This window comes from Pinus tabuliformis, chromosome 9 (assembly GCF_031772625.1).
Source record: "Pinus tabuliformis cultivar Carrire ecotype Pingquan chromosome 9, CPIR1, whole genome shotgun sequence".
NCBI lineage: Eukaryota > Viridiplantae > Streptophyta > Pinopsida > Pinales > Pinaceae > Pinus > Pinus tabuliformis.
Genome location: NC_142307.1, coordinates 1,330,289,651 through 1,330,785,037, shown reverse-complemented (window position 1 = coordinate 1,330,785,037; position 495,387 = coordinate 1,330,289,651). Strand labels below are relative to the sequence as shown.

The 495,387-nt window shown below is 39.0% G+C and overlaps 1 protein-coding gene across 1 annotated transcript; it reads right to left on the bottom strand.

Annotated features, from left to right (window-relative positions):
- Positions 1–26,213: 26,213 nt before the first annotated feature.
- On the bottom strand, positions 26,214–328,339 carry LOC149153428 (protein RAE1-like). The gene is made up of 11 exons (XM_089440171.1): positions 327,682–328,339; positions 326,134–326,220; positions 325,928–325,996; positions 325,554–325,747; positions 282,137–282,278; positions 195,339–195,419; positions 146,772–146,900; positions 89,344–89,421; positions 58,358–58,429; positions 27,567–27,647; positions 26,214–26,318 (listed from the first exon to the last, which is right to left on the bottom strand). The coding sequence occupies exons 1-11, from the start codon at positions 327,745–327,747 to the stop codon at positions 26,229–26,231; spliced, it is 1,089 nt and encodes a 362-aa protein (XP_089296297.1). The 5' UTR covers positions 327,748–328,339; the 3' UTR covers positions 26,214–26,228.
- Between the last annotated feature and the right edge of the window lie 167,048 nt (positions 328,340–495,387).

The following is a 495,387-nucleotide window of genomic DNA, read 5'->3' as shown; positions in this document are numbered from 1 at the left end:
AACTCTTCTTCCATCTTGACCTTCTTCAATATATAGCATACAAACTGAGATCATTTCTTGTCATCGCAATGAATTGTCATGGCACTGTCTCCATACATACGAACTTCAGAGATACATCTACCTTGTCTCTTATTCTGTGGAGAGATATGAACTTCATCTTTTCTTGTGATCACCCTTGAAACATATGCTTGTCGCCTTCATTATCCGAGTTCATTTCAATACTGTTGATCTGAACTTTTGTTTAGCCCATCCGAGAACTTCAGAGAGATATGTCCTTGTTGTCCCTAGACAGATCCTCACTTTCCCTTAGATGTCTCTTCAAACTCTGTTCGAACTTTAGACTTGTTGTCATTGTGATCCAAGCCTTAGAGGGATTAGAATTCCCTTCAACACTTTGTCATCCCAGATCTGTCTTCTCATACGTTACTGCCCATTCAAAATCCAGAGAGACATCTGATCTGTCTTCTCTGTGGAGATCCGAACTGTCTTTCCACTGAAAATCTCAGAGGTATATCGAACATCTGAACTGGAGATCTGAATCTTCTCTCTGTTTTACCCATCCGAAAACTACAAAGATGACCAAAATTCTTACTGTGGAATAGGCTGAGATGGGTATATATAGTGGTTTGTTCGTATATATAAGCCGACATGAGTTTTTGAACCCGTGTGTCTCCATAATATGAGCCGACATGAGTTTTTGGACTGATGTGTCTTAATAATATGAGACGACATGAGTTCCTTCATTCATCTTGAAGCTGACATAGGAAGAGGACTGTGTGCTTGTCGTTGGAGGGCTAGTTTACTAGATTACACTTGACATGACATTGACTCTTTGCCAAATCCTAAGGCTTTCAATGGGAGCCATCTAAAATAAATAAAATCTCTTGCTCATGAAGCCCATGAAGCAAGCTTTACAAAAATAATTTTATTCTCTTCATTTCATCATTTACAAAGATCATAATTACATGTCATTATGAAGACCGAACCTACTTACATTTTACAACACTTCCTCTTAACTAGGGAGGTATTCATAATGGTACTTGGTCATTCTCAATTTAAAGAATTTATGATAAGAAGATTTAGATTGTTAACCCATTTGTTTAACATCATATCAACCAACATTGTCACATAGTAAGGCCTTGACTAACAACTCTATCCACATGATCAAAGCACAATGCTGGCGAGACCAATGATTCATGACACCATAATCATTGTCTCTCAAGGTACACAGTCCACCCGGGTGTTCTCAAAGTATGACCTTCTTTGGATTATTCTTATATTGGGTAGCTAGACCTCAAAGAATATCAGTTCCACTACGACTACTCTTATCTTGGATGCCCTATCTCATCCTCAAAGAGCATCGGATGCCAGATGATTAGCCAATGCTCCATTCTGTCTTCCCAGGTGAAGACCAGAATGATGTGTCTATCTCTCCCTCTCAATTAGGGAGGGCATATCAATTCCAATAATGGAATGTACTAATTCCTACAGAAGGAATGTACCTAAGCTCCCTCTTGGCTTAGGAATTTCCAAGTTTCTTCCAAGTAAAAAATTTATTTTTCAGGCTCCCTCTTAATTAGAGACCTACAACAGCTCCTCAACTAGCTGCTTGAAGAGCTCCTTCCTTCGATGTCATGAATTTCTTTATCAAGGAGTCTTCATCTTTTGTGGCTTCTTCATAAGACACAAACCATCCATCACTTTCATCCATGGGTCAATTATGTCATTATTCTTTTCATCAGAAAGCGGTCCATTAATCTTCATCTGGTCTTGCTTCATGTCATGTTGCCTTTTTCATGCCATATTTTCCGGAAGGATCTTAAATCCTTCTATATGGCCCTCTTGGAAGTCATCCACAGTTCTTCCCTTTGGCAGTCCTGCATAAGCCCATCCAGATATTTGTTCAAAAACAAGAATGAACACTTAATCAGAATTACCTTTGTGATGGTCTTTCATCATGACATCTTCCAGTTTGCATCAGCATCCTGCATACATGTTGACATATCTCCCAAAGATATCCACTGTCAAGGGTCTCCATCCTTTCCAGACTTCCATCGGAGTCTTCATATATTTCCAGGAGATTTCCTAGTCAAATCTTCTTGGTCTTCCAGATGTTGATTGCCTTTACCATGGTTGCAAATCTCACGATTTCTTCCTTCCTTTCTTCAAACATTTCATTCCCAAGAGCTTCCATTCAGAGTTCCTCAATTGTAGTCAACCACCTCATACCTCATATGAGGATATATATGTTGATTTCATCTAGTGTGATCTATGCCTTCATGCATCCTTTCAGAGGAGGAGATCCTTTTCCTTTGATCATGCTTCTCAAGATAGAAGTAGTGATCCATGTAACCTACAACCATATGACATGACATTATAGTATTGAATACAAGCATACATACCTCATTTATCTTTAGGTCATCTAGGCTTCTTTCAGCAGCTTCCTAGATTGAAAAGATCTTCAACCCCTTGATCTACTTCATCTCTTATATCATTGCACCATCATCCCATGAATTCCACAAGTTGGAGTTCATGATGAAACACTTGCTTCCACTCTAGATCGGTGAATCCTCCAATGAGGATTCCATCAGACAATCTTGAGGATCTCACATATCCTTATTCAGCAGATGTTTCCCTTTTGACTGATATACGATGAGACTTGTCCTAGATGACTTCTTCCTTTGATCTTTCAATGAGGTCACCAAGAGCTATATAGTTGACTATCAAACATCCTTCATGTTTCCTATGGTGATGTCACAAGCTCTTACTTCTAATGCTTTTCCTCTCTTTTGGACTTCCTCCTTCCATTTCTTCGGTGAAATGGACTTCTTCTCTATCTTTCTTGTTATTGTCCTTCTTGAGTTTAGGACAATCTTTCCTGTAATGCTCATAGCATTGAATCTTAGCTATGTTCTTCTTTCCTTTCGACAAAATGTTTGAATCCATTCATTTGATCTTTCAACAATTTTGCCCTCAACCTGTCATCTCCTATCTTGCATAGAAACCACAAGTTTTTGAATGGGATAGCCTTCTTATCCTCATAGACATTGTTACCTTGTTCATCAGTTAGTGCATTTAGAACAATGAGGATTATCTCTCCTAGATCTTGCAATTGAGATCTTATGAAGATAACCCTTTATCCTTTGATACCTTCAATTTGTGTAGATCAGATCTAAGTGATGTGACCTTCTTTATCGCATCTTCAGAGAATAACTCTACCAACCTATCATATATCTCTTTGATGTCTCCAATACTGCTATATAGGGATGAGGGATCTTTGACTGATTACATAAGAATCCCTTGAGCCCTTTGATCCCTTTCCATGTATTCAGAGGAGACCTTTCCATTGATATGTTCAATGAATTCACTTTCTTCGAGAACTATGTCTATCCTCCTTTTCCATGCAAGGAATTTCCATGACCCAACCAACTTATAGATCTCCTTGCAAACACGAAGTCATTTTACCAAATTGATTAAAGAATGAAAGATACTTACTTGACAAGTGAAGATGAAATCTTCAACTTGATCACTTTGATGATGGTTGAAGAAGATGTATTAGTGCTCCTTTTGGATGATCTTCTTCCAAATGAAAAACCCTTCTTTAGTGAGAGGAGATTGCTCCTTTTATGATGACAATGCCTTTAGATCTAGCTCTCTTTGTTGATGGTGATAGATGAGGATGTTTTGCTGCTTCCTCAGATGATCTTCTACAAGGATAAGGAGGGGATCCTTGCTGCAATGATAGGGAGCTTGCCTTATAGCTTTGAAGATGATGATAATGCCTTCTCGCCTTCAAGATACTTCGACTTCTCTTGTAGTGTAGATCAGAAATGCTTCTAGGATTTTGACTCTCTCCAAGATGATGTGATCTTCAACTTTAAAGTACTTTGAGCTACCTTGCTTTGTAGATAACTTGATGAGGGTCTTTGTGGTCTTTTGATGATGACTATAGGATCCAAAACTTTTGTTGTTGTAGATTGCTTCTTTGATCTAGGGTTTGATTCTTCAATGTAGATCTTGATCTTTTGCTTTGATAACCTTCGACTTGCTTTGATGCCTTTCTTGAAACTCGATCCTTGAATGTCTCTTGATTGCCTGCCCTTTTTCTTGACTGTGACACCTTAACTCTGAAACCATGTTGAGCAATCTAGGGCATTCGAATTAGGTGATTTCTCTTCTATTAGTGGATGCTTGTGAATGTTTTTTACTACTTTAGATTAGGATCTTCTTCTTATTATGTTGTTAGTATTCTTCTTCATCAAACAGTAACCAATGCATGAATATAAATAGACAAGAGACACAACATGTAGGCTATCAGCTAGGCAAAAACCTCTCAGTTTTTGATAGGACAACTCGCACAAATTCTTCTTATAGAGATTCCAATTGATGAATACCAAGACCATGACCCTTAACCTATTAGCCACTCCAAGACCAAGACACAAGCTCTCAAGACAGTCAGCCTTCTTCTCAACTCTTCTTCCATCTCGACCTTCTTCGATACATAGCATACAAACTGAGATCATCTCTTGTCATAGCAACGAACTGTCATGTCACTGTCTCCATACATACGAACTTCTTAGATACATCTACCTTGTCTCTTGTTCTGTGGAGAGATCTGAACTTCATCTTTTACTGTGATCACCCTTGAAACATATCCTTGCTGCCTTCATCATCTGAGTTCATTTCAGTATCCGAACTTTCGTTTAGCCCATCTGAGAAATTTAGAGAGATATGTCCTTGCTGTCCCTAGACAAATCCTCGCTTTCCCTTAGATGTCTCTTCAAACTTTGTCTGAACTTTAGACTTGCTGTCACTGTGATCTGAGACTTAGAGAGATCCAAATTGCCTTCAAAACTTTGTCATCCCAGATCTGTCTTCTCATACGTTACTGCCCATCCGAAATCCAGAGAGACATCTGAACTGTCTTCTCTGTGGAGATCCGAACTGCCTTTCCACCGAAAATCTCAGAGGTATATCGAACTTCTGAACTGGAGATCTGAACCTTCTCTCTGTTTTACCCATCCGAAAACTACAAAGAGAGATGACCAAAATTCATACTGTGGGATAGGCTGAGATGGGTATATATAGTGGTCTGTCTGTATATATAAACCGACATGAGTTTTTGAACTGATGTGTCTTCGTAATATGAACCAACATGAGTTCCTTCATTCATTTTGAGGCCGACATAGGAAGAGGACTGTGTGCTTGTCGTTGGAGGGCTATTTTACTAGATTACACTTGATATGACATTAACTCTTTGCCAAATCCTAAGGCTCTCAATGGGAGCCCTCTAAATTAAATAAAATCTCTTGCTCATGAAACCCATGAACAAAGCTTTACAGTTTGTTGGAGATCCTAAGACGAGCAAAAGAGAACGCAAGTAGCCTGACAGATATTAAGCATTGGTAGCTCAAGTTGCAGAACCTTGCAGCTTTCAAGAGCAACACAACATCAAGTGGGTAGAGCCATGGTATAAGGATACAACTTTATCATGACAAATAATGTTTGGGAGGTGGTGTCGAGGCCTAATGACAGGTCAGTTGTATGTTCTCAATGGATCTACAAGATCAAGTATGCTACAGATGGCAGTGTGGAGAAGTAGAAGGCTAGGTTTGTGGCAAAGGGATATGCACAACAAGAAGGGATAGATTATGAGGAGACCTTTGCTCCAGTTGCCAGATAGACCTCTATTCGGTTAGTTATATCCCTAGCAGCTCATATGGAATGGCAGATTCACGAAATGGACAACAAGACAACATTCTTGAACAAGGTGATAGAGGAAGAGGTGTACATTAAACAACCATAGGGCTTCGAGACTCATGAGAGGCGCACTCATGTGTGCAGATTGAAGAAAGCTTTATACGAGCTCAAGCAACCTCCCAAGGCATGGTATGGTCGGATCGACAGCGACTTGCAGCAGATGGGATTCATCAAGAGTGACACAGATCCCAACCTTTACTATTTGATGGTAAAGGGTGAACCATTCATTCTATTATTGTATGTGGATGATCTCTTCTTGACAAGAGGAACCTCGCAGCAAAATTTGATATGAAGGATTTGGGGTTGATGCACTATTTCCTAGGATTGGAAGTGTGGCAGAAGGATGGGGAGATCTTCCTTGGGCAAGATAGATACGCTACAGACATTCTGAAGAGATTCAGAATCCAGGATTGTAGACCCATGACTACACCCATGATCACTAACTGGAAAAAGATAGATGCATCAAATGACAAGGATGTCGACCCACCTTGTATAGACAACTTATCGATTCTCTCATGTATCTGGTCAACAGTAGGCCAGATATTTGCTTTGCATCCAATACACTTAGTCAGTTTATGGTAGAACTGAAGAGGGTACATTGCACAACAACGAGGCAAATTTTGAGGTATGTGCATCGCACAATCGAGTATGGGTTGAGATATACCCAAGGGGATGATGTCATACTATTGGATTCACAGATGTAGATTGGGCAAGGAGTTCAGTGGATAGGAAAAGTACCTTGGGTATTGCTTCAAAGTTGGATCAGGGATGCTTTCTTAGTGTAGCACGAAGCAGAAGTTGGTAGCACTGAGCTCTGCAAAAGCATAGTATATGGCAGCAAGCACAACTACGTGCAGAGCTATATGGCTTCAATAGCTACTAGTCAGTGTGTTTAAGCAGAGGATGGGGGCAACCAGTGTCTACTCTGACAATCAAAGTTGCATTAAGCTCTCTAAGAATCCAGTGTTTCATGACAGATCATCATCAAAGCTTGTGTACAGTGTGGAGCGCTCCAACTACAATATGTTCCCATAGAAGAGCGAGTTGCAGGTATACTCACAACAGCTCTAGGGAGAGCTAAGTTTGTCTATTTCAGAGAACAGATGGGTATGTTGGAGAACCCGTTTTAGTAGCGGGGACAGATTATTTTGGATGCTTCTCAGTTGCAGTAACTGCAGTTGCAACAGCGATAGATGAGAGGGAGTTGCAGTGCAAATGCAGTGTTGGCAACACTATAATAGAGTTAGCAGCAGCACGAATGCAACATCAAAGTTGCGCAGTAGTTGGTGGGCAATATAGCTAGACATCAGCAACGTGACAGAGGATGATATAGAAAGAGAGTATTGTGACAGGGTGTGCAGTACTAGAACTCAGTCCTTGCTAAGAGGGAGTGTTAGTTTTTGTAGCATCAAATGTGTTCTAGTCACAAAATTTGGTGGAGAGGTTAGAATACACGAGATCTCCAAACCCAGAATTCGTTTCTGGAAATTCCACCTAAAGATGACTTAACTAGATTAACCTATTTTTTAATGTTTCTTAAGTCTTATCTTAGGAAAACTGGTTAATTAATCATAATTAATTAGATCAACGTGAGAATAGTCTCGAATCTCACACGAATCGACTTCAAGATGATCCTAATCCTTGATTAAGTTTTAATCTTGGTCATTGGTGCTCCAACAGTGGATTATAAGAAGAAGTCGATCGACACTTGGAGAATACACCAATGTAGATACTCAGTTGCCCAGGCGGTTCGATTTTCTCCGGAGCAACTCAATAGAGAAGATAGATCCAAAGGGTGAGTAGTAGGTGGCAGAGGAGGTCAACAACATTTCCGGAGGACGTATTCCAGTTCCGGGAGAGGTAGTGAGAGGGAGTGCTAAATTCTCAAAGGTTCTACGCAAGCACTGCGCAGAGGTTGAAATAGAAGGGTCTGCGTGTGGCTGGGGACGCAGTTTCAGGTACATAAATTAGCTATGCGGTGAGGGAAAATTCTCAAAATAATTTTGCCAGTATTTTTCTCAGAGCATATAAATTATTGTACTCATATTGTTGCTGAAGAATAATAATACAACCCTCAACTGCTGCACTGATTTTCCCAATTTGGGTTTTTCTGAGGACAATTGTCCAAAAACAATTGTGTTAATTTTTTTGTGTGTGCTAGAATTTCTCCATTTCCAAGATGTATGATGCCATTATTGGATTGTACACTATCAACAAACATCAATCAATCAATCAATTTAAGGGGTCAACTCACAATATCAAGATCACAAAGAATGATACCGTGGCATCATACTTTGTTAGGATTTCTCAAATAAGAGATCAACTCAAAGCCATTAGTGAAGAAGTATCTGACAATCAATTGGTAGCTATGGCTTTGGGTGGTTTGCCTAGATCATGGGATCCTTTTGCATCAATCATCTATGGAAAAGAAAATGCACCTTCATTTCATAAGCTTTGGGCTCTCTACACACAAGAAGAATCAAGACTTCTTTCCAGAGGCTAGATTGAAGATCGAAGTGAAGAAGCTTTTGCAACTCATTCTAAGAGTAATAGAAGAAGACCTAATTTTGGAAGATTTCAAAGAAGTTCTGGTAGAAGACCCAATTCAAGACCCACTCCAAAATCTACTCCAAGAAAGGAACTTGCTCCACAAAGATGCCCTCCTCCTCCCTCTCAAGATAGAAGAAATAGAAAAGATATGAAAAATATTCAATGTTATCGTTGAAAAGCATATGGTCACTATCAAAGTGACTGTCCTCAAAGGAATCAAAGAGATGACTATGAAAGGAACGGAGATCGAAAGAGGAAAGGGAAGCATAGTGCTTCTGCTGCTAACCTTGATGAATCCTCTCATAAGAGGAGACTTAGAAAGAATGATTTTGATGATGAATACTCATTTTATTCTGCTTTTATAGGTTCCATTGTAGGTCATGATGAAATATGGTTGGTGGACAATGGTGCCTCTACACACATGACTAGGAGTCATGAACATCTCTCATATTTGGTCGAAAAGAAGATTGCTCGAAGGGTTGAAGAAGAACTTGTTGTCTATTCCATCTGTTGAAGACAAAGGATATAGAATTGATTTTGTTGGCGGACAAGTTCTTATATGGAAGAAGGATGCCTACTTTGAATCTACTAAGGACATTGGTGTGCGAATTGGGGGTCTATATCATATCCTTGGACATTCAATTCAAGTCTTGCTACACAACACCACTGGTCTTTGTCAACTATGGCAACGATGGTACACTCATGTTCATTATAAAGCATTGTCTAGATTGAAAGATTTTGTTAAAGGTGTACTTGAAATTAAGGTTGAGCATGATGGAGTTTGCAAGGGATGAGCTCTTAGGAAAAATGTTAAAGGATGATGTACTAGCAGCAATAATAGATCCAAAGGCATCTTGGATCTCGTGCACTTTGATGTTTGTGGGCCTAGGTCAAACAAGACCTTGGGTGGCAATTTGTATTATATCTCTTTTATTGATGATTACTCTCGTAAGACATGGATGTATCTCCTGAAATCCAAGGATGAAGTATTTGAGAAGTTTCGTGAATACAAGGCACAAGTTGAAAATGCTACATTAAGAAGGATCAAGACTTTAAAGTCTCACAATGGTGGAGAATAAGTATCTAAGAAATTGATTGCTTTCTATAGGGATGCTGGAATTAAGAGGGAACTGATAGTTCCCTACAATCCTCAACAAAATGGAATTGTCGAAAGAAAGAACAAGACTTGTATGGAAGCAACCAAAACCATGCTTCATGAACAAAAGTTGCCTATGTTTCTTTGGGGAGAAGTTGCAAGAATAGTTGTTTATGTTCAAAATAGATGCCCACATCAAATCTTGGACTAGAAAACTCTCGAAGAAGTCGTCACAGGCGAGATACCAAATGTTGAGCATTTAAGAATCTTTGGTTGTCCTCTCTATGTTCATGTGTCCAAGGAGAAAAGGATGGAGTTGGAACCTTTCGGGAAGAAAGGAACTTTTGTTGGCTACAGTGAAAACTGAAAGGCCTTTAGGGTCTATGTTCCAAGACAACGTTTTATTGAAATATGCAAGGATGTTATATTTGATGAGGATGCAGCTTTCTAGAATTCCAAAGGTTCACACTTGGACTTTGATGATGAGATGTAGATGGCTCCAAAGAATGTGGAATCAAAGTCTAAAGAACATGAACCAATGAATCAAGATCCTCATGAAGAATTTCATGATCATGAACTTGTTGAATCTCCAAGAGCCACTATACCTTAGACTAGAAAGAGACCTGCCTAGCTTGAAAGAACATTAAAGGAAGTCGAAGGACATGTGCACTTTGTGGGACCTTCAAGGAAAGCAAGAAGTCGAAGAAGTATTCTGGGTATGCAACAATGATGTGTAGGATCATTGAGTCTGATGCCTCCACATATGAGGAAGCAGCTAAGCATAAAGTTTGGAAAGATGCTATGATCGAAGAATACCAATCTATAATGAAGAATGGTGTTTGGAAAATCGTGCCAAGACCTGAAGGGAAGACCATTGTGTCTTCAAAATGGATCAAAAAAACCAAGCATACAGCTGATGGAAGTGTTAAAATGTACAAGGAAAGATTTGTGGCCCGAGGATTCTCCCAAAAAGAGGGAGAATATTATGAAGACATGTTTTCTTCCGTTGTCAGGGATGGTTCTATTAAATTTGTTATTGCTCTTGCTTCTATTGCAGGTTGGAAATTACATCAAATGGATGTCAAGACTGCTTTTCTGAATGGATTGATTGAAGAGGAAGTCTATATTGTGAAACCTCAAGGTTTTTAGGTATGATAGAGAAACACATGTCTGCAAATTGAAGAAAGTCTTGTATGGGCTGAAGCAGGCTCCCCATGCATGTTTCCCCTGTATTGATTGCTATTTGTTAAGTCTTGGTTTCACAAAGAGCAATGTTGATCTGAATTTGTACTTCAAAGTTGTTGAAGGTGAGCCCTTGATGTTGTTGTTGTATGTAGATGATTTGTTTCTCATAGGCATTGAAGTTTTGATTGTCTAGTGTAAGAGGGAGCTAGCTTCTAAATTCGAGATGAAGGATCTTGGTCTCATGCATTATTATTTTGGATTCGAAATTTGGCAAAAGCCTGATGGAATCTTTGTTGGCCAAGGCAAGTACACTATTCAGATCCTTCAGAGATTTGGTGTGATGGACTACATGTCCATGGACACTCCTATGTTGAGGAATTTGAAGAAGATCTGGGGTTGTGATTCTAATTTGATTAATCCTTCTATATATTGCAAATTGATTAGCTCATTGAACTATCTTGTGAACATTAAACCTAATATTTGTTATGATATGAATACATTGAGCCAATTTTTTATTGAGCCTAGACATGTGCATTGGGTTGTAGTGAAACATATACTGAGATATTTGTGTGGCACCATTGAATATGGTCTGAGATATGCTTCCAATGGAGAATGGCAACTGCATGGATTAAGTGATGCAGATTGGGCTAGAAGCTCTAATGATAGAAAGAGCACCTCTAGATTCTGTTTTAGCCTATGCTCCACTATGATTTCATGGTCTAGTAGAAAGCAAACTTCTGTTGCATTGAGTACGACTAAAGCTGAGTATATAGCTGTATGTTCAGCCTATTGTGAAGTTGTGCAGCTTCGAAAGTTGTTTGTTGGATTGTTTGATCAAGTGTTGGAATCGACCATTATATACTATGATAATCAAAGTTGTGTGAAGCTTTCTGAGAACCCAGTGTTCCATGACATGTCGAAGCACATTGAGATCAAGTATCATTATATCGAGAATATTGTTCAAAGGGGAGCTGTGAGGCTGGAGTATGTCCCTACTAATGAGCAAGTTGTTGATGTGTTGACAAAACCATTGTCCTAGATGAAGTTTGCTTATTTCAAAGAACAACTTGGAGTTGTTGAGAACCCCCTCCGAGAGAGAGAGAGAGCATTGATTCACAACATCATATGATTGACAATCTTTCTTAGGCTACGTCTAAGAGACCTATGGATTCGTTGGGAAGATTGTCACTCCCTTGGTCATTTGACCCGGAGACCAATGAGTCTAGTCAAGAAGCTTGGTTATGAGGCATGGAATGATCCCCGTAAGTCATGATGACTGGGAGACCAGTTTGGTCAGGAACACTGATTTTGTGATCTCTCCCTTAGGCAGTTGCCTAGAGACCAATGGATTGGTCAAGGAGATTGATCTCGAGTTCTCTCCCTTAGGTCGTGAAGCAAGAGACTATATAGTGGGGATTGAGATAGGGATTCCTCCCTTAGGTCGTGGACCGTAGGACTATATAGTTAGGGATTCATCCCTTAGGTCGTGGATCAAGAAACCTTGTTTGTGGTCGGGGAGATGTACCCTGTGCATATAATTGGTTTGACCGCATTGATTGATCCCACTAGTCAATAGGGCATTGACCTGGATGCCATAGGGTTGTGGCTTTGGGATGTGTTGGATGTTATGTATCTTTCCTTATGATGAGACTGATGATCTCTCCCTTAGGTTGTGGTTGAGAGACCTATGGATTGGTCGGGGAGATTGATCTTGATAGAGAGAGAGACTTGTACTTGTGATCTCTCCCTTAGGCTGTGGTCGAGAGACCTATGGATTGGTTAGGGAGATTGATCTTGAGAGAGAATGAAAAGTACCTCCCTAGCTAAGAGGGAGTGTTGAAAATTTGATAACTATGGCCAGTATTTTAATTGGCAAATTACTGGAGAAAAAAAAAATGAAGTTTGACCAAGTTGGCCCCACATGTGGAAAAGCGACCTCCTAAACCACATATAAATAAGAGATTGTTGGAGCTCATTTTCGCATCATGATCACACATCATTCGATCTAAAAGTTGCAAAGATACATGCACATGTGCAAAGAAGTTAAAGGAGTCCTTTTCTGTCTGCATTGACAGACTTCTTTTCCTTTGTTTGAGCAACATTGATTTGGGAAGAATTGCTTCTGTTTGACCGAAGTTTTCACTGTCTTTGGAGGACGAAAATTGCAAAGATACTGTAGGAATTTACAAGGTAAGTTCCTCAGATAGAACACCAAATGACACCGCTCACAAATAGATCACAGATCAATACACCAGTATTCTTGACATGGTTAAAGCCCTCAAAGAGGGAAATAGTCCATGACCTAAGCCAATGCAACCACTTCAGGCAATTTATTAATGTAAAAGAAAGAAAATTTACATAAGCTCCTCTCATGAACGGTCATCTTACAAATAACCCTCCATGCTCTTTAAATAGAGATCATGGACCAACTAGGGGTTAAGCCATGGATCAAGGGTCGGTAATACCGAGAAGAGAATGAATCGTCGGATCACTTCATGTCTAGAACATATCGCGACCGTCGGATTGTAAGTTACAAAAGTACACAGTAAAGAAACACACTTTACCTAACTCTACACTAGACCAAGTTATACTTAACTATTTCCTATGTGTCGCAATATCCTAACATTCCCCCTTAAGAACAACCTGGGATAGGATTGAAGGATGTACAAATATGACACAATAGGAGAAAGAAGGAGGCATTAGAGCCTATCCCCCCTTAGTGACAACTTCCTGAACTCCAACCATAAATCGAAGTTTAGTAAACTTTGCCTCTATGAGAGCCTTTGTAAAGATGTTTGCAACATGATCATCGGTTGAACAATATTAAACTTCAAGAACATGGTCATGAATGAGCTTTCTGATGAAGTGCATGTGTAGTTCAATGTGTTTGTTGCGCTGATGTTGGATTAAATCTTTGCATAGTTGAATGGCACTTTGATTATCACACCAAAGTGTAGTCGGATGATGCTGTTGAATGCCAAACTCTGACAGGATCTGACAAAGCCACAGGGCTTTTTGACTAGCTTCTACGGTGCCACGATACTCTGCTTTTGCTGAAGAAAGTGAAATGGCACTTTGTTTCTTGTAAGCCCATGTAATAGGTTGAGAACCAAGAGTGAATACATAACCCGCAGTAGACTTCCGATCATCAGGGTCACCAGCGCAATCGAAATTAGTGAAACCAACCAATAGAGGAGATGCTTTTGCACTGTAATGAATCCCAAACTGAACTGTACCTCGAACATAAAAAAGTATTCTTTTAGCTGCTTTCCAATGACTTTCATATGGGTTTTTCATAAACCAAGCAATAAGGCCAACAACAAAGGAAAGGTCAGGATGGGTATGGGTCAGATACAAAAGTTTTCCTACAAGTTGATGGTATAAGGTAGCATCAACTTCAGGGGAAGTACAAGTGACTGAAAGTTTGGCTCCAGACTAAAAGGGAGAAGGGGTTGTCATACAGTCTTCCATGTTAAAGTGGCATAGAAGATCACATGCATACTTGGACTGGGAAAGGAAAATACTTTCCTTGGATTGCAAGACTTGAAGACCAAGAAAATAATGCAAGTGTCCTACGTCTATCATTTCAAATTGCTTTTTAAGGTTGGACTTCACATGCTTTATAAGGTTGGGATCACTACCAGTAAGGATAAGATCATCAACATAAAGAACAAGAATGATAAGAGACTTACCCACTTTCTTGGTGTAGACAGTATTGTTAGAATGACACCTAGAAAAACTAATATCTAAAAGAAAGCTATCCATTTTGGCATACCAAGCCCGAGGAGCTTGCTTGAGACCATAAAAGGATTTTGTTAGGGTCCCACCCTAACCCTCTTATTTATGTAGTAGGATCGAGTCATAGTTATAGTTAAGTAAAGAGTCAATAAAGCCCATATTAATAATTGTAAGTGGTTAACCCGCATTTAATGACAGGACCACAGTTAGTTGCAAATGGGCCATGGTATTAGATAGATGGTATTAATAAGAACCATGGTATTGCTCCATGGTATTGCATGTATGAGTCATATATAAAGGATAGATCGTGTCTTATTTTGTAATCGAGCTCTGCTCTATTGGAGGTTGCCCCCTCAAAGAGGCAAGTGAACATTACTTTCTGAATAATAAAATACCTGCTATTATTTCTCACTGTTCTATGTTCTGGGTATATTTCTGCGCATATTTGGTATTCTTGTATCATCTTGCAAGTTAAGAGCATAACAAGTGGTATCAAAGCGCTTTCCAGGGCTGGTGGGATCTCCATTTTTTAGCAAATTTTGTTTTGGCTAGAGACGTGTTCAGGCGTCTTTAAACCACGGGATCTGTTGTTGAGCACATAAACCTGCGGATTTGGGGAAGCATGCACGCAAGAAATACAAGAGGTGGTCACACTTGTTCGACTCCCTAGTAACCCCTGTGGGTACCCCTTCGAGTAGTAGCACATTAGACAGAACCGCGCATGGACTGTCTTCCAAGTACCCTCTAGTATATCAGAAGCCCCCTAGCTCCCTTCAAACCTCGCCATAAATAAAACGTCGGTCGTCTTGCTGCTACAGTACATTGAGAACAGCGCTCGAAGAGATTACTCGCCCGTACGATAGGGTAGTCGAGTTGTACGGCTAAGCGTACGGTTGATCCTCCTTGGTTAGTGCCTTGACAAATTGGGCCAAGTACTACTATCAGACCCTTATGTATATTGTGATCTGTAGCACCTTACACTCCTCGAGACCATAGTTCCCTTTTCTATCTCTGGATCACGCATAATCTCTGCCAGATCAGATCTCGCAAGTGGGGTTTGCAGCAGCAGCAGAAATCAGTCTCGCAGCTCAGATTTAACAAAACAGCCATTCATATCTATTAGATCCATTCAATCCGCAGCAGCAATCTGTTCCACCACTTAGATCTATCCGATCAGCCATTCAGATCTCTCAGATCCACCAGAGCCACCATCCAAATCTGAGTAGTTGTATGGGTTCCTATACTGGGGTGTGATTTTCGCAAGACTTTTGGCAGCATTGACATTTTGGGGATTCGGCTACTGCAGTATTCCTAAGCAAGGAGTAAAACTCCGTTAGAATCAGGACGACGAGCTAAGCAAGGTGGTACCATTCAATTGTTAGTGCCAAAAAAATTCGGGCAGTCCCAAATTTCTAGTACATCGAATCGGTGCATGGTAGAAACTAGAGCTCAAGCTATGGCCAATGAGAAGATCGACAAACTTGAACAATCCTTGAAAGACCTCAAAGATTAGTTGATGACAATAACTAATGCACTCTCTAAGGGCAAGGCGGAAGCCCACGAGGAGGCGTATATTGGCAATGAACACAGTGAGGGTGAGTCTAGCCACTCTCTTCACCTCTGGGGCACCCACCAACAATCTCGTCTGCGACCACCCAAGCTGGATATGCATAAATTTGATGGTTCTCACCCAGCAGCATGGGTAGCACAAATGGAATAGTATTTCAATCTGAATTACATCTTAGATAATGAGACTCAGCTTATGGTGGGGAGCATGTACTTGAACAATGAAAGATGGCAATGGTGGCAATGGCATCAACGTTGCAATGGAAGGCCCTTGACTTGGGACACCTTCAAAAAAGCTCTTATAGAGCGCTTTGACCATGACTCTGCTTTTTTGGGTCGTCTCATTAAGCTCCGACAGACTGGCACAGTGGATGAATATATTACAGCCTTTGAAGCCTTAGCTTTCCGCACTATGGGTCTCCAAGATGCGTTCTACACGGAATGTTTTATCAGTGGTCTTAAAGAGGCCATACAAGCTCACGTCTGACTGCACCACCCTCCCACATGGTCGGAGACTTGCAAGGTAGCTCGTAAAGTTGAACGTGCATTAGTGGCCCAGTCCAATTCCCAAATTTCACCGCCAAGGGTCGCCCCCCACAAGCTCACAGCACTACTCAAACACTTAAGGTTCAAAAGGTGTCACCTACAGAAATGGCAGAAAGAAGAAAGCAGGGATTATGTTACTACTATGATGAAAAATACTCCCCAGGTCATAAATGCAAGGAGCCCAAATTCTTTCAAATTGATGCTACTGATTACAACTCATCGGAGGAAGCCCCACCACTTGAGGAACCTGAGGAGGACGAAGAAGACAACCAGAAGGGCAATGTCCCTGATGAACCAGTTATTTCGCTACATGCTTTGGCAGGGATTTCTTCACCTCAAACTCTCAAAATCAGAGGTTTTATTAAGCACCGCCCAGTAGTAGTCTTGATTGATAGTGGAAGTACACATAATTTTATCCATCAAAGAGTCGCAGAAGCAGTGCATTGTTTTGTGCAAGCAGTTTCTAACTTCCAAGTCCAAATCGCGGATGGGGGAACAATGAAATGTGAAGGTCGCTGTGAAAATGTCAAACTTCAAATGGGGGATTATCAATTGAAGACCCACATGTTTGCCATACACATGGGAGGATGCGACATTGTCCTCGGTGCTAAATGGCTTCGCACACTTGGGCCAATCACAATGGATTTCCAGGAGTTATATATGAGCTTTAAGCAGAACAACTCCACACATACCCTCCGTGGACTCAAGGTGGGAGCTCCCTCTATCATCAGCTTACATAGGATGGAAAAATTGTTAAAAAAGGGCCATCATGGAGTTATAGCTCAATTTAATGCCATCCAGGCTGTCGAACCCAATTCTCTTCTAATTCATCCTGAGCTGCAACAGATTTAAAATAACCATCTGCCAGTCTTTGACAAGCCTCATGAGCTTCCACCCTCGAGAGGGGAACATGATCATAGCATCACTTTGGTCCCAAGGGCACAACCACCAAATGTGTGCCCATATAGATATCCGTTCGCCCAAAAGAATGAAATAGAAAAAATAATCAAGGAATATTGTATGAACAGGCATATGGCTTGTGGAGTGTTCTCCTTCCTTAAGGAGTGAATGTATGGTGTTGCCCTACCTTAAAGGTTAATCAATAAAGTGAATCATTTCTATCTATTTTGATCTTGTTATTCTTGGGTTTATTTATATTATCATATATTTGTAGCAGATGCATTATCTCGCCAATTTGAGGAGGAAAATACCCTGCTCGCAATTTCCCTTCCCATTCCAGAATGGATTGAAGAGGCTCGCAGGGAATGGTTTTCACATCCCTAGCTCTCCCAACTCATTACTCAATTGCAGGCGGATCCAAATTCCACCAAGGGCTACTCGTGGCAGGATGAGATTCTTCGCTACAAGGACAGAGTCGTAATATCACCAACATCCACCCTCAAACGCCGCATTTTGGCGGAGTTGCACTCATCCCCCACTGCAGGACATTCAAGCTTTCAAAAGACGTATGCTCACACTAGAAGATCATTTTTTTGGACAGGCATGAAAAAGGACATTCTTACTTTTGTAGGGGAATGCGATGTCTATCAACGCCACAAAGGGGAGACAGTCAAAGCACCAGGCACACTACAATCATTGCCCATCCCGGCATCAATATGGACGGAGGTTTCTATAGATTTCATTATAGGTCTTCCAAAGTCAGGAAACAAGTCAGTGATCATGGTGGTTGTGGACCAACTTTCTAAGTATGCTCATTTTTGCGCCCTACCCCACCCTTTTACACCGACTTTGGTCGCTCAATCTTTCATGGATCAGATCTTCAAATTGCATGGCATGCCCACTTCTATTGTGTCTGATTGTGACCCAATCTTCACCAGTAATTTTTGGCAGGAACTCTTCAGGCTACAAGGTACCCAACTAAAACTCAGTACTTCCTATCATCCACAAACGGATGGTCAAACTGAAGCAGTCAACAAATGTCTGGAAACCTATCTTAGGTGTTTCACTTCAGAAAAGAAACATCTTTGGGTACAGTGGTTGCCTCTAGCTGAATGGTGGTATAACACCAACTATCATGGCACCACCAAAGTGACTCAATATGAAGCAGTTTATGGTCAACTCCCTCCTTCACCTACTTCTTATATCAAGGGGTGCTCAAAGGTACAGGCAATGGATCAACTCCTACAGAACTGCACAACCATGCTCGCCCATCTTAGAGAGAATCTTCATCAAGCTCAAAACCGCATGAAGCAACAGGTAGATCAGCATCGCTCAGAACGCCAATTTCAAGAAGGGGATCAGGTATTTTTGAGACTGCAACCATATAAGCAAACATCACTCAAAGACAAGGGTTGTCAGAAACTATCTCCAAAATTCTACAGACCGTATCGAGTACTTCAGAGCATTGGAGAAGTGGCCTACAAGCTAGCTTTGCCACCCACTGCAAAAGTCGATCCAGTTTTCCATGTCTCATGCCTCAAGAAAGTGATTGGGAACAATTGCAGAATTCAAACCAGTCTACCTGAATTGGATGAAGAAGGGTCAATCTGGCTCCAACTTGAACAGGTCCTCAACACACGAGAACGGCACCTGCGTGGCCGCATAATCAAGGAAGTCCTCGTCAAGTGGAAAGACACCTCTCCGGAAGATGCAACCTGGGAACCAGCCACTATTCTTCAGCAGTTTCAGCAGCTTCAGCCTTGAGGACAAGGCTATTCTTAAGGGGAAGGGCATGTTAGGGTCCCACCCTAACTCCCTTATTTATGTAGTAGGATCGAGTCATAGTTATAGTTAAGTAAAGAGTCAATAAAGCCCATATTAATAATTGTAAGTGGTTAACCCGCATTTAATGACGGGACCACAGTTAGTTGCAAATGGGCCATGGTATTAGATAGATGGTATTAATAAGAACCATGGTATTGCTCCATGGTATTGCATGTATGAGTCATATATAAAGGATAGAGACTCCCTGCGAGGAGCATCGTGTCTTATTTTGTAATCGAGCTCTGCTCTATTGGAGGTTGCCCCCTCGAAGAGGCAAGTGAATATTACTTTCTGAATAATAAAATACCTGTTGTTATTTCTCACTGTTCTATGTTTTGGGTATATTTCTACGCATATTTGGTATTCTTGTATTGTCTTGCAGGTTAAGAGCATAACAGATTTCTTAAGCCGACATACAAGGCTAGAGTTTGTTTGTATAAAGCCGGGAGGTTGTTCCATATAGATTTCTTCATGCAATTCCCCATGCAAGAAGGAAAATTTAACATCCATCTGATGGACTTCTCATTTGAAAAAGGCAGCAAGGGAAAGAACAAGGCGGATAGAGTTCATTTTGGCAACAAGAGAGAAGGTTTCAGTATAGTCAATGCCTTCAACTTGTGAAAAACCCTTAGCAACAAGACGAGCTTTATGTTTATCAACTTTTCCATCTGGTCCAAACTTGGTTTTGTAAACCCATTTGCATCTAACAAGTTTTCATCCCTTTGGAAGAGGAACAAGATCCCATGTATCATTTGCCAATAATGAACGATATTCTTCATTCATAGTTGCGTCCCAATCTGGATGGCTTGAAGCTTCTGCAAAGGTGTCAGGATCATAATTCGCTGAAGCTTGAGCCAGTAAAGAAGAGGCTCTATCGAACTGAGAATATGTACGTTGTTGATCTATAGGATCACCTACAAGAGAACCTGTTGCATCCCGAGTAGCATAGACCCATTTTGGAAGCCGAGGAGCTGAAGGAGGATTGTCATCCTCGTTGTCATCATCTGAAGAAGAAATATTTTCAAAAGTAGAAGGGATAGAGAGAAGTGGTGCATCAACTGAACTAGGCTCGTAGGCCGATATATTTTCAAAAACTTTACATTTATTCTAATGATAACATTTTTGGACTTAGTTGGAAGAAGTCTATATCCTTTGACATCTTCAGAATATCCAACAAAAATACATTTTTCACTCTTAGGTTCTAAGGCTTTATGTTTCTCATCAGGAATATGAGCCCATGCTTCACTTCCAAAAACACAAAAGTGACTTACATCTGGTTTAATTGAGCTCCATGCTTCTTCTGGAGTGATATTCTTTAGAACCTTAGTAGGAGTGTGAATTACTATGTAATTTGCACAGTTAATTGCTTCTGCCGAAAAATTAAGACTAAGTCCTTTAGATTGAAACATACAATTAACTATTTCCTTTAAGGTGTGATTCTTCATTTCAGCTACACCATTTTGTTGGGGAGTATATGGAACAGTATGTTGCATTTGAATTCCATGCTCAGTGAAAAAGTTGATGAATTTGTTGTTAGCATATTCTCTGCCATTATCAGATCTTAGTTTAAGAATTTGATGTCCAAATTGTTTCTCAACAAAGGCCTTAAAGGCCAAGAACATGTTAAATACTTCACTCTTGAGTTTTAATAAGTATACCCAAGTGCGTCTGGAGAAATCATCAATGAAAGTTAAGAAATACTTGTAGACAGAGAATGAAACAACTAGAAGTGGGCCACATAAATCACTATGCACAAGCTGTAAAGGGGCTAAGGCGTGCCAAGAGGCACGTTTTTCAAAACTATCCCAATGATGTTTTCCGAGTACACATCCGAAACAAACACCATCTCTGCAAGATACCATAGGAAGACCTGTCACCATATTTTCTTTACATAGATTTTGAAGGGAACGATAGTTTAAGGGACCAAATCGCTCATGCCAAAGTTTGCTCATTTCATTATTATGAGCAACAAATAACAAGAGAAGAGTTGATGACCCAAAGTTGTTAAACTTATACAACCTTGTAGAATCATCAACAATTCCAGTAGCTAAAATCTATCTAGGATCTCTTAGGTCCTTAATTACAATATCATGAGGTAAAAATTCAACGGTTTTACCTTCACCTGAATGAGTTATCTGATATATAGATAGAAGGTTGCAGGATAAGGTTGGAAGACATAATACATTATTAAATTGACCATTGTCTAGATGAATAGTTCCAGTCCCTACAACACTAAGAGATCTATCATCACCAACATATATATTTTTGGTGTTACAATCATTTAAAGAAGAAAAAATGGCTTTGTTTTGGCCATGTGATAAGAAGCTCTAGAATCAATGAGCCACTCATGAGAATGAGAAGAAGAAGAAGGTACATTTAGTGCATAACTAGATCGAGATGCTTGACAACCACATGCAGAAAGTGTTATTCCTAAAGATGAAGTTGAAGTTGAAGAGTGCTCCAAATGGATGTTATGCTTCTTCATTGTTGCTTCCAAGGCTTCCATCTTCTTAAAGCATTTGGATTCTAAGTGGCCATTTCGATTACAAAATTTGCAATGTCTATCAGTCTTCTTCCCTTTGTTTTTATTTGCCTTATCATTTTGTTGAATTGATTTTTCATTTTATTGAGACTGAAAGTGCTTAGTACCCTTTGTTTGGTTAAGAACCATTCTTTTTATGATACTACTTCTTAGGATTCTTTAAATTTGGTTATTGTTGGGCTGCTATGGCTTTCTTAGAAGAGTTTCCAGTATTAAGAAGACCAAGATGTAAGAGTTTTTCTTATTCTCTTATTAAAGAATCACAAAAGACATCAAAAGAGGGGGACTTGTAGGCTTGTCCTTGAGAAATAAAGGCTTCTCTAATAGAATGGAAGGTGGAAACAAACACAGAGTAGGCTGGTCTTAACTTAGTAACTAAGTCACATTGCAAGATGACACGAGACATGGAGGACACGTAAATACAAGTATTCGACACGAGACACAGGGACCCCTGAAATAGGACACGAGGGACACATTTGATATATATATATATATATATATATATATATAATACTAAAATAAATTTCCTGATCCATATTAAGTTACTGAAATATAGTATTAGTTTATTAATTTACTACATCAATGATTTTCATTGCTCATAGTTCAATATTCATTCTTGAATCTTCATGTTATTAACTTATTAAACAAATTGAGAACCAAATCAAGAATCTCAGCAGGGGCATTCTGCATATTTCACATGAGACATCAAACGCTGATATTTCCTTCTCGACAGTGCTAGCTCTCTTGTTGACTAGTATATGAATCTGACTTGCTCAAGCTGCACATCCTAGAAAATGTGGGAAATTGCAAGACAAACTCAATTAGTTAGAGCTCTATATATTTAAGTCAACTCTTTGCAGCCATTGAAATTTGCAATTAAAACAATGCAATGGCTATATATGCATGCTTTCTTCATTGGTCAAACTTGGAGATATGAGGGAGCCGAAAGATGTTTTGAAGAGTGGGAATTCGATGGCCTAAGTTATGATATTAGAGTGCCCAATGTAATAATTGATGCCTTTATCACAAAAGGAGTGATTGAAAAGGCAAGCCGTAGAGTCTTTTTTTGAACATGTTTTAGAAAAAAGAGGAAAACTAAATTTCAAAACATTAGAAATGTTTGTGGATGGATATTTAGAGAACAAGCAAATGAATTGAGCTATAGAGACCATGAAGAAAGCTATTTCAAAAGTTAAAAATCGTGAATGGCAGTCGACACCTGAATATCACTTGAATACATTGATACAAATTATATAGATATGGGCATATGGAATACAAGAAAATGCTGACTTAGCCCCCACACGCTCCAAAACAAGAAATTTAAGCTCCAAACCACGAGCTCCAAACGATGAACACTATTCTCCAGGACCCAGGTCGATGTGAAGTTGATAGTTGGGAATTGCTGAAGGAACTTCCAACACAACACAACAATGACTCCAGCGAGCAAACAATGACCAAGTTTCAACATGGCAACGACTCCAGTGAGCTTTGACAGCGAAAAATGACCGAAAAAACCAAAAAAATGAACCATGTGAGAGTTTTATGAGTGACTTTTCGTGGGACATGTGTCCTAAGAGGAAAAAGCATTTGGCCACATCAAAAACGTGTGTCGAGATTGGAGGACACGATAAAAACCTTTTTGGATATGTTTTAGGTCGTATTTCGTGTCCGACACGTTAAATACGGGAAACGTGACCCTGAGGGACGTGTCCTGTGACTTAGCTTAGTAAGAATGGAATAGATAAGGCTACCATCTTCTTTCTTAACCTTAGCACCTTCCAAGAGAAGTCAAGGGTCTTGAACTTGGACAAAAAATCTTCTATGGAAGAAAACTTATTGGGGTCCAATGTAAGCAACTCATTTTCAAGTTGATGGGCTCTAATTTCATTTTTAATTCCAAAAGCTTATTGTGTTGTTTCATTGCTTCATCAAGGGTATCATGTTCTGCGATATGGAATCTAAGGTCTAGAGAAATAGACAACACTATCAACCCACATGCTTGATCTTGCTTATTTTCCCATTTGACTGCCTTATCTTCATCTTTAGGTTTAGATTTTTGGCCTAAGGCTATTCTATAAAGACCTTTACTACTAAGTAAATCCTCCATGTAGGACACCCATTGGAAGTAGTTGGTGCTATCAAGAATAACTTGGCATGGACTTTCCATTTAATAGAAACTAAAGCTGTTGATGTTGAAACTAAATGTTCAAATGGAAAGATCTCGAAAAATTAGGCCGATTCAAAAAACAGCTCTGAAAATGGCTTCCAGATGAAGAAGTTATGGATTTTCGAAGAAAAAAGTTGTTGAAGATGCCAACGAAGTACGTGAATGTGCGCAATTGAATGATAATGTTATATTTTAAAAAAAATCCCCCCTCTTTTCAAACTTAATCGAATTAGCTCACCTTTAAAAAGAAATTGTGTGATAAACTCTTATAAATAAGAGAAATTCACTTTTACAATGGTACTTTATGAGCTACCCACTAAATTGTAACTTAAATAAAAGATAAAGAGACTTTAGAATTATAAGTGACTCACTTTTTATAATGGGTGAGAACACTTTTATATAAAGTAACTTTAAAACATAAGTTACAAGTGCTTTTTGAAAAAGTAACTCAACAAAAAGAAAGACTTGAACCCAAGACCTCTATTCTCATAAAGTAACTTTGGACCACTAAAGCTTTTAAGTAAGAGGAAGGTTTTTTTTCCATTGAAGCTTTGGAGTGCGTGCTTACTTGAGAAAGCCCTTTTTGATTACCAAACAAAAAATCACACAACCCAAAACGAACATGCAAAAAAAACCAAACTTTACGACTTGAAGTTAGATTTCGTCAGAAACTAAATATTTTCCTCAATGTTTCTAATTTTCCGAGATCACACTAAGGTGCAGCAGAAAAGAGCATACGCATGAGAAAAATCATTCCTTTTTGTTTCTGATTTACCCAAATCGCACAGAGTCGCGGGGCAAAGAGCATACGCAAAAATGAAACATATAGATCTAGTAATAAAAAACAGAGAGATAAATAAACCGAAATAAACAGAGAGATAAATAACTAAAACTACAAATAAAGATTGTATACCTCCAGATCTTAAAAATGACGTAATTAAGACTACCAGAAACCTTTTCTTATGAAATGAAAGGGGTTCCTCACTAGAACAAATGCTCCTAACACAATAGAGCAATTCTCTCGGCCCGAAAGCGGTTAGAAACAGTAGATCTAGGACACGACAGTCGGATGCAGTTGTACTGGCTTCGGATTTGGATCACCAACGGATGCGGCCCTCAAATAGCTCTGATACCATGTAAGAATTTACAGGGTAAGTTCCTCAGATAGAACATCAAAGGACACCGCTCACAAACAGATCACAGATCAATACACCAGTATTCTTGGCGTGGTTAAAACCCTCAAAGAGAGAAACAGTCCACGGCCTGAGCCAACACGGCCACTTCAGGGAATTTATTAATGTAAAAAAAAAAAAAAAAAAAAAAAAACAAAAATTACATAAGCTTCTCTTATGAATGGTCATCTTACAAATGACCCTCCATGCTCTTTAAATAGAGGTCATGGACCAATCGGGTGTTAAGCCATGGATCAAGTGTCGGTAATACCGAGGAGAGAATGAATTGTCGAATCACTTCATGTCTAGAACATATTGTGACCGTCAGATTGTAAGTTACAAAAGTACATAGCAAAGAAACACACTTTACCTAACTCTACACTAGACCAAGTTATACTTAACTATTTCTTATGTGTTGAAATATCCTAACAGATACGTTGACATTGTTTGACTGAAGTCTCACCACTTTTCTGGTTTGTCGACTTGGTTTGACCACAGGTTTGACAAAGGCTTTAACCGAGCATTTCAGAGGACTGTTTAACTGAGGCTTTGAGACCAAATTTTGGCCTCCTGTTTTGAGCTACCTTAGGCTGAAATTAGGCCTCTCTGTTGCACATTAGACTTTGACCAGCATTGACTTTCTTCTCTCTCCTTTGAGTAGTGTTTACTTGGAAATATTAAGGTCAGATTTGGAATCTTGTTGGAATATTCTGATGTATTATTGATGAATTGAATTCTCTCTCATAAGGAAAGATTGGTTGGGTTTTCCCCTTGTCGGTTTTGCCCTAGCTGCTAGCCTCATTTCTGGTGTCTTCTTGTCTCTTGTTTTACTGATCATTGTGATCTCTATTGCTCGATTGATGAAACTGAATGGTTGAAGTTTTTCATGTATCAGTGCTTAATGATTGGAATGCTATAAGAAGATTGATCATATCATTGGAAGTAGTTATCAATTTTGAAAAACTATACTAGTCTTGATTGCACAAAAAAATCAACAGTTTTCTAGGCCATCTTACCGCAAAAGAAATCTTTGCTTAGGGCTAATCTAAAGCAGATCTTAAAGTAACTCTTAAACAGATCTTGATGTTGTCTTCGTAGCAGACCTGAATATCAGTCCTGTAGAAGGTTGAAGCAGAGGTTGGTGCATATCTTGATATTTGTAGAAGTCTTATAATAGAAGTCTTAGAGCAGTCCCCTGAAGAAGTCAAATAATGTCTTCCACATGCTAAGACACCAAGCAATTGTAGAAGACATCAACAAAAGAAGCTTTTGCTGAACAGAGTGGCCAAAGGTCAGAATCAGATGTGGGTCTGAAAACCATGGCCAAAGGCCTAGACTAAAACTTGGCTCTCATACCAATGAAATGAACAAACTTCATTTACTGAGGAATATCCAACACAAGGAAAAATAATTATATTCATATATTACAGATACATATAAAATGAATAAGATGGATAACGCTTTATACAATGCATTGTGATGGTGTACTTATATGCATCGATTAGTCACGATGATTGATGGGTCACTTTCCTTTCATAGGTAAAATCTTTTAGCTAGGAAGTGTCACGGTTTTAAACAAGTATTTTTGTAGTTATTATCATTATTTGATGTTAATCTACATCTTTATGTTCATTACAGTGCTCTTGATCCTCTTCTTTTCCTTTATACATCTTGACTACTATATCCTTAGTTTGTGCACTATTTTGAAACGTACTCAATCTAGCAGAAAAGTAACTATCAAGTATACTCTCAATAATTCCAGAATTTACCATATCTCCACCATGCATTCATAGTTCATTGTAACATATTTTCTGACCTTATCATGTTCTTTGAGTAGTTTGACAGTTGACTTGTGAAAAGCGAACATACTTCACATAAACACTAATCCCCAATAGCTCATATTGAAGATTGTTTCTTCAAGTCCATTTTCAAACTCATCCAAAAGTCCTAATCAAGAATCTTCGCAGAAAAATATTCTATTTTCAAATTCAAATGATAAATTCTCCTCAAGAATTTTCTATTTTCAAATTCAAATGGTCCACTTCAACAGCTTAACTTACAATTTCTTAATATTCCACATGTCAAGTGGGGTAATTTATGCTTTTTTCTTCAAACTCCTAAACTTTTCAAAAATATATTTCGAGTCATCCCTAAACTCGTAGCCCTGAAACTCAAAAATTGCTATCTATAGCCTACAAAATGTTGGACTAAGAAAAATAATAGGACTTGAATTTTCATTATTTAGTATTGCTGAAAACCTAAATAGCACATGCATTTGAAGCCAACAAGTGTTTAAATACTCTATGTATGCATCTACAAATGAAGTTGCATCGTTGAAATGCTTTAGAACTGTAAAGAAATATTTATGAAGTCTAAAGGAAATTGCGTCATTAAAAAATACATGAAATGATTTTCAAGCCAAGAAATATTTCACTATAATTATATCTATCTAATAAGTTCCTCTACAGTGAGATGAGATGCATTGACATCATAAATAGATCATAACTTCCATGCACAGACCTGTGGAACATGGAGAAGAATATAGTGTTTAGCAGTGGCTGGATTATGATTCTCTGCACCCTTACTCCAGTCATAGCTTACCTGCAAATTTATAAATCAGTAACTCACAACATAATTTGTCAATTAAAAACTTTTTGTGCAAACTCAAAAAATGGCAAAAAAAATTAGACACAGAAATACAAGAATCCATCTCTAACCGAACAAGCTTTCAAGCCAAATGAATATATATTCCTGAGAAATATTTTCCAAAAATTGTGCCTAGAAAAGTGTCCATAACAACTGTGTTTGCAATCAAACTAAATCTTGACTAGCAAAAATAATCGATTAAACAGGATTTTATCATTTCACCAATCATTGTGTATTACTACTAAGGTTGATCATTGACAGAGCTAAGCGTCCTGACATAAACAATAAAAGATTGCATCCGATAAACAATATTCGACTATGAAAGAAACAATAAATGAAATAAGCCAAGATAAGATGGCACTATACATATTACACAGCAGGAATAACATTTCATTCCAAAATTCCCCAGATCAAGTGCTAGCCAGCAATGATGGCATTCATTGACATGACCCACACTCACCTCTGTATAGTGCAATTACCAGAGGCCTTTACAAGGACACATGTCTCCTCCTCCAGGTCATCATAACCATAACATTTCACAACATTTCTCATGAGTAGAAGACACAAGAGTCAAAGGTGCATCATGGTATCAAAAAAATTAAAAATAGAGATTATGACAAACATCAGGCAAATAGGAGGCCAACTGCAGATATATGCATATTTCCCCACTTGGATATGGTCAACAACTTTCAGCCACACACATTTGGCACTACACTCTTCTGAGTTCTCACTGGTTTGGTGCCTCTAATGTTGGCTATTATTTTGTTTTCGTAGTGTCTCCGCCATGGAAGATTGCACCCAATTTTTTTATTTAGGAAAGACTAGACATGCTAGGATATTTAGACACTTAGGACTTAGTGAAGATCAACTTGGTCTAATGTATTTTTAGATAAAAGTGTGTTTCTTTAGTATGTGTTGCCACAAAATCTAGCAGGCCTTGGAGGGGCACCCTACAAGCCTAACACCAGATCAAGTGACAACAATGAGGTAGTGGCTCACTGTCACCACAGCCAAAACCCCCTGCTCTTTACGGATATTCACCGATGGGAGGAGTCCCGGTATGTGACAAGTTCATCTAATGGATATTTTAAGGTTAGGGTACAATGTAACTCAACAAGGCCTTCTACAAGAAACGCACAATTTAGGCTCAAGGCTTCAGTAGGAGGCAATTCGCTTTCTTGATAAAGGCCTATGAGATAAAGCACAAGACCTAGGGCTTGATTGGTAAGTTGAGTGTTGGGATGGCCGAAGGTCAAGGCAAAGAGAAATGGTCTCAAACAATGAATATCAGATAGATCAAGGTTCATGAAACCCTCAAACAAGCCCCTAAGTTGAAGCGAGACTAGACTAGGGTTTTACCTTAGAGAAAACAACTAGGGCAAAGAAATTTATAGACAAGAATGAAATGGATGCCCACCAAAGGAAGATATTTTGTGGCAAATACCCTCCTCTTTACGCTTATGCTTTCCAATCCCACAAATGTACCTTACCTAGGGATTCACACCAAGCCCTAGGTAGAAAGCTTGGTTAGAAAGGGGCCAAATTTAGAAAAGAAGAATTTATGGATAAAAATAAGATTGATCACTAACAAAGGAGGCTAGTGCCTAGACCCTTGGGAGAATGGAGTCTATGATTTGATTGAATGACCAAAATGTTGCTAAGGAGGCCGAATTCTTGATGCCCTAGCACCAAAAACCCTAACAATTACCTAGGCAATGGATCAAGGAGATTTGTGGGAGAGCTAGTTAAAGTTCACCACTAGGAAATACATTCACATGTTATTCATGAGTAATGCATGCAATAGTGACATCTCAATAGCATTTAACAAATTTACAACAACTTAGAGAACAATAGAAAACCCTAGATTCAACATATTTCGTACATTAGACATAAAGAAAATAAATATTCAACGATAAGTTCACTTACAAGATAACATGCAAAGATTCCATCCATTGATCCAAGACAATAGCTCCAAAGACAAACAATTTGCTCCAAATGTCAAAATGCATTCATAGAAACCAATTACTCCAGAAGGCAAGATTGAATTCCTCATAAAGGCCAAAATTCCAAGTGTTTCATGATGATGAGATACAAATGAAGGCCTCCTCTATTTATATGAGGAGGCTGAATTCTAATTTAGCCTATTAGCCCCTCAAATCTATAAAATAATGGGCAAGTAATACTCTCAGTCACAAGCTGATCTAGTAGCTAATGAAATAAACTAACACTTTCCCACACGTGTGAGTCGTAGGAGTAATAAATGATGACATCATGCATGCATAGGCCCTTCTAGGGCTTACGTTGAGGGCTAGAGGTGCCATGAAATGTGTAGAAGCCCTCTAAAATCATCCTATAGGGGTTGGCCCCTAGATCTCTGACAATCTCCCTCTGTGAACCCCATTTTTGTTCTACAACACAAAAGTGGTCTCGTGTGTCCCCAAGTGGTAAAAATACCAACCTTTCCTCCAACATTGACAGCTCTCAAGGTGGTCGTAGCCCTCCCATGTCTCAAAGTATGAGACTATCCTCCTCTGAGCACAGGTTCATATGCCAACCCTCATGAAGGGCTAAGCCATTAGGGGGCATGCCTAGTCCAGGTGCATCATCCCATAAAAGTAATCAATGTAGGGAAAAGTGTTGAACTGTTGTGGGTGTTGGAGGTGCCCATGGCTATGTGTAATGCTCTACTATTGCTTAGAGTCCCATGGGTCTCAATGCCTCACCTGTGGGTGTCAATATGCTCCTCTGAAGGACTTGATCACCAATTAAGATGCCTAAACCATGATGAGACCATTGCCAATTACACACAATATCCATTGCAAGCATCTACATCATCAAGTACATTTAATCATATTTTGCATCTAAATGAACCAAGCTTGCAAGTAATGGCCAATTTGACACTTCAAACAAGGGTTCCCTTCCAAAATTAGAGCTTTGAACTTGTTAGTGTTACCTTCCTAGGTAGGAGTGGCTAATATCCCACCCTATTGCCCACCCTATTTGATGATGATGATGCACTTGGACCACATTGCCCAGCCAACCACACACTTGGAACGCACACTTCGTAGTTGGTCTAGGGCCTAGATGGGTCTTGTCTCATCTAGGGAGACAAGCGAGGGCTTGCATCATTGTTCGGGCCCTTATAGATGGAGCACAAGATTGCTTGATTCAACTAGAGACCCATGAGGCCATTCTTTGTGTCTCCACAACCACCTGGGAGCAGCACAGGTTATTGGAGGATGAATTGCCTTTACATATACGAGTCTAGCTGGCCAAATGGATGCCTCTTTGACTGGGGCAAACTTGACTAGGAGGAGCGCTGACTTGGCTTGTTTGGACTCTGGAGCGAAAAATTCAAATTTTCTCTTTTAAAACTGACATGAAGAACATGTCATATCTTTTCTTTTTTGAAAAGGTCATGAAGAACGTGCCTTATATTTATTATTACATATGCATCAAGGGCTAAAACTATTAATTATTAAGACAGGTCATAGCTACAAAATTCAACATTTTATTCGTAGGAATTCCATTTGATAAATTGAAACGACAAAATATAGTATTAATTGCTTGTTTTACCCCTAAAAATGTGGTTGACATCTAGATATTTATTGTCGTTACATGCAATTTCAAGCATTAAAAAATTATGTTGACCTATGCCTTGCTTACCTTTTTTATAGTCTTGACTCTTTATCCCCTTTGTTGATTTTATCATTAAGAGGTTATTTCTCTGTTGTTATATGCAATTGCATATTGTAAATCTACATACCATAAAACCCAAGTTTATAATAGCCTTCTTCTAGTTTATTGAGGTTGGTGGAAAGTGTACTTGAACATTTGTAACTCTTATATTAGCCTCTAAGGCTTTGCCGATACCTTCTCCCATAACCACTAGACTCCAATCACCCTTGAGCCCTACTTTATTAGAGACTTTTATAGGTGATTTATCTGCAAGATCCTTAAACAGGCACTTGGCTTGGAACCCTAGTCATCTAACCTCTAAGTCTTGCCAGGGAAGCTTCCCTTCTGGGGATAACAACCAACCCCATAATAGCAAGAGAGAGGCCATTGAGGTGACAATGGTGCCTAATCTCTTTGTTGCCATAACACCTAGGTTGCTTAGTGAGGCCTTGCACTAGGCCTACTAGTTTTTGTACTAACAATCCTCAAACCATGCAAACAATCATACAAAATCCTCTTTCTTTGTACTTGCACATTTTCCATACCATAGAAAACAGAGCAAAGCAACCTAACATTCTACATGGGTTTTCTCCCATGAGTGTTTACCAAGGAAAATTTTGTGTCTATTGTGGATAGTATTGTGGATGGTGTGTGTACCTATTTCTACCATATGTTTCTCACACCTAAACTAATTTATTCATTTAAACATAAAAATAGAAAATAAATAATCTGACATCTGGAGGGAAATAACATTCATAGTTAGAATTTCAGTGGTTTATCTAATCTGTTATGACAAACTATTCCAATGGAATATCCAAGGCAACTTATAAATCGACAAGTGTCCATTTCGTTAGATACATGAATATGGGGTTACTCCATCATGACAACATGTGTTAATTTTCCATAGTGTTCTATGTTGTTAGAATCACTTTAAAACAATTTCGTCAATTCCAATCAACTCGACGCAGTAAAGCAATTATAGATAGAACAATAAACAATAAATGCACACTAGAAGATAGCCAAGTACAATGAGACAAATATTTGGTCAAAGACCAAGGAAAAACCCCACAAGGAGGAAGACCCTTTAATAAATTCTTCTTCTTCCATTAATCAATCAATGTTTAGCATGACATACATAGTCCAAATAGTACATCAGACAATCAGTCAAGGTCAAAGCTTTGACTTGCAAAATCAACCAATCAAATATAAGTCAACAGTGAGAGATAAATTCAAATCTGATCAAAGGTACCAGTCTACAAATTTCTGCCCTATGAAAGCACAGTCAACAACAGTGAACGGTCATACCTAACCAGTCAATGTCATCGGTACGCTCAGAAAGTTCGGTCAAAACAAGAATGAACTCGACATCCTGTGTTCAATCAAGCCTAGTCAAAGCAATAGCAAAATCTCGGTCAAAGGAGAGAGAAAATCTCAGGTCGGACTTGCGGTCAACCTCAGTCAACCTGCCCAAAAAATCTCAGTGATAACCTCTGTCAATGCAGCCTCCCAAAACATAAATAAATTTTCCCAATCCAAGTCAAACGAGCCCAAGTCAAACAGAGTCAACATGTTAATTTGGTAGCTCAGGGACAAATTCCCTCCACTGGGAAGCCTTCATCATCTAGAGAAGCCCCTCCTAGCCCTTGGAAGAATTTAATTTGGTCAAGGAAAAATATTATTTTTAAGGTGAATCCCACGAGTGCACAAAAAGTATAAGTCATCCTGGGCAAGCTAATTTCACCCCCCAAGACACATATAAATAGACCTAATGTCACATCAATGTCCAACATCATCACATCGTTCATATCTTCTCTTCTATGGTTCGTATAGCTCTGGAATTATAGGTATAAGGCCACATGTGTGAAGGAGATAGAGGGAGGATTTGTTGACCAGCGTTGACATTTGTTTCAAACTGTTTGACTTCGATTCATTTTGGACATTTTGACTTGTGTTGGCCAAATTTCATATCTGTTTGGAAGGCCGAATTGACTGAAGGGTTGACCGAACTTTTCCAAGTTACTTTGATCAAGGTTGACCGAAATTGCATGGCAAGGGGTTTTGTAGGTCAAAGTTTGACTTTGACCATATTTGGAGGCACTATTTTGGGACTATTTTGATTGAACTTTCACCAGCATTCAAAGCCCAATCCTTTGATTGTTCACTGAGTTGATTTGGAGGAGTTTTGACCATTGACTATAGACTTGCTAGCGCTGCTACAATTGTTGTTGACTTTGACCATAATTGCAAACTTTGACTTTGGATCAGATTTGACTTTTGGGCTCATCTCTCGTTGGATATTGGTTAGTTGAATTGGATAGTCAAATTTGTTGACCTTTGACTCATTATTCATGAATTGGAATATTGTATCTCTGCACCGAACATTTGATGACAATCTAATAGAAGAAGAATTTTGAAAGGGTTTTCCCCCTTGTGGGGCTTCAGAAGAGCAACTCGATTTAGCTGGAGGAAAATTCGTTTTCAATTCCAGAGGCCACACAGAGGGTCTAGAGTGTCGAAGAAGTGATTTCCTTAATAGAGACAGGAAGAATGACTTCATCAGAGGCAGTTGCAGGCCAGACAGCATAGGGCTAGCATAAGCATTGTGTAGAGGCCAGCGTGAGGGTTCCGAGAGGACGAGTTTCTGAAGGAAAGTTGTGTCGGGGTTGCTTGTGGAAGAAGGGTAATTCCCTTAGATAATTTTGCCCAGATTTTCTTGTTTGCATTGCCAGTTGGGCATCCATAGATTGTACTCAAAATTCACTGTTGCATAATAATAAAACCCTCAGCTGCTACACTGGTTTTCCCAAGTTGGGGTTTTTTCCAAGGGTCAATTGTCCAAAAATGACAGTGTCATTTTATGGTGTGTGTGCTAGAATTTTCTCAGTTTCCAACGTCATTATTTTTCGGAGTTTTATTTGTGAAGGTTGCAATGTGATTAATTTGATATTTGTCGTAGCAAATAAATTGTTAAATTAATTAACAATTAGAAAAATTATTTCCAGTTGCTGCAATAGGATTTCAGCAGTGAGTTGAAATTTTCACAATCTCTCTTGTTCTTGGTTGTCTTCTATTGTGCATTGGATTTATTGTTCTATCTACAATTGTTTATTGTTACTAGAAGATTGAATTTATACCTAATAGATTAATTGTTGATTGAAGAAGAATTGAAATAAATGATTGTGCTAAGCATAGAACAGTGGAAAATTAACATGGTATCATAGTTGAGGTGAAGACAAGCCCAAAGAGACAAAAGACAAAAGCAATCATTGAAGGAATCTAATTGGAAAAAGCTACTTGGTCAAGAAGTCTACCTCATACTTCCAGGATGTAGAGAAGTTCAATGGCTCACCTAATTTTGTTGCTTGGAAGATCAGGTTAGAAGTAACCTTGGATGAACATGATGTCTTCGAATATGTAAAAGGAAAGGTATCTGAGCCTTCAAAAAATGCTCCTATTGTTGTCAAGGGAAGGTATAAGAAAGGTGAGATCAAAGCCAAGAAAATAACTATTGATTTTTTGAGAGATCATTTGCCCAAAACAAAAAGTCAACTCGGCCAAAACAGAAATCCTTCACCTCATTCACATGTGCGAAGTCAACATGCAATTTCAAAGATGTATGAACCACTTTTGATGTAATGTGTGATGTGATGCGATGGTCTCCAAGTAAGGTCAATGATGCTCTATTTATACGAGTGTCAAGAGGACCAATTACTCAAGGTGGGGCTTGTAATCGCTCAAACTAGAAGGGGTCCTAAAAGGGGATCCTTGGAGGGCTACTACCAGATTAAGGGCAACAATGGAGCAATATTCCACTGTCACCTTGACTAAGGCTCCCTACTCTTTACGAACGTTCACCGATGGGAGGAGATCTATTATAATAACAATCACAAAATTGAATGGATCAATGGTAGGATAAGAGGTGATCCTAAAAGCCTATTCACAAGAGAGGCACAGATACATCTATCAAAAACTGAAAGAAACAAGCACATAAGTGACACCGTTGTTTTTGGACTAAAGTCCCCGAAAAAACCCAATGCGGGAAAACCGGTGCAACTATTCAGAGGGTTTTATTATTATTTAGTTTCAGAATACAACCTGGGTACCAGAAATGCCTCACCCAACAGAGAATGCCCTCGACAGTAGTACCTCTTAGTCAGAGACAGATATTCCAGCAAATTCACCAGATGAACGATCCCATAGTAACAATACAACATCTATTTCTCTGCATCACCATATCTAGCTCTCCAGCTCCAATCTGTCCGACGAAAATCTCCCAGCGTTGCCTCTAAGGCTTGCGTCAGCCTCTCGGGGTTGTGCGTCAGCCCATGGAGCCTCTACATCTCACACGCTGGCCCTCACTGGCTCTGCACAACTCCTGGCTGCCTTTGTGTGGACTCTAGCTGGCTCTACGTCAACCTCTCCTGGCTTCTGCATTGATCCTCCCGATACTAATTATGCCTCTCTGTTATGTATTCACTGCCCCTTAACTGCAACTCAGATCACTTCACTCAATTTCCTCAGCAAACCCTGCCCCAGAAAATCGAGTTCTTGATCTCTCTTGGTGTGTTCTCCAACTGACCCTCAAGCCTGCTCTTATACCTTTCTCGTTGATCCATCAACGACCGATATTAAATCTCTAATCAACGGCTAAGATTAGATTTGGCTTGATCCATGACTTTTGAACCATTCTAACTCAGTTTTATATTAATTCACGTTAATATTTTATTTTTTCCTAAGTTCAATCTTAGGAACTCCATTAAAAATATTAATTATTTTATTATCTCCCAAACTGGTTAGATTCTGCCCAAACCATTTCTGGGTCTTAGAGATCCCATGTGCTATAGCCTCTCCACCAATTTTCGTGGCTAGAGCACATCCGATGCTACCCCAAATCAAGTGTGCTTGACTTAATCAGGGAGGAGAAGGGGATCAAGGAAGGAATTTTCAATGAAAAGTAATGCAATGATACCAATGAGGTTACTAGCCAAGGGAAACCTAAGGCAAGGAATGGTCTTCGAGCTAGGGCTTGCAATATCTTGAGATCCCACCGTCGGATTTGCTTGAAATTTGGAGGGCCTCTAGAGCAAATTTCAGCGCAATTGTGGACCAAAAATCGAAGTATTTGAATGGCTAGATTGTGAGATAAGTGATGCCCTAGGCGACCTAATGGGCTAGGCCTAGAAAAGAAGAGGTGGGAGAGAGAAAATTAGGTTTAAGTTGATCACCTTATGGTGGACCAGTGCCTAATCCTTTGGGGATATTCGGAGTTGAGTAATTATGACCATGGACATTGAATTTTCTATGTCAAAGAGGCCTCAAAGACAACTTCACATCATTGTTTTAAGAAACGGTCGTTACGAAACCGAAACGGCCTGGTTGATTCGAGTCAATAGCCAAATATATGACCCGGCCCTTGAAACGGTTCAGTTGGCCGAGTCACCCATGACTCGGCCAACTCGGCCGTTTCCGTTATGACTCGGCCGAGTCACAAACAAACGGCCCAGGCACACGTAAACAGCGTTTTATTATTTTTTTAATGGATTTTTTTGGTGTTTTTTGATTGGTTTGGATGTCAAGTAGTTATATGAATTTGCTAAATGATTTTTGGGGTCCATTTCCCCCCCCCCCCAAAACCCTATTTAACACACCCAAGTGCTCTCATTCACTCACAACAATCTTATACATTTGAGTGAGAGTCTTCTTTGAGAGTTAGTGAGTAGTTCTTGAGCTCGTTTTGGAGCAGCAGTGAGGAGTCTTGGAGGAGCATTGTAGCTGGAGTGAGGAGCTTCTTGAGCAGCCATTTGGAGCAGCATTGAGGAGCTGATTCTTGGAGCAAGCTTGAGGAGGCAGTTTGTGCCTGGAAGTATTTTTTTTCACCTCTATAAATCTGTTTTTGCTTAGTAAATTTTAGGTGCATATCTAGAAATCTTAGAGAGTGTTTTTTGTCAAATAAATGAACATTGAATCAAGGTTTTTTTTTTTTCATTTTCAGATTGTTTGCTTTCATTTCCTAGTCAAAAAATGGCACCTAGAGCAAGAGATCCTGCTTGGGCATATGTTGAAATGGTTGATAGTCAAATGCAATGCAAATTTTGCCATAGGAAAATTAAGGAAGGTCCTGGGGGCATTAATAGGCTAAAACAACACTTGGCAGGGATTAGAGGCCAAATTACCCCATGTACCTCACCAGAAATTGGGGAGATTAGGAAGAATTTGTTGGCCAGCTTTGAGAAATTTAAAGAAGGTAAGGCTAGGCAAAGAGACATACAGGCTGAAATTGGGAGGAAGAGGGTGATACAAAAAATGATGGCTGCCAACCCCCATTATGATTTTGAGGGTTCTTCCTCTATCCCTCAAACTGATACATCCAACCCTTTCTGATATGTTCCTCCCTCTTTTGGTTCTGTTCAAGATAAGGGAAAGGGTAGAATGAAAAAGGGTGATGTGACTATCAAAAGTTATTTCACTCCCTCCTCTCCATCAGATGCACATGGTCCTGAAGTTAGTAAAACTCAAATGCAGCCCACTTTAGATGACCAATGGAAGAAAGAATTGAGGGAGACTGCTTGTGAGTACATAGCTAGATGGTGGTATGATGCTGATATCCCCTTTAATGCTGCTCGTTCACCATATTATGAGCCTATGTTTGATGCCATACATGCTGCTGGAAAAGGCTTCAAAGGCCCTACTATGCATGAGCTAAGGGGGTTTCGATTGCAGAAAGAAATTCAATCCATTAATGAGTATTTGCAAGAGTTCAGGGACTCATGGGCAAGAACAGGGTGTACCATCATGTCAGATGGATGGATTGATCAAAGAAACCGTACCATCATAAACTTTCTTGTCTTCTGCCCACAGGGAACCATGTTTTTAAAATCAGTTGATGCATCTGATAAGGTAAAAGATGGCCACTTGTTGTTTCAGCTATTGGATCAGGTTGTTGAGGAGGTGGGGGTGGCTAATGTTGTTCAAATCATCACAGGTAATGCCTCTAACTATGTTCTTGCTGGTAAACTGTTAGAGGAAAAACACAAGACCATCTTTTGGACCCCATGCGCTGCACATTGCATAGACCTCATGCTTGAGGATATTGGAAAATTAGATTGGGTCAAAAACACTATAGATCATGCCAAAAGCATAACAAAATTTATCTACAATCATACATTGGTTTTGAGCCTCATGAGGAAACACACTGGGGGCAAGGATATTATTAGGCCTGCCATCACTAGATTTGCTACACATTTTTTGACATTGCAATCTATGCTTTCCCAACATAGAAACTTGCAAAAGATGTTTTCCAGTGATGAATGGAATCAAAGCAATTGGTCTAACAAACCAGAAGGCAAAGAATTGAAAAGGAAAGTTCATGAAGAAACTTTTTGGAGAAAGGCAGCAGAGATTGTGAAGCTTGCTGAGCCACTAGTTAAGGTGTTGCGGTTGGTGGATGGGGAAAGGTTGGCTATGGGCTTCATTTATGAGGCTATGGATCAAGCAAAGGAGCAAATAAAGACGGTATAAAAGGATAGAGTGGCAAAGTATGGGCCCATTTGGGGAATCATTGATGAAAGATGGAACAATCAACTCCATCGCGCTATACATGCAGCTGGGTATTTTTTGAACCCACTGTATCATTATAAAGCTAAGGAGTCAGGAGCTTTGAGGGGGGAGGTCAGAGATGGACTGATTGGTTGCATTGATCGCATGATCCGATTGGAGTCTGATCAGTTGGAGATACACCGACAGGCCAATATCTTTAGCAATGCAGCAGGTACCTTTGGGAAGAACCTAGCAAAGATTGCAAGAGAAGCAGATGAGCCAGGTAAACAAAAATTTCAATTTTCAAATTCTTAATAGTTTTACTTTTTTTTTTAAAGTTTGTTAAATCGTTTATAATTTGAAAGTTAGATATAATTTGTAATTTTGTTGAGCTAACTCATTACACTCCTATGTTTTTTGCAGCACAATGGTGGGAGGCCTTTGGTGGCCATTGTCCTGAATTGCAAAGGTTTGCAATTCGTATTTTGAGTCAAACTTGCAGTGCATCTGGGTGTGAGCGCAATTGGTCTGTCTTTGAGAGGATTCACACAAAGAAGAGAAACCATTTGGATCAAAAACGGTTAAATGATCTAGTTTATGTCCAATACAACCTTCGGCTCAGACGAAACCATTTGCTAAACAAAAGACCTGATTCAAATCCCATTGTGTTGGAAGACATTGATCCAACATCAGATTGGGTAGTGGAGAGTCGTCCAGCAGAGTTTGATCCTAATGAGGATGTTGATGTAGATTTAGATATGGAGACATCAGTTGAACTTGAACATGTTGTTCAACTTCAGCGTGTTCAGTTGAATGCAGATCCCAATCCACCAGCCTCAGTCTCACAGCTAGCAAGGACTCCAGTTGTAGGTGCTTCCTCTGCTCAACCACGACAGAAGCGCAGCCGCATATCTACTCTATCTCAGCTTGCATCTGCTGCAGTTGCACAGCCTGCTAGTGGTACCACTTCTACAGTTGCAGTTGGAGATGATGATGAGGAGGAGGAGCCATGGGGCCCCCTGTCTGACTCTGATGATGATGATCCAGAGATTGATCGACATGATCTTGGCTCCTCTGACAGTAGCTACTAGCCAGTAGTACTATAGTACTAGCACTGGAGTCTGGTCACCGTCACAGTTTACTTTTGTTGTAGAGGCCATTTCTAGCCTCCTTGGTTATGTGTTTTTTGTTTTGAGTCTTTGATCATGTATGACAGTTGACTATGTATTGCCATTGGGTACCATTTTGATATAATGGATTGGTTCATGAGCCTACTTTGATCATATGTTGTCTTCCATCTATATTATAATGTTGTGTGTTTGGAAACATGAATGAAAATCTTTAAAATTATGTTTAAAATATTTAAAATTATGTTTTTTTATAAAAAAAAATAAATATTTAATGTACTTTTTACAACGACCGAGTCATTGAAATCCAGCCGGCCGAGTCATTACCGTTTCGGAGTCGATCCTCGGCTGAGTCGGAGTCGGAGTCAGAGTCGATCCTCGGCTGAGTCAGAGTCGGAGTCGGAGTTTTAAAACTATGCTTCACATAGCATTAGGGCAGCGACAAAAGCAACTTTAAGAACTTTATACTTCGTTTTTCAAATTTGATGGCTTATCAAGATGAATTCAATGAAGAAGCATCTCTAGGAACATTGATTCAAAATACATGGTCCATACATGAAGCATCACTATCTAGAAACTGAATTGTCACAATTGTGCATAAATGGATGCAATAAATTAGCCCTAGTATAGTGAAATCCCAGCAAGAATGTATGTGACAAGAATAGAAAGGAAAATAGCATTAAATTGTACCTACATGTATTAAGAGTATATTCAACCATCAAGAATTTTCCAATAATGAAGCTCCAAGACAACAAAAAATAATCCAAACATCAAAATTCATTCCATGTGTGAAAATTTGGATGCCTAAATTTCTAATGCAATAACTGATTAAGTTTCTTCTATTTGTTAATTACTGGACAAAGTTATTTACTGTTTCCTACAGTAAACACCGAAACTAATACATTGCAACCTTCACCATTTAAAATAAAATGCGGAAACAAAGAAAGGTGTAGCAGCTGAGGGTTTTATTATTATGCAGTAGAAATTTCTGAATACAATCTCTGGATGCCCTATTGGCTATCCAATACAAAGAATATCACTGACAGACTAGCCCATGGCGGCCACTGAATGACTAGCCCCTGGCTGCCTCTGCATTGTCTCTACATAATCACTGCGTCAGCCCAGTGTCACACTTTCTGGGGTTTATGTCACTCCTCCCAACTAATCGACTTGCCTCTGAGATTCTGACTTCTGCGCTCCTGGTCTCACACCCCGACTTCCAGCTACAGAAATTGATCCTCCAACAAATTTCGGATCTCCTCAATGATCTTCGTCAGCCTACGCTGCCTCTGCGTGACCCTGCGTCAGCCTCTTCTGGCTTTGCGCTAGCTCTCTCGAATCTCTCTCTGCCTCCTCTGTTCAGTATTCCCGGATCAAGAGAAATCTCCAACCGGAACTATCCTTGCCCCTCACTGCAAAAGCTCACTTTGAATTTATCATCGGCAACTACTATGCTTCATAAATTCCATCTTTTGAACTCTACTTTATGTGCTCTCTAAGTGCCCCTCAAGCCTCTTCTTATATCATTCTTTTGGACAACAAATCGCCCAGATTAAATTCTAATCAATGGCTTAGATCATTTTGGCTTGATCCTCGTCTTCTTCTAGAAGTTTCACCCACATTTAGATTAATACCCTTTAATTATTTTAATTTCCTACGTTTAGCCTTAGGGTCCCTTAAAAATAATTAATTATTTTAATAAAACTGCCTTCGGGTGGAATTTCCCAAAACGATTTATGGGTATTGGAGAATGCATGTGTCTAAGCCTCCCTCCAAATTTTGAGACTTAGAGTACATCCGATGCTACCAGAAATCAACACTCCCTCTTAGCGAGGAATGTGCTCTAGCAATGCACCCTGCTGAAGCATCAATCTGTTTTGTAACATCTCCTTCTGCGCTGCTATTGTATGACATCCTACCACCAACTACTACGCAAATGTTGCATATGTACTTCTGCTACCCTACCACTGTCAACACTGCATCCGTACTGCGACTCCCTCTCAATTCTACATCTGTGCTGCCACTGGCACTGCCACTGCCAATACTGCATCTGCACTGCAATCTTCTCCAACTGTTGCTACTACTGCATCTTCAACGGAAAAGTATCCCAAATTACTGAACAAGTGTTCAACATGATGCATCTCGTTGTTGGAGTTATGACTGTTGCTAGTCTCTACGCTGACCCTCTGAAGCCTCTGCGCTGCTGCTGACTCTACTCCGTGCCAACTGAACTGTTGTCAACTCTAGCTTTGCACTGCTCAGTCTCTGGAGCTCCTAGCCACTGTAATTGTCACTCCGGCACTCCTCTACACCAACTGACACTGGTCCATCCTACTACTTCTGATCTGGGCTCCTGTAGCAAGGACTTGATCTGAGAGGTGGACTCCTCAAGGATACTGCCCATATGTAGTCCTTTTGAACTACAGTTCTAGATCTCCCCACCTCCCTCCTGGATATGCCTGGGCTGTCATGGCGAAATCCTCCTCCTCGATCTTCGCGGCTGCAACCTTCGGATCATGCTTCTCATCTTTGCGCTTCTTCCTGAGAGGACATTGTGTTGCGTAGTGACCAAATTCAACACACTTGAAGCATTTGATCTTTGAAACATCTTTATTCTTCCTCAGTTGCTCTTGCTGCCCCTTGGATGCGAGGGTTGCATTCTCTTCCTCCTCATTGGGCTTCAACCCACTACTACTGATTCTGTCAAGTTTACACTTAACCAAGTCTCTCCTCAACTCCTCTTTCTTAAGAGCTGCCCACATTCCATCCCAGTCTGGCAAAGTTTCCTGCCCAGGATGCTCTAGACAAAAGCTTGCCACTCCTCAGAAACTGAATTCAGGGTCAGTTTTACTATCTCGGAACCTTGAGGTGTTGACCCCATAACTGCCAGCTCCTCTCGGGTCTCCTAAAGCTTAGTAAGGAACAAATCAATGTGTTCCCCCTTCTGCATCCGAGTAGATCTCATCTTCTGCTCCAAGTACATCTTCCACTGCTCGAAAGATCCCTGCTATAGCGTTGACAAAGCATCCCACATCTCCTTGGCAGTGTCTCTGCCAGCGATGTGACATACTATATGATCCCTCACTTCGTCGAGGATCATTCTCTTGGTCTTTTCCATTTCTCCCTTGTACTTATTGAGTGGATCTAGATCTGTGGACTCAGCTACCACGTTGTCGACATAGATCTTGAGAAAATGCTCATCCAGAAGGCACGACATCCTTGCCTTCCCAATCACATAGTTGAATGCACCATCCAACTTGTACTGATCTCTCAATCCACTAGCTGCCATCTTTGCCAAACGAAAGTGTCGAATGACCTCCTCTTTCTTGTTGCTACTCAACAAATGATAATTCAAATTCCCTGGCTAGGAACTCTCTAAGGAATAAATTCCCTCAAGTGTCTCTCTTCTTCCTTCTGACCTCATTCTGCCCAGCAACTGATGCACGAGCATTCAAACTTAGCCAGCAATGTGATTGTATGTTTACATGTTGTGGCTAACAAGAGATGAATTTCATTGACCTGAGTGGTCAAAATCAATTCTTAGTAGAGAGGATTCGATCTCTCGAATTTATCTTTGCTTTAATTATTGTAATAATTAGATCACTTTATTATTTTAGACTAAGAGATAAGTTGTTAGCTAAGTCACCTGACATGAGGATTCGGGACACGTAGGATTCGAGATTCGTGGTGTCAGATTCGGACACGCTGACCCCCCGGAACAGGACACGTTAGGACACGTTATATATTATTTTATTAAAAAAAAAAAATATATATATATATATATATATATATATATATATATATATATATTTAAAAAATATACATATATATTAAAAATTAGATATTATCATATTTCTTACACAAATTTTAATTAATGATACAAATTTATTGATTTCAAACATAGATCTTCATCTATAGCTATTAGCATGCATAGTACATACAAAATTCAAATAAATGTCAGTGGTACTGGTCACATAAATGATAAATCTATTAAAAATTTAAATCATGATTCATAATTCATAACTAAAAGACAACTTACAACTACAAGATAGTAAGATAAACACATTGACAACTGTAGTTTTCTCATTAAGTCATCAAATCAAAATGTGTTACATAGGTAGTGTTGGTGCAATGCCAATGGCAAATAGAAATAGAAAATATAAAACAACTACAGGTATACAAGCCTCAAGGCATCAATCAGCATCAGAATCAGCATCATTGTCCCCATCATCATGGTCCCCACTGCTCTCCTCTGCATCCTCCTACTCCCCTGTATCCATAGTCGCCTCTGCATCTGCTGGTATGGAGGTTGACCCCTCTAAGTCATCAAATCTAACAGCTCTAGCACTGGATCATTGAGATCCATGTTGGCCAATGCCAACTCAACAGTGGTGTCTAGACCCATATCATCAGGAACAGTGTTACTTGGGAGCGGGAGCGAAAACGGGGAGCAGGAGCGAAAACGGGAGCAGGAGCAACATATCCAGAAGCTCTTGGTTTGGTGCTCTTGATTAAATACGAGTTCCATACCCTAATACATGACAAAATTCAATGGAAACATTGCAATCCCCCAATCCTAAAATCCTGAAAAACTGATAAGTCTGCTGGATTTTGAATGAAATCTAAAATTCTACTTTCTCCATATGAAATCCAAGGAGGCCGGAACCACTCTCAAACATCCTGAGTCATTTCATGGTAATGTTAAAAATTTAAGTAAAAGGATGAAAATGAAGATTAAGGAGAATTTCACTTTTACTTTAAGAATTTAACATTACCATGAATAGCATATCAATACTAGGGCCTAGACTTGATCATGAAGCTGCTAAAATGCTCTACTCCTTGCTCCAACAGCACAAATCACTTGCCAACAACACAAATCACTTGCCAAATGACAATTTTAATGAGCAAACACGCCCTTTTCATTCCCGCGCTGAGCTTAGCGAGTCCTGCAAACCGGACACGTGTCCTAAAATCGCGACACGCTTTTGAAAATCGCGACACGCCCTCGGACACGATGTGTCCGAAACGGACACGACGTGTCCTGTGATTTGGACACGAATCCGGACCGAATCGTGTCGGATTTGCCGGATTCGGGATTCGCAGGGGGTTTAGGACGAATCCGGTGACTTAGGTTGTTAGTATAGGTGTGTCTCAGAGCTTGGAAATAGGGATTTAATTGTTACTCTGATAAAAATAAGGATCGAGTTGTCAATACAGTTAGGATAGGATTAGATTCATAAAAGGAAAACAAATGTAATGACAGAGAGATTAGATGATCGAGAATAGAGTGAGTAAGCGAGAGTTTGAGTGAGAGATAGGGTTTGAGATTGAAATAGAGGTCAGACAAACTGTTGTAATCGAGTCGAGAGGGCCAAGACTCTATAATTTACATTTTTTTGAATAATTGATTGAAGTGTGGTGTGGACGCACTGTTCTGGTGCAGAAATTCATTTGTAGTTGTGTATCAGCGTGTTCTAGACCCTAATCGGGTATTTTACTCTATTTAAACACTTTATTTATAAATCACAGTCAATTAGTATTAAGAGTTAATATTGAGCTTAAGCGCTAAATCTTTCCTTAAGCGTCTTTATTAAGATTGTGAATTAAGCACGTGGTAGTATTTGATATTGGGAAGTGGTATCTCGCGTGCCCTAAAGGTGGTAAGCGGTATTCCTAAAGTTCACGCGATTACCCTAAGTGGGTGACACGTAGCACAAGAAAACTACTTTTCTCGCGCGCTCTCTACCTGATATCGGTCGTGCAAGAATCTACGCGAGATTGTGCGTCAGCCGTTCGATTGGATGGGTCACATCGATGGTGGAGATCGTCTGAGTTAGTTGGTGAGCAGACGACGCGATATCCATTGGATTTGGAGAAGTGAGATCAACGACGCGGATTGAAGCACTTGATAAAAGGAGAAGTCAACGAGGGACCGACAAGGACTGGTCAGATAAGCGGGACCCTCAGGGGAAAAATCCTCATACAGAATCTGTTTGTGCGCAGCTAATTGGTTACAAAGTTAACCCGTAGTCTAATTCCAGACTACCACCCCATTTGCGTCAACCTCCTACGTCATTTTGGTATTGAAGCATAGAGATTAAGTTTTGCTACAGTAAACATGCCACCAAGGAGAGAAGGAGGCATAGGTCGAGGGAGACCTGTAGCGAATGCAGTTCTACTGGATGAGATCTAGAATCTGTGTACAAGGATGGAGACAATGGAGACTGCTCAGAGGAGAGCACCTGATGAAGGAACTGCCAATGCTGCAGAAGAATCTTCTAAGGAAGAAGAGGAGGATGAAAGTGAAGCTGCCAAAGTTATCAAGATATTGGCTGAAGCAAGTGGAAGACCAAAGGTGGAAATGCTTTTGCATGACGGGAATCTCAATGTAGAAGAGTTGATGGATTGGATCAGTTCATTAGACAAGTATTTTGACTATGAGGAGGAGGTTGATGACAAAAAGAAGGTGAAATTTGCAGTCACCAGATTGAAGGGTCATGCAGCTATCTGGTGGGATGAATTACAAACATCCAGAGCAAGAAAAGGGAAGTCCAAGATCAAACAATGGGATAAAATGGTAAGTAGATTGAAAGCCAAATTTATGCCAAAATATTATCAGTTAAATCTTTTCAGACAGTTACAAAATTTGAGGCAAAAAGAAATGACCGTCAAAGAATATATATAAGAGTTTTATAAGCTGAATGTTAGAGCAAGATATGCAGAGGATGACATAGAGAAGGTAGGCAGATATATCAATGGGTTGAGGTATGACATACAGGATGAAATTAGCTTGCTGAATCTGAAGACAATTGAAGATGCCTATCAAGCAACTTTGAAGGCAGAAGAGAAGATGTTGAGGAAGCAAAATCAGTGGAATAGAGGAAAAGGTTTAGCAAGAGATAGAGGAACTACCAGATCAAGATTTCAACACTATCAGAGTGAAGCAAGAATTTCTAGTAGACCACCACAGAGAGGAGACTTTAGTAGAGGAAGATTTGCACCAAGAGGAAGAGGCCGAGGAAGAGAAATTTGGTGTTACACGTGTGGAGAATGGGGACCATGGATCATGGGACTGTCCTCATAATAAAGTAACAAATCAGAGGAACGTGAATGTGGTTGAGGCAAGGGAAGAGAAACCTCAAATTGCAAACAAGGAAGAATCACCTGAAGTAGTAGAATCCTTGTTGTTGGAAAGGGTATTGCTTAAGGCAGAGAAAGAGACAAGAGAACCAGCTCAGAGAAAGAGTTTATTCAGAACTACATGCAAGTCCAAAGGAAAATGTTGTAAAGTGATAATTGACAGTGGAAGCACTAATAACCTTGTTTCTACAGAAATGGTGGACAAGTTAGGACTAATGAAAACAGTACACCCTACTCCTTACAAAGTGTCATGGCTGCAAAAAGGACATTAGCTTATTGAGACATAACAATGCAAGGTAGAGATACAGATTGGTACTTATAAGGATCATGGGACTGTCCTCATAATAAAGTAACAAATCAGAGGAACGTGAATGTGGTTGAGGCAAGGGAAGAGAAACCTCAAATTGCAAACAAGGAAGAATCACCTGAAGTAGTAGAATCCTTGTTGTTGGAAAGGGTATTGCTTAAGGCAGAGAAAGAGACAAGAGAACCAGCTTATTGAGACATAACAATGCATGGTAGAGATACAAATTGGTACTTATAAGGATATGATACTGTGTGATGTAATGCCAATGGATGTATGCCATGTGTTGCTAGGAAGACCTTGGCAGTTTGATCGAAAAGCTATTCATGATGGGGGAAGAAATACTTACACTTTGGAGAAGGACGGAAATAAACACACACCACTGCCATTGAAGGATGAAGCAGGCAAAGAAGCGCTTGGAAACAGAGTTATGCTGATGAGTGGGAAAGAATTGCTCCAAGAAGTCAAGAAGGATGAACAGATGCATTTTGCGGTCATAAGGAGATCTAAGGTAATTTTAACTTCCACAAACTTAGATGATTTATCTGAAAAAATCAAAACTCTGTTGAATTCTTTTGTTGATATTATTGTGGATGAGTTGCCAAATGCATTACCACCAATCAGGAGTATTAGTCATCATATTGATCTGATACCTGGAGCAAGTTTGCAAAACAAAGCAGCATACAGATTAACTCCTCAAGAGAATGCAGAAGTTGGAAGACAAATGCAAGAACTGATGGATAAGGGATTAATCAGAGAGAGTCTTAGTCCATGTGCTGTACCAACAGTACTTAGTCCAAAAAAAGGTGGTGAATGGCATATGTGTACAGATTCCAGGGCCATAAACAAGATTACTATCAGGTATAGATTTCCTTTACCATGCATGGATTATTTGATGGATTGTTTAAGTGGGTCAAAATATTTCTAAAATAGATTTGAAGAGTGGATATCATCAAATAAGGATTAGAAAGGGAGATGAATGCAAGGCTGCATTTAAAACAAATAGTGGGTTGTATGAATGGTTAGAAATGCCTTTTGGACTCACTAATGCACCTAGCACATTCATGAGATTAATGAATGAAGTCATGAAGGAATATGCAGGCAAGTTTGTCATTGTTTATCTTGATGATATTCTAGTTTTTAGTAGAAGCAAAGAAGAACACTTGGAGCATCTTAAGTTGGTTTTAAGAACTCTGCAGAAAGAGAAACTGCTGATAAATCTGAAGAAATGTAGTTTCATGAAAGAAGAATTAACCTATTTGTGATTTATAGTTTCTAAAAAAGGTTTGAAAATGGAGCCAGAGAAAGTCCAAGCAATTTGGAACTAGCCTACTCCAAGAAACATATTTGAGGTAAGAAGCTTTCATGGTCTTGCAAGTTTTTATAGAAAATTTATCAGAAGTTTTAGTCAAATTTGTGCGCCAATTATTGAAAAAATCAAAGAGACTAATCAGCTATTCAAGTGGACAGAAGCAGCAGACCGAAATTTTAAGTTACTGTAGAAAAAAATTACAGAGAAACCAGTTTTAGCTTTACCTGATTTGGGAAAGTTTTCCAAGTTAAAACTGATGCTAGTGGAGTTGCAATTGGAGCAGTTTTGAGTCAAGAACATAGACCAATAGCCTACTTTAGTGAGAAACTAAATGAAGCTAAGAAGAAGTATTCTTCTTATGATAAAGCATTTTATGCTATTGTGCAAGCTTTAAAAAAATGGAGACATTATTTGCTACCAAAGGAGTTTGTATTATATTCTAACAATCATGCACCATAGTTCATAAACAACCAGCCAAAATTGAATCAGAAACATGCTAAGCAGGTAGAGTTTTTGCAGAGTTTTAATTTTGTGATAAAACACACAAGCGGTAAGTTGAACAAAGTTGTTAATGCTTTGAGTAGGGTAAATTTCATTGTACAAGAATTAAGAGTTTTTTTTTCAGAACGAAAAAGCTTGATCGTTTTATATAAGATATATAAAGAGGCAGATTAGTACATTTGCTTGTAATTCTGAATATGACCCATATAGGTCTGGATCATTTGACGAGCTAAAAAGCATGGAGCATAATCCAAAAAAAGGCAAGACATTTGCCCGGACAAACGACAGATCATAGACTGTCAACCAGCTTCAAGATTACATTGTTCATAGAAGAGACATAGGAGAGGCAGATGCGGAGCAAGGAAAACAATACATAGAGAATTCACATGATGCATCATCGTTTAAACAAAAATCGGAGGGAATGAAAAGCAGAAGACAAATAAAACCGGTGCATACCTGAGGGACTGCTTTACTAAGAATTAAGAGTTGGTGTTGTAGGATTTGAAGAAATGGTTGATATGTATAAAGATGATGCAGAATTCAAAGATATTTATGCAGTTGTACAAAATCCAATAGTTCATAATAGAAGTCAGTGGTTAGATTATCTTATCCAAGGAGGTTTACTGTTTAAAGGTAACAAATTGTGCATTCCCAAATGTTCTATGAGGGAAAACATAATCAAGGAGAAACACAGTGGAGGATTATCTGGTCACTTTGGACAAGACAAAACCTTTGCTCAGGTAAATGCTTTTTACTATTGGCCAAAGATGCAAACTGATGTTAAGAAATTTGTTGAGAAGTGTAGGATCTGTCAGCATGCTAAAGGGAGAAGCCAAAATATAGGATTGTACCAACCATTGCCAATACCAAACCGACCATGGGATGCAATTAGTATGGACTTTGTTTTGGGGTTACCTAGAACTCAAAGAGGGAATGATTCCATTTATGTTGTGGTAGATAGATTTTCCAAAATGGCACATTTCATTGCATGTAAAAAGACTAGTGATGCAACACATATTGCTAATCTGTTTTTTTCAGAGGTTGTAAGGTTAGATGGATTGCTTGTAAGTATTGTGTCTGATAGGGATACAAAGCTTGTTGGGCATTTTTGGAGAACTTTTTTGAAGAAACTAGGTGCCAACCTTAGTTTCAGTTCAGCAAATCACCCTCAAACAGATGGACAAACCGAAGTGGTAAACAGAAGCTTGGGGAACATATTGAGAAGTTTAGTGTATCAAAATCCTAAGGAGTGGCATTTAGCACTTGCTCAAGCTGAGTTTGCTTATAATGACACTCCAAAACGAAGTACTGGGATGAGTCCATTTCAGATTGTTTTTGGAATGAATCCAAAAGGTGTGTATGAGCTCAGAAATTTGGGTAAATAGGAGACAAGAAGTGCAAAAGTTGAAGAGTTTGCAGAGCAGATGCAGAGATTACAGGAAGATGTCAAAGGCAAATTGTAGGAAAAGCAATGGCAAATACAAACAGAGAGCTGATATGAAGAGGAGAGAAAAAGAATTCCAAGTGGGAGATCTAGTGATGGTATACTTGAGAAAAGAAAGATTTCCTGTTGGGACTTACAATAAACTAAAGATGAAAAAGATAGGGCCATGCAGAATTGTGAGGAAGTTTTCAACTAATGCTTATGAAATTGAATTGCCAGAAGGGATTGGAATATCACCTATCTTCAATGTTGCAGATTTGTATCCATACAAAGAGACAGAGACAGAGCTACAGAAGGAACCTACAAAAGATGAAGTTCAAACTTTAAACTGGGAAGAACAAATGCCAAAGACAGTCAAGAAAGAGGTGGAAGTTGTTTTGGAGAAAAGAGTATCCAAAGGAACCATAGGACAGTATTATTTTCAGTATCTAGTCAAATGGAAGGGACAGCCAGTGGAGGATGCTAGTTGGATAACAACAATAGAATTACAGAAGTATGGAGCAAATCCTAGAAGTTTGATGAAAAATTCTTTTCTTCCTCCAGATTCTGATGCAGGAGCATTCGTACTTAGCTAGCAATGTGATTGTATGTTCACATGTTATGGCTAACAAGAGATGAATTTCATTGCCCTGAGTGGTCAAAATCAATTCTTAGTAGAGAGGATTGGATCTCTCGAATTTATCTTTGCTTTAATTATTGTAATAATTAGATCACTGTATTATTTTAGACTAAGAGATAAGTTGTTAGTATAGGTGTGTCTCAGAGCTTGGAAATAGGGATTTAATTGTTAGACTGATAAAAATAGGGATCGAGTTGTCAATGCAATTAGGATAGGATTTGATTCATAAAAGGAAAAATAATGTAATGACAGAGAGATTAGATGATCGAGAATAGAGTGAGTAAGCGAGAGTTTGAGTGAGAGATAGGGCTTGAGATTGAAACAAAGGTCAGACAAACTATTGTAATCGAGCCGAGAGGAACAAGACTTTGTAATTTCCATTTTGTTGAATAATTAAATGAAGTGTGGTGTGGATGCATTTTTCTAGTGCAAAAATTCATTTGTAGTTGTGTATCAGCATTCTGGACCCTAATCGGGTATTTTACTCTGTTTAAACACTTTATTTATAAATCACAATCAATTAGTATTAAGAGTTAATATTGAGCTTAAGTCCTAAATCTTTCCTTAAGCGTCTTTATTAAGATTGCGAATTAAGCACGTGGTAGTATTCGATAGTGGGAAGTGGTACCTCGTGCGCCCTAAAGGTGGGAAGCGGTATTCCTAAAGTTCACGCGATTACCCTAAGTGGGTGACACGTAGCACAAGAAAATTACTTTTCTCGTGCGCTATCGACCTGATATCGATCGTGTAAGAATCTGTGCGAGATTGTGCGACAATCATTCAATTGGACAAGTCACATCGACGATGGAGATCGTCTAGGTTAGTTGGTGAGCGGACGACGCGATATCCGTTGGATCTATAGAAGTGAGATCAACAGCGCGGTTTGAAGCGCTTGATAAAAGGAGAAGTCAACGAGGGACCGACAGTGATTGGTCAGATAAGCGGGACCCTCACGGGGAAAATCCACATATAGAATTTGTTTGTGCACAGCTGATTGGTTACAAAGTTGACTTGTAGTCTAATTCCAGACAACCACCCCAATTGCGTCAACCTCCTGCATCAGTAGTTGTCTGCAGAAAACCGTGTCAGACCAGGAACCCCTCTTCGTTGAAGCTACTAAAACATTGCTCTCTCTGTCGTTGACAGATTTCAATCTGGAAATCCTACCTCTGTCGACTCACTCAGAGAGAGATTTACCACGAAAATCTAGCCCTCCTGGCCTGAACTGCGCAATCCCTCTAGGGATTCGATTTGCTGCCTACACAGCACTTCGACCCTCCTCTTCAGTGCTGGGTTCTTCTGGCACTGTTCTCTTGTTGCACCTGCACCTCTAATACAATGTGAAAATATGGATGCCCAAATTTCTACTGCAGCGACTGATTACGTTTCTTCTATTTGTTAATCATTGAACAAAGTTATTTATTGCTTCTTGTAGTAAACACCGAAACTAATACACTGCAGCCTTCACCATTTAAAATAAAATGCGAAAACAAGAAACTGAACAAGAAACAAATACACAACACATCTACACAGTTATTTTTGGACAAATGTCCCCGGAGGAACCCAGTGTGGGAAAACTAGTGCAGTGGCTGAGGGTTTTATTATTATGCAGTAGTAATTTCTAAATACGATCTCTAGATGCCCTGTTGGTTATCCAGTACGGAGAATATCACTGACAGAGAGATAAGTGAGATTACCTCACACTATCACTGGAAATCATGGTTGATCCAGCCACTGAATGACTAGCCCATGGTTGCCTCTACGTTGTCTCTGTGCAGTCACTACATCAGCCCAGAGTCACACTATCTGGGGTTTTTGTCACTCCTCTGTACTAATCGATTTGCCTCTGAGATTCTGACTTCTGCTCTCCTGGTCTCACATCCCGTCTTCCAGCTACAGAAATCAATCCTCCAACAAATTTCAGATCTCCTCAAGGTTCTACGTCAGCCTACACTGCCTCTGTGTGGCCCTGGGTCAGCCTCTTCTGGCTCAGCATTGCCTCTCCGAGATCTCTCTCTGCCTCCTCAATTGAGTATTCTCATATCAAGAGAAATCTCCAACCAAAACTATCCCTACCCCTCACTACAAAAGCTCACTTTGAATTTCTCACCAGCAACTGCTCTGCTTCATAAATTCGATCTTCTGAACTCTACTTTATGTGTTCTCCAAGTGCCCCTCAAGCCTCTTCTTATAACTTTCTGTTGGACAACCAACGGCCCAGATTAACTTCTAATCAATGGTTTATATCATTTTGGCTTGATCCTCGTCTTCTTCTAGAAGTTTCACCCATAGTTAGATTAATATCCTTTAATTATTTTAATTTCCTAAGTTTAGACTAAGGGTCACATTAAAAATAATTAATTATTGTAATAAAACTGCCTTCGAGTGGAATTTCCTAAAACAATTTCTGGGTATTGGAGAATGCATGTGTCTAAGCCTCATTGCAAATTTTGAGACTTAGGGCACATCCGATGCTACCAGAAATCAACACCATGCTCCAAAATTCATCCTCCGAGAAGGATCGCGAAATTCTCAAGAGAGATACAAGTCCAATCAAGGTCATGATGCTAAAATGAATCCTCATCACTTCTATTTATACACCTCTAATTAATTCGATTTAGCTAATTAGGCCTACATTAGACCCTAAAATAAAATAATGTGCAAAATAACTAACTTTTGGTGACAAGCCCACCAAACTAGCTCACAAACAAAAGAATAAGCCTCTTAAGAGGTCGAATGATCAATAATAAATGTCATTGGGTCTTCTAAGAAGCCTGACGAAGTCCATAAGTGCCATAATGATGAATAGAACTCCCAAAAGTAGTGGACAAGGGGTTGGCACCTTTTTCTCCAAATAATAAACCTGTGGTTCCCCCAATGGGTGTGGGGGCACACAAGTAACCTCATGGGTCTCCAAGTAGGTCGAAGATGCATGTAGACCATCTATGATGGCTTAGATGATGGTGTAAGTGATGCCACATCAACATCCAAGTGTTGGAACATCCGCGAAGTGCATGGTACAACTGTGGGGTTGGTTGGGCATGGTGAACCAGGTGCATCTTCCTCATCCAATTGGTGAATCTCAAGCAATCTCTCAACATCTATGGGGATCCATGGAGTGCAACCGACTTTTGCGGAGGCCCATGGCTCTCTACACACACCCTACATTTGTCAATGTAGCCTTCTGGAGGGTTAGGACCCTGTATAGGGATACCAAAACCAAAATGGAGAGCATCTGCAATCCTGTATAAGATCTAATCCATCCCCTAGCCTTCCAGCACTACAACTCATTTAAAGTAATCGAGTTAAAGTGCTTACAAACCATGGACAACAAGTGGATGCTTCATAATGGCATGCCCTTCCATAGTGGGCTTTGCAATGTGCTAATGTCTACAAGCTCCAGAGGGGGTTAACCAAGTGCCCTATTAGATGGTTTCTACCTTTAGGGGGGATAGTATGTCCATGGTACATCCTTCAAATGGTGGCGGCATGTGATAAAGAGATGAATGGAATAGGGAATCAAAGGGGCAATCCTGGGCCACATGTCGAGGTACAAGGGTAGCTAGAAAAAAGGAAGCCCACACTTGGGTATATAATGTATAGGAGGGAGCAATTGTGGTGCATGAGGTGCCTCGACCTTGATTTTTCCAACCTTCCTTTTATACCTATTTCCTTTTATGATTTTTCTTTGATTAACTGCTCAGGGCTCAAGGGATAAGAGCATGATGTGAAAAAGGTATAGCGGTGGATACCTCGTTAAAAGTAGCGCTTTCATTGCCCACCAGAGGTTGGGACAATCATGGGTTCTTGAATGATAAAGGAGGCTCATCTAGGGCCTATGGAACCACAGTAATGGCCATGGGTATGGGGTAGAGCTTTTGCATTGGCTTTTTCCCACATGCTAAATATTTTTGTCCCAGCCATCTTTTGCATCTTATGGTACATTTTTTTGTTGAGTGTGGCCAATTATGCTTTTGCTTTTTCTTTTCAACTGCATCAACCTTTGGGGCATCGTTCCAAGTTCGACCCAAGGTGTGGGCAAGGGGAAGGGGAGGCTAACCCTATGTGGACCTAGTGGAGAAATGTGGACCTAGGTGGGAAAGATGACGGATGGGGTTATAATAAAAGGAAGAGGAGTGATATATGTGGATGGGGACGCGAGACCACGCAACCAAAATCGGGGTTTCCCATGTAGTACTACCCTAAAACCCAATGGTTAGTAAAGGAGATCCAACAGGACTAAGATCCAAGGGTAGCATCCAAAAGAGGTCTACGGGACAGAAGCACAGACCTAGCCCACTCTTTCCACTGAACCCCCCCATTAATCCGTGCCCAAAAGTGTCCATGATAAGCAAACTACAATTATCAATTACCAAATGACAAGGCATGCCTTTAGGTTCGGGAGGCCCACCTTCAAACATACGATCATGACAGATGGGTGAGGGACCACATGGTTGGCTTAGGTGGCGGAGAAATGGTACAATGAGCTAGTTGGTGGCTGCAAAGGGTTGTTGGCTACTAGCTGAGGACCATCTTGGAGAAAGTTTTCTCCTAAGGATATCACCCAGAAAATGGTGGGTAACAAGGTTGACTTGTCATCGTCACTGGGTCGACTTGTCAAACTCAAAGAATCAATTTTCCTTTGACCATTTTGAAAATTCCTTTGAAGAAGAGAGGTTCCTCCATGGGGTTACTGGGTTTCTTCTTGGGGAAATTCATCCTATAGCTGCCAATTTTCAGCATGTGCTAAGCCATCAAGAAGAAGGGGAGACCTCCGTTCAAAACTCCTCAATATATATGCAAAGTGCTAGATCCAAGGAACAATAATTCAAACAAGAATTCATCATCACCCACATGCCAGAACACCTAAAATCTCAGCCAACTCATTGAGAGGGGGGGTGACCTCATCAAGGATGTAACAAGAATCTAAATTGCCTTCACATTGAAGGCAAGAAGGGGGTTGTGGGGGAATCCATATAGGACCATGATCCTCCTCACAAGTAATCCATGTGTACCAAAACAACATCCATAAATGCTAGGGAGTGTTACCCCTCTTTCAACAGGGGTACTCTAGAACATTTTGGGCACGCCATATAAGGCCAAAGGATGTGCCTTACAGCCTTGTAAATCCATGGGGGTGTGTGTTGTTTGTGAAAGTGACTCTTAGATCCCCATTGTTGTGGGTAACCATGGCTATTCTTGGTATTGCTTGTCTCATGATATTCCTCTATGGCATTGTTGACTTCCCCTAATAGGTGGTAACTCCATGCCTTGATGGATATTCTTATATCCTAGGATGGTGTGTAGATATCATGGAATAGGCATTGCTAGGAATCATGGTTTAAGGAAGCACTTGCATCAATAAAGCCTTGTAAGGGTGATCATCATATGCATTTTCCCCTAATATTACCCTTCTAATCTCAGTGCACCCCCTACACTACATGTGCCATGTGCCTTATGTATTTTGCACTCCCCTTTCGCCTTGGATTTGCATCCTAATTCTCTTATAGTTCCCAGTGCATTTGTGTATCATGAGGCATCATGCTACAGGTTTGGAAGCAAGGAAGGTGTGAATTTGATTCTCTATGCCTTGAGGAACTACTTGTCTTTCAAAGCAGTCAAAACGCCTTGTTAATATAAGCACTTGTCTAATTATTCTTTGGTTGAGTTGTTGTCTGTAGGGATACTACCCGTGATATTTAGTGGTAGTTGGCCTAAAGCAAGAAGAATATGCTGAGTTGACATTGGGCGTACTTCTAATAGTGCTTATTGTGTTAGTCTTGGTCAAACCGAATAACGGTTCACTAACCACGTTAACATCCTTTTATCAAACCATTAAAAGCAATAAACCATATCACAAAAAGCTAGGGGGTTATATACCAAGAGCTCTATGCCATGATGATGCAGACCAAATGGAGATTCCAATACAACGTCCACTTTTCCCAAAAGTGTTAGGGAAATGCATCATCTCATATACATTCATATCCCATCAATTTCTAGCATAAATGGAGGCTAGAACATCACATGACCAAGTGTTATGTGATCTCTCGATGATAATCATGTAACGAAGCAAACACCTCCAAGACATTGACGACTATATCAACTCGTCAACTATCATTGAAGGCATCGAAATAATCTAATTAACCCACAACCCATAGGCCATCCAAAGCTCCATAGATCTGTGAACTGCCTGTCATAAAAATCACAAGCATGGTGAAAAAATTTCATTCCTATAGGTCTCATGAAAAATTATGGAGAACAAGCTCTTCATTGATTTTATAATGATAGAATGCCTCAAAAACTACATCCCAATTAACTAAATCATGATATCTGGGCAAATAGTTAAATTGTAAAATTTCATGAATGTCTAGGCATATAGTTAAATTGAAAAATCTCAGAAAATATCCAGAATGGCATGATAGAAAATCTATGAACATTAAGAAATGCCAAAATTTTCATCTTTTTGCATAATGAAAACCAGTTATTCCCATTTGCACCCTACTAGAACACTCTTCTCTCTCTCAAACTTGAAATTAGCTGAATGACACCAGGATTGGCCCTTACATGTGTCTTTTTTCCACTTTAAAGTAGTTCTAGAAAAAAATAAAATGTGAGATATAAGAAAAAGGTAGAAGCCTTTTGGAAATATCATATTCTTTTCAAAACTACCAATAAAATGTAATTTTTAACAGAAAATTATTCTCAGAGGAATAACTCAAAAAAGTCTAAAACTACCAATTTATCTGCAATCTTTTCCTACAATGCAAAATAAGCATCAATGCCAGTTTTTATTAAAATCAAACAAGCAGCAACTTACGGTAGTGTTACTACTCATATCCAAGGAGGCAAACTGATATTGTTTATTTGGAAGAAAAAAACGTAAAAAACGAAATGATCTACCTTAAAAAGAATTGGCATTCTCACTATTTGTATCTAATATTTTGATTAACCTATTATCTCCTAATCTCACAGGATAAACCATGTATAGCAGTTCATACACATACCGCATAAGCATATAGAGAACCATCACTATTAAATGTGCTGCAAGGAATAGGTTGATTAGACCTTGCCATTGCCTGCAAAACACAATGGATCTTGATTAGACATGGAAAAATCACTTCAATCATCAACATTACAACTAAGCACATCAAAACAATCAATTTTTCTGAAATTTTTGAATAACAGTTACACAACCTTAATACTACACAATGTCATAAATCTGAAGGAGAGTCGGCTTATAATTTCTCAAGATGCAACACACTTCAAATCCAAATTATTTATTTATGGCATCATAATCTCAGAATTCGAATGCAATACCAGTGCATATATCAAAGACTTCTCACAAATCTCCCCACATCACGTGAAAGGGAGGCAATGTAGGGGTGGGCATTCCACCTGTTCCCAGTTGTCATCTGGCATTATAGCAGCATAATGTATGTGCATGAGAAGAAGGGGAGGAGGATAAGGAGGGTTACCTCAACCTGCTCCCTCATCCTTCAAATGAATTTGCATTTACATCTCTACCAGTAAACATCATGGCATTGTTTTGGAAATGAGGGCCTACCAATTTACCAAAGCAGAATTGGAGGGCAGGAAGCAGCAATACTTTATCATCAGAGGTTCCCACTTGACATCAAAGCAGAGGTTGAGAGAATTGAGCAGAGGGTCAGACAGAAGCAAGACAACAAGCCTTCTGAGGAAATCGACACTGAACTCATGAAGTAGATTCCACTTGTGGGCTTCTCCAGAAGCCAGGATACAAAGAATTCTACGCAGGTTAATGTTAATTGGCAAACCAAAACCATTCTTGTTCAGGTTATTAAAGAAATGGAATTTCCGCATAAATCCATTCTTGACCAATTGAATTTCTGGGTCAAAAATATGAAGCAAGAGTAAAAGTTCTGTGGGACATGGAGGCAGTGGGACATGGGCAGGAGCAAAAATTCAAAGAACAGATCCTGGTCTCAGAGACCTGTGTTGATACCAACCCAACATTCATCTATATGCATTTAGTGTCTGATTCAGATGACTAGGTCCTCTGTCCTCTTTTTTAATTTTTCTCTCATGATAATCAATAAATGTATATATTCTGTTAGGTTAAGTAGCAGAAGTATACCACATGTTAAATTCTGCTTAAACTCTGTTAACAATCTAGGTAACTCGCTCAACTCAGTTTCTCCATCGTGTTATATTTATAAACAGGTTAAAGGCTCAGAACAGCATAGGTTAGCTCTGAACATCACCACTATTTCTGTTCAGTTCAAGAGCATCACTGGTAACTTTTTTTACCCAATCTAGACCTAGTTTCCCTTGTAACAGGCTATAGCAGGGTATCATTTACTGTACAATATTAATAGAATAGTCCCTTAGCTTAATAAAAATAAAAATAAAATTGATTTCTTATAAAGCAAGGGATTTATGCCTATTCATTGAAGCAAAAAAAAAAATGTTCATAAAAAGTAGTTGTAATATATCTATTTTTGCTATCACTTTCCTGCCTATATATATAGATAGATATAGATGGCCCTCATTGTACAATCAATATCAATTCATTCATACTATCCTTGATAAATATTTTTATATTCCAATTTTTCAAGATTATTTAAGCATGAACCAGGTTTGGCCATTACATTTGGTATTAGAGCCAGTCCGATCTGGCCTTTGGCCATCAACCCTTCATCCAAATTTTGTGGTTGTTGCAACTTGACTTAAGGCGCTTTAGCCCCACAAATATTTTTTCGGAGTTTTTCCAATTTCGACGTAAATTAATCTGCTGTAAATTTAAAACCAAAGAGAGAGAGAGAGAGAGAGAGAGAATTAAACAAATTTGACAAAAATAGGACTTTAATTCAAAAAAAAAACTTAAAAAACAAAGAAGTTATTAAAAAATTAATTTAAAAAAGTCAAAATTGGTATACAATGGTACACAGTAACCAGTCATCAAGCTCAGTGACAGTAGCCACACCATATGCTGTCACCCCGCTGCCAATGCAACCACTTACACAGCTGCCACAACTGTCGTCACTGCCGAATTGTCGCATGCCTTGCCACGTCCACCCATCATACAACTGATGTATCGACCATGCTGACCCTGCTGCCTACACCTACCTACAAGTTAGTGAGAAAAGCCTTCAACCCCACAAGGTGTGGTTGGTGGCAGGGAACTAAGAGAAGGGGTTGTCACATTGTTCCCGACTCTCTCCGTTTAAGCTATCTCCTAGGTTAACTAAGGGGGGTGGTCCCTAATGAAAAGTTAAGTTAAAAGTGATATGAGGTTCTAGGAGGAAAGTTAATTTGGATTACTTGTCAAAAATAACTTGTTTCCAAGAATTGAGCAAACATATAAATGCACAAATTTCAATGATATATTCAAAGTATAGACTAGTGCCTTCAAGTAAATAACAATAGCTTGCTCAAAAAATGAAATCAAGATACAATAATAGGCAATTCAAATGTTAGACCAGAATAAACATATGAACACCAATTGCAACTCTAAAGGAAATAATACTTTGGAAGAGAATGCCTCAGATGACAAGATACATCAATTAGTCATGAGCATAATGATCATCAAAGTAGCAAATAGATGAAGTAACTTGAAATAGTGTTGCACCAATGAGAATATTCCAAGTACAAGAAAAGCCAATAGTTGCAAAAAATAAAGGAATTCACAATACTAGCATAGTAAAATAAATGCTTCTTGAAATAAAAATGATATTTGCAGATAAGACTCAAATAAACCAAGAGTACATCTACATCACAACTTAACTTTACTTGCATGGGATAGTAAAATTAAATATGCTTTGTGGGTTGATAGGATTACAAAGAAGAGTTCTACTGGGAAGAGGCCCTTTGATTTAGTTTATGGCTTGGATGTTACCCTTCCTGTGCATTTGAGGCTACCATCTTACAAATTGCTACAAAGTTTTACATCTAATAAAGTTGTTGTGCAATGTAGGATTGACCAAATTGTAGAATTGGATGAAACCAGAAGAAGAGCCTTTCAGCATTGTTTTAAAAATCAAATTTAAGGTAAAAAGAAATTTTGACAAATCATCTAGGAATAGAATGTTTTCTTACAATGATATGGTTTTGCTATGGGAGCTTGGGATTTTTCCCATGGCATCCTTTCTTCCCATTTAGAGGGAGGATCATTGCTTGTGGGTGGACTAATCTCTTAGTTTAGTTACTCCAATTTTCTTTGTTAATCTCATTGCGAAGCTCATTCGTGCATGATTAGTTTCTTAACATAACACTCACATCCATTCTCATTTTAGCATACATTTGGGATTGGTTTATGTTTGCCATTTCCATTTATTGAATACTTGTATTGGCAATCTACTACAAGACATGCAATTTTTCTTTTGATGCAAGCAAATATTTTATATTTACTGGGCAAGCTTAAACTAGTTTAATTTACCGATCTACTTTGGTTTCACAAGTCCCTTGAGTACATTGCTTTATCATTGTCAGTTTATATTATGTGGTATTATCATTATTGTTGGGTCTTTCTTGTGTCACTCCATTGAAGCAATCTGGCATTGATTTCATTTACTTGCAAAGCAACATATTTGGAACTTGTGTTATTACGTTGAGCTAATTGTTTCACTTGCCCTTTCCATTGAAAGATATTGGTATTATCTTTACTTTCTTAGAAGCAATAGCACTCACTCATGCATTTCATCTAGGCATTTTAGTATAAGAAGCCTTCCAAGCCAGGCCCCAAGCCTCGCTAAAATTAACCTCCAAGCATAAGCTTGGTTGATAAAAAGTATAGGGAAAAAGACTTTCTTGGAAAGTTCTTCCATCTGGTACGAAGCAGTGTTTTTAAAACCGGCCTAACTAACCAGTCACTGGTCTAACCGGCCGGTCAGCAAGGCCACCGGTTGGAACCGGCTGAAAAACCTGGTCAGGAAGGAAATGTGGCAAAGTTTTGGCCCTAACCGGTCCTAATCGGTCGGTTTAGGACGGAACCAGCCAGTTTGTAGTCAAACTGGTCGGTTACCTACCATGCCAGCGTCCACCATTTGTATTGCTGGTTTGTTTGTGGGGATCCTATCTCTAACATGATTGGAAACTTGGAAATGAATTATATGAGGATGACCAACATTCTCTCTCATCACTTGAACCATATATGCATGAGATTTCAGATCCAAGGAGGAAAAGTGTGACGAAGGCCTTATTGTAGCACCCCATGTTTCTATTAAATATTATGCATGTCATCATGTCTCAAATGAAGCACATTGTGATGATGAGATACACTTGCATGAAGACAAGGGTTTGGTAAGTCATATTCGCTTCCAAGTTTCTGAATTTAGTAATGATTCTTATGATGATTTGGAGAGGGTATATTTTGTAGAGGAACCCTCAAGATGAAAACCTTTTAGGTGTTATCGTTCCCTCATGTAATGAAGAGCATGACGGCCAAGAAGATGAGGATTTTGACACTTTTTTATTGTAAGGCATAGATGGTGTTTGTATTACTAGTTTGTTTGTAAAGATCCTATCTCTGACATGGATATTGAGAGTTTAATACAGAAATGTCTAATTGGCATACTCAATTACTCCAATTCCAATTTCCGTCAAAGACCATCTCATGAAGCATAGAGAAAGCATTGTAGGGTCTATCTCTGATGATCTCAGAGAGCCAAACATGATGGAGGCAGGTGAACCATTTTTCATTATTAATGAACAACCATATATTTTCATCGTGGTGATTCAGTGCAAGATAAAGGGTTTTTTTATGGCAATAAAATTGCAAACCAACAAATTGTTTATTTGAGTCATTGCTTATGTATTTAACTATTTTGTCGATGATATGTATTGCACTCAGTGCCAATTTGATATATTCACCTTTACATGGTATATAAATGAGCAAACTTTGCATATTGTCTCTATTGGCTTGGAATCATGGTTTTAAATCTTAAAAATAGTTTTGTTTCATTAAAAATTAATTATTTAATGTATTTTTCTAAAACCGGTTCCTTTAGACCTAACCAGTCCCGGTTTGATTGGTTCCGGTCGGTAAACCGGCTCATTAGGTGGACCGGTCCAGTCACCGATTCCGGTTTTAAAAACATTGGTATGAAGTAAGGTAAAATCCTGTGACCCTGCAGTTATGAAGGTGGCTTGTCCCCTTCTAGAAACGAAGGCACATGCTGGCTCATAAGACTCAGGGGACGGGTATCGTTAATGACACATCCGTGCCCTCGCCTCCTCTTTCTTACAGTCACCCCAATTTGTACCCTTTGGTAAGAGCTCAAGAGGAGGACTTTTCATTTAGATTAAACATTTTAGATTAAAAATAACCAAGACCAATTGCATTCAAATCTAGTATAGGTGCATCTCATGCTAATACATCTTATGATTTCACTTGCAATTGTCCATTTTACTTGTCATTATTGAATATTTTATGTTGGCAAGCATTGTTTCATTTTCCTTTTGCAAGTAGAACACTAACTGATTTTCCTTTTGCAAGTAGAACACTAACTGATTTTCCTTTTGCAAGATATCTCTATATGCTTTGATCAAGGCATTGATTATATTTTAAAAGAATTTTATATCTTATATCGATTATTGTGCTAACATCTTTGTCTCCATTTCAGGATTGCTTTGCTTTCATTTTTTGAAGCATTCTATTTTATTTTGAGGAAATATACCTTTCATTCCTGTTGAGAAATTTATCTCAAAGCACTGGTTTTATGGTTTTACTATGTTAATGATTTTATTGCTCATATCATATTTTGTTCATAATTCTTAAAAGTAATCCACTCTCACTTTAACATCTCTCCTAGAACCTCACATTTCTTTTATGTGCCAGGGATGAGGAAGAACCTCATATCCGTCTTAGCTTTGGAGGACAGAGGATATGAGGTACTGTTCAGGGGAGGACAGGTGTTGATGTATCCCAAGGGCACTCCAGCTGATTTAGCTAGAGTGATAGGTGTACGCCATGCAAAGGTGTACAAGTTTGCATTCCAGCCCCTTTTGGCATTGAGCAGTAGTACCGACAGCAGAGCTAGCAGTTCTGAGCTGTGTGAGATTTGGCACCGCAGGATGGGACATATGTATCATGGAGCCTTGAGGACATTGCGGGAGATCACTGCAGGTGTGCCAGATTTCAGTACTGATCACTTTGATACTTGCAGAGGTTGTGCGATGGGCAAGTTTGCCAAATCCCTTTTTCCCAGCAGTGACAGCAGAGCGACTGGGATACTTGATTTGATTCATTCTGATGTGAGCGGTCGAATGTCTCATGTTTCCTTGAGTGGATATGAGTACTATGTTTTATTCATTGATGATCACTCCAGGAGGACCTGGATTTATTTCTTGAAGACCAAGAGTGAGGTCTTCAAGCGGTTTCAGGAGTTCAGAGCTTTTGTGGAGACACAGACAGGTCGAAAGATCAAGTCCCTAAGGTCGGACAATGGAGGAGAGTACACCCTTGGAGAGTTTGTTGATTATTGTGCGGAGGCAGGCATTAGGAGGGAGTTCATTGTTCCTTACAACCCCCAGCAGAACGGGGTTGCAGAGAGGAAGAACAGATCCATCATAGGGGCTGCCAAAGCCATGTTACATGATCAGGGGTTGCCATTGTTCTTGTGGGCAGAGACCTGCAACACAGTTGTTTACTTGCAGAACAGGAGTCCGCATCGTGCCTTGGGGCACATGACTCCGGAGGAGACTTTCTCTGGGAAGAAGCCTGATATTGGTCATCTTCATATCTTTGGATGCATTACATACTCCTATATACCCAAGGAGAAGAGGACCAAACTAGAGCCCACCACAGAGAAGGGTATCCTTGTGGGCTACAGTGAGACCTCAAAGGCCTTTCGGATTTACATTCCTGCACAAAGGAGAGTTGTTGTCAGACGGGATGTGAAGTTCGAGGAGGACAGGGCCTTTAGGAGGTCACAGGAGTTAGAGTATCTAGATCAGCCAGACCCTCAGCAGCAGTTGAGTCAGTCGCAGGGATCCAGTGGGTAGGGATCAAGAGGATCCGTAGGTACATCTATGAGGATGTCAGGTCCGTCAATGAGCAGTGGCTCGCTGAGCCAGAGGAGTGGTGCTCCGGGCAGCATGCAGAGCAATTCACTAGGGAGTCCACTGATGGATAGTTCACACGGTACCTCAGCTTCTACAGGTTCAGGTGCAGGCAGGAGGATAGTAGACAGACAGTCAGGAGTTCAGGCTACTGATGGTGATGAGGACGAGGAGTTTCATTCTCCTATGGGAGAAGCATGCTCAGGGAAGAGAAAGCCCAAGTGGCTTCAAGACACCTTGAGAGATGCCACATCTGTTGCTGAGCCGAAGAGGCCGGTCAGAGAGAGTAGACCACCTGAGAGGTTTTGTAGCTATATGGCAATGGTTACCAGCATCCTTGACTCTGAGCCTTCTAACTATGAGGAGGCAGCTAGCCAGCAGGTCTGGAGAGAGGCCATGCAGGAGGAGTATTCTTCTAACATGAAGAATGATGTTTGGGAGGTGGTGTCGAGGCCTGAGGGCAAATCCGTGGTTACTTCCAGATGGCTTTACAAGGTAAAGCATGCTGCAAATGGTAGCATTGAGAAATTCAAAGCGAGGTTTGTGGCTAGAGGGTTCTCCCAGGTAGAGGGAGTTGATTATGAGGAGACCTTCGCTCCAGTGGCTCGATATACTTCGATCCGCTCCATTATATCGATAGCAGCAAAGATGGGTTGGAAGATCCACCAGATGGATGTGAAGACCGCATTTCTCAATGGCTTCATACAGGAGGAGGTGTACATTGAGCAGCCACAGGGCTTTGAGGTGCATGGGAAGGAGTCCCATGTGTGCAGACTGAAGAAGGCCCTTTATGGCCTGAAGCAAGCTCCCAGAGCTTGGTACTCCAAGATAGATACATACTTGCAGGGGATGGGTTTCACAAAGAGTGAGGTTGATTCGAACCTTTACTTTATTGTGATAGGTGAGGAGCCTCTCATTCTGGTGTTGTATGTGGATGACTTGGTCATTACAGGTGCAGAGAGACTCATAGAGCACTGAAAGAGAGATCTTGCGATGGAGTTTGAGATGAAGGACATCGGCTTGATGCATTACTTTTTGGGTTTGGAGGTGTGGAAGGAGGAGGGGCATTTCTTCCTGGGGCAGGGGAAGTATATTGTGGACATCCTTAGTAGATTCCACATGGAGGATTGTAGACCCATGTCGACACAGATGATCACCAACTGGAAGAAGCTTCATGCTTCGGATTCCGAGTTGGTGGATCCCACATTGTACAGCCGCCGATTGGTTCCTTGATGTATTTGGTCAACACTAGACCAGATATTTGTTTTGCAGTCAACACGATGAGTCAGTTTATGTGTGAGCCTAGGAAGGTTCACTGGGTGGCTGCAAAACACATTTTGCGGTACTTGCAGGGGACAGTGGATTATGGTCTGGACTACAGGCAGGGAGATGGAGTGAGAGTGGCAGGATACACTGATTCTGATTGGGCAAGTTGTGCTTCTGATAGGAAGAGCACTTCAGGGTGTTGTTTTGGGTTGGGTTCAGCAATAGTGTCATGGTTCAGCCAGAAGCAGCAGCCAGTAGCACTGAGTTCAGCGGAAGCAGAGTACATGGCAGCCAGTCTAGCTAGTTGTGAGGCTATCTGGCTTCGCAAGATGTTGTTTGGCTTATTTGGTCAGCCGTTGAGACCTTCAATGATTTACTGTGATAATCAGAGTTGCATTAAACTCACGGAGAATCCAGTATTTCATGACAGGTCAAAGCATATCGAGATCAGATATCATTTCATCAGAGACTATGTTCAGAAGGGAGTTGTGAAGCTTGAGTATATTTCCACTGATGAGCAGGTTGCAGATATTCTTACCAAAGCCTTACCACAGGGCAAGCATGTCTACTTCAGAGACAAGATGGGTGTGGTGAGGAACACCTTCCTCGGTAAAAGGGAGTGTTGAATTTTGGTACCGGAGGACAGGTGGTTCCCTTAGGCTTTGATCTTTGGCCTAGGGAAAAGTGTCCAAAAGAATTTAATTTTTCTCGTAAAGTAACTTTATAATTTTTATAAAGTTAAATCTAATTTAAAAGTGACTTTAAGTGATAAAGTTACTAAGTCTAATTTTAAAGTGACTTTTATAAAGTCAATGAAAAATTAGAAAGGAAAACCGACTTTGAAAATAAATGACTAAGTGGGTCTTTATTAATGTGGGGTGAATTAAAAAATAGAAAGTGAGATTTAAATGAGCATTTAATCTCAGCCATTGATCTAAATCTATTTCAGCCATTGGATTTAGGGATCACCCAAAAGTCACTTAGGGTTGGGTTAAGAGAGGAAAAGGAGAAAAAGATCATTCATTCTTTCATGAACAGATTGGGAGAAGGAGAGCAAGAGAGCAAGGGAGATTTCTGGACAGGAAGGAGAAGGAGGCAGCAGCTTGGCACACATTCCAAGGCAGCACTTCAGCAAATCCGTACAGCTTAAAGAGCAAGCAGTAAAAGGCAGATTTTTGTGAGCAAACAGGGAAAAACTGATTTTCAGGCACGAATTTCGAGGAGGTGATTTTCTGCACGGAAACCGAGGTCTGTCCGTACAGTCTGTACGGCCGTCCGTACAGTCCGTACGATTCGTACGTCCGTACAGTCCGTACATCCGTACGGTCCGTACAGCATTTTCCAGATTGTCTGTTAGGCTGAAAACAGATAAGTTTTGCTTGCTGGAAATTTCTGTTTTGCTGAAATTTATTTGCTGAAAATTTTCTCACTGTAAAAGGCATTTTCCAGAAATAAAGAAGAGCTCTCAAACTGGTTTTCCCCAAGAGTTGTAGGGGGTTTTTCCAGGGTCAAGTTGACCAAAAATCTCAGTGTTTAAATGTGTTTTAATGGCTGTTTATTACTGCTGATTTTTATTTCTGCAATTTCCAGCATTCTGTAAAATTTCCAGAATTTGTGTTTTCAGCAATATTTATTTCTTCAGCTTGTTAAATGTATGGTTATGCGAAAGGGCATTTAACTACATGGGAGAAATAAGGTGAAACTGAAAACCGGGGTGGGAAAACAGAAATTTCTACATATAAAGACTTAAGAGTCAAAACTAATCCTCATCAAAAATAGAAGCAGAAGCATGCCCAACAGTGGATGGTGGCGCTGAAGAAGATGATTGGCCAATTCCACTTCTAGGCTTCTGGTCCTCAATATTCATGGTAGAAAGAGAGAGCTCCAAACCAGGACTATCTAGATCCACATCCCATTCTTTAGAAGGACCACTGCTATATTTTGGACCCCTACCAAATGCAAGGTGAAGGTTAGAGTGCACACAAACAAGATCCTTTGCCTTCTGTGATCCCAACCTGTTATGCTTCACAGAATGAATAAAACCATATGTGCTCCAATTCCTTTCTGCTAATGAAGAGCTTGCCACTTGTGAAAGAACACGAATGGCAAGGTTTTGCAAATGTACACCATTTGCTCCATGACAAATCCACCACCTAACTGGATTCATGGTGCTTCTCTCCTCCAAAGCTGATATATCTAAATAATCATCTAATCCTGCAACAAATCTGACAAATTCTTCCTTCACCTCCCTGTGTAGATGAGCTGGAAACATTCTCATAAGGGCTTCTTTCGCCCCATTAGCCACCTCTATCTTTATGGGGTGCCTTCCTCTTCCCATTTCTTTGAGCAATAAGCTCCTCATTATAAAATTTGGGGTTCAAGGCATGTGCCAAAGTGTGCAATGGAGTGTTGAAATTGTTCTACCTATCAACAATGATTTTTTTGACTAAATCAACAAAATGGTCATCAACAAATCAAAGTTGTGTAGACTCTTGTGAAATGATTTCCATAGTTTTCTCAACCATGGTATCCATGCCATCATATACCTCTCCTAAGAAAGGTTGGTCAGTGACAACATTCTGCAGAAGCTCAAATACTAGGGTTGTGAACTTTAGCAAAAAATCTATCTTGCTCCACCACTCCTCATCAAGGCACAATCTACGCATCATATATCCCCGCTCTAAATGTGCTTGTCTCCACTCAGCCCAGAGTTGATTCACCACCATAGAAACTAATAGTTGCTTAACCTCAACAAGGCAGCGCAACATTAGGAAGTTTGAGGCATATCTTGTCTCAACAACATTTAACAACTCCAATTTGGAGTACTCTCGAAATATTGCTCAAGATTGGTGGTGGTTGGTGACGAATTTAACAATCTCTCTTGCTTCCCTTGTGATTTCCTTTATCCATGGAACTTTATTGTCGATCTCCTCTAAGATCAAATTCAAATTATGGACAATGCAAAGTGTCCAAAAGATGTGGTCATACCTCCCCTCAATTAAACCTGCAACTTTGCAAACCGGTGCATTATCCATGATAACAACTTCTAAGTCAACTAAATATTGTCATTTTATGCTTTAGTCATCTAACAATGTGTTTACAGTTTCCAAGGAGAGCATCAAGTCCTATGAAAAATTGATCTCTCAATCAAAAACGTTAAAGGTATGTAAACTCGAGGTACGAATATTTATAAGATTTTATTATATCTAATCTTAGATGGTCCATGTAATTCTAGTATAGGTAAAAGAACATGCAAGAACCTTAATCGTTATCTTCTAGGATTTATAAAGAAATCTAGATGTCAAACAAAATAGAATAACTTAATTCCATCCTCCATTTAAAATCTTGATTAAGAAATTAAAATCATGTTCTCGATATCACACGTTTTGCTTGGAAGTATTTATTTCAGGTATAAAAGATTATTACTTAAAGAGAACACTTCAAGAAATTCTTACAAGCTTGTCAAGAAATATCTCCAGGTATGTTATACACCTTGTAAAATTATCTCAATATAAAAAGTACGTTCATCTTATTTTGAAATTTGTATTACTAACATCTTTTTGTCTAGCTTCCTTGAATCTTAAAGATTCTTGATTGGGCGATTCATCATTTAAGAAATCTACCCTCCCTACATCCTTGATTGTTCTTATAGAACCCTAGACAGGTTCTCTAGAAAACCCTAACCTAAAGGTATGTTGAAAATGAATGAAACACTAATCTACTTAGGCTTATTGATGGAGTCTAAAGAAATTGCTATTATGTTTGACATATTGATGATGTCATGTTTGGGGTTTTGGTATGATCATGAAAACCCTAACTTGTTGGGGTTGAAATGGTGTTGTCTGAAATCCCGAACCTTTGAAGTTCTGGTAAAGTAGGGTTTGCTATGTTATGAACTGAAACCATATTCTTAGGGTTTGGTTGGGTCTATAAGAAAACCCTTGTTATGTCTTTAAAGTCCTAGGAATGAAACCCTAGGTATGTGTTCATTTAGTTGAAACCCTAGTTTGGTCTAAGTCAGTATATGTCTAACATGTTAGTATTCCCTGACATATGTTATGCTTATGATTGATAATGAATTCCTAGATATATGTGTTGACCTAGTTATTAATGGTCAACGTCCTAGGGTTTGATAACAAGCCCTAGTCAAAGTTTGAAGTTCTAGGATGATGTTGTTTGGGAAATCCAGGGTTTTGCAGCTAAACCCTAGAAGTAGTTAAATTCTCTAGTATGTATAACAATCTAGAATATATGAATCTATACAGTAATTGTTGAGAATTTGTAAGTAAGAAATTTAGGTTTTACATCAAACCTTAGTAGAAGCTAGTCATGTTAATAAGTTGTGAATGATTATTGGAGTTCATGTATAAAAATCTAGGGTTTGTATAAAATCCTAGTAGGTAGTCTAACATATGAATTCTGAAAGTTGTTAGTTGCATTGATCTGAATTAATTCTAGGGTTTTCTATATGAAAGAACTTGTCATTGAAAGAATACTGAAGATTATTGAAACCCTAGACATAATGAGTTCGATATCTTAATGAGCTATGAATGTGATTTAGGGTTTGTAACAAATCCTGGGCAAGAAGTTGAAGTATTGAAGTATAGTCTCTTGTTGATTATGTTTGTAAAATCTAATGCTTCCATTATTATAAGATTTTGATATGGCTAACTTCAAGCTTCTATAATTTTGGTTGTATTTGCTATCTAAGTTGTGCAAGTACATCATCTTAAAGATGGTGAAGATGATCGTAAGTAAAGTTGATGTGATGAGCATGATATATGATGACTCTGAGAAGAAGGATGGAAGCCATGAAAGATTCTTAGATGTCGTAAAGAAGAAGTAGAACTCTCTAAGTTCAGAGGGAGCCTGCATGAAATCTTGCTAGGTTAAGAGGGAGCTTGAATGAAAGAAATCTCCCTAGGAAAGAGGATGGTTGAGAACATTCCTTGTACAGGAATGATTAGATCCTCTCTGATTAAGAGGAAGTGACAGATATGGTTCTCTACTTCATGTGTCATGCACTAGACCAGGACTAACAACTGTAAGTTTTAGTGAAGGCCATGAGTAAGAGAAGGAAACTGGAGAATGTATTTATGAAGGGCTGCAGAGAAGCCGGACCAATTTAAGAAATATGTTGTTGCATGAGAAGTAGGAAAGGAAGTTGCATGGTTGAGGAATCTTCTGTCAAGATTCATTGGGAAAGCTCTAAGTCCTACTATGAAAAGTTGAGAAGCAACATCAAAGTTGTCTGGAAGACCCCAGAGGTTTGTATTTATTTATAAAAATATATTATTGATTGGGATTGTGTTTGTACAGGTAAATCTCTCGAAGGTTTTGATAGCATGTTGGTTACCGATCAGTTTGATTGGGAGAGATTTGTTGTCCTTCATGTGTTGGATCTAAGAGTGTTGAGGCATTATGAGTGAACCATTGCTTGGGAGGACATATGGTTAGCACTTTGTGTTGATGTCTAGGTCCCGAAGTTGGAAAGGTGTTATTGGTCATAGAGCTTCGACCTCAGATACACACCTGGATCCCTGGGTTGATGGTTAGTAAGTAAGCATGATGGAACCTAGAGAGGCTGAAAGCTTGAGTCCATCTTAGTTCCACCCGGATAGATTACCCTAGTTAGGAATCTAGTCTGTGGCGTTGTGGTGCCTAAAGTGTTGAAGAGACCAATGGATAGATTTCCCTGGTTAGGAAATCTAGTCCATGCCATTATGGTGCCTAAAATTCTTCGTTGATGATGTGTTCTAAGATCTTCCATGTACCTCTATGGTTATATGTAAAAATGAATACCTCCCTTGTTAAGAGGGACTGTTGAAGAATGTAACTAGGTTTGGTCTTCATAATTGTACTTGAAGTCAAAATGTAATATATTTGTCAAAAGAAAGCAAAAAGAATTTTTATTATTAATTTCATTGACTTGTTAAAGCATGTGTTTCATGCTTGGCTCAATTGTTATAGGTCAAGCCTCCATTGTAGGCTTTAGGATTGTCAAAGTCAATTTTGTTTGAAGATTTCTCCATCCATCAAAGTCTCCTTGTTGTCGAAGGACTCATCATCAAGTCAGCCTCCATAAGGTGAACTCATGTCGACCTATATGAAGACACAACTATTCGAATACTCATGTCGATTCATTTATATTGTATAGCAACTATATATATGTGTATAAGGTCTTCGCATTATACATCACAGAAACTCAGACTAATTACACAGATAATTTCGAGTAACCACAGAAGCTCGAATTCAGAGATCACAGTGGACAGTTTTGGTGCTATTACAGTGATACAGTTTCGATGTTATTCGGTGATATTACAGTGGACAAGTCTCAATTAATTGCAGAGATGAACTCGCATTACAGTGGAGATTTTCTGTGATACATCACAGTGAAAGTTTCGGTGCTACCACAATGAGAAGGTCTCAATGCTACCACAGTGAGAAGGTCTCGGTGCTACAACAATGAGAAGGTTTCAGTGCTACTACAGTGAGAAGGTCTCGATGATATCACAGTGGACAACTTTCAGTGCTATCTTAGTGAGCATCATGACAAGGTTGACTTGATGGATGGAGGTAAGCCTTGAGTCTAAGTTGTACAGATCTTGGTCATCTCATCTTCTTGTTCTAAATCTACTAAAGGAATAATTTTGGTTGGGTTTCCCCCTAGAGTGGGGTTTTGCCCTAGCTGCATGCCTACATCTTGTGTCCTCTTCTGTTTGTTGCTTGGCATTAGTCTTCATGATAAGAAAAGATAAATCGAAAGAACAAATAATAATATTCAAAAACATCACCAGATAATGTCATAATAAGATAAATCGATTAACTACCACACTTTGCACTTCTTAACAAAGTGCACTTTTTTCTTCAATAAATTCTTTTATTTTCATGGATAGCTTGGGTTACAAGCTTCAATAGATGCATCAAATAGCCCCTTAAGATGCAGTGATTCTTTGTCCATCAAGATTGGGATAAATCAAAAGTTCCTCTTATTTAGATAAATCACGATATGCTAGATTGGGTGAGGGCAAATCAAGGGAGTAGAGCTCAAGCTAGGCCTTTGTCCATGCACTTACATTTGTCCAAGCCATCTTTTGCCTTTCAACATTTTTCTTTCACTGTGACTACATATGGCTTTATCTTTCTTTCAGTTTCATCAACCTCCTAGAGCCAACTTTTTGGGCCCTTTCTCAAAGACGTGGTACACAGGGGAAAGCAAGGAATATAAGCAATAAAAATCAACCACGAGAAGGGATATGGGACAAGGTTAAGGTCAAAAAGTGGCAATTACGGATTATCATTAACACGCAACAACAATCAAGGCCTCTTATTTGGGCCTATCGTAGACAATTGAAAGAAACACCTCATAGATGGTTACACTTGACTAGGGATGCAAGATAACCACCAAGCTGAAGGAGGGGAACAAGGATACAATCAAAAGGGTCAATCACCCAATTTAAGATGTGATCCACACTATAATAACTTTAGCCGTTAAATGAAAGCACTTGATAAAAAAATGGTTAGTGTACCTCATTATTCGAAGACCCACATTCATTGGGTGAACTGGTTGGATAAAAGAAAATCACCAATTGAAAAGTAGCTAAAAGGCTGTTGAAATTTGAGAGTGGCTATCTATGGATCCATGTGAGGTTGCTAGGTAACAAGCTAGATCAAATGAGGAAGAAAATGCTCCTACCAGTTACCCACGATATAGTGGGTAACATGGCCTACTATGGCTGTCCAATAATTGCTTGGATCTATATTAGAGTTGAATTTGTGAATCATGAATAATGTGATGTGACTCACTCTGTGGAAGGCACATGTAAATGACATGTTTGAACGATGAACAACTCAATTAGGCGGTTATCCATAGCATGAACAACCTGAATGAAAAGATTTTCCTGGAACCCTTCCTCATGTTGGAAAATCAGAGTAATTATATTAGGGTTTGATTCTCCTTTCTTGATAATTACTTGTGAGTGTGTTGGCTTCTTTTACTTCTTTATTATCTTATTTTTCATCAAGAAATTACCATATTATGTGTGTATGAAGATCACAAAACAAGAGACACAAGATATAGGTACATGCCAGGACAAAACCCCCCTCCAGGGGAAAGCCCAGTCAAGATAATTCTTCTTTTCAATAGTATTCTTTGAGACTCTTCACCCTAGACCAAGACCAGACATTCCCTCCACACCAAGTCAGCCTCCCAGATCTTCGACCCCTTCCAGCAACTTTGACTAGGCAACAGCTTCCGGCAACAACAAAACTTCAAAGACTTCAATCCCCCAATCCACACCACGAAACAGATAGAGACAGGCACCAAAATTTCGATTTTTCCTTTCTCCTTAGACTTCATCAAACTCGCATTCACTTCAACTTCCCGGCAACAAACTTCGCACTCTTTCCCAGCTACAAGAGAACTTCGCACTTTTTCCTAGCTACAAGAGATTTCGAACTCGAGTGTGAGAATGATGCTCCAAATGAATTCGATGAGCTTCCTTTTATAGGCTTAATGTGGGGTCGAATAAGGTCCTTAGGCCGACTTGATCTTCTTCTAGGTCGGCATGGTGTGGAGGTTACATAAATCATATTTGACTCAATACTTAACCTTTTTACATGATTCAAAAGCCCAAGAAGGGTATCTTTAAAAGTACAATGACTCTATTGACTTAGAATAAATCCTAGAAGTCCTCAATGGGGACCTTGACCTAAAACATGGTGACCCAAGCATGAAATCCATATTTTAATAAGTCACAATAATAATAATAATAATAATTTTCTTTATTCTTTTGACAAGTACATTACATGATGACTCAAGTACATTAATGAAGACCAAAAATAGTTACATTTTCCAACACTCCCTCTTAACTATGGAGGTATGCATAATGTACAAATACAATGGAAGATCTCAAACTATATGAACCATGAAGAACTTTAGGCACCACAATGCCATGGACTAGATTCTTAACGAGGACAATTTATCCAAACAGTCACTCAACAGTTTAGGCACCACAATGCCATGGGCTAGATTCATGTCCAAGGTAATCTATCCAGATGGTACTAAGATGGACTCAAGATTTCAGGCCCTTTGGGTACCCTCATGCTTACTTGCTAACCATCAACCCAAAAATCCAGGTGTGTATCCAAAACAGAGCTCAATAACTAAAACCACTTTTCCAACTTCGGGACCCAGACATCAGCACAAAATGCCAGCCAAATGTCTTCCCAGACAATGCTTCACTCATAAAGGCTCAACACCCCTTGATCCAACAGATCAAGAATGACCAATCTCTCCCAATCAAATTGATTAGTAACCAACATGCTATCAACACCTTCGAGAGATTCACCTATACAAACACAACCCTAATCAATAATACTTTCATATGTACATAATCAAATACAAACCTTAGGGGTCCTCCAAACAACTTGATGTTGCTTCTCAACTTTCCATAGTAGGACTATCAACTGAGTATTTGACAAAAGATTCCTCAATCATATGCTTTCCTTCCTACTTCTCATGCAGCAACATATCCTTTGAAATACATTCTTTCAATCAAAACCAAGTTATGCCCTCCCTCTCAACCATACATAAAGTGTCTCTTCATCCGGACTTCCTCTTAATCTTAGGGAGATCTCTTCTATTCATGCTTCCTCCAGGAGATCATCTTCTTCCTTTTCGACATTGAAGAATCTTTCGTGGCTTCCAACCATTTCATCAGAGTTATCATCAACCTGATCATGCTTATCACATCAACGAACATCTTCACCAAGTTGAAGATTGTATACATGCACAACTTAAATAGCAAGTACGTCCAAATCTATAGAAGCGTGATGTTAGCCATATCAGAATCACAGAAGCATTTCAACTTTATACATATTAGATACCCAGACTTAATTACAAACAAGAGATATATACTCTTCAACATCTTGCTAGGGACTTTGTCATAAACCCTAGACTACTTCATAACAACTTTCATTCCATCTAGCGTTTCAATGTTTCTTCCAAAGGTATGACCTACTAAAACATATAGCAAACCCTGGAAACCATTCTTCCTACTTCATATGCAGCAACATATTCTTCAATCGGATCCTGCTTTCCTTCTTTCAGCAGCACCTCAAAATGAATTCTCCAATTTCCTTCTCCTACTCATGGCCTTCACTAAAACTTACAGTTGTTAGTCCTAGTCTAGTGCATGACACATGAAGCAGAGAATCATATATGTAACTCCCTCTTAAGGATCTGATCATTCCCATACAAGGAATATTCTCAACCATCCTCTTAGCCTAGGGAGATTCCTTCCATTCAAGCTCCCTACTAACCTAGGGAAATTTCATCCAGACTCCATCTTAACTTAGGGAGTTCTACTTTTTCTTTTCGTCATCAGAGAATCTTTTCATGGCTTCCAACCATTTCATCAGAGTTACTATCATACTCATCATGCTTATAACCAAGCATCTTCACCAAATTGAAGATTGTGTACCTGCACAGCTTAGATAGCAAGTACAACCAAATCTATAGAAGCATTATGTTAGCCCACGAAAGCATTTCAACTTTATACATATCAGATACCCAAACTTAATTTCCAAACAAGAGACATATACTCTTCATCATCTTGCTAGGGACTTTGTCATAAACCCTAGACTACTTCATAACAACTTTTACTCCATCCAGAGTTTCAATGTTCCTTCCAAAGGTATGACATACCTCACTTCAACATATAGAAAACCCTAGAAACAATTCACACAAATATAGATCTACAAGGCATCTAACAACCTTTCAAAATTCATATGCTAGAATTCTCACTAGGGATTCATACAAAAGATTTCATACAAAAAAATCAATCAAAGTCAATCACAGCTTAGTCATTAACCTGACCAGCTTCCATTAGTGTTAGTTGCAAACCCTAGATTTCTGAACAATCATCAAATCCATCCAAAACTCAACCTTCAACAATCTTTCACAAATCTCAGATTATCATATATCAGAGGTTTTACTTTGACTAAGGTTCAACTCCAAAACCCTAGAATTTCATTTACACAATCTCAACAATCATTAAATACATAGATCTCAAATTGTTACATTACACACACTAGACAATGTCACTACTAAGATTTAACTGCAAAACCCTAGATTTTTCATTTTCAACAATCATTTAAATAGATTTCAAATTGTTACACATACTAGACAATTTGTCTACTACTAGGGTTTAGCTACAAAACGCTAGATTTCCAAATATCATCATCCTAGAATCTCAGACAAGGACTTCCATTAAATCCTAAAATTTATGACCATCAATGACTAGGTCAACCCATGTATCTAGGAATTCATATTCATAAGCATATCATATGTCCAACAACATTAATACATCTGACCTAGACCAAGCTAGGGTTTCAACCAAAAGGACATATCTATACATGCCTAGATTTCATCATCATGCAAATACATTTCATATCATGTGTTAGTCAAACCCAACTTCACAGTGATCAATAAGAGTTAGACACACAACAATCTAGAATACACTAAGGTTTGATCAAAACACACATATCAAGGAAATCATTTCTTAGACAATATAAGGGACTTGGTCACACATTCCACCAAACCCTAATGGGCTAGCGTTTCAATGTAGAAACATAGCAAGCCCAACATTACCAAAACTTCAAATATTCAGGATTTTAGACCTTATCATTCAACCCTAACAAGTTAGGTTTTCGTGATCATACCAAAATCCCAAACATGACATCATTAGACTTCAAATAGCATTTCACAATATCCCTAAGCATTTTTGGGTTTCAAACATTCACATTAGCATACCCTTTAGTTAGGGTTTTCCAGAACCTATCTAGGGTTCCACAAAAACAGTTCAAAATGTGAGAGGGGATGGGTAGATTTATCAAGAGATGAATCACCCAAAAAGAAGAATCATTATGATTCAATATAGCTAAAAATAACAATGTTAGTAATAGACTATCAATAAAGAATCCTTTCAATATAAAGAAAATGTATTTAAAGCATACCTTTGTTCCTTGACCTACCTTGTCCTGAGAGGTTCTCCTTCGTACTTCTTGAGAATATAGCAAATGTCTTACGAAACATGAATATATGCTGGACTTCCAAAGATTCGGGGGTGATCCACACTTGGCTTCTTTCCTGTGAATACTTCTTCGGGTGTCGTATTATCAAGGCTCTTATGAGGACTCATATTTTCAATGTCACAGCTGCATCTTCCCATAAGAACTTTGATAGATCTTGATCAAGGAGCATAGTTCGAATGCCTTCTTCAATTGACCATGAATATAGCAGATGTTTTACAAAACATGAATATATGTTGGACTTCCAAAGATTCAGGGGAGATCCACAATTGGCTTCTTTCCTGTGAATACTTCTTTGGGTGTTGTATTATCAAGACTCTTATAAGGACTCATATTTTCAATGTCACAACTGCTTCTTCCCATAAGAACTTTGGTAGATATTGATCAAGGAGCATAGTTTGAATGCCTTCTTCAATTGACCATAAATATAGCAGATGTCTTATAGAACGTGAATATATGCTGGACTTCCAAAGATTCGGGGGTGATCCACACTCGACTTCTTTCCTGTGAATACTTCTTTGGGTGTTGTATTATGAAGACTCTTATGAGGACTCATATTTTCAATGTCACAATTGCTTCGTCCTATAAGAACTTTGGTAGATCTTGATCAAGGAGCATAGTTTGAATGCCTTCTTCAATTGACCTATTCTTCCTTTCGGCCAATCCATTTTGTTCGGGATAATAGGGAACAATGAGCTCCCTCTTAATATCAACTTCCTTACAATATGCAATCAATTCCTTAGAAGTGTATTTCCCACCATTGTCAGATCTCAGAGTTTTTATCTTTCTTTCGGTTAGGGTTTCCACTTTAGCCCTAAACTCCTTGAACTTATCAAATACTTCATCTTTGTCTTGAGGAGGTAGAGCCATGTCTTTCTAGAATGGTCATCAATGAATGTTACATAGTAGAGATGACCTCCAATGTCAGAGATAGGCCTGCACACATCGGAATGGATGAGGTCTAATATCTCTTTAGACCTAGTTTCACGAACTCCAATAACCCTAGCATTATCAATACTGAAGTCTTTTTCCCAAACCAATACTTTTCTATCAATTATAACAAATATTTCCCTTTTATCTTCTAAACAGTAAAAAGCACACTCTTTTTCAAACCTAGAACATATAGTGTGCAGCTTCGATCCATTATCGAGCTTTAATGATGTAGATCCCAACCCTCTAACAACATAGTCATCAGTAAGAGAACCTTTAAGAGTAGCCAAGAATCCTTGACGTCTTTGACCTTGTTGAACAACTAGTAGATGACCTTCTTGATCCATCTTCCAGCAATGTTGTAACCCAATCTTATGTAGTTCACCATAGAGGGAGAATCCATGCCAACAAAGTGATCTTCGACTCTTCTAGACCTTATAGCTCCGATACCATGTTGGAAAATCAAAGTAATTATATTAGGGTTTGATTCTCCTTTCTTGATAATTACTTGTGAGTGTGTTGGCTTCTTTTACTTCTTTATTATCTTATCTTTCATCAAGCAATTACCATATTATGTGTGTATGAAGATCACAAAACAAGAGACACGAGATATAGGCACATGCTAAGGAAAACCCCCCTCGAGGGGAAAACCCAATCAAGATAATCCTTCCTTTCAATAGTATTCTTTGAGACTCTTCACCCTAGACCAAGACCAAACTTTCCCTCCACACCAAGTCAGCCTCCCAGATCTTCGACCCCTTCCAGCAACTTCGACTAAGCAACAACTTTCGACAACAGCGAAACTTAGGAGACTTCAATCTCCCAATCCAGACCACGAAATAGAGAGAGAGGCACCAAAATTTCGATTTTTCCTTTGTCCTTAGACTTCCCCAAACTTCCATTCACTTCGGCTTCCCGCAACAAACTTCGCACTCTTTCCTACCTACAAGAGAACTTTGTACTTTTTCCCAGCTATAAGAGATTTCGAACTTGTGTGTGAGAATGATGCTCCAAATGAATTCAATGAGCTTCCTTTTATAGGCTTCATATGGGGTTGAATAGGGCCCTTAGGCCGACTTGATCTTCTTCTAGGCCAACATGGTGTGGAGGTTACATAAATCATATTTGACTCAATACTTAACCTTTTTACATGATTCAAAAGCCCAAGAAGGGTCTCTTTAAAAGTACAATGACTCTATTGACTTAGAATAAATCCTAGAAGTCCTCAATGGGGACTTTGACCTAAAACATGGTGACCCAAGCATGAAACCCATACTTTAATAAGTCACAATAATAATAATAAAAAAATATTTTCTTTATTCTTTTGACAAGAACATTACATGATGACTCAAGTACATTAATGAAGACCGAACATAGTTACATTTTCCAACACCTCATCCATTGGTCTACTAGTACTCATCATCCAAACAAGCTTATCGATATATCAATATGTGAATAAATGGAAAGAGGTCGGAGCCTGGGAGCACATAGTGACAGTGAAAAGACACATTTTGTTGCATGAAGCAACAAAGATTTTGCTCAGTGCAGCAAAGAAATCAATCTCAGCGAATTTGTGGAGGCCACCGCCATACTATCTAGCTGAGAGAGAGTGTTATAAATAAAGTATATATAAAAATAATACAAATAATGTAAATGACATTATAATGATTAATGATTAATTAACTAATAATTAGTAGTGAAGAGGCATGTCTCTAAATAGATGATCATTTGTGAAGACATACCTTCCTAGGTATATAAGCAGGCCCTCACCCTCAATGTAATCATCTCACTTCTATTCAAATATTCTTATATATAATATAGTGTCCTATCATGGATATTCTTATATTTCATATCTTATGAAGTACTCTGTGTTGAGAAATCTAGGGGCAACAACATGAGATGATTTCTCCTCTAATGATAATTGCTTGTGATGTATTTTTAATTTTCTTAATTAGCTTCTTCTTCACTTGTTTCTTATTAGTGTTTTCTTCATCAAACAGCTACAAAACCATAAAGAACAATAAGACAAGGACACAAAATATAGGCGATCATCAAGTGCCAAAGCCTCTCCAACCTAAGAGGAAATCCTACAAGAATTCTTCTTCTTATAGAATCTTCAATTGAAAAATTCCAAAACCTAGACCCTTGACCAAAAACCCCTCCAAGACCAAGTAAATGCTTCCTCTTTGAATAGCTTCTCCTTCCAGCAACTTCGACCCACTCAGCAACTGCCACTTCAGAAACTGCAATTGCAACTTCGACTTGCCCAGAAACTACAACTTCTCTGCTTCGCTTGGGTAGATTCTTTCTCCTAGACAACTCGACTTCCAAAACAGCTCTTTTTGACGACCTAGCTTCACTTTTGAAACTCGGCTTCACTGCAGCGATATGTGCCCTAATTCCTTCGCACGTGTGGAGAGAAGTAGCCCAAAACCAAATCCATAATAACTCTACTTTTCCTCCTTCCTTTGTCTTCCTCTTCTTTTCACTTCTTCTTGTCCTTATGATCGAACTTATGTGTGAGAGTAAAGTGTCTCCAAATGAGGTAGAAGTCTTCTTTATATAGGCTTCTCATAGGGTCAAAATGCCCCTTTTAGGCCGACTTCAAGTGTCCTTAGGCCAACTTGATGCTTGCATTTTGACATGGTCTTGGAGGGTCTTTTGACTCTAATTTGACTCAAATATTTTTTCTTTTACAATATGTAACATGCCCAAATGGGTCTTCAATACATGACAATGACTCAATGAATTTATGACAAACCTAGAAGCACTCAAGGGGTGCTTGAACATAAAATAAATTCTCTTAAGCATGAAACCCATGCCTCGAGACTTACAATAATAAATTTATTTTTCTCTTTTCATTAAATACATAAAATCATAATTACATATGTCATTATGAAGACCAAACCTAGTTACATATTTCAACAATTTGTTGAGTATACAAACTTTGTTCGTTACATTGGTATTAGAGTTATTCAATCCTTTGGTCACTCAACCGCTGCACAGAGCCAGTCTATCCGGCCTTTGGCCATTAAGTTTTCATCAACCTTGTTTTCATTGTAATCAAAGCATTTCGCTACACAATTTCTTGGAGGTTCTCCATTTTGCTTTGAGGCCTTAGGCCATAAAATTATTAAAAAACAATTTAAAAAAGGTTAAAAAAATTATAAATCTATATTAAAATAGAAGAAGAATTAGAAATATATATATATATATATATATATATATATAATAAAAGGGAGATATTCTTTTTAATTATAATTGAGAAAAATTGGAGTATCTAGAACTTTCGAAATTTGTGAAGACGTTCACTAAATACAAGAAATTTGAAAATAACAAAGGGAGAACGATTTTCCTATTAAGGTATTTTAATTTCTCATCACAAATTATTTACATTAAAAGCGATATTTATATTAAAAGGGAATATCCAAGGGAAAAAAGTTAATATCTTTATTAGCACAAACAACGACGAAAATTACATAAATATTAATTTGGCGAATCAACTATTAATTTCATATGCCAATGTAGGCGAAACAATAGATATTTTTGGTAAAAAATATGAAATTAATGATTTACAAGTGACAGTAGATCATTACGAGTACATATCACAATTTTGTGTTGTAACTATATATGACAGAGAGGTTGACATACTTCTTGCTCGACTTTGGTTTAAAGAATTGGGTACGTTCATGTTAAACATAGAAAAAAAATTGATGTTTTCTTATAAGGGAAAGATGATCACATTCTGAGACAAGATAATGAAGTCAGAATTGATAATGCTCTCATTAGAAAACTTTGAAGATGTTACAAAATTGATGCCTTAAAAAAATCAAAACACAATATTAAAGAAGCAAAAAGGACTTGAAGTGGTCATATCCAATAAAAACGAAGAAAATTCCCGTTTAAAAGATCATATCCAAAAACTACTTGCACAAGTCAAAAAGTGTAAAACTAAGAAGCATAGGTTAGAACAAGATAAGTTAAGTTCCAACAAGAAGCTCAATGAAAGTCTATCAAAGAAATAATAAGAAAATTTACGCTTAAAGAACCTTAATAAAAAATTATTAGAATAAATCAAGTTTTAAAAGATGAGAAGCTTGAATGCAAAAATAAAGTTGACTCAAAAAATGAGGAACTCTTACATCTCACTCAAATTAAGAAACTTAAAAATGATAAGAAATCATTCAACAACAAATCAGAAAAATATATCATGAAAGTAGTGTCGAAGTCTTCAATCCAAGTTGAAGAAAAAGATACGAAGATCGATCCAATCAACATCACAAATCAAGGAGTTAACCAATCTGTCAAAGTAAAAACATATTTAAATATTGCGGTTTAGACGATCAAAATTTCAAGTGAAGATTCTATGACCAACTCAACTACATCAGTATCTAAACTAAGTCAGGAAATTACCACACACATGTTAAAGGAAGGTCACACAAGAAAAACTCTTCATCTACCTCTGAATCACAAGAATAGACACCTCAATCGATCTACGAATTGATATCACTAAGAACATAAACAACAAACTTATGTTCTGAGGAACTCTGAAGTTTGCACAATTCAACCCCGTGATAACAATTCATCACAAGTTTCCAGTAACTGCAAGATTCCACAAAAGATTGATCTAAGATTGTCAGATCCCTTCTCAATTTGACAATTTTACTCATCGCTCGAAGGATCCTATCATCATGTATCAACAAAGATGACAACTAGAAGAACTATGAAGAATACAAATAGATTACAAGAAAAAGAAGTAGATGACACGCCTTGTCAACGATACGCTTTGAGGACAAAGCTTTTTCAAGAGGAAGGCAATGTTATGAATAAAACATATATAAAAATAGTACAAATAAACTAAATGACAATGATAATCATTAATGATTAATTAACTAATAATTAGTAGTGAAGAGGCATGTCTCTAAAGACATGACCGTTTATGAAGAGGTACCTGCCTAGGTATAGAAGAACGCCCTCACCCTCATTGTAATCATCTCACTTGTATTCAAATATTCTTATATATAATATTGTGTCCTATCATGGATATTCTTATATTTCAGATCATCTGAAGTAGTCTAATGAGTATAAGAACTTTGTTCATTACATTGGTATCAAAGCGTTCCTCTGAGTATACAAACTTTGTTCGTTTCAGAGAGACCATACACTTTTGGGTGCCGAAGGGCACGGGAACAGCCTTACGATTCAACCAAGAACTCGGTCGTACAATTTCTATCAAGTTTTTCCTCATCCATACAATGTACAAGCAGCAGGCCATGAGTAAAGGATGTCACACGGCAATTGTATAGGGTCGTAAAATAGTGCCATACAACAAGCAGATTGTTGTGGGGTTTATCTTTCTCAGTGGGCCAGTTTTCCTAGTGTGAGAAGCCCTTATAAGTTAGGAAAAAATTTAATTAAAAACTGATTTGAAGGACAAAAAAAAATTAGCTGCGTATATGGAAATTTATTTTTCTTCCACTGACTTGTTTTTCTAGCAATTCTGTGATAATTCTATAATCTGAATTCCGCTGCCTTAAAATTAACATTCAGCCAGTAATTTTTCTTCAGATCATAAGGAAGTTAATCACATAGGACTTTGGAAAATTTTAACAACTATGTAGATATCATCATCAATACAATTAAATGTTAAATGGTTACGCTGTCAAAGACCCCAACTCTCCGCTTCAAACCAAGGTAACCACATCAGCAATCAAGCTGACTCACCAAAGAGAGGAAACAACCGACATGTGAAAGCTCTCTAAGATGCTCCATGAACTGAGATAGTGAGTCCAAGGCACAAAGACCTCATAAAGAATGTGAGGGACTTCCTCCACAAGCCTAGTAAAATGTAACACAGCTCCCAATGCAAAGCACTATGCCCCAGGCAAGTGTCACAATGCCCTAGGCAAATGTCACAATTCCCGATGCAATATCACAACTCTCGATACAACATCACAACTCTTGATGCAATCACAATGCACAAGGAGTAGTCACAACACCCAATGCAAGTGCTACAAAAGGCAAGGTTACCACACCCAAGACAGGCTTTCTACAAAAGTGATGATAATTGCCTCCAAAAGTGTCAAGAGGGGGTTTACATCTTCTAAACAGTTCAATGACCCTCTTCAATGCAAGGTTACCACACCCAAGGCAGGCTTTCTTCAAAAGTGATGATAATCGCCTCCAAATGTGTCAAGAGGGGGTTTACATCGTCTAACAGTTCAATGACCCTCTTTATTTTTATCCTGTCCTAACCTGACCATGGTCTGAACATCATTAACTTTAATTACATTCAAAAACCTCCAAGACAAGATGGATTTCAAAGGACTCGAAGTTAGGTGTAGGTTAAGTGATGAGTAAAGAGGTCTTCCCCTTAACTTTCAAGAGCCAGGATTTATCAATTGATGTCCCACATGTGCGCCTTTAGAAGGAACACTTAGCATTAGGTTACCATGCCTTGAGCCTATTTTCCTCTTACTACTTTTTCCATTTTAGGTTACCATGCCTTGAGCCTATTTTCCTCTTACTATTTTTTCCATTTTTATTTGCTTGGTCCCTCCTATTCTTTTCTTTCTTCTTGTATTTGAGAATGGGACTTGGGGATATTGGACTTTATAGCAAGGCAGCTCAGGCAAACAACTTAACAATAGTTGCTTCCACCTCAAGCATTTTAGCTCTTTTTTTACATTTTTAATTTTATGTAGGCATTTTCATACATCAGATTTCATTTTGGACCTTGCTACAATGACATGTGGTAAGTCAATCAAAATATAGGAAAATGAAAATGTATGAAAACTGTGCTGAAATGACAAGTGAAAACTAGCTAGTGAAAAATAACATGAATCACCTTACCTAGGTTGTTAGTGTTACAACTCGATTCATAAGGTAACACACTTATCTAGAGGTAAATTATGAACACATCGTAATACAGTCTAGTCAAAGACAATAATTTAGAGTGTTATGGACCATTATAGAATACACTGATAATCACCATGTCCCATCACCCATTTTCAAAAGGCAACATCATCATGCATGAGAGGAAGAGCATAAGATACAACATTTCCTTCTACAATCTCCATCAAAAAATATCATCATGAGAGTCAACTGAGTAAATCCAAGGAACATCTCTAGCAAATATCCATGGATAACCACATGTCTCATCTGTGGAACTGTTGATTGTGATGAAAATCACAAGTGAAAAGGTCCTCTAGATACCCCTACATGTCAGGGGATAACAAGGACTTCAGTAACTACCCACCTCCACTAAATCCTCCCCCCATGGATATTCATTTCCTTTGTTCTTTAGTTCTCCATAATACTTAAAAATAATCACATTACCGCTCCATTTCAATGTTTTTAAAACCGGAACCGGTGACCGGACCGGTCCACCTAATGAACCGGTTTACCGACCGGAACCGGTCTAACCAGCACTGGTTTGGTCTAAACGAACCGGTTTTAAAAAAATACATTAAATAATTAATTTTTAATGAAACAAAACTATTTTTAAGATGTAAAACCATGATTCCAAGCCAATAGAGACAAAATATGCAAAATTTGCTCATTTATATACCATGTAAAGGTGAATACATCAAAATGGCAACGAGTGCAATACATATCATCAACAAAATAGCAAAATACATAACAAATGAGGCTCTAAATGGCCTATAAAGTCCAAAAACATTGTTGCAAGCTATGAGGCCATTGGCCTACTACAAGTCTACAGTATACACATGATCAATCATCAAGTTCATTACCACTACTAGTAGTAGACACAAGATCATCATCAGGAGCTACATAGACATCATCTGGTTCAGAGTTTGAGGATGCCTCAGCCTGATCTGCAACCTCAGTATCAATGCCACCAATGACAATAGAAGTGGACCTAATGGAAGCACGAGTTTGTCGACCTGCATGACTAGTGCCTTCCATTGGTTCCTTGCCTTTCCTTGATGCCGCTATTGATCCTGGTTCTAATGCCACCACATAATCTGCTTCATCCCCCGCCAAAGCCATGTCGATATCAAAATCAACCTCAAACACAGGTTCTTCAGTCTCCTCCACCCATTCTGATGTTGGATCAATATCGTCCAACACAATGGGATCTAGATCAGGAGTTTTTCTTATCATTTGGAGCTCTAATTGCATTTATTGTTTACCCCCAAACCATGAAATCCTGAAAACCATTAAGTCTGTTGAATTTTGAGTGAAATCTAAAATTCTAGTTTCTCCATATGAAATCCAATGAGGTCGAAACCACTCTCAAACATCCTGAGTCATTTCATGGTAATGTTAAAAATTTAAGTAAAAGGATGAAAATGAAAATTAAAGGAAATGTCACTTTTACTTTAAGAATTTAACATTACCATTAATTGCCAACATTGTTAGGGTTGAAACACCCTTAGTCCCCCCCCCAAAACCCCTCAAACACAGTCAAAAACATGTTTTTTTAACTTTATGGTGGTTGTGCCTAAAACCGGCCGGTTTAGGACAAAACCGTCTGGTTTGTAACAAACCGGCCCGTTTTGTCCTAAACCGGCCGGTTTTCACCGGTTAGGGCCAAAAATCGGGCAAATGAAGGGTCTGACCGGGTTTTTAGGCCGGTTCGGACCGGCCAGCTAGCTAACCGGCCGGTTTGACCGGTTACCGGTTTTTCTGAGCGGTTTTTAAAACTATGCTCCATTTACCTAATAGGCTAATCCATGTTATTAGGCTCTAGTCTTTGGATCTTCTCAACATATGACAGATATGATTTTATCATGTTTTTATAGGAGCTTCATTTTGCATTTCACTTGTATTCTCTTACGGGCGTACTTACCAATCCCATTGACCCATCTATAGTCATCTGTTAGACATTCTTATCTTAGGATATTCTTCGTTTCCCTAGCTACAGTTTGGACTCTGGAGAGCTCGAAATTGTACCAGCTTGTGATAAGCTGTGAGTATATACCTGCACTTCATGTCTTATGTATCAATTATGTGGTTTACCTGTCCAAAAATTGTGTACTTACTGATTTGATATACAGCTTATATTTTCTTCTTGATTAGGTAATTTCAAGCACATGTTATTTAAACTCATTCAACATAACATAGGGATGAAATTGTCAAGTGATTTAATATATAGTTTGAAGATAGCAAGGGCAGATTTACTGCTGTAAATTCTGCTGGACTACTGGTATTTCAGATCTGTTATATACAAGGAAAAAGTGTGCCCGAAAGCTTATAACTCATTAACATTGAAATACATTTGTTTGGTATCTCTTCTCCTGAGCTGCCTAGTGATTTGGACTGCAGTGAAATGAAGTATTTACCACTGCTTGTTGCTATAATTAAATATTTCAGATCAGCTCAAAACCTTGTGTCAGCTGAAATTTCAAATTTGCATTAATTGCCCTGAATCCAAAATTTCTACACTATCATCACCTAAAAAGCTCCTGCAATATACCATATTTCATTAACCAAAATGATGACCATTTATTACCGTCTGCAATACTTGGGGTAACATGAGACACACCAATAGCCCTTTAAATGTAAGACACGGAAGGATATATTATAAAATCTACCTGTATATCAAAAACAATAACATATAACTTGTCCAAATCCAATGCCATGTGAACCTTTTAATTCCCTGCATAAGGGAGTTTTTATTTAAGCACTGACTAACCTTCAGCCTCTGCTTACTGTCCTTATCCCAGAAATTGAATGCTCCATCAGATCCTGCTGTAGCAAAGGTTTGATGAACCTGCGGTTTTTGGACAAAGCAATGTATCATATTTTATAAGGGCTAAGAAAGCCAAGGGATCATAAATGACATCAAGAAATTCAAGAAGCTTTATATTTCTTCTTGCAGCTAGTATATCATAAGTTCAACATATCATATCTTTCCTATCAAATACAAACAGATAAAATTAGTAAAACATGCTACAAGATCTAAACATCTAAAGAAAAGCTCTAGAAAAGTGAACAGTTGCAAAAAGTTGGACGAGGGTGCGGCTTCCTTAAAGAGGGACAGCATGAAACTTTCATCCTCAAAATCTTAGGAAATATATAAACAACAAACTAAAAATAGAAAATATAAAAGTATAAAAAAATATTTAACTTCTTTTTTCAAAATAGCAATTTATAAAAAAAAATTAAAATGATAAACATATTCAACAAACTAATAAAAGTATCATTTAAAATATTAAATGCAACATCCAAAATTAGCCTTGTTGAATTGGCTGTATGTTCCAAAATATATAATAAGCTACATAAAATTCACCCGGCTCTCAAATTGAAAAATGAAATATACACATAAAGATTCAAATTTTGTTAGAATTTAGAAACTAGAACATTTATATGATACAATTTCAATCATTCAACTAGTTACTACTTACTACATAGTAGTAATACATCAATGCTGATCGAATGACAAATACACAGGAAAACAGAACCATAAACAGCAGTTTTCTCATTAAGTCATCAAAATAAAAATGCATTACATAGACACTGTGTCACTGCTACTATTGGTGGGAATGCCAATGGCAAATACAAAACAGGGTAGATACTAGAACCATAGATGGAAGAATCTCATAGCTCGTGATTGTACGTAGTCCTCCTAAATGTCAAAATCATCAAAACTAGCATCACTAGCAGATGGAACACTAGCAGAACCAGATAAAATTGAAGGAGGGCAGACAACATCAATAGGGGCATTCCTCCCTTTCCTTTGACATTTTCTAGCTTCCCTTGCTGATTACAATGATTTCTGTGAAATGAGGAAGAAAAAGGACTGCTGTAGGAAAAACTCTTGAAGTCTGATTGACAAATCCACATGCCCAGCACTTGGAATCCCTTTAAAGCTGCAATGTAACCCTCAACTGCCAGCAAGACACATTGGAGATCCAACCTGCTGAATAAAATGAGAAAAAAAGAGGCACAGGTCACCTTTACTGAGATCTACAAATTTTGCAACCACTGCTACTTAGAGTCCCCCTCATCAACATTCACAGGACAGGGAGTCTCCAAGCTAAATTGTTCAAAACGATAAGTGAACCTCCCTTGCTGCAGAATCATTCTGAACCTTGACATCTTCCTTCTCATCGGTGGATTCATCATGGTTTTGCGACTTCACAAATCCTGAGAGCATGCCTGCTGAAATTTCTTCATTCACTTGATCTTCTTGCTTTTGTTTTCTTCTGCAGACTTTCTTGTACCAGATATTAGAGTTCTCCTTCATGGAAGATTGCATCTTGTATCTGCAGTCACGCGCTAAATGTCCGTAGTTCTGGCATTTGAAGCACTCTATATGGTACCTGAATAATAGAGAAACTAACATATAGTTTCTGCTGATGAAGCCATTTGAATATATGTCTTGTGTGTTGGAAATACTGAGGGGTGAATTAGTGTTTCACTTCAATCAGTGAATTTTAACTTCACATAGCATTGATTATCATTAGAATTAGATTAAAACATAAGTTACCATCACACCACAAAAATAGATATCAACACCATTCAACAATGCACAACATCAAAGATAGTAGACACAAGATTTTTTGGTGGAAACCTTTCTGGTAGACAAACCAATGAACACTTCTTAATATAGGTCTTCAAAATTTACATCAATTAGGAAGCTTCAACTTCCAAAATTTTCAACATCAATTGAAGGAGGCTCCAACCCCCTGATTTACAGGCTCAACCTGAAGGAAGCTCCAACTCCCTAATTTACCAGCTCCAACTGGAAGGATGCTCCAACCCCCTGATTTACTAGCTCCAACTGGAAGGACCAATGTTGCACGAAGCGGGGGCGAAGCGGAAGCGTTTTTTGGAAGCGGGGACGCGGAAGCATCATTTTCCAAAAATCTAGGAAGTGAAGCGTCCGCGGAAGTGTCTGCTATATATATATATATATATATATATATATATATATTATTTTTTTGCATTTATACTCAAAACAAACATCCCAAATAGCAAATTAATTGTAGAAGACATGAAAACATGCATATTTTTGCATAAATCAAGATAGATATGGCATCCATGATTCCATTGTAGTTACTAGTATGTACAACAATCATCTATATTCTAGCTATTACAAACATACATCAAAAACATGAATTAGAGAAATGCTTTATAAGGAAAAATTGGAAAATTCATACCACAATGGACATACCTGGATAAGAGCATCCTCTAATTGCTCTAACCGCAACACTCCATCCTCCAAATTGGGCTCCTCTGGATTCTTGTCCCAAATCAACAGGTCTTTATTAGACTTTGCATCTTCACAGTAATGGGACAACAATCGCAAGTTGTAATGAACATAAACTCTTTGCCCGGTCTAAACTCGACCTGTTCCTTTTAACACTGTGGATGAAAGAATAAGAGCTCCAACACCTCTCTGCAGAAGAAGTGTTTACCACCTGTAATAGCACCCGCAATGCCAAAGCCTGTAGAAGTGGAGTACTCCCTCCATGCATGTTCCACCACTCAAGAGAAGAAAAAGTCTCTCGATCTTTAATTGCATGCATGCTCCCAAATGGACTAGTGTTAAGCGTATAGTTGCTCACCTGTCTTTGTACCAATGCAGCCTCCTCCTCATCAGGGATTAATTTACTCAATGCAGCCATATATTTTCTGTGAACCTCTTGATCTTGGTGTGGTTTTCGCCTGCTTCCCCCCCCCCCAGGTGCTGGTGTTGAAAGCCATGATGGATGATAGTATTTAGGTGTCAAAACATATGCTAATGCATGCAATGGAACATTTAGCATTTCCCATCGATTTTGCACCTCTACACGAATATAATTGTACAAGGTGGTATCTCTAGGCTCAACAATGTCTTTAATCTGCCCCAACATGCTATCCATTTGCTCATACACCTCCCCAATTACTGGTCGATCTGAATCTGCAAACTTGATCATGTAATAAATTGGTTTGGTGAATTGCAAAACATATTTAACCTGTGCCCAAAAGTAATTGTCAAGAACAGTGTCCTTGACTGCATTAGCACCATCTATGTCAGTGTTAATTTCATCCCATGTTTCAGCACACACCAGATTAGTTAAAGCTTGTCTCACCTTCACTAGCCGCCTAAAGGTGAGGTAATAACTAACAAATCTTGTCTTTGCAATTTTAAGCAACTGCAACTTGGAGTAAGTGCCATAGAAGTAGTTTACCCTTGTATACCCTGTGATGAATTTAATGAGTTGCTTCCTGTTAGCGCTTGAATTTGGCCTCAGGCTGAAAAAGACAAAATTCAAGGCAACATCAAACCACTTAGCCTCGTAGCTAGCCCTACGGGGACAGGAGAGGGCTCTCTCCGGGTCTATCTCGGCAAAAGGTTTTCAAAGGGCTGAGATGACCAATAAAGAACACTGATTTTAGGCTAGTAAACTGATAGGAAAATTTGATTTTAAATTTTTTAGGGTTTTGTTGGAAAACTGAGCACGGCAATTTTGGGTGCGGGGATGAGACACAGTTTTTGCAGAGGTCTTTTTGGGGCAAGGTAGGAGATTGTCTTGATGCCTTTGAAATAAGTGAATGGATAGATATGACCGGTGAGGAGTTAAGGAGAGCAAGAAACCATCGAGAGTTCTCCTTAAACAGATGAAAACATAGATATTAAGCAAACTTAAAGGCAGAGCATAGAAACCATGAATTCTACCTTAACACTTCATTTACTTAATTTGCAGAAGAGAAGAGTAGGAAAATGATACACATAACAAACTTACAAGTACATGAGAGAAACACACCATCAACACAAATAACCACAGGAATCCCAAATAGTGCTGCAAAACCCTGGTCTTTCCTTTGCCAAAATTGCAGAGATACAATGTGTAATACAGTCTAAGCTTATCCCTCAAGAGTCCAACCATGAAAATGACTAAGAAAGTACATAATATAGGCAAGCTAACACATTTCCTTGCCTCTAGGGGTCGAGCTCATCATCCTAGGAGCTGTTTCAACCAATTCTAAACTGAGCACTACAATCTAGGCAGTCAAAACAGCTTGCCTCTATAAGTTAGGAAACCAATTCATTCATTAATTTTTTGCTATTTTATGAATGAATCTTCTAGAATAGGTAAAAAGGTGTCATGTCATCATGAAAATACATTAGTTACATCAAAGAGGGTGAAAAATCCCATGAAAAGTCAAAACTAGTCAAAAGCTACGTTGTCCTGAGCTGTAGATGAAAAACTGGCAAATTTCCCTGATGCGTAGCGCGACATTTCTCTACGCGTAGCGCGCCTTTGAGCCCACTTTTGGGGCACTTCCCGGCATCCAAATGAGGCACAAGTGGGCTTGTTGGAAAGGTCTGGATGTCTACTCTCCAGCCCAAGTGGAATTTCTCAATTTGGTGGCCATTTGCCCCTCCAAAAATGCAATCTCCCAAGACTGCTTTCTGTGTGTCCAAAAAGTGGCAGAAAGTCATTTTTTGCTTGTTTTTTGACCTTTTGGGAGCCCAAATCTCCATGAAATGTCTTGGCAGTGGCTGAGCAAGTGTAATTTGTCATGACAAATCCAAAAATGCAAAGTTTTTGTGAAATGGACCTCCCCATCTTCAAGCTAGCGCGCGACGCGCTACGCGTTGAGGGCAAAAACCTGTTTTTTAGTGCAAAAATTCCAAAATGTCAAAAATTGCTCCAAATTTCTTGAAATTTGGACTGTAGGTTCTTCATCAAGGGCAATGATGAGCCAAGGATGCCTCAGCCAATATCTAGAGTCCTTCATCCACTTTTTGCCTCCTTGAAGCTCTCTTTACCTTTGCTTTCAAACTTCTGATTCTCGCTTTGTACACCAAGTTCCGGGACAAGTAATGATATTTCTGCCACCTCTATGAAGCCTCATGAGTGCATGTGCTTCCAAGGGTGAGTCACATTGGGTTTCCACTTCATAATCGGATGAATGACCGGATGACATAACTGTTGTTGCACGACTGCCTTGGATGAATGTTGATATGTGAAACTGTTGTATACAACTGAATGTGAACTGCTCTTCTGATCTAAACAATGTTGTGACCAAGGGGAAAACAAATGTAACAAGGGAATATTAGGAAGGGGAGAATATCAGGGAATTAGGGAATAATGGAAATAAAACAAGGAATTTAGGGAAGGGAAGGGATATGGAAATCTTGATATTGTAGGGTTTTGGGGTGAAGTAGGTTTTGGGATTAAGAGAGGAAAATTACGAAATTTTATGGGAAAATTTGAAGGAGAATGTGGATGGAGATGAGGGAAAAGAGGGATAAAAAATGGGCAACCTTGGACAGCAAAATATTTTGAAACCCTAGCACCATTAAGTTTTTAAATCTTCCACAGCAAAGTAGGGTTTTGACTTTTCATTTTCATGGCATTTTAACATATTAATTTCTCATTCATCTTGCAAAACCAAATCTAGCCATGGAGGAGAGGCCTACCTGCAATTTGCTTGAGAGAAAAGTGGATTTGGTAGCTTGCTGATAGTTTGTTGGGCGAAAAACCCAACGCATAGCGCACCTTGCCCAACGCGTAGCGCCCCTCTAACGCGTAGCGCACGAGCAATTTTGCTCTGAGAAAGGCAGCCTGATGCGTAGCGCGCCCCTGACGCGTAGCGCGCCCTCCCTGATGCGTAGCGCGCACCCAGCTACATAGTGCATTTTGCAGGAGGCTTTTGGAGGCCTTCCCGGTGTCGAAATCGGGCGCAGGATAGCTCGTTGGAAAGGTCTTTGAGTCTACTTTCCAACCCAACTGGAATTTTTCAATTTGGAGTTCATTTGCCTTGTCAAAAATCAAATCTCCCAAGACTGGTCAAAATGTGCCAAATGAGGCTGCCTCAAGGCAGAGTGCTGTTGCAGTCAACTTTTGAATGCCTTCCTCAACTCCAAATTGAGCTCATGATAGCTCATTGGAAAGCTCTTTGTGTCTAGTTATCATTTGACTCATCAAGAAAGTCATTTGGCCAACCAAGCTAGGAGAAAACTTGATTTTCCCAAGGTCACTTCAGAGGTGCATTCGATTCTCCTGAGGCAACGGTATTTTTGACATTTCTCCAAAACCATGACACCTGTGTAAAAAGTGAAGGATGTTTTTCTTCTTTGGCATGTGGTGGACAAAAACCTCTCTCAGTTTTCCAAAATTCATCTTTGATTGCTCTGAAACATCTTTTGAGTGAAACTTATCCCGATGTGTGGAACAAGGGATTTTGTCGAATGAACCGAAATGAAGGGGATAAGGGGCTTCTAAATTCTTGAGGAAATTTTTGGAAGTAGAGAGGGATGTTAGGAAGCAGGGGAAAGTGGAATCTCAGAGATCGAGCGAGGGGAAGGGGTCCAAAAGGGAAAAACACAGGCCTAGCCTAGAAAATTGCCAAGTTGTGGCAAGAAACTAGGGTTTGTGCAAAAATGAAGAATTTAGGGAATCTCAGTGATGGAAAGTGTTTTATAAGGTACTTTAAGGATAGGGGAAGGTGTATGAACATCAGGATATAAGTTTTGCTAATGATTTGTCCATCCAATAGAAATTGCCTTCAAAACCCTAGGAGAGGGAAATGGACCTTACCAAGGCACAACTGAAGCATGGATAAGCTGTAAAATGACCCTATGGAACTTGACATGATGATGACAACCCTCTGAATGATGATACACTCAGCTGAATGATGACATGGACTGCCATTTAGACAACTTTGAAAAGAGTGAAAACAAACCCTAGACCTAATTCCTAGTGACCAAATTTTGCTTGAAAACTCTTTGAAATGACAAAATTTGACCTGGACACTCTGAGACCACTTTGTAAGAGCATATTTGATCACTGGAGGAAGGCTGGAAAGACTGACACTAACACTTCCCTCTCCTGTAAAGCTCAGTAATCCACCCACATTCTTTGTGCTTCACAATATCATCCATCAAAAGGTTCAATGTGTGAACCAGGCACCCAGACCAAAAGATGTGTGGATGAGTACGCTCAATAATTTTTCCTGCTGCCTTACAATTTGTTGCATTATCTGTGATCACTTGAACCACATTATTCGGACCAACATCTTTGATTGATTTCAATAGGAGATCTGCAATGTTTTTTGCATATGTAGTGATGGAGGAGGAGTCATGACATGTAATAAATACTGCACCACTAGAAGAAACACCAAGAACATTTATCAAATGTTGGTTTCTAATATTTATCCACCCACCTGATACAATGGATACCCCAGAATCTACCCACTCATTTGTAAAACGTGTCAAAGCTCTTTGAACCTTAGCTTTTTCTCTTTCTAATAACATTGTTCTAGCTTTCTCATAGTTGGGGGCCTTGTATCCTTTTGGGGCTTCATTGATGGCCTTTACCATTTCATGCCAATAGGGAGAGAGAAGCACATTGAATGGTACACCGCAAGCACAAAGAAAACGGACTATCTTTACATCCACATCATCCCTCCCAGCAACATTAAGGAAATCCCCTATTGTTCTTCCACCTCCAGAGCTTGCAGAAGTACCATGAGGAGATGAGCAGCTACCAAATTTAGAGGTTGCACTTGATTCAGAATGAGTTCTTTGTTTCTTGTTTTTTTATTGTGCAGCCATTTCTATTTGGATGTATTTTCTTCTTTCTTCAGTTGAAATGTTTGGGCAAATTTGTACCCCCACAGGACCCTTTTTTTCATCATTGTCCAGCACCCCACAAAGATGCCTCCTCAGACTGGTATATGAACCACAATATGGTTTTCCTTCATGACAACCATGAGGGCACACAAATTTGTAAGATCCACCACCCTTTCCCCCATCAAGTTTGGTCACATAGTTCCACAAGGGTGTTGATGTAGCTTTCCCATCTTGTGTTTCAGTGTCCCCTTCAGGTTCATCCCCTTCCTCTTCAAACCCTTCCTCCTCATCATACATTGGGTCACTCATATTGGGACCACTGTCCTCTTGTGTTTCTTCCCTTCTATTCCTATTCCCCTTTGCCATCATTAAAACCAAGAGTGGAATGATACATAGAAGCCAAAAGAACACCATCTTGGAATATGGATATAGGTGGTGGACAACCTATAAGTAAAGGAGCAAGTAGAAACAATGGGAAAGAGTAGGAGAGGGAGGAGAAAAATACAAAAAAATTGTCAAAAAAATAAGGGAGTTTGGGGTTTGAACTTACCTCTTTAGCTCTTGTAGATGAAGTCCTCCAAGCTCTTGCTCCAAGCTCCTCCTCCTTCTCCTAGCTCTTCCTCCAAGCTCTCCTCTCTTCTCCTCTCCTCTCCTCTCTTCTCTTCTCCAACTCTCATAAACTCAAAGTGAGAAAATGAGGAATGAATGGGGGCTTTATTCTTTTCATTCCTCACCTTAACCTCACTCTAACCTCACCCTAACCCACCCCCTTTATGCTAAGTTAACATAAATTTTAAAAAAAAAAAAAAATGTTTTTTTGCCTTGCGCATGGCCTCTTTCCCGAAGCGTACGAAAGCGTACAGGAAGCGTACGCTTCCTCCTCCAAAGCGCCACGCTTCCAAGGCCCAAAGCGCCGTACGAAGCGCGCTTCGGAGGCCTGGAAGTGGTGCTTCCGTACCGCATTTCCAAATTTCTGGGAAGCGGCAAAAAATGTCGAAGCGGCGCTTCCGAATTCGGAAGCGTCGCTTCCGTCCAAGCTTCCTAGGCACTTCCGTATGGGACGCGCTTCGAGGCTTGGAACCGCGGGGGGGGGCGCTTCGTGCAACATTGGGAAGGACACTCCAATGCCTAATTTTATCAGTTGTTTTGATAATGTCCTTGATAATCATCCCTGTCATAAGCTTTACAATCCCTAGCCTTGTGCCCAAAGTTAGTACATGAATAACAATAACTAGGAAATATACTAGGGTACCTGACTAAAACATCTTGCCTCGATGTTGTTGATCTTCTGAAGACATTCTTCCTTGGAGGAGGTACAGCCCTTTATTGATCCTTGTCCTTGATTAGTTCAGCATTACTTCTTGGAGTAACATCACTTTCAATCATCTTTTGTCCTTCACTTCGATTTGGCCTTTGTGGGATCTTGCTATCAAGTTTCTTGTCAACCTTGTTTTGCAGGAGCTTGAAACATGTGCCTTCATTGCATGGAGCTTTACCTGCTTCTTTTCCCTTCATCTTCAACTGAGCAATTTCTTTATTCTTCCTCTCATCATCCAACAATTTTTCCTTCTACCATTCCTTGAGCTTGCATATTTCAGTTAGGCAAGCATCAAGTTCTCTTTGTTTTTGAGCAATATCTTCTTGAAACCTGTTTTTCAAGACTTTTCTTCTTTCTTTTTCTTCCTCTACTTGCAGTTTTGGAAGGGTGACCTTTTCTATTACTTTTTTAAAATCTTGTATTTGTTCCTTTTGCCTCACTTTCGTTTATGAGCCTGTTTATTTCTGCTAGAGATGCATCCAGTTCCTTTTGCTTTTGACCAACTCCTGCTACAGATTCTTCTAATTGGATTGTCATTTTTTTCTCTTTCTTTTCAGCTTCCTACACTTGAAGTCTTAGAAGGGCAACTTCTTCTTCGAGGACTTGATTCCGCCTCCTTGCCTTGTTAAGATCACATAAGGCTCTGATCAATTATCCCTCCATGTCGACTATTGCTTCTTCTTCATCTAGTTCACCTGAATCACAATCATCTTCATCTTCATCTTCATCTTGACCTGCATACTTCTTTGAGTAGAGATCATGGAGCTTCTTCCAAATATTTTTGGCTAATGAGGATTGATCAACTTTGGCTTTTACAGGGTTTGGTAGAGCACTAAGACTGACATTTATGGCTTTCGTATTGTACCTTCTAGATTTGTCAGTAGATGTGTCTCTAGAAAAAACAAATTGCCATACATCATATCCTTGCGCTTGCAAATGGCCAATCATTCCAGATTCCCATATTTTATATTTGGCTTCATAGAACTCAGAAGTTGGTGGACCAACTAGATTCTCTTCAGATTTGGAGACTACTGCAATACGGAGACTTCCTTTGATCATTTGGGTGTGTGGTTCTTTGACTTTCCCATCTCTGCACTTCTGAGATCTTCCTTCAAGATTGAAGATTTGTAAAAAGATGCATATTGATAGGTAGACTCAATTGTGGCAACCCATGAGAGGCATACCATGTCAGGGGGAGAAAAGCAGTCAAAGGAAGAAAGATATATTGCACGAAGTTGAAAGAAGATATTTCGTCGAGGGTAGTAACCCTTTGCTAATGATGTCAAAGGGGGAGAGAAATCAGGAGAAGAAGAACAGAAGCACAAAGACAGGGGGAAAAGTAATCACAGGGGGAGCATGTTTGTTGCCATGAATGACAAAGGGGGAGACTGTTGAATGGTATTGTCATTGATGCCAACGTCGGTCCTTGAACGCTTGTAATATTTGTCCAGTTTGCATTGGTTGGAAGCTACAAATGACAAGAAGCCCTAGATGCCCTACACTTGTTGAAGAATTTGCAGATGAAGATTAGTGAATTTTCTCCCATAACCATCGTCATTTGATTCTCCCTGTCATGTTGATTCTAACAGTATATGGCATGCCTCATGGTTCTTCTCGATCTAAGAGAGATGCTCGATTAAAGATGGAAGCCCCATTCATGTGGCCAAAAAGCCCAAAAATGATGTGGCATTATGCTCTTAGATTGGTTTGTTTGTGGCATCTTTATGTCAAAAAATAATTTTTAAATCATAGATGGACCTTTCCCAATCACTTCTTGCTTACTCTATGGTCAAAGGTTTTTTAAATTAATTTTTTTGGGGATTAATCCGGCCTCCAAAAGAATTATTTTTTGGCTCAAAATGTTGAATTTTGAAATCCAAGTTGGCTGCTCTCCAATCTGTCCAAGTTGGCTCATTCTAGAATGCCCTTTCAACCTTTATATATTGATTCGTCTATCCCTCCTATGAGCATCAAGTCCAAGGCATTTTTCAACGAAATATCTCTATCTATTTGCGGGCTTTGGACTAGTCGCCAAACTTGAAGAAAGGTTAGAATTGTGGGAGAATTTTTTATGAATCCTCTCTTAGCTTTGGTTATTGGGTCTTCATCGGTTTGAGCATCTCCTGAGCCAAATCCACATTCACTTCATAGTTCATTTTTGCGCTACTCACATTATTTCAAGAATGAGTTTGGTCTAAGCTTCATCATCCCTCTTAGGGCACAGATCAATGGCATGGTTGGAGCCATTTCAGCGCTCTTTCTGAGACAAAACTAAGGCACTGCTCACACACATCTAAGGCAATTTTTGTGGAGATTTTAAGGATTAGTTTAGCCTTCTTTCTTGCAAATATTTTGCCCTTTTCTAAGTCACATTTATGGACGATTTTCGTGGCATCTCTGTGCAAGGGATTAACTCTGTGCATTACATATTTGACCATCCTTGGATCAAATTTGTGGCACCCTTCTGGCACATACCTATCTAAGTTTTCAGACCTCTATGGTAGGGATAGTCTAAACCATATTTTTGCAATAATACATGTGCAAGTCCCAGAAGTCATCCACATCCTTTGAAGGTAGCTATTCAATTCATTAAGCTCAGAAGTTTAGCCTATCCAGTAGCATCACCATGGCATAGATACTGAAACTTGCTAACATCTTTGTGATCATTCTATTGGTGACTTTTTCTTTGCTTTTGAAGATAATTCAGTGCCCTAATCTGAAGAGAAATTCGAATCAATCCTTTTTGAGGCTAAGTTTGAAGGCTTCTCAAGATTGTGTGTTGAAGACTCTATCACTATACAAGTTGTCCTAAAACCATTTTTGATCCATGGCAATCAGGGGGATCTCCTCGGTGTATCATTGAAGAACCAAGAGTTGAAGTTTCTATCTAGGGTTTTAAAAAGCCCTGCAACGGTATTTCTAAAGTAGCATTCATAGTCGGCAATTCTCTTCAAGTCAATGTTGTTAGCCAAAAGTCAAGTTGTGAGCAGCATAGGTAAACATTGGCATTGTATGATTTTGTATTGGGAATTATACCAGAGAAGAAGCTTTGTTTTGTTTGGAGTTACAAGCTTCAATGAAACTATAAAACCCTCAAGCCAGTAACAAAGGATAAGCATAGTAAAATAAAATCAGCAGAGGTCTAATCAGTGTCGCAGATAGACATCCTCAAACATCTTACATTCAAAGCATCTTCAGGTACACCAGTGAGATTTTATGTTTCAACTTATTTGGGTATTAGCTTGACAATATGCAAAAGCCAATTCTATAGTTATTGTTAATAAAGTAAAAGATAGGAAGCAATCTTGTAAAGTCTGATCTGAAGCGCACATTGAAAGAAAGGATTCGATCTTGATGTGCTAAGCAAACTTGAATATTGAAAAGTGCTAGGGTTTTCTAGTATAGTAGAGATCACAATGGTAATTGATTGTTGTTGAGATGCTGAGAAAAAATTGTTATGGTTTGTTATTGATCCATATGTTGAGCTAGGGTTTGCAAGTATATGTTGATTTGTTGCATATTACTGCTAGGGTTTGACAGAGGTACATTGAGATAGGGTTTGTTGTTGATATTCAGAGATCGATGTGGTTGATGTGTTGAAGATGACAGAGCTTGTCATGTGGATGATGAGATCATGATGTTAGGGTTTGATACTATTAAGGAGAGTTGATGTTGTTGATGTTGTTAGAGGACTAACAGTAAGAACATTTATGTTGCAGTAAGATTATTTATTTACTTTGATGTTATTATGATTAAGAACAGAAGAGTCAGGTGGATATAGACTGAAAATTGTGAAACATGGTCCGCTTGCTGAATAGGGTGGCAGGGTGGTGCAAGGCAGGAGAGTGTAGTCTCCTTCAGGTTGGAGTATGAGAACACTTCAGGGCAATAGGATGGTGCTAAGGCAGTTCAAAGACTGTGCAAGCCTGCAAGGTGTTGGAGCATCCTTTCAGTCAGAGTTGATAAAGCCAAGGCGTTGGAGCATCCTTCCAATTGGAGTTGGTAAATCAGGGGATTGGAGCATCCTTCATGTTGCAGCTGGTAAATCAGGGAGTTCGAGTTTCCTTCAGGTTGGAGCCTGTAAACCAGGGGGTTAGAGCCTCCTTCAATTTATGTTGAAAATCTTGGAAGTTTGACCTCCCTAATTGATGTAAATTTTGAAGAGCTATATTAAGAATCGTTTCGTGGTTTTCTCCTGAAAGGGTTTCCACCTAAAAATTCTTGTCTTGGATGTTGTGCAATGTTGAACAGTGTTGTTATCTGTTCATGTGATAAGATGTTATCTTATGTTTTAATCCAACGCTAATGGCAATTAATGCTTTGTGAAGTTAAAATTAATTGATTGAAATGAAACATTGATTCAACCCCCTCTCAGTATTTCCAACAATGGGTTATGGGAGCAAATTCACTAATCTTCATCCGCAAATTCTTCAACAAGTGCAGGGCATCAAGGGCTTCTTGAAATTTGGAAGTTCTAGTCAATACAAATTGGAGAAATATTAAGAGCATTCAAGCACTGACGTTGGCGTCAATGACAACACCATTGAACATTGTGATCTTGAAACCTTGCTTCTAGGGTTTTGATAATGCCTTTGACAGCTATTCCTGACATAAGTCTGCAATCCCTAGCCTTATGCTTGAAGTTAGTACATGAAAAAGAATAACCATAAAACATATTGGGGTACCTGGATGACGTACCTTGCTTTGATGTTCTCCTGAAAACATTTTTTCTTGGAAGAGGTTCAGTGTTTTGTTGTTCCTTGTTATCAATTACCTCAGCACTTTCAATCATCTTCGGTCCTTCACTTCAAATTGGCCTTTAAAGGGTTTTTCTTTCCTGCTTCTCTTCCACCTTTCTCTACGGGGTCTTGGAACTTGTATCTTCATTGCATGGGGCTTCACCTTCTTTGGCCTTCATCTTCAACTAAGCAATTTCTTGATATTTCTCATTGATTACATGATTTTTCCTTTTGACATCTTGCAATTGCTTCTTCTTCCATTCCTTTAGTTGTTTTAATTCATCTAGAGCTACATTAAGTTCCTTTTGCCTTTGACTAACTTTTTCGTTGTACTTCATAACAAATTCTTCTAATTGACTTGTCATGTTTTTCTCTTATTTTCCCCTCCATTTGAAGTCTTAGAACGGAAACTTCTACTTCGAGTATCAAATTTCGCTTCCTTGATTTTTTAAGACCAGATAAGGCGCTAAAAAATTCTCCCTCCATGTCGACTATTGCTACTTCATCATCGCCAAATTCTTCAATCTGAGAATCCACTTTACTTGAATCACGATCATCATCATCTTCTTCTTGACCTGCATACTTCTTTGAGTAGAGATTATGGAGCTTCTTCCAAAGATTTCTAGCCGATGAGCATTGATCCACTTTGAATTTCACAAAATCTGGCAGAGCACTAAGAATGGCATTCATGGCTTTTGTATTGTACCTTCTAGATTTGTTGGTATATGTGTCTCCAGAAACAATAGAGTACCATACATCATATCCATGAGCTTGTAAATAGGCTTCCATTCTAGATTCTCATATACCATATTTGGCTTCATTAAACTCAAGAGTTAGGCCAACTTCATTCTCTTAATTAGTTGTAATAGATTTTGATACTACTGTAATACTAGAGACTTTCTTTTATTGTTTGGATGTGCGCTTCTTTGATTTTCCCATCTCTACACTTTTGAGATCTACCTTCCACATGTTAAGTTGCAACTAGATGAGCCTACTCTAATACAAATTGTTAGAAATACTGAGAGGGGGGTGAATCAATATTTCCCTTCAATTAGCTAACTTGTAATCTTAAGAGCATAAATCTTCATAGATCAAAACATAAATCAACAACACCAATAAACAATGCACGAGATTTTTAGGTGGAAACACTTCAGGGATAAAAACCACCGAAAGCTTCTTAATATAAATCTTTGAAAATTACATCAATAGGAAGCTCCAACTTCCAATATTTATCAGTTCTAATTGAAAAGATGCTCCAAGCCTCCAACACCCTAATTTACCAACTCCAACTAGAAGGACACTCCAACGCCATGGCCTACCAACTCTAACTGGAAGGATGCTCCAGCACCCTGGTTTTATCAACTCTGACCAAAAGGATGCTCCAACATCCTACACAGGTTCCAACTTGCCCTAGCACCACCCTGCCACCCTAAAATGTTCTCAAGCTTAAACCTTTAGGAGACTCCACTCTCTGCCTTGCACCACCCTGCTTAGCAAGCCACCACTTACCATGAAGGCTCTGACTTTAAATTAACCATAGCGGACCACGTTTCATATATTTTCAGACAGGATACTATTGGAAAATCTGGAGACTTGCTTATTATAACTTATTTTCCTTAACTTGCACCAGCTGCACCCCTCGCCCAACACAACAGGCCCTGGGCCGTGGCAATCCGATTTCAGGCTTCAACCTGAAGGAGACTCCACTCTCTGCCTTGCACCACCCCACCACCCTACTTAGCAAGCCACCACTTGCCCTAAAGGCTCTGACTTCCAATTAACCACAACATACCACATTTCATATATTTTCAAACTAAATAGTAAATACTATTGGAAAATATGGAGACTTGCATATTATAACTTATTTTCCTTAACTTGATAATAACTTGTGATGTTAGATGTTCCTTAATTACTTCTTAAATTTTGTTCATTAAGTAATTACCAAACAGAAGAATATCCCTAAGAGACTAAGTACACAAGATATAGGCTCTAAGCCAAGGAAAAACCCCTCCAAGGGGAAAACCCAAAAAAATGCTTCTCTTCTTCTTTAGAATATGCTTACAAAAGAAACTTCCAAGACCCAAAGACTCGAGCCACAAACCCTCCAAGACCCAAGTCAACCCCCAACAAGATCTTCCTTCAAACAACTTGTAGTACTTCAATACTGCTACAATGCTTCTACAACTTCGACGCCTGCAACACAATTTCGGCCCCCTGCAATTGCTTCAGAATTTTAGCCTCTTGTAGTTGGCAACTTCACAAACCCTAGCGAGACAAAAAGAAAGATAATCCTTGACAAACTTTCACTTCAACTCTTCTTCTTCATCTTCCAGCTACTCTTCCTTCACCTCCGTTATTGCAAATCGAACTAGCTCGAGATTAGTGTCTAAATGAGGTCGAGCTCCCTTCTATTTATGCTATAAAGCCTTTCTTGATGGTCGAATAGCCCTCCCTTAGGCCAACTTGGTCTTGGGTATATCCATGGCTTTTACAAGATAAAATGAATATTTCCCCCATTACAATGAGTCCAAATGGGACTATGACACATGACCAATATTATTCTTTATCCTCAAAAGACCTAGAATGACCTAGGAGACCTAAACGCATGAAGAACATGCTTTTGACTCAAGCTTGAATATGAAACCCATACTCCAAATCAAATATAATTTCTATTTCTTTCACTTTTTCTTTCTTTATAAAGAATATACAATGTCACGATCACAATTACATCATAATGTACACCGAACCTAGTTACAATTTTCAACACTCCCTCTTAACTAGGGAGGTATTCATGGTACAAGGAATCTCAATCTTGAAGCATTCTCGTAAGAAGAGTCAAATTGATAATCCACCTTTTGTCAAGTATCTTTATATCATAACCAGCAATGTCCCTGAAGGCCATAACTAGACAAGCTCATCTTTAATTATGAGCATTATGTTGGGAGGTTTTATGTGAGCTGCCACACTACCTATCAAGGTACACACCCCATCCGGACGTCTACAAGGTATGTCCTTTTAGGACTATTCTTGTCTTGGATTCCCAAACCTGGATCCTCAAGGAATATTGGTCCTCTTCAACTACTCTTATCTTGGATGCCCTACCTCATCCTCAAAGAGCATTAGTCACTGGCTTCTTTCCATGGATTCTCCAATCCATAAGAGGTTTCAATATGGATGCTTATCCAATCCTCCGGACTCCATTCCTTCTTTATGATCTTCACTAAGACTTACGGTTGTTAGTCCTAGTCTAGTGTCTGACCCATAAAGACAAGAACTATCCAATATCACTCCCTCTCAACCAAGGAGGAGATATCCACCAAACCAAGCTTACCTCTCAAGTACTCAAGCTTCTTGTTTGGTAATGCTTTAGTCAATATGTCAGCTACCTATTCATTTGTAGGTAGATAGTGCAGCTCCACGACCCTATCTCGTACCAAGCTTCTGATGTAGTGGTACTTGTTATTTATATGCTTCGTCTTAGCATGAAACATTGGATCTTCAGTCAACTTTATGCAACTCTGATTATCGCAATGTATCCATGTAGGTTTGAGTGGTCCTTCAAACAAGTCTAATAACAACTCCTTGAGCCAACTTGCTTCCCGACAGACTTCACTTGTAGCAACGCATTCAGCTTCAGCACTACGCAAAGCAACGGTGTCATGCTTTCTGCTCATACTTGAAACCAAGGAAGATCTAAGGTTTAAACATCCCCCTGTTGTGATTTTCCCATCTGTCTCACTACCACCCCAGCCTGAATATGTGTATCCCATAAGTTGGATTTCATTCCCAGTGTCAATCGATTGTTTGTAGCAAGTCGGATCCACTGGACTAAACTTTGAACTCCTCATCCTTTTCAAATTTGTAATCATAGGAGTCATCATGGGCTTGCAATCCATTATGCCAAATTTCTGAAGCATCTTGATCATACATTTACCTTGACCAAGATATATCTCTCTTGGCTTCTTCCATACTTCTACTCCCAAATAATAATGCATTATCCCAAGATCCTTCATTTCAAACTCAGCTGCCAATTGTTTCTTGCATTCCTGAATACAATGATCTATTCCTGTGGAGAGCAGGTCATCCACATATAGTAGTATGATAACTGGTTCTTCCTAGACCACCTTAATGTATACGTTTGGATCTGCAGTACTCTTGGTAAAACCAATTCTCAAGAGGTATACATCCATTCTTGCACACCATCCTCTTATTTAACCTACAGACATGAGTTTCCCTTTGATTTATTTCAAATCCTTTCGACTGCTCAATGTAGACCACTTCATCAATGGTCCCATTCAGGAAAGTTGTCTTGACATCCATTTGATGGATGTTCCATCCCATAGAGGCAACCAACAAAACAAGTGATCTTATTGTAGTATACCTAGTTGTGGGAGCAAAGGTTTCTTCAAAATCAATTCCTTCTTTTCGTGAGAAGCCCCTTGCTACAAACCCTGTTTTGTATTTATCGATGCTCTCATCGGTAGTGTGCTTTATCTTATAAATCCATTTTGAATTGACTATTGATTTGTCACTAGGCCTAGGGACAATCTCCCATACATTGTTCTTCATTATGGATTGGTATTTGTCCTACAGAGCACTCATCCATTCTTGATGCTTAGCTACATCCTCATAGGAGTAAGGTTCTGCCTCAATCAGCTTTGTCATGTATGCAGCATATCCAGAATAACTCTTTTGTCTCTTCCTTTCCCTGGATGTCCCTCATGTTGTATGTCCTTCTGCCTCTTAAAGAGTAGTTTTCAACCAAACATGCCTCTTCCGATTTTCTAGAAAAAATTGCTTGTTCTACAAGATCACAAGGACGTTCAACATCTTCTTGAGTAGGTCTCGATTCTTGACAATCATTGTCCCTACAGATATCCTCAAAGATAGGAACTTCTTCTTCATCGGAGTCGACTAAAACATCCTTCGATTTCTTGTAAGCTATGTTTTCATCAAAGATGACATCTCTGCTTACCTCAATTTGACGATCCTCCTTGACATAGATTTTGTATGCTTAAGATGAAGCACTATACCCAACAAAGATGCCACTTAGACTGGTAGAATTTAACTTCTTTCTTTTATTGTTGGGTACATGAATATAAATTGGACACCCAAATATACGAAGATGATCCACATTTGGTTTCTTTCCTGCAAATGCTTCTTCCGGAGCCATGTTGTTGAGGATCCTATGAGGACTTCGATTCTACAAGTAAACAATTGTCATACATGCCTCATCCCATAGGAATTGAGGAATATCTTGATCATGCAACATAGCTCTAACACATTCTTCAATAGTACGGTTCTTCCTTTCTACCACACCATTCTATTCAGGATTATAGGGAATAATGAGCTCCCTCTTGATTCTTGCTTCCTTGTAGAAAGTTATTAATTCTTTGGAGGTGTATTCTCCACCATTATCTGACCTTAGAATTTTGATCTTTCTCTCAGTTAGGTTTTCCACTTCATTCTTAAACTCCTAAAACTTTTTGAATACCTCATCCTTATTCTTGAGGAGATAGAACCAAGTCTTCCTTGAGTAATCATCATTGAAGGTTACATAGTACTAATGCCCACCAAGAGACTTATCTGCCATAGGTCCACATACATCTGAGTGTATGAGATCTAAAATTTCCTTAGATCTAGTTTCACTACTTGTAAATGATTTCTTGACATTATTTCCTAGAGCACATACCTTATAGGTTCGTTCATGATCTTCCTTGATTTTGGGGATGCCATTGACCATTTGACTCAAAGATGGCAAAATCTTAAAATGAAGGTCTCCATACCTTCTATGTCATAGTTCGGAAGGACTCATTTCTAATTGAACTAGGGCTTGAGTTATAGGTGTATAGAGTCTATACAAAGTCCTCTCACGAACCCCAATTACCCTAGCATCATCGATACATGAGCCCTCACCCCAAACCAAAACCTTACCATCAACAAAATCAATTCTAGTAATCATATCCTCTAGACAAGAAATAGAAAGTATGTTTTTCTTCAAACCTAGAACATATAAGATGTGGTTGAGGTGAATGTTTCCACGTGCCTCGAGCTCCAATGATATAGATCCAATGCCTTTCACTTGATAGCTCTTGTTGTCTCCAAGTTCGATTAAATGAGATGAGATACCCTTAGATAGGTTTTGGAGTTGACTGCATTCTCTCGTCATATGTCTAGAGGCACCACTGTCAATAACCCATACATTCTCGTCCTTGAACGTGTCGAATAAAGCGGAGAACGAACTTCCATCTACTACTTCCTTTGCGAGCTTGGAGATGATCTTCAATAGACATTTCTCGATAGATACAGTGAGATTTTCAAGGAGCTTGAAACCCTTCGTTATAACCCTTGCCATAATGTGATCTTCAATCTCCTTCTTGAACCTTAGCTCTAATACCATGTTGGAAAATATGGAGACTTGCATATTATAACTTATTTTCCTTAACTTGATAATTACTTGTGATGTTAGATGTTCCTTAATTACTTCTTTAATTTTGTTCATCAAGCAATTACCAAAAACAAGATCACCAAGAGACAGAGTACACAAGATATAGGCTCCAAGCCAGGGAAAAACCCCTCCAAGGGGAAAACCCAGAAAATGCTTCTCTTCTTCTTTAGAATCTGCTTACAAATGTAACTTCCAAGACCCAAATACTCAAGCCAACAAACCCAAGTCAGCTCCCAGAAAGATCTTCCTTGAGACACTTTCCAGTACTTCGATACTGCTACACTGCTACTGCAACTTCGACCCCTGCAATAGAATTTTGGCCCTCTACAACCGATTCAGAATTTCGGCCTCTTGTAGCTGGCAGCTTCACAAACCCTAGCGAGGCAAAAAGAAAGATAATCCTTGAAAAACTTTGCCTTCAACTCTTCTTCTTAGTCTTCCAACTACTCTTCCTTCACCTCCACTATTGCAAATCGAACTAGCTTGAGATTATTGTCCAAATGAGGTCGAGCTCCCTTCTATTTATAGCCTTTCTTGAGGGTCGAATAGCCCTCCCTTATGCTGACTTGTCCTTGCTCTTGGGCTGAATTGGTCTTGGGCTTATACATGGCTTTTACAAGATAAAATAAATATTTTCCTCCATTACAACGAGTCCAAATGGGACGATGACACATGACCAAGATTATTCTTTATCCTAGAAAAAACTAGCAGACCTAAAAGCACGAAGAACATTTTTATTGCAAATTAGAGATCAATGTTAATGTAACAAGGCATTTTAAGTGTTTTTCACCATTTTATTGGATCGGTTGCTCATTTGAGGTGCATATGGAGATGTAGCCCAAGAAGGGTGAACTTCATTAACAACTTTCTCTTATTGGTCTCTCTTGTTGTTGTTTATTCTACTAGTACATCTTTTTAATTATTCAATTAAACTTTATAAATGAAGTTAAGAGAAGTTACAATTAGCATACCAAAACAATTCAAGCTTTAATTTTAGATCACTCTCCCATAGGTGTCTACATAATTTCTCCATGGACCAAATCCCTAATCTCCAAAGTGATAGACGGCTAAGATCAACAGTGGAGATTAGATCTATGTCACTTAAATAATTGATTATTTATCGTTAGAAAAACATTAACCCAAATTAAAACTTAGGAAGGAGATCATATTAGTTACTCCTCTCGAACAACCACCTAAATAGGACTTTCTCTCTGACATGCTAGACAAAAGCCTACGCATAAGACCTTCTAAAGCTACAAAATTAACAGTTGTTCTAAAGAAACTTGGCTTTGATAGTAAATTTATTAGTTGGACAGCAAACTACGTCGAGGGTCCTTGGATATCCCCATTAGTCCAAGGTAGATTGTTGGGCTTCTTCAAGGCCACTCGTGGGATAGGATGCCCCTATCTCCTTTGTTGTATATTATTATCAAATATCATTTAAGCATAACGCTTTAAAAAAAATGAGACTATGAACCTTACTATGCATCAAATTCACAAGAGGGGTAAAGAGTTTAAGTCCCTCTCAGTTTGTTGATGACCCTTTGTTGTTGGGGGAGCCTCAGTGACAATTGCAAATTGTATCAGATTAGTATTTAATAGTTTTGTTGGAGCCTCAGGAGTATTAATTAATAGAACTAAAATTTTATCTACACATGGAATATTAATCCTAATGTACAAAAACTCTTGAAACACTCATTGGGATTTTCAGTTCCAGAGTCTTGGTCCTCATTATCTTACTTAGCAATCCCAATTTTCTAAAGCCATTCCCCATCCTTCCCAAGCTAAAATACTTGACAAATTTAAATCAAAATTTTCTCAATGGGGCGCTGTTGTAGCCGGTGCAACACCCTCCAACATTTTGGCTTGCATCCAATTTCGGAGCCATCCTTGTTTTTTCCATGATGTTTGCAAACACTCGGGCTCATCCCATGAGCTCATGTCAAGTCATTACACCCACTTTGCTTGATAGTTCACCAGTCGTCTTTTAGCATGTTGGTTGCAATGTCATGCTTGCGGTCTTGTTCTGGCTTGAAGGTATGTCTTCGTGTGTACAAGTTGTGTTCGCTATGTAAGCATCTGTCGCACTCACACACAGAGTTGTACGCAATGTCGTGCAAGTGTCGTCACAGTCGTTCAACGATCTATCTCAAGTGTCACACTTGTTGCTCTCACCCTTTAGTTAGTCACACTAAGCATATGTTGTCTTGTTGGTTCAAGGTGTCTTGTCGTCGAGTCATGTTGAGTGTGTGTTCGCAAGGTCATGTATACACGAGTTCACTCGCTCACACACTTAACCAGTTTGCTAAAGATCTGTCGACCGGACCACCCTCCATCAGCTAGACCTCCACTGAGCTACATTGCGCAGTCTCAACCCTCAATGACCAAGCATTGTTGCCCAGAATTGCGCAGAGCTTGAGGCTACCTCCAGGCAGTCTGCACTGTGCAATCTTGGAATCAACCTAGTTGACTGTCACCCAAAACAGTGCAGAAGTTTCCCAAGAAGCTATCTCAATCTGCGCTTCCCACAAGCCTATCCATCAAGCCTCCCGCTGGTCAACCAGAGAATTTGACTGGGCAGTGACCCTGGGCTTCACTCCTCCCAAAAATTGCGCAGAAGCTGTCAGCATGCCTACATCCGCTGACTGAAGAAATTGCGCAGACATGAGGGACAAGCACCTGTTGCCTGTCACTGCACTGTCTCAGGAAATTGTGCAGTTTTGTCAATCAGTCCCCCTGTCGGCCTGCTTGCCACTCCTCCTGAAAATTGCGCAGTTTTCTTGGACAGTCCATCTACTATCCAGCACCCCGCCCAGCCCGGAATTTGCGCAGACATGTCTTGCATGACTACATCCCAAATCTGTGCAGTTTTGGCCAGCAAACTCCCGCAGCCCGCTCTCGGCCTCCTTTGGAAATCTGTGCAGTTATCAATGCCAGTGCCTCCTGCTACCCGCACTGCCTTCCCTGAAAAAATTGCTAAGTTCTACCTCCCAGATGAGACAGATCCCGCAAATGTCATTGTTGTCTGGACTGCTCAACCTAGCCTCTCAGTGACCTCTGCACAATTTTTCTTCACAGTGCCCTGGAGCCTCACATCCCAGCCTGAAATGCACTTTGCATAGTTTCAAAGCCTTTCCCTCTCTCCCAGTCACCTGCACCCAAGGATGAAAGATGATGCATCATGGCAGACTAGGGGATTTCTGGATTTGATGTCGTTGTTGGCATTATGATGTATGTATTGTACTTGATGGCAACCCACTTGTAGCAGAACAACTCTCTTGTATATGGTAACTAGATGAATCTACAGAAGAGATATCAGATGTGACAGAATGCATGACAGGAGTGTTTTCAAATGTGATGAAATGCAAGGCAGCTTCAAGAAATCAGTTCAGAAAGCAACTCACTCAGATGACAAATCACAGTACTGCAGGTTAACAGCACAAAGTTACAGATCAGACTACTCAGAATGAAGAAAGAGAGGTAAAGAGAGGTATCCGCAGGTTCACCATTGACCAAACCGCGTATACACACGGGTTCACTATATACAAGTCGCGTATATGTACACACGCACTTTCACAAAAGGAAAAGTGCATATACCTTGGAAAACTAAATGTTTGGTCCGAAGTATTTGGTCCATGGTATTTTGATCCATGGTATTGGTCCAACGTATCGGGTCCGAGGTAATGACCCCAAGTATTTGGTCCAAGGTATTGGTCCTAAGTGGATTTGGTCCAAGGTATTGAGAAAGGCCTAAAACTATAAAAGGAGGAGAAGATCATTAGGCCAAAGTGTGCAAGTATCGAATATCTGATATAGTGTGAGATCTAATATGCAGGTTATTCGCTTATGGTGTCGTGTTTGATATGAACCAAGGAAGAACCTTAGCGCTTGATGGAGGATAAGATCTAATGATGTTTCAGGATCTTAAGACATGAAATGAATTTTCTTTATGTGGTTTGATCATGTATCTGAATAACTGGCGCATGTTGTAGTCTGTAAATATGATGATTTGGGTATGATTGAAGTCTGGAACTGTTGTTATGTTTAAATCATCTTTTACAGATCTATACACAGGTTCACTTTAGAAAAGAAGCGTGTGGTTCTGCATATCAAAACGGCATATACATCATAAATTTGATTTGCAGATCTGTACGTTGGTTCGCTTTGAGGAAAACACGTATGCACGCAGGTTCGACACATGGAAGTAGCGTATACCTTATAAAATATGTTTTAGTTGCTTCTGTTTGCTATTTCAGTGTTCTGGGTTATTGCTTGGGTTCTAGTTACTGTATTCTGGTGACAGCATTCTGAATGATCAAAGTGATTGATTGATTCGGTTGTGGTTGGTTCAAAAGGAGATTAGTTGATGCAGAAATATTTGATTATTAAATGATGTTGTTGATGGATCGAGTCTGAAAATTCATGAAACATGGTCCCTGGAAGAAAAGAGAAGGTTGTAGCCTTCTATAAGCCTGCACCTATGTACTAGTAAACATATTAGCTAGTACAAAAGCTAGGGGGTTGTAGCTCCCTTCCAGTAGACGCTTGAGAACGAGAGAAGGTTGTAGCATTCTGCAGGTAGAAACCTGCGTACTGTTATAAGACTGCACCAGTACAAAAATTTTAAACAGAATTCTCTTATTAAAAGAAGACAGAGACGATTGCAGCAGGTGGTTTTCACCCACATTGGGTTTCCACCTTATATCTTGGTGTTCATGTGTGCTTCTTATGTGTGATGATCTGTTCTGTTTTTACTGCACCTAGTTACTATTTATATGGTCCTGATGCACTGATTAAAAATCAATATATAATGAATTAACTGAATCATAAGTTTGTTGGATATACGCTAGTTGCTCTAAACACAGTTGCGTGTACACGTGACTTCCCTTAACTGAAGTAGCATATATGAATCTGATTATGGAAATGAAAAATTATTAGTTTGATAATGCTTATTCATCCCCCACCTCTCAGCATTATTTCCAACAGTCGTCTCACCATGAGTGATTGCAGATACAGGTACATGGATGAGAAATGGCGCAACAACGAACGGGACGAAAAGGGAGCGCATGCTAGGAGACTTGTTCACGAACGGATGAACACATGAAGCATGCCAAGTACCAGCAAAGGGGATACATGCAGCATCAAGCGAACACCAAGACCATCAAAGACTCTACACACCTTGTCATGTGAAGGTGAAGCTGTGATACACCAAGAGAACATTCATCACTCAGCAGCACAGCAGCTTGACATGGACACCACCATCAGCATGAACATACCAGCACTATCACGTCGAGTCATGTCATGAGTTGTCTCAGCCACATCACTACTGTGGGCCATACTGTTGTAATCAATGCAATATAATGTAGAAGTCCAAGAGACCCCACATACGAAGTTTAAGAATCATGTAAGTCAAACAGTCATGAGGGAAGTCGAAAAGTCACAAGGGTCAAGTTCACCCTTGGCTATATATACCCCTCATTTGTACATGCAACACAATTTTCACCTTGGCTCCTCCCACATAGCCTTGAGAGTCTGTAGTCTTTTCTTTGAGGAGCGAGCAGTAGCTCCAACGCCCCGCTATTGGGGTTAGTGATGTATGGTGTACGGATGTCTCTTTGAACTTTCGCTTAATTCAAAAGCATGTTAACAGGCCAACACGTTTTCACACATGTATTGTATTCATTCATAAGACTATTCTTTGGACACTTGTAATGCATGTTGCTTTAACCTGTACTAAGATAGTTGAACTATTCCGGCTGTTTTATTGCATATGTTGTTGGAAATGTGTTGTATATGTTGTTAACGTTGTCTCGCTCGTTTGGACTATTCTGTCAGACACTCAACAGATTCATTCTTGTAAACTTGTTCATCGCACTTGTGTGGACTATTTCGTTGGGTGTTGTACGTACTATCTGTTCACTTTATGTTTGTGACTGTCGCATCTGTGTGGACTACTCTGCCGGAAGTTGCACATGTCCTATTGTGTTGTGTGTCTCTAACTGAGTTGGGACTATTCCCTTTCGACTTGAGACTCACTCTCACCCTCTCCCTTTGCAGTGAAAGAACTTAGACACAAGTTACACTAAGCACTCACCAGGCACACGAACCTCGTTGTTTGAAGACTAAGTATACCACTCTCATGTGCTAACAAGCAAGAGCTAAGGCATATCTTTAAGATAATGGCAACCGAGCCATCATATCGGATGGGACTCCTACACCAAATGGTGTGAGGTCTAGTTGGGACTTCATACTAGGGAGATCCCCTGAATGTTGGCGGGTCTAGCACCGTCAACATTTCTGGCGCTAGAAGGAGGGCCGCTAGTTGTTTATGGTTGAATGTCCTCTCACCCCCACTCATCAATCATCTAGTCAAGGCAGTAACTCGCACTCCCTCTCACCTACGCGCAACTCTGAAGTTGGTTACTCCTCACCTCCCAGACGTGAACACGAAATTTCATATCAGCACCTCCGCTTTGTTTGTCCCATCACCTGTCAGTTTTCCAAAGCAGTCGGACTGATCCCAGGAATACAAGATCTTCCATACGCATCAAAGAAGCCAAAGACCACTCCCACGGGAGTTGTTGTCTCATCAGTGGAAGAAGCAGTTCTTGCCACTCTCGAAGGTCTGGCAGAAGTTGTTGAGAACGGAGAGGAACCTCCAGTCTTCTGGGAGAACATGACACCCTCGTGATCTTGGGCTCAGGCTCTGGTACAGGAGATGGAGGGGAAGGGAGCGGAGGAGGAGGAGGCGAAGACGAACCAACCGACTCAGAGGCAGAACCATCAGATTCTGAAGAAGAGGAGGAGGACAACGAAGAAGAAGACATGGCTGACCAAAACTTGGAATGGATGACTCAGGGACCATTGGCTCTCCCAGGTGCTTTCCCTAGGATGCCAAAGCGTTCAGAGAGGATGTTGACAAAGTATGACCCTGACAGAAGAGTGAAGGCAGAAGACCAATTGGACAATTTCTACCTACAGCTGCAGACACTCGAAGTACGATATGACGACATTGCATGCAGATTGTTTCCGTGCACCTTGGATGGCTGAGCAACGATATGCTATCACAGCCTTCTTGTCAACTCCATCCAGAACTGGGGTATGTTCAAGAGAATATTTTTTGAAAAATTTGTTGATGACAAGACCCCTACCATGTTGCTCAAAGAGTTGGGCAGTCTCAAGATGGAGTCGAAAGAGAAAGTGAAAGACTTTAATCAAAGGTTTTTATGCATCTTGAACAAGTTTGCAACAAACACAAAACCTCATGACTCCATCACTGTCGACTATTACACGTCTGCACTGCCAACCAGTGTTGCACAGTTCGTCAAGTGGGCTGCGAAACCAACGTTACTCGAAAATTGTGAAGAGGTGATCGTTGTGGAAAAGGACTTACACGCGATTGGAGTCATCAAGGATGATGAACCAGTAAAAGACTCCAAAGATGCGAGCAGGAAGCCCCAGGCTGTTGCAAGTAAGGGGAAAGACAAGGAAGCAAGTGACATTGAAACCCTTACTCATCTTGTCAAGACCTTGACAATAGAGGTGTTTGAGCTAAAGCAACGAATAGTCGAGACATCTGCTAGCAATCAGCCTCCCAGACAACAGAAGAGGAGCATGTCATCAGGCAGCAACAACTTCCCGGCTAAAACTGCGCAGAGCTCCAACTCAGTGTTCCAGACAGAAATGTGCGCGAACTCCAAGTTTTGCTCATTCCATGAAGACTATCACCCGGAAGGGACTTGTCCAAAATGGAAACGAGTTGCGGACTCGGTGTGCAATAGTTTGACAAACATGGTAAACAATGCGCAGTGTCAACCAGAAGACGAAGATGATGAAGAAGATGTTGCATCTGATGAGGCACCAGGTATAGGACAAGTGATCAACATGTATCAATGCTTGCGCGCAACATAAAAAACGAACACCGGGAAGCAACCCCCAAAGCAAAGTGGTCGATACAATCTCAAATGTCAAGGGTCTCCCCCTATTGTTGGGGAGATGTAATAAAAGTTGAAACTACTGATGAGGAAGGTTGATCCACCAACCGTCCCAAAGTAGAAAGCTCAAAGCAAGCCCTGGAAAAAGGCTACAAACAAGAGTACATCCATGAGTAGTATACTTCAGAACACTCCCCCAGACAGTACAAACACTTGTCTAACCCCGAACTCCTCGGTGAGTTTACCCGCCCTTGATTACAATATTGTTGAAGATATGAAGAAAACTTGTGCAAACATCTCTTTATTCGAGTTAGCTAAGCTCAAGGGTCAGCGGGATATTCTAATGCGCGCATTGGGGCAAACATCCACAGACAGCACAGCCTCTACCAGCAAGGGAGCAAGCACATCTCCCGGTTCACTCACAACTGTGCTCAACACACTCCGGATGGAAGAAGCAAACTCTGTTTGCCCTCCATTCTTGCTCTCATTTGAAATTTTTAACTGCAATGTTCACAACTGTTTGGTTGACTCTAGCGCATCAGCTAACATCATGCCACTCTCCATTGCCAAGAGGATCAATGCACAATGGAGCAAGACATCTGCGCAAATCATCCAACTAGATCGAACATGCGTACAAGCCATTCGTGAACTTCGGGATGTGATCATATGATTATCTTATGATGTCCGAGTTCACCAGTGCATCAACATTGTCATTGTGGACATACCAGAAGCGTATGGCGAACTGGTCTAGCAAGTTTAATGGGTACTTTGCCACAAACTAGTCACACTTATGGCTTCCGTAACTGGGCAAAAGCAATCAGATTCGGGTGTTATCTGACAGATACATGAAACATAATGTCACTCCCATCAATGGTGAGAACGAACTGTTGGCTTTCGCAGAACTCATGTTCAGAAACTGCCTCTTGGAAACACAGTTGGGGTGTTATCTCACACAGCCAGCTCCAACCCCACCAAACACGCAATTGGGTCTCCTTCCTTGCCCAACTGATGGAAATGAAACATGTACAGTACATTGTAACACTAGTAGCAGTAGCAGTAGCAGTACTAGCGCATCAAGCAGTCCGTGTACAGACGAGTTGTGGACCATGTATTTTGATGGATCAAAGACACAGGATGGCTCTGGAGCCGGGTGTGTCTTGATAGACCCAAAGCATAGGAAACACTTGATCTCAAGTCGCTTGGAGTTCAAGTGCACGAACAACACTGTTGAATATGAAGCACTCGTATTGGGCTTGCACAAAGCCATTAGCCTCAATGTTGTTGCGCTCAAAGTGGTAGGTGATTCAGAAATCGTGGTACGGCAGGTACGTAACACCATACATTGTTTGTCACCTCATCTCAAAAGTTATCAACAAGAGGTATGGCAACTGATCTCTAACTTCCAAGCTTTCAATATCATTGTTGTGCCAAGAATGCGTAATGCAGCTGTCAATGCCTTAGCTAATGCAACTGCTAGGATGACACCGCTTAGGGATAGGTTTACTGTTGAAATTTTGTATAAGCCTTCTATCCCTGATAACATAACTAATTTACGTGTTTTTGACGATGATCAACAGATACTGCACTTCATGGCCAATGCTAATGTCTTCAAGAACACAACGATTGACGAAGATGAGCACGAGCAATCTCTGCAAGCCGTAGTTGATGACAAGAAAGGCAACCTCATCCCCAAGGGTGTGGTATCTCTCAAAAAGCTCTATGACTTGTAGAACCGCTTTCAAGGGCCAAGGAACAGCAAAACCCATAGTTCCACCATGATGCACGAACAGATCAACTTGGGAACAAAACAAGATCTGAAGTTCATCAATCTCGGTACGTGTTGCACACCGCAGGAGTGCAAGCCTTTGTCCGCTTGTTCAAACCAATGTTTTAAACTCCGACTCCGCCGAAGGTCGACTCCGACTCGACTCGGTCGGCTCGATTTCAAAGACTTGGTCGTTCTAAAAAATACATTAAATATTTTTTTTTTATAAAAAGCATAATTTTAAAGATTTTCATTCATGTTTCCAAACACACAACATTAGAATATAGATAGAAGACCACATATGATCAAAGTAGGCTCATGAATATATCCATTATAGCAAAATGGCACCCAGTGGAGTGTCCAATACATACATGATGATGATATAGAGATCAAAACAAAAACACATAACCAATGAGGCTACAAATGGCGTTATCCTCCAAAATAGATTGTAAGTCATCAAGAAACTAATACAAGGGTCCAAGAGTGTTCCTCACTCCAAGAAAGTCCCAAAGTGCATGTATACATCCTCAAAAGGTGCATCCTCCACCATGATGTCATCTAGGAGAGACCCTATGTCACCCTTTTCAAGCATGTGAGTGACATGGCACCCCTAAGGGTAAGCATTGGCATCAAAGAGAGGGATGTGCTAACCCTCCTAAGTCATCTCAATGATAACCATCCTCATTTGTGCTAAGGCACCATCCACCAAAATAGGGTCAAGGCCAGCCAAGGGGCATCTTCAATCCATTTGGGCATATCGTCAAATAGTCCAATGTCCAAGCTTTTAAGTTTAGTGTTTTAGCATTTGGAGGCTCATCAAGGGGTGTAGCATCACATGGAATCAACTCAAGGCTCGATGCTCCTCTTTAGGGGGCCGAGGTCATTTGTGCTTTGGAAGAAGGCACCATCCACCAAAACAAGGTCAAGGCTAGCCAGGAGGCATCTTCAATCCATTTGGGCATATCATCAAATAGTCCAATGTCCAAGCTTTTAAGTTTAGTGTTTTAGCATTTGGAGGCTCATCAAGGGGTGTAGCATCACATGGAATCAACTCAAGGCTCGATGCTCCTCTTTGGGGGGCCGAGGTTGGGGCCACAAAGTTAGGTTTGCTTTAAGAAAGGGGCAAAGAACCTATTGGAAGGTTTTGAAGAAGAATGAAGTTATCCCTTAAGGAATCTCTACTACATATGTGATACCACCTAAACAAACCTCTCAATATCAAGCGAGATAAACTTATTTAGGGACAAAAAACCATTAAAGTATCATAGTGAAAACTTTGGAGTCCCCCAAAAGCAAAAAAGTAAAAAAAAATCGTTGTTTTTTAGTTCACAGGCCACTGTCATCCAACCCAGCCGAGTAGGCTTGGACTCGGCTGAGTCGGCCGGGTTATTACCGAGCCGGTCCGGCTCGGTAATAACCCGGCCGGCCGAACCGGTTCATTGGCCGAGTCAACCCGGTGAGGCCTTGACTCGAGCCAACTCGGCTGAATCGGTTCCGAGCCGGCCAAATCTTAAAACACTGGTTCAAACAGTATTGGGATGTGTTCGCGTTGATATATGATGATCTGAAAACATACGACAAGCGAATAATCCAACATGTGATTCTAATCAAAGAAGGGGTCAAGCCATTTCAGCAGAAGCTGAGAAAAGTACATCCGTCACTTGAACCCCTCATAGAGAAGGAAATGACTAAGTTGTTGGATGCACGGATCATTTATAGAGATCGTCATTCTACGTGGGTTTCTAACTTAGTCCCTGTATGTAAGAAGTCCAAGGAGATCCACTTATGTGTTGATTTTTGAAACTCAAACCGTGCCTTAGACAAAGACAACTACCCCTCTGTCATCGATGGAACATATTATACAAACAGTATCTGGAGCGGAAATGTTTTCTCTGCTCGATGGTTTTTTGGGATACAACCAGGTTCTGGTAGCGGAACCTGACAGACTGAAAACTACCTTCCATACCAAGTGGGGTACATTCAACTACAGAAGAATGCCATTTGGGCTTGTGAATGCAGGCGCAACCTTTCAGTGCGCCATTACATCGCCTTCCGTGGACTTATCGGACAAACGTAGTGTTGTACCTTGATGACGTGACTGTCTTTTCAAGAAAACGGTCAGACCACATATGCCATCTGAAGAAGATATTCGAGCGATGCCGAAAATACAGGATATCCTTGAATCCCAAGAAAACAGTATTTGCAGTGTCTGAGGGGAACCTCCTTGGGCACATCATTACAAGAAGTGGGACCAAAGTTGATCCAGACCGAGTTCGGACGATCACACAGATTCCTCACCCAGCGAACAAGAAAGCCATCCAATCCTTCTAGGGATAGATAAACTTCCTCCGGAAGTTCATCTCAGATTATGCACAGATAGTGAAACCTATGCAAGACATGATCAAGAAGGATGCAGTATACAGCTGGGTAAGAAGGGAAGGAATGCATTCACCCATATCAAGCTGGCTATAGCAAATGCGCCTACACTTTACAGCCCAGACTTTAACAAGGATTTATTGCTACACACTTTCGCCTCCGACAATTCGCTTGTTGCAGTACTCACTCAGAAGGATGAGCTGAATGACAAACGTCCCATCTCCTTCATCAGTGCAAGCATGCAGGGACCCAAACTCAACTACCTTGCCATCGACAAACAAGTGTACACGGTATATAAGGCAGTGAAACACTTCAGACCCTACCTGCTAAATAACCATTGCATAGTCTTTGTGCCACACCCAGTAGCTAGATCACTGCTTATACAGCAAGAGCTGGGTGAAAGACGTGCGAACTGGATGACTAGCTTGCAAGAGTATGATCTTGACATCAAGCTAGCTCACACTCTCAAGGGTCATGGTCTCTACAGACTCGCAGCCGAAGCAGTCCAAGCATAGGAGGAAGAAGAAGAGCTTATTGGTTGGGAGCAAGAGATCAAAATGTACGATCTAGAGTGAGCACCACCCACTTCATGTGGAAACTCTTGGTATGAAGATGTGCGCCAGTACCTTGAGGATGGCACCATACCCTCTCACTTCTCCATGAGACAAAAGAGGGCACTTCGCCTGAAAGCATTATCTTATCAGTTGGTGCACAGAGTGCTTTACAAAAAGCACAGCAATGGAATTTTGTTCAGATGTCTGGAGGCACCTGATTCGAAGGTGGTCTTGCATGATCTGCATGACGGACCAACCGGGGGCCACTTTGCGGGAAACACCACTGCACACAAAGTCATGCGAGCTGGTTTCTACTGGCCCACATTATTCAAGGATGCACATGCTTATGCCCGCAAGTGCCCGGTCTGTCAGCGATGCACCGGCAGAACACGAAGGTCAGCAACCCCGCTGCACCCTGTTGCAGTGACTGAACCATTTCAACAGTGGGGCCTGGACATCATTGGGGAAATCTTCCCACATTCGTCGAAACAACACCGCTACATCTTGACAGCTACAGATTACTTCACGCGGTGGACAGAAGCAGTTCCACTTAAGCAAGTGAATGACCAGGAAGTCATCAGCTTCCTCCAACAGAACATCATCTCATGATTTGGTGTTCTGGTATCACTTGTTTTTTACAATGCAACTTACTTTTTGTCTTTAAAGCTTTATGATTTTGCATTGCAATATGGTATCGTGCTTAAACACTCAGCTAACTACTACCCGCAAGGAAATGGTCTTGCTGAATCTACAAATAAAAACCTTATCCGCATTATCAAGAAGACCATTTACTTTGAACAACGTAACTGGCACTCTGCTTTGACGAATGCTTTATGGGCTGACCATGTAACACCCAAACCCTCTCTAAACACTTCGCCATACTTCCTGGTTTATGGGAAAGAAGCCATCCTTCCGCCAAACATCTACTTGCCTGCGCTCCAATTGTCCCAAGAATCCCAAGGCAAGCCTTCTCTGCTAGTTCAACATAGGATGGATACACTTCACAAGTTGTAGGAAGAAAGGATGAAAGCAAAAGAAAAATTCACACTCCACCAAAACCATATCAAGAGATGGTTCAATAAGAAGTCTGCAAGGAACGCTAACTTCAATGTGGGTGACTTAGTCTTGAAATGGGACAAACCCCATGAAGACAAAGGCAAACATACGAAGTTCCAATCCCTATGGATTGGTCCATACACTATCCAGGAAAAGCTTGGCCCACACACATACCATCTGCAATCACTTGACGGGAGGATTGACAACCTTCCTGTCAACGGCCAAGACTTAAAGCACTACTTTCAGTAAGTCGGGGCCGCGCCCCACGCCATGTACATAGTTTGTTTACTGCTTGTTGTCTTTTCGCTTTGCTTTGCTATTTTTGCTTCGTTTTGTTTTGTTTTCTTAATATCATGCTATTTTTGGTTTTTCCAATAAGTGTTGCCCTCTACTGAGTTCTGGATTTTGAATGAGTATGTCGCTGAGATCCAAAGAGTTTTGTGACAATGAAACACTTGGCTAGTCATGTGTCCATCTTTTTTGTGCTTGGTTGTAACCTTCAGCCAATGAAGTCTTGATGTAAATTACGAGCCGTCTGTAAGGGAAGCTTTGGTCCAACCATGAACCTGTGTCCACATAGAGAAACCCTATGCTTGTACTCAGTCTTCTGCTCTGTGTGTTCAAGCTCATCCAACTAGTAGAAATGGAGGAGGAGAAAATCTTAACGAGCAAACCTAAATCATAGGTCTTACATGCTTCTCTGAAGGAACAACCTCTTCTATTCTCAATAAGTCGGGATCCCTCTTCCACCCCAAAAATAAATAAGTGCCTATGTACAATCCTCTTTTCAAAAAATACAAAGGCGAAAGAAGAGAAAGGCTTCCTGCACAGAGAGGTGAAGCAAGCAACTCCACCGGGGTACTGACCAAGCTCGCTGGCAGTGGAGCAATGTGTGTGTTTCAGCGTGACTCGTCAGGCAACTGTCCAGGCCTGCTGGCAGTGAAACAACACCAGAGATGAAAACTTATACTCTGAAAATTTTAAACACGTGAGCCAAACTACTCTAACCTATTTCGAAACATTGTGATCAAGCTGAAACTTGTTGTGTTTGACTGAGTTGGCAAAAGATGAACCATGTCTGTCCATAGGGAAATCGAATTAACCTGCATAACGATTCAATACTCCCTAATAGACCAAAGACCTGTGTTGTCAATGACTTGACACAGGGAAGCTGGTATTCAACCAGTATGTCGCCAAGTGTTGTAGCGGCTGCAACACCCTCCAAAATTTTGGCCTGCATCCAATTTCGGAGCCTGGCTTGATTTTTTCCTTGATGTTTGCAAACACTCGGGCTCATCCCATGAGCTCGTGTCGAGTCTTTACACCTTCTTTGCTTGACCGTTCACCGGTCGTCTTTTAGCATGTTGGTTGCAATGCCATGCTTGTGGTCTTGTTCTCGCTATGTTGAAGGTTTGTCTTCGTGTGTAAAATTTGTGTTCGCTAAGTAAGCATTTGTCGCACTCACACATGGAGTTGTACGCAATGTCACACAAGTGTCGTCACGGTCATTCAACGATCTATCTCAAGTGTCGCACTTGCCGCTCTCACCCTTTAGTCAGTCACACTGAACATATGTTGTCTTGTTGGTTCGAGGTGTCTTGTTGTCGAGTCATGTTGAGTGTGTGTTCAAAAGGTCATGTATACACGTGTTCACTTGCTCACACAATTAACCAGTTTTCCGAAGGTTCCATCAGTCGACCCTCCACTGAGCTGCACTGCGTAGTCTCAGCCCTTAGTGACCAAGCATTGTTGCCCAGAATTGCGTAGAGCTTGAGGCTGCCTCCGGGCAGCCTACGCTGCGCAATCCTAGAATCGACCTGGCTAACTCTCACCCAGAACAGTGCAGAAGTTGCCCAAGAAGCTATCTCGGTCTGTGCTTCCCGCAAGCCTATCCATCAAGCCTCCCATTGGTCAACCAGAGAATTTCACTCGGCAATGACCCCAGGATTCACTCCTCCCAAAAATTGCACAGAAGTTGTTAGCATGTCTGCCTCCACTAACTGAAGAAATTGCGTAGACATAAGGGGCAAGCAACTATCACCTATCACTGCATTGTCTCTGGAAATTGCGCAATTTTGTCAATCAGTCCCCCTGCCAACCTGCTTGCCACTCCTCCTGAAAATTGTGTAGTTTTCTTGGACAGACCATCTGCTGCCTAACACCCCGCTTAGCCCGAAAACTACGCAGACATGTCCTACATCACTGCCTCCCAGATCTACACAGTTTTGGCCAACAAGCTCTCATAGCACGCTCCTGACCTCCTCTTGAAATATGCGCAGTTTTCACTACCAGTGCCTTCTGTTGCTTGCACTGCCTTCCCCAAAAAAATTGTGTAGTTCTACCCGCAGCTGAGCCAGATCCCGCAAATGTCACTACTGTCCGGAATGCTCAACCTAGCCTCTCAATGACCTCTACGCAGTTTTTCTTAACAGTGCCCTGAATCCTTGCATCCCGGCCTGAAATTTGCTTTGCGCAGTGTTAGAGCCTTGCCCTCTCTCCCGCTCACCTGCACCCGAGAACAAAAGATGATGTATCTTGGTAGACTAGCGGATTTCTGGATTTGATGTTGTCTTGCCATTATTGATTGTAGATACAGGTACATAGATGAGACATGGCGCGACGACGAACGGGATGAACAAGGAGCGCATGCTAGGAGACTTGTTCACGAACGGATGAACACATGAAGCATGCCAAGTACCAGCAAAGGGGACATGCACATGCAATATCAAGCGAACACCAAGACCAGCGAACACTGTGCACACCTTGTCATGCGGAGGTGAAGCTACGATACACCAAGATCACACTCATCACTCAGTAGCATAACAGCTTGACATGGACACCTTCATCAGCATGAACATACCAGCACTATCGTGTCGAGTCATGTCATGATTCATCTCAGCCAAATCACTACTATGGGCCATACTACTCTAATCAATGTAATGTAACGTGGAAGTCCAAGAGACCCACATACGAAGTTGAAGAGTCATGTCAGTTGAAGAGTCGTGTAAGTCAAACAGTAATGAGGGAAGTCGAAGAGTCACAAGGGTCAAGTTCACCCTTGGCTATATATACCCCTCATTTGTACATGCGACACATTTTTCACCTTGGCTCCTCCCACTTAGCCTTGAGAGTCTGTAGTCTTTTCTTTAAGGAGCGAGCAGTGGCTCCAACGCCTCACTATCGGGGTTAGTGATCTATGGTGTACAGATGTCTCTTGGAACTTTCGCTTAATTCAGAAGCCTGTTAACAGGGCAGCACCTTTTCACACATGTATTGTATTCGTTTGTAAGACTATTATTTGGACGCTTGTAATGCATGTTGCTTTAGCCTGTACTAAGATAGTTTAACTATTTCGGTTGATTTAGTGCATATGTTGTTGGAAATGTGTTGTATAAGTTGTTAACGTTGTCTCACCCATGTGCACTATTCCATAGGACACTCGACAGATTCATTCTTGTAAACTTGCTATAACTACCATCGCACTCGTGTGGACTATACCACTGGGTGTTGTACGTGCTATCTATTCACTTTGTATTTGTGACTGTCGCATCTGTGTGGACTACTCCACAGGAAGCTGCGCATTATGTTGTGTGTCTCTAACTGAGTTGGGACTATTCCCTTTCGACTTGAGACTCACTCTCACCCTCTCCCTCTGCAGTGAAAGAACCGAAACACAAGTTACACTAAGCACTCGCTAGGCACATGAACCTCACTGTTTGAAGACTAAGTATACCACTCTCATGTGCTGACAAGCAAAAGCTAAGGCATATCTTTAAGATAATGGCAACCGAGCCATCATACCGGATGGGACTCCTACACCAAACGGTGTGAGGTCTAGTTAGGACTTCATGCCTGGGAGACCCCCTGAATGTAGGCGGGTCCAGCACCGTCAACAGGAGCGTAATGGTTGAATCCAGCTAAGAGAGCTATCTTAATCCAATCTATCATTTCAGCTCTTCCTCTTTATCAATGCATTGCTTTGTTGGCTCCTAAAGGAGTTAGAGATTCCCTTTCCTTAGAAATAAGAAAATTCCTTTAGCAAGGCAAGAAATCAAACTCCAAAAGATTTCACTTAATTAAATGGGTTCTCATACACACTCCAAAAACCCAAGGGGCCCTCGGCATCAAAAATGTCTCCATTGTGAATTTAGCAATGGCTAGCAAGCTGGTTGGAGGCTTATTTTAGGAAAAAATAAATGTTGGAAGCACGTCCTGGTGAATAATTATTTTCCTAACAAAAGGAGAACCTACATGGTAACTCCAAACCATATCAGAGGTGGTTCCCATATCTAGAGACTAATCTCTATTACTATCCCATTAATCAAATTGAAGTTAAATTGGACTCCTGAAAATGGGCATGATATTAACATCTGGACTGGCTCCATTCTAGGGAATTCTCCCCTTGAATCTTGCAATCGGTTTAATCCTCCTAAAAATTGGCTTTTAGAACAACGCAAATTCACATTGTTTGATATATCAATGTCGTTAGAAAGCAGAAGCTAGAATGGTTGGTATTGGGGAATGGGTCCCGCCTCCTTTGTCTCCTCTAGTGTGGGATCTAGAACTTGAGTTGTCTGGCTATGCTCCCATCTCCGTATTAGCAAAAGATCAAAGAGGATGAGGTTATTCCTCATACACAATAAAGTCTAGGTATAAAGCGCACTCCTCGTTCTGGATGGTATTCCACCCAAATCAGCAATGTGGTCTTGCTTATGTAATTCAAATTGTCTTCCCAAAATTAACATTTTCTGTTGGATGCTAGGGCACAATAAAATTATGACAGCATAAAATATTCAGAAAATAGGAATAGTAGGGCCTTCAAGAAGGGATTTGTGCAAAAAATAAGAAGAATCCATAGCCCACTTATTCTTGGATTGCAAATTTTCTAAGCATGGGAATGTGTGCGAAAAACCATTGCCCACTAAATTGTATGGCCATCAAATATCGTCCATTTCTACGATTCATGGGTTGAGCATTATGCAAGTTCCTTGCAAGGCAAGCCACTTTTTAAAAAGGATCTAGTGGTTTCTTCCTAGGTTTATATGCTAGAAAATCTCATTGGCTAGAAATAGAGCTAATTTTCAAAGTAAACTCTCATCCCCTCCATAGGTTGCAATCAGAGCCTACTGCCTTCTATGTTTTGACTAAAGCATTAAATTCTCAAAATTCCTTCTCATCTTCCTCCTAGGAAGTGGAGAAGATGGACAAAACATGGATTCGAGGCTTGATTCTACAAGAACAAATCAAACTGAGAGTCGAAAAAGAGCAAAATATGGAAACGCTTAGACTGTCAAAGGAGGAATTTGCTAAATGGATGTCAGGACAAACTCATCCAATTATATTGGTTGACGAGGCATTAAAGTCCAATCCATTGGGTCTGGGTTTAGCCTCAAACTATCAAGCAAAAGCCTATAGCCTTTATCAAGGCCTACTCCAAGCACTATCATTGAAATCCACCAAGTTAACTATAATAGTGGACTTTTCGCTCCTTAAAAGGTTCCACCCCTGATAATTTGAAATTGACAACTCTCCTTGCAAGAGTAAGAGGCTTACTTCATAAATTTGACTACTACGAAACCTTTCATATTCTAAGACATCACAACACAGAGGCTGATTTGTTGGCGAATCATGGAGTCATATTAACAATAGGGGACTTGTTGGTTAATAAGAACAAAAATAAATGCTGACTCCTTAAATACTTCGAATATCAGCATGCCCAAAAGCACAAGAGGCCTTTCAAAATATGAAAACAAGTAATCAGTTGGCTACATGGAGGTTGCTCTGAGCTCCCAAACCTTATCATGCCAACAAAGGAGGTAAATGGCAAAGAGGACAAGGAGGACTTATCAGCAACAAAGTCCAAAAAATAGACGGGTACCCAATAAAAAGTAAATTTTTGATTTTTTACGAAGTTACTAGAAACTTTCTACTTATAGAGAAATAGATAATTTTGAATTGTATAGAGAAGAGCATTTCCAATTTTCGCTATTATGGTTTGTTTGAAACCCAAGCTCTCTGCCTCTAGGGCTTCATTATGCTCTTTGAAGTACATATGAGGTATTGGTGCATGCTTTGTGCAGATTTTTGACACAAAAAATTTCAGTTACGGTTAAAAAAAAATATTGCTTTTCACTTTTCAGATTTACTATTCCATTGATATGAGCACCTTAATGGGAAATATTATATTTTTAATAATATTTCGTAATGAGGAGTATTTTCCTAAGTATGTCTAATCTAAACCCTTACTATAATATCTTTGCTTTCTTCATATATAATTGCATCATTTAATCTTTGATAACTCAACAACTCGACACTCATTCGATAGCACCAAATGATGAAGTATGTTGAAACTTCTTCAATCAAACATCGTTCAATTGATTAAGCCATGTGACAAACAATTGTAAGGCTTAGACATGAATGGTGGTATCTCTTCTTGTTTTAATGTAACCCACCAACCATGATGACACTGTTACCACAAAATCTAGCTGGCCTTGAAGAGGGAAATTCTACAAGACAACGAGCTAGACTAAGTGCCAACAATAGGGCAATGACTCACTATCACCACAGCCAATGTCCCCTGCTCTTTATAGACTTTCACTGATGGGAGTAGTCCTAGTAGGATGATAATCACATTTTAATAGATATTCTAGGGATTAAACTGCTAGGTGATAGGACAGGACCTCTCAAGGAAAGCTTGAGGTGATAAAATGGTGTGTTTAAAGGCACTTCGCTCCCTCTAAGAGACCTCAGAAAGACTTGCACAAGCAATGTTGCACGAAGCGGGAGCGAAGCGGAAGCGTTTTTTGGAAGCGGGGACGCCGAAGCGTCATTTTCCAAAAATCTAGGAAGCGAAGCGTCCGCGGAAGCGTCTGCTATATATATATATATATATATATATATATATATATATATATATATATATATATATATATATATATATTTATATTTTTTTGCATTTATACTCAAAACAAACATCCCAAATACCAAATTAATTGTAGAAGACATGAAAACATGCATATTTTTGCATAAATCAAGATAGATATGGCATCCATGATTCCATTGTAGTTACTAGTATGTACAACAATCATCTATATTCTAGCTATTACAAACATACATCAAATTTTTAAGCATATTATAAAACATAAAACATTTAAGCATATTATAAAACGTAAAACATAGAGCATATTATGATTTATCTAGCAAGTGAGCAACTGTCAACATTTGTCATGTCCAAAATTCAAATAATAATGTTTACAAGATATGTCACTTGGTCACCGCCAAGCCAAAAAGGTTCAAAATTCAAATTCACAAGTCTACAAGTCTAATGAGTAATCTATGACAAAAAGTAGTAGATTGTGAATATATCTACTAATCTCTCCTCCTTCCACCACGAATAGAACGTGGTGGCGGGCCTCCACGTGGTGGCAATGAAGAAGATGGTGCCTGTGGAAGTCGTGGCACTGAAACTGATCAAGAAGAACCCCCTGCTGTTGGTGTTGAACCATGGAACCTAGGAACCAAGGGACCAGATGGGGGTGGGGGTGGCGGCATATCAACACGGTCATCATCATCCTAGAATCGCTCAAAAAATTCATGCAAAAAAAAAAACACTAGTTAACAAAAAAATTAAAAACATGAATTAGAGAAATGCTTTATAAGGGAAAATTGGAAAATTCATACCACAATGGACATACCTGGATAAGAGCATCCTCTAATTGCTCTAGTCGCAACACTCCATCCTCCAAATTGGGCTCCTCTGGATTCTTGTCCCAAATCAACAAGTCTTTATTAGACTTTGCATCTTCACAGTAATGGGACAACAATCGCAAGTTGTAATGAACATAAACCAAGCTCTCTGCCCGGTCTAAACTCAACCTGTTCCTTTTAACACTGTGGATGAAAGAATAAGAGCTCCAACACCTCTCTGCAGAAGAAGTGTTTACCACCTGTGATAGCACCCGCAATGCCAAACTCTGTAGAAGTGGAGTACCCCCTCCATGCATGTTCCACCACTCAAGAGCAGAAAAAGTCTCTCGATCTTTAATTGCATGCATGCTCCCAAATGGACCAGTGTTGAGTGTATAGTTGCTCACCTGTCTCCTTACCAATGCAGCCTCCTCCTCATCAGGGATTAATTTACTCAATGCAGCCATATATTTATTGTGAACCTCTTGATCTTGGTGTGGTTTTCTCCTGCTTCCCCCCCCAGGTGCTGGTGTTGAAAGCCATGATGGATGATAGTATTTAGGTGTCAAAACATATGCTAATGCATGCAATGGAACATTTAGCATTTCCCATCGGTTTTCCACCTCTACACGAATATAATTGTACAAGGTGGTATCTCTAGGCTCAACAATGTCTTTAATCTGCCCCAACATGCTATCCATTTGCTCATACACCTCCCCAATTACTGGTCGATCTGAATCTGCAAACTTGATCATGTAATAAATTGGTTTGGTGAATTGCAAAACATATTTAACCTGTCCCCAAAAGTAACTGTCAAGAACAGTGTCCTTGACTGCATTAGCACCATCTATGTCAGTGTTAATTTCATCCCATGTTTCAGCACACACCAGATTAGTTAAAGCTTGTCTCACCTTCACTAGCCGCCTAAAGGTGAGGTAATAACTAGCAAATCTTGTCTTTGCAATTTTAAGCAATTGCAACTTGGAGTAAGTGCCATAGAAGTAGTTTACCCTTGTATGCCCTGTGATGAATTTAATGAGCTGCTTCCCTTTCCTGTAAACCTCAGCAATCCACCCACATTCTTTGTGTTTCACAATATCATGCATCAAAAGGTTCAATGTGTGAACCAGGCACCCGAACCAAAAGATGTGTGGATGAGTACGCTCAATAATTTTTCCTGCTGCCTTACAATTTGCTGCATTATCTGTGATCACTTGAACCACATTATTCGGACCAACATCTCTGATTGATTTCAATAGTAGATCTGCAATGTTTTGTGCAGATGCAGTGATGGAGGAGGAGTCATGACATGCAATAAATACTGCACCACTAGAAGAAACACCAAGAACATTTATCAAATGTTGGTTTCTAATATTTGTCCACCCATCTAATACAATGGATACCCCAGAATCTACCCACTCATTTGTAAAACGTGTCAAAGCTCTTTGAACCTTAGCTTTTTCTCTTTCTAATAACACTGTTCTAGCTTTCTCATAGTTGGGGGCCTTGTATCCTTTTGGGGTTTCATTGATGGCCTTTACCATTTCATGCCAATAGGGAGAGCGAAGCACATTGAATGGTACACCGCAAGCACAAAGAAAACGGACTATCTTTCCATCCACATCATCCCTCCCAACAACATTAAGGAAATCCCCTATTGTTCTTCTACCTCCAGAGCTTGCAGAAGTACCATGAGGAGATGAGCAACTACCAAATTTAGAGGTTGCACTTGATTCAGAATGAGTTTTTTGTTTCTTGTTTTTTTGTTGTGCAGCCATCTCTATTTGGATGTATTTTCTTCTTTCTTCAGTTGAAATGTTTGGGCAAATTTGTACCCCCACAGAACCCTTTTTACCATCACTATCCAGCACCCCACAAAGATGCCTCCTCAGACGGGTATATGAACCACAATATGGTTTTCCTCCATGACAACCATGAGGGCACACAAATTTGTAAGATCCACCACCCTTTCCCCCATCAAGTTTGGTCACATAGTTCCACAAGGGTGTTGATGTAGCTTTCCCATCTTGTGTTTCAGTGTCCCCTTCAAGTTCATCCCCTTCCTCTTCAAACCCTTCCTCCTCATCATACATTGGGTCACTACTATTAGGACCATCACCAATGTCCTCTTCTGTTTCTTCCCTTCTATTCCTCACCCTTGCCATCATTAAAACCAAGAGTGGAATGATACATAGAAGCCAAAAGAACACCATCTTGGAATATGGATATAGGTGGTGGACAACGGCAACCTGTAAATAAAGGAGCAAGTAGAAACAATGGGAAAGAGTAGGAGAGGGAGGAGAAAAATACAAAAAAAATTTCAAAAAAAACAAGGGAGTTTGGGGTTTGAACTTACCTCTTTAGCTCTTGTAGATGAAGTCCTCCAAGCTCTTGCTCCAAGCTCCTCCTCCTTCTCCTAGCTCCTCCTTCTTCACTCCTCCAAGCTCTCCTCTCTTCTCCTCTCCTTTCCTCTCTTCTCTTCTCTTCTCCAACTCTCATAAACTCAAAGTGAGAAAATGAGGAATGAATGGGGGATTTATTCTTTTCATTCCTCACCTTAACCTCACTCTAACCTCACCCTAACCCACCCCCTTAAGGTTGAGTGAACATAACTTAAAAAAAAAATTAAAAAAAATGTGTTTTTCTCCCTTGGGCGCGCCCCTTTCCGCCTGTTGGACACCTAATCCTAAAGGGTTAGTGTGGAATTCGAATGGACAAAGCAGTCCAAGAGACCTTGGGATCTGAATCCCAAGAGTCACATATGTGTACTATAAATGTATATCTATTGTTAATAAAAATTGTACTCACTGATTTATCTTTCATATGTGTCTTGCTGTCCATGTGAGTTTAACATGGTATCAGAGCGGGCGATCTCCTACCCTACTCAAACATGAGCCACTTGTTTTCCGTGGCCTTTATTACATGCCAGTCATGTACACTGATATAATTGTCAGTACTGCTATATTAGGAAGTGCCTCACAGTCCCTGCGATTCTTGACCTACCACTCTGCTGTTTACCAAATATGCATCTGTTACCATGCATGCAATTCTGAAATTACTCAGAAATTTGTGGCGACCATAACGCATCTGCCATAACGCTCTGGCGCATCAGCGCTGTCATCTTCCATAACCGCTCCTGCATGAAATCATTTGCTGTCGGTCTGTCCACTGTTCTGCTCCGTCTGGCTCTGTCCACTAACGCATCTGCCACGCCTGTGCTGCCCACTGATTTAGTCGATGTTGCCCGCCCTCCGGAGTTCGGGATTGAAGTCATTGGTTTTGAGTTTTGAATTCCAGGGGTTTAATCTTCTTGATACGTCGCCATAACTTTTGTGTTTGGTGTTGATGACTGTCGGCTTCGTTTTCTTTATTCATCTTCATTCTCTGTACAGAGATACCAAGATTTGACGGATTTTCAAAAGCGCACAATTTTGAAATTGACGAGGAAAATTAGTCTCACAGCAAATTACAGTATTTACAGTGCTTTAAGTGTGTCCCATCTGTGGTTCGATCGTGTACTTCGTAGGGCCAATTGATTAGCTGAATTTTCCCAAGAAAATTTCAGTAAAATCTTGAACAATTTAATGACCTCCGCCTCCTCGGCGTGGCTGTGTGTAAGGATGGCATTCAACGGCATGCGGTGCTGGCATCTCAGCCATTGCCAGAAGTGTATATTTGCTTAGGGACAGGTCACTACGTGTTGGCACATGATGATCTTCTGAATTCGCGTACATGGCGGAATTCTATTTCAGTGCGTTTTCTTTTTTGGGTCGGTTTGTACAGGTTTTATGATATTGGGCAGAACAGTGGTGTGGCGCTTCGTCAGTGACGTGGCGAAGGATATCTGGCAAGGACATTCACATAACGACGAGAGTATTTAAGTATTCATAGGGATTAATTAGATCAACGAGTGTTTGGTTTTCGAGTCGTTTCGTGTGAACCCCAGTCCCAGCCTTGCATTGCAGTTCTCCTTATCTTGCACTGTTACAACTGCCTCTGCCATATGCGTTTTAAAAACTGCCTGCCTTCATCATTCTCTTCTCCTCGCGCCTCGTTCAAAGTCCAGCAAAATTATTAACAGCATTTTATTCGACTCTCAATGTACCCATTTCACCGCCTCCCTCCTTTGAAAGCACCCCAGTAGCGAGCTTCCTTCTCAACGAATGTGGTTTCTCTCTCGAGGAGGCGAACAATATTTGCAGGAGAAAACCGTGCAGGAGAAATCCCTGGGCTTCCCGGCGAAGGTGAGCAGGACGAGTATTGTAATCCACGTTATAAGCATGGCCGGAACTGTAGCGGCGAGCATAGCCACCATGGCCAGAGCTCCGAAGACGGCACCCAGCAGCACCGAGGCATAGAGCGCCAGCCAACCCACGCTCGGTTGCTCCTGCAGACCCGACTGCCATCTGAGCACGGATCTCACGGTTTTCCACAGCGAACATATGAGAATCCCATAGATTGACACGAACAGAAGGAACCAGAACCGCCTGGTGTTGATCACTCTCAGAACAAACCTTCGATAGAACAGATTTTTGTGCACTGTCTTTAGGAGGAAGGGCCGAAGTTCAAAAGAGCCTGCGGAAACTTTTGTGGATGAGTTAGAAGCTTCAGAATCCAAAATACCAAGGCACCTAGTTTTTTCGGCCACTGTTTCTACCGTTTCCGCTGTTTCGTCGCTCTCTGCCGTGTTTACTTCCGCTTGTTTACTTCCGCTTGCGGCTGGGGTTTTTTTTATTTCGGCTCGGTGCTTGCTACGCTGAGCGTTGGCTTACGAGACTGTTGTATGGTGTGGTGTACTCGTCCGCGGCTACAGTAGCTTGATGTTTGCTACAATCTGAAGAGCCTGCTCCCTTTGGTAGTTTAGGGAATCACCAACGCTCCTCTCTTGTGGCTTGCTCTCATTGTGGCATTGAGCCATCATTTGAGCCTGTTCAGGGCATCAATCCCGCCGCTACAGGCAGTTTTCACAAGCTTTGCGGCACTCATTCCCAGATATATAAGTCTGTTACGCTTTATAACTGAATAAACATTAGATTTGTGTGAAAGATTGATATCGGCGGAGTTTCTGTTATATCTTATAAGAAATTTCTGCATTTGCTCTAGGTTTTCAGGCATCTGAAAGTCTTGAATATTTGTCTGGTTCCTGTTATATTCTATTTTGGTTTGTTGCAATTTTGAGTCGAAGTCCTCATGTGGATGATTGTAGCAGAACTCCTGTATCACCTGGAGGGAATGTGTTTGAAAATGGCGGTGTTGGAAATGGCATTGTGAATGGTCCTGTTAATGGTAAAGGAATCCACCTCCTAACTGCTCAAATGCGAATGGAAATGGTAACCATGCCTAAATAAGACTGAACCGATTGAGTTTGGATTGTAAATTTTTGGTGCTTTAAGTTTGAGTGATTGTTAGCATCAATTTTTCTTTGATATTGAAATTAAGTGTTGCTTGCTCTCAAGCATTACAAAAGAGGTCCAAATCTACAATTTGCGGAACGTTCTGTACAGAAGATAGAGTGGGGTTGTGTGTTACATCAAAGATAAACTCTGGGCAGATTGCTAGTCTTGTACTGTGAGTAGATATTATAAAGTCTTGTACTTGGAGGAGCTCAAAACACAGTTATCTAGTTACTTAATTTATTGCTGCTGGCTGTTCTACCATATCAGAATGAGTTTGTCACAATTTGGATGCCATTTAGAGACTATTTGTGTGGTTGTATATTCTTCTCATTAGCTGATACTAAAGTGTTGATATACGTTGAAGAGTGAAGGAGTATTTGAAGAATCCAAACAAGTTTGCAGTTGTTACTGCCCCAGTGTGGCTTTGTATTTAGATTTCATTATAGTGCATTGATTCCTTGATTCCACTGCTGCATAAAGATTTTGGTGAGCTGATTGTAATATTTTATACTGCACACTGATCATTTGCTGACATTTATAAAGGATATTGCTGTGTACTGTGAGTAGATATTATTTTTCTGCATTAAGACAGATGGCCAGAATTAGTGAAGTATTAGAGTTCATGAAAACTCTTATACAATCTACTGTTGATGACACATTACAAATCAGCAAAGGATCTCTCTCAGAAATTCAGACATGCTTATATAATGCACAGGAAAAGATTGATTTTTTGCAGCTTGAATCACAGCTACAACAAGAAGAGCTACATAAACATCATTCTGAACCTGTTTTTGTTCAGAACATTGAGACAACCACCCATCAGCAGCATGTTAATAATGGTACAGTTCATTCAAATAAAGCAACAGTTGTATATGCAGATGCAGAAACTCAGTCTGCACTTCCCAAGCCCATCATCAGACCTTGGGAACAGCTTGTCCACAACAAGCACAAAACTGGTCTTGGATATGACAAGGACTTGTCCTTTCATATTCCAGACTACACCAATCCCATTCAGTTTCAGAGTGCTGGATTCATTCATAACAGTTCAGCTGCTCCTCATGACAGTTCAGCTTCAGCTGTTCCAGACTCTGCCCCTCTTCTACAGCAACAACAACAACAACAAAAACAACAGATTGTGAAATGCCAACACTGTGACCGAGTTGGCCATTTGAAAGATCACTGTTTTGATCTTCATCCATGTAAGCACTGTCATAAAACCAGCCATTCTTCACACAGATGCTTCAGAAACAAACATCCTGCAAGAACGAAGATTCATCTTGGATGGATCGCTTCTTGGCAATGGGCATCAACAGCCAAGAAGATATTCCAAACACATGTCAGAACTTGTTCCAGAATATTGAACAGTCTTGCAGTTGAGTTTTCTCCATCTTCTCACCTTGTACCTGACAGGGAGGGAAATGATGGTCATCTACAAGCTTCAAAGTCACATCAAGCGAGCCTGAGCCACAACCTGCCACAACAGTTTCAGAGTTGTAGCCAGAGACAAAGATGCCCGTGAACACAGATTGAGAACACTTCCTCTAGCAGAAGACTCCAGCTTCTTGCCAGTTTTGGAAGAATTCCAGAGTTGTTGGTCATCCTTAAACCATCACAGATTGAGAACACTTCCTCTAGCAGAAGACACCAGCTTCTTGCCAGATTTGGAAGAGTTCCAGGAATTGCATTAAGCATTCCAAAGTTGTTGGTCACCCTTAAACCATCACAGATTGAGAACACTTCCTCTAGCAGAAAACTTCAGTTTCTTGCCAGTTTTGGAAGAGTTCCGGGAACTGCACTAAGCGTTCCAGTGTTGGTGGTCATCCTTAAACCACCGCCCTTTTTTACCAACATTTCATAGAGCACATTCAGCCTAGTGCTGCCATACATTTTTTGCACATGTTGTATTACAGCTCTCTTCTTGGACTCATACATAACCCTTCGGATTAAGGGGGGAATGTTGGACACCTAATCCTAAAGGGTTAGTGTGGAATTCGAATGGACAAAGTAGTCCAAGAGACCTTGGGATCTGAATCCCAAGAGTCACATATGTGTACTATAAATGTATATCTATTGTTAATAAAAATTGTACTCACTGATTTATCTTTCATATGTGCCTTGCTGTCCATGTGAGTTTAACACCGCCGAAGCGTACGGAAGCGTGCGTGAAGCGCACGCTCCCTGCTCCGAAGCGCCACGCTTCGGCGGCCCGAAGCGCCGTACGAAGCGCGCTTCGGAGCCGGCGCTTCGGAAATTCCAGGAAGCGCTAAAAATTTCACGAAGCGCGCTTCGTACGGCGCTTCCGTACGGGGCGCGCTTCGGAGCTTCGATCCGGGGGGGGCGCTTCGTGCAACACTGTGCACAAGACTTAGGGTTTTATAGATATTCGTAGATAGAGGCACTTCCAAGATCAAGGAAGGAACAGAAAGGGCTTCTCGTGATTTACTTCACTAAGTACTAAGCTTGTACAGCCCTCAAAGAAGTCCCCAAGTTGAGGAACTACAAAATAGAGTTTCCCTCTTAGGGCACACATAGGGCAAGAGATTTTATGGATGAAAACCTATGGGATGCTCACCAAACTGAGAACTAGGAGATAAGATCCTAGGTTTGGTGTCTATGCTACAGGAGTTCACCAAATCACTCTCTAATGCAATTCGCTATATGCCCTAGCCAAGCAATCCTACTTTTAGGGGACCGAAGTTTAGAAGGAGAAATTATGGAGAGGAAGGAAGTTTGACCACCAAGGACTTGGACTAGTGCCTTGTCCTTTGGGCATAATGAGTCTTAGGATGTTCAAGATGAGATAAAACATCTCTGGGGAAGCTCGAAATATGTAATTAAATAATAATTAGTTACACAAAGAGACATGTCTCTACAAACATGCCTGTTCGTGAAAGCGTACTTACTTGGCTATATATATAGGACCCTCATTCTCATTGTATCATCATTCTTCATACAATTTATATATAATAATATTTGTATCCTCAATGGATATTTTGATATTCCAAGTCCTCTGGAGTATTTAACGGGAAGTAAAAACTTTGTTCGTTTCATTGGTATCAGAGTCGTTTGATCCTCTAGACGCTCACCACTAAAGAGAACCAATGTAATCCGGCCTTTGGCCATTAATCCTTCGTCAACCTTGTTTTCGTCACAATTGAAGTGTTTCACTTCACGAAGTTGGAGTTTCTCTATTTCACCAGTTTCGTCATTGAGAGCTTTGGCCATTAAACAAAAATAAATAAAAAAGATAGTCAAAGAAAAAAAGTACATATAAAGATTTTAAAAAAATAAAGAAAAAAATCATATAAAAATATATTATTAAAAAAAAAGATATATATAGTCTTGATGTAAATTTTGAATGAGAACATTCATATATATAAAAAGGTTCTACATTATTGATAAAAAGTGCATGATAAAGTCAAAAGAGAATCTTTCCAAATATCTTTAAAACTATATGTAAGAGAAGGAAGAGTAGATAATATTATCTTGATTCCTCATTACGAGGTTTACAAGCTCATGGTTTTAGCAACCCATGGTAATTGCCCACAGTGTTTTCAAGGTAAAAGAAAAACAAAAGGAATACAAAATCTTTTTATGTGAATGGTAAGTTTAACTTTTTACGTGGAGAAAATTAATTGAGTCAAAAGCACATAAGTGGACATTAATTTTATATTATACCCCAAAGAGGTGAATAGCCATATTTCACTAGGGTTGTAACTTTTCAAAAAGAAAAAGAAAAAAAATTATAAATAAATAAGGAGAAGTATTATATTATATAGGGGTATTTAAAAGAAAAAAAAAATTATAAAAAAATAAAGAGAAGTATTATATTATATAGCGGTATTTTAAAGAAAAGTTCAAGTCATAAAATTATTGAAAATATATATAAATACAAAGCGGATATTATTATAAAAGGTTACTTGAAAGATCTATATATTAAAGTTTATAAATGGTTAAATCTAGAACTATAAAGAGACATAAGGATAACAAGTTATAACAAAGGAAGAGTACTTTTTCAAAGCATTATAATAAATATAAGGCGTAGTTTATTTAAATAGTGGAGCTATACTAACTTTTTTAAAAGTGGGAAAAAAATATATAATTGAGGAAAATAAAAGTTAAAGGAATTTATAAAGGTGTTCAAGCTTATCAAATAAAAGAGCACTTATTTTAAAAGAGAAGTCCATTTTTAAAGAAAAAAGCGAATGGACCCTAATTCGAAAATGATGAAGGACAGTTTTCCTATAAGGGTGTTCTAATCGTACATCACAAGTTAATTACATTAAGAGGGACTATCCAAGGGAAAAAATTTAATATCACTATTAGCACAAGTCGCGAGAAAAATTAGATCAATGTTAATCTCATAAATCAGTTATTAATTCCATAGTCAAACATAGGAGAAAGAATAGATAATTTTGGCAAAAAAGAATATGAAATTAATGATTTACAAGTGACAATTGATCATTATGAGTACATATCTCAATTTAGTGTCGTAATTATGCTTGAAGAAGAGATTGACATAATTCTCGATCGACCTTGGTTCAAAGAATTAGGTACGTTCATTTTAAACACACAAAAAAAAATCTTGATGTTCCCTTACAAGAGGAAGATGGTCATGTTCCAAGACATGACAACGAAATAAGAATTGATAATGCCTTCATCAAAAGATCTTAAGGATATTTTGAAACTAATGTTTCAAGAGAATCCAGAAACAGTATCAAGGAGGCAGAAAGAACTTGAAGAAGTTGTATCCAACAAAAATAAAGAAAATTCGTGTTTGAAGGAGCATAATCAAAAACTACTAAAAGCAAGTGAGAAAATGTAAAGCTAAGAAAGACCAGTTAAAAGAAGCAAAAGAAAATTCTGAAAAGAAACTCAATGAGAGTCTATCAGGAAAAAAAGAGGAAAGTTTATGCTTAAAAAACCTTAACCAAAGGTTATTAGAACAAATCAATTGTTTAAAGGATGAGAAACTTGAATACCAACATAAAGTTGACTCAGGAAATGATGAAATTTTACATCTCAAAAGCCATAAACAAAGTCTACTCACTCAAATTAAGAAACTTAAGGATGATAAGAAATCATTGAAAAACAAATTACAAGAACTTATCATGAAAGAAGTGTCGAAGTTTTCAGTCCAAGTGGAAGAAAAAGGAACGAACACCGATTCAGTCAATATCACAACTCAAGAAGATGAGAAACCAATAGAAGTTAAAACATATTCAGATGTTGCAATTCAAATGAACGAAAGTTCAAGTGAAGATTTTGTAACCAACTCGACGACATCAAAACCTAAAGTAAATCAGAATCTTGCTACACACATGATAAGGGAAACCAAAAGAACTCTTTATCTACATCTAAATCACAACAACAAACATTTCAATCAATCTACGAATCTGTATCACTCAGAACATAAACAACAAACTTATGTTCCGAAGAATACTTAAGTGCGCACAACTTGGTCCATTGATAACAATTCATCACAAGTTTCCAGTAATCAAGAGATTTCACAAAAGATTAATTTAAGATGGTCAGATCCTTCCTCCATGTGACAATTTTATATATCACTCCAAGGATCATATCAACTTGTATCAACAAACATCACTGTCCTGAGATGAGAAGACATCAGTAGTAGAAAAAGAGATGAAGCCCTTTCATCAACAAGCTCTGAGGACAAAGTTTTTTGAATGGGAAGGTTATGAACATAATTTATGTAAAAATAATACAAATAGATAATAAATAATAATCATAATAATAAGTAATTAAATAATAATTAGTTAAACAAAGACACGCGTCTCTACATACATGCTTGTTCGTGAAAGGGTACTTACCTGGCTATATATACAAGACCCTCATTCTCATTGTATCATCATTCTTCATACAATTTATATATAATAATATTTGTATCCTCAATGGATATTTTCATATTCCAAGTCTTCTCGAGTATTTAACGGGAAGTACAAACTTTGTTCGTTTTAGTCTCAAGGCCAAATGCCACAGGTACAAGAATAGTGTTAATTTTCTTAGGGATGTGTTCTTCCTTGCTTTAGATAATTGCATTTTTAAACTCTTTCATCATTATCATATCACATTCATCCATCATTAGCAATTATGTAAAAACAACAATAACATAAACAATGCAGCATAACATAAAGGTAGAACAGAACAATAGAGACCCCAGGATTTGGTCGGGGATTAGGGTAAAACCCCAGAGGGGGGAAACCCGAAATTCAATTCTTCTTTTCTATTATATGTTCATCAATTGTTTAGCTGAGATACAAAGTACAATTAAACATATTAGGCCTCCTAGGGCCAACCAGTCATATTAGTTGTCACGCATCCCTGCCTCTATCGAATTCATACATCGAGATCCCTGTTGCAATGAGGTCTCTGTCATAATGGACACAGTCACATAAGAGCATTGCTATCGTCATCATGTATCATAGTAGTCCTCAAAGCCATAGGTGTGCCAAGTCACTGAAGTACATAAGGATCATTGCATTAAGGGCACTGCTACAAGCATTGGAATGACTGTATATGTCATTGTCATGATGACAGTGACATAGACTGCTTTCTCACTTTCTTGATGATCATTATAATATGTCAAGAATATTGTCAGTTGCCATCACGAAGATTACTGATATAAGGTTCCTCGGGGTCACTATGCATATGTCCTTCGGAGCTACCATCATATCATATGTGTCATACAAGAGACTATCAAGAAGGTCTTCGTCATATGCACTATAGAGATTGTCAAGAAGATCTTTGTCATTTGTATATTTTAATCAAGGTTACAAACCCCCTTAGGGTTTCACTTTAGGGTTACTAGTAACAAGATCTCAACATATATCTTAGAAAGAATATGAATCATGATATTGAGAAAATGCAACAAGACAGTCCATAGAGTAATATGTTCAAGACAGGGTTCGATGTCATTTATACTGTGATGCCAACCAAATCATAAATTGAAGCCTTACACTTTGTGTGTTAGTGCCATAGAGAAACGTGTCATACAAACTGTGTATCGAAGCATTACGAATCGTAGAGGAGACATACCACACGAACTGTGTATAGAAGCTGTAAAAATCACAGAGGAGACATATCATTTGAACTGTGCATTGAAGCCATAAATCACAGAGGAGACATGCCACACGAACTGTGTATAGAAGCCTTAAATCGCAGAGGAGACATGCCATACGAATTGTCTACTGAAGCCATAAATCACAAAGGAGACATGCCACACGAACTGTGTATAGAAGCCATAAATCGCAGAGGAGACATGCCATATGAATTGGAATCAATCGAGACCTTGCAACGAATGTGAGAGCCTTGCGGATAGTGCAAAGACTTGTAGCAAATAAGAATGCGAGAGCACTAAACCATTACAATGATTTTATGACAAGAGCGAGAGTCTTGTAGATATGAGAGACCTTAGGAGTCCATCCGAAAATCTCAGAAAGATTATGTCCTCCGAAATGTGTGTTTTGGTGATCACCCCTATGGGGTATTTATACTTGTTTCCATGAGTGAAAAGTTGTGACTCTTGGGAGAGTCGACTTAACCATTACACATTGACTTAGTAGGAATTTAATTTCGATCTAAGCAATTTCCCTCCAATAATTAAAGCCGACATAAATATTTTATTTTGGTCCCAAAAAGAATTTAATTAATATTTCTTTATTCAATCCAAACGATTAGGGAATTTCTCCCTGGTTGCAAAATTTAACAGATAGCAATAAAGAAGGATGTCCACATATTAGGTATATGGATGTAGAACGGTGCAATTATGGATACATGAGTTAGCCCGACCTTTGTTTTTCCACCCCTCTTTATTTGTCTTTGCCTTTTCTTGATTTTTCTTTGTATTACTGCTCAAGGCTCCAAAAAATGAGAGCATGTTATGTATGATGTAAAGCAGTTATTACCCAATTAAGGTGGGGCAATTCATCACCCACCAAGGGTTAAGACGTGCATGGGTTCTTTGATGATGTGGGGGACTCATGGGGCCCTAGGAACCAGGGTGATGCCCATGATAAGGGGTAGAGCTCATGTTTTGGCTTTTGCCCATGTGCTAATTAATGTCTCGGCCATCTTTTGCATTTTATAATATTCTTTTCTTTCGTTTGTTGCTTGTAGCCATGATATGCCTTTAACGTTCTTTTAGTTGCATCAACCTCTGGGGCAACATTTCCAACCCCAACCTAGATATGTGGGCAAGGGAAGGGGGAGTACCTATGTCTTCTGGACCCAGAGAAGAAAAATGATGAAATAGGGCTTGTAATGTGCAGAGGGGAGTGAAAATTGTGGAATGGTACCACGCTACCAAAATTGGGGTTTCGCAAGTGGTGCACTTCCTAAAACCATAGGTCAATAAGCGAGATCCCACTGGACTAGGATTGAGGGTTAACCCACCCCGCCCCACCCCCCTCCATTTAAGGTGAGGGAACAAAACCACGGTCAAAGCCCTTCATTCTGCCAAGTCACCCAATAATCCATGCCCAAGATGCCCCAGAAAAACAAGCATAAGCAGCCGATTACACAATGAAAAACATACCTTTGGGTTGGATTGTCCACCTTCTAACATATGCTCTCGACAAATGGGCAAGGGGTCATATGACTAATGCAAGGAGCAGAGATCAAATGGCACAATATATTGGCTACATCAGTGCCTTTCAAAGACTGGTGGCTGTCGGCTGAAGAGATATCTAGGAGAAAAATTCTCCTATGGGGTAACCCACCTTTGGTCGGTAATAGGCACAAAGACTTACAGTTAACGCAAAAGGCAAAATCACTATTCTGTCCTTCAGCGATTTGCTTCCAAGTTCCTATATAGTATGACGCCTGCAGTTCTAATAATTCAATCACAAGACAATGTGACTTAACCCACATCACCTTCGATTATTAATTAACAACTGGTGTTAATAAGTGGATCTTACTCTTCGATGTGTGTCTGGTCTTCTCTAGTTATAATTTATTTGGACAGTTTTATGAGAGTCTGGATGGTTAATAGTGTTAATTCTTCCATGCTGTGACCAAATATTCCTTACAATTATGTCAAAGTGGCAATGATTCTTCAAGAACATGACAGGTTTGACTTTTTCAGAACTTCGACTCAATCAAAAGCTAGTTCCCCAATTACAGCTCCTATACAATTGACAGTGGTAATTATAATTCCTTACTGTGGCAGCGCTGAATGTAGGGAGTGGTGTTTAGACCTGTAATATCCTTCATAGTTCTACTGTAGATTTATTATATTACAGGATGGCAAATCTAAGGATGTCCATTGATTTATTTCCACCATAATACACGATACTCTTGTACTGTGTATTTTGTGTTTTGGCAATGAAAACTTCAATTTGCAGCCGAAAAGCTTTCTTCAACAAAGTTTCTCAACTTCAAATGGCCAAATGCCTAATTGTGGTCAAGCGTCTGATAATTGGAGAAACTCTAAAAAGTGTGGGTGGCCAAAAGCCAAGTCAGATGGGGTTTGGTAAAGGGTGTGGCCTGTTGAAGAAAGTGTAACTAGGTTCGGTATTTACAAATGTAATTTTGATCGTTGTACTTATCAAGAAAAAGAAATATTATTTTTGTAAATTATAAGAATGAGTTTCTTGCTCATTCCATAGGTCTAGGAAAGTCAAAGAGTCAAAGACATATGTAAAGAGCTTTTCTTGAGAATATATGTAATGAATATAAGAAATATTATTTTTGTAAATTATAAGAATGAGTTTCTTGCTCATTCCATAGGTCTAGGAAAGTCAAAGAGTCAAAGACATATGTAAAGAGCTTTTCTTGAGAATATATGTAATGAATATAAGTCACATTAATACTACATTCGCCCCAGATTCTTCAACATGGCCAAAGGATGGGACCCAAACTCTGATACCAACGCATTGAACAAGTTCATTAATTCAGGAACAGAACATGAGAAGGATAAATAATAAACATCGGATGAACACTCATATCCCTTAGTTATGTTCTGTCTTTCATTATATTATTAATATTATTTTATTTAACATTCTTTTATATATTTTATAATCACTATAAATATCTCACCCTTACCCACAGGCTGAAGGTGGGGACTCGTGTAAAAAACAAAAACAAAAAAACAATAATCTATCAAAGCAACCAAATTCAGTTTACAATGTTAGATAATCAACTCTAAGAATTTCAGTCACAGAAAAACTAATACAAATAAACTGACAGTAGGTGTCTTATCAGAGGAGAAGAGAAAAAAATTGTTAAAACTTAAAAATCAACAAGCAATTTGAATCTTACCGGATGGAAGTTCAATGAATTAACTGCATATATGTCATTAGAATCCCTGTGACACTTGAAAGTGAAGTTCTTACTCTGTTGTGCCTCTTCTACATGATGCACTCCAACTCTTCCTTCTATGGAACCCACCTGTAGAAAAAATCACATCATCAAAAAAATATACTAAAATTTGACATGTGATTAGATAATACAAGCTCATGAACATCGCAGTCAACCTTGGCCCAAAATGCTTGCAAGCGCCATGAACAAAAATAATGCCTTAAGCATACGAATCATTTAAACAAATATATATCCACTTATGATGAACTGCATACAGCACGAATTACTCATTCTGTAGAGAACTTGAAAATCAGGCTTCACTCCAGTAATACCTTGAAACATATAAGGAAATTGAATAGGCAGACAGTTGTTGTTAGAGTTGGTACCAAAACTGAACATAATAACTGCGAAAGCAATCAAATGTCTATTCTTTTTGAGATGGCATGCCTCCAACTAGCTTGTCCCAGACTATATCACTCACCTAATGAGATCCAGGACAAATAATAATATTCCAATCACTTCAAAAGAATCTTAGAATGACTGTATGGATATATATACACAACAATCTACCTACAGTAGCCTTTTAGCAGAGTCCAGATATCTATCAACAATTATAAACTAATGTGCATCCCTTGCTAAGAATGATTTATCTGCACACACCAACACCACCATCCCTCTAACCTCAATCTTTGACAGAAAATATCGATCCTTAAGCTTGACAAAGAGACAACACAAGTCTGTTAAGGAATTGGAATAATACACAATTTTCTTGACAAAAAGGGTTTTAAATTAACCAGAATATATGTACAAAAAACAAAAAAGTGCAATCAAGACATATTCCTTAGAGTTACTAAAACTGAGACAAGAACTCACTATGGAAAGACATTAGCACTTTTGGTATCTCTAGTAGCCAAGAGAAAATTCTTACCCAGGAGCTAATGACATACCTCTTCCCATCGAATCCTAAGCAAGGAAGGAACAGGGTTGACATCGTTATCAAAGATACACTTACATCTTAGTTTCGAGAAAGAGCACATAGCAGAAAATCTAAGGCAACTTCAAAGACCTATGAAAAACAATGTTTTTAAAACCGGAACCGGTGACCGGACCAGTCCACCTAATGAACCGGTTTACCGACCGGAACCGGTCTAACTGGGACTGGTTTGGTCTAAACGAACCGGTTTTAGAAAAATACATTAAATAATTATTTTTTAATGAAAAAAACTATTTTTAAGATTTAAAACCATGATTCCAAGCCAATAGAGACAAAATATGCAAAGATTGCTCATTTATATACCATGTAAAGGTGAATATATCAAAATGGCACCGAGTGCAATACATATCATCGACAAAATACATAAGCAATGAGGCTCTAAATGGCCTCTAGAGTGCAAAAACAAAGCCTACAAACTATGGGGCCAGTGGCCTACTACAAGACTTCAGTCTAGACTCTACATATATGATAATAGTAATACTATAATAGTGATCAACATTATCACTTGAAGTTGAAACTTCTCATGAGTCTCAGTCATCATGATCAAACTCAGTTGGTTGAGTCTCGACTCCCAAACTTTGCAGTCACAAACTTCTCTATTGGTTCAGTGACTTGAGTCTCAAACTTCTGAAGGTATTCTGCCCTAATATGCCCTATTATTTCATTTGGTGCTCCACATGGCTTTACATGGCCTCCTATCCCAGCCAAGTGTTGCTTGAACCTGTTAATACGCCCTCCTTGAATGGATTTTTGGCAATATTTGCAGATCATTTTGCCATCAATCATATCACAATGAGTCCATGCAGTATCTCTAGCTTTTGGAGGCATGATGACTCCCTGGATGGTATATCATAGAAGTGAGAAGTTTATAACACATAAAAAAAAAAATTAATTCATGGACAACAGTCAAATAAGGAATTTTCAAGTGCAAATCCTTACCTGGAAATGAAAACTAGCTTCCTTAGCCTCTTCTTGAAGATGGCAACTCCACTGACACCTACACACTATCTCCAAAATAGCTCCAACTCCAACTCCAAGATGACTACTTCAACAAATGCCAAAAACTCAACACTCTCCAAGCTCACAAACACTCACAAACACTCCAAAACAGTTGTGTGAGACAAATGAGAGTGAGACGGGCCTCTTAAAGGCTTGGAGAGGGTGTTTTTGGAGGGAAAACACCCTTAGTTTCCCCCCAAAACCCCTAAAACACAATCCGCATTACACTTTTTGCATTACACGGTGGGCGTGCCTCTAACCGGCCGGTTTAGGATGGAACCGGCCGGTTTGATACAAAACCGGCCGGTTTCGTCTTAAACCGGCTGGTTAGCACTGGTTTAGGGCAAATTTTAGCGAAATGGACGATTGAACCGGGTTTTTTGGCCGGTTTAGACCGGCGGCCTTGCTAACCAGCTGGTTAGACCGGTAACCGGTTTTTAAAAACAGTTTTCAAAACACTGATGAAAAATGAATGGGCCGACTACATAGAGTCACCCAACAATTCAACCTATTTCCCTAGAAAATAGAAGGCACCTATCTGTGAACCTGCTGCCAACAACATCTATCTACCCAGCACTCCCACAAAATGTGTTCAAAAGATTTTGCTTTACCACATGCTAGACATTGGTCATCTGTAAAGCCTTTTTTCAGTAAACTAGATTTAGCAGGGAATCCCTGATAGATGATCAGAAAAGCAAAGTCTTATAACTTAGAGGATAAGCAAAAAAACCATACATTATGAAGCCCTGTATCCATCTAATCTCCAGATAGAGGAAGCTCTCCTAGAATTCAGACTTGCTGCCAATAGAACAGTTATCTCTCAAATACACACTTATTGAGATAAAGTCCTATTTCTCAAGTGAGGCTTTGAAGGAACTAAGAGGGATGCCAATGTCATCTCACAAAGCCACTTCACACTTTCAGCCGACTCTCCTCCATTCCAAGGGAAGCTTCCCTAAAATAGGATTACTAGAACTTATGCAATGAATTCCAAAGTGAAAAGAAAATATGGCTCTAGCAAAACAAGATATAAAGGTTTATGAAATAAGATGGAAAAATGAACAAAAGACTAGTGTCTTTTCATTGCGCATATGGGGTCAAATAAAGGATCATGGGAGACAATCCTGTTGAGGAAAACATGGCAACTGAGATTGAAACATTCAAGCAACGAAGGCCCTTTCTTTGCTATTGCAAAATTCAGAAACGCACCTACAGAGATCACAATAGTAGATGAACTCCACCACTTATGAAGATTATGATTACCAGGAATAAAATGTATGTTCATTTAACCAAGCATTGCCCCTCAAGAAGAAGGAAAAGATGTTTAAAGATTTTATTACTAGATAAGATAAGGGAATTTTATTAACATCCACAAAAGGACCACAGCAAGGTCAATGGAACTGCCAGGTACATCTGTGTCAATATACAGTGCAAGTGCAAGGGTCACTCCTATAAAAGCAAGACAAAACCAAATTTAGCCTGAGAAATAAGGTCTAAAACCCAAGTATATAAAATTGTAGTAAGAAGACCTCAGCTCTATTCCTTTCCGATACAATCCAAGACGGCTGATGGAGGAAGGGGTAACTGAACATATAAGACAAGCTTGGATGGTTCCAGTGTCAGTGTCGCCTTCCTTTGATTGGGAATCAAAATTGAGAGAAGTGAAGCAAGCTCTTTGAACTTGGGACAAAGAGAAATACATACCTCCAGGGCTGAAAAGGCTTGAGCTGGTAAAGCAACTAGAGCAGCACCAAAATCTGACTGATAACAGTACAGTGAAGAACTGACATATTGAAACAGAAAAGGATCTGAGCAGACAAATTCATTCAGTGAGCAGAAGAGAGAAACAGTATTGGAGGTTAAAGTCAAGAAGTGTATGGTAGATTTTTCTACTAGATAACATAAGGAAAGTTTATTAACATCCACAAAAGGGCCACAGCAAGGTCAATGGAACTGCTAGGTACATTTGTGTCAATACACAGTGCGAGTGCAAGGGCCACTCCTATAAAAGCAAGACAAAACAAATTTAATCTAAGAAATAAGGTCTAAAACCCAAGTGTATAAAATTGTAGCAAGAAGACCTGGGCCCTATTCTGTTTCGATACAATCCAAGATGACTGATCGAAGAAGGGGTAACTGACATTATAAGACAAGCTTAGATGGTTCCAGTGTCAGGATTGCCTTCCTTTGTTTGGGAATCAAAATTGAGAGATATTAATCAAGCTCTTCAAACTTGAGCAAAAGATAAATTCATACCTCCAGGGCTGAAAAGGCTTGAGCTAGTAAAGCAACTAGAGCAGCACCAAAATCTGATTGGTAACAGTACAGTGGAGAACTGACATATTGAAAGAGAAGAGGATCTGAGCAGACAAATTCATTCAGTGAGCAGAAAAGAGGAAGAGTATTGGAGGTTAAAGTCAAGAAGTGTATGGTAGATTTTATTACTAGATAAGATAAGGAAAGTTTATTAAAGTCCACAAATGGACCACAGCAAGGTCAATGGAACTGCTAGGTACATTTGTGTCAATACATAGTGCGAGTGCAAGGGCCACTCCTATAAAAGCAAGACAAAAACAAATTTAGTCCATGAAATAAGATCTAAAACCCAAGTATATAAAATTGTAGTGAGAAGACCTGGGCCCTATTCCGTTTCGATACAATCGAAGATGGCTGATGGAGGAAGGGGTAACTGACCTTATAGGTTCCATTGTCAGGATAGCCTTCCTTTGTTTGCGAATCAAAATTGGGAGAAGTTAAGCAAGCTCTTCGAAATTGGGCAAAAAGAGAAATGCATACCTCCAGGGCTGAAAAGGCTTGAGTTGCTAAAGCAACTAGAGCAGCACCAAAATCTGACAGACAACAGTACAGTGGAGAACTGACATATTGAAAGAGAAAAGGATCTGAACAGACAAATTCATTCAGTGAGCAGAAAAGACGAAGAGTATTGGAGGTTAAAGTCAAGAAGTGTATGATTAAAATCTGGAGATCAGAATACAGATTTCATCCACAAGTAAACTAAGGCTCGGGAAATTTGAAATCATGTGTTTAGTATATTCAGTGTTCTTAAATTGCTTATATAAATTATCGACTGGAGTTGGTAAACTTGCTAGAAGCTTTTTTGAGTTTATTAAGATAATGATTGTGGATGTTTTAAGGATTTTCTTTCTTCCTATGTTCCTAATGAAAACTGAAGATTTACAATTAAATTTCTACAATCAACTTTTGAAAAGAAAAGTAATACAAGCTATCATGATCCTCTTTAATTGACCACTGTTAGTTACTATGTAAAATTGTTAAAATTGCCAACTAGGGCCAAACTCCATGTGGGTCACTTTATTTATGGCAGCTGCTAATTTTTTTGGATTCCTCTCTTCGAGTAATGAACTTATGAGATATTTGCACCTATTGCCCGATACACCACCATACGCTCGATCTTAGCCCTTGCTGCCTCGCAAGGATGGAACCTACATCATATGGATGTCAAGACCGCTTTCTTGCATGGTTCGATCAAAGAGGAAGTATATGTGGAACAACCCAAGGGGTTTGAGGTACATGACTAGGAATCTCATGTATGCAGGTTGAAGAAAGCTCTCTATTGATTGAAGCAAGCACCCCGAGCTTGGAATGAGAGGATTGATAGCTATCTGATGAAGTTGAGATTCACTAGGAGTGAAGCCGATCCAAACCTTTACTTTAAGGTTGTGGATGATAAGCCTCTCATACTGGTACTTTATATGGATGACCTTTTCTGACAAGTGCAGACCCTCTCATTCACAAACGTAGGAAGGAGTTGGATTCCAAATTTGAGATGAAGGACCTAGGTCTGATGCAGTACTTCCTAGGGTCGGAGGTCTGGCAAAAGCCAGGAGAAATTTCCTTATCTCAAGGAAAATATGTTGTGAAGATATTGGAAAGTTTTGGGATGATAGACTGCAAGCCCGTGACTACTTAACTATAAAAGGTTATGCGGTAATGTTGTCGGACCTAAATTGGGAAATGCTTCTGAGTATCGTCGACTCATAGGAGCACTGATGTTCTTGGTGAACTCCTGTCCCGATACATGTTTTGCAGTTAACACGTTGAGCCAATATATGGTTGGCCTCATCACACACATTGGATTGGTGCCAAGAATCGTCCGAGATATCTTCAAGGCACAATCACTCATGGACTGAGATACACTGTTGTAGATGTGAGGCTGCATGGTTATTCTGATGTTGATTGGGCAGGCAATGTGATGGATCGCAAGAGCAATTTCGGGTGTTGTTTCTCTTTGGGTTCTGCTTCGATATCCTAGATGAGCAGGAAGCAGAAGTCGGTTGCTTTGAGCACCGCTGAGGCCGAATACATAGCTGCAATTATGGCCTCCTGTGAAGCTATCTGGTTGAGGAAGATCTTCAGTGAGTTGTTTGGACATGTGCTGGATACCACCGTGATCCTGTACAACAACCAGGGTGGGATCTGATTATCAAAGAATCCCATATTTAATGATCACTCAAAGCACATAGACACCAAGTACCACTTTATCCAGGATATGGTACAACGAGGAGAAATAAGGAAACATCACATTGGGACTGATGATCAAGTCATCGATATTGTAACGAAGCCCTCGGGAAAGGTCAAATTCTTGACTTTCCGAGAACGATTAGGAGTTGTGGAGAGACCCTCTCATGAGGGTCCTATATAATATGGGTATTGAGCTTTGGGAGCTCTAGGGGGCTTCGGGTACTTCTTGGAGCGATGAGCAACCATAGCATGAGTGGTTCAACATTCCTCTAGTGGTTTGTTATGTAAGCAGGAAGAGTGGTTCATCCCTCTCATGCTGGGACACAATCATAAGGTGAGTGGTCCAGCCTTCCCCTTGTGATTTGTTGTGTACAGAGTGAGTGGTTCAACCTTCCCCTGGGATACCCCATGGCGACATGTAGGCAGGACGAGTGGTTCATCCTTCTCCTACTGAGACATCCTACCCATGCAATCTGGGACTCATGGGAAGTACCTCTCATTTAAATGAGGATAGGGACCATAGTACTTCCGATGGACGCATCGTGTACTACCGTACTCCCTATGCTAAGATAACTGATATTAATTTGAGATCAATTGGAACTGACTTCGGGCCAGTAAGAGTGGTACGAGACACTCTCTTTAATCGGGACTGACTTTGGGTCAGTAGAGAATAGTATGATACATTCTCGACCACTTCTTCTTATTCATAGTATAGCAGAGCAGAGCAGTGCATTGATGGCAGAGATAGTACCGACTAACAGATCGATTAGCAGATGGAGTTCTCCCTAGTTGAGAGAGGGTGTTAAAATTGGCAAGTAGGGCCAAACTCCATGTGGGTCACCTTATTTATGGCAGCTGCTATTTTTCATGGATTCCTCTCTTCGAGAAGTGTAGGATTGATCTAAAGATCATCCAATTCCGACATGTATTTATGGAGTTATGAATTTATTTGTATTATTGACAATTTGTCAAGGTCGGCCAGCAAGCAAATTACCCCCAACTCAACCTCAACATTGCATTTAAATAGAGGAGACCTCAAGTCATTTGAGGCACACATCATCTCATGATCTCTCTCCGCTTGTTTGGGTTTGTCTTCTCTCAAGGAGGACGTAGTGGAAAGAGTCATCTAAGAAAGCCCTAGCCGCAGTCATGAAGGAGATCTAGCCGCAGTTGAAGAGGTGCCCTAGCCACAGTCAAGAGAAGAGGCCATGCCCTAGCCGCAACAAGACCCTAGCTATTGTAAAGACCAAGCCCTAGCCACAGCGTTTTAGTGCAGATTCTCTGTGGAAGAAGGCTGCAACTCTAAGGCAACTAGGAAGGTGCTTAAGGGCAGATTTATGGGCAGTATGGTTATGTCTTCTTGGTCAGATCAGGCCACAACAAATCAAAGGTAAGTTGGAGTATGCTTCTATACTATTGTGTGTGGGTTATCTCTGTCACAAGGCCGCTGAATAGGGTTGTTGCTACAGCTGTGTGGGAGGACCTTTTGTGAGGGTCGAAAGGCTAGTTAAGGCCCTCTCTCTAGGCCGCATATGCCTAGGATAACGCGCAGTAGGACATAGGTTCTTCGTTATTGTTTGGGGTTTCTTTATGTTGCTGCTTGGTATAGGTTGGCTGTAGCAGATCCGAGATTAGGGTTTAGGGTTTAGGGCTTACTTGCGGCCTATCATAGTGGATTCTTTGGTGATACTTGTGGCCTATTTCATTGGATCATCTGCAGCCTACCTCAAACCATATGCTTTTCTGCAACGCTTCCTCAAGGAAGAAGTATCTGTGGAGAAACCACAAGGCTTTGAAGTACATGACCGGAAAACCCATGTGTGTAGATTGAAGAAAGCTCTCTATGGATTGAAGCAAGCCCCAAGAGCTTGGTATGCCCGCATTGATCGCTTCTTGAAAAAGCTTGGTTTTACCAGAAGCAATGTTGATCCAAATCTCTACTTCAAAACGGTCCAAGGTATGCCTTTATTCTTGACAGGAAGAGAACCTATTATCCTCCAATATAAGAGGCAAATAACCTCTAAGTTTGAAATGAAAGATCTTCATTTGATACACAACTACCTGGGCCTAGAGGAATGGCAAAGACCTAGTGAGATTTTCTTTTCTCAAGGAAAAGATGTTGTCAAGTTGTTGGAAAGGTTTGGTATGACAAAATGTAAGTCCATGAACACACCAATGGAAATGAATTTCAAGGACTTATGAGGTGAAGTTGCAATTCCTAATTTGACAAATCCTTCTGAGTAACGACAACCGATTGGGGCATTGATGTTCTTAGTGAACACTAGACTGGACATATGTTTTCTGTTGAATTTCCACGATCTTGGGTCTAGGTTAGAGTCTTAAAATCACTGATGCTACCAAACCAAGAATCTCAACTATAAACTACTTTGCACATCGGAAATATAAAGCAGCAAATCACATATGCACAAATATACACAGTTTCTAACAAAATTGTACAATATGTAAAATCCCAATCTTCGTTATATTAAACCAAATCTAAATAATACAGCAGTTTATGATATACAAGATGCAATGACAAACTTCGTTGTGCAACTTCGATGTGAACACTAGACTGGCCATATGTTTTCTGTTGAATTTCCACGATCTTGGGTCTAGGTTAGAGTCTTAAAATCACTGATGCTACCAAACCAAGAATCTCAACTATAAACTACTTTGCACATCGGAAATATAAAGCAGCAAATCACATATGCACAAATATACACAGTTTCTAACAAAATTGTACAATATGTAAAATCCCAATCTTCATTATATTAAACCAAATCTAAATGATACAGCAGTTTATGGTATACAAGATACAATGACAAACTTCGTTGTGCAACTTTGATGTCGTCTCTTGTCGTGTCGGTCCTTCGATCCCGTACTGCTCACTAGTAGTGCCTTAGTCCATCAAGGCCACTACACATTGAGACCCCAAGAGGGTTGCCTCCTAACAATGTTGCAAGTATCTTCTGCCGCATGTACACGGGCTCATCAAACTGCTCTCTAGGCTGGCCAATACCTGAGCTCCAATTTGCCTTCTAGTAGCCTCTTTTGTCCATCAAAAAGCTACTCATAAGGATGCAAAACTTCACCCAATCACACACCAACAATGTCCTTCTTTGTAGTGTTATCTTCTGGAATCCTCGAATCCACGTTTGTAGGAATCGATGTTTCGAACCAACCTCTGTGGTTCATCATCAGGGATAAATCCATGAGTGAATGAGTCAGAACTCAATAGCGTTTATATATAAGGCTAAGGTTGGTATGGGAATGAATACAAGCCGACAGGTTTAATTCAGTTTTGTTATAATTTGTTTATTTTAATTTTATTGTTAACTTAATAATTATTTTAGTTGGTTTTTAATTGCTAATTTAATATCTAGTTTTTCTTCTTTTAAGATTAAAGTTAGGATCTTAATTAATAATTAATATTGATTAGTGATTATAAACTAATTAATAATTAATATTGATTATTGATTATAAATTAAATAATAATACATTTAATTTATAATCACTAACCAATATTAATTATTAATTAATATTGATTAAAGTTAGGATCTTAATTAATAGTTAATAATGATTAGTGATTATAAACTAATTAATAATTAATATTGATTAGTGATTATAAATTAAATAATAATACATTTAATTTATAATCACTAATCAATATTAATTATTCATTAAAATCCTAACTTTAATCTTAAAAGAAGAAACACTAGATATTAAATTAGCAATTAAAAACCAACTAAAATAATTATTAAGTTAACAATAAAATTAAAATAAACAAATTATAACAAAACTGAATTAAACCTGTCGGCTTATATTCATTCCCATACCAACCCTAGCCTTATTTATTAACCCTATTGAGTTATGACTTATTCACTCATGGATCTATTCTTGATGATGAACCACAGAGGTTGGTTCAAAATGTCGATTCCTACAAACATCAATGCGAGGACTCCGGAAGATAACACTACACAGAATACAAATAGCAAAAGCCTCAAATCATTATCGTCCTTGTCTGTTGTTTTAGGGCTACTTTGGGTAGCCAACACACTTCCCTCCAATCAGATCTAAGGCACCCAATCCAATCAATGCGGAATTTGCACCTTAGAAGACACACGATCACCTAATCTCGTCTTCAAATTGGCTCCCACTGGCTGCAAGGTAAACTGATCCAAATCTGGTCAATAATTTGACCCAACACTCCTCCATAAAACATTGTTTTCCTACACGCTTGCTTGTTGCCTCTGCAACGCTGGTTAGGGCACAAACTGCAGCCCTTAATCCTCCATGCAAACAACAATCTATCCCTTTAAGCATTGTGGTCTTCCTTGGAGAGAGCCCTCCAACATTGCCTCAACCAAGGCTTCTTAACCCAACGTTGCCCTTGAAACAGCCTTCGCTGCTGGCTATGGCCTGCGGCCTAGCACAGTAGGAGCTGTAGGTCTCGGCCTCCCTCAAATCTAACCCAAACTTCCCTTAAACAACATTGTCATGCTCCTTGGCTCTTCGAACCTCACTATCCAAGAAAACGTCCTTGAAACAGACCTCTAGACAATTTGCACCATGCCCAGCACCTCGGCCTCCACTGCAAGGTTGTCCCATGCTATTTTGATGTTGTCCTTTGATTTCTCCTTGTTATGGCCTTGATTGCTTGCATTCCATGCACTATACCGCACTTGAAACAAACCGAAACAAATTTGTCTTAGCCCATAAACATCCCTCAACAATACGTTGTCTCCTATAGTTCCTTGCATGTTGTCTAGGGCAGACTCCTCAAGTTGTCCCAAGCCTTCTTGTCAAGCTGCAGATAGGCCTCCAAATTCAGAGTTCTTTTGTATGAGTGTTGCTCAAGATGGATGCCCAAAATGAATCATCTCATCCTCCTCTTATATCCAAATGAGGGGCTTCAAAAAATTATGAAGAGACCCGTCTATTGGACGAATTTTACATCAAGCCTACATGACTTTTCATTTCTCTTTAACAACAACTCGGAATCGGATGATTCTCATTGCGTTGGAATCGTCTCGCCAAGCACTACCATCCTCATCCATCACATGTCGCAAATCCATCAAGGTTTTGGCCCAAACATCGATGGGTGCAAAACCCCACACTTGGGTTCCAAGCCCACAAGTGACCCTTGTGGTGCTTTGCCCTCCAAACCCTGGACCCTAGGGCTTGGAGTACCTTCCAAGCTACACAAATCAACACTCACTCTTAGCGAGGGAGGTACTTCCAAGACTAGGAAGTCTCTCGTCATCATCATCACTACTCGCAACACTTGCCCAACTCCTGGCGCTCACAATCACAGCACTCCCTGCACAGTGAACTACGCCCTTCTCGGAAGTGTCGTTGTCTCTGCCGGAAGCACCCTGCTTCTTCTTCTTATCCTATAACATTTTCCACTCTCTCCATGATTCCTTCTCGCCAATTGTAGAAGCACCGTTGCTCCCCACTGACCATGCGTTCTTCTTGGGTTGCAGAGTCTCCCTCTGAATCTGCAAGCTCCGTCTCAAACTAGACTCCTTCTAAGTCTTTGCAACCTAGACGGTACCTTCTTCTCGAGAACCTGTACCTGCTCCTCTGAAGCCTGCATTTGTACTTACACTGGCACCTGCTCCTACTTCTCTGGAACTTGCACCTGCTTCTTTCCATGATCCACAAGCTTGCCCGTAAACCTGTAGAGACCATGCTCTCTAACTCCAAGCACAATCCCATTGGAGCTAGAGCCTTTGGGCCTGAGTCTTTCCTTTGCATCCTGGAACATGACTTCAAACTCCTCTCGATCATTGAGACAGAAATCACGCTATATCTCAGTCCTAGTACAAACAGTACATCATGGACCCGCATCACACGTCTCGTCTCCATCCTGAATGGCACAAATCCCGATCCTCGGATCTCCAACTGATTCTTGTCACCCAACGCCATGTGCAACTACGAGTCCCATTCAGCGAGAGTCTCAAAAACCTCCTGTGACCCTGTCATATGCTTTGTCGCACCATTGTCCACGTATCATGCATCCTCATTGATAGTACCCTAAGAGAAATTAGAAATCATAGCAAAGTCCTCCTCTTCGAATCTCCTGGAGAGATCATCTATCTCAGCTAAAGTGGCAACATCGACGACCTGCTTTCCTTTCTTCATCTTATCATTTCCCTTCTTCTTCATCGAACATCTCGATGAAAAATGACCCATCTTGCCACAATAAAAACACTTGACTTTAATCAAGTCGTTCTTTTGCTTACCCTTCATTCGCGATGCAAGTACCATGTCATCATCTAAAGCCTTCTTCTTCGGATAAAGATCTTCGTTTCGCAACTCTTCCTGAATGAAGTCATCCCACAGCCTATCCGAGTCTGGCAACTTCTCCCTGGCAACGATTCCGTTGATGAAGGGCTTCCATTCCTCGATGAACCCTTTCAAGGCAATCCTTACCATATCTCCAACTGAATTGGTCACACCGATGGCAGCAAGCTCATCTTTGACCTGAGACAATCTCGTCAGATACGAGGTCACGCTTTCACCCTTTATCATCTTGGTGGACTTCAACTTATCCTCCAATACTAGTACCCGGTTCTCATTCTTATTATGGAACAAATTCTGAAGAGCCATCCACATCTCATGTGCATTGTTCTTCCCGAACAAATGAGGTATTAGGACATCCTTCACACCATTGAGGATGATCAATCTCACCCTCGCATCCAAATCATCCCATATTTCCAGCTCCTTAGGGTTGGTTGGCTTCTTGACCTCTTTCTCGGCAAAATCCCAGATCCTGTCGACCTGCAAGACCAACTTGATCCTTTCCTTCCAAGGAGTATAGTTGGACAACCCTTCCAACCTGTCCTCATACCAGAGACCTGCCTGCAACTTCGACATTATAGTGAACCCTTCACTCACAATGTGACCAACTCCCTCTCACGTTGCACTTCGTTGCGCACAACTCTAATTTACTTACTTCCAAAGTAACTCAGACATGCTCTGATACCATGTTGAATCTCCACGACCTTGGGTCTAGGTTAGAGTCTTAAAATAACTGATGCTACCAAACTAAGAATCTCAACCATAAACTACTTTGCACAGCGAAAATATAAAGCAATAAATCACATATGCACAAATATACACAGTTTTAAACAAAATTGTACAATATGTATAATCCCAATCTTCATTATATTAAACCAAATATAAATAATACAACAGCCTATGGTATACAAGATACAATGACAAACTTCGTTGCGCAACTTTGATGTCATATCTTGTCCTGTCGATTCTTCGCTCCCGTACTGCTCACTAGTAGTGCCTTAGTCCATCAAAGCCACTACACATCAAGACTCTGAGAGGGCTGCCTACTAACAATGCTGCCTGTACACGGGCTCATCAAACTGCTCTCTAGGTTGGCCAATACCTGAGCTCAAATCTGCCTTATAGTAGCCTCTTTCATCCATCAAAGAGCTACTCATAAGGCTGCAAACCTTCACCCAATCACGCACCAAATACGTCCTTCTTGTCTGCTGCTCTAGGGCTACTTTGGGTAGCCAACCCATTGCCCTCCAATAAGATCTAAGGCACCCAATCCAATCATAGTAGAATCTGCACCAATGAAGACACATGTTCGCCCAATCTCATCTTCAAATTGGCTCCCACAGGCTGCAAGGTAAATTGATCCAAATCTAGTCAATACTTTGACCCAACACTCCTCCACAAAACATTGTTGTCCTCCACGCTTGCTTGTTGCTCCTGCAACCCTGGTTAGGGCACAAACTGCATCCCTCAATCCTCCACGCAGTCAGCAATCTAGCCCTTTAAGGACTGTGGTCTTCCTTGGAGAGAGCCCTCCACTACCACGCTGCCTAAACCTGGCCTTGTTAACCCAACGTTGCCCTTGAAATAGCCTTAGTTGTTGGCTATGGCCTGCAGCCTAGCATAGCAACAGCTATAGGCCTCAGCCTCCCTCAAATCTGACCCAAACTACCCTTAAACAGCATTGTCATGCTCCTTGGCTCCTCGGCCCTCACTGTCCAGCAAACCAGCCTTGAAACAACCCTCAAAACAGGCCTCTACACAATCTGCACCATGCCCAGCACCTCGGCCTCCACTGCAGGGTTGTCCAACGTTGTTTTGATGTTGTCCCTTGACTTCTCCTTGCTACGGCCTTGACTGCCTGCCTTCCCTGCACTAAACCGCACTTGAAACAAGCTCATTCGAATCAGTCTTAGCCAACAAACTTCCCTCAACAATACGTTGTCTCCTACAACTCCTTCCACGTTGTCTAGGGCAGACTCCTCACGTTGTTCCAAACCTTCTTGTCTAGTTGCGGCTAGGCCTCCAAATTCAAAGCTCTTTTGTATGAGTGTTTCTCAAGATGGATGCCTAAAATGAATCATCTGACCCTCCTTTTATATCCAAATGAGGGGCTTCAACGAATTATGAAGAGACCCATCTATTGGACGAATTTTACATCAAGCCTACATGACTTGAAAACCAATAATTAACTTGTCAACTTCAAAACTTTATCTCTCTAACGACAACTCGGAATCGGACGATTCTCGTTGTGTTAGAATCGTCTCGCCAAGCACTATCATCCTCATCAATCACATGTCACAAATCCATCAAGGTTTTGGCCCAAACATCGATGGGTGCAAAACCCCACACTTGGGTTCCAAGCCCACAACTGACCCTTGTGGTGCTTTGCCCTCCAAACCCTGAACCCTAGGGCTTGGAGTACCTCCCAAGCTACACAAATCAACATTTTGCAGTCAATACGCTGAGCCAATATATGATAAAGCCATCACATGCACACTGGATTGTTGCAAAGCATGTGTTGAGATACCTGCATGGGACCATCAATCTTGGATTAAGATATACTGTCGGAGATGTGAGACTACACGGGTACTCTAATGTTGATTGGGTTGGTAACTCTGCTGACAGAAAGAGCGCATTTGGATGGTTCTTTAGCTTGGGATCTACCATGATGTCTTGGATGAGCAGAAAACAGAAGTTTCTAGCCCTTAGCACACCTGAAGTCGAGTACATTATTGTTAGCATGGCTAGCAATGAAGTAGTATGCCTGAGGAAGCTCTTTGGAGAGTTGTTTGAGCAAGTACTAGATACATCAATAATTTACTGTGACACTAAAAGTGGGATTCAACTTGCAAAAAATCTCGTGTTTTACGACAAGTCCAAGCACATTGATCAAATATCACTATATCCAGGTGTTGTAGCGGCTATAACCACCCTCTAAAATTTTGTCTTAGTTTCGCTTTGGAGCCTCCCTACCAACCTTTCACAGCAGCATGTCTTGCTTCGTCAAGTACACAAGTTTCAACGTTTTTTCTTGCAGAATGACAGCCTGTCCATCAGAGCTTGTTGCATTCCCCTCACAGGTTGTTCCTCCGGACTTGGTCCAGCTGCAAGTTGAGCAGCTCCCTCAAAAAATTGCGCAATTCTAGAGGGAAACCAGCCTTCCCTCCAGAAATTATGCAATTATGTCTAGCAACCTGCTGGGCTCAAAAATTGCGCAATTCTGCCACTCAAGCTTCATCCAAAAAATTGCGCGATTCTTCCCAGCATGGCTGCTCAACCCAGAATCTGCGCAATCCTTGGTTGCAATCAGTTGCTCTGTCCAGAAATTGCGCAAATCTTCTGGGCAGCTAGCCCAGCTCCCTTCCAGAAATGCGCATTTTCTCCCAGCAATTGAGTAAACTATTGCATGTGCAGCTGAGTTGACCGGTTCCCTCCGGGACCGAGCAAAACTGGCTTGCATGCATGGGCTACTTCTCCCAAGGCAGCATGCAAAGGCATCCCTTGGTTTAGGGATCTACTTTTAGCAGTTGGAGGTTGCATGCAAGGATCATTTCAGAAACATCCCACCAAGTGTCGCTCTTCCTAGATTTGAGGCATGTGCGTCACATCTTTGATTTTATCAGAACTCATGAATCGGACGTTGCAGGGCTCATTCCTCACATCAACCTTGCAGCTCGACATCCCGCATTGCATCTAGGAGTCGTCGGCACATTCAGCTCAATTGTTTTGCGGTAAGCCCGCTTTTCATGTCTTGTGTTGCATTTCTGGCGATTTTTGTGTTTCGCTTCATATGAATGTTGTCTGCTTGATTTCAGTGAGCGCTTGTTGTTGTTTTGATACATACTATCTTGTACTAGCACTGTTTCAGTTTTCGTTAACATCTCACTGTTGTCGCATGCATGAAACTGTTTTTCACGAACGGTCACCGATTCGGCGACTCGCCTCACCCACATGCATGTTGTTCCGTTTTTTGAATATTTCATTCACTGTTTGCATGCACGATCATTCACTTATGCTTACACTCAGTATCGCCATGCATTCACATTCACATTCGCTTTCAGTTGCCCGTCGGCGGGTCTGGGCAGCCTTGGCCTAGACTCTGCCTCACCAAGACAGCATTATGCAATCCTGAAAGGGAAGGCTCTGTCTTCCTCTCAGGAAATGCGCATTTCTGCCCAGTGACTGTCCTCCAGTCTTGCATTGCGCAATTTTGAGGGACAGTGACTGCTGGCCCAGAAAATTGCGCAATGTAGTCACTGAGCCTGCAACCATTGCTAGCTGAGATTGTGCATTGCGCAATTCCAGCAGTCAACAGCCAGGCTGGACTGTGCATTGTGCAGTTCCAGCAGTTAATCAGCCTCCTGACAGCCCGGACTATGCCTTGCGCAATCTTGGCAGTCAGTCTCCCGACCTCCTGGCAGAAACTACGCAACCTTCATAATCAGTCACACAGGTATGTTGCAAGTCAGTTCTCAAGTTCATTTTGGTTTTCGACTGACAAATTGCTTGCCATGAGTGTTGCCATATCTCCAGGTATCACAAGTGTTCATCTGACTCTCAGCAGCACAGGTACAACGATTTCGAGGAGAGCAGAGTCTGAGACACCGTTCTAGCACACTTGCGGATGCAGTCGATCAAGTGTCTATGAACTTGCCTACCCACGAAGACATCAATTTGTTCGTAGAAAAGGACATCAAGATATGACGGCAGCAGCATCACAGCAAGCAGCACCATGAACAACCGCTAAAGGGAGCACACTGGATACAACGAACACAAGAGGAAGGTTGTTGACAACACAAAGGCGGAACAAAGTTGCAAGCTCAAGCATATCTACTTGTGGTGAAAGCAATTTTGGAGACTTAGGCTATGAGGTGACGGTGCGACATGAAGATCACGCAAAGGCAGATAACGGAACAGAGAAGGAGTTGCATGTTCTTAGGTAGCAACAAAAGGAAGAACAGGAGCTACACAAGCGAGAGAATGAGTTGCATCAGGAACAGGTACAGCAGGGGGCACAACATGCACAGAGGAATGAAACTTCACCCGTACAAGTTATAGATTCATCCCAGCAGCTGGCACAGAGCAGACATGGTGAGTGGCGTTGTTGATCGCATGCAAGGGAATTCAGCAGCATGCATGTCATTGTGCACACGCATGCAATCTAACCCATTTGGCACACTCACAAAGGCAAAGACAAGAAGCAAGTCCAACTAGAGCTTAACATGTCTAGTTGATAGTTGATGTGCATGACAACCAGCATACACTAAAAGATCAGCGCTGACACTATGCATCAATGTGTTGTCGGTTCGTCTGCACCCAAGAAGACCATGCACATGCTAGCAAACGAGTTGGATGAAAGAGCCATACCAATGCACCTGGATGCAACGGAGGCAAGAGTTCGCTTCAGCAAAATGTCACCATCACGGACGACCAAGCTTGGTCTCACCACAACGGTCCGAGTGCCAGTGATGTCATGCATGGCTTGCAAAAGCCATTTTGTCTCACATGGGCACATGTGCATTGTGATGTAACGTCTTGTCAAGGGGAAGTTCAAGTGTCAATAGTTGAATGTAACAGTCATTGAGTAGTTGAAGAGTCATGAGGATATATGAACAGTCTAAAAGGGGAATGTCAAGGGTCACCCCACCCTTTGCTGTAAATAGAACCTCATAACTCATTGTAAAGGCTTTTGGTCAACCAAGCTTCCGATAAGACTATCTTAGAGAGAGCTTGGACAATATTGCAACGAGCCTTGGCTTCTCCACTGCGCAGAGCTAGTATATCTCTTTGGAGCAGGCGGTTGTGGCTGTAACGTTCCGCTATCGGAACTAGTGGTTGGCAATGTTTTTAAAACCGGAACCGGTGACCGGATCGGTCCACCTAATGAACCGGTTTACCGACCGGAACCTGTCTAACCGAGACTGGTTTGGTCTAAACGAACCGGTTTTTAAAAAATGCATTAAATAATTAATTTTTAATGAAACAAAACTATTTTTAAGATGTAAAACCATGATTCCGAGCCAATAGAGACAAAATATGCAAAGTTTGCTCATTTATATACCATGTAAAGGTGAATATATCAAAATGGCACCGAGTACAATACATATCATCGACAAAATAGCAAAATACATAAGAAATGACGCTCTAAATGGCCTATAAAGTCCAAAAACAATGCTGCAAGCTATGAGGCCATTGGCCTACTACAAGTCTACAGTGTACACATGATCAATCATCAAGTCCATCACCACTACTAGACATAGGATCATCATCAGGAGCTACATAGACATCATCTGGTTCAGAGTCTGAGGATGCCTCAGCCTGATCTGCAACCTCAGTATCAATGCCACCAATGACAATAGAAGTGGACCTAATGGAAGCAGGAGTTTGTCGAACTGCACGACTAGTACCTTCCATTGGTTCTTTGCCTTTCCTTGATGCCGCTACTGATCCTGGTTCTGATGCCGCCACATAATCTGCCTCATCCCCCGCTAAAGCCATGTCGATATCAAAATCAGCCTCAAACACAAGATCTTCAGTCTCCTCCACCCATTCTGATGTTGGATCAATATCGTCCAACACAATGGGATCTAGATCAGGTGATTTGCTCATCATTTGGTTCCTCCTCAGTCGAAGGTTGTATTGCACAAAAACAAGATCATTTAACCGTTTTTGTTCCAAACGGTTTCTCTTCTTCGTGTGTATGCGCTCAAAAACAGACCAATTGCGCTCACAACTTGAAGCACTGCAAGTTTGACTGAGGACTTTAATTGCAAACCTTTGCAATTGAGGATATTGGCCACCAAATGACTCCCACCAATGTGCTGCAAAGAAAAAGATATTAATTAGTAACTTAGTTTATAATTTGAATTGTAAAGAACGTAAACAATTTTAACTTGAAAAGAAAAACAAAATGGAAATTGGAATTGCTTACCTGGTTGGTCCACATCTCTTGCCATCTTTGCCAAGTTTTTGCCAAAAGTACCACTTGCCATATTGAAAATAGTAAGTTGTCTATGTATTTCCAACTGGTCTACATGGCTAGGGACCATGCACGCCAAGCAATCAATCAATCCAACTCTGACCTCCCCATCATGCTGATCTCCTAGCTGATTTTTATAGTGATACCTTGGGTTCAAAAAATACCCAGCTGCATGTATAGGACGATGGAGTTGATTGTTCCATCTGTTATCAATGATCTCCCATATACGGCCATATTTAGCTAACCTGTCCTTGTAAGCTGCCCGTATCTGCTCCTTTGCCTGATCCATAGCTTCATAAATGTAGCCCATGGCCAATCTTTCCCCATCCACCAACCTTAGCACCTTAACAAGGGGCTCGGTAATTTTCACAAGCTCTACAGACCTTTTCCAAAAATAAGTGTCTAACACTTTCTTTTTGGTGTCTTTTCCATCTGGTCTACGAGCCCACCGAGATTCAGACCATTCTTCAGAGGAAAACATTTTTTGCAAGTTTTTATGTTGACCATTGAGACATTGCAATGTAAGGAAGTGAGTTGCAAATCTCGTAATTGCAGGCCTAACAAGCTCTTTGCCTCCAATGTGTTTCCTCATTAGGTTCAATACCCATGAGTGGTTGTAAATGTATTTTGTAATGCATTTGGCATGCTCTACAGTGGTTTTACCCACTCCACTTTGCCTAAATCCTCAAGCATGAGGTCTATGCAATGTGCAGCACATGGAGTCCAAAATATGGTCTTATATTTGGCCTCAACCATCTTTCCAACAAGAACATAGTTTGAGGCATTATCAGTGATGACCTGCACAACATGCTGCTCCCCAACTTCCTGAATAACGTTATCCAAAAGCTCAAATAGAAGTATTGCATCCTTTACCTTATCAGATGCATCAACTGATTTCAAAAACATGGTTCCTTGAGGGCAAGAAACAAGGAAATTAATGATAGTGCGGTTCTTTCCATCGGACCATCCATCTGACATAATGGAACAACCTGTTTTGAGCCATGAATCTTTAAAATCAACCAAATACTCATCAATGGAAGATATCTCTTTTTGCAAAAGAGCTCCCCTCAAGTCATGCATACTAGGGCCTTTGAAGCCCTTTCCTGCAGCTATAACAGAGTCCCACATAGCTTGGTAATAAGGTGAGCGAGCAGCATTAAATGGGATATCTGAATCATACCACCATCTAGCGATGTATTGGTGAGAAGTTTCTTTGCATTGTCTTTTCCAACGTTGATCCAAAGTGGGTTGAGAACTTGGCTGGGAGGAAGTGGGATTAGAAGAGGCAATGTTGGCAGAAGATGAGAAATAACTTTGGATGTTTGTTCTCTTTGTTCCTTTTGATGGTTGGCCAGCAGAAGGATGAACATAGTGAAAGGGGTCATTGGTGGAAGGGATAGAAGTGGAGTCTTGAATCTCATAATCATCATACCCACTCTCTTTCATGGATTTTAATAATTCCCTCTTCCTTGCAATGTCATCTTGGATGGCCTTCTCCCTAGCCTTATCCTCATAAAAATTTTCAAGCTTGGAAATGTATTATGCCCTAATAGGACCTAACAGTGCATTTGGTGCATCACATGGCTTTACTTGGCCTCTTATCCCAGCCAAGTGTTTTTTCAACCTAAGAATACCCCCACCTCCAATAGATTTATGGCATAATTTGCATATCATTTTTCCATCAATTACATCACAATGAGCCCATGCACTGTCCTTTCCTTTTGGAGCCATGTTTGCTTGAAATAATAACAATTTGCAAAGAAATCTGCCATTTAAAAAAAAATTGCAGCTAAGCAACATGGAAAACCAAAGATAAATGTAGGAAAACAAATGCACATGCAAGGCTCAAGCTACAAAATTTGATAGCATAGAGCTAGAGAGTTTATAGCATACATGATAGATCATAGAAGTGAGAAGTTTATAACACATAAAAAAAAAATTCATGGACAGCAGACTCAAATGAGGAATTATCAAGTGCAAATCCTTACCTGGAAATGCAAACTAGCTCCCTTAGCCTCCTCTTGAAGATGGCAACTCCACTGACAGCTACACACTATCTCCAAAATAGCTCCAACTCCAACTCCAAGATGACTACTTCAGCAAAAACTCCACTCTCCAAGCTCACAAACAAACTCACAAACACTCCAAATCAGTTGTGTGAGACAAATGAGAGTGAGAGGGGTCTCTTATAGCTTGGAGAGGGTGTTTTTGGAGGGAAAACACCTTTACCTCCCCCCCAAAACCCCTAAACCACAGTCAAAATCCACCTTTTTGCATGGTTCGGTGGGCATGCCAAAAATCGGCCGGTTTTGGACGGAACCGGCCAGTTCCGTCCTAAACCGGTCGGTTTTCACCGGTTAGGGCCAAAAAAGGTGAAATGCTATATAGAACTGGGTTTTTTGGCCGGTTCGGATCGGCCGCCTTGTTAACCGGCCGGTTTGACCGGTAACCGGTTTTTGAAAACGGTTTTAAAAACACTGGTGGTTGGACATGGATGTATTGTATGACTGGAACTTACACTTCTTAATATAACAGAGCCAGCATGTTTCATGCATATGTTGTATTGTATTCTATGATATTTGGTTTACTCTAAATGATATATGTATTTGTTTGCTTACGCATGCATGTGTGGACTATTCTGTATAAGTATGTATGAATCTTTCTTAAATGTGTTGTTGGTTTAACCATCACTTTGGATTGCTAGCTAACTTGCCTTCCATGTTGTGATGCATCTTTGCTCGTTTGGTCCCTTCTTAACTTCGTGCTATCACAAGTTTCCAAGGGGCGCACTCATCTCAACCCCCGTGTGTTTGAACCTCTCATGCACCTTCCTTGGCTTGTTGCAGCTATCACACCCTTGCTACCAACAGAGACATCTTACTTGCCTTTGTGCAAAATCGCGGTTAAGGCAATACCGTACGACCCACTGCTAGGACTCATACACCAAACGGTCTAAGGTCTACTTGGGACTTCTTACTGGGCAGATCCCCTTACATGTTGGCGGGACCAACACCGTCAACACCAGGATATGGTGCAAAGAGGAGCAGTGAGACTCCATCATATTGCAATTGATAATCAAATTGTTGACATGCAGTTGATAATCAGATTGTTGACATACTTACCAAGCCTTTGTCGAAAGGGAGTTTCTTGGTATTCAGAGAGCAGCTTCGACTGACGAATGTGACCTTTCCTGCTGGGGGCAGTCATCGATGATTGAGAACACTAATTTATGCTCTTCCCTAAGCTCACAATTTGGGAATGGAGTGATCTGAAATCACCCCTAAGTGACCTCAAGAAATTAATGAAGGTATTACAGACTCATGTGCTGGTGTGTGTGTCTATGTTATCTTGTGCAATGGATCGATAAGATTGCGAAATACACAGACACTTGAAACAGTAAGAGATCATAGTAAGCAAAACATAAACAAAGCAAAATTTAATAAGGAGTTCACCCAATCCTCCTGGGCTACGTCTCCTGGTCCAACCTTCAATGGTGTCCTTTTTATTATGTTTTTAAAGCAGAGTCTTACAATAAGGAGCTCAATCTGAGTCTCACTTGACAAAGGATGATGAGTAGGATGGCACTTGGAATTCCCAAGTCCTTAGAGTTCACAGACTCCCCTTACCGAATTTCGACCTCAATTGGTCTCTGTCTACTCAATGTTGCCCTTACTCTAATGGTTAGCTCGGCTTCTCTGTCCTCTGCAATTTTGCCTCTCTTTCTGTGTCTCTCGGCCTTCAACTTCGTCACTGCTTTTCTACCTCCTATCTCTGTCAGCGCGTGTCTTTAAAGCCAGTTCATTCCTTCGACTATTCGTTTCGGCTTCCCGGCTCTCTAGGTCGCCTGCCTCTGTCCGCTGGGACTCCTCTGACCCGCATCATCATTGCTGTGTAACGCTTCGCAGAGAGGTGGCCACCTGTCTCCTTGCGAACTGAGTGTCAGTTCTTCCTGAACGGTCGTTTTTTCCGTTATTTCCCAGATGCATACGAAATGGATCCTTCTGTCGATTCATCGATCAAATCGGACTTCAAATCTTATGCGTCGTAGTTTATTTCTCCCTCGGGTCCAGTCATCCATTGGGTTGAACCTCCGCCGTTGATCTGGAGCCCCCAGATCCTACGGTCTTCGCTCCTATCGCACGGTTGAGTTGCTCGACCGTTAATCCGCGATGTAAGCGGTTTCTCTCTCTCCTCGCCGGACACGCGTCACTCGGTGTATGGAATCGCTGGGTCCTTAGCCAAACCCGCTAACCGCCCGAAATGCCTCCGATATTCCGCCAGTTTTGAGCGCAAGACCCACCTTGTCGATTTTAGCTCTTTCCCACAATTTTCTGGTTTCCCTTGTGACCGAGCGCTCGGGGCCTTTCCTTCTTGAGGGGTTTTGACCAGCGATAGTGCTAATCGCGTATCAGAAACAGCTTCCATTTCTGGATCTAAGCTTCCCAATTGCCATTTTTGCGCCATGCGCGGTCTCCATGGGCCAACGGTCAGCGTGCTATGACAGAAGGTCCTCGTTGTTCCGTGCTGGCTGCAAATTACTATTATTCAGAGGTTATTCGAAGACTGCCATGCATTCTTAAGAATCATGGAATTGTTTGAGGATCCAATTCGGATCACGGCCTTCCCACTGAAAAAAGCTTTTGGACCACCAAAAGTTGGTTTTCAAGCATCGACTAAGTGAGGATACAACTTTCTCACCTATCCAATCTCTATCCATTTTGCACTGCTTGGCTTTGAACCCCTGAGCCCAATTCTGAGGTACTCAACATCTCCCCTACATGTCGTCCTCACCTTCCTGTCCAGAACTGTGTCTTCCTGCAATTCAATAAGATATTCAGGTAACAGGTCATCAATAGAAGGCAATTGACTCTGCTCTTCAGGATCTTCAATTAACGAAGGTTCAAATAGTCTCAAGTTGTCTGCATTGACGACCAAGTAGATGTGCATATAAGCTAGGAAATGAAGGCGAAGAGCATTCTCACCAATTTTATCAAGGATCTTGAAAGATCCAAACCTTATTGGTTTTAGCTTTTAAAGTTCATCTTGCATCTTGTCTTTGTTGATATACAACCCCAACTTGGAAACTATTCTCCATCCTTACCAAAGACAAAATCCAAGGGAGACCTTGGTGTGAAACCAAAACAGGTTTCAAAAGGAGATCTATGTGTGGAAGAATGTTTGGCTCAGTTGTAAGCATGTTGCACATAACACAAATGTTCATCCCAAAGCTTGGGGTGTTTGCTGCAATATCCCCTAAGCAACTGGATCACTGTCATGTTGACTACTTATGTGTGGCCATCGGTTTATGGATGGAAAGCTATGCTTTTCCTCAGTTTGGTGTCCATCAGTTCCCACAGACTTGACCAAAACTTTCCCACAAATCTGGTGTCTCGATCAGATATAATGGAAGTGGGTAATCCAAAATGAACCCATACATGTTGAAAGAACAGTTTTGCAATTTGTTCAGCGGTAATCTGTTTATTACAAGGTATCAAAATACACATTTTGTTGAACCTATCCACAACAACATATAGATAGTCATGACCTTTCCTAGATTTAGGTAGTCCTCCAACAAAGTCCATGGAAACACTTTCCCAAGGATGAGAAGGAACTGGTAGTCGAGTGTACAAGCCTAGTTTCCTATTGTTGGGCTTGCTTTTAGCACACATAGTACACCCTCTTACATATATAGAAATTGTCTCATTCATTTTTTGCCAATAACAAAACCTTTGCAGCTGTGCAACTATTTTGCTTACCCCAAAGTGACCTGATATTAGAGAAGTGTGTGCTTCTCTAATTATCTTTACTCTTTTAACTTGTGGAATGCATAGCTTCCCACAATGATACAAGAGTTGGTCCTTAATATGATAATCCAATTCTTCTACTCGTTTGCCTTGACTTAAAGTTGCATATACATCCTTAAAGTCTATATCTTGAGCATATTGTTCAATGTAGCTTTCATGTAATACAGAATTATGCTTAAGTATAGTAGATGCATTTATAATGGGTCTAGATAACATATCTGCAACTTTATTATGTATGCCCTTTTTATATCTGATGACTAAATGAAACTGTTGTAGGAACCCCATCCACCTGTAATGTCTTGATTGCTACAACTTAGTTTGGGAGTGTAGATATTGAAGTGGTTGATGATCAGTATGTATAACTGTTTCTTTGCCCATTAAGTAATGTTTCCACATTTTCACACTCTGTACTAATGCATACAATTCCTTATCATATGTGGGATAGTTAGCTACTGCAGAGTTAAACGTCCAAGAATGATAACATATGGGTTTACTGTGTTGTATCAACACTGCTCCCATGGCATAGTCACTAGCATCTGTTTGGATCTCAAATTGTCTTTGAATATCTGGCAGTGCTAGTACTGGTGTTGTACTAATCTTTTCTTTCAAGGTGTCGAAGGCTTTCTGCTGTTTGCCTCCCCACTGAAACACCTTGTTCAATTTTGTTAAAGCATGTAAGGGAGCTGCAATTGAGGAAAAGTTAAAAATGAACTTTCTCCAATATTGTGTTGCTCCTAAGAAGCTTCTAACTTCTGTAGCAGATTTGGGTTTAGGCTAGTTTACAATGACTGCAACTTTAGAGGGATCTATCTTCAATTCACCACCCCCTACTATATGACCCAAATAATTCAAGGATGTTTTGCCAAATTCACATTTTGAGAGTTTAACATAAAGTTTTCTTTTTTCAAAACATCTAGTGTCTGTTTAACATGCTTTAAATGTTCTTCCCATCTTTTGCTAAATATAAGAATGTCATCCAAATATACAATAACAAAATCATCAAGAAAAGGTCTGAGAACATCATTCATTATTCTCATGAAAATAGCAGGAGCATTAGTTAGGCCAAAAGGCATAACCAGCCACTCATACAATCCCTGCTTTGTTTTGAAAGAAGTCTTCCATGCATCTTGTTCTGCAACTCTGACCTGATGATATCCACTATGAAAGTCTGGCTTGGAAAAATAAACAGCTTCTTTCAATTGATCTAAAAGATCATCTATGCAAGGAAGGGGATAACGATTTTTTATTGTTATCTTATTCAGTGCTCAGTAATCAATGCACATTCTCCACGAGCCATCTTTCTTTCTCACCAAAACGATTGGTGACCCACATGTTGATGTGCTAGGTCTGATGAACCCCTTCTCGAGCAATTCCTGCATCTACTTCTTGATTTCTGCATTCTCTAAAGCAGACAACCTGTACATCCCAATGCTAGGCAATGGAGCATCTTGCTGCAAATTAATATCATGCACTATTTCCTTTTTGGGTGGCAAACCTTTAGGTTCTTAAAACAAGATATCATACTCTGAAACAACTTTTTCTAAATCAATTTGTTGTTTAGCATCACAGCCCTCAAATACATTGGTTTTATCAGGTTTCTTTTCCTTTACAACCATCAATAAAAATTGTTTTCATGAAATTACAATTTGTTTCATCTGCGTTGAGTTTATGAGAGTATAATTATTCTTGAGCTTATGAGCTCTTACAAAGTATTTGATTCCATCTTTAACGAGTACATACATGTTCTCAGCTCTAGAGAAAATAGCTTTTCTGCCATACAAGTAAGGACTTCCTAAAACAATTCCACATATATCCAAAGGAATTATATCTAACTCAACCTCATCTACAAATGCTGACCTAAAAGAAAACTTAAGTTTGCATTGTCTAGTCACTTGTAGTTGTGCTTTATCACTTAACGAACCAAATGGGTATGGTTTCTTGTGAGGTGTAGTCAGTAATCCCAACTTCTTTACAATTGTTTCAGAAATTAAATTTACTAGTGAGCCACTATCAAACAAAGTATCAATCTTTTGATGTTTGGAAATAACTCGAATATGGAAAAGCTCGTCTTTTTCTCTCATTTTCTTCACCAATAGTAGATTGTGCAGAATTACTAGTAAATGCTTCCGAATTCTTACCTTTTATACCTGTGACTGCAATGGTTGTTTCATCTCCTTAGTCCGACCCCAAATCTTTCTGAATAGCTGCAGCAGTCTTCTTCTTCTTGCCCTCGAACTTCTTAGGTCTCAGCTCCAGATGCAGGATCCAACAGTGCTCATCATCATGCCCATCCTTCTTACAATGAGAGCATGAAGACTTGCTTTTCTGTGCAGTGTTGGCCTTCCTCTCTTTCCATTTCTGTTTTCTTTTCTCCTTGTTCGTGCTTGCAATGGACTTGGATGATCCTCCAACTTCTAGGTTCCCATTCTTTCCTCTAGCTTCTAGATGCGTAGCCTGAACAGATACCTCATCTATACTAGTGGGATTAAACATGAGGATAGTGTGCCTCATGTAGCTGTGTAGACCACCGATGTACTTCAACAGAGTCTCAGGTGAGTCTAATGAGACTCCTAGAATCAAAGCTCTCTTCCTAAATTCTTGGGTGTAACTTTGTACATTTTGCCCTTTCAATTGGTGAAGAGTTTGCCAGCTCATCATGGCTTGCTGCATGTAAGCCAATGGATAGAACATCTTTTTTATTGCAGAAACAAATTCACTCCAGACAGAAAGAGTCTTACCATGTTTCTTCATGTCAGCTTGGGTCTTGCCTTCCCACCAAACCAAGGCAGTGCCCCCAAGGCGTAGGCTGGCCAGCTGAATCTTGCTCTTGTCTGAATCGATACTCTGCACTCCGCAATAAACATCAATTTGTTTAATCCAATTGTCCAGCTTTTCTGCATTCAACTCTCCATTATATATTGGTAAATCAAATTTAACATCTAGTTTAATCAAAGATGCTTTCTTTTTATGTTTAGGGTTATTAAGAGGTATGAGAAGGCTTTCTTCTTTCCCTTTGCCTTTGTAGTGGTCATGGAGGAAAGATTCTTCTTCCCCCTTATCTTGTTTGGAGCCTGATGATTCCTCATCTTTGTGTTTTCTAAAGTCCTTGTACATTTATTCTACCATGGACCTCATGGCCAGGAAGCTATCTATAAATTGTGGGTCTGGGCCCACAGAACCTTCCTCCGACATTGTCTTCTGAGGATAGACTCTTCCAATTTCAGGATTAGTTTCGACCAACTCTCCCTCTCCTAATTTGAGCTTTGATTTGGTTAGCATTCAACAGCTAAATCCAGTACAAGCTTGTCTAACCTTAACAACCTAGAGCTCTAATACCGCTTGATCTGAAATCACCCCTAGGTGACCTCAGGAAATTAATGAAGGTATTACAGACTCGTGTTGGCGTGTGTGTCTATGTTATCTTGTGCAATGGATCGATAAGATTGTGAAATACATAGACACTTGAAACAGTGAGAGATCACAGTAAGCAACACATAAACACAGCAAAATTTAATGAGTTCACCCAATCCTCCTGGGCTACGTCTCCTGGTCCAGCCTTTAGTGGTGGCCTTTTTATTATGTTTTTAAAGCAGAGTCTTACAATAAGGAGCTCAATCTAAGTCTCACTTGACAGAGGATGATCAGTAGGATGGCACTTGGAATTCCCAAGTCCTTAGAGTTCACAGACTCCCCTTACCGAATTTCGACCTCAATTGGTCTCTGTCTGCTCGATGTTGCCCTTGCTCTAATGGTCAGCTCATCTTCTCTGTCCTCTGCAATTTTGCCTCTCTTTCTGTGTCTCTCTACCTTCGGCTTCTTCACTGCTTCTTTGTCTCCTATCTCTATTAGCTCGTGGCTTTAAAGCCAGTTCATTCCTTCGACTGTTCATTTCGGCTTCCCGACTCTTTGGATCGCCTACCTCTGTCCGCTAGGACTCCTCTGCCCTGCATCATCATTGTTGCGTAACGCTTCGCAGAGAGGTGGCCACCTGTCTCCTTGTGAACTGAGTGCCAGTTCTTCCTGAACGGTCGTTTTTTCCGTTATTTCCCAAATACCTGCGAAACGGATCCTTCTATCGATTCATTGGTCAAATCAGACTTCAAATCTTATGCGTCGTAGTTTATTTCTCCCTCAAGTCTGGTCATCCATCAGGTTGAACCTCCATCGTTGATCTGGAGCCCCCAGATCCTACGGTCTTCGCTCCTATCGCACGGTTGAGTTGCTCGACCATTAATCCGCGATGTAAGCGGTTTCTCTCTCTCCCCGCCGGACACGCGTCACTCAGTGTATGGAATCGCTGGGTCCTCAGCCAAACCCGCTTACCGCCCGAAATGCCTCCGATATTCCGCCGATTTTGAGCGCGGGACCCACCTTGTCGATTTTAGCGCTTTCCCACGGTTTTCTAGTTTCCCTTGTGACCGAGCGCTCGGGGCCTTTCCTTCTCGAGGGGTTTTGCCCAGCGATACACGATTAGCGCATTGCGTATCAAAAACAGCCTCCATTTCTAGGTCTGAGCTTCCCAGTTGCCATTTTTGCGCCATGCGCGGTCTCCATGGGCCAATGGTCAACGCGCTTTGATCGAAGGTCCTTGTTGTTCCGTGCTGGCTGCAAATTACCATTATTCAGAGGTTATTTCTGATAGCTATAAGATTTTTCAAATTCTGTCATTCATTCTTAACAATCATGGAATTGTTTGAGGATCCAATTCGGATCATGGAGTTAGAAGAGCTCCTCGGTTTAGGGGAACTCTTGACTATAGGTTGTGCGTAATCCTTGTCATGTGTTGACAAGTGGTAATCCCTGCTACCATCAAGTCTAGGACTTGCCAAGAGTATACCTCAGTGTGCATCCCACCCACAAGTTGGGCTTTCCATCCATATGGCCAATGGGTGTGGTAAAGCTTGGTTGTGCGCAATCCTTGTCATGTGTTGACAAGTGCTAATCCCCCCAAGCAAGGATGAGACTTGGTTGTGTGTCATCCTTGTCATGTGTTCACAAGTGGTAACCCACCCCCCCCCAAAGTCTGTGGATGCAGTTGTTCTACCGCTTGACTCTTAAGGTAAAGCTTGGTTGTGCATGATCCTTGTCATGTGTTGACAAGTGGTAATCCCCCAAGTCTGTGTCAAGGTGGGAAGATTATTGGATATAGGGTGATAAATGAATCTCCCCTATGATGATTCTTCTTCATTAGACTGAGACATCATTGTTCTAGAGCAGTAATGAACAGAGATGAGCAAAGATCTTTGTTGCAAGAAGAAATTCCTCCCTAACTGAGAGGGAGTGTTGAAAATTGGCAGCTCAGGGATGAATTTCCTTAAATAAAATCTCATTTTTAACAATTCTAGATTGACTTTCTAAAAAGAAAGTCATGTCTAACATCTCAAATATGACTTTCCAAAAATAGTAAATCACATTGCATCAATTGGTAATCAAGTATAGTTGAAGGAAAATCAATTAACTTATCATTAATCAACCATAATAGTTCAATCTCGACTTAATCATCAATATTATTAATATTAATTTTGTTGAGAAATCTAGGGCATAATGTGAGGGTGATTATTAAAACGATTTCTCTGTGATTCTTGACATTTTCTTGTGAGTTAAGTTAGAGCATTAGCATTAGCATTATTAGATCATAATACAAACACAAGAACACCAGATGTAGGTTGCAATCCAGGGCCAAAACCTCTCCTATAGAAGAAAACCCACTAAAATCTCTTCTTATAGAATTTCAATGAATAATTCCACAACCTTGACCTTGACCTTGACCAAAGACAAAACCTTCCAAGAGATGAGTCAGCCAAACCTCAATCAAACATTCTACCAAAATTTAAACTAAGGGAAACCTAGCTCCTTCAAGAAACTCGCATGTGTGAGCAGATAGAGATAGAAAATGGCTTCTTCTTCCTCCTTCATTGGCCTCCACAGAAATTCATGTCCCTTCTTTACTTCGCTTGGATCAAAGATACATCATCAATGTGTGTATCAAATGAGGCGAGGCTTCTTCTTTATATAGGCTTTCTTGAGGGCAGATAAGGCCTCCTTAGGCCGACTTGAGGAAGATTAGCTGAAGCATCTCTTGAAGGCTTTTATACACAACAAATTACAATAATAATTTTTTTTCTTCTTTGTTACATGGGTCCTCCAAGGACTAGACCATCATGACCTTGACTCTTGACTTGACAACAAGACACCTAGTGCACTCAATGGGTGCTTTTACCTAGGACAACAACATGATGGGCAAGAAACCCATTTTTTCAATAATAATAGCTTTTCTTTTTTACAAATAAATTTTCTTTTCTTTTCTTTTGTCAAGTACATCAATAATTACATCAAGTCATGACTCAAATACAATTATGAAGATCGAAACTAGATACATTTCAACACTCCTTAAACTAGTTACATTTCAACACTCCCTCTTAACTAGGGAGGTATTCATAATTGACCACAGCTACAAGCACAATACTTCTATTGAAACATTGTCATAAGAAGAGTTGGATTGGTAAGCCATCTCATAAGCTATTTCATCATCTTATATCAGTGCATCTCATCATATCAACCAGCATTATCACATAACAAAGCCTTGACTAACAATTCTATCTCTCCACAAGATCAGAGCACAATGTTGGCGAGACCAATGATTTATAGACACCTAAATCATTGTCTCTCAAGGCACATACCCCATCAGGATGTTCACAAGGTATGTCCTTCTAGTACTCTTACCTATTGGATTCCCTACCACATCCTCAAAGAGCATTGGAAACCAGATGCTTACCCAATCCTCCATTCTTTATTCATATCATGAAGACAAGCATGATGTGTCTATCTCTCTCTCATGGCCTTCACTAAAACTTTTGGTTGTTAGTCCTGGTCCAGTGCATCACACATGAAGTAGAGAACCATATCTGTCACTCCCTCTTAACTAGGGTGGATCTCTCCATTTCTATACAAGGAATATTCCCAAGCTCCCTCTAACCAAGAGACTTGCCCAAGCTCCCTCTTAATTAGGGACTTGTTTTCAACAGCAATTAACTACTTCTTTGGTGGAGATCATAGTACTCACCACAGCTTGTAGGGTTCCAATTTCTACATCCTGTTATGAACTTCAACTTTCTTCATCGTGGAGCCTTTTTCTTTTAGTAGGGCAAGGGCCATCTTCTTCATCAGTTTCCCTCAACGAACCATAAGGTTGAACCAATAGTCATGCCATCGTTCTTTTCATCAGAAAGTGATCTTTAAGTCCACATCTAGCTATCCTTTATACAGCTACCTTTTCCAAGTCATGCTTCTCTCAGGATCTTTCATCCAAACACGAGTACCAGTGGTGACTTTCTACAACCTTCTTCCAGTAGCCCTATTTCAACCATTGTTTTACAACTTGGCCGAGTTGAAACCGAAACGGCCGTTTCGGACCGAGTCAAACCCCAAAACACTGACCCGGCCAGCAACCCGGCTCGGTTGACCGAGTCAGCTATGACTCGACCGAGTCATCCAATGACTCGGCCGAGTCATAGCTGACTCGGTCAACCCGGCCGGGTCCGTATTGACTCGGCCGAGTCATTAAAAGCACGGCTGGGCAGCGTATTTTATGAATTAAATTCACTTTTTTGCTGTTTTTTGGTAAATTTAAGTAGGGTTTGTGGATTCCAAAGGGTAATGGTAGATTGTTAAATGCTTTTGGGGTCCATTTCCCCCTCCCAAACTCTATTTAAGACAGCCAAATGCTCTCATTTCACTCACAGCAGTCTTATGCATTTGAGTGAGAGTCTTCTTTGAGAGTTAGTGAGCAGTTCTTGAGCTTGTTTTGGAGCAGCAGTGAGGAGTCTTGGAGGAGCATTGTAGCTGGAGTGAGGAGCTTCTTGGGCAGCCATTTGGAGCAGCATTGAGGAGCTGATTCTTGGAGCAAGCTTGAGGAGGCAGTTTGTGCCTGGAGGTATTTTTTTCCACCTCTATAAATCTGTTTTTACTTAGTAAATTTTAGGTGCATATCAAGATAGCTTAGAGAGTGTTTTTAGTCAAATAAATGAACATTGAATCAATTTTTTTTTTTTTCATTTTCAGATTGTTTTCCTAGTCAAAAAATGGCACCTAGAGCAAAAGATCCTGCTTGGGCATATGTTGAAATGGTTGATAGTGAGATGTGTTGCAAGTTTTGCCATAGGAAAATTAAGTCAGGTCCTGGGGGGATTCATAGGCTGAAACAACACTTGGCAGGGATTAAAGGCAATATTACTGCATGTCCCTCTGATCAAATTGGGGAGATTAGAAAGAATTTGTTGGAAAGCTTTGAAAAATTTAAAGAAGAAAAGACTAGGCAAAAAGAGATACAGGCTGAAATTGGGAGGAAGAGGGAGATACAAAGAATGATGGCTGCCAACCCCCACTATGAGTTTGAGGGTTCTTCCTCTATCCCTCAAACTGATGCATCAAACCCTTTCCGTTATGTTCCTCCCTCTTTTGCTTCCGTTCAAGATAAGGGAAAGGGTAGAATGAAGGGTGATGGGACTATCAAAAGTTTTTTCACTCACTCAGGCTCCTTTCCATCAGTGCACATGGTCCTGAAGTTAGTATTAGTAAAGGTCTTGCTCAGCCCACTTTGGATGACCATTGGAAGAAAGAATTGAGGGAGACTGCTTGTGACTACATAGCTAGATGGTGGTATGATGCTGATATCCCCTTTAATGTTGCTCGTTCACCATATTATGAGCCTATGTTTGAGGCCATACATGCTGCTGGAAAAGGCTTCAAAGGCCTTACTATGCAAGAGCTAAGGGGGTTTCGTTTGCAGAAAGAAATTCAATCAATTAATGAGTATTTGCAAGATTTCAAGGAATCATGGGCAAGAACAGGGTGTACCATCATGTCAGATGGATGGACTGATCAAAGAAACCGTACCATCATAAACTTTCTTGTCTTCTGCCCACAGGGAACCATGTTTTTAAAATCAGTTGATGCATCTGATAAGGTAAAAGATGGCCACTTGTTGTTTCAGCTATTGGATGAGGTTATTGAGGATGTGGGGGTGGCTAATGTTGTTCAAATCATCACAGACAATGCCTCTAACTATGTTCTTGCTGGTAGACTGTTAGAGGAAAAACACAAGACCATCTTTTGGACCCCATGCGCTGCACATTGCATAGACCTCATGCTTGAGGATATTGGAAAATTAGATTGGGTCAGAAACACTGTAGATAATGCCAAAAGCATAACAAAATTTATCTACAATCATACACTGGTTTTGAGTCTCATGAGGAAACACACTGGAGGCAAGGATATTATTAGGCCTGCCATCACTAGATTTGCTACACATTTTTTGACATTGCAATCTATGCTTTCCCAACATAGAAACTTGCAAAAGATGTTTTCCAGTGATGAATGGAATCAAAGCAGTTGGTCTAACAAACCAGAAGGCAGAGAATTGAAAAGGAACGTCCATGATGAAACTTTTTGGAGAAAGGCAGCAGAGATTGTGAAGCTTGCTGAGCCACTAGTTAAGGTGTTGCGGTTGGTGGATGGGGAAAGGTTGGCTATGGGCTTCATTTATGAGGCTATGGATCAAGCAAAGGAGCAAATAAAGACAGCATACAAGGATAGAGTGGCAAAGTATGGGCCCATTTGGGCAATCATTGATGAAAGATGGAACAATCAACTCCATCGCCCTATACATGCAGCTGGGTATTTTTTGAACCCACGGTATCATTATAAAGCTAAGGAGTCAGGAGCTTTGAGGGGGGAGGTCAGAGATGGACTGGTTGATTGCATTGAGCGCATGGTCCCATCGGAGTCTGATCAGCTGCTGATACATCAGCAGGTCACATCCTTCAGCAATGCAACAGGTACCTTTGGGAAGAACCTAGCAAAGATTGCAAGAGAAGCAGATGAGCCAAGTAAACAAAAATTTCAATTTTCAATTTCTTAATGGTTTTACTTTTTTTATTAAAGTTTGTTAAATCATTTGTAATTTGAAAGTTATATATAATTTGTAATTTTGTTGAGCTTCAGCCTTCATCTAACTCATAATTCATTACACTCCTATGTTTTTTGCAGCACAATGGTGGGAGGCCTTTGGTGGCCAGTGCCCTGAATTGCAAAGGTTTGCAATTCGTATTTTGAGTCAAACTTGCAGTGCATCTGGGTGTGAGCGCAATTGGTCTGTCTTTGAGAGGATTCACACAAAGAAGAGAAACCGTTTGGAGCAAAAACGGTTGAATGATCTAGTTTTTGTCCAATACAACCTTCGGCTCAGACGGAACCAATTGCTTAACAAAAGACCTGATTCAGATCCCATTGTGTTGGAAGACATTGATCCAACATCAGATTGGGTAGTGGAGAGTCGTCTACCAGAGTTTGATCCTGATGAGGATCTTGAGATTGATCAACTTGATGTTCAACATCCACTGCAGCCTGTTCAGTTGAATGCAGATCCCGATCCACCAGCCTCAGTCTCACAGCCAGCTAGTAGGACTCCAGTTGTAGGTGCTTCGCCTTCCTCTGCTCAGCCACGACAGAAGCGCAGCCGCATTTGTACTCTATCTCAGCTTGCATCTGCTGCACAGCCTAGTGGTACTGGCACCACTTCTACAGTTGCAGTTGGAGACGATGATGATGAGGAGGAGCCATGGGGCCCCTTGTCTGACTCTGATGATGATAATCCAAAGATTGGTCGAGATGATCTTGGCTCCTCTGGCAGTAGCTACTAGCCTCCTTGGTTATTTGTATTTTGTTTTGACTCTTGAGTCTTTGATCATGTATGACAGACTACAGTTGACTATGTATTTACTATTGCCATTGGGTACCATTTTGATATAATGGATTGGTTCATGAGCCTACTTTGATCATATGTTGTCTTCCATGTATATTATAATGTTGTGTGTTTGGAAACTTGAATGAAAATCTTTAAAATTATGTTTAAAATATTTAAAATTATGTTTTTTTATAAAAAAAATAAATATTTAATGTATTTTTTACAACGACCGAGTCATTGAAATCGAGCCGGCCGAGTCATTACCGAGTCGGAGTCGGAGTCGGAGTCGATCCTCGGCCGAGTCGGAGTCCGAGTCCGAGTTGTAAAACATTGGTTTCAACCCAGCCAGATGATTTCAAAAATTAAGATGAACATCAAATCAATGTTACCTTTATGATGGCCCCTCGTCATGACATATGTTTTTCTGCAATATCAACATCCTTTCGCATACCATATGAATCCATCTCCAAGATATTCATTACCAAGGTTTTCCTTCTTCAATGGATCTTCATACCTTCTTCGGGGAGACTTCATATCTAATTCTTCTTGAAGTGAATCTTCTCCATATGATCGTGCAGAACTCAATAACATGCCATGTCTTCATGATCTTCAATCTCCATCGGAATCTTTAGCAAAACATATCTCATCCAGTCATCTAGCCCTACTTCTCGTTTTCAAGATGAGGTCCATCATGTTGTAACTGAACTAGCCAACTTTCTTAAAAAACCTGCTCCAAAATAGTCATTTTCCCCAAGGTGAAGAACTCACTTCATGTCATCACAAAGGAGGATCCATGAATGATCCTTGCTTGCAGCAATGTCTTTACATCAGCTAGTTGGCTGCTATTTCATTAATTCTTTTGATTGTTGTCATTGACTCTTCTAGGCATCCACAGTCGCACAATTATATCATGAATCTATCAAAGTGCCCAAGGATCCAAGGGTCCTTACAGTTCCCTCTACCATCATGTTTGCTAAAACAGAGGATCTGCCCATCCTTCTTCCTTTACTTCTTGCACCTGCAGCATTCATTGACAAGTACCCCCAAGCTAAGTTGCACGAAACAATTAGACGTTTCGGAGTTTCCGAAACAGGTACGTTTAGAAACATCACCTCCCAAAAATGGAAACATCAATCGAAATGTCATATATGTATATATAAATATATATATATATATATATATATATATATATATATATATATATATATATATATATATAAGTGAATAACACATTATCTTGCAAGGAAAAAGGGAATAAGACCCATAGATGACAATTTAGAAGGAAAAACAAATATATATTAACTCTAATAGATGATTACATGATGGTCAAGTTTCGGCCAAGTTTTGGAGTTTCGGGTACGGGTACGGCTCGAAACATCAGGTTCCTTGAAGTTTCGTGCAACATAGCCCCCAAGCAAAGTATATAATAACAAAAGCATGATATCAATATGTCAATCTAAGGTTACCATGAATGGTTGCAATCCTAGGGTTATTAGTTGCCAACCCAAGACCAAGGGATCATACATAACTCATCAACCTTATCTAAGCCTACTTGACATGAGCCCTAGACTGCATACAAAACCTAAAGGCCAAGGGTTAGGGTTTCCATGAGGGAACAGGGTTAGGGTTTCTATGTGACTAGGGTTTCAACAGTGTCGACAATTTTAATCAACAAACCCTATATAATCACCCAACACTACAATAATTCATATCGGCCCTTAACAAAAGATGTGTCATACATACCTCATGGTTACATACCTGTAGTGGCCTGTACTTTTGTATAACATGGTTTCTTCTTCAAGGTGATCATTAGATCGATCTGTCCTTCTTTATCTTTTTCCTGCTCTAGCATACTACAGCTCTTTCTGCTTGATTATTAGTGAGGCACAAATCTGAGAGTTGTCCCTTTGTATTCACCTTAAACTGCACAAGTCCACAGAACTGCTTGCAACAAGTGTGACAATGTATACCCAAAAGTTGACTTAACACAGAATCACAGTCACAATTATATGACCTTCCTACTGCCTCTGAACTGTTATTTTCTTCGAAATGAACTGATGTTCTCCTGTCTTCCAGATTTGTTATTGCACAGGTCCCACTGCTACTATAAAGTCTTCTCCAAAAATGATGACTTAGACTATTTCTTGACAAAACATTACTGAATTCATGGAAGCATCCTTGATGTCACTTTGATACTACATACTGCCTGTAGCTTCCCTTCATTTCCAATGTGACCAAATATAGACCCTTATTCAACAATTATTTCAATATTGCTATTGAAACCTTTTGAAAAATTTCAACAGATCAGCTCAACTGATGTGAATAGATTCAACTGTATGTTGACTGTAGAGGACACATTCTGAATCTCATGCCACAGAGACTTATACTATCTCCACAGGTCAGTGAATACTTTTATGAATGATGGTGACCGATGAATACACCTTTTCAAAGGCATGACCAATGAATACACCTTTTCAAAGGCCCAGATTGCCTTTCATGTAATGCGATCAAGGATTCTTCTCGACTTTCGAATGCCTAGGGCTGATGAAAAAGTTAATGGCTAAATTTGGCTCCTAGACTCAAGAGTAACTGTAGCTCTGCAATAAGATTTCTTTAAATAAGCTACGAGCTCCGGAATTCTTGTACTTTTAATGCACTTCATTTTCAATATGACTATGTTTCAGAACCTCGGTATCCTTGATCAAAACTTCATATGCAGAACTTTGGTTCCAAAAAGATACTTACATATCACTGACTTATATAATTTCGGGCTCAATGAAATAAAGTTCCGCTCCATTGATGCCATATACCTCGTGCTCAGGTATAGAGAGGATTTATACCAATGAAGCGAGAGACTATACTTCAGTCTCAAGCTCAATATATCCCTTGGACTAATAATTTGCATAGACGTTGAGAGAATTTTTAATACATTTATTGATTGTCTTTCTAGGGCTATTTTTATGCCTAGAATAATACTCCAGAATTTCGTACTTTTGGTAGAAGGCCTGGTGTCTTTCTTGATAACAGATAAGCCTTGAACGCCTTGCAAAACTAGAGTAATTCTTCCACAAGAATTTTAATCAATTTTAATAATGACTATAGTATATCAGAGATGCGAATTTTTTGCACATAAACTCAGAGGATTTGATGAAGATGGCAAACCTTGTGATCTTTGGCATTCGCTCCTGAGCCAATGACTGCGGCCTGCCTTGAGCTTCTTGACAAGCCCTTCACTTCTTCAGAAATAGTCTTCTTGTAGCCTCATTATCAAAGGATGGATCTGCGGCCTAGATACAGAGAGTAGAGATAATAATTATGCCCATAAATCTTCAATCTGCTAGTCAATGATTGAGGATTTCAGAGGGCTATTCTTTCACATCTTTGGTCCCTTGAAACAGAGCTTTAAAAGCTTTTCAAATACCCTTGTCAACCTAGAAAAATTCTGCAGTATAATGTCTGCAATTAGGGCTTGAAGCACTGCCCAAAATTTCTTTTTCTTACCTCCACAAATTTGGTCTTGGGAACTCGATCCTTCTTGAGGTGTAATAATGTCAAACTGATCTTCTTTCTGCCCATTGTCCAAAGCCCTAGCTTTGATACCATGTTGAGAAATCTAGGGCATACTCTGAGGGTGATTATTAAATTGATTTCTCTGCAATTCTTGACATTTTCTTGTGAGTTAACTTAGAGCATTAGCATTATTATTTAGTTTTGTTTCATCATCAAGATAAATGCCAATAGAAGATCATAATACAAACACAAGAACACCAGATGTAGGTTGCAAGCCAGGGCCAAAACCTCTCCTAGAGAGGAAAACCCATGAAAATCTCTTCTTATAGAATTTCAATGAAGACTTCCAAGACCTTGACCTTGACCCAAGACGAAACCTTCCAAGAGATGAGCCAACCAAACCTCAATCAAACATTCTGCGAAATCTGAACTAAGGAAAACCTAGTTCCTTCCAGAAACTCGCATGTGTGAGCAGATAGAGAAAGAAAATGGCTTCTTTTTTCTCCTTTGCTGGCCTACACAGAAATTAGCTTCCCTTCTTTACTTCGCTTGGATCAGAGATATATCATCAATGTGTGTATCAAATGATGTGAGGTTTCTTCTTTATATAGGCTTTCTTGAGGGTGGATAAGGCCTCCTTAGGCCAACTTGAGGAAGGTTGGCTGAAGCATCTCTTGAAGGCTTTTATACACAACAAATTACAATAATAATTATTTTTTTCTTCTTTGCTACATGGGTCCTCCAAGGACTAGACCATCATGACCTTGACTCTTGATTTGACAACAAGACCCCTAGAGCACTCAAAGGGTGCTTTCACCTAGGACCACAACATGATGGGCAAGAAACCCATTTTTTCAATAATAAAAATTTTTCCTTTTTACAAATAAAATTCATTTTCTTTTCTTTTGTCAAGTACATCAATAATTACATCAAGTCATGACTCAAATACAATTATGAAGACTGAAACTAATTACATTTCAATAAATTTTATTATCCTTTATGATACTATGATATTATTATTAGAAGGAATTACAAGTCACCTTACCTTCATCACCTTAATCACTTCACACCTCTCTCCTTGATGACTCTCATGGCACTACGTAACTCTCTCTCTCTCTCTTAATGATACATTACACTCTCTCTTATGCACTCATTAAAGACATGTCATAAAAGATTCCTCTTATGCTCTCTTAATGGCATAAGTTACTAAGGCATGTGTTCCTCTTGTAATGGCTTAAGTTACTAAGGCATGCGTTTTAGGCAGGAAGAAGTTTAGGATTTTGGTTGCATGGTCTCACTCCCCGATACCACATACATCACTCCCCTCTGTTCATTATCTCCTTTTAAAAGTTAGACTGCTTTGATCTCCCTTTAAAAGTTACTTTTGGTGCGAAATTTTGGCAAGAGGAATTTTAGGATTCTATCTAGAGAAGTTTCTTTGTTTATGTCTCCTCTAGACATCCTCCAGTTTTGAACGAATTCTGATGGTGGAATTTCAAATAAATTTATGCTCTAGCTATCACACCAAGAGAGAACCCTTGAAGCTGCTTTGACTTGGGGATTTCTTAAAGGTTTGCACTTCGTAATTCATCATTCAATACCTTTTCTCTTAATTATAGGTGATCAATGGATAAGCCTTTACCACGATATATCTCTCAACCCTTGGTCTCTTATAGTATTTCTCTCAAGGGGTTTTTCATGGAAAGTCACCCTAGCTTCTCCCAAAGTTCACACTTTAATTAAACCTTTCCATTGAATGAGCCATCCTTGTCTCACTTTGAACCCTAGTGTGAACACATCAATCACAAGTGAGGGATTTTGGAGGTTTTGATCTTAGGGATTCATCATTATTGAATATTCCTAAGTCCGAGGTCATCCTTCATAAGTCTTTCTTGGGGAGCCTTTCAGCTTTTCTTTAAGCATTTGAACCATTAATTGAGCCTCTCCTTTGAATCAGCCTTGGAAATCACGTTATACCTTGCCATTGATCCTATCATTGAAGGGATTTCCTCCATATCGGGACTCCTCCCATTGGTGAAAGTCCATAAAGAGCAGGGGACATCGACTGAGGTGACAATGGCTCTTTGTCCCGTTGTTGCCACTTGGTCTAGTAGTTGCCCCTTTAGAACCCCTCCTAGGATCCCTGTTAGATTGACCGGTGATAAATTATACAACTATACAGCCTACAGATTACTAATAAGTGACTAAAACTCTAAATAGAATATTTAAAGAAAAAAAACACAAATTTCTCAAATGTTATTTGCTTGGGATTCGGCATGTGAGGGCTAGTCAACACAAGATCCATTTCAACAGCATGGTGTTCGTTTTTGGGTTTGAAGGATCTGTTTATGTGGTGGGTCCTACGTGCATATGGGTGGATCCGTATCCGAAATAGGGATCTATGAATCCAACATCAAGAACCCTTATAGATCCAATAACATAGCCAGAATGTTGAAGTGTGTATGTGCCCTAACTGTTGATTATTAGATCAGCCTGCAAATCTGTCCTTTTACCTGAAATATGTTATTGGTCGTTTATTGTAGCTAATATTGATGATAAGGTTGTGCTAATGAAAGCTTTTGTGATCAGTGATACGAATGTGTTGTTATTGACAAAGATTCAGAGTTTAGATCTAGAGCTACCTCTGAAATGACATGGCTAAGTACACTCTTGTTTATATGATGATTGAGACAAGCATGCCAAGGAAGTTGTAACCTTGTTGGTCAAGCATTTGACAAAGAGATCGACCTTGCTGATAACCAATCTTTGGAATCTAGAATTGTGCTACCAGTCATTATCAGTATGATATGTTGGTTCATTGTTGGTATAAAGGTTTTTGACTTGATTGCTAGAGCTTGAATTGCTTGTTGGTTCAGAGATCATATCAGTTGCCCATAACAAAGTTTACCAATGTTTGAGTGTATTGCATTGCTACTGCTAAGGATGGTAGTGTATGGCTATGTGAGTTTGAGGACAATGTCTTACAGATGACGGGGGTTGGGCAGTGAAAATTGTTGAGCAAAGCTGCTAGGATTTTCATGTATGTTTTGATGAGCAGTCTATTAAGTCAGTATATGTGCCTTAAGAGCATATCACCATTAGGGCTTGCAATGTGCAATTGGAACCTTAAGCAGAGAGAGTTGTTATTGTTGCTAACGACCTTGTTCTAGTATTGCAAATCAACAAGTCAGTAGATTGTTTTGCTTCTATTTATATTGATATTGAGCACAAGAGGATCCAGTCTGAAAATTGTGAAACGTGGTCCGCTAAGGTAAATTGAAAGTTGGAGCCTTTGGGGCAAGTGGTGGATTGTTAAGTAGGGTCGCAGAGTGGTGCAAGGCATAGATTGGAGTCTCCTTCAAGTTGGAGCTTGAGAACACTTCAGGGCAACGGGGTTGTGCTAGGGAAGGTTGGAACCTGTGCAAGGCATTGGAGCGTCCTTTCAGTGGGAGCCGATTTGCAGCTGCTAAATTAAGGTGTTGGAGCGTCCGTTGAGTTGGAGCTGATAAATCAGGGGGTTGGAACCTCGTTCTAGTTGTTGTTGGAGAATCTCGGAAGTTGGGGAACTTCCTTTTGATGTAATCATTAAAGAGTCAAAGACCTATATTAAAAGCGTTCGGTGGTTTTTCTCCCGAAAGGGTTTCCACCTAAAATTTATTATGTATTGTCTTTTGATGTTGTGCATTGTTGAATGGTGTTGCTGATTTATGTTTTGATCTAATGCTAATGATAATTAATGCTCTGTGAAGTTAAAATTAACTAATTGAAGTGAAACATTGATTCATCGCCCTCTCCATATTTCCAACATAGTCCACTATCACCACCTAGATGTTGAAGCTTTAATCCAAAAATATGACAAGGTGTTCCAAGACTTATCTACGAAGTTGCCACCAAAAAGAAAGAACATATAATCGAGGTTAAACCAAACTCAACACCAATTAATATCAAATCATAACAATACCCTCGCCAACATTAACTAGAAGTCCCTAAATTCAATGATGAAGGAAGCATTATTTTAGAGTCAAAAGGTATTCTTCCCACTAAAGAAGAGGTGTTATGTTCTAGAACCATTAAAGAACGTCTTATCAAATGAAAAAACCGTCATGAAGAAGAAGAAAAAGAAGGGGATGGCAATGCTACAAACACAATAATTGTAATAAATAATAATGAACAATGATTAATAATTAATCAATATTCAATTAAGAGTCATAGGTCATACATATTAACTCTCATGACTAGTCAATGCCAATAAAGTTATACCGTCATGAGAGCAATGTAATCATCAATTCATCATTCAATTATTTAATATACATATTCTATTACAAATATCTTTGTCAATCAAGGGTAAATAGTACATCTGTGAAGCAACAAAACTTATAGCTTGGTGACTTTAAATGTTAAAATACACAAAGGGTATTTTGTAATAATAATTTATTATATATAAAAATGTACAAGGATGAGAAATGTTACAATGATGCCTAGCTTATATACCTAGGCAGGTGTCCTTTCATGACTAAGCATGTCATTTAGACATGCATTTTCAGTTAACTAATGACTATTTAAATAATCATTATTTTGATTATTCATTATTTATATTTATTTATGTTCATTTTATTTTATACAATTTTATATTCGTAACGATCAGCTTGCTTCAGATGCCACAAAATTTTGTGTAATGTTATGAAGCAAATTGTTTGGTGCAGAAGTCTTTCTTTTGTCCCTAAAATAATTCTTACCACAAATCTTGAATGTGAAAGGTTGAATAAATGACCAACAATCTTGCATTGCTTTCTCTGTTGGACAAAATGGAACCTGAGCACTTGCTATAGGTTTATTTACAAATTGATTTGAGGAATAAGAATCAGTGTTCTCATGTCCAACAATGGACTACCGCTTCAAAGAAAGCTTAATCACTATTTCCTTTTTCCTAGTCCCCGATGGCCCAGGACTTAGAGGTTTTTTCTTGTCAGTAAAACTAACGCTTGGAATAAAACAAAGCAAATAGGATTTAATTGTTTGCTTCCTAGGGCAGTCATATATATTCCCCTCTTCGATGTAAAGCATATCTACTGTCAAAACATTAGAACATTCTTCAAGAGCTTTTGACACTGGCTTTCTTTGTATTTCTTCAGTTGTTGAAGGGTTGACCTTCTTGCTATTTCCCACCTCGCCTGCATGTCTCAATGAAGGAAGTGCACTTACTTGCACCTCTAATGAACCACTAGATCCAGCATACAAACTACTCTCATTACTAACTAATTTGGCCACTAATTTTTTGGTAACAAATATTGTTGTTGAGGTACAGTCATCCAAACATTCATCTTTAGACATGATATCTTTAAGAGATGCAATGCTTGCATGAGGTGATCCCTGAACACTTGATGGTTGACTCAAAGTGTCGCTTGCAGAAGGGAAAAAGTCTCCAAGAACACTTATGAAGTCCTCATCCGAGTCAGACCCTAAGGAAGCTACAATATCAAACCACATCTCCTCCTTGCTGACTTTGGAATCTGTTCGGGTATGACACCATTGAAGTTGTCTTACATGGATGTTTAAATTTGCAGCTTCAGATCTGTGTGCAGTTCTAGCCTTATCCAGATCCATATGGACAAAATTGGTAATGGCAATATCAGTCAAAGGATTTTTAATTCCATCATTTTCTTCATTTGATCTTGTAATGGCTGGCCTTGCAAAAGAAGCAAAAATTCTCCCCTGAGACTTCCTCAGTACATAATGAAAGTTGTAACAGCATTTAAAATCCACTAGAAATTTTTTGTGTCTCATGAACCGTATCATTTCCTGTAACTTTGAACTCACATAGTCTGCAAGATGTGATTGCATAAACTTCAACACTAGAGATCTATCTAAAGCTTTAGTTGTTGCATCAACAGCTCCACTGCCAAACCAATCAGTGTAGTCCAGGCACATTGCAGTACCAACACTTCTAAGAAGAGCTTTTATTTGTTGTTGTTCACTCGAGTTATTAGCTCTACATATCTCACGTAGCCCTTGTCCACTCTCACATGAAGCTTCAAGGATGGTCGGAGGTGGCACTTCCTCCAACATTTTCTTTAGATGTGTTGTATTCTCTGAGCTTACAATTTGAGCCACGAGACCCTCCAAAATATCTCTCTGCACCTTAACATGATCTTTTTCTTCTTCCACAATTTTCTCTTCATAGTCATCAATGTCTTCTTCAACTTCTTCCTCATTGTTATGATATTGTTCATCTTCTTTTTTCTCAAGATAGTCCTTATCCACATCATCTTCATTTGGATCATCATCTTGATCCATATCATTCTCATCCACATCAAGACTAGCTTCCTCTGGATCATCATCTTGATCTCCACAATCTTCATCGACATCATTTTCATATTCATCATTATCCATTACATCTTCATTTTCATTATCATCATTCTGATCAAAATCTTCTTCTCCTACTTCACCTTGTTTCGTTTCTTCACTGTCACTATCATATTCCTTATTATCAATTTCCTTTAGACGTGTTGTAACTTCTGCATATGATTTCACCCATTGTTGAAGCTTTTCTTGAATTTTACTTAACTGCTCAAAAAATTAAGGACGTAAATGTAATGGCATATTATGCGATGGATAACATTCAAGGACTCGCATGGTTATATTGTGCAACGGATAATGTTCAAAGACTTGCATGGCTCTGATACCACTGAAGCAAAAAAATTTATAGTTTGTTGACTTTAAATGTTAAAATACACAAAAGGTATTTTGTAATAATAATTTATTATATATAAAAATGTACAAGGATGAGAAATGTTACAATGATGCCCTGCTTATATACCTAGGCAGGTGTCCTTTAATGACTGAGCATGTCTTTTAGACATGCATTTTCAGTTAACTAATGACTATTTAAATAATCATTATTTTGATTATTCATTATTTATATTTATTTATGTTCATTTTATTTTATACAATTTTATATTCGTAACAATCTCCTTGCTACAAACACCACAAAATTATGTGTAATGTTATGAAGCAAATTGTTTTTTGAAAGCCAAGGTGAAAATGTAACAAGAATGACGTGAAAAAATGATATATTATCATTTTAAACCTTTTTACAAGATTCAGAAACCCAAAGTCCCAATGAAGTTACATATTTTTATTAATGCCATCATCACCTAGCCCAAAGTTCACTTTTAAATAATGTGAAACAAGTTGAAATTGACAAGGACAAAGAAGTATCGTTATATCATGGTACCCTCACACTTTGTGCACCCACTTAAGTGTCAATTAGCATATAAAGGTATCAACTGAACTTTATAAAGACCATTACATAAACGTCACCATGGAACACTTACATAATGAAATATGTGTACAATTAAAGAAGGAATTAGAAGAACTTCCTACTGAATTTGAAAAATAAATATTGGACAAATTGATCTATCAACGAAGTCAATCAATTAATACAAGAAATAGTAAATAATACGGAAACAAAGTACAAGTGAAGAAAACTAAAGAACTTCAACTCTTTTGCATGATCTTTAGCATGAAATGCATACCTCAATGCAAGCTAGAATAGCATGTTGACATGGCAAAAAAAAATTAAAAGACTACAAAAAACCAAGAAAACAATTTACAGCCTGCAAATCAATGATCAAGCATCACATTTACAAGATGTCGCAAACCAATGTGTCCAAGAATCACAACAACAGAAGCAAGATTGCAAGATAAAATTTGACAAGGTTTTGTTAGACAAAGACAAAGAAATCACTCATCTAAAAAATCATAAGCAAATCTTGCTTACTGAAGCTAAATGATTAAAATGTAAGGAAATCTCAATTTCAAATATTGACAAAGAGGCACTAATCAGCCAAACAGAATTGTGAATCAATTGAACCAAGGCTTTTGCCTCTTGGAAACCTACCACTTTGTTTCCTCATTGTTCCACAGAATAATAGACATGATACATGCATCAAGTTCAAACAGATCAAATGCTTAAAACAGCACCATATACTTCATCAGAGATTTAAGTAAGACATCTTATCAAGTCTGGTGTAGCCCTGAGTCCATGCAAGGTAATCTAAATGGCATAATCACCTTCTGCAACAAGTCAATACTCAACATGAGTAAACCAGTTTGTCACTTGGATATTGAATGTTTTTTTAATATTATTGGAGGCTGTAGGTTAACATCAGCAGCCTTATAAAAGCAAACCTTAAACATTCAGAGTAACTGCGGCAATTGGTAGCCTGAACTAATTCTAAAGAGCTTACAGTAATAACAATGACCAACACTGACTTCTTTGCTACAGCAACAAGCTTTACATAACAGATCTTACCTTCAGATTTTATGTATTACATTGGTAGGAAGCATGTTTTCTTGCGTGATAGACCAATCCAAAATAAACTTGATATCAAATGGTAAATTTTGCTCCTTCAGTTTTTGAGCTGTTACTATCAGTTATAGGTCTCACAGGGAAAAGCTACCTCCAAGTATTTACATCAACAAATAGATTCAACAATAGGCCTTTTGAATCAATTGACACTCAAAAAACAACAAAGAAATTGAAAGGCAAGACCTTTATATGAATTAATTAACACTCAAAAGAAATTAGATTTAAGAGGGACCTCATACATGGTTGTATTGAGAACGTACAGACTAACCAAAAGTGCAAATGGAAAAAATAATTCGAAGAACAAAACATAAACCTCACCAAAAATCCTTGCTTGTCTGGAAATGCTGCAACACATCTTGTTTGGTATTTTAGAGGAGATGATATTCTCTTAAATTCAGTCTGCCATCCAGATTGATCCAAAAAAAACAGTTAGACATAAGACCTCTTTTAACAGAGGAGCTGTTTTCACTCACCACTGCAGAATAAAGTTTAAAGCAAAATCAATAAAGCAAACAAACAGAAAATCCTAATGAGGATGAGTCAGAGTGTTTTAAAAAATCAAACGCTTAAATCATTGCAATAACAAACATAGAAAACACACTGAGAAGTTCATCACATGGCAACCATTCCAAAATACTAATCTTACAACCAATCAAAGTGAAATTTGTAACCTGATATTCACAAAAAACAGCTAATATTCCTCACAGATAACCAATCAACCTAAGGGCAATAATCCTTTTTCATATCAAAAATGTTGATATTTTCAATCTAAGATATAAGGTTACAGACACAGATGTGGGAAATGTTACCATTAAACATAAAACTGAAAATATAAATCAAAGGCAACGAAAAGGATAATATAAATGGTGTTATTTGGTGTGCTTTATCAGAACTTGGGGAGAAGTTCCTTATTCTGATGTCCAATACAATTACAATAAAAGAGGAAAAGCTCCTTATTCTGATATCCAATACCATTACAATAAAAGAGATAGTTCCATGTAGCATTATCCTGGCAAAGGTTGTGGTGCCACCCTTGCTTATAAGCTAAGTTGCACCGAAAGAGATATGGAAACAATATGCTAAAGCCCTTGTGGCCCTATATTAAGGCCCTAATAAACATTCATTATTAGTTAATTTGTTATATTAGGACATTGGCTAGAACCATTCGCTGTAATTGACAATTGTACATGTTATAGCAAAATCTACTGCAAAGCTTCACTAGGCAACCCAGGTCTTGTGGCAACAAAGAGATTAACCACCACTGTCACCTCAATGACCACTCTCTTGTTGTTCTGTGGTTAAATGTTATCCATGCAAGGGAGGCTTCCCTTGCAAGACTTAGAGGTTAGATGACTAGGGTTCCAAGCCAAATGGATATCTCTAAGGAGCTTGCAGATAAATCACCTATAACTGTATTCAATTTTTTAAATGAGGGTTTAAGGTGTTGATTTTTCATATGGTCTTCTATACTAATAATTACTTATAATGATTTACATATTTTTCACATTCTTATTCAATATTCCATACTTAAGAAATTACACAGAAGACATCAACAATATGATATTTATGACAGTAGGATCATGAAGAGACAGCTACACAAATAACACAATAATTTACCTTGGGAAAACCCAAATGGATGAAAAACCTAGCAACCTTTTCGTTAGAGAAATTCGTCTTTTCAACAAGAACCACACCTAAAAATCCTAGTCATTACAACATCGATATGACCCAAAGCTCACTGACTTCATGAACTGCGCAGATCTGTCCTTCAGGTCTCTCTGCTGCCCAGTCCTCCTTGCCTCTGAAAACTGTGCAGATTTGTCTCCCAGGGTCCCATCCTGCATCAGTCACTTACTGTCTCAACTGTGCAGAAGTGCCCCCCAGTGTCCTCCATCAGCCACAACTCACTGACCTCATGAACTATGCAGACCTGTCATTCAGGTCTCTCTGCTACCCAGTCCTCCTTGCCTTTGAAAATTGTGCAGATTTGTCTCCCAGGGTCCCATCCTGCATTAGCCACTGACTGTCTCAACTACACAATTTTGTCTCCCAATGGCCCCTGCGCAATTTTCCCCTCAGTAAGGACAGTACTCAGAAGTTCCTCAGCCAAGCCTGAGCTGCGCTCTGTGCAGTCTCAGTGACCAACCTCTCTCCCTACCTGGAACTACACAATGCGTAGTTACTGGGCATTCTTTCCAACCTGTCACCTGTCCTAGGCTCAGTCCATGGATAACAATGCATCATCTTAGACTAGGGAGTTTTTAGATTGATGTCATTTTGTCATGAGTGAATTGCAAGAACAGGTACATTGTTAGATCATGACGAGATGATGAGGAAGTGTTAAGTTTAGGTATGTTCTATGCTTAGAGCAATTTATTTCAATTTTCACAGTTAGCGCAATATCTTTAGCAATCACATCAGCATTAAAGTAAACTGCAGATATAACATAAACATAAATCGCAGAAGACAAGCCAAGACAAGAGGACACAAGATGTGGCGCTAGCCAAGGACAAACCCCAATGTGGGGAAACCCTTGATCAATTCTTCTTATATGTTCTTCAATAGTTCAGCACAGAGAGAGAGAGAGAGAGATAGTACATTTACAACAGAGACCAATACTTCGACTAATATATTATCTCTACATGAGATCAATTGAAGACATGTTGCTTCAACTGATTCTCCAAGGTGACTCATTCACCTATCATCTGCTGCACCTCGTCCATATGTTGCACCTCACCGTGTTGCACCATGCTGCACCCATCATCACAATATTGGACCTCATGCTGCTGCTGTCCTAGTGTTTACCTAGTGCCACGGATGCACCATGCTATGCCCATGTTCTTGCTGCACCATTGTTGCTTAGTGTCCTAGCTGCATCAAGTACTATACTATTGTTGTCCCATACAGCACTCTACTTGCATTTGTCCATGCTTTACCGTGCTGTTGTTGTCCATGATTCTTCATGCTTGCAGCTATCCCATGTCGCATCATGTTTTACCATGCATGCTATAATACCTCATCATTGCCATGTTGTCCCATTGCAGCACCTATGTCTAGAAATACTAATCATATGTATTGCAGCCCATTGTTGTTATGACTGTGTTTAGATTAGGGCTACCACACAGTCAGGAGATAAGTCCTTTTAGGACTGCAGTTTATCTTGAAGAGCTTTCCCTCATGCCACGCTGCCCTTTGAAGGTGATGTCCAACCTTGACAGTCCTTGACACAACCCCAACAGTGTGCTCTGGCTTGCAGCCTAGCACAACAACTAGTTGTAGCACTCTGCCTTCCCAAATGATACCCAAACAGCAGCGTTTCTTTCCTCATGAACTCGGGCAAGCTGACAACACTTACCTGCACTCAAACGCATACATATACAGCCCTGAATCTCTCCTCCTTGTGACTGCGGCTTCCCTGTCTTGCTGCTATCCATGCCCACGTTGCTTCATGCTATGATAAGGTCCCTTCTGTTGTGGATGAAGTCCTTCTTATGCTGTGGCTAAGGCCTTGACTTAGGACTCCTCTTGACAGCAGTTTAGGGCTTCCTCTTGACAGTGGTTTAGGGCTCCCATTAGCTACGGATAAGGGCCTTCCCTTTGCTGCGGTTAGAGCTCCCTTTGTTGCGGATTAGAGCCTTCCCTTTGCTGCAGATTAGGGCTCCCTTTGTTGTGGATTAGAGCCTTCTCTTTGCTACGGATTAGGGCTCCCTTTGATGTGGATTAGAACCTTCCCTTTGCTTCAGATTAGGGCTCCCTTACTGCACATTAGAATTCCTATTGACTGCAACCAGGGCTTCTTAGATCTGCGGCCAGATCTCCTCCAAGACAATGGCTAGGGCTCTCCTAGATGACTGTGTCTAGGGCTCTTTTACATGACCCTCTCCACTGCGTCTTCCTTGAGAGAAGACAAACCCAAAACAAGTGGAGAGTGGAAGATCATGAGAGTTGTGTTTTCAAATGATTCAAGGCACCTTTATTTATACAAAAACGTGGAGCACATGAAGGGTTTATTTGGTCGCTGGCCGACCTTCACGAATTGTCCCATAACACAAATAAATTCATATCTCCATGAATACTTATTGGAATGGGATGAACTTTAGATCAATCCTACACCTTTGGATGAGAGGGATCCAAGAAAAATATCAGCTGCCATTAATAAGATGACCCACATCGAGTTTCGCCCTAGTTGCCAATTTTAACACTCCCTCTCAACTACGGAGAACTCCATCCACTGATCTATATGTCTGACTATACTATCTCTACCATCAGTGCCCTGCACTGTTCTGCTATACTCTGCTGAGCTGAGCTCTGTTCAGTTCTGCTCTGCTGAGCTCTGCTCTGCTCAGTTCTGCTCTGCTGAGCTCTGCTCTGCTCAGTTCTGCTCTGCTGAACCATGAAGAAGAAGAATTGATCGAGAATGTCTCATACCATTCTCTACTAACGCGAAGTCAGTTTCATCTGAACAGAGTGTGTCACATCACTCTTACTGACCCGAAGTCAATTTTATTGATCCCAGATCAATATCACAAGAGAGTGTCTCAAACCACTCATACTGATCCTAGATCAGTTTCATTGGTCCCAAATCAATGGAGGTCATCTTAGCATAGGGAGTACGGTAGATACAACGATGCATCCATCGATAGTACTACTATGGTCCCTAAACCCATTTCCCTGTTCATTGACCAAATGAGAGGTACTTCCCATGAGTCCCATACTGCATGGGTAGGATGCCTCGACAAGAGAACTAATCATCCCGTCCACAAGAGAACGAATCATCATGTCCATTGGTCGCCACAAGAGAACTAATCATCCTGGCCCATAGGAGAACTAATCATCCTATTCCATAGTTGCCATGAAAGAACTAATCATCCCGGCCCACAGGAGAACTAATCATCTTGTTCCATAGTTGCCACAAGAGAATTAATCATCTCGACCCACAGAAGAACTAATCATCTTGTTCCATAGTTGTCACGAGAGAACTAATCATCCCGGCCCACAGGAGAACTAATCATCATGTTCCATAGTCGCCACAAGGTATCACAGGGAAAGGTTGAACCTGTCACCCTGTACAGAGCGCACCACCAGGGGAGGGTGAGTCGCCCTGTGGTCGTATGTCGCTCCAGTAAGTACCCCAAGCCCCCCAAAGCTCCCAAAGCTCAGTGCATGCAACATGTAGGACCCTTATACAAAGGTCTCTCAACGACTCCAAGTCATTCAGGAAAATCACAGATTTGACCTTTCCCCAGGGCTTTGACAAAGTGTCTGCAACCTGTACATCAGTCTCAATGCGATGGAGCCTCCTTGCTCATTGACTTACCATATCCCATATAAGGTAGTATTTGATGTCTATCTGTTGGAGCAATCATCAAATACGAGATTCCTCAATAATCGAATCCCCCCCGGTTGTCACAAAGAATCACAGTGGTATTCATCATGTGTATTCACACGAAATCATACTCGTAGCTATGTATTCAGTCTCGGCGGTGCTTATAGCAACCAACTTTTGCTTCCTACTCATCCACGATATCGAAGCAGAATCCAGAGAGAACCGAGAAGTGCTCTAGCGATCCTCCACACTGGCTGCCCAGTCAGCATTCAAATAATCCTGCAGCTTCATATTTCCGGCAGTGTATCTCAATCCATGAAAGATTGTGCCCTGAAAATATCTCAGAAGATTCTTGGCACCAATCTAGTGAGGCTCAACCAAATATGAGCTTACCATGCTAACTGCAAAGCATATATACAGATGGAAGTTCACCAAGAACATCAATGCAGATGAGTTTATGAAACTCAGAGGCATTTCCCAAATCTGGTCCAACATCACCACCATATAACTTCTGAAAGTTAAGATCCTCGAGGTAGTCACGGGCTTGCAGTTTACCATTCCATATCTGGAATCCAACTCCCTCTTACTTCTGCAAGTGAGAGGGTTTGCACCTGCCAGAAATAGGTCGTCCTCAGAAGGTGCCGGTATGAGAGGTCTATCATCCACAACCTTCGAGCAATGGTTTGGATTGGTTTCACTCCTAGTGAATCTCAGCTTCATCAGACAGCTATCAATCCTCTCATACTATGCCCGGGGTGTTATACTTCAAGCCATAGAGGGCTTTCTTCCACCTGTATATATGAGATTCCCAATCATGAATCTCAAACTCCTGGGGTTGTTCCAAACCTGTGGACCTGCTACATAAGGGGAATGGTCCCCTTGTAAGATTTTCCTTCGGTACATCTCAGACATGTACCTTCATGCTCTTCTTGAATTCAGGCATCTAAGTCACCATCTGACTCATATCGGGTAGGGCCCCATAAGTAGACCTTCGGTGCTATAGATCAGATGTGTCAACTTATATGGTCCCCAATGGACCATCCTGCAACTTGATACAAATTGCCAACCCTGAACTCAAAATCATCTTACAAAGTTTTATTTTTTAAACACGTACCTTTCCATCGATGAATACCACCTTGAAACCTTTGACTTCCATTGCCGAAATGGACACCAGGTTCTTGCGATCAGGTACATAAAAGAGATTCTATAAGTGAATCGAGTTACCCTCATTAAATTCAGAGGTAACATTCCCTACAACCTTTCCGAGATAGGTGGCATCGGCTCCAGGTATAATCCCACGATTGTTTCCATCTCTACCAAATTAGAGCGAGCACCCTTCTATCTGATGGAGTGCCTTGAAGCCAGATTCCCAAAGAATCTGAAGGAGAGGGCCAATACAAGATAGCACTTCTTTATCTTATCAAAAACAACATTTGATTCTTCATACCTGTGGTTCCTTGCTTTTTTGAAGAGTCAGTCATTACCTTGATGACCTGCATTGTCATTCCTCTGATCATTGAAGATGTCCCTAGAATGATTGTTATCATCATCAAGTGATGTGTCCCTGCCATTCAGACACTCCTTCGCATAATGGCCGAACTAGTTATCTGCCTTTCCTTCCACCCTAAGATATGGTCTTCCCAATGAAGTGATCTTTAGGAATGCCATATTCCGCTACGCCATTCTAATAATATTCTTTGTGTCAATTTCACCCTCGGTGAATTTGAGGAGGGATGAGCCATTGATCCTTTTGTCCTTTCCTAACTGTCTTCGGTGATTGCTCTTTCACTCTTGCTTGGGCATTGTCTTCACCTCAGCTCTGATACCATGTTAAGTTTAGGTATGTTCTATGCTTAGAGCAATTTATTTCAATTTTCACAGTTAGCTCAATATCTTTAGCAATCACATCAGCATTAAAGTAAATTGCAGATAGAACATAAACATAAATCGCAGAAGACAAGCCAAGACAAGAGGACACAAGATGTGGCGCTAGCCAGGGACAAACCCTAATGTCGGGAAACCCTTGATCAATTCTTCTTATATGTTCTTCAATAGTCAGCACAAAGAGAGAGAGAGAGATAGTACATTTACAACAGAAGTCAATACTTCGACTACTATATTATCTCTACATGAGATCAGTTGAAGACCTGTTGCTTCCACTGATTCTCCAAGGTGACACATTCACCAATCATGTGTTGCATCCCGTGCATATGCTGCACCTCACCATGTTGCACCATGCTGCACCCATCATCACAATACTGGACCTCATGTTGCTACTGTCCCAGTGTTTACCTTGTGCCGCAGCTACACCATGCAACGCCCATGTGTTTGTTGTAGCATTGTTGCTTTGTGTCCTAGCTGCATCAAGTACTATACTGTCGTCCCATACAGCACTCTACTTGCAGTTGTCCATGCTTTACCATGCTGCTGTTGTCCATCATTCTTCATGCTTGCAGTTGTCCCATGTTGCATCATGTTTTACCATGCATGCCATAATACCTCATCATTGCCATGTTGTCCCATTGCAGCACCTATGTCTAGCAATACTAATCATATGTATTGCTGCCCATTGCTATTATGACTGTGTTCAGATTAGGGCTACCACATAGTCAGAAGATAAGTCCTTTTAGGACTGCAATTTATCTTGGAGAGTTTTCCCTTATGCCACACTGCCCTTTGAAGGTGTTGTCCACCCTTGACAGTCCTTGACACAACCTCAGTTGTGTGCTCTGGCTTGCAGCCTAGCACAACAACTAGTTGTAGCACTCTGCCTTCCCAAATGATGCTCAAATAGCAGCGTTTCTTTCCTCATGAACTCGGGCAAGCTGACAACACTTGCCTGCACTCAAACGCATACATATACAACCCTGAATCTCTCCTCCTTGTGACTGTGGCTTCCCTGTCTTGCTGTTGTCCATACCCACATTGCTTCATGCTGTGATAAGGTCCCTTCTACTGCGGATGAAGTCCTTCTTATGTTGTGGCTAAGGCCTTGACTCAGGACGCCTCTTGACAGCAGTTTAGGGCTTCCTCTTGACAGTGGCTTAGGGTTCCCATTAGCTACGGAACAGGGCCTTCCCTTTTCTGCAGTTAGAGCTCCCTTTGCTACGGATTAGAGCCTTCCCTTTGCCGCAGATTAGGGCTCCCTCTGTTGTGGATTAGAGCCTTCTCTTTGTTGTGGATTAGGGCTCCCTTTGTTGTGGATTAGAGCCTTCCCTTTGCTGGGGATTAGGGCTCCCTTACTGCGCATTAGAACTCTATTGATTGCAGCTAGGGCTTCTTAGATCTGTGGCCAAATCTCCTCCAAGACGACGGCTAGGGCTCTCCTAGATGACTGCGCCTAGGGCTCTTTTAGATGACCCTCTCCACTGTGTCTTCCTTGAGAGAAGACAAACCCAAAACAAGTGGAGAGAGGAAGATCATGACAGTTGTGTTCTCAAATGATTCAGGGCACCTTTATTTATACAAAAAAATGGAGCACATGAGGGGTTTATTTGGTTGTTGGCCGACCTTGATGAATTGTCCCATAACACAAATAAATTCATATCTCCATGAATACTTATCAAAATCGGATGATCTTTAGATCAATCCTACACCTTTGGATGAGAGGGATCCAAGAAAAATATCAGCTGCCATTAATAAGATGACCCACATGGAGTTTGGCCCTAGTTGCCAATTTTAACATGAAGGAGAAGAAAGAGGAAACATGCTTGAAGACACACTTACAGCTAGATGGACAAAGAAACCTATCAAGAGCAAGCAAAAGGAGCACATGTATGCAACCACCTCTCAAGACCAAAGATCATTGAAGACCCCACATCATCAAGCTATGCAAAGGAGAAGAGAAAGCACATCCAAGAACACATCTATCACTCAGTAGCAACAGCGGCTTGACATTGCCACCTCAACAAGCCAGTCCATGTCAGCAGTGTCATGTCAAGTCATGTCATGAGTTGTCAAAGACGACATCACTATTATGAGCCATGTATATTGTAAATCAAATGTAATGTGAAGTGGAAGTCCAACAGACACACATGAATATGAAGAGTCATGTCAGTTGAAAATCCATAGGAAGTTGAACAGTCATGAGAGTAGTCAAAGCGTCACAAGGATCAAGCATCACCCCTTGGTTATATATACCCCCTCATTGTACGAGCAATGGACTTTTCTGTTGATTTTGGGAAGCATCGGATGCGCTCTAGCTCCGAAATTTTGTGTAGGGGCTAGAACACATGAGATCTCCAGAACCCAAAAATCGTTTAGAGAAATTCCAACCGGATGAGGAGTTATTAAAATAATTAATATTTTTAATGGGTCCCTAAGTCTAAACTCACACAAATAAAACTATTAATGTGTATTAATAAAAATATGGGTGAGAAGGTTCTAAGTGACGAGGATCAAGCCAGTGGTAATCTTAGCCGTTGATTAGAGATTAGATAACGACCGTTGATTCATCAATAGGAAAAGTATAAGAGGAGGCTTGAGGGTCAGTTGGAGACACATCGAAGGAATCAAAGAGTTCGATTTTTCTGGGGCGAGGTTCGCTGAGAAAATCGAGCTAATGATCTTAGTTCAGTGAGGGGGAGTTCGAGAAGGCAATTTATGTCCAACGCCGAAGAATACGTCGCAAAGAGGCAGAGTAGCAACGAGAGAGACAACGCAGTCCCAGAGAGGGTGACGCAAAGGCCGTAGGGGTTGACGCAAGTGATGTAAAAGTCATAGGGGCCGATGCAGGCCCTCAGAGGTAGTGCTGCGGAGATTTTGTGGGGCATAGAGGGAGGAGTTGAGCAAATCGACTTTTTGAGCAAGGGAGGCTCACTATCGGGGTTACATAACACCTAGAGGAAGTGACGCAGTTCTAGCACAGAGCTTGGAGCAGCCATTACTGCCTAGCACTGGGAATAGTTGGGTCACATGTGGGGTTTGATCATCCAGTTGTTGAATTTGCTGGAATATCTTTCTTTGGATAGAGGTACTTCTGCAGTGATTTTTCTCTGTTGGGTGGGCCATATCTGGCACCCTAGTTGTATTCAAGAATCCGCTTAATAATACAAACCCTCTATATGCTACACCGGTTTTCCCGAATTGGGTTTTTCCGGGGACAATTGTCCAAAAATAATGTTGTCCCTTGTGTGATTGTCTTAGTTTATTTCAGTTCATGATCTGTATATATGTGTAGGCTGCAATAGTGTTTACATCGATGTTTATGTAATTAAATAACTTGTAAAAGCAAAGAACAAGTAGGAGATGTTAAACCAATAATTGCAGTAGGGGTTTTTGATGTGTAGAGTCAGAAATTTTCACATTTTCACCTTGGCTCCTCCCACAAAGTTTAGAGAGTTTCAGTCAAGCCTTTGAGGAGCAAGGAGTGGATCCAACGTCCACTTACTGGGGCCCGTGATGTACAATGTAAATATGTGTCTTGGAACTTTTGCTTAATTGTAGAAGCCTTTTAAGGCCAGCACGTTTCCATACGTGACTTATGGATGTTTGTAAGACTATTTTGTGAGCATTTATATTCCATGTTTGTTTCACATGTACTAAGATAGTTAAACTATTTCAGTTGTTTTAGTGTTTATCTTGTTGGGAATGTGTTGTAACAATTGTCATTGTTGTCTCATCCTTGTCGACTATTCCGCAGGATACTAGACAGACCTTTCCTTATGTATCAGTTATAACAGCGATCACATCCACTATGGAGTCTGGACTACCCTGCTGGATGGTAGACGTATCTTTCCCTGTTCATTGGTTATAACAACTGTCGCATCCGTTGTTGACTATACCGCTGGATGTCGGACAGGCTTTTCGGGTTCATGTGTGTCTCTTCCTGGATGGTACTATTACCTCTCACTTAGAGGCTCACTTTTTTGCCCCCTTTTGCAGTAAGAGAACCTAGACACAGTTGTGTTGCACATTCACCAGGCACACTCACCTTGTTGTTCAAACATACAATTGCATTACTCTCTCGTGTTGATAGCTAGAGTCGAGGCAAACCTTTAAGTATTTCTCAACCGGGCTATTATACCAAATGGGACTCCTACACCAAACGGTGTGAGGTATGATTGGGACTTCATATCGGGGAGGTCCCCTGAATGTTGGTGGGTCCAGCAACATCAACATTTTTGGCGCTAGGAGGAGGGTGACCAGTGTTATATGGTTGATTGTCCAACTGACCCCACTCGTACATATTCTTGTCAATGCAGTAACGTACACTCCCTCTCCCCTACTTGTAACTTTGAATTTGGTAATTCCCCACCACCTAGACCTGAACATGAAATCACGTACCATCATATTCAGGCTCTCTGCCCCATCACCCGTCAATTTCCAAAAGTTGTTGGACTGATTCCAGGAGTAATCGCTCTTCCGTACTCCCAAAAGAATAGCAAAACCACCCCTACAGGAGTAGTGGTCTCCTTTGTTGAAGAAGCGATCCTCGCCACTCTTGAAGAACTACCAAAGGTCGTGGAACAGGGAGAGGAGCCTCCACTATTTCACGAAGGAGGAGGAAGTTCTGACCTCATTGGATTTCACATGGAGAAAGTAGAATTTTAGATTTCATTCAAAATCCAACAAACTTATCAGTTTTTCAGGGTTTTAGGATTGGGGGATTGCAATGTTTGCATTGAATTTTGTCATGTATTAGGGTATAGAACTCGTATTTAATCAAAAGCACCAATGCCTCTATGTACCTTGATGTTAGTGACATTGGTTGTTGAACTCCTCTATCATGACCCTCCTAAAAATGTACGCATCACTCAAACAAAATCTTGACTTGACATGCTATGCTTTTTCTCTCTTATGTTAATGCTTAGAGGGTGATATTAATGACAAAGATCCCTATACAGATCCAGAGGTAATGACAAAGATACCTCTGGATATTAATGCTTAGAGGGTGAAATTAATGACAAAGAACTTGATTTTCCAACAAGACTAAAAAATTAGACATTTCTCGTTATGGCAAGAGGCCCAAGCATAAGCAACAGATAATAGATTTACTTGTCTTTTCTAGTTTCTAGTAGTTTCTATAACTATTGACTCTTTCATATTTATTTTGATATTTTTTTAAACAATATATGACAATTTAAGTTTGAAGTTTGAAGTTGGCAATTATAACTCATTAGTAATGAATTATTAATATGATGCTTCATTAAAGTTGAAAGTTGTTTCATTTTATAACATTTCATTTCATGTTAGATATTATTTGTGGTAATAGTTACACTTAACTTACAAGTACAACTTTGTTGATCAATGATGATAAATGTTATATATTAAATTTTGAAAGCTTGAAACTTTAAGATTGATGAATCATGAGACTCAATATGTTGTATGTTACTATGTTACTAACTTGTGGACGTGGTTGATGAAGATTATAACTTCTAGATGATTGTTGTTATATGGTTCAATCTATGATCTTAATGTTTTTTATATCTAATTCATCATTCTACATGTTTTTGTTGACATATATGCATCAAAATATGAAAAATATAATATATATTATATATTATATAAAAAACGCTCTGAGATTCGCTCCCGCGCTCGTTTTCGCTCCCGCTCACAAGTAACCTTGGTAGAAATTAGGAAAAGTCCAACCAACACTTGAGACCCTCATACAGAAGGAATTGAAGAAGTTGTTGGATGCTCGGATCATTTACAAAGTGCGACATTCCACGTGGGTATCTAACTTGGTCCTTGTAAGGAAGAAGTCCGGGGAGATCCGGCTGTGAGTAGATTTCCGCAATCTTAATTGCGCCTTGGAAAGGATAATTATCCAGTGTCGTCCATGGAGAAGATATTGCATACACTATCTAGGGCATAAATGTTTTCTTTGTCAGATGGTTTCTCAGGCTACAACCAGGTTTTGGTAGCAGAGCATGTCAGGCTAAAGACTATGTTTCGTACTAAATGGGGCATGTTCGCATTTCGCCAATTGTCGTTTGGGTTGGTCAATGCAGGTGCAACGTTTCAACGTGCAATGGACATCGCCTTCCGCAGGCTTATTGGACAGAGCGTAGTGGTCTACCTCGATGATGTAATAGTGTTTTCCAAACAACAGTCAAACCACCTACGCCACCTTAAGAAAAATTGAGCGATGCTGAAAATACGGGATATCCTTGAATCCCAAGAAGAGTATCTTCGCAGTGTCTGAGGGTAACCTTCTTGGACATATTATTGCTAAAAGTGGGATCAAATCCGGACCGGGTTCGAACCATCACGCAGATTCCCCACCCAGTGAATAAGAAAGCTATGCAGTCTTTCTTGGGGAAGATTAACTTCCTCAGAAAGTTCATCTCCAACTATGCTCAGATCGTCAAACCTATACAGGAGATAATCAAGAAGGACGCAATCTATAAATGGGATAAAATGGAAAAGCACGTGTTCACCTGTCTTAAGCAAGCGATAACAGAAGCACCCGCGTTGTAGAGTCTAGACTTCAGCAAAGACTGCTTGCTCTACACTTTCACTTTCGACACTTCTCTTGTTGTTGTGCTCACTCAGAAAGACGACTTGAACAACGAGCGACCTATCTCCTTCATGAGCGCGAGCCTACAAGGACCAGAACTCAACTACCCCGTCGTGGACAAGCAAGCTTATGCAGGATACAAGGCAGTGAAGCACTTCAGACCCTACCTGTTGAAAAATCATTGTATTATCTTTGTTCCACACCCAACAGTCAGATCACTAGTTATTCAGCAAGAGTTGGGTGAGAGAAGGGCAAACTGGATGACTGGAGTACAGGAATACGATCTTGACATCAAACCAGTTCACACCATCAAGCATCATGGTCTTTGCAAGTTAGCAACAGAAGCAGTCAACGCGCAAGAGGAAGAAGAAAAGCTCGTGGGTTGGGAGCAAGAAATCAAAAGGTACAACGTTGAGTGAGCCTCCCACTTTAAACAAAAACTCTTGGTAAGCAGATGTGCATAGCTAGCTTGAGCATGGCACCATGCCCTCTCATTTCTCTATGCGACAGAAGAGGCCACTTTAACTCAAAGCATTATCATATCAACTGGTGCATGGGGTGCTTTTCAAAAAGCACCACAACGGGATATTGCTCAGGTGTCTGGAGGCACATGATTCGGACAAGGTTTTACGTGATCTTCACAACGGACCAACTGGGGGACAGTTCGTAGGCAACACTATAGCACGCAAGGTCATGCGGGCCGGATCCTACTGGCCTACATTATTCAAGGATGCTCATGCCTATGCCCGCAAATGTCCAGTCTGTCAAAGGTGTGCTGCCTGAAATCGAAAGTCAACAGCCTCGCAGCAACCCGTTGCAGTGGAAGAATCGTTCCAACAGTGGGGCTTGGATATCATTGGAGAGATTTTCGCTCATTCATCGACGCAGCACCGCAATATTTTGACCGCTACCGATTATTTCACACGGTGGATGGAGGCAGTTCCGCTAAAACAAGTGAATGATCAGGAAGTCATCATCTTTCTGCAGCAGAATATCATCTCCAGGTTTGGCATTCCTACGTCACTTGTTTTTGACAATGCAACATACTTTACTTCGTTAAAGCTTTATGATTTTGCATTGGAAAATAGTATTGTCTTGAAACATCTGCTAACTATTATCCACAGGGGAATGGTCTTGCCGAATCCACTAACAAGAACCTCATCTGTATCATCAAAAAGACCATATTCTATAACTAGCAAAACTGGCACTCCGCTTTGGTGAATGCCTAATGAGCTGACCGAGTCACACCTAAGTCTTCTCTGAATACCTCCCTGTACTTCCTGGTGTACAGAAAGGAAGCCATCCTCCCCACGAACATCTACTTGCCTACTCTTCAGTTGTCCCAAGAATCCCCCAACAAGCCATGTCTCTTAGTTCAACGTAGGAAGGATACTTTGCACAAGCTACAAGAAGAAAGGTTGAAAGCAAAAGAAAAAATTTCACTCCATCCGAGTCGTATCAAGAGATGGTTTGACAGAAAGTCTGTAGGTAAGACTAGCTACAGTGTGGGTGACTTAGTCTTGAAGTGGGACAAAGCCCACAAGGCCAAAGGCAAGCACACTAAGTTTCAATCCCTGTGGATTGGTCCTTACACAATCCATGAAAAGCTTGGCCAATACAGGTATCGTCTTCAGTCACTTGATGAGAAGATTGACTCTCTCCCTGTCAATGGCCAAGGCTTAAAACAATATTTTGAATGAAGATCTGGGGCTGTGTTAGGCTCCTGTTGCAACAGGTGTTCATTTTTCATGATTGACATTTTTACAAGCCAAATATGTCATACTTTGCAGGCTGCAGTGTTCCATATTTCCACAAGATGCCATGAACTGTGCTAGTCCAAATGGCACTGTTGTATTCCAATTTTGATGAGTTGTTCCAGTTTTGAAGAGTTTTTAAAGGGAGATCCAAACAGTCTAATCTTGGTCTCCCTAGGTTTCAATTTCCTGTTCTAGAATATAGAGAATAATATCTGACCAAACAGTTTAATCTTGGCAGATTTGTAGATAGGTAGAGAATCAAAGGGACCCAACTGCTTAATCTGGGCCCTTGGCAGAAATAAGTGTAGATTTAGATAGGAAGACATTCAAAAGAAAAATTGTAAATCTGGGTCTGCAAGTCTAAGTGCACCCACCAAAAAGAAGAAAAAATGTTAGGTGAGTAGGCTGGGTAGGTAGCTGCGAGGTTGCAGAATGATAATTTATGATCAATTTTGTGTTACAAAGCGTTTTATCTTTTCAGATCACAGTTATCAGGCAGTTTTCATCTGGAGGAGCTCAAGCTGGACATCACTAACTCCCCCTTCCTCTTATTCCCCAAGTCACTCACTAATTTCCTCAAAGAGGTCAAGATCTGCTTGATTCCTCTTAGTTTCATCATTCTCCATGTCATTTGTCTTGGTGAAGATCTGCTTCACTCAAGCATTCTTTATTTCTCATTTATGAGTCACTTTTCCCCAAGAAACAGCCTAAGGTCCCTTACCTTAGCGCTTTCTTATCATCTCCATATTAACTACTAACTCTAGTATATAACTCCCTATCAGTTTTCCCCTTCCCCTACTAAACTATGTATATAATACTCCCCTATGTAAATATCCCCTCCCTGGCAATATAGCCATATTTCTTATAAGTCAGGGAAAAAAGCAGTCTATCTAGGGCTGTTTTTTAGCCCATCCGTGTCCTAACAGGAATTAATCTGACACCTGGTCAGACTAATAACCTCTTTCCCCTAGTCTTAACCCTCAAAAAAAAAAAAAAAAAAACCCATATTTCGCCCCTATCCCTAAGTCCCAAGTGTAAATATATTAACCCGCGCTCATTAAACCCATAAACCCATCTTCCTAAGTCTAAACCCCCACCAGCGCGCATATTAAAATGGGAATATTCCCCGGATCCCCGCCCTTATACCTCCGCCGCTTCACATTCGCCGCCAACCGTCCGATCACCCGCCCCGCAGATCAACGGTGGGCGGGCTTTCCCATCTCCCAAGCCGCCCGAAGGTTAGCATCCGGGAGATGGGCGGTATTCCCGCCGTACTCCCGCCACGCGTCGCCTCCTGGGCTGTGGCGGAGCCCCCCTTGACAAAACCACCCTTCCTCAAAGGTGGTGCGCCCAGAAACCATTTACCGCCCTCCTCCATCCTACGTCAGCACCACGTCGACGCTGACGTCATCCGCCTGCGTGGCCTCCTGCCACTGTACCGCCGAGTCACCCTGCCACGTCCCTGCCACGTGTCCTGCCACATCATGCTGACGTCATCCTGCCACGTCATCTGTCGTACAAGGTCCGCCATGCTGACGTCATCAGCAATTTTGGCGCGAAGGGCGAAAATCGCACTCTGGAGCCCTGGAATCAGTTTCTGAGGCAGTTTTTGATGCGCTGGATAAATTAGGCCAAAATGGAAAATCCCTCATCACGCAGCCCCCAGCAAGCCCGAAAGGCGCAGAATGACCCGTTTTTCTTCGCGAAGCATTCAGAAAGGAGCAGAAGACAGTTTTGAAGGAAACCGAGGGCCGAACAGCGGCCATTAAATGTTGATTTAATGCACAGCACATCAGAGCAGCAGCCCAGTTTATTGCCAAAGAGTATCAGAGGAAGAAAAAGACGTCAAAGAGTACCAGTCAAGATTTTTAGGGGCTCGAAACAGCTAAACATTGATGAGCCCCCTCAGCAAAGTCAAATCAATAAGTGTAAGCCCATCCCTGCCTTCAAATCACAGCTAAAACATTCAAGGCGGCCGAACAACAATGGAACAGACACCCATGCACAGTTATTGCAGAGGCAACCGCACCAAGCCACCGAGGACAAGCACATTCACTTCATTTTGATACGGCAGTCCTCAGCGCAGCCAAAGATATTTTCATGCATTTATTTCAGATAGGATTAGGTCAAATTAATCATTCTTTAGGACCTGTTTAGGTCAAGATGTAATAAAATCAGTTATAGAGAGTTTTTCTTTCTCCCTATATATACCGCCCTCAGCATTGTTTCAAGGGTTGGGCAATTGGTATTTTTTCACTAGAGACTCGCACTGTATACTTGAAGTTGTTTCTGTAATCAAAGATTGCTGAAAGTTCTGAGAACAGACTGTTTGATGTGTTGTTAATGTTTTCTGGAGACTGAAGATGGAATTCTTGTGCTGCAGCCTGATACAATAAGTGCTTCTTACCTCTGTTTTACTGTTTACCATTATCTAAATAGCAGAAAGAAAGATTAGCCTAGAACTTGTTTAAATACACTCTATGCTCAATTTTTGTTGTTTCTTTATGTTTTCCTCTAAATGAATTGGTAATGAATATGAATTCCTTCTGGCTCATATTTACCCCGATTCACCTGTGTGTGCCAATTATCTAGGGATTCTTTACTGCCCCTAGGTAGGGCTCTGTTACCTCCCTTTGTTAAGCTGATTGAGAGATTCTTAACTGCCCCTCATTACTTAGCATTCATCCCATCCTTTAAACCTGGAAACATTGTTTCATTTGCAGCTACCTTGCTCCATTTTCTCTCTTGTGACCAAGAAAACGCACCAGCAGTCCTCCTCCTTGACTCCACGCCCAATGGTTTGAAACTTTCAGATTATGCTTTGCCTCTCTACCTGAAAACATCAATTTTCCCACCAAAAACAAAACAAAAACCCTCTGAACTCAATACCTAGCCTAAAATCCTTCTCAACATAGCTAAATCTAAAAGAGAGAGCCCTCTCTGATTGCAGGTGGGCTAGAACCTGCAATCCAAAGTTGGTCTGTGGTTACCTCGGCCGTATCCTTTTCCTGAGCTTAAGGACAACCTGAGTGGTAACAGGCTGCGCCCTGCACTCTATACATAGTCTTTTGTTTTTTGATGTTATGTTTTCTTTGGTTTTCTGTTGTTTTGCTTATGTAAATAAGTGTTGTGCCTTACTGCGTTCCGGCTTCCAAGTGTGCATGTGGGTGAGATTCATAGTCTTATGACACTGCAGCCCTTGGCCAATCCTATGTTTGTCTTCCTTGTGTTGGTTGTATCTTTTGGCCGATGAATTTCTGATGGAAAATAGGATCCGTCTGTAGGGAGAGTTTTGGTCCAACCATGAACCTGTGGCTAGTCTGGGAACCTCATGCCTATACTCAGTTTTATGCTTTGGTGTTTTCAAGCTTATCCAACTAGTAGAAATGGGGGGGGCACTAAACAAGCAAACTTAAATCAGAGGTCATTATATGCTTCTCTAAAGGAACAACCTCTTCTGCTCTCAATAAGTCGGGATCCCTCTTCCGCCGTAAAATAATTAAGTGTCGATACATAGTTCTCTTTAAATAAATAAATAAAGGCAAAAGAAGAGAAAGGCTTTCTGCACAGAGAGGTGAAGCAGCCAACTCGACCGGGTTACTGTCCAGGCTCGTTGGCAGTGGAGCAATGCTTGTGTTCCTGCATGACTCCGTCGGGGTATTATCTAAGCCTACTGGCAGCAGAGCAACACCAAAGATGAAAAACTATATTTTGAAAATCTTAAGCTTGCAAGCTAAACTACCCTTCCCAATTTGAAACACTGCGATCTGGCTTAATCTTATGACGTGTTCAACTGTGAAGGTACCAAGGGGGCGATGTCGGCCCATTGGATAAGTGGGGAAGCCAAAGTAATCTGCACGATGAATCAATACTCCCTGAAGGACCAAGGCCCTGCACTAAAAAATGAACCAAGACAGAGAAGTTGGAATTCAACCAGTGTGTCGCCAAGTGTTGTAGCGGCTGCAACACCCTCCAAAATTTTGGCTTACACTGAAATTTTGGAGCCTTCCTAGGTGTTTCCCTTTATTGTTGCAAACACTTGAGATCTCTTAGAGTCTTTTCACCCCTTTTGCTTGTTTGATCAATTGTCGTCTTTAGGCATGTTTGACAGTTTCACCATGCTTGCGGACCTTTTCTGGTGGCTTCGTTGTTGGTCTTTATGTATTCGAGTTGTCCTAGCTTTGTAAACACTCCTCGCACTCATACACAAAGTGTTAATCATTGTCACACAAAAGTCATCACGCTCGTCCTAAAGTCTAACTCAAGTGTCGCACTTGTCACTTCTTGTTATAAGACAGTCTCACAGAGGGTAGTGCTTTGTCTTGTTGTTCCAGTGATTTGTGTTGTCGTGTCGTCGAAGTATGCTCAATGTGAGATCACAAAGTTCAAGTTCTATACAAGTTCACCTTCCCCCCGCACTTAGCCATTTCTTTCAAAATTTTCCCGACCGACCAACTAAGTTCACCGAACCCCGACTAAACTACGCACTGCGCAGTATCAACCCTCACTGATGCAAACTTGTTGCCTGTAACAGCACAGTGCGCAGTCACTGCCCCCCAAAGCAGTTGCACTGCGCAATTCCAAAGCTAAGCAGCCTCCCTTCATCCCCAAAATTGCACAGTAACTCCTCCCACCCTGACCTGAACTTTGCACTTCGCAATCTCAGTCCACAAGCTTCTCCCATTGCCTGCTAGAACCTCGCAATGCACAAAGAGCCCAACCTGCCTTGCCTCCCAGAACTACGCAAAAGTGACCCCTAGTGTCCTCCCTCAGTGGGAGCTCACTGACCTCGTGAACTACGCATATCTATCCTTTAGGTCTATCCGCTGCCCAGTCCTCCTTACCTCTGAAAACTGCGCAGATCTATCTCCCAGGGTCCCATCCAGCATAAGCCAGTGACTATCTCAACTATACAACCATGTCTCCCAATGGCCCCTGCGCAATTTTTCCCCTCAGTAAGGACTGTGCTCAAAAGTTCCTCAACCAAGCCTGAGCTGCGCTCTGCGCAATCTCAGTGACCAACCTCTCTCCCTGTCACCTAGAACCACACAATGCACAGTTACTCGGCCCTCCTTCCAGCCTGTCACCTATCCCGGGCTCAGTCCATGGATAACAATGCATCATCTTAGACTAGGGAGTTTTTGGATTGATGTTGTCCCATCATGAGTGAATTGCAGGAACATGTACATTGTTAGATCATGGCGAGATGATGAAGAAGGAGAAGAAGGAAGAAACATGCTTGAAGACTCACTTACAGCTGGACGAACAAAGAAACCTATCAAGAGAAAGCAAAAGGAGCACATGTATGCAACCACCTCTCAAGACCAAAGATCATTGAAGACCCCGCATCATCAAGTTATGCAAATGAGAAGAGAAAGCACATCCAAGAACACATCTATCACTCAGCAGCAACAGCGGCTTGACATTGCCACCTCAGCAAGCCAGTCCATGTCAGCAGTGTCATGAGTTGTCAAGGGCCACATCACTAATATGAGTCATGTATATTGTAAATCAAATGTAATGTAAAGTGGAAGTCCAACGGACACACATGAATATGAAGAGTCATGTTAGTTGAAAAGTCATAGGAAGTTGAACAGTCATGACGGTAGTCAAAGAGTCATAAGGGTCAAGCATCACCCCTTGGTTATATATACCCCCTCATTGTATGAGCAATGGACTTTTCACCTTGGCTCCTCCCGCATAGCATAGAGAGTTTCAGTCAAGTCTTTGAGGAGAAAGGAGTGCCTCCAATGTCCCACTACTGGGGCTAGTGATGTACAATGTAAATGAATGTTTTAAAAAACAGAACCGGTGACCGAACCGGTCCACCTAATTAACCGGGTGTCAAACTGGGACTAGTCAGATCTAAACATTGCAAACCCCCAAACCATGAAATCCTGAAAACCATTAAGTCTGCTGAATTTTGAGTGAAATCTAAAATTCTAAATTCTCCGTATGAAATCCAATGAGGTCGAAACCACTCTCAAACATCCTAAGTCATTTCATGATAGTGTTAAAAATTTAAGTAAAAGGGTGAAAATGAAAATTAAAGGAAAATGAGATGGTAGGCATGTTTTTCTTGGAGGGACTATTTTTGGAGGAAACCAACACCAAATTTCCCTCAAAACAGCTTCAGAACTCAAAAAAATGCATTATGTGGGGTTTATAGTTGCCCTGGCAATAAACCGGCCGGTTTATGATGGAACTGGCCGATTTGACCATAAACCAGTTGGTTCCATCCTAAACCGGTCGGTTAGGACCGATTTTTCTAATTTTTTGGCGAAGGGAGCGGTCAAACCAGGTTTTTTTGCCGGTTTGACCCAGTGGGCTAGTGAATCAGTCGGTTTGACCAGTTACCGGTTCTTGCTTAATTACAAAAGCCTTTTCAAGCCAGCGCATTTCCATCCATGACTTATGGATGTTTGTAAGACTATTCTTTGAGAATTTATATTTCATGTTTGTTTCACATGTACTAAGATAGTTGAACTATTTCAGTTGTTTTAGTGTTTATCTTGTTGGGAATGTGTTGTAACGGTCGTCACTATTGTCTCATCCTTGTGGACTATTCCGCGGGATACTAGACAGACCTTTCCTTACTTATCAGTTATAACGGCCATCACATCCGCTGTGGGCTACTCCGCTAGATGGTAGACGATATTTCCCTGTTCATTGGTTGTAACGACTGTTGCATCCACTATGGACTATTCCATTGGATGTTGGATAGGATTTTCTAGTTCATGTGTGTCTCTTCCTGGGTGGTACTATTACCTCTCACTTGAAGGCTCACTTGTCTTCCCCCTTTTGCAGTAAGAGAACCTAGACACAGTTGCGTTGCACACTCACCAGGCACACTCACCTTGTTGTTCGAAGATACCATTGCATTACTCTCTCGTCCTGACAGCTAGAGCCAATGCAAACCTTTAAGAATTTGGCAACCAGGCCATTATACTAGATGGGTCTCCTACACCAAATGATGTGAGGTCTGATTGGGACTTCATACTGGGGAGGTCCCTTGAATGTTGGCAGGTCCAACATCGTCAACACTTAGTCAAGTCAAATGGCTCCCCAAGAACTTCAGTATGGTTGCTCTGCTAGGGCATAATAGCCACCTCATATTGTGCCTAGATAAGCTTAGTTCTACTTCCTTCTAATCCACAAGAATCCGGTCCTTCCACAGAGATTTGCTACCTTAGAGATTTGATTCTTCCAAAGAGTATTTCCTAAGAGATTTTGTCCTTCAATTAGCCTCAAACTCGTCCAATATTCTGCTCGAGATTTGTCTTGTCTATGCCTCAAATCCATCTTCTCTTTTCCTCAGAAAGTCTAAATTACTCCCACAAAAAACATCCGAGTTGTTTTTCAAATGTGGGAGGACAAGTGACTTTACATAGTCATATCTTATGTGGGAATGGGTGCCATCAAGACTAGGGTTGACTTGACTAGGAGGAGGGCCAACTTGGCTTCTTGGAGCCAAATGTTTGTTGATTTCTGGTAGCATCGGATGTGCTCTAAGTCTCAAATTTTGCAGGGAGGCTTAGACACATGTATTCTCCAATACCCAGAAATTGTTTTTGGAAATTCCACCCGGAGACAGTTTTATTAAAATAATTAATTATTTTTAATGGGACCCTAAGTCTAAACTTAGGAAATTAAAATAATTAATGGGTATTAATCTAAATTGTGGGTGAAACTTCTAGAAGAAGTCGGAGATCAAGTCAATATGATCCTAGCCATTGATTAGGATTTAATTTGGGTCGTTGATTGATCAACGAGAGGATTATAAGAGAAGGTTATATGTACTATGCATGCTAATAGCTATAGATGAAGATCTATGTTTGAAATCAATAAATTTGTATCATTAATTAAAATTTGTGTAAGAAATATGATAATATCTAATTTTTAATATATATGTATATTTTTTAAATATATAAATATATATTAATAAAATAATATATAACGTGTCCTGTTCCGAGGGGTCAGCGTGTCCGAATCCGACACCACGAATCTCGAATCCTACGTGTCCCGAATCCCCGTGTCAAGTGACTTAGCTCTTCGAGAATGGGGTAGGCATTCAAGAGAAGAGTGGTCAAAGAGGATCCATATTCTTTGAGAACTCAAGTATGGAGATCCAAGATAAGAAGTCTTAAAAGGACATACCTTATGGACATCTGGATGGGGTATGTGCCTTATAGAAGTAGTGTGGTATCACATGTAAAGCCTCCCAACATAATGATCTTGAATAAAGAAGAGCTTGTCTAGTTAGGCCTCTGAGAGAGTGTTGGTCATAATGATGATGCTTATAGAATGGCTTATCAATTCGACTCTTCTTATGAGAACTCTTCAATTTGAGAATGATGTTGTACAATTATGAATACCTTCCCAGTTCAGAAGGGAGTGTTGAAAAATGTAACTAGTTTCGGTCTTCATAATTGTTGTTGTACTCATTTCAATATGTATCCTATATAACAAACAAGAGAAGAAAAGAAAAGGTTATTATTATTAAAGCATGGATTTCATGCTCTTTACTGATGGTCATCTAGGTAAAAGCATGTTCTTCGTGCTTCTAGGGTTTGTTAAGTCTTACGATTTATTGTCATGAGTCAAAGGAGTCAACATCATGTTTATAAGACGCTTTCGGGCAAAATATAATTGTAAAAAGAATTATTTTTTAGTTTAGAAAGTCCTGGAAACTCCAAAAGTACAAGTCGGCCTAAAGGAGGGAATTCGACCCCTTGAGAAGGCTATATAAAGAAGCAATTCGACCTCATTTAGACTCACTAATCCACAAGTTCGATCTATCAAGAAAGAAGTTTGCTCTGAAGCTGCAAGAAGCAAAAACGAAGAGCAAGGGTCTAGGAGAAGAAAGAAGGATGAAAAATCTTTGTTTTGGGCTCTATCTCTCTCACACGTGTGAAGTTCTAGGGTTTCTAGTGCTGTAGAAGGAGGACGAAGTTCAAAGTCTGAGTTGCAATAGGACAAAGTGCAGAATCTTGTAGCTGGAAAGAAGAATACCCTACCTTGACCTCGTTGATATTGGGAAGAGTTGTCTTGCTCTAGGAACGTCTCAAGAGGGGGCAAAATTAGGGTTTCCACATAAGCTACAAGGCTGAAATTGCAGGATCGAAGTTGCAGTATGAGTTGCAGCAGTAGAGTGGGCAGGTCGAGGTTACAGGTTCAAGTTGGTTGGTGCAAAATCAGGGAAAGACTTGTTGGAGGGTTGACCTGGTACTTGGAGAAAGACTTGGTCTAGGGTTTGGGTCTTTGTGTCTCCCTTTGGAGCAGAGTTTATAAGAAGAGAAGAGTTTACCGGGTTTTCCCCTTAGAGGAGTTTTTCCCTCGCTGAGAACCTAATTTTTGTGTCCTCTTGTTGTTTCGTTCTTGATATTTATTTGATGAAAGGATCTAACTAAAGAACATCAAGAAGATTAATTAAGTTCACATGCAAATATTGAGATTAAGGAAAATAAGAATAAATAAAGTGCCACTTTTCATTTCCAACACTTCCAGATGACACTAGGGTCAAAGCAGCAAGAGTGGGGGTAGTATCATTTCAGAGGGAGTCATTACCTCCTCTGAAACTGACGGATGTTCTATATGTACCCGGGCTGAGGAGGAACCTGATATCAGTTTCATGTATTTAGAACAGAGAATATATCATGTTGCTTCGGGATGGACAAGTGTTGATGCATCTCATTGGATCTAGCGTGGCATCTACTAGAGCGATCGGTGTCCATGATGGGAGACTCTACAAATTCATGTTTCAACCTTCTAGGACCATGAGGAGGTCACAGGAAGCTGACCATGTAGAGTAGCAGGCTCCTGGGCGGGGGAGCACACTACAGGTTTCAGGGACCACTGGTACAGGTTCAAAGAAGCCAGGAGGATTTATGGCTTCTAGGGTGACTGGTATACAAAGTGCAGGATCTCAGAGTACAAGATCTCTGAGTGCAAGAACTCAGAGCACATGATCACTACAGACCACAAGGGCATCTTCATCAAGACCACAAGTATCAAGGGATGGAGATGATGCTCTCAGACTTGTGCAGGAGACCTCCTCAGGGATGAGGAAGCCGGGAAGGCTTTGCTTTATAATTCCTTGAACGAAGCACGTGAGTCAGTAAGGGGGAGCAAACCACCAGTGAGGTGGGGTGATGATGTGTAGACAGTAGTGGGTGACAGGATGGTGCCTAGGAGTGAGCATATCCACTTCAAAGATAAGGGGAGAGTGGTGGGAAACAACTCCCTCGGTAAGAGGGAGTGTTGAGAAAATGGTACTAGTGAAATGTTTCCTAAGTTTATCCTTTTGGCCTAGGAATACACTTAATATCCTTTTGTCTAAGTGACATTATGAGATTATTAATGTCAAGAGAGGCCAAAGTATTTTTTATGTGGAGTTGTACCATGTATTTTAAATTATTAAAGTCACATGTCTAAAAGTGACTTTATGGGTAAATTCTAAAGTTCATTTTAGAATATTAGAGTGACTTATGTTTTATAAGTTACTTTATGGGAAAAGTGACCATCGTGCAAAATAATATTAAAAGTACTAGGAAGTCTTTTCAAAAGAAGAGGACCACATGTATGAGGGGTCAAGTGGCGCATTCCTTTTCCCTCCCTTTTGGCTTGAGATTAAATCTCAGCCATTAGATCCTAGAGATAGGGTTCCAACTTTTTCCCGAGAGACAAAAGGGAGGGAAAAGGAATTTTCAATAATGATTCTTCTCAAAGGAAAGAGGAGAACGAGAGAGTGTTATGTAAAAAATTAGTTTATTTTAGGTTATTGTTTAATTTTAGGTTTAGTTAGATGAAAGGGCACGATCATAAGATCATGCCCTTTCCCAAAGGGTGTCCGTGGCGGTATATAAGCCAGGAACCCCATTGTAATCAAACATCATCTGTTTATTCATTTATTAATAAAGTATTTTTATATATATTTCTGTTAACCCGAAGTTTTTACACTTCATCTGGTATCGGAGCCTCCCACGCTGCCAGTTGCTAAAGACAACTCCACCGTCCCTGACTGCATTACATCATCCACCCATATCTCCCTGCCGCCAATACTCTACTGTCAACGACACCTCTGCTTCCATTGTCACCGTGTTCCCAATACTCTACTGTCAACGACACCTCTGCTTCCATTGTCACCATGTCCGTGGCGGTATATAAGCCAGGAACCCCATTGTAATCAAACATCATCTGTTTATTCATTTATTAATAAAGTATTTTTATATATATTTCTGTTAACCCGAAGTTTTTACACTTCATCTGGTATCGGAGCCTCCCATGCTGCCAGTTGCTAAAGACAACTCCACCGTCCCTGACTGCATTACATCATCCACCCATATCTCCCTGCCGCCAATACTCTACTGTCAAAGACACCTCTGCTTCCATTGTCACCGTGTTCCCATCTACATGGAGCTCCAAAGGAGAGGAGCTCGAAACTGCTTGCAGAGAGAAGCTAGCAGCCTAAAGGAAAGAGGAGTACGGCTGAGAGAGCAAAGAAAGAGCTCGAGTCAGTCAGGAGAAAGGAGGATGAGGCTTCAAGAAGAGAATCCACAGCAGAGAATATAGGCATGATTTTCCAGAAAGTCGTACCAGCAGATAGATCGAGTTAGGTGTGGTTAGATGCCCGAATTTCTAGCCTTAAATTTTGCTGTGCATGTGACTTACAGCAGGCTGAGTTCTGAGATAAAGATTAGGCTGAGTTCTGGCCTTAGCTACTGGAGAAAAGCAGCCTGAAAATTTTGGGGAACAGAATCAGAATAGAGGCCGAAATTTTTGGGGATCTCAGACTTCATTTAGGGCTGAGCTTGAGGTAAACTTCAGGTTGAGTTCTAATCTATGCTACAGGAGAAAAGGCAGACTATAGTTTTGGGTGAGCAGACCCAAAATCTTTCACCCCACAGCGAATAGGTGGGTATATTAGTGCTGAAGTAGGAGATTCTGGCCAGAGGTTAAGGTGCAGACTTCTAGGAGAACTTCAGTCATTCTCAAGCTCAGAATTTGGGGCATTGACTCAGAGACAAGCACAGGAATTGAGAGCATGTATCAGTCTATGTAAAGAACTGTGTGGAGGTTCCTTTCTTATTGTATTCTCTCTGCGCCTACAGCAAGAAAAAGGCAAGAGATAAGTTAAACTTCCAGTATTTTTTGTTGTAATTATTTCATTTAAGAAGCAAAATAAAGCCTCCCTTCAGAACTAGTTTTCCCCAAGAGACAGTGGGATTTTTCCAAGGTCATGTTGACCAAAAATTGAGTGTGTACAACTGTGAAATTTTATGGACTTGTGCTTCCATTTAATTCTTTTATCAGCTATGTAAAAGATTAAATGGCAGCCAATGTTTCAAAGAAATTGTATTTAACAGTTTTATTTATTATGGAACTGTGTGCATGAAAACTTATACAAAAACTTGAAACTGAGAGGGCTGCCACCTTAAAAGAATTCTACACAATTTTGATTATATGCACCCTTGCATGCTATATAAATGATAACTTTTCCAGATTTGAGTATAAATAGTTTGGATCCATATGGATGTGTGTGAATATATATGTTTTTCATTCAAATTCTGTTATGTAAAAATTATTTAATTTTGGGTTTATTATTTAATTTTAGGTTAATTAGACGAGAGGGCACGATCACAAGATCATGTCCTTTCCCCAAAGGGTGCCCATGGCGGTATATAAGCCAGGGACCCTCACTGTAAACAATCATCATTCAATTCATTATTCATTTATTAATAAGATATTTATTTAACCCTGTTTATTATTGAAGTTATTCACTTCATGTGGTATCAGAGCCACGTTCATCACCCTCCAACTCTACCGCTAGTCGATACTCAACGTAGTCCCCACATAATCATCTCTCCCTTCCCCCTATCACAGTCCATTCATCTCCGCACTGTTCATCACCGTTCTGTCTCCATTCACCCCCACGTTCTACACTACCACTGTGCAGTTGCTTCACCACGCTGTCACATTTTACGTTATTCCTTGACCGACAGTCTCCTTCGTTGAGATATTCGTCCCACAACCCATGCATACCTCCGTACACCCTGACTCCACCTCCCTGTCCACGCACTTTCCGCCTTACAAATCCGTCATCTTCTTTTGCGTGGGCTCTGCGGATACGCTGAAACCCTCGGAAGTACGTCGTTTCACGTTGAACCATCGGTCACCCCCATCGTTTGTATCTGCGGTGACCTGGTGGTATCCGTGGTCTCTTCCTTTACGGTGGGTTGCGGTGATATCCAGTCGAACAGATCCGTGGTCTCTTTTCCTTTACGGTGGCTGCGGTGATATCCGGTCGAATGGTCAACCAACACATGACCATTCCGGGTGGACGTGACTGTCCATTGGTGTAATTAAATAAATTATTACACACGCCTATGGATATAACATTACATATATTTAATTAAATTATATAGAATTAAAACTATATAATAAAAAATTTACATATATGTAAGTAATATTAATTAATTAAAAAAATATATATATATATATATATATATATATATATATATTTTAAGCTGGCAGATAAATATATGCCCCCACAAACTCGCTCAATGTCGACAATGTCAATGGCCAATTTCAATAAAAGATTGATTGAAGTAAAGAATAAGGTTACTAGCCACACCGATGAAGTCAATAAAAAATTAGTTGATTTCCAGAACAAGTTTAATGGGTAGGCTGACAATATCAAGAGGCTTCAGGATACGACAAATCGAATAGAAATACAGATGGAGCATCACCATGTCCAATCAGATGTGAATCAACAAGAGACCTTAACATTGTTGAACCTCGTATGTAAAAAGATGAATATTATACCTGCACAACTACTACAAGAAGATGAAGAAAATCAAGAGCACAACGCATCAGACTCAACAAAATCAACAGACTCTCAAGAAAACGTTGAATCCCCAAAAAAATCAGCAACGCCCCACCAAGAAAATAGTAAAGTGACTTTTTCAAATAAGCAACTATGGGATACATTTACCAATCAACGTCCTTTTTTCGCTCAACCATTAGCGACATATCAAAAAAGGGCAAAAGTCAAGATGCCTAAATTCGATGGAAACGAAAAATATAGTGTTGCATGGATAAATAAAGCAGAAGAATACTTCGAGATTTATGACATCAACGATGATGACGAAAGGCTTAGGCACGCATCCATGAAAATGGAAGGAGAAGCATCTAAGGATGCATTCTTTAAAAGATTCCAAGGTGTAAAGGAAGAAGAGTTCTTTTCAACACTCATCAAATTACGACAAAAAGTGTTAACGAATACACTCAAGAATGGGAGACCTTAGTAACACGAGTACCTGGGTTATCAGAGTCTCGTCTAATTCAATCATATGTCTCTGGACTTAAAATCCATTTACAAGTAGAACTTGAGATGCATGACATTACATCAATAGAAGTAGCAAGACGAAAAGCAAAAACTGCTGAAAAGAAATTTGAACAAATATTTTGGTCAAAATCGGAAAAAGCATATCCAAGACGAAGAGTACCTCAGTCTATGGACTCAAACAATACAAGATATGTTCCACCACATCGTCGTGAAGATGAAAACGTTGTGGTGAGAAGTGGGACCCCAAGCATAGGTGTGCTAAGGAAAAGAATCAAAGAACCTATATAATTGTAAAGCAACTAATGATTCAAACAGTGAAGACTCTAATACAGAAGATACAGAAGATGCCCCAGAATTCTCACCAGCATTAGACAACAGAAGTATTCCGCAAGTGTCACTATCGGCTATGACAGGAATATCACAACCTCAGACCTTAAAGTTAGAAGGACACATAAAGAAGAACAATGTAGTGGTTCTCATCGACTCTGGTAGCGCAAACAATTTTTTAGATGCAACCGTGGCAAGGAGACTCAATACTTTTTCATTTCCCTCACCAAACATGAAAGTGATGATAGCTGACAATAAGAAGATTGAAAAGGTGGAGAAATGCCATAAGGTCAAATTGCAGATTCAAGACTTTAATTTAGAGTCTCCGTTCTTCACAGTACCATTAGGAGGAGTAGATGTAGTCTTAGGTATCCAATGGCTACGAACCTTAGGTACTTATGCTGCCAACCATCAAGTACAATTCATAAAATTCAAATGGGGAGGTCAGAAGTACAAATTACACGAATTCCAAGCACCAGAGAATCAAATTGTATCACCATCTCAGATGATGAAGATGATTCGAAAAGGAGCACCTGCTTGTGTAGTACAATGTCACCAATTGGAAATGTTAGCTGCAAATATGACCAACGAAGAGTCACCAGAGATACAAGATCTAATTCAGAAGCATGAAAAAGTATTTCAAGACCTACCTATGAAAATGCCTCCTAACAGGGAAATTGAGCATACAATAGAAGTCAAAGCAGGGTCAGACCCCGTCAACATCAAGCCATACCGATATCCACATCACCAAAAGACGGAAATTGAGAAATTAATCCAAGACCTTTTAAAGTGTGGGATCATCTCGAAAAGTAAAAGTCCATATGCTGCTCCAGTGGTATTGGTAAGGAAGAAGGATGGTTCATTCAGGCTATGCATTGATTATAGAGGATTGAACAAAATAACAATTAAAAACAAGTTCCCAATTCCATTTATCGACAAAACGTTGGATGAGCTACATGGCGCAAAATACTTCTCAAAATTGGATTTAAGGTCAGGCTACTATCAAATCAAAATCAGATTGGAAAACATACCAAAAACGGCATTTCGAACACACGAAGGTCACTATGAATTTAAAGTAATGTCGTTTGGGTTAACCAATGCACCAACAACGTTTCAAGAAACTATGAACGAATTATTTCGTCCACATCTTAGGAGGTTTGTATTAGTATTCTTTGACGATATTTTAATTTACAGTAAAACTTGGGAAGAGCACTTACAACATCTAGAAAAAGTTCTTACACTACTAAAAGAGCATCAATTTTATGCAAAAAAATCCAAATGCACTTTCGGAAAGGAAGAAGTAGAATACCTTGGACACATTATATCCCATGAAGGCGTAAAGGTGGACCCTAATAAAATCAAAGCTATAAAAGAATGGACCAAACCTGTTAATGTATCCAAGCTAAGAGGGTTCTTAGGTTTGACTGGATACTACCGAAGGTTTATTAAAAACTATGCACATATAATTGCGCCTTTGACAAACCTTTTAAAGAAGAATTCATTTCTATGGGATGAGGAAGCAGGAAAGTGTTTTGAAAAATTAAAGGAAGTTATGTCTAATGCCCCCGTATTGGCAACACCAGATTTTTCTAAACCATTTATCATTGAGTGTGATGCTTCCAAATTCAGTATAGGTGCAGTATTAATGCAAGAAGGGCATCCAATAGCTTTTGAAAGTAGGAAACTCAACAAAAGAGAATGCCTCAAGTCCACATACAACAAAGAAATGCTCGCTATTATGCACGCACTAGCTAAGTGGAGGCAATATCTTTTGGGAAGTAAGTTCTCCATTCGAACAAACCATAACAGTCTCCAGCACCTCCTTCAACAAAAAACACTTTCCGAAGAACAACAAAAATGGATTGAAAAACTTGTCGCCTTTGACATGGAAATACTACATAAAAGAGGAAAAGACAATGTAGTAGCAGATGCCTTATCCAGGAAAGACGAAGAACCAACACTACTTGCAATCTCGGTTGTTGTTCCTGAATGGCTTAACGAAATTCGAAGTGAGTATGCCAAGGATCCAGAAATAACGGCAATAATCAATAACCTTCCCAACAACTCAAAATTTGAGTGGAAGAATGATATTCTATGGTACAAGGGAAGAATCTATCTAAATGCAAATTCCAAGTTTAAATTTAAGATACTCAAGGAGTCACATGACTCACCGTCAGCTGGACATGTAGGATTCTTTAAGACTTACTACAATGCACGTCAATCCTTCTTTTGGAAGGGAATGAGTCGCGATATTCAGAAGTATGTAGCAGAGTGTGACACATGTCAAAGGAATAAAAGTGAAAATATTACGACACCGGGATTACTTCACCCTTTAAACATTCCAAATCAGAAATGGGAAGAAATTTCGATGGACTTTATCGAAGGATTACCAGTGTCTGAAGGCAAGGACAAGATTTTCATAGTGGTCGACAAACTCACCAAATATGCTCATTTTAAGGCAATAAAGATATCATACTCAGCGAAAGGAATCGCTGAAATATTTTGCAAAAATACATATAAGTTACACGGCTTTCCGAAAGTCATTGTGAGTGATAGAGATGCCAAATTCGAGGGTAATTTCTGGAAAGAGTTGTTCAACCACATAGGAACCTACCTAAATATGAGTTCTACTTATCATCCTCAAACAGATGGACAAACAAAGGTTGTCAATAAATGTTTGGAGGCCTACCTACATTGCAACGCTACAGAAAAACAAAATAAGTGGGCTCAATGGTTACATCTCGCTGAGTGGTGGTATAATTCTACTTATCATACGTCAACAAAAATGACGCCATTTCAAGCTTTGTATGGGTATGAACCCCCAAAATGGAAGGATCTAGCTGTTGTCCAGACAAATCTACCTGCTGTTAAAGATCAACTAGAAGAAACCCAAAAAATCGTCCAAATATTAAAAGAAAACTTGAATAATGCAAGGAATCGTATGAAGCAACAAGCAGACCGAAACAGAACCGAAAGAGAGTTTGAAGTCGGAGAATGGGTGTTTGTCAAGCTCCAACCATACAAACAATTATCCTTAAAATAGAAAGGGAAAAAAAAATTGGCACCAAAGTTCTATGGACCTTATCAGATTAACAAAAATATTAGCCAAGTTGCGTATGGTTTAAGCCTTCCAGAGAAAAGTCGTGTTCACAACGTCTTCCATGTCTCCTGCCTTAAAAGGGCACTAGGCGACCATCAATCAACGCAAACAACGCTTCCATCCCTGGATGATGAGGGAAGGGTCATTCTAGAACCAGAAGGTATTTTATCTACTAGAGAAAGAAAGCTTCGACATCGTAGAAGGACTTACCCGAAGAAGAAGCTTCTTGGGAGAATGAATCATTTTGTCAACAACATCCGTCATTACGTATGCTTTGAGGACAAAGCATTCTTTCGAGAAGAAGGCAATGTTATGTAAAAATTATTTAATTTTAGGTTTATTATTTAATTTTAGGTTAATTAGACGAAAGGGCACAATCATAAGATCATGCCCTTTCCCCAAAGGGTGCCCATGGCGGTATATAAGCTAGGGACCCTCACTGTAAACAATCATCATTGAATTCATTATTCATTTATTAATAAGATATTTATTTAAGCCTGTTTATTATCGAGTTATTCACTTCAAATTCCAATATTATATGTATATTTTGCTCAATCGGTTTTTTGGTCCTTTATTTTTCCGATTTCAATCTGATTCTGATCAGTTCCTGATGAAGGCAGTCCACCAAATCAATCAATTGTTTAGTTTTGATAACATTGGTTGAGGGTTGACGAAAAAACAATGCAATAGGAAGCAAAGGAGTTTAAGGAGGCTAAAAGTTATAGAAACATCAATTGAGGACTCAATCCACATCCACATCATCCAAGAAGTCAATGAAATTGGTAAAGCCATTTCAAGACCCTACAAATATTTGTCCACAAATTTCCATTAAAAAGGAAGTCAGACCATTATAGGAGGAACCTAAAGATACTAAAAAGGGAAGGAAGGTTATTGGTAAAGATAACAACATCGTCCACTTCAGGAAGGTCTCTCCTCAAAAACAAAAAAAGGGATCATCATGGGCAAGGTCATGGCCCAAGTAATTTAGGTCATGATCACATCAAGGAGCCTATCCCTAGCTCAATGGGTAGGAAATCATACTTATACAACAAACCCAAGAAAAAACCATTAGAGAGATTCCACAAAGGAGAGGGAGGAGTATTTTTGGGACCCTTAGAGAGGAAAAAACCCAAAAGATGGAAAATGATGAGAAATCCTCTCTTTAAGTATGTGTGGACTTCTTGTAATCAAAAGAGACAAGCCTTGTCCAAACTAGTAGAATTAGAGAAAACCAATTTAATGTTATTACAAGATAGTTTGAGGTTTGGGGAGAAGTCAATTGGTAGTTCGATAAGTGCTTTTAGCAATTGGGATATCTATGTTGTGCAAACCACCATGAATTCAGGAGGTCTGACAATCTCTTATAGACTAAGTCACCTGACACGGGGATTCGAGACACGTAGGATTCGAGATTCGTGGTGTCGGATTCAGACACGCTGACCCCCCGGAACAGGACACGTTAGGACACGTTATATATTATTTTATTAAATATATATATATATGTAAAAAAAAAAAAAAAATATATATATATATATATATATATATTAAAAATTAGATATTATCATATTTCTTATACAAATTTTAATTAATGATACAAATTTATTGATTTCAAACATAGATCTTCATCTATAGCTATTAGCATGCATAGTACATACAAAATTCAAATACATGTCAATCTATTAACTATTTCTTATGCTTGGCCCTCTTGCCACCACGAGAAATGTCTAATTTTTTAGTCTTGTTGGAAAATCATGATCTTTGTCATTAATATCACCCTCTAGGCATTAATATCCAGAGGTATCTTTGTCATTACCTTTGTATCTGTATAGGGATCTTTGTCATTAATATCACACTTTAAGCATTAACATAAGATAGAACAAGCATAACATGTCAAGTCAAGATTTTGTTTGAGTGATGTGTACATATTTAGGAGGGTCATGATACAGGAGTTCGACAACCAATGTCACTAACATCAAGGTACATAGAGGGATTGGTGCTCTTGATTAAATACGAGTCCCATACCCTAATACATGACAAAATTCAATGGAAACATTACAATCCCCCAATCCTAAAATCCTGAAAAACTGATAAGTCTGCTGGATTTTGAATGAAATCTAAAATTCTACTTTCTCCATATGAAATCCAATGAGGCCGGAACCACTCTCAAACATCCTGAGTCATTTCATGGTAATGTTAAAAATTTAAGTAAAAGGATGAAAATGAAGATTAAGGAGAATGTCACTTTTATTTTAAGAATTTAACATTACCATGAACAAGACATGTTTCCCAAAATCGCGACACGCTTTTGAAAATCGTGACACGACCTCGGATTCGACGTGTCGGAAAAGGGCACGACGTGTCATATGATTTGGACACGAATCCGGACCGAATCGTGTCGAATTCGCTGGATTCGGGATTCGTAGGGGATTTAGGACGAATCCGGTGACTTAGCTTATAGATGATATGTACTACACAAGAGTGTCCATTAACAACATCTTATAGACTATATGTACCGAAAATGGTTCTATAAGCACTACCTCTCAAGAAGGGAAAGCATCCATAGCCCATGCTAAGTCAGAGTTGCAGTATGTTAATTTTAGGGCTAGATTGTTCTCTACTCTACATAATTTCAATTTTTAAACTTTTTCAACATTTTCATATTACATTCACCCCATAACATCATATCATCATAGAACAATAACATCAACAATGCAGCAAAACTGTAAGGAACAATAGAAGAAAAGCATACGTAATAGAGACACCATGATTTTTGTCGGAGACTAGGGAAAAACCCCACATGGGGGAAAACCCATAAATCAATTCTTCATCTTCTATTAGATATCCATCAATGTTCAACTAAGATACAAACTACAATAAAAGTAAGACATATGTCTTTCATCATAAATCACATTAGTACTCATAGGGCCAACCTAGCAACAGAAAAGAATTACTATCAACACTAACATAAGCATCATTGTCATATACACTGTCACATCTGTCATAGAGACACTAATACACATCACTATCATAGAGACATGTCATACATCATTGTCATACGGCACTGATACACATCATTATCATAGAGGCACTGTCACAACAGTCATGGAAGCATTGTCATACATCATTGTCATAGAGCCACTGATACAATTGTCACATCACGGTCATAAGGATACATCGCATCATTGTCTTCATCATAGGCTCAAATCTCATTGAATCAAGGATCATTGTTACACATCTTAACAAGGATCAATGCCATATATTTCTAAACAAAGATCATTGTAATACATCATGGTCACTTTCATACATCATTATGTCACTGTCACTCACTGCCATCCAATACTGTCATAGGCGCTTCATTGTCAGTCATATCAAGGTCACTGTCACTGCCATAAAATAAGGTCACTGTCACTACCATAAAATAAGGTCACTGCCGTAACTTCACTGTCATCACAGCGCACACATCATTGTAATAAGGGAACTTTGCCAAACATCACTGTCAACAAAACTTTGTCAAACATCACTAAAGGTAACCTTTGTAACTCAACGAACTAGGGTACAAGGCACAACCCTCTTTTCACACTAGATATCAACGATCTAGATTGCAAATTTTCTGCCCTTATTGTCCTTTTACAAGAAACTACTAAGGACTTTTCAAATCACCCTCTAATAGTTCATTACACCAGTAGTGTAACAAAGCACCCCACCTTCCCCAGTGGAATGGTTGTTACTGTTAATCTAATTCCTCTTGTCATCTATCAGAATAATGGGATAATAAAAATAAATTGTTATACATTCCTCCTTATCAATTCTTCCCTTAGGGACTTTAGTTCATTAACTTAGGATTAAGGCTTCTTTGTTGTTCATCTAAGCATAACAACTCAGAACTCTATGGTTTAGCTTTATTAATTTACAATTGGCCCTACAATACATATATATATATATATATATATATATATATATATGCAATGGGGGTGTCGAGACTTTTGCTTGCAATACCCTCACAAAAGTCTCAACACCCCCATTGCATATATATATATATATATATCGGCTTAACCATACATTACCTTGGTTTATTATATGCTTCGTCACCCATAAGCAATGGACCCCACCTCTATATATATATATATATATATATATATATATATCGGCTTAACCATACATTACCTTGGTTTATTATATGCTTCGTCGCCCATAAGCAATGGACCCCACCTCTACCTGTTGGCATCAATATTGATTCGCCACATCGCTTGCTCTGGTCATCACTACAAGCATCACATAAAAGACATGCAGGTTCTGAGCAGATCATCGCTTATTTAAAGAGTGAAGTCATCGCACATAATTCCAACCGGGTAACATGTGCAGAGGGTATTTAGGTGGGGTCACCCATTGGAATGCACAGTAAAGGAAATATTGTCGATCGTTGTATCCACGACTCTCATTCATTCTGACACCCTCCATCACCCTTTCCTAAACCATCGCAAGGGTGTCGAAGTAGGGAGTATCGAGTTTTCCAAACCCGCTTGCAATCTTCGCTGACAAACGCATGACGTCAAGAGGGGCCCCCTCTCTCTGACCGCCACATCATCTCATTGCGCCTTATCCCGACCAATGTTTTAAAACTCCGACTACGACTCGACAAAGGGTCGACTCTGACTCCGACTCTAACTCGGTATCGACTCGGTCGGCTCAATTTCAATGACTCGGTCATTGTAAAAAATACATTAAATATTTATTTTTTTTATAAAAAAACATAATTTTAAAGATTTTCATTCATGTTTCCAAGCACACAGCATTAGAATATAGATAGAAGACAACATATGATCAAAGTAGGCTCATGAATATATCCATTATATCAAAATGGCACCCAATGCATTGTCCAATACACACATGATGATGATATAGAGATCAAAACAAAAACACATAACCAATGAGGCTAGAAAATGGCCTCTACAACAAAAGTAAATTGTGACTAGTACTACTGGCTACTGCTAGAGGACCTAAGATCATCTGGCTCAACCTCTGGATCAGAGTCAGACAAGCCAGCCCATGGCTCCTCCTCATCATCATCTCCAACTGCAACTGTAGAAGTGGTAGCACTAGCAGGCTGTGCAGCAGTTGCAGGCTGTGCAACAGCTGCAAGCTGAGATAGACGAGATATGTGCTTCTATCGTGGCTAAGCAAAGGAGCCCCTACAACTAGAGGACTTGCTGGCCCTAAGGCTGGTACAAGTGGATCAAGATCTGTGTTCAACTGAACATTATGTTCGAGTGATGTTATCGTCTCATAATCATAATCAATATCCTCATCAAAATGAAACTCTGTTGGATGACTCTCCACTACCCAATCTGATGTTGGATCAATGCCTTCCAACAAAATGGGATCTGAATCAGGTCTTTTGTTCAACAATTGGTTGCGTCTGAGCCAGAGGTTGTATTGGACATAGACTAGATCATTTAACCGTTTTTTATCCAAACGATTTCTCTTCTTCGTGTGAATCCTCTCAAAAACAGACCAATTGCACTCACACCTAGTAGCACTGCAAGTTTGACTCAAAATACGAATTGTAAACTTCTGCAATTCGAGACAATGGCTACCAAAAGCCTCCCACCATTGTGGTGCAAAAAACATAGGAGTGTAATGAGTTAGTTCAAGTTTCAACAAAATTACAAATTATATCCAACTTTCAAATTAAAAACAATTTAACAAAAATAAGTATTAAGAATTTGAAAATTGAAACTTTTGTTTACCTGGCTTAGTTGCTTCCCTTGCAATCTTTGCTAGGTTCTTCCCAAAGGTACAATGAGGCATTGCTGAAGGTTGTGACCTGTCGGTGTATCTCCAGCTGATCACACTCCAATGGGATCATGCGATCAATGTAGTCAATCAATCCATCTCTAACCTCCCCCTTCAAAGCTCCTGTCGCCTTAGCTTTATAATGATATCGTGGGTTCAAAAAATACCCAGCTGCATATATAGGGAAATGGAGTTGATTGTTCCATCTTTCATCGATGATTGCCCAAATGGGCCCATACTTAGCCACTTTATCCTTGTATGCTCTCTTTATTTGCTCCTTTGCTTGATCCATAGCCTCATAAATGAAGCCCATAGCCAATCTTTCCCCCATCCACTAACCACAACACCTTAACCAATGGCTCAGCAAGCTTCACAATCTTTGCTACCTTTCTCCAAACTATTTCTTCATTAACTTTCTTTTTCAATTCTTTGCCTTCCTGTTTGTGAGACCACTGGCTTTGATTCCATTCTTCACTGGAAAATATCTTTTGCAAGTTTCTATGTTGTGAAAGCATAGATTGCAATGTCAAAAAATGAGTAGCAAATCTAATGATGGCAGGCCTAATAATATCCTTGCCCCCTATGTGTTTCCTCATCAAGCTCAAAATCCATGAATGATTGTAGATAAATTTTGTTATGCTTTTGGCATGATCTACAGTGTTTTTGACCCAATCTAATTTGCCAATATCCTCAAGCATGAGGTCTATGCAATGTGTAGCACATGGGGTCCAAAAGATGGTTTTGTGTTTTTCCTCTAACAAATTACCAACAAGAACATAGTTAGAGGCATTATCTGTGATGACTTGAACAAAATTAGCCACCCCCACCTCCTCAACAACCTCATCCAATAGCTGAAACAACAATTGTCCATCTTTTACCTCATCAGATGCATCAACTGATTTTAGAAACATGGTTCCCTATGGGCAGAAGATAAGAAAGTTTATGATGGTACGGTTCCTTTGATCAGAGCATCCATCTGACATGATGGTACATCTTGTTCTTGCCCATGAGTCCTTGAAATGTTTCAAATACTCATTAATGGAGGCAATTTCTTTCTGCAGATGATACACCCGTATCTCATGCCTAGTAGCAACCTTATCTCATGCATAGTAGCGCCTTTGAAGCCTTTTCCAGCAGCATGTATGGCATCAAACATAGGCTCATAATATGGTGAACGAGAGGCATTGAAGGGGATATCAGCATCATACCACCATATACATATGAAATCACAAGCAGTCTCTGTCAATTCTTTCTTCCAATGGTCATCTAAAGTGCGTTGCAAAGTTCTACTAGCTTGAGGACCATGCGCATCTGATGGAGCGGAGGGTGTGACAGTGAAATAACTTTTGATATTCATATCACCCTTCTTTTTACCCTTACTCTTTTCTTAAATAGACTCCAAAGAGAGAGGAACATATCGGAAGGGATTGGATGCCTTTTCTTCTTTAAACTTCTCAAAGTTGGCTAACAATTCCTTCCTAATCTCCCCAATTTCATCTGATTCACATGCAGAAATTTGGCCTCTAATCCCCACCAAGTGTTGTTTCAGCCTATTAATGCCCCCAAGACCTTCCTTAATTTTTCTATAGCAAAATTTGTGATGCATTTGACTATCAACCATTTCAACATATGCCCAAGCAGCATCTTTCACTCTAGGTGCCATTTTTTGACTTGGAAATGAAAGCAAAAAATCTGAAAATGAAAACAAAAAAATAACATTGCTTCAATGTTCATTTCTTTCACAAAAAACACTCTTTTCAATTTCCAGATTTGCACATAAAAATTAATAAACAAAAATAGATTTTTACAAGTGAAAAAAAATACCTTTAGGCACAAACTGCCTCCTCAAGGTTGTTCCAACAAACCAACTCCTCAATGCTGCTCCTAATGGTTGCCCAAGAAGCTCCTCACTCCTGCTACAATGCTTTTCCAAGACTCCTCACTGCTACTCCAAAAACAAACTCCACAACTCCTCACAAACTCTCACTCAAATGCAATGACATGGCTGTGAGGAAATGAGAGGGGTTGGATGGGTTTTATAAGGTTTAGGAGAGGGGAATGGACCCCAAATAACCTATAGGCAAATTACAAATGGGTTTGGGGTCCCAAAAAAGCAAGTTAAAAAAAAAAAAATCATTGTTTTTCCTTTTTCAGATCGTTGTCACCACGCCGGTCGAGTAGGCTCGGACTCAACCGACTTGGTAATAACCGAATCGACCGAACCGGTTCAAAGGCCGAGTCAACCCGGTGAGAGCATGACTCGGACCAACTCGGCCGAGTCGGTTTCGAGCCGACCGATTCTTAAAACAGTGATCCCGACACTTTCATCCGATGCCATCTGATATAACCAACATCGGGCCTCCGAGACACATCATCCTGACGCTAGCCCTCCCGACTGTTCACCTCGAGCTCATCTCGTCCCTCCGGGTGGGGACCAACAGGACACGTCATCCCGACCCCAATGCCCTAACACTGCCATAATATGCACCCTTTGAGCTTCCATGGAAGAACCCCTGGGTTTACATGGACAGGTCGGCCACACGTCCGCATGGCCCCTACTTTTGATTGCCCACGTTGCAACAGTGCCATGGCATCCTATGTCAAGTCATCTCGACTCATTCTTATTGTGCTTCACGTTCAACCTCCGAGGAGAGCTCTACAAGCTTAGATCTCCCATGACCCACCATGCACCAATGTTGTGCATCCAGAGTTACATGGAGGCCACCATGTCCCAACCCACGTCATCTCGCACTCCATTGCATGTTTCCGTTTCCTAACTCACGACAATTTCGGCCTCAGGGATGAGTTGTCATGTGGGCTCCACCACGACCAATGGGAACACTCCCCTCCTTCGATTTATGAGCCTAGCTGGCTCGACACCCTATCAGCCCTCTTGTTCGCTTGTAATGCAAAAACCGACTCTTTGAGATGTGACCTTTGGGCCACGTGGATCGGTGGGCCACGTCCCCGCACATTCCTTGCTTCCAATTAGTCCACATCGTGGCAGTGCCACGAGACCCCATTGTTGGTCACCCTGCTCCCTTTCTCATGCGCTCTTGAGAATGCTCTGGGTTGGCTCGAGGGACTAACTAGCTAGGTGGGTCCACCCCAGCCAATAACATGTCTTCTGAGCACACATGTCTGCCATTGTGGACCGGCTTACATCACCCCGCCTGCTCCTTTGCATTGTCGATCAAAAGTTTCCAAGATGTAGCAATTTGTCGCATCAAGTAATAATGACAGAAGTGCAATTCACATTAATAATAATTTCCTTTAACCAATTTAAATTCTCTCTTTGGGGCAAGATGGGATTCATAGGGAATTCATCCCATAGTTGCCCAAATTTCAACACTCCCTCTCAGCTCGGGAGGAATTTTCGACTACATCATAAGTCTCATCAAAAAGTGTACATGTCTTATCACAGTTGTATTAACAAGACATCCATCTCATCACATCTCAACGCGCCTCTCCTCTGCTCATCAACTAAACAATGATGTCTCGATCTAAAGAAGAAGAAGAATGATCCACTCAGTCAAGTCCCGGACTTGATAGTAGGGGGAGACACCACTTGCCACAAGTGGCAAGGATCAGACACGCCCTACAAAGACAATAGGGGAGATACCACTTACCATTTCTAGTAAGCATCAGACACATGTTATTGTCCAATGATCTTCCCACCTTGATGCTCAAGAATCAAGTGGTAGAACACCTACATCCACTACCTTGGGAGAGATACCACTTACCATGAGAGGTAAGGATCAGACAAGTCCCAAGTCTCCTCACCCATTTGGCCAAATGGGTGGCAATCCCAACAATCCCAATGTGTGGGTAGGATGCATACTAGGGTATACTTGACAGTAGGGGAGATACCACTTACCATTTCTGTTAAGGATCAGACACATCCCATGTGTCTCGAGTTTCCTCAACCCCAAAAGACCCCCGGCTCCATTACCCCCTCCTCCCCCCCCTCTGCGCACCCTAATTAATGGAAGTCAAAAAACAATGGGGAAGAGCATAGCTTAGTGTTATCAATCAGTGGTGACCCCTTCCCGGTAGGGATACTTTCTCCACAACTCCAAGTTGCTTTCTGAAGAATGTCAACAACCTGCTCATTGGACAAGATTTATTAGAGCCTCACTACTCTTCTCTGCACCATATCCCAGATATAGTGATATCTAATCTCAATGTCCTTTGGTGTGTCATGGGACATTACTCTATAGAAAGTCAGATCCCACTCTTATTGTCGCAATATATCACAATCGTGTCCAGCACATACTTAATAAACTCTCCAAAGAACTTTCTCAACCACATTGCCTCGCAACTAGCCATGCTAGCAGCAATGTACTATGCCTCTGCTATACTCAAAGCAAAAAACTTATGCTTCTGACTCATCCAGGAAATCATGGTAGACCCGAAGCTAAAGCAGCACCTAGATGTGCTCTTCTCGTCAACAATATTTCCAACCTAATGAGGTTTCAAGTCTCCGATAGTGTACTCAGTCCATGCATGACTGTGTCATCTAAGTATCTCAATACTAGCTTTGCAGCATCCCAATATACATGTTCATCTCTATCTGGCTCAAAGAACATATTGGAAAGCAAGGATCCATCTAGTTGTCGGCTCATCATGGGATCCACCAAATTTGTATCTAAAGAGGAGTCTCTCAACTACATCAATGAAATTTATCACGCCAACTCTTCAACATCATACTTTCCTTAACAAGGAAGTCCTCATCATTTCTTTGTTACTCTTCTAGTCTCAAGATGTTGATCACCTTGAGCTCAAAGATCAACTCCCTCTGGCACTGAACACCGAGATGATTTGATCATGTCATAAATAAATTGTTAGCATATATGAAACCCAATATCAAAGATATACCTTCAACCATGAAGAGAGGTTGGAGTCTGCATTAGATGGTTATCAATCCAAGCATGCCATGTCCTGGGGACTTGCTTGAGTCAATATGGGACTTTCATCAATCTGAGATCATGAGTCTCTTACTTATATACCTCAAAGCTCTGAGGTAGCTCCAAGTATGCTTCTTCCTTAAGTACATCATGAACGAAGTCAACTTCTCATAGATTTGATAAATGTGCATCTGGCAGCAGGAGTTAGGATCTCATCATAGTCTTCTTTCTCAAAGAGCATATCATTATTAAATTCACTAACACTGCTACATCCTTGTCATCTAGAATAGTCCTTGCATGAAGGATATATTGCTTATAGCATCTCCTTATCTCAAAACATTTCATTTGATTGTTCCATGACAATCTCCTCCCTCTGAATGAGAAGCCTCTTCAATCATAAATATCAACCTGGGAGACTAAAATCCTTCCTTCAAGATCACCACTCTAATCATGGGATGGCTTGGCATCCTCCTTAATCTCAATATTGAGGACTACGTCCTTACATCCATCTGATGTACCTGAAGACCCCATAAGAAGAGCAACAACAATAATAGTAAAGTAAATAAACATAATGAAAGTGTACCTGATGATGAGGCAGGATTGTCTTTCTTCTCTAAATATGATAGTGCCTTCTTCAGTTTCCTGCACCAGCTCCCTCTTGATCATGCCTCCATGAGTCAACATTGTCCATCAACCACATGTCAATGTCATCTTAAGAAGAAATGCATCCTCTTGAGCATCTCTTGCATTCTCATCCCAGATCCTTCCAAGCATGGCTATCGATGTACAAGATGACCACTAGATCTGCATCATACCATCTCCTATCGTGAGACTAGCCCATCTAGGGTTACACTGAATCTGTCACATGTACTTGAATAACTCAACGGCTTTTCACTGATCATTTCATACCATGAATATTCTGAATCACACTAGGGTTCCAAAGCTATTCAACCCAAGCCTTTTCCATATCTAAGGCCACTCCTAGGGTTTCGCTCAAACCCTAACCTCTACTCTAAAAACAAGGGCTTCCTAGGGTTTCTCCCAAACTCTAACCTCTACTCTAAAAACAAGAGCTTCCTAGGGTTTCCTTCAAACCCTAGCATTCTTTTAGGTCTCTGGCATCTTCATCTCTTTCACTCTACTTGATCATGAAATCCATCATAGGTGTCCACACGGGGGTGATCTGAATGACTTTTTGTTGGGTCCCTATAATACTAGTGATTACCCCATTACTATTGTAGTTGTACCCCTTATTAATATTGTTCTGCCCCTATTATCCCCATATTGTTATTATTGTGCCCCATAGAATCCCTCTATTGTTATTTTTGTGGCTTTATATTATTATTGTTAGGTCGGCTGGGTTATATTGTGACTCCTTAGACTCCTATATATAGAAAGGAGGTTTTGTCATTTGAATCATCCAAGAATTGTTCATTTATGTAATGTAAAGGAGGTTGCCCCCTCAAAAAGGCTGAATTCTAAGGCGTTGATCTATCTTTTCTATCTTTTTCTTAAGCCGGTTTCATAACATTTGGTATCAGAGCTTTGGATTCTAGGGTTTCGCTGCTCCAAACAAGTCATCGTGGCATTTTCGCTATAACTTTTTTTTTTGCGACGTTTCAAAAGTTGCAAAAAAAACTCATTTGAGAAGAAATCGCGCTGAACCTCGGGTCCGAATTTCAGAGTTGTTCGCGCTATATTTGCGGAGATATGATCTGAAGAAGTTGGTCTTTTTGCAGACCAACTGAATTACATTCCAAACAGGTGACCTGGGGAAAAGCGTCATAACTTTCTCTCTGGGGATCGGATTGAAATTTCGTCAGAAGGTACAGAAAGAGGACGAACTGTAGTTTCTTGTATGCATTTTTCAGATCCAAAGGTCGAAACAATGACTCGTGGCACGTCGTACAAGTTCGCTCTACTGAACTAGTCTATAATCATGTCACTGTGGGAAATTTCGCATAACTCTTCCTTGGAGAATCCAATTTGGGTCAGACTTGTGGCATTAGAAAGAGGACACAGAGGGCTACTGCAGGTCACAAATTCAGATCTAGATGATTGGAAAGTACAGAGATACATCAGAGGCAATATCGAGCTCCTACAAAGTGAAAAAAGGTGTGTAGATTTTCTTAAATTTTTGTTTAAGCTTGGTTTGAAAATTTATTTTGAAGGAATTCAAAGGGCATAGTAGAGCATTATTATCGATAACTGATGCCCCGAGGAAAGAAAATGCAAACACCTAGTAAGAAACCTGAAAGCTCTAACATGACTCATGAAGAAGAGGAAGAAATGCAACATGATATATCAAAATTACAAGACCAAGTGCAACAATTGTCCCTTGCACAAAAAAATACAGAATCTAAAATGGATGGTTTAAAGAAAGGCGTAGAAGCTAAGATGGATTGTTTAAAGAAAGGTGTAGAAGCTAAGATGAATGACGTGGAAGCTAAGATGGATGATTTGAAGATAGATTTGAAGACAGACATAGAAGAATTGAAGATAAATATGAATAAGTTGCTACAAGAAAGGGTCACTAATGGCGAAAGGGTAGTAAAGGAAACTCATGATGAGAACAAAAGAAATGTTAATCATGATTCCATAGACTTTAATGTTGTATCAAAGACCCACCATATTCCAAAAATCGATATGAGGAAGTTTGATGGCAAGGATCCCGCAACATGGATATTACAGATGGAGCAATTTTTCGATCTCAATAATGTGCAAAATACACAAAAGGTACGTATTACAACTTTATATTTGGAACCAAATCAGTTTGTATGGTATCAATGGCTTTGCTCTCATAAACAATTTATCACTTGGGCAATTTTTACGGAAGAATTGATAGCACATTATAAGGATACAAAAAGCAACACTTTTTTTAGCCAATTGATAAGTCTCAAACAAAAGGGTTCAATAATGGAGCACATTGAGGAGTTCCAAAAATTGAACATAAGGGTAAAAGATATTCTAGATGAGCATAGGATTGATGTGTTCATAGGATTTTTAAAAGATAATATCCAACATGATGTTCACCTTTGGGAACCTGATTCATTAGAGAAGGCATTCAGGTTAGCAAGAAAAATGGAAAGCAAAATTATGGCAACCAGGAAACATACCACTCACAACTATAAAGACGGAAGTGTTGTTGCCGCTAGTCTTCCACAACCTATAAGGTTGACACCACAACAATTGGAAGAAAAAAGAGCAAACGGGCTTTGTTACAGTTGTGATAGCAAATACACTCAAGGTCATAAGTGTGCTGAGAAGAAATTATTCTACATAGATTGTGAAGAGGAAGAAGAAAAGGAGCAAGAAAGGTCAAAAGAAGAGGATATACTCCATGAACAAAGCCTAGATAAAGAAGAAATGAATCCGACCACATCTTGTAATGCATTGGCGGGAATTACCACTCCTCAAACCATCAAGATAGAAAGACAAATCAAGAAAAAAAAGGTAATAGTGTTGATTGATTCAGGAAGTACCCACAATTTTATTCATTGTAAGGTAGCAAGAGAATTGAATTGTTTCTTATATCCAGCACCAGAGTGTCAAGTGATGGTTGTAAATGGAGGAACAATAATTGCTCAGGAAAGTGCCATAATATCAAGCTATCCATGGGAGAATATGTATTGACTAGCCCAATGCTTTCCATTCCAATGGGAGGTGCTGATGTTGTACTAGGAGTCCAATGGCTACAATCCTTGGGTACAATAGCTTTTAATTTTCAAGAACTTTTCATGAAATTTTCTACGGAAGGAAAGGAAGTTGAATTAAGGGGTATTGCAGGGAAACCGGGAAAGATAATCAGCTCTAACAGTATGACAAAGCTTCTAAAAAGGGAACAAAGAGGTGTAATTGCACAATTATGTTCGCTAGATGTGTCCACAATGGAATCATCTATTTCTCCAGATCTCGAAAAAGTCTTGGACAATCATTCCAAGGTATTTGAGACTCCCAAAGGTCTCCCACCTATTCGTGATCATGATCATGCTATTCATCTGATTCCAGGAAGTGTTCCTCCAAACATCAGGCCGTACAGATATCCCTATGCCCAAAAGAGTGAAATTGAAACGTATGGTTGCAGAAATGCTAGAGGCTGGTATAATTCAACCAAGTCAAAGTTCTTTCTCTGCTCCAATCGTATTGGTGCACAAGAAGGATGGATCATGGCGCATGTGTCCGGATTATAGGGAGCTCAACAAGCTCACTATTAAAGATAAGTTTCCCATTCCTATCATTGATGAATTACTGGATGAATTGCATGGATCAATTTACTTCACCAAGTTGGATCTTCGTTCAGCGTATCATCAAATCAGAATGAAGATTGAAGACATTCTGAAAACAACATTTAGAACTCATGAGAGTCATTATGAATTTTTGGTCATGCCTTTTGGCCTTACCAATGCAACTTCAACATTTCAAGGTTTGATGAATTCAATTTTCAAACCATTCCTTAGAAAATGTGTGTTAGTATTTTTTGATGATATACTAATCTACAGCAAGTCTTGGAAGGATCATGTTGAACATGTTGACAGGGTGCTACAACTATTGGAGGAGAAACAATTATATGCAAAAAGATCCAAATGTTTTTTCGGAGTACAAGAGGTGGAATATCTGGGTCATATTGTATCTCATGAAGGAGTTAGGGTAGACCCTAGCAAAATTTAAGCCATTAAGGAATGGAAAATTCCCACATCCATAAAGCATTTGCGAGGATTTCTCGGGTTGACATGGTATTATCGCAAGTTTGTTAATAATTATGGGAGAATAGCAACACCTCTAACAACATTATTGAAGAAAGATGCATTTTCATGGACTCCAGAAGCAACAAAGGCATTTGAACATCTTAAAGAGGCAATGTGCCAAGCACTGGTCTTAGCTACACCGGACTTCACAAAAACCTTTATTGTGGAATGTGATGCTTCAGGAAATGGAATTGGTGTTGTTTTAATGCAAGATGAAAGACCCATTGCTTTTGAAAGTCGTCCAATCAAGGGAAAGTTTTTACACAAAGCTATTTATGAGAAGGAAATGTTGGCAATACTCCATGCACTTAAGAAATGGCGACCCTACCTAATGGGAAGACACTTCAAGGTAAAAACGGATCATGATAGCCTTAAATACTTTTTAGAACAAAGATTATCCTCTAAAGAGCAACAAAAGTGGGTCACAAAGATGTTGGGTTATGACTTTGAAATCATCTACAAAAAAGGGAAGCAAAATGTGGTGGCAGATGCACTCTCAAGAAAGGATGAGGATGTGGAAACATTGTTGTGCGCCATTTCTATTATCCAACCAGATTGGATAAACGAAGCAAGGGAGGAATGGAAGAATGACGAAGAAGTGTGGGCACTTATTCGAAAGTTACAACAAGATTCCAGTATGTCTGATACATTTCGCTGGCAAAATGATTCGTTATGGTACAAAGATCGCTTATACCTCTGTAAGAATTCCCAGCTAAAACAAAAGATTCTTATGGAATTGCACACTTCTCCCTTAGGAGGGCACTCAGGATTTTTAAAAACTTACCACAAGGTTAAGGAATTTTTTTGGGATGGCCTTAAATCAGATATTCAAAAGTTTGTGGCGGAATGTTTGGTTTGCCAACAAAACAAAGTTGAAACAATTAACACACCGGGTCTATTACAACCTTTATCCATTCCAAGCCAACGTTGGGAGGAGGTTTCAATGGATTTTATCACAGGTTTACCCAAGTCTGAGGGAAAGAGTGTCATCATGGTGGTAGTTGACAGACTTACCAAGTATGCACACTTTTGTGCATTATCACATCCATTTAAAGCCAGTACAGTTTCTACTGCATTTATGGAAACAATTCAAAAGCTACATGGAAACCCAAAGATTATTGTAAGTGACAAAGATCCCATTTTCACTGGAAATTTTTGGACAGAATTATTTTCTTGTCTTGGTACTCAGTTAGCTAATAGCTCATCTTATCATCCTCAATCTGATGGGCAAACTGAAATAGTAAACAAATGGGTCAAATGGTTGCCTCTAGCTGAATGGTGGTATAACACTTCCTTCCATACAGCGACAAAAATGACCCCATTTATGGCACTTTATGGGTATCAGCCACCATCCGTCACATCATATTTAAGAGAAAATTCTAAGGTTCAAGCAGTGGAACATCACATTGAACATCAACAACAAGTCCTCCAACTCTTAAAGGATAACCTCGTGTTGGCACAGAATAGAATGAAACAACAGGCAGATCAACATCGTAGCGAAAGAAGTTTTGATGTAGGTGATTGGGTATTCCTACGGCTACAACCATATAAGCAAATGTCCCTCAAGCAAGCTAAGAACGATAATAAATTATCACCAAAGTATTATGGTCCATACAAGTTGTTGCAAAAGATTGGTACTATGGCATACAAATTGGAGCTTCCTGCAGCTTCTCAATTGCACCCAGTTTTCCATGTTTCATGTTTAAAGAAGGTTATAGGCGACAAGCTCCCAGTTCAAAAAATATTGCCAGAACTTGACGAGGAAGGAAAAATTATATTGGAACTGGAAGCAGTCACAGAAACAAGAACTCGACAGCTACGAAATCGATCAATTTCGGAGTATCTTATCAAGTGGAAGAACTTATCCGCTGAAGATTCCACATGGGAGGATTAGAATTTTATACAGAAGCATCCAGAACTTCTCAAGTGTTGAGGACAACACTTTTTTGGAGGAGAGGGGCATGTTGGGTCCCTATAATACTAGTGATTACCCCATTACTATTGTAGTTGTGCCCCTTATTAATATTGTTGTGCCCCTATTATCCCCATATTGTTATTACTGTGCCCCATAGAATCCCTCTATTGTTATTTTTGTGGATTTAAATTATTATTGTTAGGTCGGCTGGGTTATATTGTGACTCCTTAGACTCCTATATATAGAAAGGAGGTTTTGTCATTTGAATCATCCAAGAATTGTTCATTTATGTAATGTAAACGAGGTTGCCCCCTCGAAGAGGCCGAATTCTAAGGCGTTGATCTATCTTTTCTGTCTTTTTCTTGAGTTGGTTTCATAACACTTTTCTTCAACCCAGCTCTGATTCCATGTTAATTTTAGGGCTAGATTGTTCTTTGTTGTAGATAATTGCACTTTTTAAACATTTTCAACAATTTCACATTACATTCACCACATAACATCATATCATCATTAGCAATTATGTAGAGAGAACAATAAAATCAACAATGTAGCAAAATAGTAAGGAACAATTGAAGAAAAGCATACACAATAGAGACACGAGGATTTTGGTCGGAGACCAGAGCAAAACCCCAAAAGGGAGAAAACCCAAAAATCAATTCTTCTTCTTCTATTAGATATTCATCAATGCTCAGGTAAGATACAAAGTACAATCAGAATGAGACATATGTCTTTCATCATAAATAATATTAGGCATCATAGGGCCAACCCAGCAGCAGACAAGATCAACACTAACATAAGCATCATTGTCATATACATTGTCCCTTCTTCATAGAGGCACTTATACAAATCATCATAGAGGCACTGTCAAAATAGTAATAGAGGCATTGTCATACATCATTATCCTTGAGGTAATGATACACATCACTATCATAGAGGCATTGTCACAACAGTCATAGAGGCATTGTCATACATCATTGCCATACACTAATAAAATTGTCACATCGCAGTCATTAGGATACATCACATCATTATCATCATCATAGGCTCAAGTGTCACTAAATTAAGGATCATTGTTACTCATCTTAGCAAGGATCATTGTCATATATTTCTGAACAAACATCACTATAATACATCAAGGTCATTTTCATACATCATTAAGTCACTATCATATCAAGGTCATTGTCACTCACTGCCATCCAATACTGTCACAGGTGCTTCACTGTCACAGTCATATCAAGGTCACTGTCAATGCCATACAATAAGGTCATTACCATAACTTTACTGTCATTACAGCGCACACATCGCTATAATAAGGGAACTTTGCCAAACATCACTGAAGGTAAGCTTTGTAACTCAATGTACCAGGGTACAAGGCGCAACCCTCTTTTCACACCAGATATCAAAGATCTAGATTGCAAATCTTTTGCCCTTATTGTCTTTTTACAAGAAACTATGCTAAGGACTTTTCAAAGCACCCTCTAATAGTTCATTACACCAGTACATAAGCTAATATGTAAATCGTCTAAACAAGGGCTCTAACTCCTAGCAAAATTCATCAACACAAGAGATACTTACATACCTCTAAAACACGTCAAATTTATGCCCTACGTCATACTTCTATCATACTTCGACCTGTGCACAAATCTTTGTAACATAGAGCTTAGAAAACCTTTGGCCTAACATGATCATCCTACAATTGTTGTGATCAATACTAGAGATTGATTTGTGAATCGAATGAACAATGTGATATGACCAAGTTTGTGGAAAACTTGTGCAAACCGCATGGTCGAATAAGTTGACTAGATGGTTATACGAAGCATGAAGACCCTGCTTGTAGAATTCTTCTTGGAATCCCCCTTCATTTATTGCTTTGCTAGTGTTCATCATCCAAGTAACCTCTCGAATATATCAACGTGAAAAGTAGTGGCAAGAAAGGGGTGAAGAGATACCCTGAATTGGGGGTTACCCAAGAACGTTGTATAGGAAGGAGGTATGGGTAAACAAGGATTTTGGATTGGGAGAAAGATGAAAGTGAAGAGGAAACAAGGTGCACTTGAAGTGTTTAGGGCAAAAAATAAGGAAAGCACTCAATTCCTATCTCCAATGGGAAATGAAGAGGCAATTCCTAAGGTGTAGAAGTGGTAGGAAGCCTTAAGATGGTGGTAGGAAGGGTGAGTGTGAGTTAAGACATGTCGAAGCAAACATTGGAAGAGTTTGCATTCATTGATGTACAGAATCTAGTTTTTAGGGAGGTTGAGGTGTTTCTAGTGTAATGGGGGTCACACTAAAGCGCAACTTCCCAAATGGTGGAGGAAACACAAGCGAAATTGGCATTCGCAGAACCAACTTTCAAGTCATGAGAATTGGGACTAAAAATGGAAGAATCTAACAAGGTAGCAAAGGTGTCAAGGGGTGGGGGCGTGTCCGTCTTAAGAGTGAAAGATAGAAGAGCGTAGTTGAAAAAGGTGATGTAAATCACCGAAACTTGAACCTAACTAAACAAGACACTATCTGCTACACTCGTCACTCTATTGTGTAGTCTACATGAGAAGAAGTGTGACTCTGGGAAGTGTTACCCACCATTTTGTGGGTGATATCCCTAGGAGAATTTTTTTCTCCAAGATGGTCCTCAGTCGGCAGCCGGCAACTCCTTGCAGCCACCAACTACCTCATTATGCCATTTCTCCGCCACCTAAGCTAGCCATGTGGTCCCTCACCCATCTGCCACGAAACTATGTTTGAAGGTGGGCCTCCTGAACCTAAAGGTATGCCTTGTCATTTGGTAATTGAGTATTGTAGTTTGCTTATCATGGACACTTCTGGGCATGGATTAATGGGGGGATATGGCAGAAAGAATGGGTTAGGTCTGAGCGCTTGTCCCCTAGTACCCTTTTGGATGTTAACCTCAGATTCTAGTCCCATGGGATCTCTTTTACTGACCATTTGGCTTTAGGGATGGTATTTCACGGGAAACCCTGATTTTGGTTGCATGGTCCCGCTTCCCCATCCACATATATTACCCCCTTTCCACTCATTATTACCCCATTCATCATTTCTCCCCCTAGGTCCACATTCCTCCACTAGGTCCACACAGGGCTAGTTCTCCCCCTCCCCTGCGCACACCTTGGGTCAAGCCTAGAATGATGCCCCGGAGGTTGATGCAGCTAAAAAGAAAAGTAAAAGCATAATTGGCCACATTCAACAGGAAAATGTACCACAAAATGCAAAAGATGTTCAGGACAAACACATTTAGCACATGGGCAAAGCCAATACATGAGCTCTACCGCATCATCATAGTCATCACCCTGGTTCCTACAGGTCCTATGAACCTCCTCCATCATATAGGAACCCATGATTGTCCCAACCCCTCGTGAGAAATGAATCACCCTGCCTTAAAAGGGGGTATCCATTGCTATATCTCACACATCATGCTCTTACCCCTTGAGCCATGACCAGTGAATTAAAGAAAAATCAAGAAAAAGCAAAAGGCATATAAAGAAGCGTGGAAAAATCAAGGTCGAGGCACCTCATGTACCACGATTTCTCCCTCCTATACATTATATACCCAAGTATGGGCTTCCCTTTTATTAGTTTCCCTTGTACCCCAACATGTGGCCAAGGGTTGCCCCTTCTGATCCCCTACTTCATTCACCTCTCTATCACATACCACCACCTTTAAAGGATGTACCTTGAACCTATTGTCCCCTTTAGAAGTAGAAACCATCTAATAGGATATTTGGTTAACCACATTTGGAGCTTGGAGACATTAGCACATGCCAAAGCCCATTATGGAAGGGCGGGCCATTATGAAGTCACCACATGTGGTCCATGGTTGGTAAGCTCTTTTACTCGATTTCTTTGATGACTTGAAGGCTAGGGGATGCATTGGATCTTATGCAGGATTGCAGATGGTCTCCATCTTGGGTTTGGTCTCCCTATACATGGTCCTAACCCTCCAAAGGGATACATTGGCCCATGAAGGGTGTGCGTTGAGAGCCATGGGCCTCCACAGCAGTAGACAGCACTCCACAGATCCCCGAGGATGTTCAATGATTGCTCGAGATTCACCTATTAGACGAGGAGGATGCACCTGGTTCACCTTTGCCCAGCCAGCCCCACAGATGTACCATGCACTTGGCAGCTGACCCAAGAGTTGTAACATGATGTGGCATCATCTACACCATCATCAGAGGCCTTACAGATGGTCTACAGGCATCTTCAACTCATTTGGAGGCCCATGAGGTTATTATTGTGCCCCCACACCCACTAGGAACACCACACGTTTAGGAACCGCAATGCCATGGATTAGATTCCTAACCAGGGCAATCTATCCATTGGTCTCTCAACAATTTAGGTACCACAATGCCACGGACTAGATTCCTGACTAGGGCAATCTATCTGAGTGGGACTAAGATGGACTCAAGCTTTCAACCTCTATAGGTACCATCAGGCTTACTTGCTAACCATCAACCCAAGGATCTAGGTGTGTATCTGAGGTCAAAGCTCAATGACCAACACCATCTTCCCAACTTTGGGACCTAGACATCAATACAAAGTGTTGGTCAAATGTCCTCCCAAGGAATGCTTCACTCACAAAGCCTCAACACTCCTTGATCCAGCAGATAAAGGACAACAAATCTCTCCCGATCAAACAGATCGGTAACCAGCATGTTATCAAAAACTTTCGAGAGATTTACCTGAACAAACACAACCCCAATCAATACTATACTTTCACATGTTCATAAACAAACACAAACCTTTGGGGTCTTTCAGGCAACTGATGTTGCTTCTCAACATAGTAGGACTAAAAACCGAATCTTTGATAGAAGATTCCTCAATCATACACTTTCCTTTCCTACTTCACATCTAGCAACATATCCTTCAAAATTCATTCTCCAATCAAAACTATGTTATGTCCTCCCTCTCAAGTGTCAACTAGGTAGATTTCTTCTATCCAAACTCCCTCTTAATCTCAGGGAGATCTCTTCTATCCATGCTCCCTCTTAACCTAGGGAGATTTGCTTCTTCTTATTGGAGAATCTTTCATGGCTTCCATCCTTCTTATCAGAGTCATTCATGTATCATGCTTATCACATCAACTTTACATACGATCATCTTCACCATCTTGAAGATCATGTACCTGCACAACTTAGATAGCAAGTACAACCAAAACCATAGAAGCAAGAAGTTAGCCATATCAAAATATTATAATAACGGAAGCATTAGACTATACAAACATAATCAGCAAGACATTATAATTCAACTCCTTGACCAAGTTTAGTTAATCCCTAAATCACATCAACAGCTCAAAATATTAAACTCATCTAGGGTTTCAATATTCTTTCAATGACATGACAAGTTCTTTCATATAGCATTTTCTATAATAAGACATCAAATTTTGATCCCCATGAGGTGTGAGCCATGATGCAACAGGGAAGGAATTCGAACCCTGGTCAATGCCTTGAACCTCGAACAGGGTTCGGGTAGGTAGACGAGGCCTGCACCACGCACAGCTGTCGTCGCGGAAGCTTCCCCTTCAGCTCCTTGCAACTGGCAGATGGAGGTTAAACCGCGTTTTGGTTTATCCTAGGGTCGGTAAAGGTAATTTTATCACTGTCAACTGTCAGCTGTTTACAGTTTCCGTTTCTTTCGGTCTATCGGTGGTCTCTCGCCTTCGTAAGTATCAACCATGGTTAAGCCCTCCGAGTTTTTAGCACTGGACCCAGACGTTGAGGACATACTTTCCATGTGGGGCAAGGAAATTAATTCTCAGAATGTGGACTATTATTTTGGATCTGTAGATATCTCCAGTCTGGCGTCTGCTTCTCAGTCGGAGATCCCTCAGGTCTTCATCCAAGACAAGGTGCCGGACAGAGAGATCCCGCTTGAAGGTCTTGCGACCGGCCCTTTGCAACAAGCGAAAGAGACAGATTTGAGAGGGGTGCACGCGGCATCTAAACCCTCAGAGCCAAAGGGTCTTCCTCTGAAACCACGGTTTACAAACCCTAAGGGGCTCGAAGAAATATCCCAGCTAGGGTTTCCAGCGGATATTGAGCATTCTAGACTTCCAGGTACTCCAGGTTCGATCACGAGGGTTTCCCTCTCTCGAGATTCACAAGGTCTACCCGAGATTCAGCCAAGCAACCAAGGCACTTCCTTAGCTGACAGGCCGGTAGAAAATGAAGGTTTGGGGGCAGATACTTTATTCGCTGGGAATGTCAACTTGGATCTTTCAGGACAGATCCCGACCCTGTGGGAACCAGATACCCTTTTGGGCTCAGCACAGATAACATCAAATAATATCGAGGATTGTGAAGGAAGAAGACCGGCGGTGGAAAGCTCAAGGCCAAGAGGAGCGACAAGGAAACAGAAAAGACCCATTGGAACACAGGTAATAGCGGAGAATCTGGTTCTAGGGATGGAGGTATCGATGAAAGAAGCTCTAGCGGTGGCTGATTGCACCTTGGTAGGCAGAGTCAGAGGTAAGCCATATTCTTCTGCTTTTCTTCAAGAATGGGGCGAAAGAAGTTTCACACCAGAGAGATCTGTAAATTTCGAAGCAAAGGTATTAGCAAAAGGATGGTTCAAGTTCAAATTTGATGATAGAGAAACGGTGGATTGGGTTCTGCAGCGTTTATGGCATATTGATAACATCCCCGTTCTATTTAAAAAATGGTCTCCTTTGTTTGACGCTATTAAGGAACGCACAGATACATTTCCTGTCTGGGTGCGTGCTCCGGGTCTACCCTCCCTTCTATGGACTGAGGAAGTTTTCAGAACAATCGGTAACCGGCTGGGGGAATACATGACAGCGGACATGTCTTTCTTAACAACAAACAATTTGGCAACTGCGCGTATTCTTGTAATGCTCAAACCAAGTGGGGGTTTGGCACAAAAGGTAAACCTTCAATTTGACGAATATGTCTATGAACAAATTTTAGACTATGAATACCTTCCCTTTAGATGCCATTGGTGCCATGAGCACGGTCATTTAGCAAAAGACTGCCCCCATAAGAGAAGAAGGAGACATTTTCGTAGGACTCCTGCTCACAGAGCAAATGCACAATCCGATGATCAGACTAGGATGGAGCAGGACATGCCGGAGCCACAAGAACAAATGAATATGGAGGCAGAGGAGAACGAGAAAGAACCCTCGAATGCAAGCGCACAGCCTACAGACTTGGATGCAGAAATTGGCACAGACCAGGCCGCTGTGGAAGGGGCCGTCGAGGTAACAGCCAAAGATCCGGAAGCAGTGAAAGGCTCTGTCGAGGAAACACTTCTAATTCAATCCGACGATCCGGAGAAGGGTAAGTGCTCAGGGACTCCCTCCTCTTCTATTTCTCCTGAGCCTTCAAATGTAAATTATAATATTGCTTCTTTGTCTTATCATGAGCAAGAAAAAAATATAGTTGAAAATATGGGAGACCCTATATCAGAGCCGAATGTGGAAACCTTAACTGAAACATTACCCCTCCTGGATATAAACTGTGAAGACAATTGGCCTCCTCTCACTCTTCCTGTGACTCGGACCCCTTGCCCATACAATCTGAGATCTCAGGGTGGGAACCAAGTGATTCAGGGGTCTTTAGGTGGGCTGGGTTTGATTCCTACTCAGACAAAATCCAAAAACAAACGAGGTCGGAAATCTGATCTTTTCAAGGCAAAACTTAAAGCAAAGTTGGATGTTGCAGATGGCAAACAATTCTCCATCCAGGGGGTTCTTAGAGCAGCCCATCCCCCTGAAGGAGTTATCAAATGATCTTAACATCCTGGAATTGCAGAGGTTTGGCCAGCAAACCCAAAAAACTGGCCCTGAAAGAATGGATTTTCAACTCAAAAGCAGATGTTATCCTTCTGCAAGAAACCCTTGGGAAGGCCACTGAGATTGAACCTATGCTTAAGGCTCTTCTACCAGGGTGGACTTTCAGTGCTATGGATGCCTTTGGACATTCGGGGGGACTAGCAATTGGGTACAAAGAGGGGAGAGTAAAAGTTCTCAGTAACTGGGGGATGAAGAACGTTTTGGGAATGGAGATATTATCCCCTGATTTCCATTTCCCTATCACCATAATAAATATCTATGGGCCTTGCCAAGGCAGGGAATTTTTTTGGGATTCCTTGATGACAACATCAGTTTTGAAAGCTCCAGTGATGATTCTGGGTGGGGACCTAAATTTCTCTTTAGGTCGTGCTGAAGCTTGGGGACCTTCGGCGAGAGAAGATCCTCTTACAGATTTTTTCCATAACCTCATCTCAGAGAATAACTTTGTTGATCCTCTCCCGATTAAGCTAAAGCCTACTTGGCGGAATCGTAGAGTTGGTGCAGACAGGATTGCTAAGAGGCTAGATCGTTTCCTGCTTTCAGATTCGCTTTCTGCTAAAGTTCCCCTAATCAGACAGTGGGTTGATGAACTTGGGAATTCAGACCACTTCCCTATCTTTCTAGATCTATCTTCTCCTCCACACAGGCCCCCCGCCCCTTACAAATTTAATCCTGCTTGGCTACAAGATCCTTCTTTCAGTGATTTGTTTAAAAAAACTTGGATCCACCCAGATCACAATGCAGGAGAGGAGAAAAGCTATTTGTTCATGGAAAATTTAAAAAGATTGAAATCTGCAACAATCTCTTGGGCAAGGGATAGGAAATTGAAACAAAATGAGGAGCTAAACTGTATAAGGGAAGACTTGAAGAAATTGGAGAGTTTGGATTCAGATGGATACTCATCTCAAGAATCCAAGGATAGAATTCTTCTTTTGGAGAAGCAGCAAACCAGAATACTTCTGGAAAGGGAAGAAGAATGGAGAATAAAGAGTAGGGCAGTTTGGCTTAAGTCTGGGGATGAAAACACCAAATTCTTTCATAATTTTGCAAAAGGAAGAAAATCAATAAATACAATTTGGAGCCTTAAAAATGAAGAAGGAAGAGAAGTCAAGTCCTTTTCTGATCTTTCTGGACTAGGGAAACGACATTTTCATAATTTATATTCTGAACAGAGAGAAGCTACTATTGCAGAAGTCCTCAAAACTGTGCAATGTTTCCCCAGATTCATTGAGGAAGAAGAATCTGAAGATCTTTCAACTTCGGTCACTAAGGCGGAGACTGAAGCAGCCATGAAGCTATTAGGCAAAGACAAAAGTCCTGGCCCTGATGGCTGGACTATTGAATTGTTTCTTTATTTCTTTGACCTAATTGGAGACGAGATAACTGAAGTTGTCGAGGAGTCTAGATTGAAAGGAGATGTTTATAGACCATTTAATTCAACATTTATTGCACTCATCCCTAAGAAGAATGAGCCAGAAAGCTTTGAAGATTTTAGACCAATTTCTTTGTGCAATTGTATTTATAAGATTATTTCAAAGGTTATTGCCCTCAGATTAGCTCCAATTCTGTCAAGGAACATATCTATGGAACAATTTGGGTTCCTGGATGGCAGACAAATCCATGAAGCTATAGGGGTTGCTCAGGAGGCAATCCATAGTGTCAAATTAAAGAAAAAGAAAGGAGCTGTTCTCAAAATTGACCTCTCCAAAGCATTTGATAGGATAAACTGGCTCTACCTTCGAATGCTTCTTACTCATGTGGGATTCAACTACCCATTTGTTAGTTGGATCATGGGATGCATAACAAATGTCAGCTTTGCAGTTCTGGTCAATGGAGCTGCCTCTTCCTTTTTCTCTAGCCAGAGGGGCCTCAGACAAGGGTGTCCTTTATCACCACTTCTGTTTCTCCTTGTGGCCGAAGGACTAAGCAGGCTGATTCATAAAGCCAGAAGTGAGGACAAGGTAAAAGGTATAGAGGTAGCTATAAATCTCTTCATCACCCATCTTCTTTTCGTTGATGATATATTGATCTTTACAAATGGAAAATACAGCGAATTAAAGGAGATAAAATGTATCTTTGATCTCTTTCTAAAAGCTACTGGAATGCAGATAAATTCTGTGAAATCACAAGTTTGTTTGGCAGATGTGGACAGAAGGGAAAGGTGTCTCATAGCTGATCTCTTTCCTTATCCTAGCCAATCTTTGGATGTTCCTTTCAAATATTTGGGGTTTTGGCTAAAACCTGCAGCATACAGAAAAGCAGATTGGAACTGGATTATAGCAAAAATTGAAGCTAGAATATCACACTGGAGCTATAGATGGCTTTCCAGAGCTGGTAGGCTAACTCTCATCAAATCGGTCTTGCTAGCCATCCCGGTTTACTGGGCTGCACTAACTTGGATTCCTAAAGGTGTAATGGAAAAAATCAGAAGAATTTGTTGCAGATTTCTTTGGGCAGGTTCTAAGGAGTTCTCAGGTTTACCGTGGGTGGCTTGGGACAAAGTGGCCAGATCAAAAGAGTGGGGAGGTTGGGGGATCAAAAGACTTCCTGAGTTCAGCACTTCGTTAGCAGCAAAGTCTGGCTGGAGGCTTATAACCATAGAAAATCTATGGACAAGGGTGATTAAAAGGAAGTATATCGATCCAACGCCCTTGGAAGATTGGATCCGGAGTCAGAACAAGAAGGCAAAAAACTCTTCTGTAATTTGGAAGGCCACAGTGGATGCTTTCTCAGTGATTGAGCAAGGTTTAGCTTGGAAAGTGGGAGATGGCAGACAAATCAGGATCGGCAGAGACCCATGGATCGGGTGCAATGAAGCTTTCGCCTTATCGCCAGGGCTCCTTCGACATCTTGAGTCCATAGATATCACCTCCTTAAATCAGGTGGCAAGAGTTGGGCAGTCCTCCATTTGGGGCCAGGTTTGGAAGGATGATGAAGAATTAGGGCTAAATCTTAGATGGAAGAATGAATGGACAGGTTTCATAAAAGAATTAAAACGTTCCAATGTTAGGATAAGGGAGGAACCTGATAGGTTAATGTGGGCTCACAGCAAATCGGGGGGATATACACCAAAGGAGGGATACTCTTATCTTTTGGGAAAGAAAGGATGGGAAGCTCCGGACTGGTGGTCCAAAGCTTTATGGAAACTCAAAAGCCCCGCAAAATCTAAGCTCTTCCTTTGGTGTATTCTAAAAAAGAAGGCTCCAACATGGGAAATCCTTCAATCCAGGTTTCTAGTTGGCCCAGGGCGTTGCCCCCTGTGTAAGTCTAATGAGGAAACTTTAAATCATCTTTTTACCACCTGTCCTTTCTCTCGGAAGATTTGGGAGGAGGTCACTGGGTTTCTCAAGGTCTTTGCACATTGGGGAAACGAGCCGCTGGCCGAATCCTGGAGGAAATGGTGGCATACATACTCAGATGGGAATATGAGGAACCTGCCGATTATCTTCTGCTGGGGTGTGTGGCTCGCGAGAAATAAGAGTCTGTTTCAAGACCAAATTACACCGCCCTCTGTCATTGCCTCTAATATAGCAGCCATCTATCATGCTCTGCCTCCCCCTGAAGCAAAGAAAACCAGAACGATTCAAAACAATCTCATAATACAAGAGGATATCCCATGTGGCTTCTTTGACGGAGCCTCTCAAAATAATCGGGCCGGCGCAGGCATGAGCATGCACATCAATTCAGAACACATTCTAAAAGCCTCAGTTGGGCTGGGCCCAGGAACAAACAATTTTGCAGAACTCTCCTCTTTGCGCTTACTTCTTTGCTGGCTTCAACACAAAAACATCAACTCAATACAGTTATTTGGGGACTCTCTAAATGTTATAAATTGGATCAATGGTTTAGCTGCTTGCCAAAATCAAATTTTAATGACAATTGTTGAAGAGATTTTATACCTGAAGACTCTCTTTAACAGGTTTTCATTATGTCATATCTACAGGGAAAGGAACGAAGAAGCCGATCAGTTATCTAAGGCAGGTTTACTACAGGATCCGGACAGCTGGGCGATAGAGGAGATTTACCAGGGGCAGTCAGTCAGATCAGACCTGCCTCCTTATGATCAGTAGCATATACAACAGTTTTTTGATTCGCCCCTTTTTTGTCGGCTCTTTATCAGTTTTCTCATTTTACTGTTTATATTTTTTGTATATATGTCTCCTCAGCAGCTCCCGTTTTTTCGGCTGTTCGTTCACGGTTTTCAGACTTCCAAAATTTTGTTTCTCACACAGTGCAGGTGGACACTTTTTTCTGACTGTAATGGAGTTGTTTTCCAATATGGAGACTCCAGTTAACTTTTGATCTTTTGTTTTAAATGGTTTTACATCCTCCTCTTGGGAGGAAGACTCTCTCAGGCTTCAACAGTAAAAAAGCTCCCCGCGGGTTGAGCTGTGACTGCTTCTTTAAGCCCTGCGCGGCTTAAGAACTACTGGATCAAAACTTTTATTATACTAATAAAATGTTGCTTTTTTCCCCGGAAAAAAAAAGTTCTTTCATATAGCAAACCCTAGAAACAATTCAAACAAGTAATGTGTCTAACGATTATCAGAATTCATATGTTAGAGTCCTCACTAGGATTTCATACATATCCTAGATTTCATACATGAGCTTCAACAATAAAAACCAATCAAGCTTAATCAACAACATAAATAGCTTGTACTAGGGTTTGATGTACAGCCTAGATTTCTCATTTACACAATCTCAACAATCACTATATAAATAGATTCCAAATTGTTATTTCACACATACTAGAGAATTTAACTACTAGGGTTTAGCTGCAAAACCCTAGATTTCCCAAACAGCATCATCCTAAAATATCAATCTTAGACAAGGGCTTAGATTAAACCCTAAGACTAATGACCAACAATGATTAGGTCAACACACATATCTAGGAATTCATCATCATACATAGGCACATCATATGTTAGGCAATTTTTAACACATTCGACATATACTGACCTACACCAGGCTAGGATTTTAATCAAATGGAGGCATATACATCTAGGGTTTCATTCCTAAGATCTTACCTTAAAGTCATAACAAGAGTTTTGCTTATAGATCAAACCCTGAATATCTAGGGTTTCATAACATAGCAAAGCTAACCATATTATACCAAAAATCCAACGGTTTGGGATCTTAGACAGCATCATCCAACCCTAACGAGTTAGGGTTTTCATGATCATTTCAAAACACCAAACATGACATCACCATTAAAACTTCAAATACCCTTTCCCAAAAACCCTAAGCAGACTAGGGTTTCACATATCAACATTAGCATACCCTTAAGTTAGGGTTTTCCAGAGAACCTGTCTAGGGTTCTATAAGAACAACCAAGGATGTAAAGAGGGTAGATTTATCAAGTGATGAATCACCCTAAACAAGAATCTTTATGATTCAAGACAGCGAGGCATAACGATGTTAGTAATGTAATGAAAATTTCAAAATATGATCAATGTACTTTTAAGAGAATCTTATAAGATGTATGGTCTAAGACGTACCTGAAGATGTTTCTTGACAAACCTTGTAAGGGTTCCTTGAAGTGTTCTCTTTGTATTAAGTCATAATATTTTAAACCTGTAATACATACTTTCAAGCAAAACATGTGATACCAAGAACATGATTTAATTTCTCAAGTTAGATCTCCTACATAACCATGGAGGATGGAATCCTATGATATTGAAATTCAAGCTATTCCTTTTTTTTCAATCAATATTAGGACTTTCGCTTAACATCCTAGGTTACTTGTAAACCCTAGAAGTTAATGTTCTAACCTGAGATTTTTGTATGTTATCTAGGATTACAATTTTTACCCTAGACTAGCTATGAATCATTTAGATTCAGATATATTGAAAATCTAAGAGCTTATAATTATACGTACCTTGTGTTTACATACCTCTGATTTTTTATAGCCCATTAGACTTGTTGTAGTGACAGTACTTACTTGATTTCTTTAAGCTGGTTCTATGTGCTTTCCATATGACAGACTTTTGGTTCCCTTCAAACTAAATACTTCTTGTAGTCATAGATACCTCAGATCATTGGTAGATTTCCATATGCAGTTATTCTGATATCCTTTTCCTCAACGAGTTGTAGACCGAATGTATTACTTCTCTATATATACATATCACTCCTTCAATCTTATCACTGCTTCAGCACTTAGTGCTTCAACTATAAACATATCAATGAGCCTGAATTCTTCTTCATGACTGTGACTGTGACTTCACCCCATCTCTGAAGATGTTTTGAATTACGAACTCAATCTCTTAAGATGATCCGAATTACGTTATCGTCTGGCTTTCTTCACTGTGATGAGATCAAACTTCACACTGTACTTACTTCTGAGATTACACAGGTTTATCTCTGAAATAGATCTAATCTTATTTCACTATAGTAGACCGAAAAACCTTCTTTTTGAATTTACGTGAAGTATCATTTTTCTCGACTATGATTTTACCGAAAAATTAGGAACCCAATCTCTAAAATAGGTTCGAAATTGAGGTATATTGAAATCCTCCTCCTCCTTCAAGATGTCTTTACTATGGTGAACAAAGACTAAACTAGCTCACTGATCATGATCTGACTGACATGTTCGAATGCAAACAGAGAATACTTCAAACTGCCTTTGATCATGACCTTAGCTCTGATACCACGTTGAGAAATCCAAAGAGTGGAAGTTACATGATTTCTCTTATTATGACATTATCTTGTAATGTTTTTTCATTATTATGATTTGTTCTTTCGAATTAGCTTTTCTTATCATCAAGACTAATGTTAAGCAACAAATAGAAGAGAACACAAGATGTAGGCACGCTGCTAGGGCAAAACCCCACGCTAGGGGAAAACCCAGTCAAAATTCTTCCTTCGGTAGATTCAAGATGAGACGACCAAGACCCTTACAATCTAGACCCAAGACATCCTCCATCAAGTCATCCTTGAATATTGTTTAGTGTTTCAACATCCAATCAGTCCCTTTGCGTATATCGATGTCATGCTTCAATCTTGCAACAATATCATGTTTCAGTCCTTGATGTCATGGCGACATACAGTCAACAACATAGTTTGGTTCCTTTTCAATTCTGAGGCAACCTCACTGCAATAGTATTGAGCTCCCTTACTTTGATAGTACCAAACCATTTTCTAAGCTCTCTTGCTGTGATATCACCAAATATATACCTGTGGTGTCCGAACTCATCTCATCAAGGTGTACAGAAGAACATTATTGTAATATTTCACCAAACTTTAGTAGCATATGACTTATGTGGTAGCACCAAACTGCAATTTGCATCATCATTCTAAAACTGACTGTAATTGCACCAAAATCTGAAATCATCTGAACTGTCTCCTCTGCAATAGCACCGAAAACATCTCTCTGAAATCCACAATTGTCTCTGAGATCCACGAGTTCATCTCTGCAATTTTGGTCGAAGGTTGCACTCCTATTTATAGTAGTTTCCCTCTTGTAATGAGCCGACATGAGTCCTTGAAGAGATGTGTCTTGTAGGTCGACTTGATGATGAATTATTTTGAAGCCGACTTGAAGGAGACTTGATGGAGGAGTCTTTGACTAGACAGAAATTGATTTTGACTTTAATAAACAATCCTAAAGCCTACAATGGAGGCTTGACCTAAGACAATTGACCCAAGCATGAAACCCATGCTTTAACAAGTCAATTCGAAAATAATAAAAATTCTTTTTTCTTTTCTTTTAACAGATACATTTCATTTTGACTCAAGTACACTTATGAAGACCAAACCTAGTTATGTTATTCAACACTTTTGAGCATCCTATTCTTCATTATGGCACCTATGGACCTCATCAGGGCTCTTGGAGGTCCCTACGACATTGTATTATTTATCACTTGACCTCTTAAGAGGCTAATCATTTCATTTGTGAACTAGTTTGGTGGGCTTGTCACCAAAAGTTAGGTAATTAGCACATTATTTATTTTTGGGGCTTATGTAGGCCTAGGAGATTAATTCAAACTCCTCATTAGTGTATAAATACAAGTGAGATGAGTTCATTTGTTCACCATCATTTTGTATTGGATCTCTTCTGTCTCTTCAGAATTTCGCACTTTTTCTTAGAAGGATAAATTGGAGCTTTATGGATGAATTTTGATGTTTGGATTTGGTTTATCTTATCTTGGAGCTTCTCTATTGTCAAATTGTGGATGGTTGGATATGTTATATTACATGTAAGTACATGCTCTTAATGTTATTCTTGTTTTACTTTGTCATATACATTGGACGGTGGAGTTGTGAGATAACCCATGCCTTAGCTCTGCGATCAAACTCTACCCTAATGTTCGTAAGGCTGGTGCCTCGTAGGATCAATTTGATACTTTTAAGTGAAAATTCTTGCTTTGATCCTTTCCCCCTCGTTGTCTGGGTTAAGAACATCATTGGTTGCTAAATTCTTCCCCCTTAACCTAAGTTGTGTCCACCTGGTCCCTTGTGGTCCCACACCTTTGAAAAGTCAAATCTTCAAGAACTATTTGGGAAGTTAAGTTCAATAAGGATTTTAGGATTGGGAACTCCTTCAGAAGGCATATTCCTCTAAACCTAACCCTCAAGTCCTACCTCCTCCTAGAAATCTTCGTACCTTGCTTGACAAGAAAGCTCTATTCTTAAAGCCCCCCTCTAGGAAGAGAATTATAAGGGTCACCTCATATCCATTAATCGATTTATCCCTTACAGGTGACCTTCTATATATACCGGGTCTCTTCCCATCGGTGAAAGTCCGTAAAGAGTAGGGAGTCTTAGCTGAGGTGACAATGGGCTAAGCCTCCATCGTTGCCCTTTCATCTAGCAATTTCCCTTTAAGAATCCCTTTTACGACCCCTACTAGTTTGAGCGGTAATAGGAAGCAAGGAAAGTCATTAAGGATCAACAACTCATGGAATTGAGTGAGCTATAAAAGGTGCCTGCCATAACGTATAATAAGACCAAATACATCATCCAATAACCACCAGATTTTTACCAAATTTGGATCTATTTCTTGAATGAAAGACACGTCCTCTGAGCAATCATGGAAAAAAATATGAAGAACTCTAATGCAAGCATTGAAATCACCCAATAAGATGGCATCCCCCATCATCAAGTATTGAAAGACGCTAGCATATATGTCATATGTAATGACCCATTTTTTATTTATAGGCAAAACTGTATTAGCATATGTACGATGTATGCATACGATAGCCACATATGCATACATTGCATACCTTGCACTAATATACTTATTAAATAATTATGAAAAATGCTTAAATATATAATAAAAGCTTTGAGTACCTAAAGTAATTAAGAAAGGAGATAATGCCTAAAAATTGACACTTAGATATTAAAGTTATAAGTTAATAATTATAATATCTATATATATATATATATATATATATATATATATATATATAAATTTTATTTTATTCAAATATTATAATTAAAGTTTAAATGTAAGAATTTACAGGCTAAGTTCCTCAGACAGAACACCAAAGGACACCGCTCACAAACAGATCACTAAAAAACACTAGTATTTTTGACGTGGTTAAAACCCTCAAAGAGGGAAACAGTCCACGGCCTGAGCCAACACGGCCACTTCAGGCAATTTATTAATGTAAAAGAAAGAAAATTTACATAAGCTTCTCTCATGAACGACCGGTCATCTAACAAATGACCCTCCATGCTCTTTAAATAGAGATCATGGACCAATCGGGTGTTAAGCCACGGATCAAGTGTCGGTAATACCGAGGAGAGAATAAATTGTCAGATCACTACATATCGTGACCGTCAGATTGTAAGTTACAAAAGTACATAATAAAGAAACACACTTTACCTAACTCTACACTAGACCAAGTTATACTTAACTATTTCCTATGTGTCGGAATATCCTCACATCCCCCTTAAGAACAACTTGGGATAGGATTGAAGGATGTACAAATATGACATAATAGGAGAAGGAAGGAGGCATTAGAGCCTATCCCCCCTTAGTGACAACTTCGAGAACTCCAACCATAAATCAAAGTTTAGTAAACTTCCCCTCTGTGAGAGCCTTTGTAAAGATATCTGCAACTTGATCATCTGTTGAACAAAATTGCACTTCAAGAACATGGTCGTGAATGAGCTTTCTGATGAAGTGCATGTGCAGTTCAATGTGTTTGTTGCGCTGATGTTGGACTGGATATTTGCATAGTTGAATGGCACTTTCATTATCACGCCAAAGTGAAGTCGGATGTTGTTGCTGAAAGCCAAACTCTAACAGGATCTAACAAAGCCACAGGGCTTCCTTACTAGCTTCTACGGCACCACGATACTCTGCTTCTGCTGAAGAAAGAGAAATGGCACTTTGTTTCTTGCAAGCCCATGTAATAGGTCCTGAACCAAGAGTGAACACGTAACCTGCAGTAGACTTCCAATCATCAGGGTCACCAGCCTAATCAGAATCAGTGAAACCAACCAATAGAGGAGATGCTTCTGAACTGTAATGAATCCCAAACTGAATTGTACCTCGAACATAACGAAGTATTCTTTTCGCTACTTTCCAATGACTTTCATGTGGATTTTGCATAAACCGAGCAATAAGGCCAACAGTAAAGGAAAGGTCATGACAAGTATGGTTCAAATACAAAAGTTTTCCTACAAGTTGACGGTATAAGGTAGCATCAACTTCAGGGGAAGTACAAGTGACTGAAAGTTTGGCTCCAGATTGAAAGGGAGAAGGGGCTGGCTTACAGTCTTCCATGTGAAAATGGCGTAGAAAATCACAGGCATCCTTGGATTGGGAAAGGGAAATACCTTCCTTGGATTGCAAGACTTGAAGACCAAGAAAATAATGCAAGTGTCCTAAGTATGTCATTTCAAACTTCTTTTTAAGGTTGGACTTCACATGTTTATAAGGTTGGGATCACTAGCAGTAAGGATAAGATCATCAACATAAAGAACAAGAATGATAAGAGACTTGCCCACTTTCTTGGTATAGACAGTATTGTCAGAATGACACCTAAAAAAGTCAGTTTCTAAAAGAAAGCTATCCATTTTGGCATACCAAGCTCGAGGAGCTTGCTTGAGACCATAAAGGGATTTCTTAAGCCGACATACAAGGTTGGAGTTTGTTTGTATAAAGCCAGTAGGTTGTTCCATATAGATTTCTTCATGCAAATCCCCATGCAAGAAGGCAGATTTAACATCCATCTGATGGACTTCCCATTTGAAAGAGGCAACAAGGGAAAGAACAAGGCGGATAGAGTTCATTTTGGCAACAGGGGAGAAGGTTTCAGTATAGTCAATGCCTTCAACTTGTGAAAAACCCTTAGCAACAAGATGAGCTTTATGTTTATCAACTTTTCCATCTGATCCATACTTGGTTCTGTAAACCCATTTGCATCTAACAAGTTTTCGTCCCTTTGGTAGAGGAACAAGATCCCATGTATCATTTGCCAATAATGAACGATATTCTTCATTCATAGTTGTGTCCCAATCTAGATGGCCTGAAGCTTCTGCAAAGGTGTCAGGATCATAATTCATTGAAGCTTGAACCAGTAAAGAAGAGGCTCTATCGAACTAAGAACGTGTACGTCGCTGATCTGTAGAATCACCGACAAGAGCGCCTGTTGCATCCCGAGTAGCACAGACCCATTTTGGAAGCTGAGGAGCTGAAGGAGGATCCTAAGAAGGTGGGGGAGGATTGTCATCCTCGCTTTCATCATCTGAAGAAGAAATATTTTCAAAAGTTGAAGAGATAGAGAGAGGTGGCACATCCGCTGAACTAGACTCGTAGGCCGATATATTTTCAGCAAACTTTACATCTCTTCTAATGATAACATTTTTGGACTTAAGTGGAATAAATCTATATCCTTTGACATCTTCAAAATATCCAACCAAAATACATTTTTCACTCTTAGGTTCTAAAGCTTTATGTTTCTCATCTGGAATATGGGCCCATGCTTCACTTCCAAAAACACGAAAGTGACTTACATCTAGTTTAATTGAGCTCCATGCTTCTTCTGGAGTGATATTCTTTAAAACCTTAGTAGGAATGCGATTTTTTATGTAATTTGCACAGTTAATTGCTTCTGCCCAAAAATTAAGACTAAGTCATTTAGATTGAAGCATACAATTAGCCATTTTCTTTAAGGTGCGATTCTTCCTTTCAGCTACACCATTTTGTTGTGAAGTATATGGAACAGTATGTTGCATTTGAATTCCATTCTCAGTGCAAAAGTTGATGAATTTGTTGTTAACATATCCTCTGCCATTATCAGATCTTAGCTTAAGAATTTGATGTCTAGATTGTTTTTCAACAAAGGCCTTAAAGGCCAAGAACATGTTAAATACTTCACTCTTGAGTTTTAAGAAGTATACCCAAGTGCGTCTGGAGAGATCATCAATGAAAGTTAAGAAATACTTGTAGCCAGAGAATGAAACAACTGGAAGTGGACCACATAAATCACTATGCACAAGTTGTAAAGGGGTTGAGGCATGCCAAGAGGCACGTTTTTCAAAACTATCCCAATGATGTTTTCCGAGTACACATCCGGAACAAACACCATCTCTGCAGGACACCATTGGAAGACCTGTCACCATATTTTCTTTACATAGATTCTAAAGGGAGCGATAGTTTAAGTGACCGAATCACTCATGCCAAAGTTTGCTCACTTCATCATTATGAGCAACAAATACCAAGGGAAGATTTGATGACCCAAAGTTGTTAAACTTATACAACCTTGTAGAATCATCAGCAATGCCAGTAGCTAAAATATGTCTAGGATCTCTTAGGTCCTTGACTACAACATCGTGAGGTGAAAATTCAACGATTTTACCTTCACCTGAATGAGTTATCTGATATACAAATACAAGGTTGTAGGATAAGGTTGGAAAACATAATACATCATTAAATTGACCATTGTTTATATGAACAGTTCTAGTCCCTACAACACTAAGAGATCTATCATCACCAACATATATATTTTTGGTGTTACAGTCATTTAAAAAAGAAAACATGGCTTTGTTTTTGGCCATGTGATAAGAAGCCCCAGAATCAATGAGCCACTCATGAGAATTAAAAGAAAAAGAAGATACATTTAGTGCATATCCAGACCGAGATGTTTGGCAACCACATGCAGAAAGTGTTATTTCTGAAGATGAAGTTGAAGTTGAAGAGTGCTCCAAATGGATGTTATGCTTCTTGATTGCTGCTTCCAAGGCTTCCATCTTCTTAAAGCATTTGAATTCTAAGTGGTCATCTCGATTACAAAAGTGGCAATGTCTATTAGTCTTCTTCCCTTTATTTTTATTTGCCTTATCATTTTTTTGAAATGATTTATCATTTTGAGGCTGAAATTGCTTAAGACCCTTGTTTGGTTTAGGACCGTTATTTTTAGGATATGGCTTCTTAGGATTATTTGAATTTGGTTGTTGTTGGGTGGCTAAGGCTTTCTTAGAAGAGTTTCCAAGATTAAGAAGACCAAGGTGTAAGAGTTTTTCTTGTTCTCTTATTAAAGAATCACAAAAGGCATCAAAAGAAGGGGACTTGTAGTCTTGTCTTTGAGAAATGAAGGCTTCTCTTGTAGAATGGAAGGTGGAAACAAACACAAAGTAGGTTGGTCCCAACTTAGTAAAAATGGAATAGATAAGGTTACCATCTTCTTTCTTAACCTTAACACCTTCCAAGAGAAGTCTAAGGGTTTTGAACTAGGACAGAAAATCTTCAATGGAAAAAAAATTATTGGGGTCCAATGTAAGCAACTCATTTTCGAGTTTATGGGCTCTAAGTTCATTTTTAATTCCAAAAACTTTAGTGATTTGTTTCATTGCTTCATTAGGAGTATCAAGTTCTGCGATATGGAATATAAGGTTTGGAGAAATAGACATCCCTATCAACCCACGTGCTTGATCTTGCCTATTTTCCCATTTCGCTACCTTATCTTCATCTTTTGATTTGGTTTCTTGGCCTGAGGCTATTCTGTAAAGACCTTTACTTCTAAGTATATCCACAATGTAGGACCACCATTGGAAATAGTTAGTGTTGTCAAGAATAACTTGGCATGGAATTTCCATTTTAACAGAAACTAAAGTTGTAGATGCTGAAAATAAGTGTTCCAATGGAAAGATCATGAAAAAATAGGCTGATTCAAAAAAAACGGCTCTGAAAACGGCTTCCGGATGAAGACATTATGGCTTTTTGAAAAAAAGTTGTTGAAGATGCCAACGAAGTGCAGGGATGAGCGGAAATGAATGATAATGTTATATTTAAAAAAAATCTGCCCCCTTTCCAAACTTAATCTAATTAGCTCAACAAAAAGAAAGACTTGAACTCAAGACCTCTATTCTCATAAAGTAGCTTTGGACCAAGTGAGCTAGATTAAAAGGTTAGTAATTTTTGGAAAAGAAGAAGGGTTTTTTTTAGTCATTGAAGCTTTGGGGTGTGTGCTTACTTGAGAAAACTCTTTTTTGCCTCCAAATCTTAAAAATGACGTAGCTAGGGCTACCGGAAACCTTTTCGTGTGAAATCAAAGGGGTTCCTCACTGGAACAGATGCTCCTAACACAATAGAGCAGTCCTCTTGGCCCGAAAGCAGTCAGAAACAGTAGATCTAGGAAACGGCAGTCGAATGCAGTTCTACCGGCTTCAAATTTGGATCACCAACAGATGCGGCCCTCAACTTGGCACTGATACCATGTAGGAATTTACAGGGTAAGTTCCTCAGACAGAACACCAAAGGACACCGCTCACAAACAGATCACAGATCAATACACCAGTATTGTTGACGTAATTAAAACCCTCAAAGAGGGAAACAGTCCACGGCCTGAGCCAATGCGGCCACTTCAGGGAATTTATTAATAAAAGAATGAAAATTTACATATGCTTCTCTCATGAATGTTACCCTACAAATGACCCTCCATGCTCTTTAAATAGAGATCATGGACCAATCAGGTGTTAAGCCACGGATCAAGTGTCGGTAATACCGAGGAGAGAATGAATCGTCGGATCACTACATATCGTGACCGTCGGATTGTAAGTTACGAAAGTACATAGTAAAGAAACACACTTTACCTAACTCTAAACTAGACCAAGTTATACTTAACTATTTCCTATGTGTCGGAATATCCTAACATTATAAAGCTAATTTTAGATAATAAACATTATAAACATATTAATGTAAATGTCCCTATAATTAAAATTCAAAAGTAAAATGGTTAATAAATGTTTGTACCCTTCTAGCAACACGTATTATTATGACTCCCTAAATCTAACCTGTTAAGAGTGGTAGAAGATGTTGAAGAAAGTGTAACTAGGTTCGGTCTTCATAATGACACATTCCAATGTAAATGATGTAAATTGTATCTAGCAAAATATTTTGTAAATTTGAGTCATGGGTTTCATGCTCAAAATTGTGTAGTAGCTCCCATTGTGAGCTCTAGGCTAGGTGATAGGTTTGTGTCATTGATATAAATATTTCACTTGTATATTATATGTAAAAAGAGGAGTTTGTGTCTCCAAGATCAAGGGCAAATCCATGTTAAATGTCTCCTCCAAATGCAAGGCTAAAGGACCAGCAATTCCGCATCAAGAACACTTGCAAAGTGATAAACAAATCGGCTTAAAGACAGAATTATAGGTCGGCTCATAGGTCAGCTTAAAGGCAGCACTAGAAGGCTATATATAGAGCCTACCTCCCTCCCATTCAAACATACATCTTACTCTCTCTAATTCTGTAAAGGATAAGAGCGAAAGAGTGCAAAGAAGTCTGCGTTCTCTAGCGAAGGGAAGAGGAACAGCTCGGTCACTTTCTAGGCCTGTTTTGGGTACTCTCTGCCACACGTGCGAAGGAGAAACAGTCCTCTTTTAGGGCTGCATCACAGTCCAAGTATATCACCTCTAAAGGGTTTGGTTTTGGTCTCAAAAGTTCGATTTTTCTGCCTAGATAGAAGCTCCAAGTGCTGCGAAGGAATAGGAGGCTAGGAGAGCCCTAGATCCACTCACACATGCGAAGAAGGAGCCATTTTCAGGTCTGCAACTAGGGCAGAAGTTACAGTCATCATCAAGAAGGTGTTTCATCTTGTTTGGGTCAAAATTTGAAGCATAGACATCACTCATTTTGTCCTCAAGGGAAGCGAGTTCCTAAGGAAGGCTAGAAGGGACATATTCTTGTCCACACGTGCCCAAGTAAACACAGTATTGCAGGTCTGATTTAGGACAGCAAGACAATCCTGATCTAGAGGGCAAATCACCCTTGTTTAAGGGCTCATTGTTGGGTGAAAAAGTTGTCTAGTAAGTGACCTTAATGCAAGCGAAACTTGGAGGGAAGAAGAAGGAATAAAGGAGCTGATCCTAGCACCTATAGTAGCTGATCTAATTCACTGTACAGCAGTAAGAGGACAGCAGCAGCTAAAGCTACTTGCCTTGATCTTGGAGACACAATAGTCAAAGGGTCTTTGTCTAGGTCTTGGAAATTTTGTCAAGTGAAGATTCTATAAGAAGATTTTCCGTGGGTTTTCCTCTCAAGGTCTTGGAGAGGTTTTGCCCTGGCTGCTGCCGATATCCTGTCTTATTGATCGTTTGCTTACTGTTCATGGTAGCTGGTTGATGAAGTTAACAAACACACACATAAGAAAGATCTTGTTTGAATAAGTAAAAAGGTTAAAAATACTTCACAAGCAGTTATCTAGATCAAGAAATCATTAACATATCAAAGCCCTGGGTTTCTCAACATGGTATCAGAGGGTACGGTAGCACATCAAGAAAGGGCTCATAAAGAACATTGAAGGAAAGGCAAGGCAGCTGAAGTCTTAGACAAGACAAGACCTAGATCTACACTCTAAACCCTATATCTATCAAAGAAAAGATAAGACCTTCATTCCTAAAGAGCAGATCTACAAAAGGAAGGCATCAAGCATCATCTCACTCGAGTTGGAAAGCAGATCTACAAGTTCGAGACATCAAGTTCCCTCACATTCAAGTTGAAGGTCAGATCTACAAGCTCCCTCGCGTCCAAGCCAAAGGCAGATATCGAAAGGCAAGCTTCAAATCTTCATACTAAGTAAGTATCTTATACGTGATCAAATATACTTCTGATAAAATGATTTCTTGCAAGGAGTGTGATAAGCTAGCCGGGAATGCTAACTTCCTTGTGTGGAAAAAGAGAACTGATCTCAAACTGAGTGAACAAGATTTGATGGACTATGTGAAAGGAAAAGTTCCTATTCCTCCCAAAGATCAATGTCTAGAAATAGAGAGAAACAATAAGCAGGAAATAAGAACCCAAAGAATTTTGATAGAATCAATCAAGGACTCCTTGATTCCCTATGTGGCAAAGTTGGAGGCATCAAAGCAGATCTATGATAAACTAACAGAAATGTTTTCAGGTAAGACCTCAGAGGAAGCAATCTCTCTCAGAGAGAAGATCTACAAGATGAAGGTCAACAAAGAAGAACGTGTAGCTACATACTTCATGAAGATCACAGAATTGAGAGATCAACTAAGGAATCTGGGAGAAGTGATGTCTAATAAGGAAATGACATCTATAATACTGAATGCAATAGCTGTGGATTGGGGTAACTTTAAGTCTAAGCATATGTAACAGAATAGAAGCATCCCCACTAAAAGATCTGTGGTCTATGTGTAAAATTGAGGGATATAAACTTGAGGCCAAGACAGATATTAAAGTTGGGCCCAAGGAGCAAGCACTTGCTGCCAGGTTGAAGAGAAAAGGAAAGTTTGGTAAGTTTTAAAGGTTTGGTCCCCAGCAACATCCCAAGAAAGACATGACAAAGATTCAATGCTTTGAATGTCATGAGTATGGACACTACCAGAGAGATTGTCCCAAACGAAAGAAGAATGACAAGTCACAAGAGGAAACATGATGCAGCACATGTCACCCAGGAAGTTCAAGACAATGAAAGAAGCCAAAGAAGGAGGAACCACAGGATCTTTACTATGATTAAAGATCACCTCCTGTTTTCGTTCATAGATCTTAATTGCATGATAGATTGCACAGCATTTTGTGACATGTTGTAATTCATGGACATTCTTATATAGTATTGGTTAGTAGTTCTTTGAAGGATGTATTGTTTGACTATGTACATTGTATTCTGTACCATCCATAGAAAACACTTGATGTATGAGGATATGTTGAATCCTCTGAAAGAACTGTTGAAGTTACGATACAAGTGTGTTGTATAGGAATTTCTTTATGAAAGGATTCTAGGAAAGAATGAAGTGCAATTTGTAGGAAACCCTAAGATCAGAACACTTTGGTTCTCCGAATCTCTGAAGGGTTTTACAGGCAAATATTCTATGTAAAGAATCCAGGTTCATGAAATTCAGAATAATGGTACTAAGAGAAGCTGCAAGAGTCAAGTCAACTCCGTTGCAGGTCAAAAATCCTTCAAGAATTCCGCGGTAAGAATCATGGTATGATTCAAGACTGATGAGGTATGTATGTTATTGAATTTTAAGATATCATGTCATTTGTTTTTGGTATAGAAGATCTCTTTCTCTAGTTTGCAGCAGGTGAACATATGAGTCTATGACCTCATTTGGAACATGAGGTGGAGCTCTACAGTAAAGAGGAAGAAAGAGATCCAAGAAGATACCATGATCTTAAGGATTCAATATCCAATGGATATGTCATCTCCCAACAGAAGGCATGAAGCACTGTAAAAGAAGAAGAAGACCCTTTGACACTTGAACAGCCTTGGAGATAGAAGCATGAAAGATATTGGTACAAGATGTCACTAGAAAACGCCATCACCAAAAGGTAATATGTGATTTGTTTTTGGTTTCTGACCTCTTGGAGAAAGTCTGGGTATGTGTGCATGGCCATGGTAAGGAGAGTTGTGAAGGATGTCACAACTATGTACCTTGTGATCTAGAGCAATCACCGTTGAAGGAAAAGTGAAGATAGATGGCCCTATGAAGGAAGCCCCAGATATAAAGCCAAAAAGGATACTTTCCGGGAAAGAAGGAATCACATGATGAAGGAAAGTGATGAATGGATGGACCCTACATATGAAGAAAGTGATGACATCAAGGTTATGGATCATCAAGCAACTAGAAGACCCTTTAAAGCACTGATGATAGAGTCCATGTTTAAGAGGGACCTCGGGAAGGTTCCTACGAGGAAAGGAACTTGAACAGGTTTCTGAGTAAAGAGAAACTTGGAACTCGTCCTTGGTTAAGAGGGAGAGTTAGAAATGACATTCTTGTCTTCAGTTTGGAAGAAAAAATGGAGGATTGTGTAATCATCTGGCATCTGACACTCTTTGAGGATGTGGTAGGGCATCCAAGACAAGAGTGGGCAAGAGGACCGATATTCTTGAGCACCGGGAACCCAAGATGAGAATAGTCCTAGTAGGGCATACTCGGAGAACACCTAGGTGGGTATGACCCTAAGAGAGACAATGATGATGTGTGTCTATCAGTCATTGGTCTCGCCAACATTGTGCTCTGATCTAAGTGAGAGATAGAGTTGTTAGTCAAGGCCTTGCTATATGAAAACAATGTTGGTTGAAATGATGCTATAACAGATGGATTGCAAATCCGATCTTCTTATGAGAATTCTTCTGTGAACTTGAAAAATTGTCCAAGTACCATGTATGTATGAATACCTCCCTAGTTAAGAGGGAGTGTTGAAGAAAGTGTAACTAGGTTCAGTCTTCATAATGACACATTCCAATGTAAATGATGTAAATTGTATCTAGCAAAATATTTTGTAAATTTGAGTCATGGGTTTCATGCTCAAAATTGTGTAGTAGCTCCCATTGTGAGCTCTAGGCTAGGTGATAGGTTTGTGTCATTGATGTAAATATTACACTTGTAAATTGTATGTAAAAAGATGAGTTTGTGTCTCCAAAATCAAGGGAAAAACCATGTTAAATGTCTCCTCCAAATGCAAGGCTAAAGGACCAGCAATTCGGCATCAAGAAGACTTCCAAAGTGATAATACAAGTCGGCTTCAAGACAGAATTATAGGTCGGCTCATAGGTCGGCTTAAAGGCAGCACTAGAAGGCTATATATAGAGCCTACCTCCCTCCCATTCAAACATACATCTTACTCTCTCTAATTCGGTCAAGGATAAGGGCGAAGGAGTGCAATGAAGTCTGCGTTCTCTAGCGAAGGGAAGAGGAACAGCTCAGTCACTTTCTAGGCCGGTTTTTGGGTACTCTCTGCCACCTCTAAAGGGTTCGGTTTTGGTCTCAAAAGTTCGAGTTTTCTGCCTAGATAGAAGCTCCAAGTGCTGCGAAGGGATAGGAAGCTAGGAGAGCCTTAGATCCACTCACACATGCAAAGAAGGAGCCATTTTTAGGTCTGCAACTAGGGCAGAAGTTACAGTCATCGTCAAGGTGGTGTTTCATCTTGTTTGGGTCAAAATTTGAAGCATATACATCACTCATTTTGTCCTCAAGGGAAGCGAGTTCCTAAGGCTAGAAGGGACATATTCTTGTCCACACGTGCCCAAGTAAACACAGTATTGCAGGTCTGAGTTAGGACAGCAAGACAGTCCTGATCTTGAGGGCAAATCACCCTTGTTTGAGGGCTCATTGTTGGGTGAAAAAGTTGTCTAGTAAGTGACCTTGATGCAAGCGAAACTTGGAGGGAAGAAGAAGGAATAAAGGAGCTGATCCTAGCACCTATAGTAGCTGATCTAATTCACTGTACAGCAGTAAGATGACAGCAGCAGCTAAAGCTACTTGCCTTGATCTTGGAGACACAATAGTATCTTGAAGACACAATAGTCAAAGGGTCTTTGTCTAGGTCTTGGAAATTTTGTCAAGTGAAGATTCTATAAGAAGATTTTCTGTGGGTTTTCCTCTCAAGGTCTTGGAGAGGTTTTGCCCTCGCTGCTGCCTATATCCTGTGTTATTGATCTTTTGCTTATTGTTCAAGGTAGCTGGTTGATGAAGTTAACAAACACACACATAAGAAAGATCTTGTTTGAATAAGTAAAAAGCTTAAAATACTTCACGAGCAGTTATCTAGATCAAGAAACCATTAACATATCAAAGCCCTAGATTTCTCAACAGAAAAAGGCAGTGACCGCCTGAGAAAAAAAAAACTATTTATGCAAGTACATGCATAACTAGAGGGGGAAAAAAGGGAACGGAAGACTGAAATTCTGAACTGAAGATTGGAATTCGAATTTGAAGGAGTGGAGTGGAATCCAGAACTGGAGATTTGAGCAATTATTCTTGAAGCTTTTGGGCACGGGGGCCAAACTACTTCAAATTGGAAGTATTTTGGCGCTGGGTACACAGATTGTCTAGTTTGGCTAGGAGATTTCGGTTATTTGGTAACCACAGTGAACTTGGAGCAAGGACAATGTGGGACGACATCAAATTCAAAATAAAACAGGTATTTATAATAAATTTAATTAATAAGTTTGGTTCCTAAATTTCACTGTCTGCAATGTTAGAAGTAAATTCCTAATTTTCCGAATTTAGAAACCTTACAATATAGTTCAAAATAGGGGTCTCTAGCTAAATTACTATGAATAGCAAATTGAGATGAACAAGGAGTAAGTAATAAAATACCACAAAGATGTCTCTAGGGAGAGGTATATATTCACTAAAGCGAACCACATAAACCTAGCGAACTCATCTAAAGCCACTAAAGAAACCTTATTCTCGAGAAGCCTATAGTTAGGCAAGCAACTTCACCTGAACATTTACCACCACCTAAAAATCTAGTCTCCAATCGATAAGAGAAAAACCAATAATAGCTTGTTATTTCTAGGAGTGACTAAACAAGGCTCACACAAGTGTCAAGAATAAAGAGGATATTGAATGTATCAAGAGCATCGAGAAGATCATGCCCAAAGATGACTAGGAAGATCCATTGTCATTCCAGCAACCTATTAGAAACCCAAACATTGTCAACTCCTCCAATGGGACCTTTATTTAGAGATTCCAAGCCAGGAGCACCCAGGAGGAGGGAAATCGTAGATGACGGCCCTAAGGCTATGAATCACTAGATTCACCACCCATTTCCCTACTTATTGTGCTGCTACAACCAGCTCTTGTTGAAAGGCGTAGTGAGAGAAGGTCTTCTTTGGCCCGTGCCTTAGCCAGAAAGACCATGGACGAGTTTGTGGAGATGGAGAATTCATGTGTAGTGATGGAGCTTCAATCACGTGCAGCCTTCCTCAGTTAACTATAGGATCAAGTGGCATTCCAAGTTTAGAAGAGGACGAGTTGGGAGCTTCAGTTTGTAATTGAGGCAAGGACCAGTTAGAGAGTCAGTTAAACTCAGTTAACAAGTCAATCACAACTGTCGTTCTAAAATTGTATTTTCAGAATTTAGCATGGATCGAAGTGATTAAAGGAGGATGAAGGCACAATTATAACCAAGTTGTTTGGCTCACGAAGGACTGTGACAAGACACAGCTCACTAGAATGTGAGAGACAGCACAGTTTTGTGTGAGATCATTCTTGCTGTGTGTGCGTACTTTGGAGGAACCAATACACAATTCTGAGGAGGCTTTCTTATGCAGAATTGCACTAGGAGTTAGGGGTTGTGTCCTAAAGAATAGGAGACCCGCTACGCTAGAGAATAGGAGGCATGTGCACAAAGAATTTGGGCCATCAGTGGAGACCTGTGTGTAAAGAATTCAGGCCAAGCAGTGGAGATCGGCGCAAGGAAATAGAGCCAGGCAGGCCGCAAGGAAGTAGGAGCTGGATCAAGTGTGTTTGCAGGGTGAGTCCAGCTAGTACAGCACGAGGACTAGATTGTTATCAGTGTGATAAATTGCCCTGTAAGAGATCAGATTGCTCAAACTTTGTCAATAAAAATACTAAGCAAAGAAAAGAGTTTTCCCAATTGGGTTTCCCAAGAAAAATTATTGTATTGATTTGTGTGACTGTGTTTTTTGTTGGAAATAATATTGAGAGGGGGGATGAATCAGTATTATCAGATCAATTATTTTTATTTCACAATTAAATTTGTATACGCTACTTCAGTTAGCAAATACCGCGTATGTACGCAACTTCAGTTAAGGAAACACGCGTATATGAGCAAACTTGTGAGTTAAATCATTCTTCAGATGTTAATCATTAATCTGTGCATCAAAACATATGAACAGTAACCAGGAACAGTAAAACAAAACAGGCAATCACACATAAGAACACCAGATATAAGGTGGAAACCCAATGTGGGTGAAAACCACCTGCTGCAATGCGTCTCTATCTTCTTTCAATTAGAAACTTCCTTTTACAATGTTTCTGTACTGGTGCAGACTTATACCAGTACGCAGGCTTCAACCTGCAGAAGGCTACAACCTTCTCTCGTTCTCCAGTTTCTCCTGGAAGGGAGCTACAACCCCCTTAGCTCTTGTACTAGCTAAGGTACTAGTACGTAGGTGCTGACCTACAGAAGGCTTCTACCTTCTCTTTTCTTCCAGGGACCACGTTTCATAAATTTTCAGACTGGATCCATGAATATCAATCAAACATCTAATAGATCTGCAACAATACTAAATCAACCAATAAAGTCTCAGAATGTTATAACCAGAAAAACAGCGCCAGTAACCTGACACCAATTCTGAACCCAGAACACTGCAGTAATAAACAAAGGCAGCTAAAACATATTTCAAGAGACGTACGCTACTTCACCAATAGAAACCTACGTACATATGCAGCTATGCCAAAACCAACCAGCATATACGCAGTCTTCACTTGCTTAACCTGCGTGTATATGTGCCTCTGCCGTGCCGAACCTGCGTACAGATCTATAAAAGATAATTTATCCTCAGACGTCAGTTATACCCAGATTATCAGTTTTATAGATCTAATCATGCGCCAAATATAACAGATCAAAATCACACAATGATACTACTATTCAAGCCTTGAGATCTTGACCCATCAATAGAACTTAACCATCTTGTAATGTTTAGGTTCCTCCTTGATTCAGGTTCAACTATGTCTCACCAACCAATCACCAATCTTCCAGATCTTGCTCCTCTTCAGATATTCAATACATAAGTTGATCCCTTGCCAAATGATCTCCTTCCCTTTTTATAGTCTAGGCCTTACTCAAACCATGGTCCAAAACCATAGAGATCCAATACTAGGGACCCAATACCTAGGTTTAATACTTAGAAAGCAATACCAAGGATCAAAAACCATAGGTTCGAATATGTCGGACTAAATACCATGGACCAACCATAAGATTTCCCACATGTACGCGCTTTTCTTTGCATGAAAGTGCGTGCATACGTATACGCGCCTTCTGATCGGTAGACCCGCGTGTATACGCGACTTTGTCAAGATGAACCTGCGTATACCTCATTTTCTTTCATTCTGAGAGCCTGAACTGTGATCTGCCTTTTTGAGTGAGTTGCCATCAAGGACAACACCTGTGCCATAGTGCCAAACCTATGCCATAATGCCAACATTTTTATCTCTGTGTTTTATTCCGCTGCTTATCAGTTAAAGAACTTTGTATCTTGGTGAAGGTCAAGTAGGTTTCAGTATTGGTTGCATTGTTTTTTCAGTTATTCATTAAGTAGTTGCAAAGTTCTATGGAAATTTAACAGCTCCTTCGAGAGTTTAATCTGTAACTTCAAATCAAGTGAGATCCTTGTCTAGGAATAACTTATTGAAAAGGGAAAATAGTCTACACTTTGTGTAATCATTCGCAGCTGACCAACTATCAATCTAATCACAGTCGACCTAAACAAAATGAAATGTGTCGAATGAACTCTGAACCATTCAATCTCAAGAATAATATCTAAAATCTCAAGGTGATCCCAAAGAAACATGGTGCAAACTTGCACGGGCTCCAGGGAATGGGAGGGTAAGCGAAACCCCCTGATTTTTAAATTTAATTACTAAGCCCTCTTAATGTGCTCTTCCATTAGCTTGGCCTAGACGACTTTCTTGACCTCAGCAACAGAATGAGTGTTCTTGTCCTTACCCTTAACTACCTATGCCCATGATTTTATGTAGGTATCTATTTCCTGTTTCTTTTTTATTTTTTAGATCAAAAGTTTATGCATGCAAAGCATCATCTGTTGGTTGTAGTGTATCTCATATTTGGTTTACGCTTTGCAACTTTTTGAGGGATAGAATCTCTAACTCCACCTCTATAACTCTAGAGGCCAAATTTCTCACTTCTACGTATAGTTGGTTGAAAATTTAGGTAAACCTACAAATCTTTTAAGTTAGGAGAGCTGCATTTGTAGAAACCTCGAGACATGTCTTTGTCTTACTCTATTAAGATGCACCTATACTGGTACATCTTCCATTCACTGCAAAACCACTATCCTGTCTAGTTTTCCCCATGATTATGTTCCTTCCATTATAGTAATGGGTTGTGTGCCCAGTAAACCAAAAGAAAGGGGAATGTGTGAACTCAAGGGGGTTAACAAGGGCATCAATGGTGTGTAAGGAGCAGGGGCAGGAGCTGGCGAGAAGGGCTTGGGGACAGTAGTTAGGGGGCTAACACAAAGAGGATGAAGAAGGGACATGTGGGGCGGGGACAAGAAGAGGAAGTAGATATGTGGGCAAGAAGGTGGGGACGGTAATGAGGGGGTTATATAGAGAGGATGAGGAAGGGACATGGGGGAGGATGGAGAACCAAAAGAGGAAGGAGAAACATAAGAGCATGGGATAGGCAAGATAGGCATCTAGTTAGCAAGGCCCTATCCAAGATTCGAACATTGGAGCCGACAAGGCGTTGGTCGAAAGCACAAGCAACTCGAGGGTCTACAACCACTGGGTGAGAGTGTGGTATGTTAAAATTTGGGTATCAGAGGACAAGTGGTTCCCTAAGGCTTTGATCTTTGGCCTAGGGAAAAGTGTCCAAATTTATTTGTACTTTTCTCCTAAAGTGACTTCATAAGTGGTAAAATATAATTTAAAAGTAACATTATAAGTGGTAAAGTTGCATTCTAATTTAAAAGTGACTTTATAAGTGGTAAAGTTACATTCTAATTTAAAGGTGACTTTATAAGTGGTTAAAGTTACATTCTAATTTAAAGGTGACTTTATTAAAGTCAATGAAAAATTAGAAAATGAAAAAGTGACTATGGAAATAAAAGGCTAAGTGGGTCTTTATTTAAGTGGGTGAGTTAAAAAATAGAAAGTGAGAATTAAATGCACATTTATTCTCATCCCTAGATCTAAATGAATCTCAGCCATTAGATCTTAGGGTAACCCAAAAGGTCATTTAGAGAGTAAAAGGAGAAGAGAAGAGAGAAAGATCAATTCATTCTTTCATGAGCATTTTGAGAGAAATAGAAGAGACAGCAAGGAGAAAATTTCTGAGCAATGAAGAAGTGAAAGAGAGCAGCAAGAAGACATTTCAGCAAATCATGGGCAGTAGCATTTATTGGCACGCATCCCAAGTGTACAGCAGGAGAACGGCACGGAAATCGAGGAAGATGGGCAGCAGCAAAGGCACGAATTTCAAAGCAAGTTTTGGGCAAGATTTTCGAGGCAGCTGTACTACTGAAATCCGTACGGTTCGCACAGCAAGTTCTATGCATGTTTTTCGAGGCAAGTCGTACAGCATTTAATGGTTGTTTGCTAATTGGCACAATTTTCGAGTTGTAGTTCAAGCACGGAAATCAAGATAAGTCATAATTTGTGGTTGTTGGAATTTTCATTGTGTATTTCAATTTCTCTGTAAAAGCATTTTTAGAAATAAAGAAGAGCTCTCAAACTGCTTTTCCCCAAGAGTTGTAGGGGGTTTTTCCACGGTCACATTCACAAAAAATCACTGCGTTATTTTTCTGTGTGGCTATCATAATTTTATTGTGTTTTATTTCTGCAATTTCAGCAATTGTGAAATCTCTAAATTTGTGTTTTCAGAAAATATTGTCATTTCCATATTTTATAATTTTTATCATGCTTGGATTTAAAACTAAATGCATGGAGTGATAAGGAAAACTGATAACTGGAGTGGGGTTGAAATTTCTTCATGGTAGCTCAAGGGCCTGCGACAACTGAAATGAGAGAACTTTGAAACAATGGCAACACGAATACCCATGTCTAGAAAGAAATGCAAAACAAGCCAACGAGAATCAAGTTGGGTGGGAGTTAGAGATGAGAGCAAGAGCCAGCGAGTGTTGGAGCCGACAAAATGTTGGACAAAATGCCAGAGCTAAGAAAGCATTGGAGCCAATGGAGCATTGGAGTAGAATCAAATGGACATTAAGAATCATAGAGATTCTTATTTAGAGATGTTATCAACCAATAAATCAACAAAAGTATGAAAAACAATGGTTCCAAAAAACAAGATGGAAGATACAAGGATGTTTTACCATCATCCTAATTAGAAAAGTCATCATATTATTCAACAAACTAACGTAAAACAAAATCAATATTTGAAACTAACTGAAGATCCTAACACATCGAAGAGAAGCTCATGTGTGGAATCTTATCATTTCCAAAATCACAGAGATCATTGCCACACAATTTTGCAAAAAATTGAATATGTTAGGGTTGAGTGTTGACCATTTCACAATAAGGCAGTTCTGCTCAATGCTTTTAAGTCATATTGTCTTGTGTCATCAGCTATTACAGCTTCAAGTACACGGAATGATGAGGAGTTACAAGGAAGAACAAAAACATAAGCTTGTCCATAAAATGCTTTGAGAACAAAGCATCTTTGAAAGGAAAGGCAACGTAATGAACATAGATAGATAAGTAAACATCAAATAAAATAATAATAATAATTGAAGCAACACATCTTAATTGAAGGACGTGACCTAACCATGGGACATGACCCATCAACCATATTGATTAGTCAATGTGTATAAATATACCATCACATTGTCAATTGGATGTAGCTCAGGTGGTTGAAGAAATGTTGTTATCCTCCCCACCTGAGTTCAATTCCTACATGTGACATGTTGAGTTCATAATGAGTATATCCTTGCAATGGGTTTGAGCCTTGTTTGAGAGACACTCGAGAACTGAAACATGTATATTCCTCATGGAATATAAAGGTATTTCTACAAGGAAAAAAAATGTATACCATCAAATGGCAAGGTATCAAACATTCTATCATCTATCTTATTCATTATTAAATAAAAAAATTTGAACCAATATGGATTTCAACCTATTGTCATGACATTGGATCTTTATTAGTAAATGAACTACTGTTCATTTCAGCATTATGGGAATTATTTGCAAGCAAATCCAATTAATAACAATTTATAAATTTATAATTGATGTAAGAAAATTATAGGCCCTCCTTTCATGAATAACAATAGATCATAATGCCAACATTTAACCTGAGCATGTTTTTCTATCCAACAAAATCTTTACAGAAAACCAAAACAGTCAAATTTGTCCAGGAGTTCCTAATCAGGGATTTCTGCATTCTAACTCTGAATGTTACTATTTATTATGTGAAAGGATGCATAAAGTGGGTTCAAACTGTAATATCATTCAGGCAACCAAAACATCACTGCTTGTCAAAAGTTAAAGCCCCCTTATGTATAACCCTAATTCGACTAAAAGAACACTATGCAAGCAGCAAACTTAAGCTGAATATTTGAAAAAAGATGAAAATGAAAGATTGTATCATAACTAAAGTAACAACAGAGTTCCAGCAGTAGCACAATTATAATACAATATAATTAGCACATCTCTAGACAAACAAGGTTAGAAGTAATTACTTGAGGATTCTGCAAATTAAAAATTATAAGATTCCTATCGGCAGTCCCAACAACCATAAGAGGATGCCGAACACTCAATGCAAAACAACGCTCTGGTAATTGCTGTGTATGCACTGGGTTTGACTGTCGTGTATCCCAATACCTGAAGAGAGATAAACAATTAGGAAATACGCAGAAAATACTGCTGACAAACGATAAACTACAACTCCAAAAAATCCTAGAACAATGTTTTATTGAATGCCACTTTCAGAGTGTTGACCTATATAGTATAAACATTACTTGCTGCTTGCTGAGAAAAAACAAATAAACACAAATTGCTTGAATGTAAACCCTGGGTACACTGAATTTGACATACAAAAGAACCAAATATTATTCCATTGAGTGGACTCCAGTGTAGAAATTCCTTGAAATTTCTGCAACTGCTGTAGTACCAGGACAGAAACTAATTTGTAATACCAGGACACAAAATTGCTCTAATCTTTTGCAGTCGAATAGATCAGAATTAAAACCACATTCACACAATACAATAACATAGAAATTTTTCCTAGGGAACCCAAGTGGGAAAACCCTCTGCTTGCTGTAGTTTTATTGATAGGGTAGTTTGATCAAATACAAGACAATCTGTCGATGAGAACAGAGATGTTTTCCTGCTGACGTAACATAGACTTGCCCAGATCCTTAATTGATCTCTGCTCCTATCCTCTGCATACAACCAGACCTGAATTCTTCCGTGCACTAGCGTTCCTTCCTGCGCACAAAGTCTCCTACTTTGCAGCGCGATGGTCTCCTAAATCTGTGCGCACAGGCCTCCCTATTTTGTAGCACAAATCCCTCAATCTATGCGCACTTGGTACTCAAGTATAGTATATACACACACCACAAGAAAACTCTCCTCACACAAACTCATGCTCTCTATTGTCTTGTCTCACAACCTTGTGCTCACAAAACAATGATCCAATTCTGTGTCTTCACCCTCCTTATAAGCAATTCGACCCCTCTAAAACTGGCAAGTTTATTTCTGGAACTCGGTCTTGTAATTGACTAGTTAACTGCATCTAACTGACTCATGTAACTTGTCCTAGCTACAAATAACCATTGAGACTTCTAACTTGCACTAGGAGACAAACAACTGAGCCTCCAACTATTCGCATGAGTTAAACTGCTTCATGAACTCATCCTAATTTTTAGGAACTAGTCCTAACTTTTAGGAATTCGCCCTAACTTGTAGGAACTTGAGGATGCTAAGGAAAGACCATTTGTGGTCTCTTTGACTACGGCACAAGTCAAAGAAGACCTTACTCGCTACTATTTTCAATATCCAGTATGATGAAGAACAAATTAAACATATTGTTAAATGTTGCAAAGTAGACACCACATAGGGATATTATCTTGAGATTTAGCTGAACTTGAATCTTTCTTTTTTTAATGCAGCTTATATTGCATTAATGCACATAAATGAATAAATTAAATAACCATACATGGCCAGACCAGTGTTTAAAAAACCAGCCGGTCTGAACCGGTAACCAGTCAAACCGGCCGGTTAGCAAGCCCACCGGGTCAAACCGGCTTAAAAACCAGGTTTACCTCCTCATGTCGCCTTTTTTTGCCCTAACCGGCCAGTTTAGGACAAAACCGGACAATTTGTGGTCAAACCGGACGGTTTATTGCCAGGGCAACTATAACCCCCACAAAATGCATTTTTGTGAGTTTTGACGCTGGTATGAGGGAAATTTGGGGTTGTTTTCCTCCAAAAATAGTCCCTCCAAGAAAAACATGCCTACCCTCTCATTTTCTTGACACATCTCAACCCTAACAATGTTGGCAATTAATGGTAATGTTAAATTCTTAAAGTAAAAGGATGAAAATGAAAGTAATTTTCATTTTCATCCTTTTACTTAAATTTTTAACATTACCGTGAAATGACTCAGGATGTTTGAGAGTGGTTTCGATCTCGTTGGATTTCATATGCAGAAACTAGAATTTTAGATTTCACTCAAAATTCAGCAGACTTAATGGTTTTCAGAATTTCATGGTTTGGGGGTTTGCAATGTTTCCATTTGATTCTATCATGCGTGAGGGTATGAGATTGGCATTTGATCAAGAGCATGAAGCCTTTAAGAACATTGATCGTGGTGGCATTGATTGTTGAACTTTGTTGATGTTGGTGGTACTGATTGTTGAACTCCTCTACCATGCCCTTAACAAGAATGCACCCTTCACTCAAAGGAAAACAACTGGTTAGGACTGCTAATCTTTTTCTACCACATTATAAGGTTGAGGAGATGAACCCTTCACTCAAACCAAGATCATTGCTTAGGCATGTTAAACCTTTTCAATTTCTATCATGTTATAAGGTTGAGCAATCCAAGTTTGAAGACTTTGAGCTAGATGATGTTCATGTATCTCTTGTTGACGATGTTTATGTATTTCTAGTAGCGTTGAATCAATGATGAGTTTCATGAGTGACCATGTTGATCAGTGATTTGTAGTTTTGATGTCTATTTTTGCTACTACTAAAGTTGTAGAGGAGTTTTAGGAGTCCTCAAACTCGGAGGCATATTATTTATGTAGCTCATGTTGATGATCTCTTGTCTAGTAGTGGTGATGAGTTTGATCATGAGTGGTGATGAGTGTCATCATGTATTCCTGCAACATCCTTTCCAAGTAGAAAAATAATATGTTAACCAGAAAACCAACAATTAAAATCAGACTTACCTTATCATGATGACCTTCTCGTACCATCAACATCCTCATCAACCATCTCCATTTAAAACTTCCTTCATGCATCAGAGTGCCCAAGGATCGAACTTGATTACCAAGTTAGAATTTATCTTCTAGAGATTATATTAGATGTTAATCAATGTTGTATATTCTAGAGAAAGTCTTAATTCTATGTTCATCCTAGAGTAAGTCAAATTCTTCTTTTTCAAGCATCATATTATATACTCAAGCATATTTTATGACCAACTTTCTTTTCACAAGATTCTATACATATGAATCTTATCCAACATGTATTCCTATGCTTTCACCCAATCATCTAGCTATTTGTCCTAAAGTGAGCCTACAACCTGACCCATTGCATTCTTTCATCCCTTTAACAGTATTGATTCCACATTACATGGAATGTCTACTAACCTTGTCATGATGCTTTTCCCAAGGACCTTCCAAAATGATGGTCCTTCCTGAATCATGATGATTCAACTAAGCAGGATGACAACTTCTAACATAATGTTAGATAATACCTAGATGAACATTATGCAAAATGGTCTATCTATCCATCTATCTAGATGATCTCTACAAAGCAACTTAATCATGTAAATTCTAGACATGCTACTATCATATGCTTTTCTTGTTGTTTTGTTGGCTTGGACAGTCCCTCTTAAAGTGTCCAAACTTATTACACTTAAAGCATTGAACCTTGGACAAGTATTTCTTCTTGGACTTTCCAGCCATTCCTTTCTTTAGCTTCTTCTTGAATTGAGCTAGAAAGGCTTGATACTACTCATTTGATCCAATGTCATCTTTCACCTTGATCCTTGATTCTTTCAATATGCATTGTGCCCATAATTCATCAAAAGGATTTGAATCTTTCTTGGAGTAGAGGCATGTTCTAAAGTTGCTCCATTGCGGTGGCAATATATTTTGGACACATATGGTCGCTTCTGAATCAGAAATTGTTTCCCCAAGCCCTTGCAAATCGTCTCCTAGCTGAAGAGACTTTCATTAGAAAATATGCCATATCCTCATCCTTTGATTTCTTCATTCTATATAACTTATTCCGCAAAGACATATTTTGTCCTAATTTACTTACAGAGTACAAGTTCACTAGCTTGTCATACATAGCCTTGGAAGTTTTCAAGTTTGCAACAAATGGAACAAGAGAATCTTTAATGGATTCAACTATGATCCTTTGAGCCCTTACTTCCCCTTTCTTGTACTTTGCTAGTTCTTGTGTCTTGTCTCTGCTAGGTTCAGTAATTTCCCTAGTAACACACTTCATTATTTCTTGTTCGGTGAATATCAAGTCAACCCTTCTCTTCCATGCTAGATAATTTGATGCTCTCTTCTTTTCCATGATAGATAATTTGATGCTCCAATGAGCTTATTGCTCTCCTTGCAAAAAAACCCATATGATCTATAGATTCAGACATGATGTAATAATATGATACTTACTTGGTGACCAAGATTCTCCTTAGTGATCTCTTCAACCTTCTTGATGCCCTCAAGACCTTTGAAGAAACTTTAATAATGTCCTCGAAAGATGTTTCCTAGGATTCGTCCAACAACAGCTTTCAAGAATGATGAATGATACCAAGATCTTTTTTATGCTTCCTCCGTTCAATGAGCCTTTAAGTAGATCTTCCTCTCTGAAGAGATAACCCTTTCTTGTAGTCTTCCTCTCAATCTTTCCTCGAGAGTTTGATGTAGCCTTGATCTTCTTCAATGTAGAAACCCTCCTTCCAGATCTATAGGTCTTCTACTTCCATTCCTCCACAAATGATTCCCCTTGACAAGCAAACCCTTCTTTGTGTCCACAAGATAATCCTTCCAACTGCCTTCTTGCTCAGCTTAGCTCTGATACCATGTTGGAAAATGCAAAGTGGCAACGATTAAATCTTATTTTCCTTTAACCTTAATATTTGTCGGTGAACTTAATATTCTTCTTATGTTCTTTCGTTAGATTTTTTCATCAAACAACTATCAAGAATGAAACAACAACAACAACAGAGGACATAGAAATTAGGCTCTCAGCTAGGGCAAAACTCCTCCAAGGGGAAAACCCGGAAAACCCTTCTCTTCTTATAGAATCTACTTCAATTGAGATACAAAGACCCAAACCCTAGACCAAGTCCTTCTCCAAGTACCAAGTCAACCCTCCAACAAGTCCTTCCCTGATCCTGCAACAACCAACCTTAATACTGCAAAAACTGCAATTCATATTGTTATTTTGATCCTACAATTTCAAACTTGCAACTACTAAGGAAACCTTAAATTATCCTCCTCCTGAGACCTTCCTAGAGCAAGACAACTCCTCCCAAGGTCAACGAGGTTAAGGTAGGGTAATCTTCCCTCCAGCTACAAGATATTGCACTTCGTCCTCCTGCAACTTAGACCTACAACTCCAGCCTCCTTTTGCAGCACCATGAACCCTAGAACTTCGCACATGTGAGAGAGATAGAGCCCAAAAACAATATTTTGTGTCCTCCTTTCTTCTTCTAGACCTTCGCTCTTCTTTTCTCCACTTCCCAGCTACAGATTGAATTCTTTCTTGAGAGATCGAACTCCTTGAGTGAGCGAGTGCTAAACGAGGTCAAATTGCTCCTTTATATAGCCTTCTCAAGGGGTCAAATTCCTTCCTTAAGGACGACTTGTAACTGCTAGGGCCGACTTGTACTTTTGGAGTTTCCAAGACTTTCTAGACTCAAAAATAATCCTTTTTACAGTTACATTTTGCCCGGAAGGGTCTTATAAATATGATTTTGACTCCTTCGACTCATGACAATAAATCCCAAGACATAACAAACGCTAGAAGCATGAAGAACATGCTTTTACCTAGAAGACCATCAATAAAGCGCATGAAACCCATGCTTTTAATAATAATAACTTTTTTCTTTTCTTCTCTTGTTTGTTACATAAGATACATGTTGAAATGAGTACAACAACAATTATGAACACTGAAACTAGTTACATTTTCAATAACGTCAACAAATCAAAGTATATTTTGGTCTTAATATATTTGCAAGTTAGACGAGTTGCCCGTCATCTTGTATGAGGCCTTGATCCACATTGAAGACCCTGCCCAAGTAGGTTGTCTATAGAGGATGTTTGACCATCTTCTGCTGCTTTTGATGCCTTTTTCTTCATCATGGGTCATCTTTTGAGACTTAGTAGCACATGTGGGACATCTTTTGTGCATGATTGCTCATTAGAAGGACATCTCGCATCTCCCTAGGCATACACCCATATGTGGAGTCATGCCACATCACAAGAATTGAGGGGCTTTATAGGTAGGATGTTTGAGGATAGGAGTCTCCTTTAACCACTTCCACACTTGAAGAGCTCTTGGATGATTTGCCACTCTATTGAATTCACACAGACTATAACACATGCTTTAACTGGAATGTCAAACAAATAAGGAATTCCACAACAATTTAGCACATGGTTTGAGGGTTTGCACACATGTTTTGAGGAGAGCTCACTTACCTTGGCCCCTATTTGGAGGAATTATTGTGGGTATGCATAGGGATCCATGTTCTTCGAACATTCAACTATAATGCCTCTAAATAAGATCCAAACTAGGTGACCACTTCCACACTTATCTTGAGAACCTCTTAGATGATTTTCCACTTCATTGCATTCAAATAGGCTATAGCACATGCTTTGAGTGGAATGCCCCATCAAATAAGGGGTTCCAAAACAATTTAACACGTGGTTTGAGGGTTTCCACACTTAGTTTGGACCTTATTTGGAGGAATTATGGTGGGTATGCATAGGGATCCATGTTCATGGCACATTCCTTGAGGTCGTTCACCTTTGAGGAGGTTGTTTGGTATGCATAGGGATCCATGTTCATGGCGCATTCCTTGAGGTCGTTCACCTTTGAGGAGGTTGTTAGAACAACCCATGGGCTTTATGTGTAGCCAACAATGAGATCCATCTTTTGGTGGGAGTTTGTTATTCATTGGAGATAGATAAGATGAGATTATTAATGTCCAACAAGTGACCACTAAAAGTAGGTCAAAGGGATTGTAGGGTACAATAATGTCAAGGCAAAGTGGGAGCATTAGAGTGGCTCCTATAAAAACAGAATGCAGAAAGCAAGAGCATGAATCTAATCTAAACCATGTGGAAACAATATCTAGACTTCATAGTTGGAGGTCATCTAATAGAAAGATGTACAATATAGCCAAATCCCAGATAACGAAAATGAAAATAGACAACGAATAATGTGTCACACAGTCCGTTGGATCTAGATCTCTCTCTCCTAACATCCAAGGTCGTATGGAGTAAGCTCGAGATAGAGGATTGCATACAAGAAATGCAAGAAGAAGAGTTGGATGACAAGTTGTGATGTTATCTAGAGGAGGAAGCACGTTGTTGGACTCAGGATGATTTCCACTGACTGTTGGTGAGGCATGGATTGGCTAAGTTGTTGAGGCCTCTATGAAGTGTGGGTGGTCCTCTAAGGTCATATTGATCTACAATCGAGGACTACCCCACTATTTCTCTATATCTTGGTGCCTTGAGCAAAAGGGAGCATTGTAAAGAAGGAAGTGATATGCTTCAGTAGAGGCTAGCTTGAGAGGCAACTACATAAAACAATCGTAAGGACAAAAGATCTCCTGTGTGTAAAAGGCCAAACATCTCTGATTCGAGAATTTGAAGAAGCTGGAGAGATTCTAGGACTCTCTGAATAAGAAATGGCACTTCCCTCTAATCTATTGTAAATGGGGTGGCAGAAGATAAAGTGCTCCTAAGTCTCAACCTCCTGAGGGTGGGAGACCTGGAGGTTGGCATATCTTATCCGATTTGTCAATATAGTGATCATTCTCTACCCAAATACAACGAGAACCTACTCTAAATTTGCCTAAAGGGATGCGAAGAGCATGCATCCAATGCCTGAGAGTGTACTGCAATCCAACAGTGAGTTTGTCTCTTAGCTCCAAGTAGTTCTCAGCATAGAAGCCCATCGTTGGGCACCCCACCCAAAAGGTTAACCCAAGCAGTCTAGACTCTAAAGGGAGTGCCTTGGCTTCTTTTACTATTTTGGGAATCTTGTCGACATCTCATGATGTTTGACCTCCTTTCTTTATGGAGTGCTCACATGAGATTGACATCTTTGCACACTTTTGGACAAGTCATAACTACCACTTGTACATTTATCTAGGGTGCCCACCTTTGAGATTTACTCTAGTATTTAGTGGCACTAGATCCAAGGGCAACCTTAGCTATTGCTTGCACATTTTTCAAGGGCGCGCCCATTCTAAAGATTATTTCATATTATATAGTTGGTCAAGCGTCTTCTTGGAGAGTGCTCTAGTCATGGCTGTAGACACTTGGCATCGTTTTTATATCCCAAAAAAAGGTGGAAAAACATCTTAAGGAATGCTTTATTAACATTGTCTTTTATTGTCATTTTAATATGCATCATTAGAAGATGAGATTTTTGAAGGACAAACTAAGGGAAAAGGTGAGACTTGGCATTCTCTCATTACCCTATTGAGGGTTTGTTAGTTTTCTTACACCCTGCATATTTGATTTGCAATTATCTAAAATTTATACTTAGAAATACAAACAAAAAAATGCAAATATGAAATTTTAAAATGTAAACACAATTGAATATCTAACCATAGCATGCACAACAGAAATTAAATTTGAATACAAAACGCACACATAAAAATATTCGACACCAAATACACCCAAGAAACCCCATCTTCGGGGAAAACTTGCAGATATGTGTTCTTCTTAATTGCTTATAAAATTCTTCAAGCAACTTACAACTGGGTGAAAAACCCTTTCTTTTATGCCCTACCTTCTTGAACAGCTCCCTTTCTCAGCCTGATTTTTCCTCTAGAAGTGTGAGGCCTATACATTTGGTCCTTATAGTACGATCGAGTTGTACGGAAGCCTCTGCGAGCCCAGAAAGGCCTTGGGTTGTTGTTGATTTGATGCCTAGGTTGTACAACCCTCTCTCCTCACTTAGAGGTTGAACTTTTGTTGAAGGCTAGGTTGAAACTGGTAAGAAACAATTTTCCTAATCTAAGCACTAGAACACTTGCTAACGCCAAATCGATCTACTTCACTTATGCCCTTATCTCCTTTTTATAACTTGACTTTGGCCTTCTAGAAGCATCCAAGGGTTGAGATTGCCTCTTAAGCGTCAAAGATCAATGGCCAAGATCTAATCTCTTGTTCACTTAGTACTTTTAATTTTTCCTAAGTCGACATTAGGAAATAATTTAATTATTAAAATAATTTTGGCTAAGTGACTAATCTCTAATTTTCTGCATGCCTTTGCACCGAAGCAAGTGCAGAATCCAACCTGCTCTACTCCAACCAACACTACCTCTTATAGAGGAAGGTGTTATGCACTATTCGCAAGTTATCTCTAAAGTAGATAAACTTCCCTCTAGGCAATGCCTTGGTCAGAATGTCAACAACCTGCTCTTTAGTTGAGATGTACTGCAATCGAATTGTACCCCTCTGCACATTGTCTTTGATGTGGTGATATCAAACCCCAATGTGCTTTGAGCGATCATGAAACACTGGATTCTCAAAGAGCTTAATGGAACTTTGATTGTCACAGTGAATCAATGTGGGCTCTATCTTTTGTCCAAACAACCCCACCAGCAACTTCCGCAACCAAATGGCCTCACATGTTGCCAAGGTGGCTGCAATATATTCAACCTCCATTGAACTCAATGCTACTGATCTTTGTTTCTTGTTGAACCAGGAAATGGTTACTGATCCAACATTGAAGGTGCAGCCAAAAGTGCTCTTTCTGTCTATGGAACTACCTGCCCAATCTACATCTATGAAGCCCTTAAGCTTCACTCCATCAACCTATGTATATGGCAATCCAAACTCGGTTGTGCCCCAGAGATACCTCAGAACATGCTTAGCAGCAACCCAATGCACCTTGGTAGGCTTGACCATGAACTTACTTAATGAGTAAACTGCAAAGCAAATGTTTAGTTGCATGTTCACCAAGTACATGAGCAACCCAATCAACCACCTATAAAGAGTGGGGTCTAGTCACTCCAATCTAGATGTGTCCACCTTCCTCCAGTTTGTGACTAAAGTGTAGTCATCGGCCTGCAATCCTACATCTTGAATCTCCTATGGATTCTTATAATGTATTTTCCCTGCCCCAGGAAGATCTCCCCATTTCCCTGACATACCTCCAAGCCAAGGAAATTGTGCATCAGCCCTAAATCCTTCATCTCAAACTCACATGCAAGATCTAGCTTGCACTCCTAGATGATCCTCTTTGTCCCTATCAAGAACATATCATCAACATATAATACCACATAGAGCAGCTCACCTCTAACTATGATGTAGTAGAGATTGGAGTTCGCCTCACTCTTAGTGAAGCCCAAACCTTGAAGGTAGCTACAAATACAAGCATACCATGACCGTGGAGCCTGATTGAACCCATACGAGGCCCTCTTGAGTCTACACACGTGTCTCCCTGCTATGTGCCTCAAACCCCTCTGGCTGCTCAATGTATGTCTCCTCCTCAACATCCCCATTGAGGAAGGTTATTTTTACATCCCCATCTGATGGATCCTCCTCCCCATTTGAGTTGTAATAGATATGATAGTCCTAATAGACGAGTACCTGTCCACATGGTCAAATGTCTCATTATAATCAATGCCCTCTCTCTAGGAGAATCCCTTGGCCACAAACCTTTCCTTGAACTTTTCAATGCTCCCATCAGCTCCATGCTTGATCTTATAGATCCAGCGAGAGCCCAAAATTGACTTGCCCTCTAGCCTTGACATCATTCTTCATGATGGAGTTGTACTCCTCCACCATGGCATCTCTCCACACCTGTTGTGTGGTTACCTCTTGATAGCTGGAAGGCTCAGCCTCCAACAACTGTCTTGAGTGCCATGTATCATGTGTACCATTGTGGCAATTTGCTCTCTCGAAATGAAGTACTAGGAGCATCAACTCACTCATGCGCCTCTCTGACCAATTGCTCAGCCCATTTAGCCCTACTCCTCCCTGTGTTGGGAGTCACTGGTTGAGTGGACTCCACTCGCTCCTCTTGTGTGTCACTCTCATCCTCATGCTGCTTGGCCTACCCATCATCATGTATAGCTCCTATCTGAGGAGTTGGGTGAGCCGTCTGCTTGGGAGCTAATTGCTCCTTCTCCCATACTGGAACCAGCTCATGATCCAAGGACTTCTTCATAGCCCTTTCCTCCTCTAATTTTACATGCCTCCGGATGACAATCTTCGATTCTTCCTAAGTGTTGGTATATAGATCTTGTAAGCCTTAGAAGTCTCACTATAACCAACAAAGATGCCCTTATCTGTGGTGGGCTCAAGTTTGAATCCCTTCTTTACTAGTATGTGGAAGTACACCAAACTGTTGAATATCCTGAAGTGTGATACGTTTGGCTTGTTGTCCGTGAAGGCCTCCTCCAGTGTAGCTTGCCCCAGCACTCGATGTGGGCTCCAGTTCTACAAATAAATAGCAATGTTGCATATGCTTCTGCCCAAAGAAACATGGACAGCTCCTAGTCATACAACATAGCTTTGGCAACCCTAACAATGGCCCGACTCTTTCACTCTGCTACCCCATTTTGTTGAGGATTGTATGGTGTGGTCAACTCCCTCTTGATACGCTCCTCAGCACAAAAGTATTTTAAGGCATTTGAGGTGTACTCCCCTCCATTATCTGACCTCGGTACCTAGATTTTCTAGTCAGTCTGGTTCTCAACCAAGGCCTTGAATTCTTGAAACTTCGAGAAGACGTCATCTTTTTTCTTCAAGAAGAAGATCCAAGTCTTTCTCAAATAGTCGATAATAAACGAGACATAGTAGTTGTACTCATGAGGGATACCGAAGACATGTGCTCATAAACGTCTGAATGAACAAGGTCCTAGATGCCCTTGGCCTTGTTATCAATGCTAGGAAATGAGGTCTTGGCATACTTGTCAAGTGTGCAACCCTTGCACACATCATGGTTGTCAACACTACATTGTGGTAACCCAGTTGCTATCTCTCTAAGAATCTTCAATGTGCCATGGTGCAAATGCCCCATGCGCCTATGCCATAACTCGACTAGCTCCCTGCCTAAGTCACGACCCCCTATACTCATAAGTGATGCAGTTGTGTGAAACTGTAACTTGAACAAGCTCTTCTGTCTAACCCAAATTTACTTGGCTACTTTGGAATTCGGGGACATCATGTAGACCTTTCCTTCTTTAAAGGTCACATCATACCCCTTATCCTCCAACGTTGAAACTAAGATGAGGTTTTCCTTGAGCCCAAGAACACAAAGCACATCACTAAGAAACAAGGGTTTTCCCGACTCCCTCTCAAATCTGATTGTACCAATCCCTTTTGCTTGGTACCTCCCATCATCTCCCAACTCTATGTGGAACTTCATGTCCTTCTCTGTCAACTTGCAAAAATAGTCTTCATTTCTCATCATATGACAAGAAGCTTTGTTGTCAATGCACCAAACATTGGTACTCATTAAACTTGCCATGCAAACAATGAGAGAGAACTCCTTCTCAAAGCTAGATGAAAACTCATCGATCTCTGCAGAGGTTACTCCTTGGTCCTTCTTGGACCCCTTCTTCTAGTTAGGGCACTTAGTAGCATAGTGCCCAAACAGATGGCATGAAAAACACTTGATCTTGCTAAGATCCTTCTTCTTTTTCTTACCCTTGGAGCTCGACTCACTTCCCCGACTACCCTTCTTACCTTTTGACTTGCCCCCTTTGCCAGCTAGGGCAAAGTTCTCCTCAATCTTGATCTTGGCATGAGACCTGGCAATGTACTCCTTTACATCTCTTCTTGGACAAAATCGCTCCAGAGTCACTCCCAATCCAAAAGCTTCTCCCTGGCACATACTCCATTCACAAAAGAATCCCAGGGTTTGGTGAAGCCCATCACGAAAGAACACACCAACTTTCTATCTGGAGTTGTTTCGCCCATTTCTACCAATTCGTCTCTTACTTGGGTGAACTTGGCGAGATAAGACACCACAGTGTTCTGACTTGGTCAGTCTGATAGTCCTATGTTTATCTTTCAACATCATTTTTCTGGGCTCACTGGTACTTTGATAGAGACCAACAATGGTCGTCCACATTGCCTTGCTTGTCTTCTTCCCAGCCAAGTGGGTCATGATGTGGTCTTTGACTCCCTCGAACAAGATTATCCTTGCCTTTGCATCCTTCTTGTTATGCTAAGCAAAATGCTGAGATTTGTGGGCAGAGTTGGGACATTGTCCATGAACTCCCAAACGCCCTGCTCCTCAAGCACCACGCCAATCTGTTCTCTCCACGAATAGTAGTTGGATGCACCCTCCAATTTGTCCTCAAAGTGTAGCCCTTGGTATGCCATGTTTGTCTAGAAACCCTAACTACCAAGTCGAACTGGTAATACTACTCCCTCTGAACGTTGAAACTGCTCTTTGAAAAGAAAACCCTGTGTTTTGGCCTCAATCAGAGGCTATAACTCTGATACCATGTTAGTTTTCCTATACCCAGAATATCTTATTTGCATTTATCTAAAATTTATACTCAAAAAATACAAACAGAAAATGCAGATATGAAATTTAAAAATGCAAACACACTTGAGTATCTAACCATAGCATGCACAATAGAAATTAAATCTGAAGACAAAACGCACACATAAAAACACTAGACACCAAATATACCCAGGAAACCCCAACTTTGGGGAAAACTTGCAAATTTTTGTTCTTCTTTGTTGCTCAGAAAATTCTTCAGGAAATTTACAGTTGGGTGAAAAACCCTTTCTTCTCTGCCCTGACTTCTTGAACAGTTCCCTTTCTCGACTTGATTTTTCCTCTGGAAGTGTCGCGACCTATACAATCTAGTTGTACAACCTACATCGTTGGTTCGTATTGCACAACCAAGTTGTACAGCCGCTCTTGTGCCCCCAGGAAGACCTCAGGCTGTTTTTTATTCGATACCCAAGACGTACGACCACCTCTCCTCAACTTGGATGTTGAAATTTTGCTGAAGACTAAATTGAACCTGCTAAAGACAATTTTCCTGATCTGGTGTTGATGCCAAATCAATTTGCTCCACTTCTGCCCTTATCTCTGTTTATAACTTGACTTTGGCCTTCTAGAAGCATCCAAGGGCTAAGATTGCCTCTTGAGCTTCCAAGATCAATTGCCAAGATCTAATCTCTTGTTGACTTAGAACTTTTTAATTTATCCTAAGTTACCATTAGGAAATAATTTAATTATTAAATAATTCTGGCTAAGTGACTAGTCTCTGATTTTCTGCATACCCTGGCACCTAGGAAAGTGTTGATCCTTTCTATTCTACTCCAATCAACAGAGTCCACATCTTAAAGAGCTCCCCATTGATTTGTCAGATAATTTTACTCTAATGGGAGTGGATGTGAAGAAGCTACCTTGAAAAGCATTCCAATGAGAAGACATACATGTGGCACAACAAACCCTAGCATTTGGTCAAATGGCACATTTCATGGGAACATTTTGGCTAGGAGAATGACAAAAGGCATCACGCATAAGCTCTCTCCATTGTAAAGGCATGGATGGATTAAAAGGAAATTCCTCTGTGAACCTAGTTGAAGATCCACTGGAGAAAGAAAGTTCAAGGATTTCTTTTGTAATATGAAGTTCATCATTGCATCCATATTGTAGTTTGTCTATTGCTGGAAATTCATCAATTTTCCCCACAAAATTAGGCTTCATATTAGGGCAAAGTCTGTCATTTGAAGAAGGGCTTTGGTTGAGGTGTTCCTATCAATTTCCTTTGCCAATTACTATTAAGTTAGACAATTTACTGTTGTCATTTCAATTAAAAGTAGGACAGATTTGTAGTTTGTAGTACAATCACCCCTTTTGTTGCCATGCATGTGTATTAAGGAGCACCTTTGTAAGGGCCCTCTATGTAATTTTCTGCAATCTAGAAAAAAAACATAAGTTGATTTTTTGGCATGTTGTAACAGCACTATCATGCCATCCACATTCACAATTTCAAACCCTATGAAGGTTGTTGCTTGACTCCATTCGCCTAATTGGATAGGCACTAATCCCCACTAATCCCAGTCTTCCATCACAATCTATTTCTAAATCTATCTCATATTTTACTTAAGGAAACCTCCCTTTTCCAGTGGATAGACAGTCAAAACTGAGAGAAGACATTATTGTGGTGACAACAGATAAACCCTCTTAGTTCCCCTAAAGGTTGTACATGTGTTTTAAGGCTTTACCACTTAAAGTGCAGGTTTGTGAGGTAACAAGAATCATTAGTGTATCTTAGTGTTTTGATAAATGTCAATGTTGGGCATTGACCTAGTTAAAAACAAGAAGCAAGCAGTCTTTATGTTAGATGAAAAAAACAACTTAGGATAGTAGTTGTGGATTCACCCCTTCAATCTTTTAAAATATTAGAGCTTGTGCTTTATTTTTGGTTTATGGTTCCATAGGTGCAGTTTTAACAATATGTAATACTAGTGCTTTAATGGGGTAAATTCAAAGAAAACAAATGACCATACTGCATGGATGTGATCATTCAAATCATATGACATAATCTTGAAAAGCAGAGAAAAAATAAGGATGGGTATGAGAAGCGACTTCTTTGTAAAAAAATGAGTGAGATACAATGATGGCCCTGTTACCCACCACATGTGGGTAGTGTCCATAGGAGAAAATTTTTCTCCTATATGGTCCTCAGCAGGCACCCAGCAGCCCCTTCCAGCCACCAGATAACTCGATGTGCCACTTGAGCTAGCCATATGCTCCCTCACCCATCTGTTATGTTCGTATGTTTGAAGGTGGGCCTTCCACCCCAAAGGTATGGCTTTTCATTATGTAGTTGGGTACTTTTGTTTACTTATCATAGACACTATTGGGCATGAATTAGTGGGGGGATCCGGCAAAAAGAGTGGGCTTGGTTTGTACTCTTGTCTCCTCTATCCAATTTTATGGTTAGCCTTGTATCCTAGTCCTGTGGGATCTCATTTATTAGCTACTAGCTTTAGGGGTGGCACTACAAGGGAAACCCCGATTTTGGTTGTGTGGTCCCGCTTCCCAACACCATATACATCACTTCCCTCCGCTCATTATAACCCCATTCACCATATTTCCCATCCAGGTCCACATTTGTCCATTGGGTACACAAAGAGTTAGCATCACCCTCCCCTTGTCCACACTTTGTGTCGGGCCTGCAAAGATGCCCCGGAGGTTGATGCAGCTAAAAAGAAAAGAAAAAGCATAATTTAGCCACTCTCAACAGAAAATGTACCACAAAATGCAAAAATGGTTGGGACATACAAATTTAGCATGTGGGAAAAAGCCAAACATGAGCTCTACCCCTATCATTATGGTCATCACCCTGGTTCCTAGGGTCCCTCACATCGGCCCCTTGCATCATTAAGGAACCCATGATTATCCCAACCCCTGGTGGGCGATGAACTGCCCCACCTAAAGGGGGTATCCACTTCTTTATCTTACACATCATGCTCTCGTCCCCTAGAACCCCGCGCAGTTATAAAAGAAAAATCAATAAAAGGCAAAAGGCATGTGAAGGGTGGAAAAACAAAGGTTAGGGTAACTCATGTACCATGATTGCTCCCTCCTACATTCATACACCCAAGTGTGGGCTTCCCTTATTATAGCTACCCTTGTACTGTGGCATGTGGCTTGGAGCCTTCCCCTGATGCCCCACTCCATTCCATCATTATATCACATGCCACCTGCCATTTGATGGATGTACCATGGACATGTCACTCCCCTTAGAGGCTGAAACCACCTAATAGGGTCCTTGGTTAACCTTCTTCTTGAACTTGGAGACACTTGTACATTCTAAAGCCCACTATGGAAGGGCATGCCACTATGAAGTGTCCACTTGGATCCATGATTTGTAAGCTCATTTACTCAATTGCACTAATGTTTGGTTGTATTGGAAGGTGAGGGGACACATTGGATCTTATACAGGATTGCAAGTGGGTCTTCATCTTGGGTTTGGTCTCCCTATACGGGGTCCAAGCCCTCCAGAGGGTCATATTGGCATTTGTAGGGTGAGCGTTGAGAGCCATGGGCCTCCACCATAGCAAAGAACAAATTTCCACTTCATGGGATCCTTTAGTTCCACTCATTTCTTGCTCGTGTTCCACCGATTTGACGATGATGATGCGCTTGGACCACATTGCCCAGTCGGCTACACTCTTGCACAACACACTTGGCAGCTGATCCAAGGCCCAGATAAGGATGTGTCTTGCCATGGGAGACAATGGGAGTTCTTGCATCATTCTTCCAGCCCTTACAGATGGGATTTAGGTTTGTTCTATCCATTTGGAGACCCATGAGAATGTTTTGTGCCCCCATAGCCACTTGGGGACACCACAGGTCATTTGCTTGGATATCAAGGGTCACCCCCTTTATCATTATGTTTTGAGCTCATTCATTCATCTTGGCACAAATTGGACTCCACTAGGCCTCTTCAACAGCCCTTCGACCTATTGTATCTATCATCTTTCCCTCTTTAGAGGCTTATTTTTGTATTATGGAGCTATATTGGTGGGCTTGTCACCGAGCAACGTTATTTTTGCATATTAATTTATTAGTTGGGGCATTATTAGGCCTAATTAGGAAAATAAAAGACCCTTAGGGAGGATATGTATTGGGGTGATGATCATTTCATTTGATCATCACTTGGATTTGGATCATTATCTCTTCTCGAGAATTTCGCTAGACCTATTAAAGGACGAATTGGATATCTTGATGCATTTTGATGTTTGGAATGTTTGTCTTTAATCTTGGAGCTTTGATTTTTGTCTCTATTGATGATTGGAAGATTTTGCTATACTTGTAAGTGTCTTTTTCATGATCTATTTCTCATTTACATCACATGTATAACCTATGGAAATTTTTACTCATGAAGCTGAAGTAGTTGCCCTAATGAAATGTGAATTTATTGAATCTTGCCTTTGTGAGGGTTTTTCATATGTTTCATGCAAAGCATAGTGAATGAATGTCCTAGTGTGTACGATTATTCAAAATTGCCTTGATAAGTCATCAATTATAGCATCGAAGAAGTATAATTTTTCCTAGTAACCTAATTGTTGCCCTTAAGGCTATGCGAAGTTGTTGGCAAACTCCTTGATTGGGTATAAGAATCTCTAAGCATCAAATATTATTGACTCCATTCTCCCAATTGACTAGGCATTGGTCTAGTCCTAGGTGATCACCAAATGAAAATATTTCTCATCTCCTCTCTTCTTTTTCTAAGCCCTAACCCTAGTGTCTCCTAGGGCATCATACGAAATCTATTGTAGCCATCCAAAATTGATGAAACTTGGTCAAGAACTGCGTTGGTGTGTCCTTGAGAGGTCCTCCAAATTTGAAGCAATCTGACAGTTGAATCTCAATTTTTGCCAAGCCCTAGTTCAAAAGTCATTCTCCTTAGGTCTCACTTTGTTAGTGGCTTCCTTAAGGATCATTGCATTGAACATTAAAGTCAAATCTTATCTCTTTGATCCTTTTCTTCTCCCTCACTTGGTCAAGGCCCTTTGTTTGAAGCTTCACTCTAAACCCTTGACCTCGTTTGGGTCCATTAGGGCTTCTTTGTGGTCTTGCAACCTTGTCACTCCAATTTCACAAGGATTGCTTGGAAACCCTATTCTTCTAGGATTCTTTAGTCTAGGTCACTTCATATCAAGAAATACTCCTCAACCCTAGGTCTAGGTCTCCTTCTAGCCCTTCTTGGAGAGACATCCATCTTGCTTCTAAAGCAAGCAATCCCCATTATTAGAGTCTCTCCTTTGAATAGGCTCTTGGAAATCACTACCTACACACCATTGATATATTTCTTCTAGTGATTTCCCTATTATCGGGACTCCTCCTATCGGTGAAAGACCGTAAAGAGCAAGGAGCTTTAGCTGAGGTGACAGTGGGTTATTGCTCCATTGTTGCCACTTGACCTAATAGTCGCTCTATAGGAACCCCTCCTAAAACCCCTGCAAGTTTGAGCGGTAACATGCCCACAGTAGGAAAAAAGAGTTGTAGGATGCTCTGCTTACACTTAAGGAGATACACATTTTCCTTGAGAGGGATCTCCACAATGTGGTCCTTCAAGGGGACACTACACGGTTGGAAAGTAAGGAAGGGGACTGCATTACAAGGGGTGCCAGGGTGCATTCTCGACTGTAGTGGATTTTTGAAGAGGAAGAGGGATCCAAATTCCAAAGTCTACTTTGACTACTTGAAAAGAAAAGTGGTAGTTACAAGATTCTTGGTTTGCATCAAGGGGATGGATCTCTTGCAAAGGATCAAACAAAGGTCAAAGGTATGTTCCAATTGCATTTTCAAAATATTTTCTCTTTATGCTTTGACAGATCATGTGGTGGATGTCAGGAACGCTCATTGTAGAGTCATTCCATGCAAGGTTTCTATCTATTGGTGTAGTGATTGAGTCAAATTGGATAGTGACTTCTCAAAAGAGGGGTTTTTTATAGCTCTTAGTTCTATGAAGAATAGCAAGTCGTCATGAATGGATGGCCTTTGTTGTGACTTTTTTCATCAAGAATGCATGACCTTTGTTTTGATTTTTTCATCAGGAATGGATGGCCTTCATTGTGATTTCTACAAGGCCATGTTGGACACAATACAAGATGATTTCTATTGTTTTACAGTTGAAGAATTCTCTTCTAGAAGGCTATCTAAATCTCTCAATCAAGGCCTTAGTAAACTCATTACCAAGAATGTAGCTAGGGGCACCATTGGAGGTTGGAGGCTCATTACTTTCCTCGGTGTCTCATACAAGATCATGGCTAAAGCAATGGCTCTGCAAATACACTCAATTGCATGGAAGGTAGTTCAACAAGAGCAGACAAGTTTTGTATAGTGTCCAATTATTCTAAACACATAATCTAGACTTGAGAGGCCTTGGAATGGGCTTGAGACAGTGGCTAGCAACCTCATTTTCTGCAAATTGGAGCTTCATCACAAACATGTTTTTGCTTGGCCTTTGAAGCACGATGTATGGCCATGGTGAACACACTACTCTCTAATGCACCAGCATTTCTCCTTGTTGATAACTCATTATCCCCTTAAATTTTGTTGAATCAATCTATTTGTCAAGGGTGCCCCTTTGCCCCAAATTTGTATGTTTAACAATGGATGCCTTAGATCACCTATTTGAATAAGTTGGCATTCAAGGGCAAGTGAAGGACATATGACATCCTGATGGGTCAGAGATGGTCAACAATCATTTTGCTAATGGATCATGTATTTCTATGAGTGTTAAGCAAAGCTTCGTTGATGGTGCTCATACTTGTTTGGACATCTTTGGCTCTACATTAGATGTCCTGGTTAGTTACCAAGAGACAAATTTTTGGTTGTTAGAGTTAGATTCTTAGACTACCAGATTCCCACAGCTCGAACTTATGTTTGACCTAGGGTAATTGTGAGGTATCTAGGTATTGCATTTGAAGTGGGGCTTTCACCAGTTGCTATCCAGGATTAGTGTATCGTGTCTTCAACAATTTCAAAGTAAGCCTTGATTTTGGCATCATGAAGACCTCTCATTAGATGGGAAGTTGACAAGGGTTGCACAGAACCTCTATGCTCACACATTTAATATGTATCTTGTTGGTTTCCTAGTAACACTCAATTTCAGCATCTAGAACAAATCATGCAATGACACATGTGGTCAAAATATGGTGGCAAGAACAATATTCCACAAGGATAGGGGAGTGCATTCCTCGCCCGACATGTTGAAAATAACATTGTGACATCGAGGCTATTTTGCAAGTGTTGATTTTTACATGGTCTTCTACAATCATAATTATTTTTGATGATTTTTATACTTTCACATTCTTATTCAATATTCCATCATTCAATAATTATAAAGAAGACATCAACCATAAAACATTTAACATAGTAAGATCATAAAGAGACAATCCACACAAAAAACAAATATTTACTCTGGGAAAATCCTCATGGGGAAAACCCAGCAAGAGAATTCTTCAATTCAACAGAGACACATCTAAGTCAACAACTAGGTCAAACCTGGTCCATGGTCCATCTTCCTAGTCAAGTCAATCTAGCCCAAAAACATACTCTGATCTTTGCCTCAAAAATGTTGCTCTACTAGCCCTCAAATTGTTGCCTCAAAGTAACCCTTCTCTGCTGCTATATATTTCAAATCTTCGATGCCTCAGAGAGCTCCTCTTCGTTGCCTCAAAAATACACGTCTTTGTTGCCTCATAGTAGACTTCATGTACCTCAAATCAGACCCTTGTTGCCTCAAACAAGTGCATGCTTCTAATACCACAAATGCGAACTTCTACTGCCACAGATGCTAGCTTGCTCGCTGCCTCAAAGTAGGTTGAAATACAGAGAAGAAGAGATTGAATTATTGCCCAAATTGGAGGAGTGTGAGGTCTTTATATAGTCTTTTCCCTTGACTGAATGGGCATGTCTTTACATGGAGCTGACTTGAATTCTTTGATGAGGCCGACTTGACTAGGAGGAGGCCGACTTACATTTTGGAGCCAAAAATTTAATTTCAAATTTATTTCTTTTGAAAGTCCAAATGGGACTTGACACAAAATAATTTTCTTTTGACTCTTAACATTTAAAATATGCTTTACAAATTCATAATGACTTAAACATACATTATGAAGACCGACCATAGATACAAAAATCAACACTCCCTCTTAACTAGGGATGCTTTCATTTTGACAGAATTTCTCTATGAAAAGGTTATAACAAATCATCATCAATCTTGTCAGCATCTCTGACATCATCAGCATTATCTCATCAACATCCACTAGTTGGAATCTCTAACCCATTGTCAACATCAACTAGTAGGCATGTCTGACATCAACATCATCATTATTAGCATCATTATCTATCAGCATCCGCTAGTGGCCATATCTGGAGTTGTACCAAACCCATGGCATTGTCATCAACATTATAGCACTCACTCTACCAGAGTGATCGGTCCTCAAATCCCAAGGCCTCTCCCTCGGCCAAAATACTGAGACCCTCACCTAGCAAGCACTCACTCACCCTTCCTGTTGAGCACTCTGGGCCAAGACCTCAATCAACCCTTCCTTGGTTGGTGATCGGGTCTTGATGTTGAAGGACCTCACTACACCCTTTCTTGTTGTGTGACCAAGTCCAAATGCCGAAAAACCTCACTACACACTTCCCTAGTGTGTGATCGGGTCCAAATGCTTACAGACCTCCCTACACCCTTTCTTGGTGTGTGATTGAGTCCAAACCTTAACCCTAGATGATAAGAAATCGGGTCTCCTCCGAGAGGCACTCACTGAACCCTGCCTGTTGAGCACTCTAGACCTTGCAGACCATATTGCTTCATAGCTCACCTTTCACGCTACAACATACTCAGCCCTTGAGTGCAACAAATGTCTGCTTCCTGCTCATCCACGAGATTTGGAGCCCAATCAAAAGTGATATACACACTTTCTCTGTTTTCAACACTCCTTGCCCTGTGGCTGAATTGACCGTGCCATGACCAACCATAACATGTTGGTACTTCAACACATGTTGAGCTATATTCCTTGCCTCAACCATAAACTAATTTGCTTCCTCTTCTTGATCCATCATCTTTTCTGGGTATTCTTCCTAAAAAAAATCCTGCCATAGCAATCCTGATTTGCTCCCTTTTTTCATTGGTACTATCAGCTATCCAGTCAAGATACTTCATCTGAGGTCAACTCCCTCTAAAGTTGAGCAAGGATTCCTGGAGAAGCCTTGACTTCTCCCTCTAGAGCAAATATTCTAGTTAATGCAACTTCTTGACACAAGCTCTTTCGCTTTCGTCAACAAATCATGTAGGATCAACCTTGATCCTTCAATCCAAAGGTATCAACTCTGACGAGCCTCTACAAAGCGTTCTTTCTACTTACAAGTCTAGGACTTTTTCATGTACTTCACCATCTTGATGTAGTTCACTTCTTTCAATGAGAAATACAATCTTTAAAGAAGTGTACCTGACAAGATGTCCCTTCATAGCCTTTTTCCCTCTTGCTAAGGTAATCTTTCACTTTGAATTTCATGCCATCCAATCATAAGGCATTATGCTCCCTTTGAGTCTAGATCCCAACTAGGATAATATCTCTTAATATAAGTTCTCTTACCACAAGCTTTGTTCTTCCATCCTTTTCATCTATTGCCAAAGCCTTGGCATTCTTTATTATATACCTATAATCCTCACTAGGAGGCCAAGGAAGAACAATCACAACAACGAGTTCAAGGACAAGAAATTTAACTACTGGTAAAAACAACAATAATAATAATCAAATAAGAGATATATAAAGTACTTATCTTATGTCAGCTCCCACTTGACCTTGTATCCACTTGCACTTGCAATTTTATCAACTTCATTCACATCATCATCATCATGTCATCCCTTTCTAGGGTTTCTTCTTTCAACAAAAACGTTTGAGTTTTGCCCATAAACTCTAGGCTTTATTTTCCAAGCCCTTTATAGGGTTTACAAATCCTAGATGTTCCAACATCCAAAAACCCTGGAATCTAGACAAGACTTTTAATCTTCCAAACCCTAGATTTGCCTTGCAAGTTCAACAATCAACTGATGAAAATAGTAGCGAGAAAGGTCCTTCTTTGACTTGTGCCTTAGTCAAAGAGACTAGAAGCAGTTTTTCCTTAGCATGCACAAGTTCCTATAAGTTAGGAACCAATTCCTATAAGTTAGGAGCTAATTCCTAAAAATTAGGACAAGTTCCTAAAACTTAGGGCAAATTCCTAAAAGTTAGGACATGTGCATGAAGCAATTTGACTAGTGCAAATGTGGAAGGCTTAGTTGTTGCAAACTAGTGCGAGTAAATTTGGGAAAGGACAAGTTAAGAGAGCCTTAACTTCTAAATTAAGGCAGGACGAGTTAAAACAGCATGATAGCCTATGTTAACTCTTCAACTAGTAGCTTGATTTCCTATTATAAAGACTTGCCAGATTTAGCCTATTCGAAAAGCTTAAAAGGAGGATCAAAGCACATTGTTATTCATTGTCTTGTGAACACAAGTTGGTGAGACAAGGCAGTAGAGAACACAGATTTGTGTTTGTGTGTGTGATCTTGTGAGAGGATCAACGTACCAAGAGAGGGTTGCGTGCAAATTTATAAGAGAATTTCCTTGGGATTTGTGCAAGGAAATAAGGAAGCAGGGACCAAAGCCTTGCAGGTGTTTTGGGTTAGCACAAGCAGAGAAAACCATATTAGTTTCTATTGAAACAAGATTGTTTTTGTAAGAGATCTATTGCTCATTCTTCTATCAATAAAAATCTCAATCAAGTAGAGGATTTTCCTAGTTGGGATCCCTAGAAAAATTGTGCTTTTGATAGTGTGATTATGTTATTTTTGCTCCTATTCCACTGCAAATTAAGTAGACAAAATTTTGTGTCTTGGGTTACAAGTTAGTTTCAGATTTGTTCATTCAAGCAGATCAAAATTTTCATGGATTTTCTACATGGTATCAGAGTATGGATCAGAATAAGGACCAGCACATCACAAATGCAACACGTCCAATGAGAAGGAGATCTAATCAGCCGCAGCCTCAAGGAGTCCAGCCGAAGTTGAGGAGTTTGTTTTGGAGTCTCTCTTGTGACTGGACTAGGCCGAGTTGAGGAAGAGGGTTGGAGGACAAGTTCTTGATAGTTTTGTGCATAGTTTTGTGCATAGTTTTGTGGGTTAATTCTCTCAAGAATAGGCATCAAGGTTCTGTGCAGGAGGTTGGCTCCTATAGCTTTGTTTTGGGAGGGTCGCAAGGCTCGAAGGGAGCTGGAACAGGGGCTGAGTGAGCTCAAAGGGCAGCGCAAAAACAGAGGTCTATTAGGAGAGAAGGAGCGAAGTTTTTTTTGGCAATTCAAGATTGAGTTACCATTCTTCTGTAGTGCCACAATCAGCCCTAACCAGATGGCCAAAAATTGCAATCTTGAGTGCATGCACAGGACCAGAGATTTGGGACAGAAGTTAACGTCTCAGGTATGGTAAATCTTCTTCTAAGTTGGTGTTGTTTGCTAGGTTGATTGTCCATGTTTGGGACAATTTTGTGGGCAGCTTATGTACAGGTTGGAGGGCTGTTAGTAGTTGCCCTATTTAGCCCTAAGTTCAGTCCTTGTGAAGGACTACAAGACTGATAGGAGAGGCAAAATTATTTGAGCCCTAAGTACAGCTTCTTGTGAAGGATTACAAGGTTGTTAGTGGGCCACTGTTGGAGAGCTCTCTAAGTAGGCAAAATGGTGTATCAACCACTGAGACCTAATGATTGATTAGAGGAAGCATCAAACTTCATCTCTTGGAAAGGGAGGATCACGATAGTGCTCGAACATAATGGGGTGGGAGAGTTAATAAAGCAGGCGATAGCTTCACCTCAAGATCCCCAGCAATTGGCCCAACATAATAAGAATGATATCAAGGCAAGGAGAATTATTCTAGAAGGGGTCAGAGATCATATAGTACCTCATATCCATGAGAAGAAGACAACTTATGAGATGTATCAAGCCATCTTAAAGTTATATCAAAGTACCATTGATACCAGGAAGCTTGTTGTTAAGGAGAAGCTAAGCAGTATCTCGCTGAAACAAGATGAACCCATTGTCACATATTTGTTAAGGTTCACTCAAGTTTGAGATGAACTAGGTGGTGTGGGTGAAGTTGTATCTGATCATGACCTTGTAAGGCTTGCCTTACTTGGACTTCACAAGTCTTGGAAAGGGTTTTAGGATGTTGTTAGCAGGAGAGACAAATTTCCCAATTGGGAAAGGTTTTGGACTAACTACATAGAGGAATAGATCTGAAGAGGAACCGCAGAAGGGAGATAAGTCAAGACCAAGGGCAAGAAGGGCCAAGGAGAGGCTGAGTCCAGTCAAAAGGGAAAGAAGAAGGATCTAAGCAAGATCAAGTACTTCCATTGCCATGAGTTTCAACACTATGCCACTAAGTGTCCTAAGCAAAAGAAGGAGTCTAGCAAGGATCATGTATGTGCATTAGCGAAGGTAGATGCATTTTCTACCCAATTCGAAAAAGATTTAGTATTTGGTATATTGATTCACGAGCATCCTTCCACATGACCAAGAACAAGTAGATTTTCAGCCACCTGAAGGAGAAGGACATGCAATTTCAGATTGAGCTAGGAGATGATGGTCAATATGCAACTAGAGGAGTTGGTATCGTCGGTTTTTAGAGGGACTCAGGTAATCCTCTTCATCTCAAAGATGTTCTCTATGTTCCAGGATTGAGGCAGGATTTTGTTTCGGTAGCTACCCTTAAGGCCAAGGGATATGATATCATCTTCACTAAAGGTAAGGCGTACCTCCAACACTTAGTTGTTGGATGTAAGAAGCAAATAGATGTGAGGGTGACGAATCTCTACAAGTTGCAAGTACAGACAAGCATAGCCTTGAGCAACAAGACAGGGAGTTCTCATAATAGAGAACTGATGCTTGAGCAAGAGTAGGATAGAGCTCTCAAGATGGAGCCTCAACCAGTATCTCAGTTTCAGTCTAAGCTAGTTGGCAATTGGATTGACCAGCAAGATGATGATGACTATAGCCCGGGCCGAGTGGAGACAACCACTTAGTCAGAGACTCCCAATATAGGGAGAGTTCGAGCCAAGTGGGTAGAGGATTTGTTTATGGGAGATCAGGATAGATTTGGATTTTCCAGTATCACTTCTAGCCAGAGGAAGCAGCCACAAAGGTACACAGGGTACATGGCACTTATGACTGAAGTGAGTGACTCGCAGAACAAGTCGTCATATCAGGTTCCGCAGAAGAAAACAGGGAAGTCTTCTAGTTCAAAGGGAGCAATTGCAGCAACTGAGAACATGGTAGTATTGGAGACAAATCCAAGTGGACGAAGTTCTTCCAGAAGCACCTTCCTTGCTAAGAGGGCTTGCTAAGAGGGAGCGTTCAAAATAGTAGCGAGAAAGGTCCTTCTTTGATTTGTGGCTTCGTCAAAGAGACCAGAAGTAGTTTTTCCTTAGCATGCACAAGTTCTTATAAGTTAGGAACCAATTCCTATGAGTTAGAAGCTAATTCCTAAAAATGAGGACAAGGTCCTAAAATTTCAGCCAAATTCCTAAAAGTTAGGACCTATGCATGAAATAGTTTGACTAGTGCAGATGTGCAAGACTCAATTGTTGTCTTCTAGTGCGAGTAAATCTGGGAAAGGATGAGCTAAGAGAGCCTTAACTTCTAAATTAAGGTAGGACAAGTTACAACAGCTTGATAGCCTTTGTTAACTCTTCAACCAATAGTTCAATTTCCTAAAATAAAGACTTGTCAAATTTAGCCTATTCGAAAAGCTTAAAAGGAGGATCAAGGCACATTGTTATTCATTGTCTTGTGAGCACGAGTTGGTGACACAAGGCAGTAGAGAACACAAATTTGTGTTTGTGTGTGTGAGCTTGTGAGAGGATCAGCATACCAAGAGAGGCTTGTGCACAGACTTATTGGAGAATTTCCTTGGGATTTGCACAAGGAACTAGGCAAGCAAGGATTGGAGTCTTGCAGGTGTTTCAGCTTAGTACATGCAGAGAAAAACAGATTGGTTTCTACTGAAACAAGATTGTTTGTGTAAGAGATCTATTGCTCATTCTTCTATCAATAAAATTCTCAACCAAGCAGAGGGTTTCCTCACTTGGGTTCCCTAGAAAAATTGTGTTTTTGATATTGTGTGACTGTGTTATTTATGTTCCTATTCCACCGCAAATTGAGTATGCAAAATTTTGTGTCTTGGGTTACAAGTTATTTTTAGATTTGTTCATTCAAGCAGATCAGAATTTTTGTGGATTTTCTACATCAACTGCTAACATATTTTAATCCCTCAACAAGATATCAGATTGTGATGTGGTCATAATGTATCCTGCTAGACATGATGTGACTAAATGGTGGATTTCAATCTCCAAGCTTTAAAGGGAAGCTCGACCTCCTAACTCAGCGGATGATGCCAATGCTTTGCAGTGTTTGTAACCTCAACATCCAGAATTCAACAACATCTTCAAGCATTCAGCTTTGATCAGCAAACTGATTTGTCATGGATGTCATATCTATTGAAAATGCAACAAGAAAATCCTAATTTAATTTTGTCCTTGAATTAAATTAGGAATAAAATTGTTATTCCACATCACATGACAACTTGTATTAGTTAACTAAGTTAATTTGATTTGGTTGGCTCAGTTAATTCGAGTTGAGGGTCTAAGTTCTAACTTAAGTCATGTACAGTGTTTCCTATTTTATAGGAGCCCTGGTTGAGTTTATTTTGAGTTATAATTAATTAATTCAGTTTCACTGAGTTAAAGTCAATTAAACTAGTTCCAACTCATGGAGGAACTAGTAGGAGGTCAGACAGTGTGGTGTTGCTTCATGTGTTCAACTAGTTAAATGATGATTCACACATAAATAACTCATGCATGTCAAATCTGAGAGTTACCCAGTTGAGATTGGAGTTCAGGGAGAGAGTACTATCAGTTGTATAATCATCTAAATTGTACAAGTGGTGCATGCAGTCAGAGGAAGGCCTATGATGGATGCACAATTCCTTTGAGGAATTTCCCTAATTAATAGGGCTCTAATTCCCAAGGAAACAGCGCAAGGAAATAGGGACTTGGGACAGCAGAAAAATTGTTAAGTATTGGCCTAGGCTTGTTTACGAAGCAGTGAAACAGATAGAGATAGTGTAGAGGTTGCTCGGGCTTGAGCAAAGCATTGGAATCTTCTTATATTTACTAACTAATGCAATACACAGATAGCAGGGGTTTTTATTTGTGGCTTTCCCCAAGTAAATCTTTGTGTAATGTGTTGATTGAATTATTTCTCTTGTATGCTTCGTGATTTTGAGATCGTTAATTGTTTCCGCAATTGATAGAGTAGATTCAAGTCTATTGTTTTAGTAAATTACAATTAGTAGTTTGAATCTGCAAGGAATTTCTACATAGTATCATAGCATAAATCACTCTATAAGAGGAGAATACGAGTTTGTCTTTTGCAGGTGAAATCGAATTTGCAATATCATTTTTCAAATTCAGCAGGATGTCGTTCTATGGATTGAGACTTGAATATGCCCTTGATGGTAGTTCAAACTATATTGCTTGGAAGGACATGATGGAGGCAGTGTTGGAAGACAACGAGCTAAAGGAATTCATAGACACTGATATTCCTAAGCCAACTGATGCTCAAGCCCTAGCAGAGTGAAGAAAATGTGTTGCAAAGACGAGAAGGATTATCTTAGAAGGAGTTTGAGATCATATTGTCTCGAACCTCCACGGTAAGGAGACTCCATATGCAATGTGGAAGGCCTTGACAAACCTATTTCAAAACAACAGTGACCACAGGAAGTTGGCACTGAAGGACAAGCTCAGAAAAATCAAGATGGAGAAGGGTGACACAATACCAAAGTACTTGACCAAGTTCACCCAATGTCGGGATGAGCTTGGAAGTGTTGGTGTTACAGTTGTTGAAGATGATTTGGTCAGCCTAGCACTTCTAGGCCTTCCCAAGAGCTGGCATAGCTACCAGGATTTGGTAAATGGGAGGGAGAAGCTACCAGAGTGGGAGCGTTTGTGGTTTGACTTGGTGCAAGAAAAGATTCGACAGAACACCAAAGATGGAACCTCAGAGATGGAACCTCATCCAAGCATGATGGTGAGGAGAATTGTGCCTTAGCCAGAAAGGCAAAGAAAGGGAAAGAGAAGTCATCTCGTTCCAAATCATATTCCAGTCAGGGTGGCAAGGAGTGTCGAAGATTAAATGGTTTCACTGTCACGAGCTGGGACATTATGCCACGAAGTGTCCACACAAGAAGGCCAGCAAGAAGCCCTCAGAAGGAGCGGCAGGTGAAGCTCTTGCTTCACAATTCGAGTTGGATTTCACCCTCATCACTTGCATGGTGACATCGGTGATGGGTAGTGTGTGGTATCTGGATAGTGGGGCCTCATTCCATATGATTGACAACAAAGAATTCTTCAGTGACTTGGAGGAGGACCTCCAAGTGCACATCGAAATGGAAGATGATGGAAGTTATAGCGCGACTTGTATCAGTACTGTTACTTTTCATAGGGAGTCTGGTTCTCCTCTCACATTAAAAGATTTCATGTATGTTCCGGGTCTGAAGAAGAATTCGGATTCAGTTGCAATGTTGGAGAATTGTGGCTACGATGTGATCTTTAGCAAAGGAAAGGATTTCCTTCGCACATAGCCTCAGGACAAGTGAAGCAGATCAGGGTTCGGGTGAAGAACCTTTAAAAATTTGATGTAGAAGACGGTGTTGCTTTGAACACAAAAGCAGAGAAGGTGTTGAACCAAGACATCGGCGAGTTGTGGCATAGAATATTGGGTCACTAGCACCACAGAGCTTTGAAGATCATGCACCAGATTTCTACAGGACTTCCCAAGTGTTGACGAATCTAGGGCAGTTAGCATTAGTAAGATTCTTCTAGACTTGATAACTGTGAAGTGCTTTTACAATTTATCTTAGCTTGATCTTCTTCTTATTATTAGTGTGTGTGTTTACTTCATCAAACTGCTACCAAAAACAAAGAGACAAGAACACAAGATGTTGGCATTCTGTCAAGGCCAAAATCTCTCCTTCTGGAGAGGAAAATCCACACATAATTCTTCTTATAGAGATTCCAATTGACGAACACCAATGCCATGACCCTTGACCTATCAAGCCACTCCAAGACCAAGACACTAATCCTATTCTAATTGTTGAGAACATCATTACTGCTTCACTGAGATCATCATTGTTGCACCATGACTACTACTTGAGATCACCATTGTACCTTTACTAAGATCATCTCTACACGTTCATTGAGATCTTTATCGTAGTACCACAGAGGTCGTTACTTGTTGCACCATTGCTTGCTTCACCATGTCAACGAGTTCTTTCTACTGTTGCACTCCACCAAGACTTGTGACAACATTTAGTAGCATGCTCCACCGAGACTGTAATTGTATTCTCCTTACACCGAGATCACAGTTATGCCGAGAAAGTGTAACACTGTAATGCCTATCCAAAAATCACAGTGATCCGAGTTTGCTACACCACTGTACCTTGTCCGAAATTTTGTTCTTCATGCACCACTGTACCTTGTTTGAAATTCTATTCTTCCTGCACCACTGTACCCATCTGAAATTCAGTCCTGCACCCATACAAAATCACAATCCTTCGCCAATCCGAAATTCAGAGGAATCCGAGTTCCTGCACCTCATACGAAATTTCAAAGATGTCCAAAATTCTATTGTATAGTTTTGTAGATACCCTAGCTGGGTATTTATAGTAGTTCATCCTGCATAATTAGCCAACGTGTCCAGGTGAATCGTTGTGTCTTTTATATGAGCCGACATTACATTAATATACATATTTTGAGGCCGACATAATGTTCTTTTCATTGCTTTTCTTGCAGTCTTCTTTTTTGAAGGATGGTGCTTGCCTTGGAGGGATACTTGACACTAGGTTGACCCATGTAGATTACATAAATGCTCAAGAAGAGCTCTTCAACATAATTTTGACTCTTTGACTTTCCTAAATCTATGGAATGAGCAAGAAACTCATTCATATAATTTATAAAAATAATATTTCTTTTTCTTGACAAGTACAAAGATCAAAATTATATTGACAAATACCAAACTTAGTTACACTTTTCTTCAACATTCCCTCTTAACTAGGGAGGTATTTACAATGGTAATTGGTTATTCTCAATCTGAAGAATTTCTCATAAGAAGAATCGGATTGGTAATCCCAACTGTATAGCATCATAGTAACCAACATTGTTTCCACAGCAAGGCCTTGACTGATAGCTCTATTTCTCAATAGATCAGAGCAAATTGTTGGCGAGACCAATGACTTATAGACACCTTAGTCATTGTCTCCCAAGGTACATACCCACCCGAGTGTTCACTGAGTATGACCTTCTAGGACTATTCTTGGCTTGGGTTCCCAACCCTTGAAGAATATCGGTCATCTTGCCTACTCTTGTCTTGGATGTCCTACACATCCTCAAAGAGTATCGAATGCCAGATGATTACCCAATCCTCCCATTCTTTCTTCCCAAGTGAAGACAAGAATGTTGTGTCTATTTCTTCCTCTCAATTGAGGAAGATATGCCCAAGTATCCTCTGACAAGGTACTTGTCCAAGTTCCTATTGGGAACTTGTTATAACTCCCTCTTAGCTAGGGACTTGTCCATTCATCAGCAACTTCTTCTTCGTGGGTCCTCTAGCTGCTTGATCTCCTTCTTTCCTTTGATGTCATGAAATCATTGTTTGAACTTCTTCTTGGTAGGTCACCATCCATCGATCACTTTTCTTCTTATTCCATCATGGCATTCCTTTCTTCATGGAAGGTGGCCTTCTTGGTACATATCTGGAAACTTCTTCATATGGCTAATTCTTTTCTCTCCATGCTTCTTTTAGAAGTTTCCATCCATCGCATGAATGCTGGTTGTACTTGTACTTACAAGTCTTGTTCCAATAGCCTTGCATGAACTCATCCTAGTATTATTCAAGAAATCAAAACATCATATTAAATTAAATCATACCTTATGAGATGGCTCTTCATCATGACATATTCTTGTAGGTATCAGCATCCTGCATTCATGTTGAAATATCTCCCAAGGATATCCATTGTCAAGGGTCTAAATCTTTTCCATCAGAGTCTTCATATATTTTCGAGAGATTTTGTATCAAGTCTTCTTGATCTTTCGGATGTTGATTGTCTTCATCAGGGTTGCATATCTCACGATCTCTTCCTTCCTTACACATTCCATTCCCAAGTGTCCTTTTATAGTTTTCTAATCAGAGTTATGTAATTGTAGTCAACCAGCTCATACTTTATATGAGGACATATTATGTTGATTTCATCTAGTGTGACTTATGCCTTCCTTCATCCTTTTAGAGGAGGAGATCCTTTTTCTCTTGATCATGCTTCTCAAGATAGAAGTAATGATCCATGTTACCTTCAACCACATGACATGTCATTACAATATTAAACACAAGCATACATACCTTATTTTACCTTTAGGTCATCGAGGCTTCTTCCAGCAGCTTCCTTGATTGAAGAGATCTTCAATCCCTTGATCTGCTTCATGTCATCACATCATTATCTCATGGATTCCATAGGTTGGAATTCTTATTGAAACACTTACTTCCTCTCTAGATTAGAGAACCCTTCGATGAGGATTCCATCAGAGAATTTTGAGGATCTTGTATATCCCCAACTGGCAAATGTTTCCTTTTTGACTTGATGTATGATGAGCCTTAGATGACTACTTTCTTTTCTTCAATGTCCACTGAGGTTCCCAAGAGCTATATACCCTACATGTTTGTCTGCCATGGATTTTGTCCTTTATGATTCCCATGGTGATGTCACGAGCTCTTGTTTCTGATGCTTCCATGATGCCATGATGCATCTTATTATCATTGTCATATCTTATAACACAAGATTTAGGAGCTTATGATAGGACCCTTTTGTGAGGGATACTATCTTACTCATAGGAGAGATTTGGTATTCCCTCTTTCCTTGGCCTTTTTCTTCAGCTTCCTCCATCTTTCAGTGATATGAGCTTCCAAAATCTTTTTATAGCATTGAATCTTAGCTATACTTATTCTATCTTGTTTGAGGACCAACCTTGCCTTTCCTTTCTACACATGGTTGAGTTCTTTTAACCTTCAATATTTTTGTCATCAACTTGTCTTTCTTTATCTAGCATAGAGACCACAAGTTGTTTAATGAGGTAAACCTTCTTGTTCATGGACATCCGTTACCTTGCCTATCAATTAGAACAATGATGATTATCTTCCTTCCTAGATCTTGAAGATGAGATTTGATGAAGATATCCTACATCCCTTGATACCCTTTACTTTCATGTAGATCAAATTTCATGTGACCTTCTTATTGCATATTTAGAGAATGAGTTTATCATCTACATCACTTTGATATCTCCAATATTGCTATGTGAGGGGATCTTTCATAAGCATCCCTTTCCATAAATTCAAAGGAGACCTATTGATATGTTTAATGACTTCTGCTTCTTAGAGGACTATGACTATCCTCCTTCTTCATGCAAGGAATCTTGATGACCCATCCAACCTATAGATGTCCTTGCAATCATGAAATCATTTAACCAAACTTAATTATAGAATGAAAAGATACTTACTTGTCATGTGAAGATGAAATCTTCACCTTGATCATGTTGGAAGTGGTTGAAGCAGATGCATTGATGCTTCCTCCGGATGAGATCCTTGTTGTACTGATAGGAAGATTGCCTTCTTTGCCTTCGAGTCACTTCGACTTATACATCTGACAAATTGTTGATGTACTTGGGATGGCACTGCATTGCTATCACATAAGTAGACCATGGAACCTTGTAGTATGCAGCATTGTGTAGAATCATAGAGTATTGAGGTCGCTTGCCATGATGTATAGAGACCCATTAGTTAGAATTGTTGTATCATAGGACTTCTTCATTTTATATTGAGTATTGTTTATACAAACTTCTATATATATGCCCTTGAATATATATCATCAAGCTCTGAGAATCCGAGATGTCAAGATTGTTCCTTTTATAGAAAGGATTCAATCCGAGGTTGACATCTTCATATAGTGGCACTGAGACTGTGGGTAGAATGGGACTTGTAAAATAAATGTCATCTGGTTGTGTATATCCGAATTGAACTGTTGTATGAGCTCTCCTAATTGAGTCTTCTGCCTGTGATCATTTGCATCTTTTGTCCGAGTTTTCTGAGGCTGAGAATGTGGGAAGAATCTGAGTAAAGAATCTAAGTATAGGTCATCGAGTTGAGAGAGACTGGAATTCAAAACTATGACATCATATAATGTTCTTGTAGACTGATCCTTGAATGTCTCTTTTAGTTGCCCTTCCTTTGACTTTAGCACCTTAGCTCTGATTCCATGTTGAAGAATCTAGGGTAGTTAGCATTAGTAAGATTCTTCTAGACTTGATAACAATTTGTGAAGTGCTTTTACAATTTATATTAGCTTGATCTTCTTCTTATTATTAGTGTATGTGTTTACTTCATCAAACTGCTACCAAAACCAAAGAGACAAGAACACAAGATGTTGGCATTCTGCCAAGGCCAAAACCTGTCCTTCTTGGAGAGGAAAACCCGCACATAATTCTTCTTATAGAGATTCCAATTGACAAACACCAAGACCATGACCCTTGACCTATCAAGCCACTCCAAGACTAAGACACCAATCGTCTTCTAACTACTGAGATCATCATTACTGCTTCACCAAGATCATCATTGTTGCACAATAACTACTACTTGAGATCATCATTGTGCCTTTACTGAGATCATCTTTGCACCTTCATTGAGATCATTATAGTAGTACCACAGAGGTCCTTACTTGTTGCACCATTGCTTGCTTCAACATGTCAACGAGTTATTTCCACTGTTGCACTCCACCGAGACTTGTGACAACATTTAGTAGCATGCTCCACCGAGATTCTAATTGTATTCTCCTTACACCGAGATCATAGTTATGCCAAGAAAGTGTAACACTGTAATGCCTATCCGAAAATCCAGTGATTCGGGTTTGCTGCACAACTCAACCTTGTTCGAAATTTTGGTCTTCCCGCACCACTGTACCTTGTCCAAAATTTTGTTCTTCCTGCACCATTGTACCCATCCAAAATCCAGTCTTGCACCCATCCAAAATTACAGTCATGCACCCATCTGAAATTACAGTCCTGCACCCATACAAAATTACAATCCTACACCCATCCAAAATTCAGAGGAATCCAAGTTCCTGCACCTCATACGAAATTTCAGAGATGTCCAAAATTCTATTGTATAGTTTTGCAAATACCCTAGCTGGGTATTTATAGTAGTTCGTCCTCCATAATTAGTTGACATGTCCAAGTGAATCGTTGTGTCTTTTATATGAGCCGACATTACATTAATATACATATTTTGAGGCCGACATGATGTTCTCTTCATTGTTTTGCTTGCAGTCTTCTTCTTTGAAGGATGGTGCTTGTCTTGGAGGGCTACTTGACACTAGGTTGACCCATGTACATTACATAAATGCTCAAGAAGAGCTCTTCAACATAATTTTGACTCTTTGACTTTCCTAGATCTATGGAATGAGCAAGAAACTCATTCGTATAATTTATAAAAATAATATTTATTTTTCTTGACAAGCACCAAGATCAAAATTATATTGACAAAGACCGAACCTAGTTACATTTTTCTTCAACACCAAAGGTACACTAGAGAAGAGAGATGCGTGCAAAGGGTGTACATTGGGGAAGTACACCAGAGCCACCTTTCATGATAAGGGCAGTCGAGCGCAAGCGATCCTTGAAAGAGTTCACTCAAATGTGTGTGGACCGTTCTTGACAGCCTCCACGGCCAAGCATAGGTATTATGTAATATTTGTAGATGATTTCTCACGTAAGTGCTGGATTTTCTTCATGCAAAAGAAAGATTAAACATTCTCTAAATTTTGTGAATTTAAAGCACTTGTTGAGAAAGACACTAGCAGGAAAGTAAAGGCTCTCAAGAGCGATAACGATGGAGAATATGTGTCGAATGAATTCAAGAACTTCTGTACATCAGAAGGCATTCGACAGGAGTTAATAGCACCCCATGTCCCATAGCAAAATGGGGTGGTTGAAAGGAAGAACAGAAGTATTGTGGTAGTTGCACGGGTGATATTACATGATCAAGGCCTACCATTGCACTTGTGGGCTAAAGCATGCAACGCAGTTGTATATGTGCAGAAGAGGAGTCTTGATCAGATTCCGGGATGAGTACACCAGAATAAGCTTTTTCTAGTAAGAAACCAGATGTGGCAACTTCAGGATCTTCGGTTCATCAGTTTACTGTCATGTTACCCAGGATGCAAAGAAAAAGCTAGAGCCAACAGCTGAGTTGGACATATTTGTGGGGTACACTGATACACCTCACAACTATCAGGTGTACCTGCCATCTCACAGGATGACAGTGGTTCATAGAGATGTGAAGTTAGATGAAGAGAAGGCCATGAGATGTTCCCTTGAGAGGGAGCTTCAGTTGCATGGAGATGAGGAGCTTTTATCTCCAAAGGAAGAACCTCAGGATGATGTGGAGCAGCCACATGCAAAGGAGCAAAGAGTGGAAGCACCCACTCATGCAGAGACTTCCAGAGATGGAAGGAAGCGCACCAGAGAGGCTGACAAATTGATGCATGATGCTAGAGAGAATGTGGGAGCACCCACATCACAGCACAGGCAAAGGAGGTCACCAAATCGGTACACTGGCTACATGGCTCTGATGAGCAAGAGTGTAGAGATTGAGCCATCCTCATTCGAGGAAGCAGTGCAGCAACTAGTATGGGTTGATGCCATGGTAGAGGAGTATGACTCCATTATCAAAAACAGTGTTTGGGAAGGAGTCCCAAGACCAGCCAACAAGTCAATGGTGAGTTCTAGATGCCTTTACAAGGTAAAGAAAGCAGCATATGGGAGTGTGGAGAAACACAAGGCCAAATTTGTGGCCAGATGGTTCTCTCAAGTGGAGGGAATTGATTACGAGGAGACCTTTGCTCTAGTAGCAAGGTACTCTTCAATCAGATCTATTCTAGCACTTTCAGTGCAGATGGGATGGAAGATACATCAGATGGATGTGAAGACGGCATTCCTCAACGGAGTGATTGAGGAAGAGATGCACATTGAGCAGCCGGAAGGATTTGAGACCTTCAACAGAGAGTCGCATGTGGGCAGACTCAAGCGTGTGCTATATGGATTGAATCAAGCATCTCGTGCTTGGTACACCAGGATTGACAGCTATTTCACCAAGGTGGGCTTCACCAAAAGTGAAGCGGATGGGAACCTTTACCATATTGTGGTTGAAGGTAAATTGTTGATTATAGTATTATATGTCGACAATTTAATTCTAACAGGTGATGAGAAGCTAGTAAAATCTTGCAAAAGAGGATCTTGGAAGAGAATTCGAGATGAAAGACTTGGGGCTCATGCATTATTTCCTTGGTATGGAAGTATGGCAAGGAGATGAGGAATTGTTTGTCTCTCAGGGCAAATATGCCAACAAGATATTGAAGAAGTTCCACATGGAGAGCAGCAAACCCATGGAGACTCCTCTAGTAGGAAATTGGAGGAAGAAAGATGCTACTTCAGGTGAAGTAGTGGAGGCTACTATTTATAGGCAGCTTGTGGGTTCACTTATGTATTTGGTGAACACACGACCAGACATATGTTTTGCAGTTAACCAGCTTAGTCAAGTAATGGTTAAGCCAACCAAACTCTATTGGAAGGCAGTTAAACATGTGTCGAAATACTTGTGAGGCACCACTCAGTCTGGTCTTTGGTACAGACAGACAAAGGGAGTGAAGCTGCAAGGCTTCACAGATGCAGATTGGGTAGGGAGTCCATCCGGCAGGAAGAGCACATCAAGGAGAATCTTCAATATTGGGTCAGCAGCAGTTTCTTGGTACAACAGGAAGCAAAGATCAGTTGCACTAAGTTCGGCAAGAGAAGAGTACATGGCTGCTAGTCAAGCAGCTTGTGAGGTCATCTGGATGAGGACGATCCTTGTTGGGTTATTTGGTCAGCAAATGGATCCTATCGTGATTTACTATGACAATTAGAGTTGTATCAAACTCTCTAAGAATCCAGTTTTTCATAATCGATCCAAGCATATCGACATCCGGCATCACCATCTATGAGGTTATGTGCAGAGGAGAATCATGTTGCTGGAGTACATCCCTACAAAGGAACAGGATGCAGATATTTTGACAAAGGCATTGTCACAATGCAAATTCGAGTTTCATAGAAGTAGTATCGAGGTCGCAAATAATCCCTTTCTTGTTGAGAGGGAATGTTGAAAATGCAAAGGAAAATCCTAATTTAATTGTCCTTGAATAAAATTAGGAATAAAATTGTAATTCCACATCACATGACAACTTGTATTAGTTAACTAAGTTAATTTGACTTAGTTGGCTCAATTAATTCGAGTTGAGAGTCTAACTTGAGTCAAGTAGAGCGTCTCCTACTTTATAGGAGCCATGGTTGAGTTTATTTTGAGTTGTAATTAATTAATTCAATTTCACTGAGTTAAAGTCAGTTAAACTAGTTCCAACTGATGGAGGAACTAGTAAGAGGTCAGAAGTGGGGTGTTGCTTCATGTGTTCAACCAGTTAACTGATGATTCACTCATAAACAACTCATGCATGTTAGATCTAAGAGTTACCCAGTTGAGATTGGAGTTTAGAGACAGTGTACTATCAATTGTATAATCATCTGAATTGTACAGGTGGTGCATGCAGTTAGAGGAAGGCCTATGATGGATTGCGCAATTCCTTTGAGGAATTTCCCTAATTAACAAGGGTCTAATTCCCAAAGAAACAGCGCAAGGAAATAAGGACTTGGGCAAGCAGAAAATTGGTTAAGTATTGGCCTAGGCTTGTCTAGGAAGCAGTGGGACAGATAGAGATGGTGCAGAGGTTGCTCGAGCTTGACCAAAGCATTGTAATCTTTTCATATTTTCTGACTAATGCAATATACAGATAACAGGGGTTTTTAACTGTGGCTTTCCCCAGGAAATCATTGTGTAATGTGTTGATTGAATTCTTTCTCTTGTATGCTTCATAATTTCGCGATCGTTAATTGTTTTCACAGTTGGTAGAGTAGATTCAAGTCTATTGTTTTAGTCAATTACAATTAGCAGTTGAATCTACAAGGAATTTCTACAATATCAGGCTTTGCATATCAACATCTCATCTCATTCAAGGATTTCATACTAGCTCAAGAACCTATATCATTGTAACATGTCAGGAAAATTGCCAATCTGAAAAACGCTTTCACCGTGTCAATTGTGTAGTGTCAATACTATTTTACTTCCTTTGGCTCAGATTACGATTTATCAATGAGCCAGATAATTCCAAAGAGGTGAGATGCCTCTTACAAGTCCAACTTGACTTCATAATCCAACCTCTCCTTCAAATGTCAAACATTCTTGGCACAAATATGGTTCACAATTACCCAATACTTAATCTAAGAGAGAACATAACAAGTTGTGTCTTATCATGAGTAACATATTATAACGCATGTAGACTTGCATCTTCAGTGCTTTACTGAATTCACTATTGGACTATGATCATACTTTGTCCAGCAATTTGAGGCATCAACCCTTCATTCATTGAGATAGAGAAACAAACATACATTCTTCAAAGGGATTCCTTTCATGCCTTCATCTAAGACGAGTATCCAGGATATATTTCTTCTTCTCAAGAACTTCGACCCTTATATTTCAAGCAACAATCTTTGGATTACGCCTTGCTGAACTGAATATGGAACTTCATTTTCCAGCCTCAATCTCCTTTTGAGCAACTGTAATATGTTTTGCAAGCCTTGTGAGAACAATGACCTTGTCGGCTTAGTATGTCGACGCAAAACATTATGCCTTCTTGTAGATGAGATCTATATGTATCATAAAGAGGAATCAAAAGTGTAGGCAGTCTTGTTCTTCGTCTGAAGTAGTCGGATTTTCTGAGACTTGTTATGAGACTTCTTTGGTCTTATGAGATTCGGCCCAGAGGCCCTAGATCTTCTTGCTATTGTAAAGTCTGAGAATTTTGGATCATTGATTCTCCCCAATTGTAGCTTGCCTTCTTGTGGATTCATGACTTGGTTATATCATAAACCGAATTGCTTTGCAAGTTGACCCCTTTTTCAATAACAAGAACTATACTAGATCTGCAACCTAGTCAGAAAACTTCTCCTTGAGAATAATGCATGCTCTTCCTTCTGAAATGTTAATTACATCAAAACAAAACTTATTTTCTGAGAGATCACTTGCCCATCTGATCTAAGTGACTAAGGTATCTTGAATGATGTATTTTGGTCCCTTAACTGAGGTAAGAATCTGAGGTATAGGCAGACTCTTAATAAAACTTCGATCTTGAATTTGAAATCAGACTAGGACTTAAAAGATATAGTCCAAAGTTTTTGTTTTACAAGTATTCCTGCCCTCCTGTGTAGACATATCTATAATGGAGGCCTCTCTTTACAAGATATCTCACACAAAAGTCTCAGTTTGCAACACAGTGGACTCAGATCTTCACCACAGATCAAGCTATAGGATCATGTCGTTCAGACTAGTACCTCAGAGAAAAACTCAAGCTTCATCACAAGAGTATGGTTAGCTGCCATTCCACAAAGTAAAGCCACAGAGGTTCGATCACAGAGATTGGTTCTTCTTTCTAGGGCTTGTTCATAGAACACAAAAGAAATTCTCCTCTACGGCTGCCTTTCTCACCTTATCTCTGATACCATGTTGATTTTTACATGGTCTTCTTACTGATAATTATTTTTTATGATTTTTATCCTTTCACATTCATATTCAATATTCCATCATTCAATAGTTATGCAGAAGACATCAACCATAAAACATTTAAGATAGGAAGATCATAAAGAGACAGTCCACACAAAGAACACAAAGATTTACCTTGGGAAAACCCTCATGGAGAAAAAGCCAGCAAACTTTTTCAATAGAGAATTCTTCAATTCAACAGAGACACATCTAAGCCAACAACTAGGTCAAACCTAGTACAAGGTCCATCCTCCAAGTCAAGTCAATCGGGCCCAAACACATGCTCTGATCTATGCCTCTTGACCTCGGACCTTAGACTTTGCTGCCTCAGAGTTACCCTTCTCTGCTGCCATATATTTCAGATCTTCACTGCCTCAGAGTGCTCCTCTTCGTAGCCTTAGAAATACACTTCTTTGCTGCCTCAGAGTAGAATTTGCATGCCTCAGATCAGATCCTTCTTGCCTCAGACAAGTGCGAGATTCTACTACCACAGATGCAACCTTCTACTACCACAGATCTTGCCACAGATGCTAGCCGCTGCCTCGGAGTAGGCCAAAATACAGAGAAGAAGAGATTGATTTCTTGCTCAAATGTGGAGGAGTGCGAGGTCTTTATATAGCCTTTTCCCTTGGCCGAATGGGTGTGTCTTTACATGGAGACAACCTGAATTCTTTGATGAAGCCGATTTGACTAAAAGGAGGCTGACTTTATATTTTGGAGCCAAAACTTTAATTTCAATAATTTCAAATTTCTTTCTTTTGAAAGTCCAAATGGGACTTGACACAAAATAATTTTCTGTTGACTCTTAGCATTTTAAAAATGCTTTACAAATTCATAATGACTCAAACATACATCATGAAGACTGACCATAGTTAAATCAACAGCAGGAATGCAGGGTGGAGCTTTGGTCAGTCCATGCAGTCGTATCAATCACAAAGGCTTTAACATTTGTTGCTTTAGCAGAATCTGTTAGCTCCAACTCTCAATGCAAGATGGGGTGTCAGTTGATCTAGAAGAGAAGTGAGCAGACAAATTACACAGTTTCTAATCTGTTTGGAAGGATAACCAGGACTAGTATTTAGTTCTCCTTCAATGCAGGGCTCACTAGTGTGCTGCCTTGTTTGGCAATTGTAGCTATCTGGTCCACTCTTCCTTCTTTGGAATTTGGCAGTGCCTGACTGTCTCTTCTCTATTTGTCCTTGGAAGATTAGGTGTAAGTTTCTTTTTGAGCAAGAAGTTAGTTATTTGTCTACTTTTTGTTCCATGTTGTGTGACGAGGTACATCACTAGCTGTTGAATGAGGGTGCATTATTGATGAGAGATGCTCAATCTTTAGAATCGGTAACCTATATAGACTTTGTTTCTGCATTACTAGTCTTATAGAAGATGATACTGATATAAGCTCCGTTGTATATACACTTTCACCTTTTGATTTGCTGTTTGTAAATACTTTTCTGTAAATATAAGGTATATTTTTACAACAACAACAAAAAATAATGGGTGACCTACACTAAAAGCTCCTGCTTTTCTTGCATTCTTCAACTGTGTTGGAGCAGAAAAGACTGACAGTCACTAGAAAGATATGCATGCCATCAGGAATAGAGATTGGCTAAGCCAGTGCAAACAAAGACAGTGCCATGGAGCACATGGTTCTGTATTGGGATAATAAGGTATATGTATATGATAAGTTGAAACGAGTATCATGTCTGCTTAGATTGCATAGCTTCTGATCTAGTTTATCTTAGCTTTAAAAACTTGTTAGATGGGACAATGATAAGCAACTATCAACCAACACAAAAAATATTAATGGGATTTCAGCTTTCAAGAGATTTTCTAGAAGCTGGTACATTCAAGCATGATAACTAAAGGAATTATCTAGTAGTAAATACATAACATGGTACATATCAAAATGTATGATAAAAAGAAAGAATCACAGTTTGAAATAATATGAGGATACAACACAATTTATATGAAGATTTGCAGAATACAATGCTGATGCAAATTAAAAGGCAGGTGTGTCTGTTTCTAACGAGGTTGCATAGGTACGAGGCTATGGCAGTGAGCTACATACAATTATTGGGTATATAAGAAGAATGTTGAGTAGTTAATCTAGGACCTGGGTCAATCTAACATTTTTTTCCCTTTAATCTCATATAATTTTATAAAGATTTTAGCCAGATGAGAAGTTTCTATTTGACTCAAAGCCTAAAAGATATTAAATTTTTGGCACTATGCTCCAATGGGTTTAAAATTCATAAGATCACAACTCCACTAACATTTACAAGCAACCTCATAACATATATAAGCAAAGAGAGACGGAATCAAAGAAAACCATCATATACATACTTAAGTGTCTTGTCCCAGCTTCCAGTTGCAAGCAAGTTCATTTCTGGAATCCATGCAATTTCCTTAATAGGTGCATCATGCATGGCCACAGTCACTGGCTGACCCCCAGTCAGCAGTGGCCACATTTTAGCTTGTTTATCACAGCCAGCAGAGAAAACAGCAGTGCCATCATCCTTCCATGTCGAGCAGAGAACCTGCATACAAAGCATTACATAATATAAAAACTTAGAAGCATACTCTAAAACTTCATTAATGGTTCTTGCCATAAGTAAGCTACAGCCCTGGTTCCTGCAAGCATATTACAACTTCTGAATAAACTTCACAAGAAAAAATAACAGGTACTAGAATTCCAACCACAATCTGAAGCACCTCACCGGTTGGTCATGTGACATTGCTGCTTTTGCAATGCTAGCCCCAGTTTGAAGGACCTCCCAGCATCTAACCTGGTAATCCAAGTTCCAAAATATAACAGAAGATCAAAACAAAACACCAGTCCAAAATTATTACAATAATATCATTATCCCCAAATCTCATATGAACGAGTCCTCATTTCAGTAAATGGAGACAGTTGAGAACAAACCTGATTATCCCAGGATGTGGCCACCAAATAGTTAGCTTTTGGACTGAAAGATAGGCTTGAGATACTATCGTTTGGGGGCTGAACGATCTGAAAAACAAATAAATTACGAAGATAATCATCTTATTGTGTTACCTGATTCATGAAGATGACGTAACACTATTCTGTAATAGATTGCCAATAAAACAGTATAACATGACTCGTGCATAAAATACCCACATATAACAAAAAAAAGAAAAACGATGACTAGACTTTAGGAGGTCAAAGACATTTTCTCGTGCTTACCTACTATAAATCTACATGGACATAATGAAATTGGCTGCTATATAAAATATGAATGCCAAGTAACCCAATGGGCCTGGGGTTGATGACCCTTGCCTAGCATCTTGATATTGCCATGGGGCACATGGAGGTAGGTGTTGGACTTGTGGCTCCCAGAGATGAATATTTAGTGCTCATCTTACAAACCAAGCCCAACCCATGTCCTCCTTAAGGCCTGGGAAGCAGTGATTTTAAACCATTGACCAACGTTCCATTCCCAAGGGCTTTACCAGGCATCTGTAGAGGCACCTGGAAGTAGATGTTGAACTTATGGTACCTGCAAATGAATCCCAAGTGCATGTATTACAAGCCCAAGCCCACTACTGAATCCTAACTTCTCCTTAAAGCATGGGAAGCAAAAAGCTCAGCACCATTAGCCAAAGTTTCATTCCCAAATGCTTTACTTGACAATCATGAGGGCACATGGAGGTAGGAGTTAAACTTAGGGCACATATTTCATATTACGTACCCAAGCCCACCCCAATGTTCCCCTTAAGGCCTGCGGATTGGGAGCTTGACACCATCGACCTAGGTTCCATTCCCAAGGGCTTTACCCAGCACCTTAGGATTGCCCTAGGGCACCTTGAGGTAGGGAACAAACTCATGGCAGCTGAGTATCAGGCCACGTGTTTATATTAAATATTCAAGCCCATCTCCATGTTGTGGTTTATCATGAAATGGTAAATCAAGTGCACTTGATTCTACCTGAGTTCAATTGTCCCAAAACAGATGTTAACGCAGCCAATTGTTATGCTATATTGTCATATCTATCCAGGCGGAGACAGTGTTCTGTGCCTGCCAGAAACAAAAACCCCTTCCTCGATAAAGTACTATTTGTATAACCCTGTATATATATATATATATAGACCAGGCGGGGCTATAAAGGCGACTTTTTTTTCCAGACACCTACCAAGAATTAATTTAGAAATTATATACTACTTCGAATGCGAGTAAATTGTCTCTCGGCAAACATCCTTGAAGGACTTACAACCAAATTGCGATGTTAATTAAAGTCTTCTGCTGTAAACTATTTACTGGCATGGAACAATTTACTTTGAGAAAGCGAAGCCAGCCTAACTCAACTGCACTGAAGCATGGAACAGACTTCGAATGTAATAGGGATGGTTAGTAACAGGCTCAAAACCATGTAATTATACATTAGGCATATTTCTGGATGCTGTGGCATACTCCACATTTACAGGAGGAAAAGACTGAAAAAGAAATGCATACCTCGAAGGATTTGTTGGGATTGTGAGGACTTGTGGCAGTATTAATGGTGCCGAAGGTAGCAGCCATTGAAGAAACTATCTGTTAATTAACTTTTCGCAATACGAGGAAGCGCAGCCGAATGCCTAAAATCGCACTTACGGCGACCTAGAATCCCTCAATTCTGCCCCGTTTAAAAGGCCGCAGAAACTATCACTGTACAGAATCTGTCAAAGCTTGCTTTAGAAGAAATGTTTAATAGCCAAAACTGCTCAACCTTCAAATCTCCCAGAACCGCAGGCTGCGAAGTTTTTCATGTACAAGTCTCCCTGGGCTCCTGCCTTAGCTTTGCCTCCAATTGAGTATTGCTGGCCAAATCCAAGCCTCCAGAAAACTGCTTAAAACCTTGAAATTGTTCTAGCCCTGTGCTCCGAGTCGCAAATGTCGTCTATCAATGGAACTATTCTACTGATAGAAATCCGTTGTTCTCCTCGGCTGGTAGGCGACTGAGAGATGGTTTATCGTAGGCCTGTGTAGGTTTGGGTATTCAGAGATGTAGAATACATCCATCTTAATATGGCCCACGAAGGGTTTATAAGGCTGTTTGTCTGAAAGTTCAAATGTTTAACACACATCCATCTTCCCTCTCGATTTTTTAACGTATGTCTTCCCATATTCACAACAACAAAAAAGTTAGAGTAAACGAGTAGTTATAAAATTTTATTACTGGAAAATATCTTTAAAAAACAGTTGAAAATTAGTCTATCATTCCAATGCATGAGTTTCTAATATGATCTTATGCATGTATAGTAATAGACAGAATACACTAATTTTTAATATGATATTAGGCATTTATTTTAATACACTAAAAATATGTTCACTTAAATTTAGTTTATAATATGAATATTAGGTATGGCATAGTAATAGATTTTGATAATTAAAAAAAAAAAAATCCAATTTAGATTTTTGAGATCCATAATCAACGAAGAAAAGTTTTTTTATTAATTATATGGGATTTTTTGTGTTAAAAATTTTCGAATTTTTTTATTGTGGTTCATCATTATGATAAAGATGGAAAATAGGATTTAATAAGAAATAGCTCCGGGATTCCAAAGTCATTGCTAGGGTTGATCGCTTCCACTATAGAAAACTCAGAGGCTATCCAGATTGAGAAACATGCAATGAATCTCAACAAGAATGATAATTGGAAATCAAGAATTGGATTACCATGTCTTCTTAAGTCTAACCCCTTATTTCTTCCCTTTTTTTAAATTAGAATTATGACGCATTTTAATGTTTTCTTATTTTGGAATTCTCTTTAATTAATATAATTATTAAACTTTTTCTTATTATTATTTTATTATTTTGTTTAATTATTTTATTAATTTTTTATTTTAATCAATAAAGATTTGTATGATTATAAAGAAATATCATTTTAATTAATTTAGTAACTAATTTACCTATGGCTAATTCCAAATTATCATTTTAATTAATTTAGTAACTAATTTACCAACGTCTAATTCCAAATTTTGTACTCTTGCAACTTTATTTCTATTATTTTTAATATATATAATTAAAAAAAATAAAGAATAGCTAATTTTTAATTATTTTAATAATTAATTCCTAACAGCTAATTTATAACTAAATCTTACTTTAATTAATTTAATAATTAATTTTCTAATGGCTAATTCTTAAGGGCTAACTCTGGGTCTTGATGCATCCTTGTTATTTATTCCTTAGGATCGACTGATTTTTTCACCTTTGTCCTGAGGATGAACCACATTAGTTCGTTCGAAACATCCACCAAATCCTAATCATGTGATTAATCTGAAAGACATTATTATTCACAATATGGATCACAAAAGTCTAAGATCTAGCGTATTTTTTGTTCATTGGAAAAATAGTGATGGAGGTTAAGTAGAGTTAATATATGTACTAGCACAACCACATTAATAAATGTAATTGATAAATGTCGATATGCAAGCCACATTTATTATTATTTGCTTATTAATATTAACATTAATAATTATATTATTATCTATAAATTATATATTATCATTGTTATTACTATCATTATTAGTATTATTTAATACTCTTAAATAACTAACTAATAAATAATATTAATAAAATATTAATTATTAATTATAATAATTGTTGGTAAACCAAATAGATTGATACTATAAATCCAAGATATTAATATAAAACCAAGAGATACCATAAACCCAATAGATTAATAAACTCAAGGAATTTGTATTAAAAACCTTATGGATTTTAAACCCAACATATTTAAATTAAACCCTGGGATTAATATTATAGACCTTGTGAATAACATTATACCCTACAAATATGAACCCTTACATTAATAAACCCAAGACATTTATATCATAAAGGCAAGCGACTAATAAACTCAAGGGATTATAAACTAAGGGGAATAATATTAAACACAGGGAATTAATAATATAAACCCAAAGCTCCCAAACCCTGAGGTAAATATTATAAACCCTAAAATAAACGTTAAACCTTAGGATTAATATTATAAACCTTAGGATTAGCATTGTAAACCTAAGTGGGGGGGCCAGGAGGGGGTGGGATTCTCATTAATCCCGAGGGAATAATTGAAGTTAGATATGTTTGGGGACTAGGAAGCAAATCCAATAACCAAGCTAAAATGTATGGCCTTCTGCAAGGATTGCTAATTGCCAGAGATAAGAGTGTGGACAAAATTATCATAGTGGGATACCCTATGATTACGATCCAATACATTGTAAAAGGAGTAGGCCCAAAGGACAACCAACTTGCTCGAACCTTGATTAGAATCAAATCTCTAATGGATAACTTTGGTGATAAGAACCTCTTCCATATTCTTCGAAATAACAATCTAGAGGCGAATATGATGCCAAATGTTGCTTACTCGTTGCTAGAGTCGGAATTGGAGATTAATGGATTCAAAAGGAGATGCATTATCCCCTAAGGATATCACTATGTTATCACAAATCAATTATATCGCAATTCCATTGAGGAATAAGAGGATCATGGCATTTAAAACCTTTGAATGTGGAATAATTATAATTATGAATGACTTGAAGATTGCTATGACGGTGGGTTGTGGGCTCGACAACGAAAACATGAGAACGTACAAGGTATGGTGTCATGCACGAATGTAGGCCATGAATTCACACAGAATATGCATTAATACACGGATCTGGTCTCACGTATCTCGTTATTTTATGATGGTAATCCTTCATCGATCCTCAATGAAAATTAATGCAGGTACAATGGAGCATGTGCAGGAGAATTTGGAGTCTGTGCAAGATAATTTGAGGCATAATGCAAGGATAGGGAAGGTCATTTATTTATATGCGGGCCTGCCAAAGTATTTCATTAGGCAGTTGCCCAGGGGCGTGTCTCAGGTGAGGGATTGGGTTTGCAAATGTCACAAGCAAGTGTGGGTAAGTTTTTGTTTGGTGAGTGAATTCCCCTGGTGTCATCTTGGGTGCAAATGGAATGAAGTAGTTAGTGGCGGAGGTTTGAATCGGGCATGTTCGCATAGTCAGAGGTTGGTCGGCTAGAAGGGTTCATCGTTCTCTGGCTCACTGTCACAACAACCTGGTCGCCAAAAAGAATTGGGTATGTTTATTTGGTTTGGCATTTTTTCCCACGAAACTTATTATGTTCTGTGTTTAAAGGCAGGGAAAGTTAGTGGAAATTGGGCTTGTTGGGAAACTTCTTTCCTCAATCAAGGGCCTTATGAGGACAGTGCAACTGCTTTATTAGATCGACGAGTCTAGTTTGGCCCCATCAATTAGAGTTTGATATTTTTTACAGCACGATTTGGCTCCATATGTCTGTGAGCAACTCTAGGGGAGCCCAAATGGGCAATTTAAGTGTTCAAATGGAGATAGATGTGACTTTGAGCTCCTTTTCTTTTGGGAGTCTATGTTCTCATTGCAGGGAGTCATGTGACGCTTTATTATAGGCATATTACCACCTTCAAGTACAGGTCCTTCAAATTATTCATTCCTAGATCAAGTTCTCTAGTAAGTTGATGGCCCTTCAGACCGAAATTGCTTGGGTAATGGACGAGGTGTTCGCTCTAAGAGGTATTTGAAAGCAGCAATGGAGATTCGGGTTGCGGAAGATGTTTTGAAGGCTGGGATGAGGCAGATGGAGATAGCCCTCAACAAACCAACATTAGACATGGAATAAGCTCCCTTCTAAATAGTACCTTGGTTGTGCCTTTGGACTTTTGATTAGTGACTTTGTCTATGGTTTTTCGATTCACATGTTTATATATGGCAATTTTGGGTCTGGTCATGCTAGTCATTATAGGCTAAGCAATATGTAATTATTGATCTATCAGTAGTATGTTATCAATAGGATAGACAGTATATAATTGGATATGTCTGCTTTTGAACTTAGTAGCTAGATGAATAGAGATTGGTAGTTATGGACTATAAAGATGTAACCCTCAAGTATCAGGTTTCGACCGGGCACAAATTTTCAAATAAATAATACTCATTTTTGTTTTAGAAAAACCATTATAAACCTAAGCAATTAATAAACCCAAGGGATCAATATTAAAAACCCAGAGGATAGTAAACCCAAAGACTTCGTATTATAAACCCAAGAGATTTAAATTAACCCCACAATTATTATTATAAGCCTTATGAATAATATTATACCCAAGGAATATGAACTCTTACGTTAATAAACCCAAGGGATTGACATCATAAAGGAAAGCGACTAATAAACCCAAGGGATTATAAATCAAAGGGAATAATATTAAACACAAGGAATTAATATTATAAACCCAAAGCTCCTAAACCTTGAGGTAAATATTATAAACCCTAAAATAAACATTAAATCCTATGATTAATATCATAAACCTTAGTATTCACATTATAAACCTAAGCGATTAGTAAACACAAGGGATCGATATTAAAACCTAAAGGATAATAAACCTAAGGAATTTGTATTATAAACCCGATGGATTATAAACCCAAGAGATTTAAATTAAACCTGATGGATTATAAACCCAAGAGATTTAAATTAAGCCTGATGGATTATAAACACAAGAGATTTAAATTAAACCTGGTGGATTATAAACACAAGAGATTTAAATTAAACCCTAAGATTAATATTATAAACCTTATGAATTATGTTATACACTAGGAATATGAACCCTTCAATTAATAAACCCAAGGGGTTGATATCGTAAACGCAAGGGACTAATAAACCCAAGGAATTATAAACCTAGGGGAATAGTATTATTATTATTATTATCCAATTTTAAGGTCATGGCCAAGCCAGACACCAAATTGGTGTATGAGACCCCCTTGTTTGTGGGACAAGGGACCCACCTCCGCGCAATGATTTGGCTGCTAAGTCTACGAAGGCATACATACTCTACCCCTCTTTGGTTTTGAACCTGGGACCTCTGAGGAGGAAACACATGCTCTTAACCATTAGGCCCACTCAAGTTGTATCATTAAACACAATGAATTAATATTATAAACCTTAGGGATATAGACCCTAAGGTAAATATTATAAATCCTAAAATAAACACTAAACCCTAATATTAATGTAAATCTTAGGATTAACATTTTAAACCTGAGCGATTAATAAACCCAAGGGATCAATGTTAAAAACCCAAGGGATGATAAACCAAAGGAATTTGTATTATAAACCCAATGCATTATAAATCCAAGAGATTTAAATTAAACCCTTGGATTTATTTTTTTTCTCCGTAAAAACTAGCTAAGTCATATATTAACTGTACAAGTAAAAATTACAGACTGTAAGACGAGTTTTCCAGGGCCTCTGGTAGCACCCTGGGAACCTTGACCAAAATTCTGAAGGCTCCCACGCAGGGAAAGCCTTATCAAAACCATTCAGACCATACTCGACACTAAAAGCTCCCACGCAGGGGCAGCACCGGATCAAATTTGCAAAAACATTTCTAGAAATCAACGGACTCCCAGTGGAGCCACAGAAAGAGGACCCAACACATTACTGCCCATGCAGGGGCTAACTGCCAAAAGGGACTGACTCAACAACCAGATAGAAGTGAGCAAGACAGAAGCGCTCGACGTGGACCAATTGAAATTAAGATCAGACCAGAGACAAGGCTTAATTACATATGGCGACGATGAAAGCATCAGCTACCAGCAAGCAAAACGAAAATGCAAGAGAGAAGTACCCGCGTCTGCGTCTGCGTTAATCCTTGTGATGAGTTGAAGATGAAGGAAGGGTCGCGGAATAGGCATCAGCTTCTTCAGCGAGGCTTTTGTCCTCCACAACATACGCCCAGCCATCCCCCTCTGGTCGTCCCTCCCACATCTTTCTCCATGTCTCTTCATCAATATCTGAAGGAGCTGGCCCCACCGGAGGAGAGGTATCGTGCGGTCCAGCCTCAGACGCTGGTGGCTCCATAGCTGAGCTCTGTTTCCCTGCTTCATGTTCTCCTTTGTCAATTTCTTTGCCTTTGCCTTCCGCTTGCTTCTCCTGCAAGTTCTGAGGGGTGTTCTCCCCATTTCCTTCCCGAAGTTTTGTGAACATGACTGAGATGTGGGCATTGAGCCCTGGGTTGCTCTCAGAACTTTGCAATGTGAAAACCACTGAGCCAAAGGAGGGAAGCTCGGATTTTTCTTCATTAGCGCTCCCAACCTCCAAGAACTGACTGATGGGGAGTGGGGTAGCTCTGGCTCTCCTATGGCAATAGCAGCAGCAGCAGTGGTGATGCTCATCCACTGCTGGGGCTCGCGAGGAGGAACCTCTTGCTGGACCTCTCCTACATGGCTGTCGTTGTCGGAGTTTAACCATGGTGATTCTGAATCTTTTCTTGTGTGTTTGCAGGTGAGCTTGGAGTCGAAGACAGAGCCAATTGTTTCCCAGATCTCTCTCTGGTGCCCAATTTCCTTTCTGAGACCCGTCCCTTGGTAGCAAGGTGGACCAATTCCAGTTCTTACCCTGCAATTGAGCCAATTGCCGCCGTCTACATGACCAGCAACCAAAGTGGCAATGGCAGTGACAGTGACCACGAGAAACCAGGCGTCGAGGTGAACGAAGCTGCCACCGCCTCGGCTCTCTGTAATTTCCCCTCTTCCAAAATTCTTCAGACAATAATTCCTTGCGCACTCCATCGCGCCTGATAAACTCTGCCTTATGCCCTCGAACCAGGCGCGCATTAAGTGCTCTCTGCAGATCCATAAACCTACCACCCTTGCCATTAACTGCATTAACGCAGCTGGGGGGTTCATGTTAAGGTTGACGGCCTTCCCCTGGTGGCCGTATTGTTTACACGGGGCAGCCCATGCGTGGCATGTGGCGTGCCCATCTCTTCCGTCCCGCCACCCGCATCCGGGGAAATTAAACCCTTGGATTAATATTATAAACCTTATGAATAATATTATACCCTTGGAATATTAACCCCTAGATTAATAAACCCGAGGGATTGATATCATAAAGGCAAGAGACTAATAAACCCAATGGATTGATATCATAAAGGTAAGGGACTAATAAACCCAAGAAATATTATTAAACATAAATAATTAATATTATAAACCCAAGAGATATAAACGTGAAGGTAAATAAAATGAAGATTAAACCCTAATATTAATATTATAAATGTAACCGATTAATAAACCCAAGGGATCAATATAAAAACCCCATTATTAACATTAGAAACCCTAGGATCAATATTATAAACCCAAAGGATCAATAAACCCATTGGATTAATATTAAAAACTTGAGGGATTACAAAACCCAACGGAATAATATTACACCCTATGATAAATATTAAACCCTAGGAACATAAACCCTAAGATTAATATTATAAACCTTATGGTTAATATTATAAACCCAAAATATTAATACTATAAATCCAACAAATTAATAAACCTAAGGGATTAAAATTATAAACTCAATGGATTATAAACTGAGGGGAATAATTTTAAACCCAAGGGATTAATATTATAAACCCAACGGATTGATAAACCTAAGGGATTAATATTAAAAACTTTTGAGATTGATAAACCCAAGCGATTGATATTAAGCCCTAAGAAAATACTATAAATCCTAATACTACAAATTATAAACTCAATATTAAACTTCAATATTACCAAACCCAATATTAAATTTTGTCACAATGCAACGTTGGACCATGGTTGATTTTCATTTTGAGACAATCTTTGTCACAATGCTATGTTGAACCATGGTTGACCATGGATTACCATGGTTTCCATAATGTGACATTCGATTAAGAGACAATCTTGACCATGGTTAAACCATCATTGACCATGGTTGACGACGGTTGATTTTCATATTGAGACAATCTTTGTCACAATGTGACATTGGACCATGGTTGACCATGATTGATTTTCATATTGAGAAAATGTTTGTCACAATATGACAATAGACCATGGTTCACCATTGTTGACCATGGTCGATATCCATATTGACAATCTTTGTCACAATGCGACGTTGCACCATGGTTGTCACAATGTGACGTTCGACCATGAGACAATATTTGTCACAATGTGACCCTGGTTATTGGCGATCACTTACCATGATTGATTTTCATATTGAGACAATGTTTGTGACACTGCGATGTTTGACCATGGTTGATAATGCTTGACCATGGTTGACGATGTTCGACCATGGTTGATTTTTAGATTGAGACATTGTTTGTCACAATGTAACGTTAGATCATGGTTGACCATGATTCACCATGCTTGACCATGGTTGACCATGATTCACCATGCTTGACCATGATTGACCAGGATTAACCATGGTTGGCCATGATTGATTTTCGTATTGAGACAATCATTGTCACAATGGGATATTTGACCATGCTTTACCATGATTGAACATGGTTGACCACGTTAATTGATGATGGTCTTCTTAGGACTACAACAACCTCCTTTTTTTGTATAAAAGAAAGAAAAGAAAAAGGACCATATATAAAAAATAAAATAATAATAATAATAATAAATCTTAATATTTTAGTTCTTTTTGTAAATAGTTATTTATTTCAAAAAAATAATAATAACATAAAAATTCTACAAATAAATAAATAAATAAAAATATGAAAGTCATAAGTCGGACCTATGTATTTCATTAAAACATAACTCATCTTCCCGATCTCCGACTATAGCAAGGTCGAGCTTAATACTCCAGCATAATAAAACAACTTTCTTGACACCCAACCGTCCAACTCCCGATTTCCATCTTTACCCTACTACATTGTAGGTCGGAGTCGGGGTTGCCCGCACCACTAAGTTGTATGTAATATCATCCCGACTTTCGACTACAAGGTTACCTTCTGCTTTGACTAGGAATAAAATAATATTTTATTGGTTTGTGTGCCAAGCATAATTTTCTTTTGTTTCTTATCAAATAGGTCAGAAATTAGAATCGCATACATTCCCATAAAACCTTCCCCGACCTTCGATAATCCAACCTCACCCCCATTTTCGCATAAAATAAGGGTGAAATGTCTCGTCAATTTTATGAAAAAATAATACCTATCATGGTAATTTATTATTGTTGGTCTAGAGGGTTAAAACAAAATTTAGTTAGTTTCCTCCTTTGCACTTTCTATTTTGCAATATGTTCTTCACACCCTATTTACACTACTTGACTGAAACTTCTTTGTGATTACAAAGAAAGAAGTTCAAATTCACTCAAAGGCTTGTGATTTCTGGTAAATAAGCACTCTGATAAAGAATTCGACTAGTAAATTCAATATCCGTTATAGAAAGTTGAATTGTTTTTATTTGTTTTTTCAGGACATAAGATGGGAAAGAAAGGTAAATCTACCGCGTCAAAGTAGGATGTTCAATAGATTAAGGAACGACTAAGGGAGCATAAAATCCTGAACCATAAGATTATAATCTTAACTCTGATTTCTGACACCACCTTCAAAACTCGGATGGCAGGCATGATGAAGTGGGAATAAATTTACAATTCTTTCAGAATAGAAGTTGGTTAAATTCAAAAACTCCGACTAAGGAGAAAAACACTCAGTTTGAAAAAATTAGAGGTACAAAACTGCACAAAGTTGTTGCTAAAGCCAAAAAAAAATCCTTATTATTACATGATTTCATGGGTTATGGGACATGTGCATATTCCTACCCACACTATAGTAGATTGCAATAAAAATGTTATAGCCTCTTGGAAACCAAAAATACTTTCAGCAATTTATAAGCATAGCCCTCCCAAAGTTTTCTTTATTACTGAGTTTCTGGATAATTTTAACAACACAATATTCAAGAAGTGTGAAAGGAATTATGGTAAAGTTGTTAAAGATTGGCTACGAGAAGATAGAGAGGGGTTCAAATGTAAGTCATCAAAAGAATATCTTGTTGTCATTTTCAAGAGAACCATTAGGTTTTTCATCAAAGTGTTGTCTCGATTATATGGAGAGAAAGACCCTGAGCATTGCAAATTGCAATGGATGGCTTTAATACACAGTCTAATCAATGACTCAAAGCGTTTGAATTGGGTTGATATTATTTCTCAAAATTTAACAGATGCCCTAAAGTTTTCCATTTTATCTCCTACAGGATAAGAACAGATGCTTTACATGTAAGACTATATTATGGATATTATAACTGCTTCTGTTTTGTTTCCTTTCATGAAGTGGAATTACCCACTTGACCAACAATTGCCGACTCAGAATTATTCCCCTACTTGGTTGGAAAGTAACTTCAAATTCCATTTTTATGACATTTGTAATTATGTGATGATCCCTTTTCATGAGATTTGTTTGGAAAAAACCCTCTTAGGGTTAGTCAAGGCCTTAAGGAAGCGTAAGAAGATATAGGAGACTGGTTTGTGAAATAATTGTTCACATATATCAGAGTCTATGGAAGCGAAGTTAGCCCTCATCTTCTTCCTAAATATATTCTAGACATGATTGCTTTAAGAGAGGTAGCCAATCAAATTTCCTTGAATGGTCAAGCTCGAAAAATGAGCAAATTTCAAAAGAAAATTTGACAAAACCTCCCAATTAACTTTGGAAAAAATTGCCTCAAGGTTTGAGGACATGCATTTAAGGAGGATGAAGAACTTCAACGTGTTTGGTTTTATTCATTACCCATTTTTTTATTATGATCTTAGATAAATCATTAATGAACATTATAAGGTTGTGAGCTACGTCAAAACCTTCACACATTGGAAGCCTATTTTTGATGAGATTTTCATTGATATTGATAATTTTGAGCAAGTTTGTGAAAGAGGATAGTTATTGAGTAGGGAGAATAGAACTAAACTATAAGAGTTTAGAGAAAATATTTATGAAGAGTTCCTTGAACATAAGAGTCTTCATACTAATATTCCAATTCAAGAGATGAAATTCGTTGAGCTTTTGAAATACAATTTCAATCACATTATTTCACACCTTGTTTCCTCTTATGAATAAATAAAAGAATCTCAAGTTAAAAATGTTGCTATTGTTTCTTTTATAGCTCCAAAGACAAGTACAACCAAAGCAAACAATATTAAAGAAAAGCAATCAGATACTCAGATAGACCAACAGAGTCTAAGGATCACAAAAGTTAAAGATAAAAAATAACAGAAAGCAGAGAGAATAGGTAACAGAAAAACAGACTTCCTCTGCCAAGAGTATCATTATTATTGGTGGTCCAAATGACACCACTCAGGTAAATATAGAGTCCAATAAAATTGATGAGCAAGTCAAAGATATGGAGATCGATACAAATAAATTTGAGCAAATTACTACCACCTCTCAATTAACATTGACCGATTTCTCTACCAAAGAAAAGGAGTTACCTAAGCAACAAGAGAAAACCACTGAATTTTCTATTTCAAAGACTTCTCATGAGACTTCCACGACTCCTATTTCTACCAAAATTCCTCTCGATTATTTTGTATTTAAACCTGTGACTGAGGTTGAAATTGTTCCATCCTTCAATGATTATTACTTTAATGCTTAAACTAAGTCAGTTGTGAGAAGAACCAAGAAAATAAAATTTGATAGTTTTGAAACCATTTCAGAATTTAGTTGACAAGCAACACGAAATGTTGATTAAAAAGTTGAAGAATCCTCACAATCTCTATGATCCTTTGTCAATTATAATTAGCACCATGTTGGTGAACTTGGCACAACCTATAAGAACAATATGCAGAAGATCAAAGGTTTGGAAAGCCAAATAGAAAAAAACTAAAGCATTCAATGAAGAAAGTTGGAAAAACCATTATGCGGCACTTGTAAGCGGGTTCGCCATTGAAAGAGAAAACTTACAGAATCAATTTCAAAATGAATTGAATGAATTGAAAATCAAGCATTCTGTAAAGATTGAGGAAGTCCAAAAGGAACATGAAGAAAAGAATTTGATAACAACATTGAAACCATGACAAGAGCAATGAAGGAACAAATTGAAACTTGTAAGTCTCAATCAAGTCAAAGTCATGAAGAAGAAAATAGTCTGAAGTTTTTAAGGTGCAAGCAATATAGGTTATTCAAATATTAAGGAAAGACCAGGCTAAGTTTTATAAACAAATGGATAAAATTTTCATATTTTTTCAAGAAACTTGGATCTTGAAGAGAGATTTTGAATCTTTAGTCGAAGAAGATAAGTAACAATGTAAACTTTGAAACGGGAACAATAAACTCAAAACGGGAACTCTAGCCAAAAAACCTCAAAAAAACATCAAAAACAGTGTTAAAAACAAAAAGTGTTGATGCTGGAATAACACCTTCTTTTTTTTCTTGGGTAAATTTTCAACATGTTTTAAAAATGGCGGTGAAAACCAAATTTTTGGGCAAAAATTGTCCAAAAAACACCCTCAAAATGAAAAGTGTTAACGTTGGGAATTTTATTTATTATATATATATATATATATATATATATATATATATATATATATATTTTTTTTCCAAAAATAAAATTTCAACATTTCAAAATAATGGCGTAAAATATTTTATCGTGACCCCGAAAAACATTAAAATTAAAAAAAAATAAAAAATGAAAACATTTAAAAAAAAAAAAAAATCTAAAAAAAAAATGGCAAAAAGAAAGAAAGAAAAAAAACAAACAAACAAAAATATGGAAAAGAAAAAATAAAATTTAAAATAAACTAAAAATTAAGTAGGTAAAAAATAAAAATAAATAAATAATAAAAAATAAAAATTTAAAGACAAACTAGATTTTAAAAAAATAGAAAATTAACAAAAAAAATTAAAAACTAATGTTAATTACTTAAAAAAACAAATATAAAAATATATACAAAAAAGACAAAAATGTTAAAAAAATTATCTTATAAACCATAAAAGAATTTGAAAATATATATATATATGTATAAATATAAAATTAAGTAAATAAAAAATAGAGAAATTGAAAAAAACTTTAGCAAAAACTAGGGAAAAAATTAAAAACAAGCTATTAAAAAAAAAAATTAACGACAAAAAAATAAAACACTAGCGAAATTAATATTAAAAAAACAAAAATTAACTCAAAAAAAAACCAAAAAAAATTAACATTTAATTTTTTTTTAAACAATTTTTTTCCCTTATTAAAAAAAATATATATATATATTCATTAAAAAAATTTAATTTTTTTTAAACGGATAAAAATTTTAAACTTTAAATTTAAAAATAAAAAAAAATAAAAAAAATATATATATATATATATATATATATTTTAAAAACATTTATTTTTTATTTAAAAAATAATTATCATATTAATTATTTTTTTTTTACATCAAACTATTTTTTTTTTAAATAATAAATGTAAATTTAAAATTTAAAAAATTCTCGTGTTTAATTTTTTTTAAATAATATTCATATATTTTATGATTTTAAATTAAAAAATTTTAAACTTAATTTTTTTAAATAATAATTGTATATTTTAAAATTTATAACAAAAAAAATGTTTAATTTTTTTTAATATAATAATTATTTTTTAAATAAAAATTAAATGTTTTTTAAAAAATCCAAAATTTTATTTTATTTTTTTAATTTTTCATTCGTCTAATTTTTTTATTATTTTTTAATGAATTTTTTTTTTTTAAATAAGAAAAAAAAATTGTTTAAAAAAAAGGTTAATAATAATAATATTTTTTAATAAAAAAAGAAATTGTTTAAAAAAAATAAAATTAAATGTTATTTTTTTTTTTAATAATTTTCATTTTTTTTCTTGGTTTTTTTTTTTTTTTTTTTATAATTTAAGTTAATTTTTGTTTTTTTCAATATTAATTTCATTAGTTGTCTTCTTCTTCTTTTAACTAGCTTGTTTTTAATTTTTTTTCCTAGTTTTTGCTAATGTTTTTTTCAATTTCTCTATTTTTTACTTACTTAATTATATATATATATATATATATTTTTTTTTATTCAAATTCTTTTTATAGTTTATAAGATAATTTTTTTTAACATTTTTTATTTTTCATTTTTGTCTTTTTTTATATATGTTTTTTTAGAGACAATTATTTCATGTGGATTGAAAAATTAATTAACGATGTATAAATATGTAGAATATCAAAAATGCAAAATATCGACCTTCTTTAAATATGCAAAACAATAAAAACCTCACTACAAAAAAGATTAAAAATAAAAATAAAAACAAGAAAATATGAAGTAAAAGACCACTTCCAAAGTTATTAAATTTACAAAATAATTATTTACATTTCATACATTAAAAAAAAAAAAAAAGCCTCCTAAAAAAAGGGCATGGTGTAGAATTACCACTTTTTTAAATCAACATCAAAATCACTACCATTCTAAAACGCAATGTACATAAAAAAAAAAATATAGTGCCAAAAACTATGCTCTAAAAAAACATGTGTGTTCTGCATCACCCCTTTTCAAAATCGTGTCACTTTTTTGCTATCTCTACAAAACGGGTAACAGTATCAGTTCCCGTTTCAAAGTTTACATTGTTAAGTACATTAAAGAAAAATTTGCATCAATTTTTGAATGGGAAAAACAACTTTAGCCTAAAAACATTCTTAAAGTTTGTAAAATGGATATAAGGCTAATATATGCTTATTTGAATCAATGACAGTTAGAGGCCAAAGAAATCAAAGAATGGATCAAAAGGACAACTGAATATTGTCTGTCAATATGGGAGATGGGTGTTGGGCTTTAATTTCCATATCCATGACCATCCCATTTTTGACGTCATATCCTCATCTAAACCTTCATCTTACACCATTTTACCATTTTTTGGCGTTTAAAGGATAAGTTTAAGGTAAGAATCATTTGCAATATTATTATTATCTTTTTAATCTTTAAATGTTTATAAAAATGTATTTTTTTTAATAATGAGGTTGAAAGGCACAAGAATTTGTCAAAACAAGAGTAAGTCACCAAATCTGTTCCACGATAGCAGGAAGGATTTTGATACTAGAAGACTAATCCAGAAGTGAAGGCAAGGTGTATAAAATCGATGAGAGTAAGGAGAATATCGTGGCACTGCCATCATTTTCTCCAACAAATTCTAAAGCAGAATACGCATTATAAATTTGAAAATGTTGTATTAGTTTGTTTTTGGCATAAGAATATGGAATTGACCCTAATTTTGGGCAGTGTTGTTAAGCGATTATCTTTGTATAAAAATAGACAGATAATACATAGAGAGGTTAGAGAGAAAGAGACAAATATACATATATACTATGTTGTATCAAACTCTATTTTTCCAGTAATATAAGAGCGAATTTATGATATAGTTGCAGTAACTGTTTGAAATCTTCATAGCATCACTTACCAGGAGAGCCCCTTGGTACGTGCTTCTTATATTTTGCTATATGTTTTTAAGCTTTAACATGGTTTGGTGTGACTTTTATTTAAAATTCATGAGTTGTATGTGATGAACAATATGCTATGTTTTCCTGCAATTGCTTATTGTTCTTGTAATCGTGTGCTTTAAATTCTTGCAACCACGTGTTTTAAATTCCTGCAAATTGTGTACTTAGGATTCCTGTAGTGATCCTGTAATCACAACAGGAATTCCCGTAATAACTATTAGAATTCATGTAGTGATCCTTTAATCACACAGGAATTCCTGTACTAATTAGAAGATTTCTTATAGTGATCTTGTAATCACACATGATCCTACTTTTGTTGTAATTACATATTTTGTGTCTTTGAGTAATTTTCTTGGATTGAATTCTCTTTAAATATGGATGTTTCGAATCATTTAATTAATTAGATTTTTTTTATTTGATTTGTGTTTTTAGAATAGAAAGAGGGGCTTTAATTAGAATTTTCTTTTGAAACTCATAACACTTATTTTATTTTTATTTTTCAGAGCAATCTTAATTGATTTTGATGAACAAATAATTCAAATAGAGTATCTGGGGAGGAAGTGTGTTATATCTTGTTGAATATATAACTCCGTGTCAACAAGTCAAATTCCAATTTATGAATTTGGAAATCAATATAAGGTGAATTAACTCTGGGATCTACCTGTATATGCCTTGTGATTAATTTTGATAGGAAAACATTAAGAATCAATTTATACACAATGTGTTTCACCTCAAAGTTTACCTACCAGGATTGACAAAATAAATGTTAATTTGTTTATCCCACTTTATGACTTGACAATGGGAACAACTTTTATAGAAAAATTCGAATTATCAGAACCAAACCTTTAAAAGAAGCAATATCTGGGTCAATGAAACATCATCTCAAATACATCGATACATATGATTATAAAGTGATAAGTGGCCTTAAAACCTAGACTCAACAATTTTTTCAAAGATTTTTGCAGTTTCCCTTTGAGCAAATCAAGTTGATTTCTCAATTTAGAGTTAAATAATAAAAAAATAGACTTATTCAGAATTTAATGTCAATGTGCCAAGTCGATATCAATCATTTTCATCTTATCCACTTCTCAACAATTTCTCAACTATTCTTAGATTGGGCTAACTATATCTAGATAAATGCACCGCATCTGCTCAACATGGAGAATAAAGACTCCGATGAGGAGGAGGAAGCTTGAATGACCAACCAACTTTTTATGGAGAAAATCCTTTCAACGAGGATTAAACTTTTTGTTAGAAGTTTTCTTTTTTTATGAGAGAAAATCTTGTTGATTTTGTAATTTTATTCAATTAAACAAACTTGTCTTATTTTATTAGTATTTATGTGACCTCTTATGTTGGAGTAAGGATCCATAATTGGATGAACCTAAAGGCTTGTATTTTTCAATCAATTTTTGAAGTGAAAGTTTTTTAAAGACCAAAACTCATAGTTGAATGTGTATTGAGGTATGTGATTGATTTCCTATCGTCACTTTAATTTCTTAATGGATGTATCTCATACGCAATTCCGAACTTTATTCATGTTTATCTTTGACCGAATATTAGGATATTATGTTAAACACTTATTAGGATATGTTATAGTTTATTTTCTCTGTTAAAGCAAATTGCTATATATTTTGTGATTGCATATATATTTGATAGTGAAGTCTGATATTCAAACTATAGTGCACAAAATTGCTCTTGTTTTCGAGATAGGTTTTTTCAAGTAATATATTTTTGACGTTATATGCAAATATATTTTTGAAACAAGATTTGTATTTTTCAATCAATTTTTGAAGTGAAAACTTTTTGAAGACCAAAACTCAAAGTTGAATGTGTGTTGAACTATGAGATTTATTTCATGCCATCACTTTAATTTCTTAATGGGTGTATCTGGTACTGAATTATTAACTTTATTCATGTTTATATCTGGTTGAATATTTGGATATTTTGTTAAATAATTCCTAGGATATGTTACATTTTATTTTCTTTATCAGAGCAAATGGTTATATGTTCTGTGATTGCATATCTATTTGATAGTTAATCCTGATATTCAAACTATAATGAACTAAATTGCTCTCTTCTCGAGATAAGTTCTTTTCAAGTAATTTATTTGTGACATTACATGCCAATATATTTTTGAAAAAAATAATAATATGTTACAATGATATGGACTTTAATTGTTCCTCCTCTTTCTTCCTAAGTGTGACATATGCATTGTTTTGCAATTTTGCATAATGTTGAAAAGAAAATGGTGGTGAAATTTGTAAACCATCTAATGATTTCACTCTTGATATAGCTATAAATGTCAAACCCTGCCTCCCTTTATCTCCAATATCTACACTAGCTTGTTGCAAAGTCACCCCCTACGATTTGTGTATATTTAAGGCCCACACCATTTTTCAAGACATATGTTTAATATTCCCTTTAACAACATGTGTTATGGGCAACTACTTATATAAAATGGAGCACCCATGTACTTTTAAAAATAATTGTAGTTAATACTATAAGTTGAGGTGACTTTGAACCTAACATATAGAAGATATCTTCAATATATCCAACCATACCATTAACCAACCCAACTTCAACCCACAAATTACATGTCAGCATGACATGCTCTTCACAAAATAACAACACTTCATGCTCCAACACATCATCATCATTGTCAACTATTTACGTTCTTATATTGCATTTTGCAACACACCTCACAATTGGACAATTTAATGATTTTAGCATCCTTCGATTGTGTAGGTTGACCAAATTAGTCGTTGCAAACAAGTGAACCGATGAATCAAATAAACACTTTTCCTTTGGACGTAGGCAAATTTCAACACATGACATGAGAAGATCCCAATCATGCATAAAACTTTATGCATTTTTTATATTAGTTAAAATATTGGGAAAAGAGGTTTATCTCAGATCATCTCCTTGATGCCTACAAATTTTATCCAAATTCACAATAATATTGAAGCTTTGCCGCAACACTTTCCCTATTGTTTCACATGCATACAAAGGTCTATCCTTAATAGGAGGCAGCTAGCCAAGGTCACCCACAAGAATCATGGACCTACCACCAAACGAGAAGCCTTGCTATCAGGAAAGGCTTCTCGTAAACGTGAATCTATCTATATGAACAACCTTGGACCTATAAAGCTCATTTCATTAATCAAAACATATTAATGTGCCTCATTTATTCTTGAAACATTGTTAAAGTTTGCCCATTCAACGGTTCCATATATTTTATAGGAATTTTTAAAACAAAGTGTATTGTTTTTCCATGTATATTAAAAGCAACTATACCAGTTGGAGCGAGCAATAAGAGTGGACTCCTATCACCCGTTGTGGAAGCAAAAAGAGCATGGGAAATATAATGAATAAGATAGGACTTGTCACTTCTAGTTGTTCCTTGAATAATCATTTTCAAAACATCATTGTTTCCAACATCAACAAAGTGGTGTAAAATTATTTCAAAAGCAACTTGTTGTTTCTCCGATAAAGAGGAAGGTGACACAATTGTCCCCCCAATTGAGTTGCCATTAACAACACTCGCAGACTAGGCACCTTTTATAAAATTAATAACTTGTTCTACAATATCATTTGACACCATTATTTCTTGCCAATTATAATGATATCATAATCCTGTCTACCAACATTGTCAAGGTCGGAAATGTTAACATTGTTTGGAGGGATAATCTGGGAAAGAACCTGCCACTCTTCAAAATATTGATCAACACTATCTTCATGAACAAGGGACTCAACATCTTCTTCATACTCTCATTTTCCAAAGGAGCGCGATCAACACACCACACACAATATCTTAAATTCCTCCAATTCTCAATGATAATTTCACTTGAAAGTCCTATATATGAAGCAATGTCACAAAATGGCTTTTACAAAAGAAACGTAGTCCAACATAATGTTTCAAACTCTTATGACTCCTCATTCAGAATAACATAAAATCACAATTGCATACAAATAATAACATGCACATCTCGTGGTCTCCATGGCTCCTGCCTACATTTGGCATCAAAAATCCATGACCTTGTTGTTTCTATCAAACACAAATTTTGCAGAAAATGGGGGTGGTTTTGATATACTTGAAGAAAATTGTTTTGGAATGAAATTTCATTAGAATGTATTAATAGTTTTTGGAATACTTTCTTACCAACATTCAAGGGAAAAAAAAAATTTGACTACACACAATAAGGGGTAGCTTTAGTAACATATGGTAGGTTTCTCATGCTCTAATATCATGCTCAACAAGCATTTATGAAATAAACCTTCTATATGCAGATAATGTAGGAACTTCATATCCACTTGCACTTGCACTTATAACCCTTGTCAACATTTCATGATAACTTTCAGATCTTCTTTCTGCCTTCGAAGCATATTTTGCAATATATTTCAAAATTGCATGTTGATAAACAATTGGTTGACAATCAACATTTGCTCACCACATTGTCAAAAGATAAACATTGTGAACATTTAAACAATCATCGTTGTGCATTGCTTCATATTTCTTTTTCCCTTTTTAATCTATGAACAATATAGTCTCATCACACACCTTCCATGGAGCATCGTAATGACATGAAAGGGTAGACCCCTTTTTACGTAAACAAGAATCAACACTACATTTTGTGTGTCTTTGGACTCTATTCACCAAATGGTCATAACCTTCATAAGGATTGTATGGAATTTTTTTGTGAAGTATTCAAAAGGCAAGGATCATCATTCAGACTTTGAGGAACCATGACATTTCGACGATGTATGTTGTTGGAAAATGTAACTAGGTTTAGTCTTCATAATGTCTTATGTAATCTTGATTTATGTATTTAATGTAAATAGAAAAAGAATATTTTTATTTTTATTTTTATAGCATGGGTTTCATGCTCAAGGTCATTTTATTTATAGGTAAAGCACCGTTTGTGTGCATATAGGTCTTTGTCATAAAGTTTCGGAGTCAAAGAGTCATTGTGATATGTAAAAGACCCTGTTGGACATCTTGTATCATGTAAGAATTATTTATGTAAGTCAAAATTGTGTCATAAAATCCCTCTAAGACCAAGTCGGCCTACAAGTAGTGAAGTCAGCCTCACTAGGGTTGTTTGAGCCTCATAAAAGATTGTATATAAGAAACCACCGACCTCACTTGAAGAAGCATCCAAGCAAGTTCGTAGTAGCACAAAAAAGACAAGGATAACCAACGAAGAAGAAAGAGAGAAAAATCAAAGGAGTTAAGGACTGTTTTTGTGCCACCATCTCTCGCACGTGCGAGGAAAACCAGGGGACGTTCTGCTACTATAAAAAATGAATTGTAATCACCTCAAGGAGCCAAAATTTAGGGTCATAAGGATCAATTTTGAAGGCTAAGTTATCAAGGAAGGAAAAACACCCTAGGCGAAGGAGAGAGAAGGTATATTTCACCAACTTTTCCCACCCATGTGAAGTTGGGGTTTTTGTAGTAGAGGCTGGAAATTGCAGACCTAAAGCAGTGATCGAAAATCTGAAGCAAAGGCCGAAATATGAAGGTTTGGAGTTGATTGACTTTGTGAAGGACAAGCTCATCAAAAGAAAAGTTGACTTGGTCTTAGAGGTGTATTTGTCAAGGGGCTTAGGTCTTGGAATTCATCATTTGAAGATTCTATAAGAAGAGAAGAATTCTTGTGGGTTTTCCTCTCAAAAGGAGAGGTTTTGGCCCTAGCTAGCAGCATGTATTTTGTGTCCTCTTATATCACTAATATTCATAGTTTGGTAGTCGTTTGATGATAAGAACACAATAATAATAAAGTGAAAGAATAAGTTAATTACAAGTCCATCAAGTTAAGTAAAAGAACATCACAATCATTTATCAAAGTAAGAGAAAACACTCTAATCTAATTTCCATTGAATTCTCAACATGGTATCAGAGCTAAGGTGACAAGAAGAAGCGGTAGCATGAAGATCATTCCATTGAATGAGGATACATAATGCCAAACATAAGAAGAGCATCAAAGAAATCAAGTCATCAAGGAGAACTAAAGAGCATCAGGGAAGACTAGTCTACACATCATCTTGAAGGAAGGAACTCTTGAAAGAAGAAAGAAGACCTCAAGGACCCCACCTTCACTAAAAATACTCTATACACTCAAATTATTATTGGAAGCCTTAACATTCTACACTACATCCAAAGGAAGCAATAAGAACACTCCATCATCAAAGGAATCAAGGCAATCTCCTTCTCTTGGAAGAAAAGATCACATCTCAAACATCCTTGAAGAAGATCATCAAGCAATCATCATCAAGGAGGCATCTTCAATTGTCAAAGGAGTAGTGGAAGTCAACATCATCAAGAAGGAATTTAGTGGAAGACATCATCATCAAAGAAGCATTTTCACTTGACAAGTAAGTATTCTATATTTTATGTCTCAATCTACAATGACTTCTTTCTGCAAGGAGAACAACAAACTTGCTGGGACATCGAATTAACTTGCATGGAAGAAGAGAATATATTTGATCCTCTTAGAAAATGAAGTTAGTGAATATGTCACAAGCTTAATCACCAAACCTCCTCAAGAAAAATCTCAGGCACTATCAAAGTATGTGAAAGGAAAAGTAAGAGCTCAAAGAATCCTTATTGAGTCAATCAAGGATTCCCTCATTCCCTATGTAGCAAAGTTGAAGACATCGAAAGAGATCTATGAAAAATTGGTGGAATTGTTCTCTGTAAGTAATGCAAGAGAAATTATATTGTTAAGAACCGAACTATACAAGATGAAGGTATTAAAGGAAGAAGGGGTAGCCTCATACCTTACGAGGGTATCTCAAATAAGAGATCAACTACAAGAGCTAGGATAAATAATGTTTGATTGAAAAATTACCACCATTGTGCTCAATGCACTACTAGATGAATGGGGCAACTTGGTATCTAGTATCTATGAAAAGAAGGAAACTACCCCTTTCAATGATCTATGGTCATTATGCAAAATTGAAGAAACTAGATTGAAGGAAAAGAATGATGTTGGATAAAGTGAACAAACTCAAGCATATACAACTATGGTAAGGAAGAAAGGAAAGTCTTTGAAAATATTTCAAATGAAAATTGGCATGTCTAAGATGTAATGCTATGAATGTAATGAATATGGGCATTTCAAAAGAAATTCTCCTAAACTCAAGAAGGAAAACAAGAAGAGAAAGGAAAGAAATGAATCCCATGTCACCGAAGAAATAGAAGAACCAGAAAAGAAGAAGACAAAGAAGGAAGAAGTGAAAGACCTTTACTATGACTGATATAACATCATGTACTTAGTTCTTTTCAATTTGTAGAAGGCAACAGTCATGATGGAAAGCGTCACAGGTAGGATAGGATGCATTGTAGCAGTGATTGAGATGGCATCATATTAGAAGCATGAAACGAGATTATAAATAGAAATTTATATGAAGCAGTCATCATGATAAAAAGGAAATAACGCATGGCATCATCATTATAAACATAGAGGGATAATCAAAGTATCATTTTGAATGATTGAAGTGAGTCATCTAGCAAGATAAGAAGATAAAAAATTGTCACGCCGCATCATCATTAGAAAGAAGAATATGTTGAATGAGGATAACTAATATCCTACATTGGAATCTTTGTTAAAATGTTCACCTATACTTAGAAGAAGAAAATGTCTCATATATAAGTCTACCTAGTATGGAATCTACTAGTTAGAAGGAATAAGGTATGGTGAGAAAGAAGTGCAACATGACAAATTGGTTGAAGCATTTTCATCTTCAAGCAAGGAAAGGAAGTTGCTGAAGGAAACCTAGATGAACACGTGAAGAAAGATGTATGTATACATATGGTAATAAATGGATAAAGTCATGTCATCACATGGTTGTAGATGAAATGGTTAAAATGATCTATCTCATGAGCATGATGAAAGAAGAAGGAACTTTTCCTTATGTGTGATATATGAAGGCATGAATACACTATGTATTGAAATCTTCTACATGATAGAATCAATATTATATGAACTCATGGAGAATATGAGGTGGTTGGCAACCATGGTTCCTATGATGAAGGAACTATGTACATAAGATATTTAAGAAGCAATATGTGAAGAAGATGAAAGAAGAGTTCGTGAAAGATGCATCTATAGTCACGTAAGATAAGTAATCAACATCTAATAACATTTGGAAGGATTAGCTATGACATCTCCATGGAGAAGGTATGAAGACCCTAATATGTATGCTAGAAAAGGAGAACCTTGATAATAAATTTCTTGGAGATGGATTCATACAGTATGCAAAAGAATGTTGATGTTGCAAGAAGCAAATGTTTTGACAAAGGGCCATCGTAAAGAAGTAATGTTGATTTGATGTTCATTTTTTTTATTTTTGAAAGAAACCATCTGGTTGGGTTGAAACAGGGCTACCGGAAAAGGGTTGTAGAATTTCATCTACAACTAGTAAGATTGGATGGAAGATCCTGAAAGAAACATGTCTTGGAATAGGTAGCTTGGATATCCAGATGATGACTAGAAGGTCACTTTTCGATGAAGAAAAGTATGACATGAATATTGGTTCAACACTATGTTTCGTTGAAGGAAAGTGATGAAGAAGATGGTCGATGCCCTACGAAGAAGTTATGAAAGATGAAGGCTCCATGATGAAGACGTTGAAGTTCATCCATGAAATGATGATGCTGAAAGGAGAAACTCTACAAGCAGATGATAGTACCATGATCACCACCAAAGAGAAAATAGTTGTTGTTGTAAACAAGTCCCTAGTTAAGAAGGAGCTTGGGCAAGTACTTAGTTAAGAGGGAGATTGGGTATATTCCTTTTATAGGAATGAGTAGATTCTCCCTGGTTGAGAGGGAGAGAAAGACATCATTCTTGTCTTCATTATGAAGAAAGAATGGAGAATTGGGTAAGCATATGAGACTGATACCATTACTATTTGAGGATCAGGTAGGGAATCTAATAGGTAAAAGTAGTCGAAGAGGATTCCTTGATGATGTGTAATCCAATATAAGATTGGTCCTAAAAGGACATACCTTGTAAACATCTAGATGGGGTATGTGCCTTGAGAGTCAATGATGAAGGTGTCTATTAGTCATTGTCTCCCTAGCATTGTGCTATAATATTGTGGAGAGATAAAGCTTCTAGTTAAGGCCTTGTTATATGAAAATGTTGGTTGATGTGATGAGATGCATTGATATAAGCTGAGAAGATAGCTTATGAGATGGCGTAATAATCTAAATCTTCTTATGAGAATTCTTCAGTATGAGAATGTCCATGTACCTCGTATGTGTTATGAATACCTCCCTAGTTAAGAGGGAGTGTTGGAAAATGTAACTAGGTTCAGTGTTCATAATGTCTTATGTAATCTTGATTTACGTATTTGATGTAAATAGAAAAATAAAATTGTTATTGTTATTTTTATAGCATGGGTTTCATGTTCAAGGTCATTTTATTTATAGGTCAAGCACCCTTTATGTGCATCTAGGTCTTTGTCATAAAGTCTAGGAGTCAAAGAGTATTTGTCATATATAAAATACCCTATTAGGCATCTTGTATAATGTAAGAAGAATTTATGTAAGTCAAAATTGTGTCATAAAGTCCCTTCAAAGCCAAGTCGGCCTTCAAGAGACAAGTCAACCTACAAGCAGTGAAGTCAAGCTCATTAGGGTTGTTCGAGCCTCATAGAAGACTATATATAAAAAACCATTGACCTCACTTGAAGGAGAACCCAAGCAAGTTCGTAGTAGCACAAGAAAGACAAGGATAACCAACAAAGAAAAAATAGAGAAAAATCAAAGGAGTTAAGGACTGTTTTTGGGCCACCAGCTCTAACATGTGCGAGGAAAAATAGGGCACATTACGCTGCTATAAAACAGAAATTGCAGTCACCTTAAGGAGCCAAAATTTAGGGTCATAGAATGAAAATCACTTTCTCATATAATGTTATGTGTCTGCCCAAATTATATGTCAATTCAAAAACATTTGTAACATTATCAACCTTCCTAACCTATCAACTCTTTAAAATTATGGGGATTTAGAGAAACCTATATCTAGTCTTTTCGAGCACACACACACACACACACACACACATATATATAGGAAACCAATTAATTCCTTATAATTTTTCTCAAGGTTCAATACACCAAATATGGTCTTGGTAAATGGTAACAATCATCATCATCACTATGAGGGGTTATTTCATGTACTGGTTTTTTTTCTCCTCTATCCATGTAAATATTATTCATTTTTATAATTGTCCTTATAAATAGTTGCATGTGGTTACATGTTTATATGCGAATATTAATTATGGAATTGTTAGTCAAATTCTTTTTTTGAAAATATAATAGAAAATTTGCGAAGTGGATGAAATTAATTTTCAAAATTCCTCTTGCATGCACCAATTTAGTAGTGTTGGGAAGAGGCATGTTAGTAAATATTTCTCTTATAAACAAGTATACCAAAGGTGGGAAAACAAGCATAACATGCAATATATTTGACATAATGCCTCAACCAAACATAGAAACTTGGGCTTTGTACATAGCAGTGGCTCCTACTCTTGGCCCAAGCTTCCTGCGTTTAGTGGAGGGCCTAAACAAACCGTATCTACATCCTATTCGTCCAATGGAACCACATCCACATCTAGATATGGTAAAACAAGGAATAGCGACTACATATTTAATACAATTCCTAATATTTGTTGGCATTTTCATTGGAGGGACTCTCTGCATCAAGGTGAAAGTAGTTGATCCAATATCCATGCTTGCTACCACACTTTAAGAACACACAAGAATCCCTATTGTTTTTTTGTAGCTTCTTCATGAATGAAAACAACTTAAGGAGGAGCTTTTACTTAATGATTATGACATCACCAAGGATGCTTCAATATCTCTCTTTACAAGCTTAAATAGGGGTGCGAGGGCAGGGGGGTGCTCCTTCTGCTTCTAATCCCATGTCCTTCAAGGATTCCCTCAAGCCAAGATCCAAATATTCGATACATAATGATCTCTTAGTTACAACATTTGAGGTAAATCAATCTTTGGACACCCCATCTCTTGAAGTGGAAAATGTTTCTACTAACATATGGGCGGTAAGTTATCTAAGGCAGGAAATTATTTATCATTTTAATGGATTTTGGCCCTCAAAATCTTCTCTCTGGGAATGGATACACCATAACTGGTCTCAGAATATAGAGTTATTATTCTACTCAAAAGGATTTTTTGTGGTGTTCTTAAAAAATTTAGAGGACAAGCAGAAGTTTTGTGACAAGGGTCCTTAATTTTGGGGATGAACTAGTCCACCAATGCAACCATGGTTCTCTGATTTCAATCCTCTTACAATGAAGTCTCTGGGTACTCAAATATTGATAAGGTTTCTTAACTTACACATCCATTTAATCCAATTAAAATCTTAGAAGATATGGGCGATTTAATAAGCTGCTTCATCAAGATAAACACTGAAATTCATTCAAAAGGGATTCTCACATATGTCTGCATATGTGTTGAAGTGGACCTCAATAAAGGGTTGCTGGAAAAAATCCTACTCAAGTGGATGGGAAAGGTGTATTCACAATCAGTGGACTATGGAAATACTGCTTTGCAATGCAAGACTTGCTAATAGTTCAACCACCTTCATAATGCATGTCCCTTTCAAAAGGGGCTTCTCTTCCCCAAAAGTATAAGAAAATCAATCATGGCTGGTTAGATCTAAAGGAAGTAAAAGGGTCCAAGAATACTACGGGTCAAAAGAAGGACAATCCTTTGGCAACAAAAGACATCTACCGATAAATCAACTCCTACAGACTCAACTCAGCCTCCAATGGCACCATCTCATCCCCCAGTAGAGGAGCCTCATCCCATTAATGAAAATGAAAGGAACTTAGACATCGTTGTGTTTACAATAAGTGGACAAAAATGAACCCATGAATCAAATCATTCATATAGTGACAAGGAAATGACAAACATGGTTGAACCCCTGGTAATGGAAATATCTCATAGAAATTATGATGTTGCTCCATCTTCAACTGTTCTTGATAAATCTGTGGGTTGGATTGATGTATGCAGGGGAAAAGGAAAAAGTGAAAAATCCATGATTTATTTGAGGATTTGATACCACGAATGTTGGAAATGTAGTTGGGTGTTTCGTGATTATTGGTGGTGGATAAACATTGTAATCTATTTTTTTTAACTAATAAAATTTAGTTTAGAAAAAAATATATATATTGAAAGCTAAAACATTACATTGAAAATACTTTTTTATTCATAAGTAACAACTAATATCAAACATTTAAAAAAGTTTATGATACCATTCAAAAATCTTCAAACCTTATTGTGATGATTTAATGTCTTATATTCTCCATTTATTGTCATAAACATGAACAAAGGGACACATATCCTCACAAGTCATGGCTTGAAATCATAAAACAAGCATAATTATTTTGGTCACATTGAGATTACAACAACCATGCTTTTACTTTTGCCAAAACAAAACATCTTTAAGTATATTGCAAACATTATTTTTTTTAAGTGTAAATATATTATTTCATATGTTTTCCCTGCTCCATGCTTCTTCCATGTAAGCCATGTTAGTTCTTCATTAGATTTATGTCTCAACCCCCTCTTCTTACTATTTTTTATTAACAATGGTGGGAATCTTACATTATCAAAGTTTATTGTGGTGCCAAACAAACATCTTCAAATTTCATTTGTGGTGTCGAGATTAAATATATATCTTATGTTATTTGTTTGATGTGATGAATGTGAAGAAAGAGATGCATATGCATTGTTGCTTTTGTTGAGTGTTGGTACAACATTACTGACAAGCTGACACCACTTAATGTTAAGATAATAATCTTATCTCATATTGAAAATATATAATTGAATCCCCTCAGGAATATAAGAGTTTTAGGATTCTTATAAGCAACAACTCACGACTTTGTCTAAAAGGAAAGCCCAAATCTTGAAAGTTGAAGAAGAGCACTGGAGGCTTAAAAGCAAGGCTCTATGTATATGGTAATACTATTTTTTTCCATAATTTTGAAAATCATCGAAGGATAAAGAATTCTATTTCAAAAATCAAATACAATAGAGGGAACTCTTGTTTCTCACAAAATCATATTAAAGTTGTCGTTAAGTATCACTTATACAATCTATTTAAGGACCCTCGCAATCACAATATGCTTGATTAGTTAGGGGCAATACAATATTTCCCCCGCTTCTTCTCTAAAGTTGACTCAAATCAACTAGGTAGTTTTCTATCTATGGATGAATGAAAATCAGTGCTCAACTCTTTTGGAGGGATAAAGGTATCGATCTAGATAGATGGATAGTGGAACTTTTTTTGTTCTTTTTTGATTTTATGGGGGGTAACATCCTTAATGGTGTTGAAGAATCTTGAATCAGGGGATTGATCATAGGGGCTATCAATGCCACCTTTATTGCATTGATTCCCAAAATTTCTAAACCTGTCTCTTTCCAGGACTTCCGACCCATATTTTTATGCAATATGATATACAAGATTATTGCAAAGATGATTTCCAACCAGTTCAATTGAAATATTTAAAATTTTCTCTCTCAAGAGCAGTTTGGGTTCCTGCCAAGTAGACTTATCCACGATGCAATTATATTAGCCCAAAAAGCTATAAATTCCATTAAGACGAAGAAGCTCAATGTAATGATCCTTAAGCTAAATCTAGTCAAAGCATATGACTGTGCAAAATGGAATTTTCTCAGGCTCATACTCTCTCATATTGGTTTGGGTGAAATGGTGACAAACTGGATTATGGCTTATGTAACCTCAACTAATTTTGCGGTTCTGGTTAATGGCTCCCCCTCAAAATTATTTCCCATCTCTAGGGGTCTGAGGCCGAGATGCCCATTATCCCCGTTATTATTTTTGTTGATCATTGAGAGCCTCAGTTTGATGATTAACGAGGCAAAGAAGGAAGGTTCTATCAGAGGGGTCAAAATTACAAAGTTCTTGATTGTCTCTCACCTTCTATATGTGGATGATGCTCTTATTTTCGGCGAAGGCACGACCTTCGAATGGGAATCTTATTGCCAAACATTTCATACCTTTTGTTCTGCGACCAAAATGGAGATCAATGGTAATAACTCGTCCTTTTTTCATTACAATATGTAGAAATTTCTCTATAGATAACCTGGCTCTAATACCATGTAGAAATTCTCACTGTAGATCAACAGATTATGCAATATACTAAAGCAAAATACAAGATCTGCTTCTACAACAAACTTTGCGGAAGCTTAATCGAATATGAGCAAGATCAATGAGAACACATATAACTGAGAATGAGAAATCAATCACACATAACACAGAAGAAATAACCCAGGGAAAGCCTCAACCTAAAACCCCAATCTCTGTATTATAATACAAGTGGAAATATGTTCAATTTACAAAAAGAATCAGCTCACAAGCTATCATGATCTCTCCGCAATCAAACAATACAACTCACAGACTGAATAGACACAGTATATGTCCTCCTCAAGCCCTCTAAGCCTTCTATTTCCTTGCACAGTTTTCCTTGGGGTCCAGTGATGCCACATGTGTGAATTGGCCTCATCACACTCACAAAAACTGAAGAAGTAATTGCGCAATCCTCAAGGAAAGAATTCCTTCTGCATGCAAGAGATATTCACAATGGAATATTCTAGCAACTGATAGTACATTGCCCCTCCATCTAATCTCAACTGGGTCTTTGTCTGAACTGACATGCATGAGTTATTTATGAGAGAATATTTAGTTATCTGAAGCGCAATAGTTACATGCATTCATGCATTAACTAATTGAACTCACAATTAATTCAACATACTGTTTGAATTAATCTAATTGGACTTGACTCAGTTAACTGAGCTAACTAATTACAACTCATCCTCATCTCCTTAACTAAGGGATAAATTCCTCAATCAATGGAGAAACTGTTGCATGTCTTCACATTGACTTCATGTTTGATTTCCTACAACTAATCAACTCAAGATGAATTAATTAATTATCAATCAAACAGTTGCTAAGAACAAATTTGAATTTTACTTCTCAATTTTAGTTCAGGGACTAACTAACATTGGAATCCATCCCAAAATGTTATTTATAGCAATGTTATTTTTAGCACTTTCATTTTTCATTCCTTGTTTCTATGTCCAACACTGGTACCCAAATTGCTATTTATAGCAATGCTATTTTTAGCATTTCTTGTTGCTATTTTCAGCACTCCCTCTTAACAAGAAAGGCATTCAACTCGAACCCGATCCTGAACCTTTGGAATGTTCTGCATGCAACACTTCTCCCAAGTGTTATTGCTCCAGCAACTCTAGAAACAAAAAAATCTCCCAACTAACCTCTCTGTTGGGCTAGAAACATCATCTGATACTGAAGCTCCCTTTGCTGTTGATAAGTGCTCCCTCTCTGACCTTTGAGCTACTGCAACACTCCATGCATCTTGCACCATTGCACACCTCTCTGTGCCATTCTACATTGGTGCAACACTCTCGTGCCTCTTGCATTGTTGCACCTTGCTATCTCTACACTGTCTTGGGATTCCTGCATTGTAGCTCTCTCTGCCGCTCCATCTGCATCTGTCTCTACCCACTCAGCCAGTCCTTCTACTCCTCGTCGAGGCTCCCGTAGCAAGGTCTAATCAAAGAGGTTGGGTACCTCAATGATCCTGCCCCTATTCCAGCCTTCTTGGAACTGTCACTCCACATCGCCCCACCTCCTACCTGGAAGTATGGATGCATGTGATCCCTTTGCCCACTTGGCTCGAAATTTCCCCCTACTGGAGGTCTCTGCATAAGTGGATGCCTCCACTCGGTGTCTTCTCAGCTTCTCCGGTTGTGGTTGCTGCACAACCTCCTGAAGCTGCTTCACCAATTGTGGCTCCTTCACAATTGTCTGAGACTTCTTTTGGAGCTGCATGTTGAGAGGTAATGTACTCTCCCTCTCAACCACCAAGTATCCATCAGTTTCCTTGCTCCTCAAGGCTTTGCATGCATCTTGAACCTCAAGAGCATATAGGTTCTTGACTTGTGAACTGATCTGCTTCACCTGTCTAGTGGTGATGTGTCGAAGGAAAACCTTTCCCTTACTAAAGACTACATCATAGCCTTTGTCTTCCAGCATTGTGATCAACACCAAATTTTTCCTCAGTCTTGGTACATACTTGACATCAGTCAAGGTAATGCGAGCTCCATGCTCCCTCTGAAAAACAATTGTGCCTACTCCTGAGACACTATACTTTTCATCATTACCCATTGCTATGAGCATTTGGAGATCTTTCTCCTCTAAGGTACTGAAAAGATTCTTGTCACCTGACATGTGGAATGAAGCTCCATTGTCTAGGTACCACACACATCCCACCATGGATGAAACCATGCATGCGAATAGGGTGAAATCCAACTCGAATTGTGAGGCCAGTGCCTCACCTTCTGATCCTTCCTTGGATCCCTTCTTGGATTTCTTCAGTGGACAATTTGTAGCAAAATGGCCCACCTCATGACAATGAAAGCATCGCACTTTCAATTTTTCAAACTTCTTCCCACCATAGGAAGAACTCAATTTGGAATGAGAATCCTTCTCCTTCCCTTTCTTTGCCTTACTCGCTATGGCGCAGTTTTCTTCATCCTCTTTGGATGAAGAACCATCCCTAGTGCTTCTTCTTATCTCCTCCTGCATTAGATCCAACCAAAGTCATTCCCAATCTGGTAGTTTTTCTCTTCCATTAACTGAGTCTTGGTAGCTATGCCAGCTCTTAGGAAGATCGAGGAGTGCAAGACTCACCATGTCATCATCAACTATCGTGATCCCTACACTTCCAAGCTCATCCTTGCAGCTGGTGAGCTTGTTCAAATATGTAGGGATCGTGTCGCCCTTTTCACACTTGATTTTCCGAAGCTTGTCTTTCGGCGCTAGCTTCCTCTGATCGCTGTTGTTCTGCTATAGATCTTTCAATGTTTTCCACATCGAAAATGGTGTCTCCTTCCCATGGAGACTCGAGAATATGTGGTCTAGAACTCCCTCCAGAAGGATTCTCCTTACTCTAGCCACGCATTTCTTCCATTCTGCCAACTTTGTAGCATTAGACGTTGCCGGCTTGTGGACTTCTTGATCAATGAAGTCCTTTAGACCGTTATCCTCTAATACTGCTTCCATGTGATCCTTCCAGGCTATATAATTTGAGCTTCCATCAAGGGCATACTCGAGTCTTAAATCGTTGAACACCATTGGTGAAATTGAGATGTGATAAGAACTCGATTTCTATATTTAGGAACCTCAAACTTCGAACTTCTCCCTTCTTGTATATTGTTCTTCGCGTTGATCACCTTTGCTCCAATACCATGTAGAAATTTCTTTATAGATAACCTGGCTCTAATACCATGTAGAAATTCCCACTGTAGATCAACAGATTATGCAATATACTAAAGCAAAATACAAGATCTACTTCTACAAAAAACTTTGCGGAAGCTTAATCGAATATGAGCAAGATCAATGAGAACACATATAACTGAGAATGAGAAATAAATCACATATAACACAAAAGAAATAACCTAGGGAAAGCCTTAGCGTAAAACCCCAATCTCTGTATTATCATACAAGTGGAAATATGTTCAAGTTACAAAAAGAATCAACTCACAAGCTATCCTTCTCTCTCTGCAATCAAACAATACAGCTCACAGACTGAATAGACACGGTATATGTCCTCCTCAAGCCCTCCAAGCCTCCTATTTCCTTGCGCAATTTTTCTTGGGGTCTAGTGATGCCACATGTGTGAATTGGCCTCATCACACTCACAAAAACTGAAGAAGTAACTACGCAATCCTCAAGAAAAGAATTCCTTTTGCATGCAAGAGATATTCACAATGGAATATTCTAGCAACTGATAGTACACTGCCCCTCCATCTGATCTCAACTGGGTCTCTGTCTCAACTGACATGCATGAGTTATTTATGAGAGAATATTTAGTTATCTGAAGTGCAGTAGTTACATGCATGCATGCATTAACTAACTGAACTCACAATTAATTCAACAAACTATTTTAATTAATCTAACTGGACTTGACTTAGTTAATTGAGCTAACTAATTACAACTCAAAGTACAACTCATCCTCATCTCCTTAACTAAGGGATAAATTCCTCAATCAATGGAGAAACTATTGCATGTCTTCACATAGACTTCATGTTTGATTTCCTACAACTAATTAACTCAAGATGACTTAATTAATTATTAATCAAATAGTTGCTAAGAAAAAATTCGAATTTTATAGTTGGGGATTTTTTTTTTTCTCAATTGAGTGCTCTGCAACTGCGAGGTCCACATCCCGCGCGATTTGAACCTGCGAGCGCCCTCGCACTTCACGCATTCTGAGCCTACAAGGGAGTCCGCTAAGGGATCTGCTGCAGATTGCGGCCACCCTGGCTGGATCTGTTGGATCCCCATGGAGGAGTTGACTCCCTCTCCTCCTTCACCCTCTGTTGCTAAGGCCTTCAAAACCCTGCTGATCTCTCTACCTAAGAAGAAATGCATGGAAGCAACAAAATTTGTGAAAAAGCTCGAGGATATCCCGGAGATCACTCTACCGCCAGAAGGACCGATCCAAGTAGCTTTGTCGCTGGCAGATCGGGCATTGCTTGGTTAGTTTACAGGTCTTTGGCCTTCCCCGAAATCAACCAAGAACTGGGTCGCCAGGAACTGGGCACCGTTGATAAAAAACAAGGTAACCTCTTACTTCCTCGGGAGAGGATATTTTTTGTTTGAATTTACTGCAAAAGAGGACAAAGATCTTATTTTCAGGAATGCCCCCTACTTCATGGGCCCCCAAGGGCTGTACTTAAACAAATGGACGCAAAACTTTGATCCGGCGGTGGATGTACCCACAACAGCTCCTGTGTTGGTGAGACTCCCCAACCTTCCAGTCCACTGTTGGAACTGGGAGTCTCTAAAGCACATAGGTAATACCCTCGGAAAATTTATAGACAAGGCTAACAACAAGGATCAATATGATTGCACCAGAATCTGTGTTAAGGTAGATCTGGAGGTTGGACTACCGGAAGCCATCAAAATAGTTGTAGGTCCCTGGACCCATGTTCAGAAGCTGGACTATGAGCAACTGTCGTTCAAATGCCGGAAGTGCCATGTCTACAGGCACTTTGCCAGAGACTGCCCGTCCAAAGGGGTGGAAGAAAAAGGGAAGGAAGATTGATGGAATCAGGAAAAACGATCCAAAACCTCTCACAGGAAGAACGCAAACAGAAGCGCCAAAACCCCTCAAGAGGGTCCTACCCAGAAACCAACCAGGGAAAGCCAAGGGAATAAATTCGAAATCCTCAGATATGAAATCATGAACACGTAGGAGACAAAAGTTCCAAAGGAGGCCTCTCCCTCTAAAGCCTCCCCCTCCATCAAAAGTATTCCAAAGAGATCCAAAGAGAAGGCTTCAAAAGAAGAGGAGGAAACCCAAGAGTCCGATGAATCGGAGGAAGAAGGGGAAATCGGTGAATCCCAGTCCTCTCCTAGAAGATCTACAAGAGGACGCAAATCTGCAAAGGAAAAGAGAGAACAAGAAACATATAAGTACAAGCTCCAGGGTAGCCAGCCAACGCTAGAGAAGCTTCTAGCAAAAACCCCAAAGATGACTAGGATCCAATCCTAGGGCTCTAAGGGAGCCCACCAAGGCAAAAATAAATGATGAAGATAGTCTCCTGGAACTATAGGGGAATGGGCACCATACCCAAGGAAGAAGCAATGCATAGCCTAATAATATTGGAAGCCCCAGATATCCTCCTCATCCAGGAGACCAAATTGGAGGACACAACTTTCCTCCAAGCAAGTAAAAAAAATTGGAATAAAAATGGAACGCATGCAATATTTGCCCGTGGAGCATCGGGAGGACTTGGATTGCTCTGGAACACAAAAAAGTTTTCATTAATCTCCGAGTCCCTGAATACCCATTGGATCTTTTCAAAAATGCAGCATTTAGAATCAAAGGAGATTATTTGTTTGTTCAATGTGTATGCTCCTAACAATGCAGGCGAAAAAAAAAACTGTTGGGACTCCATCAAAAGTCTGGCAGATCTAGAAAATTTGGAAAATATAATTATAGTCGGAGATCTAAATCTCACCCTCCTCGCAACAGAAAAAAGAGGAGGAAGCATATTCAGGGATCCGGCAAGAGAATGGGCGGAAGACCTCATGCAAGACTAGGATCTGCTAGATATAAAACCAGTCACAGGCACGTTCACTTGGTCAAACATGAGAGTGGGACCGGGACATATAGTGGCAAGACTTGATAGATTTATTGTACAAAGCTCCTTCCTGCTTCTGGGTTTAGAGGCTAGAATGTGCATTCTTCATAGTAGTGTTTCAGATCATAAGCTTATCAGCCTAGAACTGTTAACTACTAAGGATCTAGGACCTATACCTTTCAGATTTAGCTCTCTATGGACCAAAGAGACAGATTTCATGCAAAAGATCAGAGAATGCTGGAAAGAGCCAGTCAAGGGCTCTCCTTTCTTTGTATGGGAGGAAAAACTGTGCAGAGTTAAAGTGATGCTGAAAGGCTGGGTAAAGACCTTGCCCAACCCCGTTGTGGACAGAAAAAAAATACAAAACAATCTGGAAAAACAACACCTCCACCTGGAAGTTGCCGAAATCACTAAAGAAGAGCTAGACAAGGAATATCAGCTGCAACAAAAATTCCATAGGGCTTGCCTGGAATAGGAAGAATTCTGGAGGCTCAAGTCAAGGATCTTATGGCTCAAGGCTGGAGATCGAAATTCCTCCTTTTTCCACAAGTAGGCTCAAGCCAGGAAAGGCTGAAATTATATATCATAGATTAAAAATGATAACTGCACTCTAAAAGACTTTGCCAGCATTAAGAGGGTAGCGTCAAATCACTTTGAGAAGATGTATACTGAAGATGTGGAGACCAGCCAAAACGCCAGTCTGATAGATGCAGTCCCCAACCTCATCACTGCTAAAATGAACCAGGCTCTCGAAGATAAAATCACCAAAAATGAAGTTAAAGAAGCTCTCTTTGTAATGGAACACGATAAAGCCCCGAGTCCAGATGGATTCACGCCCAAATTTCTTCAAACATGCTGGTAGATAATTGAGAAGGAGCTTCTGAAAATGATCCAGAAGTCCCAAGAGTGCTAGAAAATTGGAGGCTGCACAAACTCAACATTCCTCGCTCTCATTCCTAAAGAAAAAGGTGCTAACTCATTTAATAGATTTCGCCCTATATCCTTATGTAACATTGGATACAAAGTAATCACCGAGGTTATAGCAAACAGATTGAAGAAAATCCTCCCTAAAGTCATCCCGAAGAATCAAGGTGGCTTTATACAGGGCAGGCAGCTGGTAGATAATTTCATCTTGGTCCAAGAGGCGATCCACTCCAGTCTTCGTCGAAAAGAAAAAGGTATGGTTATTAAACTCGATCTAGCTAATGCATTTGATTGTGTAAGACATAGATTTCTGTTTGATGTAATGCACAAACTTGGTTTTGGTAAAAAATTTATCAAGTGGATCAGTGCATGTATCTCCGAACCCTGGATTGCACCTTTAGTGAATAGCAGGGCTACTGATTTCTTCAAAGCATCTAGAGGGCTGAGGCAGGGGTGCCCCCTGTTACCCCTCCTCTTTGTGTTGTAGACCTCTGTCATCAGTTTTCATTTAAACAAGAAACAACAAGATCAAGAGATTGTTGGCATGTGCATAACAAGAGGGACTAAAAGCATCAATCATGCCCTCTTTTGAGATGATACTCTGCTTTTAGGGGCTGCATCTCAACTGTTGGCAAGAAAATTCAAAGAAGTGCTGGAAGACTACTGTCAAGCATCAGGCAGTGAACTAAACAGGGGTAAATGCCATGTTTATTGCTGGAACATTTCAGTTGCTACTGCAAGTTCCATAGCCAGATGTCTAGGCTTTGCAGCTTCAGCATCTTGGACCTCCTTTAAATACCTTGGGATGCCCATCTTCCATAAGAGGGCTATGAGCAAGGATTGGCACCCACAGATAGAAAAACTCAAAACAAAAATGCAGGCCTGGGGTTCCTCCTGGCTCAACATTGCCAGAAAATCAGTGCTCATCAAATCTGTACTAAGCAGCCTGCCGTTATTTAATTTCTCTGTTCTTTTGGAGCCAATGGGAATCATCAAGAGTATGGAGGAGCTAATCAGAAAATTTCTTTGGAAAGGAGGCAAGCATAATGAGAAGAGAATTCCTCTAGTAAACTGGGAAATAGTCTCCAGGCCACTACAGGAGGGAGGATTAAATTTTAAAAATCTAAGCATACAGAATTTAGCAATGGGAGCCAAACTAATTTGGAAGATCATAGCTCCAAAGCCAGGATGGGTTCAGCTGGTGCTATGGAGGAAATATTTCAGAGGTCAGAGGCTTTGATGCCTGGATCAGCCCAAAGACCGAATTAGATACCCCCCCAGCAATCTAATTTTCAAAATTGGGCCGCTAATAAGAGATAATGCCTACTGGATACCAAGAAATGGCAAACGCATCAGGATCTGGGACGACAACATAATGAACAGGCCTCCTCTAGTGAAATTGAGTCTTAGGAACGAGCTGAAGGTGTGGATGGAGGAAGCAAACTTTAAAACGCTCTGGGATATTTCGACTTGGTGTGGAGACAGCTGGGCTAGCCGGAAAATGATCAACATGCCATCTGCGTGGCAACCAGACTACGATACGCTGCTACAGATGTTACATGGAGCTGCGCCACTACACGCAAGAAGAAAAGACTCGAGAGGCTGGGGAACGAAGTAGATTGGGTAGTCGGTGGCTCAGGGCTATGCCAAAATCATGGAGAGACCCCACATACCTCCTAACCTGGCGCCTTGGACTGGTATCTGGAAATTCTCCACCATTCCAAAGATCGATTTTTCCTGCTGGCTGCTATGCCACCAAAAAATTCTAACAGACGATAGGCTCCAGAAAAGGGGATTTATGGGACCATCAAGATGCACTCTATGCAAAGAAAATCCGGAATCTGCTGTTCATCTTTCACTGGAATGCAAATTTACAGGTCTAGTTTGGCATGAGCTCCTTGGAACTTCGAAATCTATGCCCATCTTCCCCCACTCAGTCCCAGACTTGTTTGCTGGGTGGTTGGCCAGGTATCCAGGTCTAGGCCCAAAAAACAAAATTGTCAAAATAGCATGGACCGCTTTGCCCAAATTCGTCAGCTGGAAAATCTGGTTGGAGAGGAACAGAAGGATCTTCAGGGATAAGGAACAAAACTACAAGCTAGTAGCAAATACAGTTAAAGGTCAGTTAAATGAGTGGATGAGAGATAAAAATGATGACACAAATCTAAGCCAGCATGACATTGAGTTTGGAGCAGCACTCAATCTAAATTTCCAAAAATCGAAAATATCGCCCATATGTCTCAAAGATTGGCAAATCAGAAAAAATGATGAAGAATTTCAATCTTGGCTGTCCAAACAAACACTCCCCTCTCTTTTCTTTGACGGGGCAGCCAAGGGAAATCCAGGAATGGCTGGAGCAGGAGGTCTAATTATAAATCCAAAAGAAACTTCCATCCACAGGCTTGCATGGGGTCTAGGCCACACCACAAGCATCCAAGCTAAAGTCATGGCTCTGTTTCAAGGGATCAAAATGCTTAAAGAACTGGGACACACAGAAGCAATTGTTTTTGGCGATTCCCAAGTCATCATCAATGCAATGGTGAACAATACAAACTTGGTAGATCTTCGACTTGCAAGGACAATTTCAAGAATTAAAGGCATGACAAAGCTCCTAAGTCTGGAATTCTTTCATATCCTAAGAATCAATAACAAGGAAGCAGATGTAGAAGCAAGTAAGGCGGCCCAGCTAGGCACTGGATCTATTCTCATAGACAATGAAATCTCTTGGGAACCAATTCCCTGAAAATTTCTATGTTTTTTCGTCTTTTGTTAAATCAGTTCGTTTGCATTCATAAGCTTGGGAAATCAGCAGAAAAAGTCGATGTGAAAAAATGAAAAAAGAGGCGATTCACAAGTGTATGTGTCAAGTTCAGCTAGTTGGAGAGATGCCAAGAAACCAGTCTCAACTCGAATTTATGGCTTTTTTCCAGATAGTTAATGAAATTCCCATAACCGTTTCTGTAAAAAAAGAAAGAAAAAATTCGAATTTTACTTCTCAATTTTAGTTCAGGGACTAACTAAAATTGGAATCCATCCCGAAATGCTATTTATAGCAATGCTATTTTTAGCACTTCCATTTTTCATTCCTTGTTGCTATGTCCAACACTGGTACCCGAGTTGCTACTTATAGGAATGCTATTTTTAGCATTTCTTGTTGCTATTTTCAACACAATATTCAAGATCAAGTTATATCTGATGTGGCGAGGTTTCTCCCTTATAAGAAGAGCCCCTTGGCTGATGGGATAACATCTAAACCAAATTGTTATTAGGTTCATGACTGAATTTGGCTTGTCAAAAAGGTGGAAAAGAGAATCATCCACTGGTGTTACCGATGGCTTTTGTTGGGTAGTAGGATGATCCTTTTAAAATCTATTTTAGAGAGCATACCACTTTACTCGTTAACACTCTCTAAAATTCCAAAATCCATTTTTAATATGATTCGTCGAACCAATTTCAAATTTCTTTGAACAGGGAAGAAATCAAAGGTTGGGTTACATTTAAAAAATGGGGATTATTATCAATTCCAAAGCATTTGGGGGTTTTAAAGCCTCCTTTTCTTGGGTGTGCTGTTGGTATGAAGAGAATTTGGTGGGCAACCACATATTTTAGCTTTTGGGGCAACCTTATCCGTACTAAATACTTAAAAAAGAACATTGTTGGAGTGGATGCAGTCCGAATTTGCACCGAAATCTTCTCATGGATCTATCTCTTAGAAAAGTTTGCTTTTGACCATCCCTTTGGTGATTGAAGGACTATCCTGGAAGGTTGGTAACGGTCAAAATATTATTATGGGAAAGGCTCTTTTTTGGGAGGGATACATGTCATACATTTATCTCCATACCTCATATCTGCTTTATACTCCAGAGGCATTCAAAAGCTTTGCTAGGCAGTGAGAGACAAATCCTTGGACCTGACTATTGTCTGTTGGAAATCAACTTTGGGTCTTGGCCTATAGGGTTCCTTGGCCATTGAATGGAATGGTTTCATAAAGGTTTTATCTTCTAATGGTCTTTTCATTTCTAATGTCCAGATTCTCTTGTATGGACTTGGAACAAGACTTTAGGGAAAATTACTACAAAGCTAGCCTATGATTTTATTCGCAGGAAAACATTGCAAGAGAAAAACAAGTGGTGGTACCGTAAATTGTGGCATTGGCCTCTTCCTCAAGAGTTTAAATGCTTCACTTGGATTTTGTTGGAGAACCGTATTTTAACTTGGGACAATTTGCTTAGAAGGGGCTTATGTGGTCCAAATTCATGTTAGGTATGCCTCAAGGGGTCTGAGACTATAGACCAACTTTTTTTCCAATGTTCCTTCTCAACATACTTATGATTTTATGCCCTTTCCTACTTCATTCTGGTGGACTCCAACCCTTTCTCCTCTTTCACAGATTGTCTCCTATGTTGGGATCACAAAATGGGTCCCTTTAAATCCTTGCTGGTATTTATTGCATGGCGTATATGGAAGACTCTAAACAAATTTATTTTTGAGAGCCAATCCTTAAATCGACAACTTATCATTCCACAGATCATTGGTTTCTTTCATGATTTCTAGAGTCCCCCTGCTAACAAATTTGCCCGCCTTCCTAGTTTCGATGTCGTTCCCAGTCATTACCCTATAGACTTCTTTGATGGGGTTTCCCAAAACTCATAATGTGGTGTTGGTGTTGTAATCTGTCTACAGGGGTCCTCCTCCTATTTAATATGGGAAAATTTTGGCATTGACACAAATACCAAAGCTGAAATTTGCGCGTGTTGGACCCTTCTTTCCTTTGCAAACTCCCTTCACCTTTCTTCTCTTCAGGTCCTAAGATATTCCAAATGTATCATAGATTGGGCCTCAGGTAGATTTCCCTTGAAGAATCTCATCTTAAAGTATTGGATGGACCGTATCTCTGCTATGAAAAGTAACTTTCAATCCCTTAATTTCCTTCATATTCAGAGGGAGTGGAACCAAAAGGTGGATTCTCTTTCAAAGAGATCCCTTGGAGCACAAGAAGGATTCGTCTAATTTGAAGAACTAATCGGATCTCACATCATTAATAGTGGATGTTTCTCTCTTTCCTCATGTTTCCAAGTTCCAAGGCACAACACTCAATTATTGGGACTATTGAAAGATACAGGCTTCCTCGGTGCTTCAAATGATGACTGCCCTTGATTTTTCTATTGTTAGTTTTGTCTGAAGATTTTGATTAGATCTCTTCCATGATCAAGTTGTCCCTAGATTTTTTGATATTAGTTGTTGTCGATATATCACACATTATTAATGATTATATGTATTTGTAGTATTGCAGAAAATCATGGACATTTTGGACAATGTTGATATAAATGTAGTCTCTCAAAAATTATATTCCTCCCTTCAGTCTTTTATGAAAATTTTGCGTCCTTCATGAAGTCATGGACATTTTGTCTACAGTCTGGTAAGTCTTATCAAAATACAACTCCAACATGTAATTTCTCAACTTTATTTAATGGAAATGTAGGTTTTTCCTGTCTGGAAAAGAATAAATATATAATTGAATCCCCATGTTTCTTTTACGTTGTATTGACCCTTATTTGTTTTACACATTTTATACTCTAAACTAATGTAAATACATACATTTTGTTTTTTAGTACCAGTTTAGATTCATCTTGATTTCAGATCTATCAAGCACCGAGAGGGATCAAATCTCTTCACTCTAAAAGAGGTTTGCATCTCAAGATATTTGGTCCCTCTTGGAGCTTAGTATATTCAAAGTTAAGATGGATCTAGGTTGGTTTACTTTTCTCTTTTAAATAGGCTATATTCCACATTAATTTCATGGGTTAATAACACAGATTCTCATAAACCTAGAGTTCAAAAACCATCAGTAATAATTTATAAAAGATAATAATTTACTTTTGTTTTGATCTAGTCAAAATGTTTACATGACACTATTACATTACAACATCTCTACCATATTGAACTAAAGAACACCTCTCCATGCAATTAATAATTTAGATCTCCTTCATCTTAAATTATTTACATATAAATCTAAACCCATCAAAATGTTACAAGTCTCTCTTTATTTCTTGATCTAGTTTATTTGCGGGTCTAAAGTTTTCCTTTCCTCTTGTGGTCATTGTAACTATTTCTTATTAAATATGGCTAAATAAAATCAGAACCATCAACATTATTCTTCAATAAATTGTGAAAACAAGTACCTAGGTTGTCAAAATCGTCAATTTTGACACATTGTTTAGATTGGATTTCCAACCATAGTTACAACACATGATTGGTGTAGGTCTTTTTAATATTCTATAAAATACTTAAAACCAATATGTTTAATAGTATATCAAACTGCTATATATGTAAACAAGTGTTACGTAGTAGCTTTCCTCTACCGCTTAGTTAAAGATAGTAAAACTATATGATCACTATGTTATGTATTAAAAGAATTAGTTAGTGTGCTTTCTAAATATAGTTGTAAAATGTTCAACCCTAGACATCCCATTGAAAGTTGCTTGCACTTTATTTTAACATATATCGATGAATGTTGTCACAATATTGATTGCACAATTTCTAAAGGTGTTCACATTTTTCCTTAGATTTAAAATAGTTAAATTAGACTAGAACAATGAAGAAATAAACATTTCATCATTTAGTTAGATAAGTATATTACAAATTTGATGAAAGCTAAATAATAAAATCACTTCAACTAGCCACCAATTTAGAATTTTTTGTTGAGAACCAATACTATTTTATATTAATTATTTAAAAAAATCAATAAATTGAGAATAATAAATTAATTATTGTTTGTTCTAAGCATTCATTAAACACAATATTATTAGAATATCTCTCAAATATCTCATGGGACCCCAATGATATGGTTGGTGAGCTTCATACTATTGCATTGGTGACTCATAGGGTTTGAATAGAGGTTTTATTAATGATAAATTAAGAAATAATGTTTACTAGCCCATGGTATTGTAACAAAGTCTATTTACAAATTAATAGTATCCATGGTAAAATAGGGTAAATATATATGGTTAAGAATCTTTTTATATAGTAAATATTAAGTTATATATTTATAAAATATTTTGATATTGAAATGAGTTATGGTTTTTGGGCATGTGGTATTGATAAGTCATAGTATTGATTGCTTATATCTAAGATAAAAATAAAACATATATTAAAAAAAATAGAAAAATAATAAATCAACCAATACCTTATTCCATGATAAGTAATATTTATTAAAATAACGAATATTAAATATATATAATCAACTTTTAAAACTATTACTTCTTTAATTTCAAATTATTTAATATTTGTAATATAGAAAATTAAAAATAAAAGGCAAAACTATTTTTTTAAGAAATATTAAAAAACAAATGTTACTTCTTAGCTCAACTAAAAAGGGCAAGGCAGCCCGCTATGCTTGGATAATAATAAAAGAACGAAACATTGAAAGATGTGATTAATGAGACAAAGTTTTATATGAATTTCAAAGTTGGGAATGTAAGAGGACTCTTAGTATAAAAGCAACTGAGACATTGTAATTTAAATGTTTCGGGTTTGTTTGTTTTTTAACATATTCTATAAAGATTTATTTGAATCACACTTAAATTTTGTATAATTTAAATATTTAAGAAAAAAATTAAACCATATGCTGTTACCATAAAAAACTATATGTCCAAACTGCTTTGAAAAACGATATATTCAAACTGTTGGAAGGTGCATATCCCATACAAAAAGGTGGTGGCTAGCTGACTGATGTGACCAGACAATTTGCTATCAATGTCCCTAGAGCCAAGTTCAACTTGTCATAAATTCGTACAGTTAAAAAAATTGTAAGTCTATAAGGTTTGTACATAGATTGTAGTCGATTCATAGATGCATTCAACCACGATGCATTGAGCCCAAGTACCACGACCACAAAGTTACAAATCAACAGAGCAAACTAACAACTCAATATAAATGCTTTAAATGCATCATACAGTTTCTAAAGCATGGAGCAATAACATGTTCAATTTGATATCCAATCAAATTGAACATAAATAAATTAAATTATTAAAAAATAAAATTTCAATGTTTAACTATAGAAAAATTGCATCGGTTTTTTTATGAGAGCTAAATTAATATGGTTTGACTAAAAACCTAATGCAATATCTACTTCATGTGGCAAAGATAAAAATGCTTTTAAACAAGTTAAAGGTTTTTTTTAATAGGACCTTATGGTTGATTTTAAATAATCTTCTAAGTCTTTAATTTATTTTATTGTGGTTGTGTGGTTTGCACACGTGTGCGAGAGATGATGGTGATTATGGTTATTATCATTAGCATTGACTAACCTTGCTTTATCATACGTATAAATTAAATTAATTACATTTGATTTATAATGTCTTTGGGTTATCAAATAACTTGGAAATAAAATTGTAGAGCTTCCTTTGGTTATTATAGTTTAATAAGTTAGACATCTTGATTTTATTAAAAATGTTTTGAAAATTAGATATAGGCGTTTTTATAAGCTAGACATGTTAAGGAAATTTTTATTTATTCTCTAGTTTATTTGTCCCACAAATTTTATACATTCTCTTTTGGTAAAGTAGATTTTATCTAATAACTTGTTTATTGTGGAGTTAATGTGATATTGTTCTTATCTTGACAATGAACATTTTCTTTTTTGAACTAGCAATAATAGAAATATGGTTTTGAACTTTTAAGTTGAAGTTAACCGTTTCTTTGTAGTAATTCAAATTTATCTTATTTTTAATTTCCCTAACACTCCACAATTTCACTTTAAACTTAGTTATGATAATGCTTTTAACCATGTTTATATCTTGGAGTGTGTCCTCCACCACTATCCTCTAATGGTTTAATCGATAAACTACTTTTCTAGTTCAACTCCTTTTGAGCCTTGAGTGAGTTTTACTAATGAAGGGATGTCTAGGGTTCATGGAGGTTTTCTATAAGGGATTCTTTCAATGAAACCAAGTGAAAGGATGTGGTGCTTCTAGATCCTCAAACACAAGATTTTTCATTCACTATATCTTTTAAATTCTCTCAGTCCAAGTCATGGTATAAAGATCAGAAAAATTAATGTCTTTATGTATCTTTCCTCCTCTTGGCCTCCTACAAGATCCACCACTCCTCAAAATGATTGTTATTCTCTTCCTCAAGAACCAAAGTTGAGCGTAATAAAGTATCAATTTCCTATCTGGACTAATATGGAATATCTCAACATTAAACTTGCTAATCATAAGGTTGATGGGGTTTCATGTTAATATTTGGCCAATTGTAGGAATAATGCATTCAATTTGTTCATGGATCAGATAGGTTTTGTTTTAAGCATCATGGAAGTGGATGATCTTGTATCCAAGATCCCTTCCCATTGGTTGGTGTTGTCTCCTAAGGCAAGCTTAACATCATTGTTCATATATTCCATTAAAAGTATTTCTATGAATTAAGGAAAAATACCAAGATTTGTGTAAAAATGGGCTTTTTCTTTGTAGTCAACACTATTTTGGAGTATTTAGAAAGACACTACACTTAAAAGGTGCTTAGAAAGTGGATGGTCCATTACTTAAGTTATTGTCATGTTCTCAATGGGGACCTAAGGAGTATAATTCTTTTATGTTTAATAGTGATGCTAGATTGAATGTTACTAATGGAGTACCATGGTTATAGGACAATGTCACTTTGACTCTTTTGAAAAGGTTGTCCTTTTTGGACTCACTAACAGAGAGGGTTATCAGGGTACGCATGAGGTTCAACATACCCTTACTCCCCATTCAATTTTGGATGGAGAAGACCTTTAGGGCTATAAGAAACAATATAGACAACTTCCTAAATTTGTATTCAACTATTATGAACTCCGAGAGTGGAGATTTCCACAATTATTCATATTGTCTGAAACTTTCAGATATGAATTGTGTGCAAGTTTTCCCTGTTTGACGTTTCAGGTGGACAGTCCACCCATCTTTAGGGACTAGAACGCAGATAGATGATAAGCCTGAGATCTGATCAACCTTGTAGGAAATGAGAGCACGAAGACTCGATTGATGATCACAAGAATTAAATTAAAATATGAATGGTCAAAAGATAAAGGATGGTCAAAGAAAGACTTAAAGAGGTTAAAATGTAATGAGAAATTAGTTGAACGTTAAAATAGAAAAATAAATTTTATTATTTTATAAAAATATAATCATTGTTAGTTATTATTAAACATTAAAAGGATTAGAAAAATTTATTTATTGAAAAATTAAATCATTTAAAAGATAAAAGTTTTTTTTTAATATATCTATATATATATATATATGTGTATATATATTAATTAATTTAATTATTATATTGTTTTAAAGGTAGAGGGAGGATCAATAAGAGGGTTTTATTTTTATATTAAAAAAATAATTATAGTTACTTATTTTTATATAATTTTATTTTTATTTTTTATTTTTTTTAGTTAATACAATTTTATATTGATTAAATGTGATATATATATATATATATATATATATATATATATATATATATATATATATATATAAACTTAATGTTAATATAAGAAGATTTTTTTGTTGAAAACTAGAATCAGGTTCGGCTCTCGCAGGTTAGAATGGCACTCATTCCCTTCTTCGGTCGATCAACAGCCGGTAGCCTGGGGGATCCATGGGACCGCATTTGCAACCTTTTTGATTCGTTCGTCCCCGTGTCTCGAAGTTGGGACGACTTTTATTTCGGCAGTGTGCTAGACGCACCGCCCTCTTTTATCTCCCGGGATGCGCAGGCCATCACCAACATGAGGCTGGACTGGAAGGAAATACCCGAAAATCATTTTTTCACAGTAGATGTGGCTGTGGCCGTGCAGGTGTCCAACAAAACAGGGAAAATCGCCATGTATTCCTCGACCTTCTATGCAGCTTGTACCATAGGAGGCATACTCAGCTGCGGCTCACCCACATGTGCGAAATCCCTCCAGATCTTGTCAAATAAAATATGCAGATAGTTGTATTTCTCTTTGCTCTCAAAAACCCTAAGTCTCACTCACATTGGGAAGGAGGAATGAGGATGGCGTGCAGAGCTAGGGTTCATCAGACCTTTGAACCTGATCTGGGCGCCGACACACAGGTCAAGATTGACATAACAACCTGCAACAACCTTGCAAGCGGCCAGAGCCCGGTCCTGTACATACTGGTGGCTAGTATAGGAGCGTACATTCGGGCTTCTTCCAGGAACTGCATGAAAGGCCCCTTGGAACCCCGAAAAGAACCCAGGAAAGACGGAAGAACTGGATTAGCAACTAACGGATCGATTTGGGTGTGCACAAAACCAGAAGAAACCCTTACAATCATCTAAGGGGTTCCTTTAGAAGGCTTAGGGGTTTGGGGTTCCTCATCAGAGCTGGCAGAAAGGGCACACGACGACTGCACAAGGCAGGTATCTGGCAGGCTGCACTGTGAGCGAGAGCATGAACCCTCGGAGGTGGGAAGATGCCCATAGGGGACATGGATGACCTATCCCTATCCGAAACAAGGCATTCCTCATAGATCTGAACGAGGGATCCCTAAAATGGGCAGCCAAACGATAGATCAGCCCATGTACTGGCCAGATCTGGACAATCACCACTGTTCCCTCCCTATCAGCTATCGGCTCGATGGATCTACAATAAATATCCTCTTTCTGGTGGACTGGGAACAATAGAAGAATGTTGGGGATACTCGTCTGGATGCTCTGACTATAGAACTAACAACACTATGCCCTGAGGATCCCCTTCTGAGTAAAAGAGAGCTAGTTAGGTTGCCAAACTGTGAACAGGACCTCAATGAACATACAAGGTGCACAGACACAACACTAGGATGGGGAAAGCCCCAATCGAGAGGCCACATGGAATACGCAAGCAGGCCTCAGACAAAAGAAAATGATATGCATGCTACGGAAATAGATTCGATAAAGATCTTCATCAAAACGTTGGAAGGCAGCCACCTCTGTTGGACGCTCCGGAAAGGGATGAGGATCCAGGACTTAAAGCAAGAAATACAATTTTACCACAGGATACCAGCAAGTAGTCAAAATCTAATATATTCAGGACACAATCTACAGGACAATCACACTCTACAGGATTATGGCATCACAAGGGATTCGACTATCATAATCAATCTGCATCTACGAGGAGGATGCTCTGGAACCAGCATAAGAAAGAAAGGTTCCTTTAAAGATGCAGTCGAAGGAAAGGCAAAAGCACAAACCAAACCAACAACAATTGTTGAGCTGCTAGGGCCTTACATCGTGGAACAAAAATCGAAAAATCCTGTCCTCTCAATCTCCTCAATGCCTGAGGTAAATAGCTTATATTCAGATCTCTCTAATAATGCAGTTATATGTAGATTTAATGGCTTCTGGCCAAACTTTGATGTTCTGCACCAATGGATACATGCTGCATGGACACCAATTTGCGAAATCTATCTATGCCCCAAGGGGTTCTTCATAGTCAGATTTGACACAACACAAGAACGGGAACATATCCTCAATACAGGACCATGGTTATGGGGCAATGTTGGGCTCTTCATGACCCCATGGTTCCCAGATTTTGATGCCAACACTATGGTGGTATAAAAAATACCAGTTTGGGTTAGATTGCATAACCTCCCATTACACTTCTAGCATCATAATGTATTAATAGCCATTGGGAACTCCTTGGGAAAATTCCTAAGGATTGACGAAGACAGAATTACAAGGGGAATATTCACTTTTGCTAGGATATGTGTTGAAATAGATCTCAGCCAAGGGTTACTAGACAACATCACATTGAATTTCAACAACTCACAATGGACTCAACCATTAGACTACGAAAACACAGCTTTTCGGTGTCGTGGATGCTTACAAACAAGCCACCTGCACAGCGCATGCCCACTGGCCAAAAAAGACCCCAAATGGAATAAGAAGCAACAGAAAAATCCAAAAGGTTGGCAGTACACAGAACCCCTAGAAGAAGAAGCAGAAAAAGCAGAGCCAACAGAAAACAAAGTAGAATTGGATGCTCAAAAGGGACAAAACAACACACAAAAGGAGGATCCAGGCAACCCCCCTCAACAACAACAGACCCAAATGGAAATAAGTGGAAGCAAACGAGCACACGGATCAGAAGGCTCAGACTCAGACAAAGAACATCCCACAAATACCAATGAGGAACAGTTAGCCATAGTAACATCCACTCCCAACACTGGAGGTTGGAGAAAAGTGGAAAAGAAGAAAGGTAGGAAAGAATAGACTCAGCTGTAATTTCTGTAAAACACGAACAACTCATATGCATATGCAATTTAATTGCATCTACAAAATGTAATTTTCTTATTATAATGAAAATTACAATTTTTTCCATGCGGAAAAAAGAAGAAGAATTTTTATTAGTTTAGATTTATTTATATAAATAAAATAATTATATTTATATTTATTATTATTATTATTATATATTTAGTAGTTTAGAATTTTAATGTTTATATATATAAATAAATTTTCAAGCTATTATTATCAAGATTATATGAAAAAATATTTATGAATATAACATTATAAAAAATTGAATTATAAGGCGATCAAGAAGAGGGTAAGGGGTTTATTTTGTAATAATATTAATAAATGTATTTATAGTTAATCTAAAATTTATATAGGATGAATATAATATGGCTAATTATTGTATAAATTATTTTTGGACTAATGTTTTTTTTTCTAAGTAATGGCTAATTCTATTAATAAAGGGAAAATATAGTTACAAGGAGGTCAAGACCTCAGAGGAAGCCGAAGCTGTCCAATAGAACTGACAAACTATCCCAGGGTTGGGAGAACCAGATACAAAAGGCCCAGAAGCCATACATACAAAGAAGCTGGCCATAATGGTAAACCACAGTACAGGTCAAAGGAGAGCTGTAGCCAAACTTTCTAAGCTGCCCGGAATCCATATGCAAAACTAAAAAACCAAGGACCTGATAAACTTGCCGAGCCAAGACCTGATACAAAACATATTAACAAAAGATCTGATAAACTTGCCGAGCCAAGACCTGATACAAAACACATTAACAAAAGCCGTAATGACACAACACATTGGATGAAAGAGCCAAAAGAGAAACTGCGACATCAGATGTGGCCCAGGAGGCATCAAGCATCTGTATTGGGGTCCTGAGCTTCCTTCTCCGCTAGGCATGGGTTGCCCATCCACGAGTCATCAACATTGTCCTCAGCACCTGTACCGCTGCCACCTGGAAGAGCTGCCAAGTGCTAATTGCCACCGGAGGAGCTCGCCGGATGAACAGAGGCCGAGATTTCCTGTATGTTGTCTTCTGGTGGCTTGAAGACATCAGGGACACTCCCCTCAGCCTGCAACTCACCACAATTGAACACAATGCCAACATCTTCTCCCTGGAGCTCGCTATCATCCTGAGACTGCGAAGTTGAGGTATGCACAGAGACACTAGGCCGAGCTTCTTCCTCCGCCAAAATTACAGTGATGCTGGCAGAGAGAACCGGTCTATTGAGACGACTTTGGAATTTGAAGTGGGTGGTTTGGAATGAATTGTGCGGGAAAGGCTTGCCATTGTCTGAGGAAGGGGAAGCCGAAGCCAGAGGGATAACATTCTGGGGAGCAGGCTGAGAGCGCCCACGGTTTCCACGACTGCCTCCTCGGCGAGAACAACCACGGTGACGCACCATTGTCAAGGGAACAAAGTAACCTGAAGGAGATGAAGAGCAAGGCCAGACAGAGCAGGTTCGAAGGTAAGGGAGCCGAATAAGAGTCTTACACCAGACATGCAACCAAGCTATCGGAGCATTGCAGGGATGCAGGGACTGAGACGAACTGATGAAGGGAGACCTGATGGGAATGACAGTGGATAGAGCCAACGAAGCCATAAATAAAAAATCATGCGAAGAGTCTCGAACGAGAGGCGCATTCAATTCCGAATGCCTGATGATCTGCAGGTACCCCTTATGATCTTGCTTCATCCGCGGGAGAATTTTGGAGGTTGTGCGGATCTGCCACCTGCAGGACCAGATGTCGGCTCTGCATAAATCTTTCATTAATTATAACATTAATGCACCCGCATCCGGGTACTAATGTGATATTATATTGATCTATATTATTGAAATATATATATAATATATATATATATATATATATATATATATATATATATATATATATATATATATATATATATATATATTAAAAGAGGGAGGGAAGGAAATGATGAAACAAGAGGGGAGGGCGCTTAAGAAGTAAGGTGATGGATTATAGGCTCCCAGGAGTGGCTAAGCTTATACCCATCTTCCCTATTGAAATTATTGGGATGCTTTTTAATTTTTAAAGCTTCCCTAATAACACAAGAGTTATGGAAATGGATACAAGCTAAGGAAAGAGTTTGGTCAAAGCAAATAAGGTGTTTGGTATTATCAGAGTGCTCAACTATGGCAAATTTAGTCACTCTGTGATGGTTGGTATCTGCTATGTGCTCCTTAAGGCGGGTTGTGATTGAGCGACTACTTTGGTCAACGTAAGGCTTACCACATAAACAAGAAATTTGATAGACACTTGAAGATGGACACTCCACCCATCTTCAAGGACTAGGAGTTTGGATTTTTTTTAATATAAAAATAAAACCCTCATTTTGACTCCCTACCTTTAAAAAAATATAATAATTAAATAAATTGAAATTCTATATTTTATATAAAAAAATTAAAATTAAAAAAAATATTTCATATTTTTATTTTTTTGTAAGCTTGGCAGGACTACATCTTCATCATGTCCAATATATCACCCCAATCAGGGGAGGGAATTGAAATTGTGACTTCACATCAAGGAGTGCCCTAATAGAGCACCTAATCACCGTTTATCCAAGACCTCGTGGACATTTATTTCATATTTTAAAAATTGACTTAATTTCTTAATAAAATAAATTTTCTAATCATTTCACTGTTTAATAATAAATAACAGTGATTATAATTTTTATAAAATAAAATAAAATTTACTTTTCTATTTAATGTTCAACTAATTTCTCATTACATTTTAACCTCTTTAAGTCTGTCATTGACCATTCTTTATCTGTTGACCATTCATATTTTATTTTAATCCTTGTGACTGTTATTCCAATCTCTGTGCTCTCATTTCTTATAAGGTTGATCACTCTCATGCTTACTATCTATCTGCTTTCTAGTCCATGAAGATGGGTGGAGTGTCCACCTGAAACGTCGGATGGGGAAAACTTGAACACAATGCATATTCAAAAGTTTCAAACAATATTATGTGTCAAATATTTATAAAAAAATGGTTTTCATAAAGGGGTTTTGTTTTTTTGTTTTTTTTGTTTTTTGTTTTTTGTTTGTTTTTGTTTTGTTTTTTGTTGTTGTTGTTGTTTTGTTGATATTTCCACGTAAATAATCCTGGGCAAGTCCACTCGAAGGGATCACTTTAAATCTCGTCGACTTATTTGACAAGCCTAACCCCAAGAACGTCGAGGATAATTGACCCCGTGAGCTCCCATTAGCGAGGTGGTTATACGACGGGACTCAACCAGTTGAGCTAACCCTTAGGGCTGGTATCAATCTAGTTATTAGTGTTAAGGAGTTTTGAAATTTCACACTTGCAAAATGTACCATTAAAATGATTATTTTGTAGAGATTTTGATCCCCTTAAAATTTGTGGCCTAATAGGAGCTTAGGTCAAACCATCATAAATATGTCGTCACCAAATTCTCTGTTGGAATATATGAAAGTCTATATTAGATGGGTGGCCTAGTAGGGTAATGGAAAGTGAAGGCTTGATAATATTGGTTGATGCAGAAGCATCTGACCTCCAAGTCAAAATATATTTTGACTAGACCTAGGGGTTTTCATTTACCAAGGGAGTTGGTTCCCTAAGATTGATTTCATTCTTTATTTTAATGTATAAACCTATGTTTTTATGAGAGTTTTATGAATGTGAGAAATATTGTAATGAAATATTCTCATTAAGACAAATTTTGAGAATATTATGTGAGTTAGAGAGAATATTAGGTTAGTTAGAATGTGGAGAGATCCAACAACCCTAAATTAGAGCGTCTAGATAAGGCTTTTGTGGATCTAAGAGAGATTTTTGGATCTGAAACATGTAGAAATTCCTGGTAGATTCAAACTACTTATCTGATTTGCTAAAACAAAAGACTTGAATATACTCTACTCATCAACAGAACAATTAATCGATTGAGAAATCACGAAGCATATAAGAGAAAGAATTCAATCAACACATTACACATTGATTTTCCAGGAAAAGCCATAGCTAAAATACCCTTCTAACTTCATATTACATTAGTCAAAAAATATGAGATGATTACAATGCTTTGCTTAAGCCCGAGCAACCTCTGCATTATCTCTATTTGTCTCATTGCTTCTTATACAAGCCTTGGCCATTAACCCGTTTTCTTCTTGCCCAAGTCCCTATTTCCTTGTGATGTTCAATGAGGAATTAGGCTCCTATTTAATAGGAATTTTCCTCCATTGGATTTCACAGTTCCTTTAGGCTCTTCCTCTGACTGCATGCACCATTTGTACAATTCGAATAATTATACAACTGATAGTACACTACCCTTGAACTCCAATCTCAACTGGGAAACTCTCAGATCTGACATGCATGAGTTTTTTATGAGTGAATCACCAGTTAACTGGTTGAACACATGAAGTAACACCCCATTGTCTGACCTCCAACTAGTTCCTCCATCCGTTGGAACTATTTTAACTGACTTTAACTCAGTTAAACTGAATTAATTAATTACAACTCAAAACAAACTCGATGAGGGCTCCTATAAATTAGGAGACACTCTACATTACTCAAGTTAGACCCTCAACTCAAATTAACTGAACCAACTAAGTCAAATTAACTTAATTAACTCTTATAAGTTGTCTTGTGATGTGGAATTACACTTGTTCTCCTAATTTAATTAAGGACAAAATTAATTTAGAAATTTCTTGCTACATTTTCAACACTCCCTCTAAGCAAGAAAGGGATTCACATAGACCTTGATCCAACACCTTTGGAATGTACTGCATGCAACACTTCTCACTATTGTTGGTGCCACTGCAACATTTGCAACTGAAAAGCATCCAAAAAAACGAACTGAATCAACTGTGTCTGGAACTGTCTACTAGGAAAATTGTATTGTTGCTAACTCTGCTACTGAACCTCTTGCTCTGCTGTCAACACTGATCCCACTCCTCAGTATCTGACTGACATTGTTCCTCCTGCTACTGAAGATTTTGGACCCTACCCAAATTTCTACAACTCTTGGACTAAGGATCTACATTGCTCCACCTCACTCCTGGAGGTATAAATGCATGTGCTCCCTCTGCCCACTTGGCTCGAACTCTCCTCCTACTAGAGGTCTTTGACCGGTCCTCTTCATCATCATCCTCCTGGTTAGTCCAACTACTAATTGGCTGAGGCTTCCTCTTGAGAGCTAAATCATGCTCCATCTCAACCACAACATCTATAATCCTTGCCTTGCTTCTTAATGTTGTGCATGCATCTTCCTCTAATGTGTAGAGGCCCTCAATCATGACATAAAATTGCTTGATTTGACATGAAGCAAGATGCTTGAGGAAGGCTTTCGCATCTCTGAAGACTACCTCATACCCTTTGTCTTCAATCCTCAATATCTCCATCTGTTCAAGTTTCTTAGCTTCATTACTATTACCAAATAGCTCATTGAGAGTCTTCCAGTTAGCAAAGGGAGTCTATTTTCCTTGTAGTTTCAAGACGGCGTGGTCTCTCACACCTTCCATGACGATCCTCCTAGATCTATCTACACACTTCTTCCAATTTTCTAGATTTTGAGCATCATCTACTGCCGGTTCCAGGATATCATTATCAATGAATTCCTTCAATCAATTATCTTCCATCACTGCCTCCATGCAACCCTTCCAAACAACATAATTCGAGCTTCCCTCAAGGTTGTACTTAAGTCTTAGTCCATAGAAAGCCATTGTGATAGCTCTGAAGAAATGATCCTGCAAGTTCGATCCTACTACAATAACAAGTTCAAAATCTCTTCTCTACTGTGATTCCATATATATAGTGATTCTAGCTCTGATACCATGTAGAAATTCCTTGTAGATTCAAACTGTTTATGTGATTTGCTAAAACAAAAGACTTGAATCCACTCTACTCATCAGCGGAAACAATTAATCGAACGAGAAATCACAAAGCATATAAGAGAAAGAATTCAATCAAAACATCACACAATGATTTCATGGGGAAAGCCACAGCTAAAAACCCTTGCTATCTATATATTTCATTATTCAGAAAATATGAGAAGGTTACAATTCTTTTCTCAAGCCCGAGTAACCTCTGCACTATCTCTACCGGTCTCACTGCTTTATAGACAAGCCATAGCCAATACTTAACCAATTTTCTACTTGCGCAAGTCCCTATTTCCTTGTGTTGTTCAATGAGGAATCAACCCCCTATTTAATAGGAATTTTCCTCCATTGGACTGCATAGTTCCTTTAGGCTCTTCTTCTAATTGCATGCACCATCTGTACAATTTAGATAATTATACAACTGATAGTACACTGCCCTTGAAATCCAATCTCAACTGGGTAACTCAGATCTGACATGCATGAGTTATTTACAAGTGACTGATCAGTTAATTGGTTGAACACATGAAGCAACACCCCATTATTTGACCTCCTACTAGTTCCTCCGTCAGTTGGAACTAATTTAACTGACTTTAACTCAGTTAAACTGAATTAATTAATTACAACTCAAAATAAACTCAACCAGGGCTCCTATAAACTAGGAGACACTCTACATGACTCAGTTTAGACCCTCAACTCGAATTAACTGAACCAACTAAGTCAAATTAACTTATTTAACTTGTACAATTTGTCTTGCCATGTGGAATTACAATTTTTCTCCTAATTTAATTAAGGACAAAATTAATTTAGGAATTTCTTGTTGCATTTTCGACAAAACCAAATTGGTTTCAATCCTTCATGGATAAAATTGTTTTGCATAAATTAGATAGTGAGAGGAGTTGTGTACGAAGAGGAGAGGTGTGATTCGAGAGGGCTCTGAGGTTTAACAAGCCGAGAGAGGGTTTATAACAAATCTGGTCGAAGAAGGCTTGTTTTGTATTCTTTGTGCACATTAATATAATACAAATGTGCGAGTGAATTGCATTTCCCTGTGGACTGTATGCTATTCTTATAATATGTTGTGCATGTAATTTAAGGTTAGAAGGGATTCACGTGTTTACAATACTTGCAGAACTAGAGTCGTGCAGAGGACTGTGTAGTGCTACATGCACATTACATCCCAGAAGAGTTGCATAAGGATTGCATAGTGCTATGTGCACAATGCAATGGGAAGAGTGTCGTAATCGAGAAGTCGGGGAACATAACTAGTTTGAATGAAAAGTCGGGTGAATCTTCCCCAAAGGAGTCCAAGCCAGTAACTTATTTATATAGGCACCAAGAGTATTATGTTAGTCGACGAAGTTGAGAAATAGAATTGTCAGGTGACGGCTTTGGGTCAGAGGTCTTAATCCTGAAAGGAAAGTAGGAAGAGCGTATAAAGGAGTGTGAAACTAACTAAGCATTGGAAAGATGTGTCAAGTGGGAACAACCCAAAAGATTTATTAAAATTACAATGATAAGGCGTCGAGCCTTTGAGCATCGAGCTCTATGCAAGCCCCGGGCTCTGCACTAGCCTTTATATATATTATAACATAAGTGAGGTGGACCATCCTAAGCCTATAAGTGGACTAGAGGCAGCATGGATAAGTGGAGTGGGCCCTGCCCATACTTCCCATCCTGGAAGAGTTTGTTGGTGACAATGTTATATGTGTCGGGCTAACAAGAGTGGCCTGGAACATTTAGTTGGGGTCCCATCCGGAAGCTCCTCCCCGACAGTTCTAATTGTATGTGAACTTTGGTAAGCCTTCGGCTTTTCAGAATGGGCTCATGTGGAACTGTGGACCCACTCGGAGGTTCGAGCACCCGAAGTTTTCATATGGCACACAAAATTGTAACGTCGGGTTGAAATGGAGCGGGTGGAGCCCACCCGGCTGATGCCTAACCCGGTAATGAGAGTGAAGAGCCAAGGCTACACATCGGTATTTTAACGTCGGGACACAACAACGTGTATAATGTTAGGTTATAACACTTGATTCCAGTGTGCGCGACTGGAACACAAGGGAGATTGACTTTGGGGGAAAGAGAGGAGATCGGTTGCGGTGGTTCTTTGGGGTTTTGCTTAACACCTCCCTTTGGATTTATTTATATCAATCAATTCAATCATGAGAATGGTTGCAACACTTAGCTCCGAGGGCTATTGAGAAGAACTTGGTTGTGAGTCTTGTTTTCGGGGGATATACAAGAAAAAACTTGAATCCGGTGGTTTTGGAAAAGGGTTGAACACCCTTGTGGCTCCTCCCACTACACTGTAAAAAGCCTCCCACTGTATTAATCACTGAGAATATAAATTTTCATGGCTTGAAGGAAGCACCTAATTTGACAAAGTTCTGGGTCGAGTGGGTTCATTGCGAACCTGCGCTTGGATACGAGGCCGAGTTTGCATAAGATGATATTAGAGCATAAATTTCGATGTCTGATCATAAGATTTCTATAATGAAGCAGAGCCAAAAGAGGCTTGACTTTCTGGAAAAATCATTGGAGTGACTACAGTTCCACAAGGTAGAGTTAGATTCGATTAAGGTAAAGTTTTGGCTTTTCAACTTGAATTAATGATTGAGAATGAAATGTTGTGAAGACAAGGAGGATGAGAACAGAGGAGGGAGAACAGATCCAGATAATTGTTTGAGGAAATCTTGGCACATGTATGAAATTTTTATGAGTTAGCTTGCAAGAAGTAAACTAAGGAGAAGTAGTAGCCATAGAGTATAATTTTTTAGGGAGGATTGTGAAAGAACCCAACAACACGATGGATTACTAAAGAGAAGATGAGGACAATATAAGTTATCAAGGAGAAGTGAGCAAGGAAATTGCAACAATTAGACATCTAGGAAAGTTAAGGAGCATATGTGCTCAGAGGAAGAGGAAGAGAAGGTTCTACTGCAACGAACTAGAAGGAGAAAGGAAACTTCAAACAAGCAGTAGTTGGGTACAAGTTATCAGAGAAGGAAGTTCCATAGTGAGTGTGGGTATAAATGCCATAAGCATTTCCAGAAAAGGGACTAGGAATACCAAAAGTCTAAGCTAAGGAGGAAGCTTAGTGAGGTATTGATAACAGGTGCAAGAATTGCTACAAGGGGAAGAGAGGAGGCTTGTTGCATCTCACAAGAAGTGGAAAATAAATGTTCACAGAAGAAGAAGAAGAAATGGCTAATGATAGTTATGTACAAGGTTCAGAGAAGATAAATCACAATCAGTGAAAGAAAAATGCCAAAGCGATTGACATAAGGTGGATGAGTGATGAAGAGTTTGAGGGGGAGATGATTGAGTTAAAGGAAGAATTCAATCATTTGAGACAACTATTACGAAACCAAGGATCTGGGTGGTTAATGAAGAATAAGAAGGTGAGATGGTCTTCACGACAAAGGAAATTGAAGCAGAGGATATGTGTCAGGTTGAGTGAGGAACTCAGAGCAGCTAAGTGCGAGGAGAAATTTCACTATTGCTAACCAGAACATGGACCTAGCCTTAGAGAGAGCAAGGATGAAGAATATGTCGAGGATAAATATTTTGAGGATCTACACACAATGACAGAGACAATGATTGAGGCGAGAGAGCCTTTTGTTTTTAGATTTGATGATTTGTTTATGGTTGTAGGAATTTTTGTAGATGATGGAGAACAAACCTTGAGTGCTGTTGTAAAAAAGGAAGGAGAGACAAAATTGTCTTGTACAAACAATCAAAGTAGAGACTGTAAGAATGGACAAATTCTATCATGAAAGAAAAACCCAAGGTGGAGATATTTTTATTTTTTTAGATGCGTTGCCTGAGTTGGAGACATTTACCTTTTCCAATGAAATTAACAAGGATGGTGAAGCTTTGATCAAAATTGTGTGCTCTGAGATTGAACTGAAAGAAGAAGTTGTGGTGATGGAGGGAGATGAGGACCTGATAAATGGTTTCATGTTTCCACTTATGCATGAAAATGAAATGATGGGGGGAATCTACAGAGGCTGTAAAGTCTCATGTTTTTAAACCTGATAAATGTTTTGTGATTGCAGGAAAAGATGAAGGCCACGATAGGCAATATTACAATTTTGTCATGGAAGAAGCAACATTTGGAGAATGCTTTGACATAATGAACACAAAATGTCAAGAGAATGAGGAAGAACAAATAATGGTGTGTTGGCTTGAAGATACTTCAAATGGAGAAGTGCAAGGAAATTTGATATAAGCTGTACAGGGCTACAAGGAAGTAAGAATGGAACTCGTAAAAGATGTTGAGATTGCAACAAGATGATGGAGCTTAGTGAAAAGAGTCGCCTTCACTAAGTGGGCCCGCAGGCTATTTTTGGCGCAAGTCTATTTTTAGACTATGTCTATTTTTAGACATATGGATCATGTCTATGGATTGCAGGTTGCTGTTTATGGATGATTGATCAAGTTGGGAAAAAATGGATGGACTTCTATTTTTGATGAAAGTGTGAGTGATCAAAGTCTATTTTTAGACTGGCTGTCAAAAATAGAAAAGTCAAATATTATTATCTCACAATAATATTTGGACTATAAACTTAATCTTATTCTCTTGGAGCACTTCAGTTTGAGCTACAGAGGTGGAACATGCAGCTGTCAGAAGGAAATACGCTTTTCTTATGAGTCAGTTGAGTTGTTGCATGCATGACTTCAGTTAGAACTCAATCAGTTGAGTTTGGTGGAGTTGATTGTGGAGTTGATGGAGTTGTATTCAGTTTAGCTTTGTTAAACTGGTTGTATTTAGTCTAACTGGAAAATAGACTAGAGATGAGTTGGGTGAATTAGTTATTAATTAATTCACAAGTTATTAACTCATAATACAACTAATGAATACATCAGTTAACTCAGTTGCATGTCAGTGCATGTTTAGTTCAACAGGGACAGGTGGTAGAGAATCAGATTGCTATCAGTTGTGACTATAGTTGTGCACCAGATCTTGCACAATCAAGGGATTGAGTATGCCAATGAGTTTGCTCACGTATTTGCCCACATTATAGCTTGTGCTCACGTCCAACAAAGTGTGAGTGACTATTTTGCAGGTGAAAAACGAGTTTGGTGAGCCATTCTCATCAGTTCTTGAGCAGGTATTGAGCAGTGGGGGCAGGCAAGCAGTGGAAGAGATTTGGAGATCAGATCTGAGTTGTATTGTGTGTAACAGAGGTGGAGATACTTGTGAGAAGTATTATGCTGTGTAATGTTACATGACTCAATCATTAATATACAGATAGTTGGGGTTTTTAGCGAGATGCTTTCCCCGGGATACATACTGTGTTAATGTGTGAATGCTCTTGATGTTTTATTGTTATTGATGCTGCTATATTGATGATCAACGTAGAGGAGCTTATGTATTGTGTATGTTTTCCGCAATGGTACATGATCAGGATAATCTCCATTGAATATGTGTTAAATTATTCAAAATTTCTACATGGTATCGGAGCGAGCTAGATAATTGTAGAAAAAGTTTCTACATGGTATCGGAGCGAGCTAGATAATTGTAGAAAAAGTTTCTACATGGTATCAAAGCTGCTTGATTTGTAGAAGAGATTTTTACAGGATATCAAGCGAGGATTGATCATCAGATCTGCTATTCAGGAAGTGTTTACATTCTATTTCTTCAGGCAGAGTCTGTAATCGGGCCAGGTAGCCTCTGGATTCATCCTTCCTTTGGAAGGTGAGATATCCGGTGAATGCCCATACAGTCAATCTCTGTACGAGAAATATTGTGTTCTCACGAATTTTAGATCGGAGGCGGTTGAGTTTGGAGCTGGTGGAAAATCGAATTTGCAGCAGTGTTGTTGAAATGTCTTTCAACAGATTGCGAATGTTATTCCAAAGCAAGAGTGACCTGGCGCTCAAGGATAAACTCAGTAACAATAAAGGTGAGAATGGATCTTCATCAAGGGTATCTGATGAAGATAATTGTGCTTTGGCTGCCAAAGCAAAGAAGGGGAAGAACAAGAAAGCTTCTCATTCCGGTGCGAAAGGCAAGAAGCAGGACATGTCCAAGGTGAAGTGTTTTCACTGTCACCAGCACGGACATTATGCCACTAATTGTCCGTAGAAGAAGAAGAACAAGCAGGCTACTGGATCTGCAGGGGGAGAGGCCTTAGCTTCTCAGTTTGAGCTTGATTTTTCATTGATCTCATGCTTGGTTTCAAGTGTGATGGGATCAGTGTGGTTCTTGGACAGTGGTGCGTCTTTTCACATGACGGGAGATAGAGATTTGTTCTCTGATCTGGAGGACAAATATCTTGGAGTGCACATCGAGATGGGCGATGATGGTAGATACAGTGCGACCGGTATCGGTACCATTTCCTTTGAGAGGGAGTCTGGTAAACCCTTTGTATTGAAGGAAGTCATGCATGTTCCAGGATTGAAGAAGAATCTCATCTCAGTGGCGATGTTAGAAGACAAGGGGTATGATGTTGTTTTCAGCGAGGGAAAGGCCTTCCTGCGCAGCAAGACAACTGGTGAGACCCGGAAGATAGGGGTTCGAGTGAGGAACCTTTATCAGTTGCATGTAGATGGATGCACAGCAATGGCAGGCAAGGCAGAAGGATTGGTGAGCCGGGATGATGGCGAGTTGTGGCACAGGAGATTGGGTCACCTTCACCATGGAGCCTTGAAGATACTGCAGCAGATCACTACAGGGCTTCCTAAAGGCACACTTGCGCAGTCAGATCAGTGCAAGGGGTGTACTTTGGGGAAGTTTGTGAAAGCCACCTTTCACGAGAAGGATAGTCGCGCCACGACGATCCTTGAGAGAATTCACACAGACGTGTGTGGACCTTTCTCAGTTGCTTCGACAGCAAAACACAGGTATTATGTGATTTTTGTTGATGATTTCTCTCGTAAGTGCTGGATCTTCTTCATGCAGAAGAAGAGCGAGACATATTCAAAGTTCTGTGAATTCAAAGCACTGGTCGAGAAGGAGTCGGGGAAGAAGGTGAAGGCTCTTAGGAGCGATAATGGTGGTGAATACATCTCGGACGAGTTCAAGGATTTCTGCAAGGCAGAAGGGATTCGTAGAGAGCTCATAGCTCCCCATAACCCACAGCAGAACGGGGTAGCTGAGTGGAAGAACAGAACGATTGTGGGTGCTGCACGGGCAATGTTGCATGATCAGGGCCTACCCCTTCACTTGTGGGCGGAAGCATGCAATACAGCAGTTTATGTGCAGAACCGTTGTCCTCATAGGATACTTGGCATGAGTACACCTGAGGAGGTTTATTCTGGTAAGAAGCCTGATCTTTCTCATTTGAGGATTTTTGGTGCTAACGTTTACATGCATGTGACGAAAGATGCCAGAAAGAAGTTGGAGCCGACCGCAGAGGTTGGGATATTTGTGGGGTACACTGATACACCCCACAACTATCGTGTGTATTTGCCAGACAGTGGTAAAACTGTTGTGCGACGGGATATAAAATTTCAGGAGGAGAAAGCCATGAAGTGTTCGCTTGAGAGGGAGCTACACTTGCATGCAGATGAGGAGCTATTAGTTCCTAAGAATGAGCTTCAGGACGTGGATCAGCCACAGGACGAGGTTCATGGAGTGGAAGAGACCACTCATGCAGCGCCAACCATCAGAGGGCGAAAGCGCTTGACAGAAGCTGAGCGACTGGCTCAAGATGCAGAGAAAGTTGTAGGACCACCTACAGCCCAATGCAGGCAGAGACAGTCACCTGATCGGTACACTGGATACATGGCTCTTATGAGCAAGTGTGTTGTGACTGAGCCATCCTCTTTCGAGGAAGCTGTGGAGGATCCCGCATGGGTAGACGCCATGGTGGAAGAGTATGATTCTATTGTCAGAAACAGTGCATGGGAGATTGTTCCTAGACCGGAAGGGAAATCACTGGTGGGTTCGAGATGGATCTACAAAGTTAAGCAGGCAGCTGACGGGAGTGTGGAGAAGTACAAGGCAAGATTTGTTGCCCGAGGCTTTTCACAGATTGAGGGGATCGATTATGAGGAGACCTTTGCACCTGTCGCAAGGTATTCTTCCATACGGACGATTCTTGCTCTCTCAGCGCAGATGGGATGGCACATTCATCAGATGGATGTGAAGATTGCGTTCCTCAACGGAGTCATTGAGGAGGAGGTGTACATTGAGCAACCCGAAGGCTTTGAAGTCTTCAGCAGCGAGTCGCATGTGTGCAGGCTCAAGAGAGCGCTGTATGGGTTGAAGCAAGCACCACGTGCTTGGTACACACGGATAGACAGCTATTTCACAGGACTTGGATTCTCCAAGAGCGAGGCGGATCCGAACCTATACCAGATTGTGGTGGAGGGTAAGTTGCTTATCATTGTACTGTATGTTGATGATTTGATTCTAACGGGTGATGAGCTGTTGATACTGTCATGCAAGAAGGATCTTGCTACAGAGTTTGAGATGAAGGATTTGGGCCTCCTTCACTATTTCCTGGGATTGGAAATATGGCAGCGCAATGGTGGACTGTTTGTTTCTCAGGGCAAGTATGCTCGGGAGATACTGGAGAAGTTCAACATGCATGGCTGCAAGCCTGTTGATACTCCTCTTCCTGGAGGTTGGAGGAAGGAGGATGCCACTTCGGGAGAAGAAGTGGATGCCACTGTTTATCGACAGTTGGTGGGGTCGTTGATGTATTTGGTCAATACACGACCTGATATATGCTATGCAGTTAACCAGCTTTCACAAGCTATGGTTAAGCCTACCAAGCTCTTCTGGAAGGCGGGCAAGCATGTATTGCGCTACTTGAGAGGCACATCGGGATATGGTTTGTGGTATAGACAGGAGGATGAGGTGAAGCTATGTGGCTTCACGGATGCAGATTGGGTAGGGAGCCCAACAGACAGAAAGAGCACATCAGGAGGGGTCTTCAGTATTGGATCGACAACAGTTTCTTGGTACAGCAGGAAACAAAGATCCGTGGCACTCAGTTCAGCGGAGGCCGAGTATATGGCAGCAAGTTTGGCTGCATGCGAGGCTATATGGATGAGGAAGATCCTAGTTGGTTTGTTCGGTTCTCATTTGGATCCTACTGTGATTTACTGTGATAACCAAAGTTGCATTAAACTCTCGGCTAATCCTTTATTTCATGATAGATCTAAACATATTGACATCAGGTACCATCATATCACAGATTGTGTGCAGCGGGGGATCATGTTACTTTCGTACATTCCAACGGAGGATCAGGATGCTGATATTCTGACGAAGGCTCTCACCAGGAGCAAATTCAAGTACCACCGAGGCAGGATAGGGGTTGCTGATAATCCATATCTTGTCAAGAGGGAGTGTTGAGATTGCAACAAGATGATGGAGCTTAGTGAAAAGAGTCGCCTTCACTAAGTGGGCCCGCAGGCTATTTTTGGCGCAAGTCTATTTTTAGACATATGGATCATGTCTATGGATTGCAGGTTGCTGTTTATGGATGATTGATCAAGTTGGGAAAAAATAGATGGACTTCTATTTTTGATGAAAGTGTGAGTGATCACGGTGTGAGTGATCAAAGTCTATTTTTAGACTGGCTGTCAAAAATAGAAAAGTCAAATATTATTATCTCACAATAATATTTGGACTATAAACTTAATCTTATTCTCTTGGAGCACTTCAGTTTGAGCTACAGAGGTGGCACATGCAGCTGTCAGAAGGAAATATGCTTTTCTTATGAGTCAGTTGAGTTGTTGCATGCATGACTTCAGTTAGAACTCAATCAGTTGAGTTTGGTGGAGTTGATTGTGGAGTTGATGGAGTTGTGTTCAGTTTAGCTTTGTTAAACTGGTTGTATTTAGTCTAACTGGCAAATAGACTAGAGATGAGTTGGGTGAATTAGTTATTAATTAATTCACAAGTTATTAACTCATAATACAACTAATGAATACATCAGTTAACTCAGTTGCATGTCAGTGCATGTTCAGTTCAACAGGGACAGGTGGTAGAGAATCAGATTGCTATCAGTTGTGACTATAGTTGTGCACCAGATCTTGCACAATCAAGGGATTGAGTATGCCAATGAGTTTGCTCACGTATTTGCCCACATTATAGCTTGTGCTCACGTCCAACAAAGTGTGAGTGACTATTTTGCAGGTGAAAAACGAGTTTGGTGAGCCATTCTCATCAGTTCTTGAGCAGGTATTGAGCAGTGGAGGCAGGCAAGCAGTGGAAGAGATTTGGAGATCAGATCTGAGCTGTATTGTGTGTAACAGAGGTGGAGATACTTGTGAGAAGTATTATGCTGTGTAATGTTACATGACTCAATAATTAATATACAGATAGTTGGGGTTTTTAGCGAGATGCTTTCCCCGGGATACATACTGTGTTAATGTGTGAATGCTCTTGATGTTTTATTGTTATTGATGCTGCTATATTGATGATCAACGTAGAGGAGCTTATGTATTGTGTATGTTTTCCGCAATAGTACATGATCAGGATAATCTCCATTGAATATGTGTTAAATTATTCAAAATTTCTACATGGTATTGGAGCGAGCTAGATAATTGTAGAAAAAGTTTCTACATGGTATCGGAGCGAGCTAGATAATTGTAGAAAAAGTTTCTACAAAAGAGGAAGATGTTGCCAAAGAATGGAGCAAAACTATGAATGAAACCTTGCACAAAGGTATGAGTTATTTGTGGGAGATTTGTCATTTTGCCAAAATGAAGGATATGGAGTTGTTGGAGTAGGCAGACAACTTGAAGTTGCAGCTGAAAATCATGCAATAAAGAACATATAGTTTTGTTAAACAACAACAAAATTATTTGGAAATGACATGAATTATACAAATTCCTTATGGGGGTCAACAATCAATAAATTATAGCAACAAAATTCAACAAGAAGACAACAAGGATTGGAAGAACATGCACCAGCCAGAGGACAAGTTGGACATAGAGATTGGTGAATTATGGATGCTAATGAGGAAAACATCCAGGAGGTAGAAAAGATGTCGCAGACAAAGGAAGATAGACCATGGAAAGGTGCAGCTAACCGAAGAACTTTGCATGGAAAAAATGATTGGGCAACTGCAACATAAAGTATGGAAACAAGGAAGGAAGAAAAAGACAACAATTGGACAACAACAACACGAAAAAGCAACTGACTTACCGGAAGCCAAAATTTTGGATCCAAGAGGATTACATCAACTTATGAAAGCACTTTGTCAGGAGATCATGAATGCTTTGAACCTTGGGAGTATGATGCATGAACATCTTACCTCCAAGTTAAAATGTATTTTGACTATACCTAGGGGTTTTCATTTACCAAGGGAGTTAATTCCCTAAGATTGATTTCATTCTTTATTTTAATGTATTAACCTATGTTTTTATGAGAGTTCTATGAATGTGAGGAATATTGTAATGAAATCTTATCATTAAGAGAGATTTTGAGAATAGTGTGTGAGTTAGAGAGAATATTGGGCTAGTTAGAATATGGAGAGGTTCAACAACCCTAAATTAGAGGGTCTAGGTGAGGCTTTTGTGGATCTAAGAGAGATTTTTGGATTTGAAACAAAATTGGTTTCAATCCTTCATGTATCAAATTATTTTATGTAAATTAGATTGCAAGAAGAGTGTGTGTACAGAGAGGAGAGGTGTGAGTCGAGAGGGCTTTGAGGTCTAATAAGCCGAGAGAGGGCTTATGGCAAATCTGACCTTTGAAGGCTTGTTATGTATTCTTTGTGCACATTAATATAATACAAATGTGTGTGTGAATTGCATTTCTATGTGGATTGTATTCTACACTTATAATACGTTATGCATGTAATTTAGGCTTAGAAGGGATTTTCGCGTTCATAATACTTGCAAGACCAAAGTGGTGTAGAGGACTATGTAGTGCTACACACACATTACAACCCAGAAGAGTTGTGGAAGGATTGCATAGTGCGATGCGCACAATGCAAAGGGAAGAGTGTCGTAATTGAGAAGTCGAGGAACAAAACTAGTTTGAATGAAAAGTTCAGTGAATCTTCTCGGAAGAAGTGTAAGTCCATAACTTATTTAAATAGGTGCCGAGAGTATTATGTTAGTTGACAAAGTCAGGATATGGAACTATCAAGTGACGGCCCTGGGCTGGAGGTATTAATCCAAGAAGGCAAGTAGGAAGAGTGTATAAAGGAGTGTCAGGTAGGCGTGGCAAGTGGGGATGTACCAAAAGATTTATTACAATTACAATGATAAGTCATCAAGGATTTGAGCGTCGGGCTCTGTGCGAGCCTTTGTATATATTATAACAGAAGTGAGGTAGACCATCTCAAGCCTATAAGCGGACGAGAGGCACTGTGGATTGGTGGAGTGGGCCCCACCTAGACTTCCCATCTCAGAAGTGTTTGTTGGCGACAGTGTTATATGTGTCGGGCTAACAAGAGGAGCCTAGAACATTAAGTCGAGGTCCCATCCAGTAGCTCCTCCCCGATGGTTGTAATTGTATGTGAACTTTGGTAAGCATCAGGATTTTCAGAACAAGATCACGTGGAACTTTGGACCCACCCGGAGGTTCAAGCACCTGAATATTTCATACGGTGCACAAAGTTGTAATGTCGAATCGGAACAGAGTGGGTGGAACCCACCCGGCTGATGCCTAACCTAGTAATGAGAGTGAAGATCCAAGGCTACAAATTTTAATGTCGGGAGTGACATCATGTATAATGCTTGATTCAAGCAAGCAGGGTTGGAACACAAGGGAGATTGACTCTGGGGGCTATAAAGAAAGGAGCTCGGTTGCAGTGGTACTTTGGGGTTTGGCTTAATGCCTCCCTTTGGGTGTATTTATATCAACTAGTTCGGTCACGAGAATGGTTGCAACACTTGGTTATAACACTTAGCTTCGAGGGATATTGAGAAGAACTTGGCTGTGGGTCTTGGATTCAGAGGCTATACAAGACAAAACTTGAATCTGGTTGTTTTTAAAAAAGGTTGAACACCCTTGCAGCTCCTCCCACTACATTGTAAAAAGCATCCCATTGTATTATTCGTTGAGAATATAAATTTGTAGGGTTTGAGGGAAGCGCCTAATTTGGCAGAGGATTGGGTTCAGTGGGTTCATTTCAAATTTGCGCTCGGATACAAGGTCGGGTTTGCTTCATTGGAACATCGTTGGGATTCATTTAACTAAAATATTATCTTGCTATGATTAAGGATATTTAGGAAGCTCAATTAAAATTGGGGTAGCTTATGGATTAACTTAGAGTGTTGGTGATGAATTTTGGGGTCATAGAGGAGGGTAAAAGATAAAGCAGTCCTCCATGGGTTCCACATGTAAGGCAAATTACCACTTCCCCTTATATAAAATCAAGGTCTTTTCCTCCATAACATACCACTCTTATTATGGATTAGGCTTCGATACCTCGAGGAAACCTTCTCTATAAAGAATTGGATCTCAACCCTTTTGGTATCCATTGCAATTTGGTATGACTATAAAACTCACGAATCAATAATTTGAACTAAAAGAGAGTGGACTTTGGGTTTTGACACATAAAAAGGTAGGCCCACTCATCCCTAATGACTTTACAAAATGCCCTAAGAGGTATACAAGGTTTGACACCTTGTTGCCAAGCTATTCCTCCCAACACTTGGTTTTGTTGTTCTTGAATGGTGGCACATGGTTCTTCCTGATCTTAAATTTTGGATGACATCGGGAGTTTTAACACAACTTGAGATTCTTCTCAAATGGCCAATGATACTCCCTAGATGCTAATACATGGGAAAAGTGAATATTGCTATGTCAAGGCAACAAGAATATCTCAAAATGCTACATTTCAGTGTTGCAGGTTTGCTTCGTCTATGGTACTAGTGTCATAAAGTTTTTCCATTATTTGATTTTCTCTCTTTAAGTATGGAGTGCATATTCAATATCTATCCTTTTTTTATATGGGGAGAAACATATTTAGGGATTAACTCATATCTCCATTACATTCCTTAGTTAAATAGTTTAAAGCCAAGAAATTGATGTTCTTCCCACAAGTTTGTTGAAAATAGCAACAAGAATGCTAAAAATAGAAATGCTATAAATAGCATTGCTATAAATAGCATTTCAGATACCAGTGTTGAAAATAACAACAAGGAATGCCAAAAAATATAAATGCTAAAATTAGCATTGCTATAAATAACATTTCGGGGTATATTCCAATTTTGATTTGTCCTTGAATCAAAATTGAGAATTATTCGAATTTAGTCTCACAAGTTGTTTGAAAAATAATTAATTAATTCATCTTGAGTTAATTAGTTGGAAAAATTCAAACATGAAGTCTTTGTGAAGACATGCAATAGTTATCCCTTTGATTGAGGAAGTTAACCCTTAATTAAGGAGATAAGGATGAGTTGTAATTAGTTAGCTCAATTAACTGATTTAAGTCCAGTTAAATTAGTTCCAAATAGTTGGAGGAACTAATTGTGAGTTCATTAAGTTAATGCATGCATGCATGCAACTAGTGTTCTCTAGATAACTGAATATTTTCTCATAAATAACTCATGCATGTCAGTTCAGACAGAGACCCAGTTGAGATTAGATGCAGGGACAATGTACTATCAGTTGCTAGAATATTCCCATGTGAATATCTCTTGCATGCGGAAGGAATTCATCCCTTGAGTATTGCGCAATTATTTTAGAGGTCAGAGCAGTGTATGAGTAGAGAATCACACAGGTGGCAACTGGAGGACCCAGGAGAAACTGCGCAGGGAAATAGGAGGCTTGGAGGACTGAAGGAAGGCATATCTGTTGTCTATTATGTCTATGAGCAACAGTGAGGGATTGTACTAAGAGCTGGATAGATGTGAGAGGTAAAGCTTTATGTAATCCTGAGATATTTCCATTTGTATGATAATACAGATAGCGGGGTTTTTAGCTGAGGCTTTCCCCAGAGTATTCTTCTGTGCTTCATGTGTGATTGAATCTTATTCTATGTTATATGTGTTCTATTTGATCTTGCTTAAAATTGATTAAGCTTCAACAAGTTTGATTGTAGAAATAGATTAAGTATTTTGCTTTAGTACATTACATAATCAGTTTAATCTACAGTGAGAATTTATACATGATATCAGGGCAAAGGTGATAAAAGTGGAGAACAATATACAAGAAGGGAGAAGCTAAAAGTTTGAAGTTCTTGATTGTAGGTAAAAAATTGATTTCTTATCACATCTCAATGTTCACCAATGGCGTTCAATGGCTTGAGACTCGAATATGCCCTAGATGGCATCTCGAATTACATATCCTGGAAGGATCGCATGGAAGTGGTATTAGAGGACAATGGTTTTAAGGACTTCATTGATCAAGAAGTCCCCAAGCCAGTAGCAGCTAATAACCAAGAATTGGCGGAATGGAAGAAATGTGTGGCGAGAGCGAGGAGGATTCTTCTAGAGGGAGTTCAAGACCATATTGTCTCGAGTCTCCATGGGAAGGAGACTCTGTTTTCAATGTGGAAGACATTGAAGGATCTATATTAGAACAACATTGACTAGAGGAAGCTGGCACTGAAGGACAAGATTCAGAAAATCAAGTGTGAAAAGGGCGACAGGATATCTACATATCTGAACAAGCTCACCACCTGCAGAGATGAGCTTGGAAGTGTAGGAATCATGACAGTTGATGATGATATAGTGAGTCTTGCTCTCCTCAGTCTTCCTAAGAGCTAGCATAGCTACCAGGACTTAGTAAATGGAAGAGAGAAACTGCCAGATTGGGAACGACTGTGGTCAGATCTGATGTAGGAGGAGATCAGGAGAAGCACCAGAGATGGTTCTTCATCCAAGGAGGATGAATAAAATCTAGCCTTAGTGAGTAAGGCAAGGAAAGGGAAGGAGAGGGATTCTCATCCCAAGTCGAGTTCTTCTCATGGTGGGAAGAAGATTGACAAATATAAAGTGAGATGCTTTAATTGTCATGAGGTGGGCCATTATGCAACTAATTGTCCATTGAATAAATCCAAGAAGGGATCCTCAGAAGGATCTGAAGGTGAGGCATTGGCCTCTCAGTTCGAATTGGATTTTACCCTCATCGCATGCATGGTCTCATCGATGATGGGTTGTGGTTGGTTTTTGGATAGTGGAGCCTCATTCCACATGGCCGATGATAAGAGTTTATTCAGTACCTTGGAGGAGAAAGACCTCCAGATGCACATAGAGATGGGCGATGATGGAAAGTACTGTGTTTCAGGTGAAGGTATGGTTGTGTTTCAGAGGGAGCATGGAGCTCCTCTCACTCTGACTGATGTGAAGTATGTGCTTGGACTGAAGAAAAACTTGGTATCGATTGTGATGGTGGAGGACAAAGGATACGATGTTGTCTTTAGTAAGGGAAATGTTTTCCTTAGACACATCACCACGGGTTAGGTGAAACAGAACGGTTCATGGGTACAGAGCCTGTATGCTCTTGAGGTTCAAGATGCATGCAAGGCCTTGAGGAGCAAGGCAACTATTAGAGACTTGGTGGTTGAGAGGGAGAGTAAATTACCTCCCAACATGCGGCCTCAGAAGAAGTCTCAGGCAATTGTGGAGGAGCCACAATTAGTGAAGCAACTTCAGGAGGTTGTGGAGTAGCCACAACTGGAGAAGCCGAGAGAAGATCGAGTGGAGGCATCCACTCATGCAGAGACCTCCGGTAGGGGGAAATTTCGACCCAAGTGGGCAAAGGGATCACATGTAGCCATACCTCCAGGTGTGAGGTGGGGCGATGTGAAGAGATAGTCCTAAGAAGGCTGAAATAGGGGTAGGATCCTTGAGGTACCCAACCTCTTTGATTAGACCTTGCTACAGGAGCCCTGACGAGGAGTACCAGGACTGGTTGAGTGGGTAGAGACAGATGCAGATGGAGCAGGAAAGCGAGCTTCAACATCAGAGGGTGTTTCTAGTCCAATAGGGAGGTCAGTTGGGAGATCAGTTACTTACTTCATAATAACTGAGTTGCTGTGCAACAGTGGGCAGCACGATGCAACATGATGAGAGGAGGTGCAGTGTAGATGCAGTGCTGGGAGAAAGGACCAACAAACATGGATGTAGCAGGAGGAATTAGTGTGATTGATGTAGTCAGAGACCAAAGTGATAGCGGCTAGAGCAATTAGATACTGAAGAGCACAGAGGTGCTGAGTTTTCAGTTGACAGAGGCAATAGTAGTGAGAGAATTTGATGACAGAGGCATCATTCTTATTCAGGTTGGATATTTTTTGTGTTTCTAGAGTTGCTGGACCAACAACACTTGAGAGAAGTGTTGCATGTAGAACATTCCAAAGGTTAAGGATCAAGTTCGAGTTGAATGCCTTTCTTGTTGAGAGGGAGTATTGAAAATAGCAACAAGAATGCTAAAAATATAAATGCTATAAATAACATTGCTATAGATAGCATTTCAGATACCAGTGTTGAAAATAGCAACAAGGAATGCCAAAAAATAGAAATGCTAAAATTAGCATTGCTATATATAGCATTTCAGGATATATTCCAATTTTGAGTTGTCCTTGAATCAAAATTGAGAATTAAAATTCGAATTTAGTCTCACCAGTTGTTTGAAAAATAATTAATCAATTCATCTTGAGTTAATTAGTTGGAGAAATTCAAACATGAAGTCTTTGTGAAGACATGCAACAATTATCCCTTTGATTGAGGAAGTTATCCCTTAATTAAGGAGATAAGGATGAGTTGTATTTGAGTTGTAATTAGTTAGCTCAGTTAATTGAGTTAAGTCTAGTTAAATTAGTTCCAAACAGTTTGAGGAACTAATTGTGAGTTCAGTCAGTTAATGCATGCATGCATGCAACTAGTGTTCTCCAGATAACTGAATATTCTCTTGTAAATAACTCATGCATGTCAGTTTAGACAAAGACCTAGTTGAGATTAGATGCAGAGACAATGTACTATCAGTTGCTAGAATATTCCCATGTGAATATCTCTTGCATGCAGAAGGAATTCATTCCTTGAGGATTACACAATTATTTCAGAGGTCAGAGCAGTGTGTGAGGAGAGAATCACACAGGTGGTAGCTGGAGGACCCAAAAGAAACTACATAAGGAAATAAGAGGCTTGGAGGACTGAAGGAAGGCATATGTGTTGTCTATTATGTCTATGAGCAGCAGTGAGGGATTGTACCGAGAGCTGGATAGCTGTGAGAGCTAAATCTTTGTGTAATCCTGAGATATTTCCCCTTGTATGATAATACAGATAGCGGGGTTTTTAGTTGAGGCTTTCCCTAGAGTATTCTTCTGTGTTTCATGTGTGATTGAATCTTCTTCTCTGTTATATGTGTTCTGTTTGATCTTGCTCAAAATCGATTAAGCTTCCGCAAGTTTCATTGTAGAAGTAGATTAAGTATTTTTCTTTAGTACATTGCATAATCAGTTTAATCTACAGTGAGAATTTCTACAAAGTCTTTGCTCACCCTTAGCGAGACATGATGGTGGACAAGGCCTTAAAGATTTTTACATATAATTTAATTGGGCTTCTTCATCATATTCAAAATATTGATTCTTTAAATATGCCGTTGAAATCAACATCATGCAAGTTTCCCATGAATTGCTCCTCTTCAACACTAGCAACATCAAAATCAACATCACTCTTCATGACATATTCAACAAGACTATCATCTCCATGGAAATGAAACATTGATACAACCACTTGTATTCTTTTATGGTCTTGTATCTCTTCATTGAGTTGGTGAGCAACTTCCATCAATGCTCTTTTCTTTTCCACTTTTCATCCATATTTATTTGCTTGAAAAGAAGAAAGAGAAAGGGTTTACAGGATATTTTATTCTCTAAACTAAATCAATTAATTTGGATTTTCCAGGTAAGAGATCTTACCTCAAAAGTCACTACAATTCATTTTTAACTTTAATAGGAATGGGACTTCATTCCCAAGTGGAGTCACTAAATAATTTATAGAAAAATAAAAATTCTTCAATATGAATAGGTGTATGATATCATCTTTCTTTAGATTTAAACCTTAGTGAACATATGCATAATGGAGTCATCAATAAATTTGTCATTATGCACCAAGGATATTTTTGTCTTTGCTGAAAACACTAATTACCATGTTTTCCCCCAAGTCATCCAACCTACTCTCTCACTCACCAAAGGGACAATTGTTAGGGCATGATGTGTAAGTGCATCTCCATGTGCCACTCTAGACCTTCAAGTTGGTTCTCAACGTAGGGGCAGGGTACTCTCTATAGTTCTTCACATTTTGATCTTTGAGCTCCAACTAGTTTTATTGCAAAAATGAGATGATGCATTATGGTGGTACCTACAAGTTACAATAATCAAAAGATGGAAAGAGGTGATGCTTGTTCTTGGATGGAGACCAGGAAGAAATAACTAAACCTTGCTAGGAACACGCTTAACTAGTTCACCTTAAATGGGAAGCTTGATCATAATTTCATCCTCAGGAGATAAGCGATGAAATGAATGAATATGAGTTGAGGAGAAGGTTAAATTCTACTTTTCTAAAAGACTCATTCATTACACAAAATACCTATGGGTAAGGCAAGCAAAGATCTATTGGTTAATTTAACACCATGAGAGATAGAAAATGCACATGTTATATCAAAAGGAACGATGAAAAGCTATATCCATTGTTGTTTTGAGAATATCCAACAAAAATACCTTCATCAGTTTTGGAATCAAACTTACCAAGCTTTTCATCATTCCTTTTGATATAGCATGTGCTTCCAAAGTTACCAAGCTTTTCATCGTTCCTTTTGCTATAGCATGTGGTCCTACAACAATCATTATTTTGACACAACTAGGGAATTAGGTTTAGGGATTGTAAAATCCCAATACTAGGTCCAATCTAATCTATTTGCATTGTTTGTTACTCAAATAATGTTTACATATGGAGAAGGATAAACGATGAAACTAATATTGCAAATCTCTTTTAGAAGCAAGGTGCTTAGGATTTTGGTTGTGTAATGATGCAAAACTCCCACTGATTCCCTTTCTACTCAAGGATTCTAGTATTCATAGAATTTTATAATGGAGTGGTAGCTAGATGGCAAGGAGAAACATTATACTCAAGCCTTTTCATATTCGCTAAGGTCCCTTTCTTCTTTATAAGGTATTCAATAGTCTTTGATAAATTCCCACTAAAGCCCTTGTGATTTTTTTAACAGAACCACTTGGCAGCTTCTAATAGGACATGCAAATCTAGTTATGGGACAACTTGAGTGAATCTTTGGATCGCGACATGTGGCAAGCTCTTATCGATTATGGGAGAATCCTTAACTGGTTGAATATGAGTCATTGATTAGCTGATGGGAATAATCCTAGTCATTCATGGTCTCACTAAGATTTTCTTACTTGTTATTCCATGTCTCCCCCATGGCCACCTAAGTCATTAATTTCTCCCTATGGGAAAAATCTTAACCATTCATATGTCCCCCTAGATTTTTTCGTCTGAATCTCCCAAAATTGCCATGGATCCATTTGAGCTATTGATCATTTGTTCATTAATTTACCTTTTTTGGGGGAAGCCTCAATCATTAATCTATATTGTATGACAAATCTATGCTATTCTTGGTACTTTCTAGTTTTTAGGCTCCTCCTTGTAGTCACCACCATGATTCTTTGTGGACCATTTATTTACTTTCCATGGGAGGGGTGAAGATGTTAGGCATAGATCTACTTTTGTAGCACTTTATAATTTTAAGCCTTCCCTTATTTGACTTAGGAAGGGAAATGTTGACTATTTGAGGCATCACCAAGACCTTTTTCATTTTCTTTCCAAGTATCCAATGGGATATCTTGTTAATATATTGTGGTATGGGGGAGTATCTACCTCTGTGGCAATATATGGACTTTTACACTATTGACTGTCCCAACGATTGTGAAAAAAAATCAGCCAACAAGTATTTCTTTGTGGGGAAGATTTGGTCATTTTGTGACACTATAATCATGGGTCTCATATATATTAACCTCCTTTAGAGGGTGGGGGGGTTGGTGGGGGTAATTTTTGGTCTTTAATTTGTTTCTCCTTAAAAAATGGCTACTCTTTACTCACCACTTTTGACAATGGTTTTACTTGGATTTTCCTCAAGATTTCGCCTTTCATTGACATGGTAGGCTTTTACAAATTGCTTCTACAAATTTTGAATAGGAAGGTCAAAAATTGTGGGTAAGGGATACATTTAGGTGACAACATACACAATATAAGTTTTATATCTTTTAGAGAACAACTTGCTAGTGAAGGTGAAATAACATTTTAATGTTAATTATTTACTCTTGCATCCACCTCAAATTAACATTGTTATTTCAATGCAAGAAGTCAAATTGGTAATTTCAATGATGGGCCTAATCCTTATAAAAAAATTGGTCTTTTGCAATAAAAGTTCTTATGTCCTCTCACTTTTGTATGTGTCTTTCACTTGATTATTTTGTCATGAGCATATTGCAACAATTCTTGGGTTTCCAACAATTGTAGTTACAAAGACAAAGAAAATTAATGGTTGCATTATATGAATGATTTCTCATGTTGCTATAAAAAATCTCAATCAATTCTTTAATCGAGCATCATAATAGTTCCTTTTTTTCTTTTGATGTCTCTTAGTCTTTGTATAATGTTTATTACTTTTGTTCACAATTGAAAGAAGAACACATCTATATTTGGGTTCATGTAATTTGCATGTGTGAAGGGGTACAACTAGAGATTTGAATGTTCTCAACACTATGTTCAGGGTATTATTCTTGAAGAATCCAATTGTTGGAAAATAGAGGTGCAAACTCTACATTTAATATACAACAAAAAATGTTGAATGACACATGTTTTTCGTTCAAAATATTCATTATCCTTTGATTTTGTCAAGACAATTATTTTCAACAATAATATTATCGACACTTGGCTACATTGTAGCTTATAGGTATATGCTTGTGTCATCTTGTTCCAATTCATCCAAGGGTGACCTCTATTAGTGTACATGTCTCATGGTTTTCATCACATGAGGTTTTATTGCATGCTAAGGGTGTTATAGGAGTCTCTATAAACACAGTCATGTTTTATTTCCAGAGACTTCGTTATCTTCCCCTTCATTATAAGGTCTATGCCATCTAAGTGTTCACAACTAAATTCTTAATTTTTTTATTATTTCTCCCCTAAATTCTTGGATTATCCCTTTGTGTGCAAATCCCGCATTCTCTCACCTTACCTTTTCTAGCACTCCACATTTGTGTTTCCCTGGAGTGGAGGGAGGAATTAATTCACTACCTTCACCCCACTTTATCTCCTTCACAACCACTTCCTTCCTTTCCTTCTACCTCACACCACCTTACTTCATTCCTTTCCAACTACCTCACACCACCTTACTTCCTTCCCTTTTATGTTCCAACATCTCTCTTTTATTTGGAGTGTTGGGTTAGAGGGACATTTCACTCTCACTTCCTTGTTTTATATCTACCCCAATTTACCTACACCCTTTATTAATTTATTTTCCTTCATTGACCACACCCCACCACTCTCTGTTCTCGTCTTCCCTTCTCCTTGCTTTAACATTGTTTTCGAGCAAAGGGAAAATACATCCTTCACTTTGACTTCCATGCTTTGCCTCCACGTCACATAGCTCCACCCTAAATCAATGGTTCAATGTAGATAGGCTTGTGATTGACATGGAATCACCCCTTAGGTTCTTCATGAGAGAAAAAAATATTATGTGTGTGTGTATGTTTGCTCCAACCTCCAAATGTTGGTTCAAATGTTTTAACCAACCATGCAAAAGTTGTAATGGTCATGGAGGTCATGAGGTTTTCTTTCCATGGAAAAATTTACTCAGGAAAGCCCTCTAATAATTTTTTCACATTCTATGAATGGCACCAGGATAAATTTCAATGATGCGAAAAATGCACATGTGAATTTGAAGGGCCCATGTGGATTGAAACATATCACAAATGGGGAGGAGTTTAAGAAAGAGAGACTAGGTTTGTTGGACTTTGGTAGTGACATTCATGTTCTATAGGATAGGGAAAGGAAGGACCTTGGGCTTGTAAGCCATATATGGTAGTTGATCCCTCTTAGTTACACTCACAAGGATTTTATCCTTGATGAAGAGAGAACATGTGCTAAGAATTGAGGACTTAATATAATGCATGGTCTCTCTATAAAACAAAATGCTCATGAAGGTAAAGTAACACTTTCATGTTCAACATTTACTATTTGCATCTACCATAGATTATGAAAGTTATTTCAATACAAGGAGTATGATTGATTATGCTCAATGATGAATCATATCCTTACTAGAAAGTGGTTTTGTGCAATAAAATGTCTTATGTCCTCTTACTTTTGCATGTGTCATTTACTCAGTCATTTTTTTAATGAGTTTTATGCTATACCACTTGAGCTTTGTTAAGGAGTTTCCAACTATTGTAGTTACACATGTGAAATTATTACATTGTAGTGTTATAAGTATTCCATATTAGGTATATTTATGCTTGATTGAGTAGGTAGGTGTCCTTAATAATCTCAATAAACTCTTTAACTAAGTAATATATTAGTTCCTTTTTGTCTTTTGATGTCTTTGAGTTTTTATACATCCTTTCTTATTTGAATATAATTTTGAGCCATAAATTAAAGAAGCACACATTTAGCTTTGAGTTCGAGTAATTTACATAAGTGAAGGGGTACAATTAGAAATTTTTAGGTTCTCAGTATCACATTGGGGAGTATTGTCCCAAAGAAGGAGCCAATTGTTGGTGACCAAAAGTGCATAACATGCATTTAGTATCCAACAACAAATAATGTTGAATGCCACATGCTTTTCCTTTAAAAGCAACAATCCGAAGAAGTAATGAATTCACTTACCTTTGGCTTCTTCTAGTCTCTAGACCATTGAATTCAACAATATTATTATTTTCCCTGGGCTATGGTGTAGCTTAGAGCTACACCTTTATGTTATCTTGTAGAGATTCCTATAATGGTGATCCCTATCAGTGTATATGTTTCATTCTCTATATCATACAAGTTTTTATTACAACCCAAGAGTGTTATTGGGGTCTCTATAGCTATACTTAATGTTTTGTTTACAAGGACCTAACTCTCTTCCCATTCATTATAAAGTTTATGTCATCTTATTGTTCATACCCACAAAACTCACATCCTCCTATCTTAACTTTGTTTGAATTCCATACTTATGTTTTCTCAGGGTGGAGGGCGAAAGTAATTCACTCCCTCCACTCCACTTCTTATCCTCAATATCCACTTCCTTCCATTTCTTCAACCCCGCATCTCCTCATCTCCTTCCCTTTTCCCCTTAAACATCCTGCTTTCACTTGGAGTGGAGGGTTAGAATAATCTCTCACACAACCTTCCATGTCTTACATCCACTCCATATCTATTCACCTTCATTGATTCAACTCATTCCACCGCTCCAATTGTCACCATCTCTTCTCCTCACTTTCATATTCCTTTAGAGTGGAGGGCAGAGCCATCCTTCACTTTGACTTCCATGATTTGCCTACACCCCACATAACTCTGCCCTATATCAAGGGCTCAACAGAGATAAAGTTGTGACTAACATGTTGCACCATAGGTGCAGTGACATGGTTGATAGTCATGTGGCCTTACGTAGTAAGGTGGCAATGCCACAGGGCAACTAGAACATGCATTTCCACATAATTGTGATGATGTGGCCATTAAGAGTATGAAATATGGAAATAACAAGGTGGCATTTATGTCATGACATGGAACAAAAGGGTTTGCATAAGGCTGTAACATGGACCAAAAACTAAATCACAGGCTTGATTGATGAAGGAAGTGCACAAATACCCTACTCTATCACATAATAGGATGGGTAAGTCTTCACTTATATAAACTACACATAGTTATTTTATGCAATGAATATTGAATTAACATTTAAAAATTAAATTTAAAAGTCCAAATTGAAATATAAAGGATGCATTAAAAATTGTAATTCCAATTTCAAAAGGGTATATCTAGGGCTACAAATTTCCAAACCAAGCATACAAAGGTTTGTTGGAAAGGTCTTGTTGTGTATAGTCTTAAGATAAGGGCCAATCACATATTCCTTATGGTATGTATACCCCACATTCACTTTCATTGCATAAGATCCCATTATACTATGAAAGAGTATGAATTAGAGGACACCCATTATACTATTAAAGAGTCTGAATTAAATGACACTACTCATATTATTCATTATGGGATGAATGAGGATTAAAGGTGTACTTTTGTAATTGCATCACATATATATACTAGAGGGAATATGGTTACAGTCTTATATAAAATATGGGTCCTATTGATGAATGGTGTTTGATTTGCCACCATGGAGGGAAAATGTCCCTTCCACTCTAGGGGTTTACAAACATTACACCACACACATTAAGGGGTACTACATCTTACTCCACATCATCAATAAATTTTTATCTTATATAAAATTTGATCTTACATTGTTTCATGACCTTGAGCTCTACATCCTCATTCACCCATCCCAATGGATGTGAGATAGGATGATTGTGAACTTCTAAACCAAGCTTGCTGGCCAGATTGGTTGATATGAGCTTGGCCTATCAATGAGAATTGAATGGAGCATCCACATTTGTATTTTTGAACGAGATATGAATGTAGAAGATCTTATTCATCTCCTTTTCTTCCTTGCGATGAATGTTAGAAACCAGGACAAGATTGGGGGTGGGGAGGTGAATCACATGCATGAATTTTTTCTTTCTTTCACTAGTAAATATTACTAGGACACCATTAAATACTTAAGAAACAATTCATATCAACATGAAAAGAAGCAACATAAGAAGCAAAAAATATAACATAGATTCTTCAAAATCTTCTTCAATTACTTCACAAAGGCAAGCTTCTACTTGTTGTTACAAAGTTCTATGGTTGCAACCAAAAGGAAGCCAATACTTCTTAATTTATCAGCTACAAATGAAAGGAGCTCCAACCCCTAACTATTTACAAGCAACTACTAAAGGAGCTACAACCCCTGATTTGCAAGCTGCTACTTGCTTGACCTCCTTGATTCACCTTTCATTCCATTTTCAAACTCAAACCATGACGACCACTTCCTTTCATAAACAATTAAATTTCTCACATCAAACACTCACCATAACCACCATACAAACACCTTAAGCAATCTTTGATCATTGATCAAACCACCATCCACACCAGCAACATGAATCCATAACCAATACACCAATACCATTAACACAATGCACACGTCTTGCAAATTCGATTACGTTCATAAAGAAATTTGAGATGATAATTTTAGTTTTTGAACTTGTAGTTAAGTTTAACTCAATACCATTCATAGATATTTTATTTTTTGCTTTTGTACTGCTTCAAACATGTCTTCTGAATGCATTCTTTAAGTCTTCTAACAATTCTCCCTTTATCTCTGCAAGAAAAACTGAGCTTAACTGTCCAAATTATGCAATTATGTAATTTATATAGAATTTAGCAGAGGTTTTCTAAATTTGGATGAACTCCAAATTTAGCTAATTTTCTTTCACACTATCCATTTTGACACTTGTGTTGCCAACTCACTATGGTTGTTTTTAAACTTGATGTAATGCCTATTTGGTTGCAAATCTCCAGATATGGCTATAATGCCAACTTCACAAGTTGTTAACCCATTCACACATCATATAGGCCCGAGCACTTTGTTCTAGCCCTAAAGGGCTTATCCACCATCTATTTAGTCTTTCACATCGATGGTCTTATGTTCACATCATATTTGGTGTTGGTCTCGAACTATAGCTCCCGATGTCTATTAGTCACCAAAGATTCTCTTGACAAAAACTTTGAGAAGCACCCCTACATTATTGTTAAAATTATTTCTTTTAAGATGAGTTTCCTCTAGGGTAATTTCTTCTAGGGAAGTTTCTTTCAGGGTTATGTGTCCTATGGGACAATGCTATTGACACCTGCGCTAATCAAATTACTGCTGAGATGATTTTTCAATCGCATCATCTCAGAATGAAACTATTGCTATCACTTGTTGTCAAACTTCATATCTCTCTACTTTCGTCTTCTTGGAGCATTTTGTTAGTGCACCAATCAATAATATCCAAGGTAATTTCTTCCATATACTAATTTTTCTCTGAGATATGTGAACTGTCACCATGCGCTGTCACCTTGCCATTGTGTCCCAGCCTAGTTTCTTAGACTTTATTTCTCGAAAATTTTCGCGGGAGCCTCTCGGTAAAAAAATTCTGAGAATTGCTTCTTTTGAGATTTATCTCTTCCGGGGTGATGTATCTCCCAACTTTTTACCACCTCTGCAAGGGCGCCATGTGTCACTCATTTTCAACCCACTTAGGTACCCAAAAATGCCAAATCTACATGCCACATGTCACCTTGTCATTAGTGACACATCATGCTGGCGTCATCATGCCACTATCTCCACATCATCACCTCGAGTGAATAAAACACTACCATATGTCTTGATTCTGTTCGTCCATGTGGCTAAGGGTAAAAAGGAAGATGGATTCTCATGGCTTAGTTTTTCAATGAATTTTTCCTTAAAATTTAAAGTCTAGGGCCAAGTCACCTATGCAACATCCTTCGCCACGAACTTTACCATGTTATCCTGCTCCATGTCTTCCCTGTTAAGGAAAATCCTATTGGTGGTAATGCAGACTCCCCTAATCTAGTTTTGTGGTAAAAAGGGATGGGGTACCGCTATGATATGGCTCGTTGATCTCTGATTGGCGGTATGGAAATACTTCCCAACATGGGACCTCCCCTATTGTTAACCTTTGGGTGAAAATGAGCCCTCACAATCTTTCTGATGTGTCATGGTTGACACTTGGCGCTCATTCACGATCAAAATTGATTGATTTCTAGTTTTTGTGCACCTGCTCCTGCTACCAACTCCCAAAACTCCTAGAAGCCTGACTGGGTTCCATAAGATCAAGGATCGGGGTTGGAGCAATTTTCCTATTGCATTCTTACACAAACTTTTGAAGGCTTGACCTCTGACTAGGCTGAAGGCTAGAGTAGGTCAGGGGTCATAGCGTATTAAGGCCCAACTTGGAACCTTAATTGTTTACTCTTTTCACGTCTTTTAAGTAATCTCTATCCTGCAATAACTTTTGATCCATGAGGCCATTTGAAAAGTTCTATATACTGTTGGAAAACTATTTCAGAGATCTATCCATATAAGTGGGTCCCAAGTATACTTGAGCTGATATGCTAAGCTGAAAATGGCTTCAAAGTCTCTACACCTTGACCACCTTTACCTTTTCCATACTTGAGTTTATCTTGTTCTTTGTTAATTGTACTTGCAACCATCTCTTCCTTTGCCATCATCTTCTCTGCCTTTGCCATTAATGACAAAATATTTCTAACATTCCCCCCCCTTTGGCATTGATGACAACACCATAATCAAACAAAGAAAACAACAAAACTAAGCAAAAGGCAAGTGTACTTCTTACTTCTCTTTCTCCTCCTCCTTTGGATGTTGCTCCACCTATAATGCACTTCTCCTTTAGTGTACTTTTTCTTTGGTGGACTTCTCCTTTTGTGGTGTTACCTCTTCCTCTTTATTTTGTTTTTGTTTGAGGTACTTCTCCCCCTTTGAAATAAATGGAAAAAAAAATAATGTGCTCCCCTTGTCTTGTTGATCCCGTGGACCTTGCAGCTTTCATTTGGTATGCCTAGTGCTTGTTGGTTGCCTTTCTTCCTATTAAAGAAGATCTAGTGGAAGGAGTAAGGAGGAACTACGTCAAATATTTGCTTTAAATACTCAAATTGATCTCTTGGGAGAGGTTTGATGAATATATCAACTACAAGCTCTTTTGTAGGTACATACTCCAAGTTGACAGTCTAATTTGCATCTAGTTCTCTTAAGAAATGACACTTGTTGGAATATACTTTGTCTTTAAATGAAAAACAAGGCTCTTGGACATGATGATGGCACTTATATTATCACAAATGATTGGAATAGGCTAATCATAGAATACTTGTAAATCCTGTAGAGTTTTCTTCATCCATAAGAGTTGAGTGCAACAATAAGCTACTTTTATATATTCTGTTTTAGCAGTAGATATAGAGATTGAATTTTCTTTCTTTCTCAACCATGAAATAAGACATTCACTAAGAAATAAAGCACCACTGCCAGTGCTCTTTCGATCATCTACATCACCTGCCTAATCAACATCATTAAAATCAATTAGTGAAAAATATTTACCTTAGGGATACCAAGGTCAATAGTCCATTGTGGCTCTAAGATATCGAAGAATCCTCTTTGCTGCTAGAAGATGGTTATGTTTGGGGGTTGCTTGAAATCTTCCAATAATACCAACTAGCTGCATTATGTTTGGTCTCAAGGCTATTAAATTTAAGATGTTGCCAATAATAGATCCATACAAAGTCTGATCCACCTCTGGTGATTCACCAATCTTACTGAGCTTGCAACTTGTAACCATTGGAGTGCTTACCAAAGAGCATTCCTCCATACCAAATTTCTTCAAAACTTCCTTGAGATATTTGCTTTATGAGATAAAGATTCCTTTGGAAGACCGTGTACTCTATAAACCAAGGGAATAAGAAAGTTTTCCAAGCATAGACATTTCAAATTCGGCCTTCATACCAGCTGCAAATTGCCATGTTAGAAAGGGTGAATCATTGGCAAAGATAATAGCATCAACATAGACAAACACCACTAATAGTTTTCCATCATTAGGTTTTACATATAAATTTCCATCAGTTGTGCCTCTTTTAAAACCACACTTGAGAAAATAATTGTCCAACTTGGAATACCATGCCCATGGGGATTTCTTGAGACCATATAAGGCCTTTTTCAACTTGCAAACATAATCAGGATTTTCTGACAGCTGAAAACCATCATGATGCTCAATGTAGACTTCTTCCTCTAATTCTCCTTTCAAGAAAGCATATTTGGCATCCATTTGATATATCTTGAATTTCTTGAAGGCAAAAAAGGTGAAAAGCATTCTTATTGCCTCTAATCGAGCAATAGGAGCAAAGGTTTCATCAAAGTCTAACCCTTCAATTTGTGCATAGCCTTTGCACACTAATCTTCCCTTGTTTCTTACCACTTCACCACACTCATTCAATTTGTTCCTGAAAACCCACTTCATGCCAATCACATTCTTGTTTGTTGGTCTCGGAACAAGCTCCCAAGTATGATTTTTCTTGATCTAATCAAGCTCTTCATGCATAGATTTTAATAATTATCATCTTGGTTGGCTTGAGAAAAATCATTTAGTTCCACCATAGAGAACAAAGCTACATGCACTTGAGTAGGGGGATTTAGTGGTCTTCTTCTTCTCTACACACTTGAATTTAAATCACCAACAATTTGGTTTGATGGATGGTGTTTTTGCACATACCCTTTCAGGATCCTTGGTTTGAGGACTGAAGGATTCTTCATTTTGTTCATCTGAAAATGGTTAATCAACATTCTCATCATTGTTGACTAGATCAATGGTGCTATTGTTTATTGGATGATAGACTTCAAATTCAATATGCTTATCCACTTAGACATCAATGCAATCAACTATCCTCTTTGTATCCTTTTTGTAGCAACTATATCCCTTGTTGTTTTGAGAATATCCAAGAAAAATACCTTCATTAGTTTTGGAATCAAACTTACCAAGCTTTTCATCGTTCCTTTTAATATAGCATGTGTTAATATGATTCATCAAACCAAATTCAAATTTCTTCGGACAGGGAAGAAATCAAAGGGTGGGTTACATTTAAAAAAATGGGAATTATTATCAATTCCAAAGCATTTGAGGGGTTAGGGGTTTTAAAACCTCCCTTTTTTTGGGTGTGCTCTTGTTATGAAGAGACTTTGGTGGGAAGCCATAGATTTTAGCTTTTGGGGCAACCTTATCTATACTAAATACTTAAAAAAAGAACATTGTTGGAGTGGATGCAATCCATATTTGCACTGAAATCTTCTCATGGATCTATCTCCTGGAAAAGTTTACTTTCAACCCTCCCTTTGGTGATTGAAGGACTATCTTGGAAGGTTGGTAACGGTCAAAATATTCTTCTGGGAAAGAGCTATTTTTTTGGAGGGATACCTATCATACATTTATCTCCATACCTCATATAAGATTTATACTCCAGAGGCATTCAGGAGCTTTGCCAAGCAGTGAGAGACAAATCCTTGGACCTGACTATTGGTTGTTGGAAATCAACTTTGGATCTTGGCCTACAAGGTTCCTTGGCCATTGAATGGAACGGTTTCTAAAGGTTTTCTCTTCCAATGGTATTTTCATTTCTAATGTCCAGATTCTCTTGTATGGAGATGGAACAAGACTTTAGGGAAAATTACTACAAAGCTAGCCTATGATTTTATTCGCAGGAAAGCATTGCAAGAGAAAAACAAGTGGTGGTACCGTAAATTGTGGCATTGGCCTCTTCCTCAAAAGTTTAAATGCTTCACTTGGATTTTGTTGGAGAACCGTATTTTAACTTGGGACAATTTGCTTCGAAGGGGCTTATGTGGCCCAAATTCATGTCAGGTATGCCTCAAGGGGTCTGAGACTGTAGACCAACTTTTTTTCCAATGTTCCTTCTCAACATACTTATGATTTTATGCCCTTTCCTATTTCAATCTGGTGGACTCCAACCCTTTCTCCTCTTTCACAGATTGTCTTCTATGTTGGGATCACAAAATGGGTCCCTTTAAATCCTTGCTGGTATTCTTTGCATGGCGTATATGGAAGAATATGAAATTTTTTATTTTTGAGAGCCAATCCTTAAACCGACAACTTATCATTCCACAAATCATTGGTTTCTTTTGTGATTTCTGGAGTCCCCCTGCTAACAAATTTGACCGCCTTCCTAGTTTCCATGTCGTTCCCAGTCATTACCCTATAGACTTCTTTGATGGGGTTGCTCAAAACTCATAATGCGGTGTTGGTGTTGTAATTCGTCTACATGGGTCCTCCTCCTATTTAATATGGGAAAATTTTGGCTTTGACACAAATAATAAAGCTGAAATTTGCACGTGTTGGACCCTTCTTTCCTTTGCAAACTCCTTTCACCTTTCTTTTCTTCAGGTCCTCAGAGATTCCAAATGTATCATAGATTGGGCCTTAGGTAAATTTCCCTTGAAGAATCTCATCTTAAAGTATTGGATGGACCATATCTCTGCTATGAAAAGTAACTTTCAGTCCCTTAATTTCCTTCATATTCAGAGGGAGTGGAACCAAAAGGTGGATTATCTTTCAAAGAGATCCCTTGGAGCACAAGAAGGATTCATCCACTTTGAAGAACTAATCAGATCTCAGATCATTAGTATTGGATGTTTCTCTCTTTCCTTATGTTTTCAAGTTCCAAGGCACAACACTCAATTATTGGGATTATTGAAAGATACAGGCTTCCTTGGTGCTTCAAATGATGACTCCCCTTGATTTTTCTGTTGCTAGTTTTGTCTGAAGGTTTTGATTAGATCTCCTCCATGATCAAGTTGTCCCTGGATTTTTTGATATTAGTTGTTGTCGATATACCACACATTGTTAATGATTATATGTATTTGTAGTCTTGTAGAAAATCATGGACATTTTGGACAATGTTGGTATAAATGTAGTCTCTAAAAAATTGTAGTCCTCCCTTCAATCTTTTCTGAAATTTGGTGTCCTTCATGAAGTCATGGACATTTTGTTTACAGTCTGGTAAGTCTCGTCAAAATACAACTCCAACATGTAATTTCTCAACTTTATTTAATGGAAATGTAGGTTTTTCCTCTCTGGAAAAAAATAAATATATAATTGAATCCTGATGTTCCTTTTACGTTGTATTGACCCTCCATTATATCTATTTGTTATTATTTTTTTTACACATTTTATACTCTAAACTAATGTAAATACATACATTTATTTTTTAGTACCAGTTTAGATTCATCTTAATTTCAGATCTATCAAGCACCGAGAGGGATCAAATCTCTTCTCACTCTAAAAGAGCTTTGCATCTCAATATATTTGATCCCTCTTAGAGCTTGGTATATTCAAAGTTAATATGGATCTAGGTTGGTTTACTTTTCTCTTTTAAATAGACTATATTCCACATTAATTTCATGGGTTAATAACACGGGTTCTCATAAACCTAGAGTTCAAAAACCATTGGTAATAATTTATAAAAGATAATAAAAATAATAATTTATTTTTGTTTTGATCTAGTCAAAATGTTTACACAACATTATATTACATTACAACATCTCTACCATACTGAACTAAAGAACACCTCTCGATGCAATTAATAATTTAGATCTTCTTCATCTTAAATTATTTACATATAAATCTAAACCCATCAAAATGTTACGGGTCTCTCTTTATTTCTTGATCGAGTTTATTTGCGGGTCTAAAGTTTTCCTTTCCTCTTGTGGTCATTGTAACTATTTCTTATTAAATATGGCTAAAAAAATCAGAACCATCAACATTCTTCTTCAATAAATTGTGAAAACAAGTACCTAGGTTGTCAAAATCGTCAATTTTGACACATTGTTTAGATTGGATTTTATTCACAACACATGATTGGTGTAGGTCTTTGTAATATTTTATAAAATACTTAAAACCAATATGTTTAATAGTATATCAAACCGTTATATATGTAAACAAGTGTTACGTAGTAGCTTTTCTCTGTCGCTTAGTTAAAGATAGTAAAACTATCTGATCACTATGCTATGTATTAAAAGAATTAGTTACTGTGCTTTCTAAATATAGTTGTAAAATGTTCAACCCTAGACATCCCATTGAAAGTTGCTTGCACTTTATTTTAACATATATCTATGAATGCTATCACAATATTGATTGCACAAATTCTAAACTGTTCACATTTTTCCTTAGATTTAATATAGTTAAAATACACTAGAAAAATGAAGAAATAAACATTTCATCATTTAGTTACATAAGTATATTACAAATTTGATGAAAGCTAAATAATACAAGCACTTCAACTAGCCACCAATTTAGAATTTTTTTGTTGAGAATCAATACTATTTTATATGAATTATTTAAGAAAAATAATCAATAAATTGAGAATAATAAATTAATTATTGTTTGTTCTAAGCATTAATTAAGCACAATATTATTAGACTATCTCCCAAATATCTCATGGAGCCGAATGATATCGTTAGTGAGCTTCTTACTATTGCATTGGTGACTCATAGGGTTTGAATAGAGGTTTTATTAATGACAAATTAAGAAATAATGTTTACTAGCCCATGGTATTGTAACCAAGTCTATTTACAAATTAATAGTATCCATGGTAAAATGGGGTAAATATCCATGGTTAAGAATCTTGTTATATAGTAACTATTAAGTTAAATATTTATAAAATATTTTGATTTTGAAATGAGTTATGGTTTTTGGGCATGTGGTATTGATAAGTCATGGTATTGATTGCTTATCTATAAGATAAAAATAAATCATATATTAAAAAAAATAGAAAAATAATAAATCAATCAATACCTTATTGCATGATAAGTAATATTTACTAAAATAACAAATATTAAATATATATCATCAAATTTTAAAAATATTACTTCTTTAATTTCAAAATATCTAATATTTGTAATATAGAAAATTAAAAATAAAAGGCAGAACTATTTATTTTTTTAAGAAATATTAAAAAAACAAATATTACTTCTTAGCTCAACTAAAAAAGGGCAAGGCAGCTCGCTATGCTCGGATAACAATAAAATAACGAAACATAGAAAGATGTGATCAATGAGCCAAAGTTTTATATGAATTTCAAAGTTGGGAATGTAAGAGGACTCTCAGTATAAAAGCTACCCGGACATTGTAATTTAAATGTTTCAGGGTTTGTTTGTTTTTTAATATATTTTATAAAGATTTATTTGAATTAGACTTAAATTATGTATAATTTAAATATTTAAAAAAAAATCAAACCACATGTTGTTACCATAAAAACTATATGTCCAAACTGCTTTGAAAAACGATATATTCAAACTGTTGGAAGGTGCATATCCCATACAAAAAGGTGGTGGCTCGATGACTGACGTGACCAGACAATTTGCTATCAATGCCCCCAAAGCCAAGTTCAACTTGTCATAAATTCGTACAGTTAAAAAAATCGTAAGTTTGTAAGGTTTGTACATAGATTGAAGTCGATTCGTAGATGCATTCAACCACAATGCATTTAGCCCAAGTACAAGGACCACAAACTTACAAATCAACTGAGCAAACTAACAACTCAATATAAATGCTTTAAATGCATCACACAGTTTCCAAAGCATGGAGCAATAACATGTTCAATTTGATATCCAATCAAATTGAACATAAATAAATTAAATTATTTAAAAAAGAAACAATAAATTTTAATTTCCAATGTCTAACTATAGAAAAATTGCATTGTTTTTTAGTGAGAGCTAAATTAATATGGTTTGACTAAAAACCTAATGCAATATCTACTGCATGCGGCAAAGATAATAATGCTTTTAACAAGTTAAAAGTTTTTTTAATAGGACCTTATGGTTGATTTTAAATAATCTTCTAAGTCTTTAATTTATTTGATTGTGGTTGTGTGGTTTGCACACACGTGTGTGAGAGATGATGGTGATTATGGTTTTTATCATTGACATTGACTAACATTAACATTGACTAACTTTGCGTTATCCTACATATAAAATTAAATTAATTACAATTGATTTATAATGTCTTTAGGTCATCACATAACTTGGAAATAAAAATTTAGAGCTTCCTTTGGATATTATAGTTTAATAAGTTAGACATCTTGATTTGATTACAAATATATTGAAAATTAGATATAGGCGTTTTTATAAGCTAGACATGTTAAGGAATTTTTTTATTTATTCTCTAGTTTATTTGTCCCACAAATTTTATACACTCTCTTTTGCTACAGTAGATTTTATCTAATAACTTGTTTATTGTGGAGTTAATGTGATATTGCTCTTATCTTGGCAATGACCATTTTCTTTTTTGAACTAGCAATAATAAAAATATGGTTTTGATATTTTAAGTTTAAGTTAACCATTTCTTTGTAGTAATTCAAATTTATCTTATTTTTAATTTCCTTAACACTCCACAATTTCAATTTATGATAATGCTTTTAACCATGTTTATATCTTGGAGTGTGTCCTCCACCACTATCCCCTAATGGTTTAATCGATAAACTACTTTTCTAGTCCAACCCCTTTTGAGCCTTGAGTGAGTTTTACGAATGAAGGGATGTCTAGGGTTCATGGAGGTTTTCTATGAGGGATTCTTTGAAGGAAACCAAGTGAAAGAATGTGGTGCTTCTAGATCTTCAAACACAAGGTTTTCCATTCACTATATCTTTTAAATTCTCTCAGTCCACGTCATGGTATAAAGATCAGAAAAATTAATCCCTTTATGTATCTTTCCTCCTCTTGGCCTCCTACAAGATCCACCACTCCTCAAAATGAATGTTATTCTCTTCCTCAAGAACCAAAGTTGAGCGTAATAAAGTATCAATTTCCTATCTGGACTAATATGGAATATCTTAACATTAAACTTGCTAATCATAAGGTTGATGGGGCTTCATGTTAATATTTAGCCAATTATGGGAATAATGCATTCAATTTGTTCATGGATTAGATAGGTTTTGTTTTAAGCATCATGGAAGTGGATGATCTTGTATCCAAGATCCCTTCCCATTGGTTGGTGTTGTCTCCTAAGGCAAGATTAACAACATTGTTCATATATTCCATTAAAAATATTTCTATGAATTAAGGAAAAATACCAAGATTTGTGTCAAAATGGGCTTTTACTTGGTAGTCAACACTATTTTGGAGTACTTAGAAAGATACTACACTTAAAAGGTTCTTAGAAAATGGATGGTCCATCACTTGGTCCATTATTTAAGTTATTGTCATGTTCTCAATGGGGACCTAAGGAGTATAATACCTTTATGTTTAATAGTGAGAATGCTAGTTTGAATGTTACTAATGGAGTACCATGGTTATAGGACAATGTCAGTTTGACCCTTTTTAAAAGGTTGTCCTTTTTGGACTCACTAACAAAGAGGGTTATCAGGGTACGTATGCGGTTCAACATACCCTTCCTCCCCATTCAATTTTGGATGGAGAAGACCTTTAGGGCTATAGGAATTAATATAGACAACTTGTTAAAATTGTAGTCAACTATTATGAACTCTGAGAGTGGAGATTTCCACAGTTATTCATATTGTATGAAACTTTCAGATATGAAATGTGTGCAAGTTTTCCCTATCTGACGTTTCAGGTGGACACTCCAGCCATCTTTAGGGACTAGAAAGCATATAGATAATAAGCATGAGATCTGATCAACCTTATAGGAAATGAGAGCACGAAGATTGGATTAACGATCACAAGAATTAAATTAAAATATGAATGGTCAAAAGATAAAGGATGGTCAAAGAAACATTGAAAGAGGTTAAAATGTAATGAGAAATTAGGTGAACGTTAAAATAGAAAAATAAATTTTATTATTTTATAAAAATATAATCATTGTTAGTTATTATTAAACAATAAAAGGATTAGAAAAATTAATTTATTGAAAATTAAATCATTTGAAAGATGAAAGTGTTTTTTTTTTAATATATATATAATTATATATATATATATATATATATATATATATATATATATATATAATTATTATGTTGTTTTAAAGGTAGAGGTAGGGTGAATAAGAGGGTTTTATTTTTATATTAAAAAACTATTTATAGTTACTTATTTTTATATTAAAAAATATTTATAATTAATAAAAATTTGTTTATTTATTGATTAAATGTGATATATATATATATAAACTTAATTTTAATATAAGGAGAGTTTTTATTAGTTTAGATTTATTTATATAAATAAAATAAGTTTATTTATTATTATTATTATTAAATATTTAGTAGTTTAGAATTTTAATGTTTATATATATAAATAAAATTTCAAGTTATTATTATTGAGATATTATGAAAAATTATTTATGAATATAATATTATAAAAAATTGAATTATAAGGGGAGTAAGAAGAGGGTATGTGGTTTATTTTGTAATAATATTAATAAATTTATTTATAGTTGATCTAAAATTTATATAGGATGAATATAATATGGCTAATTATGGTATAAATTATTTTTGGACCACTGTGATATATATATATATATATATATATATATAGATAAAAGAGGGAGGGAAAGAAATGATGAAAGAAGAGGGGGTGAGAGGGCGGTTAAGAAGTAAGGTGATGGATTATAGGTTTCTAGGAGTGGCTAAGCTTATACCCATCTTCCCTATTGAAATTATTGGGATGCTTTTTAATTTTTAAAGCTTCCCTAATGACACAAGAGTTATGGAAAGGGATACAAGCTAAGGAACGAGTCTGGTCAAAGCAAATAAGGTGTTTGGTATTATCAGAGTGCTCAACTATGGAAAATTTAGTCACTCTGTGATGGTTGGTATCCACTATGTGCTCCTTAAGGCGGGTTGTGATTGAGCGACTAGTTTGGTCAATGTAAGACTTACCACATAAACAAGGAATTTGGTAGACACTTGAAGATGGACACTCCACCCATCTTCAAGGACTAGGAATTTGGGTTTTTTTTAAAATAAAAATAAAACCCTCTTATTGACTCCCTACCTTTAAAAAAAATATAATAATTAAATAAATTGAAATTCTATATTTTAAATAAAAAATTAAAAATTAAAAAAGATATTCATATTTTTATTTTTTTGTGAGCTTGGCAAGGACTACATCTTCATCATGTCCAATATATCACCCCAATCAGGGCAAGGAATTGAACTTGTGACTTCACATCAAGGAGTTCCTTAATAGAGCAGCCAATCACTGTTTATCCAAGACCTTGTGGACATTTATTTCATATTTTAAAAATTGACTTAATTTCTTAATAAAATAAAATTATTTTACTGTTTAATAATAAATAACAGTGATTATATTTTTTATAAAATAAAATAAAATTTACTTTTCTATTTTAACATTCAACTAATTTCTCATTACATTTCAACCTCTTTAACTCTGTCTTTGACCATTCTTTATATTTTGACCATTGATAGTTTTTTTTTTAATCCTTGTGACTGTTATTCCAATCTTCGTGCTCTCATTTCTTATAAGGTTGATCACTCTCATGCTTATTATCTATCTGCTTTATAGCCCCTAAATATGGGTGGAGTGTCCACCTGAAATGTCAAATGGGGAAAACTTGAACACAGTTCATATTCAAAAGTTTCAGAAAATATTATGAACTTTTCCAGTAGGGCAATGTCAAATATTTATATAAAAATGGTTTTCATAAAGGGATTTCCTAAAATTATCAATCCAATTGTTTTTTTTTTAATTGGTTCACACACATCGGAGATCAGTGGCTGCTACATCCACGTAAATAATCCTGGGCAAGTCCACCCGAAGGGATCACTTTAAATCTCGTCGACTTATTTAACAAGCCTAACCCCAAGAACGTCGAGGAGAATTGACCCTGTGACCTCCCAATAGCAAGGTGCTTATACGACGGGACTTAACCAGTTGAGCTATCAATCTAGGTATTAGTGTGAAGGAGTTTTGAAATTTCACACTTGCAAAATGTACCATTAAAATGATTATATTGTAGAGATTTTGATCACCTTAAGATTTGTGGCCTAATAGAAGCTTAGGTCAAACCATCATAAATATGTCGTCACCAAATTCTCTGTTTGAATATATGAAAGTCTATCTTAGATGGGTGGCCTAGTAGGGTAATGGAAAGCGAAGACTTGATGATATTGGTTGATGTAGAAGCATCTTACCTCCAAGTCAAAATATATTTTGACTAGACCTAGGGGTTTTCATTTGCCAAGGGAGTTGGTTCCCTAAGATTGATTTCATTCTTTATTTGAATGTATAAACCTATGTTTTTATGAGAGTTTTATGAATGTGATAAATATTGTAATGAAATCTTCTCGTTAAGAAATTTTTTGAGAATAATGTGTGAGTTAGAGAGAATATTGGGTTAGTTAGAATGTGGAGAGATGCAACAACCCTAAATTAGAGGGTCTAGGTAACACTTTTGTGGAGCTAAGAGAGATTTTTGGATCTGAAACCTGTAGAAATTCCTTGTAGATTCAAACTACTTATCTGATTTACTAAAACAAAAGGCTTGTGTCTACTCTACTCATCAACGGAAATAATTAATCGATCGAGAAATCACGAAGCATATAAGAGAAAGAATTCAATCAACACATTACATAATGATTTTATTGTAAAGCCATAGATAAAAACCCCTGCTAACTTCATATTGCATTAGTCAAAAAATATGAGACGATTACAATGCTTTGCTTTAATAAGCTCAAGCAACCTCTGCATTATCTCTATTTATCTCATTACTTCCTATACAAGCCTTGGCCAATACTAAATCAATTTTCTGCTTGCCCAAGTCCCTATTTCCTTGTGATGTTCAATGAGGAATTATGCTCTTATTTAATAGGAATTTTCTTCCATTGGATTGCACAGTTCCTTTAGGCTCTTCTTTTGACTGCATGCACAATCTGTACAATTCAGATAATTATACAATTGATAGTACACTGCCCTTGAACTCCAATCTCAATTGGGAAACTCTCAGATCTGACATGCATGAGGTTTTTATGAGTGAATCATCAGTTAATTGGTTGAACACATGAAGCAACACCCCATTGTTTGACCTCCAACTAGTTCCTCCATCCGTTGGAACTAGTTTAACTGACTTTAACTCAGTTAAACTGAATTAATTAGTTACAACTCAAAACAAACTCAATAAAGGATCCTATAAAGTAGGAGACACTCTACATGACTCAAGTTAGACCCTCAACTCGAATTAACTGAACCAAGTCAAATTAACTTAATTAACTCGTAGAAGTTGTCTTGTGATGTGGAATTACACTTCTTCTCCTAATTTAATTAAGGACAAAATTAATTTAGAAATTTCTTGTTGCATTTTCAACACTCCCTCTCAGCAAGAAAGGGATTCACATATACCTTGATCCAACACCTTTGGAATGTATTGCATGCAACAATTCTCACTATTGTTGGTGCTACTGCAACATCTGCAACTGAAAAGCATCCAAAAAAACAAACTGAATCAATTGTTTCTAGAATTGTCTACTAGGAAAATTATGTTGTTTCCGACTCTGCTACTGAACCTCTTGCTCTGCTGTCAACATTGATCTCACTCCTCAGTATCTGACTGAGATTGATCCTCCTCCTACTGAATATTTTTGGCCCCTATAGCAATGGTAATGATCCATGAGAAAAATGCCTCAATGGACCCTACCCAAATTTCTACAACTCTTGGACTAAGGATCTACATTTCTCCACCTCACTCCTGGAGGTATAACTGCATGTGCTCCCTCTACCCACTTGGCTCAAAATCTCCTCCCACTAGAGGTCTTTTATTGGTCCTATTCATCATCATCCTCCTGGTCAAACCAATTGCTAATTGGCTGAGGCTTCCTCTTGAGAGATAAATCATGCTCCCTCTCAACCACAACATCTATAATCCTTGCCTTTCTCCTCAATGTTGTGCATGCATCTTCCTCTAATGTGTATAGGCCCTCAATCACGACACAAAATTGCTTGATTTGACATGAAGCAAGATGCTTGAGGAAGGCTTTCGCATCTCTGAAGACTACCTCATACCCTTTGTCTTCAATCCTCAATATCTCCATCTGTTCAAGTTTCTTGGCTTCATTACTATTACCAAACAACTCATTGAGAGTCTTCCACTTAGCAAAGGGAGTCTCTTTTCCATGTAGTTTCGAGACGGTGTGGTCTCTCACACTCTCCATGTTGATCCTCCTGGATCTAACTACACACTTCTTCCAATTTTCTACATTTTGAGCATCAGCTACTGCGGGTTCCAGGATATCATTATCAATGAATTCCTTCAACCAATTAGCTTCCATCACTGCCTCCATGCAGCCCTTCCAAACAACATAATTCGAGCTTCCCTCAAGTTCAGGCTCAAGTCTTAGTCCATAGAAATCCATCGTGATAGCTCTGAAGAAATGATCCCGCAAGTTTGATCCTCCCGCAATAACAAGTTCAAAATCTCTTCTCTACCATGATTCCATATATATAGTGATTCTAGCTCTGATACCATGTAGAAATTCCTTATAGATTCAAACTGTTTATGTGATTTTTTAAAACAAAAGACTTGAATCTACTCTACTCATCAACGGAAACAATTAATCGAATGAGAAATCACGAAGCATATAAGAGAAATAATTCAGTCAACACATCACACAATGATTTCGTGGGGAAAGCCACAGTTAAAAACCCCTGCTATCTATATATTGAATTATTCAGAAAATATGAGAAGATTACAATTCTTTGCTCAAGCCTGAGCAACCTCTGCACTATCTCTATTGGTCTCACTGCTTTATAGATAAGCCATGGTCAATACTTAACCAATTTTCTGCTTGCGCAAGTCCATATTTCCTTGTGTTGTTCAATGAGGAATCAGGCCCCTATTTAATAGGAATTTTCCTCCATTGGATTGCACAGTTCCTTTAGGCTCTTCTTCTAATTGCATGCACCATCTGTACAATTTAGATAATTATACAGCTGACAGTACACTGCCCTTGAAATCGAATCTCAACTGGGTAACTCTCAGATGTTACATGCATGAGTTATTTACAAGTGAATCATCACTTAATTGGTTGAACACATGAAGCAACACCCCATTATATGACCTCCTACTCGTTCCTCCATCAGTTGGAACCAATTTAACTGACTTTAACTCAGTTAAACTAAATTAATTAATTACAACTCAAAATAAACTCAACCAGGGCTCCTATAAACTAGGAGACACTCTACATGACTCAGGTTAGACCCTCAACACGAATTGAACCAACTAAGTAAAATTAACTTATTTAACTCGTATAAGTTGTCTTGTCACGTGGAATTACAATCTTTCTCCTAATTTAATTAAGGACAAAATTAATTTAGGAATTTCTTGTTGCATTTTCGACAAAACCAAATTAGTTTCAATCCTTCATGTATCAAATTGTTTTACATAAATTAGACAGTGAGAGGAGGTGTGTACGAAGAGGAGAGGTGTGATTCGAGAGGGTTATGAGGTCTAACAAGCCGAGAGAGGGTTTATGGCAAATCTGGTTGAAGAAGGTGTTAGGATATTCCGACACATAGGAAATAGTTAAGTATAACTTGGTCTAGTGTAGAGTTAGGTAAAGTGTGTTTCTTTACTATGTACTTTTGTAACTTACAATCCGACGGTCACGATATGTAGTGATCCGACGGTTCATTCTCTCCTCGGTATTACCGACACTAGATCCGTGGCTTAACACCCGATTGGTCCATGATCTCTTTTTAAATAGCATGGAGGGTCATTTGTAGGTTAACTGTTCATGAGAGAAGCTTATGTAAAATTTCATTCTTTTATTAATAAATTGCCTGAAGTGGCCGCGTTGGCTCAGGCCGTGGACTGTTTCCCTCTTTGAGGGTTTTAACCACGTCAAAATACTGGTGTATTGATCTGTGATCTGTTTGTGAGCGGTGTCCTTTGGTGTTCTGTCTGAGGAACTTACCCTGTAAATTCCTACATGATATTAGAGCTATTTGAGGGCCGCGTCCCTTGGTGATCCAAATCTGAAGCCAGTAGAACTGCATCCGACTGTCGTTTCCTAGATCTACTGTTTATGACTACTTTCGGGTCGAGAGGACTGCTCTATTGTGTTAGGAGCATCTGTTCCAGTGAGGAACACCTTTCGTTTCACTCGAAAAGGTTTCCGGTAGCCCTAGCTACGTCATTTTTAAGATCTGGAGGTATACAATGTTTATTTGCAGTTTACAATTATTTTCTCTCTGTTTATTTCGGTTTCGGTTTATTTAGCTTTTTGTTTTTTTATTACCGGATCTATACCTTTCATTTCTACGTATGCTCTTTGCCTCGCGATTCTGTGCGATCTGGGCAAATCAGAAACAGAAAGGAAGGATTTTTCTCATGCGTATGCTCTTTTCCGCCGCGCCTTAGTTTGATCTCGGAAAATCAGAAACATTGAAGAAAATATTTAGTTTCCGGGTAAAGCTAACTTCAAGCCGTAAGGTTCGTTTTTTTTTTTGTATGTCCGTGTTGGGTTTTGTGTTTTTTGTTTTGTAGGGAAAAAGAGCTTTCTCAAAGTAAGCACGCAGCCCAAAGCTTCAATGACTAAAAAAAAAAAAAACCCCCCCCCCCTTCCTCTTTTCCAAAAATTAGTAAACTTTTAGTTTAGCTCACTTGGTCCAAAGCTACTTTATGAGTGTAGAGGTCTTGAGTTCAAGTCTTCTTTTTGTTGAGCTAATTAGATTACGTTTGGAAAGGGGGTGGATTTTTTTTTAACATTATCACTCATTTCCGCACATTCCCGCACTTCGTCGTCATCTTCATCAAATTTTCTTCAAAAAGCCATAACTTCTTCATCCGGAAGCCGTTTTCGGAGCCGTTTTTTTGAACCAGCCTAATTTTTCCATTGGAACACTTAGTTTCAGCATCTATAGCTTCAGTTTCTGTTAAAATGGAAAGTCCATGCCAAGTTATTCTTGACAACACCAACTACTTCCAATGGTGGCCCTACATTGTAGATTTACTTAGAAGTAAAGGTCTCTACAGAATAGCCTCAGGCCAAGAAACCAAACCGAAAGATGAAGATAAGGCAGCTAAATGGGAAAATAGGCAAGATCAAGCACGAGGGTTGATAGGGATGTCTATTTCTCCAGATCTTAGATTCCATATTGCAGAACTTGATACTCTTGATGAAGCAATGAAACAGATTACTAAAGTTTTTGGAATTAAAAATGAACTTAAAGCCCATCAACTCGAAAATGAGTTGCTTACATTGGACCCCAATAATTTTTCTTGCATTGAATTTTTTTGTCCAAGTTCAAGACCCTTAGACTTCTCTTGGAAGGTGTTAAGGTTAAGAAAGAAGATAGTAGCCTTATCTATTCCATTCTTACTAAGTTGGGACCAGCCTATTCTGTGTTTGTTTCCACCTTCCATTCTACAAGAGAAGCCTTCATTTCTCAAGGACAAGCCTACAAGTCCCCTTCCTTTGATTCCTTTCGTGATTTTTTAATAAGAGAACAAGAAAAACTCTTACACCTTGGTCTTCTTAATCTTGGAAACTTTTCTAAGAAAGCGTTAGCCGCCCAGCAGCAACCAAATTCAAAGAATCCTAAGAAGTTGTATCCTAAAAGGAATGGTCCTAAACCAAACAAGGGTCCTAAGCAATTTCAGCCTCAAAATGAAAAATCATTTCAACAAAATGATAAGACAAATAAAAACAAAGGGAAGAAGACTGATAGACATTGCAACTTTTGTAATCGAGATGGCCACTTAGAATCCAAATGCTTTAAGAAGATGGAAGCCTTGGAAGCAGCAATGAAGAAGCATAACATCCATTTGGAGCACTCTTCAACTTCAACTTCATCTTCAGGGATAACACTTTCTGCATGTGGTTGCCAAGCATCTCGGTCTGGCTATGCACTAAATGTATCTTCTTCTTCTCATTCTCATGAGTGGCTCATTGATTCTGGAGCTTCTTATCACATGGCCAAAAACAAAGCCATGTTTTCTTCTTTAAATGATTGTAACACCAAAAATATATATGTTGGTGATGATAGATCTCTTAGTGTTGTAGGGACTGGAACTGTTCATATAGACAATGGTCAATTTAATGATGTATTATGTGTTCCAACCTTATCCTGCAACCTTCTATCTGTATATCAGATAACTCATTCAGGTGAAGGTAAAATCGTTGAATTTTTAGCTCACGATGTTGTAATTAAGGACCTAAGAGATCCTAGACAGATTTTAGCTACTGGCGTTGCTGATGATTCTACAAGGTTGTATAAGTTTCACAACTTTGGGTCATGAAATCTTCCCTCAATATTTGTTGCTCATAACGATGAAGTGAGCAAAATTTGGCATGAGCGATTTGGTCACTTAAACTATCACTCTCTTCAGAATCTATGTAAAGAAAATATGGTGACAGGTCTTCCAATGGAATCTTGCAGAGATGGTGTTTGTTCCGGATGTGTACTCGGAAAACATCATCGGGATAGTTTTGAAAAACGTGCCTCTTGGCACGCCTCAGCCCCTTTACAGCTTGTGCATAGTGATTTATGTGGCCCACTTCCAGTTGTTTCATTCTCTGGCTACAAGTATTTCTTAACTTTCATTGATGATTTCTCCAGATGCACTTAGGTATACTTCTTAAAACTCAAGAGTGAAGTATTTAACATGTTCTTGGCCTTTAAGGCCTTTGTTGAAAAACAATCTGGACATCAAATTCTTAAGCTAAGATATGATAATGGTGGAGAATATGTTAACAACAAATTCATCAACTTTTGCACTAAGAATGGAATTCAAATGCAACATACTGTTCCATATACTCCACAACAAAATGGTGTAGCTGAAAGGAAGAATCGCACCTTAAAGGAAATGGCTAATTGTATGCTTCAATCTAAAGGACTTGGTCTTAATTTTTGGGTAGAAGCAATTAACTATGCAAATTACATAATAAATCGCACTCCTACTAAGGTTTTAAAGAATATCACTCCAGAAGAAGCATGGAGCTCAATTAAACCAGATGTAAGTCACTTTCGTGTTTTTGGAAGTGAAGCATGGGCCCATATTCCAGATGAGAAACATAAAGCTTTAGAACCTAAGAGTGAAAAATGTATTTTTTTTGGATATTCTGAAGATGTCAAAGGATATAGACTTATTCCACTTAAGTCCAAGAATGTTATCATTAGAAGAGATGTAAAGTTTGCTGAAAATATATCGGCCTACGAGCCTAGTTTGGAGGATGTGCCACCTCTCCCTATCTCTTCTACTTTTGAAAATATCTCTTCTTCAAATGATGAAAGCGAGGATGGAAATACTCCCCCACCTTCTCAGGATCCTCCCTCAGCTCCTCAGCTTCCAAAATGGGTTTGTGCTACTCGGGATGCAGCAGGTGATCTTGCCGGTGATCCTACAGATCAGCGACGTACATGTTCTCAGTTTGATAGAGCCTCTTCTTTACTGGCTCAAGCTTCAGTGAATTATGATCCTGACACCTTTGCAGAAGCTTTAGGCCATCCAGATTGGGAAGCAGCTATGAATGAAGACTATCATTCATTATTGGCAAATGATACATGGGATCTTGTTCCTCTACCAAAGGTACGAAAACTTGTTAGATGCAAATGGGTTTACAGAACCAAGTATGGACCAAATGGGAAAGTTGATAAACATAAAGCTCGTTTTGTTGCTAAGGGTTTTTCACAAGTTGAAGGCATTGACTACATTGAAACCTTCTCCCCTGTTGCCAAAATGAACTCTATCCGCCTTGTTCTTTCCCTTGCTGCCTCTTTCAAATGGGAAGTCCATCAGATGGATGTTAAATCTGCCTTCTTGCATGGGGACTTGCATGAAGAAATCTATATGGAACAACCTATTGGATTTATACAAACAAACTCTAGCCTTGTATGTCGGCTTAAGAAATCCCTTTATGGTCTCAAGCAAGCTCCTCGAGCTTGGTATGCCAAAATGGATAACTTTCTTTTAGAAACTGGCTTTTCTAGGTGTCATTCTGACAATACTGTCTACACCAAGAAAGTGGGCAAGTCTCTTATAATTCTTGTTCTTTATGTTGATGATCTTATCCTAACTGGTAGTGATCCCAACCTTATAAACCATGTGAAGTCTAGCCTTAAAAGGAAGTTTGAAATGACAGACTTAGGACACTTACATTATTTTCTTGGTCTTCAAGTCTTGCAATCCAAGGAAGGTATTTCCCTTTCCTAGTCCAAGTATGCCTGTGATATTCTACGCCATTTTCACATGGAAGACTGTAAGCCAGCCCCTTCTCCCTTTCAGTCTAGAGTCAAACTTTCAGTCACTTGTACTTCTCCTGAAGTTGATGCTACCTTATACTATCAACTTGTAGGAAAACTTTTATATCTAACCCATACTCGTCCGGACCTTTCCTTTGATGTTGGCCTTGTTGCCCGGTTGATGCAAAACCCACATGAAAGTCATTGGAAAGCAGCTAAAAGAATATTTCGTTATGTTCGAGGTACAGTTTAGTTTGGGATTCATTACAGTGCCGAAGCAGCTCCTCTATTGGTTGGTTTCACTGATTCCGATTGGGCTGGTGACCTTGATGATCGGAAGTCTACTGCAGGTTATGTGTTCTCTCTTGGTTCAGGACCTATTACATGGGCTTGCAAGAAACAAGGTGCCATTTCTCTTTCTTCAGCAGAAGCAGAGTATTGTGGTGCCGTAGAAGCTAGTAAGAAAGCCTTGTGGCTTCGTCAGATCCTGTCAGAGTTTGGCTTTCAGCAGCAACATCCGACTACACTTTGGTGTGATAATCAAAGTGCCATTCAACTATGCAAAGATCCAGTCCAACATCAGTGCAACAAACACATTGAACTGCACATGCACTTCATCAGAAAGCTCATTCATTACCATGTTCTTGAAGTGCAATATTGTTCAACAGATGATCAAGTTGCAGACATCTTTACAAAGGCTCTCACAGAGGCGAAGTTTACTAAACTTCGATTTATGGTTGGAGTTCAAGAAGTTGTCACTAAGGGGGGATAGGCTCTAGTGCCTCCTTCCTTCTCCTATTGTGTCATATTTGTAAATCCTTCAATCCTATCCAAAGTTGTTCTTAAGGGGGGATGTTAGGATATTCCGACACATAGGAAATAGTTAAGTATAACTTGGTCTAGTGTAGAGTTAGGTAAAGTGTGTTTCTTTACTATGTACTTTTGTAACTTACAATTCGATGGTCACGATATGTAGTGATCCGATGGTTCATTCTCTCCTCGGTATTACCGACACTTGATCCGTGGCTTAACACCCGATTGGTCCATGATCTCTATTTAAAGAGCATGGAGGGTCATTTGTAGGTTAACTATTCATGAGAGAAGCTTATGTAAAATTTCATTCTTTTATTAATAAATTGCCTGAAGTGGCCGCATTGGCTCAGGCCGTGGACTATTTCCCTCTTTGAGGGCTTTAACCACGTCAAAATACTGGTGTATTGATCTATGATCTGTTTGTGAGCGGTGTCCTTTGGTGTTCTGTATGAGGAACTTACCCTGTAAATTCCTACAGAAGGCTTGTTATGTATTCTTTGTGCACATTAATATCATACAAATGTGCAAGTGAATTGCATTTCTCTATGGACTGTATGCTATTCTTATAATATGTTTTGCATGTAATTTAAGGTCGGAAGGGATTCACATGTTTACAATACTTGCAGAACTAGAGACGTGCAAAGGACTGTGTAGTGCTACGAGCACATTACAGCCCAAAAGAGTTGCGTAAGGATTGCATAATGCTACGTGCAAAATGCAATGGGAAGAGTGTCGCAATCGAGGAGTCGAGGAACATAACTAGCTTGAATGAAAAGTCAGGTGAATCTTCCCGGAAGGAGTCCAAGCCAATAACTTATTTATATAGGCACCAAGAGTATTATGGTAGTCGATGGAGCTGAGAAACTTAATTGTTAGGTGACGACTCTGGGTCGGAGGTCTTAATCCTGAAAGGAAAGTAGGAAGAGCGTATAAAGGAGTGTCAGACCAACTAAGCCTCGGAAAGACGTGTCAAATGGGGACCGCCTAAAAGATTTATTAAAATTACAATGATAAGGCGTCGGGCCTTTGAGCATCGGGCTCTAAGAAAGCCCCACGCTCTATGCGAGCCTTTATATATATTATAATAGAAGTGAGGTGGACCATCCCAAGCCTATGAGCGGATGAGAGGTAGTGTAGATAAGTGGAGTGGGCCCTGCCCAGACTTCCCATCTTCGAAGTGTTTGTTGGCGACAATGTTATATGTGTTGGGATAACAAGAGTGGCCTGTAACATTCAGTTGGGTTCCCATTCAGAATCTCCTCACCGACGGTTCTAATTGTATGTGAAATTTGGTAAGCCTCAGGCTTTTCAGAATGAGCTCATGTGGAACTGTGGACCCACTCGGAGGTTCAAGCACCCGGATATTTCATATGGCACACAAAATTGTAACGTCGGGTTGAAATGGAGCAGGTGGGGCCCACCTGGCTGATGACTAACTCGGTAATGAGAGTGAAGAGCCAAGGCTACACGTTAGTATTATAACATCGGGACACAACAATGTGTATAATGTTAGGTTATAGCGCTTGATTCCAGCGTGCACGACTGGAACACAAGGGAGCTTGACTTTGGGGGCTATAAATAAAGGAGTTTGGTTGCGGTGGTTCTTTGGGGTTTTGCTTAACACCTTCCTTTGGGTTTATTTATATCAACCAATTCAGTCATGGGAATGGTTGTGACACTTATCTTCGATGGCTATTGAGAAGAACTTGGTTGTGAGTCTTGGTTTCGAGGGATATACAAGACAAAACTTAAATCTGGTGGTTTTGGAAAAGGGTTGAACACCCTTGTGACTCCTCCCACTACACTATAAAAAGCCTCCCACTGTATTAATCGCTGAGAATATCAATTTGTAGGGCTTGAAGGAAGCACCTAATTTGACAAAGTTCTGGGTCAAGTGGGTTCATTGATACATGTGCTCGGATACAAAGGCGAGTTTGCATAAGGTGGTACCAGAGCATAAATTTTGATGCCTGATCAGAAGATTTCTATAATGAAGCAGAGCCAAAAGAGGCTTAACTTTCTGGAAAAACCATTGGAGTCACTACAGTTCCACAAGGTAGAGTTGGATTTGATTGAGGTAAAATTTTGGCTTTTCAACTTGAATTAATAATTGAGATTGAAATGTTGTGAAGACATGGAGGATGACTACTTGTGAAAAAGTAGAGTAGAATTGGCATGAGAAGCAAAGAAAAATGTTTTGAGAACAGAGGAGGGAGAACGGATCCAGATAATTGCTTGAGGAAATCTTGGCACATGTATGAAATTTTTATGAGTTTGCTTGCAGGAAGTAAACTAAGGAGAAGTAATAGCCATAGAATAAAATTTTTTAGGGAGGATTGTGACAAAACCCAACAACATGATGGATTACTGAAGAGAAGGTGAGGACAATATAAGTTATCAAGGAGAAGTGAGCAATGAAATTGCAACAACTAGATGTCTCGGAAAGTGAAGGAGCATATGTGCTCATAGGAAGAAGAAGAGAAGGTTCTACTGCGGTGAACTAGAAGGAGAAAGGAAACTTCAAACAAGCAGTAGTTGGGTAGAAGTTATCAGAGAAGGAAGTTCCATAGTGAGTGTGGGTAGAAATGCTAGAATAATTTCGAGAAAACGGACCAAGAATACCAAAAGGCTAAGCTTAGGAGGAAGCTTAGTGAGGTATTGATAACAGGTGCAAGACTTGCTACAAGAGGAAGAGAGGAGGCTTATTGCACCTCACAAGAAGTGGAAAATAATTTTTCACAGAAGAAGAAGAATAAATGGCTAATGATAGTCATGTACAAGGTTCAAAGAATATAAATCACAACCAGTCAAAGAAAATTGCCAAAGAAATTGGCATAAGGTGGATGATTGTTGAAGAGTTTGAAAGGGAAATGATTGAGTTAAAGTAAGAATTCAATCATTTGAGACAACTGTTACAAAACCAACGCTATGGATGGTTAATGAAGAATAAGAAGGTGATATGACCTTCACTATAGAGGAAATTGAAGCAGAGGATATGTGTCAGGATGAGTGAGGAACTCAGAGTAGCTGAGTGCAAGGAGAAATTTCACTATTGGTAACGAGAACATGGACCTAGCCTTAGAGAGAGCAAGGATGAAGAAGATGTTGAGGATAAATATTTTGAGGATCAACACACAATGACAGAGACAATTATTAAGGCGAGAGAGCCTTTTGATTTTAGATTTGATGATTTGTTTATGGTTGTACGAACTTTTGCAGATGATGGAGAACAAATCTCAAGTGTTGTTGTAAAAAAGGAAGGTGAGACAAAATTGTCTTATACAAAAAATCAAAGTAGGGACTGTAAGTGGTGGATAAATGCAATCATGAAAGAAAAACCTGAGGTGGAGATATTTTTACTTTTAGATGTGATGCCTGAGTTGGATAAATTTACCTTTTCCAATGCAATTAACAAGGATGATGAAGCTTTGATCAATATTGAGTGCTATGAGATTGAACTGAAAGAAGAATAAGTTGTGGTGATGGAGGCAGATGAGGACTTGATAAATGGTTTCATGTTTCCACTTATGCATGAAAATGAAATTATGGGGGGAATCTACAGAGGTTGTAAAGTCTCATGTTTTTAAACCTGATAAATATTTTGTGATTGCAGGAGAAGATGAATGCCATGACAGGCAATATTACAATTCTGTCATGGAAGAAGCAACATTTGGAGAATGCGTTGACATAATGGACACAAAATATCAAGAGAATGAGGAAGAACAAAGAATGATGTGTTGGCTTGAAGATACTTCAAATGGAGAAGTGCAAGGAAATTTGATATAATTTGTATAGGGCTACAAGGAAGTAAGCATGGCACTGGTAAAAGAGGAAGATGTTACTAAAGAATGAAGCAAAACTATGAAGGAAACCTTGCACAAAGGTATGAGTTATTTGTGGGAGATTTGTCATTTTGCCAAAATGCAGGATATGGAGTTGTTGGAGCAGGCAGACAACTTGAAGTTGCGGCTGAAAATCATTCAAAAGAGAACATATGGTTTTGTTAAAATACAAAAAAATTATTTGGAAATGACATCAGTTGTACGAATTACTTATGGGGGTCAACAATCAATAAATTATAGCAACAAAATTCAACAAGAAGACAACAAGGATCGGAAGAACATGTACCAGCCAAAGGACAAGTTGGACATAGATATTGGTGAATTATGGATGCTAATGAGGAAGACATCCAGGAGGTAGAAAAGATGTGGCATACATAGGAAGATAGACCATGGAAAGGTGCAGCTAACCGAAGAACTTTGCAAGAACAAAATGATTGGGCAACTGCAACATAAAGTATGGAAACTAGGAAGGAAGAAAGAGACAACAATTGGACAACAACAACACGACAAAGCAATTGACTTACTCAAAGCCAAAATTTTGGATCCAAGAGGATTACACCAACTTATGATAGCACATTGTTAGGAGACCATGAATCTTTTGAACCTAGGGAGTATGATACAGGAGCATCTTACCTCCAAGTTAAAATGTATTTTGACTATACCTAGGGGTTTTCATTTACCAAGGGAGTTGGTTCCTTGAGATTGATTTCATTCTTTATTTTAATGTATAAACCTATGTTTTTATGAGAGTTCTATGAATATGAGGAATATGAAATCTTATCATTAAGAGAGATTTCGAGAATAGTGTGTGAGTTAGAGAGAATATTGGGTTAGTTAGAATATGGAGAGGTGCAACAACCCTAAATTAGAGGGTCTAGGTGAGGCTTTTGTGGAACTAAGAGAAATTTTTGGATCTGAAACCAAATTGGTTTCAATCCTTCATGTATCAAACTATTTGATGTAAAATTAGATAGCAAGAGGAGGTGTGTACAAAGAGGAGAGGTGTGAGTCAAGAGGTCTAACAAGTCGAGAGAGGGCTTATGGAAAATCTGACCTTTGAAGGCTTGTAATGTATTCTTTGTGCACATTAATATAATACAAATGTGTGTGTGAATTTCATTTCTATGTGGACTATATCTATTCTTATAATATGTTGTGCATGTAGTTTAATCTTAGAATGGATTTGCGTGTTCATAATACTTGCAAGACCAAAGTGGTGTAGAGGAATATGCAGTGCTACGTGCACATTACAACCCATAAGAGTCGCGGAAGGATTGCATAGTGTTACGCGCATAATGAAATGGGAAGTGTGTCATAATTGAGAAGTCGAGGAACAAAACTGGTTTAAAGTTGGGTGAATCTTCTCGGAATAATTCAAAGTCCATAACTTATTTAAATAGGCATCGAGAGCATTATGTTAGTTGACAAAGTCAGGAGATGGAATTGTCAAGTGACGGCTCTGGGCCGGAGGTCTTAATCCCAGAAGGCAAGTAGGAAGAGTGTATAAAGGAGTGTCAGGTAGGCGTGGCAAGTGGGGACGACCCAAAAGATTTATTAATTTTATAATGATAAGGCACCGGGCCTTTGAGTGACGGGCTCTGCGCGAGCCTTTATATATATTATAACATAAGTGAGACGGACCATCTCAATCCTATAAGCAGACGAGAGGCACTGTGGATCAATGGAGTGGGCCCCACCCAGACTTCCCATCTCGAAAGTGTTTGTTGGCGACAATGTTATATGTGTCGGGCTAACAAGAGAAGCCCAGAACATTCAATCAAGGTCCCATCTAGTAGCTCCTCCACAACGGTTGTAATTGTATGTGAATTTTCGTAAGCATCAGGATTTTCATAATAGGCTCACGTGGAACTATGGACCCACCTGGAGGCACCCAGATATTTCATATGGGGCACAAAGTTGTAACGTCAAGTTGGAAGATAGCGGGTGGAACCCACCTGGCCGATGCCTAACCTGGTAATGAGAGTGAAGATCCAAGGCTACATGTAGGGCTTTTAACGTCGGGATGTGATATCTTGTATAGCGCTTCATTCAAGCGTGCAAGGTTGGAACACAAGGGAGATTGCCTCCGGGGGGCTATAAAGAAAGGAGCTCAGTTGCAGTGGTTCTTTGGGGTTTGGCTTAATGCCTCCCTTTGGGTTTATTTACATCAACTAGTTCGTTCACGAGAATGGTTGCAACGCTTGGTTATAACGCTTAGCTTCAAGGGATATTAAGAAGAACTTCGCTGTGAGTCTTGGATTCAGGGGCTATACAACTGGTTGTTTTGGAAAAGGGTTAAAAACCCTTACGGCTCCTCCCACTACATTGTAAAAAGCATCCCACTGTATTATTCGTTGAGAATATAGATTTGTAGGGTTTGAAGGAAGCCCCTAATTTGGCATGGATTGGGCTGAGTGGGTTCATTTCGAATCTACGTTAAGATACGAGTTCATGTTTGCATCATTGGCACATCATTGGGATTCATTTACCTAAAATATTATCTTGCTATGATTAAGGATATTTAGGAAGCTCAATTAAAATTGGGGTAGCTTATGGATTAACTTAGAGTGTTGTTGATGAATTTTGGGGTCATAGAGGAGGATAAAAGATAAAGCAATCCTCCACGGGTTCCACATATAATGAAACTTGCCACTTCCCCTTATATAAAGTCAAGGCCTTTTCCTCCATAACATACCACTCTTATTATGGATTAGGCTTCCATACCTCAAGGAAACCTTTCTCTAAAAAATTGGATCTCAACCCTTTTGGTATCCATTGCAATTTGATATGACTATAAAACTCATGAATGAATAATTTGAACTAAAAGGGAGTGGACTTTGGGTTTTGACACATAAAAATTTAGGCCCACTCATCCCTAATGAATTTACAAAATGCCCTAAGAGGTATACAAGGATTGACACCTTGTTGCCAAGCTATTCCACATGTGGCTAGATGGGGTTAATAAAGGAATTTCTAGAAGGAGAATGTAAAAAAAGAAAGAGGCGAACACTTATCTCCTCCCAACACTTGGTTTTGTCATTCTTGAATGGTGGCACATGGTTCTTCCTGATATTAAATGTTGGATGACGCTAGGAGTCAACAAAACTTGATATTCTTCTCAAATGGTCAATGCTACTCCCTAGATGCTAATACATGGGAAAAGTGAATATTGTTCTGTCAAGACAACGAGAATATCTCAAAATGCTACATTTCAGTGTTGTAGGTTTGCTTCATCTATTGTATTAATGTCATAAAATTTTTCCATTATTTGATTTTCTCTCTTTAAGTTGGGGGTACATACTCATATATATATATATATATAGATATATATATGGGGAGAAACATATTTAGGGATTAACTCATATCTCCATTACATTACTTAGTTAAAAATAGTTTAGAGCCGAGGAATTGATGTTCTTCCCACAAGTCTTTGCTCACCCTTAGCGAGACGTGATGGTGGACAAGGCCGTAAATATTTTTAAATATAATTTATTTGGGATTCTTCATCATATTCAAAATATTGATTCTTTAGATATGGCGTTGAAATCAACATCACACAAGTTTCCCATGAATTGGTCCTCTTCAACACTAGCAGCATCAAAATTCACTCTTCATGACATATTCAACAAGACTATCATCTCCATGGCAATGAAACATTGATACAACCACTTGTATTCTTTTATGGTTTTGTATCTCTTCATTGAGTTTGTGAGCAACTTCCATCAATGCTCTTTTCTTTTCCACTTTTCATCCATATTTATTTGCTTGAAAAGAAGAAAGAAAAAGGGTTTACATGATATGTTATCCTCTAAACTAAATCAATTAATGTGGATTTTCCAGGTAAGAGATCTTACCTCAAAAGTCACTACAATTCATTTTTAACGCTAATAGGAATGGGACTTCATTCCCAAGTGGAGTCACTAAATATTTTCTAGAAAAATAAAAATTCTTCAATATGAATAGGTGCACGATATCATCTTTCTTTAGATTTAAACCTTAGTGAACATATGCATAATGGAATCACCGATAAATTTGTCATTATACACCAAGGATATTTTTGTCTTTGCCAAAAACACTAATTACCATGTTTTCCCCGAGGTCATCCAACCTACTCTGTCACTCACTAAAGGGACAATTGTTAGGGCATGATGTGTAAGTGCATCTCCATGTTGGTTCTCAACCTAGGGGCGGGGTGCTCTCTATAGTTCTTCACATTTTGATCTTCGAGCTCCAATTAGTTTTATAGCAAAAACGAGATGATGCATTATGGTGGTACCTACAAGTTACAATAATAAAAACATAGAAAGAGGTGATGCATGTTGTTGGATGGAGACTAGGTAGAAATAATTAAACCTGGCTAGGAACACGCTTAACTAGTTCACCTTAAATGGGAAGCTTGATCATAATTTCATCCTCAGGAGATAAGTGATGATATGAATGAATATGAGTTGAGGAGAAGGTTAAACTCTACTTTTCTAAAAGACTTCTGGTACCATTCCATTGCCATCTTTTTCTTCTAGAAACACCATCATTTGTCTACCTTTTTCCTCCATAGACCCCTTATATTCCTTGAAATTGATTAATTAATAGAATTATAGTTGTTAGTTTGCATTAAAGTTAATTTATGAATTTTTATGTTAGAAATTAGGATTTTTCAATAAAAAGATTACAGGAAGTCATAACATCCTGTAAATGGTTTATCATCTGACACGTGGCATGACAGGCAAGCCAAAGCAATGGACAGGAACGAGACCTGGAATGTACATGCCTGGAGAAAAATCAATTCTACAGCAAATCAAAAGCTCCTGGTTATGCGGTCCACGCTGGTCAAACCCCAGCCTTTTGGTTACAAAGGCAGTAAAAGCCATGGTTTCCCAAACCAGTTTCGTTTTGTTTTTTTGGAAATCGGTTTAGATTAGAAATGACCAAAAATCATTCCATTGTAAAAGAAGAAACATTTTCTTAATGAATGTACATTCGATTCAGATAGGGACAGGCAGAAAAAGACTGCGTATTATTTTTTTTCAAGAACAGTTACAGTTACGATTATTATCTCTGTGCATCGTTGGAGAACAGAACTTTTGTATGTAATTTCAATCTTCAGCACTTGAATATAGTCACGGTTTTACTCCAGCAGTGTTTATGCGTTAATACTCTCATTGCTTGAGTTTACTTTAGTGTACCATTGAAACGTGGACGGGCCCTGCGTGGATTGGTATACTGTTAATTTCATTTCCTTAGTAGTTTTTGAATTTGAATAGAACACATAGTGTTTAGTGTTATTTCCACATTTATGATTTTGTTGATTTGATTAGAAATTCTCACAAATGGTATTTATGGTGATAGCTTGAAGATTTTATTGTTAGATCATTGAACCATATCTTGTAAGAGATTTGATCCATCGTTATATTTTAAAGCATCTCCATAGACTCTGTTTTTCATGCATTTAAACTTTAGTGTGCTTTTGATTGTTTTTTTTATGAATGCTTAAGTGTTAACTAGACAGGGCTTTTGTGCATAGCATCCTTGTAAGAGGATTAAAATCTCAGTCTAGCAATACGCTGTATACTTAGGACAGTTAGATAAGTCAGATGTTCTGAGTGTTAAGGTGATAGGAAACATATTTTAACCTCCTGTAAAGGAGTACTGCAACCTATCACAATAAACACTTAGTTAGGAATCCTTTATGTCTATAGATTGTAGACACATGCCTCGAAGTTTACTGGCCCTGGTTGATAATAAATCTAGTCTAATCTAGCAACCTAGATTGGCCACTACATTTTGGCACCGTTGCTGGGGAGGCGTAGTTAGAGGGTTTCGAAAAAAATCAAAATATAAAAATAAAATAAAATTAAATAAACAAAAACAAGCAAAAACATAGATTTAATTTTAATTCATCATTTTAGAAGTCATGTTTACTTATGCCTAGATCTAGAGATAATAAAGGTAGATTCATAAAAACCCCCCATCCAAAAACTAACCTACCATCAAGAGTAGACCCTTTAGGAAAAGTTGAACACACAACATCATCTAAGGAAGTCACCATACAAAAATTAGAGGATAAACAAAAATCAGGGCAAAGACTCACACTCATTGAGAGGCAAATTCTATTAGCACACAAATCACAGAAGAAACATTTCCCTGAATCCTCTATAAAAGGAGAAAGTAGCACAGTAACTCAACAATCTTTCCTTGAACTTCTCTTTGAAACAAGTGACACTGAACAAGAAATTAAATCAACAGAGGAACCTATCAAAATGGCTGAAGAAGGACATGGATCAGAAAGAGGACCACCAAATCAAGGTCAAGAGGAAGAGTCAACCTTTAAATTTCCTATCGAAGAACTAGAAGAGGATGACAAAATAAAAATGAAAAACATACCTCCATCTGTGCTACCAAACTTTAATGGCATGGCTTCAGAAGACCCAGATTCATTCTTGTTTGAGTTTGACATTGTATGTCGAACATATGGTTACACAGCTGATGCCCATAGGCTTAGACTCTTCCCAACAACATTAAAAGCATCAGCATTAAGATGGTTCATGGGGCTTGGTGAACATGCGATAACTGATTGGGATGGCATGAGAAGAATATTCCTAAAGAAATACCAACCTTATTTTAGATCGAAAGATTCCAAAGATGATATCTTTAGGATGAACCAACAAGAGGATGAAAATTTAGAGGAGTACTTAGAGCGGTTTGTTTACAATTTACAAAAATCAAAACACAGAACCATGCCTCTTGATTTGATTCGAACAATATTTTTGAAGGGCATTCGAGATGAATACTTAGATGATCTTAATTTGATGGGCAAAGGTGATATTTCCACTTTACCTTTTGAAGAAATTGCTGAGTTATGTGAAAAGTATTCTAGGAGCAAAGCCAAAATTGGAAAAAGAACCATATCATCCAAAGCCACAAAATCTGCTTCAGCAAGTGTCACAAGGGCTGAAATAGGAAACCTGTTAGAGGAATTCAAAACAGATCTATTAAGTACCTTAGGAAATCAAATTGACACTCTAAAAGCTAAGAAGAGACAAGAAGAAGAAGATCAAATGATGGCTATCTTTTGCCCAAAATGCCGGAAGAAACGTGCCTTAAAAGACTGCCCATTAGAAAACATTCAAGTTTGTGTCTTTTGTACTAAAAATCATGATATATTTCATTGCTCTAAAGTCAAGGTTTTGCAGAATTGTAATGTGGCAGCTAATACAAATATGGAAAATGTGTATTACATGGGCGCAAAGAGACCATGGCAGCCAAAACCAGCACCTCAAGGTATGTTCCCAAACCAGAATTTGCAATTTCCTGTACATGATCAGATGTATGCTCAGAATTCGTGGAATGTACCCATGCCATGGTAGCACCAAAATTACCCACAACAACAATGGAGACCATCTCAGCAATACTCTCAACAATATCACTCATATCCTCAACCATACCAACCATATTCGCAGCCATATCAACAATATCATCAGCCATATTCGCCATATCCTCAACCATATCAGCAATATCCTCAGCAGCAAGTTGTTTACCCACATCAACCTCAACCCACTCAACAAGCATTGCCTGCTCCTCCACCAATAAATCCACCACAATTACAACTTCCATCTAACCCACAACCTCCTAGACCTACTCAAATCCCTGCTCAACCTGTACCAAATCCAAATAACAGAGCAGAGAGACCAGCCTACAATGTAGATGAGGGAACCTCATATCCCAAATTACCCTTGCAAAATATCAATTTGAGGTCTGGTAAGATACTTCACAAAGGATCTCCAACAACTGATAAACAAGAAGAAAACGAAGAAAATGAAAATGAAACTCCCATTCAAAGGAAATCAAATGATGACATTAAAAATAAACAAATGCAACCGTTGCATCCACCACCTTTTCCAGACCGATTGGTCCAAACAAAACTTCCCATGTCTATACCATAGTTTGATGTTTTAGACAGGGAAAATTTTAAGAACCCCCCCTAAATTTATAAATATAATAAATGGGCGAATCTCCATGGTATATAGGAAAAATGGAAGGCGATTTTATCAATAATATAATATGTATATATAATTTTTTGGCGAATCTCTCACCAGGCATGGCAAATATTTTACTCAATTATAAAATCTTGTAAGATCTTGGCTAGTCTTTCACTAAATAATAAAACTTTGTAAAGTCCTAGTGAATCTTAGCATAGGCTACATGCTGGTTTAATTCCCCATTTAAATAGGCTACATTCCAGATGAATACCATGGGTCAATACCATGTGCCATTTTGGTCAATACCATGGGTCAATACCATGTGCCATTTTTATTTTTATTAATTCTAATATTAGGGTTAATAATGGTTTTTTGCATGGTATTAATAACAATCTAGTCCATGGTATTTGTCCCATAGTATTTTGGCCATAGGTTTCACCTAAATATAACCCATTTTTTGAGTGTTCGTAAATATAAGGTGACTTATGGAGTAAATATAAAAAAATGTTTTATTTGTTTACCATACCTCTCGTTTATTTATATTTTTATTAATTTACCATACCTCTTTTACAAATATGGTATTTGGCCCATAGGATTCACTTAAATAAAACCTCTTTCTTGAGCCTTCATAAATAGAACGAGGGTTATGGACTAAATATAAAAAGAGGTTTTATTTATTTACGATACGTCTAGTTTATTTATATTTTTATTTATTTACCATACCTTTTGAGTAAGTATAAAAAGACGTTTTATTTATTTACCATACCTCCACTTTACTTATATTTTTATTTGTTTACACCCTTACATGTATATAAGGTGACTTATGGAGTAAATATAAAAAATGTTTTATTTATTTACCATACCTCTCATTTATTTATATTTTTATTAATTTACCATACCTCTTTTATAAATATGGTATTTGGCCCATAGGATTCACTTAAATAAAACCTATTCTTGAAAATGGGCGAATGGATTCACTTAAATAAAACCTATTCTTGAAAATGGGCGAATGGATTCACTTAAATAAAACCTATTCTTGAAAATGGGCGAATGGAAGGTTGTAAGTCCTAATTTCAAGGGATAAATTTACCTTTTTTACCCTCTCCCTTAAAATAAGGTGGGATATTTGAGGTGATTTGTAAAAATGTACTATGATACAAAATATTCGCCCACTAAAAATTTAAAACCCCTTAATTTCGCCAAAGGGCGAACATTCGCCCCTAAAATTATCCTTGGTTTTAGATGAGCTAAAGAATGTCTATATAAAAATTCCACTACTACAAGCCATAAAAGACATTCCCATATATACTAAAGCCATCAAAGAACCGTGCCTTAAAAAGCCTACTAGGAAAAGAGTTGATCCACAAACCATTCATGTTATTGGACATTTAGCTGGCCTTATGACAAACACCATCTCAATGGAAAAGTATGTTGATCCTGGTATTCCCAGAGTCACTACAATCATTAACAACATACATATTCTAAACACCTTAATTGATCTTGGGGCCGCAATAAATGTGATGACTCTTGAAACCATGAAAACACTCCAGCTCACAAATTTGCAGCACACAACAATTGTTCTAGAACTCGCTGATAGGTCTAAAGTGATTCCTGAAGGTAGTTTGGAGGACATAATTGTTTCATTGGACTCTTGGGAGTATCCAGTGGACTTTTTAGTTCTTCAGCCAAAATCCAATTTAGGAGGACACCCTATCATCCTTGGTAGACCATGGTTAGCAACTGCTGATGCATTCATAGGATGTCGATCGGGTAATATGATTATTTCATGAGGAACTGAAAGAAAACAACTCACTCTTTACACATTAGCACAATCACCAGCAGTAGCACACAATTTATGGCTTGACGATAAATACAATGACAAAGAAGAATTTCAATCTGTTTTCAGCATCAACCAAATCTATGATTTTCAAGAACATAATAATGATGATTTGGTAGAGTTGTTTCTTTCTCAACCTAATGTTTCCGAAGATTTGAGAAATGACCAATACCATGCTGCAGATGAACTTTTGGCACAAAATTTTCAGGAAACATGCACCATTCAATCTTTGCAAACAACATTTCAGAACATTTTTCCCATTCAATCTATCATTAACACACAGAGCAAGACCATAGAGATTAGTCCAGGAAAAACTTTGAATATTGGCACTCACCTAGACTCATCTCAGGAGGAAAAATTGATTCAATTATTGAGAAAATACCAGAAAGCATTTGCTTGGGACTACACCGATATGCACGGGATTCACCCTGAAACATGCACTCACCATATTTATACCGATAGTAATATCAAACCAGTGAGGCAACTGCAAAGACGAATGAATCCCATGCTTCAGGATATTGTTAGAGAGGAATTACAAAAACTGTTGAAAGTCAATTTTATCTATCCTATCTCTGACAGTTAGTGGGTATCCCCATTGGTAGTAGTGCCCAAGAAAAATGGTAAGTGGCGGATTTGTGTTGATTACCGACAATTGAACAAAGCAACGCTCAAAGATTATTTCCCACTACCATTTATTGACCAAGAGCTGGACACATTAGCTGGGAAATCATCATTCTCTTTTCTTGATGGTTTCAGTGGCTACAACCAGATCAGGATAGCCTTAGAGGACCAGGACAAAACCACTTTTAGTTGTCCCTGGGGCACTTATGCTTATAATGCTTTTCCATTTGGACTTTGCAATGCTCCAGCTACATTTCATAGAGTTGTATTAGCTATTTTTGCTGATTTAGTTCATGATTGTGTTGAAGTTTACATGGATGATTTTTCAGTGTATGGTGATTCATTTGAGCATGCATTAACGAATCTTGAAAAAGTTTTGAAGAGATGTATTGAAGCTAATCTGTCCCTGAGCAATGAAAAGTGTTTTATGATGTTAAATGAGGGGATAGTATTAGGCCACTATATTTCTTTTCAATGCATTAAAGTTGATCCATCAAAAATCCATATCATTGTCAATTTGCCAATTCCGAAGACTCAAAAAGAGGTAAGAAGTTTCCTTGGGTATGCAAGCTATTACAGAAGGTTTATTGAACATTTTAGTAAAATAGCTTTACCTCTGTTTAAACTTCTAGCAAAAGATACACCTTTCAACTGGAATGAGAATTGTCAGCAAGCATTTGAAACACTCAAAGAAAAGTTATCAACCACACCAGTCTTAAAAGGACCTAACTGGAACCTACCATTTCACATCTTTACAAATGCATCTGATACTGCAGTAAGTGCCTCATTAGGCCAAAAAGAGGAGTCTTGTCATTATGGCATCTATTTCATTAGCAAAAATCTAACACCTGCAGAATTAAACTACACAGTCACAGAAAAATAAATGCTTGCCATCATACATGCTGTGAATAAATTCCGACATTATATGACTGGTTATGAGGTTTTTGTACATATTGACCATTCTGCCATTAAGCATTTAATGAATAAACCAGTAACTAGTGGCAGAGTTACCAGATGGTTGTTATTATTACAGGAATTTAATATCACAGTGTTAGATAGACCAGGTAAGGAGAATCAGGTGGCAAATTTTCTTTCTAGACTGAAAAATCAAGGTGAGGTTGTTCCGGTTGAAGATTCTTTTCCAGATGAAAATTTATTTGCAATTTCAATAGTGAATCCTTGGTATGCTGACTTGGCCAATTATTTGTCCACAGGAAGAACACCTCCATAATTTACTCCAAAGGAAAAGAAGAGGCTAGTCAAACAAAGTGCTCGATACTCATGGATTAATGACGATTTATTTTACACTGGTTATGATATGATTATTAGACAATGTGTAAGAAATGATGAAATAATTGATATTTTAAAATCTTTCCATGATGAACCGTGTGGTGGGCATTTTGCAGCTAAACGAACATTATTAAAGATTCTTAGTCTTGGATACTACTGGCCATCTATTTTTAAGGATTCTAAGAATTACGTGAAGATTTGTGATAGCTGTCAAAGAATGGGTAGGCCAACAGCTACAGATGAGATGCAACTTCAGCCTCAAGTACACCTAGAGCCATTTGAAAAATGGGCTCTAGATTTCAAAGGACCCATTAATCCAACTTCCAATGGTAAGAAGTACATCTTAGTATGTACTGATTACGTAACAAAATGGGCTGAAGCTAAAGCACTAGTCCGGGCAACTGAACAAACAGTGGTAAACTTCCTTTTTGAAGAGATTTTTGTAAGGTATGGAGTACCAAGGGAGACAGTGACTGATCAAGGTACTTAGTTTACTTCAAAGCTAGTTAAAGACATCACATAAAAATATCAAATCAAGCACAGAAGAAGTACACCTTACCATCCACAGGCCAATGGCCAGGTGGAATCCACAAATAAAACTTTGGAAGGAATTATCATTAAGACTGTAGCAATGAACAGAAAGAATTGGGAGGAGAAGCTCAAAGATGCACTCTAGGCTTATAGAATCACGTGGAAGAATACTACAGGATTTACACCATATCAGTTAGTGTATGGCAAAGAGGTAATGCTTCCTATTGAGTTTCAAATACATACTTTTAAGATGGCTACAAATTTGGGAATTGATCTTAATCAAGCACAACAAGAAAGAATTCAGCAGTTGAACCAGCTGGATGAAATGAGGCAGCAAGCAGAGGAGACAACACTCCTCATGCAACAACAAAGGAAGCAGTGGCATGATGCACATATCAAGAAGAAACAGTTCAAAGAAGGAGACTGGGCTTTACTCTTTGACTCTAAATTCAGAGATCATAAAGCCAAATTTACCACACATTGGATGGGCCCATACAAAATAGTTCAAGTTTATGACAATGGATCAGTCAAGCTTATTACCATTGATGGAGAAGGCCACCCCTTTATTGTATATGGCCATCACTTGAAACTTTACCATAGGCCCATCAGCAAGCAAAATTTTCTTCAAACTGTATCTCAACAAAGGGAGGTTGAGATATTGCAACCTCCAGCTGTAGTATCTCTACCTTAGTTCATTTCATTTCAATTTAGAAATTAAAAAAAAAAAAAATTAATTAAATTATTTTTTTTAATTAAAAGAAAATTTTTAATTAAAAAAAAAAAAAAAAAAAAAATGGTTTAGATGTGAAAACCAGACTCTGGCACACTCTAACCCATAATTCTTACTTGAAAACCAATTCTTTGGCTGGTAATAATTCCTTTTATTTTTGTTTCCTGTTTGATTAATCCATTGAATAATGACTTGAGGACAAGTCAAAGCTTTAGTGGGGGAGAAGCATCAGCATTTTTGTTTTTATGTCATCTCCTCATTGTAAATTCTCAAAGAGTTTGTTTTAGCACTTCAGTATTTCAATAAAGAAGTTGTTTTTGTCTTTGTTCTAATCAGAGGGACCTGTTTAAGCACTATGCAGTGGGACCTGTTCGGAAGACCATGTTACCAGCACCAACATTAGAGGGACCCGTTCAACAAACATAAAAAGGGACTTGTTAGAAACTGCTATCTCAAGTTACTTCAGCAAAGCTTCAACAGAGATTCAAAGGTTGCTTGTCACCGAGGCTCCATCAAACACCAAAGATCAAGGGAGCTGCACACATATAGTTCTTTTCCAGATTTCAAAGAGGTTGCACAAACATTCTCCAGATCTTAGAGGGACCTGTTGTATCCAAATTCATCTCAGAGGGACCTGTTATGGATAGCAAAGATTATTCATATCTGAACAAGAAAGACCAGTCCTACCTATGCATGCCAACTCAACTCTTGATCAACCAATAAAAGTGTAATGTATTATTGTAATTTTTATTTTTAACATTTAAATTCTTAGATTACTTTAGTGTTAAATGTGATGACTATGACTGCTTATGATCAATTTCAAAAACACCCACATATCCATCACCCTCGTCATATTCCTAATTCCTATCATTTCCCAACACTCTAGCCTATCCCCATACTCCTCCTATGATTTTTAAATCCTCTATTATACCACCCTCCCAGCCTTGTTATTAACTCCTTATCGGCCATCAAACTTTACTATCGGTTCAACATCTCCCTATTCGGCCAAGTACCAATGAGCAAGGGACAGGTGGTGAACTATTGCAAAGCCAAATGTTACACGGTTTCATTCATTGTTTTTGAATCGACTAAGTTATAACATGATTGTTCGACCAAGTCGACTCATGCAAACAACTATCCGTTATTATACTCCAGTACTCCATACATGCTTACGGCGTTCTCATGATGATACTCATACAAACCAGTACAGCTACTCCTCTGTCATAGAAATATGAATACGCTATGTTATTATTATAGTGAATTGGGTCAAGTCAGTTGTTAAAATTCCATTTCATTTTTAGTTGTAAAAAGGGCGTTCCATACTAGCAATTCAAGGGCTGTGATTTCAAAAACAAAGGCCGAGAACAACAAGTGCTATGAAAGGAAAGCACAATGATTGGGCTCATAAGTTTCCACCTCCGCCATAATTCAAGGGCAGTCATCCGGTCACTGCTTAAGCCATTGAAGGAGCTGATCTCGAAGAACAGAGGGCGCCACCAGGTCAGTTGTGTGGAGCGAAAAGCAAAGGTAACAAACCAAAATACCCTTGTTAAATTAGTAAGCATAAACGAAGAGGGTTAGAGCAGGGGTTTCTCTGTCAAAATGACTAATAGGGTAGAGCCAAACACATTTGATAGTTCTCAGTACCACGATGACTGCATTGCAATTTTAAGAGAAAAACAATGGCTACCCTTCTTGGAGAAGTTTAATGGGAGCAATGAGGAAGTAACAAAACAGTTTGCCTTTACATTTAATGGGGAGAAAGCATTGATAGGCAATTTCTCATTTAGGATCTCAGAAGACACCATAACACAATCCTTGGGGATGAACCTGGAAGGAGAAAAATACTCCAAAACAAAACAATTCAAAGAAAAATCATGGACCCAATTCATGTCCAGGTCGAGGGTTTCATCTGTTAACTGGAAGAAGGGTGTCCCTAGGAGCTGGCTGATGCCTCCATGGGACGAAATGGTGTATATCATTAAAAAATTTGTTACATGTGAGGGTCGTTACAACATAGTCTTTTTATACCACATCAAACTCCTGTTACATTTAAAAGGGCAGTGCACCATTAGTTTACCATATTTCCTCTTGTAGAGCTTGACCAAGATGTCAAAAACTATCCAAAAGAAAAAGGGTAATGAAGATAAAAGTTTATGTCATTTTGGGTTAATTAAAATTCTCTTGAATTTGAATTATAGAGAAGGGGAAGAACGTGGAAGGAATTTCTGGCTGCCAATCAAATCAAAGATGAAGAGGATGAGCAAGAACAACAAGAGCACTCAGGATTTATGCTTGACATTGATGAAGAGATTCCTGTGCGCAAATCAAGCAATGTCCCTCCACCCAGTAGTAGTGTGAGGACGAGAAAGATGAGACAAGAGGCTGCCCAGAAAATGGAGCAAGATAAAATTTTCACTACATATACAAGAAGATCTAGGAGAGCACAAAAGACCCAGCCACAAGAAGATCAGCCAGAATCAAATGCACATGCACTGATGGACATCGAGAGCAGTGCTCACTCACAGCCTGGACCAGAAGCTGAAATGGAGGTTGAGAGCAACAATAGGCAAGGAAAAGAGTCACCACCTGCAATTAAGAAACAAAGGAGGCTGAAAAAGCAAATTGAAAAATTAAAAGAAGAACTGATGGAGGTCAACATGCTGGAGAAAGTCATCAAGAAAGAGAATGAAATGCTTAGAGCACAGAGTAAGGAGACTCAACAGAAAAATGAGAAGTTGAAGGAGCAAATAAAAGAACTCGAGGCTGAACAAACTGACATTTGCAAGTGGGCAACCAAATGGTATACCCAAAAGAAAGCCCTCAAGGAGAAATACAAGAGTTTGAAACATGAGCTCCACATTTAGAAAGATGCCCAAGCTAAGAAGAACATAGATGCATTGTTAAAAGTAGCAGAGGTATAGGCAGGAATAGAGTTTAGAGGCAGCACATCCGGATTAGCATGAGGACATGCTAATTCATTGAGCTTGGGGGAGATGTTGGTACCATTCCATTACCATCTTTTTCTTCTAGAAACACCATCATTTGTCTACCTTTTTCCTCCATAGACCCCTTATATTCCTTGAAATTGATTAATTAATAGCATTATAGTTGATAGTTTGCATTAAAGTTAATTTATGAATTTTTATGTTAGAAATTAGGAATTTTCAATAAAAAGATTACAGGAAGTCATAACATCCTGTAAATGGTTTATCATCTGACACGTGGCATGACAGGCAAGCCAAAGCAATGGACAGGAACGAGACCTGGAATGTACATGCATGGTGAAAAATCGATTCTACAGCAAATCAAAAGCTCCTAGTTATGCGGTCCACGCTGGTCAAACCCCAGCCTTTTGGTTACAAAGGTAGTAAAAGCCATGGTTTCCCAAACCGGTTTCGTTTTGTTTTTTTGGAAATCGGTTTAGATTAGAAATGACCAAAAATCATTCCATTGTAAAAGCGGAAAACATCTGCTTAATGAATGTACATTCGATTCAGATAGGGACGGGCAGAAAAAGACTGCCTATTTTTTTTTTCAAGAACAGTTACAGTTACGATTATTATCTCTGTGCATCGTTGGAGAACATAACTTTTGTATGTAATTTCAATCTTCAGCACTTGAATATAGTCACGGTTTTACTCCAGCAGTGTTTATGCGTTAATACTCTCGTTGCTTGAGTTTACTTCAGTGTACCATTGAAACGTGGATGGGCCCTGCATGGATTGGTATACTGTTAATTTCATTTCCTTAGCATTTTTTGAATTTGAATAGAACACATAGTGTTTAGTGTTATTTCCATGTTTATGATTTTGTTGATTTGATTAGAAATTCTCACAAATGGTATTTATGGTGATAGCTTGAAGATTTTATCGTTAGATCATTGAACCATATCTTGTAAGAGATTTGATCCATCGTTATATTTTAAAGCATCTCCATAGACTCTGTTTTTCATGCATTTAAAGTTTAGTGTGATTTTGATTTTCTTTTATGAATGCTTAAGTGTTAACTAGACAGGGCTTTTGTGCATAGCATCCTTGTAAGAGGATTAAAATCTCAGTCTAGCAATACGCTGTATCCTTAGGACAGTTAGATAAGTTAGGTGTTCTGAGTGTTAAGGTGAGAGGAAACATATTTTAACCTCCTGTAAAGGAGTACTGCAACCTATCACAATAAACACTTAGTTATGAATCCTTTATGTCTATAGACTGTAGACACATGCCTCGAAGTTTACTGACCCTGGTTGATAATAAATCTAGTCTAATCTAGCACCCTAGATTGGCCACTACAAGACTCATCCAAAAAATACCTATGGGTAAGGAAAGCAAATATCTATTGGTTAATTTAACACCATGTGAGATAGGAAATGCAAAGAAGGTGTTGACGGTACTGGACCCTCCAACATTCATGGGATCACCCCAGTATGAAGTCCCAACTAGAGCCCAGATCGTTTGGTGCGGGAGTCCCATTCGGTATGATGGCCCAATTTCCATTGTCTTAAGGATTTGCCTCAACTCTTGCTTGTCATCACAGGGGAGTGGTTCGCTTTGTCTTCGAGAAGTGAGGTTCATGTGCCCGGTGAGTGTAAGTGTACTTGTTTCAATGGTTCTTTTACTGTTAGGGGAAGAAGGTGAAGGTGAGTTCCAGGTTGAAAGGGATCAGTCCCAACTCGGTTAGAAACACACAACACAAAAGGACATACATAGCTTCCAGCGGAGCAATCCACTCGGATGCGGCAGTCACAACATAGAAGGTAAGATAACACGTACATCACTCACAGAACAGTCCGAACAAGTGCAACGGTTGTTACAACAAGGTTCACGAGAAAGGTCTGTCTAATGTCCGACAGAGCAGTCGACACAGATGAGACAACATTAACAACATATACAACACATTTCCATTAGTAGATATGCATTACAACAAATGAATCAGTTCAGATGTAGAACACAGGTTAAAGCAACATGCATTACAGTTGTTAAAGATCAGTCTTATAACAAATACAATACATGTGTGAAAACGTGCTGGCCTGTTAACATGCTTTTGAATTAAGCGAAAGTTCCAAGACACATCGTTACACCATACATCACTAACCCCGTCAGCGGGGCGTTGGAGCCACTACTTACTCCTCAAAGAAAATATTACAGACTCTCTTGGCTATGTGGGAGGAGCTGAGGTGAAAAGTCCTTTCATGTACAAATGAGGGGGGTATTTATAGCCAAGGGTGAAACTGACCCTTGTGGCTGTTCGACTACCCTCATGACTGTTCAACTTCCATGAATTTCTAACTTACATGACTCTATGTTTCAACAAGTGGGTCTCTTGGACTTCCACGTTACATCACATTAATTGACAACAAGCCCATAGTGGAGATGTGGGCAACATGACTCATGACTTGACTTGACATGACTTGACAAGACAATGCTGGTACATTCGTGCTATTGCTGGAGTGCATGTTGAGCTATAGTGCTATTGAGTGATGGATGTCTTAATGGTGCATCATAGCTTCACCTCCGCATGGCAAAGTGCACGGAGTTATCGATGGTCCTTGGTTTGCTTGATGAATATTTAACATGTTGTTCCTTGCTTTCATGCTGGTAGGCTTGACAGAGTCACTTGTTCGTGAAGGTGCATGTTCGTTGTGTTCGTCCACTTCGCATGCTTCGCTTGTTCGTCTATTGGTGAACCTGTCCATCTGCATGTGCCCCCTTCGTTCATCCCGTTCGCTGTCTTGACATGTCTGTTGGTGTACCTGTACCTGTAGTCACTCATGACGAGACAACATAAAATCCAAAACCTCCTAGTCTACCATGACACATGATCATTCGGATGTAGGTAACCGCGAGAGGCAACAGGGCTATGATGTGGGATGATGGCTCCGGGCAACTGCTGATGAAAACTGGGCAAGAGTCACTGGAAGACGGGGATAGAAAATCTAAGTTGATAGTGACTGTCTGCAAGTTCTGGCTCGGTTGGGAGGCAAAATTGTGAAAATTTTGGGAAGGACAGCCTGGGCTGCAGGAGGGAAAGGCAGGCATGCTCTGTGCATTTTCCAGAACAAACAGTCAGTGCGGGCTGGACAACCAGATTTGTGCAATTTTCCAGAGGAACGGGTCGGGCTGCATGAAGGGTCAGCAGGCAGGGATTGCGCAGTTTTTTTGGGGAACTGCTCGGGAGAATGGCAGCCAGAACTGCGCAATTCCCAGAGGGAACTACCAATTGGCTGCTGGGATCACTGGCAGCCAAAAATGCGCAATTCCCAGAGGGAAATACTAGTTTGATGCTGGGGTCATTGGCAGCCAAACTGCATAATTCCTAGAGGGAACTAGCAATTGGCTTCTCAGTCACTAGCAGCTAAAACTACACAATTCTTGGAGGGAACAAGAAGTCTACTACTAGGAGCTACTGACAGGGAAAACTGTACTAAGGCTGGGAGGCTGGCCTGCTGATCATCTCTGTGCAATTTTTGAGCTGAGCTGACTGATGGGCAATGGAAGGCCTGCTCATGAGCACTGTGCAATTTTTGAGATGAACAATCGGTCGATAGTCCAGATGACTGAGTGGGAAAACTGCACAAATTTTTGAAGGAGACAGGGACAGGCACTTGGTGCCTGTCCGACCTATCTGCGCAATTTCCCCAGTCAGTTGAGCAGGTAAGGTCAAAGGCCTCTGCCAAATTTTTTAGGGGAGTCAGTCCTGGGGGGACTGTCGAGTCGGATTGTCCGGGTGGCCAACATGAGTGCTGATTGAGTTGCTTGTGGACATCACAACTTGAAAGAACTAGCTTAGTGCTTCTACGATGTTCTGGTTGACAGTTGATCAAGTCAAAAGAAGGGTGATGTTCCAACTGTTAGTGAGGAGTCTGGCCATCAGAACTTTAGCAAAAATGACTAAGTATGTGAACAATCGAAAGATGCATAGGTGATCATACAAACACACACTTGCATGACTTGACGGCGAAATGACCAAACCATCTAGACAAACATGTTCAACGTGACTGACCGACGGTGAAAGCGACAAACGTGGCACTTGTGATTGATCGTTCATGATCGAGACGGCGCTTGCGCGACAGTGAATGTGACTCTGTGTGTGAGTGCGACAGATGCATTCATGGCGAACACAACAAACACATACCAAGCAAAGACTTTGAGCATATTCAGAACACGGTTGTAAGCATGACTTAGACATCGACATGCAGAGACTTGAATGCAATAAACAAGCAAGGCGAATGTAAAGACTCACATGAGCTTACGGAGTGAACCCGAGTGTGTGCATTCATCAAGTGAAACTCTTCAAGGGAGGCTCTGAAATTGGTGCAGGCCAAAATTTTGGAGGGTGGTTGTAGTCGCTACAACACTTGGCTATAGGTTTTAACCCCGTATGGAAATTACCTGCATACGAATTCTAAAACACAGAAAATAAACAATGCGAGAGCATAACACATAAAACACATATACACAAAGATTTTCCCCTGGATCCCAAAACTGGGACTACCAGCTTGATTTTTCATTATGTTCTTTTCAATGTTACAATACATATTTATACATGTCGAAGAATCCAATACCATGGACTGAAAACAATCACGTCCAAAACCATGGACCGAAAACCATCGCATCCAAAACCATGTGTGAAAAACCATGCACAACAGCATGGGTAGGTCCGCCCAACCTAATATAGGGTCCAAAAACAAAATTTCCCGGGGCGTTGCCCCGGACCCCATAGAGTGGGGTTACTTGTGTCGGCCGAATAAATCGTTCTTGCGGACAAGACCGATCTCCCTAGTATCAACTGATATCTAGCGACAAGCAGAACAAGAAAATCTACCTTTCTCTAAATATATTGCGATTTATAAATAAAACCAAGTGGTGTTTTAGACCCTACCTTAAGTCCGATGCTAGTTTGTGGCAGCCATGCTCCGATCGTCCAAAAGAGTTTCCTTTCAAGAACCTGCAAACACGAACAAGCACACATCAAATAACACCTACATAGCCAATATAATAAATCATATTCATCATGGTGATCAAGGAATCCATGAAATAAACTATAAAAGACAACTTATTGAGAAAAATAAACTTGATTGTATTAACTTTGAACAAAGAATAACTTTACAACCTTGGTGCCTTGATGTTGTACAAGCTCCTCCCAGGGTCCGAGCAAGGATCTCCTCTACTTTGACAAGCCTCACACTCTTCCCAATGAGATCAAAAATGGTATGTAATCTCTCCTCTCAAGCTCAATTAGGAAGACTAAATTCCAACAACATTTACCCTAAAAAATATTCAGCTTTCAACTTCTTCAGTAACCAGCCCAATGCCTCATTTTATAGTGCAGAGAAAGGAAGTTACAGGTCCACCTATGAAGGGATAGGGTCCTCCTTCAAAGGGATAAGCTCCTCACATCAAGGGGTTAGCTCCTTTAGTTATGGGATACATGCACCTTAAAGGAGCGAACTTGCCACCTCAAGATTCCCTCTAGAAGCTTCCAGAAATAACCCAAAGTGAGTTTTTAAGAATGTACTTGCGCCTTTTTGACTTTTACAGGGGTCCGCACCCATTACACAGAAACAGAGCGGGCAGGTCTGCAGGGGACATGACCAGTAGGTGCGGGACCGCAGGTAATACTAAGAGAAAGTGCAGAACCAGAGTTTTAGAGATTTTCAAGGACTTGTTCTCATTTTTCAAGGCTTGACATGAAGAGCTGAGGTTTAAGACTTGCATAGGAGGAAAGTATGAGTGGTGATAGACTCACACTGACTGCAGAATGTCATGTTGACAATATTTTGTGTAACAGATTTCCCCCTAAAGTGCGAAGTCCGTAATAGATGAGGATAGTATTTGTCATCTAAGAAGAGTGAAGTACTTTATCATTTCGAGGATCGTCCTGTGGAGAGCCTGGTTGGAACCTGTAAAAACATTCAATACAAAATATATATATGTGATCATATCATCGCCGAGGTAGGCATTCCCATACTCAGATCAAAACTGACTAGAAAACTAACTAAACTGCTCTGATATAGGAATGATCTTGTAATACATCACAAGTATAGACATATGTAGACATAGTATGGGCGCAACCATCTGTTTATGAATAGTCCACTGTATAATGAATAACAAAATTCCTCGCAGCCTGGATGGTGGAAACTAGATCCAGGGTCTTGATTTCTGCTTCCCGAACTAGTACGATTCTATCCATGTGAATGAATGTGTCAAAGTCGAACATGGTAGAAACCACTTGATTACCAGTCAATGATGTAAACTGTTAACAAGTGTGAGAGAAACCACCAGTAATGTCAATGGCTCTCAAAGTACTCAGTACAATCCATGAAATGTGAATAGATGAGTTGATGTCGAAAATGTCACGAAATCCTTTGATCGAAGTTCAATGATGCAACCTGTCGTCGAAGGCGAGAAACTTGCCATTGAGGCATGCATATTTCAAGGTACTAACGATTTCTAGATCATCTTTCTAGATAATGAGCTGAAGTCGATAGAAAGCTATTCGTCGTAGGCAAGCACACAACATGAAATCATAGATCAAGTTTGAAGAAATATATTTGGCAAGGACTAACTCAGGGATGGTCAAGATGGATGACAGATATTTTGCAGATGAATGGTTTATTTGAACTGACCTCTTGAACACATAACGACACCGCAAATGGTTTGGTAACAATTGACCCAAAGCTAATACCCAGAAACTGGCTGAAGACTTTCAATATGGTTTGATTAACTGTTAGGAAAAGGATTTCCCAACCCAGGTGAACAAAAAGTGTCATGTTCAAGAGTGGTTAAATGCTTTTCTAAAACACAAGGTATAACAAACATGTTCATTTTTCTCTCTTTTCCCCCACCATTTCTGGCAAGTACCTCTTTATTTTTGACAAGCTTGAGGAGGATAACATTTGCTTGGTTATAAGCTCATCCTTCGGATGAGTCCAACTTAGTTTAAAATTCGAACCCTAAGAAGGAGTGGTCCGTTCCTATTTGAAATTGAACAGGTCCTTTACTATTAAATTTTAACGAGTCCAGTATAGGAGAAACTCGGCATTTTTCAATTTTAGGGAGTCAGAAGAAAAACTTAAGAAAACTCCATGGTTGTCATTTTTAGTAAATTTGCGTCTCCCAAGCCCGAAAAAGTATAAAATAATACTTGAGAGAACCGCTTGACCATTCCAATCAAGGAGTACTTTTCATAATTAGTGTCCCTAATCCGAAAAAGTAAAAAAGCGATCAAAGACACGTCGTTTTATAACCAATATCGAACTTGAAACGACAAAAATCCAGCAATCTTTTCATGTTTATATGGTCAGAAAAGAGCTGTAAGTGGACCGTCCTTTTAATTCCATTTTAGCAAGTTTAAAAAGGAAAAACTCGGCAATCTTTTCATATTTTACAAGTTAGAAAAGAGCTTAAAGAGGACTCGTCCTAGAGGAACGAGTGGTATAAAGGGTAGCAACTGGTTCCGGTAATGGAGGAACTGCTCAAAACATGTAATGGTTAAGAGGCTGGCTAATAAAACCACTCATAGATGCAGTCCCTCAGGAAGGGTAAACAACCAAGTGAAAGCATATGATCAGCCAAAGAGATGGTGGCGATGGAATGAAAACAACCAAGGCTCATCTAACAGAATTTAGCAGATAAAAAAGGCAATCACGAGATGTAAAACGGGTATCGGTTCATTTTTACACAAGCTTGAACCATAGAGAACTTTTCTTGGATTTGGTTTCATGTTTACACAAGCTTGAAATGAAAAACTATGCTTGTTATAAGTTCACATGCCCCCAACATAATGACGCAAAATGAGGTACATGCCCCCCAAGCTTCATTGCATTCAACCAGGTGGATGAAATGAAGGTTTACTTTCAAGATCTTGGAAAGACTCGAGGGAGTTGTTTCATTTTTTAGTGAGGTTGACACAGGAAAAGAAGTATCCTCAAAACCCTTGTTTCATTTTTTAAATGAGCTTGACACAAGATAAGGAACTATGCTCATGACTCCTTGTTTCATTTTTTAACGAGCTTGACACAAGACAAAGAACTATGCTCATAAAATCCTTGATTCATTTTTTTAATGAGCTTGACACAAGACAAGGAACTATGCTCAAGTCTACTCTCTACAATCTACCTAACAAGGAACTATGCTCTAAAATCCTTGATTCATTTTTTAATGAGCTTGACACAAGACAAGGAACTATGCTCTAAAATCCTTGATTCATTTTTTAACGAGCTTGACACAAGACAAGGAACTATGCTCAAGTCTACTCTCTACAATCTACCTAACAAGGAACTATCCTCTAACCAACTGATTCATTTTTTAATGAGGTTGACACAGGAAAAGAACTGTCCTCATGACACCTGTTTCATTTTTTAACGAGGTTGATACAGGAAAAAACTATCCTCGCGACAACCTGTTTCATTTTTTAACGAGGTTGATACAGGAAAAAACTATCCTCGCAAACTGATTATGGCTTCCAACTGGAAGGAAGACATGTCAATGGACACACCTTGATCATGGGTTCTAAGAGGTCTTCATCAGAAGGAAGAATAGTCCTTTGGAAGGAACACATGTAAAGGGACTCAAAAGGGATAAGAACATAGCGTTCAAGTAATCCCATAGAGATTTCCATGTCAATTACTGGATCTAAATCAAAGGAAGATGAGCAAACAGTGAGAGGCTCACTTACATCGGTAACTGAAAACATGGGACCAGTTGCCACATAATTAACCCGTGGTGGGGTAGATACCACTTTAGAATCAGGAACATTTAGGCGTGTCATATTATTGGTAGTTGAAACAAGACTAGGGAACGAAAGCTGGTCTACAGTCACAATATTTCCATTGTGAGGGAAAGACATCACGAGAAAGAGTGTCGATATGACAGCTTTCATTGCATAAACATAGTCTCGTCCAAGGAGTAAATTGAAATCCAAGGGACCTCGAACTACCATAAGATCAATACAGACAATTTTAGCTTCCAAGGTAATAGAGAACTTAGGAAGGATCCCTAAAGGTTCACTAATGGTTCTGTTAAAAGCTTTCAGATTCTGCATAATAGGCACAAGCTGAGGGGAACCCAAAGCTTTCCAAGCAGTTGAGGATAAAATACTAACAGAAGCACCTTCATCTACCTGTGTGCGGTGTATGTCCCTACCACCAACCTTGACAATGATTTGGAAAGGGATAGAGGAAGGAAGACGAGGTTCTGTCAGTCTATTCCAATCAAACGAAAAGACCTCAGTCCTTGGAGGGGGTTCTGTAGAAACAGGTCAAATGCCCCCCGGCGTAGAAGAACCTGATGTAACAAGAAGAACCTGAGCGGTATGAAGTTTAGTCTCTAAAGGGAGAGTGCGATCGACTGAATGTGAAATTGAACACTTGATCAACTAATGGATCATCAACCTGAGTGATATGAGTTTCACTCTCCAATGGAAGAGTGGGATCGACTGTACTTGAAATTAGATCAATCACTCCGTCAGTTGACGGTAGGTTAGGAGAAAGTTTACGGTAACCAGTTGGAAATTCTTATTGTGGAACAGTAAGGTTTTCCAACAATTTTGAGGCTTTATCCATGTGAGGGCAAATGTGAGTTTTGTTAGTGTCGGTCTTGAGCCCTCCATCAGTGATCAATAACTCTTTGCATATGCATTTATAGGTGTCTCATCAGTGTCAGTTTTGCATCCCGCTAGGCATGCCATAACACTGAATGGAGGAGCTGGTCTTTGTTCCCTTCTTGGCTTTGCTGGATCAGGTCATACAACAATGTAATTGAGTCAGGCTTGTTCTTGTTTTTGTCTTGAGGTCCCATGGTCTTAGGTCTAGGGTTTTGAGTCAAAATCATTTCAAGGTCATGAGTCATGGTCAGTAGGTGCCCAGCAAGCCGGAAGGAGTCTTGTACATACGTTTCATTATCATTTTCTTCAGCTATAGCTCATTTTATGCCTTGGGTTTAAAAACCCTGTTTTTAAGTCCAAGGCCATGTGGAAATTTGAAAAAATAAAGAAATTCTCAAAAATTTGTAAAAGTGCCGGCAATAACCCTGGTTCCTTCACTACAGTCCCTCAGGCGGTCAACCTGCAAAAAGAAAGGAGTCAAACGCATCAGAAGGCTCATTTCAGGACAAAATGACTCCAAAACAGTGTTAAAAAGAATGTCCAAGTGGAAACATTATAAAGTGGGTTTTTGAGTTAAATTTTTTCAAATGTAAGCATATAAAGGTAAATTCCCTCTTTGAAGACCCTCATTGTGCATTTGAAGGCAAGAAAACGCAAGAGAAAGAGGTGAGAAGGCAAATTGGCAATTTGCAGCAAATTCTGGGCTTTCTGAGCGTGCGCGACCAAACCACAGGTGTGCGCGACCACGTGGGTGGGCGCGACCAAACGGAGGCCAACGCACAGTGTTAAATAACACGGGCGCGACCAAACGGAGGCCAACGCACAGTGTTAAATAACACGGGCGCGACCAAACGGAGGAGCGCGACCATTCTCAGAGCGTGCGCGACCAAAAACTCTGTGTGCCGTAAAACTCACCCAAACTTCAATTTTCTTTCAAATTTGCTCGGATTTCTTCAAGGTATGCTTCCCTTATGATGTTTATAATCATGCCATGGATGAATAAGGAGGGTTATGGTAATTTTATCATGCAAGAAATTAATGAAAAATAGGTTAAGTGACTTGATGTCTTTGCAAGCTTATGTTAGGTTGTATTGTTTGTTTTTCAAGGTAATTTTTCCTTTATTCCCTTCCATTAGTTTCCCATTATAAATTCACATGTGTTAGAGTGTCATTTTCATTGATCTCATTTGCAAATTAATGCTAGACCCCATCCCAATTTCCTAAAAACCCTAACCCCTCCTAAACCCTATTTCAAATCCTAATTTCTCCCATGCATCCTACTCAAACCCTAACATTTTGTCACACAACAAATTTATGTATAAAAAACACAGCAAAATGAAAAAGAAACATTGTGAAAAGAAAAAGGAATATGATGGCAAATGCATGCATATGAATATCACAAAAAACAGAGTAATATCACTATGCATAGCCTAGACAAGACAAGAGCAAAAGAGACATATTGCTGTGTAAAAATCAGAGGCAAGGTAACTAGGTGGCTGTCATGACAAAGTTAACAATATACAGCTGTACATGTTGTCAAAATGAACATTTTGCTGTGGTAAGGTTTGCATAAGAACATGGTATATTTCCCTAACCTCAAACTCTGTTTTCCTACCCTTCCCTTCATTAAAACCCTAATTCAATTGCTTATCCTTTCCCTAAAAATCCCAGTGCAATTGAAATCCCTCTTCCCTTTTGTCAACATGTAAATGAAACTTTATTTCCCCTATGACAAAAAGCATTCATGAAGCTGCAAGTATTGTTTAAAGACCTGTTGTTATAGAGTATGGTTGGCAAAGGATTGTTAATGTATTTCCTAGTCCCAAAATCTAATTTCCTTTCTCCATCTATCTCCCTAAATCCCTTTCATGCCATTCATCTCTTTTCCCTTTCAAAATCTGTCATACAAATCCTACCCCCAAATCTTCTCAAACCCTAGTCCCTTCTAACCATACAAACCCTACCTTTTCCCCATGTTATATGATTAAAACCCTACCCTCTCTACACAGCAAATTTACATACGTTAATACACAGCAAAGTAAAAAAGAAAACATTGTAAAAAACAAAAAGAAAAGTGATGACAAGGCATGCACACAAGAAATTGTAAAAACAGTGAAAATGTCATTTGCATAGCCTTATAAAAAAAATAAAGAAAAGTGTCATCTTGCTGTGTATATGTCAAAGATTCAAAGCTGTGTTAAAGTCATCACAAAATTCATCAAAAATACAGCTGCATAATTGTCAAAGGAAACAGTTTTGCTGTGTTAGGGTTTCTCATTAGCATGGTATCATCTCTCTATCCATAAAACTCTGTTTTTCCCTATCCATTCCCCATATGAAAACCTAATTCAAATTGCATTTCCCTTCATGCAAAACTCCCTATGCAATTGAATTTCCATCCCCAATGTCAAAACATACAGTGAAATCCTAATTCCCAATGACAAATGCAAAAATGAAACTGCCAGCACCATGGAAAGACTGCTGTTATGAAAATTGTTTGGCAGATTTTGGTGATGGGTTTTATTGTCTCCTTAAACCTATTTCTCTATATCCCCTCATCTCCCTAACTCACAAGACATCATACTCTATTTCCATTGCAAACCTATCACAGTAACCCTTCCCTCCCTTGGTGATCAAACATACAAAATCACTGTTTTCCAAAAGCATTGAATGGCCATTCCAAAAGTTATGAAAAAACAGAGTATGCTCTTAGATGACATGCAAAGGCAAAATTTAAGGAGAGCAGCCTGTTAAAGGTTTATAACTGATGCTGCCCTATCCCCCTATGCTCATGACATCCTTCCCTCCATCATGGAGATTTTCATTGTCCTTTCCCTTGGTGTTCAAAACACAAGTTTTCCCTAATAAAATTTTAATGTGCAAATGATGAAAGATGGAATGACATGTTTAGCATTGTGTGATGATTTCCTTTAGAATTCCTTGCTTATATATATATTTTTCCCTTTCCTATACGTAAATCTCCTCCCCTAACATATCCCTCATGATGTTTCCCCTTGAAAACAGCATACTTCACAGCATTTTGCAGGCAGGGCAGCGGTCAATTTGACTTGTTTTTTCCACCTTGCTCAATAACACCATGTCAACCACTGAGACTAATGAGCAAGGTGATGACCGATCATCATCTTCTGAGATTCATACACAGCAGAGGCCTCGTAGGGGAGGCAAGGGTGGTCACCACAAGAGGGAGGAGCCTATATCATTGACAGAGTTGCAGGCTTGCCCGTTGGCACTATCTTGCTTTCAGCATATGGCTTGCTTTCAGTTTTGTGAGAGGCTGTCACACATCCAGCATCACAGGGACTTGGCCCGGTTGTTTGTCCTCCATCTCCATGACAGGCAGGTCACCCTTGCAGGGGTGAATTTTGTATTGTCTCCAGAGGCTATCACAGATGCTACCGGGATACCCAATGTGGGTGAGGTATGGCCAAAGCGCAAGTGGCTGGACCTGGTATACTATGAGCCATATGTTAGGCCTGCCTATGTGCATCACTTGTCAAGGAACTTTCCTATCAAGTTCCTCCGAGCAGAGTATATAGACACCATGAGACTCATTATGCACTACTTCACATGCGAGGGGAGATTCTCACGAGTATTTTCTTGTCATATCCGCATGATGATGCACTTCACCAGAGTGAGGATGATGAACATCTCGGCATACTTATTTCACGACATTCAGAGGATGGCCACTACCTTTCGGAGACAGACCCCAGTACAGCAGCTCCGGAGCCTATGCCATCATGGTCTTATTCAGCTAGTAGTTTCCCATCAGCTGAGCCAGCAGGGCATCCCTTGGGCGGATTTCATCTCCCGAGATGTTTTCACACAGCCACATTCAGGGCCGGAGGCAGTTCATGAGGAGGGAGGGCCATCACATCAGCCCGAGACCAGCATTTCGAGACACATGGCTTCTTCTCCTCGGGTCACATATCAGAGAGGTCACAGGACCTTATTTGCAACAGCCCGACGAGTACTTTCTCTACAGCCAGTGGAAGGGGTCTCGTCTTCATCATCAGAGCAGCGAGTGTTATCTCCACACCAGGTGGAAGGGGCCTCACTTTCTTCATCGGCACAGACAGTACGAGAGGGCAAGCAGCCCATGGTTGAGGATGAGGCAGTTGGTGAGGCACATGATGATTTCACTGGTCGTGATGCTCATTCTCCTTCCTCTTCAGATTTCTATGAGCTCAAGGAAGAGAACCTTGTGTTGCAGCGGAAGCTTGAGATGGCTCAGTGGACTATCACTTATTTAGAGCAGCGGACCAAACAGCTGGAGACAGAGAAAGAGTTGGAAGAGCTATGGAAGATTCGAACCGACCGAGACATCAACCGCAGGAGGCCTGGGGACCCATTGCCCAAGGATAGAGAGTTATTGCTCATCCGAGAAAATTGGCGCTTGGAGGGACTGTTAGACAAGGAAAACCATGACAAAGAGCTGCTCCGGAACATGAAGACACACTACTGGGCAAGATTACATGTTTGCAAGGCGAGAATGAAAATTCTCCAAAGAAAGCTATCGGAGGCCCGGAAGAGGAGGAAAAGGACAAATCCGCTCCGTATCTTGGCTGAAGCCTCCCTCACTCATCATGGTACTGATCAGCCTTGATCCAGCACCAAAATGTGAAAATTTTGAAGATTTTTGAGCATTTTGAAAATTTTTGGTAAAATTACAGGTTTTTCCCAAGAACTGGTCTCACCCCGGGTGAGACCAGTTTGAAGGGCTGCTCGGAATTTTGCAAACTTGGCATTTTTGGAAAGGGAATTCAAAAAGAAAAATTACCAATACTTGGGAGAAGCCTGATTTTGAGTTTTGAGCCTCCAAAATCTCAAAATACACCTAAAAAATGACTTTCTGCCCACTTTTTGAGTTGCAGAAAGTGACCTTGGGAGAAATGGTTTTTGAGGGGTAAAATCAACACCAAATTCAGAAATTCCACTTGGGATGGAAAGTAGACAGGCCAAGCTTTCCAATGAGCCATCTTGCACCTGATTTTGACCAGTGGAACCCACTCAAAAACAGCTGTAAATGGGCGCGACCAGAACTTCCAGATTTGCCAGAATTGCCATTTTCGGTCAAAAAACACTATTTTGACTATGGTTGACCATTTTTACTTGTAGATGATGGATGAATGTAATATTTTCATGGCACTTTGATAGGATTTATCTTTCTTTACTCTTCTAGAAGCTTCTTTGATGTAAATAGTTAATATTTAATGCATGGATAGGCTTCCTAACTTTTAGAGGCAAGTTGTTGTGCTGGCCTATTATCTAGTGACTGATTTAGAATTAGTTGTAACAGCTCCTAGGAAGTTGAGATCGACCCCTAGAGGTGGGGGAAGAGGTTTGACCTTCTATATTATGCCTTCTCTTTCTCATTTTGATGGTTGGACTCTTGTGTAAGGAAGCTTTATTGTATATTGTGCATCTATTTCTGCAATTTGAAGGCAAGGAAAGCCAGGGTTTTACAGACATCTTTGAGGATTCTTGTGGATCTGATTGTTGATGGTGTGTTCTCTACATGTTCTTGTAAGTTTGTTTATGTGTTTCACATCTCTCTTATGCTTCTAAATTGGACAGATGAAGTGGTAAAGTTTGAACTCATGTTTTGACATGCTCAGCTTTTTAGTTTGTTCAATTTTAATGTTTTCTACTGTCTAGAGAGGATTCGAATTGTGTGTTTGCCCTCTTTAGCTTCTCCTCTATCATCTCTGATCATCCATCTCAGATTAAGGCATCAACACTCATTCCTACCTTGCCCCTTAGATCCCCCTGTGAAAACTGTGCTCAATCCCCGCACCTTGAATTGCACTTCCACCAATTGCCACCAAAAACCCCAAAAATCATTAAATCAACCCCCTTATCAATTTACTAGCCTAAAATCTTTATTATTAATTGGTCAGCCTAATCATATTGAAAGATCTATCGAATCTAACCCGAGAGAGCCTTCTCATACCTCGTAGGGCTAGCTACGAGGTGAAATGGTTTGATGTAGCCTTGAGAGTTTGTTTATCTCAGCCTAGGTGAATTCCAAGCGCTAACCAGTTTGATGACTCCCTTTGCATAACTTACAAGGAAAACTAACTTTACCCTTTTTCCCAGGAACCTGACTATCACTGGTTGATGGATCAATGGACAGTTGATGAGATTTTTCTGACCATACTTCCAAGACCTTTGGAATACTAGGATAATTGATAAGGAAGTGGTCACCCTTACAAAGCCTGCAAGGGTATTTGGGTTTACGATGCATGTTGGAGGTTTCCTCAACACATTTAACACTTACAACCATGGTTGGTTGGTTGACTTCTTTCTTATCTTGCTTCTTCTTCTTCTTCTTCTTCCCTTTCTTCTTCTTCTTAGCCACCTGGTTACTAGCTTCAAGGTTTTTACCAAGCGAAGAGGAAGAAATGGAGGAAGAAAAATTAGGTGAATAAGGTAAAGGGTCAACAGAAGGTTGGTGACGTTGAGATGGTGAACTCTGTTGAGGTGGAGCATTCGGTTGAGGCGGAACAATTGGAGTATTTGGGGCCAACGAAGTTGAAAATAACCATATCGGTAAACCTATTGTAAATCCAGGTAATGACAAAGTAGCCATCTAAGGAGGACCAACATTTCCAAAGCAAGGAAAAGTACTAGGATTCTCGTTAAGAGGGGTTCCTTGGTTGGTAAATTGCGGAACAGTTGCCATTATATTCAACTTCAGTGAATTTTATTAACAATTTAAAACTAAAATTAACAATTAACAATTCACAGCTAACAATTAAAATTCACACCTATGGTCTCTAAAAGTAAAAACAAACAAATTAACATGAAATCCAACTTAGTAGAAATTTAATACAGAAAGGGCGGTTGGAACAGTTACCCCGACAACCTGCTTAATGAAATAGACTGGCACAAGTTTCTTCACAAAACCATCTCGAGTGAAGAGAACCCCCCAGAGAGTCCAAGTGAGTCTAGTTGATGTCTACTCCAGGTACAGTGGGATCTTCCCTCCACCGTCACCTTAGGAAAGAATCCTATAGATTATGGCCACTAAGGTTACCAACAGAAACAAATATACCTGGGGGAACAGTCTACGATCCGATACACACGCAAGGGCAGAGTAACAAAGCTCAATCCCCTTGAAGGCTCCTTGACATAATCCAAGGTTTACCAACAAGTGACCCCAGGCTCCTCGACAATGGTCAATCCGAGGTTTACTGTTTTTAATACGTGTATATCTGCTATCGTTGCCAATGAGGAAGGATTGATTACCTCACTGGTTCATATATGATCTCGTGCTTGACTCCTTTAAGGGGAGCTTCCCAAAGCATAGATGTAACAATTGGAATTTATCTCCTACCGCAAGATATAGCTACTTGTTTGTTTTAACTATCTTGGAGAGTTAATTACTCCCTACTCCAAGATACTAGCCTAAGCTATGTTGGTGATAAAGAGCCCTAGAAATAAAAAGATTGCTAGATAAATTTTACTTTAAGCGTTATTTTTATTGGTTGTTCCTTAGGACAAAAGGTATGGAGATGAAACTTTATGGTGTGAAGACTCGACTCCAAAACACTAAAATGCACCTAAGATGATAAACAATTCTTTTTCTTCAATGAATTTCTAGCTAAAGAAAGAGTTGAGAATGCCATTGCTTGAACAAATCTTTCCTTAACCTATAAATGAAAAGAAAATATTTTTTGTCTTTCCCAAAAAACTCAAAACGAGACTACTAATTATGCTCACGAAAAAATCCTTTTGCTTTTTCCACACTCAAACACTACAAAAACAAATTCTTTCAAAAGAGATTTTAAAATTTCTAGAAAACACTCAAAACTATAAAAAATCTAATCTTGAGATCTACAACTTCTAAAAACCTAATTGTAATAAAAGCTTACAAAATTTCTTTTCGAGGACGTTTTACTTAGTTATTTAACAAACTAAGTATTAATTCGTTCAGAATAACAAATTAATCAAAAAACACCCAACTATGTTTTCTTTTTAAAAATGAAATTCAAAACTTTCAAAACAAGTTCTTTCAAAGCTTTGCAAAGAGAAAACGAGATCTACTTCTCACCAAAGGCAAATTTCACAAATCGGTCAAACTCATCAAGAAGACCAAAAAGACCAGGGTAATCTGAGGTTTCTTAGGCTTCTAATCTCTGAGTTACTACAAAGACCAAACAAAAATCAAACCAGGCACACAAAACTTCTAGAAAATCACCTAAAACCAAAATACCAATGGAACTCACTCACAAGAAGTTTCTGACAAGACACATGCAGATCCGGGCAGAGGCTAAAAAACATAAACAAATCCTAAGTTTAACTGGATGAAAAGATTTTAGGTTTTTCAAAAATTTGACAGGGTCCGCAGGCGTCCGGTATAACCAGATGCGGTACCGCTCTGTGTAGTAAAGCAACAGTGCGAGGATGTATACACTATGTTACAAATAGAACATGCGGTCCTCTTTCAAAAGCGTGAAAAACAAAAACAATTCAAAATCTAAAAAATCTACCCAATCCCACACACATCAAGCAAAAACCAGAAATAGAGAAAAAGTTTCTCAAGTCAAAGTAAAATTAAAGGCAAAAAACCAAAATTCAAGTCCCCAGTGGAGTTGCCAATTTGTCGGCCGGATAAATCGTTCTTGCAGACAAGACCGATCTCCCTAGTATCAACGGATATCTAGCGACAAGCAGAACAAGCACATCTACCTTTCTCTAAATAGATTGCGATTTATAAATAAAAACCAAGATGTGTTTTAGACCCTACCTTAAGTCCAACGCTAGTTTGTGGCAGCCACGCTCCGATCGTCCAAAAGAGTTTCCTTTCAAGAACTTGCAAACACAAACAAGCACACATCAAATAACACCTACATAGCCAATATGATAAATCATATTCATCTTGGTGATCGAGAAATCCATGAAATAAACTATAAAAGACAGCTTATTGAGAAAAATAAACTTGATTGTATTAACTTTGAACAAAGAAGAACTTTACAACCTTGGTGCCTTGATGTTGTACAAGCTCCTCCCAGGGTCCATGCAAGAATCTCCTCTACTTTGACAAGCCTCACACTCTTCCCAATGAGACAAAAAAAGGTATGTAATCTCTCCTCTCAAGCTCAATTAGGAAGACTAAATTCCAACAACATTTACCCTAAAAAATATTCAGCTTTCAACCTCTTCAGTAACCAGCCCAATGCCTCATTTTATAGTGCAGAGGAAGGAAGTTACAGGTCCACCTATGGAGGGATAGAGTCCTCCTTCAAAGGGATAAGCTCCTCACATCAAGGGGTTAGCTCCTTTAGTTATGGGATACATGCACCTTAAAGGAGCGAACTTGCCACCTCAAGATTCCCTCTAGAAGCTTCCAGAAATAACCCAAAGTGAGTTTTTAAGAATGTACTTACACCTTTTTGACTTTTACAGGGGTCCGCACCCATTACACAGAAATAGAGCGGGCAGGTCCGCAAGGGACATCACCAGTAGGTGCGGGACCGCAGGTAATACTAAGAGAAAGTGCAGAACTAGAGTTTTAGATATTTTCAAGGACTTTCTCTCATTTTTCAAGGCTTGACATGAAGAGCTGAGGTTTAAGACTTGCATAGGAGGAAAGTATGAGTGGTGATAGACTCACACTTACTGCGGAATGTCATGTTGACAATATTTTGTGTAACAACCTGCACCCCTAAAAACCCCTGTGACTCTCTGCCCCCTTCTAACCCCCCGGTTAACTACGTGGGCTAGTGGAAAGAATATAACACAACCCAACATTGGTGACACACTGGTAGAACTCCGACTTCTCTGTTTCGGTTCATTACTAGCACAGGGCCTTGGTCTTTCAGGGAGTATTGAATTGCTGCGCAGGTTACTTCAGTTTCCCCATTTTCCCCATGGACATACATGGTTCAACCTTTGCCATCTCAGTCAAACACAATCAAAAGTTCAGCTTAGATCTCAGTGTTTCGAATCCGGGAAGGGATGTTTAGTTCACAAATTGAATATATTCAGAGTATAAGTTCTCATCTCTGGTGTTGCTCCATTGCTAGCAGGCATGGATAGTACCCCGGTGGAGTCACGGAGGAACACACACATTTCTCCACTTCCAGCGTGCCTGGTCAGTACCCCAGTGGAGTTGCATGCTTCACCTCTCTGCACAGGAAGCCTTTCTCTTCTTACGCCTTTGTATTTTTTTAAGAGAACTGTGCATAGACACTTATTTATTTTTGGGATGGAAGAGGGATCTCGACTTATTGAGAGAAGAAGAGGTTGTTCCTTCATAGAAGTGTGTAAGACCTCTGAAATAGATTTGCTCGTTTAGATTTTTCTCCTTCTTCATTTCTACTAGTTGGATTAGCTTGAGCACACATAGCAGAAGGCTAAATACAGGCATGGGACTTCCCAGTGTGGACACAGGTTCACAGTTGGACCACAGCTTCCCTTACAGACGGTTCGTATTTTTCGTCAGGACTTCATCGACCGAAGTTGTAACCAAGCATAAAGAAAATGGACACAAGACTGGCCAAGTGCTGCAGTGTCACATGTCTCTTCAAATTTCATCCACATACTCTATTCAAAAGCCAGAACGTAGTAGTTGGCAGCACTTATTTCTAGAAACAAAAATAGTAATATATCAAACAAACAAAATGAACATGAACAAAAATAGTAAGCAAAATCAAACAAAGTGAAAGCAAAGATAATAAGAAAAACAAACCAAATGAAACAACAAGCAACAAGCAGACTATGTACATGGCACGGGCGTGGCTCGACCTACTGAAACTAATGTTTGAGGACTTGAACATTGATAGGAATATTATCAATCCTCCTGTCAAGTGATTGCAAATGATACGTGTGTGAGCCAAGTTTCTCATGGACCAATGCCAGTCCATCGGGCTCTGCTACCGGAACCTGGTGGCATTCTAGAAGACCTTCAAGTGAAGACAACACCACCGTTTTAGGTACTGTGTGCAACATGGGCTCAGATAATGGCATGGGGTAGTTGTTTTTATTCTAGGAAGGGTTTAAGTTTCTGAAGTCAATGTGTAAGAAGATCTTCCCAAACTTCTTACGTGCAGGATTTAATTTAGAAAACCAAGTGTGATGACAAACTTTGCAAGTAAACCAAACACTTAAAATGTTAGTAAATCATTTCGGTGAAAGGAGTACAAACAACATGGATGTGTTACCTGTTCTTTGTTGTAATGGCTTGTCGTCTCCTTTACCTAGAATCTCATGTTGGATTTTTCGCATGTAGTGGGTATTCAGGTCATCATCTACTCGTGGAGACCCATCCTGGTACTGTTCAATCAAGTGGTCAATGATTGGTTGCTGCTACAGTATATAAATTGTACCGAGATTGGCCATCTTCTGATCATGATAGATTCCCAGGTTGCTTTATTCATCCATAGTGTTGGTCATTCGTGTGTTTAGCCTGAGTGCTTCAACATCATTGTTTGTGACTTCAAACTTCAAAAAGCTTGAAATCATGCATTGTCCATTGTTTTGGATGACTGAGATACACTCGGTCCTTGAGCCATCATGTGTTCCTGATTTGTCAAGACTCATGGCCCACAGCTTGTCTGTACATGGACCATTTGGCGTGTTGGTACTACTACTACTACCGCTGTTGCTACTACTGCTACTATCAGAAAAACAAACTTTACAAGTTTCATTATCATCAGTTGGGCGAGGAAGGAGTCCCAACTTCTTGTCTAATGAGGTTGGAGTTGGCCATGCAGGATAACACTCCAATGTATTTTCTAGGAGGCAGTTGTCAAACATGAATTCTGCGAAGGCCAATGGTTTTTTCTCACCATTAAGGGGAGTGACATTGTGTTTCATATACCTCTTAGATAACACTCGGATTTGGTTGCATCTGCCCTTGTACAAAAGCCACATGTGAGACCAGTCTGTAGCAAAGTATCCATCTAGCTTTTTGGACCAGTCTCTGCTGAGTAGCAGACCATATGCTTCTGATATGTCCACAACAACTATGTTGATGCACTGGTGGACTCGACTGTCATGGGATAGTCGGATGATCATGTCTCGTAGTTCACCAATGGATGGTACTGATGTTCTATCAAGTTGGATGATTCTGGTGGATGTTTCGCTCCATCGTGCATTGATCTTCTTAGTAATGGAGAGCGGCATGACATTGGTTTCCGTGCCATAATCAACCAAGCAGTTGTGGACATTGTAGTTGAAAACTTCGAATGAAAGTAGGAATGGGGGGCAACCTAAGTTTGCTTCTTCCATCTAGAGTGTATTGAGTACAATGGATAGCGATCTAGGAGGTGTGCATGATCCCTTGCTGGTAGAGGCCGGGCTGTCTGTTGTTGTTTTTCCCAATATGCGTAGCAGTATATCTCGTTAACTCTAGACTTTGGCTAACTCGAACAAACTGATGTTCACTCAAGTTTTCTTCATTTCATCGACTATGTTGTAATCCAGAGGTGGTAGACTCACCGGCGTGTCCTGGGTGGAACAAATGTTTGTGCTGTTTGGTGGAGTGTTCTACATCTTGCTGCCTATGGACGTACTCTTATCCGTCGTTGTCTTCCCGGGCTTGCTTTGTGTTTGTTGCTTTGAGGTAGCTGGTGGATCGACCTTCTTTATCAGTCGTCTCACTTTCTCTTACATCTCCTCAAGTGTAGGGGGAGCCCCTTTACTCCTAAGATTGTAACGATCATTTTTCTTTTGGGGTTGCTTCTTGGTGTTTGTCTTCGAGACTACTTGCGAGCACTGATATGCGTTCACCACATGCCCAGAACTTGGTGCTTCATCAGATGCAACCTCTTCGTTATTGTCAATGTCTTTCGCCTGCTCCTGTATGTCGCCATCCACATCGAGTGTATGAATACAGACAGAGGTAACAACTCGCTTCCAATATGAACAAGAGTTATCGGGATGAAATTATTCATGGAAGGAACAAAACATAGGATCAACACACTGATTGAGTTGGAACATAGGCTTCTACACAAATTTGGAACCGAACCGGTTGTTTCTAGATGAGTCGGTTGATGAACTGCTTGCTTATCCCTGTCTGGGCGGATGACTGTTCATGAATGTGTCCATCTTCCGTTGCTTGAGTTCGAACATTTTCGGTGGTCAAGTTCTTGAAAAGGCGAGTGAGGGTCTCAATATCAGTTGCTTCCTTATCTCTACCCCTGCTCACCATTGCTTGGGGCTTTCTACTCACATCCTTGGAGTCTTTCGTTGATTCGTCATCCTTGATGACTCCTATTGCACACAAGTCTTTTTCAACAACAATAGCCTCTTCATAGCTTTCTAAAAGTGTTGGCTTCATAGCTCACTTGACAAACTACGCAATGGTGGTTGGCAGTGCAAACGTGTAATAGTTGACAATGATGGAGTCATGAGGTTTTGTTTCTGCTACAAACTTGTTCAAAATACACATAAACCTCTAATTGAAGTCTTTCACTTTCTCTTTTCCCTCCATCTTGAGGCTTCCTAGCTCTTTGAGTAGCATGGTTGGGGTCTTGTTATTAGCAAACTTTTCAAGGAACATACATTTGAAATAAACCCAGTTCTGTATGGACTTGGGTGGAAGGCTATGATACCAAGCAGTTGCGCGACCGTCCAAGGTACATGGAAACAATCTATATGCTACGTCGTCATAACGTACTTGAAGGGTCTACAACTATAGGTAGAAGTTGTCTAAGTGGTCTTCTGCCTTCACCACACTGCCGGGGTTAAACTTGATGTTCATTCTCTCCGCTCGCTTGGGTATCTTGTGCAGAACACCTGGGAGAGCAAATGGTCCCTGAGTCATCTGTTTAAGATTTGGGTCAGCCATCTCTTCGTCTTCTTCCTCTCCTTTAGAATCTGATGGTTCTGGATCTGAGTTTGTCAGTTCGTCTCTGCCTCCACCTCCTCTGCTGCCTTCCCCTCCATCTCCTATATCGGAGTTCGATCCCAAGACCACAAGAGTGCCTTATTCGTCTTCAAAAAAGATTGGAGGTTCCTCTCCGTCTTCAATAGCTTCTTCCAAACCTTCAAGAGTAGTAAGGACTGCTTCTTCCACTGATGATACAACAACTCCTGTGGGAGTGGATTTTGGCTTCTTAGATGTGTGTGGAAGATACTGTATGCTTGGGATCAGTCTGACTGCTTTCGTGAACTGGCGAGTGATGGGACAGACAGAGCGAAGGTGTTGATATGAAATCTCGTGTTTAATTTTGGGAGGTGAGGAGTAACCAACTGCTGAGTCGTGTGAGAGGGGTTGCAAGTTACTGCCTTGAATAGATGGTTGATGAGTGAGTGTGAGGAGAATTTCATCCATGTACAATTGGCTACCCTCCTTCTAGTGCCAGAAATGTTGAGGGTGTTGGACCCGCCAACATTCAGGGGATCACCTCGGTATGAAGTCCCAACTAGAACTCACACTGTTTGGTGTGGGAGTACCATTTCGTATGATGGCCTGGTTTCTATTGTCTTATGGTTTCCTCAACTCTTGCTTGTCATCATAGGAGAGTGGTTCGCTTTGTCTTCGAGAAGTGAGGTTCACGTGCTTGGTGAGTGTAAGTGTAATTGTGCCAATGGTTCTTTCACTGTGAGGGGAAGAAGGTGAAAGTGAGTTCCAGGTTGAAAGGGATTAGTCCCAACTTGGCTAGGAACACACAAAGCAAAAGGACATACACAACTTCCAGTGGAGCAGCCCACTCGGATGCGGCAGTCACAACATACAAGGTAAGATAACACATACAAAACTCATGGAATAGTCTAAACGAGTGCAACGGTTGTTACAACAAGGTTCATGAGAAAGGTCTATCTGATGTTCGGTAGAGAAGTCGACACGGATGAGACAACATTAACAACATATACAACACATTTACATTAGTAGATTATGCATTACAACACATGAATCAGTTCAGATGTAGAACATAGGTTAAAGAAACATGCATTACAAGTGTTAAAGATCAGTCTTACAACAAATACAATACATGTGGGAAAACGTATTGGCTTGTTAACAGGCTTCTGAATTAAGTGAAAGTTCCAAGACACATTGTTACACCATACATCACTAACCCCGTCAGCGAGGTGTTGGAGCCATTACTTACTCCTCAAAGAAAATATTACAAACTCTCTTGGCTATGTGGGAGGAGCTGAGGTGAAAAGTCCTTTCATGTACAAATGAGGGGGGTATTTATAGCCAAGGGTGAACCTGACCCTTGTGGCTGTTCGACTACCCTCATGACTGTTCAACTTCCAAGAATTTCTGACTTACATGACTCTATGTTTCAACAAGTGGGTCTCTTGGACTTCCACGTTACATCACATTGATTGAAAACAAGGCCATAGTGGAGATGTGGCTAACATGACTCATGACTTGACTCGACATGACTTGACAAGACAATGCTGGTACATTCATGCTGCTGCTAGAGTGCATGTTGAGCTACAGTGCCGTTGAGTGATGTGTGTCTTCATGATGTATCATAGCTTCACCTCCACATGGCGAAGTGCGCAGAGTCATCGATGGTCCTTGGTTCACTTGATGAAGCTTTAACATGTTGTTCCTTGTTTTCATGGTGGAAGGCTTGACAGGCTCACTTGTTCGCTAAGGTGCATGTTTGTCGCATTCATCCACTTCGCATGCTTTGTTTGTTTGTCCATTGGTGAACTTGTCCATCTACATGTGCTCCCTTCATTCATCATGTTCGTCGTCTTGACATGTTTGTTGGTGTACCTATACCTACAGTCACTCATGACGATACAACATCAAATCGAAAACCTCCTAGTATACCATGCCACATGATCATTCAGATGCAAGTGACCAAGAGAGGCATGAGGGCTATGATGTGGGATGATGGCTCTGGGAAACTGCTGATGAAAAATACACAAGAGTCAATGGAAGATGGGGACAAACAATCTGAGTCGACAGTGACTGTCTGCAAGGTCTGGCTCAGCGGGGAGGAAAAATTGCACAAATTTTGTTAAGGACAGTCCAAGCTGTAGGAGCGCAAGGCAGGCATGCTCTGCGCATTTTCCGGAACGAACAGTCAGCGGGGGTTGGACAACCAAATTCACGCAATTTTCTAGAGGAACGGGCCGGGCTGCATGAAGGGTCAACAAGCAGGGATTGCACAATTTTTCTGGGGAACTTCCCGGGAGATTGGCAGCCAGAACTGCGCAATTCCTAGAGGGAACTGCCAGTTGGATGCTGGGGTCACTGGCAGCCAAAACTGTGCAATTCCCGGAGGGAACTGCCAGTTGGATGCTGGGGTCACTGTCAACCAAAACTATGCAATTCCCAAACGGAACTGCTAGTTGGCTACTCAGTCACTGGCAGCAGAAACTAAGCAATTCTTGGCAGGAATAGGTAGTCTGCTGCTAGGAGCTATTGGCTGGGAAAACTGCACTAGGGCCGGGAGGCCAGCTTGCTGATCATCTTTGTGAAATTTCTGAGCTGAGATCAATGATGGGTAGCAGAAGGCCTGCTCATGAGCACTGTACAATTTTTGATATGAACAATCGGTCGATTGTCCGGATGACTGACTGGGAAAACTACACAATTTTTTGAAGGAGACAAGGATGGGAACTTGGTGTTTGTCTGACCTGTCTGTGCAATTTCATTAGTTGGTAGAGCAGGTAAGGTCAAAGGCCTTTGCAAATTTTTTGAGGGGAGTCAGTTCCGGAGTGACTTCCGAGTTTGACTGTCCGGGTGGCCAGCATGAGTGCTGATTGAGTTGCTTGCAGGCAATGCAACTTGAAAGAACTAGCTTGGTGCTTCTGCGATGTTCTGGTTGACAGTCGATCGAGTCGAAAGCAAGGTGATGGTCCGGCTGTCAGTGAGGAGTCTGATCATCAGAACTTAAGAAAAAATGTTTAAGTGTGTGAACAATTGGAAGATGAATAGGTGATCATACGAACACACACTCGCATGACTTGACGACGAAACAAACAAACCATCAAAACACACATGTTCAACGTGACTGACTGATAGTGCAAGCGACAAGCACTAAACTCGTGATTGATCGTTCATGATCGAGACAGCGCTTGTGCGACAGTGAATGTGACTCCGTGTGTGAGTGCGACAAATGCTTTCATGGCGAGCACAACAAACACATATGAAGCAAGGACTTTGAGCATAACCAGAACACGATCACAAGCATCACTTGGAGATCGACATGTAGAGGCTTGAATGCAATAAATAAGAAAGGCGAATGTAAATACTCACACGAGCTTACGGAGTGAACCCGAGTGTGTGCAGTCATCAAGTGAAACTCTTCAAGGGAGGCTCCGAAATTGGTGCATGTCAAAATTTTGGAGGGTGGTTGTGGCCACTACAACAAAACGAAAATAAATATACTTCCACAAATTTCATTAATTTATTGGCGATAAAATGCCTTTATCGATTTTACAAAAAATATCCATTAGTTCATTTGATACAATATAATTTCCAAGGATTGAGACTCTAAAATTGTGGTCCTACAACAATCATTATTTTGATACAACTAAGGAATTAGGTTTAGGGACTGTAAAATCCCAATACTAGATCCAATCTAATCTATTTACATTGTTTGTTACTCAAATAATGTTTACATAGGGAGAAGGATAAACGATGAAACCAATATTGCAGATCCTTCTTAGAAGCAAGGTGCTTAGGATTTTGGTAGTGTAATGATGCAAAACTCCCAATGATTCCCTTTCTACTCATGGATTCTAGTATTCATAGAATTTTATAATGGAGTGGTAGCTTGATGGAAAGTAGCAACATTGTACTCAAGATTTTTCATATTCACTAAGGTCCCTTTCTTATTTACAAGGTATTCAATAGTCTTTGATAAATCCCCGCTAAAGCCCTTGTGATTTTTTTAATGGAACCACTTGGTAGCTTCTGATAGGACATGCAAATCTAGTTATGGGACAACTTGAGTGAATATTTGTATGGTGACATGTGGCAAGCTCTTATTGATTATGGGAGATTAAAATCCCCTTAAGGGTGAATCCTTAACTCGTTGAATATGAGTCATTGATTAGTTGGTGGGAATAATCCTAGTCATTCATGGGTTCACTGAGATTTTCTTACTTGTTATTCCATGTCTCCCCCATGGCCACCTAAGTCATTAATTTTTCCCCGTGGGAAAAATATTAACCATTCATATGTCCCCCTAGATTTTTTCCTCTGAATCTCCCAAAATTCCCATCGATCCATTTGAGCTATTGGTCATTTGGTCATTAGGTCATTAATTTACCTTTTTTGGGGGAAGCCTCAATCATTAATCTATATTGTATGACAAATCTATGCCATTCTTGGTACTTTCTAGTTTTTAGGCTCCTCCTTGTAGTCACCACCATGATTCTTTGTGGACCATTGATCTACCTTCCATGGGGGGGTGAGGGAGGGGTGGGGGAGGAGACGTTAGGCATAGATCTACTTTTGTAGCACTTTATAATTTTAAGCCTTCCCTTATTTGACTTGGGAAGGGAATTGTTGACTATTTGAGGCATCAATGAGACCTTTTTTGTTTTCTTTCCAAGTACCAATGGGATATCTTGTTAATATATTGTGGTGTGGGGGAGTATCTACCTCTGTGGCAATATATGGACTTTTACACTATTGACTATCCCAACCATTGTGAAAAAAAATCAGCCAACAAGTATTTCTTTGTGGCGAAGATTTTGGTCATTTTGTGACACTATAATCGTGGGTCTCATATATATTAACCTACTTTAGAGGGTGGGTGGGGGGGGGGGGGTGTTGGTGGGGGTAATTTTTGGTCTTTAATTTGTTTCTCCTTAAACAATGGCTACTCTTTACTCACCACTTTTGAAAATGGTTTTACTTGGATTTTCCTCAAGATTTCGCCTTTGATTGACATGGTAGGCTTTTACAAATTGCTTCTACAAATTTTGAATAGGAAGGTCAAAAATTGTGGGTAAGGGATACGTTTAGGTGACAACATACACAATATAAGTTTTATTTCTTTTAGACAACAACTTGCTAGTGAAGGTGAAATAACCTTTTAATGTTAATTATTTACTCTTGCATCCACCTCAAATTAAGATTGTTATTTCAATGCAGGAAGTCACATTGGCTATTTCAATGATGGGTCTAATCCTTATAAAAAAAATGGTCTTTTGCAATGAAAGTTCTTATGTATTCTCACTTTTGTATGTGTCTTTCACTTGATTATTTTGTCATGAGCATATTGCAACAACTCTTGGGTTTCCAACAATTGTAGTTCAAAGACAAAGAAAATTAATGGTTCCATTATATGTGTGATTTCTCATGTTGTTATAAAAAAATCTCAATCAATTCTTTAATCGAGCATCATAATAGTTCCTTTTCTTCTTTTGATGTCTCTTAGTCTTCGTATAATGTTTATTACTTTTGTTCGCAATTGAAAGAAGAACACATCTATATTTGGGTTCATGTAATTTGCATGTGTGAAGGGGTACAATTAGAGATTTGAATGTTCTCAACACTATGTTCAGGGTATTATTCTTGAAGAAGCCAATTGTTGGAAAATAGAAGTGCAAACTATGCATTTAATATACAACAAAAAATGTTGAATGACACATGTTTTTCGTTCAAAATAAAGATCACAACGAAGTAAGGAATTCATTATCCTTTGATTTTGTCAAGACAATTATTTTCAACAATAATATTATCGACACTTGGCTACATTGTAGCTTATATGTATATGCTTGTGTCATCTTGTTCTAATTCATCCAAGGGTGACCCCTATTAGTGTACATGTCTCATGGTTTTCATCACATGAGGTGTTATTGCAGGGTAAGGGTGTTGTAGGAGTCTCTATAAACGCAGTCATGTTTTATTTCCAGAGACTTCATTATCTTCCCCTTCATTATAAGGTCTAAGCCATCTAAGTGTCACAGCTAAATTCTTAATTTTTTATTATTTCTCCCCTAAATTCTTGGATTATCCCTTTGTGTGCAAATCCCACATTCTCTCACCTTACCTTTTCTAGCACTCCACATTTGTGTTTCCCTGGGGTGGAGGGTGGAATTAATTCACTACCTTCACCGCACTTTATCTCCTTCACATCCACTTCCTTCCTTTCCTTCGACCTCACACCACCTTACTTCATTCCTTTCTAACTACCTCACACCACCTTACTTCCTTCCCTTTTATGTTCCAACATCTCTCTTTTATTTGGAGTGTTGGGTTAGAGGGACGTTGCACTCTCACTTCCTTGTTTTATATCTACCCCAATTTACCTACACCCTTTATTAATTTATTTTCCTTCATTCACCTCACCCCGCCACTCTCTATTCTCGTCTTCCCTTATCCTTGCTTTAACATTGTTTTCAGGCAGAGGGAAAATACATCCTTCACTTTGACTTCCATGCTTTGCCTCCACCTCACATAGCTCCACCCTAAATCAATGGTTCAATGTAGATAGGCTTGTGATTGACATGGAATTATCCCTTAGGTTCTTCATGAGAGAGAAAAATATTATGTGTGTGTGTGTGTGTTTGCTCCAACCTCTAAATGTTGGTTCAAATGTTTTAACCAACCATGCAAAAGTTGTAATGGTCATAGAGGTCATGAGGTTTTCTTTCCATGGAAAAATTTACTTAGGAAAACCCTCTAATCATTTTTCACATTCTATGAATGGCACCAGGATAAATATCAATGATGGAAAACATGCACATGTGAATTTGAAGTGCCCATGTGGATTGAAACATATCCCAAATGGGGAGGAGTTTAAGAAAGAGAGACTAGGTTTGTTGGACTTTGGTAGTGAAATTCATGTTATATAGGACAGGGAAAGAAAGGACCTTGGGTTTGTAAGCCATACATGGTAGTTGATCCCTCTTAGTGACACTCACAAGGAGCTTATCCTTTATGAAGAGAGAACATGTGCTAAGAATTGAGGACTTAATATAAGGCATGGTCTCTCTAGAAAACAAAATGCTCATGAAGGTGAAGTAACACTTTCATGTTCAACATTTACTCTTTGCATCTACCATAGATTATGAAAGTTATTTCAATACAAGGAGTATCATTGATTATGCTCAATGATGAATCATATCCTTACTAGAAACTGGTTTTGTGCAATAAAATGTCTTATGTACTCTTACTTTTGCATGTGTCATTTACTCAGTCATTTTTTGCACGAGTTTTATGCTATACCACTTGAGCTTTGTTAAGGAGTTTCCAACTATTGTAGTTACATAAGAGAAATTATTACATTTTAGTGTTATAAGTATTTAATATTATGTATATTTATGCTTGATTGAGTAGGTAGGTGTCCTTAATAATCTCAATAAACTCTTTAACTAAGTAATATATTAGTTTCTTTTTGTCTTTTGATGTCTTTGAGTTTTTGTACATCCTTTCTTATTTGGATATAATTTTGAGCCATAAATTAAAGAAGCACACATTTATATTTGAGTTCGAGTAATTTTCATAAGTGAAGGGGTACAATTAGAAATTTTTAGGCTCTCAGTATCACATTGGGGAGCATTATCCCAAAGAAGGAGCCAATTGTTGGTGACCAAAAGTGCACAACATGCATTTAGTATCTAACAACAAATAATGTTGAATGCCACATGTTTTTCCTTTAAAAGCAACAATCTGAAGAAGTAATGAATTCACTTACCTTTGGCTTCATCTAGACCATTGAATTCAACAATGTTATTATTTTCCCTGGGCTATGTTGTAGCTTAGAGCTACACCTTTATGTTATCTTGTTGACATTCCTATAATGGTGATCCCTATCAGTGTATATGTTTTATTATCTATATCATACAAGTTTTTATTACAACCTAAGAGTGTTATTGGGGTCTTTATAGCTATACTTAAGGTTTTGTTTACAAGGACCTAACTGTCTTCCCATTCATTATAAAGTTTATGTCATCTTATTATCCATACCCACAAAACTCACATCCTCCTATCTTAACTTTGTTTGAATTCCATAATTATGTTTTCTCAGGGTGGAGGGCAAAAGTAATTCACTCCCTCCACTCCACTTCTTATCCTAAATATCCACTTCCTTCCATTTCTTCAACCTCTCATCTCCTTATCTCCTTCCCTTTTCCCTTAAACATGCTACTTTCACTTAAAGTGGAGGGTTAGAATAATGTCTCACACAACCTTCCATGTCTTACCTCCACTCCATATCTATTCACTTTCATTAATTCAACTGATTCCACCGCTCCACATTGTCACCATCTCTTGTCCTCACTTTCACATTACTTTAGTGTGGAGGGTAGAGCCATCCTTCACTTTGACTTCCATGATTTGCCTACACCCCACATAACTCTGCCCTAAATCAAGGGCTCAACAGAGATAAAGTTGTGACTAACATGTTGCACCATGGGTGCAGTGACATGGTTGATTGTCGTGTGGCCTTAGGTAGTAAGGTGGCAATGCCACAGGGCAACTAGAACATGCATTTCCACATAATTGCGATGATGTGGCCATTAAGAGTATGAAATATGGAAATAACAAGGTGGAATTGATGTCATGACATGGAACAAAAGGCTGGACTTGCACTTAGCTTCATATGACAGGTTTGCATAGGGCCGTAACATGGACCAAAAAATAAATCACGGGCTTGATTGATGAAGGAAGTGCACAAAGACCCTACTCTATCGCATAATAGAATGGGTAAGTATTCACTTATATAAACTATACATAGTTATTTTATGCAATGAATATTGAATTAACATTTAAAAATTAAATTGAAAAGTCCAAATTGAATTATAAAGGATCCATTAAAAATTGTAACTCCAATTTCAAAAGGGTATATCTAGGGATACAAATTTCCAAACGAGACATACAAAGGTTTGTTGGAAAGGTCTTGTTGTGTATAGTCTTAAGATAAGGGCCAATCACATATTCCTTGTGGTATATATACCCCACATTCACTTGCATTGGATAAGATCCCATTATACTATGAAAGAGTATGAATTAGAGGACACCCATTATACTATTAAAGAGTCTGAATTAAATGACACTACTCATACTATTCATTATGGGATGAATGAGGATTAAAGGTGTACTTTTGTAATTGCATCAGATATATATACTGGAGGGAATATGGTTACAGTCTTATATAAAATATGGATCCTATTGATGAATGGTGTTTGATTTGTCACCATGGAGGGAAAATGTCCCTTTCCTCTAGGGGTTTAAAAACATTACACCACACACATCAAGGAGTACTAGATCTTACTCCACATTATCAATAAAATTTGCTCTTATATAAAATTTGATCTTACATTGTTTCATGACCCTGAGCTCTACATCCTTGTTCACCCATCCCAATGGATGTGAGATAGGATGATTGTGAACTTCTAAACCAAGCTTGCTGACTAGATTGGTTGATATGAGCTTGGCCTATCAATGAGAATTAAATAGAGCATCCACATTTGTCTTTTTGAATGATATATGAATGTAGAAGATCTTATTCATCTCCTTTTCTTCCTTGCGATGAATGTTAGAAACCAGGACAAGATTGGGGGGCCGGTGAATCAACTATAGGATTTTTTTTTTTTTTTTTCACTAGTAAAGATTACTAGGACACCAATAAATACTTAAGCAACAATTCACATCAACATGAAAAGAAGTAACATAGGAAGAAAAAAATATAACATAGATTCTTCAAACTCTTCTTCAATTACTTCACAAAGGCAAGCTTCTAATTGTTGTTACAAAGTTCTATGGTTGCAACCAAAAGGAAGCCAATACTTCTTAATTTATCAGTTACAAATGAAAGGAGCTCCAACCCCTAACTATTTACGAGAAACTACTAGAAGGAGCTACAACACCTGATCTACAAGCTGCTACTTGCTTGACCTCCTTGATTCATCTTTCATTCCATTTTCAAACTCAAACCATGACGACCACTTCATTTCATAAACAATTAAATTTCTCACATCAAACACTCACCATAACCACATACAAATACCTTCAACAATCTTTGATCATTGATAAAACCACCATCCACACCAACAACATGAATCCATAACCAACACACTAATACCATTAACACAATACACACGTCTTGCAAATTCGATTATGTTCATAAAGAAATTTGAGATGATAATTTTAGTTATTGAACTTGTAGTTAAGTTTAACTCAATACCATTCATAGATATTTTATTTTTGCTTTTGTACTACTACAAAAATGTCTTCTGAATGCATTCTTTAAGTCTTCTAACAATTCTCCCTTTATCTCCGCAAGAAAAAATAAGCTTAACTGTCTACATTTTGCAATTCTATAATTTATATAGAATTTAGCAGAGGTTTTCTAAATTTGGATGAACTCCAAATTTAGCCAATTTGTCAAATTTGCTTTCACACTGTCCATTTTTCCACTTGTGTTTCCAACTCACTCATGGTTGTTTTTAAATTTTATGTAATTCCTATTTGGTTCCAAACCTCTAGATATGGCGTATAACGCCAAATTCACAAGTTGTCAACCATTCACACATCATATAGGCTCCAGCATTTTGTTCTAGCCCTAAAGGGCTTATCCACTATCTATTTAGTCTTTCGCACCAATGGTCTTATGTTCACATCGAATTTGGTGTTGGTCCCGAACTATAGCTCCCGATGTCTATTAGTCACCGAAAATTCTCTCGACAAAAATTTTGTGAAGCACCCCTGCATTATCGTCAAAATTATTTCTTTCAATATGGGTTTCCTATAGGGTCATTTCTTCTAGGGAATTTTCTTCCAGGGTTATGTGTCCTATGGGACTATGCCATTGACACCTGTGCCAATCAAATTACTGTTGAGATGATTTTTCTATCGCGTCATCTGGGAATGAAACTATTGCTATCACTTGTCATCAAACTTCATATCTCTCTACTTTCGTCTTCTTGAAGCATTTTGTTAGTGCACCACTTAGTAATATCTAAGGTAATTTCTTCCGCATACTGATTTTTCTCTGAGAGATGTGAACTGTCACCGTGCACTGTCACCTTGCCATCATGTCCCAGATTAGTTTCTTAGACTTTATTTCTTGAAAATTTTCGCTAAAGCCTTGGTAAAAAATTCTGAGAATTGCTTCTTTTGAGATTTATCTCTTTTGGGGTGATGTATCTCCCAACTGTCTACCACCTCTACAAGGGCACCATGTGTCACTCATTTTCAACCCACTTAGGTACCCAAAAATGGCAAATCTACATGCCACATGTCATCTTGTCGTTGGTGCCACATCATGCTGGCGTCATCATGCCATTGTCTCCACATCATCACCTCGAGCGAATAAAACACTACCATATGTCTTCATTTTGTTTGTCCATGTGGCTAAGGGTAAAAAGGAAGATGGGGTCTCAGACCTTAGATTTTCAATGAATTTTTCATTAAAATTTAAAGTCTAGGGAAAAGTCACCTATGAAACATCCTTCGCCATGAACTTTACCATGTTATCTTACTCCATGTCTTCCCTATTAAGGCCAATCCTGTTGGTGGTAATGCAAACTCCCCTAATATAGTTTGGTGGTAAAAAGGGAGGGTGTCCTGCTATGATATGGCTCATTGATCTCTAATCGGCAGTATGGAAATACTTCCCAACATGGGACCTCCCCTATTGTTAACCTTTGGGTGAAAATGAGCCCTCACAATCTCTCTGATGTGTCATGGTTGAAACTTGGCACTCATTCACAATCAAAATTGCTTGATTTATAATTTTTGTGCACCTGCTCCTGCTACCAACTCTCGAAACTCCTAGAAGCCTGACTGGTTCCCATAAGATCAAGGATCGGAGTTGGAGCAATTTTCCTATTGCATTCTTGCACAAACTTTTGAAGACTGGACCTCTGACTAGGCTGAAGGCTTTAGTAGGTCAGGGTCAAAGCATATCAAGGCCCAACTTGGAACCTTAACTGTTTACTCTTTTCACGTCTTTTAAGTACTGATCTTTGTCCTGCATTAACTTTTGATCTAGGAGGCCATTTGAAAAGTTATATATACTATTGGAAAACTATTTCAGATATCTATCCATATAAGTGGGTCCCAAGTATACTTGAGCTGGTCTATTGAGCTGAAAATGGCTTCAAAGTATTTTCACCTTGACCACCTTTGCCTTTTCCATACTTGAGTTTATCTCGTTCTTTGATCATTCTACTTGCAACCATCTCTGCCTTTGACATCATATTCTTTGCCTTTGCCATAAATGACAAAATATTTCTAACATCCCCCCCTTTGGCATTGATGGAAACACCATAATCAAACAAAGAAAATAACACAACTAAGCAAAAGTCAAATGTACTTCTTACTTCTCTTTCTCCTCCTCCTTTGGATGTTGCTCCACCTATAATGCACTTCTCCTTTAGTGTACTTTTTCTTTGGAGGACTTCTCCTCTTGTGGTGTTACCTCTTTCTCTTTATTTTGTTTTTGTTTGAGGTACTTCTCCCTTTGTTTTTGTTTGAGGTACTTCTCCCCCTTTGAAATCAATGGAAAAAAATAATAATGTGCTCCCCTTGTCTTGTTGATCCCGTGGACCTTGCAGCTTTCATTTGGTATGCCGAGTGCTTGTCAGTTGCCTTTCTTCCTATTAAAGAAGATATAGTGGAAGGAGTTAGGAGGAACTACTCCCAATATTTACCTTAAATACTCAAATTGATCTCTTGGGAGAGGTTTGATGAATATATCAGCTACCTGCTCTTTTGTAGGTACATACTCCAAGTTAACAGTTTGATTTGCAACTAGTTCTCTTAAGTAATGGTACTTGTTGGAACATGCTTTGTCTTTAAATGAAAAACAAGGCTCTTGGACATGATGATGGCACTTGTATTATCACAAATGATTGAAATAGGCTAATCATAGAATACTTGTACATGCTGTAGAGTTTGCTTCATCCATAAGAGTTGAGTGCAACAATAAGCTACTTCTATATATTTTGTTTTAGCAGTAGATACACAGATTGAAGTTTGAGACATTCACCAAGAAATAAAGCACCACTGCTAGTGCTCTTTTGATCATCTACATCACCTGCCTAATCAACATCATTAAAAATAATTAGTGAAAAATATTTACCTTACGGATACAAAGGTCCATAGTCCATTGTGGCTCTAAGATATCAAAGAATCCTCTTTGCTGCTAGAAGATGGCTCTATCTGGGGGTTGCTTGAAATCTTCCAATAATACCAATTGGCTGCATGATGTTTGGTCTCGAGGCTATTAAATTTAAGAGGTTGCTAATAATAGATCTGTATAAAGTCTGATCCACCTCTGGTGATTCATCAATCTTGCTGAGCTTGCAACTTGTAACCATTGGAGTGCTTACCAAAGAGCATTCCTCCACACCAAATTTCTTCAAAACTTCCTTGAGATATTTTCTTTATGAGATAAAGATTCCTTTGGAAGACCATGCAATTTATAAACCAAGGAAATAAGAAAGTTCTCCAAGCATAGACATTTCAAATTTGGTCTTCATACCATCTACAAACTGGCATGTTAGGGAGTCCGAATCATTGGAAAAGATAATATCATCAACATAGAAAAACACAACTAATAGTTTTCCATCATTAAGTTTTACATATAAATTTCCATCAATTGCTCCTCTTTTAAAACCACACCTGAGCACATAATTTTCCAACTTGGAATACCATTCCCATGGGGATTTCTTGAGACCATACAAGGCCTTTTTCAACTTGCAAACATAATCAGGATTTTTTGACAGCTGAAAACCATCAGTATACTCAATGTAGACTTATTCATTCAAGAAAGCATATTTGGCATCCATATGATATATCTTGATTTTCTTGAAGGCAACAAAGGCGAAAAACATTCTTATTGCCTCTAATCGAGCAATAGGAGCAAAGGTTTCATCAAAGTCTAACCCTTCAATTTGTGCATAGCCTTTGCACACTAATCTTCCCTTGTTTCTTACCACTTCACCACGCTCATTCAATTTATTCTTAAAGACCCACTTCATGCCAATCACATTCTTGTTTGTTGGTCTCAGAAGAAGCTCCCAAGTATGATTTTTCTTGATCTAATCAAGCTATTCATGCATATATTTTAACTAATTACCATCTTGGTTGGCTTGAGAAAAATCCTTTAGTTCCGCCATAGAGAATAGAGCTACATGCAATTGAGTAGGTGGATTTAGTGGTCTTCTTCTTGTCTGCACACTTGAATTTAAATCACCAACAATTTGGTCCAATGGGTGGTGTTTTTGCACATACCTTGCAGGATCTTTGGTTTGAGGACTAAGGGATTCTTCATTTTATTCATTTGAAAATGGTTAATCAACATTCTCATCATTGTTGATTGGATCAATGGAGCTATTGTTTATTCGATGATAGACTTTAGATTCGATGTGCTCATCCACTTTGACATCAATGTAGTCAACTATCCTCTTTGTATCCTTTTTGTAGCATCTATATCCCTTGTTGTTTTGAGAATATCCAAGAAAAATACCTTCATCAGTTTTGGAATCAAACTTACCAAGCTTTTCATCGTTCCTTTTGATATAGCATGTGCTTCCAAACACTCTAAAATGCTTGAATGTAGTAGGCCTGCATACCAAATCTCATAGGGAGTTTTAACACTGTTTGGTGTAAAGTGTGCTTTGTTTATAATCATCACTACTATGTGAATGGCTTCAACCAAAAATCTTCGTTGAACATTTATTTCTCCCATCATGGATCTGGCCAACTACTGAATTGATCTATTGCCTATGTCTGCTACACCATTCCATTGTTGAGTCTCTATTATGGTATACTTCCTTTTGATGCCATGTTGCTTGAAAAATTCATCAAATTCTTTTGACGTAAACTAACCTTCATTATCATACCTTATGCATTTGATTTTACAGTCTGTCTCATTTTCAGCCATGGCCTTAAAGTCTTTAAACTTCTCAAAGGCATTTGATTTTTCTCTTAAAAATGCAACCCATATGATCCTGCTGAAGTCATCAATGATCAACATGAAATACAATTTACCTATGGGTGTTTCAGTTCTTGAAGGACCGCATAAATACATATGGACTAATTGCAATGGCATGTTTGATGAGTTCTCCTTGGACTTGAATGGTACTCAAACTTGTTTACCAATCTGACAGGACTTGAAAATAATATTCTTTGGCTTTGAAAGATTTAGAATATCTCTGACAACATTCTTCTTGCCAATTTGAAAATGTGATGAAAATTCAAATGTCCAAGTCTTCTATGCCACAACTAGTTCTCATAAATCTTTGACAAACAACATTTCTCTGTATTTTGTTTTAGGACATAGACATTGTTGTATGTTCTTATAGCTTCATCTATTATTTCTCCTGTCCCTACATAATTTATTTGACAATTTTTAGCTTTGAGAAACACATCATAACCTTGATCATACATCTGAGACACACTGAGTAAATTATGCTTCATCCCATCAATGAACAACATATTTTTGGCTTTACCTCTGCCATTTTCTAGGCTGACAACTACTTTACCAACAATCTTACCAGGTGTATTATTTCCAAAAGTCACATTACCTTTCCAAATTGTCTTTCGTGACAAAAACTTACCTTTGTCTCCTAATGTGTGCCTAGAACAACCATTATCCACATACCATTGAATTCCTTCATTCTGAGCATATATGTTAGGTCCCTATACTACTAGTGACCCCTTATTGTTATTAGTACAACCCCCTTATTATATTTTTGTGCCCATGTAGTCCCCATATTGTTATTATTGTGTCCCATAGAAGCCCAATATTGTTATTATTTTTCCCTTACGTTATTATTGTTATGTCGGCTCTGATTATATTATGACCCCTTAGACTCTTATATATAGAAAGGAGGTCTTGTCATTTGTATCATCCAAGAATTGTTCATTTGTGTAATGTAAAGGAGGTTTCCCCCTCAAAGAGGCTGATTTATAAGGCGTTCTTCTATCTTTTCTATCTTTTTGTGAGCAAGTTTCATAACATTTGGTATCAGAGCTTTGGATTCTAGGGTTTCGCTGCTTCAAAAAGGTCATCGTGGCATTTTCACTATAAATTTTTTTCTACGATGTTTTAGAAGCTAAAAAAAAAACCCATTTTAGAGGAAATCTATCTGAACGTCGGGTTCCAATTTCAGACCTTGTCTCGCTATATTTTCGGTGATATGATCTGAGTAATTTAGGGTTTTTGCAAGCTCCAAAATTTCATCTAAAACGGGTCATCATGGAAGTTTCACTATAACTTGTTCGCTACGAAGTTTCAGAAGCTAAAAAAAAAACCCATTTGAGAAGAAAGCAGTTTGAACCTCGGGTCTGAATTTCAGATCTTGTCTCGCTATATTTTAGGATATATGATCTGAGGAAGTTAGGGTTTTTGCAGACTCCCGAATTACATCTTAAACAAGTGACCTTGGGAAAATCGTCATAACTTTCTCTCTGAGCATCAGATTGAAATTTCGTAAGAAGTTATAGAAAGAGGATGGATTGTAGTTTCCTGTTTATATTTTTCAGATCCGAAGGTCAAAACAGTGACACGTGGCACTTCATACAAGTTCGATATTTTGAAAAGGGATATAATCAGGTCATCTTGGGAGATTGTGCATAACTCTTTCTTGGAGAATTCAATTTTGATAAGACTGGTGGCATTGGAAAGAGGACGCAAAGGGCTACTCCAGATTGCGTTTTCAGCACTAAAAAATCTAAAATTACAGAGTTAGAGTCGTTTCAAGATCGAGCTCCTAAAATAAAAAAAAGGAAATATGAGGAAGTTTGATGGCAAGGATCTGGTAAATTGGATACTACAGATGGAGCAATATTTTGATCTACATGAGGTGAAACTGTTACAAAAGGTATGTATTGCATATTCATATTTAGAACTGGATCAGTTTTTATGGTATAAAGGGTTTTGTTCTCGTAAAGCACTTGTCAATTGGTCAATTTTCACGGAAGAAATGATAGCGCATTATGAGGATACAAAGAGTAACACCTTCTTCCGCCAATTGATAAGTCTCAAACAAAAGGGTTCAATGGAAGAGCACATTGAGGATTTCAAAAAACTGAATATAAGGGTAAATGATATTCCAGAGAAGAAAAGGATTGATGTCTTCATAGGGACTTTAAAGGATAACATTCAACATGAGGTTCATCTTTGGAAACCTGATTCATTGGAGGAGGCATTCAGGTTGGAAAGAAAAATTAAAAGCGGAATTATGGAAACAAGGAATGCTACCACTCACAACTATAAATATGGAAGTGTTTTTTCTTCTAGCCTTCCACAAACTACAAGGTTTACACGACAACAATTGGAAGAAAAAAGAGAAAAAGGACTTTGTTACATTTGTGATAGCAAATACACTAAAGGTCATAAGTGTGCTGAGAAGAAATTATTTTACATAGATTGTGAAGAGGAGGAAGAAAAGGATCAAGAAACATCAAAAGAAGAGGATATACACTAGGAACCAACCCCAGAGAAAGAAGAAATGAATCCAAACATATCTTGTAAAGCATTGGAAAGAATTACCACTCAAACTCTCAAGATAGAAGGACATATCAATAAGAAAAAGGTTCAAGAAGTGAAAGATCACATTGAGAAAGAAGAAATGAATCTGACCATATCTTGTAATGCATTGGCCGGAATTACCACTCCTCAAACTATCAAGATAGAAGGACATATCAAGAAGAAAAAGGTAATAGTGTTGATTGATTTGGGCAGTACGCATAATTTTATTCATTGTAAGATAGCCAAGGAATTGAATTGCTTCTTATATCTAACACCAAAGTGTCAAGTGATGGTTGCAAGTGGAGGAACCATAAATTGCTATGGAAAGTGCCATAATATCAAGTTATCCATGGGAGAATATGTATTGAATAGCCCAATGTTTTCCATTCCAATGGGTGGTGTTGATGTTGTACTAGGAGCCCAATGGCTACAATCCCTAGGTACAATAGCTTTTAATTTCGAGAACTTTTCATGAAATTTTCTTCGGAAGGAAAGGAAGTTGAATTAAGGGGTATCACAGGGAAATCGGGAAAGATAATCAACTCTAACGGACTGACAAAGCTTTTAAAGAAAGAAAAACGAGGCGTAATTGCACAATTATGTTCGCTAGAGGTTCCCACATGGAAATCATCTATTTCTCCATATCTGCAAAAAGTCTTGGACAATCATTCTAAGGTATTAGAGACTCCCAAAGGCCTCCCACCTATTCGTGATCATGATCATTCTATTCATTTCATTCCAGGAAGTGTTCCTCCAAACATCAGGCCTTACAGATATCCATATGCCCAATAGAGTGAAATTGAAAGTATGGTTGCAGAAATGCTAGAGGCTGGTATAATTCAACCTAATCAAAGTTCTTTCTCTGCTCTAGTAGTATTGATGCACAAGAAGGATGGGTCATGGCGCATTTGTCTGGATTATAGGGAGATCAACAAGCTCACTATTAAAGATAAATTTCCCATTATTGTCATTGATGAATTATTGGATGAATTGCGTGGACCAATTTACTTCACCATGTTGGATCTTCGTTCAGGATATCATCAAATCAGAATGAAGACTAAAGACATTATGAAAATAGCATTTAGAACTCATGAGGGTCATTATGAATTTTTGGTCATGCCTTTTTGCCTTACAAATGCACCTTCTACATTTCAAGGTTTGATGAATTCCATTTTCAAACCCTTCCTTAGAAAATTTGTGCTAGTATTTTTTGATGATGTACTAATCTACAACAAGTCTTGGAAGGATTAGGTTCAACATGTTGACAGGGTGCTCAAACTATTGGAGGAGAAACAATTATGCAAAAAGCTCCAAAAGTTTCTTTGGAGTACAAGAGGTGGAATATCTGGGTCATATTGTATCTCATGAAGGTGTTAAGGTAGACCCTAGCAAAATTAAAGCCATTAAGGAATGGAAAATCCCCACATCCATAAAGCATCTGCAAGGATTTCTCGAGTTGACAGGCTATTATCGCAAGTTTGTTAAGAATTATGGGAGAATAACAACACCTCTAACAATATTATTAAATAAAGATGCATTTTCATGGACTCCAGAAGCAACAAAGGCCTTCGAACATCTTAAAGAGGCAATGTGCCAAGCACCGGTCTTAGCTACACCGGACTTCACAAAAACCTTTATTGTGGAATATGATGCTTCAGAAAATGGAATTGGTGCTATTTTAATGCAAGATGGAAGACCCATTGCTTTCGAAAGTCATCTAATCAAAGGAAATTATTTACACAAAGCTATTTATGATAAGGAAATGTTGGCAATACTACATGCACTTAAGAAATGGCGACCCTACCTAATGGGAATACACTTCAAGGTAAAAATGGATCATGATAGTCTTAAATACTTTTTAGAACAAAGATTATCATTTGAAGAGCAACAAAAATGGGTCACAAAGATGTTGGGTTATGACTTTGAAATCATCTACAAAAAAGGGAAGCAAAATGTTGTGGCAGATGCACTTTCAAGAAAGGATGAGGATGTGGAAGCATTGTTTTGTGCTATTTCTATTATCCAACCTAATTTGATAAATGAAGCAAGGGATGAATGGAGGAAGGATGAAGAAGTGTGGCTACTCATTCAAAAGTTTCAGAAGATCCCAGTTCAAACAATATTGCCAGAACTTGACGAGGAAGGAAAAATCATATTGGAGCCTGGAGCAGTCACAGAAACAAGAACCTGACAACTATGAAATCAATCAATTTCAGAGTATCTCATCAAGTGGAAGAACTTACCCACTGAAGATTCCACATGGGAGGATAATTTTTTTTATACAGAAGCATCAAGAACTACTCAAGTGTTGAGGACACCACTTTCTGAAGGAGAGGGGCATGTTAGGT

Coding starts and splice junctions, on each gene's coding strand:
- LOC149153428 (XM_089440171.1), bottom strand. CDS start 327,747: ATGGCTGCTACCTTCGGCACCATTAATACTGCCACAAGTCCTCACAAT. Junction 326,221..327,681: donor ATCCCAACAAATCCTTCGAG/GTATGCATTTCT, acceptor TTTGTTTTTCAG/ATCGTTCAGCCCCCAAACGA. Junction 195,420..282,136: donor TTAATTTGCAGAATCCTCAA/GTAATTACTTCT, acceptor TCTGGATGGCAG/ACTGAATTTAAGAGAATATC.